This window comes from Pezoporus flaviventris, unplaced genomic scaffold (genome assembly GCF_033815535.1).
Source record: "Pezoporus flaviventris isolate CSIRO_AGI_PZ_B2104156 unplaced genomic scaffold, CSIRO_AGI_Pfla_v1 ptg000083l, whole genome shotgun sequence".
Taxonomy (NCBI): Eukaryota; Metazoa; Chordata; class Aves; order Psittaciformes; family Psittacidae; genus Pezoporus; species Pezoporus flaviventris.
In genome coordinates this window covers 5,627,987-6,198,019 of record NW_026892631.1, presented here as the reverse complement: position 1 = coordinate 6,198,019, position 570,033 = coordinate 5,627,987, and the positions used below count along the sequence as shown (strand labels likewise).

Genomic DNA, 570,033 nt, shown 5'->3' with positions numbered 1-570,033 from the left:
TTAATACCATATTTTTCAATAGCAATCATTTTTGTCAGCAGTTCAAAACTGCTCTATGAGAAGAAACATCACATGCACAGGTGGAGAGTTGATACTGATAGTGGCCTTTTATTATTTATTTCACATTAGCCTCCTCTATAAAATATTAACATAATAGAGCTACAGGATGCAGATACGCAAGCTTCTCTTTTCCCCCTTTTCCCTATTTTCCTATAAATGCACACGTCTATGCAGCTGGACTGTTGCACAAGTGCAGCGGTCAGTAAACAGAACAAAAGCCAATATAAAGATCAATAAAACTACTCAGAAAAGCATATTACTGACCACCATTTTCAAAGTTATACAGCGTTACGTTTGTACCGTAGTAACAGAATTTAGATACAGATAATGACAGTACAGTCCCTTCAGTTGTGGATTTAGTTAAACTTTCTTCTTCTATTTTTTAATTAATTTCCATAAACTTTATGGTTTTCTAACCTTTTGGCTAATTTCAAACCTGACAAGGAAGAAGACTGTATTAGAGACATTAAGCTTTACATCTACTGTGAAAAGCCCCATTAGGTAAAAAAAGGGAGAAGTATCTAAAAGCTTTCTCCTACTGTGGGAAAAGTAGGGAGAAAATGACTTTCAAACAACTGACTGGGACAAGGTCCAGGCCACACAGCATGTACATACCAGCCAGTCAAGTCAGCACATGTGTAGCTCCCGCCCAGCCACAGCACACATCTTTCCATCTCGCAAGCCAAAAATAAGGTATGAAACAGGGAAGGTAAGAAGAGGAGGAGAGGAAACAATAGCATTATGACCTTGGGGAGAAGAAACAAGTGACAAGGATACCATACTGTAGACATTTAAGGAAGTATACGATACAGAGAGAGAAGAACTAGGGAAGACAATAACTCACACAATTGCTTAAAGACCAGCTTACTGAAAACTAGGCTTTCATTTAGCAACTTACAGAACTGTATGAAATTCATCATACCTCAGCACACTGCCCAACTACAGTACCCACAGGTACCAAAGCTCACAGCACCAGACCGTGGAAGAGCCAAGGGAACAGTTGCCTACATTTAAACAGCCAAGGGAACAGCTGCCTACATTTAAACATCCAACACAGCAATACATGCACATCAGCTGCAGCCCTGTTCAAAGGCAAAAGCCTGTGGTGACCTGTGACATTGGAGTCCAGGAACTTCCCCATTATATTTAGCAGACACACAAGCTAATAGGGAGCATTTCACATTAAATTTTATGAACACAGTTATGTAGAATATCCTCTCTACTAGTACTTTACCCTAGTTTTCCTGCTTTAGGCAGGGAGGTCAAAACAAACACTGCATTAGTAATCACATTTGTCATTCAGTCCCTTATCTTGTATCTCATTATTTCTTTGGCAAGAGGAGTTACAGCATTTCCTTCATAAATCAGATATGCTGGACAGACTATACATGTTTCTTTGCTATCCGATATACCTCACAGGTTACTGATTGCCAAAACACACTCTTTTATCCAAAGCTCTGAGAGGTAAATAACCTGTGTAAGTTTGGTCAGCCAACAGGACAGCACACAACAGCAGAAACAGATTATAGCTGTGTAGCAACCAGGCAATGGGTAGCTACACAAATTATGGTAATGGTGCAATAGCTCTTCTCCAGGTCCACTGCCAGATGATAGGCTACCCATTCCCAACCCTATACCAGAGATGTTCTAGATTAGAGGCTCATTTTATAATAAATACTCACATACAATTTCAAAGAGCAGTCTGCACATTCCTGAAATTGCTACATTCACAGCATGTTTATTTTTTTTTACAAGCAATCCATATTTCATCATTTTACTTGTGGTGCACATTAAGAATGGAAAAGAGGGTAAAGCTTACTTTTCACAGCTTTAAAAGAAGTCATGCTATTGAGATACTAGGTGGCTAATACAAACTTAGTTAACTGGAGTTTAGAGTATTTCCACCTATGCTGAGGTTGGTTGCTTGCTTTAAGGCAATACTACACTGCTGAATTTGTAAGCACGAGAATTTAGCAGATCATCATCTCAACATGGAACAATTAGAAACCTGTTTCAAAGTTTTATTAATTCAAGTAATAAAAAAAAGTTACAGCAACTTCAAATATGTACAAACAGCCATAAAAACACCATGTTCAGTTATACAGGAGGCAATCTGTTAAAACTTGGCTACAAAAATCTTTATTCTCAGTAAACCTCCCACACGGGTAAAATACCTATTTAAGCATCTATGCTCCAAATCCCTAGTAACAGCATTTGTCAACTAATCTCATCCTCATAAAAAAATCAGGGAGCAATAGTTAGGTTTGACTTGAGTAAAACGGGGCTGGTTTTTAACTCTCAGAGTAATAGCATAGTTACCAGTCTTGGCCGTTAAGAGTTTTAACAATTATTAAGTGAGCACAACTGCCCCCCTTTCAAGAGGGATCATTAAAGAGTTAAGATCCATGCCTCCAATGATTCCATCATCTTGTTTGAATCTTACTTTGGCTGATTATGTTATGCATTCAGTCCTCTATGCATCTCATTCATTTCCTTTACCTGGAGGGGAAGAGGTAGAAGATCAACATTTGTGCTGCTTCCCAACTAAGACCCAAGATGCACAAACATCCCAGATTTTCATTAGCAAAGGGATCTGATGTAACACTAACAGAATCAAACATGACAAGACCACGGTAACACTTCAGCTTTTCTAATACTTTTTAGAAAATGGCACTCTTTAACAGTGTGCTCCCTATACAAAACCTATGAAGCTACAACATTCTTTAGATTCCTTTCAAAAGGCTTTTTGCTTGGGGTGAAACACTCCCGCACCAGCACCATTTGTTACTACTCCATTGGAAAGTAGCTCTTCAAAAGAAACTGCAAACTCCATGCAAATACCTCAAGTTAAGGTCTTCCTGACAGAACAAAGCAATCAGTGTTTCCTGTGGATTGTATGGCCCTTGCTATAGATATGTAAAACCAGTACTTGCTGTTAGCACCGCCCTCACCACGGGAAATGCAGATCACCAGCTGCCTTTGAAACTAGTGCAGAAAGGAAGGTGGTGAACTTGAGCTCTTGTATAGATATGAAAACTAGTTACAGAATTCGAATGCTTTTAGTCTCCTTGAACACATCTGAAGCACCCGCAGCAAGCTGTTAACCTACAGTAAACTAAGGGAAGTTTCTGGATTCTGGCCAACCTCCTCCCCACACATAACACCATGAACAGAAATTAATTACCTCTGCTTTCACATACTTCCCTTTCCTCCTCCTTGTGAGGACCTGCAAGAGAAGGACAGAGTAATTTTGAAGTTCTCTTTAAGTCTTGACTTACATCTACCTTCATCTGGTTAAGACTTTAAAACTCCAAACCTGAAGCTGTCCCTTCCCCATCCTTCCAAAGGAAGGTTTGCAAGAGGCTATCGCTTTCAACTACTTTAAACCAGGAGGCAAGAGAAGTACTTTCCTCACCTCAATTAGTTTTCCCTATTACTTTCATTTTCCACCCTTCAGTCATGACCTGAAACAGTGATGCTGTGCCCATCACCTCTTTCCCACCTCCCAAGTCTCAAAAGAGAAACCAGTTTACAGGGAAAACTGTTTCCATTAGTGTCCAATTACCCTGGACATATTATTTCCTGAATTAGTTACCCGTTCTGCTTGGCAGTTTTGTTAGAACTTACCAGAACAACAATTGAAGCAACTACTGCTATTACTATGACTACAATGACCGCAATGAGGCCAGGAGTCAGAGACTTCATGGAAAACTCTGGTGCTATTTCATCAACGTAGTAGACCACTGTCTTCTCAAGCTTCAACATTTCGTTATCAATGGTGATGTTGAGTATGTTATTATGAAAGATGGAGTCACCTTTTACCTAAGAACAGATAGGAAAGATCTAAGCATTGCAATAATTCATCTTGCTTTGGCAAGTATACAGTAAGGCTACTCAATGCAATATACACATCTAAGTCTTTGGCAGACTTCACCCATGACAAACTTACATCCTTCTCAAAGTAGTAGGCCACATCAGCTATATCCACATCTCCAGAAGATTTTTCTGAGGAGTTTTGCTTCAAATCAATAGTAATGTAAGGTTTCTCATACTGCAAAAAAATATAGTATGGTGTTAAGAAAGGGCCAATTTAAATCCAGTTATCAAATACACAGCTACGTATTCTATTCCAACTAGTGAACTCTCGTTCTGAATCAGATTTATGATACTGTTTAAGCCAACAGTTTACAGTAGGATTCAGATTTTAGTGAAGCAAGAATTTATCTACTGAGAACAATATGTAGCTTCTTAGTATTTCATATGAGATACAGCTATTTGCTAGCTGCTCAGCATCACCATTTTGAGGGCTTCCAGTAAGACTCATGCTGTACTGCATCTGTCAAACATGAGTTTTCAAAGTTACCCACAACTAAATAAAGTTCAGATACTCGTTTAAAAATTATGTGCCTCTTACCAGAACACTGCTTATATAGCGTCCATCCAGCATGTAACGATTGCTAATTGTTTCCTTGAAAAACCTGTAAGGATATTAAAACCATAGCTCTAAAACCAGTACTATTTTACACATCTATTTTCAAAAGCAGGGAAGACTAGTATAATTGGTTGTTTTTTTTCCTGCAGTCTCTTTGTGGTGGGTCATCCTCATCTGGCTGCTATACCCTCACCTAATCTCTCACTCACTTGCCCCTAGCAGGATTAAGAAGAGAATCAAGAGGGCAAAAGCAAGAAAAAAACTTTAATGGATCAAGATAAAGGCAGTCTACTAAGTGAAACGGCTAGGTGGTGAAATTAAAAACCCCCAAAAGCCACCACTCACCACTAGCGGATTGATGCCCAGCCAAATCTAAGCAATGGCTACTTACCATACAATATGGTATCTCCCCTCGGTTAGTTCAGGTCAACCACCTCTGCTGTGTCCCCTTCCCAACCTCCTGCCTACCCCCAACCTACTCACTGGGCCAGCAGAGTGAGAGTCTGGAGGCACCCTCGACAGTCAGCACTGTTCAGCAAGAAGTCATCAGTGCTTTAGCATCAACACTGTTTTGGTCACTAGTCTAAATCACCGTACTGTAGCAACTGCTACCAAGAAAATTAACTCCATCCCAACCAAACCCAGTACACTCATAATACTAGAGCTCTGTTAATTCCTGCAGTGCTGGAGACAAGAGTTTGAAGTCTTTGGAATTCAGAAGAGGAGTTAGAGAAGCAACCTTTGTTCTGGGTGGGAAGGGTGGGTAGGGGTGTGTGGGGTATAGCTACAAGCACTTTTTCCTTTTGCTATATGACCTCTAACAGAGAGAAGTAAGGTTTTATTTCAGCTAAAAAATAACCAAACTGTTCTTTTTCCCCTGTGGCTGCTGCTGCTATGCAGGCCCTCCACCATCTTTTTCAGTTTACTTTTTGGGTAGTTTCGCCTTATTACCTTCCATCTTCTTCAGTACATTGACTTGGTAAAATAAAAACCAGCTATCAGTTAAAAATGGAAATGAAACTCATTGGCAGTTACTTTATCCCCAGTAAAAATTAAATAACTTCCATTAAGGATCTGTAGGTCACTTTTAAGATGTCTTAGAAGTGAGATGTACAGTTTTGACAATACTTTTAAATGTTTGATTAGAAATACACTAGGTACCAAGTAGTGCATGCAGGTATTGCCAGGACATCTTACTATCATCACTTACTTCTTTAGAGACTCCGTGTTCAGAGGAGTATTTCTGTCAGCATGTTTCATTTCAATTATGATCCACCTGAAGCAACAGGAAAAATACAATGAATATTCTTAAAGCATGTACATGTAACAATGCATAATAAAAATATAACCCCAGGCAAAAGAAACCCCCCACAAAGCAATGAGACAAAAACAAAGAAAATCCCCTCCAAAACCCGTCAACGGCTCCTTGTTGCTGAAGGTAAAAAAGAAAAGCAGTACTCAAGTGCTCATTGTTCTATCTCCATTCATCCCCAGCACATTCATGCAGATAAACCCTCTAAAACACAAAACCTAGTGCAGCAATGTTTTCACCTCACAGCACACCCTGTTGAAAGACATACCATGTTCTGACTAATTGATTGCACTTCAAGTCTGCATCATGTTTGTCAGTTCTTCTAACACCAGCTGTATTCACACACCAACAGGTAGTCCCGTTGCACTGCCTTGCCTTGAAAATACCAGTGTTTTCACACTCGGGATCGTAAAGGCCATCCGTATCCTCAAATGCATCTTTTGGTTTCTCACGGCGACCCGATTTTGAGCCCATCATTTCTGCTTTCATCAGCAGGCATTTTGGAGTCACTGAGAATAACCAGAAAGTCATGTTATGCAGCATCAGACCATACATGTCCAGAACAGAGCTCCCGGTCTATAAAAACACAAGGTTACATCAGAAGCAACCAATTTGAAGCTATTACAATGAAGAGCGGGTGTCTAGCACGTAGGTGGTGGATCAGTTGACACAACTGGGCTGTGTCAGTTTCTCAAGATGCTTAAGAGATCCAGCCAGCTTTCATTTCCTACAGCATGAGGGTTATAGTTGAGCTGAGCTTGAACCAACAGTAAGGTCCTGAAATAAGGCTCTTGCCACGTCTGGATGAATAAGAAAAGTCATGATATGTGCTTACAAGGAAGCTAAATCTTCGATAAGTCCTTGCCATTACAGGCCAAATACTAAGGCGGACAGGGCGCTTGCCTCAATATAGATTGACCTGGAGGACCAGGAAGCAGCTTTCCTTCCTTACCTCCCTTATATTCAAGAGCTCGAAGGCTATTTTCGCACATCACCTCGAGCTCGGCTAGCGCTGCCCCGCACCAGCGCGCACGCCCGGCCCGCCCGCTCTGTACTCACGCGTGTTGCAGTTCACAGTCGCACCGGAGCCCACCGCGTCGCACCAGCAATCGCCGCTGTTCAGCCTGCAGTTGCTAACGCGCTTGTTCTTCTCGCAGATACACGCTGGAAAAGAAGCGCGGCCGTGAGCCCCGGCACCCCCGGGGCACCCCTGCTCCGCGGCGGGACAAAGCCGCCCCTCACCGGCCGGGCGTGGCGCACCCAGACCTGCCGCTCCCCACCTGGCCCCCCGCCCGTCCTCAGTGAAAGGCGAGAACTTCCGTCGGGACCTCGCCGCAGGCCCCTGCGCCCGGGGACAAAGGGACGCGGAGGCCCCAGCCCGCCCTCCCTTGTCCCTCAGCCAACGGCCCCGGTGGCGGGGGGCGCTGTTTCGTGTCGAAGCGGGGCTCCCCCAGAAGGGGACCGTGGAGCCCGGTTAGGAGCAGGGGTGGCCGTGGGGGAGAGGAGCGCGGGCACTTACAGTTCTGGGCAGAGGCAGCAGCGCAGAGCAGCAGCAGGAGCGCAGCCCCACAGAACGGCTTCATGGCTCGGGCTGTTGGCGGGGCGCAGGGAGGCCGGGGCAAAGTCAGCGGAGGAGCCGGAGCGGTCTGTGCGCGGCGGCGAAGCCGATATGAGCCGCCCAACAGGTTCCGCAGGTGGTGGTGGCTGCGCCGCGCCCTCCCGGCTCCGGTTACACCTGGGACGCGCAGGTGATGGTGGTGGTGGCGGCTCCTCCTCCCGGGCCAGCTGGGCACACTGGTCCACCATCGGCCCTGCCCTCCGCACCTGGGCGAAACTGGATGTGGCAGGGCGGGTTCCTCACCTGGCCCGCCCCGAATATAGCCTCTAACCCAGGGCTGAGGAGGGGGAGAGGTGAGGGGTGTGTTGAGGTGCGGCTGGTCGCGGTGGATGGGCTGTGAAACCTCCCCGCCCGTGCTGTGAGGGCTGGGGCCTGGGGGTGTCTGTCAGGGGCCGAGGGAGAAACTGTTAGTCACCGGGGAAGCTCCCGGGCGTGTTTGCTTTGCGGGGAGGGGACAGGACAGGACAGGAGACAACGCCGCACGGTGACACACTGGCCAGGGGAACAAAGCCTCCCCTTCTCCCCGCTTGGGACTTATCGATCCCGCCGGTGACCGTCACCGCGGGCAGGACTCCCCGGGGGTGGCTGCCCCGAGGTTATCTGCCCTGGCCTTGCGGCCTCCGGGCTCGGCTTCTCCTTTCCCTCAGGAGACAGACGGGGGATGTTTTCCCTCCCCTCTGCGGGCGAGCTGCCACGGATCGCTCCCGCAGTCTGCTCCCGGCAAGCCGAGAGCCGGTAATAAACATTCACACCTTGTAGTTAAGGCTCGCTCCCATCTAGAGGTGCCCTTTGAACTGCTCCATGAGGACTTGGTGTTGAAAACAAATCATCGTAAGCCCTCAGTTAACTTGAGAAAATCCAGAACACCTGTCTGCACGGAACACACGATTTTGCAAGGATTTTTTTCTTTTCTAAAACACACATCAGATAGTTCTACCTGGGGACTGCTCTCAAGAGAGCTGCTTCTGGTGCCTGCGCTTCCCTGTGCTTTGTCTCGGAGCAGCACAGCTTTGTGGGAACCTACAGAACGGTGGGTAGTGCCAGAGCCCCGCGAGGTTGCCGAGGAGGAAATGCATGGAGGTCTGCTGCAGGTTTTAAAATGGCTTCCCAAAGTGTAAAAGCAATGGCAAGACAGAGGACAAAAGATAGGTATGGTACACTGGAAATATTTCTGAAGGCTTTTGAGTTTATTAGTTCAGTTAAAAAATAGGCATAGATCTTTCTGAAAGATACCATAGTGACCTAGATAAAATAAATTATTTTAATAGAGTAAAACCAGAATCATATCCCTCTAAGTCCATTTGGGCATATCATAGACTCATAGAACAGTTAGGGTTGGAAAGGACCTTAAGATCATCTAGTTCCAACCCCCTGCCATGGGCAGGGACACCTCACACTAAACCATGTCACCCAAGGCTCTGTCCAACCTGGCCTTCAACACCGCCAAGGATGGAGCATTCACAACCTCCCTGGGCAACCCATTCCTGTGCCTCACCACCCTTATGGGAAAGAACTTCCTCCTTATATCCAATCTAAACTTCCCCTGTTTAAGTTTTAACCCGTTACCCCTTGTCCTGTCACTACAGTCCCTAGTGAAGGGTCCCTCTCCAGCATCCTTGTAGGCCCCCTTCAGATACTGGAGGAGGAATACTATGAGGAATTGCCAGCTTTTCCAAAAACTTGGAACTTCCTCTTACCATTGTTCACATTTGCTATACAATAAAAACATGTTGATGCTTTTGATCATGCAAACCTCAGTTAATGAAACTGTTTGAAACCTGAAATGAAAGTGCGTATCAGCTCTCTTTGTGGTTTTGTCTCTGTGTGCAGCTGTTTGTGTTGTATCTTGGGGTTTGTATTTACTGTTGTCTACAGCACCTTGCTGAAACTAGGTAGGTGCTGTCTTGGGTGGGTCTGAGTTAAATGACTGTTCTTTGGGTCTGCTCCTGGTATGGCCTGAATCGGAGTTTTGCAGCATTTATCTTGATTCTCTTCTTGTAGTTTTGTTTGGCTTCTCGATGCTCTTCCAGTACACCTGGCCAAGACTGAAATAAGAGCATGATCTTAGCAACTGAAAACTTGGGAAGACTTTAAAGTCTCTGATATGGACTTTTCTCATTGCTGCTGTCAAATGATGGTGTTCTTCAGGAGGATGAGCAGGATCAATAGGCTCAGGAATGCCTGCCTTACTGTAAATCTCATTTTCTATGTAAATACAGAGTTTTGTTCAAGGTAAGTGCTACCCTGTTGTTACCACCAAGCTAAACTATGTGATCCTTGCTAGTAATGAATGGTGGATATTATGATAGTCTTTTTTCTTTAATATGTAAATGGAGAAGAGAACAGGCTGGGTGCATGCTAATCCTCCTTGTTCTCTTGGCTCTTGATCTGTGTAGGTAAAACTCTGTGCCTAGTTTTAAAAATCCAAGCCTTAGTCTGCAGTCTTGAAACCTTTCAGTGGCTACTACTGAAAGTAGCACTGCTTCTTCAACCACCTCCAAGTACCAGGCAGATCTTTGTTGTCAGTATACAGAGAAACAGCCATAAACTTTAGTGTCTAAGGGTTGAATGGTCTAGGGTATTTGTGTTGACCAGAGCAGCCTCTTACAGTGTGTTTGGTTTTTTTAGTGTGACAATTATGTTTTCCCTAAGCTGTTAGGTATCACCTGTAGAAAGCATTACCATAACTGTGGTGCAAAGATAGGTGCATTATGTTGTTGTTTGTAGTACAGCATTTAATTTGGTTCCAATTTGCAGGAGCTCATAAAGAGCTTGTTATCTATAATGTCTCCAGGTTTCCAAATCTGAAGAAATTATTGTTGATATATTGCTCAGTATTTTCGAAGCAGAGAGAGTTGCTTTATACAGTGTAATTCTCCAGCAAAACAATGGTTGGGAAGGACCATTTATAGTAGTATTAACTTTTCCCTCTTTCCAGGTTATTTTGAGGGAAATTTCTCTGTAGAATCAAAGCCAGTGGAGCAGGCACATGGTTAAAAAGACAAAAAGGCCCAAGTATCAAAGTAGCTTCATTAAAGCTACCTTTCATTAAAGCTACATTAAAACACATACCTTAGTGTCTAGGGGGTTGGAGTGCAACGTCTTTTTGTACCTTTTTTGGCAATACATAAGTCTTTGTGCCGGGATACGTGACCTTATTCAATGGCTATTCTAAATAATCCTTCCTCAGCATACAGCTTGGAAGATAAGGCCTCGCTTACTGGTTTTAAGCAGGATAATTTTATCAAGTGTTGGAGATACCTCCACTTATCAAATAGCTGAATGCTGATTAGGCAGTGCAGTGTGGGCTAGTTGTGGTTTACACTTACTGAAGTATAATTATAGCTTAGCCAAATTATAATTTGCATGCTAGGAGCACATTACTGGCTCTGTCACATAGCCAGAAAATGAAACAAAAAGTTTGTATCACCAGGTCCTGAAGAGTATGTGAACTTACATTAGGAAAACTCCTGTGATCTATGTTAAGATTTTGCTTTGTAATTCCATCTGATGCAGATGTGTTGGGAGAATAAAGTTCAGTTCACTCATGTACTCATGAGCTGCTGATGCCCGTGGGAGATTTTCTCCTGACTTCAGTGAACTGTGAATCAGATTCAAGGAGATAAATCCAGCTCTTCCTGAAGTCAGTAAGAATTAGAGCAATACTGGGATCTGGCCTAGGCCTTTACGGGGTCATTTCCAGGCCTTCTCTAGAAATTGGGTAAAAGTGGGCCTTGTGATACTCCCCAGCACAGGAAATGGACAAAATCTGCTTTCAGGGAAAGTTGCAAGGATGTGTGAGTCACTCCTGAGGTATCAGGAAACAGTGCAAGGTGGGGCTGTGACATGCACTGTGGTCAGCAGATCAGGGAGATGAGTGGAGAGAGAAAGATCAGTACCACTGGAGGATTTGGCAATCCAGCTCTAACTGAGATTCTCCAGAGCCTGCAAACCTGGTTGGTTTGGGTGTACCCTTCTAAAGATAACCAAAGTCTCATCCCTAGAAAATAGGCCATGTGGTACCAAATTGCAAAACATAGTCTTGTGTTTACTTAACAAAAATAAGGAATTTTGAAAATCCATCATGACTTTTAACTGGTTACAGCTGACAAAGTTAGAAGCGACCAGAAATAGACTTAACACTCAAAAGTGCCAACAGGTTTTTTGGATGGTAGGATGGTAGACATTGCTATATACATTATCTATATTCTAGACTCAGGAACTGTTTATTAGGGCAGGTTTAGAATGTTTGTGTTCAACTTGGTTTTGTTTTTGCAGACTGCACCATTTGCAGAGAATGAAGCCTATGAAGAGGACAATACTGAGAAATTATATAATCTTGACCATGATGTGCTTCTAAAGAGTTCATGCCTTCACAAATCGACATACGCTGCTGCTGCTCAAAGATGTGTAATGAAACTGGTGCTTCTGCATATTTTATTTTTTCTGCAGGTTTGAAAACAACCATGTAACAGGTAAGTATTGTCACCCTGATTTGAATAATGAGAACGTTTGGAGTTACAGGCAATTTAAATGTTTCAGTTAAATGAAGCTGGTCAAACATAGCGCCAGTAAGAAAGTAAACGAGCAGTCATGTCTTTCTGCTAGACTGAGTGTCTAACCACTTCTGAACACTCAGAAAGCTAATTTACATGTTTTGTTTTTAGCCTGTTTCTAGATCATGTATTTTTTTTAATCCCTTTGAATAACAGTACGGTTTAAAGCATAACTCTGTGTTTTGCTGAAATTGTCGTGCACACTGGAGATGAAAGTTAGTTCTGAGGCAGTGATGACACTCGTAAAGCTGTCCTCAGCTTCAGAAGCCCACAGCTTGGCTCTCTATCAGGCTTGAGACTGAAAGTAAGAGTACCTCCTAAGAGGTAAAGGGCTGTTGGTTCAGAGGTTCATAAAACTAGACAGGGTGTAGCCACAGGAGGGAAGTGCTCATGCAACTGATGTTCTATTTGTGTATTTGAAGGTTATAGAAACCAATCTGTGATATGTTGTGGCATCCTCACCTCTCTGCCAGGGCTTAGTCTTAGCTCCAGTGGGTGGGGTCAGCAGCAGGCTCATCATCCTTGTCTTTATTTACCTGAAGATACATCTCCATGGCTCTTACACTGACAGCATTAGATAGAACATCTGTTAGCATTCAAAGCTGCCTAAAATGAGCAGCATTGGATGTAAAAAATTGAATAACTTTTCATCCAGACTACTTTGTAGCAGAGAGGCAAACCTATTAGTTCCATAAAGTGCTCAATCCTCCAGAACACGTGCTGGTTTAGTAGGGTTTGGAGAGGGCTCAGAGGAAAAGAAATTGTAGCAAGAGAAGCTCCATTTATACTAGAATTGCTTCAGTTCTAGCATATAAGATACTTTTTTGCCCTTTTAGCCATTCTCTGGGAAAGAAGATACAGATGGAACTTTGTCAAAACACTTGTTAAAAACTGTTTGAGAGAGTCCTAAATACTTCTTAGCATATTTTGTCACATGATATCTCTGTGCTGTTGGCAGAGCCAAAGCAGATGGTTACGCAGACAGAAAGTTGTCGTGTCTCTCAGTATGGTGTTAGCAGCAGGACATTTCTCACAACCTGAAAATGTCTGCCATTAAATTTGCTCTGTGTCAGACTTGTCTATACGTACAGGTCCCTACAAGGCTACCTAGAGTGTGGATTTACAGTGTGTCGGGTAACCTGCAGTAGCACAGCTGTACCCAGCAGTAAGCAGAAGACATTTACTCCTCAAGGAAAACAGGGCCAGAGCATGCACACAGGTGGTTTCCAGGGAGCTGCCAACATGCTGTAAATCCCCACCCACTGTTGCCTCATGCTAACTGGTGTGTGAAGTCATACCCTAAGCAAAGGTGAATAAATACACCCATGAGCAGAGCAGAAAAATCTCATCCCACAAATGCCATTTAGCACAACACAACGGACAGCAGAGAGCGGTGTTTGTAGCTCACAGAATGTCTTTTTTCCTCAAGGAAATCTATTGCTTTTGTGCTGTGCCTACTTTCCAGTTCATTGGTTTCCCTTATTTTTTCAGTAGCTGTTACCAAAGTTCAACTGTTTCTCTTTGCACTTTAATTTACAGCCCTTGTACTAGTCATTTTATTGCTTCAACCTCTGAGTGAGAGAACTTTTACAACTTGTGATTACTAAATTCAGAGAAACAAGAAAGCTTTTTGACCTGCCGTGGAGTAATCATAGCTCACATTGTTTCTTGGGAGAGGCATTCAATGTTTAACAAACTGTGGCAACTTTAATTTAACCATGTGGAGCCTGGACCATTGGATGGGAGTGGAAAAAAAAGTAGTTCCAGACTCTTTCCAGCTCACATTTTAACGTGCCTGCTTTTAGTCTGCAAAGGGCTGTCTTTGAAGTTCTGTCTTCCCACTGCTGAACTTGATGCTGTTCCCTTTGTTGCAGTATGAGAGGACTGGAGCCAAACTATTTGCATATGGATATAATTTTCCCTTACATCAGAAATTATAGTTACATTACCTTTGATTAATCCTTTCATGGGGTGAGTCTTCCAAATGCTGTGCCATGAAAATAAGGCTGTTGACAATAGAGAAATTGTCCTGTCTTAATTACTAGTGTTGTTTCATATTATAGGGGCTGTGGTCATGGACAAAGATTCAATTGTATTCAACAGTGTAAAAGCAGAGAATATATAGAAACCCTGTGTCTGAAGGAGTTTGTGATCTGAATTATGTGACCAGTAAACTCTGGAATTGGAAAATGATGTGAAAAAGTTTTGATACAATTTACACACTTTGCCCAATTGTAAACCAGCTAGCTGAGAGTTTGAAGGCTCCCACCTATTCTTTATCCACTGAAACAGAATTAGTAAGAAATGGGGAACTTGCCTTCAGGAGAAGAATTAGGACATTATTTTGAAAGCACCAAAGTTCTTCTGGTTTTTATGTCCCTCAATAAAATTCAGATCTATTTCCTGCATAGTAAGTTGCTTAGATCTGTTGGGGTTTTGTGTACCAACGTGTACATGTATATTACAACAGAAAAAAAGAGGATTAAAACACAAGCTGAAGAGTTTGTGTTTTTCAGTGCAGACGAGGACAGTCCAGTCACTCTGCGCATGTGCCACACACCGGCAGCACCCTGGGCTTGGCCGACACATGCCTGCTCCCTGCTCCTGGGAAGCCTGGTGCTCTTGGCAGCTGGAACAAGTGGCTGCAGGGTCATGTTGGTACACAGGAGTCCTGTTTATTAGTGCTCTTTGCAGAATACAGCATGAAGAAACAGCACAGGCGCAACTGGGTGACGAATAATCATGGTTATTAAATACTCGCCAACACAGAGTACAATAGAATATAGTGGGGACATCAAACGGTTGAAAAACATCCAACAACCTCACAGTTAAAGGAGTACTGTACATCTGCTTTCCCTTTTAACACAAAATATGCCCTCAGAGTTTGAGTTACTGATGTTGAGAGATATATCATTCATCACTTGCCATTTTGTGACGTGATGGTGAAGGCCTAATATATTCTATCTTATCTATTTATTTTGACGTAAATGGAACTCTTCAGATAAGGTTACTTCATTTCATTTACAACCAGCACAGAAGTGCCAATCCTTAAACTATTCCTCTGCTTGGAATTAAAGTTCATAGAGGATATCTCAGCCTATTTGCAATAGAAACGAACAGCAAGTTCAAACTTACATCCCCAGAGCTTGATGTAGATGTGGTGCTGCAGAGTACCTGACTGTTCTGTGGTACGTAGAAGCAGCATGTTCAAACATGCAGTGTTTGCTGGCAGCCTTCACATTCTTCTACTATTTGCTGTTTTGGTCTGTTCAGCACTTGTTCACTACATAATTTCCAAATGATTTTCTTTTCTTCTTTTTCCTGAATTTCTCAGGATCTGAGAATAATTACAGCTTTCTGGACTTTAGTATTAGAAAACCCTGCTGTATGCTCAGAAGTTCAAGTAAACAAACCTGAAAACAGTTTTCCTGCTCATTCATCTATCAGTGACATACACTGCAGTGGCATTGGACCATCTGTATTTATAATCAGACTGTAACATTTGTCAGTACAAGGATTTAGCTGTAAGGCTCCTTCCCAGTATCCTTACTTGCCATCTCAAGTAGCAAACAGGTAAGCCACACCCAGCCTGTTTTGCTTAGTCCAGACATCACGATACCACAATTCATCTGAACTCATCTAAATCCTTACTCTCTTCCCACATAAAAACCCCAGGCTTCTGGTGATAGATGTGGATTCAGGTGGTTTATATTCCTTTTTAATTTACTGAAACTTGTGTGACTAGCTACACCCTCTATTCTGAAACAGTTAACCACATAATCCAACATTTGATTTTTATCCAAATGCTTCAGTTTCGTTATGGTCTTTGGGAATGGAGCTCTCAGCCTGTGTGCATTTCATCTAGAACATCCTGGACTGAGAGGCCAGGTTCTCCCTAGCAATGTCAGGAGTCATCCCTACAGCAAAGAGAGGCTTTTTCATTTCATACTCTGCAATAAATAGAAAAAATCTATAATTGAAAAAATACATGTTTTATTATGAACAATGATCTGTATTTAGAAAAACCAGTGGTTCTCCATCATGACTCTGAGAAGAAATACCAGATGTCATTCCTATGGTACTTTATCTTTCTTAAAGAAATAAAAAATACAGTTTACCAGAAAATATATCAGAGGCCAAAAGCATTCATTTTCCTACCTCACAAATATTAAAAGATTAAAAAGAAACTATGTATATATAATTTACTAAAATACTAGTCCTGTGCTTTTCGTCAGTGATGTTTCTTAACGTATCTGTAAACAACTCAATCACTGAAAAACTTTAAGTCCTTTTTCATTTAAAGGAAGCAAACTGCTCTGCAGCTGCCTTTTTGGACCGGGTGCTGGATAGCTGTGTAACTATATATACACACTTCATGTAATTGAGTTCCACTACATTAATGGATTCTCTCTTCCCCATCCCTCCCCCCTCCCCCCCCCCCAAAAAAAAAAGAATCCCAGGCCTTTCAAACCCAGGTCTTATTCATTATATATTATATAAAAATCAGTTCTAACTGTGATAACAGTTTTGAAAGTGTTCAAGGCCAGGTTGGACAGGGCTTGGAGCAATCTGGTCTAGTGGAAGGTGTCCCTGCCCATGGCAGGGGGTTAGAATTGGATGAGTTTTAAAGTCTCTTCCAATCCGAACCATTCTATAACACACAAAGATGAAGAGTAGCTAAACCTTCCACCTATAGGAAGAATTAGGAATTAAGTACAACATGAAATCCAGTGTATTGTCCTAGACAAATGCTGCATTGGCTTAGTTTAAATTGCTGGTGGTGAAACAGTGCCCCCTAATGTCCTGCAAGGTAGTTGTAAACCACGAGTTTTAGTTATTAATGTGGTTATTAATAAGCCAAGTTGAGAAGCAGTTAAGTCCACTGTATCATGGAGAGGATTTAGTCAGGTAAAGTCCTGTTTCCTTATTGTCACTGTGTTCAGGCATCAACCTTTCCCACATCGATGTTTTTCCATGATGCTTCCAAGTTGAATCCTTGAGTTAACCCCATCTCAACAGTCCTGCCTCAGACTGCAGAGCCCTGCAGGAAAGAATGGTGAAGTTTTGGACTTCTCACAGCTTTTTCCTCACAACTTCGGGCTGAGCCAAGGTTAGGCAGCTGGTCTGTATCAGAGCAGAGCGCTGGATGGCAGGGGACAGTACAGTAGGGGTTAGAGAGTCACAGTACCTGTTGAGTAACCCGATTGTAACAGATACTTGAGAGTGAACAGAAAAAAACCCCAAACTTTTAATATTTTGTTGCAGATCCAACAGCTCAAAAAAAGGGGGAGAACTACAGGGAAAAAAAATCCCAACATACAAACCCTGGAAAAGCTCTATGTGGATAAAAACTACCTTGTAAGCCACTTTGTATGGATAAGCCAAGGAATACAAATATTAAGGTGTCGAGGATAAGGCACTATTATCACTGGAGTTTTATGTTTTTCAGTAGGGCAAAAAATATGACAGAAGCTTGTTTCCTAGTCTGAACAGCTTAGATAGTTATGTGAAGGTTTCTGTAACTTATCCTTTGTTTTCCACAGCTGTCGAACGAATGTTGGTTCATTGAGGTGTGCTTTGAGTCCCTTACATGAAAAGTATTACATACACATAAAGAACAGTTTAATGCAGGGTAACTCAACCTCAATACTCAACATGTATATAAGGAGAGAACCTCAAAGAAACAGACTTTTGCCCAACTGAAGTATTTGGTATTTTCTCCACCCTGCTGCTCTGTTTCCCAATTTCAGGCTGTTCTGTACAGAGATGTTGTTAGTTTGTACATTTACCATTTGAGGCGTTTCTCCTCTCTCTAGAGAACACAGTCGGAAACCTGGTATGACCCTTCCCTGAATATGCTCACTAACTCTGAGCACCTGCATAAAGATACCTAGCAAGTTATTGATAAAAGATGAGGTATGACGAGGCCTCTCATCTCATTACCATGACCAATGTGACTAGTTACACTTTTAACTCACCTGTACAGGAGGAAACAATGAAATTGTGTGTATTTCTTGCCATCTTCCTAGAATAAATCTTTAGCTCTTACTAATTCCAGAGGGGCTCTTACTAGCAAAGGGGTTTTTTAATTGCTACTACGTTTCAGTAGGCTGCCTTAGACTAACTGTGTAACGTATGTGGAAGAGTAACATCAGGGTATATTGCACCTGTATTTTTAATGATCTTGGACAAAACGTTACCTATGCCTTCTCACCCCCCATGGGGAGACGCTTTACGGAAGCTTTTCCAAAGCTGTCGGGCAGGTGAGAGATGAAGACCGAGTCAAGTTTGCAAATAGCATCACAGAACGGGTTGGAGGGGACCCGAACAGCCCCTCGGCCCGGCCCGGCCCGGCCCAGCCGGTTTCGAGACTCATTCACCCCGTCTCGTCAGTGTCGGAGGCTCCACACAGGGCTCGGACACCACCGCGGCTCCTCCACCCCCCGCGGCCCAAGCGCCTCGCCTCAACGCCTCCACCCGGCGGCACGGCCGCCCCGCCCACCAGCTGCCGCGCCCTCCTGTGATTGGCTGGCGGGCCCCGGGCGGGCTCCGCCGGAGGAAAGAGTTTTCCGCCATCCGATTGGCTGAGGCTGTTGCGTCGCGCGCTCCGGTTGGTTGCGAGAGGCGCCATTTCGAGCTGCGCGGCGGGGAGGCTGTGGCGTGAGGGGAAGGCTGGTGTGAGGAGGGGAGGGGAGCGGGGTGGGCCAGCCCAGGCCGGGGCTGTGCCAGAGCCTCCGCCTCTCTTGCTGGGAGCTGAAGTACCGTGATCGTAGCCACGCGTGAGGGGCTTCTCTGGGGTTTATATGGAACTGACTTATAGCCGGACAGCCGGGTAGGTGGCTGCAGCCTGGCCTCAGGCAGCCCTGTGCTCTGTGGAGGGACCCGCGGAAGAAGTAAACGCATTTACTCCCACTAAACATCCCTTTCTTCACGCTCCATTTGTAATCTTGAGCTTTAGTTACAAATACATAACGTCTGTTTCCTTGGTTATGTTTTTGGTATGTCCTACTCAAGGGTTAATAAAACAATTATGGTTCTGCCGCTTTAATTCTATTAACGTTCTTTAAAACAATGCACAACCACAAATTGGAGGGGGAGGAATAGAGAGTTTTTTGGTAGACCCAAGTAAGCTGTGAGGGGCTATGGTGATCTGTTTGTTTTTTTTTTCCCATTTTTCAAAATTTTGAATGGAAAAAGATGGAAGGCTCCTTCCACTGAAAAAAAAAAAAAGTTTTACCAAATGAAAACCAAATTAAATCTAGATAGCTGGCTTAGGGTACCAAACTTGGATGATTAGTACTGAATACAGTTAATTTTTGTATCACCTGACATACCAGCATTACCGAAACATTTCATTTGAACAAGAGAAATAATAAGAACTACTGCTCAGACTATATTTGCAGTTAATTTCTTTTTTTAACAGGAACCTTTACTTGCCAAAATGAAGCAGAATCTGGTGTGTCAGACACCTCCCACCATCACTGTTCGCGTTAAATCAAGCGCATCCAGATCACATCAGCAAAAACCCCATATCAGACTGAAGTGGTCTTCTCTTAAAGACCACGAAGAAAAACATGAAAAAAAGGCTTCTGCTCATAAAGATAAATGTCCAAAGGGACCATGTCTGGTTATTCAGCGCCAGGAAATGACAGCTTTCTTTAAACTATTTGGTAGGCTACTAATGATAGATATCAATGTATTGACTGAAGAGTGGGAAACTATTAAGCAAGTATGTTTTCTCAACTTGGTGATTTGGGGAGTTCTGACATAAATACTAATGACCATGTTATTGCCTAAATGTATTTTGTTGGTGTATTTAGTATGCAAGTATTTAATGGTAAGTTAAAAATACACAAATGGCTAGCAATGTGATGAAAAATTATCTTTTTAAATTACAAGGAAACCGAGGTGGTAAGATACATCCTTTTATTATCACTTCCCTTTCCTATTTTTTCTTATATTTCAACAAATACATGTGAAACAATGTGTATCTCATTTTACAAAAAGCTTAAAAAAAGCTCAGCTCCCACTCTTACAAACATGTTATTTATTGTGGGAATAAGCATTTAGGGGGAGAATCGGAATGGGAAGAAAATCCAAGGAGTATTCTCTGCATTTCTTTTGCATTTGTGTCTCTTTCATATACAGTTTTGTATTTATTTAATTTAGTGAAGAGATTTAATAACAGTGGAAGAGTACACTTGGGTTTTATTTGAACTTTGAATACAGAAGTCAATCAGAGTGAGTTTATGGAAATCCTGTTATAGTACATGTTCACAGACAGTGATGCACTGACCACAGATAATCAAGTATTGCCTTATAAAGGCTGTCAGGTCATCAGGGTGCAGAGATCTCAGCAGTCTGCAGGTCATCAGAAATAATGGAATGCTGTTAGATGGAAACACTTAATGCAGGAAGAGTTTTTTAATTCCTAATCTTTCTCCTGTCAGTTTCTCTGCTCTCTGCTGGTGGGTTTAGCTTCTTTCTGTTTATGTGGTTAATATCAGGAGTGTCTTATTTACAAAGACTTTCTAGCAAAAAGAATTCTGCTGGTTGAAATGCTACACTTTCCTTTTGTTGTAGATGATGACCTAATCCAAGACTTCCTTTGGATGGACTGTTGCTGTAAAATTGCAGACAAAGTAAGTACATTTCCTTATTACTTAATACGACATATATTGAGTGAAAAATCTGCCCTTAATCACTTGATACCGTAATGCAAATACAGACCATCATTTTTTTTTCTAATGTATTTATATAGAAGCTTCAAGAAACTCAATATATGATTTAATAATTGTTAAAAAAATTATGGAAATATCTTGGTGCAAGATGTATGTGTGAAATATTTTAGGAAATTATATACTGAAATAATATATTGATACTTTATTTTACATTTCCAAACAGTATCTCTTGGCCATGACTTTCGTTTATTTCAAGAGGGCTAACTTCACAATAAATGAGCATACCAGAATCAATTTCTTTGTCGCTCTGTAAGTACTTTTAAATTCCCTGGGTTTATTAGCATAAGCTTGGTGTGATTTTATCCCTTTGTTTATGCCACTGATAATTATGATATATGATGATACTTCTTGCATGAGTGCGTAGTTGCTTGGGTCTATATGAAGTATAGAAACATAATCTACATAACTATAGAATCATAGAATAGTTAGGGTTGGAAAGGACCTTAAGATCACCTAGTTCCAACCCCCCTGCCATGGGCAGGGACACCTCACACTAAACCATCTCACCCAAGGCTTCGGTCAACCTGGCCTTGAACACTGCCAGGGATGGAACATTCACAACCTCCCTGGGCAACCCATTCCAGTGCCTTACCACCCTAACAGGAAAGAATTTCCTCCTTATATCCAATCTAAACTTCCCCTGTTTAAGTTTTAACCTGTTACCTCTTGTCCTGTCATGACAGTAACAGGTCTAGTAACAGGTTTAGTAACTATACCTAAACAATGCAAATTAAACATTCTTCCTCTGACGCCACCTGTGTGGAACAGGCTTGAGCAGCAGCGAGGGGATGTTGTGTTGGTGCAGTGACACACTGTGTGGCATCCTGCCTACCAAACTAAGCCTGTGAAATTTGAACAAGAAGCACATGCAGGACAATACATGGCAACATCTGTATGGCTCACACTGCCTGTTACAAGACCCTATTTTGTATCTTTGGCAGCTTTTAAGTCATTTGTACTCAAATGTTTCATCATGATTTGCACTTCAGGAGTAACTTTTTATTATTCTGTCAACTTAAGTCAACTGTAAAAATGTTGCTAAATAATTTCTGAGACCTTTTGTGAACAGTTCTGAAACTTCCATACTTTGAAACAGAGGTGCTTTACCAAGTCAATATAATCTCTCAATATTTGGCTGTACCTATAGAGCGATTCAGGATTTTCTTTCAGAAGAGCAAGAGGATTAGAAAGGGACAAATGGCTGGGGGGAGGTGGGGGGGGAGGGATGGGGAGGACACATGACACGGACAATTAGAGGGAATACTGGAGTTAAAAGCAAGTGAGAAAATAGGGAAGGACACTAAAAACTGTAATTTTCCAGGTAAACAAGAGTTTAGTATCAGGTGGATCCAGAGGAAGTAAGTATTTTCCTCTTGTCTGAGAAGTTGACCCAGAACCAGAAGTAGCACAGAGTGAAGGAAGGGAGAAATATAGACATTAAAAGACTCCTTTAAGGTTCTAATTCACACAAGAATGGAGACCTGTATTTAGTTGTTTACTACTAATTTAATGTAATTTTTCAAGAATTGCTAAAAATCCATAAAGTAGAAAATGTAAAGTTTAACATTTTGTAAGACAGTTTTAAACATTGTTTAGATAATCAGTCAGACATTGTTCCATTTTAGTGCAAGGACACCTTGCCAGTCTGGAGAAAGCTCTCAGGATATGTTAGTTCTTGCATTGTCTACTCATTTAGGAGCCTCTAGGGTAACGCAATTTTTCTAAGAGTTTAAGTTTTTTTTTACCCAAAGGATGCATATGGAACTTTCTGTAGAACAGAAACAAACACTACTCCAGAGGGCTGTATGTTGTTAGTGGTTACTCTCACAATACTGGGAAAAAGAATTACTTTACTATTATGTCTTTTGATATTAGAAATCATACAGTGATTTAAGATTGAATAATATTTACAATCACAAACATATATATGTTTGAAGGTATCTAGCAAATACAGTTGAAGAAGATGATGAAGAATCAAAGTATGACATTTTCCCATGGGCTCTGGGAAAAGTCTGGAGAAAGCTCTTCCCTGATTTCTTAAAGTTAAGAGATGAGCTGTGGAGTAGACTTGACTACAGGGCTATTGTAAGCAGACGCTGCTGCGAAGAGGTAGGGAGGGTTTTAATCTTGTAGCTGATGAAAGTACAATACTTAATACCAGCTAACAATCTTGCTCTGTCCATATAATTTCTTCTTTACAGTGTGTAGACAAGCCATGGGAAAGAAAATATGCAGCTAACTTGTAATGGCCCATTTATCCTCTATGATTTATTTTTCTTCTGCATTTAAAATACATTATTTAACACTACGCTTTTAAGATAAACTAGAATATTTTACACTGCAAAAAAGTGCTAAAAGTGAAGTTTTTATTGACAAGAATTCTTCTGCTTGATGCATAATTTTTATTTTAAATTTACCATTGGTTGTTTCCCTTCATTCACTTGAGAAATACTTCTGTGTGCATGTATGTGCTTTACAAATTACAACTTTGTGCATAATTAAAACCTTCTAATAAAAATCCCAGCACTTCAGGTGAAATTTCAATGCTTCAAAATGAATAATGTAATTTCAATTGGCTTTTTATGATAAGGGTTTTTCATTGCATTTAAAAAAAGAGAAACAGAAGAACGCATTTTTAATGTTGTCTACTATAAATGCAGTATTACAAACCATGTTTTCCAAACCTCTTAGGAAGGGAAAAAGGACATTCCTCACTTTTTCAGGTGGAATGTATTTGTCTGGAAAAGCCCTGTCACGTTCTAAGAACATAATGTTTACTACAGCTAGTAGAAAAGAAAATCTCACGTACTCTAGAATCCCATCTCTGGGGATAGAATGAGATGCTGATGGGAAAAGCGCAAAGAACAAGACAAGTGCAGAATGCTTCTCCCACCACACCCTCCCAGCTGCCAACCATCATTAGTTCAGTCATGTCATGAACCAGAAGATCCTTCTACTTGATATTCAGCAGTTAGTAAAAGTCGCTATCTTCTGGCCAACATAAGAAACATACACTCGTATTTGGGATGATTCACATGAATATACAAGGCTGTCAACTGTTGTGTTTCCAGATCTGATTTACAACTGGTCTATTTGCTTGTGCCTAAGGTAGCAAACTTTCTAGTGAGACAGCAGCAGATAGACTACAGATGATCCCTATTTCAGCTACACAGAATTTATTCTCTGCCATACGTGAACTGGATCCCTTGTTTTCCTGTTCCTGTGGCATCTGATCTAATGATTGTTTGGTAGGTGATGGCTATTGCTCCAACACATTATGTGTGGCAGCGAGAGCGTTCCATATACCACAGCGGAGCTGTGAGAAACTACAGTGGTGATGAAGCACAGCTGCCCCGAGGACCAAGTGCTACTCCTACAGACTGCCTGCTTTGTGGTAAGAAAGGAAGATTTGTACGGCTAGGATTATCATCATCTTCCTCCTCATCTACTGACACTTTGGAGATGATGGAATTACAATCATCAAAGAATTTGAAGGACACCATTGCAACTGAAAAAATGCTCGTTGACTCTCCTTTGAATTACACCCAAGGTATAGTTTAAAAATTGCAAATAATTTTTAATTAGTTTGAGGCAACTGAGGCCATATTTACCCGTGGTATGGCAAGGCACGATATCTCTGCGTGAGCAGGCATCTCTGTTACAAAGGCAGTTACCTTGGCAAAACTGTGCCTTTACTGCCATAGTTTCCATTTTCACTTCTTGCCTCTTGATTTCCTGAAGTACCACCTGCTTTGTATTATGAGTCTCTTCAAATTGTCTTTATCTACTACAGTAGATTTTGGGGTTTGTTCAGTCTATTTAGGCACTATTACTATTCCTGCATCTCAGATTAAATTGAGAATCCTATTTTAAACACATAGGATTGGCTAGAGGCAGCAATGAAAATAAAGGAGTGGGTCACATGAGTTAAAAGGCTGTTGCTGAGAGCACTGTTTTTAGAAAAGGCAGGCTGCTCAGTTGCTGTCTTCAGTTTTGACACATTAAATCACAACTCACATTTTCCTCTAAGTGTATCTCAGTGTTAACAGAGCTTATTTAAGATTTCCTTGTAAGACTGGGGTACGAGTATAAAGCAATACAAAAATTTAATCTGAAAACTGTTTTATGCAATTGCATCTCTGTATATTCCAGATAGCGTTCTGAGCCTCTGTATGAGAGGCCTCCATTACATACAGCAGTTATGGGACAAATGCTCATAATTTAATTAAGAGTAGAACACACCTGAGATGTAGACTTCCTTCATGCACTTAACCACTGCAGCCTTCTTGGCATCCTTATTTAACATGGGTTTCCAGTTATTTATAGCTCTACTTTTCGTTTGTATGTGTTCTAACTAATATCCAAATTTTAACCATTACAGCTGTTACTTCTTTTGACAGCTTCAGTACAACTGTGATTCTCAAGGAATCCTTCCACTTTGGAAAATTTGGCATTTAAATCTTCCTTGAGATACAGAACAAGTCAGATGTCTACAACACATCATTTAATAAAGTTAAACATCACCACATGCTTAACATGTTATATGGAGACTTATGTGAGGCTCTAAAAGACTTAAAAATCTGTTTGTTGCTTGAGGGGTCTTGCTTTTGGTATCTGACAAGGTCAGGAAAAAAAAAAGTTTGACTGTTTGGGAATGTTTTATATAAAGCAAAGTTCATAGAAAACCAGGCAGCTTTCAGCACAGATGCTGTAAACGAACCAGAGCTCTGTGTGTCAGCAATGTTTTCTTTTTCTTGAAATAAGCACAGCTTTATCAAGAGAACAAATTCAGTCAGTTTTTGTTTCTCTTACAGTTGTGCTTTAAGAAACTGACAGCCATCAGTTGGTAGCCAGTGAAGTCAGAAGCAGCTTCACTTGCATTTCAAATGACAGACCTTGATCCATTACTTTCTTACTCAATTTTTTTTCTCCTTATTTCTGGTAGACTGTCAGAGCCTGTCCAGCAAAAGGAGACTAGGTAGCACCTGTAAGCAAGACAAATCCATGGAGTGGTTTACAAGCAATGAAGAATGAAGTACACCTGACGAGACAGAAACAAATACTGTGCTTTGCAAGACAACGTACCTGAGGATTCTGTTAAAACTTCTCCCTTTAAATGTAGGTGAGGGTTCAAACTATCTAGACCATCCAAATTATAGCCATCATTACTTTAAAGTTATACAACTGGCAAAATGTAGCAGCTACTTTGTAACATTTTATTTTATTCTGATACAATACTCAGAGTAGCAGCTGACATCCCAGCAGCATCAAGCATGCAGTGGTCCAAACTTTCTCAGCTTGATAAGGAATGCTAATCAAAAAACAAAGCAAATTACTACTTCAGTATTTCAATACACAAAGATTATTATTATAAGTTTTATGGTTTTGTGATAATGTATCAAATGCTAGTACAAAACAACAGCATTTTTAAAAGTAAAATACCACTAAACATTTGAGATTAAAAAAAAAAAAAATTTTTAAGGGTCTCACCTGAATGAGCATCCTGCCAGGAAGATGGTCGAGCAACATAAGGCACCGAGCAGTGTGTTTCAGTGTCATCAGAAAGTGGTTCTATGAAACAGCATTCTTTTGTTAAATCTTTCCAGCAAGTTCAAAACATAAAAGCAGACTAGAGCTGCAATAACATGTGTTATTTTCCCCGACATACTTTCATCTTATTTTTTTCTTCTGTCAAAGTGCTTTGTTGTCGCCTATCAGCACATTCAGACCTCTCTGCTCTACTATGGATTTTGCAAATCTATTCTGGCATGAGGCATCTTTTTGGATGAGCCAGAAGGGCACAATTACAAAACAGAGCACACTGGCAACATTTCTTCTATAGAACCCTTAAGCCTATCAGGGTCCTCTAAAGCAGGTACAGGAAGAGTAGAGGACTGAATTTTATTAGAAACATCAGTTTGAAAACAGCAGAATGGCAGTCATTCTTTATTTGCAGACTGCAATATATTTTCTTTTTAGTCTAGATTTGTTTAATAAGATATTTAAACATAAATAACCATTAATATATCCTTTTCCAAATCTGACAAGCTATATGCTGACCAAAGGCTTGTCTGTTCTTTGCAGCAATCTCAGCTGACCTAAGGAAAAAAAAAAACCAAACCCAAAAAACCAAAACAACTGTTTCTTCGTACAAACTTTGCCATCATTATATCCCTGGATTATCAAATTGCATTAACAGGATCTCTCATTAGCAATAATGTTCTTACCATTGTATTCATTTTCTGTAAGAACTACTTGATCCTGAATGTAGTTTTCTTCATATTCGTTTTGAAGTGTTTCGTCAATATTTTCTGGAGTTTCCACCACTTGGCTTGATTTGAAATTCTTGATTTTAGCAGGGAGCACCAACCAGTCTCTGTAAGTTACCTCGATGATCTTTTCACACAAAAAAGGGAGCCTGGAGGTCCGTATTCTGTCTAAAAGTTCAATAACCTGTGTGATGCTTTTGAAGAAATGCAAAGGATAAAGTAGTATTTTGAAAACTCGAATCATACATAGTTATTCTCAGTTCTGCTGCCTTTGTCACGTTCTCTGCCTTTGAGGTTACATGAATCCTTCAACTTTAGGGTAAAGGAGCTAGTAAGCTGACTACTTGATTTGGAAAGCAGTAGTTGTTTTGAGGATATCTTTAAACTCCCACTGATTACAAGAACATTCCCAAAGTGAAGGCCAAAGGATTTGGCCAAGTGTAATTTATACTGAGTGCAACTCCCCAAAGGCAGAATTTCATTAAACATTTCATTGATGCTGGATGTATTTTTTTAAAGATGTTTGGTTTTGTGACAATGTTCAGTGATGCCCAAACAACTGTCTAAGTGCCAGAAGTAAACACTTACTTTGCTAGATACACAGCACACACACCACCCTGTTTCAGACTTGGCTGTACAGCAGGCAGAGCAGACTGAGGGTTAACCATATCCAGAACTACCTGTAAGAGGAAGACACGTTTTCCCAGTACATATTAATATAATCTATCATTTTTTCCTGTAACAGTGCTTGAAAACAATGTTCGTCTATGGAAATGAATGCAGACAACAGCATTATGTAATCACAAACTAGCTTTATTACTGCCTCTCAAAACCTCAGAGAAACCCGAGGTCCACACAGTTACAAGACAAAGACCTTGCTACTTCCAGATGAATCTGGAAACAGGAAGTAGCATTTCCAGATTCATTCCAGCGCAGTAGTCCCATGTTAACATTAAACTTCCTACTAATTCCATACTGTTGACATTAATAAAAAATGTTTAGAAGATTGCATTTGCCAACACCTTTGGGTATTTAGTTTTCAAATGTAAAAAAAGAATAAATGTTCAAGTGCATCCTTATGATGAAGGGATCGCAATGCAGCCTCAATGTCTAACTTGCTCTTTGTTTCAAGATTCAGAAAGCTTTTGTCTGTGGCAGTTTATCCACCTTCTGCTAGAAAACTATTCAAACTGCAAACAATGGGACAGGCGCTATCTGATCTTCCCTGTTCAAGTTTTAAAAGAATGGTGTGTATGCTCTGTATTTTATTTCTTTGCTCAAAGCATTTAACACAACTGCCATGTGTTTAAAGTGTTGCTGTACGTAGGCTTCCTGCTTTCCATGGCAAAATGGTTAACATCTGGCTGTCTTCCCTAGCAAAATCTGGATCTAGAAAGCAGGACAAAGAGCGAGCAATGGCATTCCTTACTCTAACTTAGGCCTTCGTTACCTTGTGGGTTCTATATAGCTGATAGCAAAGCATTTACTATATTTTCAATAAGCTTATGTATTTTTAAATCTACTGTTTGAAATATACACCTTAGATACAAAAATATCTGTTTCTCAAGAATACAAGAAAGTTTGTCTTTGCCTACAAGGCAGAAGTGATTAATTGTGGTATTTCTCTACCACAGCCACACTGGTGTTGAGTTTGGCAGCCTGTAACTGAAACCTTAAAAATACTTGTAATATGACCAAAATCAAAAAAATTAGAATGTTTCTGTCACTGATGAAGATCTGTTTTTTCTCACATTCAACCAGATACGGGAATCCCACTGTGAGCGTGAGCAGCTCGAGGTCTGAATTTAGGCAGAGAAGATAAACATAAAATGGGAGGAGTTTTTGGACTTACTGCGTCAAGTGTTAGTGATTTCATATCCATAGCTGCTGTTGAAATGTCTTTAAGAATGAAATCCACGTTATCTGGCCACTCTTCTGTATGTCCTATTTTCCATGCAGCACACCAGTGCCTGTAATTCTTCTTAGCTAAACTATGATGATCATCTCTGATTTCATAACTTATAACACGTCCTTTGGGCCCAACTGAAAACAAACAAAGACACTAGGCTTATTGCTTTTCCCTCCCGTAATAAAGAATTATAAAAAAACAGTGTAGTAAATATCGGAAGTACACCTTTCAACTTTAACTTCACTTCAGGGAACAATCACATATGAAACAATCAGTTACAATTTATTTTTTCTTTATATTTAAAACAACCACATGCAAATAAAGTGCTGGATTAGTTCTTTTATAGACTGAAATCCATCAACCCACAGGTGAAAAAAAGCACAGCTATAGTACTACAAACTGTTCCCTAGATGTCCTCCCAAACAACTCCAGATAGATAACTTGAGCATCTACGGCCTTCCCTGTCAATCTACAATTCTCCTGCTGGAGCTACCAGAGATACCAGCTGAGGAAGCTGCAACATTGGTCACTACAGACAGTGAGGCTTCTGTTGTTAGTAAGGTTTTTTGACAACCCTCATTTTCATGCACGTTTGCTGTTTTCCTTGCACAGTTCTTTCTTCTCCTGTTCTTCTTAGGGTTGGGGAAAGGCTGAGAAACCCTCCCAGACCTGCTTACTGATTTCAGCTCCACAGACAAGTTTTCAAGTGTACTCTTTAATTTACACGGGCTTGTGTTATTTTCCTGTTATTTTTCTCAACTGTAATAAAATGATTTATTACTGGCTGTAAGTATAAATTTCCTACTCCAAAATCCATGTCCAGTACACAATGTCCATAAAGGCAGTGTTACTGGGATATCCAGGCACAGAGAACAGGGTGCGTCTTGCTGTATTATTTGATCCTTGTATTACTCTTGAATTCTAAAAACTACCACACTATTAGCTTCTCTTTCTCCTTGCTACTTTGTAATGGGAGAAAGCAGCTGTCAGGTATCAGGAGCTCAGGGAGTGAGACTGGGGCTTTGTTGGACATTTTAGATGGGAGTCACTAGGCTCCCTCCTTCCCTCACCCACACGATCTGACTGTAAATCCATTCACAAATGTGTGACTTGACCCTCTCCCCCCGAAGTCCTTCATCCAGCCCTGGGGCCCCTAACACAAGAGGAACATGGAGCTGATGGAGCGAGTAAACAGAAGGCCACAGAAATGCTCCGAGGGCTGGAGCAGCTCTGCTCTGGAGACAGACAGAGAGAGCTGGGCTTGTTCAGCCTGGAGAAAGCTCCTTAAGGGGTGACCTTAGAGCAGCTTCCAGTGCCTAAAGGGGCTACAAGAAATATACAGAGGTACTTTTTACAAGGGCCTGTAGCGACAGGACAAGGGGGAATGGCTTTAAACTGACAGAGGGGAGAGTGAGATTAGGTATCAGGAATAAATTCTTCCCTGTGAGGATGCTGAGGCACTGGCACAGGGTGCCCAGAGAAGCTGTGGCTGCCCCATCCCTGGCAGTGTTCAAGGCCAGGTTGGATGGGGCTTGGAGCAACCTGGTCTAGTGGAAAGCATCCCTGGCTATGGCAGAGGTTAGACCTGAATAAGCTTTCAGGTCCCCTCCAATCCAAACCAACCTGGGATCTACAACTGTGCTGCTTCCATGTATTATATAAGCAGCTTCTTACCTGCTTTTGACAGAAACAAGGTCAAAGCACCAGACCCACTGCCAGCTTCCAAAACGGCGTCTCCCGGGTGGATATCCATCATCATTAATATAGCACTTATATCCTGCAGGTGAGAAAACACCTGGCACATTACCAGTCTTGGAAACCAAGAGTGAGGTTCAGCCAGTGGCTGCTCCCGGTCACCAGCCATCCCAGTGAGCAGGCAGTACCTTAGGATAGGCGATAGTGGGCCCTCGCGGCATCAGCAGCACATACTCCTCCAACGAAGGCCGCCTTACTTGCAGCCGCGCACCGCTCGAGGTACGCAGCATCTGCCCGGGCATCTGGCCGATGATATCTCGGTGGGGTAAGAGACCGCCGTTGCTAGTCAACACCGAGCCCGCCACCAGCCGGCACATCAACTTCAGCGTCCGGTTGTACTTCCTCCTCATTTCCGCCAGCACCAGCTCCCCAGCGCGGAGAGGACGGGGCTGGCTTGCTGCCACCTCAGGAGAAGCGGCCGCCTTCTCCTCACTAGAAGCCTGAGGAGCCGCCGCGCACAGCCCCACCTCCGCCGCTTTCTCCGGCGGCAGCATCCTCCTCACCCTCTCCAGCGGTGATAACGACTTCTCCCATGCCCTCCTCGGAGGCCTCCGGCCAGGGCCTACCCCTTCTCCGGTGGAGAAGGAGCAGAAGGCGGCTCCCCTCAGCCCGCTACAAGCCCTCATGTGGAGGGAGGCGGGGAACAAGACTCCCAACCGCTGCCCCTCACGCCTGCGCCGCGCACACCGATGACGCCGCGCATACATCGGTGTGCGCGGCGCATGCGCGCGGAGCGAGCACGCGGAGGGCCGGGCAAGCAGCGCCATGGCGGCGGCAGCCCCGCCGGTGGGGGCCGTTTGCTCCTTTTCCCCCCGCGATTGCCGCTTCTTCGCCATCTCCAGTTCGGATGGGCGCCTGCGGGTGTGGGAGACCGTGAACAGCCGCTTGCAGCATGAGTACGTGCCCTCCGCTCACCTCAGTGCTGCCTGTACTTGCTTGGCGTGGGCCCCGCCGGGGGGACGGCAGCCCCCCAATAAGGTACAGGTGAGTGCGTGAGGGAAGGAAGCGAGCGCGGTGGGATGCTGAGGTAAAGGAAGGAACGGTGGAGCCGTGAGTGGCTCTGACGCGTGACCGCGGCCCGCTCGGCTTCACCCCGCCCTCCCGGCGCCATGTGGCAGGGGTCGGCGTGGCCGGGCAGTGGAGATGCGGTGGATGGGTGCCGGGAACACTGAGTGGTCAGGGTTGGAAGGGACCTCTGGAGATCATCCGGTCCAGCTTCTCCTGCTAAGGCAGGGCCACCCAGGGCAGGTTACACAGGAGGGTTTTGGATGTCTCCAGAAAGGGAGACGCTACGACTTCCCTGGGCAGCCTGTTCCAGTGCTCTGCCACCCTCAGCATAAAATTCTTCTTCATCTGTTTTAGTTTATGGCCACTGCACCCCGTCCTGCTGCTGGACACCACTGAAAAGAGCCCGGCACCATCCTCCTGGCACCCACCTTTGAGATACTTGCATGTATTAATGAGATCCCCTCAGTCTTCTCCAGACTAAACAGGCCCAGTTTCCACAATCTCTCTTCAATAAGAGAGATGCTCCAGACCTCCTGTGGCCTCCACTGGACCCTCTCCAGTAGCTCCTTGTCTGTTCTTATCCTGAGGAGCCCACAACTGGAGGCAGTGCTCTACATGTGGCCTCACCAGGGTCGAGTATGGGGTTCGGGTCTTAGGGACAAGTGTGGGGTTCCTCAAGGTTCAGTCAGGGCACCCTGCCGAAGGTGCTGGGCATGTTTATGCCTGATGTCCCCTGGTGTGTGTGGGGGGTGCTTGGGGGCTCTGCTCCCCTCAGAGGAGCCTTGCAGCATCAGTCCTCACAAGGCAGGTTTCACGTGGTGGGGGAAGCAGCACTGGAGGTTTTAGTATTATTATTTAAAAAAGGGGGGGGAGTGTGCCTGTTAGCAGAAGCTGTGACTGTAAAATCATTTATCTTCTGTATAACCTGCATGGAAGAAGCCGTCCTTGAAGGAGCAAGGTATGTTACTTCATGGCATATCTCACCTTATTCAAAAAGGATGCTGCAGAGCAGGTTGGCTGCTGTGCATATCCACTTAGCTTACAGTTCACATTCTAGTAAAGGCAGTGTCTCTCCATACTTCCTTACCCTTGGAAGCATCTGCATTCAAGCTGCTATGCTGCCTGTGATGGTTCTTCTCAAGCTCAGGAGTCCTGTGAGAAGGTTGGTGGCTTTATTCAGAGCACACATTGGAGGGCTTGAATGTTCTCTACCTTGAGTTTGTCTTTTTAACTTCACCTCAGGTGAACACTCAACCTGAAAATATCTATAGTGTATATAGTAAGGTACATTTTCACCTTCTTTGTGTTGAAGTAATCCTATTTTCTTTAGTTAGGACATGTATTTTTTCTCAGGAAATGGTATCCTTTGGATAAAGTGTGTGAAATCCACCACCCCTTTATCATAAGATGTAGGGAGGGCTTTTAAAGATGATTTTTGGTATATTTGAAATGCTGTAAGAGTTGTTTCAGAACACTCAGCACAGACTGCCAGTCCAGAAGAAATCGATATAATCTCTTTTTTTCTCAGTTGAGCATCTTAGTCGCTGAACTCTGAAAACTCCCATAACATTTGAAGAATGCTGCAGAAAAGGTCAGTTTTAGACTGGCCTTAACCTGTTCATTCATCACGTAACTTTGAATAAAAAAGGATCTGTGCATTAACTGCAGGGCTGTGTAGGTAGTTCTTCAGTGTTAAATACCTGTAACTGAGGGTTAATCCATCCTGTGTGAAATAAAACTAAAAGCTCATATAGTGCACTGCTGTGGTGCTCTAAGTCAAGCACAGGAGGATTCTGAGTGACTTTTAAAAGCTAACCCTTTCCTAGAGACCCACCCCTAAACCCCACAGATGCTCCAGTTTAACCTGATTTAGGGTTGTATGGAAAATGGACTTGATCAGACAACATTTGGCTACCTTTCAGTGCTCTTATATTATTCTAGTAGCTTGAATGTTCTCCCCTGAATGAAAGCTGGTATGTTTTCAAATACAGCTGGAAATATACCAGTTCTTGGGATAATTATGCCATAAACTTTTATAATTCATTGGTTTGTTCTTATACTGAGCTGAAGAACTAAAGCTGTGATGGTTCTGCAAATACATTTTATTCAATGTGTGTTTTCTGACATTAGACTTGGTTTTCCTTTTTTTAATTCCTGGAGAGTTGGCATCTCTGGGCAGTACTAGCATCTGATCTTCAGGAGTAAAACTATGCCACCAGATATCTGTAAATGGTGTTTGGCCAAATTACACCTAATCTAAGTGTGTTTTGGGTTGCTACCATGTTAATGAAGGCCATGTGTTACATGGAAATATTAGGAATTCAGTTTTAAGCTGCAGGCCCTGGAATTGCTGATGCAGTGGTAGCTTATTGGGATGTTCCCTGCACACATGCTTTTGTAGTGTCAGTACTTCCTGCCTGCAGTGTTCACTTCCTCCTGCTCTGTGAAGTAGTGCCTTGTGGAAGAGTATGTGGACCACCAGACTTTCAAAATACCTTCTTCCACTTTCTCCCTATTAAATTGCAACTGTTCTGTCATGTAGAGCTCTCAAGATTCTTTAGGCTTTCCGCCCGTTTCAGTGTGTTAAGTGCTTTCCTTCACGTGTGGCAGCAGAGATTGGATTTCTGGTTTGGTTTGGTTTTTTTAAGTCTCAGTGGCTGACCTACTCGAGAACGTTATGGACAAATGAGTGCACAATCCTTTTCCAAACAGCTTCTTGTAGTCATCTCTACTAATTAAAACTCTGCTTTTCAGGCAAAGTTGAAGGATTTCTAAATAAGCTTGAGTTCAAATCAATCTGAACAAAAGTAACCAAAAGGAAGTTGGTACTTGGTATAGTTCAGCTCGCCTGTCCTACCCATGAATAAAGGGTGCAACAGTGGACTTGAGTGGGAATTTTGTTGTACCTCTGGGTTGTTCCAAGGGAAGTTGACCATAAACTGAAATGGAGGGTGAACAAGTTTTAGTTAAAAGATTTATGTAAGGAAAAAGAATAAAACCTGTTCTTAATTGTGGCTTTGCTTTGCAGTGGGGGTGTGTGGGATAGTCAGTAAAACTGTATGAAGAGATGGAGAGCTACCAGAAATCATATAAACTGTATTATGTACTTACACCTCCACTGGCTATGTGGCCCTTGTCTTTGCATGTGGGACAGCAGTTTCAAGGTGGCTTAGATGGCATTGCTGCCAAAAATTTACCCAGTTGAGTCTTTTCTCATAGATTGTCTTAAAACCTGGTTGATTTACTTGGTTGTGCATCGTGACTGTGATGGTTTCTCAGCATCTATGTTTTTGTAATATCTTCATAAACACTTTTCTTTCCCAGGAAAGGTGAAGACTAAACAAATGCTTGCAAAACCCCCAATGTAATCTCTTTTCTCAAGAGCTTGCTTTTGAGGTAAAAGTATCTATGTAGCATTTTGGTATTTATTGGCCTAAACTAAAGCACTTTTCCTTGCAGAAGATGTGTTAAATGCAGAGGAGAAGAAAGTCCCCCTTCAAAGAACCAAAGTATTTACCCTCCTGTGTTTAACTTTTAAATCTTAGTTGTGGTGAAAACTCCTAAATCTCTGGACCTGACTAAAAATTACTCACTGTGTGATGTCTGCTGTATGTCACATTAGCTGCACCACATGGATTGCTCACATTTTATCTGACTCCTTTGGCTTCTTCTGGCTGCTCATCAGTGCAAATATGTCTGTTGCTTAGAGGAAGTGTTAGCTTGTGTATATGTATTTGTTTTTAAATTTGGAGAGCATGCCTTCCTGTCCTCTGCAGAGCAGGATAGCGCTTTCTTGTTGAGGCATTATGAATACTTCGTATTTGCAAGAGTTTTCTGAATAGCTTTTGGGAAAAACCTCATAATTCTTGATCAACTCTTCCATTTTCTGGGTAAAGTATTGAGATTATGTTAATCTTTACCTCTGCCTCTGGGATATGAAGTCTATGAGAAACTTAACTGTTTTTTCCCTTCATGTATGTCATCACTAGGCTAGCAAAATGGCCTCCACCAAATGTTTCTAGGTGACTCATAGCACTTGGGTACCTTGCTCATGGAGGTACCAGTTGAGTCTCTAGGTTGGTGTGCACTTCAGTGTCTTCAGTTTGTGTCTTGGCAGAGTTTGTGCTGGCTGACTGGGTTTCAGACTTACAGAAGACTTTTTTCCCTTCTGCTTTAACACTGAGAGCAGCTGGTCAGACTAATTTATTTCATCTTTTGTTTTTATTTTTGATTTTCCAGGATGGTCCACAGAGGAAAAAACGGAAGTCTGAAGTTGCAGAAGTGGACAGGCAATTAGATATCCTGGCTGTTGGTACAGCAGTTGGTAGCATTTTGTTGTACAGCACAGTAAAAGGAGAACTACAGAGCAAGCTAGTAAGTAATACACTTTTCATCACATGCTACCAAATACTGATGGTTTCAGTCAGTTTATGCTGTTCTTTCTGCTGCTCAAAAATAGAATAAACTAACCTAATTACATGTGTCTTTTTCTTAATAGCTGTGTATATCGATAGAGGTGCACTAATTCAGGTGCTTGGGAATCTTCAAGTGGTGCTTTTCTTTGTTGGCAGTATGTATGCATTGAGAAATCTTGGGTTTGAAGTTAATGTGATATCTTAACATTGTACTATTGTGCACGGATTTGTTATGTGTCATTCAAATTAGCAGCAATGATGCAATGCCTAACTGGAGAGTTAAGTGTGCTGTGGAAGTGTCATGCTCTCGGTTCCTGCACAGTACTGTGGGAGAGGAGGGCAGGACTGAAGTACCCATTGATTCTTGGGAAGTTGTCATGTTGATGGACTGAGATGTGCTCGTTTTCATTCTTCCTTTCTCATTGAGAGCTTCCCTGTTAGTCCTGAGCACTTTGGTTTTAGTCTTGGGTTATGTACTAAACAAAATAAATCTGTATGAATGACTCTGTGCAATACTTTGAGGTACTTGCACATACTTTTGCTTCTAAGCTGTTAGTTGTATGTAGGATGATAAATGTACGTGAATTTAGGGAAAGCAATGACTTCTTAAAATCATGATACATGCAGGTGACACTAGCTAATGAGTATCAACCGTTTTATGGAAAAGCTGTATTTATGCTTGAAAACTATGAAGAAATACGAGTTTCAGGTGAAAACACTGGCTGCTCTTTTATAGGAGCAGCGTATCAGATGAGTACTTCATTTTTTACAGATAGGTTGAACAAGAAGATTATTCCTGCTAGCATAAGAGCTGTCACTTTTAGCTGCCCTTATTGAACAGATTGTTTTGCTGTGATGTATTTTGTCTTGCTCAAGGCTGATTTGCAGTGACACTTTAGGGAGCAGTCTGAGCTGGGTGGTGCCAATTCAAATAGTGAAATTTTATAAACTTCAGGAAATATTTTCATAAATATGAAAATGATTAAAAGGTATATTTGAGCTGGTTGTTGAGAGATGAATGATATGCCTTTGTAGGGTCTTCTCTTTCTTACAATAGTTTGCTCTTGAATGCTGAGTACAAAAGGAAGGCTGTTCATCTCTGAATGTACTTAAGCAAGCATGCACTTAGATGACTGTCCAGGTTTCAATTGTAACAGTTACTTTTCTTCCTAGTAGCTGGTGCAGGGCTGTGTTTTGGCTTTAGTCTGAGAACAATGCTGATAACGCGCTGATGTTTTAGTTGCTTATAAGTTATGCTTACTCTGATCAAGGACTCTTCAGTCTCTCACGCTCTGCTAGGGAGGAGGGGCACAAGAAGCCAGGAGGGAGCAGAGACAGGACACCTGACCTGAACTAGCCAAAGGGGTATTCCATGCTACAACATGTCATGCCCAGTATAGAAACCAGGGGAGTCACCCAGAAGGGACCGATTACTGCTCGAGTCAGGCTGGGTATTGGTCAGTGGGTGGTGAACAGTTGTATTGTGCATCACTTGTGTTTTCTAAGCTTTCAATTCTTCTCTTGTTGTTTCTTATTATTAGCATTAATGTTATTGTTGGTATTCTTTCTATTATCTCTATGTTGTACTTTAGTTATTAAGCTGTTCTTATCTCAATTCTTCCCACTCTCCTCCCCATCCCACCTGGGAAGCGGGGAAGTGGTGAGCTAAGTGGCTGTGTGGTGCTGAGTTACTGGCTGGGGTTAAACCATGACAATGACTGTCAGCGAGACATCTGTGATAGACTTTCATTTGAACAGATTTCCTGCTGTTAGACAGCCTTGTTTGGCTGTGTGTATAAAAATAGTGGGCAGGACGATTTTTGTGTTCATTCTGAAGTGCTAGAACAAAAATGAATTCAAATAGTTATGTGTCACTAATTCATATACTTAGATGTATGTATCAAAACATGAAATATCTTTAACCTGTACAACTCTACATGTATATTGGTCTCTTAAGTTGCCAGTGGTCTGAATTTAGCTCTCAGCAGTTTGTTCACATTGCTAGTGTGGGAAGACTCAATATTCAAGACTTCTTCATTTATTAATTAGTTGACCCTCTCTTACCTGTTGCAGGATGGTGGTCATGACAACAGAGTAAACTGTGTGAGATGGCATCAAGACACCTGCTGCTTGTATAGCTGTTCAGAGGACAAACACATTGTGGAATGGAACACACAGACCTGCAAAGTAAAGTGGTAAGTGGTGCTGGTTTTCAGTCAGATTTGTTTGCACTTGCTTTTGTGTATTTCCTCACTCACAGGTTTTAATGAGGGCCTGTTGGAAATTCTTCACTCTGCTATCCAGTCTTTGTGCCCCCTGCACAGAATTGACTATTGACTATTACTGTTCTGAGATTGGAAGTGGTTTTATTAAGGGATAAAAGAATAATTCTAGCAGGGTTTCTTCATTTGTGTATTGGAAAGACTAGATGAAAGGAGTTACTGCGCTGAGAGATTTGGGTCCCTCCATACTAACTGTTACTGGGACATGGGCTTCCAGTCACTTTTGTGATGCTGAAAAATCTAAATTCCAGAAAATATCCTTGGAGATGTGGGGGAGCAGATACTGGAACACCAAATTTCAATTAAATCAGTTACATGCACCCAGCTTTGCTCAAAAGGGCCTTGCTGTGATGATAACCCATTTGGTTTCGCTCACTACTAATGTGCAGTGAGGACAGTTCCACTTGGCTGTCTGAGCAGGCTGCTACTATTTACAGGGTTGAGCAAAATAGAGCTTAGTGCAAAGTAACAAGATGTCTGGTGAAGGCATTTACTTTCTTTCTGTAATGAAGTCTGAACTGTTTTTAAAGAAGCAGCAGAGATTTCTAGTAACAATCCTGGTTATATTACTTCAGTAAGAGCTTAGTGTATGATGGTACCTTGATCCTTCTCTTATGTTATTTCTTTTCTGTGACATTTCCCAGTGGTGTGTTATTCTTACTGCAGCTCTATTGGTTTGTTAAAGTTGGTGTGGGCACTTCAGACAGCCCATCATCAGTAGCCTCTGTGATTTCTCATAAAGAGAGGTGCATCCTTGGGTTTTTATTAGGACCCTGACGTAAAGTAGAAGATGGCTTTAAAATCTCCCTCTAGCCTTCTCTTTTTAGGATTGAACACATCCAGTTGCTTCACCTTTTCCTCTTGCATTTCATGCTCTAGTCCCTAAACCGCCTTCATGGCCCTCCACTGGATTTACTCCAGGGTGTTAGTGATTTCTTCTACTCTCCCAAACTGGACATGGTGCTCAGATGCAGTTTCAAAAGTGTTGCACAGAGGAGAGAAATTGGTTTCCTTACTCATGTTCAACTCGGCCATGAGGACTGCAAACTTCTTTTCTACAAAGCTACTTTCTAGGTATTCATTCCCAGCCTGTACTGGGATATTTCCATCCTATGTGCAGGACAGTACATTTTCCTTTGAGCTCTGAGGTTTTGACAGCCTGTGTCATGGTTTAAACCCAGCCAGACAGCTCATTCACTTACTCTCCACCTTCTTGCCCTCCTCCTACTCCTGGAGGGACGGAGAGGAGAATCAGAAGAATGCAACTCCCACGGGTTGAGATGAGAACAGTTTAGTAACTGAGGTGTAACACAGATCACTACTGCTACCACCAATAATAATAATGATAAAGGAAATAACAAGGGAAGAGAATACAGCACCTCACCACCAGCTGACTGATAACTTGCCCCCCCCCCCCAGCCCGACGAAGCACCGACCCATACCTCGTCCAGCCCTGCAGTCCTAGCCCTTCTGGGTCCCTCTCAGTTACATCCTGGGCATGATGTGCTGTGGTATGGAATACCTCTTTGGTCAGTTTGGGTCAGGTGTCCTGTCTCTGCTTCCTCCCAGCTTCCCCTCCTCCCTGACAGGGCATGAGGCTCACAAAGTCCTTGGCCAGACCAAAACATCAGTGTTATCAGCTCTGTTCCCAGGTCAAAAGTCAAAGCACAGCACTGCACCAGCTACTGAGAAGGAGAAAAAATGACTGCTACTGCTGAACCCAGGACTGCTGAGATGTCCCTGGGTAGCAGCCCTGCCCTCCAGCATATCAACTGTTCTTCCTAATTTGCTATTGAATGTGAACTTGTTACGTGTGCATTCTTTCCTGTTTTGAGGTCATTAATGAAGATCTGGGCGATATTAAATAGTATTGGGATGTCCTTAGTGAGTGAGGCTAGAAACTGGCCCCTAGCTGGACTTCACAGCAGTGATCACAACTGTTTGAACTCAGTGTAGCTAGATCTTATCCCTCCTTGGAGTTCATTCATTCAGTCTATATATCTCCAATTTGGCTGCAAGGACACTATGTGAGACATTGTCAAAAGCAAAGATACATGGCATACGTGGCTCTCTTGTTCACTGGATGTCTGTCTTGTTAGGAAGGCAGTCAGGCTGGCTAGGCAAAATTTGCCATTTGTAAATCTCTGCTGGATGCTCCTAGTCACTTTTTGACATTTGTGTGCCTAGAAATGGCTTCCAGGTGGATTTGTTCTATAACCTTCCTGTTGTTTCCTGTATTCTCCTTCCTGTGGATATTTGTCTCTTCTCAAGTCATCAGAAACGTCTCCTGAGCTATGCGGCTCCTCAAAACAATAGTGTGGTCTTGTAATAGCTATGGCCTTAGCAGTTCTGGATGCATCCTGTTCAGTCTTAAGGAGTTGCATGTCTTGGGCTTGCTATGATCCCTAATTTGATCTCTCTTTACTATGCAGATTGCTTTGCTCCCTCTGGCTCTAGTTTCATGGGAGGCCTGAGAGAATATGCTCTTCAGTGCTTTGGTCTTTTCTGTGTACTGAATGCATCCCTACACTATTCAGGAGGAGGCCTGCATTTTCCTCAGTCCCTGTCTTACTCCTGCTAATGTCCTTTTCTTGGCCTTCGTAGTCCCTGCTGGTTTGAACGCCAGCTAAGTTTTGGCTAATTCTGTCCCTGCATGTGTGGACAGTATATTCCTGTGTGTAACCTCTCTCCATTTCCCCCTTCTCTATATTTCTTTTTTTGTGTTTCTGAGTTGGGTTAGGAGTTACCCACTTGGGCAAGCCAGCCTTCTGCAATAGGTGGTAGTTTTCTGCTCACCTTCACCTATTTCAGAGGAAAACTCCATGCACTCATGCTATCCTTTTGTGTGGAGAAACCTCTTTCCTTTTTACCTTCCTGGCATGTCCCTGCTGAAGTGCCTTCCTAAAGGTTCATTAATTGCATCTCTCTTGTTGTGAAGGCTATCCCAGTGTTTTTCTGTGATCCCAGCTCTGAAGCTGTGTAAGGAGATAGAATTCATCCTGTTGATATCCCATAGCATGTATGTTAGTGTACAGGTACTCGAGGTGGGTTGCAGTCATACTGCTTTGCTTTGTTTTAAGTAATAGAGAATTTGAAGTAGAAATTCGGATCAGAATAGGCAAATAAAAAGTAAGTTGCCAGTTGTTCAGTATAAAATAACTTCGTATTTTTGAGTTGCTGTGTTTTTCTGTAAACTAATTTGAAGGAGAGGAGCAGAAACAGAATACCTTTGACCTCATCTTTGACCACCTAAATTAGTATTTCTTAAAATAATTTTTGCCTTAAGTTGTCCAGTGTGGTTGTTATGCATTTTGAGATGATGTTAATGAGTATTGTTTCTTCCTGTTTCTCCATCTTTCTCCCTTTGTACAACACCTCCATCCATATTCTAGCAAGTGGAAAGGTGACAATAGCAGTGTCACCTCTTTATGCATTAGTCCAGATGGGAAAATGCTGCTGTCAGCTGGTAGAACTATAAAACTGTGGGACCTGGAGACCAAAGAAGTCTACAGAGTAAGTAACTTTGTTGAATTAGATGCAAAAAAGTACCCTCCTTGATTGATGCCATTATGTATCTGGTGTTTCCTGGTAGGACATCTGAAAATGTCAGTAAGTTTGAGGAAACAACTGACAATTTCGGGGTTTCTGGAAGCTGTTGCTGTGATGATACCTTCAATTGTGGTTTCAACTTGCTGAGTGTTGAATGAGGACATTAAATTCCTTGGCTGTGTCTGAGCATGCTTCCAGCACCCCTTCTAAAGCCTGTACCAGAAAGATGGATGCTGTTCTCTTTCACTGGGTCCTTTTCTGATATCCTTCTAGCAGGAGAACTCAGTTCGCCACAGTATTAGTTACTGCTGGTGTGGGTTTGTGCACGAGCTATCTGATGTTAAACATCAGTTCCTCCTTCAGCTTTCTTTGGTAAATTTCATGTATCTGGTGGCATTATCAGTTTTGCTGTTAAAACAGTTGGCAGGCATAGGAGCAAACCCCTTCATGTTCCTGAGCAGGGATCAGACATGAGCAGATTACTGTGTTTTAACTGTTACGTGGACACGGCCATGGTCTCTTGCCTGCTAGCAGGTAGGACACAGCTAGTCTCTGATCTCCTGGTACTTGTTGTCAGGTTGGTGTGTGCACATGTGCTGTTACTCTGGACTGGCTGGCTCATGGCAGTTATCATTTATGTTTGCATCCTGTGATAACCAAAACTGCTGTTTACAAAAGTAGATTGAAGAACAAGAGTTTTTTTGGGGGAGTGGTAGTTGTGTTGAACAGCCTCAGTGTGTCAGCAGACCAGTGCATTCATCTCACAGTGAGAATGCAACTAGGTGTCTAATTTCACTATAAAAGTTGAAGTGTAAAAGGTGGTAGCGGGGGTGTGCATTCAACACTTAAGAGCAGTACAGGTGGATGCAACTTCTTTTGCGTGAGCTTAGTCCCAGTAAATTTGCTTTTGATTCCTCCTTTAACTTTTAAAATTCTGAAAAATATCGGGGGGGGTCAGGAAAAAAATCCTTGAAATACAGAAATGGAGGGAGGCTGGTAAAAATGTCACTGAAATGTCCTTGTTGACTTAGTAACACTTGAATCTTTCCTAATGTTGTGTGTAAACTAATGTGTTCATTTTTGTCATATGGCTGCTTATGGCAATTACTGAAAGATTCTTTTTTTCCCCCCCTCTTAGCATTTCACAGGCCATGCTACATCAGTGTCATCATTAACGTTTACCACAGTGAAACCTATGAATGAAAATAAGCCCTTTGATGGAATTACAGGGCTTTATTTCTTGTCTGGAGCCATACATGACCGATTACTGAGTGTATGGTATGTAAGCTTTTTTGCAACTTTTGATTATGATCTGTATTGAGGATGTTCCTAAATCTGTGATTAAATAGAAGGTTAAGTAGAAAAGGGACACTCTGGAAAAACACAGTGATGATCTCTTAAATAGTGCTTTAAACTCTGATTGTTTAATGAAGATGTGACTGTGTCTGAGTATGTTTCCAGTTGCTGTTTGAATCGCTAGTGTATACCAAGAGCATACTGTGTGGTAGGCTCCCTTGTTCTTAGTACTTACTGTAAGGTTTAAGCTAAGTTGTTCTGCTAAATTTCACTTGGGAGTTACTTTGCACTTGGAATTTAGAACACTTTTCCTAAGCTGAAATCTGAAATTACGGCATAAGTAATGCTGCTGGTGATTTATAGGCTTTATGCTGCTTCATAGGGGCAGAGGGTGCTGTTTGTGCCATGGTAAATAATGTGAACTGTATTGTCTTCCAGGCAGGTCAGATCAGATAGTAAAGAAAAGAATGCCGTGATGTCTTTCACAGTAACAGATGAACCAATTTTTATTGACCTGACTGTATCAGAAGTCAAAGAAGAGGTAGGAGCAATAGTTTGTAACCAAACACATTCAACAATTCTCAGTTGTCAAGTCAGTTTCCTTTTAAGGGTATAAAGAAAGAAGTTTGGTAAGTATTTGGGTTCTGTTACGCAGAGATGAGATTCGAATGGGAGTAAGGGTATTTATTACAGGTGTGTTTATAAAGCGGATAGCTATTAAGTGTGAATTTGGTGTTTTCTCCAGAAATTTTGCTTGTGATGGCAGAAGTGTCAGTTGTTTCCTCTTTAGAACAAGGCTCAAAAATGGTAGTTAGAACTTGGCAGCAAAATGGACAGGGAAAAAAAATCTTTCAGAAAATCCATTTTGGGTATGGTCCTGTTTGTTTTCTGACCTCAGGTGGCTTTGGCAGCATGACTGCGTTTTAAAATGACTAGCTTTTAATGAGTTAAAGTAGCAGCATACATTCCCCAGCTCTCTCTATTTCAGCAAGTACAAGTCTTTCAAGGCAGTTTTCTTATGAAAAATGTTAGTATGTGAAACCCATTTACAGAGTGTTTCAGTAATTATGTAAAGCATTTTTCTCCTGCTGCCTTTAGATTCCTGTTCTAAAAGCAGTGTTTCATGCTGTTTTTTCTGATGTTCCCAGTTGTGCCTTCTTACTGCAGGTATTGGAGTTAAGAGTTCTCTGTAACATACACCTGTCATTTAATTGCTCAGGGAACTCATCTCAGTTTCTCTCCTCTAAGCGTATTTACAATGTCAGCACCTCTGTAGACCCATGCCTCTAGACATATTAGGTGCCTTATTTATGGAACTTTGCTGCTTATCATGACATGTGTCTGCTACTGTGCTACTGTTCAAATTTGGTTATATCAGTAGTGATACAGTAAAATACAGTTATGAGTTACTTTTTTTGTCTCCTGACAGTTGTAGTAAATGTTCCTGAGATGTAGTGTCTTTGATCTTCCTTATGGATTTAGTTTTATCTTTAATGTGTTTAGTTACTGAAAAAAGTCAAATCGTAGCCATGCAACTGTTTCTGCATGTCCTGTACGTCCAGGAAGTTTGTCTTTTGATCTAATAAAAATCTTTCACTGTGCCTTCTTTCAGCCTGTGAAGTTAGCAGTTGTTTGCCGAGATGGGCAGTTGCATTTATTTGAGCATATCTTAAATGGGTAAGTTAGCATTCATCTTGAGGGTGTCTTTGGGGGCGAGAGCTGGGATTACTGTAAGGCAAAATTTAGTCTTTCCATGCTGCTGCCTTTGAGCCATTGTATTTGTTCACAAATCAGCTTCCAGCTGGTTCTTTGTCTTGGGATACTTAGTTGTTGGGGGCTGTGCTGAGCATCAGTAGGAAGTGTTGCTTTAGCCAAGATTTTGTCTGTGTACCTCATCTTAGCCAGTTGTAAAAGGTGTAAACCAGCTAAGTTTGCTGAGGACCTGCTGACAAAAGGTGCTTGCTTAAATGTGTGAGATATTGAAGTGTTTAAGTTTTAAGGGAATTCAAAAGAATTCACTTGGAATTCTTTTCTTTTTTTTTTTTTCCTTCCAGTTACTGCAAAAAACCCTTAACATCAAACTGTACTATCCAGATAGCAACACCTGGAAATGATGGGGACTCCACACCAAAACCAGTCCCTATTCTGGCAGCTGCATTTTGCTCAGACAAACAGTCTCTGCTGCTTGTGTATGGAAACACCTTACAGCCCATCATAGAGAAAGTGGTATGTAAAACTGACTGGAAAGGTTTTGGGGGTTGTAATATGGACTGTGTACTGCTCTCAATGGGAGGGATTGTTTTTACTTTACAAGTTGTGGTAACAAGGCAAAACTTACTCTTTCTCCCTCTTCTGGGAGCTATGACTGTTGCCCCTGAGCTGTTCTAAAAGGTAATTTGTATTCTTCCATTCTTTCAGTTAAAATACAGCTTGACATTATTGTTGGCTGTTTCTTGCCATTTCAACTGTTTCAATCAAAACCATTGAAACTGCTTTTAATACTGTTTCAGTGTACCTGTGTGATGCTCTTTGGAGAGCATAGAGATCTGGTAACAAGAGACAGGTGTGCAAAGCAGCTGCTGTTCTAGAGTGAAAAAAGTTATTTCTACTTTATAGCTCCAGAATTTGTTCTCATCTTTTAGTAGCATAATGAATCACAGGAGTGAATCTCAAATATTTTAACTGCTTTTGTTCATGTCCTTCTAGTCTTTAAACACCATGGAATCCCATATATGTTTGATAAGGGACATCCAGAAAGTGTTGTCACTTAAAACAGATGTTGCCCTAACAAAGGTGAGTTTTGTGTGAAATGTGATTTTGTTGCTTCTCTTGTTTACTTTGGAAATGGTAGAATTCATTGCTGTATTTTGCAATGAGGTTGGATTTCTGGATGGACCTGCTCAGAGCTGCAGTGGTAGATAGAGATGTCTGTAGCACTCGGGCAGGTGTGAGTAAACTGCGCTTCATGGCTGCTGTGTGTCCTAGTGTGCTCTCACACAGTTGCCATCCTATAGCTCATAGCAAGTCCTGTTCTTAGCAAGTCTGCCTGGTAGACAATACTGGCTGATGGTTTCTCTTCTGCCTGAGATCAGTTCTTCCCCTAGAATCTGTCAATGTGTACACCCTCTTCGACCCTGATGATTTGGGGTGAGGTTGGGATGGCCTTTGTTTTAGAGCCTAAATAAAATGAAACTAGGCCTTAAAGGCGATGTCCTTTTGGCTCTTTCTCGAGGTGGCCTTCATGTTCCTACTCACAGGGGTATGGCACCTGGGAATGTGGGCTAGACACTTAAATGGCAGCAGTGCCCACTGGGGCCACTTGCCACTGTTTTCTCTCATGCCGGATCCCCTGGGGGTTTAGAGATAGACTGTGAAGTTCTTAATCAGTGTGCAAATTCCATGCCTTGAAGATTTGCAAACGCCTTCTGTATTCATGAAGTGAGCAGACAGCGCTGCTTTTCTAACCCTCAAGGTACCTACCGGATCTGGTGCTCCATCAGCCAAGCGGGACTTTGTGCTGATTCCTCAGTCCTGGAGCTGGTGGGTAGCAGAGCTGAAATACAGCGAGAGGTGTAGGAACTCCCTGGCATGCAGTGATGATGCCCATCTTGGTTTCGCTTTTTGCTGAATTCCAGTGAAGACGCATTTCTCTTGGCTGTCTGAGCATGCCTTGTGGAGAGAAAGTCAGAGGTCAGTGTGGTGAGCAAAGAGGGTAGCATTCAATGCCATTGCTGTTCTACAGGAAAATTCTTGAGCTACAAAACCAATTTATTATTATTACTATTTTTTACTTCTACACACAGCATCTGGAAGTTGGTTTGCTCACTGTAGTAGATTATATTTGTTTTGCTTCAGTGGGCATCCAGCATGCCTCCCACAGGTACTTGTTACATTGTGCTGCTATTCGTGATCAGTTCTTATCTTTCAGTAGAAGCTGGATTAATCTGCATGCGGTTTAGGGGCCTGACTATTAATACATGTGGTATCTATTGCTAGCAAACATACAAATATTTGTTGTTGGATACAAGCACGTGGTTTGAGTGTTGTAAGAAGAATGATTCACAGGTGATTCCAGTGAGACAGTTGCTTTAGTTAAATTATGAAAACTACCTGACTTGTTTGACATTATTAATTACTCTTAAAAATGTAGGATTTAACTAATATGTATATCAAGGAAATGGGTTGTAATAGGCTGGGTTTACTGTGTATGTGAGAGACTGGGATTAAAATCACTGTTTTTAAATTGGAAGCAAGCTCAAGATACTAGCAATTGATGCAAAATGTGGTTATCTCCGTCTACTAGGTAAAAACGCCTGTTGTGAACTCGGACGCCAAAGTGCTAGTGCCTGGTATTCCAGGACATAGTACAGCTGTCAAAACTCCAGCCTCAGGAAAGGAGAAAAAGAAAAACAAGAGGAAACCAGGAGAGACAGGGGTAAAGTGCTTCCTCTATTGAAGACAACAGTAATAGAGAAACTAGAATCGTAAATCACTGTTACAACTTCTTTAGATGAAACTGAACTCGCTTTGTTTGGCATGGAAGCAAGCTTGGTGATACCTTTTTGTATGAAAGTAACTTCCCTCTGCTCAAAACCTTTCCCTCATTTAAGCCCTGGGTGCCTTGCCTGTAGTTTTGCCATGTTTCTGCAAAACTTTGTCCCAGGCTTGTGTCTGTCTCTGTGGGCTAAGGTATATTGCTGCTTTTCAGTCAAAACTTCTTCTCTTCTCAGGCTGTTCTCTCCCAGTACAAAATTGGTGTTATTTTCCAACAGAAACCTGTTGGAAATCCTGAATTTCAACAGAGGGAATGCTGTAGTTTAAGTACTTAGTACTTAGTTTCTGAGAAACTGCACTTAAACAGCACTGCCCGTTTTTGTCGTCTGCAGGAAAGCATTGAAGAGCGCTTAGAGGCATTGGATATTGATGTGAGCAAAGTCAAAACTCCAGGTGGCCTTCCACAAACAGATAGCTTCGCGGTACTTTTGGTTCAGGGCTTGGAAAGCAACGATGCAGAAATCCTAAATGTAAGTGTTACGAAATCATTGTATGCTGTTTAATCTGTTCACTGAGACTTGTGAGTAGCCTTCCTGAAAGTTGGCGAGGCTGAATAGTCAAGAACCTGTTGTTTGTCCCAGCTGCTTTTTGCTGAGTTGCTGCTCAAGGCAGTGATATTATAGACGGTGATAGTGGTATTACTTTTTTTGTTGTCACCTACCTTACGTTCTGAGTCAGTTCATGCTTAGTCTCCTGAGTGTACAGTTCCCAAGTAGATACTGTCTGGAAAATGCATTTATGTCAATAGTTTTACTTGAGAAGCTTATAGTTGCACTTATACTAGGAGAAAATAATAGTTCAGGAGCAGGAAAATAAAATCTTAAGAATTTGGTGCTAAATAGAAATGTCACAGATACTGGTGAAAGGCATTTATTTACAGAAGTCAAGCACAGAAAACAGTAAAGGAAACTTTAATGTGTTCTGATGCTTCGCTGATGCTTTTCTAACATGGGGTGGGCTAGAGGCAATGCTAGATTGTTTTGGTTAATCACGTGTTTTGTTAATTGTAGCTGACTTGAAAAATGGAACTCCTTTTCATAGTAAATCTTCTTTTACTCATAATCCTCATCTTAGTTTACAAAGGTAGTGGAGTAGAAAAAGATTTAAAGCCAGGAATTTTTGATTGTGCTCATTGCTCATATCCATGTTCAAACTGACTGATTCTCTGATCATGTTTTTGCATTTTAACAGAGAGTGCTTAACACAAGAAAAGATAATGTAATAAAGAACACAGTATCCAGAATGCCTATACATGCTGTCATTCCACTACTACATGAGGTAGGAGAGTGCGTTTCTTGTATGTTGTACCAGCTACGATTGGTATGCAATCTAGTCGGGGAAAATCCAGGATATGTCTCTCTATTTTTGGCTATTAAGTTGGTTTGGTAGTTTTACAGGACAGAAATTATTCCTAATTTCTCTCTAATAGGCTCTTTTCTGGCTGAAGCTTAACCAAAGGACAAAGTGTCACTGTGGAAGCTAGGGAGAGCATTAGGTCATGTGATATTATATTAAATGATTATGTGAGGAAAAAGAAAAAAGAAGAGGTAAGGATAAAGCTTGTTTAGTCCGTGGCAAGCAATTAGCATTGCATCTTTTTTTAAAACTATTAAAATGAACACTGATTTGAAACATGAAAATAGCAGTGCTAGCGAGAACAAGTTATATGAGCAATATGCTAGATACTCATATGAGAGAAAGAGAAATAGAATATGTACTTCAGTGAGTTTAGATAGCACTTTGAAATGGAGGAGCAATTTCTTTCCTCCTTTGAAGATAGCTCAGGTGGCCAGTTGCTATTTTTAAGCTTTGTGACATCACTTAGTAATAATTTTTAAAGGAATTTGGCTTGTGAACTGCTTATTCAGTGATATTAAGTGTTCGACTCTAATCTCAGTGGATGGACAAGCCCTCATGTGACTGTCTTCTGCAGAGCTTGAGATTTATTCTGTGAAATAGCCTTTACCTGATACTACCTTCACTTCTTTCCCCAACTTGTCTACCTTGTCTCAGCTGCTCTACTGAGCAGATATGCAGAGACATAAGCATGGGGGGATTTTCCTCCACTTGCTCCTGCCAGCTTTAAGTTTCACTGGATACATTGCCTGTTGAGTTCTGCATTTATTGTAATAACGAAGCTCAACTTCTGCAAGTCATCAGCCTGTGTATATAGAGCCAGCAATGTAATACTCGGGGCTTGACAATCGTTAATGTTAGCAGGCTTCAACTGCCTGGAGATATTTCTACCCCAGTATTGGGGCTGTCACATGGATTTAATGCTGTGTTGTTTTTTTTTTTTAAACTCCCTATGTGTTATTTACTACTATTTTTGTTTTTCTAGCTTACAAAAAGATTGCAAGGCAACCCATACAGGTAAGAGACAACTCAACTACAGTGTAATTCACATTAAACATTTCTAATGCGTGCATTATGCTCTTTCCCTCCACCTATGTGACTGATGTCCATAGTAACTGTAATTAAACTGCAGCATCTTGAGGTAAAAATTCTCAGCTGATTGTGGGTGCAGAGAGGAACTTTTATTAAGGCAGCAGCATGGCTGAAGTGAAATTAAAAAGAGAAAAAGGTATCTGAAATAAGCATATAACTCTTGAGAATGTATCTGAAAGCCCTAAATATCAACACTGTGAACCTGATCAGTATCTGACAAAGTAACTATTTGATGTATAGCTTTTTTTGTTTGATTTTCGAATATATTTAGAAATCTCCTGGTGGTGTGTTTAATGACAAAACCAGCCTCCTTCCACTCATCTTGTCATATTGCTGTAAGGATAGTTTTGCAGAGACTAGCTGTCCTCAAGAGTATCGTTTGGTTTGGTTCGATTCAACAAAAATTCCCTCTTTGTAGGTGGAGAAAAAAAGTACTATGCCTTGATCTTTCATTCATTGACGCCTCCTGTAAAACATGTCAGAAACACAGATCCCTGAACACGTGTAGTTTAATCCTCACTTAAAAGTCTGGGTCTTTCCAAACAAATAACTTAGATAGGTATCTTATCTGGATAGACAAACTGTTACATTTCTGCCTGAATTTATCTTTTTACCATAATGAAAGAGGAGCACTTTCTATAGAACTGTTTAATATGTAGAAGGTGAATCTGGTGTTTCTCTGCCAATATCTCTTTGATATTGTTTATTTTTCTTTTCCAGTGCCTCCCTAATGGTTCGATGGCTGAAGTCTGTTTTTACTATACATGCATCCTACCTTTCCACAGTAAGTATTCTGCATTAATGCTAGTGCACATAACTAGAACTAGATTTAAATGCTTAAATAAATCTGTGTTCTTCCTCTGGGAATCTGTCTCCTGCTCTCCATATGTGGCAGTGCCCAAATCAGTGTACAGAGTTCAGTGTACTTCTGCCACTTCTGCTTAATTGCTGCACACTGGTTATAAATTGTTTGCCTTGATCATTCAGGGCATAGTTATAGTCATTCCAAAGTCAAACCAAGATAAGTTGTGTCATACCTGTGAGGTTGGGGAAGAAATTAATGTTGGAGAGTGATTTGGCCTGTGTCACTAAGTCTTTTAGAACTAAATTGCCTTGCTGTTGTAATGCTCATCTTGAGACTGTCTTAGGCATGGCTGTGGGGTAATGGTGTGCCAAAGTTGTTAGCGTAGTAAGTAATGTTGTAGCTTCTGGTCCAGCCTTGTCTTACAAGGGATGGATAAAGCACTCTTGTTCAGTTAAGAAAAAGGCATTTTAGCATTGTTAGTCCTTTCCATTTAATGCAATTTTGTGGTGTGTCAGAACTTGCACACCTTGCGGAGGCTGCATTCATACATTGGTGTATATCCAGTTCTCATTTACACAGCTTTCCAAATGGTGCTCTGACACCTGCTTATGGCAGTGACCGTGGAAAGGAAGAGGAATGGAATTGCCATGTTTTGAAAGTAGATGATGTTTCTAAACGTGTCTAAATGTTAACTGATCAGGCTGCAGGTGGTTTCTGTGAACCCTCAGCTCTCCCTTCTGTCTTGAAGAATGTGAGCAAGGATTGCTTGCCCCAGAAGTACAAAGATAGTTTAAAAGTAAGGTGTTTGTGGCGGTGTTAACAGCTTCATTTTTCTTCATCCTTTTCTTCTCCCAAGTTGCCAGACCTTATTCCTCAGCTGGGAATGCTATACCAGCTAATGGAGAGCAGAGTAAAAACTTTGCAAAAACTTTCCCGTCTGCATGGAAGACTGTTCATTCTTGTCACCCAGGTAAGTTACAGCTAAATAACATAGGTTGTGCAGGAGAGGTATTATTCGCAGGCTTAACCTCCCTCCTGTGATTGCATCCAGTGGCACTGGTCATCAGGAACTTAATCCAGGTGCTATACAGCTATGCTGGTAACAGTTGAAGCAGTACACTTAGTTGACTGTCTAGTCAGTGCTCACTGGAAGTGTTACACATTTTTGCTGCCAAGTGTGTCTACTAGCCCATAGATTTTTAGAGGGGAATAAACAGGAGGTACTGGGCTGCTTCAGAACAGATACCTCTAAAATTTTGCTTTGTCCTTTGTATTTGTCTGTTCAACTACTACTATAAATGAATTCATGTGTGTTAAACTTGATGTAGACTTCATTTAAACATTGTTATGAGTTTTGCTGACTTTTAAGGTTGGAATATGTAACTGCATCTAAGGCTAATCTGCAAATTCTATTCAGGTTGCAGCATCGGAAGCAGTTCAGGATGTCACTGAGATGAATCAGACTGCAAAGCTGGTATATGAGGATGGTAAGTCTTGGATACCAGGTGGAGCTCAGCTCCTGAACTCACATGGCAGCTGATACATGATGGCTGTTCATCATGATCCTGTGCTTATCCACTAGTGTACAATCTGCGAGGAGAGTTTCTGTGGCAATTCCGTGGCAGGAAAATCAGTGGTTGATGATGTGAGCAGCTTGTAGTTGGTTGTTCCCATGCCTTCTTTTTTCCTTCTGTTTCCTCCCATTTCTGCTTCAAACATTAAGGAATCGGTTAATTGGAGGTTTCGTATGCTGCTTAATGTAACTGGCAACCTCACGTTTTTAGTGTTAGCTGCCCTTCTGCTAAGGTAGATATGGTCAAGGTACTTTTATGTTTGCAGTAAATGTAAGTGTATGTGCAAGTGTGCACTTCCAATTTGGCCTGTTTTTCTACTACAGCTTCATACAGTATATTCATAATGGAAGTGACTTGTTCCTGATTCTTGTTGATCAGCCTAATCTTCAGATAGGATTAGTTTTGGAATTGAAATAGCACAGTTTGGAGACTTAGCAGCATGTGGGGTTGGGCTTTGTTTACAAAATGACATTTTAAAGTCTGTTGTCCAGACTGAAGGAAAGCTTTCTCTTTGCAGAATCCTCAGAGGAAGAAGGCTCAGATGATGAGATGATTGCAGATAAGGAGTCTGATGTAAGTGGAGTTGGATCAGGTCTTCTCCCGTTTGCTTGTAGCAGAAGAAATAGTGTGACTGTCAAAGGTTCAAACATTCCTATTTATTTTTTTCCCCAGGAAAACTGGGATGAAGACGAAGAAAAAGCGGAGCAATCTGATGAACAAGACATGACTGTTGAAAAGGAAATCAATGGTGATTCTGATTTGGAACCAGAAAATGAAAGTGAAGAAGAATAACAACACAGAAGAATGATTTTAACAGTTTAAACAAGTGGGCCACCAAACTCTTAATTCTGGATCATCTTGCGGAAAGATGCCATATTTGCATATTGGGAGTGCAGACTTGTGCACAGCCTATGTGCAGAGGCACCTGTGGGGCATGGTGCATTTCTGAATCCAGAATGCTTAACCATGCCAGCCTTCTCTCGCCCTATTTCCCTGCGCTTACTTATAGAAACATTTCTTCCGCCTCATGGTCAGATTATGCCTGTCATGTGGACATGCATTTGTATCTCAAGTGAAATAAATCTGCCACCACTGTTTGTGTGGTAAACTTGGTTCAGCTTTATATTGAATTTGTTTGCTATTCGAGGATCAAAGACAACCGGTCTGTACCTTCTTTCCGTGCTTCAGTTAGCATAGCAAGTGGGGGCATCCTGCTGCATTTTTATAAAAATGAAACGGAAAACAGGAGAAAAAAAAAAGAAAAAGATATTTTTGTAATATTTAATTCTCTACTGGAATTCTTTTCTCCCCTCCCCATCCTCCATTCGTTTAGCCATGCCTTGGCAACATCTAAATGACGACTTCAAATGGCGTGGGTTTGGGTTTTTGTTTTTTGTTTTTGGTTTTTTTTTTAACAAATTTGAACTCAAGACTTTTATACGTACAAATCAATGACTTTTCTTGTGCTTCAGAAGGACATTAGAACTATCACTGGCTCCTAATTTTGTTTTAATGGAGGCTGTATATAAGTTTAATGCTAACCCAGAAACAGACTGTTGAATTGAGTGAGGAAATGGGAGTAACACTGGGAAATGAGAAGGTGAATGCTTGTGAATATGTAGCGCACAGCAATACCTTTATTACGGATTTTTACCTCTCAGTGGCAGAACAAGGATAGCTATTTGCTCAGCTAATGGAAGCTGAAGTGGTGCAAACACATTTTTAAGAGCAAAACAAGGTAAAGGTTTGAGCCATTCACCACTATAATGTACAATAATATATTTGTCTATAAATTGAGCTGTTGCAAGTAAATACCACCCTCTTTGTAAAGTGAATAAATATACATCTCCTTTACCAAATACCTGTCCCGTGGTGTTTGTTGAGAGAGACCTTACGTAGCTATGGGGGGTGATTAAGGATGAAGTGTTCTTTGTAAAAAGCTCATTTCTAGTGGAGGAGGAAGCCAGCCTAAAATGTTACGTGATGTTCTGCGAAGTACCTGTTGTTGCTGCTTTCTTAGCTTGTGTGTTTCGGTCCTGTTCACTGGTATGCCCACTGCTTAGGAACAGAAGTGGAGTTGCAGTGTTGTCTGGAGGCATTAACAGGTTGTGTTACTGACAAGGCTGGAAGAGACATGGTTGGACTTCATGATCTTAAAGGTCTTTTCCAACCTAGTTGATTCTATTTATCGAATCACAGTTGATTCTATGATTCAGTCTTTGGAAAGCTGCAGGTAAAAGGGCAGTGGCCAGAGGCTTCCAGTTTTTGGATGGTTTTAACTGACAGTAAATTAGTGTCCTAAATAATTTGTTAATTTGCTGGACATTTAGTTGAATTCTGAGATGCTGTGAAAAAAAACGCTTGTGCAAGTACAGACTTGACTGTACCCTCACAAGCCACCAAATTAGGCTGAAGCGATGTGTTTTTAACCAGTACTGATGTTCCTGGCTGGCTTCCAATCAGGAAAGAGGTGTGTGATTGAAGTGCTGTTCTGCTGAGCTTTTGGGGCATGGAGTAACAGAAGAAGCAGTTGTCTTGATCATGCAAGGTCCTTCCGGTATCTGTGTCCCAGCCTTTCCAGAGGTTGAAGTAGGAGCCCTGGGTTAGGGTCAAAGAGCAGGCTGAGTATCTTGTTGGCACTGTTTGGGTATAGGCAGTGGTGGCATGGGACACTTGCCACCACTTCCCAATGTACCTCTAAGGTAGAAATCGTTGCACAGCATAAGGGATTTTTGTTTGCTGTTTTTTCACGTGGTGGTGGCCTTATTTCTAGGTTTTAGGAGTGAATACATTTTGAATGCGATGAGAAGCATGGCCAGAGGGTGTCACACCAGCTCCACAAAAATTCCTAGCAGATGACCAGCAACTTCTGAAGTCTAAAGGCGGGAAAAAAGAAAGGGGACCAAACATGCCAAAACAAAAAGATGCCACGATTAAGAGAGAGTTGATAGATAGCCTACCAGCTGTCTTGATGAAGGGAACAGCGGGAGTATTATCATAGAATCACAGAATTATCATAGAATGGTTTGGATTGGAAAGGAGCTGAAAGATTATCTAGTTATACATAAATAGTAACACACAATCAGATAAGGTATGGGGGGGTGTGTGTGTAAATAATGTCGATGCTGCCTCGTGGTGCTGGTGGAGCAGAGAAGTAAAGAATGCACCTGAAGGGAGCTGCTGTGGGAGAGATGCAGCTGGGTCATGGAGTGTATGTAATGAGGATATTCCAGCTGTGGAGGCAGGTTGGAGCTGTGAAATATGAACTCACTCCTCTAAATGAGATAACAAGGTTTTGTGGAGGGACAAAGTCAATAAAGCAAAAGCAACAGCACTGGGCGCATGACCGTAGCCAGAGGCGTGAGTGGTTAATATTTGTTACAGGTTTATATACTTTCACTATTACATTAGTTACATACATATTCATAATTCCTGTGTATAGGCGGGGGGGGGATACTATAACTAGCTCCAAGACTTTATTATCATAAGTCTCCTCCTCTTGTTGTCTGCACACTGCTCTGAGGTAATTGTGGGCAGGGGTCTTGAGGATGAAGTAAACAGTCTTCCTCTTGTGAGTAGGGGTCTTCAAGATGAAGTAGGCAGTCTTCCTCACAGTGTGCTTTTCACCTTGGGCACAGTTGGACCCCCCAGCAATCACACAACCAGCTATATCTGTAATTATTCTGTTAACTAGTAAAGATTTAAAACAGTGTGACCTTCCTGCAAAATTTACTGCAGGATGGGCAGACAAGGGGTATCCCAAGCTAGCAGATGGTTGGGAGGCTCTGTCTCTAAACTAACTGGTAAGTAGAAGGATGGTGTGAAATCATACATTCATGTTTAGTAGGGCCACTCAATCCTGTTATCTCACCACAGACTTACAACACAAACATTGTTCTTTAAAGATACTTTAGAACACTAGTGTGAAACAATTAATTCATGTTTAGTGGGGCCACTACATTCCACAGACATACACCATAAACATTGTTCTCTTTCTACAACCTAAGTTATGCTAAAAAAGTACTGAAGTCCCTCTCTGCACCGCTCTGCTTCTCGATCGTTCGGTGGGGATTTCTGTGGCGATTTTGGTGTTGGAGACAGGCAGCTGGAGGAAGGCGGACACCCGCCTCTACCTCAGATGCCGCTTCCCGCCGCCATTTCACCCGCCTTCCGCGCCTCCGCAGCGTTCGAGTCGTGCTGCGGCTGAGGGATGGAGCGATGGAGCTCACACACACACGGGCGGTGCCGGGGTTGTCCCAGAGCCGCTTGCTGCCCCGTCGGCTCCTCGGCACCCTGACGGATGGAAAAGCCGTCGCAGGACGCTCAGCCGCCGGCAGCACCGGAGCCGGCCCCGCCGCACCTCTGCCCTGAGGCAAAGCGTTCGCGCTCCCTCAGCCCTGAGGCAAAGCGCTCGTGCTCCCTCAGCCCTGAGGCAGAGCACTCGCCGTTCCTGAGCCGTGTGGCAGAGCGTTTGTGGTTCCCCATCCCTGGGGCAAATTGCTCGTGGTTCCTCAGCCCTGTGGCAGAGCGTTTGCTCGGGCTTCCTGAGGTGCTGCAGGTGCTGTAGGTAACGCAGCAGCGCTGTAACTGCAGGCGCCTTAGCTACAATGGTGGCTGTTTCAATTGCTTTTTTCTTTCCCAGAAGATGGCGTATCTGGAAATATGTGCCTTGTGGTTTGAGTTGTAGGTCAAAATAACTCATGCATGTGTTACAGCGTCGACATTTTTCTATGGAAAAGCCTCTTGCAGATTGGTGGGGAGAGCTAGGGAGAATGATTACATGCCACTGTCCAGTATCGCTAGTCCAGTGCGGGCCCTGCAATCCAGGCACGCTTGCATTAAAAAGGAGCAAACTGTTGTATCCCCTGTTTTTAAGGATGTTCTTGGGGCAGGTCCAGTGTGACATTATAGATCTTTGTTATCAAATGTGTGAAACCATGAGGCAGTGGCCAAAACTCCCACCATGCTGTGCTGGGTCCAGCAGCAGCGCCCACGTTGGGAGACTTGCCTGTGGTGCCATGCCCATAGAGCCATGGAAAGAGCAGCTGCTGGGATGGAGTTGCGCTTCCCCTGTTACGCTGACAGCAGTCTTCCTCCAGCATTTGGACGTTATGGCCAGGATTTTGACAGAATGTGGAAAATGCGTGGCTTAAATGTGTTCTTATGTTGCTCCAACAGCAGCTGACTTGAGCAGTTTTGTATGCAGGAACCCTGTGGGCAGGGCAATGCCAGGGATCAGTGGCTGTCACTTTCACTAGCAGTGTTGTTTTTCCATGCCGACTCCTGATAGTGCAGCGGACCCCACTGGCAGGTGAATCAGGCCCAGCAACCAGTAGCACACCGAATAAATCCTCATCTGCAAAGAATCCATTGCCCTCGTCCCCTGACAACACAAGATGATTTGCAGCAGGTGAAGGGCTGCAGCATACTGGAGACTCCTTCAGCCAGGGCTTGTTGCAGTCCTGTTCGCGCAGCCTCTGCCTGGAGGATGCTTGCCCACAGCAGCAGTGCTGGTACCTAGGAATGCTGCTGTGCTCAGGGAGGCGGAGCACGTACAAAAGCTGTATTCGAAACACTGATCAGGAGACCCTGGAGATACTGGTGAGTGCAGCAGCTGTTCTTCATGGTGTACAAGTGAGAGCCCAGCCTTAGAGACTGGTTAATGGGGAAAGACGTTGTCCACAGCAAGGGGCAGGGAAACATGCTGTGAATAATTCTGCATTTTCAGGAACAGCCAAGGTCAGAAATCTTTTGAGGCAAGCCATGTTTATGTTGGCTTTGAGTGTCTCTGCAGTAAAGAAAGCAGGGAATAAACCCCTGTAACAGCAAAGCAGAACAAAGGAGAATGTTTGGAATGACAATCTGCATCCGTAGAGATACACTAATCCAATAATCCCACTGCATATTTAGCATATCTAGTGCAGAATGCAAACCTTCTTTTAGTTATAACTCCTGGTGATTGTTTGTGTCCTGTTACTTCCTTTATTATGAAGACAAATAAACCCCAAGCAAGACCCAACCCAAACTTGAGTGGGAATTACGTTAATGAAGGACTTGCAAACTAGCTTTGAAACTCATGTCCTTACTAGTTACTGTCAAATTCTAGAGACCATTGTGGGTTGCCACCCTTTGAGAGGAAGGAAATCCTGCAGTAGTGGATGGGCAACAAGTGGATCATATGCAAATGTGTAGGACTGAGGTGTCAAAGTTCTGGAGTGTGAGCGCCTCAGTGCAGAGCAGTGTGAGGTCAAAGAGACCTGTGGGCTCCCTGTTATCTGATGGGAGCCCAGAGGACACCGGTATTCCTCTGGTGGCTCTGTGGAAGTGGGTAAGCATTGTCCACTGGCCTGCTTCAAGTGACTGCTAGCACGGGCAAGTTTCCCTGTGCAGTTTCCAAGAGATCTGTCCAATGAAGTAGCTAGCTTCAGGTGCTTTAGCTTTGCAGTGCTGATTCTGTTATGCTTTGCGTCTTTGCTTTGCAGGCCTGACTGACTGCAGGAGGATGAGGAACGGAGAGCAGAAGCAGCGGAGACCCGGAGCAGACAGTGAGGACAGTGATGGAAAGAAGAAGGAGCCGATGTCAATGCCAAAAGCCTATAAAGTAAGGACACATGGCACCAAGCCAAGTCATGTGTCAGAGATCTTCATTTTATTTCCTGTAGGCAGAGCTCTTAAATTTTCTTACTCTGTGGTGCGGGCCCAGGGAAGCAGCTGAGCCAAGGAAGAGCTCAAGTGGACATTGAGCTTCAGGCTGTCTTTGCAGCGTGCCGAGTGTAGACTTCATGTCCTCAGTGAGTATAAATACAAGAGGTCTTTAAATCATTGCTGTGCTCTGTAGTGGCTCCTGCTGTGTTTTATGAGTGAGAAAACACCATCAACCTGTTGGAGCAACTAAATGTGTCTAATGGGGTCAATCATATTCTTGTCCAGTTAGCAAAATACACGTATCTGTGCACCATCTGTGTCACTGTGGTGACTGCTGCCGACACACCAGTATCTTGGAGGTTTTTCAAATCAGCTTTGTCAAGGTTAGATGGGAAAAGATGTTTGCTGGAGCAGGCAGTCCTGCAGACACAAGTCTAGATTGTCTCAGCTTTTGAGTTGTATGGCCATGTCCTTCTGCCCACTTGTTTCTAGTACGATTTCTAGACTTGCGTGAATTCTGCACAGCTTCAGCTTCTGCCGTGGGTGTGCCCAGGGGTGAGCAATGGGAACTGGTGATTCTGGCCATGGGGAATGGAGTCCAGACCTCATCCCCTCGACTGCCTTTGCAGGAGGCGCAGAAGCTGCAGTTGCTTTGGTTTTGCTGTGGTGGGCAGGAGAATGCAGACAAGTAACAGCTTGTGTACACAGGATAACCAGTAAAAGGCTAGAGTAGTTGATTTCAGCCTTGCAGATCCAGAGCCAAATATATCCCTGACATTAACTCTGTTGGCTTCACTGGAGTTTGAACAGGTCCTGATTTGGCTTTTTAGCTGTGCCAAGAAGAAAGGTGTACTGAGGAAGGGTGTGCCTCTGCCTTGGCTCGCTTCATCCCCCTTCCTAGCCATGGCATGGGGAGCCTGAAGTAGTTTCAGCAGGTGAAAACACATTAGACGGACCAGCAGGTTAGGGAGATCTGCTGAACTTAATAAATGACAGTGAGCTTGAGATGATGAATTTTGTGGGAGCTGGATAGAACTGAGCATCCAGAGAGCACATAAGCATCTGGGCCAAAAGGCTGGGGGGGAGCTGTAGGAAGGGCAGACTCAGAAAAAATCATGGGATTGAGAAAAGCACACGTTGGCAACGTGCAAAATGGCTGTGGGCACGTGGCTGGAGTTCAGTGCCGACTGGTAGGTTGCTTTAGGGACACTGAGAGGATCTAAATCCATTCCCATACAATACAAAAGGCTGATGGAGGCAGCGGCGCTCAGAACATCCTTATGCCAAGCAGGTGGATGCCAGGTGGGAATGCAGCCACTGTCAAAGCGGTGAGTGAGGGGAGATAGCTGGCAGCGGTGTGGAACAGTCTTTCCTTCACCACTTCCCTTCCTGTTGCCCATTGTAGGCCACCCTGCTCCATCGGTTTGACTTTTCCTGACAAGTCCTAGATAAGAGCATGGCTTAGCCACTTGTTGTGGCATCAGTGGGGAAGGCTGGATGCTGAGCACCGTGTTCTCCTATCTCCAGGCTTCCCAGCGATCCTGGTATTGCTGTGGTGGGAATGAGAAGATGTCACTGGGAATGCCTTTGATTCCCCCTATCCCAAAGTCAGCAAGACCATTGGATGAGGCTCCTCACAGCACTGCAGTGTCTCTCCCAAGCTCTCAGCACCTGTTTTTTCAGAAGACTCTGGAGATAAGGTAAGCCAAGGTGCTTGCTTCTCCAGTACGCCATTCACGTCACACTTGTTGTCTCTTGAGGTTGTTTTCCAGTCAGCTCTCCAACATATTTATGCAAACTTGTGTATGTTCACCATTTCACTTATCTATGATGATCCAGCAGAAAGTCCATACCAACAACATACGCTCTGAGAGCAGGGGGGGAGGAGGAGGCAGGGCTTAAGAGGATCTTAAAATCAGGTCCTCTGCTGGGCTCTAATACTGATTCATTCTGTAATCTTTGTGATGACATTTGGGAACTGTATTCCATGGTTCTGAATACAGCATCTGGGTTTGTGTGTCATCTTTGCCAATTTCTGTACCTGTAGGAATATTGTACCTGTAGGGCAAATATTGATTATTGTATAGCTGTCTGCAGAGTCAGATGCTGCTTCTGCAAATGTCTGTTGTAACTTCCGCTGTGTCTGGGCCTTCACTGTGAAATGAGAGCCCAGGTAAGTCTTGGCTTAGAAGTGTATAATCCTGTAGAGGTTTAATATTTAAATAGGTTTTAAGATCAAAGTGGACAAGGTGCTAGAGAACAGTTATAGGGCTGTAACTGGTGGAAAGATACTTGCTTGGATATGCCGCAGGAAATCTACCTGTCAACTTTATCCTTGTTATAACAATAAATAAGGAGTCATAGAAATATAGTTTCCATTTAAAAGCTTCAGCACAGCTTTTGAAGTGCAGTCTGAGTACACTTGCCTAGGAGTTGAGTCAGAAACCCCCTTTTCCTTCTTGAAAGAGCAGGGAGGTGTAATAGTATTCCCAGGAGACAGCAGTGGTATTACCATGTGTAACAAGATGCTTTCATCAGTTTAAGGCATGACCAGGCAAAGTTAGGCATCTGCAGCTGTATAGAGGTAGTTGCCCTTAATACAGACTTATGACTAGCTTAACATCTCTTGCTTGCTCAGAAAGGATGCATGAACCAGGAAGAGGCACTGAGCTCCAAAAGGAGAGAGAGCAGAACTGGACAGTTAGGGCCCAAAGTGAAGAGTGACTCCTGTGTTTCAGCTGGAGCTCGATGAGCTCTGTGTGACTCCGGCAACAGAAAGTTTAATGACAGTCAGCTCTGTATGCTGTTGGTTTTACAGGCTGCATTTCCCCCTTCATCATGATGCCAACACTAAGAAAGTTTGCCTCCTTTAATGCTACCTCCCGCCTTTCTGTCTCCTCATGTATTCTATTATTCTCCATTTTCTTAAGGCCAAGATCAGGCAGCAGAGGTGAAGAGAAGACCCTTAAACCTCTAGGTAGGTACTGAGCACGACTGTCCTAAAATGACCATAGGAATCCTGACCCATGTGGGTGGCACTGTGGAAGTTCATTTGAAAACCATCCTGTAACTCTTTCCTATTCCTTGATGTGCTCAGACAGCTTCCCCAGAGCCCAGTCACTGGGAAATGTGCTCTGGTGATCCGGTAAAAATGGCTTCAGCATGGAGTTATGAATGGCTGGAGCTGGAGGGATACCTTGGGGCTCTGGGAAAGCACAGCAGGAGAAGGAAACATTCCTCTACTTCGTGCTCATACCTTTCATTTCCCTGCACACTAATGGCACAAAGATTAGAGAAAAATGAGGCATTTTGCATGAAATGAGAAATGTTCCCACTCCTTCCTCCTACACTTTAAGGAGAAGAAGCTTCCCTTGCAGCAGTTTCTGAACCAAACCCTTAGAGATCTGAAGTACATTCAGGTTTTGCGTGGGGAGACATAGTGAAACCTTGTGTGACAGGAAGTCCTTGTGACTATTCGGTTTACAGAGGAAGACACTTAAAAAGGGTCCATCCTATACAGGATCAGAACTATCTGTTCTCTGGCAGCACAAACCTAAATTGAATGCTGAGGTTTACTTTGTGCAAGTCATTTACCTCAAACCACACGTGCTAGGTTTTTTGATTACAAATCTCTTCCCCTACTCTGTCTGCGTATGTCAATATTGCAAACTGCACCTGCGGTAGGCCATGCCAACTGGCCTCTCCATGCTCCCTGCCTTGCATTGTCATTAGCAGTAAGAGTTCTGCAAGACAAAATGCAGTGTATGGTGCAGCTGGTGTCAGCCAGTACTTTTAAGCTGAAATCCTCAGTGACACCGTTGCTGTCCCTTTGCCATCTGTGGGTTTGTTATGATAGGAGAGATGAGAATTTAGCAAATAATTTTGCTGATGTGGGAAAGGGGATAATACCCCCTGGTCCCTTAGTTCAGTGTTAGTTCTGCCAGATAATAGGCATGCCCCATAATAAAGGCATGACTCCTTTATTGTTGATATGCAGCTAGAATATCTGACTGCAACTAGGGACACCTCACTTGGAGTATTGTGTGCAGTTCTTGTGTCTTCAACATATAAAGGACATAGAACTGTTAGAACAAGTGCAGAGGAGGGCCACAAGGATGATTAGGGGACTGGAGCACCTCCCGTATGAAGACAGGCTGAGAAAGTTGGGGCTGTTCATCCTGGAGAAGAGAAGGCTGCATGGAGACCTCATAGCAGCCTTCCAGTATCTGAAGGGGGCCTATAAGGATGCTGGGGAGAGACATGTAAGGAATGATTCTCTTAACAGCTGCGTTAGCATTTCAGAATGAGTTTCACTGTGCTCATTCCCATTATGAACATCACACTTTAGTCAGGCTGCCCAAAAAGTGGCCAAAGGTGCTACAATTTAGAATGGAACTGCTTGGGGAAAATTAATTCTGTAGCTTCAATAACACAATTCTGGTTTTGGTAACATTCCAGCAATCTGAAAATTTTCAATACGGGCCCTCTAAAATATTCCTGCAAAGAGGAGGAAATATTGATTCCTACCTTACAAAGGCATACAGCTATTAAAACCCAGGAGCTCTTTAATAACTGGGAAAAGGAGGAAGATTACTGAAATCAAAATGGATAGGAACAGATAAAAATCTTTTTGGGAAGGGCAGTCTCCATCTCTCTGCTCTTCTCTGTCAAACACAGCTGCTCACCAGAAGCCAAGGGCTGAAGCCTTTATCACACAGTGGTTTTGAGTCTAGTGGACAACAGAGTACTGCTGTTTCTGCAGGCAGTGCAATATGACAGTACCTCCCATCTTTTTTGAAGAGTTTACATGCACCACCTTGGTTTTCTCATACACAATCTGTATGTGTGTCTTACCAGGCCTCCCTCGTGAACCCATCTTGCCTGTTCTCCAGCATCATGTTGGTGGTGGCAAGACATCTGAGAGAGGTTTTCATGAGCCAGTAGCTCCATTACGTCTCCTACCTATCCAGGCCAAGGAGATGGATCATGAGCAAAAAACCAATGCCATTTATGCTGCCAGTGCAGTATGGCAGTACCCCCCATCTCTTTGCAGAGGTTATTTGTACCTCGCTGTTCTCATGCATAATCTGTATGTGTGTCATATTAGGGCTCCACGGTTGTGAGCCCATCTTGTCTGTTTTCCAGCATCATGTTGGTGGTGGTATGAAGCCTGACAGAGAATTATGTGAACCTGTGGCCCCGTTACATCTCCCTCCTATCCAGACCAAGGAGATGGTTCATTTTATGAGCCCTCGCCTTCAGAGTGGTGACAACTCAAAGGACAGCAATGGAAGGGTATGGGCTAAGGGCAGGAATGAGCAGGCTTTCTTTTCAGTGACTGTTCAGTGCGTAGGACAAACTGTCACTGAAAATCATAATCTTTCCCTCTTGGGGTGTAGTTTTTCTTTGGACTACATTTGACAGCTGCAGAGCAATTGCTTGAGTGGTTTCCCTGGTACAGAAGTCACCTTTCAGGAGATAGTGCTCAGGTTGTGCAAGAAGCCTTCTTCATGTGGGAAGGCCAGTTTAGAGCTGATCTGCACAGCAGAGCAAGTTACACATCAGTGAACATGTGCAAAGTGCATGCTTGGCAGCACAGAAGCAAAGACTACAATGTGAGTGAAAGCAAGTCTGCAAAGTAAAATGGGAGAGCCTGCTTTGCCTTTGTTCCCTTTCTTGCTGCCCTCATTCTCAATTTTCAATTCATTATGACCAATGTCTGCCCCACTTGTTTTCACATGACTTCCTTTTTGGGACTTATTCTTGGAGAGCATCTGAGTCCTTCAGAAGCAAGAAATAAGAAGCAGCTGCAATCACTGGCCGTGTGCACGTTAAGAAACAGCAAATTACCTCTCATGGCTGTTTCTTGCAGCCATGTTTTTATTCCTCCATCCCGGCCTGTAGGAACTAAGCTCCTGTGCACTTGTCTTTGTACACCTGGAAGCACTTCTGTGACTCTGTTGGTTCAAGCAGGGCTTGAGCAAGTGAAAGGTTATGGCAATGAAGTGTTACACATCTCTGGGTGTAATTGCATGTCAAAGTGAGGGAAGGAGGAATTATTCTGAAGCTCTTGGGATGTCTATGTGGCTGCATTAAAGACTATGACACTCTACAACTGTGTTCGTGATGAGGTGTTCTGTATGGTTTGTGTATCTCTCTTATGCTCTGTGATGTATTTCCCTTGCAACTAGATCGATGTTACCTTGTCCACGTCAGTTCAGAAGATCGATTGGCAGCAAATGAGAGTGAAGGAGCTTCTGTATAGAGAGAGGAAGAAAGAAAGAGAAAAGTCGTTGCAGGTCCTGGAACAGGATATTGACCCTGGGGATGCAGCTGAAGAAAGTAAGTGCTTACTACAGCTGTGGGCCTTGTGGTTCACTTGCTTGTTATTTGCATAGTGTTGCACATGCCTGCAAAATGCACTGGAATGCTGTTGGCTTGCATCTGAGTAGATAGGAAATAGGATTTCTTTCCGGTTTCCAAATGAAAAGTGAGGCATGAAGTGCCTTGCCCATGGCCCACACTGAGTCACTGAATAGCACCTTCCCCCCTTTGCGTGTGAAGTCTTTCGGACTAGATAATTCTGTCTTGCAAACTACACTGTGGCTTCAGACTATCTAACTGAAAGTAGCCTCAAGGAAAGGGGAATGGATGAGTCCAAAAGAATGCTTTTCAACCAAGGTGCAACCTGGAAGAAACAAAATTCAACTACATCTGAATAAAACTGAAAGATCTGTCTCATGTTGTAGGACATTATCCTGCTTATACCACTCCCTGGTGAGGAGCTTGCATTGCAGAACCATGCTGCAGCCCTTGGCCAGGGCTTATGATTTTTTCTGGAAAGTTCATCTGAGTAAAGTAGTGCTGGAGCTTTAAGCCCAAGCTTTTGCCCATGCTGACAGTCTCAACTGTAACACTGGTGCCAGGAGACGGCAGTTACTCAAGGGCTGAGCTCTGGTGCAGTCTGGCATGCTGTGCTTATCACGCCCAGAAGTGTGCTCCCCCAATCAAATAGCTGCTTACTTACTGCCTCAGCCCTCTGCCTGTGCTGCTGTCTGGCTCTCCAGCCAGCTTCTCTCCTATTGATTGCAGCAAGGGTTGTGTCTGCATGGGAATTAGTGACTTGGTACAATCATGCTGTTGAATGTCAAAGTGCTTAACAGCTGCAAGCCTCTCATCCCAGGGCACACAGTGAAAATTGGGAACAAGCAGTGCCTCTTCTGTCACTCCACCCAAATAAGGTGTCTGTGCATAGCAGATGACATACAGGAGAAGGGCTGCCTGGTGTTCGCAGGCTGCTCACTACCTGCACTAAATGTACGCCAGATGATGAGTCCATAGTGATTCTCATCTCTCCTTTGCGTGGACCCTACCTCGTGTTATGATCCTGAGGAGAGGGAGTTAAGAAAAAAGAATCTTGGAATGATCCTCTGAAAGTTCTGGTGATGCTACTCTGATTTTCAGATCTGATCACAAGTAGCCTGACGTGGCTGTCCGTTCACATTGAACATTGGATACTCTGTATTCCCTACAGAATATTCTACATGCTTGTAGAATGACATCATTGATGTTCATGACAGTGCCATCAGTGAAATCCAAATCAAGCCCCATCTGAATAGTTTTGATTTTGCAGTTTCCCCATACTTTGTAGAACAGGCACGGTAGCATAAAAATCCTATGGAGTCCATAGCAGTTCATCTAGATTCTGTGCAACACTTACACTCACCATTTTTAGACAGCTGTTTTCATCTACGCTCTAGAAAATGAGCTTTTGAGTGCAAGGCATGAAATTGTTGACCTGTGGTGCTTTTGATGTCCAGTGGGTTCCATTACAAATGCTTTTGTCATCTGAATTTTCTTCTGTGTTGTATATTTATCATCAAGAGAGTGTGTTTGCTAACAGTTTGCCTTCCAGGAGAATCTGCTCCAAGATTTTGCCAGGCACAGAGGTGAGACTGACTGGTCTGTAGTTCCCTGGGTCGTCCATTTTCCCCTTCTTCAAAATGGGGGTTATATTCCCCTTTTTCCAGTCGTCGGGAACTTCACCTGACTGCCATGATTTTTCAAATATGATGGACAGTGACTTAGCAACTTCATTCGCTAGCTCCTTCAGGACCCATGGCTGGATTTCATCAGCTCCCATGGACTTGTGCACATTCAGGTTCTTATGATGGTCTTGAAGCAGATCCTCTCCTACAGTGGGCCTAAGGTCTTGATCCTCACAGTCCCTGCATCTGCCTTCCAAAACTTGGGCGATGTGGTCGGAGCATTTGCCAGTGAAGACCGAGGCAAAGAATTCATTGAGAACCTCAGCCTTCTCCAAATCCCGGGTAGCCAATTCTGAGAGCTTCTGGGGAGGGTCCACGTCCCTAGTCTGTCTTTTATTCGCAAAGTACCTATAGAATCCCTTCCTGTTATCTTTCACATCCCTGGCCAATTTTAATTCTAACTGGGCCTTAACTTTTCTAACCTGATCCCGAGCTTCCCAGACAGCATCCCTGTATTCTTCCTAGGCTGCCTGTCCATTCTTCCACCTTTTTTTCATCAAAAGGTTGCTAACTTCTTTTTTCATCAAGAGAATTGCTAACAATTTGCATCTATATTTACATATTCATATTCTCAGTTCACGTTTGGAAGGCTTTTTTGTCACAACCATATAGACCAAATACTGCATTTTTCCACAAGAGAAAGCTTAGGCATTGCACAGTTTGCAAACAAGTACATTTGATGATGGATAAATGTCATCTCAGCATCTTTGAAACACAGCCAGCAGGTACCTCTGAAATAGTCAATCTTCATAATGCTTAGAAAATAGCAATATCCATAAACTGCTGCTTTTCCACTAGTATGCTAAAATGTATGTGCAGTCAGCTGTCTGCTGTCTAGGGCATTTGAAGTAAATGGAAACACGGGCACTGTGGGGTTTAGAAGGTCAGGTATCACTGTTCCCTAGTAGTTGCGCCCTGGGGACTTGCCCAAGTGCAGCAAGACTCGGTGGTTGGGGCTTGGTGCTCACTGAGGGCAGATGGAGGTGTTTCCTCAGAAGGTCACTGGGTGTCTCTGTCCTCAGTGCTCCGGGAAACAGGGAGGTGCTACATGGAGGTGTGTGGACATCTTGGGAGCTTACTTCTGAGATAGCAAGCCCTGCTGGGCACTACTGCCTCCCAGTGACCATGAGCTCTGTGGCACTCTGAATCTGCAGGCTGGCTGTGGCACCTGTATGGACAGGGGAGCTGGCTCTGTGTGTGCCAGGTTTACACAAGGAGCGGGTGCCCAGCTGTGGGTGCCTGGAGGATGGCTGGGTACTGGGTCAAGCAACGAGCCAGAGAGCAGGGAAGTCTCTGGGCCAATGCCAGTCTGCAGCCCAGTGATTTTCTTGGCTGAGAGCTGGGGTTGGAGACTTCTTGGAGGTGGAGTGCCTTGGCCCGGGGTATGCAGCACTGGTGTCAGACCCTCTCTCTCTCTCTCTCTTACAGGAATCCCAGTGCCAGCCACTGCTCCGGACTCTGTAGAGTGTGGAGAGTTGTCAGAGCATGGAGATGACCAGGAAGCCAGACTCTTCCCTGATGCACAGCAGGTGCTGCTCGACACACTCACATGGCTCAGCAGTGATAACTGGTAAGAAAGCCCCATGTGCAGGCTTCCTTCTTATCAGTGTAAAGGAAAGCATCCTTTTCTTTGCCTTGGTCCACAGCAGTGCTACAGCCACAGCCCATCTATGCTGTTTCCTAGTGTTGCCTTCTGCTCCATGTAGGTTCAAGCATAATGTTCAGGGAAGACAGGAAGTTGTGGAGCAAGATGATTTGCTAGCGGAAGTCAGAAGCAGAATGGAAGTGGTCATGAGTTCATAGATGACATAGATTACATAGATGACAGCATTCTGTCACAAGTTCCATGATTTAATTAAGTGCTGTTTGAGAAGCACCTCCCTTTGTTTGACCTGATATGCTGGTAATTGCAGAGGGTGCAGCTTAGGTCTTTAGTGATGAGAAAAATCAATCTTTTTGGTGAAATTGCCTTTCAGGAAGGAAAAGACTCCTCAGTGTCAGACGCCTGGCTATCTGCCACTCAAAAGTCCATTTTAGGAGACTTCATGGTGTTTCCTCGACAGTCACCAGAGAGGTAAGAACATTGTATCTAACTGTATCCCACATGCGTCATCCACGGGGGGTAGAGTACATATGAGCTTGTCCATTTGTGTGTGTGCTCAGTATCTGCCTTCACTCCGAGTTTTAGGCCTCATTTTTCTAACAGCTGTGTGACCTCTCTGTAAGACTTGTCTGTCCATACAGCTGTGTTCACTGGTAGGTAGAACATCTGTCTTTCTCCTCTTTGAGCTTGGTGTCCTTCTAAGGCAATACACGAAAGGAGAAACTGAGACATTAATCAAGTGATTTGCCAGGTCCCAAGTCTCTGCCCAAACTGTAATTAAACACTGCAGCTTTTGCTTCCCAGCTTCCTCCCACTTCATCCTTCTCCTCAGCTTCCTGGAGGATTGTCTGTAGGTGTTTTGTTTCCAGTGTTTCCTGATGATGTCTTCTCCTCTTTACCTTCTGTGTGCTTTTTGATAATTTGCCCTTTCCATTGAGCTGTTGCGCCTGTGCACCATTGGAAGTTTGCAGTGCAGGGTATTCAGTGTTTGTAAACCTCTTTGTTGTGGTTTAAGGCCAGGCAGTAACTCAGAACCATGCAGCCCCTCACTCTCTTCGCTTTCTTCTTCTCCCCATCCACTCCCGGAGGGTTGGGGAGAAGATTCGAAAGAATGTAACTCCCACAGGTTGAGATAAGAACAGTCCAGTAACTAAGGTATAATGCAATACTACTACTACTGCCACCTCTAATAATAATGATAAGGGAAATAAGAAGGGGAGAGATTATGAAACTGAAAGGGGAAAAGAAAACAGTAAACAGCAGTAATGAACAATACAAGTGCTCTCCACCCACAGACAGATAGCCAGCCAGACCCCAGCAGGGATCTGGCTTTCTGGGTGACTCCCCCCAGTCTATGTACTGGGTATGATGTGCTGTGGTATGGAGTACTCCTTTGGGTAGTTTGGGTCAGGTGTCCTGTCTCTGCTTCCTCCTGGCTTCTTGTGCCCCTCCTCACTGGCTGAGCATGATAGACTGAAAATTGCTTGATAGAGTAAGCATAACTTAGCAACAACAAAAAGCATTGGTGTGTTATCAGCGTTGTTCTCAGACAAAAGCTGAACACACAGCACTGTACCAGCTACTAAGGAGAAAAATAACAATTGGAGCTGAACCCAGGACTCTTCTGCAAATTTAGTTGCCTGTGATAGTCACAACTCTTTCTTCCCAGTCATTGTAGAATGTCACTGTCTGTGGCTGAACTACCTCCAGATTTCCTCTTTGAGATAACTGTGGTTTCCAGCTGTAGCAAAACCAAATCAAAACGTCACCAAACCTGTACTTAGATCAGTACGTTAATTCCTAAGAACATCTGGCATTCAGCTTAAAATATCAAGTGATTTTCTTAGCACTTTTCCTTTGTTTATTCACAAGAAAGCACAGACAGTAATAGTCTGTATTCCATTCTCTCCTACCTGTGTTAGGTGTTACGGACAGAAGATGCTGAGTATGCTGATGAGTCATCAAAAATTTGAGAAGCGTTTGGAACAGTCTGTTCCCTCATATGACTTGAGAGATGTTATGGCAAAAATAAGTCAGAAAGTAAGTGTTTGGCAGAAAAGAGAAAAGTCTTCTTTATGCAGGTACTGAGATTGTTCTTGTGAGATTAAACCTGCCTAATCTTTCTTTATCTCCTTCTTCTGCTGCTGAATCATTTCACTTCTGGGAATGAACTGTTGATCCGCAGCCTGTTTATGTGCAGGCAGTGAAGGAACTGGTGCTGTTAGAAATAGAGAGGGTGCATTTTGGATGCAAGATGCAAACAGGGAAGGGAGGTAGGAGAAAATGGTTTTACCTTCTAGCATAAACACTCTTCTCCTAGTAAAGCAAGGAAGTGAGAATAGTAGTATTTGCAACTGAAGAAGGCAGGAGTAGTGCCAAGAACATTGCCAAACATACAAAAGATGCACAAGGCAATCATAATTAGTACATGTATTGTCTGTATTCTGGGAATACTGCCCTGCTGTCACGTACTGTGGAGTTGGAAGAAGCTTTGTGAATTCAGCATCCAGAGGAAAGTCATTCCCTTCTGTTTGCTTTCATTCCTCTCCATTTACGTTTTAAGAATGTGCCCTTGTGCAGGAACCGAGAGAGTTGAGTGTGAACCAGAACAACTCCCAGCACAGCAGGCCAACTTCCAGAGAGTCCAGACTTAGTGTTCCTTTATATTCATGTGTAGGGCATAGAAAAACTTAAACGCAAAGCTGCACCTGCCAAGGAATCCAAGGTGTCTATGAAGAGCGGCCAGAAGATTCCCCAGAACAACTTGCCTTCTGATGGAGGGTACTGAGCACATCTGTTATATCTGACAAAGCACATCACAAGCTTTACATGCCTCTGCCTTGGTAAGATCTTTTGGGTGGAGACCAGTGGTGCAGGAGACTGTTTCCTTGTCCCACAAATCTGGTGTGATAAAAAATGTCTACTACTGCATTAGGCTGAAGAAACTTTTCTGGAGGGTTTTCCACAAAAATGGAGAGAGAAGAAGAGACGCTCATGTGGGACAAGTAATTTCAATCAGGGCATTCTTATCTGAGTGGAATCTTTTCTAAATGAGTAGTTTGATGAGAGGTCCCAGGCTAGAGCCAAACTGCCATTCCCCAGAATAGCACTTTCCATGGATGTGTTTTGGTCTGGCTGAATCATGGCTTTCTGATCCTTTGACTGTAGCAGCGGGACAATTCCTGATCAATTCTGGCCAACAGATGTCTCAGCATGGGCTCTTTCTGCAGCTTTTCATGTCATTCAGACCCTTTCCACGTTGAAAGATGGACAGCATGTTTGTTTTCCTGTTTTTTTCACTGTGCTGCAATCAGCATTCAAGACAGGAATTTGGTGCTTGCTGTCTCCTCATGCCAGCAGGATCCTCTGGATCCTTTCTGATATGCCTCAGTCTCTGCATAGGATTCATCTTTTCAGATGGATCTGAGCTATTTATCCCAATTCCCACACCAGCTGTAGGAATCAACTTCTCCAGGGTAATAATTTCCGTATAATATGACACCTCCAATAAGATGAGGAATTCAAACTTGGAAGTAGTGCCTATTTTTCCCCACAAAGGGATGCTAGATGAATACGTCGAAGACATCTGAAGATAATGAGAAGAATCCCATCCTCTGTACCTCAGTTTCCCTGAATAAGCACTTGCAGATTATTTCCTGTAATGATAGCCGTGAGAGCCAATTTGCTTTTCAGATTCAGATCAGGATGTAGCCGAAATCACATCATTAGGAAGTGTCCTTGAGATGTTTTCCTCGCAATTAACTGCAGATATTAACACGAAAAGGTCTTATCTTGTTTCTGTTTCGCAGTTTGAGGTCTGGCTCTGGTGTGCCCAACTTACCGTGTGAGAGAGTGCATCACCTGTCAGTTCAGGCTGTGGAAGAAAGAAACTGAAAGAAAGAAAGAAACTGAAAGAGTTCATGAAGCTTTACAGGCTCCTGACAGCTGAGGACTTTCACTCATGACTGGAGGGAGTGCAGCTCCTCTGAGATCACTGCAAAACCCCTGGTTCATCACCGATGTCAGTGTCCAGGTATGTGGGGCACCTTGATTGCTCCTTTCCTGTTAGCTCCCTTCCCCAGCCTGTGCCATTAAAGTTAACTCACTGCGTGCTGGTTGTTTGGGACAGAATAATTTAATTCAACTCCAGGCTTCAGGGCAAATCATTTCCATCCAGATGTAGTTCTCTGGCAGGTGCCTCTTGGGGCTGTTCATGGGATGATGAGAGAATTTACTGTTGCTTCGTCTGTGTCCTCCTGTCATTCGGGTTGAAATAAAGAAAATGCAGCCCCTGAAAGCTTGGCACTTACTCTGTAGAAGGAAAATTGTTTGGGCTGGGGAAAGAAAGACAGGGCTAGGTTGCTCCTGTCAACTTTATCTTGTCTTGTGCAGACACAACTCTGCCCTCTTTGTTTCCACCCTCATCCCTTTCCTCTTCTCACCCTTTTTTGGGGTTCCTCTATTTGGAAAGAGGAGGAAGACAGGGACAGATCTTCTCTTCCTTCTCCTGCCAGGAGACTGTTTCCTTGCCCCACAAGTCTGGTGTGATAAAAAATGCCCACTTCTGCATTAGGCTGAAGAAACTTCTCTGGAGGGTTTTCCACACAAATGGAGAGAGAGGAAGAGACACTCACTTGGAACAAGTAATTTCAATTGTGTGCCATGGACTTCAGAAAGGCTGTCTTGTTTCATGGCCACAACGAACCCATCCACTCTGCAACCATCTCTTTGCCTTTTGGATTTATGTCCACTTTTGTCCGCCACAGTATCTTGTCACACTGAGTTCCATGATTTAATTAAGTTCTGTTTGAGAAGCGCCTCCCTTTGTTTGACCTGACCACGCTAATCAAGTCAGAGAAGAGACATGCAGTGACTGGAGAATGAACTGAAATCCATCTGCGGGTCCTGAGGAGCTGGCAGATGGAGTTACCAAGCCATTAACCATCGTATTTGAAAAATCATGGCAGTCATGTCGAGTTCCTGATGACTGGAAAAAGGCAAATATAAACCCCATTTTCAAGAAGGGGAAAGTGGAAGACCGTGCAGAGGGTTGCCATCAACGGCTCTGTGTCCAGCTGGAGACTAGTAACAAGCGGTGTCCCTCAGGAGTCGCTGTTGGGATCGATCCTTTTCAACATCTTTGTATGTGCCGTGCATAGTGGGATAGAGTGCGCCCTCAGCAAGGCTGCCAATAACACCAACCTATGCGGTTCAGTTGACATGCTGGAGGGAAGAAGGGTCATCCTGGGGAACCTTGACACGCTTGAGAGGTAGGCCAAATGAAACCTGATGAAGTTCAGCAAAGGAAAGTACAAGATCCTACACCTGCATCAGGGCAATCCCAGGCACAGCTACAGGTTGGGCAGAGAAGTGATTCAGAGCAGCCCTGCAGAGAAAGGACTTGGGGGTGTCGGTCAATGAGAAACTGAACATGAACCAGCTTCAGTGTGTGCTCACAGCCCAGAAACCAACCGTGTCTCGGGCTGCATCAAAAGGAGCGTAACCAGCAGGTCGAAGGAGGTGATCCTGCCCTTCTCCTCTGCTCTCATGAGACCTCACTTGGAGTACTGTGTGCAGTTCCAGTGTCTTCAACATAAGAATGTCACAGAGCTGTTGGAGCAAGTCAAGAGGAGGCCACGAGGGCGATCAGAGGGATGGAGCACCTCTCGTATGAAGACAGGCTGTGAAAATTTGGGCTCTTCAGCCTGGAGAAGAGAAGGCTGCATGGAGACCTCATAGCAGCCTTCCAGTATCTGAATGGGGGCTATAGGGATGCTGGGGATGGACTATTCATTAGAGACTGTAGCGATAGGACATAAGGTAATGGGTTAAAACTGAAACAGGGAAAGTTCAGGTAAGGAAGAGGTTCTTCACTGTGAGGATGTTGAGGCGCTGGAACAGGTTGCCCAAAGAAGTGGTGAATGCACCATCTTTGGCAGTGTTCAAGGCCATGCAGAAACGAGCTGTGCCAGAGATTGTTTCCTTGTCCCACAAATCATGTGTGATAAAAAATATCCACTTCTGCATTAGGCTGAACAGAACTTCTCTAGAGGGTTTTCCACAAAAATGGAGAGAGGAAGAGACAGTCACTTGGGACAAGTCATTTCAATCAGGACATGCTTATCTGAGTGGAGTCTTTTGGTCCTTGATAGAAATTTGGTCCTTGCTGTCTCTTTGTGCTAGTTTTTCACATGGTGGTGGCCTTATTTCCAGGTTATAGAAGTAAATAAGCCCGCCTCTAAGAATCCCGCCTAGACGCTTGATGTTGTGCTATTGCATCATCGGTTGCTTGTGATTGACCCAGGAGATGACAGTCTTGTTCAGAATGAGTGGGTAAAGCTCTTCCCAAATCTTCGTAAGCGAAGACAGGCCTTCCTCATAGGAGAAGGAAAACTCCTATTTTCAAACCCGGGCAGATGGAGCTCGTCTAGCCTTGTAAGGTCTTCCATAAAAGAGAAGGACACTCTTCCAAAACCTATGACCTGTGGACTTTGCTGTCTCTGTCCTAGCTAGCTAAGCTGTGGGAGTTAAACCTCAGGTGGAAAGGGTGGGGCCAGTTCTGCGCAAGCTGCGCCTCACCTAAAAAATCCACTGCGCAGGCTGTATGGACAAGGCTCTCACTTGTCTGTATGGACAGGCGTGGGTCGAAACGGTACGTGACAAGGTGCATGGGAAGCTGCAGATCCAACCTTGCATGCGGGCGGACCAGCGCATGGGTAGCTCGAGATTGCTTCAGGAATTGACAGTCCTGGTCGGACACTTCCTGATTGCCTAAGCACCCTCTTTTCCAGTCAGATTTGCCTATCCCACATGCCCTTGGTCATCGTGCCTGTAGTAAGCGTGGTTAAAGCCCTTCCCAAATCTTCACTCGAGAAGCCAAGCCATCAATCAATCAATAGAAGTAAATACATTTGAATGTGTTGAGAAGCAATACCACAGTTGTCCAGAGGGTGTCACAACAGCTCCATAAAAATTCCTTCCGTTAGCCGGGAAGAGCAACCTGTGAGCTGTGCCGTTGTGGATGGCATAATCCCATTGCTGCTAAATGCGCCGTGCCGTAAAACGCTATGGCTCCCATTCTTGCCTCTTTTATAGTCCTACTTGCAAAGGGACTTAGTACTAGACCAGGGCTTGGTGCAAGAGATTCTTCTTGCCTCTCACTAAATATTTTAGTTTTTCATCCGATTCTCAGAAGTTTGGTAGGGGAATAAGAGCTGTTAGTGTGGAATGTGCACTTCTGTCTGTTAAAGTTTCTGCTGTGCGAGAACTTGGAGTGCGGATGTTTTTCTATTGGCCTTCCTACATGCTATGGGAAGTGATTTTATTGGTTTAACCCCCCCCCAGAAGACAGAACCCCCAATCTCCAATGCTTTTTTAGGTTTACCCTTTAAATTAGTCTTGTTAATGACATCTCTGTCCCAAAATATCTGTCTCAGTGACCTCAAGAAGCAGCTAACAAAAGCAAAACATGCTGTTGGAGACAGGAGACAGAGGAGAAAGATGTGGAAGGGGAGAAAAGAAGGAAAGATTTAGAATGCACAAATAGCTCTTAGAAAATTCTGATGAGTGGGAATGTCGGCACACAGATGTATGAAAACTGCACATGAAAATTACAGAGAAGGCATATAGCTTGATAGCCAAGTTGTAGTTTATGCTGTCTTGTTATCAGACGAGGGCTTGGTACTGTATTAGCATTTTTTGCGTGCCAGGGAGCTGCTTGGTAATAAGGTGCTCCCTAAACCAGTCTCTTTTTGGACATTTTCTCCCAATCCACCTGATACTGACCCCTTGCACAATCAAGACCATGAAGAGAATCCTGCTTAGAAGAGAGCCTGGGCCTCTGCCCTGGGAAAATTATGTCCAAGCACCTTCAGCTCAGTTTCTGTTTTGGCAGCGAGATAAAGAATTGCTCAGCAAGAAGGTATGAGAGATAAATAAGGTTTGTGTGAGTGAATCTCATGTTATCTAGGAGGGGAATTGAAGTCACGGTCAAACCTGGAGCCTATCCAAGCTCTTCTAATCATGGAGATGGGGTTAACTAGGTTATTCCAAATACCCTGGCTCAGTAATGAGCACTCAAAGTTATTTAGGAATAACTTAAGGAATTAATGGCGCATTTTGTCCTTGAGAAAAAAGCATTTCCTTTAAGCTCCAAGGGGCCTTGGAGAGTAGGGCACTGTCTCTAGGTTCTTCCCTTATTGGTTACTGCACACCAAAGATTAGGACCCCCTTAATGTCTGCATCTGTGAATGGGAGGACTCTGCTTCCATCAGCACTGGAGAGTAGTTGTCTGTTGGTTATTTTGGTGACTCCCCAAAGTCCCTGAAATAAAACAGTCGACAGTGTTTTGGTACCTGGGGGCATGCTTCAGAAGGAGCGGGCTAGTGCATTTGTCCCGCCCTCTCACACATGGTAAACTCATTCTTTATATTCAGCTGTTGGCCCAGTGGAGGGCCATGGCAGCAGTTGCTGTGGGAAACTGCATGAACAGAATCTTTTTCATATCCACATCAAGGAAAGTATTAAAAATTTTCCCAGTCTGAACCAGGAGAGACCACTTGAGACACTTCCTGAAGAGGTGGTGTACAGGTGAGTCAGGTAGAAACAATATCACACAGACTGCCTGGTACAGGAACTGATGGCTCTGTTAGCTGACTGAAGTTGGAAGTTCCTATAATCAGATCAAACAAGGGTTTTTTGCCCTCAGCTAAGCCTGAGTTTCTGGGAAGGGGGTTGACAGTGAAGCTTTTGCTGGAGTTGTGCTGTGATTTCTGTAATGTGAAAGATCTCGTGGTGTGACCTCGGGGAATGTAGGAACACAGGGATTTGTGTCCACTGTTTCAGCTTCCAGCACTTGTAGGTTGGAAGAAGCTTGGGTCCTCCCAGAGAGCCACAGGCTTGGAAGCTTTACTATGTGTTTGGGCTCCTCAAAGCAAGGTGCACAGCTGAAATAGAGTTTGTAGATACAATTAAAGATTTGGAAAAGAGGTGCATTTAGTGAAGGAAACTAATAGGATGAAGGGAAGGCTGTCCTAGAAAAACATGAACTCTGGTGGATGGTGCAGACTAAGTGACTATACCTTAAAGCAAAAGGAGTTTCCAAGCGACAGTTCCTTTGCTTTGCCAATCTTTGCTTCTTCTAGATTACTTTTTTTCTAATGTGGATTAATGCCACGCTGATCACTGCTAGAAACTGCACACAGAAGAACTGCAGCCGTCTGCTCGGCTGCACATCCCTGGATCTTCCAAAGGCACCTAGTGGAGTGATCATAAGCCAGCCTGCTGCATGATGTGCTGAACCTGGAAAAATGCGGACTATTAGCATTTTATATCTATGCGACTAAGGCCAGAGTGGAACAGCACTAGGTGGAATCTGTGTCCTTCTTGGTGCTTCCAAAATTTTTCCAAGTGGGAAACCACACATGCTGGTGGGCTGATGGATTAACATCTTCCTTCTGGGTTCCGGGTAAGGCCACCCTTATCTCCACATCATGAGTTAGAACCATGGTTGTCACTGCTCCGCGTGGGTGATCTCCTTTTAGTCTGATTGTGTTTCAGGAGATGTGTATCTGATTCAAGGTTGCTCTTATCTCAGAAGTGATCTCTGAATATTTTGCTTTTCTGGGAGCTTGAAGTTTGAATGTTGATTTCAATTCAACTTGGAAATACTACAATTTCAGAAGAAAAAATGAATTTTGAGCAGACTTGATGCACAAAAAAGGGAGAGAGTGAAGAGAATGATAAGGAAAAAACTGAAGAGAAATTTTGAAGGTTTTTGAGTGTTTTTATTGGGGAGAGGATGAAGCATTTTAGTATTCTAAGAACTGCTGACTTTTCATTTGGAATTGTTTGTTTTTAAACTGACTGCAATATTTTCATTTAATCTTCTTTAGGTACTCAGAAAACAATCCCCAGTTGCATCAGTTTGTTTTGTTTTGTTTTTGCTTTTAAATTCAAGTGCATTGAATTCATCCATCTTAAATACAGACTTCTTTGCCTCAGTCTTCACTGGCAAAGGCTTTGACCACACCACCCAAGTCTTGGAAGGCAGATGCAGGGACTGTGAGAATGAAGACCCTAGGCCCACTGTAGGAGAGGATCTGGTTCAAGACCATCTTAAAAACCTCAATGTACACGAGCCCATGGGAGCTGATGAAATCCATCCGCAGGTCCTGAAGGAGCTGGTGAATGAAGTTGCGAAGCCGCTGTCCATCATATTTGAAAACTCATGGCAGTCAGGTGAAGTTCCCCATGACTGGAAAAAGGGGAATATAACCCCCATTTTGAAGAAGGGGAAAATCGATGACCCGGGGAATTACAGACCAGTAAGTCTCACCTCTGTGCCTGGCAAAATCTTGGAGCAGATTCTGCTGGAAGGCATGCTAAGGCACATGAAAATCAACAAGGTGCTTGGTGACAGCCAGCATGGCTTCACTAAGGGGAAATCCTGCCTGACCAGTTTGGTGGCCTTCAATGATGGGGCTGCGGAACTGATGGACAGGGGTAGAGCAGTTGATGTCATCTACCTGGACCTGTGCAAAACATTCGACACTGTCCCACATGACATCCTTGTCTCTAAATTGGAGAGACATCAATTTGATGGATGGACCACTCGGTGGATAAAGAACTGGCTGGATGTCTGCATGCAAAGAGTTGTGGTCAATGGCTCATTCCCGGCTGGAGACCAGTAATGAGTGGTGTCCCTCAGGGATGGGTGTTGGGACCAGTCTTGTTCAACATCTTTGTCAGTGACATGGACAGTGGGATTGAGTGCACCCTCAGCAAGTTTGCTGATGACACCAAGCTGTGTGATTCGGTTGATAATGCTGGAGGGAAGGAATGCCATCCAGAGGGACCTTGACATGCTTGTGAGGTGGGCTTATGCCAACCTCATGAAGTTTAACTATGACAAATCCAAGGTCCTGCACCCAGGCACAGCTACAGGCTGGGCAAAGAAGAGATTGAGAGTAGCCCTGCAGAGAAGGACTTGGGGGTGTTGGTCGATGAGAAAATGAACATGAGCCGGCTTCAGTGTGCGCTCACAGCCCACAAAGCCAACCGTATCCTGGGCTGCATCAAAAGGAGCGTGACCAGCAGGTCGAGGGAGGTGATCCTGCCCCTCTACTCTGCTCTCGTTAGACCTCACTTGGAGTATTGTGTGCAGTTCTGGTGTCCTCAACATAAAAAGGACATGGAATTGTTGGACCAAGGGCAGAGGAGGGCCACAAGGATTATCATAGGACTGGAGCACCTCCCATATGAAGACAGGCTGAGAAAGTTGGGGCTGTTCAGCCTGGAGAAGAGAAGGCTGCATGGAGACCTCATAGCAGCCTTCCAGTGTCTGAATGGGGGCTATAGGGATGCTGGAGATGGACTATTCATTAGGGACTGTAGTGGCAGGAGAAGGGGTAACGGGTTAAAACTTAAACAGGGGAAGTTTAGATTGGATATAAGGAAGAAATACTTTACTGTAAGGGTGGTGAGGCACTGGAATGGTTTGCCCAGAGAGGTTGTGAATGCTCCATCCCTGGCAGTGTTCAAGGCCAGGTTGGATGAAGGCTTGGGTGGCATGGTTTCGTGTGAAGTGTCCCTGCCCATGGCAGGTTAGGGGCTGGAACTAGAGGATTTTAAGGTCCTTTCCAACCCTAACTATTCTATGATTCTATGACTTCAACCTGAAAATTTTGTTTCCCCCTTGGTCCTGACAAAGAGAGCTGATGAGGAGTAGTATATTGGGCAGCACTGCAAGTAAAATCCTGCTCCAGAGCTGCTCACCAGATGTGGGTTGCTCTCAGTTATTCATGTTGTTCAGAACTGCCCTTCCAAACAACAGTGTTCCTGGGACTAGTCGTAGTCCAGCATTTAAAAATGGATGTGTTGATAATAGTGCTGTAATCCAGATTATTTTGGAAAGGTAGCCAATGTCAGATTGGTTCTGTTGATGGGCCTGCCACTGAAACACTCAAAATACCTTCAGAAGGGAGAATATATTTTGGGGGGATTCGAAGAGACAGAATAACCATCAAGGCAGGCTTTTCTTTCAATCTTTCAGCTCTGAGCTGCTGATTGCTCTGCAAAATGGTGGGGAAAATGCAGCTAAGACAGAAATGCTGTAGTACTCCACCTCTGTGCAGTGGCTGGATCTGTCCCCAGGCCTTTGTAATCCATCAGTCAAGCCTCAGCGTGTGCTCCTTTGAACGTGAGTATTGGTTCCTTGCCTTGTGCCGCATCAGTTGTCTTCTTTGTGGGGAAGGCTGTTGTAATGTTCTTAAAGTTTTGGAATGAGAGAGAAGAGGAGAGAATTTGATTATCACTTTTTAAGTAAAGCAGTGATAGCACTTTTGGAAATATGCTGAACTTAAGTGCACTCAGGGACCATAAAGGATGCCAATCCAGTCCTTGTGAGAAGACATTTGTAGAAAAGGGAGCTAAGTAAGCATGGTCTGTGTGTCCAAATTAACGTGCAGTGTGTTTCTCTGGTGCATGAAGCTTTGTTAGTATGTGCAGAATCTTGGCTTTCATCAATGTTTTGTTTTGTTTTTTAAGTGTACTTCTAGTTCCCATGGTTTCAAAAAGCACCTCCCAGGAGAACCAAGCCTAATTTATTGGTGAAAAGGCTGAATAAGCAGATGGGCAGAAACAGCAAATCTTCATTCTCTGCCAGCTGGCGTGCCAGTCCTAAAATGTTGCCTTAAATGCCCAGTGCAACAGGCTTCAGGGCTCTGCAGCCAGCCTCTGTGTGCACTCCGTTGCTGGCTGAACTGGTGGCATATTCCAGTCTATCCCAGGCAAAGCTCTGTTGCTGAATGCTGTGCCAGTCACAGTTACAAGAGTGTGTGCAAGTCTTCTGTGCACTGCTTGCCTTCCACAGCTCCTCTGGGGCTCTCCTTAGGGCTCCTTTGGGAGCCAGTGGGACCAGTGAGATCCCAGTGGGCCATTCCTTTGCTTTAGGAAGAAAATTGCCTGAGAACTTACTCTTGGAAGCTGTAGCTTCCCTGAGAAATTGCTAGAACTTAAAACTTGTTACAAAAGCGCTAGGCATATTAGCTAATATATATATATTTAGTGGAAACTTAACAAGGCAAGCATTTGACATAACAATAGAGCCTTTTTTGTTTCAGATGTTTGCACGCCTTTGTCAAATGTTTCCAAACAGATCAGCTGCTGCTTAGCTGAAGATTAGTTTGAACGTTTTACCCGTTCTGTGGAAAAGATCACAACCAAAGTATGCATTTGGAGAGAATGTGTATTTTTATTGAAGACTCTATTTCCAGTGAAAGCTTTTATTGCTTTTATTGCATCTTTAAAAAAAATGCACAGACAACAGGCTACATAAAGAAGCTTTATTCCATCTCTTAGTCTGCTGAAGGTTTTTCCTTGACATTTAAAATCAATTTCAGGTTTGCTATTAGTACTGATGAGAATGAGATAAGACCTAAACTGTCATCTCATGGTTTTCTGTGGCTCCAATGGTTTTAAACAAAAAACCCCCAAACAAACCCCCAAACAAAAAACATTAGCAGCCAGCATCCATCAATCCTAGGGTTTATTGCAACTTTATGGTCAGTGTTTGCTCCACAGACCCAAAGATCTTTGACAACTGTAGAGAGAAAAATGACCCTGCCTGAGCCTCCAGCAGAGCCTGTCACCATATTAAGCTTGCCCTTAGATCCAGGTTTCAAGGACACTTATTAGTTTGGACGCTTATATTACTACTCCTAGGTACAAACAATGCAAACCTCTACTGTCTTTCAGTAAGTGGTCAAAAATCATCAAATTTGACGTTATGAAATATCCACATTGATACATAGCAGCACTTGACACCACAGGGCAGAGCACAAAGCTGTTTCCTTTGGGAAGCTCACCTTGTAGCCCTTCTTATTTCTTGAGAGGCAGCATGTCTTGTAAAAAGCCTCTCTAGAGTCCTGGAAAATGTTGTTAGCTAGATGATGGACTTTTACGTTCAAGAAAGATGGTGAAGTCCTGCTTTTCTTTAAGATAATGGTGAACTGCCAACATAATCGCTCTCACTCAGATGAGGAACTGAATGACACAGCGTGTGAGTAAAGTGTATGGAAAGAGATTTGTTTCCTTAGCAGCTGAAGCTATCACAGTGGTATCCAAATTATTTTAGGACTGAGTGATGGGAAACTAGTGACTGTCAAGGCTGAAAGCTTGTGTTTCCAACTTCTGTATCTCTGTGTCCCCATCTGCAAAAAAGGGATCACCCTACTTGGGTAGTTTACTAAAATGCTTTCCTACCTGTGCCTGAATGTCTGGAGTTTCTTACACAAAAATGCATGGTGGAAGCAAAGTGCATGCTGCTGAATTTCCCTTGTTCTGAGGAGAACACTGCAGAAAGGATCTCCAGCCTGGGCAAGCTTGCAGTATAGCTGGGCAAGACAGTCAAGAAGACATGGAGAAGAACATACTGTTGCAGCTGGAGCACAGAGAGGATATGAGAAGGCATAATTACACTACAAAACACAGCACCCCATTTTGCTGCTGACCCATGCTTTTGGTGAGGATCTGTGGGATATACTTTGCAGGCCTTGAGGAGTGGCTTGCTCAGTGAGTGCTTAGCAGTCAACTCTACCCAGCACTGGTTCCACATGTAGGTTTTCTCCCTGCCCCTAAATTCTCCCCTTTTTTTGCACTTGCATGGTCTCTTCTAGGTATGTTGTTTTGATTACTTGCCTGTCTCTAGGTGCAGTCACAAGGCCTGAGTTTGTATGGATGCTCAAATTGCTTTGAGCTCTGCCAACACAGGATTTATGGCATGTCAATACACTCGTTGTTTGCCTCTTTTCATGAGCAAACTCCACTTCAGACAAAAGGCTCAGCACACAGCTACCAGATTGAAGAGAAAGAGCTGTCTGCTAAATGAGCTGTTCCCACTGTGCTGCCACCACCTTGCAGCGGGCAGGGGCAATGCTGTTCCTCCTCTGTTCTCCCACCAATGTGCTGTGCCCTCAGAATTCCCCCATGCTTCATTTCTGGCATCTACTGTAAGCAGCAGCTTGGCTATTTTTTATTTGTTATTATTGTCTGCTGTGGGCTGGTGACTGGAAATCATTTTCTACCCAAGACTGACAGGGATAATGTGATTCGGAAGAGGAGCTCTATCTCAAAACATCCACAGGCTGGGCACAGTGGCTGTTCTATTTCAGCAGGGTCAGACTCAGTCCTCTATCTAATTCCTGCTATTACCCCCCCCCCCCCCACCCAAGTAGGTTCAATGAAGAAGAAAAGGAAGTAAATTGCATTCTATACAATTCTATTTCAAGAACAGCTACATAAACAGAACAAACCAGCCCAAAACCCAAAACCCACTGTCCCTTTCACACAAATTTAAGGTAGCTGTACAAAATCTTTTCTCCACTGTAAGCACAGGGGTTTCTTTAAAATAGTGAAGGTGAAAAATGAAATATATCCATCTACCACTGCAGCATTCTCCATGAATTTATTGTGGTCTGTTAACACAGATTTTGTCGTTTAATTTTTATTTTATTTAAGAAAAATCCGCCAGCCTATGCCTATTTTTCTTTTCTATAGTGCTCAGACAGCTCATTTCTGGAGCATTGAGGATTTGAATGGAAAGCTGTTAACAAGGAAATGGGATCCTTCCTCACTGCATCTTGTCTCTGTTTTTGTCAGGACACCCTCTAGTACAGGAGAGTGAGGAGGAAGCTGTTACATCGCCGTGTGCCTGAGACAGGCTATTATCTGCCTGTAAGTCTGGGTATCCTCCGGCTCATGGAATGTGCTTTGCCAAGCTCTTATCAGGGACTGATGGAAGCTGAAAGTATTTTCCAGGACCTCTTTGAAGTTCACGGCAGGTAAAACAAGTTGCAGGCCTAATTCCTCCCTTCTCTATCACCAGTTCAAGCCTCCATCACCTTCATTACATGCATGTTCAGCAGCCTGAACATATCTTTTAATCTCCTAACACTCTTCCATCCATTTCCATCCATTTATCCCTGCAAATGATCACACATTTTTCCCTTTCAGAAAAGAATGAAGCAAGATCTTTTCCAGCTATTTGTAAGTCTTAAAGTAAAGAAACAGCTCTGCTTCTGTGTGTCACTTTTCCCACAGCACAGTCAGGGCCAGCGATTGTCGACCTGTGCTGTGCTATGGTGGGTACTGAGAAGGCTTAGCAGGTCCAACATCCTAAACATGGTTTGGTGGTTGCCACGTGGGAAAATGTGGGAAAACACAGGCTTCCAAGCATGCCTACCCTGCCCCTTGGTCCTTCCTCTCCATGGTGGTCTGTCTCCATTACCATGAACATACCTGCTTTACATATTTTGAGGCTGTGTTCTCTGTGTGTAATCTTCCTGAGCCCTTCAAGTCAGAAATGCAGTCCTGAAGCCTCAGCCCTGCAGCCCAAACTGTGCTGACAGATTTTCTGCTCAGCAGATGGACAGTATTAAGGGGAAAAAATGGGGCTTGTGGGAGAAGTGCAACTCCTCTTTCTGTAGGAGCAGAGGGATTTTAAAGTCTGAGGACTGATTTCTGCATTGCTGGGGCTCAGTTTAAGCTTCTTGCCTTGGCTTTAATGTGATGGTGTGAGAAACTTTTATTTTTTGTGCAGTGTGGATGTTGCACAGCTGCCTCACTGTACAGTAGCTTGGTGAAGCACTTAAAAGCAAGTCATCAGGGCTTGTAATCCCTGCAGTTGCACTTCAAGGCAGCAAAGCTGGTAAGCAGGGCTGCAGTTAGCACTGCATGTTGCTCTGTAACAGTGGTCCATGGTGCAGTACTGGTGGAGCTAATGAACTTTGCCCACCCCTTTAGAGGTGCACCACCCCTTTAGAAGGGCACCATGTCTGCCACTGAGACAGATACCCATGTTGACATTCAGGAGACTGGGTATTCAGTACAAACCATAGCAACTGTGATACTGGGAAATAAAGGGTTAACACTGTGCCTGCTTGCTTAAGCAGTCGCTGTGCTTGGTGAGGCAGAACCGTAGGAGTCAAAGTTACTAGAAAGGTGAAGCAGAATTTTAAGAGTTGCAGCTGCTAGGCAGAATTGTAGTAGATAAGAGTCATAGCTTAACATTTAAGACATTCTTGTTTAAATAGTATCTTTAGAAAGAAAAGGAACAAAAGATAGCCAGAGTAACAAAATTTGCAAACTTGAAAGTTTCTGCTTTAAGATACATAAAACCGGCTTGTACCGAACCTGAGGTTTGGACAGGAGCTGAAACCCTATTGAGTCTGTGTGAAAGCAAGAGGTTACTCGTGGTGATGAAGAGGAACTACAGGCCTTCATCCTCACCACCCCCTAACAACCCCCACCAGGAGGCACTGCGCAGGCGCACCAATGGGACGAATGCCAGAAAACTCATAGAAAGGAATAGGTTTTGCATATGTATTAGGCATGAAGCAATCCCATGTTTAGGTAATCATTATGTGTAATATAAACGAACTGAGTGGCAAAGGAAGGGGGCTCATGCTTTTGGAGGAGCAATCCCCATGCGCCTCAGAGCTGAATAAAAGCATACCTACTTTACAACTCTAACGAGTTGTGGAGTCTATCTGCATATCAACTGGGTTAATGTGTTTAAATTATTTGCACTAGATTCTGGTAGACTTGGGGCAAAAAAAGCTTTGGGCTTTTGAATCATATGTAACCCTCAGGTATATGAGAGGTGTATTTGCATACACTGTGCTAACAAACTGGCCTGCTGACCCTGCTTTTGAGGAGCCTTTGTAAGGACCAGGGGTCTCTGCCTTTTTTTTTTTCTGCCCTCCTGTGTTTATCTGCCCCCAGATTTTGCATTTGCAAAGGGTGTCCTGAGGTAATGATCATTGCTTTGATTTTGTTTCCCTCCCATTACCTAATAACAGCTCTATCATGGTATAGTAGATGATATACGACTGGCACAAGAGAGCAGGCACTAGCAGTTGGTTTCTCTGCCTCCCCAGATGAGGTGTGGCTTTGTGTGGCTGCAGACTCTTCAAGCAGCCAGAGCAAGCAGACATTGACATGCCCTGCTTGGCAGAGATTTAAAGCCTGCAATTAGCCAATATGCAGTTAAATAGATTAGCAATGTGGGGAACCAAGTGGCCTTAGCTTAGGACCACATGGTCCTGAATGACTTGGATTGCTAAACACGTGTGTGTACAGTGCCCTGGGACATCAGAAGGTGTTAGAGGTGCTCTGGCCAATCCCAAACTGGGCTGTCTCCCTGCTGTTGCATGGAGGTCTTGCCCAGTTTGCGGGTGGGTCCTCTTTGAGGATTGGAGGTGGGATGTGCTTGTGTATCTGGGACACCTTGTCCTTGTTCTCTAAGGCACACTTGCAGCTTGGAGATTGTTTGCCTGTGTCCTTTTGTATCATGAATGTCCAAAAAGCACCCTGAATTCCTTTTTTCAACCCTTATTATATTCTCTATGACTTGCCAGGCACACAGCATTTTCTGCTCTACGACTATATTCAAGAAGCACTGGAAATAGGCTTTTGTCTCATCAAGGTCTGGTCTGGAAATGTGTCTAAGGTAGCTGGTGGGTAGATTTTCACTGCATAGATTTAGGGCTACTCAGAATGAGATTATTTAATGAGTTCATGGAAGAATTTGAGAAAAAAGATTAAATGTTCCTTTCTAAAACTTACTTTTTCATGGCAATAGTTGAAACAAGTACATTTTCATAGATCACATCAATTTTGTGGAACCATTGTGTTCTCCATCAGAAAACTTTGGCAAGCTGTAGTTAAGATTCTCTGTCGATCAGCCTTAAAGCCTCTGATCCCCACATGAAAAGCTCTGATGATACTAGTCCGGCAGCTCTTAATATTGTACCCCTCTAGATGAGAATAGTGCCCTTATTCTTTTTGAAATGCCTCAGCATTTCTTCCACAGCTGACTCTATCCCAGTTGTTACCCTGCCACAGACAGTTGTTGCTAAATCTAGAAAAGATGTGTTTTGCTGGTCTCACTCCAGTTTGTTTACTTTGAGGTCCCAAGTGGGGTTTGGAGAACTTCTGCCTGCTTCAGTTTCCCTGTGTATTCTAACACTGCTTGAGTCACTGCATGAAGAGGTGTTCAGTGCCTTTTGTGGCAAAGCAAACTGCTCTGGGCTCATCAGAGAGAAGCTGCAATAGAGTTATGAGTGCAAAGTGTTACTGTCATGATTTTCCCTGACCTTAGTGTTTCTGTGTGTTAATGCTTTGAATTGTAAAGTTGTAAATGCCTTCTTGTTTTCTTTCATGAGCTGTGTTCACAAAACACATCTCCTTAAAGGAAAGTGAAGCACTGTTTTTATGAGCTTTTAGTTTCAAGCACTGGGCTCAGCACTCAGTGGTGCAGGAGTCTTCCACTGAACGGGGATGTCTGAAAATGCCGATGCCAAAGCAGCAGGTTTTTCTACCTTGCATGTTTTTGCATCTTAACAGCTCCTCTCTGCTTGCCTTTCATGGCATTGAGGTGCATGCCCTGTGCACCTCTCTTGTCACTCTAGATAATTTGATTTATTTGTCGTGCCAGCACTTGATGGACGAAGGGTTGTAGAAGGTGGTATCCCCCTTGAAGCCCTCAGGATCTTGCTGATTAGAGGACAGTGTCTAATTGAATAAAGAAAAGGCAGGGAGGTCTTGATGCTCCCCAGGGCTGGGCAAAGCAGGGGCAGAGGGAGAAAGGCAGATACAGCAGTATCTGTACTCTTCCTGCTTCCTGTCCAGCTTTTTCCTCCCTTTTCCTTTCACTGAATTCAGGATTGAGGAACATGAACGTTTTAAAAATAAAAGACCTTCATACCCACCTTTTCTCTGTGTTGGTGTGTCAGCTCACATTAATTTTTATCAGTGGAGGAGACTTTGGAGCACAGCTTGTTACTGAAACACAGCTCTTTTCTACCAGTTTGCAAAGCTTCGTTGGCACCTCCAGTACTAAATTAATAACCTGCTTCTGCTGCTGTTGGTCACATAACCAGAAGGTCTGCGTAAGCTCTCCAGTTCCAGACCTGCCTGCTGAGCTCTAATTAACATTTACTCTGTGTGCTCACTTGGGCTGTCTCTGTCACAGACTTGGATGCCATGTGGTATCCATCACCCTAGCCCAATGCACAGATGAGGTTGCCACGGGGAAAGCCCGAGGACTCCCAGTCCAAAGGAAGTTCCTGTGGACAAAAAGCTGCCTGCAAGCTAGGAGGCTGCCATAGAGGGGCTCTGCTGCCCAACAAATGAGCCACATGAGAGAAAACATGCTGAGAGGAATAGAGCAGGTTTCTGGGTGTAAGCATGTAAGATGGCATGATTTCTATTGCTGCTGTGGATAGGGGCAAAGCCCTACTCAACCATGTGCTGCTGCTTGTGGTCCCATGAGGCTTCAAAGCAGTGTGTGGAGGTTTAGCCAGATAAGTCTGAGATGTGTTTGTTGAAATAGTGAGGCCATGCTTCACATCTAGAGAAAAGGGATTTCAAGGCAACTTGTTTGTTAACTTGTGAGGGATGACTGGACTGTTCCTTGGGTGGGGGGGCAGACATTGGTGGACGTGCTTGGGATGGATAGGTGAGAGGGATGGTTTGACCCTGTAGCAGGGTTTATCCCACGGCTGTCTCAAGAAGGCGCCATAGCTGTCACCAGGTTCATTTCCAGGATGCATGGGAGCACATGGACACTCCCCCTTCCTCCATAATGTTATGTGTCATTACAGGGTGTGCAGATGGTATAAAAGCCTGGCCTCATGGGTCTGCTGGAGGTGAAGTGGGTCTCACACAAGTTAGTAAGGGAAGGTACTCTGTTCCCCAGTTAGGGCTGCAATTTCTTCTTCCTTTTAGAAAGTGTGAAATTAACCTTTTGCTTACTGCTTTTGAGGGTAAGCATGTAGGCTTTCAAGTTTCTCTTCAGTTGAATCTGTCCCATCAGCTTCAGTATTACTGAGCCAAAATAAAAGAAAGCGTAAGCAGGTGCTCAGGGAGGGAGACTGGATTAACAAGCAGAATTTCTGCTATGCTTGCTTTGCAGACAGGAGCTGGAGCAGATTAAGTCTTGCCTGAAGCCTGCAACATGAGTGAGGCAGAATTTTCCTTTTCTCTGTCTAAAGCACTGCTGGAGTCTGAGGGCAGTCCTCTGCCTCATATCTGTAGCAAAAATAGAAGTCTTTTTGGGAGAATGCTTCTGTTTCATGCAGGAATTGTCACATTTGGTGACACATGAGCTGTAGTCAGCTCATTTTCTGCCATTCTGTGATATATAGGGTTGTTATTTTCTCACATATCTCATTAACTCAGCCTTGGAGAAGCTGAGAGAATTGTGTGGTTGAAGGTGACTCAGCTTAAGGCTGAATCCTTTACTCCTACAGTGCCAGAACCAGTGAGGAGGCTTGGCAGTGACAGGGAGATGGTTTCCTTGCTCCTGCTTTTACCCAGTGAGGTGACAGTCACCTCCCAATACCACAACAGGGTGCATGTGCTGCCTTTGCTAGCTGAAGGATTGCTAACTCCTGTAGATGGTTTTTTGTGTTGGTTTCTTTTTTCTTCTTTTTTTTCTTCGCCCTTGTAGGAGCTGAATTATTGCACATTTTTATACACAAAGAGCCCCTTCCCACCTAACCTGTTGACTTGCAGGTTGGATACAAATACTCAGGACTAGCTGCTTAGTGTCTGAATTTCTGTTCTTATAGCACTCACTGGACACTCTCTATCCAAATCATTGTAAAGACAGGCTGAGCTGCTGTTCCTCATGGTTAACAAAGAACCTCTTGTGAACCCTTGCACATCTGCACAAAATCTTGTTGTGTACACAGGCATTTATAACACAGCAGCAGTGGCCTTTTTATGGAAGATTTCCAAACTAGGCACAGAAATAATGAAAATACTGCTTTTGTGTGTGTGTGTGTTTGAAGGTACCTTTTGAATGTGCATAGCAACAACCGAACATGTGCAGTAGCCAAGCTAAATTTCAGCTCTACATTGCATATTACACCATCATCCACAGCATAGTGGAGACATACAAAATGTTTGTCATGGGGGTGGTAGAGAATTTCAGTTTGGCAGCATTTAGTTGAGTTGCAGTGACTGTGGCCATGCCATGTTGGATACATCCAGGCTAAAGGAATTAGTTCCCCTCTTGCCTGAATGTGGCAATTTCTGTAGTGCTGATATGATTTACATTGATGTAGCCTAGATGGGCTCCAAGCTCACACTGCCTAGCTAAGCAATTTAGCATCCAGAGATGTCATCAAATCCTGCAGTGAAGGAGGTGGAAATCCCTCCCATTTGTCAGTTACATACTTCGCTGTTGGCTTGTGCGTTGTGCAAAGCTTCAGGGATGAATCTCATGCAGCAGTCAAGGGCAGGGAGTGACTGGGAGCACATTGCAGTTCAGAGTGTGTCTCTGCCTGAAGGTGCTGGTGCTGCCAGGCTTGCAGCCAAAAATATTCCTTACATCTCACGCTCAAGATTTCAGAGAAGTGGTTGCTATGCAGCCTTGTTTATTCCTGGTATATGACACTGTTTGCCTGCTGGGTTCATACATCTTGAAGGGGGAGCCTGCTGTCCTCCTGGAGAAAGGATTTGGCTTGACAAATGGCCATCCCTGCTTCCAGTTTTGGAAACACAGGGTCTGGAGCAGCAGAAATCCTTATTCCCTTGTGGGCAGCAACCTGCCATAGGGCTTTACAGCTCCTGGGGGACTGCAGGCTTTACAGAGTGGAGCTAGCTTTCCAAAGTGAAGGACACACATGTTTGTGAAGGAGGTTGGTGGGCAGCCTGGCCTCATGCATTGTTGTTTTCCTAGCAAAGTGATGCTCTGGCAGGGGCTGGCAGGAGGCGAGCAGAGGGGTTGCCTTTACTGTGCTCTGGTGGAGGTTGTTTGGTGCAAGCGCCTCTCCCACAGGGCAGTAACATCTGGGAGAAAGATTTGATGATTTTTCCTTTTATCTTTCCCTTTTCAAAAAGTTCTTTGGAAAACTCTTTAAAGCTGTACAAGAGAGGCTTCTGCTGCGTGACTCCAGCTGTGTGCTGCCGAGTTTCGGTGTCATTTGAAGGAGACACAATTCTGGGAGGTGTGGAAGAAGAGCAATGCTTGGGGTGGCAGGTGGAAGGAGGAAAGAGGAGAACAGGTGGAGACTGGAGGGCAGATGGGGTGGTTTGCTGATAGGGAAGTTCCAGTTCATGAGAGCAACAGTCTGGCCTCTGGCATGCCACGGGACAAAGAATGAGAGCTTCCACCTCAGTTCACCTTGGACTGCCAAGGCTTCATTTGCTGCACTATGTGAGCAAACAGACAAGCACCTCCTCAGCTCCTGCTCAAAAGCACCTGCTCAAATGCTCAAATGCTCTGACTGGAGCCAGAAAAGCAAAACCGGCACCTTTGATCCTTCCTGAGCTCACACTTGTTTTCCAGGTAGAATCAAGGAAGGCTGAACTCAAAACAGCTTTGTGAATCCACTCTTGCTGAGTTTTAGATAAGTTGCTATATGGCTCCTGAGGGTTGACAGTTCATCCCTGCAGGATGGTAAGCAAGTCTGCTCTTGTTGATGGTTTAAACTGCTGTATTTTGCTAGTTGAACATTGGCACCTCACTCCAAAGGATGTGGGATACAAGTGGAATCATTTTACTCCCAAGCAAAGGGAGGAGAAGCAAACTTTAGTGACCTTACTACAGTCTCTCTGGTATATAAGTGCTGAGTCCCAGAGCAGTATCACTCTGGCCAACTGTATTGAATACAATACTGTATGTTTGCTGCACTGGGAAGACACAAGGAAAATAGCTTGTTAATTGGGAAAGAAAATAGCGATAGCATTAAATAATCTCTGTTTTCATTTACTGCATGCTAATGATCCAAGGAAGCTGAAAATCCCAGAGGACGTATTTCCTTTTGATTAACCTGGAAGGAAGGATGACAAGGAGTACAGTTACTGTCTACTGAAACATCACCAGGGCCTGGAGCTGTTCAAATGCATCCATGTTCCATTTGTTCCTCTTCAGAAAGCCATTTCCTAACACTTTTTTTTCAGTCAGCAATGAACCACTGCCACTGCTCTCTGTACAGAGAATGGCACAAGCTTGTTTTGCTTGCTTCTATCAGCAATGGCAGAAGATGAATCCTGCGCATCCAGCACTGCCCCAAGGCTGCAGGCAAATTTCTCAGCCATTATCATCCAATGACAGTGATGCAGGTGCAAGGGAGAAAGGTAGCCTTACATAGCTACAATTTAGGGTTTTTCATATCATGTAGCTGGCCTGAATTAGGAACTATGCTCTGAATTTAGGACATTAAGCCTTTGGAGGGCTTTGTGTTACAGGGTAAGTCAGTGGCACAGGCAGCATTCTGTTCTAGCTATAGGATACACTCATTTCTGGTACTTACTGTTTTCTCTTGTTTATTTTTAATACCTTAAGCAATGGGCATGCTTGGCTTCATTTAGGAGGTGACCTTAACCAGCCAAAATCACCACTGGCATATTTATTAGGTCATAAAATCATATAATCATAGAATGGTTTGGGTCGGAGGGCACCTTTAAGCTCATCCAGATCCAGCCCGTAGGCAGGGACACCGTCCACTAGACCAGGTTGCTCCAAGCCCTGTCCAGCCTGGCCTTGAACACTGCCAGGGACGGGGCAGCCACAGATTCTCTGGGCACCCTGTGCCAGTGCCTCAGCACCCTCACAGGGAAGAATTTCTTCCTAATGTCTAATCTCACTCTCCCTTCTGTCAGTTTAAAGCCGTTCTGCCTTGTCCGCAGGCCCTTGTCAAAAGCCCCTCTCCAGGCTTCTTGTAGCCCCTTTAGGCACTGGGACCTGCTCTAAGGTCTCCCTGGGGCCTTCTCTTCTCCAGGCTGAACAAGCCCATCTCTCTCAGCCTGTCTCCAAAGCAGAGCTGCCCCAGCCCTCAGGGCATCTTTGTGGACTCCTCTGGACTTGCTTGAGCAAGCCCACATCATATCTGATAATACTCATTCTATACAATGAGACCAAATAAAATATACCTTATTCCCTCTTTTATGCCTTATCCCATTAACAACGAATTCCACAGAGAGCTTTGGCTGGAACTCAGGAAAAAAAGGCGAGTTCATGACCTCTTGAAGAAGGGGCCAGCAACTCAGGAGGACTGCAAGGATATTGTGAAGTATTGCAGGGAGATAATTTGAAGAGACAAAGCCCAACTGGAACTTAAGTTCTAAGTCAAAGGAGGTGAAGCTTCCTCTCTACTTTGCTCTTGTGAGACTCAACCTGGAGTAACTGTATTCAGCTCTAGGGTCCCTAACACAAGAAGGACATGGACCTGTTGGAGGAGTCCATGTTCTCCATTCTTTGTTTTAATGTAACACAGGTAAGTAGATCTATGTTTGTATTTTTAAGGGTGTTTAATGCCTGCCTTTCATTGAAAGAAAAGGGAATTAGGCTATAAAACCCCTTGAAGTACCTTCATTCCTTGACCATAAGATGTCTGTGTGAATTTGTCTAAACGAACAAAAAGGGTGAAAGCCAGAAGTAGGTTAACTGTCTCAGGTAACTCCAGCCTGTCTGAAATCAGTTGCTTTATTCCAGATGAACACTTTGACAGCTTTTGAGCAGAACTAAGTCTCTTGGGAGGGGAGAGGGGTGGAGCAGTACAGGGCCTTGCTGCAATAGGAATAATTGCTATTGAAATTTGCTTGAGGATGCCGTTTTATCTAAGTTTGATTAATAGTAGGGTACCTAAAGTCCTTGTACAGTCATTCTTGTTATTTGTTTTAAGCTTATAGAACACATTAACAGGGACCTGCCTTCGCTTCTTCCATCAAGTACAGATGTGTTTTTCCTTCTCTAACAATTTAAATGAACTGTGACTGTGACTGATCCTTCTGGCTGCACTGAGCTTCCACGCGATAAGTCACTCTGTTTTTTAGAGCTTTGGAGGCACCTGTGAGTGGATTTTCAAAAGCAGTTCACATTGGCACTTGCTGATGTTTACAGGAATTTTGTTGCTGGTTTACCATCCTGATCTCTTATCCTAGGGTATGTTCTGCAAAATCCCCCCTTTCCTCTCATTTTAGGCTATAAGAAATAGGCTAATACGTTTCAGGAAGCCCAAGCCCTGTCTGGTGGCCGAAGTCTGTTTCTGAAGGTGAAAAGAAATCTCTAGAGTTTCAAAGTGAAAGCAACCAAACCAGTAAGGGAATGGACTGCAGGGACTGAAGTTGAAAAGTGTCACATTTTTGGTTTTGTCTGAAGGGCTAAGCATAAACTTCCTTTACCCTCATATACCCTGCATGCTATAGCAGTTTCTACAGTTCCACTAGTCCGACAGGATGTGCATTGCTGATCTGAGCATAACAGATAGTGTCTGGATAGCTGCCATGCCTAAATATACAGACAAGCCTAACATATCTTGCTGGTTCAGAAAGGATGCATGAACCAGGAAGAGGCACTGAGCTCCAAAAGGAGAGAGAGCAGAACTGGACAGTTAGGGCCCAAAGTGAAGAGTGACTCCTGTGTTTCAGCTGGAGCTCGATGAGCTCTGTGTGACTCCAGCAACAGAAAGTTTAATGACAGTTAGTCAGCTCTGTATACTGTTGGTTTTACAGGCTGCATTTCCCCCTTCATCAGAATGCCAACACTAAGAAAGTTTGCCTCCTTTAATGCTACCTCCCGCCTTTCTTTCTGTCTCCTCATATATTCTATTATTCTCCATTTTCTTAAGGCCAAGATCAGGCAGCAGAGGTGAAGAGAAGACCCTTAAACCTCTAGGTAGGTACTGAGCACGACTGTCCTAAAATGACCATAGGAATCCTGACCCACGTGGGTGGCACTGTGGAAGTTCATCTGAAAACCATCCTTTAACTCTTTCCCATTCCTTGATGTGCTCAGACAGCTTCCCCAGAGCCCAGTCACTGGGAAATGTGCTCTGGTGATCTGGTGAAAATGGCTTCAGCATGGAGTTATGAATGGCAGGAGCTGGAGGGATACCTTGGGCCCTGGGAAAGCACAGCAGGAGAAGGAAACATTCCTCTACCTTGTGCTCGTACCTTTCATTTCCCTGCACACTAATGGCACAAAGATTAGAGAAAAATGAGGCATTTTGCATGAAATGAGAAATGTTCCCACTCCTTCCTCCTACACTTGAAGGAGAAGAAGCTTCCCTTGCAACAGTTTCTGAACCAAATCCTTTGATATCTGAAGTACATTCATGATCATTGCCTATTTTTGCATGGGGAGACATAGTGAAACCTTGTGTGACAGGATGTCCTTGTGAATATTCCCATTTATAAAGGAAGACAAAAAAGATCCAGCCTATGCAGGATGGGAACTATCCATTCTCTGATAGCACAAGCCTAAACTGAATGCTGAGTAATGAAGAGAGGTTTCCATTGTGCAAGTCACCACACGTGCTAGGTCCCTTAGCTCAGTGTTACTTCTTCCGAATAACTAACAAATAACTGGGAAAAAGAAGACATTTACTAAAATCAGAATGGAGAGGAATAGATAAAAATCTTTCTGGCAAGGGCCATCTCCATCTCTCTGCTCTTCTCTATCCATCACAGTGCTCACCAGAAACCAGAAACCATGTTTTTTAGTCTGATGAGCAAAAAAGTAAAGTCATTTCTGCTCCCAGTGCAGCATGGCAGTACCCCTTCCACCCCCCCCACCCCCCCCCCATCTTTTTGGAGAGGTTACATGTACCTCGCTGTTCTCATGCACAATCTATATGCGTGTCTTATCAGGACTCCACACTCATGAACCCATCTTGCCTGTTCTCCAGCATCATGTTGGTGGTGGCATGAAGCCTGACAGAGAATTATGTGAACCTCTGGCCCCATTACGTCTCCTTCCTATCCAGACCAAGAAGAAGGATCATCTCATGAGCCCTCACCTTCAGAGTGGTGACAACTCAAAGGACAGCAATGGAAGGGTATGGGCTAAGGGCAGGAATGAGCAGGCTTTCTTTTCAGTGACTGTTCAGTGCGTAGTGCAAACTGTCACTGAAAATCATAATCTTTCCCTCTTGGGGTGTAGTTTCTCTTTGGACTGCATTTGACAGCTGCAGAGCAATTGCTTGAGTGGTTTCCCTGGTGAAGAAGTCACCTTTCAGGAGATAGTGCTCAGGTTGTGCAAGAAGCCTTCTTCATGTGGGAAGGCCAATTTAGAGCTGATCTGCACAGCAGAGCAAGTTACACATCAGTGAACATGTGCAAAGTGCATGCTTGGCAGCACAGAAGCAAAGACTACAATGTGAATGAAAGCAAGTCTGCAAAGTAAAATGGGAGAGCCTGCTTTGCCTTTGTTCCCTTTCTTGCTGTATCTCACAGCCCTCCCATTCTCAATTTTTTGATTTGTTATGACCAATGTCTCTCCCACTTTTTGGACTTTTTTGGACTCCTGTTCTCAGGGAGCATCTGAGTCCTTCAGAAGCAAGGAAGTAAAAAGCAGCTGCAATAACTGGCCGTGTGTGTTATGAAACAGCAAATTACCTCTCATGGCTGCTTATTTGCAGATGGTATTATTCCCCTACCCTGGCCTGTAGGAACTGAACTGCCTATTCACTGGTAAGCCTGAGTTTTTGCCCATAGCAAAAGTCCCAGATACAACACTGGTGCTAGGAGGCATCTTTAACTCCAGGGCTGAGCTCTGGTGCAGTCTAGCATGCTGTGCCTACCATGCTCTGATGTGTACTCCCCCAGTCAATTAGCCACTTCCTGCCTCAGCCCTCTCTGCCTGTGCTGCTGTCTGGCTCTCCAGCCAGCTTCTCTCCTATTGATTGCAGCAAGGGTTGTGTCTGCATGGGAATTAGTGACTTGGTACAATCATGCTGTTGAATGTCAAAGTGCTTAACAGCTGCAAGCCTCTCATCCCAGGGCACACAGTGAAAATTGGGAACAAGCAGTGCCTCTTCTGTCACTCCACCCAAATAAGGTGTCTGTGCATAGCAGATGACATACAGGAGAAGGGCTGCCTGGTGTTTGCAGGCTGCTCACTACCTGCACTAAATGTACGCCAGATGATGAGTCCATAGTGATTCTCATCTCTCCTTTGCGTGGACTCTACCTCGTGTTACGATCCTGAGGAGAGGGAGTTAAGAAAAAAGAATCTTGGAATGATCCTCTGAAAGTTCTGGTGATGCTACTCTGATTTTCAGAACTGATCACAAGTAGCCTGACGTGGCTGTCCGTTCACATTGAGCATTGGATACTCTGTATTCCCTACAGAATATTCTACATGCTTGTAGAATGACATCACTGATGTTCATGACAGTGCCATCAGTGACATCCAAATCAATCCCCATCTGTTTTGATTTTACAGTTCCCCCTTACTTTGTAGAACAGGCACGGTAGCATAAAACCCCTGTGGAGTCCATAGCAGTTCATCTAGATTCTGTGCAACACTTATACACTCAAAACTTTTAGACAGCTCAGATATCTTCATCTACGCTTTAGAAAATGAGCTTTTGAGTGCAAGGCATGAAATTGTTGACCTATGGTGCTTTTGATGTCCAGTGGGTTCCATTACAAATGCTTTTGTCATCTGAATTTTCTTCTGTGTTGTGTATTTATCATCAAGAGAGTGTGTTCGCTAACAATTTGCTTCTATATTTACATATTCATATTCTCAATTCACATTTGGAAGTTTCTTTTGTCACAACTATAGAGACCAAAAATTGCATTTTTCCGCAAGAGAAAGCTTAGGCATTGCACAGTTTGCAAACAAGTACATTTGATGATGGATAAATGTCATCTCAGCATCTTTGAAGTACAGCCAGCAGGTACCTCTGAAATAGTCAATCTTGATAATGCTTGGAAAATAGCAATATCCATAAACTACTGCTTTTCCACTAGTATGCTAAAATGTATGTGCAGTCAGCTGTCTGCTGTCTAGGACATTTGAAGCAAATGGAAACATGGGCACTGTGGGGTTTCGAAGGTGAGGTGTCACTGTTCCCTGGTGGTTCCTCCTTGGGGACTTGCCCAAGCCCAGCTAGATTCGGTGGTTGGGGCTTGGTGCTCAGTTGAGGGCAGATGGAGGTGTTTCCTACTGGGTGCCTCTGTCCTCAGTGCTCCAGGAAACAGGGAGGTGCTACAGGGAGGTACTCCTGGGATAGCAAGCCCTGCTGGGCACCACTGCCTCCCAGTGACCACGAGCTCTGTGGCACTCTGAATCTGCAGGCTGGCTGTGGCACCTGTATGGACAGGGGAGCTGGCTCTGTGTGTGCCATGTTCAGGTTTACACAAGGAGCGGGTGCCCAGCTGTGGGTGCCTGGAGGATGGCTGGGTACTGGGTCAAGCAACGAGCCAGAGAGCAAGGAAGTCTCTGGGCCAATGCCAGTCTGCAGCCCAGTGATTTTCTTGGCTGAGAGCTGGGGTTGGAGACTGCTTGGTGGTGGAGTGCCTCGGCCCAGGGTATGCAGTGCTGGTGTCTGACCATCTCTCTCTCTCTTACAGGAATCCCAGTGCCGGCCACTGCTCTGGACTCTGTAGAGTGTGGAGAGTTGTCAGAGCATGGAGATGACCAGGAAGCCAGACCCTTCCCTGATGCACAAAAGGGTCTGCTCGACACACTCACATGGCTCAGGAGTGATGAGTGGTAAGAAAGCCCCATGTTCAGGCTTCCTTCTTCTCAGTGTAAAGGAAAAGTTAGAAATGTTTGTTATTTGAGTCTCTGAGCCCAGAGAGCCCAGACGTCCACAGGGACGTAGTGAAACCACTCCAAAGCAGTCACAGTATAAAGATGAGAGAGCAGCCTTTTCTTTGCCTTGGTCCACAGCAGTGCTACAGCAACAGCCCACCCATGCTGTTTCCTAGTGTTGCCTTCTGCTCCATGTAGGTGCAAGCGTAATGTTCAGGGAAGAGAGGAAATTGTGGAACAAGATTATTTGCTAGCTGAAGTCAGAAGCAGAATGGAAGTGGTCATGAGTTCATAGACGTGGTGGCCTCAGTTCACTGGCCCAGGTGGGACTGAGTAAGGATTTATCTGTGTTTCCAGTGCTGGCAGCAGCAGCACCAGCAGCAGACCTTCTGCACATGAGTCCCAGTAGCTCATGATACCAACCAGAGAGCAGTGTATCCCAGGGACAGGATGATACACTGAGGGCACAAGAAACAGAAACACAGCATAGTCTCCCAGCTTCTAGGAGGCAGCAACACAGGGACCTTGTGTGCCATGGATTTCAGAAAGGCTCTCTTGTTTCGTGGCCACAAATTAACCGATTTACTCTGCAACCATCTCTTTGCCTTTTGGATTTATGTCTGCTTTTGTCCACCACAGCATTCTGTCACAACGAGTTCCATGATTTAATTAAGTGCTGTTTGAGAAGCACCTCCCTTTGTTTGACCTGACACCCTGGTAATGGCAGAGGGTGTAGCTTAGTCATTTGGTGGTGCGAAAAATCAGTGTTTTTTGGTGAAACTGCCTTTCAGGGAGGAAAAGACCAAGAGGCTCTTCAGTGTCAGACGCCTGGCTATCTGCCACTCAGAAGTCCTTCTTAGGAGACTTCATGGTGTTTCCTCGACAGTCACCAGAGAGGTAAGAACATTGTCTCTGTGTCCCACATGCGTCATCCATGGGGCCTAGAGTACATATGAGCTTGTCCATTTGTGTGTGTGCTCAGTGTCTGCCTTCACTCCGAGTTTTAGGCCTCATTTTTCTAACAGCTGTGTGACCTCTCCGTAAGACTTGTCTGTCCATACAGCTGTGTTCACTGGTAGGTAGAACATCTGTCTTTCTCCTCCTTGAGCTTGGTGTCTTTCTGAGGCAGTGCACAAAAGCAGAAACTGAGACATTAATCAAGTGATTTGCCAGGGCCCAAGTCTCTGCCTAAACTGTAATTAAACACTGCAGCTTTTGCTTCCCAGCTTCCTCCCACTTCATCCTTCTCCTCAGCTTCCTGGAGGATTGTCTGTAGGTGTTTTGTTTCCAGTGTTTCCTGATGATGTCTTCTCCTCTTTACCTTCTGTGTGCTTTTTGGTAATTTGCCCTTTCCATTGAGCTGTTGCGTCTGTGCACCAGTGGAATTTTGCAGTGCAGCCCATGGGTGAGGGGTTTGTGTGGCAGTGGCTCACAGCTTCACCCTCTCATCTCTCAGTCATCAAAGAGGTCTGAACTAAAACTCCTGAATAATATCTGTGGCTGTATTTACAATTTGGCCCTTGTCTGTGGCCTGAACCAGCTGCTTGTCCTCTTACTACATGATTGCCAAATATATTCCATTCTACCTTCCTTGCAGAAGACAGTAAGACTTAGCCCATGTCCATGAAAATCAGTTCTTCTATACAGTATTTCATGATGTTGAAGTCTTGAATACCCCTTCTGTTGAAGACTCCATTCTCTCTTTGAATCCTGAAACTTTTCTGTTTAGAGGTACAGGACTTAGATTCTGCTACTCTGAGATCAGGGTTAGCAGCAGCTGCCCTTTCTGCTTCACTTATCTGAGTTTTACATCATTTTCTGAGAAAATCTCCTCTCTTGTTCTACTAATTCATAACAGGCACAACCATGTCTGGCAGAAAGAACCACTGGTCTGTGCTTCAAGTTATCTTTCAAATGGAGCATATGACTGTGACATGCTTCTTCCTTACCTTTGTGGGGGAGAGTCTTTTGGCAGCAGGGATCACTCCGGCACAGCACTGAATACTGTAAAACCCCACCATCTTGTGATCTCCAAGATCCTTGCATGCCTTGAGTCCAGCAGCCTGGGTTCTCCTGAGGTGACAGAGCTGCAGATAGACTCTAGGTACTGCTGTGAATTAGTCTGTAGACTTGAGAGCTTGTGTTTCCTATTTCTTCATTGAGTGCTCAAACTTCATTACAAATTGTGCCTTTATAGTGTAAATGTAGATCTTGCCTTAATTTTCTGATTTGCTTTCAACAAAAGGGCCTAAAATCATAGCAGGGTATGCTATGGGCTAAGGAGCACACTTTGTCTTAGGTGAAATAATATTTTTCAGGCCTGCAGTCTCATTGACATTGTACTGTAGAAGTGGACCTGAGGCCACTGAAGAAGTCAGTATCAGAGTTTTATTGTGTTGGTGGTCTGCTCTTAGTGTGCTCTTATGTTGCACCTGGACACAGTGAGAAGTCTTGTTTTGTCCTGTGACACTTGTCTATGGGAACTGATTTTCTTTACAAGGTGATTCTTGCATCTCCCCTCATGACTTCCCCAGGTGAACACCCCCCACTGGAAGGTTTCTCTCCTTGCTCTCAAGACTCTTGGAGAGCTCTTCAGGACCATGAAGAAGCACATGGACCCTGAGTTGGATGAGGTTACTCAGGTCATGCTCCAGAGGATGGGGAACTGCAGCATGTCAGTTCAGAAAGTAGCCAGTCAGTGACTGGGGATCACTGTGGGGAACGTGACTCCTGCACAAGCCATTACTGCTGTCATGGTTAGTGAAATCCAGTATGTTGTTTTAGTGATCTGCTTCACCTTAACTTGTATGGGAGACAGAAGGGTAATGATGGGAGGGTAATTTCTCCTGCATCTGTTGGGAACTCAGTGGCACTAGACTGTGATGAGGTTGCCTCCCTTCCTCATGATCTACTCCTGCCCTGCTATAGCCTGCTTGTTCTCACAGCCCGTCAACACTGCCTAGATGTGGTGAATGATGGGGAAGTGAAAGTCTCTGTAAAGGGTGGTAATACTGCCTTGTGGCTTTGTGGGAAGAGGAACAATGGCAATTCCAGCAGTGAGCACCCTTTGATATTTCTTAATGTTGACCACAGAGACGCTGGGAAAAAACATGCATCATCATTATACCATTAACTTATGACATAAGGAGGCTCATTGCTGGATTGCTGGGTCATGGAGCATTTGGGGTAGAAACCGTGGGGTGTGGCACAGCATGCACATCAGGCGCAGCTCCTTCCGACTTCCAAGAGGAGTTTGTCTGTTGTGTCCTTAGATCTCTGCTTTCTAGTCAAATTTATGCTGCATCTTAGCCTTGAGGTGGTGAGTCACTTCATGGACACCTTCACAGGCCAAGTGCCATGGGTTAACTGAAGCAAATTCTAGAGTTAAAAAAAAAGAGCCAGCATGAATTGTCTTCCATTTCCCTCTTTCTCAGAGTTAATTTTTTTATAGATATTGAGTATCAACTAGTCCAGGGAGATTGAATTCCTCCTCTTCCTTGCAGGTAGTGCCTCTGCACAATGCCAGCATTGTGTTTATCTGAGGACAGAATCTTCCTCAGGTGTCCAACACTGCAGCGAGAACACATGCCTCCTTCTCCCAGCAATGACAGAGAGCACAATGGGGCTGAGACCTGTGCTTCTGGCCCTTGTTTTCCCTCTGCACGAGTGTTTGTTCTCTTGTTTCCATTTACCACAACATCCTGGTGCAGAAGTGTGCAGCCAAACAGCTACTGACCACGATGGAGCAAACTGAAGGCCAGAAGCTCCTGTCTGGCACATGTTACAGTGCTGAGGTGTTTGTTCGTACTGTGGTGAAACTTGCTGAGGATTGTCATCAGGACATAAGGTGATGATCTTCATTTCAGCTCCTAAAATATGAGAACTGTTGGACCATAAATGATAAAACCACAAAAGAGAGGAAAGTAAAGTCAATATTAAGAACATTACTTTGCAATGTGGGCAGTGTTGTCTGGGGAGATGACTATACTGGGTAACATGAGGTTGTCCAGTAAAAAGAACCATTGCTGAATTCCTGTGACCTGAGTAATTCTTTATTGAGAATAGCTGAGTTCAGAATAGTAAAATAATTTTGTTTGGTTATTTGTCAATGTTTCCTATTAGCATAACTGTACCAAAAGACCAACAAACCTCTTTAATTTGGTTAGCAATGTTAATTCCCATGGATAGATGCCAAGAACACATGGGCAACTAGCTGCTCATTTGCATACCTGTAATACAGGATAATAAATAGGAAGCATGAGTGAGGTGATCTGTCCTGGCTTCTCCACAGGTAAGAAGGGTAAATTACTGTGTAATGGCAGCAAGACACTGCAAGTAAGCCCTGACAGCACAGCAGGAGATATCTTTTGCTTGTCCCACTGGATTCTTTGTTCCCACAGAAGCGTACCCACAATGTAAGAGTGAAATTGTGTTTTCCTGTTGCCCTGGGTTCTCTTCTTGCCTCTTGTGTTCAGCTGACAGCATAGAGCAGTGATGACAAGTGGAGGTAAATCTCACTCTTTGCTGAATAGGTAATACTTTCTCATGAAGGTGTTGCACATAATGAGTTTAAAGTATCAGCTTATTCTGTTAACACTCTTCCTTTGTTTATTCACAAAGACAGTAATAGTCTGTATTCCATTCTCTCTTTCCTGTGTTAGAAGTTATGGACAGAAGATGCTGAGTGTATTCATGAGCCATCAAAAATTTGAGAAGTATTTGAAACAGTCTGTTCCCTCACATGACTTGGGAGATGTTATGGCAACAGTAAGGCAGTAAGTAAATGCTTGGCAGGAGAAATGTCTCCTTTATGCAAGTACTGAGATTGTTCTTGTGAGATTAAACCTACCTAATCTTTCTTTATCTCATTCTTCTTCTGCTGAATCATTTTGCTCCTGGGAATGAACTGTTGATCCGCAGCCTGTTTATGTGTGGGCAATGAAGGAACTGGTGTCACTAGAAATAAAGTCTTTGGAACAGAAGAAGGAAGTAGTAATGCCAAGAAAATTGCCTATTATGCAAAAGATGCACAAGGCAATCATAATTAGTGCATGAATTGTCTGTATTCTGGGGATATTGCCCTACTGCATGCACTGTGTAGCTGGAAGAAGCTTTGTGATTTCAGCCGCAGTGGAAAACCATCGCCTTCTGGTTTGCTTCCATCCTCATCCCTTTCCTGCTTGAGAAAGACTATTCTCACCCTTATTCGGGAGCCTCTGTTATCTTTGGAAAGAGGAGGAAGTTGGTTAGAGACAGATCTTCCTTCTCCTGCCAGCAGCTGTTTTTTTTCCCTTTTCCAGAAGATGGTGCCTGTTAACATGGCTGTCAAGGGGACCTGCTTCTAAGGAGTACTGTACAGCACAGTAAACTTCAGAAGTCTGCCTGTTAGCTAGGCAAATGGTCTGGGTCCTGGAGAAGTCAAAAGAGCCCTGCACTTCTCCAGATGCAGGTTCTGAGATCAAACAAAACTTGGATGTCCTCCAGTCCCAGTTCTGGCAAAATCAGAACTACCCTCAGTACTTGAGACCAGCCTATGAAAAGAGAGGCATCATGATTTCATACCTCTATACCAAAAATACTATTTTGCATTATTAAGATGGGATTTATTTAAAGATTTATAGTAGGTAAAGAGAAACAGCACATGATCTATCCTGTCCCCACCCAAACCTCTTCATAAATACGGAAATCCTTTTAAGCAGCATGGGGTTGTGCAACCACTACAGTGAGTACAGGAAAGGAGTGAAATTGTGCTAGCAAGCACTGAGTGGACAGAAAGGATTCCATTCATCTTTTACATTGCTGGGTGCTTGTTCCCACATCCCTTCTTGAAACAAAGACATTTTAATCCAGCTGTCATGTTTGTTTTCTTAACATATTTTCAGTGTTTTTGTCCTTAGGATTCAGGACTGCAACAAGAAAGTGAAGCAGCAGGTGCTGAAGGCACTGGCTTGGATGACATCCAAGCTCAGAGATGCCTTACATGCAGTGCTGGTGTCTCTGGTAGAAGCAGTGACTGAGAACGTGAACTCAAAGCACCCAGGGATTTATGCTGCAGCTGTGAAAGGACTGGAAGCCTTCATTGCTCAGCTAGGTAAGGCTGACCTGTGGCACAGCTTCTCTTCAACCGCAGCTTCTGCGCTTCAGAGTCAAGCGAACACTAAATCTGTTGATAGCTGTTGTTGTCTGTGGAAATATCCATCTGCTGCAAGAGGCTTAGGAAGTACTGCCTGTATTTTATCTGTCCCAGTCTGTTGTATCATGTGGAGGTGTGCAGCTGAATGCGTGCTGCTTATCACCTGAATCATGTCTGAGTTTTAATTCAAACGAGAGGAGATTACAGGCATTATTTTAATTTCCTGCCAGAAACACATAGGGAACTAGCACCTGCCATGACTGTTTTTGTCCCTTCTTCCTGGGAAACTATGTGTTTCATTTTTATTGAATTGGACTTCCAAATGTGCATGCTGCTAATTGTACATCCACTAAAACAAGATGAGAGGAATGTGCTTTTTCCTCATGGTCAAAAGGGTGGTGAAGGCTCTTTCTTCTTGCTGGGTTTTGTCCCATGCTATGGCAGGGGCAGCTCCCTCAGCAGAGTTGCCTGGCCCTTTCTGACTTCATATGAAAAGCTTTGACCTTGGTTTCTCATTTTGCAATTTTAGGTAGTCATTTAGCTCTGTAATGCCCAAATGCAATTATTGTTTTGAATTCAAATATTGAGACTTTGAATTTAATAAGAGTGTTATGAAATATAGATGAAGGCTGCAATGCTTGTTCCATAGTCAGCCTGGAGGTCTCCACGTATTTAGGCTTAGAAATGCCTTGGCTCCCTTCTTTGAGAAGGTAAGGAGAGAAAGGTAAGGAGATCATCATTGTCTCCTTTTCTGGATGCTTGAGCATGGAGTCACAGGTATGCCTCTTGATGTAAAATATGTACCTGCACTATGGAGAGGATGAGGTCCCGATCTGACCTGTGTCCTGAACCATATGGCCCACTGCAGTTTGTGCAGCAGGTCTTCTGCTGCCTAGCAGGTCCTACTGAAGTTCTTAGGGATCCTCAGGCTCATTTTGGCTGGAGGCACTTGCCCTGCACAGTGCATCTCCAGCCCATCCCTTATGGCTGTCCGAAAGCTATGTGTTAGCATGCTGTGGACTGGCAAATATAGTGGCAGGTTCCTTCATGAGTAATACTACAGAAGTCCATGTTGGTGTCTTTACATTTCATAAAAACAGGTTTTAACAGCTACTTTTTGATCAATGCATTTGGATTTACTCCCTTTTGATCTGGCGTAGGAACTGAGTATATGCGTGTGGGTGGTTCTTAAAAGCATATGGAGATACTGTCCTGAAGTTAGGTCCTTGCTTCCCCTTACCCACCACAGGTTTCAGTTTGCCGTAATTTGGAGGCAGTAACCTAAAAATAAGGGAGTCAGAAAAGCAGAAATAAAAGGATGGGCATAAAGCAGAATGGGATTATATTAAGGTTTGTGTTCTCTCACCTCAGTTTTATGGTTGATATGAATAATTCACAACAATGAGTACAAGGACAGACAACTGGGTGGCTCTCTAGGTAAAAAATGGGGGTGGTAGGGTTGGTTAAAGCCAGGGGACACGGTTGAAAACCAGATCCAAGTCTGTAACAAGCATGGTTCTCTGTGCCTCTTAGGTTATTCTTACCCACTTATTCTAGAAGCTGGATCCACCTGGACGATCCATCTGCAACCAGTTAAGGTCTACCACAGAAAAGCAAGCTCCTCATAAAGTGTTTGGGTTCTGTGGCAAGTTTGAAAATCACTTGTGTCATTTTTGCTGTAGATCCAAGGACCTGAATTCCTGTGGACTGTAGCTGGTGAGCTGGTTAACCAGAAGCTGTGGTTTGGTGAAGTCCTTATGCACCAGTTCCCAGGTAGGCTTTGATGTTTACCAGCATTTCCTCAAAGCCTGAGGAGCCTTTGGCTTGGTGCTGCTTACCTGCTGTGGTACAAAAGGAGCTGAACAATAAATCCTGGAGTACAACTTTGCTAGAATTCAGGGACAAAGGGATTTTTGGAAGTTGTCTGGGCCCAATTTAATTCTCAAATGAATTACTTTGCTGTTGATGGTAAGGGATTCTGGCCCATCAGAGCTTCTTCAGAACAGCTTCCTGGAGCGCTCTACATTATAGGTATTAGCTGATTCTGTCTATTTTCTACCTTTCTTCTTTGTCTTCTTTTTTTTTTTTTTAAAAAGGGAATTTATGATTTGCCAAGTTCATTTCTGTAGCATAAACTGGTCTAAATCCAGCTGTAAATGATGGCTTGTTCCACATGTTGTTCTGCATGGGGCAAGATTTCTATAGTCAATAACAACATAGCCAAGGTCTGCTGTAAATTCCCTTGCCACACAGATTTATATCAGCTGTGAAAATGCAGCACTGGGGGAATATACCAGGAAAATTTAGTGTTGAAGAGACAGGTCTTAAAGGGGAGTTAACAACTTTCTCCACATCCGCTGCTTTGAGAACTCAGTACATTTGCTGACCCTCTCCTGATCGTTAAGTGGGGAGAAGGGTATGAGAGCTGTACTGCTCTTTGCCCTTACCTGTTTTCTGTTGTGCCTGGGAGAAGGTTAGGGAAAAGTTACAGAACCCTGCTAACAGAGGATGTGCTAAGCAGATCCCTTCAGGGTTTTCTATGGAGCTTTCTGTCATTCCCCTCTCACCAGTTCTGAGAGATCACTGTAAATTTTCCGTGCCGGCAGATGTCAGAACAGGAGCAAGGCACATCTATGTCTCATCACACTGACTTTACTCAGAGACAGGTCCAAGCAAACAAGGTGGGATATATTTCTTGTGGTTCTGCTCAGTTTTTTTTTTTTTTTTTATATTTGCAAAAATTCAGACAGGCAACTCATAAATATTGCAAAATTCAACTCCTAGCACTTCAGTGGGGGAAGGCAGGCTCTACTGCAAAATGCAGGAATGAAACCTTCCCATATGCTTTAAAACTGTCTGCCTTTACAATTTAAAATCAAGTGGCAAATGACAAGCCCCTCCCGACCTCTAGAGGATTGTGCAACCCTCTTTAGTTTAGAGTAAGTGAACAAAGTGTCTTGCCCCATTGCTCCACTGGGTTTAATAGCTAAGAGCCCAGCCATTGCTCTGAGATTCTGTTTTGACAAGCCTCATATTCCAGGTTTTATGCGAGACTTCCTCATATGTCACCTTTAATGATCCATGCAAAAATGCAAGCTGGTTAGAAAAGTCTTGCTCACTCTATGTAAAAACAAACAAAAAACCCCTCCCCCCCCCCCCCCCCGAAAAAGACCCAAAACCAAAATAAACCCCATCCTTGAGGCCAAAATTCTTCCTACAGACTAAGTTGCTTTCAAATAACGCCTGATTCATTTATTTAGCTTAACCTTGACATTGGCTTGGATGTCCCAGTTGAAGGCCACACACATTCATTAGCTGTGACCTGAGACCCTAATTCCACTGGAGGGAACTACCTTGTAGATGGGGGCAAATCAGCAAATCAAGGCAGACTGCAAGTGGACCAAGACGTAGATCTTGGTGTACTCTGACGTTTGTCTTACCCTGTCCTCTGCCATGAAAGAAATGCCCTTCAGATGTCCAGTGCCTGTTGCCAGGCTGGGGAGTCAGGCCAGCAGTGCCAGTAGCTCCCAGAGGAACCAGCCCTCTGCAAGAGGGGAAGGGGAATTGCCCCGTAGGTGTTCGTGTAGCAAAGAGGAGACCACAGTGAAAATGAGAACATGGAGAAGCAAATTGTTCTACTCATATGGCAAATGCTGGACTGTTCATCCTGTGGCCCTCTGGTTTAGCTGATATGTAGTGCAGAGAATTAAAGTTGAGTGAGTAACAGTTGAACTGCTTACCACCTTGCTTCCAACAGCCATTAAAATCTGCTCTGTCTTTAGGTCTCTTGAGGCAGTTAAAGTAATGGCTGTGTAAATTTGTTACTGACTCAAGCTTTACTCTTCCAAAATGCACAGGGCATTTGAAACCCTTAAATTGAAAGGTGAATAGTGCCTATACACTTAAACCATACAAACAGTTCCCCCTCACCCACCCCAAACCCAAGCATTCCCCTGAAAATCTGTGTAGGTACAGATACTAATGATTCAGTGATATTTTGTGCTCCTTCGAGATACCCGGATCTCAGGGTGGGTTTTTTTTTCAAAGCAGCAGCTGTAAGATAGCTCTCTGGGGAGGAACAGCAAGTGTGAAACAGTGTCTGCCAATACTTCAAGAGTGTGAGGCAAAAAGTCAAGTGTCTGTTGAAAAAGGTGAATGAGAATTGCACAGTTACCAAAGCAGAAGCGTAATGAGGATAGCAGGATCAGTTCTTTACTGCATGCTTGCAAGAGGATCATTAGGGACTTCCTTTTTGTATCTCATACAAAAAGGAGCACTTGTTAGCATAGTACTACTTAAAACCAGTTTGGGATTTCTCTCTGTAGTGGTTCACGAAGAAGTAGGTTGCCTGCTTTACTGATGCCACTCCTGGTGACACTGTGAGAGGTATTGTAGCGCATCCCACACACATTCTGCCTCCAAGAGAAGCTTTGCTTGGTTTATCAAAGCAGGAAGACTGGAGGCTTGCAGACCAATCCAGGCAACAGTTCATAAATTAAAATAAGACCCAAATCAACAACAGGCAACACAGGAAAAACTCAAATACATGTGACAGTCAGGTATTGGGAAACCAGTTTGTGTTCCAGTCTTTCTGACAAACCAACCAGAGACTGTTAAGGGCCCTGAGAAGCAGATAGTGTTGGCAGTGAGCAGTAATTCTGTCTTTTATAAGAGTAACATGGAGTCTGTTCATAATTACCAACAGATAATGTAAAGATTTAGCAGCAGCTTATCCTTGAAGTGTGAATAAATATGCGGACTTTTGAGGCTTCTCACCCTTTTCCTTAGGGGAGGGCGAAGTTCACTTCTGCAAAGCTCTGGGACACAAAATCTTTTCACTGCTTACATGTGATTTCAATTTTGAGGGCCCTGGTGTGAAATGTTTAACACAGCTCCTTCTACCGCAGTCACTTTTGGATTTACACATGTGAAATGAGAGGTTTTCTTTTTGAATTTAAAATCCTTGCAAGAAAGCTTGAAGGAAAGAAGAAAAGGTCTGCAGAAATTGATTTCACAAAATGCAGTTCCCTCTTCCCTTTCTCCCCCAGCCCCTTCCCCTTTTTTTCCTGATAACCTCAGAAGACTGAACATAGATTAATGTTTCTCTTTCAGATAACACATTGCTGCTGCAGACCCTTGCCCAGTGAGTGTGTTACCTCAGCGACCATGCTCTGCTGGATGTCACAGGATATCTCTCAGGTATTGCCCACTTCAGCTAATCTCCACTTCTAAGTCTGAAAGTCTTCAGAGGGAATATTCAAGAAGGAATGCCTCTGAATAGACAGGGCAGTAACTGATAAAGACCAGAAGGTCCTGAGCTTGACCCTCCTGCAAAATACACTTAATAGGTGTATTTGGCAGGGCTCTGCCTGGCTGCTGCAGAGGCATGCAGTGTGTGAGGTGAAGATGGCGCTCGAGCTCCAGCACTGAGCACTCACTGGGGCATTTCAGGACCCACCTCCGGCAAAAAGCCGGGCTAAAAATACCCTGGCTGGCTCCGCTCTTTGAAGGGCAGTACAGTAAAGATCCTGGAGGTCTGTAAGAGGTGCCTTTTCTGGAGCAAAAGGTTATCCTTTAGAAAAAATACGTGGCAATTGGTACTGTGAAAATCTGACTGTTTTGTCATTGCAGGATTCTTTTTTTTTTTCCCATGAATCTTGTTTTCCCATTGGGGCAGAACCCTATAGAGCCTGGGGGTGATTGTGTAGGTGGAAACTCAACACCCGTATTATAGGCAAGGATTTTGTGTAAGACAGGATTTGGGGGCTGTGGGGCTGAAGTGGGGCCACTGAGGCAACCTGCCTGTGTTGCAGTAATGACATTGGACTCTGAACATTGCAGGATGTGCAAACAGTCTATTTTTATATCAGTGATGTCCAACATGCTGCAAATGCAGCTGATAATTGATTTATAATAGTAGCTTACAATGTCAATGATAGCCAAGGACTGGAAAAAAATAATATATACTACAGGAGACTATTCATAGCCTTGCTTTAATTAGGGTAAATCCACTGCTAATTACACCAGCATCTTTTAATCCAAGGTTTCATAAATTTTTCTTCTTCATTATGAATCTCAGACAAGTATTTTTAGCCACAGCAAATGTAAAAGAGCCTTTAAAGAAATTTTAATAAAGTGAATCCCCATAAACATAGAATTTAGTTTTACAGTTATTTTTATATCTTTTTCATATAAAGCATTTGAACATAAATTGGGGCTACGAGAGAGAGCAGATGTTATCTCAGGGATTTTAGTGGCAATTGACAGCTCTTTCTCTTTGGAAGTTCTGTGGTAAGTGCTGTGTTTAATAGCATTTAAACTCAAATGAACTTCAGTTTTACAATAGGTACCATAACCCTTTTCCTGCTTACCAGAATTGGTTTTAGGTACTTTCAGGAGCTGTTTAAATGTTGATGACTGATGCTAGATTAACAGGATAGAGAAAATGAAGGTCCTTCCATTATAGAATAGGAAATAGTTAATTCATAACATTTCCAGTGAATAGAAAATAAGAACTCTTTCTCCAGACCATTTCAGCTTTTGATCTCAGCAAAATCTGTGATGCAGGGAGCCTATTGTAGTAGCTTTTTGTTAGTATAGTTCAGCTCTGGAAATGAGCTAAGAGCAACATTCTCAGAGAGAATGAGAGGGAACACTTGGGTTTTGGTTACATTTCAGCCAATGTAAGATTTTTCTATCTCTATTCCCCTGTTTCAGGGAACATTGTGAAAATAAATGCCATAAAAATTGAGAGATGCTCAAATGCTATAGCAATGGAGCCTGGGGAATTATCTAAGACATCCTGAAGTTTCAAACAGCTGTTTGTTAGGAGCCACCAAGTATGAGGGAAAAAAAAGCTCAAATAAGACCATTCTGCCAAAGACCTGACTTAATCACTGATGTTTCCATTGTCAAGCAGCACACATGTTTTGTGGGCTGGAGTTTTAAGGGGTAGTTTAATATTGCCATTTCTTATGTGCCACTGAGCAAAGGGAACTGCAAGATTAGACCTTGGGCATTTCTCATCAAAGGTCACAAAAAAGTAATCATCCTTTTTATTAGGAATCTTTCAGTGACTTCTCTGCACTGCATTTCAAAAGCTCCAGCAGCTGGTTTAGACAACTTCTTAATAGAAATAAATAGTGATTTGACATTTTTGTCTTAGCAATGCAGAAATGGATAGTGAAATGATTTACAAAATACGTATGATTCACTTTGCTAAGTCTGTTGTGGAATCAATGACTCTTATTTGGGCAAATGGAGATCCTCAGAGGTTGGTTGTTATGTTCAGTGGATGCTCAGCCACTGTTGCCTGTTTCTGGTTTATCAGGCTCTGTGTGCTTGCTGATACTAGCCAGAAAAGGCTTCCAAGCACCAAAGATAAAGGTAGATTCTTGTTTGCATTAAGGTTGTTAAGAAGTCTGTCTCTCTTGCCTGGCAGTGCTTGTGGCATCTGTTTATCCACAGAAACCCCAAACCATCAAGAACCACTCCCTGTCTGTGCTCTGGTTCCTCCTGGGAAACGGAGCCCTGCCTGTTCAATATGGCAGTGTCTGGGCTGTGGTCACCAGGTTTGCAAAGAGCTTCCACCAAGTGCTGGGCTCCAGGCTGCAGGAGTATGCTGCCATGCAGCCCCAGCACGTGGTGAAAACCCTCTGGGACATTTTAGACCTTAACACCAGATGAAGGCTTGATGTGCACCAGGAAGGTGATGGAGAAGTTCTGAGTGGGAGTGGTGGAGGCAAAGGTGGACATGGCAGTGGCATTTGTGTCATTCTACGTGACTGAAGAACAGGATTTGCCTTACCCAGTATATAGGTACAGATTTATGAACCATGTTTTGATGCTGGCTTTTCAAAAACAAAAAACAAGTTAAATTTTTATATTGTGAGCTCACGTTCACTGAGAAGCCTGCATAGATACCAAAAAAAACCCAAACCAAACCCATGTCTAAAGGCAATTTGTAACTGTGGAAAGGAAAACAATATATTTATATACATACTTGCAAAGTACTAAACATATGTATATTTTTATATATGTTTACTTAGAAAGTAAGAGAAGGGCTTTGAAAGCATTGAGGCTGTAGGATTAGATGGCTTGGCTTAGGAAGCAGAGAATGAGAGAGCAGGACCTGCTGGCCCAGAGGTGTGGTGGGGTTATCAGAGGATATGCAGTGCACTGTATGTACCAGTGTATGCCATATGTGCCAAGCTACAGGGTGACCTCTTTACAAGTCTCTAGTAGCTGCTGGTGCAATTTACCTTGCTGAGTTTATAGTTACAGATTTCCATAGCACGTTTTGATTTTGGCTTTAAAAAAAACCAATAATAATAATAATAAAGTACTTTTCAAAATTTTTATATCCTGAGCTCATGTTTGCTGAGAAGCTTGCATAAGTACCAACAAAATAAAACCCCGTTGTGTAAATTCAGTTGGTAACTGTGGAAAATAATGTATTTATAGACATACTTAGAAAATAATAGGTGAATAAAGCGTTGCCTACCAGTACTAGTTTGTGTCTCACTGTTTAAGGTTTTTTAACTCTTGAGCTGAAACACTTTCCCCATGAGAGGGCCTCTCCAACCACAGGGAGAGCAAGTTTAGCTGAAGGTGTGACTGCAGTTGACAAGCAGAGGGTTAATTCAAGGTAATGGTTAAATCAGCTCAGGTGAGCTCTCTTGCCACAGGTTTGCACAGGTGAATGTCTCAAAAGTTGTTAAGAAGCTACTAAGGGGTTTGGGTGATACAGACAACAGGCATAGCAGTGTTGGATCTTTCTCCAGTATTGGTAAGAGTATTTAATCTTCCTAACTTTTTTTTTGGTTATAGCTTGATGACAGAAATCTCACCAGAGAGGAGGCTGCAAGCTGCCCTTGCAGGGCCAGCATAATGAATGGGATTATTGCATTTAATGTGCAGCTGCTAACCCACAGAGGTTAGTACAGCAAAAGAAATGTATGGCCATTTTGTCCATTGGCTTACTCTTAGCCTACATCCTGCCAGAGCCCCAGGACAGACTGGCAGAGATGGTTCCTCTTGCTTGCTGAATGGAAAAGTTGTCATCAAGGGAAGGTGGGGGATAAAATGTAACATGGATTCTGCCACACAGGAGCGAAGAAAGCTTATGTTTCCCTGATGAACAGGGAGAGAGTGGTCTTGTGCCACCTTCCTGTGCTAAGGGTCGTTAGAGCTCTGGAGTTACATAAGCAGAAACAGTGGTGCCAGGTACTCTGAATCCAGTCTGCAAAATTAATCATCCCCTCAAATGGGCATTTCTTCTCACCAAGAGACAAAGCATGTACCTGGTGGCATGGTTTGTCTGCTCTTCAGGGTTTGCTTGTGCTGTGCAGATGTGTTAGCTGGACCCTGAATGTTCTTGGAGGTGCAGCCTCAAACCCCTGCAGGGATGTAAATGCACGAGCTTGGCAGTGCCAAGAAGAGTTTGGGGATGGGATGGAAAAATTAATCGCAAATAGGGACAGTGGCCAGGGAGGCAGGATAAGGAAGGAAGAATGGGGCCAAAGTACAGTGGGGAGGCTGAAGGCTCCTGTTGTAAATAGTATTGATGCTGCCTCATGGTGTTGCTGTGAGAGGTGGAGCAGAGAAGTAAAGAATGCACTTGAAGGGAACTGTTGTGGGAGAGATGCAGCTGGGTCATGGAGTGTAATAAAGAGATTCTGGCAGAATTTGCTCTTGCCCAGTGTAGAGATGGGTTTGGAGCCAGGTGCTGAATTCTTCCTCTGCAGCAGAGGGAGGGGGGCTGCATGGAGGTGGCTGTTTTCATCCATGATAAGTAGTGGTGATGGGAATATTAGTGGTTGCATTGCTACCAAATCTCTGACAGCTGACACTGAATCCTGATACTTTCATACTGCCTTTGATGCAGGCAGAAGTGAGAACGTCTCTAGTCAACCAGGGTTGACTTGAACCTTTAAGTAACTTTGGCAACAAACAGCCCCTCTGTGTTGTTTCAAGAAGGGAGATTGGTCATACTAGTAAGATGACTTTCCTAGGGATAGAATTGTGGCAGTATTAGGATCTCTATTGTTTTACCTGCTGTATTATTCTGGCAGTTTTTTGTTGTCGGTATCACCCAGGACAAACCAAATATGCTTCTGCTTCCCCAGGGAACAGCTGCCCTCCAGCTAAGCCAGCCTGATGGCCCTGGTAGGAGCAGGACCTCTGCAGCCATGGGACCTCCCTGCACAGCCCGGCAGTTGCTGTTTTTTCATTCTCCAGAGATCCTGCAGTGATACTCCATTTAAAGGTAATGGTAACAGCATGCCCCTCTTCTGGTCCTGCCCAGGCCTGACAGTAGTTCCTGTTGCACAGCTGTAGAAAGCTGCTTTTTCCAAACTTAGAGATTGCTCTTGTCCAGTAAGTGCTGGCCTAAAATATTCCTCAGTGCAACTCCAGTGAGGCTTCAGTATGGTCCTCCATATTTTTTTCTCACAAGACCTCTTCTCCTTTTCGCCTTTTGCCATTACTTCTTTGTGTTGTTTGCTGCTGATACTGATTATTTGTCATTACAATGGTGTCATTTACGCACATGTTTGAGGGGCAACATACCCAAAGGTCCTGTATAGATTAAAGTTGTCTTACTAGATGTATTCTGTGCTTAACATAGACATGAACAAAGAAAACTTGGCCTAAATTCCAAAGCTTCATTCTTTGGCAATCTGAGTCCATTCTGGCTCATAGCTGTCTCCAGTTGTGATTTTATGTATAAGAAGGGGAAACATGAGAAAAGTTCCACTGCTTTTGAAAAGCCATGTGTATGTCTATTTACCCAGGACAGCAGGCAAGTAGTGTTGTTTGTAACTTGTTTGCCGAAGGATGAGTTGACTGTGAGGCCAATGACAGGTGAGAAGGGATTCTCAAATCTATTTATGCTGCAGCCTGGGTGCCAGTCAGCCCAGAGCTATGTGATAATTTATTGCTGTGGCCAGTGCTTACCAGCAGAATGAATTCCTGCATAGCTGGAACAAGCACTTCTGGGTTCAGCTCTGACTCTTGGTGGACTGCATGATCATTGGCATTGCTGCCTTTCAAGGGACTAAACAGTTTCATTTCGTAATAATCTGAATCTTTTAAACTTAAATTTTCATTTGCCACTGCTATTATTCCTCCACCTTAGGGAAAAACACTTGTTACTCCTCTGCTTTAGGGAAAAACATTTTGCAGACTGGTGCAAACTGTAAAACTGCTGTTTTGGCAGCAGAGTATGTGTAGTTGCCAGTTTCTAATGCAAGTGAAGAAAATGCATGTGTGATGCGCTCAGGAGGCTTTCTGAAGGAAAAAAAAACCACTTCATGTGGCCATGTGTGTTTGCTGAGCTATGGATCTAACTGTGGGTTAGTAAAGCCCAGGCAGAGCAGCACGTTGCAGGGAAGAACAGTTCTGTGAGCTTACAGGGTTGCCATGGCAACAGTGAAAGTGTCCTTTTGGATTTTCCAACATTTACCTAATTTTGAAGAAAAAAGTAGGGAAATAAATTACATATTTACCTGCCTCTGCATCCCCATATTGCCTCAAATCTCTTTAAAAGATCATAGTAAAGGCAGTGAAACTTTGTACCTGCCTGTACCCCCGCTGTTTGGAGGTCCTTAAAGTCATTGCTCTTTCCTATGAGAACCATTTATCGGACTTCAAACAGGCGTGGATGATGCATGGTCCTCCTGGTGCTTTGGAGTACTGTCAGTGCTTGGCTTACTCAACTAAATATAGCTTGCATCTTGGCTCAGTTGTGTGCAAATTTAGGAGGAAAAGGAAATCTGAGATGGAAAACTTAAGATAACAGGCTATGAAGCCCTGGCTGACAACAGGATACTGCTTCATTCTGTGCTCCACCCCTCTGCAATGAGACTCCACTGCAGTGAGTGCACTCTGATTTTAACGCATAGGACAAACTCCCTGCCCTGTGCTTCAGGTAGCTGTGGTTGTACATAGAAGCTCTACTGAACTGAGTACAAAATTGCCAGGTAGGTCAAGCTTAGGGCAGGGGAGGGGGGGGGAAGCACAGCTGACCTGTGCTCTGGTCTGTCAGTGTCCAGGTGGGATCTTACAGCCTAAAAGCCATTATTTGCTTAATGGAAATGCAACCTAGATTAACTGATCTACCAGTAAAACACAGAACAAGAGAAGCTTGTGCTGGGGTGGGAAAAAGGCAGCAAGTTTCTTACAGCAAGGGGCACTAATTAGGGTACTAAGGAAGGAATCAAGAACGTAACACTGGGCTAAGGTTTAAGATGATTGCACACAGAATTGTAAGAAAGATCAAACTCATACCTTGCATATAAAAACTCTGATTTATTTACATCAGGTAAAAAATAAATCTTAAAGCTGAATATGGTCTTATAAAACAATTGTATTCCATAAATGTTGTATTCATGAAAAATGGAAATGTTGTCCAAAAAAAACTGTAATACGTTACAAAAAAAAATTAATTTTTTCCAAAAAGCGATGAGCCAAACCATCATTTCCTGTATGCTACAGTTACTCTTAATCTCATGTTTGCAATACAAATTGAAGGTAAATACCTTATTTGCAGGAGTCCTATACATTAACTGTACTGAAGAGAATCAGTTTGCTATACATAGTCATGAGTTCGCGTTACAAACTTGTAGATCACTCCCAAAGAAGTTCTGTTTCTTGAATACAGTGCTCAGTTTGCTGCAGCATCATTAGGGCAGCATCAGAATCCTTCATCAGCTTCAGTGTTTAGGTGGGGTTGTTTCTGCAATAAGCCTCCTGACAACCATGGCCTCAGTGGTAGAGATGCTGTGTTAGGATGCCAGCTCATGTACCACATCCTGAAGGGAGCCTGGGTTTTGCAGAAAGATACTATATCTTACTCCATATCCAGCTAGCACACATGTGGGAAGGCTTCCAGCTTGACTGCTGGAAGCCTTGCACCACAGAATTTGGTGCTTGTGGATACAAAAAAAATACTTCATTACCCATCATGGTGCTGGGAAATTTCAGCATGAAATCTGAGGAAAGAAAATGGTTGTAGTAGCTGAGCAGAAGCTGTCCTCCCACTCTGTTATGTTTTCATCTTCAAAGCTACATTTAGGCATGCAAAATGCCAGTTTATTGCTGTTTTGTTCTGGTTTGTTTCTGTTCTGGTGGTTACTGCCGGTAGAACAGACAATCTGAAATGCATGCAAGACTGTACTTGTATTTTCATGCAGTAGGGAGAGGACTACAATTCTGATGATGGGAAAGACTGGCCCTGCTGGTAAACTTTGCAGTATCTCCCTGGAGATTTTCCAGCTTGAGAAGGGATGGTACATCTGCCTGTGTGATTACAAGGTGGATCTGTTGACATCTCCTTGATGTTCACTTTGTGTATGGCTGGCTGCTTTCCCACCTCAAGCTCACAAACCCCTGACAATTCAGTGCATCCATTAACTGCAAGTTACTTCTTTATATTCAAACACCCACCTTAGACATAGCAATTAAGGTTTCCTTGTGTCTGTGGTTTAAAATGGCACTGAACTTATTGAAGGATGGTTGTGATTAAGGCACTAGATTAAAACTGAGTAGTTCAGCATCCAAAGGGGTCCCTTATACAACATAAGATGAACCTCAGTTCCCCCATCATGAAGGTGGGCAGGAAGGGTTAAAAATAATGTGTGAAGGTGAAGTGCCCCAGATACCACCATCATAAAAACTGTAGGAGAAATTGAAATTATTCCTATCAAAATAAGACTACAAATGTCCTTTATCTTCTGGATCTTGTTCTGCACTAAAGTTGCATGTGAAAACATGTAAAATTAACTGAGATTAATTACATTTTAATTATGATGATAAATTAGTTAGGTGAGCAAGATCCAGTAAATTTTGAGGCTGTATTCCAGTGGGTGCTGTAAAACCCTAGGATTAATCGACTTTAAATAATGTGTGGTTTTATTAACAAGAACCTGCCTGGGCTCTTCTGTGGAATTGCAATAAATCCCTCAAACTGCATAAATTGGAATATGAACCTGCTTTGGGGACAACAGAATTCTCTATGGTAGTATTCTCTTATGGGGAAAAAAGATACACGTCCTTAGGTGCCTCAGGATTTATAACGTTGTTTGATTGGGCTATTACAAAACTACTCTAATCTAAGCCTTGTACCCTGGGAACTAGAAGTGATGAGATTATGTGATAATCAAAGGTGATTTAGAAGATCAAAGCCTTTCTGAGGGAATAAGATCCCTAATTTTATTCCTTTAAAGGGGATTACTTTGTTTTGACTTGTGTTTGACCTTACTCTCTCACTACACGTTGATAAATACTTAAAGATGTGCCTTTGCTGATGTCATTGATGTTTTTGCAGTAAAACTCAATTGGTTCAGGATGATAACTGCCCCCCCCCCCCCCAAAATGTCACAACAGCACAACATTTTTTACATAACTAAAATTGTGATGCCTCCTGAATAAATAGCATGGCAAATAATGATTATTTCTGATAGTTTTTGAACTACTTTCTCTAAACAGTGAAACAAAGGACTTGGCTACAGGTGCTGTCTTTATCAAACCAATTTGCCCCTGACTCACCCAGCTGCAAAGTGTTTCTTTGGCTCAGTGTAGATCTTTGAGTTAAACCATGAAATGCAATCCAAGGAGAAGCACCTGGCTCTACTGGTATTTCATTATATTTTTTCAGCCAGTTTGGGTTTTTAGCTCCAATGCCATTATGTTTTTTTCCTTGAGAGGAAAAAAGCCACATTTTGGAGGCTTGGGTAAGGCTGCTTCCTCCCTGTGGGGGCTCTGGCCTTGCTCATGTCTCTGCCTTCATGGGTGCGTCTGCTGTCAGTCCCTCTGCAGCCCCTGGCCCACGATGAACAGCTCGGGGTGAGAAGCAGATCTGTTGGACTCTCTGATTTCAGGACTGCAGAGGCTGTTCCAAGAGTCACTTGCTTTCCTAGGGCTCTCCTCCAAGCTGCAGAAGGAAAGATGCTTAAGTTAAGAGTCTAATGAATCATGGCTTTTTAAAAACAGCACTGATTAGGCCACATTAACCCATGAAGCACAAGTGCTGCATGATCCTGTGTCATTTGCTGTTTCCTCCTGTATACATGCTTTTTATATGCACCATCCAGACTTTTTTCTTGTGATGCCAAAAGCACTGTACTGTTCCTTCCTAAAACTCTTTTGGGAAGCAAACATTTTGTCTGTTTGCTGGGTGTGAATCTGGGTTCACTTGCAGATAGCGACACATTTTAGTGAAAAGTCTTGGTTCAGACTCTGCTGGAGGAAAGGTCTTTCCTCTTTTACATATCTGCTTAGCATGGTTACTGTGATTTCTGAGTATGGCAGCATGACTGTGGGATGGGTATTTTGATGGTATAAATCTGCCATTCTGGAGACAGGACAACTGAGGCGCAAAGTGTAAATGATGTTCCTGAGGTTGCACTGGCAATCTCTAGGGGCACAGGGACTTTATGAATCAAGATTGATTTATAGCAGTGGAGCTAGTCATGAATAGCTCATACCATGGGCCTTTGTGCTGAAATGTGCCCTGTGTTGCTGTAACTAATTAAAATGGTTTAAGATTAGTGTGGGGAAATATACCAGAGTTATCTGGGAATCATTACTGTATTTTAAGTACATAAGCTGCTAAACTGAATTAGCTTTCAACTACAAACAAGCTGTTATGTTGCTATTCTGGCTGCTAGGACTTTAGTGATTTGGGCTGCTGAATGAAGAGATTTATGATACATAGCTGGTCATGAAACTAATTTAGATTCAACTATCCCCAAGCTGCAGAAGGTTTCACTTGGGCTACTTACTTTGGGCCTGATCTAGTCAACCCAATCCATTCTCAAGCCCTCCTTGAACAGTTTCTTAAAGGAAATAACATTTAATATTTGGTCTCTGCTCTACCTCTTGGAAGATTAGCAGTCTCAATGAAATATTATTTCAATTAACTGCATATGTAGAAATCCTGTTACAGGTTAACAGGATTTCTACGAGCAGAGCAATTGTATGTTATGCCTCAATAGGATGGCAAGAACCGTTGATTGCTGTCCAGTGACCAAGCTTAGAAACCAGCAAAGTTTGTCCATCCACGGGCTGTCCAAATGGGAACCAGTTGTACTGACTTGAGCACTGAAACCGAAACTCTCATCCAGGTACCTTAAGACTAATAACAAAAGCTCTAGCTCCAGGCATAGTTAGAGCTAACAATGTTTTAAGTCCTGATATTCCTTAGAGCATGGGACAGGCAGAACACGTGCTTTCAAAAGAAGTGCTTTTTTGCCTTCTAGTGGAGCAGTGAGTGTGCAGGAGACACGCAGATCTGTGCACAATACTGACATTTAATGCCTGGCAGTGATAGCTAGGAAAATGAGATGGAAGCCATATTCACCAAAAGTAATTTAGAATTTCTGCTGAAATGGGGTAGGTGGGAGTGGGGACTCAGCTGCCTAATGAAAAACACTTTGCAATCTGCTTCTCAGCAAACAGGTGTTTTAATTGGGCATGGAGAAAGTGGAAGGATGTATCTCAGAATTTGGGAGCGTGGGAGAAACTGGCTAACTGATTTTGCCATAAAAGAGTGACAATATGGCAGGTCTGATTCTGTCTCCCCTCTCTCCTGTGACTAGGGCTTGAAGCTGCTAATACACACCCCTGATGAAAAAAACCCAACACATTGTTAGATACGGCAATGAGAGGTAGAGCAAGGGAAGGAATGAAGGAAAGGAGACTGATAGCTGGGTGGGAATAGCTTGTGGATGCGAGACCAGATACAAACATGGCCAGAATGAGGAGGTTTAGGTATGCAACATCTGGTTTAGGGAGACATTTTGAAGTCTCCCTCTGTCAGCTGAATGAGCTGCAAAGCAGAGGAAGCCCTGGCTGCTTGGTGAACTTGAAGGAGAGAGATGGAGCAGGGTGCAGTAGTTTGTCTGTTAGGAGCCCTGTAAGAGTAAGGCTCAGCATCTGTGCATGGGGATGTGGTGCTCACAGCTGTGACAGCTGCTCTGGTGAAACAACCAGCAGTGATGCCATATGTTGATTCTTAAAATGGTCCTTCTCTGCGTGTTGGCACATTTGCAGTGATATTTCTATCGGACCAGTCAGTGCAAGGTCTGTAAAAGTTTACTCCAGGAAGCTTAAGTGTAAGAAAACACACAGTAGTAATATATTGCAGCTTAAATCGGTGCATATGGTAATCAATGGGCTTATGCTGATATAAATTTGGACTAACAAAGTAGGACTACTTTTGATGTCTGTTGGTGTAAATGCTAAGCCAAATTTAGTTCAGGATACATTTTGTTCCTCCAGAATGCTGTATATCATGGCACCAGGATATTTAATTTTTTTCATGAAAGGGATGATTTTATTTACAGTGGGTTTTTTATATTAAAACCCCACTGTAAATAATATTTATATCTGTATGCTCCAGCAGACTACAATAGGAAGGTAATGAAGCATAAATTAGCTAACAATTTGTAATTGGCTGTTTTTAAAATTGATCTGTAAAACTGAAAGGACTTTTGTCTTGCAAGGTTTGACATAAAGCCTCATTTGAAAAGATTTATTTCTGCTAGCAGGCAGTGGAGTAGGCAATGCTGACTTTACACAGTACATAACAACAATAGAAAACCCAGCAACAATGTACAGGTTTCTTAGGAAATCTTCAAATGTCAGAATATAATGCAATATTAGAACTGGGAATGCATTTCCCAGTGGTTTTTTGCATGTTTTGCTCAGCAGGTTCCTTTACTCTCAGTGTGGAAAACTTTGGTCCTTGGGGACGGAATGCCTGGGCACCCAATTTCAATTTCCACGACTGTCTCTGTACTTGCAATACACGGAGAGCCTGTGCACTTACAAGTGCAATTTTATCTCCTGTTAGGGTTGGTCTTGCAATCCCTACCCATGGGATGATTCACACGGTTACAGTTATTATGTGGGGAAAAGCAAAAATACTCCTCACATGAGGAAGGGTTACCTGAGAAGGGTCTTAATCCTCTGGTGTAGCTTAGAGCTTAATGGATTTCAACATCCTGAGATGCTGAGAAACTAGAATAACAATGCTTTGTCCTGCCAGGCAGTTACACTGATCTCTGAGTATTCCCACATACCCATTTCTGTTTCCTGGCTGGTTTTGTGCTTATTTTTTTAAGTGGTAGATCAAATTTGAAGCTAAGCCTGGATCTTTTAAAATTCTGCAAGCAGTGGTTGCAAGCATAGAATTGGCATGTGTTCGTGTGTTGATCTTTAAACTGACTTCTTCAGAGCAGTGAATCTCCAGCAGCCATGGAGGTTTTCCCACTTTGAAAACTGGGCTTGGGCTGTTTCAAGTCTTCAGCAGACTTGAAATCAGCACCTGGATCTGAGAGTCTACCCAAAAAGCTCAGAATTTCAAACTATAATTACATCCATAGAGATCCTTGCCTGCACACTCTCAGTCTGTCATTCTTGCCAGCTGATTTGAAACATCCTGATACAGATTGCTCCATCTCTGGTGGCGTTCAAGGCCAGGTTGGACAGAGCCTTGGGAGGCGTGGTTTAGTGTGAGGTGTCCCTGCCCATGGCAGGGGGTTTGCAACTGGGTGATATTAAGGTCCTTTCCAACCCTAACTATTCTATGATTCTATGATTTTGGCTGAAGAGTTTACTGGATTAGAGGCTGATGTTAGGAAAGATACCCTTCCTCTTGGTCCAGGCTTACCTTCTCATGGTTGTTTAAAAATGTTTGTAATCTGAGGGTCGCTTCAGAGCTTTTAAGAACTGAGTGTGGATATCTTTAGCCCCCACATAAATAAGGGGGGGGTTCTGTGCCCTGAAACCAACAGTGAATTTTTCCTGGGATGCCTGTTACAGCAGATGTGTAAGTTTAAGGTTTGAGCAACCTATGGCATGGCTGAATCAAGGGAAGGGGTTCAGACTGGTAGTATTCTGAAATCTGGGGCAAGACAACAGAATAAAGTATTTGAGTTGGAAGGGACCTACAACAATCATCTAGTCCAACTACAATGTTATCGTTGCCCAAACATCTGCACATGGTGTTCATGTGTCCTGCGCATGATGTTTGTGTGACCTGCATATAAACAGGGCACTTTTCGGGGCAGTCTCTTTAACGACATTAAATTCCCATAGGGAGTTTAGGCAGCCAACACAGTGCTGTATTTCTGCTTTCTTGGCCTGAAGCAGAGAGATTCTTACCTTGCTTGGTGAAGTGCGGGTTCACTGCCAGCTGTTACAGGAGCTGGAAGACGAAACTGCACCCCTGGTCGACGGTCAGAGTAACTTCTCCTCACAAATGGCTGAGGATTGGCAGCGCTCAGGGACAGCTTTCTGGCCCGGTCTCCAGGCTGCCGGAAAAGCAAATTGCTCTTTTGGGTATGTGGCGAAGCTTCAGGCTGGCTGGTCACCTCTGCAGAGGGTTTCATGGGTACTGGTGGAGGTCTGGCTTCGAATAAGGAAGATGTGGCTGGGCAAAATATTGAATGGACATTGCTGCTCCTCTTGGAGGAGGAGAGCTGGTGCTCGTCCCCAGCATCCAGCCCAGCTCTCAGGCCCTTGCAGGAGCGGGATGGGGAGGTTGGTGGGGAAGGAGTGGTGAGGAATGAAGGAGGGTTTGCATCTCGGCGGTAGGCTGGGGAGCCCAGCAGCCGGTGTGGCGTTGGGGAGCTCTGCTTCTGCCCCACGGGAGGGCTGAGGGGTTTTCGCTGGGGTGGTGGAGAGGATAGCTTCTTCTGCAGGGGTGGGCTGGGCACCCTGGGGCTAGAGGGGGGACTGGGTTTCCTCTGCATGGTGGGTGAGCTCGGCTGTGGGTTGCTAGAAGGCTGCAGAGCGTGCCTGTGGTGTGCTGGGGGGCTGAAAACCCGTTTCTCAGTTGGTGGAGAAGGAGTTCTCGTTGGGGAGACCCTCCTGGCAAACACTGAGCCTTTTTCATTTCTCCTGAGCGAGTCTGGAGAACCATGCTTCTGGTATTGCACTGAAGTTGCAGGTGAATCGGGCTCTTTGCTCTCTGAGCTGTTCCTGTGTAGCTTTGAAACCCCACTGGGATTTTGAAGAGGAATAATTTTATGGGTTTGCTTATACAGATCTGCAGCTTCTTTTCTCTGGGTTTCCAGTATCTCCTCCTGGCTAGGGACATGCATGTTGGTAGGGTTCAGCTCCAGGGAGTACTTCTGCACTTTCTCGTCCCCTGCACTGGTATTCCTTAGACCCTTATTAGAAATCACACTGGGGCCACTGATACTTTTATTTGGCAGTAAGTCAATGGACTGAAGGGAGGCTTTCATTCTGGGGGAAACTTGCGATCTCTTAGTAGCGTGAAATTCTGCTTTGGTGAGCTTTTTGGCATCTTCTGAAGAGTTCCCTTCTATTCTTGCAGTTTCTTCAGGCTCAGATAAGTCAGAATAAGTGTCCATTAACATTTCCGGTGGTGGTGGTGGCAAGTTCTCAGTGTCTACGTCAATCTCTTCCTTTGTGTCCTTCTTGCTTAATTCCATAGCTGGTGCAGGAGGAAAGGCATTTGGAAAGCTAGAAGAAACTCCACTAGTGTTTGAAGGGTCTGTGTGTTCTACTGGTGAAATACGATGCTTAAGATTTAAAGGTGCCAGGCCTCTCTGAAAGGGGAGGGTGGGTGGGATGACTGGAAGTCCAAATTTTCTGATGCACTTTATTGGTCCTAAAGATCTTAAATGTGCATCTTTCACAAGAGTGTCAACAGGACTGAATGTTTCAATAAGCTTTTTGACAGACTGTCGGGGGGCACAGCTGCTGCCACTGAGCATTTGTGCTCTGGGAGGCTCCTTTTCATTGCCTCCTGATGTCTCTTGGGTAGGCACAGCAGCTCTCAAAGGCTTCCTGCCTTTTTCTTCCTCCAGCTGATGGCCAGGATTTTGGTCAACCATGAACAAAGGGACTTTATCCTGGTTAGGCAGGATGCTGAAGTTTTTTGAGAGGCACGCCTTCAGTTTGCTAGAGGACCTAGGTGTGTTTTGCTCATCCTGCAAACAAAGTGCTGTTCTTGATTTCCAAGGCTCTGGCTTGTTATCTGTATCCTTTCCGTAAAACATTTCCAGCCTTTTGCTGAGCTCTTTCTGAGTTCTCTGAAGCTCTAAGAGGGTTGGGTCCTCTGCCTGGCTTCTGAGGGATTCCTCTGACCTGGACCGTCGTTGTTTCCTGACGGTTTTCTGGCTGCCCGTTGCTGTACTGGGCCTTGTTGTTTGGACTGCTCTTCCACTGTCATCCTCTATCCATTCTTTACACCCAGATTTAGCTGGGACAAACTTGATTTTTTCACTGATGGCATCTTTCATCTTCAGAATAATCTCCTCTGTCTCCACATTCTCTGTCCTTTTGATGGATTGCCTTTGTGTGTTATCAGTGACTGCAGGTGAAGACAGGGGCCTCCTTGGCAAAGCATCCTTCCCCATTTCTGATAAACTTGTGTTGTCATCCTCCCCCAGGGTGCTCTCTTCATCGTCACCTTCAGAAGGAAAATCTGTTGATTCGCAGATTTTGAAATTATCACCGTCCTGAGTAGAGTCAGACTGGAAGGAGTTGTAGGAATGGCTTTTGCTCAAGTTTGCACGTTGGGGCATGGTGGAAATGCCTCCTGGTACTCCACCCTGACAAGATGTTGCTTCCTTACTCTGCGTGGATGAATAAACTGTATCTTTAAAATGCCTTTCCAGTACACAGCTGCGGGATGTGGCTGTGCCCGGTGACACTGTACTATTATGTGTGTGCTTTTGGGACAGATGCCCGTGTGTATAGGAATCACAGCTTCCTTGTCCTCCATGCTGGCTGAGAGCACTGAACTCTTTGAGGGATTCATTGTCCACACCAATGCCACTGTCCTCAGAATAGAGAGTCCTGTCATCACCGTGGGACTGAGAGGATCCCACTGTTGAGGCTTCAAGCAGCCTTACTGTCCGTAGCAGTCGCTCATCAAAGCTTTGCTTTGCTTTCAGTTTTCCTTCTAAATTGTTTGCAGCAGACTGCAAGTAGTTGCATGTCTCCTGCAGGGCATCGGAGGTGAGGGAGGCCAGTGTCCCACTCAGTAACTGCATTTTATTGACTGTGTACTGCAGTAGTTGTTGCAGAAGATCAGGGTGCTCCTTCAGATCACCTTTTTCTGCTGGCCAGGCCAAATTCCCACCTACATCTCTGAGAAGATTTTCCCCGTCATTGGCGATTTCTTCCAGGAGCTGGTTGATTTCATCGTAGTGAAGAAGGAGAAAGCTTACCATCTGCTGTAGGAAGAGCTGAGTTTGGGTAGCCTGGCTGGCCATGTGAAGTATAGTTTCATACTTGGAGAGGTTGGGATTTAAGTAGGCATATGCACTCTGGTGAGCCTTAACAAGCAGTTCAGGGAAATCTACCTTTTTCTCTGTCTCACACAGGGCTGAAATGGACTTCTCTTTAACTTTACTAGGTCGACCTTGCTTTGCCAGCTTATGATTTTTTTGCTTCTTTCCTTTCTTTGGGATTTGCTTCACATTGCTTTCATTCTTGTCATCCCAAATGAAAGCTGATGCTTCTGATTCACAGGAGCTTTGCTTTCTGATCTGTATGGCCTCAGTGATGTGCTTTTGAGATTCAATCAGCTCAGACATCACAGTCTCGGCATCTGTGGCTGTCCTCTGTATTTTCTTGCCTTCCTCGGAAATCTGGGGATCTGGGTGAGCCTCAGAAGATAACTGCAAATTATCATTTTTGTCCTGTTCTGGTAGTTTAGCCTCCTTTTCCCTTAGGTGATCTTTCCCCTGGGTCTCACAGTGGGGGAATTCATCAATATTGTAGCAAGATGAACCTTTAACCAGCATACGGATTCCTTTATCTCTTGGATCAATATGCAAAATACTCTTGGGTGTATTGAAAGCCCATAGACCGCTTCTTGCAATAGTACTAGCAATCTCACTGTGAGAAGGTGTGCAGCCCATCCTGTCTCTGTCTTTGGCTGTATTTTTTTATTTAAAATCAGATGAACAAGGGAAAACAAAAGAAAAAGTCAAACTCACTGTTTCATCCCGAACTGCAGACAGGCCAGTTTCTTAAGAGTTTTCCATCATGATCCCAGTTTTGTTGTCAGTTTTCATTGCTCTTTGCCTTGAAATCTCACGTGCTCACTGCCTAAGGTCTGTCCTTGAAGTTGTGCACTGTTCCATTCTATAGTCCAGGTCAGGTTTTCTTCTTCAGTTCACAAAAGGAGTGTGAAAGCTCTGCTGGATTTAGAGCTAATGGATTAAGAGGACTTGCATGCCTCACTTCTGTCTTGACAGATGTCCACCACAAATAAGATTTTAAGCTCATTAGGGTAAGCAGGCACTAGCCAGTCAGCATTCATGTTGTATTTATAAAGGCAGGGTTTTTTCTGCACTATATTCAGAGGTAAAAGGACTTGGAACCTAATCCTTTTTTTTCCCCCCTTTTGCAAAAACACAGCATAGAATTGAATGCAGAGATCCAAAGGAAGAGACTGTATTTTGTAACCTTTCTGAAGGGAAACTACTTGGAACAGGCCTGTAAATGTCATTGGATACTCCTTAACCAAGACAAAGGTGACTTTGACTGGGCACATACCCCCTGGAGAGACACAAAATCAAATGGGTTAGAGATGGCTTCTGGACTTCTGCCTTGAAGGTCTTCAAAACTTTCCCTTACTTGCAAGTGACAAGCTGTTTGCTTTTTCCTTCTAAGACTTCCCAACAAGATTTAGATTTATTTTCTTCCCCTCAGATGATCATTCTTGGAAAGTATTTTTCTTTCTCTCTTCTAAATTGCTGAAAATCCAAGCTGCGTGATAACAGAGTAAGTTTTGCAGATTTTGTTAAGATGGTGTTTGCACCAGTGGATCTAAACTGTAGAAATTCAGATTTAAAAAAAAGATAGAAATGAAAGTTCTTTTTTCCTTACCTTTATTTCTTTTTCATCAGCTGGGGCTCAGTTTTCTTAACTGCAAGACTTATGGGTTAAAACTCTAAGAAAAAAAGCTAACAAAAATGCAGATGCATTTCTGGGACACCCTCCCCCCCAAAAAAAATCACACCAATAAACCACAAAACGCTGTTGTTTGAATAGTGTATGAGGTCGGGCCAGAATAATACCACCCTGAAAGAGGAATTAGAGAAGCCAAAGTAGGAATTGGGTGACTCAGAAGGTTTTTTTCTTTTCCAAGTATTTATTTATGAAGGGCGGCATGTGGATGAGGGTGATAATAGCAATTGCCCCCAATATTCATCCCTCTTCATTACTCAGACTGGCTTAGGTAGATTCATCTTTTCATTTCTAGATGCAGCTTTTCTACTGAAAGTGGCCATTTCTTGGTGTCACAAAGGTTATAGACAGCAGTGGCCAACCCTAATGCTGTCTGCTGGCCAACTGCTTCTCTTTAGCAATGTGATTTCCACCTGCCTAGTCATAAGTATCTTGTCCAATTCCCAAGTGTCTTTGCATGCTGCCAAGCCTATAAAACATTCTCAGACTTTAAAGAACTGCTTTTATCTTTCATTCTTTGGTGCTGGAGTGCAATAGCTGAATATACATGCATGGAAAGTTGTAATTCTCTGTAGCCTTATTGTTCAAATCTCTCTTTCTGTTCAACGAGGACAGCAAAATTACCTTGTTTTACTGGGAACAAGACATGACTTGTCCCCAGTGATTCCCAGGAAAATTTTAAAACTCCGTGTGCTTTCTCTAAAGTAATTTTTCTGGGACCCATAAACTGTACTTAGTATACACTATGGCACTGTAATTTCCCTCAGTGCTTTTCTGGAGAGCATCAGGTAATTACTTCTTGGCTCTGCTTCTTGCAAGTCATGTAGCTCATGCTCTGTCTGCTTCTGTTTCTCACCACCAGTTTCTAAACAGCAGTCCCAGCCCTTTTTGCATTCTCTTTTAGGCATGTGTCTGATGTGTTCAAAGGGGAGAAATGGAGCAGATTTAGGGTGCTGCTTCATCTTGGTGATCCTAATTGTCAGGGTGCTATAGCCCTCCACAGTAAGTCAAGGAAAACACAGTGTATCAAGCAACTATCCTTAGTTCCCCCCCCTTCTGTTTACAGTGGGAACTGAGAGATGTCTTTATGTAGCTGCTTCATATTTGTGCTGTAAGATCTCTTGTGACTTTTCTTTGAAAAGCAGCTCCAACAGTTCCATTCCTTGCACTGGGAATTTTGGCCATTAATGTCATGTGAATTGTTTGTTGTATTTGGGAAGTTCTTTTTCTTTTTTCCTTGATCTCACAGTCATGGCATTTTGGTTTGGCTTTTGTTTTTATAGTTATTTTCATGCCAAGCATTAACATATTAGATGAAATGCATACATGGTTAAAAAATGCAAAGTGCTGGCTTATGATTATTCATTATGCACTCATTTATTATTTTAAATATTAAGAGTAAGCCAGTATTCAGTTTATCTATTATTAAATAGAGATCCAGGGTGACAGAAAATGCTTTTTAACAATGCATCTGTTTTTTCCTAACTTCAATTGCAGTTTGCATGTATATGCAATGTGACTAATGCAGCAAACTTTGAGCTTCTGTGAGAGCAGGAATATTAATTTGCCTGTTTCCAACTACTTATGAAAATGCATTTTCCCATCAATATTCTTGTTATTAAGCAGTTATATATTGCTTTGCATTTCTGAGCACTTTAGAAAAACCCAAATGCTTTACCTCATGGAAAATGCTAAGGAAAATGCTTTGTCTAGTGGTCATGCAACAAAAAGGGAAGCCAAGATGTTTTTTTTTTTTTAGGTAAAAAACAGTGGTAGAAGAGAATATTGATGAGGAGAATGGCAAAGAAGCATTTTTGAATGTAAGGGGATTGGGTGCATTTGAAATCTGTAGGTTATGATTTCTGCATGCTGATGTAAGTTACTACAGTAATGTATTTTCGCTTGCAGTGCTACTGTTTGCAGAACCCGCGTTGAAAACGAGTTGATCATGTTCAAGTAGATGCCCAAGTGTTGTTACATGTGTACTTGCTGACTTGAGTGATTTACAAGTACGCCAAATGAACAGAAAACTGTGTTTGAGAAACAGGCCTTAGGAAAGCACCAAAAATATTATTTTAGGATCAAATGAGGCTTTCCTCTCACATATGGATTGTGTGTAAATTGCCTTTGCTCCTCCTTTCATATACTTTCTTTCTAGCAGTGTGACCAGCAGATCAAAGATGATCCTGCCACTCTGCTCTCGTTAGACCTAACTTGGAGCATTGTGTGCAGTTCTGGTGTCCTCAACATAAAAAGGACATGGAACTGTTGGAACAGGTCCAGAGGAGAGCCACAAGGACGATCAGGGGCTGGAGCACCTCCTGTATAAAGACAGGCTGAGAAAGTTGGGGCTGTTCAGCCTGGAGAAGAGAAGGCTGCGTGGAGACCTCATAGCAGCCTTCCAGTATCTGAAGGGGGCCTCTAAGGATGCTGGGGGGGACTGTAATGACAGGACAAGGAGTAATGGGTTAAAACTTAAACAGGGGAAGCTTAGATTGGATATAAGGAGGAAGTTCTTTCCTGTAAGGGTGGTGAGGCACTGGAATGGGTTGCCCAGGGAAGCTGTGAATGCTCCATCCCTGGCAGTGTTCAAGACCAGGTTGGACAGAGCCTTGGGTGACATGGTTTAGTGTGAGGTGTCCCTGCCCATGGCAGGGTGGTTGGAACTAGATGATTTTAAGGTCCTTTACAACCCTAGATATTCTACAATTCTACTGTTATAACTGCCAGTATTCTCATTTTGAGGGAGTTGCCAGGTCATGTAGCTCTCCTCAAGGGAAGAATTTATATGTTCAAACCCCATCATGCACAATTGGTGAAAACCTAAGACTAGTCTGAAACTGGCAATAGAAGTGCTCTGGAAAAGGCAAGAATAAGGCCTGAACCTGGGTGGAGTTGTGTGTTATTCAGACCCCGAAGGTGTTAACAGTGCTGTAACCATGGGATGGCTTTTAGGGCTTTATGGACTAATGTGATTTAAAAACTGTATGAAATGTCAGTGTGAAACTACTGACAGAAGCTTAAAAATTGTGGAAACAAGGAAAATTGAGAGGGAAGGACTGCTTTTGACAGGCTTTAAAAGGGGAATATGCATGAATGCTCATACCAGGGTCTTTAAAACTTCAGGTTTGTATCTGTTGGATGACTTATGGGGAAACTGAATTTCTGCACCCTGAGGTACTACAGAGAGCTTGAGTGATAACAACAACTTAAAAAAGCTATTTTACTCTGAAAGAAACCTGCTTTTTCTTCTTTTTGTATCAGCAAATTGAACATAACCAGGGAGCTGTTCATGTTATTGGTCTAGATGTCACTATCTAAATAAGAAATTGCTGTTTTTTATTTCAGCTTCTCCTGAAGAGCTGGCACTCTTCTAGGAGATGGGAGTAGATTCTTTCCTTTCTGTAATTACCTGGTGACAATGGTAAAGAATAGGAATATCATGGCTCAAAGGAAATATAGTTGCAAAAGAATACATGAAACCAGCGAGTCTGTATAGAGCCTTTATTAATGGTGATGCTGCAAGTGAAAGACAAAATTCATCTTGATTCTGAGTCAGGGATTAACTTTTCAGAACTGCTTGTGTGAAGCTCAACTCCTGCCATCTCCTTTTTTAATGTAATTAAATTGCTTCAGACTTATTGCATGAGACAGCAAATATGAACTTAATGCTTTCAAAACCTGTTTTGCGAAAACCAAGCCTTTTTAAACAGCAGCAGGACAAGAGAAAACACTTGTAACCGGTAGGAAACTGATTTCCTTCTCCAGCAAGAATACTTAAGGAATACATAAGGGAATTAGGAAGAAATATAAAGTTTGGGGGGTGTTTGCCTGCACAGGGCTGTTGGTACACCCGGATGACCCAAAGGAGTTGAGAAAAATTGTATGCCCACTTGAGGTCAGCAGTAGTTTTGTAAGATATATTTACATACGCCTATAATTTTTGGAATGTGTATTCTGGGCACTTAGTCATAGTTTCTCTTTGTTAAGATCTTCGTGGGTATTTAAAAGCTTGCTGTCTGTTGTAACTAATCCGTTCACTGTTGGTTTCAATGGTTAAGACAGTGACTACAAGAGGGTAAGAGTTAGGACCAAGAGCTGTGTGAAACGGCATAAAGCTTTAAGTATAGATTTCCAGAGTTATGTAAATCTAGAAAATTGAAAGGGGACAGTCTCATTAGCCTGAACAGTGGTTACGTCAGCTCCCAAAAGTGGAAGCAGGTTTGGTGTTGTGGAACAATTTCAAGGAAGGCAAGTTGCTGTCAGGTGGGGGACTGGCAGTTTAGCAGGCAGCAGTGGCCTCTCTCGTTTTCAGGGTGGTAGTGCTGATTTGGGATCCAGGAGTGAGGTCCAGTGGAATGTCTTCCTGGAAAATATCCCAAAGCACTATGGAATAGGATGCAGCTATTTAGCCTCATGCCTCTTCCAGTTCTCAGTGAGCTCCCTCACCTTAATTGTCTCAATGTTCCCCTGAAAATTGAGATAAATACAGCATTCCTCAAGGCTGTGAATCCAGAAGCAGAAGATGTGATCTGAGGAGCTGGCAGTTTGCAGACCTAGCAGAAACTGGAAAGGACAATTTAAAGTCAGCGGGGTGCTGACTGATGCTTGGAGGGAAGGAAGGGGGGCAGGGCTGGAAAGTCTGACAATGACCAGTCTTTTTTGTAGGAGAGAGTCCTGACTGTGGGTGGATATGCATCTTTCTTGTTGCACACCCAACTCGGAGGGTAGCTCCCAGTGCATCCATCATCTTTGGAACATGCTTGCTGTCCCAAGGCTGCACTGGAAGTGGTACATAAGCATGCTCATTTCCCGAACCTCTCTGCTGCCCTAGTTCTCGCTCTAGAGTGGCTCTACTTCAAGCTGCAGAGCTATTCAAATGATCGTTTTCCTCTGACACGTAAATCTGTGGAAAGGAACTGGTCAGTAATGCCCTATTTCTGCTCAAAGGGAAAACAAGAAGTGAAATAGTATTTTAGTTAAAACAGGCTTGTTGCTCACAAGCACCGATTTCCCATCTTCCTCCCACGGTGGTCAGAGCTGCTGCAGCCCATTGTTTTGAGTTCTGCAGGTGCTCATCAACTTTGCTGCTTATGGCAGCACTGAATGAGTCAGACAGGATAGGCTGAGCAGACTTTTATTTAGATTCATATCCTGGCACACAGGAGCGGCTGAAAAAGATATTGTGAAAGCTACAGAGTGAGCTTTAAAGCTCCTTTATAAAGTCTCCATTGCAGGAGACTTTTAAACCTTCCCTGACTGGAAGTCAGGAGAGAAAGGACAGATTTTGTCAGGCAGCGGTGTCCAGTCTTCTTTGCGGTTGTAGCACTAAGTCACAGGGTTCACTCTGAGCTAAAACGTGTGGTGTTTTGTCTTTACTGATCCAAAAGGAAGGATGTTGTAGAACCCGAGACGCCTTTTTAGGTGCTTACCTTAATTTTCTAGCATAAAAGTATCACACACAGTTTTATCCTTGTATTCAACATTTCCCTTGAATTCACACACCATTTTCCATGGCAGATGGCAACTAGCTCAGCTTTCATTCTGCTGAATTAAACAAGCCATGCTCTGGTAACCTCCTAAAACAGACTGTTCTTTTCCTTAACTAGCAAGTCTTCTCTGTACATGCTAGATTAGCTGCCTCTCACTCTCCAGTTACAGGTCTTAAGTGTTTGCTTTTTCTTGCCATTGCATTGTATTGGTAATGATGCTTATTGTGGAGCTGTTGATTGCAATCACATCTTTCTCTTCCTCAGTCACTTCCATATGATGATCTCATGTATCAATCTATCAGGTCATTCCTTTTTAGCAGTAATCCTTTTTCTTCTAAAATCTTTAAAGGAAAAGATTAGTTCCAACAATAATACCCCACATTGTCATCGGTAACCTCCCTCAGCACAGTGCATCCCGTTCAGCTCAGCGCTGTTCCCTCCTTGTGCTTGTGCTTTACCTGCATTGAAGTTCTCCTATACCCTAGTCTTTTCCAGAACCAGTCATAATTGCCATTTCAGGCATTTCACTGAAGCCCATTATTCAGTATCAGCCATGAAACATTTCCATTGCCCAGCACATAGCATCTCAAAAAAGGCAGACATCAGCTGCCAGTATTAAGCTTGCATTTGATCTTGCTTATATCCATGTCTTGGTTATAAACTCTTTTTCTTACATACCCTTGAGGTGAAAGTTGCAGGCCTGCATTTTCCTGGAGAACAGTTTTCATTTGGCTTTTCTGAATCGTGGAACATTTCTAGGAAATGGAAGAATTCTCTTAGCTTTTCTCTAGCCATCTGGTACCATGTTTACTGTCACAACTGCAACTCCGTGTTCCACTTCTTTCAGTTTTCAAGCCTCTGGGATCCGAGAGCACTTGCAGATCTTGACTTTCCCAATACTTCACTTGAGGTAATTTCCACTTGTCATTCCCATTATTTGTCCTGCCTCCTCCCTCCTCACCCCACAATTAATATTATCACTGGAAAAGCAATGACAAATTCCTGATTATAAACGTCAGTTATATTTATTTAATAGTGATCCATATTGAGCATAAAAACATAGCAGAACTTGTCTAAGGTTTTATCCAGGACAAATTCCCCTCGAGTAGCCTGGTATGAAAATGGATTTATCATTGCAAGGCTTTCTTTAAGATTACCAGTCCTTGGATTTAGATCCTTATTAAGCTTATGCTGCTGAACAGGCACCCCTGGAAAAAAATTTTGGAAGCGGCTACTTCTGTTCCTCCAGATGGTTACTAAAATAACTGGGAAGTCCAGATTTCTGAGTGCTATGCTTAAATCTACCAGTGACTACGCGTGACCTTAAGCGAGTCTCTTTATGCAGCTGTTAGTGCATGGACATTTAACGGCAGGAAGCATTCCGGAACACCCGGCACCTGGAATCCTCAGGGAAGGAGGATTCTTGCCTGTAGCCCCCCTGCTTCCCCCTTCTCTTCCCGCCGTACTTCCTACCCCTATTTTCCTTCGGGCGCGCGAGCATCTTGGAGCACCGGGATTACTTCCCTGCTCCCCCGCGGACCGAGGCTGCCTGCTCTGCAGCTCCCCTGCCTTTCGTTTTCCCCTGGCTTTATTTCCGAGTCCCGCTGCTGTGTGACTGTGGGCAGCGCCAGGATTAGGCCGCAGATCCGCCCTCTGCATCGCCCTGGCCGCTTTCCAGGCTCATCCTCACCCAGGCGACCGCGGGCTGCGGTCACCTTGGGCGAAACGGCTCCGACCGGTGCTGGGGGCGGCTGCGCTCCGACAGGCCTTCACCGGGACTGGGGCCCTGTGGGGGAGCAGGGTGGGCGGGGCAAGGAGAGCGGTGCTGGCCGCCGATAGGCCGGTGGGCGGGGAGGGGCGGTGCGGTCAGGGCGGTGCTGGTCGCCGATAGGCCGGTGGGCGGGGAGGGGCGGGGCGGGCGCAGGCTGCGGCCTCGCGCGGCTGCCTCAGCAGCGGGCGGGCGCGGGAGGCCCCAGTGGGGCTGAGGCTGTGGTCGAGGAGAGCAGGTGCGGTTTGGGGAGGGACAGGGTGGCGGCCGTGTCCCCACACCTCCCGTGGGGAGCGGGGTGGGCACCGGAGGCCTGCTACCGATGGCCCGGCATCCCTCTGCGCGGGGTGGTGGCGCGGGGGCACCCGCAGAGGGTGGGCCGCGGCTGACCCTGGCCCCCGCCGCAGTTACCGCTTGTCAGCTGCGAGCGCGCACACGGCACCTGGCGGGGCCGCCCGGTGGGCCGGGGTTGCGAGGAGCAGGGCGGGAGCACCGTGTGGGGAACGGGGAGGCCCCGGCTCCGCGAGGCCTTAGCGCGTCTCTGTTTCCCCCTCACCTCAGCCCGCTGAGGCTCCGGAGGTTCAGTGTGGTATCACCCCTTGGTCGCGTCCGAGCGGGACCTGCCGCGGGAGGTAGCGCGGGAGGCTTTGGGCTGGCAGAGCCAGCCGGGGCAGCTCTGAAACCCGGGCTTGTTTAAACTTCATGTGAACAAAACAAAGCTCCGTGTTGCGAGAGGGCCCCGCACACCAGTGGAGAAACCAGTCTGAGTGAACCTGTGTACGCGGAATAGGTCTGCCACTCGCGCCGTGTGTCCTACGGAGCGAGGAGACAGTGTATGTGCAGGGCTCGTTCTCTGAACTCAGTTTTGCTTCATGAGCACGTAGAAGTACACGATAAGTAGTCCATTATACGTGGGTTTTGTCAAAAATGGCATCACGTTTGTAACAAGTTGTGCTGTCGAAGCCCCATTACAATTGCATTTCAGCACTTGAAGTGCTTTAGCATTTTCCAGGGTTTTTGTACAACTTGAAAGAAAACTTTGTGTGCTTTAACACAAGTTGCAAATTAAGAAATCTGGAGTACATGAAAAACCTGGATCTTGTATTATACACCTTTTTTATGCAGGGGTTCTATGCACTTCTCTGTAATGTATGGATATCAGGAAACCTGTAGCTGCTTTTCAGCCTTGTCGGTGTAGGTGGATGTGCATCTGAGCGCTCTTCCAAGTGTTTTATTTTTTTTTTCCCTAGTGTTACTTCTGTTTTTCATTTTCAGGTTTAATTCAGTTGGAAGAACGTATGGCTGGCAGATCGTAATTCTCATGCTCTCTGCTGTACTAAACTATGCTTCTTGGTAGTTTGGCAGTGCTGTGAACAGGCAAATTGTCCTTTCGTTCATTGAATTTCTCTGTTTCTTTCTGTCTAAACTCATCTTATGAATGCAGAGAAATCATTGCTCTTCTGGAAGCCCTTTGGTGCCATTTCTCTTAGGACATCCTGCCTTAGCCTGTATGTATTGGATATTTTTAATACGTCAGGCAGTTATGTGTTTGCACAGAGCAGAAGTCGCTATTAGGATCATACCTGTTTGCCTTTTCCCTTTCTTTGAAAGTTTTCAATCTTGTGCTTTCCAGGTGTACGTGTTTGACATTAACAGGCTGTGATGTTCTTACACCTGAGCTAGCAGTTTCTGGAAGTAGTCATGGTTGCAAAGCGTGTTGCCTTGATTGCATAGCTCAGTACTGTATGATGGCATGGTAATATATTCCTAGATGCAAGTTAAAATTCCATGGTGTAAGGATGTGCACGCAGGTCTGGGGGTGTTGGCACTGGTATAGATAAGACATGTGAAGCCACTGGTTGGCTCATGCATTGTAGCACTTGGGTGTCACCTACCCAACAACAGGGATTGTTTCCCTGCTTGCTTTGCTTTGGTAGTGTCTGTGCTGAGCTCCTTTCACTCATGTGACAGATTGTATTCTCCTGCTTGTTTCCGTAGTAAAAGATGCCCTAAATACTTGCATCACACAGATTCTGTTCTGTTCAGTTTGCTTTTCTGTGTGAAGTAAACTTTTTTGTATTAATTTTCGAATGCCTCTGTTGATTTCAAGTTCTGGCAACTTTTGTCATCATACTTTACGCACCTCACCTCTTCCTGTTACCATCTACTCAGTCAGGTCTGGCTACTTTTCATTGTCTTTCTTTCGTTTCCTCAGTGTTGCACCAGCAGTGCTGTACAAAAAGCTTGTAATTCCTTTCATGTCTTTTTCTAACTTAAGTTTCAGCTGTTCTCTTTTCTATAGTCAAGCACATTACTTGTTCCTTTGTGCATTTGGTGAGAGTGTCTGATGTGCTACCTGTGAAAAACTGTTGTGGATTCTTGTGTTTTACAAAGCTTTGGTTTGGTTTGCAATAGCCTCTGAACAAATATCAGATGGTAGCCAATTTATTTCACTGTTGCCCTACCAAAGAGATTTAGTGACTTGCAGCCTAAGAGGCTTTCTGGTCCCTCTTACAAGAAAGCTGTTGCTGTCATGTTTATCATGACTGTAAAGCCATCCAGAATATAAACTCTTTAACTTTTTATTACTGGATGAAAATAATAATTGAAATAATTTGGTGATATTTTGGCCTTGTTGAATTTAAGAATGCTTAAGCCAATGCAGTTTGATAATGCTGTGGGAGGAATTAGTCCTGCCGTCCCAGTGGCTTCTTCCTTGATCTTCCCTTTATGCCAGCAAATGCATTTGTACAGCTGCATAAGACTGAAGAAATAAATTAGTTGGAGAAAACCACCCATTTTTCATGTGGACCTCTTTTCCAAGTTAAGGACAGGGTGAACTGTGCATGGTGTGCAAGCAGAGGATGTTTTCATTTATTTACTTCAAGATTATCATCTGTAATCCACTGTTAAAATGCCTTTTATATTACAGTGTAGATTATGTGAGGTTCCCAAACAGCACAGCAATATCTGGAGGAATGTTAGAATGAATCAATTCACGTAGCTGCTTGTGCGTAAGAAACAAAACCCAAATTAACTCTCAAAAGCAGACTGCATTTTATTTCTCCTGTTTACTCATGTATAAAGGTTAAATGTAAAAAAAACCCCAAATATGCCTTAAAGCTCCACGAATTCTTTCTGCCACGCAAAGTGGCTGAACAAATTCCTGAGTAAAGAGCACTGTATAGCAGTCTGCAGAATACAAATTTAGGTTGTTTAGCAGAAGCACTGCTTTTACCCTGAGTATTTAATGATAAAAATTTAAGACGCAGAACTTCAGGTTTTCAGTTGTGAGATGTAGCTTCCAGTAGTGCAATAATGCTTGTTTTTATTCAGAGTAACGTGTTTTGTTACTGAATTTCCCAACTAGATGTCTTACAAGTGGTAGCAGCTCTCCTAATCTTAGCCTGTGAACTGTAACTGGAACATGACTTGGCCTGGTTGTTAGAAAATGTCACTATAGCTCTGTATGGCTATTTAATCTTTCTTCTCTCTTCTAGGTTGCTCTAAGGCCGGAAAAGTTGACTGGAAACAACACTGGGGTGGAGGTTTACAACACTGTGGTAAGTAAGCTATTTCAAAAACAGGGGAGAAGCTGGGAAAGGAGCTGATACGGAATCATGAGTCCAGGAGTGAGTCACTTGGTGATGAATTGTCTGCAGCTTTGCGTGGGAAGATGAAAGAGCTGAGAATCTGAAAAGAGGAGAGAGCGGTAGCTGGTAGCATGTTCTTGCTCATGGTGAAGGAAAGGAATATGCATGCAGATTATGAAGACAGGTACTTGATGCTTCACATTTTCATAAAGCTGCAAAACACACTAATCCATTCATCATCACCCTGTGGTTGCTCATTACAGCATTACCGCAAAAGTGGAAAACTGGGGGAAGTACCATGTTTTCCATTAATAACATGCAAGTTTAGTGGTGAAGTCCAAACTAGAGGTTGACTGTCCTTGACACCACACTCTACTAGCTTTTACTAATTCATTGTATTAGTTTGCAAGAATGTAAATCGTAGTAATAGTTTGTGCTTGCAAAAAGGAAAGATTTTGGTCTCATTGCATATTATATCATACTATGATAGCACTAATCCGAAGTATTTCTAATGAGGTTATATGTTATTTCTTTCTAAAGTGGCTTTTAGAAGATGACCATAGAGGATCTCCCAGAACCTTCCTTAGAAGGCGATTCCCTCATTGAAAGAGAAAGGTTCTTAAACTCTGAAACATCTGTTACTTTTTCTGTGGCTGCAGCACCGATGCCTTCAGACTGTGGTATGTACTTTGAACAGTAAATTTATGATCAGTAGAGAATAGATTTGAGTAATGAATTTTAAGAAAAGCTATCAACTCTGAAATTATTCTTTATTTTTAGAAAAAGCTTATCAAATGACTTCTCTGTTATTTTTGAAGGAAATGAAAGATGAAGACCCATGCTTTTTCTATTTTATTGCATCAAATTTAAATTGTAATATTCTTTTTCTTCTTACTTTTCTTCTGCGTATGTGTGTGGTTAGATACTTTTAGTTTTTTTACATCTCGTTGTACAACTGGATATTGTGTTAAGATATAGGATTTCAGTCATTTAATATAAGTAAGTATCCACATCACATTTAAAACCTCCAGAGGTACACGTTTTCTTGTGCTTTCAGTATGTAAACAATAGACTATGGGGGTGTTTCTGTTGGAAGTGTAGATGTTTGTGGTAAGGACTGTGAAATCGGTGTTAGAATATTCTAGCAAGTGCCAAGTGATCAGCTTTCGAAATAATGTTGAATTGGCTTTTTAAATTACAGTATTTGAAGCAGGATATATAACATTTAAATGTCATGGGATGAGGATCTTCATAGACAGCTACAGTTATAATGTTTTTGAATATTGCAGATGTCAATAGCATCTATATAACTTAATAATTACTGCCTCCACCTCTAATTTTTTTCCTGCTGTGCATTGATTACAGCAGTCAACTATATTCAGGAACCATAAATATATGTAATGTTCTGTCTTTGACAGACTCCGCATTCTTGAGACCCATTTGATGAGTTAGAACAAGTTGGAAATTCAGCAGTTCAATACACTGTATTTTAGTATACAGCATGTGTCTTTACATGGTTTATCCCTTTCTCATAACCTCTCCATCCTATTCTACTCTACGTACTGCCAACATTTATTCTGTTCTGCTTTTGTATCCCTTAGAAAATTTTTTCATTTGCCCTTCTTTAAATATTTTTGTGCTGTATTATCTTCTGATAACATTGCAATATCACCGTTATCTGTCCTACTTGGTCTGTGCCTACTGACTGAATAAAAAGAATGCTTTTATAGGAGGTCACTGTCACCTGTGTAATAGTAATATTAGAGAATTTGGGTAAAGAAGGTTGAACCACCACAGAAAAAGATTCTTGTTTGTTACGTTAAGTGCATTTATTTTTCCTTAATACAGTTGTGATCAATGCATGAAAAAGGTGGAGAAAGTAATGTTTTAAATTATTTAGATGCCATTGTCTACTTTTATGGAGTTTTTTATTTTGACAGATTTTCTGTTGTATTTCTGTAATGTTTGAAAACACTGCAGCTGATCCCTGTTAAGCACTTACAATGGTTGTTATTAATGCTTAAAGTGTTCTCAGGTGTTTTACCTTAGCATGCTGATTGTGAGTCTGCTAGAGTTGATTTCTGATACATAAGTTAGCTCAGGTTTGCAGTTAGAAACGTTCGTGGTAGGGTAAGAATCATGTATGTTGTGTAAGATTGTTAATCATATTGGTTAGGTCATAGAATCATAGAATAGTTTGAGTTAGAAGGGACCTTCAAAGGTCATCTAATCCAGTCTTCCTGCAATGAGCAGGGGCATCTTCAACTAGATCAGGTTGCTCAGTTGTCTGTTTACTTCATAGCTTTCAGCAATATGTCAGCTGTGGTTTATATGGAACTCAGATATAAATCAGTACATCTATGTCAGTGCATGGGACGTAGGTAAGAAGCACTTTTTGTGTAGTGCTGGGAGATAAGGGGTTTGGGATTTTTGTATGCTTGGTGCATGTAAGAATTCATGCTAAGTATCAGTGAAGTTGTCCTCATTTTCATTCTCGTTGAATCAAGGCAATGCAGTTAGAAGAACTGTAGGTAGCCAGGGAGCAAGGTCCATTTGTGCTTTTATCTGTTAATGGAATCTAGAAGTGTGGTATGCTGTTTCTGAGGAAAGGTGATGGTGATTGGTTCAGAGGTACTTTACACCACGCCATACACCTAGATGCTCTGTTTTACTTAACCTGCATGTCTCTTCTGAGAGCCTTCTGTCTGTGATTGATGTAAGCTGACATTGTACATCCATTTGAAACCTTTTGAGAAGGCAATTCCCCAATGGCTACAGTGGGGGTTAAAAGTTCAGTGTTTTCCATGATTCAGTCATTTGCTGATGACAGCAGGTTCTGCTTCCGTTCCCTCTCCTAATAGCTGTTGCTATCCAGATTCTTTTACATAGTTTTCCAGAATTGGAAGAAATTCTTCAAATTTAAAATACAGTATATGTATATACATAGGCACACAGATATAAATAACATGAAATATCATGCTTTAATAACAAGGTAGTTTTCACACCTATACTTTGGGTTACCTGAAGTGACGTGAAGCTTAAAATCTAAAAAATAGGTATATTTTTCTGATCTTTGTTCCGTGGCTTAATTTTTAAAGATGTTTGTTACCTGCATCTGCCATCAGCTGGGATTGGTACATTTGTGAACTGTCTGAAGATAAGGGAGGCCATAGAACACCTACCTGATCTGTGCATGTGTTGATACTTTGGTATGTTTTATGTGAATTATGATGGAAGAAGGAGGAAAAGACATGTTTTGTAGCAAATGGAGAAATCCTGTATGCATTTAATCACTGAAGGATCAAGAGGTTTGTGTGTTCCTGGCAACAGCTTAGAATCAGCAGTCTTTGGCTAGCTTGAAGCAAGAGAAAGCTCTTATTAGCATAATCACTGCACATCTCTCTTGGTCCTTGCCTAAACTTAAAATCAGTCTTGCAGGACCATTGTATTGGTTGCTCATTCAAAGCTTTTTCAGGAGTGTAAGCAAGACCTTAGTACGAAAGGAAATAGACCAGATGGTAAAGAAAATGTTCTAAATAAATTCAACGTTGATTTTCCAGTGTGATCGGTAGTGACGTGCCTCTCTGCTGGTCTTTTGCCTCCGAGTTTGAAAAACGAGATGTATGTTGAAACTTAAAATTGTACCTAATGATTCCTTTTTTATTTTTTCAACAGAGTTTTCCTTCTTCGATCCCAATGATGCAGCATGTCAAGAAATACTTTTCAACCCAAAAACATCAGTTTCTGAATTGTTTGCTATCTTACGGCAGTGGGTTCCACAGGTCCAGCAGAATATTGATATTATTGGGAATGAGGTGAGGTATAAATGAAGATACTTGAATACCTTCAGTGTTAAAGAGCAGTGGTGACAGCAAATAAGAACAGTTCACTCAGAAACAGAACTAATTCTAAGTGCAGATATAGTTTCTGCCTTTTAACAAGTATATCCTGATCAGTGTCTTGTATTCCACATGCTGTCGACTTTCATGTGGAAAGAGAAAGATGCTAGATAAAAATCGAGTACATTTGGATAGATGGCAGGAACAGTGTTTCTTCTGAAAGCAGTTGTTCAGAGACCCGTGGTGTTTCAGTTACTTAGCAGTAATCTTAAACTCCAATATACGAAGTTGCAGTGAAGCCTGCATAAGGATAATGTTTCCAAGGCACCAAATTTATTAGGAACTGAAATAGATTTGCAACCTGCAGTAGCCTGCTTTCAGAAGTCACCTTGTTTCTAGTTATTCCATCCTTCTTTCTTACTGTTCTTTTGGATTGTAGACTTTTCTGTAGACAGGTGGGGAGTATAGTAAAGATTCTTCCTACCATAGTAAAACTCTGGGTTTCTTTTGGGGGGAAGGATTGTTGAGAGATCAGAGAACAAAGGGAGAACGACTTCATTAACAATGTAATTTTCCTATTCTTCAGTTAGGTAGTTAACCTTTCAGCATGTGAAATTTATGTTGGAAGTAATGATATATCGAAGCTTTAAAATCTAAACAATGAAGGTTAATGATACTCATATAAAGCTATTTATTGCATTTTTGCATGTTGCTCAGTCCTTGCAGTTATAGTCTATTCTGGAAGGCTTCTTTGTCATTAACCATTAAAATGAATCCACGAGTCAATATATCTGAAATAACTTACTAAATAATACAGATGTTGGAGATATGCCAAAGCTAAAATGTGCTTGTTTTCCATTTCTCTGTCAGATCATTAAAAGGGGTTGCAATGTGAATGACAGAGATGGACTGACTGATATGACTCTCTTACATTACACTTGCAAATCAGGGGCTCATGGCATTGGTGAGTAAAGAAATGTCATTACAGATGTAAAACCCTAATTCATTCACAGAGGCTAATCCCACTGACTATTACAGAATTTTTGCTTGCAGTAGATTTTTGTTTTAGTGCCTGGTTTTGGCTCTTCTTGTGGCCTTCAGAAAAGGAGATACAGTTATGGCTGTGACATGACTTGAGTTAGTGGTAATAGGAATTGCAAACAATGGTACCAACTTAAACATACATTTAACATAGCAAAGGCTATGAGTTTTCAGAGCGAGGTGCAATCATCAGTGAAACCAGAGTATGTAGGTGACTACTGGCTGTTCCCCTGTGAGTTTGAGCTAAGTTTCTAAGTGAGGTCTGACATAGATTAGCTTTCCTGGTGTTGGCAGATCTTTTAACATAAACTTCAGCATTGTGGCCTGCAATTTACATCAGAGAGAAACAGGTGGTATTACTACATACTGTAGTAGAGATTTGAGCCCATCTTGATAAAAGGCAAAGATTTTTGCATCCTAATCCTAAAAAGAAAGGCATAGTAATTATTCTGGCATACATCTTAATGTTCAGTATGTGTTGCACATAAGCATGTGCATGTTTTTTGGGGTCAGATACATCTCTAATCCATACTTTACAAAATTAACCTTGCAGGTGATGTTGAAACTGCTGTAAAATTTGCGACGCAGCTCATTGATTTGGGTGCTGATAGCAGTTTACGCAGCCGCTGGACAAACATGAATGCTTTGCACTATGCTGCCTACTTTGATGTTCCAGAACTTATTAGTGTTATTTTGAAAAAAGCAAAGCCAAAAGGTAGGCCTTGTTACTTTAGTTTTGTGTAGTTGTCTATATTTTGTTCTGTGTTGACCCTAAGCTGGTGCGTAGCGGTGTTTTAAGTGTGGGGTTTGTTTATCCATTATACATAAATAGTTTCCAATTTCTTATTCTTTTAGTCATCCTCATAGGCTTATTTTTTTTCTTAACCTATGTTTTTTTTTTTTTTTGTAGTTTAAAAAGCAGCAATGGAATAAGTACAATAAACTTGAGCTTTGTACAAGATGGTAGAAAAGCATAATAGAACAGAAATAAAACAGGGTAATTCCAAATTGTTGAGAACTAAGAGAATGTATGCAGAAAACCAAAGATGTAACTATTCTGGTAAATTCTTAGGGTTTTAGAGATTCCTTAAACATCGAGAAATATGTTTGAAATCCTGGGAGAAGGGTAAAGGAGAAGTGGGGGGTTGGTGATAGCAGGTGGCAAGCTAGTGACTTAAGCAACATTGATGGGCTCATTTTTCCCACTTGTCTATCTAGAAGATTGTGTGTAAGGAGCAGTTTGGCATAAACAAAGATAATACCTTTGGGAATGGTGATAGGAAGGATTGGTAATTGGAGCCCTCTCTATATTAATGCAAATGGAAATACAGAAATGGTTCTGACCCAGAACCATTTGTTCCTCATTCGGTCAGGATATCAAGACGAGTCAGTAGTTTTAATACGAAGATTGTACAGATGGTAATTTATTTTACTGGATACCTTTCTGATTGTGCCGTTTTGCAGAATGATTAATGCCCTTTTTTAGCTGGTTGTAGCTAAAGACTCAAAATTCTGAAAAGCTAGCAGGTTTTTGGAGTACACAAGGTTTGCTTACCAGATCCCGACTCACCATGGAGGTAATCACTAAGCAGCGCTGATAGTATTGGTATGACATACCTGAAGAGGTAACAAGCATAGGTTTGTAACACAGGACAAAGTAAGACTGCCCAGTGGTTAAGTCCACATTGCATTTCACTAGTCCCGTCTTCATAATTTGCATCAGTGGATTAGGTCTTCTTTTAGACCTCATTTGCATTTGGTGTTCCCATCTCCTCCTGTGTAGTGCCTACAGAAGAGGTTTGGCAGGTCTTGAATAAGCAAATATTCCTTTTTTTTTAAAATCTCAGTCAAAGTATAAAATGATTTGCCCTGTGACATGAAAACAATGCATGGTCTGAACTAATAATAGGAGGAATACTCTTAGCTCTGTGCTTCATCAGGCAATTTGCAGAGAAGGGAGGACGTATGTAGAAAGCAAATACGTCTTGGATGGATCCATACTGAACTCAAGAACAAATGGTTGTTAATATATTCAGAAGTTGTTAAGATAGCGTATACTGACCCTGAGAGACCCCGTGTGAAACATCCACTACCACAGATGTTTCCTTTTGATTTACTGCTCAGCTGTTTCCTTTATGAGGCGCTGTAGCTAAATTCTTTGTACAGATTTACTCCTAAATTGTTACAACAGAGTGCTAGCTTGTTTGTACATTTTTGCAGGTTTTAAATATAAAAATTGTTAAAGGCTTAAGAATTAGCAATGTGTGGTGCCATTAGACAATGACTGTAACCCGCACGGGTTGCTAATGACAGATCATTGCTGTGTATTAATTTCCCTGAGATAGTTTGGAGGTAGATACTGGCTAAAATTTGATATATGTGTGTTTCCTTTTTGTCACCTGTACTATGCCAACTTAAACCTAAAACAAAGCTGTAAGAAAGTAGTCTTAAAAACTCCAATCAGGAGCTTGCAAACCTGAGGAAGTCGCACTAGTCTAATTAAAATAATAAAACCCCTACACATCAGTTACCCTTTAAACCAGCAGCTGTTGCTGACTCAGTAGCTAACAGTCATGATCAGTTTTTCTAAGACTGGTTCCCATGTGTGCAGAAAATACCTTCTAGATAGCCTTCTTAAACATGGAAGTTTTAATGGTTATATACAACTACACAGCTTGTACTCGGTTTTAAACTGGTGATGGTCTTTTGACATTTGGTATATAAAAGGTATCTTTATAAAATTCAATCTGTATTAGTATGTATAAAGTTGACATATGTTACAGACATATATGGTTATTTATCTTCTGTATATGTTAATGTTTTATTTGCCCCCCAAATATTAATTTAGTATAAACAAGTGAGGATGTTGATACAGTTTGGATATAGTTTGTTTATCACATTGTGAGAAGGGCTGGTGGTTTCTGGGCCAGAGACTGATACTGGAGAATACTGGGAGCCTGTATAACCCTGAGGTGAAATGTTTTATGTTCCTCAACTAGTTCAGGTTGGAACATTATTGCCGATATTTGTTGGCTTTTGGTTTGTGTATTAAATCAGCTGGCGTTTTTAATTCAGGGTCATATACATAATTGACTCAAAGTGACATTTCTCTTACGTGGTTTAGGAGAGGAGTCAAAGACCAAATAGACATTAGAACGCTAATCTTCTAGAACAGCAGTAACTTCATAGCAGATTGAAAGATACATTGGGAATAAGTGATGGAAATGCCTATTATGCTACATCTTTTGTAGTCAAATGCAGTGCTCCGTTTTTCAAATTATCAGTGAAATACCCTTTGGAGTGCAAGTTTTTGAAAACAAATTATGAAAATGTATAGCTCTTCACTTCCATCCTGCCCATGAGCAATTAAATTCACGTAAAGCAGAAGTATAATCATTTTCCCTTGTCCCGCTACCTGCTCACAAAGGAAACCAGCTGGTTGAAGATGCATCTCGTATTAGAATTTGACACTGAGGAGCAATAAAATAAAGAATTCTGAAACATTGATTTACATGCAAACATAAAGTTACAAACTTGTTAACCTTGGCACAGTAGATTGGACATTCTGAATTGCACCTGTTTTGCAGTTAAGTCATCAGTATTATAAGAGGAATGAAAGTAAATGCTCATCTTCCAGATTGGTTCATGGTATGAATAAGCAGATGCAGATAAGGTTGGTATTCTGTGTAGAATTACTTCTCATGTGCATTTAGTGCATACATAACTGTCTGTGTAAAAATGTTAACATAAACCGTAGAAATGAATGTCCGTTCAAGGAATCTGTTGGGGGAAGTGTTCATGTAACAGACTTAACATACATGTGATGTTTGATTGCAGATGTGGATGCCACCTGTAGTGATTTTGATTTTGGAACAGCTTTGCATATTGCTGCATTTAACCTGTGTACAGGAGCTGTCAAGTGTTTACTGGAACATGGAGCAAATCCTGCCTTTAGGGTAAGGAGTTAGGTTGTAGGTTAACCAAAAGGTGAAAAAAGTACCTGAAAAAAATGGAACAATCTGTCTGGGGTTTTGCTTAGCTACAAATGTGTTACCTGGAGAGATAGTGCATGAGAAAAGGTGATTTATAACTCACTGTGGATAATTTCCTATGCTTTGTTACACTTGTGTATTGCAGTTTGTATTTTTGTGTCACGGTCTAGTTCATTAGTTAGCTTTTAAGGTGCTCTTCTATTCGTTGCTTGGATAATGAAGAAAACAGTTGTTCTGCTTGCTAACCAAATAATAGGCCTGAGTTATAATGTGTTTAGCCACAGATCTTGCAGTATATATGATATTTTTGGAAGAGCGAGAGTTAGGGTGGTGGTTTGTGTTGGTTTTGTTTTTGTTTTTGTTGTGGTGGTGGTCTTTTTGTAACGTAGGCAGTATCTGTTCTCCATTTTCAAATTAAGTTTTAAATGAGAAAATACAGTTGTTTTAAGTGTCCTCCAGAGTCAGGTGTCACTGATGGTCTGAAATCTGGAATGTCACTGTTCATACAGTTTGTCAGGATATTCAGTCTAGATCTCTTTAAAACCACTGGTTTTCTTCTTTGTCTCATTATTTAGTGTGCATGTGCATGTTTCAGATTCTATGGCAGCTGCGTGTTAAGAGTCGGTTGCTTCAGGGAATGCTGCTTTGTAGTTGCACAAGCATCCTCAGCTGTCAAAAGGTGGCTCCGTTCTTGAGGCGAACAGTTCAGTGTCCATGTGCTTTCTTGCCTCTGTTTTCTACCCGTCTTGTGCTGATGCAAAGATTTGTGAGGGACCTGGTGGGCTGAATTGTGGGACTGGTGTGACCGAAACCATCGCTAATGCGATGGCTAAAAACTCACAGCAAACTCCCTGCTCAACTTTAAGCCAGCTATATCCTGGTTTTAAGGAACTGGGACTTGAATGAGGCTGACTTTCACTTAAAGAATGACTGTAGGTTTTTAAGGAGAGGCTGGTGTTTAATTAATTCTTCAGTCCTGCAGTAAAGTTCTGACCAGAGGCAGTGGGTAGAGTTTGCTTGTATGAGGACAGCAGAGTGTAAATGCTGAGTAAGGACTGGTATTTTTCTAGAGTTGAGACAGAGATGTTCTGGGGGCTCAGGGAAGGCTGAACTTGTAGACTTCTTTAAGGAAACAAAGCAAATACAGTCTTGCTCTTTGTCATTCACTCTTTGAGCTCCTGGGGATTTCTGAGTCCAGGAGCTTAGTTGAGTCAAATTTGGAAGACAGAGGTAATCACATTTCCACAAACTTAGTGAAACTGGCAGATGGGCACAGATCCATACTGATGTGTTCGCTGAAGAATGTGTAGGCAGAACTTGCCATTATGGCAGCCTGACAGCCCAACAGTTTACTTGCTGGCTGGCCTTGAGTTAAGGTGAGCTGGTGCTCCAAGAACTCTGGCCTCAGGTGAGTGTCAAATGGGGACATGCTGGGAATCACAGTCGCTGCTCTCTGTGAATGGGGGCTGCTTGGAAAGGACTCTGACTTTAATCCATCTCTCGTGGAATAGTCTGTATCTAAATAACCCTGAACAGTTTTACTCAAGTATTTATGTGGGATATCAACTTTGTGTATTCTGTACATGCAACATACGTTAATTCTGCCTTACATTTGGAATAAGCCTCACCAAGGAGTAAACTGTGCACAGGGTAAAAGTGAACTCTTTTGATTTTTTGGGGGGGGGAGGTGTTAGCTTTACATTATTGGCACTGCAGACCAGACTTCTTGCTTACTTTCCCAAATCTGTATTCAGGTAGACAGATACATACAGTGTTTTGTTTTTTCATGTGTTCTGAATACTAATAATGTTCTTCATATTTAGTAACTTTTGTAAATGAGGCACTGTGAATGGTAGTTTATATATCTAAGGATGTTTTGGCATCCTTATTTGAAAATGCAGATGTTTTTATAGTCATTTGTATTCTAGGAAAAATAGCTAATAAAGAAGATGAAAAACTGTCATAAACTGCTATGGTTTTGCCTGATCAGGTTTATTGTATCACAGCATTAAATCCCGTGCTACGTTATGTTTCTGCAGAATGACAAAGGGCAGATTCCAGCAGACGTGGTTCCTGATCCAGTAGATATGCCACTGGAAATGGCAGATGCAGCGGCCAGTGCAAAAGAAATCAAGCAGATACTGCTGGATGCAGTGCCTCTCTCGTGTGACATATCAAAAGCCATGATCCCAAACTACGACCATGTCACAGGCAAGGCCATGCTTCTGTCGCTTGGCCTGAAACTGGGAGATCGTGTTGTTATAGCAGGACAGAAGGTACGATGAGCAACCTTATGCTATTATAATTTCTGGATAGTCAGTTTACTTATCCCTTTGGAGATCCTTTCAAACCTGAGAGCCTAAAACTGGAAGGTATGAACTCTGAATGGCAGTAAGGATCTGGTTACACAAAGTAGGAAGCTAAGCAGTTATGTGTTAAAGAAAGTCACTATTATGAGAAGCTGTTTTGACAGACACACACTGCATTTTGTATCTGTAAACAGGCTTTCAAGTCTTCTGTAGTACGTGAGCATGGCTCAGCTTTTATTAACGTATTTGGTGTCACATTAAAATGATGGCAAAAGTTACAGATGTGAGTCGCCCAGCTTTCAGTTACGAGTGTGCATTCATGAATTACCCTTGACAGTTTCCAGAAGGCAGTAAAAGAAAACTTCAGTTCTGCTTAGCCTCTAGTAACCCAATTTCACTGGTGCAATGCAGCTAAAATCTTGGAAGCAGCACTGTGCTAACAGAGTAGTTTTGTGGTTTTGTGGGAGAATAAGAATGAAGCCAGTACTGGCCCAGCTCGAATGCGAACAGCTTCTAAGAAGTTACCTGGCTAGGCACATCTTAGAAATACATTGGAAAAATACAACATTGATACTGCAGTTAAGCATTCACACCTTTTATTTGCTCTAATAGCAAGGGCTCTGCAATGATGTAAGAGTGCTAGAGTTCTTTTAAACCTCTCAAATATTTCTCTGGTAAATACTGAAGGCATTTGTGAGCAAAATTTTACAAGTAGCTTTACCTTCAGTAATTTTTCTAGTATAAGTTCAGATTTGTAATTGTCACTTCTGAAGTGTTGTAAAGTGAACTCCACTGAGAGGGCAAAGCAGCTTTTATTCTGGATTTCATTTGGCATACTTGAAGTTGGGTCAGCAAAGCAAAGGGATCACTAGCTATGCAGAGGGGTTTTTAACTGAAGTACGGACAGGAAGCTGCTTATTCTTTAAGAAGTTCATGGAAGGTTCTTTTACAGAAAGCCATTGCTCAGTGAAAGCAGTGAGAACGTAACTGCAAGTCAGCTGAGGCTTTATGGCAGGAAAGGGAAGAAATTAGTCCTTGTTTATCCTTCCTCCAAGTAAGGCCCATAGAACTGTAACATGGCACAGATGGATAAAGCTGCCTGGGTCTGGTTATGTGGTTTTGAATTGAATATGCTATTACAGTGTTTTTTAAGAAGTTGGTGGAAGCTGTTTTCCTGCTGCCAAAGGCTAGCAGGGCTTTCCAGCTTGCTTTTATTTTTAAGGGAGCCAAAGCTGTCATACAGCAGGTGGGAAGGAGGAATGTGACTGTGCTTTTTGGTCTTTTCCATGTTTGCTTTCCTCCCTTCCTTCCTTTGTGTGAGAGTGTGAGAGGAGCTGTTCTGCATTACTCCCACATTGCTTCCCGCCCACTTTCCCCAGTTGTCTGAATGGAGAAGTTGATCTCAGCCCTGTCTTCCCCACCCCCTGGATGTTCATAACTGTGTGCAGGGTGGAGCAAGAGTGAGAACAGGATGATGACAATTACACCCCATTCTTAACCTCCTCTTAGGTCAGTCTTAATTTCCAGAATATGGAAGCTGGGATTGAAGGCACTGGAATGGCAGCATTTTTATGAACAGTATTTATGGATTCCTGTTCTCTTCCCTGCTTCTGCAGGCTCCTGGTATATCAGCTTTAATGAATCTGGAAAGCCAAGCAGTGGATGCCTGAGGGAAAATGGATTCCTCTCTTGATTCCTGCTGTGGCTGTCATTGTAGTATCCTTACAGGGTAGGAAGCTGTGTAAGCAGGTGTTCACTGGTTACAGTGAACATGACTTGGGGTCCCCCGGCTTCATTGGTTCCTTCTGTGCTAGATTACATGTTAGCTGAATGGACACTTCATGAAATGTGAGTGCAGGGAAACTAGTAGCTGGGAGAAAACTCTTTTCCCATTCTTGCTGTCCTCTGTTCCTTCCTTGCAATAGTCCTAGGATTCATGCAAAATTGGAGCCTCAGTGTTGCCATTTCAGTCTCCCATTTAAGACGCCTGCTTGTCTCTCCTGTCTGCTCAGTAAGTGCCCTTTGGCTGGTGCCTGGAGAATGGAGGAATCTGTGTGCTGCGTGGCCAAGCTTCCTCTGGCTGAATTTGATCTCTTGGTTAGTAGCTAAAAAGTCTGGGTCCAGATTAGTGTGATGTACCTGCCTATAACTCAAGTTTAAAGGAAATCTTCAGCATTAAAGAGGAGCAGGCTCTGTTTCTTTATAGAACATTAAGAAAGAGTAGCTGGAAGGTTTTACAGTAAAGAAAAAGTTCGTCTGTTTACCCTCTGAGTGCTGGTTTTGACCGTGAAGTCTGGTAGAAGACTGAAGTAGAAAATAAACTAATAGTATTAAGGTCACAAAACTGAGCAACTGAAAGATCAAAGGTTTTTAGTACTAAAGGTAATTTAAAAATCAAGCATAAAAATGAATTTAAATCAGTGTTAAATGCATCTCTGTTAGTTATTCCTCCCCTGATTGGTTGAAGTGTGTGAGCTTATAATGTGTATTTGTGGAGGCTGAGGTCCACCAACAAGACTGGTCTGTCTTGATATTCTTGGTATACTTACCTGTTCAGAGTATGTACTACAGTATATACTGAAACAACAACGTGTTTAAAACATTTGCTGGCTTTTGAATATTGTTTAATCATAAGGCGGGAATAAAAGACTTTGGAATCTTTTCCAAAGAAAAAATTTGCTCTGAAGTTTACCCTTGAACCTTCGCAACATATATAAAAATATATATATACTTACATGTATTTATTTGTATACACACACATACATTTGTAGATCTTTTAATTTAGCATTGCCATGGAATCTCCAGTTCAGCAAGGTATCTAGCCGTGATTCTGGAATTATTGTTGTGGAAGACACTGGGAGTAAAACTTCTCATTAGGCATATACTCCTGTACATTGCTGACTTGGAGTTGTGGTTCTTCCTGTCTTGTGCTTGTTTGTTGTGAGATCTATCAATAAGCACTGCTTTTCTTGAATGCAAAATATACCCAGGAGGATTAAGATGTCTTGGAGGATGCATTGGCTGGCATGGAAAGATAGGCATGGCAGTAATCAAGGTAGATCATGACGTTTGTATTTCATTGTTCTGATCAAAAGCTTGGAGATGACTTGCTTTCTCCTTCATAATCTGTACTATATTCTCATGAATACTTGTGTAACAAAGTCATTCTGTGTTGGTGCTTTTTGTATTAGGTTGGTACATTAAGATTTTGTGGCACGACGGAATTTGCCAGTGGCCAGTGGGCTGGCATAGAACTGGATGAACCAGAAGGAAAGAACAACGGAAGTGTTGGAAAAGTCCAGTACTTCAAGTGTGCACCGAAACATGGTACAGCCTTTAATTCTTCCTTAATTTTAAAAGTAATTTTGGAAGAGATGAACTTTCTGGGAGAATAAAATGATAACAGATTCTGTTGCTTTTCTTTGTAGTGCTTTCGTTGTTTGATTTATTCTTTAACTGTTCCTAGTGGTTGTCTGCAGCTATCTGCAAAACCACTGAAACAGCCAAGCAGTCAACATTTCTAGTTAGTTCTGGTTATTTCCTTGAAATGGTGACAAAATATTTCCTGGTTTTCCACCTATCTTATTGAAAGTGTTTGTGTTGCAGCAATAATGGCCACAGTTTTTTACCTGCTTTGCCTTCCTTTTTAAGAGATGCACACTTGTAATAGTTTCCTAACATTCAGCTTGAGGTATTTTAATTGCTGTTTCATGGACACTCATGATATACAAAGCCTTGTGTTTTGTAACAGCAGAGACTGAATGTTACTCTTAGGACAAAAAGGAGATTCTAATTGATAGTTTTACTGACTTCCTGAATTACTCTGTCATTAAGCCTTTTGGTTTCACCGTTGTCCTGGTTTAAAACCAGTCAGACAGCTTGTTCACTCACTCTCCCCCTTTCCTCCCTCTTTCTTTCCTTCCCCCCTCACCCCTTCCCTGCTCCTGGAGGGATGGGGAAGAGAATCGAAAGAATGTAACTCCCACAGGTTGAGATAAGAACAGTCCAGTAACTAAGGTGTAACACAAACCACTGCTGCTACTACCAATGATAATAATGATAAGAGAAAATAACAAGGGGAGAGAATACGATACCACCCACTGAAACGAGCCTGACCCAGAAGCTCCCGTGCCCTCCCAGTTACCTCCCTGGGCATGACGTGCTGTGGTATGGAATACCTCTTTGGTCAGTTTGGGTCAGGTGTCCTGTCTGCTTCCTCCCGGCTTCCCCTCCTCCCTGGCAGAGCATGAGGCTCACAAAGTCCTTGGCCAGAGTAAACATTACTGCACAACAACTAAAAACATCGGTGTTATCAGTACTGTTCTCAGGCTGGAAGCCAAAAACACAGCGCTGCATCAGCTACTGAGAAGGAGAAAAAATGACTGCTACTGCTGAACCCAGGACAACTGTCCATTTGAGCTGGTCCTTCCTACCCTACAAGTGCTTTGGCAGCACAGCAAGCTGTGACTGTGGCTGATAAAAACCCCTGTATTAACTGATGTCAGAGTGAGCAGCCAGTGAGTTTTATTAGTATTACCCCTGGCTTTGTTTTGACACATACAATTTTCTCTCCAGGTATCTTTGCACCTCTTTCTAAGATAAGCAAGGCTTCTGATCACAGAAGAAGCTCTTTAAGAAGTTCCTCTGTGCGGTCTTCACCTTTGGTCAAATCCAAGAAAATAGATGTGACGCACATAACTTCCAAAGTGAATTCTGGTGAGTATTTTCTTCTAAGTTGAGACAGGATAGAGGGATACTAATCCTCAGGAATTAGCACTAATCCTGTAAGTCTTGGTATTAAAATACTTGTTTGGATTTAGTTCATCACCTGGGATGAAAAGGAGATGTTTACTAACTACGTGTTCTCATTATCAGAAGTTCACTAGCCTGTAAACTGGTACTGGAAGGATGTTGTGTGTAGCTGTTTAGTGATTATAGTGATCCGATGTACTATGACAGGTTATAGTCTTCGCATACTCTATTTAAAATAGTCCACATTTGTTTGCGAGCCATTAAAGTAGTTTCTGATTGCCTGTGGGATCAGTTACATGTCTGTGCTTTATGCGATTCCATTAACTAAGATCTTCTTCCCCGGGTAACTTGAAACATCTCACTGAAATCAGTGAAAATCTAGAAACTGATCTATATACACCTTTAGGAAGAGAAATTGAAGAAATTGAATTTTTCTGGCAAAATGATCAAGGAACTACTTATCTGATTGTGTTCTATCTGCTAATTAAATTATCTGAGTAAAACCAGAGGCAAATTAGAAAAAGGATGCCCTTGTAATAAGGCCTCAGTCTTCTGATTGGAGTTAAAAGCTCAGCCCTTGGCTCTGCTTCAGTTGTTTAGTAATTTACTCAAATTAACTTGATTATCTGTGTAACTTCTGTCCCTGTGAAATAAGGATGAGGCATCTTTTCTGCCTGTCTGGGCTCCAAGGTGTTTGGAGTACAGACTTCTTGCTGTGTACAGTGCCCACCATGCATAATCTGGCCCTGTGTCTGCCTGGCTACATAATGATGTCATTAAATGTATTACATTAGCATTTCTTTTGCCTTTTGGACCCTCTGTAGGTGACTCATACTGAGGCAGCAGAGCTTGAGGGGTAGAAGGTATGCATACATTCTCACTGAATTTACTCAAGGCCCCTAAAACACCCCATACCAGTAATGCACAGGGGACTGAAACAGTGTGCAGGGCTGGTGGAAAAGAGGCATTTTGGCAGCATTTTGGATGACTTACGTAACGCTGCTCTACACGGATTGAGGGGGAAGTAAGCTTTAGCTCTGTGTATTTACAACAACCACAAGATGTAAGCTATTTATAAATGGACATCTTGCATAAAAAGCTCCGGGAATAATCGGTTTGTTAGGAGTATTGCTCAGAGCAGATCTAAGCTGACTTTTTCTGTTAAGTATTCTTCAGTGTTTGATTCAGTTTGTTGTGAACTGTTTGTAATCCATTACACTGTAGTGAAAGTACTGTTTCCTTTGTCACGGACTGTGTTCTGCTTTAGTCATAAGCCACCTTTTTCTGCACCCTAAAGGTGCGTTTGTGCCTTTGTAAATTCTAAACATTTGATACTTTGCTTCAGGTAAGAATCAGAGTGAGGTATGTATCATCTGCCCAGCAGAGTTTACATCCACTAACAGTAATCTGGAGGCTGGTGTTCTTGAATTGAAAGGTCCATTAGAATTAATGTGCTCAGCTAATTCATGGGCTGGAGTGGGAGGATAGAGCTGCAGAGGCAGAAGTGTGTTTTGCAGTGTTTATGTGGCAGATTACATTTCTTTCTTTTAAACTTCATCTCTGCAATACACTGGTATGTAAGGATCCAAGAAAAATGAGCATGCTTTGTGTAGCTGTGGGTACTAGCTGCAAAGGGTAAATAAAATACAGCATGGAGATTTTCCAATTTGGTTTGTTTCTGCTGGCTTTGAGTAACCCATTGGATTGATGACAACAGGTCTTTTTCAACTTTCTAGGAAAAGGATTACTGTGATCAAATTGAGAAATGTGTTCTCAGTCCCAACCAGTAGCGTCTTGATCTGATGCCTTAGTGGCTAAACCATAATGTTTAAGAAAATACAGTACATCTGCAAGCTACTTCAGTCCCTGTAGCTGTATTAAGCTGAAAGATGTAGTTAAATAAAGATGACATGATTTATTTCTTTTATCCCTTCCATGACAGGGAGGGGGTAAACCATAGATAACTTGCTCTTCATTGAATGAGGGTAGGAAACTGTCATGAATGCAGAATGGCTGTTCGCTGGCATAACTTCTGTGGCTGTTCTAGTTCATATCACAACACTGTTGCTCCTTAGGCTTTTAAAAAATCTTACTGCCATGCTTACTTTGTTACTTGTAGGCTAAATAAAGATGTGGTCTCAAATCACCCTCTCAAAAGCTTTATGGGTAATCTTTAATGCAGAAATGGTGAAATTAATCCTAGTGAATAGTAGGCGTTAGGGATCATAAAAGTGAATGTTGTGTATATAACAGATGTTAAGTGTTTGAAAGATTTAAATAAAACTCCTTCAATAGAAACATTAATATTTTGCAGACAATTTGGTTATTGTTTGGCAAGATGGCTTGGACTGTTTTAATGTGTTGAGGGGTGTAACATCTGTGCTTATCCATCAAAACAATTCTGCAGCCTTGTTTACCCATTTATCAAGAGTCTAAGGAACTGTACAGGTGTATCTGTTTTATCCCTGCATTTAATCTGCAAATGTGTCAAATTGGTTTCAAACATGACTTTCCTGAAAAGAGTGGTGTTCTTTGTTGGATGTATGCATTTAATTGTCCATGTTCTTTCTATAGGCCTAAACATGGTGAAAAAAGAGGGTGCTTTGGAAAGCAACTTCATGACTCCTCACAGGGGAAAACCTGTACCTGCAAAAGATGGTAACTAAATATTCTTGTCTCTTTTAACGTCTTGAGGAAAATGTTTGGTTTAAGGCAGAAGAGGCATTACTGCTGCCTTACCTCTGTAGAACTCCTGTGTTGACAGTATGGAAAGTGCCTTGCCTGTCTGTATTTAAGTCCCAGGCAGGCAGTACACAGTTTAGTTGGAGCAAGTGAAATTGGTGTGGCTGCTCCCTGGCATTTTGTGTTGGTTTGGGAACAGCTTCTATCCAAATACATGGACAAGAATATAGACAATAAAGCTGGAAGCTGTCTGTTGGTAAGTGATCTGAGAGAGGAGCTCCAGAGTTACTTTCTTAGGTTTCTGAGGGAGACCTTTTGTCCTGTATTGTCACTGCTTAGATTTTAATAAATAACTTTGCATGTGTTCTGTGGCAGTTTTTATTCTCTCCTGTATCATATGTTCAAGCTTGTATAATCAAGTGTTGCCATCTAACAGCACTTGAGTCTTGGCATCGTGTCACAGAAGACTCCTAATAACAGGCTTCAAATATGAAACTTGAAACTAGCTCTTTAAAAAGTTCCTGTTACATATGAATCATGCCGTGCAATTACCTAGTTCCAGCACAGGATAGTGACTTCTACTGTGTCAGTATTTTGTTTGCTGAACTTTAAACATAAAAGGACCTCACTCTTTTCTTTAACAAACTGTAAAAATGGGGTCTCCTTTGAGGTTATTTATTGTGTTGGTAAAAGCAGTATTTCCTTGAAATAATTTGAATTGTGAATTTGAGTATATCTTCTTTGAAGAAAAGCATCTTTGTATATCCTCCGTCAGTGTACAGTTGCAAGGAGGGGACTTGCGAAGGAGGCTAGTGTAAGGTACTTACGTGCTGTCCTGTGTGATCCTTTTTCAGAAGCAAGCTAGGGTTTGTGTAGAGAGAGGTTTCCAGCACTGCTTGTATGATCATGGAGGGCACTTAGTGGCACCACAATAACTGGGCGGTATAAGACATGACTTAGGAGAAGTTAAATTATATTGAACATGCTAACCCTGTGCTGAGATCAAGATGCCTGGCAAAAACTAATGAATTAAGCCTCCTGGAATTCTGGAAAGTTCAATTAATAAGATGATCTTAATTTTTCACACTGAGAAGCAAACATGTCTTGCTGTACCCTGCCTCATTTTGGGCAGAAGGGGTAGGAAAGGGAAGATCTGGGAAAGCCTTGAAAAGGAATCGTAGAATCATGGGAGGAAAGCTAATCATAAGTCTTACCGGACAGTTGAGACATCGGGGTTTGCGAATGCAGATAAACGTGATTTATCTCCCATTCTTACTTTATAGTGCAGATTTTAATATTAATACAGCGTGTAATGGAATCTAGTAGGCTCTAATACAGGCAATAATTCACTCACGTAGTATCACCTTTCTTCCACTCTCATCAAATCTTTCATAGGCTGGATGCTGGCAGTGCGGTGGAATGATCTCCCTACTAAGTAAGGCTCCCATAATTTAATTAAAATATACTTGGGGTTGTTTAGAAGAACTTTCACGGAGTAATAGTGAAGGGGCTTTTGGAGACCTCTTCTAACACTTGTCCATCACCTTAGTCCCAAGGCAGGAGCAGACACACCTGTGCCATTCCTGACAGGAGTCTGTGGAACTGCTGCTTAACAACTTCTAATTTTGGCTGCTTGTATTCTGCCCACTGTGGAGAGCAGCTAACTTCCTTCTTACGGAAGCTTTCCCTTCTGTTTAATCTGTCCTTTTCTGACTCTGCCCTCTAATAGACTATTTCCGTTTACATCATTTAGGTTTTCCTGGGTACACCAGCTCTTCCTCTTCCACTACCTCCTTGGAAGGCAAACGGAATTCCTCCAAGAAGAGGAACTTGACTGGCAGCAGTAAGAAGGCAGTGACCCGAGTGTCTTCTGCCTCATCTAAAATCAGTGCAGGTATGGTCTGTAGATACTGAGGTGTGTTTTCACAGGCGGGGTTTACTGCTGTACACGGTGCTTGTGCACAACTGCCTGTGCTGGTTCAGACACCGAGATGGTTCAAGACAGACGCTTAGGAAGTAGTTTAACCATAAACTTAACTTCCTAAAACATTTTTAAGCACATCTTTAAGGGGAAAAAAGTGTTCTCATAGTTGGTCACTGTACCTTTCAGCTGCAGAGAAAGGGCTGCAGTCCACAGCTGTCACACTGAAGCAAAGCAATGCTTTTGTGTAAGCAAAATCTGTGGTGTGATGCCATGTGTTCAAGGTACACTGTGTTAACGATGGGTACTCTGTTTACCCATTGGCTCACTATTGAAGACTTCCTTAATTTTAAAGATACTGTGTCGCTAATTTGTTTATCTTGTTCTTCTGTTGACCAGGGTTCTATAGTTCTCCAGCTACAAGGAAAAATGCTTTTGGTGAAGGAGAAATTCAGGTTGGAGACAGAGTCCTGGTGGTAGGACAGAGAACAGGCATCGTTAGATTTTGTGGGATGACAAAATTCGCACCAGGTATTTGCAAAGCTCTTTGTGTATGTTGTAGAATCAGGATGGGATGGCTTAAATGTGAACATTGAGAGAACTCCACCTTTTTCCTCCCTCAAAAAAAAAAAAAAAAAATCCAAATTTACTGATTTGTTTCAGTGTTCTTCCTCTCCTGCATTTCACTGCATATTTTTACTTCAATGCAACTGCCAGAAAATACTGGTTGAAAGGGTGACTTTTACTTGTCTCTAAACCAGCTTACTTAGGAGCAGTATTTTGATGTTGAACTAGTAAGCATTGTTACAGAGCTTTCTGAAAAGCCTCTGTTTAGTCTCCAAAGTGGGATACAGTTTATTGAGATCACATGCCTTTACTCCTTACTTCTTGTAGTACGCCTTTTAACACAGCTCATCTCTTGCAGTACTGGTACTCTTACCATGTCATATATGTGGGTTGTTCTGACCTTCTTTGCATCTTTAAGAAGGGAATTGTGAACATTTAAGTCTTAACTAACAAACCTTTATGTCACAGGACGATGACAAGTTCAAGCATCTCAAAAAGCCCTAAATCCTACCATCATTTTCTAATCCTTCTCCCTTTCAGCTCCTCCCACCGTTCCCCTGCTATAAACCACTCTGCAAATGAAGCCAGGTGTTTTCAGAATTGTTCTAAATTCTAGAAACTGTTTTCTGAATTCTGTTTCTTGTAACCGTACTCTATAATGTTTATGGCCTTACCTATAACCATCTTACTGCAAGGGCACTGCAAAACCAGTTGGTCAGTGCTGGTGCTAGTACCTAGTTTAAATGAGGTCCATTTGACTGGTACGTGAGCAGCAATACTCCATCGCGACACTCGGTGGCATCAATACTTCACAAAGAAACAGCGAGAACGGCAGAATGGGAGACTGGGGCTCAAGCTCTGTACATGGGTTGTTCCTTCTCGCCCCTTTCCCCCAGTTTTGCTATAGGCAGTCGTGGCTTAAGCTACTGTGATTAACTGATCCTGCTCTTTGGTGTGATGGCTCCAACCTTTGCATTGCTGCTTACAAAATAAACAATGAGGACTGGTTGTCCAAATACACTGTAAGTGGAAACAAGTGTAAGAAAGCTGCTCAACAGCCTCCTCCTGCTTGCTCTGCTTCAAAGTGGGGAACAGTTCTTTATTTTTTGAGAAAAGATGGTATTGTAAGGAGCGAGGGTGGAAAGGTGCCAAATCCTCACCATTTGCAGACTCATTTATGGAAAAGGTAACAGGTGCATTTTTAGGTATTTCTATTTTAATGTGTATTAAAGCTCTGGCAGTTACCCAGACTTTTATTTCATTTGCTGCAGTGCAGATCTTTCTTTAATTCTGAAAACAGGAGGGGGGGAGAACTCCTGACGTACCGAGCCCTTCTAATTCATAAGATGTCATTCCCAAGTTTCTTGAGCTGATAATTAGAATTACCATTTTATCCAGTGCCTTAGTACCAAGTGACTTGAATTAAATTTTGAATCTTTTGGGGCTGGATAGCATAAGGACGAGTAATGGAGTATGAAATTTAGCACCCTTATGTAATTAGCTCCCATTTATCACAGGTTATGAATGATCAAGCCTATTAACATCTTGATGCCTGTTCAGTGTCGGGTAAGAGATGAATTGCCGGCCACTCCCGATTCTTCCACCCTTCTCTCAATATCACACAGCCAGCCTTGCAATTTGTATTAATTATAACTTGCTAGATGGAGTAGAGAAATGAATTAATATCAAAACTTTAATTTTACTGTTGATGATCTCAGATGAGGCATAAACCATGTGGTCATAAGGCTGAAGAGAGAAACCTGAACCACCACTGCTCTTCATTCCTGACTCCTCTTCATCAAATAGCCACTGTTAAATTCAGTAACATTCTGTTTGGTTTCAGTGTATATATATATAAACAGGTTTACCTTTTCTGTATTAATTAAAATATCAATAACTTCCATGAAAGCATATAGAAATATCATCAAGATAATAATCTTTAGATTTATTCTGCTATATGTTTTTGTATAGTTACATAGTTACTTATATATATTTAGTATTATGATTTAGACAGTTTCTAACTAGAAACTGTTTTCCTTGATGTGGCCGAATCCCAACTGTAGCAGCTGTCTGTATGAAGTAAAGCCTGTGGTGTTTTGTTCAAAATACCATGATTTTACTGTTTTGAAATGCAGGATTCTGGTGTGGAATTGAATTGGACAAGCCTCATGGGAAGAATGATGGTTCCGTGGGAGGCATCCAGTACTTCAGTTGCCTTCCCAGACATGGTATATTTGCACCACCATCTCGTGTACAGAGGTAAGCACTGAAGCTGGTTTCATGTTTGTTGCCAAATGCTTTCTTAATGCATTTCTGGCAGGAAACAAAGTTTTACCCCAGATATGACAGAAATATTTTCTTCTGCTAATGGAACTTCATAACCTCCATTAAAAACCTGACGAGTTTTAGATCAGCTCTTTGGAAGCAAGAGCTTGAATTTGAAATGCAGCCCCCCAAGAACACCTGAGGAGTATTGTGCTCTGTGTTTAGTATTTGTATCTAGTTGACCTGCCAGATGTTTTCTTGCCTTTTTTTTCCCTGAACACCCTGCTCAGGCAAACTGTTGAAGAACTCCCCTCAAAATTATACATGCTCACTTGTGGAGTAAAAGGCAAATGATTCAAACTAGTTTGCTCTGGACACTGTTATGTACTGGCCCGATTACAGCTGAAATGTTTGTGGCTCTTGGGAGCAGATGGAGAAGGGAAAGAATCAGCATTTAACTCACATTACAAGAATGCCAGCAGTAGCTTTGTTCAGATTTGAGTTGAAATGACTTCTTTGTTGTGCTATTGCTTTTCAGGCTAACGGGTTCTCTGGATTCTCTCTCGGAGACTTCGTTGAATAAAATAAATCGCACTTTTCCAGGTAGGAGTGTAAGAAAGACACTGTGATTTGGCTTAGGTAGCCTACTGCAGGCTGCTGTTCACCTACTGCAGAAAGCCACCTTCTCACATAGATTTTCAAGCGCCAGTTTGTCCTGTCCCTCCTTAAATATGTAGCCTGCAGAATGAACTGTTATTAGTTGTTTCTAACCCATATACTGGCAGAAATAATAGTGTCAGAGTTAAGATACTCTTTCCTTATTGCTGTATTGTGTTCTAATTAGTGTTAACCATAAACTGAACCTGCTCCTTAATCTAAATTGAGATTATTGAACAGATTGGTGTAGGCGGGAGCTGTATGACATTTGTGAGATATTTGAAGTAGTTGTTTTTCTTTTTCCTTATCTAAGCTATTTGTAAAAGGCTGCTTCACATTACCCTTGTTGATTTTGTTTCATTTCTGTCTTTGCAAGTCTGAACACGTTTGAACATGTTACGGACTCTTAGCTTCATGAGACATTGCATCACTATTTTCAAATGAGAAGGCAGAATGTGAAGCAAAGGAAGTAGTGTAAAAGAAAACATGAAGAATAGGAGCTCAGAAAGAGCTGGTTTTGGTTGTTGGGTTGGTTTGTTTGTTTTTTATTCTGAAGAAGTCCTACGCAGCTTATTAACCTTTCCACTTAGGCTTTAGGCGCAGTCTGAGCACCACTTCTGCATCTTCACAGAAGGAGGTAAACAGAAGAAACTCCTTTGTTAGGTGAGTGAGTGTTTTGAGTTTAAAATGTTTGGGTGAGCTGCCTGTTAGCTTTATTGTGTCTTGTTCAAAAGAAAATCTTCATGATGTGTAGTATCTAGACCTCTACGTTAATTTTTTTTCCCTTCCAAAGTGAAGCAGTAGTAGACTGTTTTTCTGAGGGTATCCTGGAGTAGAATCCTTGAATTCAGGTTGCCATTAGAATTGTTTTCCAGTCATTCATCACTGTGTATTTTCTAAATCTCTGTATTTTCACACGGCTGGGTGAAGTTCAGAGGGTCTTGTGAAAGGACTTCACTTTGTCCTGGGGTCATCTGCTTGCATGTTAAAACTTGTTTTAGCTAAGTGATTTCAAGCCCCAAATAAAATGTTTTGTGCTTCTTGATTTACCACTCCTATCACCTGTGGTTAGAATTGTCAGTCCTGGTTATCAGGAGAAAGGAACTTGGATTTTCCAGGTATTTCAGAGTGCCATGTGTACAAGCCTGGTAATGTTATTACATGTTTTATTTGAGACATGAGACCAAACCCTATTTTTTTAAAAAAAGGAGTTGATTTTTCCCTCCCCCTGTCACTTCACTGAATTACAGCTTTGCCCTGGATGTTTCATAGAAAACGACTTCTGTTTTCTTTTCCTATCTAGATCCAAGAGCTCTGTGTTACGGCACAGCTGGAGCAGCACCACTCCAGCTAACACTGAGGGACCAGTGAAGCTGCATGAAGGCTCCCAGGTCCTTCTGACCAGCTCCAACGAAATGGGGACTATCAGGTACATCGGCCCTGCAGACTTTGCACCTGGGATATGGCTTGGACTGGAACTCAGAAGCGCCAAGGGAAAAAATGATGGCTCTGTGGGGGAGAAGCGCTACTTCACCTGTAAGCTGAACCACGGTGTTTTGGTTCGACCTAGCAGAGTAACCTATCGTGGGATTAATGGGGCGAAACTTGTAGATGATATCTGCTGAGCCAAAATGTGCTCATACAATAGGAAATATGTATTTTAAAGCACACAAGAACCCCATCTAGAATGCAAACTTATTTTTAAATTATTAAATCTGAATTTGCATTTTACATATATATTAGCATATATATGTATATATAATATATTTTTATAGATATATAAAAATAGAGATTTTTAAAAGTCACATTAAGAAGTAAAACCACTATCGTGTTTCTCTTACTGAAACAGCCCTTGCTTGGGAAGGGTATTGCAAAAGTGTCTTGGGTGTGAGATGCTGTATTGTTGAGTAACGTTCCAGTATGTCCAGCATTCTCTAATGTTGCATTCATGAATCACTTACTGATTCAAGCAGTATTTAAATGATGTTCCTCTGCCTGGTTATGAACTGATAATGCTTCTCACAGAGGAGGTGGTGAATGAATGCCATTAGTTTGGGTACCAGGGACTTTGCCAGTTCCAGTACCAGTTGCTAGCAATAAGAAAGCAAAAAGGATGAGACCCCTTTTTCAAGCAGTTGTGAAGTATTTTTACATTTTCCCATTCAGATCCCTCCTCTTTTTCCCCCTCTTATTCTCGCCTCCAGAACACAAAAGGGCTGATTTGTGGTTAACTTTGTGAACAACAGCAGTAAAACAAAATGCCTTTAAAAAGCACAAATATGCTGCATGTCAGGCTGTATGGTAAAAAGCACTTTCTGCTGTATGCATTTGTAGAAGGAGCAATGTATAAGAAGCACTCTTTAAAATAATGCACTTTGCACTCTCCTGGAGAGCTTTCCCTCAGTTTTGAAGTATTTTCCCTTTCGTGTGCTGCAAGCTGCAAGTATCAGGTTTTAAATGCAGATAAACCTGTACTTTACTTAACATTACTTAATAGCCTCATCATAAATACGAAGTCTGTATAAATACAGCATGGTAGTTCCTGCCAGAGGTATGGATTATATGCAGGGTCTTCAAGCAAGCTCTTAACATGATTTGATTTATTTGTGATACATTTCTTTTGGAACAGTTTGCAGTAGAAATTTATTGTAGAGGCTCATGATAAATTAAGGACGGTTTTAGTGTGTTGTAACATGCCTCGATGTGAATTATTTGCATATCAGCCTTTTAAAACAGATAGATAATGTTTTGTCCATATTTTAAACATACCATGTATTTTAATTGCTCAGCATATGTAAATGTTACCTTAGCAGGATGGCTTTGCGTTTCAGAACAGTCATGTTGTTCTTAAGTGATCTGCTTGCTCTTACCTACTTGAAGAATCATAGAATAGTTAGGGTGAGTCAGGAAGAAGTGACACTTTAAATTACATCATAATATCCTATTTTTAGACAGAATTCTGCTGCTACCAACTTCTTTTAAGTAACTGCTGTAGCTATTTTTCCTGACCTGTATTTAAAATAGTGCATATTGTATTCTAACTTATGGGAATTTTTAATTGAATATAAAAGCTGTACATTTTTAAATGTAAAAAAATTAATGCTTTATATTTGAAGATGCAGATATTCAGTGATGTGCTGAACTTTATGTTGTCCAATACCTGTTTCTTGCCGGTCTCAGTAAAACGAAACCCTGGTGAGCAGTGTGGCAAAAAGCATTTTTCTTAGGTCACTGCAGAACGTACGTACTCTCACGTCTGGTCTTAGGTACAAGTTATGGTAACAGGACACAGCATGGAACAGGAGCTGTGGAATATAACCCAGAAGTGTTTCGTCTATCTCCCAGCTTGCTCATGGAGGCCACCAGTTGTCAAACACAGCGTCAGTGGCCTGGTCTAGCAAAAACTGCAGGACTTAATCGATTGAATCCTCACAGGTAGAGAAGATGGCATGGATCCCATCTGAGCATTAGTGTAGCGTGCTTTTCCCTTCAGTTTCAGCAGCTGCTAGCTACATGCTTCTCCTGAAAGCTCTGACATAAGATCAGCTAGAGCAATGTAGGCTAGAGGGAGCAAGTCAGGACCATTATCAGTATGGAGCTGGTTTGGTAGCACTAAGAATCCTCTGTAAGGAAGCAAGCAGCACTGTAAATTCACGTGGCCTGAAACAGAAATAAATCGGTACCTCCATTCCAGAAAAGATTACTGATGGCTGTCTTCAAGTTGGTGATGTGAAGGGGTTTGTGCTTCCCTAAATCCAAGGTAAGTTGCCATAATCCTTTTCTCCAACTGGCAGGAGGACATTGCAGGTCATAAAGAAAGATTCTGAAAATAACTGTTGGTGAAGCTTGAAATTAGGTCTCTGCTCAGGTCTATATGATCACAGCCCCAGACTGGTTGGAAAAGACAACTGATTCTCAAAGTCCCTATAAACCATGTAACTAAAAATATTACCTGCTTCATAAACAACCATTCCAAGGATTCTCCTTAGAAAATGCACTTCTTCAGTGATCCTAGCAATGAAGTCTTTCAAGTTGTTGGACACTGGCCAGAAAGGTCATCGGTGTGGCAGGAAGAGAACCTTCCTTGAGGGGTCCCAGAACAGGGAATTCATATCTAGTGAGCTCAGTCCAGCTGCATTCAGTGACTGTTTTACAGATACAGTTAATGGTTTTCTGGGCAGGGAGCCTGTGCTTTAAAAGTCTTGCTGTCCAGCAAGATCTGAGGCACAAGGATGCAAAACTGGCACTGCGGATTTGCAAAACATAACCTAATTTCTCTGCTACGTTAGTGGAGTTGCCTGGGAGAGTGGCTGCATAGGTGGCAAGGCCAGCATTTACATCCCTGCTTTCAGAGTTCAGTTTGCAGAAGCCTTGTCAAACACTAGGTGGAAACTGAAACTGTGTCCAAGAAAGCCACGTGGCTGAACACTCACCTCCATCCTTTTTCCTGCCTTGCTGCAGACAGACACCTCTGGAAAAAATGGAAACTAAAGCAAAGATTGCCAGCTCCAAAGCAGTGTGGCACAGGGGAGCTCCCTTTTCAGTTGAGGAGGAAACAAGAGTGTGGGTAGTGGAGGGAGAGGAGACATGCCTGCTGGGTACCTGCTCTGGAAAAAAAGTCCATTTAATTAAACCACAGCTCTGTCCTGCAGGAGAATTAGCATGTGGATAACAAAGTGAAGAAGAAGGTTTATAGATAAGTCAGTCCTAATTTCAAAGACCATTTCTTGAGAAACCAGCTATCTCTGGCAGAGGAGTGTTACAGGGAAGGGTTAAAAAGTGAGCACTGCAGGGCTTGAGCCACCTCTTTCAATGTCAGTCACAGGACTCAGCAGTGGCACTCCACTGTAGTAAAATACAGCTTCTAACCAGACCTGCTCAAATTCCATGTCCCGACTCAAAAGACAAATGCTGTCTTAAGATACACATTTTCAGGAACAAAAATGCCCACATCTCTCTTCAACCATATACGCTTGGTTCTCTTCTTATACCAGCTCCTTTCCTGTAGGTAAAAGCCAGCCTTGGTGGTTTGCACTAGAAGGATCCACACCTTCTTTTGTGCGGACACAACGCAGTGAAGCTTGAGGAGTGGCTGCCATGCTTTAACACCCTGTCTGCTCCTCTCTGTGCCCATGTACCTTAGTACTTGTGTAACTTCATCAAGTAAAAAACTGATGCCCAGAGCCCTTCCACTGATACTGCTCCAATCACCACACCGCCCCACACAGAGAAAGCCAGCTACAGTCATTTTATTTGTCTTCATGCCTTGTGGTTCACTACACTTGTTTACAATACAAATACACTATTCAATACAAAATACTCAATGACCATATATTAGTGTTTTCTTCATAGTATCCCTGAAGTGCACAGGCCCTTCCTTTATAAACAATGTTGCATAAACTGCTGTACATGAGACAGACACTCCCATAATGAAGCTTGTTACTAAAAGAAGCCAGATGCAGACAATTTGGACATTTTCCTGTAATGTGGTTTAACTTTGGGACAAACGATGGTGTCTTTGCTGCTGTGGAAAGCTGTTTTATGCTATTCCTATGCTAAGGTTCTTGTCACCCAGAGGTCAGGCTCAGTAACAGGAGCAGACATGAAAAGTTGAATCCTTCATAGCCCATTTCAGATCTCTTGCATCATAAAAGCACCCCAACACTCTCAGCCTTTCCTCGTAGCAGAGGTGTCCTCTGCCCCTCGCCTGCCACCACTCCTCAAGGAAGCAGAACCACCCAAACTTCTTGTCTTGTGTCATTTCCAGGTACACAACGGAGAAGCAGGCACCCCAACCTAGTTCACCTTCACCAGCTTACAGAATCGGAAACCTACCTAAATCTACAGGAAATGGGTTAACATCCATGTGGGAATAAGCCATTTCCAGAGTGGGGGGGTGGTAGCGTGAGATCTTCTCCAGTCATGCTTTGCATCTTGTAGATGATACTGCTTCCTGCTTTTCCACTGTAGAGTGAGGAAGAAACATAAGACCAGGATGTAAAATACTGCCAGTGAAAAAGATTAACAGTCTTAAAAGCAAATTCCTTTGAAAAGCTGACATAGTCTCAATAAACTACATTTTTAAAAAACAAGTTTAAAGAAGAACGAGTAAGAGGCTTAAAGTAACTTGAATTTTCTTCTTACAACATGAAGCCTGCTGTGGAAGGGTTTAAAGGGGGATTGGCAAGATCTGATGAGTGTCAATATTTACAGACCAATTTTTGCACACTAGGGTGCTGTGCTTGGGCAGCACACAGGGTAACAAACTAAGTGCTTGCTGTGGAAGAGCTCAGAGATATGTTTTTTACATTAAGCATAAGCCCAAACTAGATTCCTGAATTCCAAGGGTTCAGAGGGAGGATTTAAAAACAAAACAAAACCACCAACCAACCGCCCCCCCCAAACCCAAACCACAGCACAAAACCCCTGCAACAAAACATTTGACACTGGAGACACTGGAAGGAAGCTTCCCTTAAACCCAACTGCTAGTGCTGAACAGTATTTATCTCAGTGCACCATACCCAGCAGACTAGAGTAGTAATTCAGCATTTCCCCAGACCAGAATCATCTCCTCACACACTCCACAGGTACGAATCAGTAATGTGTTTAGCTCCTTCAATTTTTACAACTCCCATTCTGTAAAGAGTTATTTCAGTTGAAATGCTGTGATAAAAATAACTTCACACAAGCTGCAGTGCAGTAATCTCCACAGCTGGGGAAAGCCTTTCCTCCTTCACCTCCAAACTTAAAATCACCTCTTGCTGCTTGTGCTTTTAAAACTTCTTTAGAAATGCTACCTTTAACACCATAACCTAAAGGGGGTCTACAAGGAATCTGGAGAGGAACTTGTTACAAGGGCCTGTAGTGACAGGACAAGGGGGAATGGCTTTAACCTGACAGAGGGGAGATTTGAGATGAGACATTAGGAAGAAATTCTTCCCTGTGAGGGTGCTGAGGCACAGGGTGCCCAGAGAAGCTGTGGCTGCCCCATCCCTGGCAGTGTTCAAGGCCAGGTTGGATGTGGCTTGGAGTCTAGAACTGGATGAGCTTTAAGCTCCCTTCTAACCCCAAACCATTCTATATGTCTGTAACCTGATGGCTTATCTGCATTTGGGCAGTGTCAGAGCTGCTGCCCCAGCTCCAAGAATTAATGATTTCAGGTGACCTTTGAAGGTCATTAACTTAGCAACTTTCTGTTCTCATGTATTCTTTAAGAACACTTGTCAGGACACTGGTTAGATTCTGTCCGCACTGACACGTAAGAGGCAGGGTAGCAAAAACTCTAGTGTGTCCTCCTATGCAGAGAAGAGCTAAAAAAAGCCACATGGAACCTCAGCCCTTCTGGAAATGAGAAAGCTGGAATAGTTAAACGAAAATTGCTAATACACATGAATAATATATGAGCGTCAGAAATTGTTCTGCGAGTGCTCCTGAATTAATCAGCTTTCTTGAGACTCTAGAAAACTACACCATTGAGTTTACTGAGCTAGAAAGAGAAACACCAGTGAGACACTAATGCAGTCCTAACCTAGGCAGAATCCCTCCCCTGTGGCTAATTCATGACAAGAGCTGTGAGCCTAATAACCTTGGAGATCACAAATACTCACTTAGTTCAAGCGAAAGAAGCCTGTGCATAGCAGGACACCCCAAGGGCAACCTCCTCATCCCCACCAAGCCCACGCTGTGGCAGTGCGATGGATCCCCAGCAGACCAACATGAAATCAGAGCAGCCCCTGACTCCAGCTTCCCAACACAGGAACACAGCCCCATTACCCAGCCACCACACACAGCTCTGGCATTTGTCTAAAGAAGGAGTTTAGTTATGTGTACTGGAGAGGTCAGGAAGGCAGGTCAGGGGAGCACACTACCTCCCCTCTCTTGGGTGTTTTTCACACAGGTGGTGGCCCAGCCCAAGCCCTCTGATTTCAATCTGCACGTCTCTCAGTTTTGCAGTATGTGCATGTGGATTCTAGTTTGACCCCTTATGCAGGAAGGAAGCTTACCTCAGTGTTTGAATCCAGGGCCAGATTCAGCACCACTTCTCTGAAACGAACAGTCCTGGACTGAAGAACACCTTCACATTCCTCTGCTGATGCTCCAGTACACCCATTTCTATGGAAATAGGCACCTCTTTTTTTTGGATAGTGTTTATGCTAAAACAGCTCCTCGCAACCCTAAGTTGAAGTTACTAATGCACATCTTTACACATGAATTATTTCCTACATCTATGTTTTGACAATACATTTAACTGGAATACTTTTCATGCACAAGGTGTACAAAATGAGTCAATGCAGTGTTTGTCTTTAAACCACTATCATACATGTGTTTCATTAAAAGAACAAGGGCTCTAAACCCTTCAAATACAGTGTCTGGCATCCGGATTGTGGCACGATACCGTCTTCTGCCTTTCTGTTGTTGTTTGTACAGGGTATGTCAAAGGCTACTGTAAACCTCTAAGGTATGCAGGTGGCTCTCCATTTTCAGGGCATCGTCCTCCAAAACTTTACCTTGGTTCCAGTTGACATGCACAAGTTCCTGATGAAGGATATTCCTGCTTTTGTAGGACAGAGGAATTTTAAAGGGCTTTACTCAGTTTTAGTGCTTAAGCACAGGAAAAAGAAACCCAAAAAACCTCAGCCAAACAATGCTCCCCCAACCCAGAATGCCTCATAGCATCTACATGCATCCTTCAGGCTTCCTCTTCTCTCTCTTCTGAGTGAAGCAGTGTGGCCAGTGTCTCTCTATTGCCCTGCCAACACCCCCATAACTGCTGTGCATTCAAGGACTTTCGAAGACTGGACTGTAGCTGGAACACAAGTTAGGAACGTGCCATTGCCTCACCCATCAGCACTATTGTATCCTGTTTCGGTTTGGATAGAGGATGCTCTCCCCAAACCCACTACAACCTCTGCCAGCTGCAGGAGATCTCCAGGTGTTCCACAGCAACCACAAGTTTGGCATGGAAAAGCCCAGACATGAAACACTCAAGGCAGTGAGCCGCGGCTTTACACTGAAGCAGAGAACGCACAACTGGGAAAAGCTCACAGGAAGGGCATGACAACAACCATGCGTATGAGTTGATGCAACAGCAGCTGGGCCTTGCAGGTAACATCTTTCCTGTATCCTCCCTCCCCCTTGTTTCTTTTGCTGTATTTGGGCTCCGGTGATTTGAAGCCTCTCAGGGTAGTTGAAATTACAGCTTCTAGGGTGGCACTTCTGGAGCAAGTTGGCACAAAACAGAAGGTAATGCTGTCAGATCCCTTGCTCGTGGTGTATTGGGTAATGGGACATCTCTTCAAGGCTCAGGGGCCACGGGGGGGAAAGTCAAGAGGGTAGAGGGCTCTCACAGCCCCTGCTGGGTTATGTGGCTCTTGTTTCTAAGGACAGGGTCCTCGTAACTGCCAGTGCACGGTGGTGTGGAGGCTTCCAAGGGCAAGCCCTGCTGCTGATATCCATAGTTGACATTCCCGCAGGGGAAGTGGCGGAGCCTAAAGAGAGGCACTTCTTTAATGCTTGCTGTTAGGGAAGATGGCTCTAATAGCAGGGAGGAGCCTGGCAGCCTGCCAGTCACAATGTTGGGCCCCACAGTACAGTTTCCTTCCTGTCCCACATTTTCCCTCTCAGGCATCTCCTTCTCCAGCAGAGAACTGTTTTTGCTGGCCTGCTTCTCTGCAAACCAGGAACCATAGGTTGGATTCCAGAGGTTGGTGGGCTTGTTTCTTGAGCCCCGGCTTTTGCGCAGCTCCGAAGGGGGATTGGACTGGGCATAGGCCATGTTGATATGTCCTCCTGCTGATCCAGACTGCACCTTCCCTGGCACTGGTGGTTCCAAGGCTCCCACTTTCCCTACAGGTTTCCCAGCAGTGATGGTTGACGGTAGGGGTGGTGGAGATGGCAGATTTTGCTTGTCATCCTTTCTGTCTTGGTGTGTGGAGACCAAGAGAGGTGGAATTCCTTCTGGATCATCAGGGCACATTGCTACCTTCTCCTCCTCCTCAGCTGATGGACCATACTCTACTGGCAAAGCAGTGTTGATCACATCTGGATCCTGTCGGAGAGAACAGTGGGAATTTCTCAAAAGCCTGCTGTGATCATGTATCCTTGAGCTTCATTAAAAACTCAACACATCTGACAGCTGTCAGCAATGATCACAGAGCATCATTCCCACTATCCAGAGCCCACATTTCATGTGTAGAGGATGCTGACCAAACGCAGTTAGCTGTGGGATGCAGTGGGATACCCTTAAAATCAAACTCTTTATAAAAACCCAACAACTCTAAAACTCGCCACAGAACAGTAGAGGCACAAAAAGAATGAAAACCACTTTTTTATGTCCAGCCAAATTTCCTGTGGGAACGTTGTTTTGGAATCTATATCATCGTGAAGTTCATAACATTCACAGATAATATTGAGAAAGTTTCGGCCATGAAAGTATTGCCTCCACACAACAGGGGAGGATGGGAATGCAGAAGGCAATCTGGCAGACCCCTTGTAGCCCAATTCCATAGGGACTGTGGTTCTGAGCTATTTAAGCAGTTCTGAAAATTACACTGAGAGAAAATGATCTGGGCAACCTTCAGTTATTGCTTAACGCCCTGGCAAGCTGGAGATCACAGAAAACAATGCCTCCCAATTGCAGGATCCAAACGCACATGAAACACAGACCAAAGCTATCCAAACAGTGAGAGAAGGCAAACTTGTGTGATGCCACACAAGAAGCCTGCACTCGTGCAGGCAGCAAAACACTTCCCAAACCACTCCACTCCTCATAAGCTAAAAATAGTGGTTAAAAAAAAAAAAATAAATCAGATTTTCACCTGGAAAGTCAGCCACATCCCTTCCCACTGCCGAGCCTTAGAATCCCCGCTCCCTGGGCAGCATGGCTGTCTCCACCTGCCTTCTCCAACACAGATTTAGAGAACTGCTGACAGCTGCAGAAGCCACATGCTCTAAGCCAGGACCAAAGGGTGCTCTAAGCCAGAACCATTTCTGCTCAGTGCTGACCATGTCTTAAGGGTAAACACTGGGACGAAGTGGCTGACATGAAGCACATGAAGTGTGTATGATTCAGGCCTGTCACAGCTCTTTTGCTTGGTGGAATCTGCTCCTTCATAAGCAGAAGCAGAGCTACAAGTCTGTTGTTTGTAAAGCTTTGTAAGCTTGTGTAAGCCTGTGTCTTACACACAGCAGGGAAAGACAAGAAGGATCAACCACCCAATGAGGGAAATATCCTGGCCACTGGTCCCTGGCTGACATCAGTCTCCCTGGCCTGCTGACTGCAGAAATGTAGTGCTGCCTTCTCATCTTGTGTTCTGGCTTGCCTAGACCATTCCTCAAGAAGAACCCTGTCCACCCATCTCCCTGGAGGCAATACCTGGGTGCAGTATTCAATCCTCTCCAGGATTATGGCAAAATTTGGCCGGTCTTCAGGCTGGTGCTGCCAACACTGGGTCATAATGCGATAACTGAAAGAGCAGAACAGGAGATACTCATAAATGGCAGATCCTGTTGGTACATAGCAGCTGGTCACTGCAGCTTAATAAACATAAGCACCCATCATGACTCTGACTTCTAATCAGTCAGAGTGATCTGCCTTCCCCAGAGTCAGACAACTGATGTCCTGGTCACCACTGAAACGTGGCCAATAGTGGGGTGAAATTCACAGCACATCAGAGAAATAACTCGCCCACCCAGAATACTTTGAACAATTCACTAAAGGTAGACAGGGCTACAGATAACAGAGCCAAGTTTTCCCTACCTGTGAACACCCTTATGCACCTGCAGTTTCACAGCCAACCTAAGACAAATCTTGTACCATCGCTGACCAAGCAAGCAGTGGCCAGTACTTCTCAAAGGGTCCCTGAATTATTCTGAATTATTCAGAACAGACAGCAAAATTAAATAGTAGAGAAGTCACTGGCACTCAAATCCAATAAGGCAGAACAGCCATGATAAGATCAATCTTAAAAGTCATTAACTTCTGACTAGAGAACAGCATTTGATATAGAAATTATCTGCACGAATATACAGAAGTTAAAATCTCATACACAGGGCCAGGGCAGTTTTTAGGTGGATCCATCCTTCCTCCATTGGTGACAAACTCCAGAACCTCCTGGTTACTTTTGCTAGGGTAGGGCATGTATCCCAAAGAGAATATCTCCCACAGCAACACACCAAAGGACCTGAATACGGAAGCAAAGGAAAACAGAGTGAAGGATACTTGGGAATGACCATCACCAAGGGGCAATTCCCTTAGGTGCAGTACCATCAGCAATGCCCTTTGCTGAGTCTGTGCTCAGCAGCTTGTGCAAATCACTGCTGCAGGATTCAGACACAAATAAGCTACACAGCTGCAAAGGTGGACTTCATCATTTAATCACAGAATCAACAAGGTTGGAGAAGACCTTTAAGATCATCAAGTCCAACCAGTGGTAGCCAAGGCTACTACTAACCCATGGCACTGAGGGCCTTGGCTACATGGTGTGTGAACACTTCCAAGGATGGTGTCTCCAGCACTGCCCTGGGCAGCCTGTTCCAATGCCTGAGCACCCTCTGGGGAAGGAACTGTTCCTCATCTCCATCTAAACCTCCCCTGGTGCAGCTTGAGCCTGTTTTCTCTTGTCCTGTCCCTTGTTCCTTGGGAGCAGAGACCAGCCCCCTCCTGGCTCCATCCTCCTGTAAGGCAGTTGTAGAGAGCAATAAGGTCCCCCTTGAGCCTTCTCTTCTCCAGACTAAACCTCCACAAGTGCCTCAGCGGTTCCCCATCACACTTGTGCTCCAGGCCCTGCACCAGCTCCCTTGCCCTTCTCTGGCCCTGCTCCAGCACCTCAATGTCTCTCTTGTAGTGGGGGGCCCAAAGCTGAACACAGGAATCGAGGTGCAGCCTCACCAGTACCGAGTGCAGGGAGAAAACCACTGCCCTGGCCCTGCTGCCACACTGGTGCTGATACAGGCCAGGATGCTGGTGGCTTTCTGGTTGCCTGGGTACAAGCTGCTCATGTTCAGCTCCATCAATCAGCATCCCCAGCTCCTTTCCCATGAGCAGTTTCCAGCTGCTCTTCCCCAAGACTGGAGCGTTGCACAGGGTTGTTGTGGCCCAAGTGCAGGGCCCGGCACTTTGCCTTCTTGAACCTCATCCCACTGGCCAGAGCCCACGGATCCAGCCTGAAATGAGTATCAACAGCTGACTATTCAGTGAGTGAAGTCTGCAATACAGGCAGGTAAAGACAGTTGCTTTGTAGTCAGCACTGTTCAACTAGATGTAACAAATGCAAAAGTCAGGTTATGCTTTTCTGAGACATCAGCCACTGCTGGAGACAGGACTGAGTGGAGCAGGGGCCTGATCAGACTCTTCCTCTTGGATAAGCTATCCTGTGTGAAGTAACATGCCCGAGAACCCCCACTGATGCTCTGTGCTCCTGAGCCCCCACTTGTAGCTCAGAGCACAGTAAAAACTTTCCCCATTCCCTAGCTAATAGCACAGACATTTCTGTTGCTTTGTCTCCTCCAAGATTACTGGCTCTCTTTTTAATACAGGAGCAATGAACCAGAACATGCTTTTACAAAATATTCACACTTCACAGAAGGAGTTACAACACAGACAGACTGGACAGAGAAGGAAAGGAAGCGCACCATGTGTCTGTTTTTGATGTAAATATCCCTTCCATGAAAGCCTCAGGAGGCATCCATTTGACAGGCAACATTGCACACCCACCCTTCCGATAGTAGCTGGCTCTGCAAAGAACAAACAAAACAAAGAGCCAGGAATTCAGAAAATGTCATTAACTCAGGATTTTCATAATTACAAATATTAAAATCATGAGCCAGAGGAATGACTGATGTAGGCAAAACAGTGTGGCTGAGAAAATGCTGAAGAAATGAAATGAAATGCTGTTCCTTCTCACAAAAGTAGTGGAAATGGGCAGACCCTGGAAGGACTGCTGTAATCTACCTCGCTTTAGGCCTGATCTGGTGAACCCAAGTTATCTGCATACTCTTAAGTGAATTAATCACACAGTACAGCTGGTACAGCCATCTTCTTGCCCTTTTCAGCCACAGCAAGACCTCTACCTCCTCTCACACATTGAGAATCCCCAGCAAAAATAAAGGCCATTCCATATGTACACAGTCTAAAGCACTTCAAGTGAAATCCAAACCTCTTTCTTAAAATAAGAAGCTTGAGGAGAACGGTGCTTGGCCACTAGTGCTGGGGCAGTAGTACAAAACCCACCTCCTGTGCTTCCCACTTCCTGAGACAGGAATTACATCGGTCCTTCAGTGTCATTGCCATTTAAAACAAAACCTACAAGCCCCAGATCCTGTGCTGGTGGCTGCAGGAGGTTGCTCATGCCCGCTGGTATCACTGTTCATAACTACACAGCCTGAGCATCCAAAGGATATTCCTGGACACAGAAACATATGCAAACTTCAAAGGCACCTTTGAAAACTCAGCACCAAGGCATTCATCTTGGCAGTCGGTTCTGCTGATTGTGAGTGTGACAGATGGTACTTTGTCCCAGCAGAGTACCATCTGACAGTGGGGCAGAGTGGGGCCTCGTTGTGAAGGGAAAGAGGAGAAGGGGGAAAAAAAGCATCTCTGATACACTTGGGTTGTGAAGGTAGCACTCTGCATCATCTCAGGCTGTGCTACTGTCAGATCTCAAGCAGAGCCAGGCCTGGCTTAGTAATTGCACAGGAGAATCCCCAAGCAAGAAAAAAAAAAAGAAGGTAAGGCACTGGAATAAATGGTGTGGGTCATTGAGTACAAGGTAGTCCCTCCTCCAAATCAGAGGCAAATCAATTCCTCAGCACAGCAGGACATGGTGCTACACTTCTGGAGGTGCTATCTGAAGATGAGATATCAAACTGCAGCCCTGACTGCTCATGGTCATTAAAGATTTCCTGGCAGTTCTTGCAAGAGCAGAGTAGTTAACCCTGTGTCCTGGCTGAATTCCAGTCTGGGTGATTATATTTTCCTGACCTTCCTCTGCACCTTCCTCCTTTATGAGAAGTAAATTGAGGAGATTTACTGACGATACCAAACCAAAGGGGCAGGGGTAGTATCAAGGAAAGACATTAAACTCAGAATAACTTGGGACCATAGAACAAAAGAGCACATCAATGCCATTCAATGTGGAGAAAGTAAAGAAACTGAGGACAGAGTACAAGAGGAAGGAAATGCCTTCCACCACCATCAGACTTCATTACCCCAAAGAAAGCTGTCTGGAGCGGGAAAAGTGTCCAGAGCACTACAGTTGAACACCAAAAAAGCATTAGCTGGGATTCATCAGGGTGGGTTTCTTGGCTCTCGCCTTGCTAGAGTCATGCAGAGCAGCACACAAGCCTGCTCTCCTGCGCAAACACTGCTCCCTCATTTTAGGGAGCTGCCACTTGTGGGTACCCTGGACTTAGCTCTGCTACCTGTATATATCCCGGGCCATTCCAAAGTCTCCAATTTTAGCCACTCTCCCAGGCCCTCGACAGGTAAGGAGGCAGTTCCTGGCAGCAATATCCCTACAAGGAAAGGGAAGAAAAGTAACAGAAGATCCACTTAATCATTCAACAATTTTGCAAGCCAAAAAGAAAACAAAAAAGAGTACCTGCTTTTCTGAGCTGCAGAGAGCCCACAGCAGCCAGAAAAGTCAGTGTTTGTGGTCCCAATTTCCAATCTACCCAACAGCAGGAGCAGCTCTGCTCTTTAATATTGCCTCTTTAAACTTCACATAACATCTTCTAGCTGAAAGACTTGGCCTCCTGTGAGCCTCCCTTCACCCCAGGAGCTATTTTTAAGTCTCTAAGAAGCTTCAAGCAGTGGGGCTGATTTCAGGATTGCACTAGTACCAAGATCAAGCTGCCTGGGGAATAAGCCACTGACCGGCATGCTTGTTCAAATATTGTCAAATAGATCTAGTACTGTCAGAGGCAACAGCAATATGCAAGTGCTGCTCTGAAGACAAGGTATGGGCCTGAACCTGTGTATGCAGGTAAAGCTCCAGCTCCATCTCTGCTGGGCTGAAGTAAACCTCGAGATCTGAATAACATGGAGGCATAGCTTGTGGGCAACTCTTTCAGAAGAGTGAACTACAATCTCTCTCTACCCAATGGACAAACAGCCCTGTTACCTGCAGGGGCAGGTAACAACAGTCACAAGGTTTTGCACTTCTGGCTTTACTTGTCTTTGAGAGAGAAAAGGGTTCCAGAATGAGCAGGAAGGAACTAAGCAAAACTGACAATGGGGAGAGAGTCAGAGACTTCTGTCACAAGATTGTGCTTCCATTTGCAGAGTATCCAAGGCAGGCACTTAGATAAAACTCAGAATTTCTGGTAAAACTACAGACCTCTGCAACCTGATTTATAGAAGCTTTTCTGTTGACTGCTGCTATTATCCTGATTTTATCTACCTTATTTAAAGGTATCCAGCCACTAGAGTGCAGCAGGACATAAACATACAAAGCAGGGCATTATTCTGTGCTGATCTGTCATGCCTTGTCCATGCTGACACAGATGTGTTCACCTACCTGTGAATGAAGTGGTTCTCCTCCAGGTACTGACACCCACAAGCAATGTCACGAGCCACATGGAGCAAGTCCAGCATGGAAAGGGAGGAGGGCTGATTCTATGAAAAGACAAGGGACAAATGCAGGTTAAAAGTAAGAACATGGCATGATTCATCAGCAATACAGCACTGGGAACTCTCGAACAAGTGACGTAGCTCAGATGTTAATACACAAAGGGATAACAAAAATGTGCATGAGAGAATTCATTTCCATGAACTATGCAAAGGATGTGCAGATTCAATGTTATACAAATCCCAGGGACAGAATCAGAACAGCTGGATCCTACTTTCCAGCTCCATTGGGATGCCCCTGTAAGAATTTCCCCCTGTTCTCATGGGAGATACTTCTGATTTTCAGCATGAGTTTTGAGATCTGCAGCCTGAACTGGTCCTCACTCAGTTTCTTTTTATTATTGCTAACTCCTCTCTGAAGTCACCTTGAACAATGAGAATGACATTTTGTATAATGGCATGAGTCACATTTGCTCTTTCCCTCCTCCACATCTGTGTAGGTTTTATCTTGCCCCTTAGAACACTGACACAGGTTTGTGCAGCCAACAGCTACGGAAGACTAAAGCTGCCAACTCCTTGCTCATGCCCCTCTGATGAAGTCTACAGCTCTCGCCAGCAGGAGCCACATGCTTTATAGTGAAAAGAGCAGGCTTAGCCCTGGCTTGTGTCTGCCAGCCTCTGAAGCCAATCCATCAGCTTCTGCACTAAGGTGTGAATCAGTGATCCCTGCAGCCAGTCCTGTGGGAGAGGAGGAAACTGCTACTACCATCAGGGTGATGTCAAACAACGGGGTGGCAGTGACTGCTTATCCCACAGCTAGCTAAGTATGCATCAGCCTTAGTTACCGAACCAAGCAAGCCTATCCCACCCTCTAAGCTCTGTCTTTTAACACCTGCCATTCTGCCCAGTGCCCAAAAGGCACACCTGCCCATGGGGTTTCCCCCACCAATGCACAAACCAGCATGGGTCCTTCAGTGACAGGGACTGCTGGCTCTGCCAGCCAGTTTGTTGTGATGAGACGTGTCTCCAGACTGATGTGATGCTGTGCTGGCCAACCTACCTGACCTAAATCACTGCTAACTGCGACTGGAAATAACTCCAGGCTCTGTGGCAGGCAGCAGCCAGTACTGAAACTGTGAGCACTGGCTGGTAAAAGCTAAAAAAGACTTAACGTCTTCTGAGGAGACGAGGAAAAACCTGGCCTCAATTCTTGACTAATGACATAACTGAAAAATACTGCATCTCTGTGAACAAAGCCTATTTATTTTCAGTGTTGTGCCATAAAACAAAACCATTTGTGACTTTGTATCATCTGTGTGTTTTTCATTACTTGCACAGTACAGTTCATTGCATATATATACTTAACTGATTCTTTAAAACACTGGACTGGGTCTCCCCCTAAACTCTCCATAGAGCCACCATTTCCTGAAAACATAAAGCCTCTCTCCCCACCCGCCTTTTGAGAGGAAGAGGGAATAATCTTTTTACCTCTGTGAGTTGAAGTGACTCACCAGCTACACTAGATGGCTACAGTAAGAAAGGATGCAGATGCCTTTTTTTACCCTTTCAGGGCATAACCAAAGGGAAATGAGTACTGCTACCTACCCATTTCCTCCTCTTCTTAACAAGAGTCAGAAACCTGAAGTGAAAACCAAATAAAAAGCCCAATTCTTTACTAGTTGTTTCCAGACCTGAGCTGAACTGCAAGGCAGCCAGTAGGCTGAAGCTGTAAGCTGATATGAATGGCATAGCGTTTTCTTCTTTTCCCTTCCCCCCCCCCCCCCTTCCTTTCCTCTCCTTGGATGGATTCCTTCCACCTTTTATTTGGCTAAATACAGTCCTAAAACAGATGTGACTGCCCAGCCAAGGACAATTTAGCTATGTAATCTGTTTGAAAAATGGAGCTTTGGGATTCATTTTGCAAGGGAAGCAGCCTTGAGACACCAAAGGATTCCCTTTACAGCTTTTGCTCCCTAGATGAACAGACAAGTGTAATACCTCCTACGGTGAGGCTGAATCTTGCTAAAGGTGATGGAAATTCTGTGTATTGTTCAGTGTAATCACTGCTCTGTGCAACAGGCTGCACAACACAAAGGAGGGAATCATTTATCTGTATACGATTTATCTTCCAGAGCTGTTCTTTGATTGCTGTGCTGTGTGTGAGGAAGATCAGCACTGAACTTCTCAGAATGGACAATTTTGAGTGAAGGCTCCAATTCCAGGCATCTCAGAACCTAACAGACTGCCTCTCTCCAGGTAAGGGGGAAGATGTGAAACTCTATTAGAAAAGGAACACTTAAATGCTTCAGGGTTGTAAACCCTGGTGCCACAAAGTAGTATGAATTTGAGCTTATGCAGCAGACCTGGCATAAAGAACAATGTTCCACAAAAATCACCGGTATCTTATCACTGATGAAGGATGAACAGATCATTCTTGCCTAGAGTCCAGAAAAATCATGACATTTTGGCTGAACATTGCTTTCATTATTTACATGAAGAACACAGATGAACAACATGCAATAACCTGTGCTGGCAGTATCTTAATCTCCCACTAAACTGAATCCCATGTCCGGACGCCTCCTTCGGTAGCTCTAGCTTCCCATTTCATGTCCCTTACAATGTCTGAAGTTCCTCCTTCCCTCGCTTTACCTTCTCCACCATTTCTCCTGCTCCCTTCCATGTATTTCAGTGGCATTGTATGGCAGCATGATGCACATGTCTTGCTTCAAGTCACATGGGATCTCACAGGCCAGTGGCAAACCAAGCAAGACAACTGTTTTTCTCAGTGGTCACTCCTTTCTTTTTCCTCAAGTCTCAGAATTAATGCCAAGTTAATGCCTTTCACACCTCTATTAAATTTGACCGAAACTGGCAAATGAATTTGAAGTTACTGGCAGGGAAGTGGGGAGAGCAACTGGGGGATGAAGGTAAAGAATGAACACATACATCTCTCCTTTGCAATCAGGCTGAAAGCAGAAGTAGGTGGGAAAGACAAGGTAGTAAGGAAACCAGCTGGAAAATACAAAACTGGGAAAGAACAAGGGGAAATAACAACAGTAATTCATTCAGTGCTTACTGCACAGTAACAGTGCACCTCTGTTACTGAGTCAGTTGGGTAGGTCTTGTGTTTTCAATCAATTCCTGTTGGAAACAAAGCTTATCGAAGCCTGTTTACTCTGCACTGTTCCTTGTCTTTCCTTTAATGGGCCTGGAAAGCTAGATATCTAGTCTGCTATGCCTACCTTCTGCCTGTCTTCCTTGAATGAGCGATAGCAGGAACAAAGCAGCTCTGGGTTCATTAAGAGCAGTGCAAAGATACATCAGCAGTACTGAGCCACAGGTCTCATGTACACAGGCTGTCACACCTCAAGTATATGCAGAGGGTAAATCCACTTCTACAGCTTGATCCCATACTTCACAGAGCACAACACCCTGCACATATCTCTCATCAGTCAAGTCTCCTACCCTCATAGTTTCTGAGCCAGCAGTAAAACATGTGCACCAGAGCCTGATTTCTCAGGACTCACAGGTGCCATAACCTCCCAGAAGCTGCCCTGGCAGCCAGACAACGAATTATCCTGTCTTTCTTGCCAGGCAGCCACCAGATGGGATGTCAGCAGAAGCAAGGCAAGCAGGTATAGGGAGCAAAGAGAAGGAAGGTGTTAGAAGTGGAGCAGAAACATGTGGGTCTGTGTCTGCACAAAGGCTGTTCACATTCACCCAACTGTTAAAGAGGGACTGGAAACTGTTTTTCTGAATCAGTTTCGGCTTTCAACTGCCCACCTGCATTTGAACCTCAGCTTTCCCAAAGTGTGACAGGCCTGGGACAAAGCAGAAAACAGCAGCATGAAGAGCAAGTTAAAGGCAGGAATAGGTGAGGCTCTTCAAGGTGCTGTGAGCAGCCCCTGTGTCAGATAATCTCAAATAGGTCAGGAAGGACAAGGGAAGAAGAGGAAAGAAAGGACAGACTGTGAAGGCAGAAAGAGAAATACCAAGTATGCTGTGCCTTGAGTGAACCATCCACCTCTTCTGATGTTAGCTTTCACAGGGGTTGCAGAGAGTGACCACTAACAGAAATGGAAGCTCTGGCTTGCAAGAAGGACCTCACGACTGGGGTAGGGGCAAAGAAAAAGAAACCCCTCAGCTGAGAAGGCTCCCATGACTGCATCCTATAAAGATTAAGGGCTTTTCATCCACAAAAGCAACTGGATCATTTTACTACAAGTAGGTAAAAATTCCTCTTCAGGACTAACGCTCTTGGTGCTTTCTCACAAGATCCTGAACTTGTTTTTCTCTCTAACTTAGCAAGCCGAAAAGATGCTTCCATCACAAAATGATTGATGCCTTGCCCTGGACCATCCTTGTTCCACCTGCCACTTCACACATCTAGCACAGCCTGTGTTGGCAATGTTAAACAAATCACCCACCAGGCAGCATACCTTGCCCATGACACTTTGCTCTGCACTGGGTGAGAGCAGAGCCCACATTGCAAAACATTAATTTCCCCATTCACCTACCACCAAGTTCAGCCCATTCGTATGAGCTGAGAAGAGCATCTCTAGGTGCTACAGAAAACCAATCTCTATTTATAAAGACTGCTTGCTCAGTTTGCAAACATCTTCACTTTCTGGGTGTTTAACCTTCTTAACCAGGCAGAAGACACTTTACTGCAACCTATTCAAGACTGAGGTGCTCCTGTGCAACACAAAGCATAAGTCTGAAAACCAGACTGCAAGGCAAAAATACAAAGTCAATCTGTTTCAAGATGCCTCGAGGAAGAATCTTATTTATATCTGTTAGAGCAAATTTTTGTGTCTCTTGTACTGATAAAATCCAAGAATTTGCCCCATGTAAAAAAAACATAGAGACGAAGTATGAAGCTGTGCCCTGGTGCTTAACAACACCTGGGTGCCTTTCTGATCCATGGCCTCAGAGCAAACTTCATTCTTCTGAAATACTGATCCCTCTCTAGAAGTCATAATTTATTTCTCTCACATTTCTAACTCACTGTCATTTCCTACTGTTGCTGATTTCAGAGGGAAAAAATCTTTAAAACTCTGGACTAAAGGTATTTGCTATTAAGTCAACAGCTCCAGGCTGGATTCTCTCCTTGCCTGTGTCAAACTTGCACTGACAGACATCCACAGAAACGCACCTGATCAGCAGTTCAAATAATGGGCTTAGCATTACTAGCTCAATGCTTCCTCCTAGCTTGCCCCCAGCTGGTGTGAGGAAGCCAAGAGTAAACTTATTAAAAACAAACAAAACCCTTTAATTCTTATTTTTTGACAGTATCCGCAATGCTATCTAGCAAAATCCAGGGATGAAGCATCTCTGTGTAACTCCCTATACATCTGTGTCCTGCTCCCCAGTGGTCTTCTAGCAACAGGAATATTCTGACCCTCTAAAATGCTGGCAAACAGCAGCTGCATGGATCAGCTCTTTCACAGTCACGTATTTGCCTTGTGGCAGCAGCTTACTAAATAGAATTAGATTTTCTCTTTTCTTACCGGTCTAGGCCGTGTCTCTCTCAGGAAGGATTTCAGGTCACCCCCAGCCATAAGCTCCAGCAGGATGAAACGGGGCAGTGCCTGCAAGCTCACCCCAATACAGCGCACAATGTTCTGGTGGTTGAACTTGCTGTGGAGACAGGAAGATTCAATTACGAAACAGCTTTGATCCAAAAAAGCATAAAATGCAGAAAAGGATCCAAATGTTTTGCTGTGGGGATTTTTTATTTTTATTTCCAGAAAGTAACAAATCTCAAAGGTAAAGATAGGGCAACTGGATAAAACTAAAGTGCTACCCCTGCACTTTGTGTCGGTCTGCGCAGTGCAGGAACAGAGGTGAAGGGGGAGTGCTGCTTTTCCTGATTTTTCCTGTATACTGCATCCTTTCTGGGCTACAGTAAGACTTGTGTGCCATAAATGACAAGTCTGCTTTCAGTTTCCCTATCCAAAGGGTAGAAACTGGGCTAGGGCAGAATTGTTCCAAGTAACATGCTGACATAAGGATCTGTTTACGCAGGGGCTATTCCTCAAGGTCTAGCCTCTTCCTTATTTCTCCAGACCTCAGTGTGATGAGAAATGGACATGTCACTGACACGTGACATGACAGCAGCATTAAGTCAATGCCACCTTTAGTTCTGACCACTCAACCCCAAACTCCTAAGGTTTGTTTTTACCTTATGTTCTGATGTCTAACAGAAATAAAAGGATCCTATTATCAATTCTGAAAACTAGCCCTAAAGAGTTTCATTTTGGTAATGAAAACCAGTGTAGACCCTCTTGAAAATTTAGCCTTTCACTATCTGGTGCCTCTTTATTTGCAAGAATAGAACAGGAAGGTAATGCCTATCCTCTTTGTAAAATACTCACAGCTATGCACTAAAACAACTAGCTGTGTTGCATGGACATTACCTCTTAAAGCAACTTTATTCTTTACACTGCTAGCTTTTCAAGCCTATACAAGTGCTGTTGACTTCATTTATACACACCTAATAATGAGAGCTTCCATGAGGAAGTCCAATTCATCTTGCTCTGAACATACTTCTGGCAATGTCTGGAAAAGACAGAACAGGTTGATGAGGAGAAGATATTTAAACTTACAGATGTAGAACACCTGGCACATCAAAAGCACTAACATTCTCTGCAGCAATCCTTGTTTCTCTAAGAGAAACCTCACTCTAAGATAACAGTTAGACCATTACTAATCTAGACTGTGAAGTCTCTTGAAAGGTGAAGATCAGAACACATGGCCCATCAACAGCAGTCATCCTCCTCTCGGCAAAGGAAATAGCCCAGAGTGCACAGGGTACAGTGCTCAATACATGGGACTCTGTAGTACAGAGGATGAGGAAAGAGACCACAGTTCCTGAGTTCTCTCACAGTTCAGTACTCCTACCTCCCAGCAAGACTATGAACTATAATCAGCAGTAGGACTATGCTGCTATGTAATCTCTAGGAAAAAACAAGCTAGGTAGGCTGCTGAAGGCCTGGAGAACCTTATCAGGGCCTCTTAGGATACAGCTACACATCCAGTCCATATCCATCCTGTAATGGAGTGGTGAGATCCCTGGAAAACCAGCTATCTCCTACCTGCAGGCTCCATGATGCATGCTGCTCTTGGCCCTGTGAAGACTGGCCTCTGACTCAAAGGCTTTTAACAGATGTCAACACCAGACACAGCATGTGGAGGATGGACAGAGGATGGATTTATTTATCAAACTGCAGCTGTGTGGGAAATCTTTGCTATTTACTACTTACAAACATCTTCTAATAGTCTCACAAAGCCTGTATGTTACAAGCTGTACCATCAACTGTGATGGATTAAAGTGTTGCAACAGAGCAGTAACCTTTCTAGCCACATCCTTCAGTACTACAGTAACGCTTAATTCATCTTCATTTTTATAATGCATTGGGACTCTAAGGTGAAAGATGCATGAAACCATCATGATAACTCATACACTTTCACTTACTTTCACAGCCACCTGCAAGGGAGTGGGGTCGCTGGGGATCCCTGCCACCTGACCTTCATATACCTCACCAAAGGCTCCGTGGCCCAAACCCCTGGACAGACCAGAGAAGACAAGAAGGTTTTACTACAGAGAACACACATTATAAGACTGTGGCAGATCACAGATGGGGCTCACAATTTTCACAGCAGTGAAACAAGGGTAACTGGATATGGACACTATGCAGGGAACCAGACATTGATGTGATCTTTCCTGGACCTACAATGTATTTAATTGGTAGTGAAAGCAATCCTCAAAAACAAAGTCACCAGTGAAATTAAGCTGCTGGCACTGAGTAGATAGAACTCTTCTATGGTGTTGGTGTCAGTGCTACAGTGGTGGGCCCTTCAAAACAGGTCAATAAAGATAGGTCTTAAGTCTTGGTGTTCCCACATCCTAAACACATTAACAGTTTCCATGATATTTATTCACCACCATAAAGAAAACATTGAAAAAGAAACTACGAAGCAAAATGGTTCTCAAAGGACCTGAATTCTAAACCAAGATCTTTTCCTGATTTATTCTGTAATTCTGGGTAAGTACCTTAGCCAGTCAATGGTGATGATAGGGCTTTGTAAAGCACTCTGCTCTAGGAACTCATGCTGAGAATAGTTTCTAGCACTGATCATATTATGAAATTTACAGTTTTATTTTGAATAAAGGTATAAGAAAAAGAGAAAGGAAATACAGTAATCACACAACAGATCCTGTCCTATGTCCTTGTGATGCAGATTTTGCATACCTGTCTATTCAGTCTTTCCTCAGTTCACATTAAGTCAACTGGTACAACAATAGCTGTAGCACATAAGTGGCATGTCGTAATGACATAACTCAGAGGGAATGAGGCTGCCTCCCAGATCCTGAGTCCCTCTTAACCCTGCGTGAGTTGCACATTGGGTGGTAAGTTCAAGCATCTAAGAGACATTCCTGCATCTTGGTCCAGGTAAAAGGCTCTCAATAAGGCTCTCTTCTACAACAGGTACCTTCCTGGTAAAGCCAGACCTGGCTTGGGAGCCTCCCTGATTCTGCTCTCTGGTCTATTGGTGGACTCTTTTTGTATGGGCTGTTGCCCTTCTGGCTGTCCAAATAGGTGCTGCTATGGGCAATCTGCTCTGTTGTTGCACAAGCTCTGTCTGTAGTTTCGCCAGGATAAAGACCAGTGAAACCACAGTAAGGACTTGCACTGCCTGTGACTCAGCCACTTCTTTTAATAACATTTTGTAGGTATCAGCTTGAAACACTATTCTTGGCTAAGCCTGACCAACTTAAGACAGACTGAGTGTATAGAACAAGATCTCTACAGCTCATAATGCAACCTCCTCCCAAAAAGTCCCTGCCCTTATCAATTCCTAGCTCTCTGCAGCTTGCCATACTTCAAAAATCCTTCCAGAGCCCAAGTAACAAAGGCAGCAGCAGCACAGGGTACACTGGAAACTTCCAGATGCAGTCCAGAAAGACGTGCAGGTAAGGGAGAGTGAGATAAGACAGCAAAGCACTGCAGACTGCATAGACTACTCTGAGTAGCATCGTTACTAGCAGCATAAGCTCACTAGTCTTCTAAGCTCTCCTGCTTCAATTTCCCAGTTTTCTGTGTAAAACTGCATGGCACCAGGGTAGTGTCACATTGACAAATGGCACACACTGTACACTGCAGAAGAGCAATGTGGGAAAGAACACTGAATTTTCAAGTGTTTCTTGAGAGACTATTTCGAACTCTCCAGAAGTTCTGATGTAGACATGACTACCCTGCTGGCTTTATATTCCTGGGTGGGTTTTTGTTTTATACTGTATGACAGTCTCAACCCCCTTGATTTTCCTGCTCTTTTACTTAAGGATGTCATTATCTTCACAAAAGACTTTAAAAGAGCCTCCTAGAAGCCTCAGCCTTCCCAGCATTTCATCAGTTAATACTGGAAATGGCCCATCCATTGCACAGTCTGCAAAAGATGTGTCGGAGTTACTGATGGTGACTCTTCAATTCCTCTCATACTCCCAGATTAACACTGCACCTGTAAAAGGTCAACAAGACTGCCAAAGTCTAGTCCTCTCCACACAAGCTTAACTACCTGTAACTATATCTTATGAAAAGGGGCACGAGCCTAAAAGCGCATGAGAATTTGTATGTGCCTGCACAAAGATGTGAGTTCCTGTTAGATAGCCAGCATATATGTGTACATAGTGTGAAGCACAGGGAAGGCAAAGATGAATTTACCGGATGAGAGAGATGTTTTTTCGAGGCACCTCTTTGAGGTCACTAATGGATGTGGTCTTCCCTGCAAAGCAGTAGTTGGGATTGTAGTCTGTCATGATAGTGGAGGTACGCAGCTTGCTCAGTTTATATTCTGGGCTCTGTAACTCCATCTGCATGGCTTGTAGCTCCTGGTGTTTCCGACGATACACTGCATATGGAGAATACAGAGCACCAGAGACACAGATTGACTTTGGAACAAGACAGCAGCTGTGCAGCACATCTCACTGGAATTTGCTATGTGGCCAAATTTCAGTGAATCAAACCAGACTGTCATATTTCTGTGTATCAAATAAATACAGATGGAATCTGAAGTTTCCAGGAACTTTTGATTTATACACCTTCCAAAGAAACAGGCTTGCTCATGAACTGTTTGGAAGAAGTACAATGAACCTCACTTGTGGAGATTTCCGATTTCATAGTTCTGAAGTTTTTGTTTTAGTTTAGTTAGTTCTGTTTAGTTTAGCTCTTTAGTTTAACTGGACCTTCCAAGAATGAATCCAGTTCCAAACCTGGGATATAACCTGCTTTCCTAAATCACACAGAAGTGACTAAAATCTGAAATGCATTATTGCATCATATTGTTCAAAAATTTATAGAATAAACTCTTCCCTCAGAATAACACACTGTACAGAAAACTAGCTCATTTTGCAAAACTTCATGTTTCTAAACAACAGGGTTGGACTACATTTGAAATCAGTTTATGGTAGTGTAATATTCCTTCAATCACTTCACTGATACTTCTGAAACATCATTAAGGAATCACGCCTTGAAAGAAGACATCCTGTGGATATTTCTTGAAATAGTAATTGATATTGCAGTATTTTTTTTTGAAGCAAGATGCCAATCATGAGCAGGTTAAACCACTGTTACCCTTAGTATTGATTTCTGAGGGAGCTGATTGAGCCCAAAGCCTGTGATGGTAATAGATACTGCATCTTCTCCAGCAGACGTTGCTCAGGGGAAGAATTTAAGGGGTAAACATGCAGTCACAAAGGCAGATGGATGTAATGACCTATCCACAAACCCTTCCTGTCCTCCATTTTCTTCCTCATTGCTTTTGCTTTGATTTTTTAAATCGCTGCTCTTTCCTGAGATGGCAATGATAGGGTGGTTGGATAGAAAGAGGATTACTCTTCCATTCCCTGAGAACTAATTAGTAATTTTAAAGGAGTACTGTTGGGCCAGAAATCATACATGTAGGACCATGTGTGTGGAACTGATAACTCCTGAAATTCTTAAAACTGAAACAGCTGCACAGGTCTAATTTAACAGTTGCCATTTACTGCTCTGGGTACATCCCTCCCCTCCTCCAGACTGTATACAGTGTGGCCAAAGAAAGGTGGCAGGGCTGTGGTTTGAATCCCTGGCTGCTTTTCATTGATTCAGATCTATTCTGCTTGCAATCGAATGAAGGTGAACAATTGTTTAAAAAAGGAAAATGAAAGGGTGAAAAGTAGCTTTTAGAATTTCAAATAAAGATGCCAAGAATGCCCAAATCCTACTAAGTAGCAGTTGGTAAAAAGGGAGCCTATGTGAGAATTTCAAGCCTAAATGACATACATTAAGAGACAAACGCTGTATATAGGCACACAAATAAAAATCTTGCTTTTAGGCATTAAGGACCAACACCAGATCTCAAGAAAACAGTGGCAGCTGTGTTCTGGCAGCTTTACACTACAACACAAGGAATCACGTCTCTTTCAAGATGCAGTCAGTAACTGAAACCTCCTCAAATTGGTAATTGTGGTTCGAAACAACTACTGAAATCTGAAGTTAAGGCATGTGTGTGGGAAGGTGTCATTAAATACCACAGTAGTTAAAAACCTGAATCCTTTGCCTCCCAGGGTCCAATTATCCCTGGCTCACATCCAGCCTTCATATGGAAATATCTTTTGCAGAGAAACACTCACCTATCATGATTCCTGAAAAAGCCAAAATTAAAGCAGCCACCAATGCTGAAGTCACTACAGACAAGACCAAGGAGAGGGGGAGATGAACCACTGGCTCAGCTGTAACAGAAGCAAAAGAAGAAGGAATCACATGTTTGAAATGATATTCCAGCAATCACTTTTTTTCAGACTGATTTTTCTGCTCCTTCTTCCATTTACTCATCTGCTGTTCCTACAGTGTAGGGAGCAACCTCTGGCATGATCTGCTCCTGGGATCTCTGACCCCTAATACCTCATTGTTTCACTTTTCCTCAATTAATATCAAGCCATTAAAACAGATGGTTTTCTATCAACAAATTAATATGTGCACTCCCTGGGAATGAAAACAAGACCATAAAAACCAGGGGCAGGAGGTTGGGGAGGTAGAAAGAACATTACATTGCCAGGGTTAAAGTGCTGCTATTGATGCCAAATCACAGCAAAAGCAGAAGGAGGACTGCAATATATCATCTCCTAAATGCATCTAATCTAGGCACAAAAACCTGATAACAGTAAGTGTAGGTTGAAGTATTCCATAGCTGCATCCTCACTTGGGATCACAAGGCACTGAATGACCATCTATTAAGGTTTACTTCACGCTGGCAAAATGACCATGCTTTTTACCCATTTTACAGATGGGAATGGTAAAAATACAGAACAATTTTCCCATGCCAGTGATGAAGCTGAGAGCAGGATCCCAAAACCCTGGAGTCACTTGTTCTAACTGCTGGGCAAGAATATGAAGCAAAACTAGTAATGGAGCTCTGAGCACTCGGTCTTTCAAATAAGGCAAGTTCTGTCTTCAGAATCTCACACAGATTCTGCACTTGCACCTCGTATGTCCAAATCCAAAGGAACTATATTCTCCCTTCCCTTGTTTCCTAAGAGGACTGACCTGGTACTTAAGTTTAGCTAGACAATTCCTTCAGTGAGCTAGCTTTCATGATTTCAGAGCAGAAGATGAGTATCAGCACAACCAGACACAAAATTTGACTCTCCTCAGTGCTGCCCAGCATGCCAAACATATATGGTAAAGCAAACCAGCAATGCTGCTCTGTGCACCATTCCTCAGCACTGATGTATCTATATCCTAGCAAAATAACTCTGCACCATATACCAGGAGAACATAACATTCAACAGGAGCCAGTTTTAAGAAAGACTTGGAAACGCATTCAGGATGGCTTACAGTCCAAACGATACTTTTGCTATACATTTTCTGTTTCCCACATTAGGAGCCTACCCCATACCCCTACTTACCTATGCAAGACACACCATCCTCAGCCAACTCTGTGCCTGGTTCACAAAAGCAAATGACTTTTTGAGTCTCAAGATCAACACGGCACTCATCCATCTCACAGTGACTGCAGTTAAGATGCAACCTAATATCCACCTCTCCGTGCCCCTCTGTCACTAGGGAGCGGATGAAAGAAGCTGTGTTAATTACTGTGAAGATCATTCATTACATTCCCTTGAGCACTAACAGAAATAGGGAGCATGGTGTTCACAACTGCCAGATGTGGTAGGGTGGGCCCCATCTAAGAGGCTGATTTCTCCCCACCTTCCATAGCTCCTGACCTTTTCTCATGTAGGAAACAACATCCAGCTATATTAGCCCCATTGCAGTTGAATTGCACTGGCTCTTTGAGCAGATAGTCCTACCAGGCTAGCAAGGAGGCTGCTGCCAAGGCTAAGGGAAACCTGCCCTTTCAGCAGTCTGTGGGGCTCACCCTTGTCTTTACTCCCTCTCAGGTCAAACACTACAGTGGTTTCAAAACTTTCTGGCTGAATCTATCAGGCTAGAGTGCATCTGTATTTGAAAACACTTTTGGCTGCTCTAAAGCAGCCTGGATTTTTGAGCAAATACATATTTTTGTATTTTTCTGAACATATCACAAACATATTCAAGACACTGATTTCTCGGCACAGACTGGAATTGCAGTATTTGTCACTACCACTGCTGGGCAGCACTGTACTGTTTTCTTTAGAAACTCCCTGGTCCAACCCAGATACTTTGCTGAGGGATGCTCTAAGGAATGTGGGTTTTGTCAGTGAAGAGTCACATGCTTTGTCTGTTTCTTTCCTGAATCACCTTAACTATTCAGGTTCTGTTACCACTTTCCTTGGCCAAAATTATTCTATAGGTTGATAGACTGTATTGTTGGGAAGTGTTTTCTAGTAGCCTTGATGCTTTTTCTTCCCAGCTTCTTCCTGCTACTTCTGTTTATTCTCCATTGGACTTTGTTATGTGATCTTTCTGCCCCCTCATGTTCATTATGGCAGTAAGCTGTACCCAAAGGGTTGTGAAGTGCCCTACAGATGCAAACTATTCTTAACGTGAAATAAACCCACTAGAAGACTTCAGACTAATATGAATACCTTTAAGTGCTGGAGTGTATAAAGTACCAATTGGATTAATAAAGGACACACCATCCTCCCCATCCATCTCTGGGTCATTGTCCACTGCAGCATTGCCACCTATGTCAAACCAGAAGTTACCTTAACAGATGGAGGCTCATTGGCACTAAAATACAGATAAGCATTTCAACATGCATGACTTCAGCATATTTAGGGAGACATCCAAATGAGAAAAGAGAATAAATCAAAGTATTTAACATATAGGAAATACTTAGCAAGTTGTGGCATGAACCACTGGTCTTTTATCTCCAGAACTTTAACAGCAGCAGCTTGTGACAATCAAATTCTTAGCTCTGTTTTAGGCTGGCTATTGCAAACTAAGGCACAAACTTCATCTTTAACCATTTGGATGCTATGAAACATGTAAGCTTTTCTTAAAATTAATGTAGCCAAAAGACTGGAAAACACCAGTCCTCTAGGGTCCAGTACCCTTGCTGATCAAGGTATGTACTGTCAGCAGGGGGAATGAATAAGCTGATATCCTTCCTCTCCTTTGCACCCTGAAAGCAGGGTGGTCCACCAGGAGTGGACACTGAAGGAATTTATGAATTACACTTTTGTGCTTGGGCATACAGAACATACAAGGAGCAAAGTATGGGCAATACATAAAAGATACTAGAAGCACAGTACGGGCCATATATTTTGTACTACAAGCATGCAAAGATTCCCCCACCCCATCCAAAAATGGGTTTTCTTCTTTAACCATCTTCAGTGAAACAAAAATTATGTTATATGAGGCAATATGCTGGAAAAAGAAGCATTACACAGTAACATTGGTACAAAACATGCACTTAATCATTTAAATTCATTACTTCTTCTCAGGATTTCTTGTCTATCATATACTAGATATAAGCTGTGGAGAACCAGGGGTTAAGTAAGTCCACCACAGTGCAGATGGCTGGAAAATCTATGTGGCCCAGGAGATTAAGTGTTACTAGAGATCTTGAATCTGGCCCACACCAGTTATAATCAACGTAATGCCATCTGACAGCTGCCCTGAGACCTGCAGCACATGAAATTAGCTCCTTGTTGACTGAAGCCAACACCACCATTGTTATTAAGAGGGGTCCTGGCTGGCAGCCTGAGCCTCTGCCCCCAGAGAAAATCTGCACAGGACCAAGGTTCACCCACAGCAGGGCAGGGTAGAAGAAGCTGCATCTCTCCCCAGGCATAAAGCCTGGCTGCCAGTCTCCAGGAACAAAGTCCTCAAAACCATGATGCTGGCAATGGGAGCACACAGCCTGTAGCTCCTCCTTCTTCAACACTATAACCCCAAATAGAAGGTTCAAGAATCACAGCAGGATCTTGATGGCCCATTTTGCAGAGTGCAAAGCCAGAGTTACAGCTGAGGCTCTGACTATGTGCTCAAAGACTAAATGGCATACGTTCATCTAGTGCTAAAAAGGCAACACACAGACATACTAATACATAACAGTCAAATATGCTAGCTACAGGAGAATTATCTATCAGCATTTTGCTGATCATTAGAACTAAAGGAGGGGAAGGAACACCTTGAACACGAAGCCACTTTACCTATATATCCTCCGCCTCCTCCACCTGAGGAGCACCCCCCTCCACCCCCTCCGAAACCCCCTCTTGTCTCCCACCCCCACTTCTTCATGGCCTGGGGGCAGGATCTTCCTCCAGTAGCACCTTCCAGCAAGGATTTTCCTGACCACAGGAAGGAAGTGTTATCATTCCAGCCACCTCCACCACCTGCAGTTAAGAGAAGAGAAAAGGCACAGGTAGGGGTTATTTTTGTGAAAGCAAAACCAACCAACCAACCAACCCAAAGCAAAGCAACCAAACAAAAAAACCCAAAACCCACAAGCACTGCCAGTACCTGCAGAACAAACACTCCATCAAAGCACCTCAGCTGAAAGTAAGAATCTCATGCCTTGGTTAGAAGAGGAGATTGTGCTTGCTACACAGTGCTACATTGACCTTTCTGTAGAGTTTCTACCATATTCATCATCAGAACCTCTTTTCACCTGCCATACCGTCTTGGTTTCAGATAGGATAGAGTTAATTCTCTTCCATGACACAAACAAGACCAAGTATTTTCTATGGAAAATGTATAAAGATATCCTTGTCTACTCCCCAACCACTTGTTTCTGGCTTACAGAGCCTTCCCCTTCCCTTTGCAAAAAGTACTTTTGAAAAAAAAACTTATGTCAGTTCTAAAGTGGAACAAAAGGAATTTAGTGAAAGGGATGTAAAAACATGTCCCAGTCCCGCTCTAAATATAATATACTCACCAGTGACTCACTTTTAGCTCTGCTGGTTGTTCAATCCAAGGTCTCTTCACAGAGACTTCTAGCCAGGGTGCAATTATGCTCTTTCTGCATAAGTCAGGGAAACTGTGAGTATGTCTACACAGCACAAAACAGTGCAGGGATCAGGATGGCCGTGAGAGGGTGGCACTTGAAACTCCCACATCAAAAATCAAACAACTTTGCTTATGAGAGGGACTACATTATTTTGGGAGAATGTTGCCATTGCTATGGCTATACCATCTCTGATGATTTAGGCCAAGTATCCTGCGCGGTGTTATATCCTATATGCATCCGTTATTCTTCCATGTTCCCCTGAACTGTGTTTTTGCTTCACCTCCTTGTGAGGAGGAATCTGGGAGTACCACATATTCACAAAGGTTTTCTTAAAAAGAAAAAATTCCCTTACCTGCAGCTCCTGAATTTCCATTCAGCCCTGGAATAGAGGAATCATTCTCCAGCCTCTCTGGATGAAATGTGTCTGTTTTGGCCCTGTAGGCCCTGCCACCACCTCCTGCTGCAATTATCAAGGGGACCGGCTCTCCATTCTCCATCTTAACAAATTCAGAAACAAAGGAAGCGTTCAAATTGAGTGAAACACACAAACAGAAGTTCAACCACACGGAAGTTACTGCATGTTGCACTAAGCAGGCATCTAGGACCACTCAGCACTACAAATTACCACTGCATTATTTATGCACCCACATCCAAAAGATTAATGAACAGCACTAGTCCTCCTAAGTTCTGCAACAGAGAACAGTGACATCAGCAGCTCTATGAATTGTACCTACAGTGTTGATGGCTGTTGGAAAGCTTGTAATGTTACTGTACGACAACTTTCATCAAATGAAACAGCTAAGAAACGCTGCTCTACACAGTGCAATATAGTTCTGTACCCATAAAGTCTGCTAAACTGGAAACTACATAAGCATGCAGGGTTATGTAGAATTATGTAGAAGCTGAGGGATCTAAACATATTGTCAATGCCTGAAACTGCTGTTTGGAATGAGTACTCTCTCAGCTAGTACATGACAGAAAAGATCAGCGGCCCCTAGCTATAGGGTTGCGAACAGAAAACACACAGGCTATCCTCAACTTTTCTTGTCATTGCACAGTACAGGCCAAATGTAGCTGAAATCTAATGTTCCACAATGACAGATTTGAATAAAGTCGTGAGGAATTTACTGTAGAATTATGCTTCAGCATCTCCACTTGCACTGAAAAAAAAATAATAATCCAGGTCCAACTATTATGTTTGCAAAGGAACCAAGCCACTAAAGCAAATGCGGCCATGGTACTGCATACAGTTGTGAAAGGCCAACTCGGCTCTCTATAGCTATCAACTGGAGATGAAGGATACCCCAAGCTCCCTTTGTGGACTCTTTCCCAGAGATGTAGATAGGGTTCTCAGAAACTTCAGGCTGCGACACTAGAGGCAAGTGGCAGGATGTGTTCATGTTGAAGATGCACAAGGACTATGTTTCCATACCTTAAATATGTACGTTGCACCTCCCCCTCCTCCACCTCCTCCTGCCCATTCATTGACACTTCTGTTCACACGTATCTCCTCTTCAATCACATTGTTCTCTCCAATGCAGACTTTCTGTATAACTTCATTAGTCTGCAAACAGAAGACCAGGTCTGAATTCTGGTAAGAAATCTCCGTGCCCTTGTACACGCACAGGCCTTGTGGATCCTTCACAGTCCCAAGCCAATAAACTGTCTTCCAGTGAAATTACATAAGCAGAAACAAATGAATGCTCTTCTAGAAGAATACTGCTTTTTTGCTTCAACCTTTGTCAGAAGAATTTGTTGCCATTTAAATTGAATTATTTTGAAGCAAGCTCAGTGCTGATATCTATTACCATGTACAACAGCTCCATAAACTTTTAACATACAGGACATAGCAGAATTTACTGCAAATACTTCCTAGCATAAACTATCTGTATTTCATAAGCTGCAGAAGGGAGTAACTCAGCAGATTATGTGACTTGCCCCATGTCACAAAACAGCCAAATGGCAGAGATACAGAGAGAACCCAAGCTTCTTTACTCCTCTTCTAATGCCCTATTGGCTGGGGCCCAGCAGCCAGTGTGCATCTACCCAGAATATCAGGTGTATCAGTGGTTCACATAGATGTACCAAAGCTAGCTTTAGACAGTCATAGCATGGACAGTAGCAATGAGCTCAACATAGACTAGCCACCTAGACTTCCAGGCAAGTATTGGTGTTTACCTGATATACGCTGTAGCAGCATTTTTTCTATAATTACCAATGCTAGCCAGTTCCAAGCATAGCAAATAGGTGCAATCCCACCTTTGGTTGCAATGTTGACCGGATATTAAAACAAATACCTCGCTAATAAGTCACTGTGTTTCCTACTTAGCATTTTTTCCCCTCCAACAATTAGCACCAAATGTAATGAACTTTCTGTATTAGGCAAATCACTGAATTCACTAACTGATTTCAAACAAAACATTTATAAGTACTTCTGGACTATGACCTAGCTGTCGCTTCTATTTTAAATTGGAGCACTAAAGTGCACAACAATCAAGACTCTGCTCCAAGTATCCGCAGCTTGCAAACTTTGCTTCTATCTTATTTTATACGCTTCACCTCAGTAACATGTTCTTGTTATACACACTGAACTCACTAAGCCAGAAACACTCTAAGTGAAAAATGCACTAACAGTTGTTATAGTAGGACTGACCTGCTTCCTTCTGCTTCCAAGTATGTGTTTTCTTTTGGAAGAGGAACTTGATAAAAGCATCCCCTAGTTACAAATTATTTTCTTGACCACAAGACATGTCCTAGGTTGTGCCACAGAATAAATAGCATCCATTTTGTGTGTGCAAACTTGCCTATGGAACTATTTAATCCTCCTTTCCCTAGTTTTCCCTCTCTGTAATTGATTTGGGGCTGGGTAGGAATGATTAATAAAATGACAATGTCAATGACCCAAAGGAACCACTACATTACAATTAAATTAAAAAAATAATAATCCTTCATGGCAAAGACATAACTGATTACAATTCAATCTAGTAAAAGTCCCTTCTACAAGTCAATGCAATCTCTTTGCCTCAATAAAAGAATTGCATTAGCACTCAATAAATTCTCACCAAGATTACAGTGGTCTGCAATTTAATGAGTCCATATATTACACTGAGCTGGAATGTCCTAGTTATAGACATTAGATGGAAGCTTGAGCTAGGACATTTCTCATTTCAAAGAGGTTTCATGTTAATGGTTTGTTTGTAGATATGTATAATAATAGTTTTAACATTATTTACTTCGGTACCCAGCCTTGAGACCCCCTCTTTCTTGTCTGCGTCCTTCAACCTTCCCCTGCTGTAACAGACTGCTAAACTTTTATCTCTTGGATGCCAGCCATTAGCAGCTGAGAAATGCACAGCATTTAAATATCCAGCTCAAACCTGCAGGTGAAATTTCATCAGATAATGCCTAGTTCCCTCCATAAGAACCTCTTGTTCCCTCATCCTCCAAAGAATACTAAACGATTAATAGATTATTGTGCCTGCAAATGGTAGAAGTTGCACCTTTCTGTCAAGGCATCTGCAGTAACAACTGGCTAGTAACACAAAAATCAGGACTGACCCAGTGGTGATAAATTAATTTGTCTCTCCCATTCCCATACAGAGAATAACCAAACAGGCCCTGTGAGGTGGGTGTCTCCAGACCAAACAGGCCCTGTGAGGTGGGTGTCTCTCAGGGCTAGGCTTAACAGCAGAGCAAAGACCAAGCACTGTGAAGTCAACCTTGAAGACTGATCTCCAGAGGAAAGGAAGGCCAGGTTGCCTTTTCCCTCAGAAAACCCACACAGATGCTCTGAGATACGTGTATCAGTCAGGAAGCTGTAGTGTATAATCAAGGGGGCCCAAATGTTGAAGAGGAAGTGAGAACAGTGACATGGTACTTCATCTCTTCATACTTATGCCCTCCCAGTAAAACTGTAACTATCCCTTGAACCATATAAGCTCAACCCCCTCAAGGAGAACAATTTTCTCTGTAAAGAGACAAAACTCCACAGATTTGCAGAAGGGATTAGGACAAAACAGAAAGGGCAATCACTTACACTAGGACAAGCATCTTCTCCTTGCTGTCCCACCAAGATATACAAAGTATCATCCTTCTGGAGGTCAAAAATTCCCAGTACAGACACGCCATGGGACCGGACCATGGTATTCTTCCCTCCTTTCCCACCAGCAGCTCCATAGCCTGAGATGCTGCAAGAAAAGAAAACAAGAGTGTAGCAACCGAGTTGCCCCAGACAGGTGGAAGGTACTTGAGGCACTTCTGGGCACTGGGTGCTTTGCACACCTGAACTCTATGCAGTGTCACAGAGTGGTGCCCTGAAGACCTGACACTTGAAATAAATCTAAACCCAAAGCTTGAAGACTGAGGTTCTCTACTCTATGTGGATCTATGAACTTAGGTAGCTATAAAACAGCTTCTTTCACATTGATTCTTGGCCAAACACTCACTGAGGACAGAGTGAGCAAGCCCCTGCAGTTTCAAACTTAAACCATGAAACACATCCTGTTTCCCAAAAGGCATCCCCTTGAGAGGTTTGCAGCAAGGAAGAGAAAGAACAGAAGCAGAAGAACTGGTAAGTACAGCACATATGGCTAAAGTGAACATTAAGCACTAGATTGACGGGGGAGATTTGAGAAAGCAGACAGCATAACTGGTCCTGGTAGCATGAACCAGATGGGAAACAGCTCTCCTATTCCCAGGACCAGAGGAATACAGAAGAGTAGATGGACACAACACTACCTGCAGTAAACAAGGCAAAAGCCTCCCAGCTAAACTCAGTCACCATGAACATCTCGTTGTTTCCAGCAAAGGATGGCTAGGCTGCATATGCAGACTGCTGCATTCTGGGACTTAAGATTCTGAGGTCCCAAAGATTTGTCTGTACCCCTGCAATGCTCAGCTCCTCCTCCCCCTTTCGAAGTATATAAAAAATTTGCAGCTTTTGTCAAAGGATTTCAAAGCACTTTATAATCATGATAAAACACACATCTCTGCCACAACAAAAGACAGAGTTACTCAACTTCCTGAGCAATTCAGTGGTGGGTACAAGCGCAACATAGATCTGAAAGAAGCAGGTGATTCTCCACTGACATTGGTACCTTGCAGCTATTTCCAGAAGAGCAGAATTCAACGTGGAGCATATAAACAATGACTGCTGGGCTGAAAACACAGCCTTCTCTAACCAGTTACAACATAGGTGCTCTGCTTTAACTCTTCCTTTCCTCTAGCACCTGGCTGGGCTTTGCCCAGCACAGTCAAGTGCAAACAGGTTACAAGCAGAACAAACCAGCAGCGCCCACCACACGTGAGCACCTGAACAGGTTGGGCAGCCAGCTCACTCTCAGCCAGCAACTTGCCTTAGTGATTAGCACGAAGAACTCACCTTGTGATACTGCTCTGAGGCAGCCAGCATGTTCTGAAGTTGAAGCAACTATGGAGCACCAAGTGCTCCATAAAGCACATTAGATCCTCACAGTGTGACACGATTATGTTCATGCCACTGCTGATAACCAAAGCCATCATTCCTCAGTAAGGCTGCACTGGAGCCAGCAGGAAAAGTGATGGACACATAGCACTGGGCTACCCTGAACAGATGCTGCATGAATCTGAAGGCTGAGTGCATTTGCTGTAGAATTCTGTAATGGCTAATGAGGTGCACTGTCAGGCACAGCAAGCTGGCAGGGCTAACTGGCTGCAAGTAGGGGCCATATTTTTCTGTGTATGAACAGATTTTGCATACCAGCAATGAGGTCAGGAGAAACCATTCTGGCTGCATTCAAAAGCTGCACACAAATAAAACAAGGTAGATTCAGGTGACAGTCAGTCCTTATTCAAAATGGGTGTCACTATTTAACCAGATGGGTTATGTTGACTTCAAGTTTTAGCAGGATCCCTTTCCTTAGGCAAAACTTCCTTTCACAGAAGGAATTAATTTAACCATACTGGCCCTGAAGAAAGATTCAGACCACTCCGAGTAGCTATACTCAGAACACAGAATGCCTTCTACTGTCTTCCTCCTTTTCTTTTTCTATGATAGTTGTAGGAACCGAAGAAGAAAACTATCTTCAGGAAGAATCAGGATGAGCAGAGTGCATTGGCTGTGCAAACCAGGGCTGTAGAAAAAAACCACATCTCTAGGTAGACAAGTCATGGGAGACACTGGAGCTAGTTTTGAGGATATGAGAAAATCCAGTGCCTGGGCTGGTCAACTTAGGACATTTTTTTGCATTCCACTGTGCTGTGTTCCTGTGTTACCTTACAAGAAGAGACCAAAGAAAAGAGAGGACAGTGGAAATAACAACAAATGGAGCACTCGGCAAAATGAACCAAACACTCTTACCTTAAAAACTGGAAGAAATTGGATAATGGATGGTAATGTGTAAGTTATTACAGTTCACTTCTCTCATACTTAATTACAGGCCTAGCTATGGGATGGCAAGACATTCTGAATGCTTAGAAGGAAATCTGAAAAGAAAAATATTCTTTTATATTGACTAATTTTATTGTTACACAATGTGCAGCTCCTTGAGAGCAAACCAGATGATTTTGTCCATATCAGCAGCACAGCATATAGGACTCCAGTCTTCAAACGAAGCCACCTACAGTGTTTGGCAGACCTTCATACATGGTGGGATTTTCTGGGTGTGGTTAGCTAGTGCTAGTAGAGTTCTGTGCAAAGTCGAGCTTTCTGTCTTTGCACTTTAGTAACACATATCCTGCCTCCTGTCTACACAAACTCTATCCTTCTCATGCAATTATCGGGAGTGTAACTCACTGCTCTACATTACACAGTGTAAAACACACTGATACGGCACAACAACAAGTTTCTTAAGAGCCCAACAGCCGGCTGGAGGGTTTTATCTCAGCGTCAGCTATATTGGAGATGGCTATCAGGATAACTTAGAGCATCCACAGTGCAGCAAGCCTGCAGGGGAGAGTTAAATACAGGCAGTGGGTCCAGACTCTGGAAAGCCCGAGAACTGATACTGCAACTTGACATTTTCCAAGGGCTATGCTGTACTGGGGGACTCTGCTGCCCCTTCAGCAGCACAGAATCAGGAAGATGTCAAGTTAATTTAAAGTCACAATTTCCGTCTTTCCCCAGGCTGTGAATTCTCTACTAGAGCCTTAAGAGGTGCAGAAGAGAATGTCATCCATTTACGTATAGGTTACCAATGACATTATCCATCTATTAACTATACAGAACCTAAAAGTCTATTAGGTCATTTACAGGACTTAAATAGACAGGCCCTCCCTGCAGGACCTGTGGTTTGTATTGTGTAGCAAAAATCAGCCTACAGTTGCACCGGAATTCTGGCTCTTCTTGGGCACTGTGATATTAAAAAAATGACAGTGTTGCAAGTTTATTGCCTGTTCTCTTTTGGGCTACACTTTATAACCATATTTACTGAATGCTGGTCCTGAAAAATTCTGTTCACCTCAGGCAACTCATTTTTGATAGCTGAGTAAAATATCATTAATGCTTTTTTCATTACCATCAATCCTTGTGGTAATAGGCACTCAGGCAGATCTTGTGCCTAGCCTAGTCTAGCCACTTTCTCAAAACTGCACTAGACTTGTTAGAGGCTGACATCTATCCTCAATATTAATATTCTTTTTCAATAAAGAGAAAGAAAAGGAAGGTGCCAGTAAGTTTTAACTGAAATTTGTTCAAAGCCTTCAGTGGAGTGCTCTACTTTGAAATCCATGATACCATCATTGGTTTCAATAGGGAATGTTGCATAAAAACCCCACCACTAGTCAGTCATTGATTCAAACAGACAGTTCTGCTTACAAACTGAGGCATGTAATGGCTTGATGTTACCCTTCAGATACACTGAACTGATCTTTGATTTACTTCTTACCCCAGCAAGAGCAAAAAGGAAAAATGATTGGTAAAAATCTGGTTAAGGAGCATTGAACTGATCATCTCCCTTTGAAAATAACTCCACAGAGGGATTTAAGCATTAGAACCCTCAGTACCACAGAGCCCAACATCTAGGCGGCTGGCTTCCAAAACCAATTCTACAACAGTGAGCCGGGCTTCAGGCTCAACTTACCATGCCTATATTCAGGAAAGTTAAGATGCTGAGCAGAGCAAGCCGTGCTGTAAAATATGCTGACACAGATTGTGCCTCCTATGCTAGGTGAAGAGCGGGAAAAACTCATGATGATCTCAGAATTCAATGGATGGCACATAGGATACGCATGCCCCTTGGCCTGGGGAGGTCAAAACGCTTGATTTTCAGCTACTTCTAGAGCTCTCCTAACCTGTAACCATTTAGGCTAAAGATGTGTCTGCCTCAGATGGTCTCTTTCTTTTCCTCTCTCTTTCACCAACAAGTTGCATCTTTCAGACAACAAATCTGAGACAGGAAAGGTTGGAAATAAGAGGATCAAGGAGAAGTAAAACCCAAGCAGATCAAGGCAAATTTCTGAATATTTCATATATGCCTAGCACATATCTGCAGTTTGGATATGTTTCAAACACAAAGATATATCATGACAACCAGAGATGGTTCCCTTACCTGTATGTGTTGGTTGCTGGTACTCTCCAGATCTGAATGCCTTGGAGAATCCCTTCAGCTCCTACAATTACACTGAGGTTGGAGTTCCTGTAGGCATCGTTGCATTGGCTCTGTGTGGGGCCATAGGGTCCACTGGCACCGCATGTTGTGAATAACCAGTGTTCTGAAATAAGGACATGTACAAAGCATGACCCAAACACCCAAAGATCAAATAGCTGTTTTGCTCTTTATTCACTCTCTCGTCAGACCAAAGAAGAATCTGGACCCTGAGGTTTTAGCAAGGACAAATACTCACACAATTCTTTTAAAAGGCTCAGTGCTGTGTATCTCAGTATTTGACAGCTTTTCATCCACAACTCCTGAAAACTACCATGACTATGAACACAGCTTCACTTTTTCTAATGCTCAAAAAGGCAAAGATCACAGAGTAGAGAAAAAATGCAACACAGACCACCCAGTTTGGGGCTCTACTCTCTGGGCTGTTAAATGGCACAGTCATAACCTCAAGACTGGTGCATTTTAGCCCCTTCAGTTTCTACAGACATTTGCTAATTTATTTTATATGGGAAAGTAACTGTTAATTAGATAAAACCCTGTAAATACAACATCATCTCAGTGATTAAATCATAACAGTAAATTAATTGTACTTTGGATAATTACTTGCTTACAAGAAATGCAAGTTAAGCTTGAGAATGCGAAACACTTAACCAAGGCCTGTAAAACCAGCACTAGGCTCTGCATGTTCTGTGGGTGTAAATCAGTGCATCTTTATTGAACACATTTTCACCATCTGGAAGTACTAGCCCTCTACAAATAGATATCGAGAACAAAGCTTTGCTAATCTGTGCCTCAAAAATCTGATTTTTTAGTTTGAATACATGATGCTGAAAATGTTGTCCTTTGCCTTAAAGATTCATTATTAGGGCTGGCACAACTGCAAGCCCACAATGCTCTTGTAAAACCAACCTTAACATGGTTGCTAGTATATCAGCAAATATTTCACATGCAATCAAAGCTAAGATCTAGATGGTAAATAAATGGACATTTCTGGCGCATGTTACATGATTTATCACTCCTTAACAAGCTAATATACACAATCTAATGAACTCTGTTAATTCTACTGCCATTTAAGACTTGAAAGACTTGAAATATATATAAAGAACATTATTTCTACTTAAAGTTGTGCCAGCCAGCCCTCCTTATGACTTTCTCGAAGGGCATCATTTTCCTCCCCAGCTTCAACTAATGTAACACAACACACACAGAATCTTCATCACTGGTACTAATTAACTTAGAGCTTGATCTGCTTCTTGGAATTTGGAGCTATTGCCTAAGCTGATCTGGTCTAGAAATGATGGTTTGCATGTGTCTGGATGAGCAAGACCAGCAGTTCTACCATTACTGCTACTGAAGGGGTTCACCCAGCAGAAATACAAGGAAAGACATTAGTTTAGCCAGGCACAAGGTCTGAATTCACTTTTCACAAACTAACACTGATATTGAGCTAAATTTCTTCTTATAAATAAGTGCAATGCATGAAATAGATCAAATAATTTGGCAGGACTTTCAGAAATGAAGTGGCTGGGATTTCTGGAAAAAAAAACATAAATCAAAACCAAACACCCAAAAAACCAAACCCAAACCTCAAAACCAAACCCAAACCTACCAAAAAACCCCACCCAAAACCAAATAAAAAAAAAAAAACAAAAAACCAAACCCCCCCCCCCCCCCCCCAAAACACACACACACAAAAAACAACCAAAAAAAAAAACCCAAATCCAAACCAAACCCCAACCTTTGTAATAGTGCCTTTACTACTTCAAGAAGCAATGCAAAACTACTACTTCAGGAAAGCTTCTCAATCTAAGTACTGCTGAGAGAATAACTTCCTTCTTACTGCAAAATCTATGCCATTCCTCCTCAAAACTCCCCTGCTAGGGTCCCCTAGAGATTTTACTACCATTACTTGTTTTATATGGATACCTACATACTTATTTTACTTATTTTTCCAATCCTTCTGCAACGGATAGCAGTGTAAAGTCTTAAAACTAGTAAACAGCAAATGGAAGGATTTCCTTCTCCTCCTCTGATGCCCATGTACCCCACAAAACCACAAGATCAACAGGTAAGAGGGGAAAAGCACCTAAGAAAGCAAGGTCTAAAAGTTCCTAAAGCAAAATGCTTCAGTAGCTCCGATATTGACAGTCTTGCACCAGAAGCTACTTATGTTTATTCTTAAAATAAAAAAACCCAACCTCAACCCAAAGCAAAATCTCACACAAAATGGAAGATGAGAGACTCATTCTGTCAGCTATCAGAGTGATATAACATTGCAATATCCCAGTGGGCTAAGCCACCTGCATTGAAACATATGTTTGGTAAAGCAGGCAGGTAAGTGTGCTTGTTTGGAACAGTAAGAAGCCATTTGGATGTCTCCAGTGAAACATCAAACATGTTCCCAAAGGCAGAAGCAGGTGACCTTCAAGGGGACAATAAGCCCAAAACATGAGAGAATCAAAACGGAAAAGTGGAAGTGACAAAACCTAGGACAGACCACAGCATGTGCATACTGCTGCTATGGAGAAGTTTTACATTTCTGATTGACTCTCTTTAAATATATCTTGTTTCTTATGTATCTGCTTACCTGGCTTTGGAAAAAGTATCTCTAGACTATCACACATATAACACACAGCACAGTGGGACCTGAAACTGGCAGCTCCTGGCTCCCACTGGGTTCCAGGGACAGGGGATCAATGAACTATTCCATATTTTGGCCCTCTGTTTCTAATGGCCCTCTGTTTCCTTAAAAGCCCAATGCTCTGGTAGATCAAAATGCTTCTGGTAGAAGAAAAATGTCCTCCTTCTGCAGATGTTATGTCTTCAGACTTTGAGCTGAAGTAACCACAACGACTTTTGTGTTTTCTGCCTCTTGGACATACTAGAGGGGGCTCACTTCGAGTGAAGAAGCAGTCTCAGAGTAAAAGCAAGAGAAAGTGCACCTGAGCTCTTGGAATCTCACTTTTAAAAGCATGATACTAATGGGAATGAAAACCACAGATATGTTATGTCAGGGACTATGATGTAAGGAACCTGGAGATGACTGAGCACAGGAGCTACTATCTTACATTTCAAAAGGAGTCCTACTGTAATCTTGTATACACTGTGGTATAAACAAGATTATATGCAAAGCCTCCCGGGTTCTGCAGCTGCTGAGGTCAGTACTAGCAGACGTATTTACTTGCTTTACTCAGGTAGATGGTAGACAGGAATGGGAGAAGACGTACTTCAGAAACAGCAGAGCAGGGTAATCTTTGCAGGAGGGGGTCTGGCCCAAGTGAAGTGTATGTGGAGACTGCACCTGATTTGAACTCACAAAAATTTTAGTAAAACCTTGAGCCAGGTTGCATGATCTCATCATTTGTCACTCCTGCACTGGCTTGCAAACAGTCCTCCTCCTGCTTATATGCACTTTGATATGAGATACTGAAAGCCAGTCCAACATGTAACAGCTTTGCTGCTAAATTAAATGGGACAGAACATGGCATGTGAGTAAGTTGCCCCTCATTTCAATATAATTAGGACAGATGGGTCTTAGTTACAATTCTGGATACAGACTAAAAACCTTGCACTTCCCTCCCTCTGCTCTCCTAAACATTCCACAAAGCCAACTCTCAATCTGCAGATGTAAGAGGAGCCAAAGATCTTAAACCACTAACCCAGTAACAAAACACAGCACTGCCCATCTTAGATAAGCCACCCCAATTTTTATTCAACTAAAAATACCCATTCACTCCCTGTGAAGTATTGATTTTCTCCTGATTCTAAAAATGACTACAGCATGTCTCATGATCTCAAAGAGAGCATTTCTACAGGTTGTTGCATGCCACAGCAGTTTACATTAATTCAATCTGAACCATTATTTTGATCACCAAACACTAAAGCAGCAGCAGTGAATGAAAAATCCTTAAGCACAGATTTTCCCACTGGTGCACAACTATGGTCTGTCGCATACTGCAGAGCTTCCTTCTGCAGTGTGTGACAGGCACCTCATGCATGCATGATGGGAAAAAGAAGCAGGACTCTCCAGTCTAAATCTTCCCAAATAACTAGTATTTTCAGAAGTCTGCCCAACTTTACATGAGTTACAGATGTCCAGTTTCCAGAAATAGCTGAGCATTCCTATGATGAAAACTAGCAGCTAATTAAATGTAGGGGCCCTACATATTCTGTCATTGGCAGTTGCAAAACGTTAACTGGGATTAGAAACTGGAAATTCCTGTTTAAGGTGGGGGAAAAAGAAAAGAAGTGGAGATTACACTGAGATTCAGAATTGGGGTACTTGTTTCAGTGAATAATTTATACACCAGTTCATTATTTTACAAGTGAGACATTGAGGTACTGGATTGGCTCTAGCAAAGGTCAAGGGAGCTGGTGAAGGGCCTGGAGTACAAGCGCGATGAGAAACAGCTCAGTTACCTGGGGGGGTTTAGTCTGGAGAAGAAAAGGCTCAGGAGGGACCTTACCACTCTCTACAACTGCCTGAAAGGAGGATGGAGTCAGGGGGTGGCTGGTCTCTTCTTCCAAGGAACAAGTGACAGGACCAGAGGAAACAGCCTCAAGCTGCACCAGGGGAGGTTTAGACTGGATATTAGGAACAATTTCTTCCCTGAAAGGGTTGTCAGGCATTGGAACAGGCTGCCCAGGACAGTGGTGGAATCACCATCCCTGGAGATATTTGAAAGACCTGTAGATGTGTCACTGAGGAACATAGTTTAGGGGTGGACTTGGCAGTGCTGGTAAATAGCTGGACTTGATCTTACAGGTCTTTTCCAACCTGTTCAATTCTGTGATTCTATGATCCCCACTTTCACGAGAAACATGGCAGAGGAAGCATTTGGTCTTCTGCCTGTTCACCCACACACCTGCCCTCCTCAAGCTCCCTGGCAATCTCCCCAGCACATTTCTAAGGTCTCAGCAACATTTTGCAAGAAATGACATTTTGGCTGCAACAGATTTTTTTTTATATTTTTTTAAATCTTTCTTCCCATTTTTCCTTTCCAAATGAGATTTCCTGATACATTTACACATACAGCCACTCATGCTCATTTTCTTTTGCACTGCAGAAATTCTGTTTTTCACACAGCTTGGCTAGCTGTGTAAAATATACAGCAATCAAGGCACTGGACTGCAGCCACTGCAAGGGGAATGATGTTCTGCTCTTGGAAAACACAAAGAGCAAAACCCCACAAGACTTAAAATGACTAATCCATTTGAAGTGCTGATACTACTTGCAGCCCAGGGTGGCACTGCTGGCCAACAGCAACCAGCAACAATGAAAGAAAACAATGGAGCAAAGCCTGAAGCACATTTGTACTTCTAACATAGGAGGCAATTTCACTGGCATGTATAGCACATAAACTCCATACCACAAAACAGACATAGGCATTTTAGCTATTCCTCAAGAGCCTGAATGTATTAACTGGAATTTGTTAAATTAAGCTGGTTTGAACCAAGATTCAACTCTTTCCAAACCAAAACTTTACTGTGATTTGAGAAAATTACCAACCAAGCCACCATGGTACTTGTCTTATTATGGAATCTAGAGTAATACGCTACTGAAATGCAACAATACTTACAAATAATGTGTAGGCTGTTTGTGGGACTTGCTGCCACAACCTCTATTAAGGTCAAGAGGCTATTACTACTTCCAAAAGCATAAAAAAATACACTAATAAAGGCTGTAAAGTCTCATGCTTCAGGGGCATAAGAACCTCCATAGCTAAACTTCTGAAGGCAATTAACTGTTAGTTTATTTTACTTCTTCCTCTAAGGCAAATATCCTCAAAGTTGAGGCCATGAACAAGCAGAACTCTTGCTTCATCTGTTTGTAAAAAACATTCACAAGCTCCCTCACAATATTTGGCCAATATGGGAAATCAGATACAGTAAACTGCCCATCTTCATCTCCACTAACATTTGGCTGCCGTTAGCACCATGGTACGTGTAAAGGGATACGCCTTTTACTCAGTGCATGAGCAACCTCAGTTATGTATTACCAGTAATTCCAAAACTGATCTATGCTCCATGTCACAGTAAAAGGTCTGTCTGTAGGCAAAATATAATACAAGCAGACATAAGGAACATGTTCATTGATGTAAGGAAGGAAAAAAACTTTTAATTTTGCTTTGAGTTCCGTTGTTTAACGTGTCCTGTGAGCAGCAATTTAGGATCAATACCTTTTCCAGGATTAAGTTTGCCAGAGATTAATGGGGCAGGGGTTTGAAAGATGATGGTAAATGGCAGAACCAAGTTGTGCTCACAATGACAATGTGTCTACGGAATGATATTGATGGGATATAATACGATCATAGAAATTAGTAAGTCTTGCCAGCAATACCAGTACTGTTTACACAAGTGCAGCTAGACTATGAGAAATCTAGCTTTTCAACTATTTATGGAGTTACTATTTCTACCTTTTTCTCCTTTCTAAATGAGGGCAGTAATGGAAGACTTGGACATGTTTTTCAGTTCAACCAGAAGAGCATCTGCAGTGATGACAAGTGTATGCTGACTTACCCTGAGTATGATTTCAAAGAAATACTCAAAGCTTGAATCAGGCTTTAGGTTCGTCTTATGTGTCCATATAAAGGGAACACTACCGGGGCATCCTTGTAGGAAATTATCTGTGGTCAGTATAATAGGACAAGTGTATTGCTGACTTTGAGCAGCAATGAGAACAGCTTGTTTCTTGCTACTTTCTGGAACCGGAAACTAAAAGAGCAGCATGAAGAAAACTAATTTCTTTTCTCTTTTATGTTTTACTTAAAGAGATAGCAGGAGTCCTCCACAAAGGGTGCCGAGACATGTACTAACTTTCTGCAATTTGTTTGTTCACAATTACAAAAGATAGTAGAAATGCATGCTAGATAACAAAGGCCAAATTGGGTGGAGGTGGCAAAATTTTGTCAAAACCTTTCCAGAGATTTATAGCAGTTTCAGCACATTTAAACTGCTACTAAGTATGGGGAGCTTTAAAATCTAGGTCTAAAATGTGTGAGTTGCCCTGTTTATTTCAATTGTATGATTAACTCTGGAGAACAGTTATTTCAATCCAACTTTGCTATGTTGTGATCTGTTTGTATGCTGATTTTAAGCATTGCACCTTTGCCATTTTCAATATTACAGAGAAAGCAAATGCAATAAAAAATTTCATGCCTACATAATCTGAGATCCCACCATCAGTCTCTGAACGTTTTCTATCACTATTCAGGATGCTGGTTTTAGTGGGAGGTGGGCAATGAGCTGTTACTCACTGTGTTAACTGATGCTTAATACAAAAATACAATTCTGCAGATACCTTTATTGCATTATGCCAACAGTTCAGTTAGTATAATTGCACACAAAGAGCAACCAAATGTAATTTTCTTTTACTTAATACTCACTCCACTGTTCCTTTCAGCTCCTTCATCTGATTAACTAATGCAACCCAGAGTTCTTCCGAGAAACAGCCATGTTAAGTACTGGGAAGAGGACTCTCCCTCATGCAAAAGACAAAATCTGTGCAACCACTAAGTGTTGTGGGGAAGAGAGTGGTGCTGAAGGAAAACAGTAATCTGGCTGGGATGAGAAAATGATTTTATGACAGTTTATATGCAAGAAACCATGGTCACACAATGGCTCATGGATGTACAGGTCAGAGGGGACAAGACAATGCAAGAGTTGAGGGGAAAAACAGGTTGAACTACTTGTACATTTCACAACACACCATTTTTGTCCTGTGTACACTGAGTAAGTTATCAGTGGGACAGGTGAGAAGCTGAAATATGAAAAGGGAGGCTATCCTCATGGTATTTGCAGCCCATTCAGAAGCACCAGAAATCTTTAATTAAAGCTTGATTGCTGTGTGTCTTGTTATCTCCTTTCTCCTACTGAGAATCCTATTTTTTCTCCTCCAGTTTCCATGATAGTAATTTGTTTACCTAGAGTTCCTCATTATTGCTCACTGTATCTCTGTATGCCTGACTTTCTCATACTTTAGCCTTGTCTATAAAAGGAAATTGCATTGGTTTGATATAAATTGGCTTTTTAATTGGTAGTTGAACTCCCTGTAGAGAGATGCTGTGGTTTGAGTGACTTTCAGTTTTACTTACACTAATACCTAATCAATTTAAAAATGAAACTAAAGGAAACTTTGTTTATATCAAAATAAGCAGCACACAGCCTTTTGTACAGACTTGACCATTTCAATCCAAAATCCTAGTGCCACTAAAGTTGCTTCAATTTTCTAGTATACTCAGGCTTTCTTACAGTCTTTTTGCAGGTTCCTTCTAGAATCAAGCTTCATCTGCAACCTTTCAACAAGGTGGCATTTCAGCAAATGACATGTCATTCATTAATGAAAAAGGAAAGCATCTGCATGCTCTGTGACCATCTACCTAACGGTCACCTTGCACTGCAAGTAACTGTGTGATCTGAAACCTACAAGCATTTTTCTGTGTTGGGGCTGATCATCAGCCAGGAACTTGAGAGAGCACCAACACCACATTAATTGTAGCAATTTGGGGGCGTCTTTGGATTTCCTGTGATATAAACAAAGTAGTACCTTTCTTTCAGATTGTAGTTCCTGTTCTGGAGGTTGAGCTGGCTTGAGGACTTACGGAGGGCATTTTATTATCCTGTTGTCTCTTCAGCTATAAGAACACAGTTCTTAGTTTTAATACGATTTCTTAAGAAGGAAATATTCTAGCATGTGATCTATCACACAAGCCAAAGATCACATTAGTTGTAATTACTTTTGGCTGAGCTTACACTGATCAATGCAGTCTTTGGGACTTCAGGGTGGCACTGATGCTGTTGGTTTACTCACACAACAGTACGTACGTGGCCAAAGTAACGGCTTTGACAGACTCAGCCTGAGGTTTCTTAAATACATTACAGCATGCAGAAAGACACAAGAATAAAGCTGGGTAAAATGCATAGCCCAGGGACCAAACAAGCATCTGCAGTGTTTACTGAGAGTAGGAACTTGGCAACACAAAAGAAAAAAGGTGTTTCAGTGCTGTGGAGATGCTCAGACATGCAATGACTTTCCACTACAAGAAGCTGCAGTGTACCTTCTGATTTCTGCCCAGTATACACTGAGGGCACAAAGCAGAGAAAGTTGCTGTAGGAGTGATGTCAAACTTCAAGGGCTGAAGACAATTTTAGATATAACACAAACAGAACAGACGATCAAGCCCACAAATTAAGCAAGCTCACTTAGATACCACTTGAATTCTCACTCTAAGGTCATAAAAAATTATCTGCATTGCTCAAAGTACCTTCTGCACCCATGCAATCTAGCTCCCATTGTTTCTACCACCCAAATATTTCTTTAAAATGCATTCCTCAGACAGGATAGGGAGCAGAAGAGCTAGAAGATGTTCCACCATTTCAGGTCTAGTGAGAAGTAGGAAGTAACAAAATTCTCATTCAACATATAACAGTCCTACAGCCACATGATTTCTAGACTCACACCCCCACACCCACTTTACCGTAGCTCTGCATTCAAACTTCAGGCCATTCTTGAGTCTAAACCCGACATCTGATGGCTTTTATGTAACTAAAACAGTAAGTACCCCGGAAGTAAATGTACAGCTGCCTTAGGGAACTACATCATAACCTAAGCATTGATATTCCTATGGAAAATCAGCCAGAAGTTCATAATCTACACTTGTGTACAGATCCTACCACAAGATCACTGACCTAAGAGCAATACTGAATGCACTTAAAAAGGTGGTTCCACTTACAGGCAGGAAATGAAGATACAGATATTGAAGGGAACACTTCAATGGATCCTCAAAGACATAAAACATTGGAAATTATACCTTTGTGACAAGCCCAAGCTCATACACAATATCTGTAACAGAGCTACACACAATCTTAATAGCTACAGAGGTCCTCCCAGCCCAGCATCCTCTCATGTGGGCTAATTATTTACATCTCAGTCTCCTGAGACTCCTGTCAGTGCTCCTGCACTTCTCTTGCTGGATGATGCTTGCTACATAAAACATCAATAAACTCCACCTGATGGCAACTATTGGCCTATGCTGCATACTGTACCATCAGCCTCCACTGGCAGAGCTTGCTTCACAAGGGAGTTCAAGGACCAGCATCAGCCCTGCCACAGCAGCATGGAGTGGGACAGTACAATCAGCTTTTCAGGCAGGCTTTGAAGGCTGTGTGGAGCTTTTCACCACCCTGACCAGACTACTGCTGGTATTAGAGCTAACACCACTAGTTCGGACATGTTTCAACAGTACACTGCAGGTAGTGAAGTGAAACATATCCTAGAACAGAACAGACTCGAAGTCTAAGGCAGTGGAGTGGGAGAGGAGTCAGAAGGAACATATCCCTGGGTCTAATGACAAACTAAAGAAGGCATATAGCAACCACACCCTTGTTCTCTACCTTAAGGGTGGTATTCCAAATTGGCAGGTAGCTAGCTAGCCCTAAGTGAGGAGAAACAGCTGCACGCAGTGCTGAGGGTGTTCCAGGCCAGATTGGACAGGGCTTGGACCAACCTGGTCTAGTGCAAGGTGTCCCTGACTGTGGCAGGGGTGGAAATGGATGATATTTAAGGTCCCTTCCAACCCAAACTATTCTGTTATTCTATGAAATAACACTGACCATAAACCGCTGACATTTCTTAGTAAAAATCATGTTTTTTCAAAAAAAAATTCCAGTGTTGTACTCTTCCAAATGGGCAATGAAAATCTTACCGAAAAAGTGAAGCTATGTTATTTCAAACCAAGTCCATATTAACTGGATACGGGTGTTCAGGTTACTTCATGCTGGACTCAGCCAATTTGGACACTTTGCTTTCATTCCTGTTTATTCTTATATGACCACAACACTAAACAAACCTGTCTTACAGTCTAAAGCAATTTTTACGTCATGAAGAGGCTCCCTGTGGTTCTTTCACCAGCTTGCAAGCAAAATCCAACCTACAGTAAACAGCAAAAGGCAATTGCTTTCTAGATCTTGTTTTGTTTGTAAGGGACTTGGAAAAAGCTCTGAACAAAGGCTTTGGTAAAAAAAAAAGTATTAAAAGAATCACATTGCATTTAGCCACATATAACTAAATCTATTCTAGTTGGAAGCCTCTGAAAATCCTTCACAGGCCAGACAATTACCTGCTGGACCCGAAACAGGGGCAGTGCTGAGCTGGAGATTTCCCAGCAGCTTTTGTTCCCATCCAAACTTCTTCTGGCCACCTCTACCAGTGAGCAAATTGCTTGAGTCTGCAGGGGTACCTCGAGGAGTCTTCTCTCCACTGACTAGAAAACAAGAAGTTAGAGGTTGGTTTATCATTGAGGATGGCTGAGTCAGTATGTACCACAAAACTGAAGCTAAATTAAGGGCTCAGGCTTCTCTGCTACGAATAAGAGCCTGGCCTGCAGTCACAGGCTGTAACACTACTAAAAGGACAGACTGACTTTCTGTTGCTGTATGGGGACTGTGACAAAAGAAATATAAACAGGAATGAGCTGTGGGTAAACCAGCAAGTGAATGAAGATACAAAGCAGGAATACAAAATACAATCTTTAGCAATTGTTAGAAAGTTTCTTTCTTAGCTAGCAAAAGTATGTGCAACCTTTTTTAATTATAGCCTAATTTTCAGGAGTCTTTAGAATACTGGAACCTGAGGTACATTGTACTTCTGCACAGAAACTAAGAGGTATTACTGCATAAATGGGAAGAGTCATACCCCAGCCAACACCCCTACCCAAGGAAGACGTTTCAAGTGTTCAGAACAGCAATCCTCCAATCCTCATGCAAGTTGTTGGTCTGAGATATACAGTGACACATCACTGAACATATTTACAAATTAAGCAATTCACTGTGAATGAGATTATGAAAGATAAAGCCAGACACAAATGCTCAATAAAGATCTAAATGGGGTGAAATCTGGCAGTAGAGGTATAGACAAAACATATTCTAGAGGCCAGTCAACCACAAAGTCTGGATCAGAATCCAAATTTTTCCCAAGAGAGAGCGGAGATCCAGGTTTCCACTTCAGATTTAAATGTACGTCAGTCCAAATAAAATAACCGTGGTCTAATTTAACTGGAGAATTGTGCCCAGCATTACTGCGAAGTTAGTGTCAATCACAGGATGCGTCTTTTCCTAGCCAGAGTCCAAGTGTCATTCATTTTGATAACTGTCACATAGCAAGCCAGGTCATGTGGAACACTATAATCACAAATTGGCTCCTGCATCAGGCTGGGCAGATAGGTGATGCTACTGTCGCAGCTGGAACTTGACTCTCCCACACCGTATGTCTTACTGCCCACGTACTGCCAAACCTGGAAGCCATTCATTGGTCAGCTCCACTAATAATGTAAGCACAGTTATTTCTGAAACATACCTTTACAATTTCAAGACTCCTTTGAAGATTACACCACCAAATCCTTTCCCCACAGCTTCATCCCCTTTCCAAATTTCAATTACATGAGAAATAAAAGCCAAGTCACTTGCAGATAAAAGGAAAACTTACTTGTTAAATAGCAGTCCAGACTAAGGGAGACATTGTCAAAAGCAATAATGGCATCAGACCCTTCTTCCCATGAAGCGATGATCTGAAACCAAAACCTGCACAGATTGGAAGAACAGGGATTAAATTCTGTTAAAGAGATGAAACCCAGAGCTCTTCACAATTAAAGCAGTTTTAGAATGGGGAAGAAAGGGTTTTCTTTTTTTTTATTAATAATATTAAATTGACAGAGAAAATATCCTCACCAGATCTCAAAGATGATCTGAATGAACCTGTACATTAATATATAGAGACAGAAAGTAGATGCAAATGTGTGTGTATGTGTGAGGACAGAAAATAAAGTCCCCTGGCTTCTGACACACACACACACAAATTCAGGCACCTGAGTGACTTTATTCTCACAAATGATTTACACCCTAAAGTGGTAAGAAAAATAAGTAGGCTGGGGCTCCTGAAGTAATTTGGAGTTTCTAAAAGGAACTGGCAATCAAAGGCTGAAACCAATTTACAAAGTATTTGGTGTTGATCCACCCTCTAGGAAGCAAAGGATATCTAACAGTTCTGGCAGTCACAAAAGAGAGGAACTGACACTATGGGTAGTCCATAGGAAGAACAGAACTCATTATCTTCTTGTAAAAGCTAAGCAGGTTTGCCTTAAATCACTTCCACACTCTCAGCTGGCTTTCGCCAGAAGTTCTGCCACTTGTATGTTACCAGAAGAAAGATCACTGTAAATTCACCCTCAGTGATATTACAAGTCAACAGGAAGAGCAAAAATAACCAACAACAAAATACTTCAAATGTGATAGTATATTGACCATGCATTAAGTTAATGCACTCGTGGATTTAGATTTTCTCGTAGCTTAGCAAGTTCATGTTCTCCTGATGCATATCTGCCACATAAAATCATAATATTCTGCTTAGGAAGGAGAACAATTTCTAAAAGCAGCCAACCATGGCCCTGAAGTCATGCTGAGAAGTTGCATCAAGACTATAAAAACATGAAACTATTACATGCTGTAGACCAAGCTGCAAGAGAACACAACATACTATTTAAAACTCATTCTCTGTTTTATCTTGATGTTTTACACCAGGAGAAGCTAAGCCATTCACGGGTCTCTTTAATGTAGATCTATTGCTGATGGTTCCCACTCCGTCTTCTAGATAGAAACATTCAGCCAGAAATTGAATTCTTGCATGTGTTCCAGTTTAGACAAGAAACTGACGACAGAACAAGGTATTTTTGAGGGGCAGCCCTGTTTATTTAAATAGGCTGTAGAAATCCTGTCCCTTTACTGCAGCAAGCATCTAAACACGAGCAGGTTTTTTCAATTCTCACAGACTCTAGTCCTTCATTCACAGTGCTGGATCCAAAACACTTTCTGCTTCTGCAACGGGTGCTCTTGCTAAGCTATAGATGGACACACAGTCAGAAAAGCTGACCCAACCAAAGCAAAAACTTCAACAGAAAACCCTCTTGACAACCCCTGGAAGGTGCAAAGGGTTTAGAACTGAACACGGTCCACCTACAGCAGAGAAGAGTTGATGTGGTTACTATGTTCCTCCTGCTTTACTTCTGCTAAAGCAAAACAATGATACTTCAATACTGAAATTTCTTGCTCTCTGGAGATATATGGGGAGATATTCAGGGAGATATTCCTAGAACTGACTTTTTATGTTCTAACAATATGAGCAGCTGCTACAAAAAAGCAGGTGATTGACATAAAGAACAGTGAATAGGGTGATGGAAGAATATCCCTAGCACCAAAGGAAACTCCAAATAGCAGAACATTATTTTCATTGCTAAATGATCTGTCTTGATCAATTCAAAAAGTGGCTTCATCCCAACAAATCTGAAGATCAAAAAAATCTATTGTTTGCCTTCTCAATTCATACAAAGTCTGACACTGCCAGAAACCTCACAGTTCTTATTTAGTATACCTGAAACCCATTCTGGGTATGTCTAGGAGGAAAACTGGAAGGAATGTAAAATCCTTGGATGTTGAACTGATTTCCAATTACACTGGCTGTTCCCCTTGCCTCCTCCTCATTTGCTGCACAGCTGACATCCCATAACACTTCAACTGAAATTACAAGCATAAACATAAGCTCTTCAGTTCCAGACATGCCATGTGAGTCTTAAACAGAAGCTGTTGGACAGACAAAGTGGGCTCTGATCTACTGTAAGTTACTGTGCCAGCAGCAGAGATGAATCATACGTGAAACAGGTCCTGAACCACCAGAGGTCCCAGTTTGGTATGTTATGGAGAACCAGGACCTACATAACTCTAAACTACAGGCCACAGCTCAGTAGAAGCTTCTCCCTCCCTGTTGTGTGCTACTGAAAGCTCCAGGAAAAGGTAAGATTCAGCTTACAGTTGGCTGTATCTGAAAATCGATGTCCTGCACACAGTGAATGTTGGTGCTACATTGAAGGGTCTACTGGAACTGACTCTCTGATGTTCATCCTGTTTCCTGGGGATGTACACTAAATGCCACTTGGAGATGTGCACATTTTGATGTGTATTTACTTCTGTGAAATGCTAAAGGTTGGGAAATGAATTACAAAGACATAAGCAGTTCCTCCACATCAGCTTTTCCCTCCACTTCTGCAGACTCTTATCTCAGGTTGCATAAAAGAGACATACTTCTTCAAAGACTACTGCGCACCTTCTTTGTACCTGCAGGCAACTAAATACTTATGAAAACGGCTTCAGGCAATTTCCTTGGCAGAACCTAAGCTTCATGCCCCAAGGTGTTATCCTTTGATGCACTGCTCCTGTCATACCTCTTCAGACAATAAAGGATTGTTCTTAGGGGAATTACCAGCCCCTGAGAACAGACAAGCATGATACAAACCAGGATTTCTGTCACCGAAGGGAGTGCTATCTAACATGTCCATATAAAAACACAATAAATTGCTTTCTACTTTTATTTCAGTTCAATCAAGTTAAAAGACAGCCTTGCTGATTTCACCTGCAGGAACACTGGGACCAGAACACTTGAGAAGTTGCCTGAAGTTCACCAGGGATGAAAAAAACGACAGAAATGCTTCCAAAATACAAAACCCAAAGGAATGTTAAACACTGTTAGGACCATCAGTGCTGCCCTGGTTGCCTATTGATCTGATTTTTTTTCCTTACACAAATGCAGTTCTAGTACAAACATTCTCTTGAGACCAGCATTTCTTCAACAAATAGTTCATCATTTTCCCTTCTCCAGTTTAATGTCACTATTCATTTAGAAATATAATGCCTTTCAAATCCCACTGAAACCAGATCATCAGTTAGCCAACATTTTAATCATTAGCTTTGGTGGTTTTAGCTTAATGGGCTAATTAAGGGAAATTTAATCAAAACTGAAGATTGAAATGTCACACATCAGTGAGATGGAAAAGAGCCCCACAATCTCATTACCTTGCCCCCTCCATTACTTTTTTTTTCTGCTTGATCCCTGAAATCAGTGAAACAACTCCCACTGACTTTGGTGGACGGCGATAGTGAAACACCAGAAGCACCTTACTGCAGTGATTTGGTGTAATGCTGGAGGTGACAGAGTCTCACATATACTTTTGCACAAATAGAAACATAAAATAGTTTGGGTTGGAAGAGACCTTAATATCATCGAGTTCCAACCCCCTTCCACTCAACCAGGTTGCTCCAAGCCCCATCCAGCCTGGCCTTGAACACTGCTAGGGATGGAGCAGCCACAGCTTCTCTGGGCAACCTGTGCCAGTGCCTCATCATGCTCACAGTGAAGAATTTCTGCCTTATATCTATCTAACCTAAATCTCCCCTGTTTATGTTTGAACCTATTACCCCCCTTGTCCTATCACTACAGTTCCTTTAAAAAGAGTCCCTCTTGGCATCCTTGTAGGGCCCCTTCAGATACTGGAAGGCTGCTATGAGGTCTCCATCAAAGCAGGGTGAGATAACTACACATCTAGGACTTCAAATTGCACCTGTTCAGCACAGATACTTGTCTACAGCACTTTGGAAACATATTCACTACAAACACAAATGTTCTGTAGATGATCCATGTTAGTGGACGTTCATGGAAGAGTATTTCTGAAGGTAATTCTATAGAATCAGCAAACTTACTGCTGGCAAGTCTGTCATGAATTTGTTGCTTAATAAATCTCAGCAACTTCCTTAACATGGAATCCAAATCCTGATCAGGTAGGCCTGTGTTTGCAAGCTAGATTTCTTCACAAGAATGAAAATACAGCTGTGAAAGGCTTTAATAGCTTGGCTAGTCAAAAAATCATTACTTGAGGACTGGTGGGAATTACTTATCTGTTTCTTCTTTTGCCCTATTTGACCCTAGGAGCACAGCTATAAAAAAATTCCTTAGATGTATGACAATTGGGAAGTACAAGTTACATCCCACAGGGTTGAGTGTCGGCCAACCTGTGAATGCAACTCATACAAACATCAGAACATCAGCTCAGCTGCCTGAAGGATACAAGTTTTAGAGAAATTCAAAAACCTCCCAGGGGTGATTACTGATCAAATTATTTCAGAGTCACAGATAAGAAGTGCTATCAAAGGCATAACCAATAAGCTTTTCTGAGTTTGTTTCTTTAAATTTCTTTGTGAATGTAAATTTCTTTGTGAAATTTAAATCCAGATGAACAGTTCCTTGAAAGGCAGGACCAAGGACATTCCAACTCAGTTTGAGCTGACAGAAGTGGGATACATCAAAGCTTCTGGGCTATAATCTTCCCCATTCCTTAGGATCGTTATATTTCAGACCAGTCAGTATTTGAGCTTCATCATATCATCCTGGGTTTTCTGTTCAGTTGGGTCTTTTTGCTTATTTATTTTTTAGTTGCTCCTAACAGAAGACTGGTTCCCCCCACAATATCTAGGCTTATTTATACAGGGAAATAATAGAGGTAAAAATATGAAAAGACATCTACAGTTATGTTAGTATAGCCTCCATGAGGACAAACTGGTTTACTTATGTCACCTATCCTTAGGTCTTCACTGAACAGAAATAATCAACTTCTAGGTGTATTATATCCTCCTCTAGAGGGAAATAGAAACTATTCCTGAAGACCTCAGCAAGCCAATTTTGTGTAAATTCTGCAGCTCCCTCCCTTCAGTAACAACTCTAAATTCCACCTCAATATTGTCCCTGGCTCATACAGACAGTTCAGGTTTCCATTAACCACTCAGGTAGCTGTCTTCATGCCATTATTTTAGAAAGGCTTATATAATATTTTTTTTTCTGTTTTATCATAAAGATAGGGATTATTAACCAAGCTTGAACGTAATCTCCTCTGTACTTAATCCCCCATGCAGTGACACAATCACAGCATGCCTGTACGTACAGATCCCATTTCCTAACTTGTAATGTTTTGCCTCTGATGGAACTGATTTCTCTGTCTACCTAACTAGGATAATTATGACTGAACCTGCTTGAGACTGAGGCACTTACCAAATGGAGAACTTTCAGGTCACTAACCCTTATTTCATTCAGGTTCCCATTAACTTCTCTGTTACAAATGACACATTGTTAGCGTCACTTCACAAAGGAATACTTACTATTTGGGATAAAAGACATACTTAGGTGGAATGAGATTATTTGTAGCAATATAAGCATGTTAACTAAACTCACAGTGACAGAAATGCTATGCAGGAAGTTACTTAATAGCTAGTAATAAAGGATGAGATTCAAAGGTGTTTTAAAGGTATTATTAAAGGCAACCATGCAGAATAGATACATGTACAAAATCTGTCACAGGTACTCTGCTCACACCGTCACCAAAACTCCCTTTTTCAGATGAACAGAACAGCCAACAGCAGAATATTTCAGAAGGAGGACATTGGCCGACATAGTTAATACTACACAGCAGAAGAGGAGTGATATGGGTATCAAAGTCTCACTTGCTTTTAACAAATGTGGGACCATGTCAAGAGCAATGCAGGCTAGGCTTGTAGGATGAGTATAAGAAGAAAGAATAAAGAGATCTGGGCGTAGATGTGACCACTTAATGTATACCTGTACATGGAGAAACATATCTAACTTGTATGAAGGGTCCCTGTTCCTTCAAGGCAGAATGGGAACAAAGGTCAGGAATAACAGGAGTCAAACAAGCCTCTGCTTATAAAATGTTGCCAAGAACATTTCATTTCTTTTTCTTCCTTCACGAAAAACATGATGCCCAGAAACTTACTAGTTATTTCTTATTAGAAAGAAAATCTGAAAGGAGCTGTCAGAGAGAGACAGAGCAATGCAAGAAGAAATTACTAGACAAGAAGAGTTCTTAGCCACAGCTGGTAGGAACACAGCAGAGGGGTACAATTATGAGACAACTACTTTTTACTGCAGCAATGAGCTAGAGGGTCCCCAGCTGCTTTGGCTGCCATTTGGATAGGAGCTGCTGTAGAAGCAGGGTTCTGTTTGCTCTTGCTGTCACATCCCCATGACTATATAATTACTAAAATTTAAACTCACATTACTTACTACCTAAAAACATATGTATAAAAAAAGCAAGCCCAAACTACCAACTACAACAGAGCTTTCAAGACTCCATTTCTTACTTGCATTTCTGTGAAGCTGAAAAAGAACAACCCTCAACAGGTTCATCACTTATAATTGGAAAACAAATAGTAATTTTTCATCAAGTACAACCATTTTACCATAATGGGGTGCTTTACACTACCCTCAACCCAAATATTTTAGCACTGCATTAATGTAAATTCCATTAAGTAAGAAGACCAATTCTCTATGCAGATTATCATCTGCCAAACAAAGCAGAGCAAGGATTGTTAGCTCACGCTGAGTGCGTTTAAGTGGCAAGTTAAAATACAGCACCTCTGGTAGGTCTTTTGTCTCTGGTAGGCACAATCCAGCAGTTCAAGGAGCTCTTGCCCCAGAGTGGCTTCTTTAATTGTAGCTGCTTTGATGGCATATCCTTCACCAGCCTTTGCCCATCCTCACCCCCCCCACAAAAGAGAGCCTTGGGAATTGGGTTACAGCTCTGGTAATCCACACACCACATGAGCTGACTCTCCAAACTGTTTTGACAACACATTCCAGAGAAAGGAAGGATAGCTAACTTTGGGAAGATGCATAAAGCCAGAACTTCAGACTTTTTTAAGTCCACACAGAAAAGGTAAGACCTCACTCAGGATCAAATTGCAACTGGATTCTTTGATATGGATCAAATGGGAGAAAAGAAGACAATATTCTCCTCATTTTACTCTTGGAAATTAAGCATGTGTCCAGGGTTGCCCAGGCTACTGCAGTGCTAGACATCCAACATCCCTCAGTGCCAATTTTGCTTCTTTGTCATACTTCTCCCTCCTTTCTGTTCCTGCCAATTCACCTGAAATGTTCTAGCTGTGGTTTTCTGCCAAAATACAATTTCCCCCCAACAGCCGAAGGGATATAAAACATTTAAGAAATATCTGTTTCTAAAGATAGAGCTGATCTAATTTCTTGGAAGTCTTCCTAATGATTCTTTGAAGTGCTATAAGCCAAACATGGAAATTATGGCCAAGCAGCTTCTGAACAAGCAAGCTTTTAAGCAGTTTTATAGCATATTATCTTGTCATTAATAAAACTTCTCATTCAGCTTCCCAATCACAATGGAACATGCTTTAATTTTTGTGGAACTGGTGCACTGGTATTCTTTCTTCAAGAGCTTTACTTCTGTGAAGTGATTTAAACATTCAGCTCCTCCTGTAGGAATATCTGCAGCATCATGCTGCTTCTAACACAGACCCTCACAGCTACTGACACGGGAACTGATCAGGAAAAGAGAGACACAGCAAGCTTTTAGCAACACCAGCACTTCGTTCACATCAATTAAATACTTCTTACAGTTCAGCAAAACTGCCATTTATCTCCAAAGTTCATTCACTGCAGCCTCCCCAGCACCATTTCAGTGTACCCTTCCACAGAGTTCCCTCCTAACTTACACATCAGTCCATATTTCCTAAGAAGCAGGTTTTGAGATAGTGAAAAAAACACCTGCAGCATTTCCAAGTCTCACAGGAGATTTCTTCCTACTCAGGGAAGACTGGTTTCAACTAAATGAATCTTAAAAAAAAATAACCATTAAACAGTGCATTTTTTGTGAATAAATGAGGAGAAAAACTTTGCAAGAGACACCAGGACTTCAAAGATTTTCTTGCTTATGTCTTAATCTCCATCAAGCTCCCTTCCCTCAGTGAACCCAGCTGGCTTTCTCTGTAAGTAATGGGAATTAAGGGTGGCAGCATCTCATACATATAGTCAGCACCATAGTATCAGCTGAATCTATGATTCCACATGAACCACTCCTAGCCCGGCTCCTAAGATCAAAGTATTCTCTGCCTTACTGTGCAACCAGGGAGAATTTAAAGGAAAGCAACAGTAGGAGTACAGAGTCATTCGGGCACAAAACATTTCTCTGCAACATCAGGAAAGAAATTGCGTAAATAATAATGGCAGAATATACCATTCTTCAAAGGAAACACCACTGAAGGGAAAGAAGCAACCAGAAATGGTATTTCAACAGTGACTGCACAATAAGCCTAATGCTAGTATTTTTTAAATATCTGAAGTGCACATATTAATTATACATTCAGGACTGAAGTATCAGCAGTGTCCTTGTTGTATCTGTAGCCTACGTGCATTCCCAAGAGCCAGGAAGATAAAAGACATATAGTATTTGTTCAAACTTCTTATGAGGCAAACTATCACTTAATGAAATCCATTATTTCTAGGGCACAAATTTCCAAAAAGACAAAGGTCACCAGTGGTGATGACACAGCTTGTAGATGCGTCTTACAGCCTAAGGGCCAGGGCAGCAGGAGGTGAAGTATGTCTCTGTCTTCTCTATAAACCCCGTAAGCCAGAACACACACAAAAAGTAAACCATGAACAAGAGTGTTCCCTTAAAGCTGACTTGTAAGACACAGCTAAAACAACACTCTAAATAAGCATATGCTACCAGATAAATCTTTTATGCTTAAAGCCAGAATACAGTCACAACTGAGAAAGCCCTTTATTAAGCTAAGCCTCCTGCTACAGCTAACACAAAGGTGTTCAGATGCATCCTTGTCTGATTTTGCAGCGAGTTCTCCCATCTCTTCCATCCTCACATCTAGACCCACTGAACACTGAGGACTGTGATACCCAGAAGAAAAATCAAATATGAAGCTCACATCCAATTCTAGCAGACCAAATAAGAGGCTCAAACACGCTACATAAATCAGCACGTGTGGAGACACAGAAGTTTAAGCACCTTGTTGTAGACTATCCATTGACCCAGCCTGCAAACCAAGACCACCACTCAGGAGTTCTAAAATTGGATGCTTTGCTCTAAATTAACTACTCAGTTATTATCACTCCCCACCCTAACAGAAGATACCTCTCAGGAACAAAGAGCTTCCTCTCCCTGAGGAAACAACTTCCAGGAATGATGTTGGCTATTTTCTTTGACAGGTAGCTAGCAGTGAATGGACTGATCACCATGAAGCAGAATGATGAAAAGACTCATACCTATCCAGTACATCTGGGAGAGGTAAGATCATCCATTGCCATATTCCCAAACCTTCGCTGTAATCTGAATGCCAGAATGTCCGGCTCTGTTCCTTTCCTGTCTTGTTCTCAACCAGCACCAGGGATATATTTCCCAGCAAGACACCTTGGATGAGCCATGACATTCGTAGCTAGAAGAAAGAGAACATACAAAATTAAACATCACATAAACATTATCCAAAAGTTAACAGAATTCCCAACTCTTCTTTCATTTCTTCTTTTTCTAATCACCAAAAAGTTGGTTCTCTCTCCCTTATCTCATGTAATCCTCTTAGAAAACTCCACAGATGTGGAAGCCTGTAATAATTAGTATATGCTATTTCATATTGGAGCTGCTGGTCTTTCTCTTTGGTAAAGTTGAGTCCAAAACATCTTTCACATATGTGTCTGTAATTTTAAAAGGATAAGCTAATACTTCTATCTTGTGCAGTACGAAGATCACACCCTCCCCAAGATGCCACCTAAGAGTTTCAAGTTAAGACTAACAATTTTTTCAGCAATAAACATTTATATTCTGGCAGCAGCAAAACCACAAGGAATAATAGCTGCAATAAGCAGGCACTATTAATAATCACATCCTCATTCCCCAGATACTCTTTTCAAAAATCATCTTTTCCTTACCTCTTTCCAAGTTTCTACAGCCTTTCCAATTAAAGTTCAGTAATAATTAGTATTTTTTAGCAATTAAAATACCTGAGGGAACTGCTTTCCCTACCATTTTTGTTACACTTAGTGTAATTGAGTCCATTTCTACGCATTTATCCCTGCATGTAAAATTATTTCATGTAGTTTTCTCATTTTATGACTTTCTCTCCCTCATTGTATGAAAATAAAAACAATTCTTCAGACATCAGGCTAGTGTCAAAATCCATATTATATTAACATAGTCTTCTCATTTTCTTGGGAAGATGACCTAGCTCTTTGTTGATAATGAGCATAAGTAAAATACATGTATATATATTACATGCAGGAGCTGGGTCTCATCTCAATTAAACAGTAGAGGTGAGAATCCTGAAGGGACATGTTTGTTAAAAGTACATTAAAATTGACTTTTTTTGGACGCAAGAAAGTATTCAACACAGTAGCTAGCATCCATGCATGTTAAAAAACAGCCCTCTGTTTTAACACTTTAAAGCAAACTCTTCAGTCAGGAGGCTAGGAACTGAATTTATATTTCACACAGGAATGCCTGATAACAGTATTTACTTTCTTGCTTTGACAGCACAGACTATTTGTATCCATTTCTCTAGTTCTCTAGATTTTGTTTGCTGTTCCCATCTCATGGTGTATGTCTGTCCTGGCAGTCAAGACAGATTTAGGCATCAAGAGGACAGAAGCATTGCTATTCCTAGCTGATGCTTACAACATCCCAGATAGCCACTGTAATAATCATCAGTACTGATTGTAGGTAAAAAATGTAGTTCACCCCTCTGTCTCCAAAGCTACAAAGACAGCAGTGACTTTGACTACACTGCAAAACTATCACAGAGACTGAAAAATCTAGATGTGGTGGTGTTCTCTCTCGAGTCCAAAACTCAACTGCACTTGCCTGGAGTAATTCCTGGGCCTGTTGCACTGCCAGTGTGTGTGACACAAGCATTGATAAGATGTACAAACTGATATGCAAGTATGGGTCCATGAATCCATTTTGTTACATTATGACCAGACATTCAAGACTGATGGGTAAGGTTTTGAGTGGTTCAGCAAACCATCATAGGGGCCTTCCAAAGCACAGCACTTCTGGTGACCCGAGGCTGCTCAGGTCTGACTACCAGCTCACTCTCATCTTTGGAAAAGCACTTACAGAGTCCCACGTCCATTTCTATAATGACAGTGGAGACCATGGGATGAACTGAGGATTTTCACTTCACAGACACCAGAAAGAAAAAGCAGAGTCAAGCAGGACTGCAAAGAGCTGCTTCAGATACAACACAGCAATGGCTGGGGAAGCAGCCGAGGAGGGCTGAGTTTATGCCTACAAGTTCACCAGAACCAACACTGGTGGAAAAGGCTGCTGACAAATGTTTATGGTGTAGGAGGCTGATGCTTTCAAACTTGCTACTTACACGGCTACTCCTAACTTTTAGTGCACAGTCTTAATGACAGGTGACAATGAAGATGAAAGAACTTGTTGAGCATTTTGTATTTCAAGTGCCTATGAAGTGAGGCTATTGAAATCACAGTGAAAATTGCTCTCCCCTAAACAGTACTGCAATACCTTTCAGACCCACTTAAGTCATTTCTCTTGAGAAAACTGATCAGGACCAAAGATTGTTGGGATTTTTAAATAACTTTGCAATAACAGCAGACATTTAAAGCACTCTATGGCAGGGAAAGCAACTCTTCTTACTCAGAGTCTACATGTGAAGCACTTTTAGGACCCTAACGCCAACTCTACTGTAACGCACTAAGTGAAATTTCTAATACAGGTAAGTTGGACCAACTTCACTGTGCCCTTCTGACTGTTCAAAATTTGAGAGGTAAAGCCCGGAAGCTCCTACCACACAGGAGCTTTCCGACCTCTTCTCTTCTGGAAAAGTGCCAGACTGCAAGAGGCAACATCTACATGGTCAGAAGTGAGAAAAGAGTGAGACTTTGATAGTTATTAACGTAACACCAGAGCAAAAGCTGAAGCAATTGATAAATTGGAATGGATGCCTTTGCACACATGTCAGCTGTTCAAAGGAAAAAAGTAGCTGGCATTAGATGTGGAGATCAGCTCATTGGCAAAGTGCAATATGCATACTCTAATGAACTGGCTCTGAGTGAATCGACTGGCACTGTGTCCAAATGGGCATTTTTGGCTGTGAATTCCAGGGTTTCTAAGCTTCACAGCAGGGCAGTTCAGGCCTTTTCACACCTGCTGAAGTGAACCACAGCAGATGATGGGCTGGATACCATAGTAGAGACATCTGAATGGGGCTGGCATTCATTCTACACAATACAGCATCAATGATGGCAGATGGTACTACACACACGATGCCTCCTTTAAGCAGTGCAGTGGCACATTTGGAAAAATCTGAATGTGGGCTGTTGGTGGCATACCCCTAACATTATGTATCAAACATCTCTCTCTGTTAAATCAGCAGCAAAATATTCAGAAGCTAGAAACACCACTGAGAAATTAATTAAGCATTGGAGGTAGGCACTGGCTCAACAGCACCTTACTTTCTGGCTTTAGAACCCACCAGAGCTGGTGATTAGCTGTTCAGATTCACTGACTCAGTAAATGAAACACTCTAATCTGATTTGGGGAAAATTAAAAGGAGAGATTGCCCATGGTAAATACACAGCATATTGAGGCAAACCTTGGGTCAGATGTCCACATGCACTGCACTGCAAACACCACCTTAGCCTCCAAATTTCTCCTTAGCCACCGAGTTTGTGGAATTTCTGGACTAACAAACAGGAGGCTTAATCCAAAAAGAACAAAAACCTAATCCTTGTAAGTATAAACAGGGTTTGGCAGTTTAAGAGGGAGGTGAAGATAAACAAGGATGGTAGAATTTTCAAGCACAAACTGCATAATTCCAAGACCACCTGATAATTGAGAGTTGTTTATTTATTTTTTCTTGTCCCTATGTAAAGAAGAAATAAAATACCAAGAAACTTCTGGCTTACACCTGTGAATCTAATTTAATGACTAGAAGTATTCCAGTATGAGCTAGTGTCTAGATGTCTGACTGAGGACCAGTGACACACATAAATATCAACATTCCTTAGGGGCGCTCCAGAGAGCTGCTGTTTCTTTTTCCTCCTTTTCTAAGTGGCAATGCCCCTGACTATTAACATTATGGCCCTACCTGGCAGGAAACACTGGTTGTCCATTCTCAGCAGAAGTACCTAAAGAAAGGGGGAATGATGAAAATACTCTAGAGCTTGGAGTAAGATATTTTTACGGAGACAAGCCAACAGGCATCCGCTCCCAAGGAACTGTAGAAGTTGGAGCCCACTGGTGGCTATCTTGCTGCTTACGCCCAACTCTGCAGCACAGGCTTACATCTTGTGAGAGAGCATATTACTTGGCATTCCTGCCCAAAATCATTGCTTCCCGCCTATAATACTCGCTCAAAGGAATTGCTCAAAATTTTCCTGACCCAGAAGTGCGTATTATTGAAATAGACATTTATTTTTCTGAAAAAACATAACTCTTGTCTTGGGTCTTAAGAATTCCCTGTCCAGAAATTTCTGGGCAGGAAACAGTGAAGTTGTTTTCAGGTGGGAATGCACTGACCTGGTAAATGTGAGTCAAGCAGTAAAGAAGCTTGGAAAACACTTCATGGTAGCATAGAAACTGAAGCCACAGGTTGGAATATGGTTTACATGGAATTAGACGACAGCTGCAGAAACTTTTGCCAAGTCTCTAAGTTTTGTACATAAACAATGCTTGAAGCATGAAGTTTATCACATTGGCAATATTGTTTTTCTTACTAGAAATGAGAAATGGTTTCACAAAACAGTATACAAAAAGACATCTATTAAACCTGCTCAGCAATTTAGGCTTGTACCTGGTCTTTGGCTAGATCACCCACTGTGCATGATCAGTCTCTCTTGCAGAATCACAGCAGCAGAGAATGGTTAGAGGTGGAAGGGACGTGAAAGCTCACCCAGTTCCAACCCCCTGCCATGGGCAGGGACACCTTCCACTAGAGCAGGTTGCTCCAAGCCCCGTCCAACCTGGCCTTGAACACTGCCAGGGATGGGGCAGTCACAGCTTCTCTGGGCAACCTATGCCAGTGTCTCACCACCCTCACAGGGAAGAATTTACTCCTAATATCTAATCTAAATCTCTTCTCTGTCAGTTTAAAGCCATTCCCCCTTGCCCTGTCCCTACAGGCCCTTGTCAAAAGCCCCTCTCCACATTTCTTGTAGCCCCTTTTAGGTATTGAAAGACTGTTCTAAGATCTCCCTTGAACCTTCTCCAGGCTGAACAAGCCCAGCTCTCTCAGCCTGCTGGGAGAGGTGGGCTTGTTTAGCCTAAAGCGGCTTCTGGCACTTCAGTAGACTTGGGAGTCTCCTGACACTTCTGCTTTTGCTCAGAACTTGGATGTACAAGCAAAAACCTCATGTAAATGCTAAAATAATTAACTAATCTGATCACAGAGCTTTAAAATACCCAGGCAGGCAAGAGAAGCTTGTGTTTTATATGAATAGATTCTCATGCTATTTATTCTCACTTTATTTCTTACTTCTATAAAATTAAGAACCTAATAAAAGCGCCTTCATTTCAGGAAACAAACAACCATAAAACCAAAAGAGAAAGAGTTCTTAATTTTGCTGTCAGAATACTGTGGAGTGACCAGGCCTTCCAGAAATTTAGCTATTCTAGATCCTGTAATCCAATGACACAGAAGCCAAGTGGCAAAGGAGACAAGATAAAAGCCTGATAACAGTGAATAAAATGCAGATTTAAAAAACAACACTTTAAAATAAAACAGGATGCTAACAACATTCTGCAAAATACAGCACATGAAAGGTTGTGCTAGAGGCGGATCTATGTTGCATTTTTCATACTCAGAAATGTTCTGAGTCAATGTTATTACCATGTACCTTTCTAACTTATTTAAAGCTGAAGGAATAGAGGAGGGAGACACGCTCTGCAGGTGTCAGCGTGGAGCCCAGAATGCACTCAAGGAATGATTTATATTATTGATTTACATGCATTAAAATAACACAACACCCTTGCATAGAAGAGAGGAGTGAATTAATAACCACAGAGGATGAAAACATCTTTACATCTATAAACCCGAAAGAGAGGGCAAGCTTCAACTATACTCTTTTACATCAACATATTTATTTTCTAGAGAGTGTGTTTACATTCAGAAAGTAATTTCAGGCCTAAAAGAAGCCAGGCTCAGTTCAGAGCTTACTTATATAACATAATGGCACCTTTCAGGAAATAGCCAGTTGAAATGTCAAAACAGCATCAGAAAAAGATTTTCATTATTTTAAACATGGACAAAGCACAAAGCCCTGTTACTTTCAGATATCTGTTCTCACTGGTTTTCAGCACAACCATACCCTTTAAAATGTTTGACCCAGAATCTAACATAAAATTGAAATAATCCGGTTCCCAATCACAATGTAGTCCCTCTTGCAGAGTCACATTCTTCTGTAGAGATGTGATAACATTTAAGGCTAATTCCAAATTCACTACCAGCCAGGCAACACCGCCCTGTTGTCATTCTCCTCTGTTACAACCTACACAAAAATTGCTTGCATGGCTTTTACTTCTCAGATACGGCATGAAGGTCTATCACAGATTCTCTTGAGCTGAGCAAACCACAGCCTTTCTAAAAACCAGTGTCCAGACTCCTGTTTCTGCAGTGACTTCCAGACAGAAGTCATAGTCATAATCCACCACAAACCAAAATCTCACAGGACAGATACAACTACTGCTGCCCAAGAGGTACACATGGTACCAAGCACTCACAACAGTCCTGGACCTGATCTTACATCTTTTCATGACACAAACCTGAACATTTCTGGGGAGACACAAGTATGACTCTTACGACCTACAGGCACCACAGCATCCCTTAAAGCCTGAGGATGCAGACAGCAGGGAGCATCTCTGAATAACAGAATGAAAAGCAAGTCCATGTACCTGACTCTGCACTTTAAAGCAACAGTGCTGGGACTGAGACAGGATAGCCTTGTTATCCAGACAGGGGGGACTGGAATTGAGTCTCCAGTTTCCACATGAAAACAAGCGCTCCCTGCGCATCTGCAACACTAGGGTCAGCTCTTTTGACATCTTTGCAAAGAACTAAGAAGTAGGTGCCCATTCTAGTCTGGAAACTGGGCACACCCAGGGGCTCTCAACTGCAGCAGAGAAACTTAGTGTTGCATAGGTGGTGTCTGAGATGACAGCACTTGGACATTAACTGCAATGTGATTTCCCAGATTCGCAAACAGCAGCACAGCTACTAATGATATACATATGAATTTCTTCTTCAAAATGAGGAAATGTCTAACCACCCCATGATCTTCTGCCCTGTTGGCCTTGTGTAGGCCAACTGATTCTGATTCAGAGTGCAAAGGGCTGAATAATGCTGTGCTTTACTGTCCAAGCTCTATAAATTCTGCCTTTAAATCAGGCCACTGTTTGGATTAGTTCTTCACACTTTATGTGCATTCCTATGCTCAATTACACTTGCTTTGTTTCCAGTGAACTTTTACATACAGGTTTAAAGATTTTCACTCTTGATTACTGTGATTCAGTTCAGTTCCTGAAGCGTTTCCTGAGCTTTTTATTGCATCTCCCTTTTCTGGCTACTTCAAGGTAATGGAGCATCTCTTCATACACTCTGTGTACCACTTCCTGCTTTCCCTCAAGATTTACTGAAAGTGCCACATTTCCCCTCTTTCATACAAATTGGGTTTTAAACACAGAGTTAATGGGGTCAGAAGGCAAAAGACTCTACTGAATGTGCAACATGAAAAAGGTAACAAAGACTGTCTGGACTGCAAACAAAAGAGGTTCTTTGAAGCCAGAATACTTCAGCCAAGATTTAATAAAACAACAAAGAGAAAAACTAACTGAACCAAGAACAGAGGGCAGCATCACAAACTAACCACTCTGACCCACCAAAAGCACTGAAGAACAAAGAAAAAGAAACTATAAAGCTGCTCAAAACAAACAGGAGCAAAATGCAATACAAAGCTATACACAAAGTGCAAGGCCAATCCCAAACGTGTGGAGAAGAACAGGCTGTGCATATTATGGTATCTCCTGCATGCATTTTTACCCTCTTCTCATCTTTTGAGGCATGTGTGGCAGCACAGAGTATGTCAGGCTGATTTTTCCCTTTCTCAGTTAATGAGAAGCCTCCTGCAGGGCATGGGAAACATGAGGGGAACGCAGCCTGGAAGGCAGCCCAGCATATTCCAGGTGACCACCTCAAGCTCCACAAAGACGGACAGTTGCACGTGTCCTGCACTCAGTGGCAATCCATATGCCAAAGATATCCAGGCTCTGAAGTGTCCAAGCGCCCACAGCAGCCCTGCTGCACACAGCTGCCCAGAAGTCAGCAGGGATGGTGTTTGGCCAGGACAGCCCATGAGTTGCCAGGGTGTTAGCAGTCATTTTCTCAGACTGTCCAGTTGTCTCTTGCCAGTCTATCACAGTGGAAGATTAAAAAGCCAGGTTGAAGGAGAAAAAATGAGCTTGAAGCATTAGCAAACTCTTTGTGGCTGGCACCCACTGTGGACTGCTTGACTGCTACCTTATCAGCATTTGAGTCCTGGTTTCATGGACATCCTGTCCGAAAACCAGAATCCTCCAGCCTGGTAAACAGCACTGCAGAAGTTAATGCTCTCGAAGATCAGGTTGAAGTGATTAATTCCTATGAACGCTTCAGGCTAAAAGGCAGGGCATCAGCATTTGCTATGGTGGGTGTAATTGTCAAATATGACTGGATAAAAGTGCATTAAGAAAAAAGGGAATAAACAGTAGCTTCAGTAAACAGTGGGTCTAGTAGCACCCCAGAGCTTCCGCATAGCAGGGAAATAGGAGAGTCAAGATGAATAAACTGGGGACATCTGCTAGCCTGCTTGTCACTCTCAGGGCTTGCAGTGTATGGCCTGTGACAGTCCTGTAATAGTCCTGTGCACAGAGCATCCGAACTCAGGTGTGGAGTTCAGCTGAGCTGGGCATGTTGATACTGGGGCAGACATGGCATACAAGGAAGAGGAAGGTTGTCTACCGACAGGCTTAAGGACAGCCTCTATTATAATACATATTGGTGCAAGATGTGACTCTAAATCTCTCCGGGGTATTGGAACCAGCTGAGAAAGCCACTATGTAGGTGAACATACAAGGAGACCAAGCAGATATACAAAGAATCATGTGAGCTTGATCACATACAAGAGGGAGGGCAGGTTAACGGTTTGCTCTGACTAAGGAAGAATAAATGTGTCTAATTTGTACACACTTGCTAAGATCCCTTTGCCACATTAATCATGAGTTTTGTCAGTGGGATTTCAGGTGCCAGAGAATCTGTCCTGGTTGTGACACACCAGGTGGAGCTGTCAGCAGCAACAGGTAGAAGAAAACTCATTTTTTAGTGCCTGAACTTGAGCCAGTTCAGTCAGGAAATGATTGAGGATGAATAAATAGAGAACAGCATTATGGTATTTTCACAACCTCTTTTCTGACTGTAATTTCAATGTAAGGAAGTTTGTTGGCACCTATTGAAGGAATAAGTGCGTAGGGGGGAATATTTCCTTTCTCCTCTTGTTGTGCTGAAAAGTGGAATTAAATTATTCTGCTCACAGACAGATTGTTCCAGTAAAATAGAATTTGAAGCCACAAGGGGCTCACTGAGAAGAGAAGCTTTTACACTATATGAAAAGGCAAGAGACAAAACCCTTGCCAAACTCCTTCACTCTTTATTACCGACAGCTGCAATGCTGGATGCGTCCGGATGCCTTTTAAGTGCCAAGGGGAGTGACGGAGGTGGGATGGCATGCGAGCAGATGAAATACATGGCAGCTTCTCCCCCGACGGCAAGTTTAATTATTTGCACTGTTGTATACACAAGAAAAAAAATATACACATATTGGGGAATCATTCACTGATTCCTGTGGCAGGTGGATTATGAAAAACACTTGCTCTTGCTGGTGTGTGGCAGCACAAGGTCTTAAAATATTCAGAACCTGCATATACCTTTGTCACAGAAGGGAGGAAAAACAAGGTAGAATGCATTTCCCAGAGAACGAGAACACGAATATATCAAGAGAGCAAAACCAAAAAACGCTTTGCTATATGAACCCAGATATACATCAGAGGTGAATCAAACCAAATTTTAAGCCAAAGAAACATCATCTTCACATACTCTCATTCCAAAGGATTTTCTAACACATCTGTTCTTGTCCTTTCTGGATTTTAAGATCACTGGAACAGAGAGAATCCGATTCTTTTGTCTGTTCAGTACTCAAGCAGCAAACAACAAACCGTGCTTTGTTAGGATTGACTTTCCCAAATCCCTTTGGCTCCAGGATCCAAGAGCATATGTGACATTTCAGGCTGACCATTCAAGATGTGAAATGCTCAAAGTCACCAGCCATGGTTCAAAGTTGTAAGCCATAAATAAATCCTATCAGTGATAATATAATCTGTGAAGCCATAGCCTGGAGTAAAAAGATGCAGACAGGTCATCTTTCTGTAAGCTGAGGTTTAAGGGTTAAGTACAACTGACTCAGAAATGACAATCATGTGCAGGATTGCCTGGAAAGCCACGATGTACATGCTTCAATTGATGTTTTATGATTGTCAATAGCTTATCTAGGAACCTGATTCCATTCCACATGAATTTATCTCTGCTGCTACTAACTTTAGCACTCCTCTGAACAAGGCCTACCTGAGGACTGGCAGGTTTGAGGACCTGCCAGCAAAAATCCCAGCTGTGCTAGAGAAAGCATGCACCATATTTCCTGAGCAGCTCAGGGGCAGTCCTGAAGCGTATTCTTTCTTAGATCTTGCAAATACAACGCTTGTTGATGTAGCCAGCATCTTTGTGTTTATTTAACCCTGGCTGCCCTACCCTTACGGCATATACACCTAATTATGAAGATTTCAATACATCATGTGAGGCCATACAATAAGAACAAGATATGCCAAGCTCTTCAGAGCACATTTCTGTGGTATTTTGAGCAGATAATCATATCTTTCCCCTGCACACAAGGACATGAAATAAGTGTATTTTATAGACAATCCATCGGAAAGCAGTTGCTGTGCTACTGACCTAGTGCCTATATTTGAAAACCAGAGTCAAAACACACACAAAAGATATGTGAATTGCAAAAGAAAAGGAAATATCACAACTTGCCTCACAGGGGGAGTTCCTCAAAGGAGCTGGAAATGCACTGCTGGTCATGATAGTGTTTGCTACTGCTGGTGCTCTGCTGGTGTTAAGGAGGAGTGCACAACCTGGATAAAAGAACAGGAAGAAGGTCAAACTGCAGCACTGATCTTCTGGTTTCAGGGTTTGTGAAACCTCTCAAGAACCCATGTTACCTGGCTCCTACTACAGCAAAATGCCAGAGAGCAGAGACTTCTTCAATATGTTAGGGATGCTGCTTCACCTACCCAACAAATATACTCAGGAAACATGATTATTTTCCCCCTACAGCTATCTTCTGTTGCTTCATGACTTCAGGTTTATCCTCCTTGCAAGACTGAATAACAAAATGTTTATTTTATGTACAGAAGGTAACATGGAAGAGAATATTTGCCAAAACCAAAAAAAAATACAGCTATGGCGAAACACCACCAGAGTAGCATTAATGCAGCTGCATTAAAGGAGCCTCTTTGCTTCTTTAATTATTTGTTGGAAAAAGAGAAACAAAGGCGGTAGTAATACTAGGGTTTTTCCTTGGCAGCTTTACATGAGCTGCAGCACTGCTGCAGCTCTGCTCTCCAGCTTAGGAGGGTAGCACTACTTAGAGCCCATTTGGGCTTTCACTGAAATGACTTCTACAGCATAGACGAATCATAAATGAGCAGCACTTGCCAGCTCCCCACATTATACTCTTTGTGTCTCTTTGCCTTTGTGTTTGTCTATGCGCCCATCACTTTATGGTCTGTAATACTGTGGACTAAACCACCAGATGGCCTAGATCAGATTAACTGCACTGTAGCCTATACCAGCTCACACAACAGCAGAGAATCTTGCTCTTCATGTTTAACTCTGGATCTAACTTTCTAAAGTAATGTTGAGATTATACACCATTCTTGTTATTATTCTATCCCTTTAGATGCTTCTGTGCCCCACCAGTAAATGCCTTCAATGATTTACACTACTGCAGTGGGAAAAAGCTTATCCTGGCAGGTAGCCCATTTGCCAAAACTCAACCAGAAATAGTTCAGTGCCTGAAGTTATAAACCTTCAATGGTTTGTACAGGAAGGATTAGAAATGAACTGCTGGGATTGGATAGGGCAACTAGTATACAGTATTCATACACAGAAGTGGAATTCGACAGACCATGGAGCAAAGAAAAACAGGCTGTGAGAGGGTACAAAGGAGCAGTACAAAGAAACAGAGGAAGTAAATGAGAAAATCGGAAAGAAAAAAAGCAGATCAGGATGGAGGAGGATCGTGCAGATGAACACTTGGTGTGAAGTTGCTTAGGAGGGGTCAAGATTCATGTCTAGTGTCAGTTGTGGAGACCTGAGGTAGCATTCTGTACTCTCAATAAAGAAAGTGAGCAGGATAGTCTTTTGCTCAAAGCACTTACAGTAGAAAGGTGGCTTTTGTACTGAAGGAAAACGGTTGTGCTCTGGGCTTCCAATCCGCCATGGAGAAGGATGGGACACAGAGGAGCCTTGCATCCAGCCACAATCCCCTTCTTCAAATGAACAGTAAAAGCCAGAGGGAAGCTTTTCTGCAAGTGGAACAAAGAGACAGACACACACACTAGAACAACGCAGGTGAGTTGAGGAGGAGACTCCTGGCCACACAGAGAAGCTGCAGTGACTATTCTGACTCAGTTTGCCCAGGGCATGTGGGCACCTCCACAGCTACTCAGTCCTTTCATGTGGAATCATGCCCATGCCTGACCATGAAGAAGGTGGTGGCAAGGGTAACAGCTCCCAAACTGTGACTGACTCCCACCACACTTTGACAAGCCCAAGTGAGAGGACATCTCAGTGTACACTGTAGCATCTCCTAAGTACCTGGCCTCTACAGCTCCACAGGTATGAACCCACTCAAGGTAACATCTTGGAGATGATTTCTTAGCCACTGCTCCTCCAGCCTCACAGAAGGAAATCTGGGAAAGGGGTAAGTAAGTTCCTAACATGACTGCCCTTCCTTACAGTCTAGGTCTTGAGTCAGCCCAGCCCAGCAATGTGATCTCTTCTCTCTGAGAGCGTTGATGCAATCTCAGGTAAAGCACTGAATCCTTTTGTGCCTCAGTTTTTGCACCTGAGGATCCGTTTGGTGATATAAATGCATGAAAAAAAAGGATCCTTTATTTTAAGCCATATTTTCAGGCTTTGAAGCCCACTCATTCTGTCACTGGCTTAAGATTTCAGGCAAGTTTCCAGCTCGAAACAATAAAGATACACTAGCTTTTTGCCTTTAAATTAATCGGTTTTAAAGTAACAGTCATCTCTTTCAAAGTAGAAGGTAACTTTATGCCTTCCATCTCCTGATCTACCTACATTGGAAATGCTTCTTACAAAGGGTGCAAAGTACTGTTCCCTTTGCCCTGCACCATACACTTAGATTGCTGTATGTGGACATCATCTGCTGGCCATGAATCACCCACTTCCTTCAAAGCTCATAAAATACTTTTTCCCATCAATCTCAATAAACCCTCACTGCCTCCTCCCTAATATCTTGTGTTGTCTAGTTCCCACCTTTGCATTTCTCTTCTTCAACACGAGGCCAGATTTTGTACTTATTAAATACACTGTAAAACGCCATGTAAAATCACTACCACTATAACATGATTTTCACTTCTGGTGAATCACTAATGATCCTTACTATGTATTCTGCACCCAGGGTGCAGCTGAGAACTCTGCCAGCTAATAAAAGGGAACAAACTGGGTTTTATGGGAAAAGAAGTAGAGCACAAAGCTAGCCTGGGTGAAAAAGATGTCCCTTTTAACACAGTTAACATTAGGCATTACAGATACCAGAACAGAAGCAAAGTGACCAGTCATTATATACCCTATATACAGACTAACCAGTCCTTGGTGCTGGCAATACAAAGCCCCTTAACACACCTGCTCAGTGAAGTTGGTCCTTCTTCCAATAAACTAGAAAAACTCCTGTGGTGAACAGATGTAGCAACAAACATGATGATGATATTCTTAACTTCTCACTGCTTCTACACCACTGTGTACTCAACTCTGTACTAAAACCAATTTAGCCTTTACTCCATATTTGTTTTTTTCCTTCCCTGTTCCCCCGAACTTCTCCTAAATCTATCTTTGGTCTTTTTGTGTGGGTTTGGTTTTCGTTTTTTCTTTTTTTTTGTTGGTTTTTTTGGTTGCTGTTGTTGTTTTTGGGTTTTTTTTTGGTTGTTTGGTTGGTTTTTTTTTGAAAGAAAGGAAAATGATACAAGAAATATATTTAAAATTGTAAGATTAAAAATAAATTTCATATGTGAACACATTATGAAACTCCACAGCCAGGAAATCAGTTTTTTCTTTCAACCAGTTGTTAAATTTAGAGTGAAAATGTCTTCATTTACAAAATGTAGGATAGACTACAAACTCCTAAAGCAAGAGAATTTGCTCATCAGATGATACTGGCAATTTCATTAGCTTCTCTGTGAGAAGAGGATGGTCCTGAACTCAGATTTTGCTGTGATTAAGAAATTTTCCCTCTGAAATCTTCTATCTATATAGAAAATTTATATATATAAATTTATAGCTATTAAGACACTGAGGCAACAGTATTCAAACTCCAGATAATTCAGAAAATTTAAACATCTGCAGAACTCACTGTCTGAGTTTGCAGATCAATTAAATACCTGCTTGCAGAGCTCAGCTTTGACACACACCTCAAAAGGCAATTCACTGTCAGCGACACATGCATGTGCTCCCTAGTATACCCTGAGAAGACACATCCCAACTGCAGCATCTAGACCAGCAATACTTAATTTTCTAGGAGCCTGAATCACAACTGACTTCACAGAGGAAACTGAAATAAGTCTTACATCTGTGGCTTTTTAGTAGGGCCAAATCTGAACCTGGAACCTGACATGGAGGCGAGAACCCCTGCTTTACTGTTATTTTCTGCAAGCATGCAAATCTGCTACGAAAAGATCAAAACCTGGACTGGAGTTATGGCTTTTTCAACTTTTCCCTTTTAAAAATCTCTCAACTCATTCAGCCTGGGCTTTAAACGTGAAGCTGTTAAGCAGAGAGTTGTTTCCTTGTGTTTTACCCTTCAACAGAACTTGATTATATTTCATTGCACAGCCAGAGGCTGGGATCCAAAGAAAATGACAAATTAGAATGTGTCCTGAATTCCTACTGAAACAGCTTGGCTCGGTGTCCAACTGAATTAATTTCATGGCCATACGCTGTCTAGGATGATGTAAACAAGTCAGAGCAGCAGGAGCCGTCATATAAGTAGCAATCCCTGCCTGGAGAGCAGAAGAAGTTCACTGCTGATGAACAAGTAAGGGCATAAATAAGAAGCTATTACTTTCCCAGAAAATTTCTTTCCCCTTCCACAAATTATTTTTTTATGGGTTTTCAGATGTCTTGTGCACTCGATGCATTTTCTTTGCTGCTCTTTCTCACTTTGAATACATACAGCACCTTCTACAAAGACCTCTTTGGCCAGCACTTCTCTGTCGACATGCACTTCTCAATTTTCTGCATATTTATAATTCATACTCACGTTAGTGCAGACATGGGGCTGATCAGGGAAAGCTCAGTGACTTTATTGCAAAATCAAGTAGATTAGGGGGCAGGAGTTACATCTATTGAAACCTGCCATGTTAGATATTATCATTAATGACAGAAACCTTAACAGATTTAGACTTTAGTAAGATTAAGATGCAGCTTGTGCATATAGGGTGGAGGACAGAGGCATCCAGTGAGACTGGAGCACTTGTGAGAACATGAGAGTCTCTGCTTTTGAATGATGAATTAGAGAAAACCTGTAGGGTGTTAAACTTGTTCCTAAGTAAATATTTTCAAGCCTTCAGAATGAATTACCTTTTAAGCAACACCTAAATAAGTTCATTTTTTTTCCTCATCTCAGATTTTTCATCCATTAATAGCAAGAAAAATTAGCAACTAACTGGAATAATTTATAAAGCAGATGGAGCAGGTTCTTGATTCAAAACTAGGTGTAAATGAACCAGCTACTACAGTTTAAACTTTTGGGTGAAATTGCAGACCGATATGATAAAGGACAAAAGCATAAAAGACTACTCTGGTATGTGTGGACCTATACTAAATTTAAGATGAAATCTCAGCAACCAAATAGATCAGCTACTCAAACAATTCAAAGGAGCACATGAATCTTAAATATGAGTTTGTTTCAATGGCTGCCTCCATGCTTGCAGTTGGTCAGCTAAATTCTAACAGAAATGAAGCGTAAGAAGGCAAAATACTTTTCAACAGTCAACAAAGAGTTATCCTTTACTGCCAGAAGGCTTTGCTGAGTTCAGAACTGCCAGAGGTTAGAATTTGTTGCTAGAAGTACAGTCGTTGATCAAGAAAGAAGCAAAAGGATTAGTGTATGCAGGATAGGAACCTTAAGAGAGCAGAAAACAGAAACAGGTTGCTACTTCATCAGGGGGACTCTGCTGGGCTGTATCTATCACCAGGATATAAATTAATCCAGTGGTTTCTTCATGCATTTTTGCCTGGAAAGTAAACTGGCCCCTGTAGAATTAATTACCTATGCTTTTTTGGTCACTTGCTCATGTTATCAGAAATTTAAACTTTATAGGTTCCTATTCAAGCTGTCATCTGGTTTTCTGACAGATATGTGCATGCACTCTTCCAACCACATAGCACAGCCTGAGTCACTCCTTTCATGAATCAGATACTAGTCTTCCTATCTTACCTGGTAATGTGTTTAACATCCTTAAATATTCATTGAGGCAAAGAGTGAAAATTACTCTTTAACCCAGTGGTTATGAGATTTATCTGAAAGATGGAGGACATCACTTTCAATCCCTATTCCAGGTAAAATTTATAAAATGTGGAAGAGCAATTCCAGGAGATACTTGAATAATCATTCTCTTCCAAACTAGACCAGAATTTCAGACCACGGTGTTGGAAACTCTGCATGGAGAGAGGAAATACGGGTTCAAATTCACTTAGGCAGAAGAAGCAGCAGTCCTGGGTTGGTAATATCCTAACTGAATCCTGTAAGTTCTGGGTCCCTACATAATAAATACTCTTATCAGCACCTCTATTTTTTATTTTTTTTTAATATATCCATTACTTTTCTAACATAATCCATACATTGTAGGATTTGCTATACTATATATAGAACTCGTTTAGCATAACTTGCTTAGCTTAAGTAGTTAAATTTGCTGAAGCCTTAAGCTGCAAACTGTGAACTTTCACCTAGATATGTTGAACTTTTAGCTAGTTAAGTAAAAGAAGGCCCCAGAGCCAGTTCTAGCCACCAGATAAAGAAGCTGCCTTCATTAACAGAAGCTGCAAGCTTAGAGATAAGAAATGGCCCTAGAGACAATGAGAAGACCCAATGCAGAATGGGAAGATCTCAGGCCCTAATAATAATACTGGCCTGTTCCGTTGCATGAAGGGTAGGAATTTAGATTGTAAGGGGATAATTGCCCATGGATTTCTTTGCTCAAGGTCCCTTGTCAGATGCAACCCGCTTGAGCTGTAGCAGTATTAATACAGAGTGCTTCTTTCAGAGTTGCTGGAGCACCTCCTCTATGAGAACAGACTGAGAAAACTGGGGCTGTTCAGCCTGGAGAAAAGAAGTTGTGTGGATACCTTATAGCGGCCTTCCAGTCTCTGAAGAGGGCCTACAAGGATGCGGGAGAGCAACTCTTCATCATGGACTGTAGTGATAAGACAAGGGGCAACAAGTTCAAACTGAAACAGGGGAGATTTAAGTTGGACATAAGGCAGAAATTCTTTACTGTGAGAGTGGTGAGGCACTGGAACAGGTTGCCTGAGGAAGATGTGAATGTGCCATCCTTGGTGCTCAAGGCCAGGCTGGACAGGGCTTGGAGCAACCTGGTCTAGTGTACGGTGTCCCTGCCCATGACAGGGGGTTGGAACTGGATGATCTTAAGGTCCTTTCCAACCCTGGGATTTTATGGTCCTTCCCAGCCTGGGATTCTACGATCTTTTGGCTTATCAATTCAGTAGAAACCTAGAGTTGAACCCTGTTATTGTGGCTGGCATGTATAAATTCCATACACGTAAAAGCATGAATTTACTAGCAAAGACATAAGACAGCCACTATCTTAAGTTTTAATGCATGTCTGCAAAGTGTGCTTCTGCAAAGTCTTTTCCAGGGCCATGCTTCCATCAGTCTGTTAAATCTGTATGTCTGATCCCAAATCAACGCAGTTTGTCATCTAATTCCACATCTGCCTCTTTGAAGCTGTCGTTTGCTCTTGCAAGATTATTTGATTATGACTCAAATAGCAACATGTTTTTCTCTAGGGGTCATCCCTCTCTGATTTTACACTCTCTACACAGACTAATTGGTTGCATGCAGAACAAGCACCATGACATTTCCTTGGCCATTAATAAGTAAAGAGATGTTAACAAACAGCAGGCTTTAGGGAGATTTTTTCAGCTAAGAAAGGAACAAAAAAAAAAAAAAAAAATCAAATGAATAGGAAGAAAGAAAGAAAGAAACAAACAAAAAACTGTGGAAAAAAAATTAGTACCTGCACAACAAAAAGAGTGTGAAAGATAAAAACCCCCAACATCTCCTCGAAACTCAAAGATGGAAGCCTTTGGTTAAAAGTAATCTTAGGAGCTCTCCCCTCAGGTTTGAGCACAGCTATATCTTTTTCTGACAGCTCTTCTGTGCAAGCAGAAGCATTTGGGAACCCTCTTTCTCTGCTTTAAGGATCTGAATCACTTTTCGCCACACTTAAAAAAGCTGATGAAAACATCTATGTTGCTCAGGACTAAAATGACAACTAAAATGCTGGAAGTTGACATATGTTTTATGTTAGTCTGCCATGCAGATGTAACATATAAAACATTAGATCCTTCCTCTGTTTTGTGTAAGAATTCTTATGCCAAGAATATTCAACACAGTAAGACGTAAAAAGAGAAATTAGCCATAGGGCTGAGCAGGCTTGTCAGTGGATACACAGACAAGCACCCAACCTGAGCTCTTGCTAAGGCAAGCCTGTCTTTTTGTGTTACTTGGATGGAAAATGGTGCTTTTGGGGCCTTTTGGCTGTGAATAAGAACTCTCATTCCCAGTACCTGTGGGAATACAAGCCGTGTGCTCTTCTCCTCAAGCTAGCGACTGATGCTCCCCTAAACAGGCAGTTAAAATATCTTCTGATTTTTACATTTTCTCATTTACATTCTGTGTACATTCTTTGCTGACACATCTGTAAGTGCTATACTGCTTTATGCAAATAGCTACAGATGAATGCTGCATGGAGAGGGAAAAGGCAACCAAATCAGCCCCTGTGGATAACGTGTGTGTGAGAGGGATCAGTCACTTTACCAGCTGGCTTACCAGATACAAGGCCCTCCTGATACATGTATGTGGATGAGACACCAGCCACATGTGCACCCAGTGTCTGAAAATGACATTTTAACAGGTAAGCATCTTCCTCTAGGCCTACCCCATCCTATGGTGGTATTTAGTTTGCATCCATGACTGGTACAACTCCACCTTGTGAGCTCTGCTGCTCCCACTGGTATAGACAGAATTACCCTCCCAAGGCAGAGCCATTTATAGCAGGCACAGACAACAGTGTATCTGGATGGTAAATAGCATGTTTCCCTCCTTCCAATGAAATGGAAATGCATTCAACCTACTGATTATCATAATATACCAAGGTTTTTCTAATTAAAGTCTAAAGCACAACTGAAATACCATTATGAGGCTTCAGAGCTCTGTTTTAAAGCACTTTGGCAAAAAGGTTTCAGTACTACCAATATGAAGCATTACTGGTTCTAAGGAGCTGCAACTCTACAGTGACAACACCCTCTCTATGAAACTGAATCTAACGTTCACTGAGCGTGTCATTAACAAACATAATTCCAAATTGTAACAACCTATATCTAGCATGATGGAGTAGCACATCATGTCAAGCTTCTAACTAGTTTATTATATGATCTCAGGTCAAACCACTCTTCTCCACACCAATAAAATTTGTTAATTTATATTTACTAGCAGCAAAGAACTAGAATTTGCTAGAGGTTGTGTATCGCACTGATGTTAAATTTTTGCTAGAAACTGCAAAAGTCTGCTAAGCCTAGACATTACCTATATCAACAGAGCTTGTCTGAATTACCTTACCCAGATTCTCCCCTGCTCTATCTGTCACATATGAAAGCTAAACTGAGAATAATTGCCTCTTCTGTTTCAGAGGCTTTTTCTGGTACTGATATTTTGGTCAGGGAATACATTTTTTGCATACCAAATCAACACAGCTCTGCCAAGAAGAGTCCATAGGCCAAATCAGCTGTGACACATACACTTTAAATTGGTAAATGATGAACTCTCAAAAGCTATTTTTCTCAATATATTTGCCCTGTGGATAACCACATGGCTGACAATCCACCACTCCTAACTCTCCGCAGACTGGCAAAGGGGAAGATGCTGGAAGTAGAACATGTGGAGGTATAGAAAAAGCAGTACGGCATCTTTAAGATGGTTAAAGGAAGGCCCTAAACTATCTAGGCTATGCAGCACAATAACAAAGTATTCAGGCACAGCAAGCTCTCAGAAAACTCAGGCTGCTATCTATCTTCTGCTATATTTTGTTAGACTACTGACTGCTGAAGAGAGGATAGAAAACAAGAGGAATTACAAAGACACTGGAGATGGCCAAAGACTAGCTACTGGCTCTACTCATTTTTCATTTTGGAAGTTCTCTCCTTTCTCTCCCTTCTGCCACATGCTGTGCTACATTTTTTTTAAAGGCTCTAACAAACTTCACATTTCATAATTCTGTAAGGCATCCAGCTATTCAGGCTATACTTCCTTTGCATTTTTGATCAAGAATTTGGAAGAGATGAAGCACTAAGAGCATCTTAAGAACCTGCTGAAGTAGTAATGTGGGCGAGTACAGGAACATAGAATCATAGAATAGCTTGGGTTGGAAGGGACCTTCAAAGATCATCTAGTTCAACCCCCCTGCAAAAAGCAGGGACATCTTCAACTAGATCGGGTTACTCAGAACCCCATCCAGCATATCAAACAGTCTATCTGCTCTAGGCAGATATCCAGAGTAACTGCATGTACTATGTAGGATACCGGTCTTTTGATAGCACCAAATTAGTCTATTAATGCTAAATTTGAGCATTAAAATTCAAAACAGTAAATGCTTTTTCAAAAGCAGGGTGCATCCTGGGGGCTTGATTTACTCACTGCATGTATCTCCCTCATCTTCTCCCTCGACGCAGTCCTTGGTGAAGTCACACACCTGCCCCAACCTTATCGCTGTTCCATTCCAGCAGCTGAAGGAACCCTCCAGAGCCATTTTTGAGCCAGAAGCAGACCCTAAAGAAAAAGGAAACAAAACCCACTTCAGATTACTGAATTACCTTACTCTTAACCAACAGGTCATAGGATCCTGGAAAACACCTTGTAAAATCCCCTTCTTCCAATAATCACTTGATAAAGTACTTACTGTGTTTGACCTGTTTGATCTTGTCAAATATCTAATGGTACACCTAACAGAGAATTTCAGTTCCCCAGGCATTTCTAGTGTTTTAACTTGGAAGGCATCTCTGACCCTTGAAAAGAGGGCTGAAATCCTTCAGCCTGCTTTGCGGAACTTCCAAGAACAACAAAATATGTATGATAGATTTTTAATTGTGTATGAATTTACTGCTGGACTGACAGTCCTGAAGATGTATATCCTCGCTGTCTAGCTCAGGAATAACATAGCTGCAGGATTTGGAAAGAATACAAGCTTTCATCATGCCCTCCTGTCAACATGTATTACCTATGACTTGGGTGTATAACATTGCCATCTTCTCTCTGCAAGACAGAAAACAGTATGATCTCTGCTTGCACTTTTCTTTCTCTTCTACACCCACTCCTTCATCCCTTCCCCTCAAGTCAGGAAGCTCACAGCAGACTACATCTACCAAGATAAAATCACTAATTAATTTTACCTATGCTAAGCAGCAAAAGGCAGTCAGCAATGTGGAAAGGAGCCAACTCTTATGAAACAAGGTCACTGAACATTACAATTAGAGGCCAGTATCATCCATTCAGAAATGATCCTGACTACTTGTCGCCTGGCACTGTCCTTTACTGGAGGCACACGATTCCTTTGATAGCTGAGATGTCAGAGATCATCCAGCTGGATGGGTATGATTTTCCTTACTGTAGGAGTTCTTACAAGGGCATGCAGGGAAAGGACAAGGGGGAATGGTTTTAAACTGGAAGAGGGTAGATTAGACATTAGGAAGAAGCTCTTCCCTGTGTGGGTGCTGAGGCACTGGCACAGGGTGCCCAGAGAAGCTGTGGCTGCTCCATCCCTGGCAGTGTTGAAGGCCAGGTTAGAAGGGGCCTGGCGCAACCTGGTCTAGTGGAAGGTGTGTCTGCCTGTGGCAGGGGGTTGGAACTGGGTGAGCTTTAAGGTCCCCTCCAACCCAAGTCATTCTGTGATTCTATGAATTCACTCATCCCCAGTGGCTCAGATACTAAGAATAAGGCCTTTTTTCTTTTTTTTTTTAAGAGACACATGCTGCAGATCAGCCACCTCAAGAAGGCAGTAAGTAGTTCGAGAACATCCTATAGCCAGTACATATTGAGGGGGATAAACTCAAAAAGCAGCAGAGCTCCTTCCACAAAAATTTGGGCGTAGATGCAATTCACCAAAACCTTTCTGACTTTCTGCAGAGAGATCTGCTTCCAGTCACTGCTCCTAGAAGGCAAATCCAGAAGTTCAAAGAGGCCTGTGCTGCAAATTCCCCATTGCAACACCTCCTGCCCTGTCTCATATTAGATGGGTAAATGCTCAAGATTAAACCAAAGCCTCTGGGCAGAGTGAGCCATTGTTTGCCTAACTCATCTGTGCTTGCTGAACAGCACAGCTACATCATGTTCTCTGGTACTACAGGGAGTTGGGAATCACTGGCAATTCAATTAGATGTGCACTTGATACTTTTATTTATATTGCCTGCCAAAAGTAAAAATTAATGAAGCATGTAGGAAAGCAACCACTATTTCTCTTCAAGCTTATTTTATGGTGCAAATCAATTCAGGAGTGGGGGGAATACATGCCAAACCTTTTTAATAAAGGACCCCAGCTCCTGAAAAGGGTGCTCTATGTGGCTGTCAGCTCAATGTTTTTGAGTGCCTCAGAGCAATTCTGGCTTGCTTCATACAGGCTGTACAGTGCCCTTGTATTTCAGGCAGGGTCAAAGCATGACTACAGAGGACAGCTTTGCAGGAAAAATAGACCAAGTAACTCAGAGCTGGCTGCTGACAATTTCTGCAGGCCTCTGGGCAAGGCTTTAAGGCAATGAGAGGATATCTATCTTCCTTGGCTTTGCTGTGCTCCTTATAAAAATGCACTCCTAGAGACACAGTGCTGAGAGCCTTCCTTATGTTACATGCAAAGCTCTTTACATGTCACAAGCTGGATGCATCAGGCTCAGGCCAGTGTGCAAATGGATGCTAGAGAGCTATCAGAAGTCACTCTGGTAACTCCGGTGTCCCCATCGCCTAGGGGTATGCAATGAACCTCCACAGCACCATGTTGCTGGAAGGACCCCTAAAGAAAAGTTAAGAGACACATCCCAGGGCACTTCTATGAGGTTAATAACATCATGACACTCTTGAAAAAAATACCTTTAAGTCCTAGTCAAATTCTGAAGTACTTTTGTCTCTGAATTATCCCCCAGACAGTTTTGAACCCCACATTTATTACCAGCTCTCATGTCCTACTCTGCTTATCTGCAATCTTTTCCGCAATGTCTGTGTTTTATCCCAGCAGCTGCTGGGATAAGATACACAGAGATTCAGAGGAGGGGTTATTGTAGACAATGGAGTTGTTCTGTTTACTCAGTTCATTATAACCTTGTAAAGGAATTCAGTTTTCCAAGCACATGACTGCATTATTACGAATTATAATGGAACCAAAGCATTCAAGAGCACCTACTGTCTTCCCAGATGTCTTTGTTGCAGCCTAGGAGCACAAATCTCCTGAAGTCAACCGACTGTACTGTTTAAAAGTCCAGGAGCTTTTCCTCCAAAACAATGCAGCAGATTTGCATGCTCATTTATCTCTGTGGAGACGGGGCTTCAATTAGCTTGGATTTGCATTAGACCCATATATACATGCTCCTTGTATAGGATGGAGAACACAAATAGCAAAGCTGCAGCACGGGGAGTGGCTGGGCTCTGTGATAGTACGTGATTCATTCCTATCTCCTGTTTGCTTGCTTACCATGTGCACAAAGGCAGAATGAATTGGATAAAGGAGATGATTAACTAGTAAAACAAATAGAGAGCAGAAAAACACCCAAATACAAATGACCCTTTTAATGGGCCACTTGATGCAGCTGTTTGCATCCAAGCTCAAGGAAACGCAATTTTTAATTAAAATATTTTGTAACAAAAATAGACATCTGATCTTTTCATTTCCCAGCCCAAACTGCTCTTGGCAAGGTGAGCCAGAATGACCTAGATTGCTGAGTGAAGTGGCCTCTACTCACACACAGAAGATGCGCAAGGAAAGGAAATGAATGGTATCAAGTAAGTATCAAAGTAAAATTTGTGGGAGACATCCTTTATATTTACAGCAGTGTTTACGTAGCCAGTGGCATCCATAAATTATAGCAGTCATTAAGCTGTACCACGGCTGGCTTGGAGTCTTATAAATCATTATTTAAACAGCAGCATTAAACAAATGGCATTTCAAGCTCTAAATTGGAAGGAGAAACAAACAACTCCTTGGGGAACACGTGCTGACTTTATACCTCACAGGTTCTGCTTCTGAACACAGTCCAGCCTTGGCAGTGTTTAAATCCAGTACCAGACTCTGGACACAAATGACATCCTGGGCTCATTACTGCCCACGCTTTTGGACTTCGTTTCCATATAGCAGTATGGAAAGGGGAAAATCATGTGGCTTACCCTAATGCAGAGAAAACAACTTACTGCTCAGACTGTGGAGCCACAGCGGATGTACTTCAGCCCTCAGCAGATTCTCTCTGTCTTGGATTGCCTCTTCTTTCCTACCCTTTCCCTTGAGAGGAGCTGGCAAACTCTGGTGGATCTTTCTCTGAGGAATGTGGCCAGAAAGACTGTGATGTTTGATCACCACAAAACAGGAACCTTCAGCTTACTGCCACCACACTTGGCCAGGTGGGACAGAAGACCGAAATTTTTATAGGCTTTCACAAAGATATCCCTTATCTTGCAACATGGCTACACTGCTAATTATCACGCAGGACTAGTCAAGCTGAACATAACTATACCTTCACGTTACATTCAACTTCTCAGGCCATAATTTAAAATGCTACCGAAGGCTCTTGGGACCAACACAGTAAAGTAAAGCCTTCCCGCTCAGCACACATTAAACCAAGAGATCTTAATAGGACAGTATCTGGTTGTTGTTCAAAACCCCTGTCATTTATATTCTGCAATAAAAGGTGAAGAGAATTGCAAAGACCTGGGATGAATGAGCATGTTTTATCAACAAGCTCTAGGCTATCCCTGAGGAGCTTGGTTGGACATAGCTCAATTGATTCCAGTGGTTCTTGGGGCAAGACCCTGTATGCACACAAGGTGAAAACCTTCCATTTTTAAGTGCATGTATGTAATTAAGAAATATCTATCCATGGAAATCCACCACATCTGCCTCACCGTGTGTGCTATCTCTCAAAAAAGAAATTTTCCTACTATTTAATTACAGCTCTTAAAACTATTTTCTAATGGGCTAGCACTGCTAGTCTAACATTCCTCCATCAAACACCAGGGATTGTGCAACCTTACTGACAATGCTTATCTGTCACAAGTGTTTGTCATTAACTTTCCTCTCCTCCTCCTTTGGTTTAAGGCTTCGACTCAGATATTTAACGAGAGAGTATTTGGGAGATTTAAAGGTTGAGCGAAACATAGAAAAGCTGCTGTCTAGCTAGAAAAAGACAGTGAGAATTCTGGTGAGTTTCTGATAATTGATTTTTCTCCCAGGCACATCATTTCCTCGTTCAGCATCTCCATCCCTCCAGCCTTCCTGCAGCGCAGAGGTTTGAAGGCTGAGGGCTCACTTGGCGCTGAGGATAGCCCTGCTCCAGGACAAAGACCATTTTCTAGTGCTACGAGTCATTAATAGCCCTACTTTCACCATTAGAGAAGTTGGAAGGTATGAAATAAAAGAGGTAAGAAAGTGAAAGAAGAGAAAAATGAGTTCATGTTTAAGGGAATTGAAGCCATCCTTGGCAAATGGCTATTGAACTCCAACATGATATAGGGCAGATCACATAAATCAAAACTTGCACAGCAAGCTACACTACCCCCATTTTCCAGGCAACCACCCCAGGACACCTGTATTCAGATCTGCAAAAAAGCCAAGTGGTCACAGCTGCAAATGAGACCAGTAAGAGAGAGACTTGGAAAACAGAATGTCCTCAAAAAATGCTTTGAATAAAGATAGCACTCCAGGTTTCTTGCACCAGGCAGCCAAAATTACTCAACACTTCATAATTTCTGACTTTAATCTTTGCAACAGCATTGTTACTGCTGCTGTCATTGCCTAAGGATGCAAGTGAAGCCACATTTGTAGGAGGAAGTGATCTCTTTTTATTAGACTGCCTATATCAGGCAGAAAAGCAACCCATATTTAGATATGCCTGAAAGCTTGGCCATTTTTTTCAGTTAGATAAATTGGCTTTAATCTTATTTCACTTTTTATACATAAAACAGGAATAAGCTCCTCTCAAGAGCTCTGTGATGCTCATTTCATTAACATTTGTAAGGAACTAAGATGTTAGGATAACAAAGCCATGAAAAAAAACTAAGGAAATTATTTATATCTTCACAGTACAGATTGAATAATTTATGGTATAAAACGAACCATCATGCATTTGATGAAGGTAGGACAGAGGATCGTAAATAACTTCCCATTGAGGGAGCATCCCCCCTACACTCCATGCTTAAGGGTGCAGCATTCCCACAGTGAGCTGCTCTAAGACCAGAAATCTTGCTCATTAGAGCCACATAGAAACAGGATTTTCATTTCACCAGAAACGTCAACATTTCAAAATGCATCTACCTGTAAAATAAAAATGCCCAATTTTCTCAAAAAGTTTTGAAACAATTCTGGGTTGAAAATAGTGACTAAAGAGGTTTCAACCCATAACTAAATATTGTCATAAACCCAGGAAATTTGAAAACATGTGAATTCAGACAAAGATAAAATTTGAGGCAGGAAACTCAAGGGGAAACTCACTGGTCTGCAACTCACTCTTGTCGATAGTTCAGGCAGCTCAGTGCTAACGTGCTCTGCCTCTCTGCTGCTGCTGTTTCATAGTAGGGATGCTATGCTCAGATTTGAAAACATCTGCTCCTTCAGCTTTCCCTACTGCCAGTACGATTGCTTACACAGAAGAAAGCTTCACAGCACACCTGAGGAGCCAGCACTTGTTCACTGCCATGTTTCAGCAGCATGAACTTTCCAGAGCCATGCAGCATTCAGACTAGCCAGGCCCTCCTCTTGGAAACTTTTTTGACCAGGTATACTTACTTGTCCTACCTTTCGACCAAGTAACTTCCCAACATTAATGTTGGTGTGATGCATTTTTAATGAATTTACAGCAATAACTAGCTTCCTTAAAACTACAATGAAGTATGAATTTGGAATAAAAAGTTAGCTGTATTTCACACATTCTCATTTTTCAATTAGGGAAGTTGACTGAGGATCTAATATTTATATTCATGGCTCCTGAGACAGCAAATAATTGCTGAGCGCAATAAATGACATGATAATGTTTTTCGCTATTAATCTTGCACAAAATATTGATGCTTTTTTGTTTTTTTTGCTAGGGCTCATGGTAACATACATATTTTTTCCTGTTATATGCTTACTAATGAATGAGCAGCTCCAACACCACATCCAAAAATTAACACTAAGCAAGTAAACAGCAGCAGCAATTTCTATAAAGGAAATGTGGTTTTCCAGCATGCAGTGATCCCTACCTATTTTATGGTATCTAGAAAATTGAAAAAGGCCAAAATAGATGGAAAATACTTATTCCCACATACCTATGAAACACTGTGTATGCACAGACTTTGGACTTTGTAATTTTACCTTACACAGCAGATCATTAAGGTTTCCATCCCCAAATATGAACATCCTGACTTAGAACAATACAATGGGATAGAGGAATTTTGTTAAAATTCCAAATCGCATTTCTTTTGGTTACTTTTTGCTTCTCTTGTTTCAGTATCAGACTACATTTGACTCCTTTTTCTCTCAGGTACCACTGCAGCTTCATGAGATTAAAAAAAAACCCAACAAAACAAAAGACCTCACCGCCTCCAGCTTTCATACCTCTCCTAAAAGCAGTTAACAGTATATTTGCAACAGTAAGCAACTGGTTAAGAAAAAAAGACCAAAAACCCCTTTTCTGTGATTTTCTGTGAAATCTTCAAAAACAAACCTTGGAGAAGGAAAATAAAAAACTCCAACTTCTATTATTAGCTCTGTCATCCCCGTCATAGGCTTGGAGACCAGCTCTCACCCACAGGAAACATTGGCCAGACTGATTGCAAGCTCACTGGAAGATGAATGCTGCTTGCCACATGTGATGGATGCTGTCAAAATCATGAGGTGGTTAAGATCTCTAAGCTTATTTATAGACAACAGGAGTAGATTTAATGCAGAGCCACTCTCAACATCAGACATAGAACTGAATATGAAATAAAACAAGGCTACTGGAGAAAGGACATGAAAATAGTACTTCCAAACTTCATGCATGCCTCTTGGGTATACTAAAGAGCTGATTAAATAGGAAATACTTGCAATTTTCCACATTTTGCTCCTTAGAAGGCTTGGTTCATATCCAGTTTCAATTGGAGAGGTAAGTTTTACATTTGCCTGCTCAAGTTTCTCAGTTCTAAGCACAGCCAACATTGCCACTATACACAGATTTTTTTTCAATTCTTTTCTCCATAAAAAAACCCCCCAAAACCCCCAGCCCCCAAAACAACCAACCAACCAACCAAAAACCAACCAACCAACCAAAAACCCAATCCAAACCACAACCAATAAAACCTCACTAACAGTATTTTAAAGATGAGGAAACTGAGGTACACATCAACTGATTACCATTGCTTAAAAGAGACTGTAAATTGCCCAAACCAGACTCACTCACTGTTGCAACCTCTACCACTTGGACTGAAGTTGCCCAGATCCACTAAAAAAAAGCCACAGAAAGCAGAGACTGGAGAAGATTGCTTGGCTCAAAAGCCGATTCCACCCAGGTCAGACATAACCCCTCTCTGAACCCTACAGAAGTAGCATCTCAGTAATCTGTCAATCATGCACTTTTAGCTCTGCCAAACCAGTCAACAGAGGTATATTTGTATGCTTTGTCATGAAAAACACAAATAGATGTATAACCCTTAATTGCATTCAATCACTATTTTAGATGGGAATCATATTTTTCATTTCTAAAATGCAATTCTGCTTCTATAGCTGTTTAAAGCAGTATCTCTCCTTTCGCTGTCAGCAGTATTAAATGAAGGTTTATGTCCTTACTGCAGATCAGTTACTGGAGGAGGTGGGTGGAACGTCACAAATCAGCACAATCACGAGCATGCTGTGGTCCCTTTCAGCGGGTGCAGTAATGCATCCTCACATCACAGCCAAGTGCTTTACTGGGCAAAGCAGTGGGCCCACAGGCAAGAGTAATAGTTGTTCCAGGTAGGAGCAGCCGCTTGGTGGGGAAAGAAGGTTCACGTTGTGCCCCTCGCCACTGGGCCAGCCTCTGTGTAACTCTGCAGTTGTGTAAGTGCAACAAATTGTTGTCAAGGAGCCAATTTCCACTTTGTTAGGAAACTGAGTAACAATACCTCAAAAATTCAAAGCATAAGCAAAACGAAATTGCAGATGAGCACTTGCTGCAAGGGAGACACTGGTGACACTGAAAGGTTTGCCGCTGGAAGGAACTTAATGTGGACGGTTTCTATCCGTCCACAATTCAAGGGAAGTAAAGGGAATCACTTCAGTGCTACCCTACCTCCACACAACCCTGAACACCAGTATGTTGATGAATGTTATGACTCACTGGTGACTCTTCCAGATGAATGCACTGAAAATGCCTACATTTCAGTTCTCTGAAGCCAGTCCAAAGGGATGGAGAAGTAGTCTATCCTTGCTCTTGCGTATCAGGCTGTGCTTCAAGGCCTTCCTACACTTGAATGAAATTATTCCAGGAGAAAAGCTGCTGAAGGTCAATGGCCCTCAACATCAAAAAAAGCCTGCAGAAAGACTCCTTTCTTCAGTACATGTCTCTGCAGAGGATCTCAGTTGACCTTTGAACATGTGGAAGGCTTATGAACTGGGAACACTTACAGAAAAAAACCCAAATGTCAGTGAATAAATGCAGTGCACAGCTCTGTGTAAGCTAAGGTATGTACTGAAGTTACAGGGAAAAAAAACAAGAAGGGATGACAAAACAATTCCAAGAAAGCTACCCAGGTTTCAGACAGTCTCTCTACTGTCCTACAGAAGACAGGACTACAAGACACTTTGGTTAATGCTTTCCATGCAAGATCTCTCTCCCAAACATATATTGAGGTGCAGAGACAATTGTATGAGTTGACCATATCATTATTCAGAATTACCACACCCTGAGGATGAGATGCCTGTAGGTTGCTAGCCACAGAATAGCCAGGCAAGTGTTAAGCAATATTAAAATGGCTTTTAATTTTTTAATACTGTGATAGGAATCTTAAAACAGTTGTTCTGTGTAAAGACAGATCAAGGAGACAGAACATACCCTATGTCCCTCTCTCTGACTCCAGGTTTTCTTTAAGATCTTTACCCTTCAGTGAGCAGACTGTGCAACCAAACTCTCAGGAGATTTTGCACAATTACTCAGAACTGACAGTTGCTTCTTTTACAGTTTGTATCTTCAAATTTGGTACCATAATTTGTATGCCACTACAAACCAGTCCTTTATATCCACTTTGTGAACAGGCTTCCTGTTGAGTGCAAGCTCCCCTTCCAGCTTCTTCCAAACCCTTTTCCCTCCATTTTGCTACCTGATTCAGTAAGCTTTTAGTTAATCTCTCACCTATCCTCAGCCATAGTATTAAATTCTCACAAATCTGCTACTGCTGTTATTATGCAAAGTGCTCCTCCCAGCTGCACAGATTTCAGCAAAGCGTAACACCTTGTTGACTCTAGATAAATCTATTTATTCAGTGCAAATGTACCTCTTCCTGACAGACTAATCCTTTATAAGTAAATCCTTTATAACTGCAAAACAATTCATTATACAGAATACAGAAGTAGGACTACACACAGCTTACTGCTCATACTTCATCAAGGCCTAGCAAACAAACATTTGGCTACAAAACAAGTAATAAAAAGAGAATATGAAACAGGGTGTGCTAGCCCCACTGCAGAGTAAATGGGGTCAGTCTGGTTTTGTGGCAAACAGGTGTTAATAACTGTAGGAAGTTCCAGAAGGAGGAGTGGAGCACATGGAAAGGACATCCAGAACCCAGCCTAGCCATGCATGCATAGTATCCTGACTGGCCTGGAATTAAAAAATAATTAGGCATATACAGAACCAAGAAAAATAAACCAATTTCAAGAAATAATGAAATCCTGCATACTTTCCACCAAAGATATACTGGACTGTGATGCAGTTTCCAAGGAGATTTTGGAAAAAACCCATAAGTTTAGGGAAGGGTTCCAGTTGAGCTGCACTGGACAGGACTCACTCGAAAGCACAAACTGCACAAACATATTGAATAATGAAAAAGAACCACCAAACTTTCTTTGGGCCATAAAATGGACTAAGGAGACCTAAAAGGTACTTTATACATACCTGTGTCTACATGTGGTCTTGAAGTATCAATTCAAAAGACCAAATAATGATTAACATGGATTTTCTTAACACCTTTCACCGAGTCTTCCCTCAGTGCGGCGGCCATCTTGGGGAGCACAAACTCTTCCTTTTTTTACCGCAATCCATTGGTCTGCATTTGTAATTCCATTCACGTTAAGCTGCTCATGGTCCTCTCTGTGGTATACTTAAGCTATACTGAGCGCAGAGGTTTTAGCTAGCTGCTATACGTGTTTTACAAAGGGAATAGTTGAAATTCCTGACTTCCAGCCCCCCTGGGGCTTTAACTTAATGGGATGTGCATACAGTTCACCAGTTATAACAACTGTCACTGGCCAGCTACTCACGGCACTGTAGTACCTCAGAGCCTGGAATGTAGCCCATAGTACATGGGGAATCTATCATAGCATTACAGAACAGTTTGAGTTGGAAGGGACTATAAAACAATAAAGCTCCTTTTGTTCCAAACCCCTGCCACGGGGTTTGGAACCTTCCACTAGAGCAGGTTGCTCCAAGCCCCATCCAACCTGTCCTTGAACACTGCCAGGGATGGGGCAGCCACAGCTTCTCCGGGCACCCTGTGCCAGCGCCTCAGCGCTCTCACAGGGAAGAATTTCTTCCTAATGTCTCATCTCAGTCTCCCCTCTGTCAGCTTAAAGCCATTCCCCCTTGTCCTGTCCCTACAGGCCCTTGTCAAAAGCCCCTCTCCAGATTTCTTGTCACCCCTTGAGGCACTGGAGCTGCTCTAAGGTCTCCCCTGATTCTTCTCTTCTCCGGGCTGAACAAGCCCAGTTCTCTCAGCCTATGTTCAGAAACTTTAGTAAAATACTATCAACAAAATCAACTGCACTGGAATCTGTACTTAAACCAGGAAAAATGCCTTGCCTCTTCTTCCAGGATTTCTTGACAACCAGCAGCAGGACCTTCATGTGGCAGTAGTTACAGTAAAGGCTCTCAACTGTAATTTGACCATGCCCTTCCTTCCTGGCCCACAGATAATTACTGCTGCTTTTTAGTGAGCAATATAACTTTAAACAGTCTGTCAATGAGGTATCACAGAGATGATAAAAGTCCCTTGCCCTATCTAATGGGGATAAAAATCAATGACCTGCTGTCCCACAAGTGGTAACATAGTCAGAAAGCTCAGAAGCCTCCGCACTCACTGCAGCCAGGTCTTTATGGGCAATGCCACTGCAAAGTTTTCAGCAGAACAATAGGGCAGCTAAGCAAACCAAGACGTGACAAAGTATGTGTTAAGCAGTTTCAGTACAGATGTAGCAGTTCAAGTCTTCTCCAAGAACTCATATGTCCTATTTTTCATCTCTTTCTCCTGTCCAGTCCAATGATAACCCTGCCAGGAGGGGCTCTGGACAACTTTGCCTCTGCTAGCAAAAAGTAGAAGTGAAAGGTATCTCACAGTAGTCCCTTGGTCTTTTCCAGATTGTTTCCATGACTGTGTTGCCAGATGATCCGGCGTATTCTCAGAAATAAAAAACCTAGCATCCTTTTCCCAATACCCAACAAAAGGAAGAAAAAATGAAATAACCAGGGACTGAGCACAAACAGCCAAACCAGAGCAGCCCAGCATAATTTTTTGAGGTACTTTAAACCAGCACTCCATTTGTGTGTGCAAGGGCCTTGAATTGCTAGCAAATCACCTTCGGAAACTCTGCCTATCAAATTGGGAATCTGACTGGCAGGGTTTCCAAACTGGCTCTTCCACTGTGACGCTGGATAAGTCTCTTAACTTCCTCAAGCTTCCATCTCTCTTCTCGTGACAGAAGGAGATAACACTTTGTGGGGAAAACATGGCCTTGCTATTGTTTAAGACTAGCACTGTGTGAATAGCGTGTTTTTGTTTGCACAGAAAAGAGACAACTTATTTTCAAGAGCTATCTAAAATGGAAATGTCCCCTGCAAAGAAAAATGTTTGCTCTGCATTACTCCAAAAGACTCTGTCTGACCTGGAATAAAACCCCAGTGAGCTCCAGGAAACTTGCTATTGATCAAATTAAAAATGGAGATGCTGCTTATCCTTGTGTACACATAGAGGCTCTCAAGTGAAAGGCTATACTGAGTGCACCACTAAACATGGAGCCCAGAGGATGACAGAATCACTTAAGTCATCACCAGATGCTAATGCAGCATTGGTCTGAGGAAGACCTGGGTCATTTCAGCTTGGGCCTGTCCCCTGAAATCTACTCATTCAAGACAGCACATTAAAGAGACAACTTTTTACCGTGTTAGCACTGACAAGACTGACAGCATTCTTGGCACTTGGCATGTATTAAAACACGTAAATACTAGCAAAAACATAGATTTAACTGGGGAACCTCAGATTTTGAGAGCAGAGAAAAACCACCATAAAGCCTGCATAGCTTCACATGAGCACTATCGAGGTATTACACTGCTACTGCTTCCTCAGTGAGTAGCGGCATGACCTCACCTACTCCAGGATTTTCACATGAGCACTATCGAGGTATTACGCTGCTACTGCTTCCTCAGTGAGAAGCAGCCTGAAAAACAGTTTATGTAAACTCAACATTAACAATTTCACTGACAATTAAGATGACAGATTAAACTGATCTGCATGCAATCTGCAAACTGATATGGCATTCACTGATTAATGCAGTAAATTAGATGCTAACTCACATGAGATATTGTATATCACAAACTTCACTCAGCAACGTATATGTAGTGTCAAACATTTTTGATGCTGTGTTAAGTTACTAGATTTTCCACAGGCAAAACTCTGAGTATCTACTGCAGTTGTAGGATGAGATTATGAACAGAGCCTTTCAATTTCTGCCCAAAATTACTTCCAGACTTGGTCACTGGAGTACCTGATACTGTAATAACTGCTCAGATTTCCAGAATTCAAGTAGAAATTGCTTTCAGTGTAGTGGAAAATAGCAATAGAAGCCTACCAGCACCAAGTCTGGACTCAAGTTCTTTTTCATGGACGCGCATCTGAAGGCGGAGAGATGCTTCAGACATGTGATTTATTTCTCCAAAAAGGTGCTTTCAAGAAATACCCACTTTTGAGTTCTGCACACACTGAGTGCAATTCAGATCTGCTGCTTGAAGAAACTGCAGCGAGAAACGTCACAGAGAGACCCCGAGATCTCTTCTAAGTGGTTTGCGTAACTACGCAAGCAAGGTAGAGTCCCCCCATCTCATGCTTTTCAATGGATATTATTCTGTGAGTCAACACACCCTGACTACTTTCAACTACACAGGCACAAATTCACCAGGTGAAGGTATTCCCCTCCACAAATCCCAGGCAGTGTGAGGCTCTAGCCTTAGCAACAACAATTCATCTCATGGTTGTCAACACTAATGAGACTGTAATGAGATTCTGGAGTTATTTGTAGCTGTGGTACAGGTAAGTCCCTTTGGTTGCAGGTAGACATCCTTCCCTAGCTGAATTGGCAGAAGAGGTTATTGCCTCCATCTGTTCCGAACCACTTTTCCTCCCAGTCATCTGGTGAAGAAGCATGTGCAAGTACTCTCCAATTTATTTCAGGCAAAGTCAGTCAAGTGAGACCAAAACAACAGCTCTTACCTACTCCAGGATTTGCTGTCAACCTCTCATTTTCAAGTGGCAGCTGTTCTCTGGGCTGCATGAACACATGTACAGACTGTTGTGACCTGCCTGAAGATTAGAGGAGCAAAGCCACAATACAGTGGTACTACAAGGCAGGGGAGCAACTTGGTGCTTATGCTGTAGTCCCTTTTAAAAAAATGTCATTCTAATATGTGAGATAATTCTGATACATGACAATATTCTTACTATTCCATGCAAAGCCATTCTTACTATTCCATTTCTGGAAGAGGGAGTATTTCCCTTTCTCTTTTCTAGAGAGGATATAGGGCATTCTGTGGAACATCAGGCTGCTAACTGCCACTACCTCTGCAGCTGTGGGAAAATTTGTGAACACAGTTTGGTCTTTATCTGAGATACTCAGCTCAAATCTGCTTCTAAAACAAGGAGAATGGAAAAAGCACCTGCAAGTACGCCCAAGTCCAGAGGAAATTCTGTCTCAATTTAGAACTACACAAGAAGGACCTTGCTTTAATCAAAGATGGAGACAAAAGGGTATGTTTATGTGCAGGAAATTATAGCAGCTTTTTCTGCAGAACAATATTTAAAATTATTAAATACAATGCACGTATAAACCCCCCAAAACCCACGATACAGTTTTCTGTTCAGAAAAACCAACTGCTTTAAATTTTCCTAGCAAAGAAGAAACACTGATTATGCTAACATAACGGAACAGCAATACCCTGACATAATTCTTAATGGCATACCATGCTTAAGAAGTCCTGTCAGTTACAATCTAGGCTAGAACTCAATGATCTCCAGGAACTGGACTTACAATTACTAACTCCTCAACGTAACCAGATAGCCTTGCAGAAGTAGGATGAATAAAGGTTCAAGACAAATGCTGCGCATAATATAGATCTTAACCTCATTTAGAAGCAATGTTGTTTAAGGCTTTATTAAGGGATTGAGTTACCACTTCCGCTTAAACAGAAGTGACAGAGTCACTCACAAGAGTAATAAAAATAAACAAGATAATGCGAGAGAGGGAATTGCACCTACTGCTAAGGAAGTAACTGAGAAAAATAATGCAGACCTTCTATTACTGCTCTCTGGAAAGCGGCATGGGATCCAGTGTCCAAATGCAACTCAATTTAAGCAGATTTTCCAAAAAGCCTTCATTGAGGTCTCCCATAAAGGAATGTGGTTAACAACAACAGGAAAAAACAAAACAAAACAAACCCAAATGCAGAGAGGCAACATGATCTACAGGGCTCCATTAGAAGGTTCTCTGCTGTAGCTCTTCTACCAACAACCACTTTACTTTTGACAAACCACTCCCGTATCTGAATGTTCTGTGTGAAAGAACTGTGGGGTTTTTTTTCCTAGAAATATACCTTCTTTTCTAGACCCACTCATAAAATATCTACAGAGGGTAAAAACCTAAGGCTAATTTCTGGTTTATAATGTATACAGGTTTCCAAGAACAGCAGGTGGTTTTAGTTCTAGTGCAGATAGGCTTCTAGGTTTGACTGGAATCATCCTATCAACACTGCAGGAATGAAGCTTGTTTGGGTACTGTTGATATTGGAAAGTATTCCTGGATAGCGCTATTTATCTTGCACTCAACAGCCATTTCATTTTTTTTTCCAGGTTTATCCTAACAGACTGAATAAACTCCTGCAAAATAATTACTATAAAATGATTTATCTAGCATGCTAACCAGTAAGCGTGGAGGATGTTCAATAGAGAACCCATCTGTTGAAGCTTCCTTGCCTGACACTATTCATTTGAAAGTGAGGAATTGGTGAGCAGACTTTATTGAATACAGGTATGAAAGCACCCACTGGCTTTAAAAGGATAGTTCTGTTAGAAATTCAGGTCTACAATTCTTCAAGCAAAGCATTGTCCTTGTTCTGACACTCTGATGCTGCTATGATGTTAAAGGTGGAATTAATTGCTCTCTGAAGTGCCTCTTTTTCTCTCTGATGACTAAAAAGGGGCCACAGAGACTAGCTTTGACATGATGCCTACCTTTCAGATGGCTGAAGTCATGAGAGATGAATACCACCTTGTCTAACTTCATACAACAAAGCCACATGAATGTCTGAACTAAATCTTGCCTAGGGAGATTGAATCCCGTGATGTTGTGAATTAGATGACTGGTTTATTATACAGATTTTATTCCCTGACAGTTCAGTTGAGGTCTAGACTGAAAATCATGCTGAACTGCTTGGGAATTAGCTCTGCAAGTTGGAGTTTGTTTCCTATCCACAGAAAGTGTCTTCTGGCCTTTGCTCAAATGCTAAGAAAAGCAGCCAGCATCATCAGAACATAGCTGTGTCAAAAAAAGAGGTCTCCTATACACTATCACAATAAAGAAATAAAGGGACAAGTCCGGTGCTTGGCTTTGTAAACTGGAAAGGAAAGCTGTCTTTGTTTCACCTCATGTCTTTCCTACCCACTCTTTATGAACACTTGGCATTTAGCAAAACCCACACCAGTATAGCAAGATTCCTTAGGCAAACACAGCAGCTCTCCCCTGACCAAGCTCCCTGCCCGAGTAACTTTTAGAATAAGTGCAATTTCCTAAAGAGGAGTCTCCAGGGACAGCACACAACTATACCAACATGGTCTCAGCTTTGGCAACGTCCAGCATTAGCTGAAAACTCAAAGCTGACAGCAAGGCTATGCTTTCCTGTTTCATCAGTCAAATCTCTCAACTTAAACATGTCAGAGATGCACCAGTAACCCGCTGGTTATTGCTGCTGCCACAAATGGCCTCCTTCTGTTCACTCACTACTTCTCTAATGTTTCTAGGATTGATGAAAGGGCTACTTAAAATTGTTCCCATTTCCTCCCAACTAATTCTACCCCACATGTCAGCTAATCTAATGCTCATTCACTACAGCCCAGCCAAAGGGCCTTTCTCATCTTAACTCTTCTGATGCTGCTTGCCTCTGTGGTAAGGAATTCACCATCTCATTTCTTTCTCCTTTGCCTGTATTCAGTGCACAGCACAGACCAGACTCCTCTGTGATGGTACAGCAATATGAGTAAGTGGAAGCAGTAATAAACTCCTCTGTAGTATTTACAGAACAGTGTCACTCTGGGCTTGCAGGGCAGGAGGAGTTATTTTGCTTGACTGACTTCCATTTGGTGGCATCCTGCCTGGTCGTGACACTTTAGTTTCATTTCAGCAATTACCTTAATTGTCCAGGAAAGAAATGTACTGTTTACTCAAAAAGTCAAAAAAAACCCAAAACAATATGAACCGGAAAATGCTCTAACAGCTATTGTACTTGAGAAAGGCAACTGTAATGCATTATAGACACTGCTGATGTCTGGAACTGCTAGTAACAGAAGCAGCAAATAGAAGCACATTTATTATCATTTAAGGGGAGCCACGCAAAGTCACATATTAGCCCACATTCCACAAATCAACAATTAAAATGAAGCCTACTTGCCACAATCTAAACTTCCAACGGAGAAATTATTGCCCTAAAGATTTCATGGTGAGATTAGATAGGGAGGAATGTTTTACGACTAAAGGGCTTTCCCTTTAGGGAATAGGCTTGTCCAAATGAGAGAAATTGCCTGATTTCACTTGGGAGCAAAGGAAGTTGGAGGTACTCCAAAGATGAAATTAGAAGGAAATAGAAGAAAAACACCATAAGCATAGAAGGCCACTGCAAAGCACTCTGTGCAAAGATGACCAGTTCAAACGTTTCCTGGAGTGAACTTTTTTCCAACATAAGGAAGCTTATTTTCATTTCTAACTTTTCTTAATCAGTTTTAAGTTATATTTTTAGAAAACATGCTTTGTACAAAGTGCACTTTGCAATCCAATTTAAATTAAAAAAATCAATGTAGCTTTATAGTAACATGTATCATTGCAAACACTAAGTGTCAGCTCCAGCCTCCTTTACCTACAATGAAAGAAAAGCTCCAACTTAAACCCAACTCCTCTACCAAACTCTTCTGTTGGCTCTGAAGAGCCCAGCAATGACACAAAGTGAAGTCCAAATCAGTGATTTGTCTTGTTTGGCTCCTCCTTTTCCAAAAGCTTTGATAAATATATAGGGGCAGATCCTCAACTGATACAAGGAGTTCAAGCTTCAGCAATAAACAGGATGATGTGCAATGTGCTTTACAAGTTTTGATACCAGAAGCTCCGCTCAAGTAACTTCAGTGTTACTCACTTCCTCTATTTAAGGAAATAGCTTGCATTCAGTAAATACTTCCATTACTTTGCTGTTTAAGCCACTTGGCAATTGTTTTAGACAGGTGAGTCACTTTACTGTTGTTCTGTTACAGATGTCTCCAATAAAAGTGCCTGATGAATTAATATGATTGCCCAAACTTTACATTTAGTGTTTCTGATCTTGGACCGCTTACTTTATTTTTGTTATGGTTTCATTAACATCTGTTCATAACCACATGTACATACACTGTTATGCCATGAGATGCTTAAAGAGTCAACATTGACTTTCTGTAGTCCGATAATGTTACAGAAATATTGAGATCCTTTTCATATTAACAGGTTCTTCTGGTACCGTGTAACATGATGCTGGATTTATGCAGTCATTGCTTACAGCTTTAAATGACATCTTAAAAATCCAGTACATAAATTAGATGTAAGTGCATGGAATATTTGGCTGTAGTCTCCACAGAATCATTTACTCTAGATTGTGGCTCATATAAATCAATCAAAACAGCTTAGATTCCAGTATGCCACAACCCATCATCTCACAGAACCAGACAGACTGCCTCTCAACCCTCAAAGTTTTTATGTATCAAAATAATAGCTTTGTTCATCTCTATTCACATCAAATAAGAAATCCAGCACTGATATTATTTTTGGAACATGATAAATCTCTCTGTGAGAGTTGACTAAATTATATTTCCTTGTAGATTTGAAAAACATTTTCAAACCTCTTATTTTGCTTACAAATCTCCTGATGCTTCATCAATCATGCCCCATGAACAATACACTTCAGCGTGGGACTGGACCCAGAATCCAGCTGACTCATTTAAGTGCTTGCAATCTCCCAGTTGTACAAAACTTCAGCACTTCAGCTGGCAATCATTTAAAGAAATGGGGGGGAAAGGTATTCTTAAAATTTCTTTCATGCAATAAAACCTGACTGTAATTTAATACCTTGTCATCCGTGTGTGACTTCAGGATCAATATGCGTTACTAGCAGGGCTTTCAAAGGCTCAATTCATAAAAGCCCTGTATGCCTCATTTATGGAGGTACTCCATAAAACTGCCTCCGTGGAAGCATGGTGCACAGTCTGCCCTTTCTCAGCCTCACATCCTCAGTGCAATTCAGTAATGATGGCATTTTTGAAAACTCCTGGGGGACTAAGGAGCGTGGTTCCCATTAATTTGTTCTCCTAAGTCCCTTGGCAGCTTTTCAAAGTTCCTCTCTTTCCCCATGTTTTTCATTACTTCAAAGTATAAGGATCTCCACATACAGGTTTAATGATCCTGGCTGAGATTCTGATGCACAGCTACTGGTTGTGAGTTTCCAAATACAGCATAAAAAATGTCTCAATTTTTGAAAGGGCATGCACTCCTTTTCAAAAAACTTTGGTCCCCCTTAAATTTTTCAGGGAAAAATCAGTGCATCAGGTTATGGTATTTCTATTTATGTATTATGCATTTGATTTGGAATTACAAGGTCAAGGCTTTTTGGTTTCAGTTGTTCTGTTGCAGAGCATCTACTTCACTGTGTCCATCACCGCTGACACCAATGTACCACACCTCTCCCATGGTACACACAGTGCAGAATTATTAAGCAATGCCTGTGGTTTGCTGCAGTGATTGGTTTGCTAAGCAAGGCTGCAGGAGACCATGCACAAACAAAACAGCATGACAAAGCAAGCAGAGCTCCCTGAGGCAGAAAGAGGAAGGTTTGGGACAAGGAAAGAGAAGAACAGGACTGGGTCTTACAGCAAGACTAGGGCAGACGTGCAATGAGACCTCTTAGACGCAGAGAGAACAAGCTGAACCTGATAACAACTGAACAAGATAAGCCCTGAGGTATAGAAATGCCCTGAGCCAAACTCTAAAGAATGCTTCACTGTGGTAAAGGGAGTTCTGTCCTCAATCCTTTATGCGTTGCACCACTGAAGAGCAGTGGTGCCTCAGAACCAGTGTTGGTATGACACACACACAGGCTTTTAGAAAAATAAGATTCTTGCTTCTGTCATTATCTAATCTTCTACAACCTGGAAGCACACAGAGAAAATCTTCTCTCCTCCTTGTCCCATCATTTTATTCTTGCTCTTCATCTTCTACTTTGCTCATCAGTGCCCCCTCAGGCTCTGCTGAGTCATGCCAGAAAAAGGGACTAGCTTCCTCCTGAACATCCCACATATTTACCTTTGCATTTGATAAGTTTAAATGTTAATTATCAATTCTTTTGCATTTCATTCAGTTTTCACAATTTGCTGAATTTCCCTCAGTCCTACTTGGTTTCTTTGCCAGTTCAACAGATTATCCCCCTAGATAGTTCAGTCTTGGTGACTGAGTGGCTATCTGATTAAGTTTGATTGCTCTAGTTAATTAATTGGATTGTAAATGTTTACTCCAATTCCTTTCTAACTTGTTAAATGCTTTAATCCCTTCTACTATCTACACCAATTATTCCTGCCTGATATCCTGTCATTTGTTCCAGTGTTACTGGTTTAGTGCCATCTCTCCTTTCCTCATCTCTCCCTCTGATTTATTCCTTTGCTCGTGCAGTCTGACTCCTACCCTTTTTGCTTGATCATCTCCCTCTTCTGTTCTAACTTTCGAAGCTTCCCTGCTGTCTTTCACCTCTTCTCAAAGACCATTGTCATTCTTCACAAGCATGAATCAAGTTGCACAGCCAGGTCTTAACATCTTCAAACATAAGTCCTGTTTAAATTAAAACCCTTTCCTACAGCTAACACGGACCTTCATGGATCTATATAAAACAAAACTCAGAGCAAAATCAAGGTTCTGCACACCCTTTGTTACAGGCCAGCAGTCTTTTGAAATGTAGGGGTTTATTATGAATAGAAAAAGGGAGAGATAAGACTGTCATCTACTGACACAATGGAATCAGCTTGCATAAATCTTTGCATCTGGAGTAATACCGGTTTAAAATCATTGGGTCATCTGCAAATCATCATTGTCCTCCCCATTTCTCAAGTGATAATAGTGAATGCTATGATTGTTTCAATAAATCAAAGCAGTTAAAACATCACAAGAACTAAGTGGCAGCAATTAATAGTAATAAAAATAAGTTCAATTTGGGGAAAGCAGATTACAGAGTTCATTTTCTTTCACTGAATCAATGGTTCCCCTGTTGAAATAAGCCTTAATTAAGGGAGAAGGTCAGGATAAAAATCATATAAAGCATTAAAAAGATAATGTATTGGCCAATTCTTCAAGGTGTTAAAAAGTACTTAAGATACACAACTGCCAACATTTGCAGGGGAACTGAGGGATTTTCAGAGTCTCTCAAGTTTCCAGTACCTCCTTTGAGCAGGCCCTTCTCTTCTGGTTATAAAGGCTTTGGATTTTCAAGGCTGAGATTTCTCAATGCTGTTTCTTAACCCAAATCACCTAACCTTTTTTTCAATTAGAGTTAGATGAACCTGCCCACTCTGGCAAGATTGTCTAAGAAACACCTACACTGGGTCCTGCTGTGGCAGATTCCATCCAGCCTCTCCACTTTCTGTATGAAGGCATCAGTTTCAAAGACCAAATTATAAGCTTTGTTCCACCGTCTTAAAGATTTCTTTATAAACTCCCTTCCTCATATCTTAAAAACCCCACATACACCATCAGTCGATTACTAAATAAAACAACAGAACACTAGGTCCCACTCACCAAGGTACATGAGAGACCTATGAAAACCAAATGCTCTAGACACTTGGGTTCATTTCCCCCCTCCCCTGCCTTTAGTGAGTACACTAATGTTCTAAATAGACTATTTAACATAACCATCACTGTCTAAATTTGGCTCCACAAAAAGTAGGCACTCACAGTCAGCAACAGAAATGCATAATCACTAATTCATTACTGTAAGAAGCTACTCTACCACTAATTGAGTTACTGTGCCTTTTCTAGAAGCAATATTAAGACTAAATTTGCTTAATTTTTTATTCCTAGTGTTACTATAACTTAATTTGAAAAAGATGAAAAATGAAAACAAAGATAAGCCCCATAACAAGCGCATTAAATTTATTCTACTTAAATGGGCACAAACCACAAGTGAACTAATTTTCACTTTGGAACTATCTTAAAATGATTTAACTTCCCTACAGCCACCCCACTCATCTGCGAGGCAGCTTTTTTTCCTCCAACACAAGATACCTAGAGGATTAAAACACTACCAGTTAGGGATGGTTTTCTGGCACACAACCTGAAGTCAGAGTAAATCAGTCATACTTCACGGGAGAGCAGAGGTGAATGGAGAGAAAGGTGGTTGCCAAGGAATTTGGAGGCAAATATTCTTAAAATAGTAAGGCTTGTCCAAATGCCTATTTACTGAAATTAACTCCACGGGAAAACCAGCTCAGTGGAACTGCATAAACAGCACAGGCCACTTCAAGGAAAATGCTGCCAATTTGCCTCATTTATATATTTATTTTTTTCAAATGAAGGATAATCAGGATTTAATCCAGTCATGCTGAATAACTCCCACTGACTTCAATTAATTCTGGATCTATCCTCTGGCTTCGTAAACTCTTTAACCACAAAGGAAGTTTTCCAGCTTCTTATACATGGAAATGACCTGGATAGACCAAATAAGTATTATGGCAAATGTCGGTCCTAAACCTCAAATAGAGACAACGACTTCTGTAATTTCAGAGTACCTTCTTTCTGTTAATCATGTCCATTTTTTGGTTTTATAAGAAAGGCACAATACTGACTGTGGTCATTGCTGTGTTCACCTGGTCCCCTGAATTTCTGGGCAGTGGTGGATCTCCAGACCATGTAAGATGACACTGTTGGCTCCACTGAAGGGATATGTCTCCTCTCCAATGTCCCATAATTACAACTAAGCAAATAATTAATAATTAAAAATTATCAACACCATTAAGTTAGTTGCTTCATAAATCTTCTGGAAACATCTTGCAATTTTATTCAAGTGAAACTTTCTTAAAAGTTACACAAAATTCTTTGTGAATTATTAATTATTAGTGTCTAAATTAGCTTTGTGTCATGTGGGACTTCAATTAGAAACCTGTGAGAACAATCACTGGAACAACATCCCCAGGGATGTGGTAGAGATCCCATTACTGGAGGTTTTCAAGATGCAGTGGGACAGGGTGCCAGATAATCTCACTTAGGCTCCCTATCCCACAAGCAGATCATTTGAGCTCCTTTCCAACCTGGGCTCTTCTATGTTTCTATTAGATACACTGATATTATTTCTGCTCTCGGTTCCAAAGATGTTCACTTTTCCAGGCAATTTTCCAGTAGGCAGCATCAAGAATTCATTTTGAAAAGGGCCTCACTGGTATTTTGTTAAGTTCAGCTAACCACAACATCCTGTCAGCAAATTAATTTATACGACAAACTGCGGAAAGTGAGCCTATGTGGGAAAACCAAAATGATATATATTCAGGTTTTGGCCGGATATACAAAACCATGATTTCTGTAATGATTCACATACGTAAGTAATCCCGTCTGGAGAAAGCCCTTATTGATTTCCTGCAGTTGATGCATAAATCTGTTGCTAGATGATTTATCCAACGGAATCATGAAAAAGTCTACCTAACAGTTGCTCATATTTCTCCATATGTGTTGCAAGCCCATATTTGTACTCTTCCCTCCCTATCTTTTCCCACCAAAATCACCTTCAATTCTTCAAAATTCTTCCTTTCTTGAGAGGTCCTCACGGATTTTGCTGTTAGCACAACCTTAACTTCAACTCTCAGGAATCTGCATATGTACAACCATGAGATCATTACAGAACTAACTATTTACCAACTCTGAAGGCGATGAGTGTGTTTCTATGTACTTTCAGTAGCTACTGAAAAATGCTATTGCTGAGTAGACAGAACCATTAACTTAATCAACACTACACTGTCTCTTCCTCTTCAAAATAAATATGGTTTTTATGTTGCTTACTGAGGTCGAAAACTTGAAAGCTAAGTGCTTCCTCTTGCACAGGCTGAATGTCTGAAATAACTGCTTTTAACAGCCTCAGAGCATCATTAAACCTTTAACACGTTTTAGAAACATTTGATCTCCATGCCCCTTACTTTAAAAGTTACTTCTAACTGGTAAATCAAACACTGCTAAGTAAAACAATGTCTTGTCATTTACTTGTGCTTACTACTAAGTACTTTAATTAAGACTTTTGGAAATAGGGTAGCAAATTAATTCATTTACAACTGCAGTAAAAAAATCAGTAGGAAACCCATTAAATATCATTAATAAGTCAATACATTACTTAGGAAATGAACTCTATTTTTATTACTAGAAATAGCCATCAACTATCAGATGCCACCATAATAATTACTTCACTTGCAGAAGGAACAAATTCTTAACCTGCATTATTAAATTAATATATTACTTCTCTGCAATTATCATTTTCTATTTATTCCTTTTTTTGCTTTAGAGATGGCACTTATTTAATAGTAAGTTGTAAGAAAGAAAATTAGATAATCAATAGTTTAGGTTTTACACACTGATAAACACAATCTGTTTCACATTTAAGACAGTAACTGAAAGTCAATTGGCTGTAGGACGCTGGGTAATGCTACCTGTTTAACTGTCCTGATCCAAAACCTATAAAGTTCCAAGCAGCCTTTCTATTGACTGAAGGGGCTTTCTGATCAGAATCTAATCCTAGGGCTCAGGAACTTTCTGTAATAAAACCAAAAGCACTTACACATGTCAAGGGCTAACAAGCCCTATAAGAATTAAAGCCAGAGGATGGAGTGCATGACAAGAATGGTGGTGATGAGCTACAGCAATGATAAAAGATGCACCAAATAAACTTTTGGCCTATCCTGAGCAGAAAAAAAAACCCAACAGAACCCAAAAAAAAACCCAACCCTCACCACCCCCCTCCCGCCCCCCCCAAAAAAAAATCAAAAAACCCTAATCAAAACCCCACAACCCACATAAACAACCAAAACCAAAGGAAACCCCTCAATATGTTAGGACTTTCCTTTTTTCTATCAAGCTAAGCCAATCAAGAAGCATTATATAATGGGAATTGGGAAAAAATGAAGATATCCGAACGACAGATCACTTTGATTTTCTAATCTTCTGCACAATTGAATAAAGAAAGGGAAATATGGAGCACCATTAAGACACTGAAATGATAGTTATGTTTCAACTCAACAATTTTCAGTTAGATGGAATATGAATCCAGAATTCTTAGATTTAGAATTCAGAATTTTATCAGTACCCGAACTTTTTTTCCAGTTCAAGTGCAATAAAAATCCCACCTTTCCATGTTTAAAGAACTCACAAAATGGAATTTTCAATGCTCAAAAGCAAACCCCAACATCAAACTTCTACCTTCTTCAAACCCCTGTTGGCATCTAATTTAGATCCAAACCTGTATCCATCCATGAAAATGACTGCCTATTTTCCTGTCTAGGTACCTTAATTTATTTTTAAATTGTGTCTATGATCTTCAAAAGGCTTAGAAAAATTAGGCTGTAGGCTTCTTACTGTTTCTCAGATGCTTCTTTCTGAAGTTCACCCATGCTTTAGGTGTTTTAGTGACATTAAGGTATCAAATAGCTAAGCTGCCTGAAAGCTTCTAATAGCCACAGAAAAATTAGATTTAAATTAATTTTTCCTTATTGCTTTCCTTATTTTCTCTAAGCCTAAAGTGCTGCCCTTGGCTGCTCATCACCACTTTTGTTCTTGCAGAATGACACAGCACCACATCTTCAGCCGGGTGTAAAACGCTTAGTGGTATCAACCCACTGAAAAAGGAACAAGTGGTTTTATTCCCTGGTTATGTTATCCATATACCATGTCCTGTGAGCAGAGCAGGGGAGTAGCCAATTGCTACAAATCTGTAGACAAAATGGAAGATTTGTTCTTTTGCTCACAATATGTCTTAATAGCCTCAGCAACCGACATCTGTCATCTGCAGAGCAGTGCCCAGTATTGGTATGAGCTCACTCAGCTAACATTATCCTGTCACTTGGCTGTCCATCATTTACGGCTCTCCTTCAAGTGTTCCCAAGAGAAGAATTCCTGTACCTTCATGGGAGCTGAATACCTCCCACAGTCTGCCATAAAATTGCAATGAATTTCCAAAGCACTGTGGATTTGAATGATTTCTGTCTCATTCACTTTTTTGTTCTGGGGAGTTGAAATACTTTCTCCTCAGCCTTAGGAGCTACCAAGATGTGTTCCGTACATCAGCAGCAGAACAGGTTCTTCCTGTCTGACATGCCTTGCGCTTTCCACACAATGTCAGGCTATTCCTTGCTGGAGCTTAGGGATCACCTTCATGTATGGACAGTGCAATGAACCCCTTAATACAATTGACCTTTGTGGACAGCAATGTGAATAACCAAAATAACACATTCTCCAGCATATTTCCCTGTCCCACACAGACTGAAAAGGAAGATATACATCTCAGCTCAGCAGAACTCCAAATAAATAAGATGGACAAAAGGTAGTATGTTAAGTGCTGTAAGTAATAATATTCTTCACTGACACTCCACCTAAAGATTTCAGTATGATTCACAAGCTCCATAAAGCTGGCAAAACTAAAATGCAGCTGTTTCTGGCATGAAGCACTAGATTTACATACTTGAATTGGTAATGGAGCTTGTATTTAAAGAAGTAACCCCCACTAAGGTTGCCCACTATTAAACTTCCATGCACTACACTGAGCTATTAGGGGTTACTCAGCAATAGCTGCTTTGGAACACAGCCAAAGAAACGTTTATTAGAATCAAGTTTTCAACTGTTGTTTAAAAACACAACCCTGAAATTTGTTATCCAGAAGGTCTACAGCCATCACAATCAAATAGCTGATTTGACAAGAAGCCTTAATTCTGTGAAGGTTCTCTAACAGCCAGGAATCATGCTCCTCTCCAGAAAGAGATCAAAAGACTGTGAGCTAGAGGCAATAAAATACTCTACATTACCTGTACTGCAGTTCTTCATCGCAAAGGAATCTATAGCCGCTATGCTCTTGTTCCCATGAGCAACATACTCCACTGAGATCCGAAATGGTTTCTCTAGATGTCCAACTCTCCTTTGAAGCAGCACCCATCTGGTCTCACCATACAGTGAGAGGAAAGAACAAAGAAGAGCAGTAAGAAAGGCTACTTTACAGGGACCACATCCCCCCAAGCTGCAGCTCCACACAGAACTAGTCATAGCATGCCTCCTACCACAACGTTCACTCCCCTCGCGGTGCTCCATGGTCAGGGCCTTTCCCTCCCATGGATTTCGCAACAGCAAGCCTCTAAGCACCAAGATTTTCACCCAGTCAAGGTGCGGAAAACCCAACTAAGCAGTAGCTTATTGCTTTCTTCTGTCACACTTCCGTGCTCTCAGATTTCTCACACATGTCTGCCTGCTGTTTAAAAAGAAGCCTAACCTCCTAACCTTCTCTGCTTTCTTTGCGAAGCAAGCTGTGGAATCTGCACTGCACATGCATATCCCCTCTAAATATCACTCCTCCTGCTTCTCAGGAGGTAAAGTTTCTTAATCTCTCAGGCAATAAGCCAGTCTCCAGGATTTACACAATAGCTGTAATTCCCACCACCGTGTGGCTGGTTGAGGTAACATGCTTTGCTCCTCATGCAGCTGGCTGGAACATCCACACCTGCATGAAGCACTACAACTAAAACATGCCTTTTCTCCTCCTCTCATTTCTTCCTCCTCCCCCATGGCTCCCAAGCAAACAAAGTCCTACCAAGTTAATTAAGGACCTAAGGAACTGGATTAGGATTAGCAACCCTGGAGATTTACATCAATGCTCCAAGTGTTTCAATTTAGTCTGCTTGCTGCCAAGAGTAAATGAGAACAAGAAGTCTGTCAGAGCGTAATTTACTCCGAGACACGAGAAGGCATCATCCCGTGCTTTACGGGTTTGTGCTTATACATGGGCTGTGCACAAGAACACATTTTTCTTGGGGAAGAGAACCCACTGGAACAGATGTTCTGAACACAAGAAACTACACAGTTTATGTGGCATCCATAACAAAAACCTCTTTTTCCAAAAGTATGTCAAGATCTGGATGCTATCAGGTTAAGACACACTTCTGACAGGATCTACAACAACATACGTGAATGACATCTGCACCAACCAACCATCACTTGTGCGTGCTACAAGCATGACTCAATCCCAAATCGCAGATCCTGTACTGCTACCTGCTAAAATACTTTGCTCCATGTTTATCTCATCAGGGACACAACAGTGTCATTATACGCTGCTGAAGCGGCCAAATTTCCCAGCAGGCAAGTAAGCTGCCAACAGGTATGTTAAGGACCTGCAGAAAAGTCCTCAGCAGGAGCTGCATAAGGACCCTGCCAACAGCTAACACAGTCCAACTTGCAACTCGAAAACAAACACTGCTTTTTAATGATTTACTTGGTTTCTTCCTCCCTCCTTTTTCGGCAAGAAAAGTGAAACTAGACTGCTAAGTTTCATTTTTTGTTTACACTTGTTTTCATTCCCACATCTCATCTTCTGATTTCTATGCTCAAGGCTCCTGCTTCCGGAAGGGGATGTTGGCATCCTCACTCTCTTTCTGTCCTCCTTCGCCACTAGATAAATCTGCTGTTACTGGAATGAAATTAAGTAAAGCATCAAGAGTACTTTAAATGCTTAGCTTCTGTGTTATTTCTTTTCATGTCATCTCAAGTTAGGCATATTATAGGGATTAAAAGATTTGAATTTCCCTACAAATAGAGTAGAAATCCACCCTAGATTTAATTTTGATTATGAAATACAGAAGCATCTGTATGTCATGAAAATCGTTCTCCTCAGCTTCAGAAGACTGATGGATTTTAATTCCAAGTGCGCTGTGGCTCTCAACAATGATTTCCATTTCTGTGCTACTGCTAACCCTCTGGATAAATGCGCCAGGAGTTTTAGGAATTGCTTTTCTGAGTTACTGGTGCAATAACTTTAGTTTGAAATTCTCAGGCCTCTCATAGTTTACCACAGAAACTTTATTAACTCCCAGAGTGGTTGCCAGGCAGGTATTTTATATCACCACAATGCATGATTGGAAAAGGCAGACTCACTCAAGTCCAGATTCATTACAAAATACACTCACATTTTGTGGTACAAATTCCTACAATAGGCTGCCTGAGGGGCAAAGATTCAGGTGAAAAGAAATCCCAACTATCAGCCTCTTTCTTCAGCGACACAAAAATAAATAAACTAAAGATTATGCTAACTGCTGGATTTATCAGGGACATTAAAAACAGCCACTGGGTAGTAGAGACCCACAGCCAAATTTGGATGGGAGTCGATCCTACTGTCATTCCGTGGCAGAACGAGGTCTCTGATCTCCAGACCTTTCCATATAATACCCTGTATCTAACAGACCCATAGTGAAGGCTACCTGGCAGCAGCAAGATCTACTTCAGCATAAAAGATACGCATTACATGTTAAGCAGTAGTAGCTTTATTAAATTTGTATTAGAGGCCTACAAGTTACAAATCTAATTTTAGAAAACGTTTCAGCAATCACTTCAGTCTCTTTTTTATATTTTGAGATATTTGGGGAAATATTACATGTAGAACCTCTTCATAAAGCATACTTAACCAACCTGATAGCTTTCTGTGCCAAGAAGATCGGCTTGGTTAATGAGGGGAACAGTGGATGTTGCTTACGTTGACTTTAGCAATGTTTTCAGTGCTGTGTCCCATCCTATCCTCAGCGAGATAAGGATGGAAGTACAGACTATAGGAGTGGACAGTGAGGTGAACTGAAAACTGGCTGAACTGCCAGGCTTAGAGGGTTATCATCAGTGGTACAAAGTGCAGCTGGAGGCCAGTCACTAGTGGTATACCTCTGACAATCACTAGTGGTAGATCTCTGGGCCAAAAGTAGGGCCAATAATGTCTTCTGGCCTCATTAATGACCTGGATAATGGCACAGACTGCACCATCAGCAAGCTTCCAGTCAACCTGGGAGGAGTGTTTGATACAGAGGATGGTTGGGCTACCACTGAGAGGGGCCTTTGGCTGGAAATCCGGGCCAACAAGAACCTCATAAAGTTCAAAGGGAACTGCAAAATGCTGCCTCTGGGAAGGAACCACCCCAAGCACCAGCACAGCCTGGAAAGTGCCTTTGCAAGACTCGTGGGTCCTAGTGGACAAATGCTGAACATGAGCTAGCAATACGTCCCCAGTGGCAAGGAAGGAAAATAGCTTCCTGGGCTGCACTGGGATGATTCTTCCTCTCCATTCAACGCTGGGGAGACACATCTGGAGTGCCTGGAGATATTCAAAACCTGATATGGCCCTGGTTAGCCTGTTTTAGTTCACCCTGCACTGAGCAGGGAAGTTGGCCTAGTCAATCTCAGAGGTTCCTTCAAACCTCGACCATTTTGCAATTCTGTGAAACGTGGGTCCCAAAAGCAAATTACAGCAGATAACAGATCGCTCCTGTTATCCTCTGTGTAACCTCCAAGCACTCTACAGAGTGATGAATCAGCCTGGTAAGCTGACAACTGCAAGGGCAAAGTCACCAGTTACTGCACGCGTAGCTATCATCTTGACACAGCCTTCAACAGCAAAACCCTTTTTTACCACGCCACTAGCTATAATGACCATGATAATCACTCTAGATACTGCCTCAAGCAATAAAAAAGACCACAGTTTAACATTTTAATTTAAGCCTTTATGCTGTACAGCAACATGTTATACTGCATTGTTTAGGCACTGCTCAGTGTCTTTATACAGCAAGCCAGATGCACCCAACAGGACCTTCACTGAAGTTACACTAAGAAAGAAGTTGGTTCAGATGGCTTTAATCTGCAGTATAATGAGATTTGGACAGAAACTAATAACACTGTGGTCTTCAGTAACAGAGCAGCTCAAAATCCTAGATTCAAGTATTTACAAACTTCAGAAAAGTTCAGACCTGGGTATATTATCTAAAGAGAATTCATTGCTTAAAAGAAAGCCTAAGCAACACCCAGGGTTTCTCTTACAAGGCTGTACTGGTTTTCTCAGAAACAGAAAATGCATCTGACAGACCTGAACACAGTTTGTTTTTCCCCACGCTGGGCCTCGCACAGCCGTGTGAGGGTTACACGTTAGATCCCGAGCAAACCAGAGCACTTCTCTGTTACTTAACCTTTGTTAAACCTCCCGTCCAGGACTCAATTTGCCAGGTACCAGGTTTTGCTCCCTGGCTTCTATTTCACATGTAGTTACCCAGTTTCAGAAGCCATAATCCAGTTTTCATGGAAACTTAATTTCCAAGTGATATCTATAGTTCAGACACTCTTTGGTTGTTCCTGCAGTGTGTAGCTCCAGGAGGAGCACATTCCTGATTAATTCAAATCAATACACTAATGCTTTAGATGCCATTTTGTATGCTCCTCTGAGTAATGCCAGCACTAATAAACTACTAGAACTCACAAGTAAAATCTCAACCCAGAACACTTGCACCCTGCATTTGCCTGTCTTCATGGATAAGTGATTTTGAATCCAGTTAACACCCACATACTCAATGGGTGCTCTTTCATTCTGCTAAAGAGAGGTTTCAAAATGTTCAATTCCAGCAAGGTCTGGGACTTGACATGCCATATACAGCAACCATCTTTGTGACATCCATCTACATCTGGAAGGTAGAATTAATTTCCTTGCTATCAGCCAGCCTCATCGCCTGTATTGCCACCTTCAGTACAGTGCGCTGTAGGTTTACACCAGCCCCTAGGCATAAGTTAAGTTTCACCCAGAACACTATCCCAGCCTAGCTTGGGTCAAGCCACTGCTTTCTCACATTTAGAGGCCAATTTGAAAGCAAAAGTCTTTGATGTATGAGAAGAGTATGGAAACAATTATGAAAAACCAAAGAAGCAAACTTAAATCCTGTTGTCTTGGATATAGTAAATGAGGCCAAAATGCATTTGAGCTGTGGCATGGGAAATGGAGAGCTGCATGGCCCCTCCTGGGTCACAATTCAGCATGTGCACTCCCAGCAGCTATTAACAGGAGGCTGAGGGAAGAAACGAACCTCAAACTATCTCCTCTCCTTACGAAAAAAGCTCTCCAAATACAAGCTGCATTTTGCTCTCTCATCTCCACTTGCCACAGAAAAAAACCCCGTGGAATGTAATAGAATTCTCATACCTAACTTGAGTTACTGTGTAATTTTATTTCTCCAGGTCCAGGCTCTCTCCCATCTAAAACATTCCTATTGTTACCAAAACTTATCATGGTATGCCTGGGAGGAAAGCACAATCTATCTTGACAAGAACTTAGTTTTATCTCTTCGGTAAAAGATTCAGCAGTCTTTGAGGGATAACAAACTTAAATAGCAGTAACAGCAGCCGCATCAGAGTATTTCACATCAAAATCCACCTGTGACCCGATAAAGGTAGGGAGAAAATTAGAAGCTCATTTTTGAGAATGAAACCTTGTTAAGGGCAGAATTAAAAACTATCAGAAGGAATCCAAAAGAGAATTTTTCCCCTTTACTAGATGAATTGGTGAAAGAATGTAACTTTCTCCATCTCACATGCCACTGCACTGTTATACAGGAGTTTATAACAGGTTTTAATATCGCCTCCATACTGCTCCAGACTTTCTTTTCCTTCAGCAATCAATGGGCACTGCAAAAAGGAAGAACCAGACTAGACCTTTTCAGGCTGCAGCAAAAAGCAAATGAAAAAATGCTTTCAAGAAGTCCATACAATTCTAAGAGACAAAAGGAGAAAACAAAATGACCCATGAGGCTGTGTAAATTCTTCTCATTAGTTTAAACGACACAATACACTGTCTCGTAATTAATTTTAACCATCAACTTTGAATTAATATCCATTTCCTGATCTTAAAATTACTTAAAAGACATCAGAGCCTGAACTTGACACATGATGATGCAGTCTTGAGAAAGATCTACCTTCTAAAATAGCAACAAATAAAGGTACTGTATTTTAATGCAAGAGTTTACTTAGCATTAAGGGGATAATTCTTGATGTGAAAGCCTGCAGTGCAAACTCTCTTGCTCATGCCTCATTCTAGTTAGTAAGAAAAAGAAAAATGGTATACATTTTCTCCTATTGATTTAATGCCAGTGGTCTTTGTACCCTTCTCCATGGCTTTTTGCGTAAGCAAGACAGAACACTTAAATACAGTTAAGACCTTTATTAGTGTCACTGGAGCAGACCTTTAACATTCCTGTGACTGGTTTCAAGAATGCTTCTCCGCCCTTCCCTCACACTACAAAGATTAAATAATTGTAATTATTTTCTTTCCTTTTACTCTTTTAATGCTTCCAAGATAAACTAATAACACCACCACTGCCCATAGAAAATACTCTGTAATTCTGCTAGGTTTGATCGATGAGTCAGACACAGTGTGTCTGTTCCTTCCCTGGAACAGGAGACCATCAAAATCTGGGCTTCAGGCTGCAATGACATGGCCTCACACGTGCTGGGAAGGAAGCTAACTCTACCTTTCTTTTAAGATTGTGATGCTGGGCTCTTCTGCGCAGCTGCTCTACTGAGAGCTGGACAACTGGGGAGATGGAGCCAGAAGGTGGCAGGTCTCTTGTCCCAGGGAACAAGTGATAGGACAAGAGGAAACAGCCTCAAGCTCTGCCAGGGAAGGTTTCGACTGGATATTGGGAACGATTTCTTCTCCAAAGGTCAGTCAAGCATTGAAACAGGCTGCCCAGGACAGTAGCGGAGTCACTGTCCCTGGAAGTGTCCACAAACCGTGTAGATGAGGCTCTCGGTGACATGGTTTAGTGGTGGCCTTGGCAGTGCTAGGCAACAGTTGGATGCGATGATATTAAAAGTCTTTTCTAACCTTGCTGATTCTATGATTCTATATCACAATCTGGCAGAAACTGCTTTAGGTTTCAGTGAGACACAAGTAGCCCATAAAGGATATTATTCTGTTACACTTATTCTTAGGTAACAATGAAAGTTTGCATTGGTAATAGAATCTCCTCCTATATTTAGAGCATCCTATAAGACCACAACACGACTACTCCACATGGGCAAATTTATTAAAATGGCAGAAGATAAAACATACCAACAAAAAAGCAAATACCTGTTTTTCCTCTTAACTTTCACAGAGTTTAAAGTAATAACTTTTTTTTTTGTAACTACTTCCTGAGTGTCACTTTGAAAAATCACTGTTACAAAGATTTTGCTTTACTAACCTGGTTAAAGTAAATTCCCACGTTTGAAAATGGGAAGACATCCATTTGAGTGCTGTAAAGAATTGAATCAGCAATTAAATCTAGTTCTCGTGATTACAAATGAGAATCTTGTAATGGAATTTAATACAGACAGAGGCCTTGGAGGAAAGAGCACAGAACTGCAGAGGGATTCAAAGACAATGAAATGATGTATTATGGTGGAGGGCAAGAGTCTTTCCAACAGAGTAATCTGGCATCTTTGCACTAGAACATAACCCACTAAAAATGGCAGGGTTAAGAGACTACTGCAAATGAAAATACAATAGAGCTAAAGAGCTTCCACAGAGGAATATGTTCACCTAGCACAGAACTTTCCTTTCTGTTCCCCAGTTAAACCATGAAAAGTGGAACTTTCTTCCACCTCTCGAGAAAGTTCATATTTTGAGGCACTCCTGGGATGCTACGATTAGTAATCTTATCCACGACGTGGCATCAAAACTGATGTGAAAAGAAGAGCTCAGCATACTTTTCTGAGGTACAGTGGCTCTTTAGTGTCACCTCCTCTTGTAGTCCTCTCCCTGTTTGCAGATAAGCTTGATTACACTTCCTGTAATGGAACTAGCACTGCCAAAAAATGAGGTTTCACTGTATGAAACCAAATTGCAATAACTGCTGGCAGCATGTAAGCCAAAGCAATCCCATGAATGCTTCACATCCACAGAAACCATTACATCTTTAGATACTTCTACAGACCTCACAGCCCTTTAGCAAAGGAATCAAACACCTCATTTTTCAGGTGGGTCAAAAGGAGGCACAGGAAGGTTGTAAGACTCATCTAGTCAATAACTAGATGGTAGAACTAGGATGAAGGATAAAGTTTCCCAATTCTTATTCCTATGTCCTAATCCACTGCATCATGCTGCTTCTGATGAGGGTAATTGAATTTTGTGCTTTGGGAGTAATTTAATTGTCTTTGAGTTTCAAAAGGAAATTTCAACTTTCAGCCCAACATGCGGCACTGCTTAGGTGTGCCAGAGAGCAGCTTTCATTTTTTATTTGAATACTGAAAGTAAAAAATCTAATCTTAATTACAGTCAAGTACAGGGAAGGCTTCAGAAACACAGGCTGTCTTTTCAAACGGAAGAGTAGTGGCAACATGTTGTTCTCCAGGAACTGAGTTCTCAATAGCCATGTCTGGAGACTGATTAAAGTGGGATTTTTACCTTAGCACTCAGCAATGGCTCCTCACAGCACGGCTAAAGGGAAGTACAACTATTGTGCTGCTCACCATCTACATGGTGGAAAAAAATCCATGAAGTATTTTAGGTTCAAAGGCTGAAAGATCAGATGAGAGGGAAGGATTTACTTAAGAGAACAGCTGTTCTCTTTAAGGATAACTCTGTATTCTTTAGGGATATGTTGCAATTATTTAGCAGCTTTAATAACCTAAACTTCAAAATAAGGTATCAGTATATTCAAAAGAAGATTAAGGACTAGATAAAGGACTGTCTGGATCATAAGGTTCAGAAGGATTTACAGGACATCTACTTCAGGCATTCCTGCCCACTATAAGACAGTCCCAAACCTCCTGTGAGAGGTTCCTAAAATCAAACCCCATATAAAGCTGTCTGGCTGGAAAAAAAAATTGCCTGACTGGATTTCAAAGATTCCCAGAAACCAAAAAGGCTGGCAGATAATCCTCAGCAAATATCACCATAACTACAGCTGTTCACAGTGTTTGCCTGCAGCACAGAGGTAAGCCCATGACTGCATTGGGTATGGGGTGTGCTATGGGCAGTGCAAAATCAGAATCATGACATCGTTTGGGTTGGAAGTAACCTTAAAGCTCTCTCAGTTCCAACCCCCTGCCATGGGCAGGGACATCTTCCACTAGACCAGGTTGCTCCAAGCCCCGTCCAACCTGGCCTTGAACACTGCCAGGGATGGGGCAGCCACAGCTTCTCTGGGCACCCTGTGCCACGGCCTCGGCACCTTCACAGGGAAGATTTCTTCCTAACATCTCATATACACCTACCCTCTAAATCAAATATAATGAAAAAAAAAATATATATATATGTCTCCCATAAAACTGTACCATACAGAAGATGTCTGTACATAAGCAAGGGGTGCCTATACATAAGTGAGTGGTGACATGAGAGGAAATTGCAAGGATGAAGAAGAAAGATGGACTTTCCGACGAACAACTTCCAATTTAATTTGCTTCCTTCATACATTTAGGAAGCACCCGAATGGGGAAAGATGAGGCTTGGAATGCAGAAAGGTTGTGTCCATTACTGCTTACATAGCAGGTATTCTAAGAGTTACCCTGTTGAGGAAAGGGCCTTTGAATTGTACAGCTCAACTTTGAATGAAGAAAGATAGTCACTCTCTTGGTTCTTAACAAAACCATCACCTGGTCAGTGTGCTCAAAGAACTGGAACTTGGGAGGCTAGCATCTACTTGTCAGAGCAAGTGGCACGTCAGAAGTCAGAAAGACCACGTCACTTCACAACTGAAATGTCACCTTTAGCAAGGGAAACACCATGAAAGTGAAGTTTGCACAGCTTTCAGCATAGCAGCAGCCAGAGCGATGCTCTCAGTTGATAACAATGTCCTCACCATCTTACCTTGTCCAGAACATACGACAATAACATCTGCTATGAATGTCCAAATAGAAGAAATGCTGCCTACACTCAAGTCTAATTTTTATCACATGTACTGAGCCACTGATCTAATACCCCTCATTTGGTATTGGATATTCTTGAGAAACAGAATCATAGCAGGCCACGCTGAACATTCGGAAGGGAATCTGAGAGAAGCCAACCATATCTGTTGCTGCCTGGAAATGTAAGTTTAAGCCACTATCCAGGATCAAAACTCGCCAGAGCATAGAGATGTTTGATTTAGCTCAACATACGTTTGCCTGGTAGTCTCAACACTTGCTATACACACTTCCTTTGAGCATAAATAAGACAAGCCTTGACAGGGAACATGCATAGAGAACATACTCCACAAGGTGCTCTAGTATAATTTCCTGGCTCCTCACAGTTAAAGAAAGAGGTACCTAAACCAAGAAGCTTATTTCCTTGTCTTAATATTGTCGATGAAATTGAAGGTGGTTTTGAACAGTAATTTTAAAATAGCACGAAAACATGATGAGTATTTTTAGAGTTTACTGATAAAGAAAATACCTAGACCTTTTCGTGCATTTGCAAACCACAGCAGTCCTGCCAATGCTGTTTGTCTCAGTATCACATTAAACTGTTTTTTAAATTCAAGTAGTCATCAATTGAAATTCAATACCATTTGGTGGGATAGCTCTTGCCTCTAGACACCATTCTGGGAAGGAGCCCAGGCACTGCAGCAACCTGGAAAGCTCAGAAACATGAGCCTGGCCTCAAAGAGCAAGTCTCACTTGCAAGCTCAAACATTAGGCAGAGGCTGGAAAGAAAACCATCCCATGATTCCCTGGCAATGAAGAAATGGGGAGAATGGTCCCTGCTATGATATTTTAGTGTGACTCTAGAAACACTGTGACATTTCTGTGAATCCAGGTGTAAAAAAGTGTATTTGGGAACCAAGGATACCATAAAGCTTCATTAAGTTAACAACACCCTGCTCAGTGAAAAAGCCCAAATTAATTCAGGCCCCATTCCTAAGGTCTGACTTAAACCCTATTTTGAACATGAAAATGAAACTGAAAAAGGATGAGTTTGCTATCTGAACCCACAACAACCTTTGAGTACTTCAGCAAAGGCTGCAGGTATGCCAAGCATCCATGCAGGGTACTTATTGCCGACTCACCTACTGGTAGCATAAACTGGGTAGCAACACCAAGGCTGCGTTTCCTGACACTAATCATCTCTTTCATATCACATCAAGAGGCTTTTTCAATGTAATATCTTCTAGGCCTGTTTCCTTGCTGTTCCTCATCTCCTGAAAAGAATACGACATAATCAGAGTGCTACAAGCTGATAGGAAAGACAGCAAACTTTCCAGCCCTTTCTTTCCTCCCTCCCTGCTTTGCCACAAGGGCTGCCCGAGTGCTTGCTTCAGAGAAGGATTTTGCCTTTTGCATCAAAATTCAGATTTATTGACCCTCCAAGTCTCACAATGACCTCTATTTTCCCTAACAAACATAACCACAAAGCTCTCAGGCTCCGTATCTGCCAAGAACAATCAATACTGTTGAATAAAAACCAGCCTGTGGACCACAGTGGCCCTTGCCTCTGCCTTGCTTAAAGGTTTTGTGCAGTTTCAGCTTATTCTTGGATGAACCAGCTCCTGGGTAATTAGCACTTCAGGTGCTCCTGTTTTTATGGGTAAACTGCCTCAGTACATACCAAACTCTAGCCTAGGAGGTTAAAGCTGCCTGAGTCTGTGGGATATGAAGGGATGAGCAATGGGCTGGCAGCAATTGTGTTTTAATCAGTAACTCCATCTCCACTACAGCCCTACCAAATACATCCATGTTAGCCAATGCCAGCTACATCCCAGCTTTGCCATTAACCCACACTAGAATGACTTTCTGTTGGTTAAGTGCATTCATCTGACACAGCATCAAACTCTTCTCTTCTGGACAGTAGTTCAGGAATCAGCTGAATACAAGGATAAGGAAAAACAATGGGTAAAGGAAGGTCTATCAAGAAAGGCTATGGGTATACTGGAGTTTCTCTGGACTGCATGAGGCTTTCAGGCTTTAACAAGGACTGCAACAGCAATTTAGGTTTTTCACTGCAGTTCCAATGCAAGATTGAAATATGAGGCTGCAGAGCAACCACTGGCCTGGGGCCTTCTGAATTAGTGCAAACCCCTCCAAACACTGTTCAACTACAGCACAATTCCAAGAGGCTCTTGCCTCTATGTGCTACTTTAAAAACCAGTGCAGAATGTAAAAATAATGACCTTTTGGCCTAGTCATATTTTACATTCACTTGTAGTTTAGGTCACTGAGAATAATAGAGAATTAGGATGTCTGGGCTTGTAGGTAAAGTGAATTTAGTCCAAAGAGCATTACGGCCCAAGAGTAGCCTTTCCCTCACCCCCTCCCTTTCTCTTCCTTTGCAAACTGAGACAACACAATAAAAGTCACAGCAAATTCTCTTCATTAGCTCTATCTAGCAAGTGGCTGTGTTTGAGATTCACATGTGCAGAAAAGGCCCAGAACACGGCACAGACCTATCAACATTTTCAAAGGTGAATGAATAAAGTACTCAGAGAGCAGAGCAGTTGTTTCAATTACAGCATTAGCAGCCTGAGCCCTAAGCACTCAGTGCTCCTGGAAGCCCAGAGGTGGGTAGGGAACAGAGCCATCTCTATGGATTCTAATTAAAAGATTAAGGCCAATTGCACATTCTGAGCAAGCAGGCAGCAAATGCTCTGGTTGCAGTTGGTCATTTTCTGTTTTGGCTTTCCAGATTTTTGGGTTTGCTTTGCAAACGTGAACAAACTCCTGGCAGAATATGCCAAGTACGAGCAACTCCAGCATTCCCACCCTGCTCTTTTACGTGTTTTGCAAGTCCTACTTCATGAAAAAAGGAAAAAAATTAAGTGCCTTCTCCTCTCCTGTCCTACTTTAACAGAGACAAGTTTGTATCCTGAGGCACTCAGTGGATGCAAGTTCATTTCTAAGCAGGTAATGTCCCACGTAAATCATTGCTTCATCACAACAAGAGAAACAGTGAATCTATGTATTACATTTCATGCCTGCTGATGCAAACCATGTGAATTCAAGAACTCGCCTTAGAGCTTTTCTTAGTCAGACATCTAAGTTCTCAGGCAACAATGATTATACAGAAAAGAATGGAATTGGCTTAAAAGCACACACAAAGATTCCTCCCTTGAGGGAATTTCTGTTCAACCACACACAACTGAGCAGACAAGCCAAATTCAGTTTTACTAAATTCTGACTAAACAAAAAAAGTCAGTTTTATTCCTCTGACCGTATTGATACACCAGCATAATGTAGCTACTTCTGGAATGAGACCTGTCAGAGTAGCACTATTGTGTAATGTAATCTCCTGAGCCTCAACAGGAGGTATCAGGAAAAGGCACTCTGAAGTCCTCAACATACCACTAAAAAAAGCTTCAGATATCCACTTACTATAAAAGTGGGGAAGCAGAGATGCAACACATAGGAGTCCACCATAAGACTGCTAAAGGCTCACACAAATTGCAGCCTGAGGTTAAAGCAGTGGATGTGGCAAGCTCAACAGCAACAGCTCTAGGATGGATGGGGCAGGCCCTTTTCTACTAGAAGCCCTGAACTGTCTCCATAAACACCCCATCTCCAGTTAACTCAGACATGAGTTCTGCCAGTAGAAGGAAGATTTCTCAACTCTGCAGCCACACAAGGAGGAATAGCTTCCCGATACTCTGATAAGGAGATGTTAGATGAATAGCTCAGGTAATGACAGTACAGACTGGAGCATCTGACAAGTCGAGGCTGAGAGAGTTGAGACTTTAGCCTGGAGAAGAGAAGGCTCAGGTATCATCTTGCCAATATGTACAAATGCCCTGCTTTGGCTCTGCTTTGGGTTGAACTATATGATTTCCAGAAGTATCCTTCAACCTCAATTATTCTGTGACCCTGCAAAGGCAGAAGATGTTCCACAAAGATCTGTCTTCTCTGCTGTTTTCTTTAGCAAAGCCTGCTGAATTACTGGTGCTTCCCGATCAATGGTACTGCAGGCTCAATAGCAGCCATATCTTCGAGTTTTCTTTTTCAGCTATAGACTCAGAGCTTTGGTTGAATGAACCCAACTTGCACCGAAACGGGATACATGTATAAGAAAATGCATATCAGTTTATTGAAGTAATCTGTGCTTTGCTCCTGCTGATGTAGACCTTGAAAATGCAAAGAGCTGGAAAATCATCACAAGTTATCAATGAAGCTTCTGTCAGATGTTTCACACCTTGCTCCCCTCTGAAATTAACTGCAGAGCGAAAGAAGCATTTTCCTGTTAAATGTGCAAAAGTTAGTAAGTCTCAAGCAGCTACTCCCTGGAGGGAAACACTTCAGACCCTATTAGACATTCTGCTCTGTGCTTCGTTTACCTTGCACTTTGTTTTTCTGGCCACTATTCTCTATTAATAGGAAAGAAAGAAAGGTTGTTTCTCATCATTAAATGTTACAAACCTTTGTCCCATCTGAAATTAATTTGGAAACAGGGCACTGGAGAACATGGGCAGATCATATCCAGGACAGAAAGCTCATCCTCTGGTCAGATGTCAAAGAGCAGAAGCCAGCGAGAAGGACAAAGGGGGAGGTGGAGAACCGTTGCACTGGCAAGCAATGTATCAAGAGTATAGACAAGCACATGGATAACAGCAAGATGGCCAAAATCCATTCAGTAGCACTGCCTCAAACACAGTGCCCCAGAGGCAGCCAAGCCTGTGACCACACTCACACTGCGACTGTAGCCTGTGGTTCACATGAGATGGGAAACCAGTGCTCACTGAACACTTCTGGATGAAAACAACAGCCTAGTGCAAGAAAAACTAAACAGTGTATTTAAATACTTGAAGACCAACATGGACTGACTCTTGCTCTATGTAAACTCCTGCCTCAGCCTTGCACTGTTTTCCCTTTCCTTTAGCCCTTGGGATGCCAGGGCACAGCCATGAGTCAAGAGCAGAACATCACTCTCTGTTCTGTTGAACATTCTCTAAAGGGCACCAGGAAACCCATGAAACATTTGAGGAAGAGAGCAACTGAAAAACAGAGTGATCTTTCTAGGGTGGAAAACCAACCGGCACAAATTACAGTCCAGAGGAGACCTCAGCTGCTGTACTTTTCCTGAGATAATCTTTCTGAATAATGCTGTACTTACAACCTTCCCAGAAATATCTGTTAATATCTGAAAGAGCACAGACCTGAAACTTAAGAGGTGTGAATCAGAAATCCCATCTAAAAATGCCTGAGGTAAAAAATAATATACCAAACAAAGGTTTAATAGTGAATTTCAACACCATCATTTTCTGGGAAACGGGGGGATGAAGACGGGGACCCATGAGAAAGGAAAAGAAAAAAGAATGGAGACAAGGTGAAAGCAGCAGATTAAAGACAGGACATAGCCTCCTGAAATAAGCAATCTGGGTAGAAATGGGTGAGACTAGTGAGCTTCGGTTCATTTGAAGAGGGGTAAAAAAAAATTCCATTACAGACCAGAAAGGCACAGACTAATGCTCCAGCTCCTGCAGTCCTAGTGATTGTTCCCAGTCTTATGTTCCTAACTTTAAGTCATACGTTTTAACTCAGCCAAAAGCCGATGGTGATCAAAAGCTGCTTGCTTCTAACAGCTTTTTAGAGTCAAAGAGTTCAGCACAGCTAAAGCCCTCTACCCCCTCCTTTTTATTTCTTTTTCTTAACTGTCATGTCTCTAGATTACTAACCCTGATACAGGTTTTCATCCTCCGAGGACGAACTGGACCTGGATGTTGCACTACTGTTTCAGCCAGGTCTCTAAATTAATTCTAAATATGAAGAAAAAAAAGAAGTAAATCCTGGTTTTATGCAAAAGAACTACAAAATTCACTTGAGTTCAATAATCCCTCATTTCTAAACTTATCCTAAAGAAAAAGTAATGAGCATTTGTGGATTATGCATCAGCAACAAATTCAAGGTGTCAACAGAAAGGTAGGCACAGGGCCAGGGCAGCTGAGGTGACAATCAAAAGAAGTTAGGCAAGTCTCACAGAAAAAGAAAACTTCCAAAGAGAGGAACAAGTGATACACACAGACCTAATTACAACAGACAAGGATGATGTAGTCATATCTACGTGATGCTTGCTTGAAGTACAAAAGATGAAGATTCACATTCTCACCCGAGCTATTCCTTCCCCATTTCAGGGCAAAGTCCTCTTGAAAATTATGCTGGGCATCTGTGCAGACTGTAAAGACTAAAACCTTTCCTTGCCACTGAAAACTATTCCTGCATTTTAGGACTAAAACACACTGGCATTGCAGAAAGACACCTCTGAATAAATGGAACACTTAAGTCTTCAAAGAGGGTAGTTCCACTTAACGCATTAAAACCAGCTAAAAAGTGCCAGAAGCATACCGAATGTCTGCAGCCTTTAGGGTCATGCCTGAAGAATGATGAAAAGGGGCATAACTCTGCTGGCCAGCTCTAGGATTACCATCAGCTATGCTCTATGGCGACAACCACCACAAGTGGGGCAATGACAAACTCAACAAGTATTTGTGCAAGTTTCCCATAAAGTTCGGATTCCCATCTAAATCCTTCCTTCTTATATGAATAGATTTACCGAGCCCCAGCCCTAATCCAAACCAAGTTTCTTGACAGGGCCTTTGGAGTGCTGTAACAGAGTTTTCTCCCAAGTTGTTTTTCTTATGCATATTCTCTTCATCTCTCTTCACTTGGATAGAGCAGAGAACTACAGCTGAATCATTTCTATTCTGCAGAGGTGGGTTTCTGTGGGAATGATGTATGAAAGCAACAGGTGGCCAGAAAAGCACTTTAAAGATGTTCTTTCAGCAAAGCCCGTTAAGAAAGTGCAAACTGACAGCGTGGAGCAGCTGTGCCCAGCCTGCGGCAGATGCTACAACTTTAAACACTCAGCAAAACCTGCCAGCACCAAACTTAACACATATTGGAGAAGTTTTCCTTCAACAAACCCACCAGTAACTCACTAGGGATTCCACTTGCCATTTGCTGGGAAAAGGACTCCAAAAATATCACTTAAAATTACAATCTGGTGTGGAATTAGGGATGAAGTCACCACTACCAACAGAATTTATTCTTGCAACCAAACACATTAAGGTACTCAGCTGCAGATGCAGCCTTCTTTTCAGGGGATGACAAAGGAAAGTTGAACTTGAGTTTCAGCTCCTTGATACTCTTCTGGCAGTGAGGGTGTCCCTTTACAGGTAGAGTTGGGATGGGAGAAGACACTCCAAAACATGTTAAAACACATGAAAATCAAGCTGGATACAAACCCAGAATTAGTAAACAGTCACAACTGTTTTTCAACACAGCTTTGCTATTTAGAACTGTGACGCTCCACACCAGTGAGAGCCAGGTATTTTCAACATAAGGGAAATTCTAAGAGAAAAGAAAAATCATATCACAATTATTTATACCTATTAAGAGGCACTTGACACATGAGAATTCCTGACTTCAAAAAAAATTGTCTTAAGGAGCAAAAAAGAAGCCTTGATGTTAGCACTGTCACAAACAAACAAAATTAAATGTAGTAAAATGACATATCAGTGGGCATTTAGCATTATCTGGATAATCCATTTTGGATGCTTCAGGATTCAAACACATACTAGTAATTACACGTCTTCTAAAAAGATGACTAAATATAGGTATGTGCCTACAAAAGGCTTCAACACCATTCCAGAGAAAAAAATTAAAAGAAACTTCCAAACCAGGCAAACCATGAAACGAGCAAAACTTGGCTTAGGTCTAGATTCCACTAAATCAGACCAAATGCTATTAGATATCTATACCCTATTGCATTATAAACAACAATAGTTTCTAATAATATGGCAAGAACCCACACACAATGGAGTTTTACAAATCCCTGTTCTTATAGCAACAGCACAATATGGTCTTTGAAAACATGATGTTATTGGTAGCATTGTGATGCAATTTATTCGTAAGCGAATTCTGGCCAGCAAGCAGACGTTGCTCATTTTGCTTTTTCCAGCATCACTTCTCAGCAGAAAACAAACTGCTTCCTCAGGCAAGGACGTTTGTACTTTGATCAAAATTCAGTGAAAAGATAATTTTCAACATATTGTTTGATCCCGCCTCTGCTCAAGAACCCATGCTGTAGGATGAAAAGCAATTTCCTGAACATAACTTCAGGCTTCACATCACTGACTTCTTCTTTAACAAAAAACTAACGTGGAAAGCTTCAGTATCATTTGTAGCATGCCAAGAGACTCCTTTCCAACATTTGTTTGGAGCTTTTCATCCAGAGTTACAAAGGCTCATTCCAAACAGGTGCTGGTTATGAGTGTACTGGGGGGCTAGGAAAAAGTTCCACCTTTCACACTCTTCAGTGGACAACCTTTCACCTTCACGTACCTAACTACAGGCAGTCAAAGCAACAGGCTGGTGGACTTTATACATGAGCAGGCACCTGGAGGGGTGAACTGCCCTGTGTTTGGCATGGGCTCAGCAGGAGGTGTTAGCCTATGGCCACTATGAGCTACTTGAACAGCTCTGAGATAGATGCAGCTGCTAAAAGCATCACTCCCTAGGCTGTCCCTGGTCCACCTGTCTCTCAGGCAAGGTGCACAGAAACTCCTCACATGTTCCTTGTTCCTGTTCAAAATGCTTCATTTTCCTCACTGTTACTCAGATTGATCAATGGTAATCCTCATTCTTTTTGCTTAAAGGAGCATTAGAAAAAACAAACTGTATCTATCTCAAAACAAGCTCATTTCTAACTTTAACAGATTCAGTTCAGTGAGGGTAGCCAGTAAAGTACATGCAAATCTGGTGACAAGTGAAACAAACTGCAAAATGCAGTTTGAGTTCAAAATAATTACCTTTGGATCAGAAATCCTCTTAACATTTCTCTAGTGAAAATCAAATACTCACTACATGTTCAAGCAATGATTTAACTGACCAAAATCTTGAAATGCTTATAACTTAAACTTTCATTTAAGATGCTTTATTTTTTGCTTTATACATAAAAGTGTACGCATAAAGACCACTTCATAGACACACAGATATTTCAGTAACTCAAGTGTCTGTGTCCTATCCTTCTGGGTGACTCAAAAGACATCTTAAATGGTCTTCAAAATAAGGAAAGAGAAGAAAAAGGGTGGGAATAATTCATTTCCACTAACAGCATTGTAATACCTCGATGCTCTAACCAAGTCTGAGGCGTGGAAAACATGGTAAAGTGTGGAAAACACGGTAAAGACACTGTGAGGATACACCTGCCCCAAGTACTTGAACTAAGAGGCTGCAGGTCTCCTTTCTCTCACAATCCAGTACTGTACTGCCATTGCTACCGCTAGCATTTTCATCAGCTATCCTGTTCCAATTGAAAATCTATTCAAACTGATGCTCCTATTTCCCCAGCTTTTATTTGAAAGGAGAAAATAATTTGCAAAGTTTCACTTTGAGAAAGCTTTATGTGTAAGCTCTAGTACAATTCCCCCAGCCTACCTCCATCCTTTTTGGCTTGTGTTTCACTGATAAGCCTGGCCATTATCTTTAGAGCTATTATGGAGTAGAGGCAGCACTACCAAGTATTTATGCACTGCCCACCAGCCTGATCCAGCTATGACCTTAACAGCAGCTTTTTATTAAGAAGCAGAAAGCAAGGTTGGTATCCAGGAACTCTTTATTCCTTGACCTACCCACCTGCACTGCACACAATACTGCCAGGTTATGTCAGGTGTAAGGGAGATTGCTGTGATCTGGGCACCAAGCCATAGGCTTCTCAAAAGCAGGCAGCGAGATGTGGTTGAACTTCACCCCGGATGAAGTCAGCCATAAACACACCTGCTTCACTGGGACAAGAATCAAGCAAATAATCGTACTTTGGAGAATCCCACCTGGGTTCATTAAGAGATCATCTTTACCAAGTCTTGGGAAACGGGAGAGGTGCCTGAGGACTGGAGGAAAGCAAATGTCACTCCAGTCTTCAAAAAGGGCAAGAAGGAGGACCCGGGTAACTATAGGCCGGTCAGCCTCACCTCCATCCCTGGGAAAGTGATGGAACACCTTATCCTTGGTACCATCTTAAGGCATATCAAGGATAAGAAGGTTATGAGGGGCAGTCAACATGGCTTCACCAGGGGGAAATCATGTTTGACCAATCTCTTAGCCTTTTATGAGGAAATAACACGGTGGATGGATGATGGCAGAGCGGTGGATGTGGTCTACCTTGACTTCAGCAAAGCATTTGACACAGTCTCCCACAGCATCCTCACGGCTAAAATGAGGAAGTGTGGACTGGATGATCAGGTAGTGAGGTGGACTGCGAACTGGCTGAAGGAGAGAAGCCAGAGAGTTGTAGTCTATGGGGCTGAGTCTAGTTGGAGGCCTGTAACTAGTGGAGTGCCTCAAGGGTCAGTACTGGGACCGGTATTATTTAATATATTCATCAATGATTTAGATGAGGGAATTGAGTGTACTATCAGCAAGTTTGCTGATGACACTAAGCTGGGAGGAGTGGCTGACACGCCAGAAGGCTGTGCTGCCATCCAGCGAGACCTGGATAGGCTGGAGAGTTGGGCAGGGAGTAACTTGATGAAATATAACAAGGGAAAGTGTAGAGTCCTGCATCTGGGCAGGAACAACCCCAGGTTCCAGTATAGGTTGGGGAATGACCTGTTAGAGAGCAGTGTAGGGGAGAGGGACCTGGGGGTCCTAGTGGACGACAGGATGACCATGAGCCAACACTGTGCCCTTGTGGCTAAGAAGGCCAATGGCATCCTGGGGTGTATTAGAAGGGGGGTGGTTAGTAGGTCGAGAGAGGTCCTCCTTCCCCTCTACTCTGCCCTGGTGAGACCGCATCTGGAGTATTGTGTCCAGTTCTGGGCCCCTCAGTTCAAGAAGGACAGGGAGCTGCTGGAGAGAGTCCAGCGCAGGGCAACTAAGATGATTAAGGGAGTGGAGCATCTCCCTTATGAGGAAAGACTGAGGGAGCTGGGTCTCTATAGTTTGGAGAAGAGGAGACTGAGGGGTGACCTTATCAGTGTCTATAAATATATAAAGGGGGAGTGTCACGAGGACGGAGCCAGGCTCTACTCAGTGGCAAACAATGATAGGACAAGGGGTAATGGGTACAAACTGGAACACAAGAGGTTCCACTTAAACTTGAGAAGAAACTTCTTCTCAGTGAGGGTGACGGAACACTGGAACAGGCTGCCCAGGGAGGTTGTGGAGTCTCCTTCCCTGGAGACATTCAAAACCCGCCTGGACGCATTCCTGTGTAACATTATCTAGGTGTTCCTGCTCCGGCAGGGGGATTGGACTAGATGATCTTTCGAGGTCCCTTCCAATCTCTAACATACTGTGATACTGTGATACTGTGTGATATGCCAAGTTCACCAACTCATTTCAAAACAAACTGAAGAGCCTTTGGAGAAAAACAATTTTCATTCTGCACAACAAATAATCAAGTGTTCAAAATCTTTCCATTTTCCTCAAATAAATAATACAGTATTTCTATTTTCTATTTAACTCTGTCATGGTTTAAGCCCAGCTGGTAACTCAGCACCACACAGCCATTTGCTTACACTCGCCCCCTCCTTGGATGGGATGGGGAGGAGAATCGGAAGAGTGTAAACCCCACAGGTTGAGATATGTACAGTCCAGTGAATGCAGTACAATATAATAGTACTACTAATAGTGATCATAAGGGAAGTAACAACAGGAGAGAATATAAAACTAGAAGGGGAAAGGACAAATAATAAATAACAATACAATTGTTCATTCACCACCCCGAGCAGTGATTGGTCCCATCTGGGTGACTCCCCCCCTCCAGTTTCTATACTGGGCATGATGTGCTGTGGTACGGAATACTGCTTTGGCTACTGTCTCTGCTCCCTCCCAGCTTCATGTGCCTCTCCTTACTGCAGAGCATGAGAGACTGAAAAGTCCTTGATCAGGGTAAGTGCTACTGAGCAACAACTATATCATCAGTGTGTTAACAGCATTGTTCTCAGACTGAAGCCAAAACACAGCACCAGCTACTAAGAAGAAATATAACTCTACCCCAGCCAAAACCAGGACAACTCCCCGTTACTCTAACCTAGTTCATCAGGGAACAGCTCACAACCTGACTCTGAACTTCAACAAAACACTCACTATCAACCGACTCAATCCATTAACTGCAATACTTCATGCACCTATACGGCACTTAAGTGAACACACACCAGAAAACCAGCATTAGCCAGAGCCTTAACACCTTCTAAATCCCTCAAAGATCATTTACAAACCATGACTTACAGCAGGCAGCATCTTGGAGCTCTTTGACTCAAGGCACTTAAGAATTAAACTCTTCTAGCCCACAGCATAAAGCTCTTGTGCAGTGAAGCACCGTAACTGATGTTCTGCAGCATGTCTGAAATGGCAGAGCACTCACTGGATGTTAGTTAGCTCTAATTGAGCTGGGGGCCTACCCTTCATTTGATACAGGTGTGCATTTTCTCCTAAACCCTTTCAGTGAGAAACCCCCTTGCAGGCAATCCAGAGCCAGCCCTGTAAACACCTCTCTCCAGCTGATTCTCTTGTAATTAAAGATTACAGGGGGCACCTGCTGGGCATGTTTCCCTCTGTACACTTCAGTGTTCAGGAAGCCTTCTGTTGTTAATCAGCACTGACTACCAATCTCTCTGGTGGTAACTGATGTATCATGCAAACCACAGCTCAGGGAGACATAGAAAGTTTCAATAAAGGGCATGAACCATAATCCTGGTTTCTGATCCACATGGATCCATTCCAGCGCCGCAACAGTTAGTTAATGCTCACAGTACTGTCATGTGACAAAAGGAAAGCAAATTTTGTTGCTCTATGAGGCTTTAGAACATGTCTTCCTGTAATATATCTTGCCTAAATCTTAGAATCTTGGAGTGGTTTGCAAGGGACCTTAAAGCTCATCCAGCTCCAAAACCCTGACACAGGCAGGGACACCTTCCACCAGACCAGGTTGCTCCAAGCCCCATCCAACCTGGCCTTGAACACTGCCAGGAATGGGGCAGCCACAGCTTTTCTAGGCAACCTGTGCCAGGGCCTCAGCACCCTCACAGGGAAGAATTTCTTCCTCAAGGCAGCATCCTAAGACCAGGAGTTTTATGCTGCCAGTGTCATACTCGGTTAGTGAGTGAATGTGCTGGCAAACACAGCTCTCAAAGCCGTCAATCCAACAATGCTCTACTCTTTCCAAGTTTTCACTGCTTCATAAAACCTTTACATCTTTTCTTGCCTCAGAATAAAAGTTGTACATTGAAAAAATTCTTAAAATAAAAAGAGTCACTTTTCCTGAGGGAAGGAAATAGTTTTCCCTCTAGTAAACATGGACTGTTACCTTCGGTTTCATTCTAAAACAGGAAAAAGAAAGATGTGAGAAATTCTGTGTAGGAGGTGTGCTGTGGCTTTAATGGCAAAATCTCCCACAGTACAGCAAGAACATAACACAGTTACTGGATTTTTAGGTGTTGGGAGCAAGAGGGTGGGACAGAATTTTGACCATCGTTTCCCAAGTGTGCCAGAAGCTAAAGCCAAATGCTCAGTTTGTATTTTACGTTCTAACAAAGAAAGGCTGGAAAAAAATGTGCTGTACAAATTAAATACCTAAGGGAGGTTACCCAAGAAGAAAAGATCTTCGTTTGCAAGTAAATCCTTAGATTAATAATGTTATCAGATGCACTTCTACCTATTGTTTGGGAATTTAACCTCTCACTCTTAGGACAAACAGAAAGTAAGAAGAAAAGCAAAATGAGCAATAATTACACATCGTTCTAACACATCATTTCACTTTTTGAGTGACTTTGAACCCATTGAGGCAGGGGAAGGTGGGAACTATTTTGTCTATGTCCCTTTCAACACAGACACAGAATTAAGCTACTCTGATTTGTGGTCCTCAATAAGTCTGTTCCATGCAACTACACTGAGGCTGCTTAAGATCTCAAAAATGCTGACAGTAAGTGTTTCTCAAACAATGTTCTTGCCCAAAACTCTGGAACACTGCTAGGCAGTGCTAAGGACAGTGGCTAAAATGAACCTTCATTGAAACCCTTCTTTTTTTTGGCTTAGAAAGTCAAATCAAACCAATCATCAGCATGAGAGCATTTTGAAATGCTCCCCTCTGGCATACCTGCTTCAGTTTCCATAACATACTGAATACCTGCAAGGAGAAAGCAAGCATGACAGTGACAAAGGTTCTTCTGGTTGGAATATTCACTCCCTGGTTCAGCAAGTGCCCAGTATTGGTTATTCAAACCGATACTGCTGCCAGGAAAAATCAGAACTGTGGGTCCAACACACACTGGCAGTGGTGGCGAGACCTTCTCTAAAACACAAGTTAAGTTTTGCCCCACCTAAACTTCATAGATTCTAACTTCGGAAAATGCTACTGGCTGTCAGAAGCAGTTCTTTTTCCTCTTCAGCATTTTCTTTCTCTTCCTCCTCTTTTTTTTTCCCCCAGTGTCGCAGGTGTAAGGAGGAAGAGAAGTGGATCAGCACTTCAGTAGGATCAGGCAATAAAACTGTCTGCCAACTTTGTTTTCTTTTTTAATTAAAAGCTAATTATGACATTGGTTGTGTCACGCTCTTTTTACAACAGCCAAAAGGTTGAAAACAGAAGAAATGTTTGGTCAGTGACTCATCTCTCTGTGAGGAACAGAGAAACTCCAGAAGGGTTTTAGTCAGGGGTTTTGTTTCTTTCTTCTCTCCCATCTTTCATTACAAGATCAGGCCTTCCCTGCGCTCGAAGGCTCATTGGGTGGTAGGTTATGACTCCACAAAAGCTCCAGCCTTGCTGTAGAAGCAGTTCTAAGGGAATACTAAGTCAGGAGGACACAAGATTTACTTTCAACTCTTGAGAAACAAGGTTTAGGGGAAAAAAAACCTGCAAAAGCTGTCTTGCCACTCAGCTGAAGAACCTGCAGCTGTGGCAACTGTGGTAACAGGGTTTCTCCGGACCAAAAGATAAAGAAATAAAGACTTGGTTTTGCTTTTCTCCTACCTCAGAAATACAACCCTACCCCTCCCTTTAGAAAGTGTCAGGAGGGAAGGATGGAAATCTGAAATGCTCTTTAAAAGTAGTGAACATAACACAGTTTTTAGAATGAGGGTAGTAAAATCCTGGCACAGGCTGCCCACAGAGGTGGTGGATGCGCCCCTCCTGGTAACGTTCAAGGCCAGGCTGAATGCAGTTCTAGGCAACCTGATTTAGTTGAAGACGTTCCTGCTCATTGTGTGTGTGTGGGGGGGTGGACTAGATGAGCTTTAAAGGTCCCTTCCAACCCAAACTTCCAGCTCAAACTGTTCTGTGATTCTCTCCACTCACCGCCTTTAAACTGAACTAATTCAGTGCCCACCACAACCCAGGTGCCGCTGAGGCAACATGTGATGAAAGCAGAGGAGGCTGAAGAGATCTGGAGGGAGTTGCTGCTGGCACAACACCAACCAGGCTGTCTGCTTTCAAACTGGCAGGTGGAAGGGTGGCTCTGTCACCCACAGGAGTGGTTGGTAGGCGTGCGGATGTCCTGGGAAGGAAGAACAGCTTTCAGGAAGCTCTTCAGCTTGTCTTCATACTGTTTGCCCCTGTAGCGTACCTGATTTTGCATGGTTCAGAGATTATACCAATTGCTTGTTCTCCTCTCTTTTTGGGTCCAGTCATAGTCCTGTAGCTCTGAAGAGCATCAGCCCAAGAACATACCCCACCTTTTTTGGCAGGGTTCTCAGGTCTCTCGTAACATCCTTTCCCCAAGTACCACAGGTCACTGCAGATGCAGGTAAAATGAGAACTCTATGGATGGGGGCTGTGAGGCAGACACTGATGACTTCAATCTGCTTCAGGGCTTTGAAACACAGAATACCACTCATTATTTCAGCGTTTGCTCACGTCTGTATTATTTTCTTGTTGCTCTTGCTGTTCTTTCCTGAAAATCACACTGGATTATTTCAAGCCTACATTCTTCTGGAGTTCACATAATGTGCCTTGAGCAAGGCTGCAATGAAAGTCTAACCTTTCTCTGTTTATAATGATGCAAGAGCAAGAAGGTCTAGCCTATTTTGTAGGTTTTTTGTAAAGTACAGAGGGAAAATGATCTTATTTCATTCTCCTCCTGAACTTTTCAACTCCCAAAAAAAATGATTCTGCATCTAGCCTAAACAGAAGTGTCTCAAGCTGCTTTGACAACAGTGCCATGCTGTTTAGGAGACAGTGGTTGATAGAAGGTATAGATGGGTCCCTCTTAGGATATCATTAAGGTTAAGCTCCTTTTGCATGATGAACTTCAGTACTAAGGAAGACCAGATTCCATGGGCAGCACAGGGAAATTCAGAAATTGATTTATACACAACGAAGTCCAGAGGGTGTCAAAACCACTGCAATTTACAGCATAACTTGACCTTCTCCTTGAACATATTAGCAAAACCTAAATTGGCAGAATTCTCCAAGGTGGAGTGCTCTGCCTTAACACCCTGGGATTCTTTGGTATCATCATTAACTTGAAAACTAAGCAAATGTCACCAACTGGTAAGAGAAGCGTAACAAAAAGCAGAACAATACAACAAGGAATGCAGGCTAGGGGATTGCTGTAGTTGTGTGTCAAAGCAGTCTGCCCTCTGACACAAGTTACACCTTTGTAAACCTCTGCTGCTTTGCATCTACACAAACAATTTATACCCAGTTGCATACACTGAGGGACTCTACCGAGGTGGACTGCATTGTCTCTAACATTGGCCTTTTCCTACTGACGTGGAGACAGAAATCATTTGATCTTGCAGGGAGAGCCAGAATTCTGGAAAGCTGCTGAGAGCTGTCACCCCTCCCGCCAAGAGTTCTGAAAAGATGAGGATATAGAGGAAACACTCGGATCAGCATTTGGGTGTTCAGATTTATCACTCATTTTCAAAAACTCTTTATGAAGATCTGTTTCAACCTTTTTAAAACTACATTTGTTAGACTAGAAAAATTCTAGGTGAGGGATTGTGGGTAAGACAGAACTTACAGTAGTACAAATCCGTTCATAACAGGGTCAGCAACATGCACCTGGGGTAAAAAGGATGGGGCAATTTCACTGGCAGTCCTTAGACAAAACTTGGCTGAAGATCTCGGTGCTAAAACATTGACAATTCCTATTTGGAAGACTGCAAGTGGATGGCAGCAGCAAAGAATGAAAAAAAAAGTGTCCTAATTGGAGAAGAATTAGAGACATCTCCAAAAATTACTCAATTTTTGCAGTCCTAAATGTGTAAGGGAAAGATTTATAGGGAAAAGCTATATAGGGAAAGATGTAATCTAAACTTAACATGTCTTCTGCTTCCACTGCTGAAATCTTAAGACATTGAAATAAGGCTTCCAGTTAGGCCTTATTGTGCATTCAACATCTCAGATTCTGTTCTCAATTATGCTATCATAAAAAGAAGGACCACATTAACTGATTCAGTCTGGGTTTAGGCCTGTTTAACAACAGACAGAGCAATGACAGAATGGCTGTACTTAAAAACGTAGCGTGCCTAAGGTGAAAAATCATACTATGTAAATAGACTTTAAATGATTAACATAATTTGCTCTCCCTGTCATTTAAAGAGAGATTTACTTTTTTCTCTCACTTAAGTGAGAAAGATAAGATCAGATCACACAAGACAAACCTCATTCTGTTTTTTCAAGCAAAACTCTTCTGTGCCAGGAAGGATTCCAAGCAGCTTAGTGGGTGTTTTTGTCTATGTAGAAACTGTTGTATTTAGTGTGTGCCAGAAACAGAAACTCCTTCCACACAGCTCTAGGGAAAGCCACTATCACCTCAGAGAACAACATCATGCAGTTCTGAATATCTTTGCTTTCGAGGTATTTAATGACTTCATGCTTTTGTTTAAAGCAGAATGATCACAATCAGGCGAGTGCATTTTTCATGCTGACAGGGACAAAGAATTAAGCACTCACCAAACCAGCAGTCAATGTTATGTGAAGGAAAAGGTAGGAAACCATTTTCAGGAAATCAAAACATGAGTTACAATGCCAGCATTAGAGTAGAACAGCTCATGGATGCAATCTCATTCAGTACATTAAAAGATAAAAGGGAAAAGATAGAGGCGTAAGAGGTGTCACTGGTGCTTCCTCAAGCCTCATCTACTGAGCTGTTCAAACGAACTGTACAATACAGCCAGCCAAGATCCGGTTAAGAAATAACTCCTTTTCAAGAAGTGCTGTTCTGTTGAAGCAAGAGCTTTTCCTATGAACATACTGTTCAGCTGGGAAATTAAAATGCCAGCAGAATCTTATTTGAAGGAGAAATCCCCCTTCTCCCCACTCAAAAAAGACATAGTAAAATGAAACTGTGGAATGACAAAGCTATTGGATAAGGGCTGAGATAAGCTGCACTTTTGTAATGCCTGTATTCACCAGGAACTATTAAAAAGTTTACAATAACTATGACTGGAGATACTGGAATGACTTATTAACATTTTCCAACATCTCTCATAAATGTGAATCTCAATTTTGGGGAATCTTGGGGGTAGATTCCCATCCAGTCTGAGGTTTTCCACAGTAAGCACTTGCCTCAAGCAAAGAATAAAGAGAAACAAAAATTCCCAGGTAAATTATTTCCTCTGGTTTGTCATCAGAAACAGGTCTAATACAGCCACACCTCATTACTTTCCTGCTTCTGCTCAAATCTGATTTGAAGTACAGTCTCTGTCTCTGCTAGGTATGCTTTTCAAAATCTTATCACTTAATGTTCCTAAATGCTTTGGGCTACAAAAAGTGACCCAAAAATGGACTGTATTAGTCTATATAGGAATGACAGCTTATCAAAAAAATAGTAATGCAGGTTTTTTGAACGCTTCCACAAGCCCCTTTCTTTTTCAGTCCAAATCCAGGCTTTCGCAGTAACCTGGAGGACAAAAGTCCCTGAGAAGCCCTAATGAAAACTCAGACTTTTAGCTCTGTAGAGTATGTTTGTGTCTCCCTCCAAAACACATGCACTAAGATGAAACCTTCACCATGATCCCTTTCTTTCAGCAGATAGTTTAAGAGGATTTTATGTTCTGTTTGTTAAGGTATTTAGTGGTACAAGGCAGAGGTTGCCTTTTGTGAACCAAAGCCTGACTCCTGCCAAACAGAACCGACCCATCAGTAGGATACCACACAACTCACAGAGGGCTATGAGTCATCAGAAGGCAAAAACAGTTGCAGGCAACAGAGCTGAGCAATGCACTGATTCCCAGGTGCTGAATACAGAGCTGTCAGGTTCACAGTCTTGTTTCGATCCCTGGCACAGTCCTATTTTACTTCTTAGAGGACACTCACGTTCAGAACCCCTGCTTGGAGCTTATTTATGTATGCATTACAGACTCCCTAGTGCTTTCTTTTGAGAAAGTGCTTGAATCAACAGTATGCTGTGAATTATGCCCATTCTTTGAGAGACTTGAAGAGACAGCCCTTGGTCAAAGGTTAGGCATTTGGCTACAGAATACCCTTGATTTTGGAGAGCATCAGATGCAATGATCTGCACTAGGAGCTGTACCTAGAGGCCTGCTGGTGGCAACAGCCTAAAATCAGTGTAGTAGATGCTTCTGCATTCCTTTGTAAAAGGCTAAGAAGCATTCAGAAGAAAGCTTCAGATATATCTCCAGTTAAAGAAGCAGCAAAGTCAGAGAGGGGTAAACACCTGGTACAGATAATCAGAGAATGAAATGTCTAAGACATGCTCCAAATGAAATGTTACTACAGAGTTACGTTAAAAATTCGGGACTCTGTTTTTGCCTGACCAGTTCATTTCCTGCATTCTCAAGGTTAACACTTACCTATTCTTGTTAGACCAGTAACATTACCAATTGCATTGAGGTTCTAATAACCACTGCATAAAACAAGGGAATAAATCTCAAAATACACCAAGACAATGCAAACCCAGGGAGACTTTAGTGCATATGTTATTTATATCCAGAGCACTTGGGAACAAAAGGTGTTAGATATTTTATTTCTCCCATGATAGATTGATACTACACAGTTCTGAACATTTCACAGAAACAGAACAAGAAAACAAAACCCCACAATCACTTCTTAGTTTTGCTTGTATGCATGTGTGCACATGCGTTCTTCTTGATGCAGGAGGAAAGGGTGATGAACTGTCCACCCAGAACATAAAGACACCAAAGAGCTAAAGACAGTTTTCCACAGGTGATTATTAGCTGACGTAACAGACAGTGAGCTGGAAAATGAATGACCTGACCCTGTGTGACCCTCTACAGCCACACAACAGGTCACAGTTACTGTTAATGTACCTCAGGTACGTTACTAGACATACCTTACTAAAAGTAACTGGGTAAGTTACTTCTCCCATCATCAGCTGGAAAGAACAAATACAATACTAAACAGAGTTCAGGAACAACCAGGCATAAAGGAGTCAAGAAGAGCCAGAATTCAAACACTTCAATTGGTTAGTGACTTCAGCAGCTGACACAGAAGGTTCAACCGAGACCTTGCAACAGCATTCCAGTGCCTGAAGGGGGTTCCAGGAAATATGGAGAATGACTTGTTAGACGAGGGAATGACTTTAAACTGACAGAAGGGAGATTTAGATTAGACATTAGGAAGAAGTTCTTCCCTGTGAGGGTGTGAGGCACAGGGTACCCACAGAAGCTGTGGCTGCCCCATCCCTGGCAGTGTTCAAGGCCAGGTTGGACAGGGCTTGGAGCAACTTGCTCTAGTGGAGGGTGTCCCTGCCCACGGCAGGGGCTTGGAAGTGGATGAGCTTTAAAGGTCCCTTCCAACCCAAACCCTTCTATGATTCTATACACCCCACTTCCCGAAGTGCGGGGGAATCATAGCTTCAGAAATCTCTGTGTCTTCCCCCTTCCTTAATTAAATTGAAATGAGTAAATAAGAAATACAGCACATGGAATGTTTTGATGTCCCTCAGTAAATCTACTGGTTTTTTTTTCAAACAGTACTAAGATACTTTAAAATAGGTATTTGCTCCAGGCTCTGCACATTTTATTCAATATGGCTTTGTAGGCCATTTTACAGAAGGACAAAACCCAGAAATGTAGAGCAGGAGTCAAACTTGTAACCAGATTCAGACTCTTTGCCTTAAAAAAGACACGCTTTAACAGTACAAACGGAATTTGAAAGAACACGTATTATGTCTGGATTTTGACACTTCAACTAAAACCTAAACCTAAAGTCTGCCCTGAAGTTTCAAAGCAACTTAGACCCTCTTCCTGAAAAAGCTTAAAATCTGTGATTATTAAATGCTAAATACATAAAAAAGTCCAATAGATGTTAAAAGGGCAGTCATAACAGTGCATGCAGTAATGATTGTTATTAGATAGTTATACACCTTTCACACCTTATTTAGTTCTAATTTCAAGGCAAAAGACACTACAACAAACAAGACATGGGCTACTTTGGGATAAGGTATTGTATTTATGGAAGAGTTAAAGAATTAAGTGTTAAGAGTCTTACACCTCTGTACGAGGTTGTGAAATGACAATGCTGAATTTTGGTCAAACATAGTGGGAGCAGAGGGTGGGTAACACCCAGCAGGAACAATCCTCATAACACTTTAATAATCTGGGTTAACAATAATTTAGGCTTGACCAAAACCATAATGATGCATTTCCTGTAAATAAGATTTTAAAATGTTTACTCTGTAATCTCCAAGGAGCCACTAAAATTACTGCTGCTGCAGGCCTTGTTACAGCCTGGTCCAGTTCAGTAAACCATGTTATCCTGTGGATGGGGAGAATTACACCACTCCAAAAGTCATTTTTGCCTTGGGGATAATTAAATACATATTGTACCTTAAAGTTACAGCACCAGGAAGCCTTTGTATATTGAACTACTTCAATTAGAATGCAGTTTACGTATTTCTCAGCCCCAGTTTGTTGTCTTAAACATGCTGGGGAAAAAAATTAAAGATGGCTAAAATTCCTCCTTCTGTTTTTTTTACTTTGCTTCAATTACTGTTTAGAAAGATTACGACGAATCAGGCCACTAGAGCCAGAAATTTTCCCTTACAGACTGGGGAGTAGTTTCTACTTGCAGTTCTCTTCAAGGCAAGCCCTATAATCCTTCTGTTTCAGAGAAGTTTGCTATAGGGTTGGAACTACTCAGCCACTACAAGCTAGAGAAACACTAGCAAGAGGCCAAGAGAAAAAAACTTTAGCTTTGCTCCTATTAAGCTCCCTCTCTTCACAGGGAGTGAATCACTCTATAGTGATTCACAGCCCAGCCTCTGACTCCAGAAGTTTGGATTAGATCTTTTTTGAAATCTGTACTTTTTTATTTTGCATTTTTAATAGGATGCAGTTACACTAAATGAAACAGGATGGTAAAGACAACTGGGATACGCAAATAAACAAATAATACGAAAGCGTGGTGGAATGCTGCATGCAGTAAAGGGTTCACATTGTGCACTGACACCCTACATTAAGTCCTGTGTTCAGTCATGGAGCCCCGAACACAAGAAAGATGTGCATCTGCCGAAACAAGTCCACAGGAGGCCATGAAGATCCTCTGAAGGCTGTAGCAGCTCTGCTCTGGAGACAGGCTAAGGGAGCTGGGCTTGTTCAGCCTGAAGAAGGCTCATTAAGGGGAGACTTAGAGCAGCTTCCAGTGCCTAAGGGGGCCAACAAGAAATCTGGCGTGGGACTTCTGACAAGGCCCCTTGTCTGAGAGGACAAGGGGCAATGGCTTTAAACTGACAGAGGAAGATTGAGATCAGACATTTGGCAGAAAATCTTCCCTGTGAGGATGCTGAGGCGCTGGCACAGGGTGCCCAGAGAAGCTGTGGCTGCCCCATCCCTGGCAGTGTTCAAGGCCAGGCTGGACAGGCCTTGGAGCAACCTGGTCTAGTGGAAGGTGTCCCTGCCTATGGCAGGGGGTTGGAACTGGATTACCTTTAAGGTTCTTTCCAACCCAAAACCCTTCTATGATTTCATGATACTTAAGTTTCCTCCATCACCCTTTTAGGTGAGCATGGTTCATAGCCCTCCCCTCCAGCTAGATACTTTGCTTGCGTGACTTGATTCACATCATCTCCTCTTCATCCTCATTTCACAGAAAAGATTTATGAAAAAAAACCATGGAAGTCTGGTTTTGGAATGCTTATTTGAGCAGCTGCTTGGGACTCACAACCATGAGCAAGCAGCACAAAGAGGCTGTTGAAATGACATTTCACATTAGAGACCAATTTTGCTTCAGCCCCAGGATGTATACAAATGCATCTATAAAGGTAGAATATAATGCAGATAGGAGAGACCTGTCCATCAGCACCCAAGGAAGCATCCCCGGGCTGAGAGGATGTGGTTATAGCAGGAGAGCAGAGAAAACAACTGATATGCTGCCTATTCTACTGTTAAGCTGACCACAAGTACATTGAAACCCCCTCATTTTGAGACCAAAAGTGAAGCACCACTGAGAGCTGTGCTCACTCCTCCTCTGCCCCACTAACCACAAAGATAGCTGCTTTGAATTAAATACAGGCAGTGAATTTTAGGGAGGCTAGAGAGAATGATGGGTTGCCATTTATATGCTACACGATACCTTCAGTTTAATTAGACATGTGTACTTGACGTTTCTTTCAAATCAGCTTTAACTGTAGATGAATTCAAATGGTCAGCAATCTGCTCTGAATGCAAACTGAATACAACCAATGAGTTCGAGATGTTCACATTGAACATGCAGATTGGGCTCACTAAAAGGAAATTCGGAGGCATTTGATATCAGGATATGGAAGTGTTCAAGCGACAAGATTTTGAGACCCTACCACTAACCTTCAGCAATTTCTGAAGAAGAAGGGGAAAAAAAAAGTGCTATTGAAGAAAAGATTAAATAAAACAAAGATAAAGACAAAGATGATAAAGACAAAACGATAAAGCAGAGACATATGAAAGGAGAACTAGAAAAAAACACTGTCAATTCTGGTGTGGCCATTCATGCATGTGGGACCTTAGAAAATTCTCTGCTTTTCATGCCTTGATTTCTGGTAGCTGCAGAAGGTGACTAAAATTCTTATCAGCTTTATCCTGTTTTGGTACCCAGGCCAAAATCTTACCATTTCAATGGTTACTTGGAAGGACAGAAAGTCAAACACTTACTGGTAGTTTTAAATCACATGTCTTTTGTGTTTATAACCAGAGTCGGCACACTTTTAGATAGTCTGCTAAACCACTGCGGCTTGAACCAGGCTGCACTGAGACACAAGATACTGCACCAAATGAACAAGCAAACATTTTGCTGATGGTGTAGTCTAATACTGTATTAAAATCAGTAAGCAAAGACTTAAAAGTATACCAGAATGATGTATTTCATATAATCATGTTTAGTACCACATCTCCCTGATTACAGATATTTACACTGAATTTTGTTTTCCCAGAAGTTAGGGTATTTTTGTTAAAGTGAAAATTAAATACAGGAAGTGTAAAACGTTGTGCAATTGGAAACTCTTAAACACTAAGAGCTGCAAAGTGCAAAGAATGAGAAGAGAAGGAGCCTAACTTTACTTTCCTTTGCTGTTAACAGAAAATGAGTTTAAGTCAGTTCTGATCAAAGAATGGCATATATCATGCCTTTGTTAAAAACAAAACACAAAAAGCAGTGTCACAAATAGACTCTAACTGTGAGATGAAGCCAACTTATCCCTGAACTTGGAACCACATAAATGGACAGACAGCTGTAAAGTGCAATGCAAGTTGTCCTTAAGTCCTTACAAAGCACATGACTGTAAACCTCAGTCTAATCCCTGAAACATTCGAATTATTACTCATTAGTATTTGTACTGCCATAGCACCTACAAGGACTGCCATAGCACCTACAAGCACCTATTAAGGCACTCCTGCTCCTCCCACATTATCCCGGAACTCTGGGAATGCGATCCAGAAGGTTCAACACTTTCTATGCATGTCCTTCCATCAGAAATGAAGCTCCCTTTGTTAAAGCTACGTGTTGGGTCTTTCCAGATGCAGTCATGTGGGCTGCATGGTGGCAGTGACATCTGACACAGTGCTTGAACACTGTGCTGGGCTGCAGTCCACGAGGAGCAGAATAAGAACATCACTTTGCTGATCATGTAGTATGTTGGTCTTCCATCGGAAAAGCCCAAGCGACAGTGTTGGCACTAAGTACAAATGGTTCCTGTTGCGATAAGGAAAACTATTGCTCTTGATTGCATGATAGATTTCAGCCAGGCTTTCAAACGTGGAAGCCTCATTTGCAACCAAAACAGATCCCTCAGGCTACAACCAAGACAGATACTTCGATGTGAAAATGAGCAACTACTGAGTGACACTTTCTGTACACAGCTACTTACTAATAATTTAGAAAAGTGGATGTAATAGGTACATAGTCATCTACGTCTTCAAAATGCTCTGCCTTGCCATCCCTTGTGAATTCATTACAAGCCTTGCAATATTTGACGTCTTTCTCAATGTCAAATAACTATTTATGTCTAAAAGTTTCTAGTCATCATTGCTTTGGGGGAAAAAATGTTTAAAAATGTGAGGTACAGTTTTAAAAGCTTGAGGCAAATTAGCAGAACTTGCCAACAGTCTTATTTTCAAGCCAGATGCATGATTTATGACTACCAGGGAGTGGAAATATTACTAATAAAAAGAAACAAAAGAGAAATGTAGTTCAAAAGTGTATGCTTTATAAAGCTCATGGTCTAATTAAGAGTACTAGGTACACAAAATAATTTGAGCAGATAATCATATAGAAGAACCCAAACCAGAGCCTCACTGTCCATTAATAATCATTATAAATCACAGATACTTTTAAGGCAATCTGACAATTAACCTCCAACACCAGCAGGCGTTAGCGACAGATGCTTGGGTAACTCCTGCCCCTCCTTCTTCCAGAGCTGCAAATTGAATTGTGGTAGTGAAATAAGTGAAAAAAATAATATACTGCTGCACAATTCCCACTGTGAGAATTAACTTTGCTTTCATTGAATGTCCCAATTCTGACCACTGCTGTAATGACGCAAGAAGGAAACCAGATTTCTGCCACCAAGATCATTTTAGCACAACTCAGTGCTAAGGGCACTGATGTACAACTCTAGAGCACCTAAAGCATTTTCCCAAGTCTTCTCTAGGAAAAAGCATGACTAAATCAAGCCAGAGCTTCCCAAAGTCATGGCTGGTGAGGCCAGAGTCCTGCCTGTAGGGGCAACAATACCAAAGGCGCGCTGGTACCTCCCTGACAGAGTTTGGTGTATTTGATCTGGCAACCTTTGACTTAGTTTTGAAGGTAATTGAGGCTGGAGAAAACATTTATCCTGTGAATGTCTCCCCTCAGATGGCAAGTTTTTCAGGCAATTCTCCTCAAAGATGCCTTTGTGATGGCAATCCACAGCGTATGAATCTCAATGCAATTGCACACCACGGGATTATGCTGGATGAAGAATACCAGGATTCCAGAGAAAAGTACAGGAAAAACATTCATCCCCAGCAGACCAAGCTGTTGACGATTTGATAAAAGACAATGATTCCTTCTCCTTCACAATGACATGCTGACCCTATGGGTATTTTCACCCATGTCTCCACCCTCACAGATCACTCTTGTTGATAGAATTTCAATATATGGGATAGGAGGGAACATAAATCAGAGCCAGCAGCAGAAGTATCACTGTGAAGCTGATCAGTAACAGCAGAGAGCTCCTCAGGGCTGTGTTCTGTTTTGCGGGTTTCTTTTTTTGCCTTTTGTTTTCATTATTTTCAAAAAATGAAGACACTTTCAGTGAAGTTGCACAGAAGGCAGAAAAACATTACCCATCCTCTCCTGCAGCAGGGATGCTTCTGGAATTGGACAGCTTGGGTGATTCCCAGCCAAGAGGTGGCACTGATCTAGAGGTGTCAGTGTTCAAGACCAGGTTGGATAGGGCTTTGAGCAACCTGATCGAGTAGAAGGTGTCCCTGCCCATGGCAGGGGGGTTGGAACTGGATGACCTTAAGGTCCTTTCCAAGCCAAACCATTCCATGATTCTATGATCTTGTCCAGTAACTCCTGGGAGAGTCGTGTCTTGAGCTGCACTCTCAGAGAACAAGCACACCTTCACAGTCAGGCACAAACTGTTCCACGATCGTTTCATCCACCCTCAGCCCCAGCACATGTAAACTCCTACTCGCTGCAAAATCCTGCCCTCAGCTGGGCTTACTAGTAAGACTCAGCACCATGCCCCCATCCAGACTGAGGCTGCAGGCCTACAGCAGCGGCAACCACCACCATGGACTGCCTGCCCAGCTCATACTAGGGCCTGTATTAAGGCAGAAGACTAAGAAGGCACCTGAAAGAGCCCAAGAGGATTGAAGTGCAAGAATGAAAACCACCCCAGCACCAACTTCTCCAGTGAATCTCTACATTACTAATCTCTACATTACTAATCTACATCTCTACAGCACTAATTGCTTCCATTTCACATGCAGGCCGATGTACCCAGGACTGGTTAGCTCTGACATAGATGACAGGAGCCCTGACTTTGCTGTGTCCTCTGACATTCCACACCATAGTAAAAGATGTGTGGAAAAGACAAGGGCTCAGGAGCTACAATGAGAGATTGCTGGGGCAGTAGTTTAATGTTAATGGAAACAGGCCTGGAATGTGAAATTAACTTTTTGGTGTGATTACACTGATTTCATTTCACTCAGAACTCTGGCATTTCACAAATATACTCTCTTAAACGTATTCACCAGATTAGGAAACCAGCAAATTATTTTTTATTTATGTAATCCTGAAAATATCATCATCAGTCTGAAACTTCTGTATTTTCTGTTTAATCAAAGTGCACAAGCAGCAATGAAAATGTCCTTCTCATTAAACTGAGAAGCCTCTCTTCATTTCAGAGCTCTTAGAGCTTAAGTATACATTGAAACATTTAACAATACAAAACTGTAATTTGTAATTGGCAAAATCAAACTTCGTATTTTTACACCAAAAGTAGTAGTAAATAAGCTTACTTTGTGCTCTAGAAGTGCAATATGTGGTTACCTGCTTGCTATCACCTGAACATTAGATGTGCCAGAGTATTGATCTCAGTAGTCCTGCAGTCTGCCTCTAGCACACAGCCACTACACAATACTCTGGAAACATTAAATAATTGTTACAGCACAATAAACTGAAAAGATACCAACCTTTTCTGACCTCTGCAAGATACTAAGTTCCCTGCATTTATTCTCTTCCCAGGTACCGGATGAACTCAAACTCAACAGCCTTATAACAAGAAGAATTTCCCTTTCGAATATGGATTTGCTAAGGATAATAAAGACCAAATACAAACTACCAAAGCTGTAATGTGTAGCTTCAGATCAGACTTCATTTTCTGAGAGTTCACAGAAATTCTGACTATGAACAACATCAATTTGAGGCCATCACAAGTACACAACATTTAAGGAGACACACCTGAGGATACAAACCAGAGCTTTAGCTGAAATGAAGAGACAAAAAAATCAGAGATCAGGGCTCCATTTTCTGTCAACACAATCATAAAAATGCTGGTTGGCAGTCATCTAGTCCAACAGACTCCAAGATGATGCGCACCATGCCCTTCCCAGGGATGGGAGTGGGGTTGACAAGTTCCCCTCTCCTCCACTTTCTTGCCTTTCCGAAAAAAAGATGGTGTAACACTTGTTATTTTCATCACCAGGAATTTGCCAGTCTCCTTCCCAATTACCGTCATTTCTCTCACACATTATACACCAGCCTTACAAACACATCATCCTATTATTTCAGGACCCTTGGGTACATCCAGCTCCACGGATTTGAATATATCCACCTTCTGTAAGCAGTCCCTGACTTATTGCTCCTCTGATGTTGGCTGCACTTCTCCTTTCCAAGCTGTACTAACATGCACATAGGCGTCAAATCAGGTTTTGCTTGTAAAGGCTCAAGTTACAAAAAACACATTCATTACTCTTGCCTTTTCCTCTTACCAGTGGACAAACACTCTTGCTGAATTTCCTTGTACTACTACAGTATCTACTTGTTAGCGTTCATATTTACTACTCATTCATCTCCAGCTGGGGTTTGAGATGGGGAAAGAACAAGAAAGATGGAATGAAGGATAGCTCATTGCATATAGAACAAACCTTTTGCTTGTAACTAAGTGACCTGGACCCCAGGTGAACTCTGTAACAATGATAAGGAAGAGAACTCCTCAGTTAATGGTTAGGGAAACCAGTTAGAACCAACTAAGGAGCTGGCAAACAGACAAGAAGGCTGGGCAACTCTGAAGTTCAGCCAAAGAATGAAGTGATGAAGAGGAAGATGAAGAAGAAATGACCACCAGGGGTCCCAAAGGCCACTACCACATTTTAGTGCATATGCAGGAAGAACTGTCTAGAAGTACGATGCAATGTATAAGTAGCTTAATGAATATGTATGCAATGTAATGAATATGTATGATTAATGACAATATAATCATGGCTTGTTTGGTGCTCAAGTGAGACATGCTCAGAGGAGCTATCCCCCATATCTCCTGGTGCCGCAGTAAAGAATACCTGCTTGTCAACTTAAACTTTGTTGGTGAGTTCTTAAGAGTTTTTCTATGAATCAGGTTTGATATGAGTTTGGATGAATTACTTAGGTCAACATTTTCACAAATGCTCATTATTTTGTGAGCATTCACAATCTGACTTGAAGGCAAGAACTGACACAAGCTTAGGCTATAACTTAACTTGGGGATGTACATAAGGAACCCAAACTCTCAAAACAGTAAACAGACAGTGAGGTTGAAGCTTGCGGAAGTGGTGTGAAAATCCCCAATGCCATTGCTGGCTAACCAAAAAGTCAGGCAGACTCAGCTGATAAAGGTGTGTTTTACAGCACCTCGTGACCATGATTTCTGCGAAACAAAGAAAGTAACTCCTCACTAGGGCCTCGTTTCAAAACTACATGGGAATGCTCAAACATTTCCAGAAGACATTACAGTTGATGCTTCGGGTGTCCCAACACCACATATTCTTTAACTAAGTCCTAAAGCTCCTAAAGGCTGAAGAAATACAGACAAAAAGCCTCACTAAGGATCGTCCAGCAGGTCAACAGCCAAGCTGGACCCAGACCTGTTCTCTTCCCAGCTCAGTCAACGATACTGGAATGCACTATTTGCATGCCAAACTGAGAGCACAATATGTTATTAACATATTGTTATGTTAATATTTGCTAAGAAAGCAAGCAGAGAAACGTTTGCACACTGAAGATACACTGTAAAGGGTACACCACATATTCAGGTACACCACATATTCTGTAGCTTTTCATGGAGACAACAGTGAGAAAAACCAACCCAAAAAGCAACTGGGACCCTGGAGTGGCATAAATCTGTGATATACCATGTACACATGAAATGTTACAAACTATCCCAAGACTAAGTAGTAAGATCCCAGTCAGTCAGATAGAAGATGCTAACAAGCATTAAAAGCTACTTGAATTTAATTAAATGGATCTCAGGAGGGGTCTGAGTCAGATCCTCTCGCAGGGCAATCCCACATGAGAACCTTCAAGCCGTTGGCATCAGCATCGTGACAAAAGTTGCATGGTACATAAAGGGTAACAAATACATGGGCAGCTCAGATTACTGTCAATCAAGCAGCAACTGGGGAGAGAGATGGCAGCAGTGCATACAGAAATGCTCCAGTGAGTCATGTTGGGAGAAAGGGAGCAGACCAAGCTGTTAACTCACTTGGATAGACATTTACTCATTCCCCATAAAACCAACACACACCTATAATGGTTGTCACAACTCAAAGCCTCCTTCCACAGTAATGACAATTATTCACACTTCCAAACATTACAAGTTGGGAGATAAGTAATGTTAACAAACGAGCTGTCAGTTGTAATACACGGCATTAAAACTATCAGGTCAGAAAAGGACTAGATCTTCATCAGAGTATCTAACATTAAAATTATTAAGAAGAATTTATTAAGGATACACTGTTGGGAATTTTCTGGCTAAAGACATTTTTATCTGAAAATGGAAATGTAACAGAACAAACCTTTTGATAGAAATCTACCTATCTCAATTATGCCTCTGTCTCTAAAGTGGTTTTTATTTCATGGTGGAATTTCTTCTAGCAGAAAGAAGGATCAATACTCACCTCACCCCAAACACCACTAGAATAGACAAATCCCAGCCATGCGCCAGACAGAACACTATCACAAGGCTGAAACTTATGGGAAAGTGAGTGGTCTGGGCTGTGCGCTTACTGTGTGTACCAGGATATATCCCAGGCTATTCCGCAGGGCAGAAGAGAAGGGCCTGACAATGAACCACACACCTAACACTTGAAAAGGTACTGGCTTTATTACAACATAAAACCATTGCAGGTAAAAAAATGAACCAATGACAAACAAAACCTTTCCCAAGATGCTTTTTAACTTAAGTCTGTCAAAGCCGAAAGCAGTTTCCAGCTATAGAAAATACTAGGGTTAAAAACCAGGATAAAAGCAAAGATACAGAAAAGGAGGTAATCCAGCATCAACTTAATGCAGTTTTTTGAAAAGCCTATTCCACTGCTGGAAACACAATATTAGACCGAGAAAGATCTGATCCAGCCTGTTCTCAGTTACCCTCAAAGCCTAATCTCAGCTTTCGCATTTGGGCCAATTCCCATGTTTGGCCAACTCTCTCAGTCCACATGGGAAAACAGGGCAAGCCATGTGGCACATCGGCACAGTCCTACCACCTGTGTGTTTGGACCGCTCACAAGATTTTGGCAGCCTGCAGAATGTAATACAGAAGGCTAAATGCCCTCCAAAATTGCTGTATGCATTTCTGATTGAACGCCATGTGGGAGATCTGTACCCTATACGCTAGAAACGAGAAAGGGAATGGTAGAAAGGAAGGATACCTAATTTAGCTGATTACAAGTGGTCACATCTCCACTGATTCAGTGAAGAGCAACAAATGAATGATTTTCCAGAGACAACTTGAGATTCAAAGAAACTGTATGTAACTTCAGGACATGAAAGTTTTCAACACCAGCACTCTGTGCTGTGAAGCACCACCTTACACTTCCATATCATGCTGAACTAGAAAGCTGGTAATGATAAGTGGGAGAAAGAGAGCTAAAGAATAAAAAAAGAGCTCAGACAACTTCAAAATTTAACTCTTTACAACTGCACCTCTGCACCACTGGTATTGCCTGTCTCTCCAGAACACAGCTTGCCTGCCACTTGTTTTGCTCAGGGAAACCTGGATTGATCTGGCACTGTTATCAACCACAACTCAGAGATGGATGTCAATAGCTGTTATAATTAGTAGAGATTTGGATTAATCTTCCAGTCTATGGCAGCAGAGACCACACAGAGACTGCTCAGGATTGGTCTCCAGTTTAATTACTGAGTTTTATTTGTTATTCTGGCTTGGGGGGAAGATTCCCTATGCTAGGAGGAAGAGGAGTACAAAATGGAAGAAGAGAGACAGTGATCCCAAGTCTGATCTAATCCTCCCTATGCTGTATAACTATCAGGTATTTACATCTGAAGACTACCACCTTCTTACGCAAGGCAACAGCAAAGGTTATGAGCAGTGCCTAGAAGAGCACATCCCAGAAGGTCAAGTGAGCATTTCAGCTAATAGGAAAATATTAAATCCATGTCACCATACTGACTAGGGCTGGCAACCTGTATCCAGACTTGGCAAGAGACCACCACCACCACCACCAATAGTTTGTTGAAGGGATTACACTCACTATAGCAAGATAGATGGGTTAAAATAATAATGAAGCATGAAACTGGCACAGGCATGTCTTCCAGCCTCCTCTAGTCTGTCTGAAGGCACAAAACACCTCCAGCCTCAGTGGTGGTGGTAGTACAGAGTATGGAACTCTCTCTCCAGGAATCAACCATCACTATAAATGCCATGTTTGCCCAATTTTAGAACTAGGGCAGGTTTCACTTCATGCAGACAAATGTCTCTGTTAGTGTTTCCCAATGAACTCTGGAAGATACTTTAAGATACGATACCTGCTCCGGGCAACAGTTTATCCTGAACAGTGAAGTGGTTCCATCTGTTGCAATATTTTATCAGACTGAAGCCATAAAATCTCTCATTACAAAATTTGCTTTTAGCGCTTGGAAAGCTGAAGGCTGGGATCCCAATTATGGCTGAAGAATTGGGATCATTCCCACTCTGTGATGATGAAACAACACTCTCAGAGAGCAAAAAAAAAAGCAGTATGAGCAATGTGATGACAAAAAGGTTCAGAGCAAGTGTTCAGCAGGACAACAGCTCAAAATTGAAGTTATCTACCACCAACCACACACAGCTGTGACACAGGACAACTGGGCTCTGAATAGAATTGTGAACAGTCGCTTAACATCCCTACTCTTCTAATTAGTTATTTGTAAGACAGCAGAAAAGATGTCAAAAAACTTATTATTTGGTAAAGTTCTGCAGATTTTTGCCTGAAGGGTGTTGCTGAAGTGCAAAGCACTAAATTAGAACTTAATAAACCAGCATAACTTCTTTGTTCCTGTAGCAGTTTGTCTTTCTGCATGTGACATTTAGACAGGTGAGATATTTCCTCTCTTTCACTGAACTTAACTGCCACATGTTGCAGAGGTTAAAAAAGAAAGATGTAAAAATATTTCATAGATGCAGCCCCTGATTCTACATCTCTCAAAGCATATTAGGAAAGCAAAATATGCATATTAGGAGAGCAAAATACATCTAAAATGTGGCTACACTCCTGGCTGATGATTTAAGACTTGACTGAAAGACTAGTAAACTCTATGGACAGATTCATAATCAAGAGGGCTTGAAATGGGCACTGAAAAGACCTCATGCTGGCTCTTGAAGGCATACACCATAAGACGCCCATTTTTCTAAACATTGAAACCCTCAGGCTTCACTTAACTGGTGCTACACACACCTGATGACATTATTCCAGTTGTCAGTACTTCAAGTGTTTTACACATACTGCTGAATTTAGCTTTAGAGCACCATGCTTGACAGGTTATTATCTACGGAAGAAAGCAACAAGTATATTTTCAACAGCTATTTCATCTTTTAAAATCACTTTGGTTTAATTCAGATTGTACCTGCTCCATATGTGCTTCCTACAGATATCATTATTAACATCTTTACTGCTATAAATGGTCATGGAAGAGCAATTTTAAAAGAAACAGTATTTGTAGCAAGCCCGGTTTGGTCTCTCTTTTTTGGGAATGGTGAACACCATGGGAAAAACCTAATTTCAAAACATCAGGAATGTTGAAGGAAATAAAGGGGGAAATACAAAGCCCTTTCTTAGATCAGTTTCTGAGTCAAGCTGCTTTATTTCCAGTCAGCTGGACACCGACAGCACCATGTAATAATACTGTACTTGGATCACAGACTGGGCAGTCACATTTCCTCTACAAAATGACATAGTTTTGTCCCAGTATGTCTTCAGTGCAGTGCTAATTAAGATGTCCTCATTCACACCTGAGCTCCAACATTAACCTACCTTAGATAGGCAGCCTCATGGCAAATGAACACTTGAGTTACTCATTCCACAACAGTGCTCCACTCTCACCCCAGAGCTTTTGGGGCTTGCATCTCAACAGCATGGGACTGCAAAGAAACAGTGGCTCAGATCCTCTGCCAGGCGATTGTGAATAGGAAAAAACCACTCATTTTGAGTACAAAGGCAGGATATGTGGGGATGCCACTGTGACTTGCCATCTCAGTGGAAGAAAAAGGGAAGTTAACTACTTTCACTTAATTAGAGTGTTTCACTGCTTCGCTAGAACCATTTCTGAGTAGCAATAAAGTACTTAGCATATCTCTTTCAACAAGAAGCATTTTGAAAACACACTGATAAGGCTACACTATAATATCACTAAGATGTTAATGATACTGTTAACATAAGTTTAATGTAAATATAAATACAGGAATAGTATTGCTGACACTGATTAGGCATCCTACTGTCTTGATACAACATCATTAAGGCACAAACCTGAGTAGTACACAAGATTTAAAAGGCAAGCATTGCAGAATGATTCTTTGGAGACTTCTCCAAGGCAACAACGTCCAGCTTCCCATTCTGCCAGGCTACAAAAGCAGTAATTGTAAGAGCAGAATGAAACCAGCGCTAACTGCATTTCTTGATTTCTGCTAACACCAGCCTAGGTCTTCTGTTAGGTCAGGGTGATTTGTGAGTCAAAGTGTTAAGGTGTTACTTTGAACCCATCTTAAGCCAGCTTGACAGTCTACCAAACTGAAGAACCTTAAAATAAAACACCGTTTCTTCCTCCTGCCTTTTACATAAGCTAATGCAAAAATTGGAAATAGGACCCAACTGCCCCTTGACTCAGTTTCTGGCAGCTTAATGGGGCAAACAAAGAACCAGGAACTTGGTGGCACATCACTTTTGGAACAACTGTTATCTCCAAGACTTTTCAGTCTTGGTTGATTGATGGCTTGGCTTCGCGAGCGAAGATTTGGGAAGGGCTTTAACCACGCTTACTACAAGCACGATGACCAAGGGCATGGGGGATATGCAAATCTGGTTGGAAAAAAGGCTGCTTAGGCAATCAGGAAGTGTCCGACCAGGACTGTCAACTCCTGAGGCAATCTTGAGCGACCCACGCCCTGATCGCCCCGCATGCAAGGTTGGATCTGCAGCTTCCTGTGCACCTTGTCACGTACCGTTTCGACCCACGCCTGTCCATACAGGCAAGTGAGAGCCTTGTCCATACAGCCTGCGCAGTGGATTTTTTAGGTGAGGCGCAGCCTGCGCAGAACTGGTCCCACCCTTTCCACCTGAGGTTTAACTCCCACGGCCTAGCTAGCTAGGACAGAGACAGCAAAGTCTTGTTCAGAATGTGTGGGTTAAAGCCCTTCTGCAAAGACAGGCCTTCCTCATAGAAGGAAAACTCCTATCTTCAAACCTGGGCAGATGGAGCTCGTCTACCCTTGTAAGGTCTTCCATCTAAGAGACGGACACTCTTACAAAACCTACAACCTGAGGACTTCAGTTTATACACTCAGAAACTAAACACAATAAAATAAAATAAAATAAAATAAAATAAAATAAAAATAAAATAAAATTTCCCTCTATCCCTTCCACACACATTTGAAACAAACATATTTCACACATATTTGAAGCCAAATTGCAAAGTGCAAGTGTGTATCAATAATTTCATCCAGAAATCAGAAGATGGAAACAGAGGTATGCAATCAGAGCCAACAAAACACCTCTCAGAAACGAGCTGGAAGCTGTTTCTTGGGAGCATAAAGGGAGCCAAGTGGTGGACCACTGGGGTCTCCACTAAAGGAAGGCCAGTAGATGAAGATGAAGAAGGGGCACTTCTTCCTCTATGAAGGAGGCTAAAGGAAGAAAGAGAAAAAACAGTCTAACACAGAAACAGCTTTCCACCAGCAACATGTTAATACAGAAGCTCTCAATGGTATTTTAAACTTTCTTCCAAATTGTTGAAGACAACCATGACCTCGTGTGCAAGGTCATAAAATTAATTACAGTGTAAGAAGATAATGAAAATAACCAGCGTTCCAAACACACACCCCTCCTGGGTGGAGAGAGGGGAGTGGGTGAAACAAAGCATTTAAACAATGCAAAATGTTTGGGCATCGTGGAGAAAATGCAATTTGCACTCAGAGCACAAATACTGCTATTCAGTAATATCCAACTTTAAAACATAAGGTCTGTAAACTCAGTGGGGGAAACCACCCTTTACTAGATACATCCCACAAGTACCATTTGCGCAGTGGAATGCCTTCTTCCACTTAAGCACAGTGAAAGCAAAGATATTCACATATTCAGCTACTATTAGTGTAACCCAAACTACTTATGTAAATCCATCAAGTATCCTAGGGACAACTGCTGCCTCATTCTGTGAAAGTATTAACTTAAATTTATATGGCAGAACTGACACAGTCATATGCATAAAATGTTAATTCTGCTTACAGAAGAAATACTAACTGTATCTTTCTTTCCTTGCCCTTTAATACACACAATTCTCATTTGAAACAATAGCTGAATATGCAATAATAATTTGCAATGTGAAATACTGTTAATGTGTTTCCTCTGGGAGTTCCTTTTCCAGAATGTAGCAGAAACACTTTTATTGCTCAAGTTTTCATTACAGAAATGCCATAGTACATATATCTTTGGTCTCCCGTGTACCTTGCTGCAGAGCATGACAAGCTAATGACAAGGCTTTTTTCTTGCCTCCCCCGCCACCCCCCTTTTTTACTATCATCAGTCCACTAAAATTTAGATAGATTTACTTTAGAGCAAATAGTAAATGAGTAGGAAGCTGTTTCTATTTCTCATTCTTATTCTGATTAATGAGCTAGAGGAACACTCCCTCACTTCCTCCTCCTTCTGTGGCTGAAAACATATTGAGCTTATGCTTCTTCTATACCATACAACTGCATTCCCTAGTAGATTGATGGGACTTTTGTAACACTGATGGCTTTTCCAAAAGGGAATAAGGATCAGCAAAGTCATCCTTCAGCAGTCATTCCAGGGTGAAGGATGTAAGGAGATATAGTATCAGATTGTTGAAACAGTCAGAAAGCAAAAAGTATGTATACATGAGTGTGTCCAACACACACACATATATGCAAATCAGGTGCATGAGCTGATTGAAAAATCCCTCACTCCATATAAAGTCAATCAAAAAAAGAGAGAGAAAACAGTAACTTTATAGGAAGTGAAAGAGGAAAGGCCATACATATATATAGAATCAGTGAATGGTTTGGGTTGGAAGGCACCATAAAGCTCATTCAGTTCCAGCCCCCTGCCATGGGCAGGGACACCTTCCAGTAGATCAGGTTGCTCCAAGCCCCGTCCAACCTGGCCTTGAACACTGCCAGGGATGAGGCATATGTACATACACACTACGTCTAGTATAATGCATATATGAGGGAGACACACAAGGAAGAAAATCAGGAATACTGTATACAGAAAAGAGCAAACATCAAACATAGCTCAGTAAGTACAGAGTGGCCCAGGAATAAGACTGGAGAGGCTTCTCAGCTACATGAGCTATGAACATCACATTTTCATTGTGTTTGATGTCTCCAGTCTTCAGGAACACAAGGCCTTCAAAATCAACAGGATGACCAAAACCACTGGCCTTATTGCCAACTTTTCTTCCTTACAAAGACAACCTGTGGATCTCCAGCTCTGAATAACTCTTCTGGTCAAAAAGGGTAACTGTATAAAAAGACCATCAATAAAGGCTATGTCTTTGCCCCTCAAAAACATGCTGAACCTTCCAAGAGGCTGTTTAAAACACTTTTCTGTGGTAAAAAGGCATCTAAATCCATTTTCACACCTAAACACTGAAAACAAACCACAAACCCAAACCACCCTCCCTAGGGCTGTTGCAGGCAAGGAACAGAAGACAAGAGACTTTCTGATGGATAATTGAGCAACAGCTGAGTAAAGAATCACATTAACCTGCAGAATTTATTACCAGTTTGCTGTACCAGTTTTGAACAGTCACATTACAACGAATGTTGTTTGTAAAACAAACTCTGTATCAGTCAGTAGATAACAACTGAGCATGACCACGGCATAAATTATTACAGAAGACGACAAGCAGAAGTCATTAAGAAAAAGTCAAAACTGGGAAAAAGCAGTCTTATCAGTCCTAGAAAGAAAACAAGTCAGTAAAAGACAACAAATTTCAGGTTTGAAATCTAGCCATTTGACAGACAACTTCTTTCTCATTGATACATTTGTCCTATACCAGGGTGATTTTTCTCCACAAATTAACTTTACTTTATAAGGGACTCTTTGGCTTTGATATTAATTACACTACCTTAAGCTCAAAAAACAATTTGTAAAGTCACATCACAGTTGCATTTTAAAGCAAAATATGGCTATTGATTTATCAGCATGTTTTACTTATGCTTTATATAGCTGATCTACAGTACTTCCCTCAGAGTCAGTTCACCATTCAGTTGCACCCTCTTAAGATGCCATACTCCTGTATGACACAGTCATACACAGGCACCCAAATAGTGGTGTTATTCCTTGTGCAAAGGGTTTTCCTATGAGCACTCATGAAGATGCTTCTCAAGACATGCAACTTCCACAGCTTAAGAAGACATGCTGTGCCATCAGAGGGATAAAGAACAATCCCTGTGAAAAAGGACATACAAAAGTGGTTGTGCATGAACTAAGGCAGCAGAACGCCATGCTGAACAGATAGCAAAGAAGGTATTCAGGGTCAGTCCAAGAAACCAATGTTTTGTCTAGCCTGCCCTAAGGGAAAACACTTAATCAAAATTGAATTTCTACCATTAAAAGTTCTGATTTAATGGAAGATGCGATTTCTGGATAAAAGAAATTGTTCTATTGTTCTAAATTACTTCTGGCTTTTCAGTTGGATACAACATGCTTCATTCATGCTTTTGCCCCCTCCATGACATTCCTGAAACTTATTAGGGGTTTCATGCTGGTGACATATTAGGGCTTTCAATCTTCCCCAATGACAGTTTCTACCCTAGCTTTGATGTCCAGCTTCAAAAGGGAGAGCTCTTTTCACTGACTTCCAGCATCTCTCCCAGAATGTAGGCAACGCAGAACACATTCTCAGTTCTGGAACTAAAATGTAGTTTATCCATTGCAGTTAAGCCTGCAGAAATGTCAGAAATGGAAAGCTAGCAAAACATTCACTTGCTTTAAGAGAGAGAGAAATCCAACTCAACCCCATAATATTCAAGTTGACGAGGCAAATAACTAAAGGAAAAAAAAAGCCATGAGGATTTCACAAGTTTAATTTCTCTGCTCATTGAAGCTTTCTACTTTAAGGCAATTAAAACCAAGCATCAAAGGCACATGTAATTGGAATTGGGTAGTGATTAATTTGAGAAAGAAATGTTCACAGTTCAGTTAGACCCAATTCAGGCATCCCTGTCCTAGGAATGTGGAGCATCAATGCAGTAAGAATTGCTGGGAAGGGCATGGGGAAGAGAACATGGGAAGAGTGTGCAATGCCTGTCCCCTGCACGGTAGCAATGTATCTCATGCGCTGCTCATGATGAGGACTCATCTGAGGTGAAGGAGATATACATTAACATCTCTGCTGGAATCAATTCCTTTGACTCTGAAAACCCAGACATAAACATGATTTCTCCCCATTAAAACCTGCACTCTTTCTAGTCAAAATAATGCCATAAAAGCAGTGTTGCTCAGCTGCACATCTACTGAATACCAACCTCACTAATGATCTGCTAGAATATCTCTTTAATGCTGTACTTTGACCATCTGTATAGTACCACCTACTTCAGCAGGGTCTTCATGTTTTTAAGAGTCCTTCAGAACACTTGATGAAAGCACTGCTGGAGAGCAATAGCATCACTTGCCTCATTTGTGTGGGCCTTCCTGTGAAAATTCACTTCAATGAGGGCAGTTTCCAAGCCTCCAACAAGCTGATATTTGCATCCTCTTGGCAGAGATCTTCCCCCAGAATTGCACAAGGGAATTCTCAGTGCCCAGCAGTCACCATGGACTGCAGCAAACAATATCAGACCTGGGTACACAGAAGAACCTGCCCTGTGCCTCCTGCAGCCTCTGGACCCAGAACATGTGAAGAAGAAACATACCTGAGTCAAGGGCAAGCAAGACAGGAGCAAAAGACAGGGCATGGAGAGAGAATGAGACCTACTGAGGAGCTGGAAAGCCTGTTTAGAAGAAAAGCCTGGAAGACAAAACTGGAAAGGAAGAGTATGTTGAAACAGAGGGAGCAGGGAACAAGTGCAAAGTTATAAAAGAGCTGATGGAAAGACAGAAATTCTGTTGTCTGTTTCCAAATTATTAGGGAAAGAAGTCAGTACAATTGTATAGGTTTTTTCCCCCTTTTGTAATAGAATACTGGCAGTAAGAAATAAGTGAAAAGAAAACAAGATGTTCTTGATAAGATAGTAACTGATAGTGGTCTGATTGCTGGTAAACATTGAAGCTGACGGTACCTCTCATTTTGAGAGGGCCTGTTTTACTAGGCACTGTCAACTGCAACTGACTTGATACTGGCAATCAAAATCCCCTATCTAAAACAGAAATAGTAAGAACAGAGTCAATTCCCTTTCAGACGGCCCAGATACATGCCCCAGCCTTGACCTGAAGAAATTGCCTAAAGGAATGAAAGGAGCCCAAGTTCCCTGACAGCTAGCTTAAAAAAAATAAAGAAGAAAGGAATGAACCTGTGTCAGATGTTATCTCCAGACCTCTAAGAAATGAGCCTCTGAATAGCTCATCTGGCACGAAATAATAACAAATTGCAATCATCATGGGTTTGATATGGATCTGAATTGTCAAAAGCATCAGCCCACACTTCTCATACCACGGCCTCCGGAAAGCCAGACATTTAGAAAAAGAAAGGAGCAGAGATGCAGAAAACAATTGCTAGATTCAAAAAGACTGTCTCCATTCAAACTACAACAATACCCAGATGTATTATCCCATGGTTTTATTTTCTGGTGTGGCAGTACATTTTGTTTGACGCTCTTAGGATGTTTAACATCCTAAAAATGATCAGGTCATCCACTGCACTTAACACTCAGATAGCAATCTTCTAACTAAAGTTATCCTCATATCTGAACAAGCACATTGCACAGGGAAAGCTCTCTTGCACTTTGTATCTCTTTTGCTGAAGAAAAATCAGATTATTGGGCTTCTTTATCAAAAAGTATTTCAATCTAAATATTTTGATAAAATCTTCCCATTTCTGTAATTTTGTTCTAAAGGCATCATAGTAACTGGTCAGTGATGTGAATACAAGAGACAGCTTGTATTCTTTGCTACATGGAGTCCTAAAACCTTTAGTGCCTTGTGAAAGATTTCAACTTGAGCCAATCTTCTGCAGTCTCATCCTCATGAGAAGTTCACCAAGGATAGCAGACAGTGCTGCTGGTTCAAGTCCCAGTTTAGAATAGCTTTGCCTTGTCAAAAGGAACTTTAATATGTGTCTTTGTGGCCTCAATCCATCAGCATGAACAGCACACCAAGCCAGGGATGAGCAGGAAAAGCTCCAATTACATTCAGTAAACAAACTTCACTGCTGCTGTTTCCAGTAGAAAATCATATTTAGTCAGCCTGATACAGAAGGCAATAAATATCATAAGGTTACAGACTGACGTTTATGAAGAGCTGGCAACTGTACTCGGCAATTCAGACAACTCAATGTCCATAAAGAAAACCAGATGAACACAAGCCTTGCAAACAAGTAGGGAAAAGGCAAGTGCTTCCAAATGTGATAGGGAGGACTGCTCATTTCAGTCTAGGAGAAACCAAAATGTTACTGTGCAAGCCATGAATGTTCACGGCTTCACTATACTGATTCATTTTAAGAAAAAGCATTATCCAGCACTGTATGTGGAAAAACCTTCTGCCAGAGTGCACAAGTCAAGAAATAAGTTGTATAAAGCAGATCTGACAACCCTGGCTGGCTTTTGCCAGACCAGCCACTGACATTAAGGATTTGCCACTGCCAGTACAAAAGAGCCCTTGAGACAGTATTTTGTCACAGGAATCTAATTTCTACTGTATACCAGACATGTGCCATGGAAAACAACAAAACTGCAAAGCAAAGGTAGCTGTTTGACAGAAAAATGACAGAAAAATGCTTTCAGGCATTAGCAGTACTCTTTAACCAATATGGTACAAGAAAAAACCCTGGAAAATGCCTCACCTTCGCACCGGTGTCAAACACTACAGTCCTCACTGTATTCCTGCAGAAAGTAAGCCTGGTCAGTACTTTCCTCAACCACTGAAAAGACCCCAAACCATCCTCCTCTGCCACTTCAGAGACATCAGAATCTAAACAGTTACTTAGCCTTTATTTCCTTTGATTTCCACCTAAGAATTTACTGAGAATTAGCTTGCAAATTTCTGTTGAATAAATCTTTGCTTTCTTTTTTTTCATAAAATCATCAAATCCTATACTGGTTTGGGTTGGAAGGGACCTTAGAGATTGTACAGTTTTGACCCCCCTGCCATGGGCAGGGACATCTTCCACTGGAGCAGGTTGCTCCAAGCCCCGTCCAACCTGGCCTTGAACACTGCCAGGGATGGGGCAGCCACAGCTTCTCTGGGCACCCTGTGCCAGCGCCTCAGCACTCTCACAGGGAAGAATTTCTTCCTGATGTCTCATCTAAATCTCCTCTCTTTCAGGTTAAAGCCATTCCCTGCTGCCCCACCCCTGGCAGTGTTCAAGGCGAGGCTGGACAGGGCTTGAATGGAGCCACATAGTCTAATGGAAGTAATCCCTGCCTGTAGTAAGGAGGTGGAACTGGAAGAGCTTTGCAGTCCCTTCCAACTCAAACCATTCTATGCTTGTGTGACTCTATAACCCTGTGGTGTGAGTCAAGAAACAGAACTGAGAGAATTTAAGAGCGATACCAGAGAACCTGCAGAAACAACTGCATTACCACTACGCAGACACTCTTAGCAGCTGGATGGTTCAAGGACAAAATGTTTAAGTTTTGCAAGGTTATCAGCACCTAGTTCATAATTTCCCTCTGAATTTGAAGGGAGGAATACTACCTTGTAAATCTTTTATAGTACGTACTACAGCAGAGTAGATTTGCCTTGGATAAGGAGGAGATTCTGAAGCATTAGCAAGGAAAACCCCAAGGAAATTGCTCCAATGTGGGACAGCCACAGAGGAGGCTGCACAGAACTCCAGAGGTTTTTAAGGTCAAAAATAAGTAGGAGATACAGAAAGCAATTATATCGCAAGCTAGTTACAAAGCTTTGCCAACAGCATAATGACAGAGAGCTTAGCTTGAGGAGAGAAGAAAAATAACTAGAAACAAGGCTAGCAATAATAATCAGGCATGTTGCCTAGTTTCTGGAAATAATGTTGGAAGCCTTTTGGCTGTGGGATGCTAGATAGCAAAAGGATCCTGAAAAGACTGCTTGCCATGCTGTATAATAAGAGGGGACACCTAAACAAAGAACAGAAAAGAAAATGACAAAGTGTGCGTGTGTGTGTGTGGGTGTATGTGTGCTTGGGAAGAGGAGGCTGAATGGTGTGTGTATGTGTGGCAGGTTGCTTGCTTGCTCAGGTTTAAAGAAGCTGAAATTCACCCTGGCATGGCTACACTGACAGGAGCACAACATGGACTAGCATCAACATGGGGCTGTAAAGATTAGTTTGGGATGACTGTTAAAAATTGAAGTAGAAGCCTCAGGTAGAGAAGAAAACAAGAGATCTATAAAACATGGGAAACAAGTTAAAGGAATGAGAGAAGGGGGGAGAGTGAGAAATCCACTTTGGAAAATAAGAATAGCAGAACAAGCAGAAAAGAGGAGCCTGCAAACAATTCTGAAGGGCACAACATATAAAAACTTAAGATTGTTGTGCCCAGGATTTGGGCAGTATAAAAGCTGGATTAGGGTGCTCAGAGTAGTTTGAAGGAATCTTTGGTTTCAAAAGAACAAATACCCAAACCAGCCACTTTTATGGATGCCTCAACTCTCACCGTGGTGACTCTGGCACCATTTCTACAGGGTCAGGTGTTCCAGCCTCTGGGGTTCCATGCACAGAAGCAGCTCCCAGAGCCCAAGGAGGTTACCAACAGCTGCTGTGCTTATTTGGTAAGCCACAAGGATCCTTGTGCCAATGCACACTGGGCACCCAGCTCACCAGCTCACCCTCCTCCATGACAGTGTGTTCAACAATATGTTAAAGAGGCAGAAAAGGCTACTCCACTACATAACCACAAACCTGAATTTCACCTTTAAGTTTATCTTTCCTCTACTGTTCCATTCTTTACACATTAAGTAATTTGTTTCTGTAGTAAGGCAAATTTTGATGTTTGACAAAAATTTTCCTCATTTGCTACTTTCACTGCAACTTTAAAATGGCTTTTTTTTCCCCTGTCCTTTTTTATCATTGTAATTGGAAGCAGACCACACAACTTTGGCCTTCCCATTTGCATTTGAATCCGACAAACATAATAAAAGACAGCACTGCCACATAATAACTGTCTGATAATAAGTATTACAGGACAAGAAAGAACACTTTCTCCCTCCCCTAATGCTCCAAACCGATTTCAAATCAGTTTGATTGGGATTGTAATCAACTGCTAAAACCCCCCAAAAGTAATTGCAATTACTCTTTACTGAAATTACATTGTTTGGCTTCAGTTCGTTCAAGAGATTGTACAATACTGTTGCATCACAATATAATATACCTCAAGAGTGAATGTCGCTCAAAAGTCAGTTTCTGGAAATATTAATACATTATTCCTTGTAATAAATAGTTCATGTCCATGTACATGTCTGTAAAAGGAAATAAACTGCTACAGTCCAATCTCTATTGACAATGCAGTAAATTCTTCTGGAGCAGGTTGAAGCTCCTGTTTTGTTGTGCTGGAGGTTACATGCTAAATTAAGGCACACTCTAAAGCAAATCAGTGCTGCATAAAGTCTACAAAAAGGATCCAATAATACAACACTTCATCAGCAGCAAAACCACAAAGAAGTTTAAAGCAGAAGTGTATTTACCTCTAGTGCTAAAGTAACAACTTCATCTACATAATCTAGCACTCAAGTGGAATGGGAAAATAATCTTTCCACATCTGCAGACTTTTGTCTATCAGGTTCATACTGCTGAATAAAGCTTTGAAAGGCTCCATTCTGAAGGATTTTGATTTAAATCTCCTCATCTACTGAAAACAAACTAGCAATGAACTCCTCAAGGTGCCACAACCAACAGTGTTAAAGCTTTCTTCAGATCTGGGCTTGAGATAAAAAAAACAAGGTTTTGTAGGTGGATAGGAAAAAACTTCTTTCCAAATAAAAGCATTTGCTATGGAAAGGACTGATTCTTCACAGGTATTAAGGACAGTACTTTTTGAAAGGGGAAGGGGGGAAAGAAACACCAACATCCCCCTCTCCTTCCCTTTTTTTTCTTTGCATATAATTTGACAGACTGAAATGGACTGAAAGCTGGCTAGTGGATAACAGCAAGGGAAAAGAGTAAATGCTAATTTTCTATCTAGAACAACTGAAGTTTCCTCTCTAAAAGTAAGGATTAGTGGTGCCTGACCACCAAGACAGGAGAGCTTAGTTTCTAATGAATCCATAAATAGAGATCATTTTCCGGGATTACTTGAATTTCTTTAATGTATAGACTGAACGACTTAAACTCCTTATCTAGAATCCTCTGAGAGTAAAATGTACTATAAATCTTTTGCGACATTTTGATGCATAAAAATGAGCTGAAGTGCCCGTAAGAAGTACCCCAAATACACACAATTTGGTCTTTGTTGTTGGACAATTTGGACCATGTTGTAGCCCAGGTATGTTCAAAACAAAGGCTTGAACATAGGAAAGCATTTTTCCAAGGAGGAAAAGGAAAAGAAATGCCAAGCAAATTCATATTACCACAAACCTGAGGAAAAGTATTTTTAAGGTTAAAGGGCTCTGAGAAAGTAAATGCTTTCTACTGAGCCCATGGTCTGCAAGACAAACTAGTAAAGCTGTTAGAAAGGAGAAAAAAGGAGGGACAAGAGAGGAGAAAAGCAGGGAAAGAGTGGGGAAGGAACAACACTAGTACACTAGTACAAGAAATAACCTTCAGACTTCAAGCCCTAAGGTCAAATGTGACAGATGCTAGTGGTTCCTTCATATATTTGTCTTGACATCTACCAATGCAATCAATCTTAGGTAAAGTTGTAGATGCCAGAAAGGGAATAGCCTATCATGATTTGTAGCAACCTTCATAAACAGGTGCTCTTTCTTTGTTGGGAGTGCCCTGTGCAGAAATACACATGTACCTACTGAAGCAGTGGCTATTTGTAGTAGTAGTATTTTATGGCGTCCTTGCACATGCACGCATGTTCAGATCTCAGATTTTATTTAAGACAGACCTTTTAATTCACGTATTTACACATAAGTCTTCAGATGAATTCCAGGTTTTGTTAAGGTTCTAGACTAGTCTAGATGTGCCCAGGGAGGTTGTGAATGCTCCATCCCTGGCAGAGTTCAAGGCCAGGTTGGACAAAGCCTTGGGTGACATGGTTTAGTGTGAGGTATCCCTGGCCATGGCAGGGGGGGCTGGAACTAGATGATCTCAAGGTCCTTTCCAACCCTAACTATTCTATGATTCTATGATTCTATGTCCTACTCAAAGCTCAAAAATCACATATAGCTTGCAAAATCCTTTATGTAGTTTGTGTAGTTATACATAAGACAAAAGATGTATAGTTCAGGACCAACAATTCTATAAAAGGGATTCTACAATCAAGCAGGAAATGTGGGATAGATGTCAGAAGTGAACTCAATCCAGCATTTCAAACCTTATCTTTTGAACCTAAATCTGAAAAATGCCGTCACCCTGGTATTCCTGCTGAAGTAGCTGATTTGAGGATATTCCCCACCTGCCCTCTTTAGAAAGGCCTCAATTACCTTCAGTCATGTGAAGAGTGTTATATTATTTTGGGAGGCAAGAACATAACAGAGTTACTGATGAGGGAGGACTAAACTGAAAGACCAAACTGAAGTTATGCTGTCATTTGTTATGGGTTGACTAAAATGTCTGGTTTCATATATAGTATAGAACAATGCAACTTGCTATTAATAGTGCAGGTAGAGATGTGAAATAATGGTAATTAAAATGAATAATGCTATTTTTGCCTATGTGCAACTCTAACTTCTCCAAAATGCACAGATCTAAGAAAGAAAAATAATCCCATATTACAAACTCTGACCTTGTTAACAGGTTTTCCCTTGTATTTTCCCCACTCTACTAAGCACAGTTACAATCTTGCAAATAAGATTGTGTAACAACTTTACAATTATAAATTTAACAGATGGGAAAACAAATAAGAGGTGAAATGAAATCAGTGGCCACAGTGACAGGCTAACAAGCACCGAGAATTCAACATTTTAATTGTGGAAGTAACTGCTTTGATAAATAACCAGTATGCTACATAAACATATTCGCTGCCTCTTCACCTCCGGTAACATAGGAAAGGAATTACACTAAGTAGCAACAAGAAAGGATCATATATCATATACACACCATGGGAGTGTGAAAACAGTGTCTTTAAACAGTATCCCACATCTTGTAGCATCTGAGATAAATCAGGAAGTGCTGTGCTCCCTGGGAGGAATTCCAGCAACTCTTTGCCATTACAAAGGATCAACAGCACTGCACTGATTCCCTCCCTGTGTCTTCTGCAAGTGCTTGTAAAACTCAACAGAATTGCAAGAGATGCCAGAAGACATTAGCTATATCAGAAACACATCCACAGTGTCAGATCATCTGGAGGCTCTATCATGCAACAAATCTGATTCTAAGAATACAGTGATCTGTTTTTCCCCATAGAGGAGTCCTACTGATGGCTTACGAATTAAATTAGAGAAGGTTTAACTAAAGGCGTTCCAAACCCCATAGATTAAATATACCGAGTAAGATCTTTCTGCTCTTTAAAAGAATAGGTATACAATCCTGTTGAACTGAAAAACAAGGACATAATTATCTTCTGAGTAGCAAGTGTTGTTATTAATATTTTGTAGGAAAGCTATTACTGTACTTTGCAATGTTTCTGTATAATACAAAAACAAGCATCCCTTTGCCATCCTCTGGTGTTTCATCACTGAAGAACCATTTGCAGCTATCACTTCTGGCATATCCTTCCTGGAGTCTGTTCCATCTGCCCTATCCTGCTGCTATGTAAAGCATCTTAAATTAGTTTGCTTTCTTCCTACATGCAATAGCTCAGCTACAATGAAATATGTCAAGTAAGAAAACAAAACAAATATGCATCTTCCAGACAACAATCTCTGTAATGACTATGCCTCATTATGGAATTGGTACAACTCTAATCCACAGGCTTGGGCTATTCTTTTCTAGAGAGAATGATACCAGAGGACCAAACAGAATATCCCTAGTTCTACCTTTGAGGCTTTATGCTTGCTGAGTGTCCGCTGAAATCATATCTGGTATTCTGCACACAAACACATCAGGGCCGAACCCTGGTAACAAATAAATAGTGGTTCCTATGCTGTGTCTATCTGAGTAATGACATTTCATAGCTTTACATATGTTCTACTTAAAATCAGCTCCAAGTGCTGTCAACCAAAACCTTTCTTGCCTGGTTTCACCATGAGTGAAACAGCAATACCTGTTGGCATCTACTTTTTTTTTTCTCTTGTAAATGTAGGTGAACTGTGAAGACCTTGAAAGATATTAATATATGTAATTCAGGTTATGCAGTCAAAAAAAGAAAAAGAGTAAAAATGACACTAACAACGTGCAAAGGTCAAGATACACAAAAATCCACCTTGGAATTAAGTTATTGCTTTACCACCCTTCAGGTGCATTTGTTTCAATACAGCACCCTCTTCCTGCTATGAGCTTGATTTGAAGCAATGCCATGGACTTACTACTGCACATACAAGTCACTGGCAACTACACACACATTACACCTCTTGTTTGCAAAACAATACCTAAAGTGCATAGAATCAGAGAAGTCACTTGTGAAACTTTAAAGTGGTTTTATTTCTAGCACAGCTCATCACTGGGGAATCCAATTACCTTGTGCCCTGAGCTAAAATCCTTATAGCATTTTAGGAATCATTTGGTTATAGCAGGGTCAAAGAATTCATTACAAAACAATACAATCCTTTGCAATTTCCAAGACAAAATAAAATATTCAACAGAACAGATTTCCACTGTTGGAAATTCGAGCTCTTTTAAGAACTTTACTGAATTATTCTTGGCTCCTGATCAGCTATTCTTGATTCCCATCTAAAGAAAAGAAGATTTTTACAAAAGTGCAGGTTTTGTTATCAGAGCTGGGCTAATCCAGTATTATTGCTTCAAACACTTTGGGAGTAGATACTTAACTATCCCTGTGTGACGTTTATGATGCCCAATAGCAGAGCCTTTCTGCATTGCTGGGCTGGGAAAAGAGCTACTACCTCTCACAGTGAAGAGAGAAGACCAGAGGGGAGAAACATAACCAACAAGTTGCTCCAACTGCAGTTTTATAGCACACAGGGTACCAAGGAGTCAGCCATACAAAACCATGAAAGCCACAGACACAACCTTACTACCCTACAAGCCACATAAATGCTGCTGGGGAGCAAGCTACACTTCTTGCAAGTGCATGGGACAGCCAAGCCATAACCAAAACTACCTTCTTTAGAAGCACATTCCCCCTTTACTATTGTGACGATCTCCATCTGCCATCTGCAACACACAGCTGAGTAGTGTTATTATCTATAGCAGATGGCAAAGGTAGGCATTTGTTATCATAGTTAAAGTCATCTTTCCTTTCCCTTCAAGGCTCCTTACATTTGGCACTTGCCTGTGCTCCTTATGAGTTCTGCCTGCACACACATCCAAGCTCTATCTACTCCATGCAGCACAGCAAAGCATTTTGCACACAGCAGTATTCCCTGCAAGTGCCAAGGAACAGTGGCACTGCCAATGCAGGAGGCACTTTGCACAAAGCATGTTTATTAGCTGTGACACAGAGGCAACATTTGCAAGGAGCTAAGGAAGAAGACAGCTGCTGCAACTCCTCTAATTACCTTTCCCCAGACAGCAACCGGAATTTACAATTTGTACGATGCTGCTGGAACTAAGTATGATCTAGATCCACACACAAGCTCCCCTCCTCACTTTTATAGGCCATGCGTTACATGAAAATTAGAACTATTCAAACTGTTCCTGTGAATTAGATTATCTCCTGTAAGGTTTTTTTATTGTGCATTCTCCTTTTGCTACTGGAAAAGACAGAATTTGCTGCAGACAGTAATCACATAATCACATCTTGTTACAAGCACGAGCCAGCAGGACTTGCTGTTAGCAACTCTATTCTATCACATCAAAACAAAGAACATTTGAGATGCTGGGTAAGAATTATGCTTCTTAACACACATTTCACAGCAGAAGTAAAATATAAAAAGAAAAAACCCAGTATATAGAACACGTAGAACATCAGCCTCACATATATCCAAATTCAATTCTATGTTAGTCCGCTACCATAGCGTTTACTGTGTTCAGCTCCAGCTGGTTCGCTGCTCACCAAAACTTACAAGAATGCACAGGAAGTCTGACAAATTAAGACACAGTCAACAATTAAAATGAACTGCACAAAGAGGATAAAGCATTTCAAACAGTTGTAGCCTTGAAAGATCATTTCAAGCAGTTGCACCCTTGAAAGATGAAAAGCTTTTCAGTAGCTCTGAGCTGCTTTATTGACAAGACACAGCATTAAAAAAAAAATCACAAGTGCAAGACAATACTTAAAATGTATGCAGACAGGTGAAACTGCAAAGGCTCAGGAGATATTTTAAGGCCAAATGTGTATGTGGGAAAAGAAGTAGTAAAAAGAAATTGAAGCAAATTAGACAGAAAAGCTTTAAACTTGTATGAGTATCCACACTACATCTGTACTTGCAAGCACTGAGAGCCGACTTAGAGATTCACTGTTACACGGGTCCAGTACTTTGCTGATGCTTTGTGCAATAAGCCCCAATCTCCAGCTTCTACAATAATTTAGACACATGCAAGACAAGCATCTATTCAGTGCGGTGTCTTGCTCCCCTTAGTAGTATGTGCAGCATGCATTTTGTGGCTGTACTGCTACGCAGTCTTGATTCTTCTCACTCAAGCTGTGAGTCAAATGAGAAGATGAGACTTACCCATGTTTCTCTGGGCTCTCCACTGATAAGATTTCACCGCTGCTTTCATCAATGGGAAGGACACGAGCAATATATTCTCCGCTCTGCTGGTAAAACTTATACACAGCCACTTGAACTGTGCATTGGTCACCGCTGCTTCTCAGCCAAGGGCTCAGGATGACAGGGCTTGGCCTCTCTGATGCATTGAGAAACAGAAACGAACCTAAACAGACGAGGCAACAAGAAAGCCTTAAGAACACAGAAAACCAAAACAAAATCTTCACAGAGTGCAGATGAACACTTGTAATTTTTATGCCACAGCTCATCTGCAACAGTTTCATACTGCCCAGTCAAAGATTATCTTTGTCAACTGGTTTGGAAAGTTTGCCCATTTTGTATTAAGCCCATTAAGATCCTCCCAGGCAGGCAACATTTCAACTCACCTTTGAACGGTTCAAAACAACCATTACATTTAGATTTACCTCCCAGAAGAAAAGGCATGAAATGGGAAAAGCCATAAATACCAAGGGCAGGGAAAAGTAACAAACAGTAACAATAAAACTCAATCAACCAAGAGACTTCCAAAGTTAAATCCAGGCAGGCGATTAAGGAGTTTTAGGTTCAGATTCTTACTTTCATGTGCCTATTCTTCCTGCACTTCATCCCCATCTCTAACTTCGCAGGTGTGGTCCAGGCCCAAATATTACGGCCTTGGGTCAGCGGGATCCTGATTTGATAGCTCTGATATGATGATATTTTATATCCATTTCTCTTACCCAAATAAAGAGAATAAATTCAATAGCTTTACTTTTGCTCCTCTATAAACAGAGAAGTGCAGCATTTTTAAGTCATTAGAGTCAGGATAAAGGCCTGTTTTATTTCTTCAGCAATTCATTCTAAAGTATTAATTTTATATGTAACTAATCCACATTACACATTTCATTATTATCCAGTACATTGACTCCCTTGGCCTAATTCTATTTCAATACAATCTGAGGCTTATCCACTGGGACAGAGATAATGCATTTTCATCACACCGTTGCTCATTTTCAGGTAAGTCAAATTGCTCCCTTTTGGCATCTGACTAATTTACCAGCTCATCCACAGAGCAAGCACACTGGGCTGGGTAGTTGGTAAGTGCAAGGTGCAGTTAGGTAAATGAAAGGGACCAACTCCTGAAGCAAGAAAAATTGTGATATCCCACAGATATTAGCAAGACCTGTCAGATAATCAGGACAACGAGATTTCATTTCCTGGAGCCTCCATTAATAAAGCCTTTCCATTAATACTTAAACATGAAGATCTGATGAACAGTTTAATTTCATAGAGGGAGAAACTAAGGCTTATCAGGGCTGTAATTTAAACCTCTTTGTAACGGTGTACTGTGCATACATTTTAGCAGGAGGAGCAGCTTGGTTTTGAAAATACCAAAGTTGAATCTTCAGGGAAATGATCTTCCAAATCACTGAGCATGGCTCAGCTGAGATCCAGGGTGTCTAAGAAATCCTATGGCAGGGCCACAAATGGATCCTGCTCACCTTCACCTTGGTGTCTAAGTTGTGGACCATAATGTATAAAACCAGCCACTCTGAGCTTCTATGGTAATTCGCCTCAACCTAAAACAGATCTGGCGACTTGTCCTTTGGTTGTTCCCACTTCTCTCCACTAAACTGAGCGTCAAGAGCACAGACTGGAATGTCTCCCTGCCAGATGCCAGTTTAGAACAGGGCAATTGTGCTCGTGCTCAAGCTCACAGAGGTCCCCTCTGAAAAAGTCTGATCTGGCAACTCAGGTCACGCACAGGGTAATACTGGAAGGGCTAAAAATGAACCCTGGATTCCTGCCAAGCACATTTCCCTCCTATACACACATTTCTCATAGGCAGCATTTTTGACATACTTGTCAAAAAACAGTGCTCTTGACCCTGGCATATCTAAAACTAGAAAACACTTGTACTGAAAGAAACACACAGAAATACATGAGGTATGGTCTGCTTAGAGGGAGGTTTGTAAACAAAGGAGTGACACATAGTCATAGCATTTGGGTTTTTAATAACAAGATTTCTTTATGTGTAACAACAGCCTTTAATCCAGTTACTAACAGAACGGTTTGGTGAGTTTAAATAAACTCTGTTATTGGCACTGGTTACATATACACAGTATTTTTGCTGGTCAGTAAAATAAAAACAAAAACCCAGCCACATGTATGATCCTTCCCTGCCTCCCCCTTCTGTTGCAAACAAAAGAGAATTAGAGCACTAAATCTTGTGGCTTTAATTGTACCATCCCCATAAGAACACTGAAATCTGTGACATGAAGGGGAGTGCAGAGACTTCTGCTGGTGGCAGAAAGACACTAAGCACTGCAATAACTGCTCATGGTAACTTGCCAGGTGCAAGAGCCATTTGCTTATCTTACTGCCTTGCAATAGGGAGTCAGATTTTGAAGTAACAAATAAATAAAGGCAGCTCTCATTTTCTTCCAGTGGTTCTAAATAAAGACAGCTTCCAAGGGTAGTCCCTCTTATGCTTATGTCCTGACTTGAGGCCAAGTTTGAAACATCAGTAAAGTCTAGCAGTAGACAAGGCTAGCTGCTACAGCACATTTGAGAAACAGTCACTAAGCCCTTTGGTTTGGCTTTTATATTCCTACTCTGTTTACAGGGCTCACAGTTTGCAGTTGCGGCTTATTACCCATCCTATGGCCAGTTTTCCCTGCTAAATCACACTGCTAAAAGGAATACAATTGCCATGGTGGGGGCACTGCTTGCCACCGTTTCATGTAGTGGCTTGCCATGGAACCAATATGGCCACTGTTTTCAGGGTCAGATTAGAGATGATTATTTAAGAGTTAAAAGAGCACATGAAGATCAATTCACCAAACACACTGAGGGACAGAAGAATATTGATTCACTCCAATGGACGCTCTGGGCAAAATTAGAACCTACCTGTTCACTGGTATGTCCCGCCAGTAGGAGGAAATCCTTGTGGCATGCTCTACCTGACATTACTATGTAGACCCAGAAGGCTCAAGCTTCCAGCTGTAATTTCCTTGCACTTTTTTTCTCCTATTAACTCACAGCTCTGATAAGGCTCTTGGATCTTCCCAGATAAACAGCTAGAAAAAGCACTGTAGCTTCAAACGAACTTCTGCTTCTATTTAGGTATCAAGGGACATAAGGAGAGATGAAAGGCCCCTTCATGGTATATGTTGCCAGAGTCATGTTTTACTGCTCTGAAGGGTCTATTTGCTTTTTGTAAAGATGTTCACCAGTGAGCCATTTTGAACTGCTGAGGTGAGTAGCTCGAGAGAGGAGGCCTTCAACACTGGAGCGGGGGGGAGATCAGCGTCCAGGAGCCTCAACTCAGAGCGGCAAGAGCCACCGAGGGAGCCTCAAGTCCTCGACAGGACCGGCCCAGGAGCCGGCAGCTCAGCTGACGAGAGCGAGCAGCTGACTCACAGGGGGCGGAGCCAGGAGGAGCGGCACCAGCCCTGAGCGGGTAAAAACCTGCCCCAGGGAGCGCGGCGAGCAGAGCGGGTCGAGGCGGTTGGCGCGGGCGGGCGAGCGAGCACTCGGCGTATGAGCAGAGCCCGGTCGGGAAGCTCTGCTCTGGCTGCCCCGGCGGTGGCAGCGTAGGCACCCAGACAGAGCCGATGGGAGGGGAGGCTGCAGTGCAGAGCTCGGGGTGTAGAGAGTGGCTGCACTGGTCTGGTGAGGGAATGGTGCACAATGGGCAGGGCTGCGCTCGGTGCTCCCTGGTGCAGGTCCTCCTGCAGCAGGGGCTGAGCTGCGGGATGCTGTTAATAGGCTGCGAGATGTCAGGGAAGCTGAGAGGAAGCAGGAATGCTTGCTCCACGCCCAAACTGTGCAGGGGCCTCGAGCTTCACCTCTACCTCATGAAGGAAAGAAGGAGGCCGTTAACCTGGGAAGCTGGGAATTAGTGACAAAAAAAAAACCAACAAAAAAAAGAAGGAAAAGGACAACCAAAAGCAAGGGGCTTCCCCCTAAATCCCCTGTCCCCATGCAGAACCGCTTTGCTGTCCTGCAGGGGGTAATGAGGAAACGCACTCGAGCCAGAAACGCCGGCTGATGCACTGCTAAAGAAGATCTCTACTGGTGCTGCTAGGAAAAAGCGGCGGGTCGTAGTAGTAGGGGACTCTACACTGAAAGGGACAGAAGCACTCGTCTGCCGGCCAGACCCCGTCTCAAGGGAGGTGTGTTGCCTACCGGGGGCACGGATCAGGGATGTGGCAGAGAGGCTGCCTGCTCTAGTAAGTCCCACTGACTATTACCCACTCCTGGCGATACATGTGGGTGCTAGGGATATAGATAGTAGTAGCCTGGGGAACATAAAGAAGAACTACAGAGCCCTGGGGGAGGTGGTTAGGGGCTCTGGAGCTCAGGTCGTCTTTTCATCAATTCTCCAGGATACAGGGGAGGACCTAAAAAAAGCTAGGAGGATTGGCCAGGTTAATAACTGGTTAAAAGGGTGGTGTCATAGTCAGGGGTTTGGGTGTCTTGAACACGGGACCCAAGCTTGTAGGCCAGGTCTAATGGGGGCTGGTGGAGCTGGTCTGATAAAGAAGGGAAAGAGCAGTTTTGGTAGGAGGCTTGCCAGACTGGTCAAGGAGGCTTTAAACTAGATGTGTTGGGGGAGGGGGGCATCATTCCATCCCAACACACCCAGTCAGTTGCCAGAACCTATAATAAATGCCTGGAGCAATGTAGAGATATCCCAGCTGCTCCAGCCAATGAGCCGGCTTCAGTTGGAGCTTGGCTCAGATGCCTCTATACAAACACCCGTAGCATGGGGAACAAACAAGAGGAATTAGAGACGTGTGCACGTCTACGGGGTATGATATAATAGGCATCACAGAAACATGGTGGGATGGCTCCTATGACTGGAGTGTTGGAATGGAAGGTTACAGGCTCTTTAGAAAAGAGAGGCCTGGCAGGCAGGGAGGAGGAGTTGCCCTTTATATTAGGGATAGGCTGGAGAGTATGGAACTCTGTCTGGGGACAGGTGAGCAGTCAATAGACAGCTTGTGGGTCAGGGTTAAAGGGAATATAGCTATGGGAGACATTACTGTGGGGACCTGTTACAGACCGCCTGATCAAGGAGAACCTGCGATGAAGCACTCCATAGACAGACAGGAACAGCCTCACGCTCGCAGGCCCTTGTTCTCATGGGTGACTTCAACCACCCTGACATCTGTTGGAAGGACGGTACAGCCCGGCACAAGCAGTCCAGGAGGTTCCTCGATTGTGTAGAAGACAACTTCCTTCTGCAAGTAATAGAGGAGCCGACAAGGAGAGGCCGTACTTGACCTCGTGCTCACCAACAGGGAAGGGCTCGTTGGAAATGTGACGCAGCCTTGGATGCAGCGATCATGAGAGGCTCGAATTTGAGATCCTCAGGACAGTGAGAAGAGCATGCAGCAAGCTCACTGCCCTGGACTTCAAAACAGCAGACTTTGGCCTCTTCAGGAGCCTGCTTAGGAAGGTTCCATGGGATATAGCCCTAGAGGACAGAGGGGCCCAAGACTGTTGGTTGATATTCAAGGATCACCTGCTACAAGCTCAGGAGTGTTGCATCCCAACCAGAAGGAAGGGCAGCAGGAGGGCCAGGAGACCTCCTTGGATGGATAAGGAGCTCCTGAGGAAAATTCAAATGAAAAAGGAGGCCTATAATAAGTAGAAGCAAGGACAGGTGGCATGGGAAGAGTACAGGGATGTTGTCCAAAAAGCTAGGGACCAGGTTAGGAAAGCTAAGGCCCAGTTAGAATTAAACTTAGCTAGAGGTATTAAAGATAACAGGAAGGAATTCTGCAAGTACATAGCAAACAAAAAACAGACTAGGGAGAATGTAGGCCCCCTCAGGAAGCTCTCAGGAGAACTGGCTACACAGGATTTGGGGAAGGCTGAGGTTCTGAATGACTTCTTTGCCTCGGTCTTCACTGGCAAAGGCTCTGACCAAACCACCCAAGTCTTGGAAGGCAGATGCAGGGACTGTGAGAATGAAGACCTTGTGCCCACTGTAGGAGAGGAACTGGTTCGAGACCATCTTAAAAATGTGAATGTGCACAAGTCCATGGGTCCTGATGAGATCCATCTGTGGGTCATGAAGGAGCTGGTGAATGAAGTTGCGAAGCCACTGTCCATCATATTTGAAAACTCCTGGCAGTCAGGTGAAGTTCCCAATGACTGGAAAAAGGGGAATATAACCCCCATTTTCAAGAAGGGGAAAATGGATGACCCAGGGAATTACAGACCAGTCAGTCTCACCTCTGTGCCTGGCAAAATCTTGGAGCAGATTCTGCTGGAAGGCATGCTAAGGCACATGAAAATCAACAAGGTGCTTGGTGACAGCCAGCATGGCTTCACTAAGGGGAAATCCTGCCTGACCAATCTGGTGGCCTTCTATGATGGGGCTACAGAACTGATGGGCAGGGGCAGAGCAGCTGATGTCATCTACCTGAACTTGTGTAAAGCATTCGACGCTGTCCCACACGACATCCTTGTCTCTAAATTGGAGAGACATCAATTTGATGAATGAACCACTCGGTGGATAAAGAACTGGCTGGATGGCTGCATGCAAAGAGTTGTGGTCAGTGGCTCAATGTCCAGCTGGAGACCAGTAATGAGTGGTGTCCCTGAGGGATCGGTGTTGGGACCAGTCTTGTTCAACATCTTTGTCAGTGACATGGACAGTGGGATTGAGTGTGCCCTCAGCAAGTTTGCCGATGACACCGAGCTGTGTGGTTCGGTTGATACCCTGGAAGGAAGGAATGCCATCCAGAGGGACCTTGACACACTTGTGAGGTGGGCTGATGCCAACCTTAGGAAGTTTAACAATGCCAAGTGCAAGGTCCTACACCTGGGTCGGTGCAATCCCAGGCACAGCTACAGGTTGGGCAGAGAAGAGATTCAGAGCAGCCCTGCAGAGAAGGACTTGGGGGTGTTGGCCGATGAGAAAATGAACATGGGCCAGCAGCGTGTGCTTGCAGCCCAGAAAGCCAACCGTATCCTGGGCTGCATCAAAAGGAGCGTGACCAGCAGGTCAAAGGAGGTGATCCTGCCCCTCTACTCTGCTCTCGTGAGACATCACTTGGAGTATTGTGTGCAGTTCTGGTGTCCTCAACATAAAGAGGACATGGAACTGTTGGAACAAGTCCAGAGAAGGGCCACGAGGATGATCAGGGGACTGGAGCACCTCCTGTATGAAGACTGGTTGAGGAAGTTGGGGCTGTTCAGCCTGGAGAAGAGAAGGCTGTGTGGAGACCTCATAGCAGCCTTCCAGTATCTGAAGGGGGCCCATAGGGATTCTGGGGAGGGACTCTTCATTAGAGACTGTAGTGATAGGGCAAGGGGTAACGGGTTAAAACTTAAACAGGGGAAGTTTAGATTGGATATAAGGAGGAAATTCTTTCCTGTTAGGGTGGCGAGGCACTGGAACGGGTTGCCCAGGGAGGCTGTGAATGCTCCATCCCTGGCAGTGTTCAAGACCAGGTTGGATGAGGCCTTGGGTGATATGATTTAGCGTAAGGTGTCCCTGCCCACAGCAGGGGGGTTGGAACTAGATGATCTTAAGGTCCTTTCCAACCCTAACTATTCTATGATTCTATGATTTCAGGAGTCTCTGCTGCAGGTTTAATATTGGACTCTAGCTGCACAGCCCAACACTGATATTAAAGAGATGCAGTTAAAATAACGAGATTGTAACTAGATATGCAGCCACAGACCCTGGCACTTAGCAGTTTCTGAGTCCTGAGCTCATCCATCAGCATTGCGTAGAACTGTGGTTGAAGTAGGAAGAATACTCAGTATTTTGCACCAAATACACCTCTGTATTGTATCACAGACACTCCACTAGCTGGTGTCTCAGAAACTGCTGGTCTAAATGAAAATACTTTATTTTCCACATTCTCAAAATTCCACACTCACAAACTGTGGGAGAAACCTATCAATAATATTCAGCTTCTAATTCTTACGCTTAAGCACAGGGAATTATTGCAGCTGACATAAAAGAAATATTACAAGACAAATTAATATACCTTACATGAAAAATTGGTGTTGATCCTTTGGAAACTTGTTTACAACATTTAAAATTCATGTCACGAGAAGGGAAGGATGGCTTATCAGCTTAGCTGCAAGATGTTTTTGAGATGATGAAGACAGCTTCAAGTTGCACTGTTCAGGACTAATGAGATGACAGAGATATTTGTAAACAAGAAAACTGATGCTAATGTACTATGCATGTACAGGCACATTACGAATAAATCACCTGTCCAAAAAAGTTTTCAAATGAAGGGGTAGACACTGGTAAGGCTACAAATCAAAACCACACTGGCAACGAAGCCCATTGCTACAATCTGCAGCCTGACGTCCTTGTCTGATACAGATGCACAAAATATCTAGAACTCATGCCAGTTAATGCTGAGGGAACCCTGTTCAAAAGACAACCATAACGCAGCCCCAGGAACTGGCCAAACTCAGTGTCTTATTGCTAGCCCTTTTAAAAGCTGGTCATTGATAGCTGCCCAATAGCTTTGAAGGCACCCTGCTATCTGCTTATACCCTAAATCCTTCCTTGTCAGTCTCGGGGCAAACGGTCCAGAGCCAGGTCAGATTATTCTGCTAAACAGCCTCATGATGCTCAGTGAGGGCAATGCACCCTACTGCATCCTTTCACCTTCCTAAGGCAGCAGTGTAGGAAAGATGGCTGCAGTCCAAAAAGGCAGCAGCCTGGTAAGTTACAATGGGAAATAAGGTTGTCCAGAAGAGTGTTCGTTGCAGAAAACAGCAACCAGCTTCTCTGGGACAAACACATGGAGGCAACTCCTCAACCTGCACCCAAGATCTAGGATTTCCAGCATGAGATGTTCTTGTACACCTGATATCACACAATCAAATAAGATCCTAAAGACATGACATCAAGCAGTGCAATGGAACATACAATTCATTTACAAAGGTGGCATGCATTAGGATTCATGAAGAGGGAAGTTCACATTATTTGAAAATAATATTTAGCAACACAGCCAAGCCAGTAAAAGACACAGAGCAGCCACTCAGCTATCTGATGGAAATGAAAGCGTCCCCATGCCAGTTCAAGCAGATTTCTCCCCAAATAACTAAAGACCTTAGTTTTGTAATTTTAACTTACTTTCTTGAACAGCAAGGCTCAAAACACAGCTTGGCTGCCTGAATCTCATCACACTTATAAAGCAGCAATTTAACAATCCTTTGCAAAACTGATAGATTGTTATTCTGAGCAGAAACTCCATCTTCCTACTAAAAGGGTTTTATTACCTTTCACGTCCAAGTTCAGTACTCTCCCAGATTAAATTAGAGTTGTAAAAACTATTAACAGTTAACGTCTGTTGGGGACTGTACAGTAGAAAAAAAAATTTAAATCAAGTTTTATGGGCTTTGGAGATGCTGACTGGAGAGAACGTTTCCACTGGTATCACAAAACATCCCACAGAGCTGGCCTTTGGAGCCTTCGTTTTACACTTAACTCCCAAATTAACTATTCAAGCAAAACTCTTACATGAGGAGCTCAGCAGCTGGTAAAACTGGGCACTACCTGAGTGACAACATTAGGAAAAGATACTGCTCTACTTTTCCTAGGCTTATTTATATGACTTTTCTAATTGCCTCATGAAGGCTCTGAAATGTGCTGAATGCTAGGAATGCAAATAGTCTCCAGTGCTGAGTGCAATGTGACTGCATAAGCACCAGAAGATTTGCAACACGCTATACTCGCATCTGACTATAAATTCATGAAGGGAACGGCCTTTGAATCATTATAAAATTTGGAGCTGAACCATTCTTAACAATGTAATTATGGTAATTGAATGAGAACTTCCCTCTTTTGAAGTTGATCAGAGTTCTCGCTATTAGCTTAAATAGAACCAGGATTTCACTGCTAATACCTAGCAGGTATGTGAGCACGTTTCTCTAGATGATGTAAGAGCAATTCAAAAGTGCTAATGAATTCATACTTACTCTTGTGGGCATGTAATACATTTCACAAATGGACATGTTAAGGCAGACATTAAACAACTGCAAACAGCATGTGGCCAAGATTGGTATTAGAGCAGATATGCAAGTCAAAGGTCTTGAAAATTACCTCCCATTCAAGCATTTTCCACTTCCTAAGTACAAAGTGGAAGGCCAATAATCCATTAAAGCAAAATAAAGACAGTTTTTGTCCTCCTCCTAAGGCATCAGGCAAGTTTGATTTGCCCCATATGATTTGTCTCAAATTCAAAGACTTCACTCCTAGAGAACTTTCTCCCTCAAATAACTGGCATTCACTGTGATCCTTGGGAACAGAAGCAGCGCTACAGAAACGTAACCAGCAGTTAGAAAAGGCAGGAGTCTTCCCTCTTCTCATACTCCAGTCCCTGAGATTTCCCTTATTAATTTACTTCTTCTCTCAGAGGCAGCCCTGAATCCTTACATGCAGAGGGAGCAGTCTCCCAGCAGTGACCTTCACACACACCTTTCACAATTCTTCCCTGTTGCTTCCCTGAACCCTGGTGTAGTGTGTGTGTGTGTGTGTGCGTGTGCGTGTGTGTGTGAAGTCCAAAGGAACATTATTAGAAAATGTTATTCCTATTTATCAGTTTTAATTCCAGTAATCCCTAGCATATTCCATATGAAAATCTGAATACCATCATGTTACTTACTTTAGATAGGTTTTTGGTATCACATATTCCATATGAAAACCTGAATACCATCATGCTACTTACTTTAGATAGGTTTTTGGTATCACATATTCCATATGAAAACCTGAATACCATCATGCTACTTACTTTAGATAGAAAACCAAGAAAGGATGTTTTTCTTACAAAGCTTTTTGCATACAGTTTTTCCAAAGGAAGTTGAGAAGGAAAACAAAAAAAAACCAAAAGCTCCAGGTATTGCCTCCTGTAATGGGAGCTAGAGCCAGATGCTCTTACAGTCCAATTCCTAAATGACTCAGCAGTGTTTGCTCCCAGATGAAAAGCACTGAACTGAAAAAAGTAGTCAGTTAATTAAAAACTTCAAATTCAATGCTGAAATGAAAATCTTTCCTACAGAATGACAAAAGAGTGTTTAAATAATTCAGCCTTGCACAGCTGATTAACCAATATGCATCTTCTCTTTTGCTGCTGACAGAGGCGAATGGTAAGTTACTGTTGAGATCTCTGCTCTGAGACTAGAGGATGAGAGAATTTTCTGTCACTGTGAGCAAGACAGACAGACCTAAAGGGAAAGCTAAGAGGAAGCTGGGAATGTCAATAAGAACAGAGAGGCAGATGCCTGTTCAGCACCTCACAGTGTGTGCAGTAGTTAAGGGGAGGAGGTGAAAGGAAGCTTAACACTTCTAGTTGCCACTTTGCTCTCAAGTGTGCTTATTCAATTGCACTAAGGAGGCTAGAAGCTTAAAAATTAAGAAGTTTGACAATACTCTGACACACAAGTACCTGAATAGAAACATGACTGGGACAGAATGGGTATTGCAACAACTCACAGCTCAGTAACGTCAGAAACCACATATAAGCAAGTAGAGAGCGCTGTGAGCTATTCCCCTGAAGAACTACAAAAGCCACAAGAGAAGACTTGTAATTAAATCTAAGTCCTCCTGCTTTTTCATTCTGTGCCAGGATTAAACTCATCACATAAGGGTTGACATGATGTCAGCTTTAACTGCACTAGAGTCGCAACTCAGAGCATCAATGAATCATCAAATTGGTCCACAGATAACATAAATAAGATAAATCTTGAGGAGATGATGTATTTTAATGTCTTGTACATTTTAATCTGTCCTTGTCAGCCTCCCCTCTACACACATACATGTACATCTACACACACAGAACAAGGAGACAATTACCTGCCCAACTCTCCCTGGAAGTATTGGGAAAGGCAATGATCACACCCAGAGCTTGATGAAGGCCTGACAGGATATAGCATCTGTTGCCAAATCCCTGCCCATCCTGAGGCCCAGCCATCCTTTCTGCCTCTAGCCTCCACACCACTTCCATCTCAAATCTACCTTTCAGTATCAGTTCTGCACTATCAATTCTGCATGCCAGTTTTGTCTGGCAGACCCCTTTCCACTCATCCTGTGCTTTCCCAAGTCATTGTTGCAGGGATGAAAAGGGAGAAGAGTGCCTTGGCACACTAAATATAGGATGGAAAGAAATGCAAATGGTAGAAAGCTTTTGAGGACCACTCTGCTCTTCTGTGAAAACTGCATTGGCTGCTGTTTTTCTTTATGCTGATTCAAAACACCCACTTGACATTCATGTATAAGACAAAAGCAAGCTTCACCCATACACCACTCTTCAAGGAGCAAACAAGTGAGGGGGCAACAACCCTTTCCCTTAGGTCTAATAATAGGTTAGAGCTTCTCCGAACATTGACAGACACGCTGAAAAATGATGTGGTGATCAGTGGAAGAAAACAGGAGTCCAGGAGCTTATACAGAATGACTTTTCCCTAAGCCTTCAGTTCATTTATAGAAAGTGTTCAACACCACAGTTAACCTTCACATTTTGATAGCATTTTCTAAGCTCAAAACATTGCACAAACATTAATTCATTAAACCTCGGGACTCTAAAACTCCATTTTTCCAACTGGGAAAGACTGCATGGAAGTGAGGGGCTTGCCTCCTTAATGCAGTAAAATCAGGCACCACACAGAATTTGTAATTTGAACTGCTTAAGTGCCAACAATACTATGTATGATGGCAACATTCATATGAAAGAGATGGTTTCATCTGCTTCTTGCAGTTTGCTCTTTAATTAAAAACTCTACCTCATCTGTCTTCTTCACAAATTAAAATAGATTCTCCTTTCTATTCTTAGAGACAGCAGCAGCGGTGAAGGATAGAGGATGGTTCAGATGAAAGCTACATGTCCTGGTGAGGTAAGATCTCAATAATACATACTCCAACTATCTGGTCTCGGTTCTGGCCTCTGGAGGGCCTTGCAACACAAGGAAGGGAACGGCCTGCCCACTGCTGTCACTGTTTTAAAACAAGATCGCTGTACCACAAACTGGAAGGTGTCTTCACAGGTGTCTGCCTAATGCTCTGCTCCAAGGAGGACCATCATAAACACTAGATGAGGGTGGCTGCAGCTTTGTCCACCCAAGTCTCAAAACCTTCTGGGCATGGTGATTTGACAGCCTCTCTGGACAACCTGATCCAGCACTGCACCCCCTCCTGGTGAAAATGTCTTCCCTAAAATCCAACTCAGACCTCCTGAACTGCAAGCTGTCACCACTGCCTCTCGTATCGTCTGCTATAGCTGAGAAGTATTTGGCTCTGCCCTCTTTGTACCTCTCCATCGGGTGGTTATAGGCAGCACTAGGTCATCTCTCAAACAGCTATTTCCAGACTAAGCAAGCCCAGCTCCCTCCACCTGACCATGGTGTACCCAAATGTCCCAGGGACTGGAACGCTTCTCTAAGTACTCCCTAACTTTGTGCTCTCCCCATCCTGGCTGCTGCTTTCTTGAAATCAGTGCTGTTACATGTCAAGGTCTGGAGGCTGTCTTGGCCTGTAAATGCAGAAGAAAGTCATTATTTCCACCTTCCCAGTACTACCTGTCACTAGGTTGTGTTGTCATCTCCTTCTAAAAAGCTTTAATAGGTGCCAAGGAAGAGCAGTGGATAGTATTTAATACTTTTGACAGGGCCTAGGAGTGTTACCTAAGGCCAGACCTCTTTGCAGAGAATACCTTAGAAAGTCATTGCACAAAAGAGTCCAAGAGAATAAGGGAAAAGACAGCTGGCAGCTATGAATGGACAGGCAGTGACAATGGCGCACAAGAAAACAAAGATGAGCTTCAGTCATGTCAACAGTGATCATTAAAGCACACGTATCTCAATAGTTCCACTACAAGACCAAACCATAATTCCTGTGCCTTGTCTTTTCTCTTCAGTTTGCTATTCTTCCTGTGATTGCACTGTGAGCCACTTAGAAATTACATTTCTGCTGAGGAAGAGTCATTTCTTTACTTATTCTGCAAATTACCTATCACTCTTTTGGGCTCTGAATACAATGGAACTGAATGTAATAAGGCCACTGCTTTTTTCCAGCACAGACAACCAAGCCCTTCACTCTTCTTGCAGGCAAATACCCAGGGGGCTTTGATGTCGGTTTTGCATGAGTACAGACTGCAGAAGTTCAAGCTTTCAATGAACGTTATGGATGAAAGTGCAGCTCTTGCTCTAAAAACAAAAACCACAGCCACTAGGATCTGCCCACTGAAAAGAACATGCCAATCATCTCACAGGCTGTAATCCTACCCTCAGTATGGCTTTTACATCGATCCTCAAGATACGTTTATCTTCCAAAAATAACAACTTCGGACAGCACAAAGCCTAGCAATAATGGGTAATTTTTTACATGCAATTCAATTAAACAGCACTAACCATTATACACCATAGGAGTTTTCTTCTTCATGGGACAGTTGAAAAAGAACACTTACACATCTCCGAAATGTCATCACAGCCCTACCAAGGATTTCTGCCTCAAAATCAGACTGAGAAAGTCACATACATTATTGCTAGGAGACATATCTGCATAAGGGTACACGGCTCTTTTGACCAACTATATTCACTTTTTCAGTCTTACTGAAGCTACCTAGTGAGAGAGAAAAAATATCAAATAGTCATACTTAACATTCTGTTGGCATCCTGAACAAATTACCTTTAGCTCACTGACATTCTAATTTTCCAGAAAGAGGCATAGTTACGCTAAGAAGGTTATGACTTGTGTATCTCTCTTGGTTACAATTATTCCATCCCCTTTTCACTTCCCTAAGATACAGCATAAATGAGAAATTCCGTTCTGTTTGTTTTCTGTTGGTTGTAAACTGAGAGAACCACTGTCTTATTAAAAGACTACCTCCCTACTCTAGTTTTAGCCTGAAGATAACAGAACAAGGACTGGATGGCAGGGTGAATTGGAAATGGATTGTGGCTCATAACATGGGTTTTACACAGCCCAGGACAGCACTCAAGTTTAGGAGCTGGCTCTGCCTGACAGAGTGATTCCAGCTAATGGTTTCAGTGAGTCTCATCTCAAAGCCATTACCATTAGCAGTACTGAAGTGAGACATTTTGGTGAGGTGGTAGGAAACCCATGTAGTTCCTGTACTGCAGATACACAGTGGATTTTGACCTCAGTGCTGTCTCATTCTATCTGCACTAAGCCCTAAATGCCTCCCAGCACTTACCCCTATGGAGCAAAACCACAGCGAATGTTACTTCTGAAATTGACAAGTACATCAGATAGCAAGTGCAAGAGGTAGAGAAGTGATCTAGGGGCCCAAAGAGATCTGACCCATCACTGGGGACTGCTTACCTTAACACAACTCTTTGCCCTCAGCCCTTCACCCTGACAACAGATGAGTTACTTGCTAGTGAAGCACTAGCTTCAGTGAGATGAAGCACACCTCATTTCACAAACTGGTGCAGTGTTTTACCCATTATGGTATAGATGAAAGTCAAAAGTAAGCAGAGTGAGTTTAAGTTACTTCTGGGAAACCACCCATATTGTCTTCAAATTCACAGAGGTCACTGATGTTCTACAGAATGACAAGGCAAGATGCTTAGGACTTCATTTTAATAAGGCTGCTTCTAAAAACATGTACTGTAAATCACCATATTATTAAGAGAGGAAAGATCCTACCTGTTCATTCACTTTTACACCATCCACGTAATTTGCCTATATTCTGCATTTCACGTGCAGGCCAGCCTTTGCATGACTACACTGCCTCCCTTTCCTAATTGGAAGCATTAGTACAAGGCTGACAAAACTTGTGGCAAGGGATAAGTTATTTAAACTCAAGACAAGATTCTACTTTCTTTGACTTCAAACAAAACCTTATGACCATCTGTCAAATGATCCAAGGTTCAATAAACCCATGTTTATCTTAAAGCATCGCTTCTGGCCTTAAATCACTCTGGCAGCCTTCTTTTAAGGACAGAATATAAACTCCCTTAGGAATAAGCAGATGCAGCAGACATGTAAGCTGTAATACAACAATGAAGAGCAAACAGAGAGTTCTCCTATTTCTTGTGACATGCAGCCACACAGGATTTACTGCTATGGCTTTTCAATAACCTGAGTCCTACACACAGCCAACGTGCCCATGGACTGTATGAAGGGCTTGGCAGAGACTCCACAAAGGTTACAGGAGATACCCAAGCTTCACCGAATAACTCTCCCTCTCTCTTTTCCTTTTAGATAAAGGTAAATATCACAAGGTCATACGCAGTAGAAATACACTGCTGACAGCAACCACTACGGAGGCACTAATAAGCCCACAGGTATTTTTGCACATATGTCATATCTGACAGCATGCACTTTTACAGTTCCTACAAGCAGTATTTTTCATCCTAACTGGCAAGGTTTTAATGGCTTTTATTAAACAGTTTTTTAGAAGAAGGGAATAACATGTTTTTTCCATTCATTACAAATGCAGAACTGATCCTGAAGGGAACACTGCAGAGACTTTCAGACCAAGGAGGCTTTCAAACCATTTCTATCTTTGAAGATGAGCTATCAAGGTACTTTATTTAGTCAAGTCTCAGTATGGCTGTAGCTCTTGTTCTAGATACAGTTGGTAGATTTTTCCTTTAGGACAGATGTGTTGAAAGAAAGAAACAACTGCTGCCTTCTTTTGGCAGCCTTCAACACTGAACAACTGCCCCCCAACATGACCTTCATCAAGAGAACATGTACAGTTGCTATTTTCAGCTCTTGGCATTCTTGTAGGAAAAATCAACTGAACGGGAACTCTTTACACAGGGAGATGGAGACAAGAACAATGTTGGTGAGATGCATGATACCAGCATACTCTCTTCAGGACTATAATTGAGGGTTCAAGCATTCAGATGAGATGGGAACTCTTGGGACCTTTGTGGTTTGAGATACTCGATATTCAAAGCCTCTGCCAGAAGCTAAGCATCTCCGATACATGACAGTCAAAAATGGCAGCCATCATTAGAGTGACCATCTCTTGCTATCCTACAGACACTGGCACCTTCTAGACTGCAACCAAACAGAACATTAATACATGCATCAGTAAATCTTCATTTATTTTTAAAATCTGCATAGAAAGCAGTATTAAGGGCAGTATGAGCACTGGGCCTCAGACTTAGGAAGTTTAAATAAAACTATTCCAACAGTTCTTTTTGCAGTAGCTCTTACCTGGGATCACTTTCTAACCTTCTGTTTCAAAGCCAAAGGCCTTCACACACTGTAGAGACTCTAAGGACAGTTTCTGAGGTCAAGTTTTAAGCACAACAGTAAATTAAGTTTTCACTGCTGTTTCAGGAATGAAACTTGTCTGGTGAATGTGAGAGGCATTATTTGCAAAAATACAAATGCAGTACATTCAACTTACTTTGCAAACTAATGAAAATCCACAAACACTTCCAGGGTCACCCTGAAACAAATTATCTTAGAATGGTTTAGGTTGCAAGGGACTTCAAAGCTCATCCACTTCGAACCCCCTGCCACGGGCAGGGACACCGGTTGCTTGAAGCACCATCCAACCTGGCTTTGAGCATTTCCTTCCTCTCTTAATAATATGGTGATTTACAGTACAGGTTTTTAGAAGTAGCCTTATTAAAACTGAATGGGGCAGCCACAGGCAGTGCCTCACCACCCTCACACAGAAGAATTTCTTCCTTGTATCTAATCTGAATCTCTCCTCTTGTCAGTTTAAAGCCATTCCCCCTTGTCCTGTCACTACATGCCCTTGAAAAAAGTCCCTCTCCAGACTTCTCATAGGCTCCCTTTAAGTACTGGAAGGTTGTTCTAATATCTTCCTGGAGCCTAATTATGAATTATGTTGCCTATTTTTTTTATTCCTTAAAATATTGTATCAGCTTTACCACTTTTGAAGGCTTCAAATACAAATTGCAGAATGCCTTCCTTTACTGGAAACAGCAGACACCTCGAACTTGGCAGCCACTTTACATCACCACACAGCCCACAGAGCCAAGAAAACGTTCTCTTGAGAAAATACTAACCTGGTACAGCTAGATGGAAATCAGATGACACCTTGTATTACAATAAAGCACCAACTTTGTACTAAACGAAGCATGTAAGATCCAAACCATACCAAACAGGGTGGTGAGAAATGATATACAAAGCCATAAAAGACAACCTTCATAGTCCTATATAGTTCAGTCTGCAGTCCTCAAAATTAAGAGGGCAATATACAGCAAACTCAATTTGATGCTATTGCTGGAAATACTAAAGGGTGTTCAAGGGTTTGACATCATCCTGGTATTTGTGGGTTGTAATATCTCATGTGGGGGAGATGGATGCTGATGAAGGATCACTGTTCATAAACACTCAGAATATAAACCATTCTGAAATATAACAGCACTCAAAAGAATCAAAATATTTCATATTTTCTAGGGCACATAAATACTGGGTAAAGCTAGCACCACCTACACTGCAGCATACAGAATAATCTCGGGTTTATGGAAATAACAGCAACAATTTGTTCCTTGGCCTCTAGACTTCCAGCAGGGCTATCAATTTATGACGGAAGGTTTCTGCCATGTGGATACTTACTCAGTTGGAAACTGAGTTGCAGCTGCTGTTTATTTCATGTAGATCATCCTAAAACCTTCACAGCTGGTAAATTTTGGCCTTTATAATTCAGCTACTTTTAATGTAGTACCTTTCCTCCCCAGCCAGCTGCTTCAAAAAGAAGAAAATCAAATCAGATCTGCCTTTCTGTTTTGTCAGTGATGCACTCGCTCACAGGAGCTGACACCTTCTTCAACTTTTCAGTTACTATTTCAGATAGATTAGGAAGATCCCTCCTGCCTTATCACTCAGCATATCAGGTGAGACTTAACAGATTTTCAATTTAAAATAATTGCTGGGTGTAGGGGAAAAAAAATACTAATGTCCTATCATAGTTCCTCAGTATCAGGGTCCACTTGAAACTAAAACCTTTACATATTGAGAAAACAAAGACATTTATCCCACCTTTCTTCTTCTACAGTCAGCAAACTAGCCTACTTCTTTCCTGAATAAAATTCATCTTAATCTTCTATAAGCAAAGGAACAATCCGTGCTATTTCTCGCCCTCTTTGAGCATACACTTTCATATACAAAGTACCACACCTACTAACTACACCACCACTCAATGTTCAGGAAAGAACAAGGAAGATCAGCAAATAGAGGGATTGTGTGTGTACTGGTTTTGACTGGGATGGAGTTAAATTTCTTCATAGTAGCGAGTAAGGGGCTATGTTTTGAATTGTGCTGATAACACAGGGATGTTTTAATTACTGCTGAGCAGTGCCTGCACAGAGTCAAGGCCTTTTCTGCTCCTCACCCCACTCCACCAGTGAGCAGGCTGAGGGTGCATGAGTTGGGAGTGGACACAGCCAGGTCGACCATATGATGTCATGGTCAGAATATAAAGCTGGGGAAAGAAGGAGGAAGATGGGATGTTCAGAGTGATGGTGTCTGTCTTCCCAAGTAATGGTTACATGTGATGGAGCCCTGCTGTCCTGGAGTGGTGGAACACCTGCCTGACCATGGGAAGTGGTGAATGAGTTTCACCCTGTTTTGCTTTGCTTGTGAACAGAGATTTTGCTTTACCCATTAAAACGTCTTTATCTCAGCTCATGTTTTCTCCCCTTCTGATTCTCTCCTCCATGGAAGAGGAGGATGGGGGGGGGGGGGGGGGGGTGAGTAGTTATGGGGTGCTTAGCTGCCCACCAGGTTTAAACCATGACAGTGTGTAACTGGACAAAGTTATTTCTACAGAGAAATTATACTCATATATAATATAAAATATAAATAAAAGTTATAAAGTTATATCATAAAAAGTTATATAATAAAACTTGTATTTCTATAAAGAATTTTCAGCACCAGGCTGATACCTGCTGATGTGGTAAAATTACTTAAAAGACAAAATTCTGACATCCCAACTCTCTGCGGACATTTCATCTATCTCCTGGATTTGCCTAAAAGGTTGTGTACTGTGTTTACTTGTAGCACTGCTCTTCCCATTGCATGCAGAGGTAGCTTCTAAATATGTATTTCTATAAATGTAATACTCCAGGTACACTGAAGGGACATATTGAAAAAAAAGAAATCTGTGTTTTTTCATTAAAGCAAATCATTTCTTCCAGTCAGCTCTCCTTAGCTCATTGTGCCTGGAACACTCATGTTGACAGGCAACTGCTTTGTGCTACCTTGATAACAAGTCAATTATAAAGTATCTGAAAAAAAAAAAAAAATAAAATCACTTCCTATAAAATTACTCTGTAGTTAATGAAGCACAGATGCCGCCCCTAAAATGGAAGAGAAAACCGAAAACAAACCCCAACAATCCAGAAGCCTGACTATTAAATGTAGTAGTAATCTGGTCATGAAATGATAAAGGTTTGACATCCAGAAATTGCAAGCATCCAGTTTGGCTGTCGGGAAATTGCTTGCATACAAGTCACCTCAAATCCAATAAGCTTTCCTGAAAGTTTGATTATAAGTGAGATTACAAGTCTATTATATTAATCACTGCAGAAGCAGCAGGCAAAAAAAAAACCCATAGCAGACAACACGCTAATTGAGAGCAATAAGAAAGATGAATAACATATAGTAGTTCACATAGGTGCCATCACTTTGTAATTGCTAAATTCAATTGAAGGAAAAAGAAGTTGGAGATTCTGCTACTGCTGTGATTTGCATATTACAGTTCTAAAAAGAAAGCTTTTCAAAAACTAGACTGAACTGAAATCAATCCTACAACACTAACAGCAAAAAAAAAGAGTCTGAAAATTTGTGGATAATAAATGTCAATATGAATTTGCAGTGAATATGCATACATTACAAGAGAATTGTACATAAAACCGGTAATAAATATTTTGCATTCCTGTAGCACTTTTTATCTGAGCCTTAAAAATGTGATTCATAATACATTAATTCTTAGTACCTACCTCATGTAAGCAAATGTCATATAGGGATTTAATTTGCTTGCCTGGAAAAGCATCAAGGTTTTAGAAGAAGCCAGCAAGCCTTTAACAGTGTCAAGTAACACTAGGAAATGGGATAAGAAATGAAGATGCTCTTATCCAACCAAGTGAGATACCGAGAGGGGAACATACCCCCATGTCAAGACCTCAGCTATTATCCCCAACCACCTTTTACTGAAAGACGGTTGTCTGCTGCTTAGGCAGGAGAAATAAGACTTTCTTACGCTCTCATAAACGTTAGACTACAAATCCTCAAACATGAGGATCACACTTTGCCATTTTGCTGCTAAAGGCAACCCACCTCCTCGACTCATGTCCTCGCTATGGCAAGTACAAAATACACTGGCTTACAGGCCGACATATTTTGCCCTAGGGAGAAAGATGGAAATGAAATAAAATGTTACTGATGTGATTGCGATTGGTCATTGAGAGAGCATTACTCTGACTGCCAGCACACCTCATAGAGATGTCCTACAGCAATGTGCACACCCACAAAATGAATGGAGGGGCTAAAAGTCACGTAACTGTCATAGCTCACAGACAGGAACATGTAATCTGCCCGAGGACCTGCCACAGCTAAATTACAAAGGTAGCAGAGCAACGGTAATAGGATGCAAGGTGAGTACCTACAGAACAAAACAACCACACTCACAAAAACTTTAATTCTTTCTAAGCAGAAGGACACTGAAGGTTTGGCTGTTGGTGGGCTTGTCTCAAAATATTTCTTTAGTGTTTTCCTAACATTAATTTTTAGAGACCTACACAAAAGAATGTCTTAAAATGAATTAGCGCTAAACACACCAGATCATTAACAGGCTAAACAGCAATCCGCTCTCAGCACACCATGCCACCCTCAGCCAAACCTCATTATCCTTCTGAGCTCTGGTTAGAGAATAAATGGATTGACCTATTTATTTCATGTCTAAATTTTATTAGAGGATTAACTTATTTATTTAGCATGATGGCAATGCAAAGCAGCAGCAATGGTATTTGTACCATTGGTACAACGGCAGCAGCAAAGGTATTTCTACTCTGTGATCTAGGAGAGGTAAAGGGAGCAACCCAATGAACTTGGTTGGTGCAACTGGACTTGTTTCACAGAGCAAATTCCTGCAATCAATACCCCTCACCCTGCTCTAGCTGCTCACACACAGCAGCTCTTTTGTGGTCTCACACTCCTAGCCTGAAATCATTTTGCACGTTTCTTATCTCCAGTTTTGCCATTTTTCCATCCTGTGCACACTGGTTTCTCTTTAGTGAACACCTCTGCTGCATTCTTACTGATACTTTACCATCTCTACCAGCTTCTAAATCCTGCTTGCCACCATGACCCTCTACTAATTTCCTTCTTGCTCCCTTCCTTGGGATTCAGCCATGAAATCAAAAATAAAAGAATCAAAAATAAATCAAATACAAGACATACACATTATTATCAGATTAGATTTATCACAGCTTCATGTTCCATTGCCTGTAATGAGGGAAGCTGAAGGAAAAAGAGAAAACATCATGAAACCTCTGACAACCACCCAGTTCCTCTCTGTGACCAAGCTATGCTAGAAGGGGTACACAGCCTAATAAATTCATAATAAAGCATATAGAAGACAAGGTCATAACCAAATGCAACCTGGCTTCTGGCACAGCACACACCCAGCAGCGAACACTGCCTTTGAGGAAGTACAGCTACCATGCAGTTCAAGTCCCAGTTCTGAAGCATACTTTATGGTCTTTGGTGAGGCTCTTCTGTTTGTTTGTTTTTAAAAGCAACTGAGGAAGGAATTCTAAGGAAGGCAGTAACAGAGTGAGCAAGTTAAAATGATGCTGGGTCTGTGCAGCGCTTCATCAGGCTGCTAACGCCCGCTGACCACTCACATGCCCCAAATCCTTCAGATCAATGTCTTTTACAAGTTTTTCTATATACTCTGGATCTCACAATATTGCCTCAAGTCCTTCTTCCTACCCTGGCAGAAAGAAGTCCTTATTCCCAGCTACATTTGATCCTTACAACCTGGTGCACAGATAATCATCATGCACAAATCTACTGGCGTGCTGAAACAAGCAGGTTTCTCTACTACAGAATCTGCTTAGGAAGGTGGTGGTATCACAACAACAGTTGCAAAAGCAGGAGTGTTCAAAAAGCATTTTCCCCACCACACTTAATTTGTAAAAATCAGAACTAGACTTCCTTTAAAGAACTTTATATGACAAAAAATGAGTTTCAGGGAGCTCTGAAATAACCTTTTTCTTGTAATCTTCTACAATAGGAGTGGGTTTTGAGTGAATTTAGTTCTTCCCTTCCACAAGAATACAGATCCTGGAAACCACTGTACTACAAATAACGTATTATGAAATGCACCTCTGGTGCATCACTAGATCTGGTGGGGCTGGTTTTGTTTTAAATACAGCTGGCCTTTGTAGCACATGTTATCAAGGTCTTTTTAAGGTGCATGTTGCCATAACTGAATAACGTAGTAATATTCTATTAATTTAGCCATGAATTATCTGCAAACAGATGGAAAGTTTTTACAAACATGTTGTGTACTGGAAATTATTTGATGAATGTTTTGTGCGCAATACAGACTGCTCTTCCACTGCTCAGGAAGGATATGTCTTAGCAAATTCACTGTGCTTAATTCACTGGTTGAACTTCTATGTTTGCACTGTAATGCAAATACACCCTCTGACTGAATTAACTCTTAGGAGGCAATGCTCCTTTCTAGGACTGACTGACTGAATGCAACACTGCTGTGCAAAGCGAGAAAATATAAGGGACCCAGCTCACACCTAAGAAAAGTCAGACAGGAGGAGGAGAATAAGTCACAATACAAATGGGCTATTTTGAATAGAAATCTTTAGATGAGCAAGCAGCAGGCTTACGACAGTGTTTGGAAAAGCATTCCATTTGACATTCTCCAGGAAAGAGACTGCTCACTGCATGACAGTCATCTTATTACTGAAGACCTCTCCTTTACTAGTCAGGGTGCAGAATATTCATTTGAACCTGGACTGCAGGCTTTCCTCAAAAGTCCTTGTTACTAGGATCCGATCCTATAAGTCACTCCATCATCTACTACTGATTTAGTGCCACTAGCCAGCAATGCAGGTACAAGTTTGTGTTATTCCCACAGTTGCCCAGGTGTGGGGATGTGCCTTCTTCAGCTGCATCAAAGGAAAACACAGTTTCTGAAAACTGTCATGTATTTCTTAGAAAGAGTTTGGAATAAATGGTTGGAATAAATGGTTGGAATAAATAAGTGTTCATGGCCAACCTCCCAGTTCAAAGTATGAAAATCATTGCTTTTCTTATGACAAGTGTATAGGTCAAAATTTAAGAAAGCATCCCCATGTGCTGCCTCTCTGCCATGACATGAATTCGCTCTAGAGACTGACTGACAGTATAGCTCAGAATCTTTGGCTTCACTGCTGCAGCTATCAACAGGGATGACCAATTAATGCCAGCTCCTGCAGACAGTTCTTTGATGGAAAAGACAGAACTCTTCAACACATTTCCCACTATCAAACACCCTGCTGATGGCAATGACTTCCAGCATCTTGTGACTGGCTACATTTGAACCAGTGACCCAGGTCTGAAAAGGTCCCAAACCCATTACCCGTCTCCTGTCTTACTGGTATTTTTATAGTTGTGAAGACAGAAAGCTAGTCCTACCAGTTTGCCATTCTGCACTCAAGCACACACCAGCACTGCCAAGGAGTCAAAGAGCACTTCTGCAAACACTTTGTTTTGAGTTCCCCATTTAGGAAGCAATAGAGATGTTAAATAGAAGCCTTGGCCAATTGCATAAATCAGATTTCACCTAAGTAGCTAACGTCAACCTTGGGGGAAGTGGTAGGAAGGAGATTAAGTGTTCATTTCCAGAGACCAGCACATCTTTTGTGCTTCAAAAGCATCTGAAAGAATATAAATCAAAGCCGAATATGAACCTGCAAAGCTAATTCACTGCCTAGCTGTTTCATTTCAGTTGCATCTTTCTCCATCTCCTCAGCCAGGTAACATGGCCTTTCCTTGAAAGTTACACAACAAATCAAGTAAGTGGGTGCTGGGAAGAAAAGAAGGAGAAGAGAGGTAAAATTTATTACTGCCTAAAAGGGAAGGTGACTCATAAGAGAGTGGTATTAACAAAGTGACAGTACGAGACGAAGAGGGAGCGCTTTGAACTCATTCTAATGATCTAATGACTAATATAATCCATTAAGAAAAGCAAGGGCAAGATCTTTTTCACTGATTAACGTTGTACCTTATCCATGTTTTTAATAAAAAATTCAATATATACTGCTCCTCAGCTATATGCATGTTTAATTAAAACGCTGAACACTTCCAGAAAGCGTTCATTTCACTCCATCAGATGAAACAGTGGAGTATCCAATCCTTCACCATGGATCTGGAAGCAGTAGGAGAAAGTGAGAACGCAAAGAAAAAAGGAAGAACTGTATCATAATACATACAAGAACGCCCATTGGCTTAGCGATGTGCCTGGTAAGTGTGGTGTGTGAAACCCCTAGACAAACACTACAGGAATTTAACACTAATATTTTATGAAGCAGATTTTTTATTAAATCTAGAAATAGCATAAAATATCTGAAAAATATTAAAATTCTGTTCTGATGCTTCAATGATGCACAAATTGTTGTAATTTACTTTTAGGAACATATATGAGCTTCATACAAACATACACAAAATATTTAAACAAACAAACCCCCAACAAACTCCAAACTCATCATTTACTCCACAACTGTATCTGTAACTCTAATGCCCTCAAACTGAAATTAAGGAGAAGACCCACCTTCTTGATGCCTATCCAAGCATTGTGCAGTCACTTAAAACTGTGAGTTTCTGCTATCAGAAAAGACCCACAAGCGTGTATGCCGCTCAGGTTCTGCTGAGCACTGTATAAATACCTTTCCTGTTCTGACTGACCAACTGCTGGCATGCATTTTAAAAGCAAATATATCATCAAAACAAATTTCAGTGAGCAGTTGAGCTATTTCCATTTCAGAGATCCCATTTCACCTTGCTGCTGCTAGACTACTTGATCATAATCTTGAATACATTCAACATGGAGGCCTCTTGCCAAGACACTGTTCAGCTGACTGCCCTGAATGGTGGCAAGCCAAAAGCTTGTTCAGCCACAGTCCATCTTCTGAGCGCTTTGCTAGAGTTAAACCAACATACTCAAGGCCTGATTCAGAAGTATTCTTCAGCAACAGCAATTACAGCTGGGCTTTTTTCTCAGGTGCCAAAGAAAGCGTGAAGTGTAAGAAGACTGCTTGCTAATTGCAACAGTTTTAAAACATTTCAGCAGAGGCTTCTTCTCATTCATAGATATTTTACTAGTGAATTCAAGCACTTGTGACTTTGTAAAGTTTTCAGCAAATCACTGTTCATTCAACTCATGCTCCTTTTTGCACACACACACCATTTTTTTTCCTCTGAATACAGTCAATTCACTCTGGGATAATACCCGCATGTTGTGGAAGACATGGCTAGAGGAGTTGTCTAAAATGTCAGGAGTTACTGAACATAAAATCTAGCAGGGAATCCCCAAGAGAAACTCAGCATTACACCAGTATTTTAAAAAGGTTTGGAGAGGTTATCCTTGCATTCAGAAAACCAGAGAATCAAAAGTGACCGGTTAAAGGGCTTCAGAACTGATTGATGAGTCTTACAACAGGATAGGCAGGAGATGATTACAAAGTGAACATATTTTTATATGGGAGAGGGGAACAGGTCCTGCTATATAATATACATCAAGAAGATTACAACAAGCAATAAAGTCTGCAACTGACATAAAGAGAGGGTAATCATAAATAAAAGGTCAAATCATTGATTAAAAAGAAAACCAGTACAAGCAACCTATATTTTATTAAAGTTCAGTGCCAAATGACATGCAGGAAGAAAGACCTGGCAATAGTGCCCAATCTGTATTGCTCTGACACTATGACTGCACTGGGCTTACAGTCACGCTGAAGTTTCATGAAGCTGGTACAGGATCAGCAAAAGGGTTTTGGGCCAGGCAGCGAGAGGAAGCAGAGCCTGGAAGAAGTTTGACTGTAGCCAACTAAACCTTTTTAAACAGAGAGGTCCTGAACTTGGCATCTTTTAAAATTGTTGTTTTATAAAAGGCAAAAATAAATACTTTTAGTCGAATAATGAATTTCTTTTCAGGACAACTGCTGTATAAAGGACAATCTGTGCATGACCCTTCTACCCCCAAAACACTTTTACTATCTGACAAGCTGTTGAGATCCTCAGATAAATGACAAGTGCAGTGCACTGTCATTATCAGAAAGGTGGTATTTTCACCCTTCCTCTTCTAACAACTGAAATAATGCAAGACTTTGACAATGTTCAGTGTGCTTTGCACACTGCCACTCAACACCAGAAGCAAAGCAAATGCTAACCATCACTCACCAAGGTATGTTTTTAATAAATAACATACTGCAGTCAATACCAGAGTTTACCAGATCAACTTCTATACACTATGTACACAGGAGGGCAGATGATCTAATGGTCTCCCCTTTGGCCTTAAAATCTATTAGCTAATTTTTTTTCAACAGATAACCAAACACGACTCCAAGAATTGTCTTCACAGTCTATACCACCTTAGACATGGAAAGGGAGAAGCCACCTTGGTAGGAAAATGCTTTTTACTAGAATGTGTTAATTTTCAACTGATGCCATTCAGTTGAGGTACAAATTGGGATATAAATGTGGTATCTGAGAGCACTGACCTGCTAAAAAGATGACTGATGCTCTAGGTGTCTGTGAGGTACTCCCAGACAAGCATACTGTCAGTACTGAATCTTAGCTTAAACGTCTTGTCCTTTCCAGCATGAAAAGCTATGGCAAATACAATTAGAAAAACCTGAAGTCTCTCAGTATATCCATGGCAGAGGCTGTCCAAATGAAAAATAGTAAAGATGCACCAAAAAACGCAGAGAAGTCCAAAGTAAATGTGATTAATCCGTGAACTTGGATTTAAAATGCATAATGTGATTACTGGTCTACCTCCCTTTGGGTATGATCTGTGGCAGATCCTAAAAAGCAAAGTGTGTGTCCTGTGTGCAATTCAACAGCAGCTCACTAGCCATGGGAAATAATCTCTTAACTGTGATATACCAGCTTTCCCCAGAAAGCTGGGGGCTGCTATGATACACTACTACTAAAAGGAATAGCAAAAGGTTTAAAGAGAATGTGAACTTCAATTAAAATATGCAAGGCCTAGCCTTTCATCTGAACTTATTCACCCATTTTAATGCTTTGTTACTACATAAACTACTCTGTATATGATGACATTCATTTAGTTTTACTGTATCTATCACCTTTAACTACTTCCAGCAGTTTTAAGAACCTCATGCATTAAATCAAATATCATGACAATCATGTCACTCAAAAGCTTTTCCCAAGCTTAAAACAACAGCCTGCAAATGCAGCCTCTCTGGGGGCTGACTTGAACATACTGCAATTACTCCTCCTAACAACAAGTAAGGCTCCTGCTAAGAGGAAGCCTCCCAGGCCATTTGAACCTCCCTTCCAACCCAAACCATTCTATGATTCTATGAAAAGCCTACATCCCAAAAGGCTTTTAAGCCTTAGTAGTGGCTTGATTTCTTTATAGGATCACACCTGCTGCAGCATGGTATAGGGGAAAAGCCCAGGACCTCAATCAGTTAAAATGCTGTGCAGAACCATCAATCTCATGAAGTGTGCCTGGACACTGCCTGGCAATGGCTTGGGAGTAAATCCCCACATCCAGGACAAGAACATTTTGAAACAGTACTGCCCAGATTTGGTAAGAACACAAAGACAGTGAGGGTCTGAATGATGCAATTATATTCAGGGGTGGGGGAAGAAAATATTACATGAGCTCTTTGCTACTTAAAGCAATGTCCATGAAAAGAACAAGAACATTGTGGAATAATTAAAAATCCCTCTAGTCTGCAGGATGCAGACTGTGTTACCTCAACATGTTTCACCTCCATCAAAAATAAATCAGTGACTGACTCTACTCTTCTCGCACGTCCAACAAATAATTAAATTTCTGCATTTACAGGGATTTCATATGAAGTCATTTAGAAACTTTCTGTTTCTGTAGCAGATGAGACGACACATTGTACACAGAAGTTATGTGGGGTTTTCGTATGAAAGAGATAACAAGGACATGAAAGCTATGAATAGTTACAGGCTGAGTTTTTAAACACTTCTGCTCCAAATATAGACTCTAAGCACTCTAAGTCATTCATGCCAATTGCTTTTTTATGTTTATTTCCTGAAAAGCTAATGATCCAGATTTTAGCATAAAAGGTTTTCTGGGTCTCTTTACCCTAACTCCAAAACCTGGCATATTTTTTCCTAAAAAAAACCAAAACAAAACAAAAAAAACCCAAACAAACAGAAAACCCCAAGTTTATTTCCTGTAACATTTTAGATATATAAAGGGTCCAATGTTCTGTGCCTTTGTATATGTTGCAGAGTATGCCAGTGAAGGTTCCCACAAAGGAGCAGTTACAGGAGTTCATTTGCAGTCAGTATGCTCATTTTATGCCACTGAGGGCTTGCTCCTTTTCCATTTGCAATGCCCTAACCTTTGCAAATCCAGAGCTCTTATGCTAAAGGCCATTTCCTTTGCAGTAAATCTCACTGTCACAACATCCGCTCAGTCCCCTGACAATGCTGCTCCATGCAGTGGCAGCAGATACAACAGGACACAGTTTGTGATTTCAACCAACCTCTCTCCCTTCTGTCTCTCTAAGCTTCCTCCTTTCCCTTGAACAGATATCGAGAAACACAGTTTGGTCTCACATTAGAGTGTGAAATCTGTTGGCACTTTCTCTACTTTGCACTGTTTAGAAACTTCTTGTTTAGGTACTGTCCTGTGTCCAGCAGTAGCAGTCATTTTTCTCCTTCTCAGTAGCTGGTACAGTGCTGTGGTTTTGACTTTCAGCCTGGGAACAACGCTGATAACACTGATGGTTTTAGTTGTTGCTAAGTAATGTTTACTCTGACCAAGGACTTTCTGAGTCTCATGCTCTGCCAGGGAGGAGGGGAAGCCAGGAGGAAGGAGAGACAGGACACCTGACCCAAACTAGCCAAAGAGGTATTCCATACCACAGCACATCATGCCCAGTATATAAACTGGGGTGGCAGTTACCCAGAAGGGCTAGATCGCTCCCCAGGTCGGGCTGGGTATCTGTTGGCAGGTGGTGAGGTGTTGTATTCTCTTCCCTTGTTATTTCCCTTATCATTATTATTACTGGTGGTAGCAGTAGTGATTTGTGTTACACCTTAGTTACTGGACTGTTATCTCTGCCCATGGGAGTTACATTCTTTCGAGTCTCCTCCCCATCCCTCTGGGAGCAGGGGGAGGAAGAAAGGAGGAGCGAGTGAGAAGCTGCATGGTTCCGAGTTACCGGCTGGGCTTAAACCACGACAGGTACAAATCCACATGCATTTATTTATGTTTTTAAATAGAATTTCCAGAAAAGAGAGAATACGCTTTCCAGACAGTTAGCTACCATTCTGATGGCACAATCTCCTTGCAAATCAACTTTGTTCTTGTAGAATTTGGCTTTGGATCAACATACACTGTAAATTGCAAACTAATGAATTTGTATTGGCAGAGAAAATGTCTCTGCTTTTACAGTCTACAGCACTTACTAGTAAATAAGATTACTAGGAACAATTCCCAGTTTCCCCAGCAACTTAGTTACTTGTCTCTTACAAGGCTCATATGTTGATTCATTTCTCTCTGTGGTCCCAGTGTAATGAGCCTATTCCTAAACACCAGATAAAATTATAGCAACTGAATGCCAAGTTTTATGAGTTCTTATACTCTGAAAAGTTGGAGTATACCTGAGCACAGGACTTGGTTTTATCTTGATGTCACCAGAGCTCTAGGTTTCAGCTCTAGGAGCATCATCCCTCAACATTTGTACATGCCCTTTTAATCATTCAGTTCACAGTAAGACGTGCAGACCAAAATCATTACTTATCTTGGAACTAGATATCTTTAAGATCCTTTCCAACCCAAACCTGTCTATGATTCTATGATCCTTTCAGTCCTCCTCTCATCTCCCCATTTTGTAAAACTATGGAGAAACCCTTAGGTTTAACTTACGTAATTCCCTAGAAGCTACAGCCCTCCAAAGCAGTTTTGCCACATGAAAACTCCCTACTTTGCTTCTGATTTTTATAAATCAGAGTTTTGCGTAGTAGTTAGAAACATACTGTCAATTATAAAATGATGACCGGTTACAAGTGTACTCTTGATAAAAACCAATTAACACCCTTTATCTGTATTCTTTGAAAACTGGTTAATAAAGCATGATCTAAGAGCATTATATTATTTTACCTGAGAAGTTAATTAAGCCACACTACTTCAATAGCGAGCTTCTGAAGCACCACAGATCTGAAGAACTCATACACATTAAACTATTACAATCATGCACTTTCTTTGTTAAACCTCACTCTAAAGGGAAGCACAAATCACTTTGCAAACTATGGAAGAAGTCCACCAAATAAGTGCAATGCTTTGTCCAGATAAAGAAACATTTGTATGAAACATTCTAATTATAGTCTGGCAAGGCTTAAAGAAAAAGCTGAAATAAAGAGCACACATCTGCTACACACAGGTTTGGTTTTTTTTTTTTTACAGACTGTTAAGTACCTAACAGTGCTCAGGTATCTCAACCCCCTGAAGATAAAGGAGTCAAATTCCTAAAGCTTTTTTTAAATAGAATTCAACAGATCTAGTCTTTTTTATTTTTTTAATCAAGAAGAATGTAATTTCCTGTATGTTAAATAGAAGTCTACCAACATTAGGATGAATACAAGTCTAGTCATTGAAATGTATCAGTTTGAAAACTGATGAAAACTCTTTTATAAAACACACTATTGGCTTCTGGTGCTCACTGCAACAAAGTATTGAAGCCAAGAGCACTAAAAACAAAAAGAAAAGAGAAAAAGAACTATTTTTTTGTAGGGATAAAAATATCTACAGCGCTGGGGAGATACAAATGCTTGGTTATGACAACATAAGCCATCCCTGCTGGCTATGGCTGGAAGTTGGTTTTAGGTACTTATTCCATACCTACACTTCTTGTCTCTCAAAGAGTGTGACAGACTACTAGTGTCTGCAGTAGTATCTCAGACATGATGAAATGCTCATTTCGTGGCACAAGAGCACTCACTTTCAGTCTCAAACAATATTAGGCATGTTATCTTTATTGTTGCCAAATTAGGGCCTCCCCATGGGTTAGTTCACTAAAGTTCACACCACTAACTTTCAGCCTCTTCAAAATTAGCACTTGTAGGAGATTCTGGTTTCATTCCTCACAATTTTCAGGGTCAGGCACGTCATTTTATGAAGCTTCTCTAAAAATACCATCCACAGATACCTAAACAGACATACTTTTAACAACCTAAACATAAAAACAATCTAAAGGCCTACAGATTTTTTTGTGCTTTGATGAAATTCTGTAGGATGAGAGAAATTTCCTACAATCTAAGAAATGTTAATCTGCCCCACATTTCACACTCCTCTAGGGAAAAGTCTGAATTGAGCTTATATACTTGACATTCACATGTTTCTGACCCGAGTTAAAGATAGGGAAGGAAAATGAAATTGAACAACTATATATTACCACATTTCAGAACAACCATGTATTGTCACATTTCAGGACTTTTAGCCAGATTTAACAGTGGAAAGTATTATTTTCGAAAGTCCGGCCTAGTTTTATGTCTATTTGCTTTTGCTTAAAAGAAAGTTGAGCTTACCCATGTATTTCGTGTAAGTCAAAGTTCTCTCTGCTTCCACTAATTTTATTAAGGCGATTAACAGCATAGTAAGAATTACCACAGTGAGATCAGATGCAGGTCTCCGGGCCTTTAAGGCCATTAAAAGCCATCAAAGTAGAAGCTGCTACTCATGAGAATTCAAAGTATATGTTCTAAGGACAAATGCCACTCAAAAAAATCAGAGGATGCATTCCACTCTTACAGAAGATAAGGTACCATGTTCAACCATGAGCAGCATTTTCAGCCTCTACACACAGAATTTAAAAACCATCTAAAACTAATCAGGTTTCATTTAGCCAATAAGCTCAATGCTATAATAACCTGGTACCCACAGATCACAATTACTGCATTATGGTGTATACCATGTTTGTCAACCCCTTCTCAGGCACTAATTTACCAAATGATGATTGCTGGTTTTAAGAACTACATTAACTGGAACATAGAGCCCCTCATTTAACTTTTTGTCTTCAAAAGAACCAGAAGTTTAGTTTTTAGACTGAAATTAATCTTTCTCTGAAATATATTTTTATGTAAGGAAAATGGTTTGTTCCACATACAAAACCAATTTTTAGTAGACCAAAGGATGCTTATACAAGTGCATGTATCTTTCTAAGTTGTCTTGCTACAACTTTGAGCAAGAATAAGACAATTCCAGGCTTAGTTCATTTAAACCAGTTACAATCATTTAATTCCATTCACAAAGTCGAGGATAACTTGTAACATTTGCTCATTTAGCATAATGGCTTCTGTTAATATTCTGAATTTGCCAAGGGAGAAAAACAGTCTCTGGAGGTTAACTTGTCTCAGCTGACATCTTCGCAAGGATTACGTTTTCTAAGTGGGCAGCCCTCAATAAAAGTTAATCAGTTCCAAAGAGTACACACAAAAGACATTCAACTATGAATGCTCTTCAGGAAGGTTGGCATGGGTTGCTCAGGTTTTTATTGGGATTTAGGCTGTCACAGAGGAAACACATTGTTGAGGTGCTTTACCCAGTAAAAATTCAAACTGTAGAACAGTCCAGGCTGGAAAGGATCTAAAAGACCACCAGGTCCAATCCTTTGTAGGGAAAGGGAGCCTAGGTGAGATTATCCAGCACCATGTCCAATCACATCTGGGAAACCTCCAGCAATGGGGAAGTTCTTCCAGTGAATGACTGTTCTTACCGTAAAAAAAAAAAAACACGGTCTTTTTTTTTAATCGAGATGAGGCCTCTTCTAGTGCAACTTGTATCTGTTACCCCATCTCCATGTGGCTCTTTGTGAAGAGAAAGCCTCTGTCCTCTTTGCAGCTGCCCTTGAAGTACTGGAATACTGTGATAAGCTCCACCCCAAGCCCTCTTTTCTCCAGGGAAGAAAAGACCTAACTTTCTCAGTGTTTCCTCACACAGTAGGTTCTCCAGCCCTTTGATCGTCAAAATTATGTTCTCTATAAAGAAATCAGGCCCACATTTTTGCACACGGGTATCCATTTTTAATTTCAGGGGAGGACAGAGACAATTCTCCCTGAGAAGGGCACCACTAAAACCGCATTACAGCACTGAAAACTCAATTCTGTTCTTTCTTTGACTTTGCTCACTACTCAGCAAAATGTCTTCTTGTTAATTATCGACTTCATCACCAAGGGACAGCTTAATCAGAAGACTGTCTGAAGTTCAGGCTATCACAGCAGTACTAGCAGAGAATTCTGCACTGCACATAATTGGCCAGGTAATTAGAATACAACATCCTTAACTGCTCAGTTACCAAATGTAAACGGCACAGTGCTCAGTGCTTGACTAGTGGAGGGCCTGGGGGAAACAGTGCCGCTGCCAAGTGCCTACTTTTACTTCTTCACACTGTAGGTAAGTAAACAGCGCTAGTGGCTTACCGCCATCCTGTTCTCCAGTGGGGTGGTGGAAGTCCTGTCATTCTGGGATGTAAAAGCAATTCAGCAAACTGGCTGTATTTCAGGGCATCCAAATCCACGTGAGAATAATAAAGGCAGGATTTCTGACAAGCAGAGAAAACCCAGCATGCTGACAACGGTGACAATGTACTTGGCTCCGACGTCTACAAAACAGCATCCCTGCCAAAATTGAGGGCGCTACCGTGTGGCACAGGGTGCAGTTGCAGGCTGGGTATTTATTACAGCACCTGCATGGTCTGAGATAGGGAAGTTTTCAGCTCACCATGTTTCTGTATTCATGTTGCTGGGAAGAGCAACCCTTACTTTTCTGTAATTCAACATCTGCCTGCCTTTCTTCAAAGATATTTAAAATATCCATATCTACTCCTCATGTCAGTAGACTAAAAAGGGCCATTTTGTAATCTCATCTGGCACGGCACGGTCTCTGCTCCCTAAGCACCATTCTGAGAGCCCTTTTCTAGACCTATTCCCATTTTAGATTTCCTTTCTCAAAACACAGCTGGCCAGACTGGTGGGCGTGCAGTCTGCATTTGGCACTATTACTGTTTTATATGCAATGGCAACAGCATAGTCTCCTCTCCCCCAGAAGACCTTTACCTGTCTGCTGTGGCAACTAAAAGAAACTTTCAAGCTGCTGTTACCCCTTCCAGCCAATAAATCCTCTGCTTGGAACACAAATTCTTACTATGCTCCATGTACAAGACTTTTTTTTTTTTGCTACATTTTTTGCCTTTGGGACTCCATTCCATTCTCCATCGAAAGAGAACTTACTTTCTATTTCAGGTTCATTTAAGTCCACCATCATTAGTATAATTAGAAGCTTTATACCATAGCATAAGAACAAATATCCTGCTGGTATTAAGTAAATAATCTCCTTAAATTAATGTTCTTCATAAGCAGCTATATTAATGCGGGATCTGCGGCTTGATAAATCGAAAAAATGGGGAATTTCAATATGGTTATATTAACTTCAGGTAGTTTAGGATGTTACCCAAAAGCTAATTCGACTTAGTACAGGATGGCCCAAACTTGTCCAAATACCTGGATAAAACCAGTCAAACTGCACACATTGCATATTCGACATGAACAGGACTTCCAGGATATCAGAACTCTTAAACCAGCCTTTTTTTTTTACATTTAGCCACATAATCATGTTCCAGAGCACTGGATAAATAATGTTTACTGAACAGGGATGGACATCCCATAAACCATATTCATTTAACAATAACATTTTCTTGCTAAAAATCTAACCTTTTTTGTTATCTGGATTAATGCAACAAAACCAGTTAACAAAGAGAATACTTTGTATCAACCTTACTTTATAACACTTCACAAACTGTATTTGCTTACAACAGTGGCCTAGACATTAAATAATCAATCTAAAGGTCACATAGGTCAAAACTAGAAACTTAATGCAAGCTTTACAAGTTCCACATCTTCTTCATATCATTATTTAACTAACTGCAGCTCAAAAATGTCCTCATTAACCTGCAGGAGCATGAAAACCCACAAGCGTATTTGAGGATTCTGAAGACTGTAGCTACACTCTTTATACTTAATGGGGAAAAAGAAAATAAGAGATTTTGGGACTTTAGGTAAAACAAACTGTTCTCACTGGAATCTAACAGACTCTGGAAAGCCCTGGTGATAATCTCAGCCTCACAAAGCTCTCAATATTCCTTCTATTTCTTTTTCTAATTTCAGAAACAAAATATATGCTGCTCCCAGTTTGAGTACTTGTCCAGCCTTCCCATAAGGACAAACAACTAAGATGCTCTTCCTATATTTGCAGTACTTGGCCTGCCTAAAGACCCCTATGATGTGAAAAGTCGTACCTGTTTCACTGGGTACTTTGTACTTTGCAAAGTTACAGTCTCTTTCCTTTGCAAACCATAGCTGAGCAATCATACCAGCAGTATAAACTAACATCATGGATCATTAATCTCCAGCCTTCACAGATTCTGGCATGGGTGTATTAAACTCCATGTTTCCTTGTAATATGATTTCAATTCAGTCATTCACCATACTTACTTTGAATTAATATTCACAACTACCCAGGACAAATGCTACTAAACCCATGGCTTGTATCACCATATTGAGTCAAGAGAACAGGAAATCAGTAAAAGTTTAACTTAGAAGGAGCTGGATTTAACCCTTCTGAAATCACTGCACCAAGACCACTCTTAATGCATTTAGCAGCAATTAATTCTCAAAGCCAAAACAGCTGCACATTGCTGACGCTCTCCAGATGCAAGGTAAGGAATTAAATCATGGGATAATTCAATTGGAAAATTGCTTGTAATTATGGAGAATGCAGCGTCTGCTTGACTCCTTGTGGTGATTGGTAACTGCTTTAAGAATAGTGAGGTAGTCTGCACAATGCATAGTGCATACAGATAAGTAGCTGTGCTAGGAGAAATCTCATTTAGCTTCACAAAGATATGGGTTTAACATCGTTAAAACTGTATTTGCTGACATTAATGATAATCCATTTTCACTGTCCCATTACTGCCAATGACCCACTATCACACACAGAACAGTAATATCAACTTATAGCACCTTTCCTCTGAAGGAACTCTAAGTACTCTGCAAACATACAAAATGTTTGTGGTCCTGCTTTAAAGAGTGATCCAAAAAGGGTTTGTTCTTTCTCACCTCACTTAATACACAGGCAAGCAAAGAGCCTTGTTCTAACACATCATTTAAATCTCTGATGCCACAAGGCTGCTAACTTACAGCAAATGAAGAAGGGTGCTCCTCCACCTCAGATATTAATGTTCTCAGTTATGTTTCAACCACAAAGAGCACCCTTTGCCCCAAAAGACTGCACAAACATCTAGTCAGAGACCCTCTAGAACTGTTGACAACAGGGAGAATTACAGGAAAAACTCATCTTTTGGACTGACAGTAACCGATGCAAAAACAAAAGCTATTCTGTCATCTGTAAACTGAGCACATGTATCCTTAAAATAACAGGATGAAGCAGTTTTCTGTTCTCTCTTTGTAAAATAGACTTACTAGGACCGATCCTTATTAGCATTACAACATTTGACACAGTCTGCTGAGTATTTTAAGGAGTCTTGCTCACTGGCAAAATGAGGGACAAAATGGCTGCTATATGGGATCATATACTTACGGAGTCAGTGAGGGAAAGGGGAAAACACCTAGAAATATTCATTTCCAGTTTCCTGGTGTAGCTACTAAAATATAGAGCTCAGTTTATACAAAGCCAGTTCCAGTAGCAGTGGTTTCTATGGCACATTATATTCCTGTGTTTTAGCTACTGAAATGTTCTCTACTTTACAAAGCATTAACAGAAAAACCTTTAGGGAACAAAAGATCAATTATTTACAAGCGGCTTCAAAATCAATCATCCAATCTTGAAGCTGAAGTTGTTATATTTAGCACTATTAACTACACGATAATTAAAATTGATTACAAAGTCACAACCCCTCATTAAGTTGATGTCAATTGGGGGGGGGGGAATTCCTCAAAAGCAATTTTTTCTTTTTTTTTTTTAAAGTGATTGTAAAAAGATTGCCATCAATAAAAGAGACATCTGGGAATATGGAGAAGGTGATAAACGATCTGCTCTTCTCAGTGCTAGTACTTTGTAGACCAAAGGTGTTCCAGGGGAGAAATCCTTATGGTTGTTATCTCCACCTGAAAAGGAGTGGAAACACCATTGTGCTGGGGCCAGTGACAAGTCATTCTCCTTCTGTATGTTCTGAGGTGACCAAAGTGCAGGTCTCAGTAGCAGAGATGACCTGCTATCAAACACTTAACATGTTCTGTGATCCCAGTACTGCAAAGAGGCAAGCCTTGTATTTCATCTAACAAAGCCCTTAAACATATGCTGTAAGAATTTGAGTAGAAATAATTGTAAGAAGTACAGAGAACTTCGTATATTTTACTGTCACACAGCAGATACTGGTCCTTAGCAGGACTGAGCCCTACAGTAGTAACCAAATATGCTGATGTTTCTGCACAACTCACCTGCTGTTTTCCCCTCCCTGAGCTACATGCTATTAGTTCAGGTTTTTATTCTGAAGAGAAATAAAATGCTGAGTACCACCACCATCCTTAGTGTAATTTTTCAGATTGCAAAAGAGCTCCCAAAATATAATGTTTTTTCCTTTTCAGCTTGTTTCACAAGCTTGGGGTACAGGTTGGCAAGCTGCTGCTGGTCTAAATCACTGGTCTAACACCATATCTGTCAGGCATCAAAGATGATTAACTGGCTCACACTCAGACACGCCCTGTGCAGAGACAAACCTCACTCTGGTCTTTTGGCTATCCCCCACTCTGGGTAGGAAGTGCAGAGCATCCACATACATAGCAAGCACCGATTTCCCTCAAGTATATGGAAGTGAGGAAAAGAGGCATCACATTACTTCCTTACACTACCACCCCAGCTGAAATCTCCAAGGTAAGAAAGGCATTGCACCCATGGTAAAAAAAAAAAACAACAACAAAATAGAGCTGTCATACCGGCAGCAGTGACACAATGCACATCTTTATCACCTCTGACAGTGCCGGACTTTAAGAAACATCCCAGACTTCAGCCTAACATGTTCTTTTAGGCAGGTGACAAGAGACTGGAAGCTACTTCTGCAATTTCACAAACAGGCCCATTGCAAATACATCAGGGCTAGCAAAATGTCACTTCCTGTGGTCATCCAGCCAGCCCAAGATGCTTTCAGAGGAGAACAAGAGGACATTACCTGTTAAAAATCAGAGGAGGAGGAAGGAATAAGAAGGTGCTTTTCAGAAAACAAAGAAAGAAAAGAAAAAACCTAACACAGCTTTGATTATATTGCACAAGAGTAATCTGCAGTTCACTAAGTGTCTGCAGTCTGTATTATGAATAGCTATTTTAGCAACAAAGAATTGTTCAGCAACTCAGTTTCATTAAAAGTAACAGTCTGGTTTGCTTCTAAGAGTAGCATACCAAGTAACCAACCAAGTAACCAACCAAGAAACCAACAGGTCAGTTAATTTTTATGAGTCGTTTAGGTCATTCTTGCTGCAATGCCCATGAACAGGTTCACACTCAGGGCTGGTCTTTGGTGCCTCACCCTCCCCAGAGTTAATGGCTGTAACATTAAATAACACACAGCAATCAATGTGTAGTTCTAATGCAGTACACTTCACCTGCCCACCCACAAAGCACACTGAAATGTGTCATTTCATACAGATAAGTGTGTAGAGACCAGTTAAAGGCACTGTCTGTAATGTGCATATTTTACATAGAGTTAATTCCCAAGCCTTAATTCAGGGCTATCCCAGCCAAACTCCTCCACGCAAAAAAACCTCTTCCCTTGTGGTAAGCAGCTGCCTTACCTCAGGTGAGGTACCTCACCTGGTTGGAGCTCAGTTATTTCAATTGCATTTTGTCAGTCACGCTGCAATGAAAACACAAGACAAAGATCACTCAAGCACTGCCCCTACTCCAGCAAGTTCCCCTCACCTTGTCTAGGCTGACCTTCGCACCAGTTCAGTGGAACAAATTGGAAGTGCTCAGCTTCACACCGCAGTCACCCATGACACAAATTCCCCAAACAGTTAAGCACACAAGCAAATGCTCACCACCAATACTAGAGAAAGCATATTAGCTCTCCTATTACTCTGCAGTCATTTCTTGTCACTACAAGGAAAACTTGAATGCTTATCCCCAAAGTTTCATCTGCAGTGAAATATCCTTATCCCTGCCCCAACTCCTGGCAAATGTCACTGTACAACAGAGGTGTTAATGGAAGCCCAAATTCAGTTTCTAAATAGTCAACATTTTGACTTATAAGTTGTTGAGTTTCCCTTGGTTTTAAAGCAATCAGGAATAATACTGCTGATCTCAAGCACCCAAATATTCTATTATTCACAGTCCATATTCAGTTCAGCTTTACGTATGATAAAAATCATGGACAGCAAACACCCCCCATCACCCAGTCACACCAACCCTGAAAAGGCCTGGAGTACCTTTCAGTCATCTCTTGCTTCAAAGCCATTACAATTATTACTGTTTCTTCCAAGAAGCTTACAGGAAACTGGGATTCAGATTTCCTGTTCTCTGATTGGGTGATCAACTCCTTCAGAAAAGCTGTAACTTTTTCCACCCCTCTATTCACCTCTCTGCATGGATGGGTAAGACAACCAGCTACATATCCTACACTATTATTCATACACAAGAAAATGTCCTTTAAGAAACTTGCTATTAAAAATGTTTATTATTGCTGTTCATTCAGCTGTTGCCACTACAAGGAAATGGCTTGGCATCTTTACAAAGTAGTTTTATAATCTACTCTTAACAGGTACTCCTCTGGCTTGGTTAGTCATTGGAAAAGTCATTTTGGGTGGAAGCCACTGCTTCTGAACTAAAACACATAATATGTTACAATATCTTATTCTAGGACTCTTGCTTTTAACCCCTAACTGATGATAAAACAAAGATTAATTATCTAAACTGTTAATTCCTCAGGAATCTTGATTTGACAGTGACATAACACTAAATATATTGCCCTGCACCAGCTGGATAAATAAACCAACTACAGAATTAAAATGGTTTTACACTACTCTCTAATTAGGCAGTGAGGCTACCACAGTGATCTTTCCTTTACCCCAATCTAAGGGAGTTCAGTATGTAAAATTCAAAGATCTGTATGTCATAGTAAAGCTTCACCTCCTGTGAAGTGACCTTGCTGACACGCAGGATCAACTAAGGCAGGCAGAGCCTGCCTGATCCACAGCTGCCAGCCTGAAAAACCTGATTTTTTTTTAGGGCAGTCAAACATAATCCATCCTCTGCCTCCTCCCCAAATACTTCCACACATTCAAGAAAAACAGAGTGGAATTAAACCTTTCTGATAATGTTGTTTTAATGTGGCCTTTTTATTTCTTCAATGCTCTGAATAAACACCTTGAAACCAGAACATAATTGAAACTTCAGCAGCTCAAAATCAATACCAGAATTCTGCAGCTTGTGCTCTTCTTTGACAAATAGAATTACTACGCCAGGTGAAAGAGAGTCGTGTTCTAACCTTTATTATGCTGTTTATGTGCATTGCAAGGCTCCAAATGACTGCCTGACCTTTCCACTTCCCCACTGGAAGCACAGGAAAGCAGCAAGATGGCCCACACAAAAAGCAACAAACAAAGCGAGTTATTGCAGTTCTGTCCTACGTAAGATTTATTCTTTGAACTCAGGCAAGGCAAGCAACAAACCTTCTGGTTCTGATGTCTGAACACCTCTTCAAATCTGGAGACATCTACTCATCATCTTGTTTACTTGTGTTTACACCAGGTCGTTTAGAAAGCCTGACACAGAAGTGAGAAGATCTGCTCACAGTCATAGAATATGAAGAGAAAACGCAGAACAATGGCCAAAATCTCTATTACATTTCTTGACTGCTTAAGGAAATGCCATTCAGAATTAAGTAGTGCTTGCTTCTCTCATCTCTGTTGAGACACTGGAGCATTCAGCTAACAAAGCTGACTTTCATCCAGGTTTACAAGGGATATGAACCATAAATATCAAGTCAAAATTACTTTAATATAGTCTTTTTTAATTTTAACAAAGACAGTCACTTGTATTTACCTTCTTTTAAATTCTGGTTATTCAGGGAAGGTAGAATGCAAGGGTCAAGCATTTCTACATTGTTTGCTTTTCATAGACAAGAAAGACTCTGCACTGGGATTAAATGGAGTTAAGGGAATTTAGAGAAAGTACCTTCTTTGAAAAGGCAAGGATCCATAATATAATTCACTGCACAGAATGGCAGCATGGCTCAAAATAGGAAGGGGGACCAGGACTGGAGATCCCAAATCAACAACTCGATACTGTAGTATGTATCCCAGCAGACTTCAAACACAACACGGAGGGCTATATTCTATTGCTCCCCTCAGTGCACAGTCTCTGACAACAAGCAGAGACACACAAGTCTGTAGAGTGAGAAAATACTCTGAGAAGTCTGACTGTGTTTGCTTCCCTCTCCTGCTCTCCCAACATGGCCATTCTCATGTTCCCACATTATACCATCTGTTTAATTACTGTGCTCTCAAAACAAGCAAACAAAGAAAACAGATGAAACTTCAGGGACAGCTTCTCACTCATAATTGAATAGATGATTAGTCATTGGAATCCAGGCAAGTTGCTTGGGGCCAGCTAAACAGACATTGTACAGTATTAACAAAAATTTAGTTTTAGAAATACAAACCAGAATTCTCCTTTAGTATCTTTAACACTGCAACCTACTCTAGTTACTTTGAGTAGGATATAATAAGCATACTCATTTTAAGCTGCTCTAAGAGAAAACAGCAATGCTCATAAGTCTGCCTCCCCTTGAAGGTAACAATAAATTAAACTTCTTTTGGTCAGCTCTAGTGTTAACAATCCTGTAAGATTTAACCTCTGAAGGCATGTCTAGGAGGATACTTGGGTTTAGCTCAGCCTGCCCTAAGATCCTGACTGAATCATGGTATTTTCTCCAACATAGTTCCAAATTAAGAGTTTTTTACTTCTGTTTAATTAGTTGGATTTGGTTCTTGGCAAGAGTCACGGCAGTAAAATGTCTCAGCTTTCAGAGTTCTGTGACTCTCTTTAATGTATTCATCCAAGCATAGGTAAGATAGCTACTCCAACACAGACACATCATCACTGATGTGAAGAATAACAGTGAAAATATTTCAGTTATTGTCAATTTACTGATGCTTTTAATATAATCTCACAGAGTAGATCTGTACAAAATCCACATGATGATGCTTATTTATTACAAGTGGACAAACCCAACTTCACAGAATTACTGGAGAGCAACAGGCATCTAACTATTAGAACTAGTTAGGTTGCAATAGATACAAATTTGGCACAGCTAAGAACACAACTCACCTTGGGTTACTGATTTAACCACGCTGTGCTTTAATTTCTCTTTGATGGCATGGAGAAACGTTTCTCCCAATTCTTTAAACCTGTATGAAGTGCCCTATTTAGTACTCAGAGCCTCAGAGGTAAAGCACTAAAGCAGCATAGGTTATTGTAGTAACTGACAATGGATATAATTAGGCTGTGATTGGTAAGGAGGGGCAATATGCAGCAAAGTGGCTGAAAGGCTTACAGGGTCTTGCCTATAGTCCTTTATCATACATTATGTTTTTATGCACAGAGCTGTATATGTGAGCTGTCCCTAGTATGGTTAAAAAATAAGTATACAAAAAAATAGAGGGAGTTTTCTTTCTAGCCTGCCTGCTATCAAATAACAATTTCTTAATTCACTGCATATTCTTTCCAGAAGAATGACTATTTTTTAGACTTGAAAAGTTCGATTAAAAAAACAAAACAACAAACACAACGTACTCATGGATGTACATTAGCATATGGGGATAAAGAACAATGCCTCTACATGACGGGGGGGGGGGGGTGGGGGGGTGGGGGTGTGTGTGAATAATTACAGATGTGTGTTAATCCAGTAGACTTTCCCTTTAAAAAAGGTCAAACACAGCCAAGAGCAGGATACACTTCCCTCCAGCTGTCCTTTTAATGTGCCTCTCATCTTGCCAAGGAGAAAGAATCATTAAGGCTGAGAAAGAGACCATTTAACAACCCATTTCTTCTTCATTGTCTGTACTTTTTTTGGACATACTTGTTAAAGTACATTAGTCACAGGTATGCAGCAAGACATCAGAGCATGCTATCATCTGATGCACACTGTAATTAATTTCTCTTTTTCAGCTTGTGGAGCAGAATGCTTCATGTTGAGCTGCACACAAGTCTTCACTGAATTAAGGAATGAACAAACAGGATTTCTACAATCAACAAACCCACGTGCTTACCCACAGTCCCTATAAATACAGAGCTACTCTATAAACAAACACTCTGTCCTACAGCGAGACAATAATTTGCCTCTTTAGAGCAGACTCATTAAAGGGAAATCATTTTGTAATAACAAAGCACAAGTGTAGTACTAATGAGAAGAGCAAGCTGCAAAATGCTAAGAACACCTGGGCCATTCCTTGCACTGACAGAACATGAGCTGGAATCTGATCATCAGAAAAAGGCTGCATTTCCTCCCCCTCCTTCTTCACAGCCCAACAGGCTCTGGAAGCCAGTTTGGTTTGTATTTGCTGTATTAATGCTGCATAAGTTCCTATGGAGTTGTGCTGTAATACTTGATATTTATATTTGCCAAGTTGAGTATCAAAATTTCAATCTCAACTAGAAGAGCCAGAACTATTCACTGTAAATAGATTTTTTTTTAATTTTAAAACCCTCCCTGTTTACAAAGAACTTGAGAGTCATCCCTAAAAATTCATAAATCTCATTTGCAGTAACAGAGATGAGTAATTTTCAGTCCATGTGTTGCTCCAGATCTCACTTAATTCTTCTACTGTTTCACTTGTAGTTTATAGCTGATCCTTCAACTCACAGCAATTATTCCTACCAACTCCATGGCTAAATCTTAAAAAGGAAAATAACCAAGAGAAAACTGAACCCTCCTTTGACTAAAGGAAAGTGCAAAAGTTTACAAATCTTCATAGAATACCTGTAGCTTATCCAAACGCTTATAAATACTAAATCTAGGGGGGCATCGTACCACATCAGTATCTTTCTGAGGACTATACAGCCATCTGGACTGAATCTATGCAGATGAGGATGATCCACATTCTTCTCCAGCATTAAAAAGAAGGGGGCAATAAACATTCAGGTTTGCAAGATTTTTATCAAAATTTGCAAGAGGTTCAAAACTACTTTCCCCCTAAAACAGAAAATATCCCAAGACGACGATTTTTCTGGGGCTTTTCAGACTCACCCTGTCAAATCCTCCAAACTTCACATAACGATTACTATAGAAAAGCATACATCCTCTGTTTGCTTGTTTAACAGACACATAAGATAGAGCACTTCTGTGAGATAAAGGCACATCCTCAAACCAGTCTTAAGGATTAATGCAAAGGGAAAACTTTTGTCTGTCCAGCATGAGTTCTTAATCTTTTACCCTGGTAAAGAGCCATCTTTTTCAGAGAGAATCTTTTTCCCCAATTTTTAGTGGAATTCTAAGTGTTACAAGTCTTTTTTTCTGCTTAAAGAGTCCTACATGAAAAATAACTTCTCAACTACTTACTTCTTGCAAGCCCACATTGATTTATTCTCTACTGTTTTGTTAACAAAGTGATAATCTGAAAAAAAATTATTTATTATCTTGTATTATCTGCCTCATTCTTCTTTGTCTGAGGAATCATAAATTAAAGTCAACAGCCATTTTATAGTCCTGCAGTTCATTATCTCCCATTTGCTAATATGCTCAGTGCCTCAGCCTTGCTCCTTCTCTTTAGTAAGGATTACAAAAATCAAAACCACATTAACATAACATGGAGATACTTCTTTCGTTAGAACTTACATAAGAGCTTTTCAACTACTCAGTGCTGGTCAGGACACTGTCCTCATTCATCCCTCACTTCCCCTGCCATCCTTCATGAAACTTTAATCTACATTTTCCATTAAGGGGTTGCCTCAATTGGTGTTCACACTTCCAGGGGGGCTTATTACTTTTTCAATTCTGATTTGAAATGGTGGTCACACCTCCCCATCTTATCTCTTCATCTGAAATTTTTATCAAGCAGCTGCATATTTTCACAATCCTGAAATCTTCAGATCACAGAAGCAGAAATTCACTTTACCTAGAATCATATCACCACAGTCAGGAGCGGTCAAGCCTCTAATCCTTTACGTTTAAAACTTCATTTATGGTTGGAAAGGGATTAATTTGACATTTGATTGAGCACACATCTGGATCCACTTTTTGTGTACTTGTTTTGGGTCCAATTGCTGGTCTTTCCTCCTTAAATACTCAAAATTAACTGTGTACCAGTGATTCCTCCCTTCCTCTTCCTTGTAAGATGACTCTGAAGGAAGCCACAACTATGCTCTCAGATCTGGGACCACAATTACCCCTCTCCACAAGTCCATGGGCAACACAGCAACAGTGTTGCTGACAGGAAGCTGGGACTGCCTCTCAGGAGGAAGGAAAATCTAAGCATTGCAGTGAGGTAGCAGTAGAGATGAATTCTGGAAAGGCACACTTTCTGAAGGCTGTTAAACCACTCTGCTACTCAGAGCTGAATTATCCTAGAGGCCCTCATAGTACAGAAACCTCTGTGTTTGAATCAAGACTTGAGAGGCACAGAATTTATGGCTGGTTTGACCCATTTCAGGTTTATCAGAGAAGCAAATGACTCTTTCAATTCAGCATGACAAACACATACATCCACACAGCTGTGAAGTGGAACTTCCTTGTTCCACAAACTCTGTCATTCTAACCACAAACTGGGTTGTCTAACCTGCCTCCTTTGGCAATACTGCCACAGTTGCAAGATCTGCAATTCCTCATATTTCATTACAATAGACTGCAGTACATTTGCTGGTATAATAGATTATGAAGGATCATAAATAATTAAGAATTAATCATACTTGTCAAAATAAATAAAAGCAGTCAATGATGCAGAATGCTTGAATTTTTTATAGCATCTTTTTGATTATTCATGAATTAAATGAAGTCCGGTAATTCACAATGGATTGCCTACTCATTACAGCACATACAGGCCTGATTCAGATCCTAACACAGGAGACTTTCCTTTCAATCTTCAGCGTATCAGTGGAATTTTAACATTAAATTCCTGATCCTGCAGAAAGTTATGCAAGTGTGACTTGGAAATTCTGGTAGCTCCAGCAGACTTTTACACACTGTGCAGGGCCAAGCTGGCAGATACACTAGTGATTCTATCACCCACTGGTCCACTTGGGGGGGGGGGGACAGGCTTCCCAAGGAAGTAGTGTAATCACTGTTCTTAGAAGTGTTTACAAACCATATAGATGAGGCCCTACATCAGCAGGTGTAATGACATGGTTTAGTGGTGGTGTTGGCAGTGCTAGGGGAATGGTTGGACTTGATGATCTTAAAAGTCTTTTCTAGCCGAGTTGATTTTTGCATGGTTCAGTATCATTCACAAGGCTTTAACAGGATAGCAAATAGTATTAAGTGTTTAAATAGCACATCTTCTCTCTAAATTGCTCTGAAACCCATAGTGCATTTCTCTCCTTTTTCAAAGGGAGGAAAAAAAAGTCTGGTCTGGGATGTGAGGGACAGACACAGCACCACACCAACCCCACCAGCACAGATCAAAGATCCATTCACTTCAGCCATATTGGCTCTGAAAACAGACAGATACATAGGAAAGAATATATGAACAGGGAGAGCAAACAGTTGTACTTCCCCACTTCTGGCCTTCAGGGATCTATTGCACAAGGACTTCCTGAGCCAGAAAAAGTAATTTTGAGAATTTAGTAGCTGCATTTTTCTTCCCTGCACAAATCCTGTCAATTTGCACACCCATAGAAGCTTTCAGAATCAAAAATTTCCAGTTTTACTGTTCGTTACATACTGAAGGATCTCCTTTTGTTTTGAACCTGACATCTACTAACTTCATCTGATAAGATCCAATTCTGTATTAGTAGTATCAAATATTCCTTCTCTATCATCTTTTCAGCGTTTCATAAAGTCTTAGACATTTATAAAGCTTTATACATCATATATAAAGATTTTTTAAAAGTCTGTGATTTTTATAAAACTCTGCCATGTATTCCTTTAGATGTCTCTTGCAGGCAGGGCAGCCTTAGTTAAGTCATTAGATGCTTTAAACCATTCTTGTTTTCCTCCTTTTAATACGTTCCCCAGCTGTACTAAATGATTTTTGATGCACAGGAACCAGAACAGAATGATATATTCTAGGTACAGCTGCCCCACACCTTTATTCTACAGCATTTCCTATTTTCTACTGCCTTCCCAGTTAAGTTCCAACAACACATTTACTTTGTGACTGCTACCAAGTTGATGTTTTCACAGCTCTATTCTTACCCTAAAAATCAGCTTAAGTAATTATAACCAGCTCAGAATCTGTCCTTACATATGCCAAACTCCGACTGTTTCTCCCAATGTTTCAATTCAGTTTACCTACAGTAAATTTCACCTGCTGCTATTATCCAGTTAAAGCATCAGTTTTTTCAATTCCTTGCCAACCAGACCTCCAATCTTTTACCCTGAATAATTTAATATCAAACTGGCACTTCACCATCTAAACCTATTCAGAAGGTCAATGATTTGTGTGACACCGTATCCTGAACATGCCAAGCGAGTGAAGCACTCAGATGTGACTGTAACCAATGCTGAGACACCTAAAACTAGTTCTTCCTCCAGGTAGCTTGATCAATACCGATTTGTTCTGATTCCTTGAGGCTGAGCTCTATCATGTTGTGGGGACAGGGGCAAAAATACAGAAGTTCCTCCAATACATCTCAATACATCATCCAATACATCCCAGTGATTCCCTACTAAAGCTTTTACAGAAAAGTATATGAAGCACAATGTATCATACCCAAGGCATTTGTCTCTATCAACGTCTTGACATGACTTGATAGCCAAATGACAAGGATGAGCTTAAACCATCCCAAAATCAAGTTATGCTATCTGTTTATCTCTGTGCATTACTGTCTGCAAGAGAGATGAAATGAGATTGAGATAATTGGAAGTACAATTTGCAGGAAACAGTGGGGGTTGGATCTACTGTGCTTAATTATTTCAGATTGAAACAGACCACACAACTATCTGTGCCAAGCAGCTGTAATTAAAGTGATTTAAAATAGAGAGATGCTAGCTCCAAGTGTTGATTTTTCAAATGAGTCTTTATACACACACGAGTTACAGTCATCTATGAGCTGCAGACCTACAGCTCTACTGAGGGGCTTAAAGGAAAATTACCACTGACAATGTCAAGCACGCCTGATACTTTAAACAAACAAACAAGCAAGCAAATGAAACACCCCACCCCCCCACCCCCCCTCCCCAGGCAACCCACAAATCTAAATCCACTCGGTGTGACTCTAGGTACTTGTCCCTAGGAACAGGAGAAAACAGCAGAACAGAAACTTCAGCCTAAACTGCCCATCTTCCACATGAAAAAAAACCCTAAAGCTTTGGGCTTAGAAATGGAATTTTATCCCAACAAGCAACTAGAAATCATCAACCATTACTAGCATTTGTTTTGGGCTATGGAGCCAGCCAGCAGTCTCCCCTTCTGCTTTGACAGACATATAAAACTGGATACAAACGTATAACTTTACCAAAAAGAATCTGGAAGAAACATACATCAACAACATGCAGCACTGCAGCAACCCAGCCAGGCTCTTCACCTGGAGCAGTACATTCATTCTGTCATGGGTTTTCCCCTCTCCAGGGGGAGGAAAGCAACCCTTCTTAACATCAAAAAAAAAAGCTCATTTTAATTCCTAAATTTCAGCAGCAGCTAGCTGGCACTAGAATTTAAGAAAAAGGAGAACAACCACAGACATTCTGATTTACCTCAAATTTTTGCTTAACTGTACCTTTGTAGCAAGAAATTTAGTATGTGCATGTATGTTCTTTGATGTGAATATTAGAAGGTATTTGCATGCATTACAAACATGGTCCACCTGCTTTACACACAACACAGATCCCACCAAAATTATTTGTTTTGCTCATGAGTCAGTGCTCAAGCAATGGGTTTGAGAAGTTAAATTATAACCACTACTTGGAAAAAGCAATACACTAGGAGGAGAGGAGAGACTCTTCATCAGAACTGCAGTGATAGGACAAGGGGTAATTGGTTCAGATTTACACAGGGGAGATTCAGGTTAGATGTAAGGAAGTTGTTCTTTACTGTGAGGGTGGTGATGCACTGGAACAAGCTGCTCAAAGGAGTTCTGAATGCCCCATCCCTGGCAGTGTTCAGTGTCAGGTTGGACGGGGCTTGGAGCAACCTGCTGTAGTGGAAGGTGTCCCTGCCTGTGGCAGGGATTGGAACTGGATGGTCTTAAGGTCCTTTCCAACCCAAACTAGTCAATGATTCTACTATTGATATGAATGAGAAAACAGAATTAAAGAGTATGAATGTAGCATCACCGAAACTTTTCCCCAGTAACTGTGTGACCATAAGAATTCTTACAAGCAGTCAGACTGCAGGTTTGAAAAGTCAAACACCAGCTTTGACACTTGCTACTAAGAAAAGGACTCTTCCACTTGCAGCTTACTACATAAGAGACTACGTGCATCAGGACCGTAAACAGACAACTGCATTACAGAACCAGTGATCAATGCATTCTGCAAGAATTCATCCGATCTTTCTTTAACCTTATGCGTACTCTTGGCCTCCGTAACATTCATTCATGCACGCATCTTATTACCACCATTTATCACAGAATCGTAGAATCGTTAGGGTTGGAAAGGACCTTAAGATCACCTAGTTCCAACCCCCCTGCCATGGGCAGGGACACCTCACACTAAACCGTATCACCCAAGGCTTCGTCCAACCTGGTCTTGAACACTGCCAGGGACGGAGCATTCACAACCTCCCTGGGCAACCTATTCCAGTGCCTCACCACCCTAACGGGAAAGAACTTCCGCCTTATATCCAATCTAAACTTCCCCTGTTTAAGTTTTAACCCATTACCCCTTGTCCTGTCAGTGCAGTCCCTAATGAACAGTCCCTCCCCAGCATCCCTGTAGGCCCCCTTCAGATACTGGAAGGCTGCTATGAGGTCTCCATGGAGCCTTCTCTTCTCCAGGCTTTCTGAGCCTATCTTCATACAGGAGGTGCTCCAGTCCCCTGATCATCCTCATGGCCCTTCTCTGAACTTGTTCCAACAGTTCCATGTCCTTTTTCATGTTGAGGACATTTATTCATTTATTCAGGTACTACATAAAAAATACCTCCTCCTGATTGTTCTATACCCAGCACCCATTAACTTCACAGCTGCTTCACACTGCTCTTCAATGCGCATTTTTATAGAAGTTCTACCATCACAGAGAATCTTTGTCTGTTTAGTTCTTCCTAGTACAGAAACTTCCATATCCCTGATAATCTTTGCTGGCCTTCCCTATATCTCCTTGTTTGCTGGGATAAAGCTTGTAGCCCTAATTCCCCCGCTTCCATTTTGTAGCTGCATTCTCATCACCACCACCTGACCCTTATGAGGAGAAGTTTCAAGCAGGTACCACTAACAGCAGGAAGGATGTTAAGAATTTTTGTGCTTTCCTGGGTTTAGCAGAGCACAACTGCACCTAAAAATCTTTTTAGAACTTGTAATCTTAATAAATACGCTACTATTCACAGATATGATCATGAGCAGGAAAAATAATTCCAACAACCCAAATTTTCTCCCAAGGTAGGAGCAAAGTCTGTTCACTCCACTCTTTTCAAGGTCTCTTGAGAGACAGGAACTTTTTTCTTCTTAGTGAAAAATTCATTTTTTATTCCCTTACCAAACAGAAAACCTAATCCCTGGACAAAAGGATATTGCCTACAATGGTCTGCATATTAGTAAGCAGTAAACAGGATGTAGAGCAGAGGTAAACCCATTTTATTCATCTCTTCCAAACATGGAATGACCTTCAGGCACCATAGTACTATTCTTCACCAAACACTATCCATAGCATGAGTCTGCTGATTCAGATTTTCCACAATACTGTGTCTGGTATTTTGCTTCCCATATATATGATGCAGATTGCTTTTAGACAAAACCAGGTATTTTGTGTGCAGAACAACCCCCTTTGTTTTTCACACCGCTTGTGCATTCATTGTCTGCTGCAGTGAAAGAACGATTATAGCTGTCTTGTGTATTTTAGGAGGACATGTTTGTTAGGGTGAGGTTTTGTGGTTTGTGAGTTTTTTGTTAGGGATTTTTTTGAAGGTGGAGTGAGGGCGTTTTGTTTTAAAAATTAACCACTACACTGAAGGCATTACATAGTTGTACTCACCTTTAGGTGTATTCTCAGAGTGATCTCTCTCTGGCCCATCCAGGATGTTTAGCTGTGAGATTTCCTCTGCACTGAGTCTGAGCCAGGCTTGGTTGGAGGTTTCCTGATCTTCTGAGGTAAGGGAGTATTCCAGCTCACAAGGAGATTCAAAATTGCAGTCAAATACTGGAAAAAGAAAACCGACATAGAACATATCAAGTTAATCAAAACCAGCTTCCTCTGTGCTTGAAGATGTGTATACATACTCATTTTATACTTCAGCAAGTTTTTCTCCATAATGAGGTAGGAAGAAATGGAGGAAGCCCGTAAACAGACAGGCAATAGCATATCTGAAATGGACTGCAGAGAGAGGTTTGTTATGGAGGTAGCAGCAAATCAAGAGGAAGGCCCAAGAGGCAGCAGTTCCCCTTCAGGATAGATTAAAGGGGCAGTACAGGCTGAAGCGGGGAAAGGCATCATCTAGACTGAAAGGGAAATAGCTTTGTTGATAAAATGACACAGAAAGCCAATCTCCTTGGGGATGCTGGTTCAGATTCTACCAGAACCATTATAGTGCAAAGACTACTAACATGCTTCACAGCATGTTCCATCTGAGTGAGCACAGGACTCTGCAAAGCAAGTTATGAATCCTGGGCATATGGGACATGCTGGTAGCCATAGGGACTGGACCCTGTGAGGCAAGCTTCTGACCCCTGGGGTTTGAAATGCTTCACCAAGCCAGCAGAAGCAGCGGAAGCTTGATCTGCTGCTGCAAAGGTTCAGCCTCCAGAAGGCACAGGCAGCATCTGCCTCCAACACAGACCTTTCTTTTTGAGATGTTTCTCTTTCAGAAACCAATTACCCTGCTGGTGCTGCTATGATTCACTTCTCAGTGTCCAATTTACTATCGCACTGTAACTCAAGTCGCTTAACACAACATGCAGTGATAACCTGCACGGATTTTACTTGTAATTGGCAGGATTGCTAAATTTTCTGGAATGTCCAGTATACATTTGCTTTTGTCACCAAAGTCAGCACTCAACAACAATATTCAGTAACAGAAGGAAACTATTTCGGAACTATCTCAATGTTTATGAAAAGGCTATATCCATTTGAAAAAGCCCAGCAAAAAAATCCAGCTCTTCCTTGGGATTTTCTACTGTCCTGCCGTAGGCATCCAAGTGGAACAACTAATCTGAATTGACATTAGTGGAATTAACTGATCTTTTTTTTTAAACTTAAATTACATTCTCTATTAAGCATCCGATTTCTTCTTAGTGTGCACAGATTTATGTAGTTCAGCCTATTCTCCTGGTGAGATAACATTTGCTAATCTGAAGGTTAATACTGTTGCCCTCCCACTATAATTTTCCCAGCTAATTTGCCTTTCTAAAAGCAAGCTGGAAAGAGCAGAGTCTATTTTTCCAATTTATATTTGATTTTCTTAATCAGGTGCTTTATCATTCACTCAGCATTTTGAATGCTTCACAACACAATGGAAACAATGTACTGCAAGGAATCCATATACACCACAAGCACAAGCAGTAATAAGGATTCTACATATTTCCTTAAATTTGAAAATACCCTCTCCAGGCCTCTATGTTATCAATATAAATTTCACGATACATGAAGCACACTTTAATTTAGGCAGCAGGGAACAGTGAATATAGCCATTCTATACAGTTTTCTACTGCAGTATCATAAAAACCTTAGACCACTTATTTCTAGTCCCTCAGATAATCTTTAAAAAAAAAAAGATAAAGAAACCACACTTTTTTTTCTTTTTTTTTACCCTATAAAGTGTTAAGAGTCTCTTAAACTTTGTGTCAAAGCCTAAACGGACAAAAGAACAACCAAACTCTCAATTGCAGAAGATACAACATCATTACTGCATAGTTTAGTTATGGGGAACACCTTGAGTAGCATGTGCTTTAGGGCACTAACTAGATGATCTTAAGGTCCTTTCCAACCCTAACCATTCTATGATTCTGTGAAATACAGCTCACACAAGGACAACAGAAGGGAAGGCCCAGGCCAAGATCAACACGTGGCAAGAGCAGTCATTTCAAATCAACTACTTAATTCTTCATGGGCTTCTCTACCCATCAGCCTTGTATTTTCATGAGCTTTCCAGCATTTGCTGCTTGCTTCCACTCCTCTCCCATCCAGCTGCTGGGAACAGAAGCCTTTGTGTTCCCTTACCCTCTTGCCCCCAAGCAGGGGGATATCCACAAGGCACTCTCATTTTCCTCCTCCACCCTGACAGCCTGATTACAGTGCCTACAAGCATTCAATAGCCAGCTCAGCTCCCCCATTCAGTCTCACTTTCCAGAACCTCCTAGTCAAAAGAGAGCTATCAGTCGTGGAGCCCTTAACGCAGCAGGCCTTTGACCTACAACTGGGACAACTTAATTGGGATATGTGATTAAATAACAGCCGCCACATTTAGCATTATGACCCCTGCAGACAACTAAAGCCTCTGCCTGAAGGGGAGAAAGTAAAAGAAAAAGGCAAGTAGCAATACCATTTCCTTCCCTTGCAATGAATAGCCTACAGAGAAATGGACATGATCCAACATGCCTGTTGTGGTCAAGCTGAATGGCCTTTACAACAGGTTAATCCTTGCAAGAGGAGGAGACTGTGTAGCCCATACATCTGAAAGTGTCTGTGATTTAATGAAAACATACTTGCATCTTTAACAGAAGTTGATAGTGCCTCCACATCCATATCTGCACGTATCTTCATGAACTCTTATTTAAATTAGTCTCACATCAGGCTATTTCAATGCTATTATCCTATTCAGTACAAAGAAAGGATGACAAAGAAATGCTATCTGATGCAACCCATCAAAATCTCTGCAGCATCCAGTCTTCCAAGCCTAATGTTAACTTCCACCCTCAGGCTTTCCTTCTTTCACAATGTCCTTCCCTACTGACAATGTAACATACTTTATAAAAAAAAAAAATTATATGGAATACATACATTTTTTTCAGTGATAAGCTGCTCTTCGTGTGGCGGCTGCTACAAGACCATATAAACCAGACTTGCAAATTCAGAACCTATACAATATTAGAATTGCTGCCATAAAGCACCTGCCACTTTTTTATACCTTTGCATAAAAAAAAAAAAAAAAAAAAACACGAAAAAGGTCTTTTGCCTCCCTTTTTTACCTTCGTCTTAAATGTTTAAATGCAACACCCACTTTACTTTGTCCTTGCCCAGCTAAGCACATAAAGAGGCAGCCATGTGCCTTTGGAAGCTGAATAAAAGCCATTCTGCATTACTTGAAAAACAGCAAACACTGCAAGAAAGGTAATTACATCTAACAAAACTTTTCGTGATTGTTTTTTAAACCTACTACCAATATAAACTGACTAGATACAAAGCTTTAAGACTTCAATAGTGTGCCCCGTCAGTAAAAGGGAGGGGAAGGGAAGAAAGTTGTGATTTCTGGTGGGTTTCTTTAAAGAGCTGTCACAGAGATTTATATCCAGCATATGCATTTATGCCACAACTGTATTGACGTTATAGATCTGAAAGGCTTAATTCCTCTATGTAAGGAATTTAAGTGTCAGTATATTGCAAAGTCTGTTTTTAAATATATTGAAAAAAAAAACCCAACTCCTTGTCCAACAATCTTTAGCCCTTGCAACTACTGGACTCTAGAGAGACAGAACAGCTTATTTATTAGAAATCTATTTTTTCATCATCACACCTTTAAAGAGGAAACAAAAGTGATGCTTATAATCAAATTAATATAAACACCAGTTTAAGAAAGGCTGTAGAAATCAATCATTTCAGTTTCCAGTACATATGAAGATACAGGAAACCAAGCATAGACTGGAAATTTAATTAAGCTACTATCCGATCAAAAAGACAGTGGGATCTGTGCGTGTCTGATGACAGTTCAGTCTTGTGAGTGCTTCACTTTATTTCTTTTTAATCAACATGTCTAACAGCAATAATTTGTGCACAAACAACTGAAATATCTGGCAACTCCATCCGTTTCAATTAAACTGATTAGAGTTTCCTAATAAACAAATTGCTTAAAATAGTAGTATAAATAATACACCACAACACAGTAATCTGCTTTAACATTGCTGCAGGATCAGATTATGGATCATCCCCTCTTTGGATCCTCTCAGATCATTTGTGTAACCACACATCACAGAAAGATGCCTTATTCGAAACAAAAATAATCAAACTTAAAGAGAGCTATAAAAACCCTGTTCTTGTTAAGAAACTATTCTGATTATCCTTTCTTCAGCAGCCTGACAAAAAACTAGGTTTGTTTTAAACCACATCTCCTTTCAACCGCAAGAATCTCACCAGCAGGTAATTTACTCTTAGACCGATCCTTTCCAACTCTGTATGTGGCTGACTTAAAAGGGTCCTTTGCACTCCTCCTCTACCAACTTGTAGAAGTCACTCCTCCTCCATTACTCTCAGCTGGTCACCCTGGTGTGGTATCTTTCTTAACCTCACTGCAACAGACAAGAGAGCAAGTACAGGTTCTCTGTTCTCAGAACAACCATCTTAGAGACCTCCTAACTGGCAGCTCATCAGCTTAAACATGACTAATTTGTACAACGCCTGGAGACACAAATGCACAATATAGAGGTCACTTACACAAATCAGAACAGGACCACAACCTCCCTCAAGCACACACCTCCTCCAGTGGCAGCAATCGCAGCAGCAGCGTAAGATATTCTTGCACAGGATGCCCTTTTTTCATACAAATATTGACAGATATTCATTGTGGAGAAGACATAATTTAAATTGTACAGTAGAGATGTGCTCTGCTGAGTGAGCTTTGAGACCTCCATCAATACACACTAACCTCTATTATACTCATGTTATAAGGCCTATAAGCTTTTAATTTATGACAGGGAAATGACAAATTGATTTTCCAGTTATTAATCCTAGGGACAGAGCCAGTTTCTAAAGCCTTCCCCATTCTCTCTGGGCAGAGAAGGGCATAGCGCATTCAATCTAAGTGTTTCAATTGCCTCATCAGGCCCTTCTGAACTTCTGCCCACCAGTACAGGGGTACATGTGGGGTGACGATACATGGATACCTGCAGTGATAAGTATTTCTCTGTGACAATAGAGCATAAATAGGAAACTGTGCTCCCTGCCTGTCATTTTACCAGCCTGCTCAATACCCAGGAGGACACCAAATACAGGCCAGACCCTTGGAAGTGAGCCCTGCACCCACAAAGACAAGGTGAAACCCTCTGCAAATACATCCCTAGTGCCACCTTTCCTCCATGCAGCTCAACATGCAGCAGCAATTTAAAATGAGCAAATCCAGCACAGGATGAAAGGGCACCAAAAACGAACCCCACAGAAAAAAAAACCCACCAAAATCCCAAGGGGAACGGGCAAAGGTGTCAACGGTCATGAAAATCAAAAAGGAAAAACAACTGCAAGGTTTAACTGCCTTGTTCCTGCAGCAAAAGCAAGCCTGAAGAGACATTTCCATCTACTTTCTTCCACTATCCAGCACTAAGGGATAGTGTGACACACATATCCCTGCCAGGCACCCCAGGCCTTACTACCCCTAGCAAATACCTGCACAGACATAATAACTGCCTGGTGTTTGGGGTGCTGCTTTGGGAGGTGACAAACATGAGAGCAGCAGCATGGCATAACAGAGCAGGCAAAGAACTGGGGAGGCACTGAGGTGTCCCATGGCTTTGGGGTCCATCCTGCCTGATGCACCTCAGCCACCTGCAAGTGAGGCAGCGAGGAGAGCAGCCGGGCAGCACACAAACCCCTCTGGCTGCCTGGAAACACAGCCTGTGTCCACATTTTAATTTACAGCTACTGAGCACATGTTACCTTACTGCTCTGCACCCTTCCTCCTCACCAGCAGGCTCCGTGTACACTCACCCGGCCTCGAGTTACTTGACGGGAGCCGCCGTTCCCTCACGGCGCCATGAGCCTCTTCCCCTCCCGCCGCCTCAGCTACCACTTCGTGACCCTGCAGGGCAGGGGAGGCGAGGGGAAGCGCAGAGCCCCGGCCAAACCCCCCGAACGGGGTGAGGCAGCCAAGCCCTCCTCTGGGAGATGGGAACACACCCTTTCGGCCAGCCAGGCTATGGAGGTGTGCCGGCGGGGCTCACAGGTGAAGGCGGACCCCCGGAAGGCCCCGTTTGCCTAAAAGCCCCTTTCAAGGTAGCGCCCTGTCCTGTACCTGCTACCGCTGCCCAGAACCTCTTCCCTACTTCCTCGCTTCCTGGAACCCTTCAGCTCCAGCGGGACTGGGGTCACCCCCGGGCTGGGAAGCGCAGGGCGGCAAGAGGCGGGCCGGCCGCCCCCTCACAGGTGCGCGCCTCCAGAGCTCCTCCCTCAGAGCTCGCTGAGGGGTTTTAACGCGGCGGTCGGGAGGGCCGCAGGATGGCCGAGGCTGGAAGGGCCCGCTGGAATCATCTAGTGCAACCTCCCTGCTCAAACGGGATCGCTTAACACACAACACTCAGGATTGTGCCCGCGCTGCTCTTGAGGATCTCCGGGGAAGGAGACTCCAGAACCCCTTCCGATGCTCGGTCGCCCTCACGGTAAAGCAGTGCTTCCTCACGTTCCGGTGGAACTTCCTGTGTTCTAGGTTACACCCGTTACCTCTTATCCCATTGCCTGGCACCAGCGAGAGGAGTCTGGCCCCATCCTCAACACCCTCCCTTCAAATACTTACACATATGGATTAATTCCCCCCTGAGCCTTCTCTTCTCCAGGCTGAACAGGCCCAGCCTGGGTTTCCCTTGGAAGGGGCTGTTAGATTGCACTGGGAAATAAAAATAGTTTAGAGGAGCAGTACCCCAGAGGAGGCATCATTGCAGCAGGAATCACCCCAGGGAAGAGCGCTCAGGCCTCGATACTAAGCACAGGGCTGTCCCCGTGCCACAAGGGTTTAAATTAATCCTCCGGGGAGTGAGCCACAGCTGGATGTGCCACTTCGAGAGAACGACCATAATGCAACCATTCATTTATGTGTTAAGAGAATCTGTGAGGTGACAGCATATACTTTATATCTACCCAGCTCCTCAGTGTGCACCAGGGACTGAATCACCAAAATCTTTGACAGCTGCTTTGTTCAGTAGAAATCAAGCTACAAAGAAGATGGCCAGGACTCTTTTATCAATCAATTATAAGCACACTCTTTCAAGACAGCTACAAAGAGAGGTGTGAGGAGGGGGTGTTGGGAGAGCAACCAGCAATAACTCTCATCTTCATGCCTCCTGCTCTAAGAAGTGACAGGGCTCATCCTCCACACAAGAAATATTTGTCCACCAAGTCTCCCATGCATGCAGCAAAAACATAATGAAAGAGCATTCCTAATGCCAGTCCTGGCCAAAAGACTGAAGCATTGACTAACAGAGATTGTTAGAAAACATGCTCCAGTTGGCGCAAAACAGTGGTTGGATGAACTGTCATGTTTTGACAACTCATACAAGGGGCCTCTTGCATGAAGTCTGAGAGATCTCTAGAGAAAATGAATACTTGAGAGACAGGGAGAAAAGTAATTTGTTGTCTTACTGGATGTTATTTTATTATTGAAAAAACGTTCAGCTGTCATTGGCATATTATCTGTGGAAGAAAGTGGATATAAGGAAAAGAATAACTTGAAAGAAAGTAAAAATTTCTCCCTAATATGATTTTTACTTCTTTCTTGCTTAGTACAGCCTTCAGTTTAGCTAGGCAGATGCTGCTTTTCCTGTGATTTTTCCATCCCCTGGATTTCAGCACCATTGCACATGGCAAAAATACCATCTAACTGTTAAACAAGAATTCTTGCCTATGTATATTGTGTCACAGCATCTGCTATTTTATATGGAGCAATTCTGTTAATCTGGTGTGAATAACTGCTGTTAATTGAAGTCTTGCCCCATTATATTCATAATATTCTTTCCAAAACTATGTGAGAGTACTTCTAAGATTGCAGAAAGGATGGGTTTGAATTAAGGCAGTACATCATTTTTGCAACATCGTTACTAAGAAAGCACCGATTAATTTTTCCTCTGTGACATAGTGCTATTCTCCTCATTGCTCTCCTAACTTTATCTTATCTTCCAAACAGAAACTTGCTGTAACAATTATGCATCTCACTATTGCCATGCTGAACCAAGTATCGTGATAGCTTCATCATTCTGAAGATGTCAGTATTAGTATGATTTATTGTAGATTTATAAAACAAGTAGTCATGGGAACCTAACTGTAGTACAAATTCATCTGGCTGGTGCCCTCTTTCTTTTCCCTTTTGTTTGATGTTCAAACCCATTGAGTTTCATGTCAGCAGTGTCTATCTGGTATCCAACTTACATGAATGAAATGGTATTTTGAATGCATGCACACGAGTACTTGAATTCAGCAAGTTACACACAGCCTACCAGGGAAAAAACCTAATAATCTGACACCTCGCTGAGCAGCTGCCTTGCCAGTGAGCATCAAATATGCAGCAAGAATGAACCCAAATTATTCCACAGTAAAATTACTCCAACACGTTTTAATTATTATTTTTTAGCAAACCCAATTCAGGAAATCATGAACTCATCACAGATAACATTCTATTAGAAAGTGTAAAAAATATAATCAAACCCAACAGCCCTGTCAAACGAGTTTTCTGAAGACATAGAGCTGAGTAAAATTATTAATAAATTGTTAATAGAGGCCATACTTTGGATTATGCTTTTAGTACCTATTAAATCAAAACTGTGAATAATTATGCACTGTTAAAGGTATGTACTCCTTCTCTGCTGAGCTCACATTTTGTAGACATTTTTAACCACACCAGTCATTTCGTAGCCGTATCTGCAGTTTTCCCTGGAGTTTTATTCCCAGTTAACTCTGGTATCCAAAACACCACTATTTCCTAAACTTTCTAAACTTTCCTAAACAGCCTGAGAGAGGTACTTCTGTATTTTGCATAAAGCTAGTTCAGAATAGTGGCACAAGAACAGTTAAAAAGGAAAAGGCATCTCCTATTTCCCAAATGGCCCAATATGGCAAGCCTTATGCCTGTTGTTCTCATGAAACATGTTCTTTAAAAACAGAATTTAGATGGGCTGAATTGCATTTGGGTTTTTTTCCAACTGGTAGCACCTTCTGCAGTTGCTGCCATACCCTGCTGGGATCATGTTCCCGGTTCAGGGTTGTTGGTTGGCCTAGAGGAAAGTAGAGGATGGAACAGAGATGGGTACATTAACTGCATGAAAGCTTCCAGGCCTTAAGGGGCACCTGTGATCTGGAACCTCTGTTACAGAAGCTTAATGGATTTCATGCAGTGGACAATTGATTTCTTATACAATACCTATATAGAAGAGAAAATCAATATTCAATCAACCAGGACAAGAAATGAAATATGTGGCTGGGTGCGGTTAATCATGTAAGCCCCAGGACAGAGTTCCATCAGTGCTGCAAATGGGAGATTAATATGCTACTATAAGTCCACATATGCAGAGTGCATTAAAAGTTTGTTTCGAGACAGGTGTCCTGGGTTCAGCAGTAGCAGTCATTTTTCTCCTTGGTAGCTGGTGCAGTGCTGTGTTTTGACTTTCAGCTCGGGAACAGAGCTGATAACACTGATGTTTTGGTCTGGCCAAGGACTTTATGAGCCTCATGCTCTGCCAGGGAGGAGGGGAACCTGGGAGGAAGCAGACAAGACACCTGACCCAAGCTAGCCAAAGAGGTATTCCATACCACAGCACGTCACGCCCAGGATGTAACTGGGAGTTAGCCGGAAGGGCTGGGAGTCTGCAGGGTTGGAGGAGGTATCAGTTGGTGCTTGGTCGGGCTGGGGGGGGCAAGTTATCAGTTGGCTGGTGGTGAGATGATATATTCTCTTCCCTTGTTATTTCCTTTATCATTATTATTATTGGTGGTAGCAGTAGTGATTTGTGTTATACCTTAGTTACTAAACTGTTCTTATCTCAACCCGTGGGAGTTGCATTCTTTTTGATTCTCCTCTCCATCCCTCCAGGAGTAGGGGGAGGGAAAGAAGGGAGAGAGTGAGTGAACGAGCCCTCTGCCTGGTTTTAAACCACGACAACAGGAAATAGTCTGAGTGTACTTCAAAGAGAACAAAAGAAAACACAAAAATAGGGAGATGTAAAGACTCCTCCTGCCCTGCAGGCTAAATTCCCAAATAATTTTGACTTCATGTGGCTTTTTAAGACTTCTGTTTTCTGAAAGGCAGATGGATTTTGCATCTTTGAGATGGTAGATGATTAATCAATGCTTGGATAGAGACAGATCTAGAAACCTCTAGACAAAATAGAAGAAAAGTCTTATGAATGCATCACTCTCAAGTATCCTGTTGTGCCAGTGATTATCTTCTGGGATTGCTGCATACAGTTTCAAATGTCTGATGAAGCACTGTTTCTGCCAGAACTACTAAAGGCAGTCTGTCAGAACTTTTCATTCTGAGCGAAGGAGCAGAAAACTTAGTCTGGCAAAGGAAGAGGGACTCTCCACATCAATTTACTCAGCCTTTCAATCAAAGACATTTCTCCAACAGCAGAACATAGGGGAAAAGTAATTAAGACACCTAATATTGCCCCACTTCAGCAGTGTCAGCCAGTTAATGAGATGGGTCCCTTCAGATGATTAGGCAAACAGAGTTTTGACAGAAGTTTTATTGAGGGCTCTGCAATCACAGTCACACAGGGAGCAGTGAGGAAAACTTCTGGCAGAAGGGGAAAACATTTAGTAGTGTTTTCGTTCACACAGTAGTGAAGGACTGCTGGGTTTTATTTCTGCTAATGCTTTATTGTGTGATTTTGGATTAACCACTCAATCAGAAGGCAGGGGTAGTCCTGGGACAAGGTTACTCGCCTACAGCTTGCATGGTCTAACTTTGTCTTCTGCTTTGCTCTGCTGAGCCCCTGCATGACTTTCACAGGGCTGCTTAGGTCCAGAGCCAGTAATCAGCTGCTGAAAGGCACTGTCCATCCCTGTCGTGCTCATAGCAGTTCTGGACAGAAATCTAGATCCCTGGGAAGTTTACTAATAAGCATTCAGGTGGATATAAGCTGCAGGAATGCAGAGGAATAAAGAATAGGTGTTTTAAGACTTGTCCTCGTAGGCCACTGCTACCCCTTTAATTTGAAGGAAATTCTGCCAACTTTTGGAAATGTTAAAGTGCAAAGCTAGAAAAAACCTAAATTACTGCTGTCCCTCTTCAAGATTCTCCAGTAGTTTCAAGGCATCTGCCCTGAATTACACCTACTGAAGGATAAATCAGTTTAGACCTGTCCTGAGTGAAGATAGTATTTTGTGTAACACCTCATCAAAATCCTGCATTTCCTTGCAAAACAGATGGTTGGGATATGGTAGAATTTGGTCTTGTGCAACCAGCTAAAATCATAATAAATCATTTCTGCTTAGATGCAGTACATTTATCTCCATGTGATGCTGTCAGATGGAATCAATGCTTTTAGGTTTTAAGAACAAAGGCTTCCTTTAGTATAGTACTACTGAGAAACTGAAAGAGTTTAGGCTAAATTAAAAATGAGTCTTGCAACTTCTGAGGAAAAACAAGTGAGGAAAAAAGGATTGTACTACTGTCCCTTCCAAAATGAAACTGGTGTGTCCTCATCATTCAAGCAGATACAACAGCTAGAAGCAGATATTGTATGCCAATGGAAAGAATATATATTGCACACATAAAAGGCTGCAACATAAATTTGAAGAAATATGGGACTCCTTCATATAGGTAGGTCAAACTTTTCCCTCAAGCAGATAATTACAGGCTTGGGGTGAGTAAATCTTATTAGCCTCTCAGCACCTTATCTCCCCTCATAGAGACTGGTAGTAGATATATAGTAGATATATCCTACTTCAGCCACTTTCTGGATTGCATGATATTGCCTTATGCAGTCCAGTCCTAACTGCGACCATCGTATTTCACAGTGGAATGGCTATGGATAGTCAGTAAATAGGTCATACCAGAGAAGAGATGAAAACAGATTCCCGTATTTTGGAAGGGATAGGAGTTACAAAAGGAGATGGCAAGAAAAAGTCACTTTGGTACACATCTCTCTTTATAGTAACACTGGATTCCAACACACCCCTCAAATATTACAGTCTGGGCCCTTGTTTTTGAGGGAGCAGGGCAGGCTGGGGCAGCCCAGGCCATCAGGTACCTCTGTAGAGATAGTGATGGCCAAGGCCTTGTCGGGTTGTGCCGAAATGGGACTCCTGGGCCTGCGGGCAGAGTGGGGAAGACCCCAGTGACACCTGGTAAAGGGCAATAGGGCTTATTAGTACCCTCGGGGGCTGAGAGAACAGATATTTTATCATGCATCTTGTGACTGGTGTTGTTTTGCTCCAGTAGTATACCAATATCCACAGGCAGTTACAGCCTCTGGAGGTTAACATATAAATGCTACTCACTGTGTCGTCCTCTATGGGAGAAGAAAGGGGATGTATCTCTCATGACCCAGGTCAAGTTCCAAGCAGAGTAACCAGGAGGAAGAGGTGGGCTACTTGCTGGGAGATCCGAAGGGCTCAGACCTTTCATTAAAAAAAAACAAAACTAAAATCAAAACCAAACATTACGTATGACATAGCTGTTTATATGCTACACAGCAAGTGCAAAGATCTGAAACAGCTTTATAGACCATATGCAACATGCACCGATATAGAATCATAGAATCATAGAATAATTAGGGTTGGAAAGGACCTTAAGATCACCTAGTTCCAACCCCCTCTGCCGTGGACAGGGACACCTCACACTAAACCATGTCACCCAAGGTCTCGTCCAGCCTGGTCTTGAACACTGCCAGGGATGGAGCATTCACAACCTCCCTGGGCAACCTATTCCACCCTAACAGGAAAGAATTTCCTCCTTATATCCAATCTAAACTTCCCCTGTTTAAGGTTTAACCCGTTACCCCTTGTCCTATCACTACAGTCCCTAATGAAGAGTCCCTCCCCAGAATCCCTATAGGCCCCCTTCAGATACTGGAAGGCTGCTATGAGGTCTCCACGCAGCCTTCTCTTCTCCAGGCTGAACAGCCCCAACTTCCTCAACCTATCTTCATACGGGAGGTGCTCCAGTCCCCTGATCATCCTCGTGGCCCTTCTCTGGACTTGTTCCAACAGTTCCATGTCCTTTTTATGTTGAGGACACCAGAACTGCACACAATACTCTAATTGAGGTCTCACAAGAGCAGAGTAAAGGGGCAGGATCACCTCCTTCGACCTGCTGGTCATGCTCCTTTTGATGCAACCCAGGATACGGTTGGCTTTCTGGGCTGCGAGCGCACACTGCCTGCTCATGTTCATTTTCTCATCAACCAACACCCCCAAGTCTTTCTCCGCAGGGGTGCTCTGATATTCAAATACTTCTTGGTTGGTTCTTCCTTCCTAATACATGTGTGCTCAGGGAGACAGGAGATTAATTGCTTTACATCCCAAAATTATCATCACCTAGCAAAACTACCAAGTTTAATCTTACATTCAAGCTAAGTTCTCTTTGACCTCTCAGCCCCTCAATTTGTTTGGTTTTGGTTCTAAGTTTTGTTAACATAAGGAGATCCTGTACACAGGCAAACGTGCTCAGCTTCTACTCAACAACCCAATGCTTTTAGGGGTGAGAATATGACAGTGACTTAGAACAGTCAAAACAGTAGACCCAGAACAATACAGACCTGCACTAATTCTGCAATGCTACAATGATATTAGAGGTGCAAAGAGAAACACTATGTGAAACAACATGCAAGGTCAATGAGCAAAGCAGAATTCTGTAAGCTTTGAAAGACAGATTTTCCCTGTGAATGTTTAAGTTGGATTTTCTGAAGATAACTTGAAGGATCTTAAGTATTCTCATCTCATTTTTTGAGGTCCTGAAGGGAAAGGTAGGATTTAACTTTGTAGAAATACAGGCAGGCAAGACTTGTGTTTGGGAAGTTGGTTTGATGGAACAAAATAAACCTGTGGGTTGCTGATATGTTCTTAGAATTCTCACAGAAGATATAAAGAATTTGTTATTTAGAAAAAGAAATTAAAAGCACATTTTTGATCTATTAAATACTATTTCTCTCAAGTAAGAATACTAGAGTAGCTTGCTTGAATTCTTTTAGTTTAGGTGCAACACTAAGCTCTGCTGCAATAACAGCAAAACAAGTTGGTAATATCTCTCAATAAAGATGGGTAAAACTTCCTGTAACAATAGGAATTAACTAACTTAGGGTAATAATTAATTCAGAGTGCTGAGGAACTGTCCTCTTGGATGGATAAACAGTAAGGGATAATATAAGATACAGTTAAGAGGATAATAGTAAACAAGGTAAATGGCTGATGCCTGGGGAAAACACTGCTTTGATTGTGTTAAAGCTCTGCTTAGCCCTGCTGCTCACTTCCACTGAAGAAAAACTGGAAACTTTCAGAGGGACTTGTCAGGAGCTTAAATACCAAGTGTCAGCTGTGCCCTCTCTCATTCTCAGTGCAACCTTATCGTTAGCACACTCCTGTAACTGAGTAATGATAGGGAAACTAAGAGAAAAAGAACCATTCTTATTAAGAGATGTAATTCTTGCTCATTGCTTAGAGCAATAATCTTCAAGATAAGAATGGACTTCACGCTGTATTGCAAGCTATTCTTCAGTGGGAAAAATTTTATACCCCTAATGGCACAATTAAACCTGCTAAGTTATGGTCCAGTAACTAAATATCCCCTATTGTTGTCTGCAATGTAGCGACACAGAAGATCAGACCAGTGATTTATAAGGGTAGGTACCAAACCTAGTGTGCTGCCTTCAGCTGTGAATGATGAAATGATAGGTAACTATGGAATAATCTCTATATTGGCTTTTTCTCCCTAACACCAAGACATAGTTGACACATCTTTCACTCATAAGGCTGGTTGTGGCAAATAACATCAGGGTTCATTACAACAGTTACAACAGTTGCTAAAAGTGGATTATTTCCTACAAATGTGATTCACTTCAGTGCTAATATAAAAATTAAAAGAAGAATATTAAAAAAAACGAGCTCCTGAAATAAGCTGGTTTTAAAAGCAATGCATGATCTGCCTGATGCGAGATGTCTGACCAGTATCAATATCCCTGTTATAACATTTGCACCCAGTGACTCACCAAAACAGGAATGATTTAATATCCTAAACACAGACAATGGGTCTCCCACAGACAACAACTCTGCAGCCTCTTTACCCTGAACAGACCCAAATGAACGCAGACGTCGTGTTCAGTACTGATGAAGAGCCAAACCTTGGGGTCACAACCCCGAAAACCAGACCTGCACCCCATCCCTCCTCCCATGGCAAAATAATCTGGGAGAAAGCCACTGAGGTGCATCTTGAGTTCTGCAGGCACAGAACTCTGAATTAAATCCCTGCTGCTGGCCTGACCAGCCTTAACTGGGAACCAGAAACACAACCAAATTACCCCAAATTTCCTGGCACTCCTCACACTCAGAAGGATGCCTCTACACATTGCACTCATCAGAAATCATGCCTACCTTCAGCCTCAGCTAAGTGGAAATGTTCCCTCTGTCCCCAGTATATGCAGGAAATTGAGACACAAAATAAAGCTGAATGTCAGAGCAGATGATGGGGCAGCCCAGGCACCTGAACCCCTCCTCTACCAGCAAGAAGAGATACATAAGAGATTACATTAAGAAATTGAAAGTTCATCTCTATTTTTAAAGAATGGAATGATTCAGTTCAATTTATTTTAACCTAAGAACTCCTTTTGCTCATATTCTTTGGGATTAATTTTGGAACTTCATCTCAAATGATTTGTTTGGGCTACTGGTCTGAACTTGAAGACAAGAAGATTGTATCAGAAGTTATGAATCTTTCCCAATTAAGTTATCTTCAGAGAAAGATGCTGGGTAAAAGGTTTTTGTATAGCCAAGAGGCTACTCTTCACAGTGAGGAATGATTTGATTTCAGAGTGAGCTATAGGGTAGGAAAAGGAGAGACCTTTCCTCTTCCCCCTCCAGGGCATTATACATCCAGAGAGGTAATAACAGAAGACTGTATCAGCTAAATAAACACTTCTCGTGCAGCAAGGGTAATGCAAACGGAGACCACACTGTGGCCATTTGACAAAAGATATGGGTTTTAGCCCTCTCCAAACCAACTCATACTGAAGCCAAAAAGCACTAAGAAAGCTTTGTCTCCTTTTTAAATAGTCAACCCCCCATTCCAGTTGTTTGGACCAGGGTGCTCTGTCACTTGCCAACAGTAACCCTAACCTTTAACAGAAATTAATGGATTAGCAACTGGAAGCTGACAGCTCCATTTTTAGTAGCCAGAAGTATAGCAAGGTGCAACAGAGGTTTCTTTGATATTCCTGCCTAAAGGAATATCCAGGGCCAAATCCTGACCTAAGGTACTCCATCCCAGCTAGAAACATGCACCTGAAGAGAACATTTGACATTTCTGGTTTTAAACATGTACAAATGAATCTCCTTAGGGGATGTGAAGTTCGTTCAGCTCACCAAGAGTTTTGGTAATAAACCCGAAAATGGCTCATGTGTACTGAAGTCAAGCCTCAAGGCTACAAATTCATCACATCAAATATTTATGTATTATTTTAATGAAAAATGCCTCTTTACTAGAATAACCCGTGTTCACATAAAAATGGAACAACAAGAAAGGCTTTGACTTGGGTTAATTTTAAACAAACAGGGTTTCCTCCCTTTTTTTGCCCTTTTTGGAAGAAGGAAGAAATATCCCCAGCAATTTATGCAGGCACTTTTCTAAAGTCCTGTGCAGTGCAGAAATGTAATTGAATTTTTATCAAAACACCTATGCCTTTTTTAACCAAAAAGTGCACCTGCATGTAACTGAATATTGCTTATTACTGCCCTTGGATATTGCTTCATTACTCAGTAGATAAGCTTTCTCACTTTGCTGAGCTGCATTATTCCCAGCTTCTCAGTGGTAAATCTGAGGTGACAAATCTGCATGTGCCTGTCCTCTAGATTTCAGAGTTGCAGCAGATGTGTAATTAATAACCGGGATCACCATGTACTTTCAACTGCATCCACACCTGGGAAAAGATCTCAAAATCATTCATATTTGTTTGTGTGAATATCAGATATCAACATGAGAAGTATTTGTGATGCTGATTTGTAACAGCAATCAATGGAGTAGTTACTAGAAATATTACAATGATGTGGTTAGAAACAGCTCCCATGAGGATCTCCATTTTCCAGTCTCTGGGAAAGCCTGATATTTCAGAAGAAGTTATTCCAGTTCTAAGAAAAAGGGAGCAAATTTTCCACAGAAAAGATACTACACAGTTATCTTTTCCATTTGGGACCAATGGAACTTCATTTCATTAAAACAAACAGAAAACCTTACAGGCAGCTGAGAGACATGGAAACCTACGAACCAGAGGCAGGCCAAGGACATCCTGGTAAGAGGCAGATCCAACACTGCAGGGCCCTGAAGCCCAACATCTCCATCTTGCAAAAGAGTTCTCAGGACCTGAGCTGGCTATTATGAAGTCCTGGCTGGCTATGAGCAGCCAGATGTTCGGGCTTGCCTCTGTCTAGGTCAGAGGGTACACCCCAGAGGTCCTTGATAAAGGAATCCTGAGTTCCTGGCCCCACAGAAGTTCTTGGTTTCAGTTTTGGGGGGTAAAGGGATGCAACCAGAGGGAAAAAGATTGCCTAAGAACTCAGGGTGAGCTCTCAAGTTCATAACTGATCCTCATGATCACACTAATAGTAGTCACACAGCCTCTTAGAAACTTTAATTTTCCCTCTTCCCATCTACAATCATACCCAGTCATCCATGAAAGTGCAAGAACTACACTATATCAAGGTGACCCAGAAGCACCAATAGTAACAAACAGGCCAAGTAAAGGCTTTGTGAATAATCCATAGACTCAGCTGTGCTCATACAAATCACTGCCTAAATGACATTCAGAAGCCAAATTCACATTCTGTTTATAGTCAAGCTGGAGAACGAGGCAAAGGGCAAGCTCGTTCTATGCAGTTTCTTGCTCTGACTCGTTGGTGAGCTACACTAATGGGTGGATGTACTCCAGGGTTCCCTTTTACAAACCCTTTCAGCAGAACAAAAACGTTTGCTGACAGTCTGTCAAGTTTATCTTTTTAGCTGGGAAACATATTTAATAATGCATCATGTTACAATGATTTTATGTTATATTGAAAGCCTGATGAGTGCAAATAAAGGACAGTACGTGTGTCAGCGCCTGGGCTGGGTTGCTGCAGAGAAGAAATTAGCATTTAGTGGGCTGTAGCAGACGTGTGGATGGTGGGTTCAGTCAGAGGTACTGCATGAGGCATGGAAGTGATCAACAACCTGACTGGCAGATGCTTGATGTGTAAATTTGGGAATAGCATACACTTCCCGTACATGAAGCATGTGTCACTAATAAAACTGCATTTAACTCAACACCTGTGCTATCCTTCTGGCCGTGACGACTTTTCTCTTTGGTCTTTAAGGCTTATTTAAAATGTTCTTTTAGCCCCTTTATGTTTGCAATGTATCTTTTTTCCATCTCCTTTTCATATGGAGTATTAGCTTTTGATTGGAAAAAAACACTTGCCTCAAACCTGCCTCATTCAGTCAGCAAACAACTACTGCACAGCTCCATTCTTTTCTACCCACTAGGCAGTCCCTCTACCTACCACTGATGCAAGGAGAGGCTGTGTAAGCCTGGGAGATGTGGTCTCAGCAAAACCTGGCTTATGGAAGAAGAGGAGCACAAAACACCCAAATTACAATCCAACTAAGGCACTGAGACAGGGAAATATTGACACAGAATCACATGTTGATGATCATTACAGGGGAAAAAGGAATCCACACTTTCCTATTCAAAAAAAAAAAAAAACACAGGGGAAACCCATACTGTTTTCTTTGCTGCTTTCTGTGACTTCTTCTTAGTATTTGCATGTAAAATCTATATATAAATATATAAAATCTATATAAAATCTATGTATTGTAAAACCTAATGTATTTTTTGAATTTCTACTTTGAACGCAAGTGGCATGCAAAGAGCATTACAAAACCCCACTTCAAATGACCAAGCTTATCTTCCAGCCAGCTCAACTACTATAGTTTAAAAATACACTGCCATCTAGAGCATACTACTTACTGCATCTCGGATGCTCTGCAGGTGCTGAAGACCGGCTTAGTAAGACACCACAAAATGGCCATGACTTACTGATAAAGAGCTCTGGATCTCAATTACAGACCAGAGTAGGAATGGCTTAAAGTTGTTACTCATCTGTGTGTGTACATGGGACCTTTAAAAAAATCCAGCAGTAGACTGGTCTTTGCTGTTAACAATCTTTTACAGCACAATGAAGCATCTCTGTGGGCAACAGAGAGAAAACAAAGGACTGAGTGTTAGTAACTGAACTGCTCTCAGCTCCTACCGTGATTGCTATACCAGTATATATACTACATATATATACCCCATGCTATGCCAGCATATAAACTATACCAGTTTGCTTCTCATCTGTCATAAGTGGGTTCCAGTCTGAGTCTCACCTGTCCCAGCTGGTGTCTTCAGCCTATATATTCTCTATTTGCATGTGTCAGATTACTCTTCTACAGGTACTTTCCCTTAGTCTGTACTCAGTTAACATAACCTCTAGAAGCACAGCGGCCAGGCTTTCAAGTTAAAAAAGAATCGTTCTTTTAAGTGTTTTAATAATTCATTACACATACTGACTTCAAACCATACTTTACCTTGGATTTCTGCATAGTTACGTCTATATTTAACACGTACACCCATCTGGGAGTCCCTCTTCAGATTTGCACACTTCCTATATCATTTTAAGTAGTGGGATTAAGGAAAAAAGAAAGAAACCAACCCAGAAACAACCTCCTGCTCTTTATACATTTAAACCCCTCTTTTGTAGTACACTGACCATGTACTAAACCAGAATGCATATAACAAACACCAAAAAGCAGCCAGCACTAACATAGCTACAGATATTTAGATACTCAGTGGCCCAGTCCCTGCAAATTTTAATGCAAGCTCGTATTTTTCTCAACATCTCCTTTTGATCTGTCTCTCTCGTTTTCAAGGTGTGGCATTCAATGCTCACTTCTAGTTGTTATTTCTTAAGTGTCAATGGGCAAAGCTACATGCTAAAATTCCTTGAACATTTAAATGTCTGGGGAATGAGTATCTGAGGGTTTTGGAGGAGATCTGAATCTCTGCGCTCTGCAGGAGGCTTTTCACCCTCAGAGCAGGCAGCCTGCATCCCTTTTACAGACTGCTTTGATCAGGATGAAAACGGTGGTAACTCACTTCTCCTCCCACACTTTCATGCCACGTCAGTACCTCTGGCTCTGGAGACACTTGTAACAAAGTTTATGAAACCTTTTTTCCTTTCATATATAGCAACTAAATGCCCCCTTTCCAACTCAAATCCACCTAGAGTCACACCTGACTTGAGCATTTAAAATCCTCTCTCCCACTGCACTGCAGCACTGAGCTTGGGCATAAGCCCACCCCAGGCACAAGCTGGCCCTGTTTCTCTACCTAGAGCCATTCAACAATGTCACCTGCAAATGCTGGCCAGTAAATACTGGATATTTGGAGAAAGCAAGAGCAGTGGCGTAAGTCAGCCTTATTTTTCCTCATTACTATCAGTATTACTGCTTCAGTAAGAGAGGGGGGAAATTCCAAGCTTACTGCACAAGTGCATGTGAAAGATGGCAGCAAAAGGTTCAATAATAGTCCCATATATAAGGATACAAATCCACAGGCTTACTTTTAAATGAGACATCCCCAGCCCTTCACATTTAAAACAGGCCACAAGCAAGGGAAATAAAATACAGGGGTAAAAACTGGAGATTTCCCATACAAAAGAGGCAGAAATCCTGAAGCCTCCCATAGGAAGTGTGCCTTGTCTGATCCACACAGACAGGGAGAACACCTTTAGAAAGGTCAGTGCAGCTCCAGAGGCTTTGTCCAGCTTTAATACAGGGTTACATTCTGAAACCTTGCAACCCAAAGATTTAGAAGAAGAATCTTAAAATAAGCCTGTTGTTATCAAAACAGAAAGTGAACGCTCTGAGGAATTATACAAAGCCCTACCTATGTACAACAGACACAAACTGTGAAGCTGCGACAGTTATGAATTTCCTGCCACTTGTATGGCTAAGCCCATTTATTTGCTGCATTAGGCACTTCTGTTAAGATACAGTGGTGCGGAATAGCAACAAATGCGCAGGGTGTTTTGGTACCAGAGAGAATACTAGACATTTGTTATTGGTAGGCAAGCTGCATTATTTCTAGAAATAGCAAAAGGGTGCGATGACTATTTCAATCTAAACCACAGCTGTCTTGGCAGTAACAATAAAAACTACTTCATATTCCCTTTACTGGGAAAGATGCCAATGTGCTTATATTGTCTGATTTCACTGCAACGTTTAATTTTGCTTAAGGTAAAGGACAGCATCTCTGACTGCAACTGTGGGGTATTTAGATGTGGAAGCACTTCTCAAGGAGGTTCTGCAAATGCTCATCCAGTTCCAACCCCCTGCCATGGGCAGGGATACCTCACACTAGACCAGGCTGCTCCAAGCCCCGTCCAACCTGGCCTTGAACACTGCCAGGGATGGGGCAGCCACAGCTTCTCTGGGCACCCTGTGCCAGGGCCTCAGCACCCTCACAGGGAAGAATTTCTTCCTTACATCTAACCTAAATCTCCCCTGTTTAAGTTTGAACCCAAACTTCACTCTATCTTGCAGAAGTGAAATTCTGCACATCTGGAACAGAGCCAGTGTGTGGATGGGGCTTCAATGTGCACAAATGAAACAGAAGAGCCTTGCAGGAATATCTAGAAGGACAGCAAGGTATTTTATACTGATTTTTGGTTTCCATTGTTTCCCCGAGTTTATGTCTATCTGAACTCTTCCCCACAAAAGAGAAATCACTTCTCTCCCACCCAGAACATGCACTGTTCAAAAAGAATCTCCCAAAGTGATTACCAAAAGGCCTGTAAGAGAAATGATTACAAATGGCTGAGTTAACTGCTCCGGATGGCCTCATCAGTCATCATAACACAGTCTCAGCACCAGACTCATCAGGGCAAGCAACTTGTCATGGCAGATAACACCTCTTCAAGAAGACTTCCTCCCATGGCTTTTCCCCAAGAAAGTCTGCTGGGATAAGGGGCTTCCAGCAGCGGTCCTTAAGCAATCATCAAAGAGGAATCATCACAAGCTGCCTACAGTGAGCTGTTTCTGGGTTGGGGACCTTTAGTCTCCAGGCGTGCAATGTTTTATCTGCGTGCACAACTTGCAATCAAAATACTCTGGGCAGCTGCTCTGCAGGTGAATTTAGAGATGATGATAAGAGTGACAGATTAAGTGAGAGGAGGCCACAAAAGGCTGAGACAGCACTGCCAGCCCCAAATGCCACAGACCAATTTGCAACGTATGCCTCATTTTCTGCATCTAGAAGAGGAAGAGTCGGTACAACAGATTTAGTTTATTGTAAGTCTGCTATGGAAACAGGTTAAGTTGAAGTTTTCTGAGTTACAGAGTGCCTTCTGTGATGAGCACCACGCTAAGAGCCATTATAAATAAAAGCCAACTTACCATCCCATAGATACTGTTTTGTGAACTGGAACTCGAGAGCACTAATGGCATTCCCAGCTCTTCTTTTCTGCAGTGAGATCTAAAATAAACTGTGTACTTTCTCCTTTTGCCTTGCTTTTATCAGCTATTAAAATGCAACTAATGCTGCTCACGGGGCTTCGCCAAAAAGCAATAAATATGTTTATGAAGAAACGTCTAAGGAAGCTTAAGGTTTTCAAAGTATCTGTTCCCTTAAACTCTGTACTCTTGCTCCTCACACACAGTTTTCACTACAGCAAAGGGTAACAAGCTTGTTTAAGAACAGTTGGCTGCGTAGTAACACACAGCTCAGTCAGAGTGACGAGGCAAACTATCTGCAATGAACAGTGTGTTTGTGAGATTTGGCACTCGTTGCCTGTTTGCAGATTGTTCATGGACAGCCCCGCAGTTGATGAATACTTTGAAATTACTCAAATATTTACTGGGAACAGATTTCAGCCCTTGGGGTGTTTTTGTTTGTTTGCTTTGTGTGGTGCTCCAGCTATGCACCAGTTGGTCTTTCAAATGCCCGTGGTACTGAATAGGTGTTGGATCCGAGCAGCGATCTGAATTCCTGCTTTACAGAAAAACCCAGGATTTCTCTTTTTTTCCATTCCACATGTTGGAAAGAACAAGAATAAAACTGAGGTTTCCTAGAAATACAATCTTATATAGGAAAACGGCTTGGGAGCAAATGTTTCTTTGTGTAAAGGAATTAAGATTTAAGTGTTTCGTATTGATTTTACAGTATAGTATAGTTGCAAATGAAGTAAATCATCCAAATGCTTCATGTGGTAAGGTCAAAACATTGCATTTTGATTTTCTCCCAGCCTGAAGATGACCCTGGCATTTTGGGTAACTTGACTGATTCCCATATGAAGGCTAGTTATCAAAATGATACCTCCTGATGGAAAATCTGCCATTAGAAAACAACTTCAGTAATTCTAATTCTTATGCATCTGAGAAGATATGACTTTGCTATGCAGCTGCCGGAGCAGCTCTCTGAGAATGCCCTGACAGAGACCTGGAACCAGCTTGGTTCCAGTCTGGAATAAGCTCATGGAGAGTCAACAAGGTCCTTTGATAAAATGAGTAAAGAGCACAGCAGGCTGAGCACAGCTATGTGAAACTCATAAAACATTCAAGTGAAAGAAATTCTCTGCTGGCTACAAACTTCAGACGAGTATTTATTCTTATTGACGGAGAGGGAGCTGCATGTCAGACACAGTGCAACCCACTGCGGGAATTACAACAATCCCCACCAGAATGATGCCACTGCTCCATGCATCCATACCCTTCCTCGATCAAGCTGGCAGGCAGCTTCAGAATGAAACACACGCATTTTCCTTTCCTTTGTAAGAAAATTGGTCTTTCTGTTTACAAGCTGCCCACCCCAGTTAGTCCTACCCGCAGCTTTAACTGGCTTATGGTGCACACAGCTGATCCATCACTGAAGGCAGTAAGCTGAAGTCGCATGTGTGGAGCTGCAGAGAGCTATTCCTTAAGTTTGCATCCAATCAGGGAGGCAAAAGCATTCATCCTTTTCACCAATTTTGGTTTCCAATTGGGAGAAGGCTTTTGAAATAGTTTTACAAACCCCTTCCAAGGCCTGCCTAAGATCCCACTGGCAATGACAGTCATGGAAACTACCAGGTGAGGATTTGGGGCATTTTAAAGGATCTTGTCATATGTCTTAACAAGTAGAAATAAATGGCAGCCTTAGCAGTCAGCCCTCCAGAATTCATTAATGAACTGACTACGCCTTACCCAGGACTACAGGTTGAGACAGTCTTGGAAACTCTACAAAACTACATGAAGAGTAAGTATTTGTATTCACAGAATCAGAGAATCAGAGTGGTTTGAGTTCAAAGGAACCTTAAAAGCCATTCAGTTCTGAGCCCCTGCCATGGGCAGGGACACCTTCCACCAGACCAGGTTGCTTCAAGCCCCATCCAATGTGGCCTTGAACACTGCTAGGGATAGGGCAGCCAACAGCTTCTCTGGACAGTGTCAGTGTCTCCATCTGGGCAGTGTTTCTGGACTGTGCCAGTGTCCCACTACCCTTACAGTAAAGAATTTCTTCCTAACGTCTAATCTAAATGTCCCCTCTTTCCGTTTAAAACCATTCCCCCTTGTCTGTCATTACATACCCTTGTAAAAAGTAACTTGTTCTTCAAAACTGTTGTAGAGAGTTACCTTGTATTAAAATACTTGCTGCACACCACACTGCTGTCTTACAGCATCTTTCCCCTGCCTGCTGTGGAGATGATTGTACCCCCCGAGCAAGGAACCGGGAGCTCTTGAGCTGGGACCAGAGGCAGCACTGGCTCTGAGGGGAAGTTTTCTCCCCAGCAGTTTGCAGCCAGGTGCCTCTCACCAGGGCAAAGCGTGGTCTGGAGCAATGGAAGGACACTGAAGGGATGGCAAGGTGTAGGGACAGACTGATCCTCACAGTGGGGGACTGAGTATATTCTTCTGTGAATGAAACCTGCCTCTGTCCAGCTCATGCAGGGGTTTCGATTAGCAGGCACCGTCTCAGATGTCTGTGCTCCCTGAGCATCCACAATCTAACATTTATCAGGGAAATAGCGCTACCTTGTCTAGTCTGCCCTTACTGCATTGCTAAAAGTAGTAATTAACCTGTTTTCCTGCTCCTTGCTATCTCTGGACTACACCTGCTTACACTAGGTTGATCAGAATCCAGCTCACAACTCCCAGGAATTAACATCATTATCTCCTTGTACAGACTGCCTGAGCTGCATCTTCACCTCCCGGGCTCTGGCTCTAAGTTTTAATCTGCTGGTAGTTCTGCTTTCTGACCACAGGAGCATCAAGAACTTTCCCTGCTTCCTCTCCATTTCCTATTCTGAAATGCAGTCTGTCTTGCTTCTCAAGGCACTTCTCAGTTGAGCATCTCCAGCAGCATCTAACCTGCCATTTCCATGATGATCAACTACAGCTGGAAGATTCCTACAGTACATCCACTAAAAGTGAAACTTAAGTCAAACCACTTCAGTCAAACTCTCCTCAATTTTGAGGTGTGTTAAATCAAGCTCCATACTGGAACCCTGGCTAGGAGGGATCTGTATCATCTCATGTCAGGTAACTGCAGCGTATGATGTCACTTCTAGTGTAGTCTGAAAAGGATTTATCAGAGACCTATCACCGTTGACAGTCAATCACAGTGCTGTAATCAAAATCCAAACTGCTACTTTGAGGTCTGTTTTTTGTGACACTGGACAATCAGAATTGGTATGGGATGAAATAAGCAAGATTGCTCAGAATTTCATCTAACTTTTTAAGATAATCTGTTTGGATTTTTTTTTTCCTTTTTCTTTTTTCCTTGAGCTCCTCTCTCTTCCAGGTAATGCTGCTTTTTCAGTAATGTAGATTCAAGATGTACCTTTACCAGCTACAGAAAGAGAGCACAATGCTGCAGGCGCACAGGTTCTCTTCTTCCATCCAGTTTTGCAGGTGTTGGCGGTCAGTATCCCAGTGATCACTTCCTTAACCAAATTGCATGACACTTTCCAATTTTTTACGTAGCTGCTGCACAGAAAACAGCTGTGCAAAGGTATTATAATGGGACTTTCTAGTAATGCAGCAGCAGTACTCAGCAGCACATGAAAAATGCACTCATTTCCTAACCTGCAAATGCAACGTAGGGTCAAAATTAAGCTGGATTTCTTCTGTCCTTTTGCAGTGCACGTAGTTGTAAAACCCTTGTAAACTGAAATAATGGTCTCTGTAAACCCATGCAGTCCCAGTGCTTTCAGTGGTCAGGGTAGGTTACTCACCAGAACCCGGGTTAACAGCACCATTATTGATAGCACCAGGGTGCCTGAGAGCCTCCGTGCTGTGCCGCCTATAATTTTTGGTGGATGTAATATAGGAAGGTGGAGATTCCAGCTTGCTCAAAGCTGAATTGGTTCTGCAATGCTAACAGAAGTAAAAAGCAATAAAAGCCATCATGTTGTCACTAACAGATTTTATGTGCGCCTGAAAGTACACGGGGAGTTACTCTATTGATTAAATAAGGACCTTTTTGACTAGTCATTCTCTAGAGTAGAATAGCATTTTAAGATTGGTAGTGAATTACAATCCTTTGAGGAGTTCATCAGGATGCTGTGGCATTCCTGAGTTTAGCGTGCCCCAGTCCTGCAGTAAGAGCAAAACATCCTACAATACCTGCAAGCTGGTTTGAATAAGCAAAATCCAGCACAATCCATAGCTGGGATGGGGTCAAAAGTCAAAGATTTTGCTAATACACAAAGCTTCCATGTGCCAGCCAAACATCAGGGATATACTTTACTGAAGACATGCAAAACATCCTCTGTGTGGCTTAAGCATTGCATCTACCAGTATCTTACTAGTGGCTGAGCTCCAGGCAATAGAGAACTGGTAAAAAACTGGGCTACAACCTAATGCTTGCATCCTGTGGCAGAATCAGAGGAACAAAGTTTCCTCTGTCAGTGTATTGATTTTTCCAGGCTTGGCTCTTTTTTTAGAAACAAATGTTCTTTGGAACCTGATTTCATCCTGAAATGATGGTGGAGAGGAATGTAATAGTTGTTTATTGTTCTGGTTCTAACTGCAGAAAGCTGTGATCTGGCAGGTATATGTGATCTAACGGAGCTTGAGGGGTAAGTTTACTCACTGCTGGAAACAGAGACAGGAGAAGTTTGCAAACCAGGGAACCTCCTTAAACAAGGAAAACATGGGTGACCACAGACCAAGGGGTGCAGCTGGTATGCCAGAGGGCAGGGCTGCCATCCAGAGGGACAATTACAGGCCAGGGAAATCGGCCAACGGGAACCTCATGTAATCCAAGAGGGACAAATGCAAAGCCCTGCACCTGGAGAGGAGGAATTCCCTGTGGGATAGAGGCTGGGCACTGCCTGGCTCCATAACAGCTCTGCTGAAAGGGCCCTGAGGCACAGCAGGCTGTGCATGGGCCAGCAGGGCTGCAAAGACGGCAGCATGGGGAAGATCACAGACCACAGATTGAGGGAAGTGATCAGCTCCCTTTACTCAGCAGTTGTTAGACCACTGGATCCAGCCTGGGACACCCAGTGTAATGGTGTATAAAAGGAAAATGTCAGTTAATTGGAGAGAGCTCAGGAGAGGCCACCAAGCTTGTCAGGGCAGGAACACTCACCTTGTAAGGAGAAGCTTTCTGGGGCTTCCTCAGCGCAGGGAAGGGATGGCTTGGGGGAAACCCCCGTACACAGGGGAATGTGGCTGAGGTGCAGCTTGTTGCAGAGGTGTCCAGCCCTGAGGAGAAGGACCTGGGATAGACAAGAAAGCTCCCTATGACCTGGCAGTGTATTGGGCTGTATCAAAACGACTGACTGGCGATTTGAGGGAGGCTTTCTCGCCCTCTGCTCTGGTGATGCTCTGTCGCAGTTCTGTGTCCAGCTCTGGGGGCAACAACACAAAAGGGATTTGGAGTTGTGGGAGTGAGTCCAGGGGAGGCCACGGAGAAGCTCCGAGGGCTGGAGCAGCTCTGCTCTGGAGCCAGGCTGAGAGAGCTGGGCTGGTTCAGCCTGGAGAAGAGAAGGCTCCTTAAGGGGAGACCTGAGAGCAGCTTCCAGTGCCTAAAGGGGGCTACCAGAAATCTGGGGAGGGACTTTCTACAAGGGCCTGTAGTGACAGGACAAGGGGGAATGGCTTTAACCTGACAGAAGGGGAGATTTAATGAGACATTAGGAAGAAATTCTTCCCTGTGAGGGTGCTGAGGCCCTGGCACAGGGTGCCCAGAGAAGCTGTGGCTGCCCCATCCCTGGCAGTGTTCAAGGCCAGGTTGGACAGGGCTTGGAGCAACCTGGTCTAGTGGAAGGTGTCCCTGCCCAGGGCAGGGGGTTGGAACTGGATGAGCTTTAAGGTCCCTTCCAACCCAAACCAGTCTGGGATTCTGGGATTCTGTGTGGTGGGTGAACAACAGACATAGGCATAAAGTGGAGCTGGTGAGGTTCTGATTGGACCTAACAGGGCAAGAGGGAAAATCCCTGTGAGAATGACACAGAGGTGAGATGGGGGCTAAGAGAAGATGCTCAGGTTTTCAAGCCCTGACTGGACAAAGCCCTGAGCAACCTGGTCTGAAGTCACTGCTGGCCCTGCTTTGAGCTGGACTAAGAGACCTCCCATGTTCCCTTCCAACTTGAATCACTCTGAGCTAACTAATTGTTGTGGGCCACAGTGCATTTTCAAGGTGACTTAGAGGACCAGTGAGTTTTCATTTAAGACAATTATGATTTCTGATGGCTTGGTAGAAAACCTATTTTGAATGCTTTCCATCAGTGATAGCACAAAAGCAAAATTCAACTTGCATGAATTCCAGCAGGTTTGCACCAAAGTATTTCCCCTACAGGTACTCTTCTGGCTTCCCTGGGTAGTCTGAGGCACCTGATACCTTCATTTTGCAGATGGAGCAGCAGATATGCAGTTTAAGAGACCTGGTCATGTTTCCATATCAGAGCCCAAAGTTAAAAGCTAAGATGTGCTCTTATTTTGCACCTGAAACACATCTTCCAAGCATTTGGGCAACATTTTGAATGCTTTGTATAATATACAGAACCTTTGTATAACAATTATAATGTTTTTAAGAAAGCTTCTTGGTGTTTCTTTGCAGAATACAACCCTGTATAATTCACTGCTGAGAACAGCCAAGGCTCAAACTTCAGCACTGAGCTTCAGCATGAAAAATAAACAGAATTTTCTCTGTTTTTATTTCTGTTTTTTCATTCTATTTGCGTTCTAGGAAACCGGCCTAATAATGCCCAGTAATTCTATAAGTACAGCTTAATCTTAAACAATAACAACAAATGAGTTTCATCTGATCTGCCCAAACACCGAGCGAAGCGCCAAGGGCTGCTGGTGTTAGAGGGATATTGGCAGAAGCCATTTCCTCAGTTATGGAACAGAGGGAAGGAGACCATTTTTAGCACTTGCTGAGGCAGTTGCAGCAGATTAACTTTAGATCAATGAGTTGCTTGATTATTCTACTTCACTCTTGAGTGTCTTTCAAGGCTTCTCTTTACCAACCAGGAAAATAAATACACACATTTAACGCACTCTCCCAGTCTTTATCTTCATTCACAATGAAGGGCATTTTCTAAAGTGACTGCATGTCATCTGCAGCAGGGCAGAGGTGCCAAAGTGTCCCTGGGTGTCATTAAGTACCTGGTTAAGCAGTGGGCACCCGGAGGCATTTTCAGAGCAGCTTTGACAACTTTGGCTCCCCAGGTTGTCACTGTGTTGTAGTTGGGAAACAGGACAAAAAAGTACTTGATTCCAAGTAGGAATCCCTCTCAATTCTAAGCTACCTTATAACTTGATTTCCTTTCTCCTTTCTCCCCAGTTTACCTTATCCCTGGCTCATGAGTCTTCTGGAGGACCTGCAAAGTATTATACTTGCATGCATGTTCTCCAGTCCCACTCTGTGTCCAGCAGAGCTTGGGAAGAGTCAGGCTGGGGAGCTCAGACCTTTAGCTGGCACAGAGAGTACCACACACTTGCAACCACGTTGGGAGGCATTAGCTCCTTACCTCTGCTCCAGCCCTCCTGACTCCCTGTTGCTTGCTCCTCGGTCCTGCTCAGATCCAGCAGGCTTCAGACTCAGTTTTACTCTGCTTTAGGTCTTCCAGGTAGGCAAAAGAGCTGCCTCCTCCACATTCAATATTGTTAGGAGTCATCCTCAGTCATGGCCAGCCATTGGAGCAGAAGGCTTCTACGCAAGCCTTTTCTCTGAACACTGAACGCAAGGCATGTATCTGGTACTAGAACACTGAGATCTATGTCATCTGGATTTAGTATCATTTTAACTCGAATACTACTGTAGAAATTGCCAGGCCCCACTTGAATGTCTTAAAAAATAACTTATGGTAATATTTTGAAAGCTAATCTTCAATAAAATTATCTCTAGAACAACCTACTGCAGCATATAAGGCTTCTTATTCTTCAGCAAGTAGAGTAAGAATAGTCTGAGTTTCATATCATCATTCTTTGAAGCTATGTCTGTTTCAGAGATCAGGTCTGCTTAGCAGACAATTATTCCTCTACCTTTCTATGCAACCTGCCTATGCCCTGAAGCAGAACTTAATCATTCTTGAGTTTGTTATTTTTCCCTTTGTTCAGCTTTGGTTGGTTGAATATTTAAAACAAGATACACCATGCCTTTCTGAACTGACATCAGGTTCTTAATAAGAGAACTCCGGGATTTCTCCCTTATCTGCCAAGGCCCTCTGTCCTTTCAGTTGCATAAAGTAATGGAATTTGTAGTTCTATAAATGCATTAGCATTGGACAACTTGATGAACAGACTTACATATTTGTATAACACTACAAATGACTATCATAATGTTTTACTGCCTTGCAACTAAGAAGCCGCTGCTACAATCATTTGCTCATCTCTGTACATAACACATCCGTTACTCCTAAGGGTGTGAATAAAAGTTTACCGAACAGAGACACACTGAAATAATTAACAACCACATTTAAAGGAAACCTAAACCAAACCACAACACATGTGACAGAAACTTATTGTATCTTTCAAAGTGTACCTAGAACATAGGCAAGATAAACTCATCCCTTCCTAGACAAACCTTGTTAGGGGCTTACGGACATGACTCCTGGCCTTATTGTGTTCCTAGTTCTGTCTTTCACTTCTGCTTCTGTCTGCGGTGACCTTCTACAAATCATGCAACCACTGAAGCCTTGTTTCTCTTTTGCCATATGTTTTGTACCATCATTTAAGCTTGCAAAAACTAAAGAGGATATGCCAAGCCTTTAAATTTTTCTTACGCTACTTAATACGCATATGTTCAAAATGTCTCAATTTAGAAACTTAGGATATAGCCAACAATTTGAAAACATCTGAGCATACAGAGAACAATCAGGTATTTATTGTCATCATTTATTTATTATCATTATCATTTATAATTCTAGTAACAGACACAAGCAAAAAGGCTATTCAGTAGAGATGAACTGAAGCAGATATAGCAACCTACAGGTTGCTGATACTGCTTCTAAATAACTCATAGCATTATTTGCACTGCAGCATTTTCTTGCTGTTGCTTCCTCCCCCTTGCTGCACATGAAAATACAGACATTGCATGGGATCCAATGCAGTGAGGCTCCAGATTAGCCAGGAATCTTGCACAGACCTGGACTTGTACATGAGCCATGCTTTCTCTTTCAGATGGGGTGTGGATTTTCAGAGGAATCTAAACAGAGTCAGCTTTGTACATCCCACAGAGATTCACTTGGAGCAGTCCAGGAACTTGTGCAGAACAGTAGTTTTGTTTCAGCACATGACTACCATGGAGTTAGAGCCTTGGGTGACATGGTTTAGTGTGAGGTGTCCCTGCCCATGGCAGGGGGGTTGGAACTGGATGATCTTAAGGTCCTTTCCAACCTTAACTCTTCTATGATTCTATGCTTCACATCCATGGCACATGCCCCTCCCCATTGACATTATTTGGGTGGCACTCACACTGAAAGGGTCACAGCCAGCTCCTCACCAAATTTCCACAACCCATTACACAGAATTCCTCATACAAAGATGGCATAAGGGCAGCACGTGAACATTTGTTCCAGTCTTGAAATGATACTTATGCAGCTAAACTCTTCTAGAAATCCTCAGGTTTCTTAGGATCCCACTTGTTTGGACTGGGAGCCAAGTGGTAAGTATTCCTTTAAGGAACACAAAACACAAACACTCCAGGGATATGTTAGCACTCGAGAACCAGACAGCAAAACAATTGCATGAAGGCATCGTTTACCTTCCTAAACTTGGTTTAGCTTGCACAAATGTCATAAAGAAGGAAAAGCAATAAAACTGAAATGCTGCTCCAGAATGTTCCACTTCAAGTGCACAGGACAGGAAAAGAATGAAGACTAATGTAAAAATCAAAGGTATATGGATTGTTCCCTTTTCTCAGGGATATTGGGGAACTAATTCAGTCTCCTAATTCCCCACAGTGCAGTGATTAATTAGAAGAAATGGATCGTCACATGTTTTCTCACCTCTTTGAGCCACTTAGGCAGTGGAAAATGACTAGGAGCCTGGGAGGCCCCTCTGTCTCTCTCAAGCTGCCAAGATCCATCCCAGGATCTGGTCTTTGGGTGTTTTGCTGGCAGGTGTGAACTTGCTCTGCAAGTTCCCCTTGCCTTGCACACCCTAACTAAGGTGAGAAAGTAGTAACACCGAGCTGTAGCTACCAGTGCCAAATAGGTGAACATGTTCCCCCTTTCAGCAGGGCACACTGGCTCTACAGTTTTCTTGTGGTCACAGAACCGCCAGCAGGCTAAGAACACTAGCACATGCACCCTCATCTGCCTGCAAAACATCACACAGACCTGCCTGAAGGAACATTCCTAACACTAGACACAGTCTTGCAGGCACCCCTCTGACAGCTGCTCAAATCTCTGCTGGACTCCCATCATAGGAACAAGACCTGGTTTGGGTTTTTTTTCTACACAGCCTGCCGACTTCCCTCTGACTCCTTCAGCATCTATCTTCCTGTCTTACAGGTCTGGTTTTGGCTGCAGCAGATGGCAGCAAACAGGCCCAATGATCCCCAATGCCCCAAGAGACTACTCAAGGCTATTGCCGCAGCAACCAAAGAAATTGGCACCCTTAGAATAGAGCTAATGGTGCTTGTAGGCAGCCAAGGAGCGTCCTGGAGGCAGCTCTCCCTCAAAGCCCTCTGACAAAATGTGCTAATAACTAATGGAAGAAGAAAGAACTCTTGCAGAACAGGAGGGCTGACAGACATGGGAATATCCACCAGTGTTGCTTCACTGTGTCATTCTACATACACACCAGAAATAAAGAGATATTAAAACCAGAGCCTAATTTCATGAGTGGGTGCGTGTGAGGCAGTGTCCTCCCCCTTTCAAAGGCTCCCCAGTAGCAAGAGAATTAGGGAGGCTCAGCAAGTGTAGATTCCAAAATCAGGGCTTTCCAACAATTTGCTGGAAGCAGGACTGTGATGACTTCAAGTGGTAGAAAGAACACTTCAAGTGGTAGAAAGAGCACCATGCAACAAATGGACTGACCTAGAAATCATGCTGATTTTAACCAGAAATCTTGGTTTGAAAGAGAAAGGTAGCATGTACACGATCTAAAACAGGCGATAGACAACAGTTCGGTTCTCTGTGGTCTTACAGCTTTCCCATCATTTGCATGTACATGACATGGGCACAAATCAGCTTGAGGAACTGTATCTTCCTTTTTTTTGAAGCTATAGTGAGCCCCATTTTAAAAAAATTAGGTCTTATTCTGAGCCCAGCTGTTCCAGTCTGCTCCAGAGCCTGACCAGCAGTTTCCTAAGCCTCAGATTCGATAGCTATTCAGGACAGAAGACTGAGGAATTTGGGTAGTTTAACTTCTCTTCTGCTTACTAGCAAAGATTCCCCCCCCCTTCTCCCCAGTATTAACCCAGTCAGGCTACTTCCCTCAGTCATGTTCCTATGTATTCCCACGAAGTTATCTTCTCAAGTCTTGAAAAGTCGGAAAAAAAAACCATAAACATACATATATGCATGTAAGATACATACACACATTGCAGATTAAGCTGATAGGAGGTAAAAATCAATTCTTCTTGGTATGCAATGAAAGCATTGACTTCCGGCATTTTTCAGAGATATCTGTTTCAAATCTTGCACTACAGTAATACAAAATGAAGCTGGTTCTTTGTCTGAGAGCTTTCAGATTTCAGAAAGCTATTTCAGCGTAACATTTAAAAGTTAATTTTCCCTTGACTATGTTGAGAACCTCCATCAAAGCAAAAATTATTATTAGCATCCTGTAACCCTTTGTAAACGGGCCCATTGTTCAAATAAACTGACCTCTGCAGTGATTGACCTTAACATTGCTCAAAAGCTTGACAGTCAATTATCTTCTGATCTCCCTTCAACGGGCTTTGTGGCTGGAAGAACCAATCCATCATCTCGAAGGTAAGTATAATAGCGTCTCACGGGCATTTCTTCACTGCTTATGTCATAAACACACTGCTGTAGAGTAAGTCAAGAAATTCTGTCTCAATCCCACTGAAGCGTACCTAAAAAGCAACGATACATCAAGAAGCTATTCTCCATTGCAAATACCTCTGAGCACACAGTGGGAACCGCAATGAAAAATACCTCATGGGTTGAACGCAACATCATCTACTTCTGGGCAATACCATCAGGCTCACACAAGGTACTGGACTGTGTCTCCACCAAATATCACAACTCCTGAAGTCTGCAGGACATGGATTTGGGGGTGCTGCAGAAAGAAGATGCAATTCTCCTTCTCCCTCACTCTTTTGCTTCAAGTCAACCTGATCCCACTGGGGGCCTGGGACCTGCTGCAGATCACAGCTGGCAACATGGCTTTGACTTCCCTTCCTTCTTCCTGGCTTTCAAAGCACAATCCCCCCTTCCCTACACATCACCCCAAACCTCATGTTCCCTGTTCAGTCCAAAGGGACTGGGGCTCTCTTCCATCACTCTGCCCAGGCAAATGAGGAGAGTTTCCAGCACTGCATCACCACCCTGGGGAGACACACACGGCTGAATGAACATTGTAGATACTGGAACATTGCTGGTGCCCGAGATTCTCTCCTTGTTTGCTACCCTGGTCATTTACAATTGCAACACTGTAATGGCCTTAACACATCACCTTTCCCCAGTGCTGATTCAAAGCTGAAAGTGCTATTTCCTATTAAATCTGGAACAACAAGGAGTTTCTTTTCAGCAAACAGAAAAATCTTCTGCACTCAAACCTTTGAACTGAAGACCTAAAAGGTGATGTAACTTCTAATATCACAGACTATACAATATTAAAACTACAGAAATATTGGTTTATTGCTAATAAAACAAACCCCAGCTGTGTTCAACCTTGCTCACACAACAGAAACTAATCATATTCCCAGCACACATGTCTCTTCAGCAGTGACTGTGCATGTGTACAGCATAGGCTTTCCTATATAAGGCCCTGTAGATATATAAGACCCATTGCAGCCTTTGTCCAGGTCTCTTGTGGGGGAAAATACAGACAGTATCTTGGGAGGTGGCGAGAAGCAAGGCAGAATAAAACCCCAGGTTTCTTGAAAAGCAGACAAGAAAGCATGGGGAAGGAAGCTGGAGAAGGTCAAGAAGCAGTAAAGTATGTCACACTGGTACTTGGCTGGGTGGTAAATCCTGCACTGCAGTTAGTAACTCTTCAGTGACTCCTTAGGCCGAGTGAGCTTTAGGGAAGCCTTACAAGTAGCCCTGTATTAGCCAGTACAAAGTGCTGCAACCTTCACTACCAGAATAAATTTGAGTTAGTCACATTTGAGTGTCTCCATAAGCTAGAGCAGTTCATATGTTCACGCACACTCAATACCGCGCCCACACAGGGCAGCTCATAAATGATGCCAAGACGCGGAATTTCAAGTATGTAAAAATTATTGCTAAGTAAAGGTGGTTCCTGATGGACAGAAAAACAGGATGAGGTGAAGAAATGGATTGGATGAAAGCATTTCAAACCAAAATTGGATGAAAGCATTTCAAACAAATAAAACAGTTAAGCTAGAGATGACACTGTCTTGGCATTTCATGGTGCCTCCTCTTCTGACATTTAAAACACGCTTAAGATTATCCTGAATGTCAAAAGCAAATATATACTAAGGACAACCACCACAAGACTCATCAGCAGTTTACCTGTTATTACTAACTTATTAACTATGAGCAACAGAACTGTGACTAATGGCTATAAAATCAACCAGAGGGGGGTTTTGATCCTCAAAGGACCAGACACCTCATTTTTTAGTAGTCTGCTCTACATAAGGGTCTAGCAATTCAGTACTGGCCACAGCATCCCTGGTGTCCCCTGGTATGGGGCAGGACTGAGCAGACCCAGTACAGGGGCTCATTAGCAGAACCTGTTCAGTGATGTGAAGCAGTTTAGGACTGAGTGTGTGAGACTTCATTCCACATGTACCTGCTTGTTCTTTCATGTGCAAGACAGAGGGTGCTGACCTGTTTTTTTACTTCTTTTACTTGTTAGGGTCAATATCCCCAGCTAGTGATCAGATTTTACCATTCTGTGGATTCCCAACTCCCAGGACCTCAGCCCCCTTGGTGGCATTGTATTTAGCAAAATTCTCCACTGTTTGGAGTAAATAACATTACTGCATCTTGCACAAGCTGAAGAAGTACCTGGTCCTGGTCCTCAAGTCAGCCAATGCCAATAAGGGACATGTAAATCATGAAAGAGACCATCAGCTACTCCAGGGAAATATTAATGGCTTTTGTCATTTGTGCACAGCAAACCCAAAGCAAAATGGCCATATTAGTGTGAGTGCAAACAACAGATTGTAAGAGGGACAGAACTCTGCAAATGGGGTGAATATATTTATCATAATGACTGATCAATTGTAAAATCTGGGAAAAGTGCATCTGCATTAAGTAAGCAGTGTTTTCTAGCTGGAGACATAGCAGCAAGTTTAGGTAATAGAAAAGGGATCTGAGAAAACCAGTATGAAGTAGGATTACTTAATGCTTAGGTAGCTAGCCTGTGTCTACCAATTAGCTGGCTCCTGCTTCATCTTGGCCTTTTCTTCCATTACTAGAAGGTCCCAGAGGAAGTAATTTTGTAAGAGAGAGCACAAGAAGGGAGAGTATCACGCAGCCAGCTCCAGACCGTGTACATAATTTATGAGCATCCCACAAGACGGTGCTGTGGAAAAACTTTGAGGCTTTATATAAAGCCCAGCCACCGGGGAGGAAAATTAACTGGCTGCCACTACAAGCACTGCCTATTTCTGTTGTGACCTGACCTATCATCTCCAGCCAAGATCAGCTCCATTTAACATGTGCTCTCTGTACACATAAAGACATTCCTTGCCAAAAAGCTTTCTTTGTGCTCCGAACAAAGTCACAGGAGATGTGTGTTGGCAGGGAGGGGACCGGGTACTGCTGCACAGGTACTTCTGCAGCCACTTGCTAAGCTAATACCCTGATGCGTATGAGTGCAGTGCTACATGTAACAGCACCAGAGTTGTAACAGCAAAGTTTTCATAACTTCTAATCAATGAAGAACTCTCAGGATGCTCTTGACAAAACCAGGATGTGCGGCACAGGCTGCCTGGTAAGTCCTGCTTGGAGAATTGCCTGGGGCTACGTACTCAAGTTTTACCTGTGATTCCACCATTACACCTTCTCTCGCAGCGGCTGGTACACTGTTCCCATATACTGGGAAACAGCTGCCATATTATGACCTGCAAGTGGCTGTTTCAACAGTGAAGGTGGGAAATGAACTGCTGGAAACGTGTGAGAAAGAAAAGCAAAGCCACCTGATAGACTAAAGTAAGAAAAGGTTTTGGTTTGAGAAAGCTCATAATAGGATGATCCTGTAACACATGGGTGATGTACCTAAAGCTACTGTCAAACTGGTAGCACACTGTGTTACTTGTTCATCATTGCTTGGTTATGATCTGAACTTCCCTCAAATCCTACCTTTGGATAAAGAAAAGAAACACACTGCACAAGTGGTGTGTGTTGGCAGGACTGGAAAAGGCAGAGCTAGATCAGTTACAATGAAGTAGGAAAGTTTCTTTCTCATTCTTTCGTCTTTTTAAGGACTAAAAGTTTGATTTTTTCAGTTCCTCTCTGGAAACTAAGTAGGTTTCAAGGAGGAGCATCAAACTGCTAAAAGGTGTTTTTCATTTGTGTGGTTTTAATAGCACAAATAAAGAATCTCTGACAACCCATGACAGGGTGACTAATAGGCAACCCTTGCAATTATTATTAGCCCATCTGTGAATATCCACAGTGGAGTGCTCTGAGGAGAAAAAGCGTGAGGCAGAAGAGAAAGCAAGTACCCTGCCATAACTTAAATTCATAAACACAGAAAACATGGACACATTTCATTGTAGTGGGTAGCCTTTAGTGCCAGGGCCCTTGGCTAGTAATAATTTAAACAGCCAACAATGTAAGATTTATGGAAATAATTTAGTATCTCTTAAAGAAACTGTCTGGCTTACTCAGACCTATGTAAAAGTAACACTTGAGCAAACGAAGCAGGTAAGAAAAGCCACTGGTATATTTACCAAAGCCTTAAAATGATACTACTGACTTCGCTTAGGTCCCAGCTACACCGACTTGCCAATCTTAGCATGAATATTTTATGCGCATACAACAGCATGCATGTAGACAGTATTTTTCCAGGCCCAATTAGCAGGTAAAGACAAACAGGTGGAGATAGGCAGGGAATTTGCAATGACCTCTGGGTTACCACAAATCCAGGGCACTTTGCATGCCAGCAAGTGAGGTGATGGTGAAGGATGTGGCTGTTTCTACAGCTAAAGCTGATGCACAGGACGGGGGAAGCTCATGAGGGAACTTGCATCTGAAGGATCTTCAATAGGGAAAGAACCTGGCCTAACTGATGATGTAGACCAAAGTTAGTTCTCTTTGTTTGGGCTTTTGTTTGGTTTTAATGGGAAGAGAAAAATTAAAAGAAAATTTAAAAAAATCTTCAGGCTGTCCTACTCCGGAAAATATTTCCAAAATCTCAAATACACACTCTTAGTCACAGAACGGCTTGGGTTGGAAGGGACCTTAAAGCTCATCCAGTTCCAACCCCCTGCCACAGGCAGGGACACCTTCCTCTAGACCAGGTTGCTTCAAGCCCCTGAGGTCCACCCTGGCCTTGAACACTGCCAGGGATGGGGCAGCCACAGCTTCTCTGGGCACCCTGTGCCAGTGCCTCAGTACCCTCACAGGGAAGAATTTCTTCCTAATGTCTGATCTAAATCTCCCATCTGTCAGTTTAAAACCATTCCCCCTTGTCGAAAGTCCATCTCCTGATTTCTTGTCAACCTGTTTAGGCACTGGAAGCTCCCTCCCCGGCTTGCCTGACGTGAAGTAATTCCTGCCATCCCCTGTCGTAAATTCAATGACACAGCTTTAGATCTAATCTGAGCTCTTTCATAGCAAGGGTCCTTACATTTCACCCAGTTGCACATTTATTAAGGGCCATTCTTCATAAAACATGTTTTCCACAAAAGGCATCCAGACTTGCCCTGAAGGTGCTTGCAGGGGGAGGATTTGCTGCTCTGATTTCTTTTAACATTTCATTATCCCCTCTCCCCTTGATAGATACCTCTGCTCCAAGCTGGGGCTTATCACTTTGCACACACAGGTCCTTTCCATACCTCGCTCTGCATACGGAATATCATCCGTATCTACTGCTAGAAGGAGAAAAATCACAGGACATGAAGTCTCCCAAAGTGACCCCTTTATCTTTTCCTGATCACCTAAAGGGACTTCAATTCTCTCATTCTAAAGCACTTCCTTTGGCTATTAAATAAGCTCGCAGGCTTTTGCCCATTATACTAGAGGTCAGGTGAAGGGAACGGCCGACTAGATATGACCTTCAGGTGAGAGCATTCAACCAGCAAATGGCTTACTGAGGTTCTACTTCAAAGAAGATTCAATAGCTATATACAAGAGCAAAATAGCTTCTGGAGAAGAAACTGTGAGAGACAGAGTGCTTGGCCAGCTGAGATTATCACAAAAAAAAAGGGCTTAGAGGTCACCTGGCCTTCAAATGACCACAATTTTCATCTGCTGCCTTCCCAGTAAAAATGGTTTGTTGGTTTTTGCATAAACACAAGTTTTTATTTATGTTCTGCATTTGCTTTCAGTCCCTTCACTCTTCTGCCTCTCTGGAATCTCATTGCTGATGCGTCCGTGTGCATCTAAAAAGCCTGTGTCTGGCAATCATTTGGCTCCCTGCTATATTGTACTAGTAGAGGCCACACTTCAATAATGCATGAAGCTGCAGCACTCGCTCCTGTGCTCAGAAATGCAAGAAAGATGTATTTTAAATGGCTTGCAATGTGCCAGAGCCGAATGAAAAGCAAGTTCAGTAAATATCAGCCTATCTCGTGGCAGAAATTCACTCCTCTGTAAGGATTCAGATGTAAGTAAAAGTCCCACTGCTGTAAATTGAAGTTAGATACTATGTTTTGAATTTCATGCAGGATTTTTTAACACAGTCAAATGTCTTTATATATACTACAATAGCTCTTACCCCAAATTCACTTATAAAGTTAAGGGTCTGGCTAGACAGATGTGTTATGGCAAGATAAACTAGCATGTGGATATACAACGCATTAGCCACTCCATGATGACTGTAGTCTTACCCAGCAGTAGAGGAGGCAACAGCCAACGCTTTCTGAGGATGTCCATGGGACACATCAGATTTGTCACGCTGCTGCACTAAGACCCCACCAAATACAGGTAGAGCAAACTCCAGGATGTCTAAAGCCATCCATGTGGATATGGCCTAAAGATGAGTTTCAGATGGAAGATGAGGTTCTAGTGCACCTGATTATGCGCCTCTAGAAGCTGGTCAGAGGAACTTAAAAGAGCATGCTACTTCTCTTCACCTGAATGATTGATAGCTGCAACTAACGTAAAGGCCTGGCTTGTCAGTCCTGGTGTCCCTGGGTCAAGCACCTTGTATGAATACTGCTGCATGAAATGACAATGTGGTACATTATAACCAAAAGATAACTCCTAATAAAATGTATGAGGACAGCACAATCTCTGTAAAACTAAAACTGGATGGGATGGGAAACATCTAGCTAAGCTAGATGGGAGAATTTCACTCAAGATTATGGGAAATACAAAAGTTATGGCTGTCTTGCTTTCCTTAGGGTGGGGTATCAATCCCATGGGGCTGACCCACAGTCTTAAAACAGAGATTAAATATCACCAGTTAACTCTAAGACTGGGCCAGTTTTGCACAAAAGCCATTTAATTTCTTGTGTAGAGGACCAACTTGCAGGCAAAAGCATTGTCCAAGGACGTTTTTATTCTGAAGTTGGTAATTTTGTAATTACTGAACAGTTAATTTCATGATAAGGGGAGGATGGGGATGGCAGACAACAGCCCAAAACTCATTCATGCTTTTTTTACAGATAGGAAAAACACTCAGAAAGCAAAAAGAACGTGTGGGATTTCAGCAGTACATTTTCACCAGCCACAGACCCAGTGTATAGAGGGCTACAGAACCTCAGCTCTCCTAAAAGGTACTTCCACAGAAGCTTGAAATACAGAAACTCAAATGCTACCTTGAACTGTCACGTTTCCCTGAATCAAGGTCCCTGACAGAAACACCAAGACTCACAGTAAGAAATTGCTGTTTGTCCTATTGCTAAATGAGTTCAGTTCATATCCATCACAATAAAAGTAATTTGATCTAATGCAGCATTAATGCAGACACAAAAGGTACAGGCGAATCTACTGTCATTACGTGATTCATTGATTTGCCATTAAGGTGTTAGCATTTTGATTTATTTAAATTATTTGTTGCATGTTAAATGAGCAAAATAAATATTCACGTTCTGGTTTGCTCCGCTCCTGCTGCTCGCAGGAGCAGTGTCAGCAATATGCCCTGCTCACACTTGACTCATCACAGAGACCTCGCTAGAGTAAAAGTCAAACACAGCAGTCAAAGTCAAGCACCGACAAGTCAGATGACTCAACCCACACTGAGGTCTTTACAAAGGCTCTGAGGCTTAGCTGTGCTGACCCAATAATAAAATGCTCCCAATGGCTTCAAGCTGTACCAGGGGAGGTTTGGACTGGATATTAGGAACTATTTCTTCCCTGAAAGGTCAGTCGGGCCTCGGAACAGGCTGCTCAGGCCAGTGGTGGAGTCACCATCTCTGAAGTGTTCACAAACCATGTAGATGAAGTCCTCAGTGGCATGGTTTAGTGGTGCCCTTGGCAGTGCGGGGGGAATGGTTGGACTTGATGATCTTAAAGGTCTTTACCAACCTAGTTGACTCTGTGCATACACACTACTGCAGCAATGGTGTAGTTCAGGCTAGGTTACCCATCACAGGATCTAGTCTCCATAGCAGCAAACCAGCACACAAGGATGCATTTGCTCCAGCCACAATTTTGTCCTTTTTTTCCTCAAGGATACCTCATTCCTGTATAAAATGACACAAGAGGGACATGTACCTGCTCAAGCAAATCCAGAGGAGGTCAGGAAGATGACCCGAGAGCTGGAGCAGCTCTGCTCTGGAACCAGGCTGAGAGATCTGGGCTGGTTCAGCCTGGAGAAGAAAAGGCTCCTTAAGGGGAGACCTTACAGCAGCTTCCAGTGCCTAAAGGGGCGACAAGAAATCTGGAGAGGGAATTATGACAACGTCCTTTAGTGACAGGTCAAGGGGGAATGGCTTTAAACTGACAGAAGGGGGAATTAGATTAAACATTAGGCAGCAGTTCTTCCCTGTGAGGGTGCTGAGGTGCTGGCACAGGGTGCCCAGAGAAGCTGTGGCTGCCCCATCCCTGGCAGTGTTCAAGGCCAGGTTGGACCTCAGGGGCTTGGAGCAACCTGGTCTAGGGGAAGGTGTCCCTGCCCATGGCAGGGGGTTGGAACTGGATGAGCTTTAAGGTCCCTTCCAAGCCAAACCAGTCTGGGATTCTATGATTTTTGCCCTTTCTGTTTTCCCCATCCTGAGTGTTCACCTTCCTCACCCTTTACCAATGCAAGTCTGCACAGGGCTGCAACTTCTGCTGGATCATACCCAAAGAGTCATGCAGTGTGTTAAATAGTTTGAGGATTTTTGTATTATTTTTAAGCCCTGCTCACTTCATCGATTCGTTTTCCATTTAAGTCCCTTAAATAAACACACTGATACAGTTATGGTGAGGGCCAGAAGCACACAGGCAGGAATGAGCAGATACGGTGAGAAGTCAAACTGTCTTCACCGCTAGAGACACCACAGAATGACACCTTCACCCCTAGCAGCGTTGTCAGAAGAGCAGAAGTGACTTTTCAATAACACCCAGTTGATTCAAGGTTTTCATTTCCTACGCTTGCTGAATTGTGTATGTGCACTCACAGAAACTTTGAGCAATGGTACTGGCAGGGGTAAAGGAAACAGAAGATTAATAAGGCAGATCTGTACTTGTGAATGAACCTTCAGACAATTGGCAATTCTTATAATGATGAATGCTCAGTCTCCTCAGTTCTTCCTTAATAGGATCATGAAACAAATTTACTGTGATCTATTACCAAATGATCAAGCAAAGCTTCAAAAAAGCCACACGACCAAGGCCAATTTCAACATTGCTTTAGCAGGCAATTTCACTCGGAGATGAAAAATTCCTGCAGCAGCTAAACCAATATTATGCAAAAAGTATGTTGTATTTACCAAAAGGCAATTCTGAGTCTATCACCAGAGCATCTAAGCAAACAAGATCATAGCCTTGTGATTATAATAAGGATGAATTGATTCTGTCTCCCTTCTGCAAGCCCTGGATTTTACAATGGCCTTCAACAAAAGAACATGTTAATTCAATGCTGTTTTCCTTTTAGCTGTATAGAGTCCTTTTTTTCTTTGCCATAAAAATGGAGTATTAGGAATTACACTTTGCTTGTGCATTGATACAGCGCTATGTAAGGAACTATGTAATAAATCTTTATTTTCTGTCTCTGCAGCCAGTTCAGTTTGGTCAGGATGTACCAAAAGAAAGGAGTAAGACCATCTATTGTTAATAGCAATATTACAAGGCATTGTAGAAGGAAAAATAATTCTCTTAGTGTCAGAAAAGGAACATGCTGTGATTTTGGCTGAGATTCTAGAGAAATGTGACCTTCATGAAATTATAGCTCCTCCTTACACCCAGCAGGTGTATTCAGGGCCATGGAACTACCTGACTGAGGTACATTTTTATGGGACTCCCAGTCCCAGGCAATTTAGTTGTACTAGGATGTTCTATCACAATCAGAAAGCAGTATCTGGTACCTGTGGAGAAGCAGCTACCCACGGGCTGCTGAAAGCAGTGGTGATGCCTCCATGTGTGACTGCGCTATGGTGGAATCCAGCCACAGCAGCCCCTCAGAGTCAAAGCTTGAGCCATCCATCTTCCTTAATCTTCCTTTATGCACCTTCCTATTTTGGATTCTAGCGTCCATATTTATCCAGCATTCTGGATTGCTTTATCCTCCCTATGCAGTTACTCGGAGGAACTTAAAATGCTGCTAGCAAACTGCAAATAAAGTCAGGATATTGGATCACAGCCTTCATAATCCATCAGATATTGCAATCCAGAGGAAGCTCTGTAGGACCATCTTGAAAGATGAGGCAGAATCCAGGCACTACTAAAATGTTTCTTAGAGAAGCCAGCTGGATTTGAAGGCCTATAACCCACAACACTGCCCATAACCTTTTAAAGTGCCTGTGTCTGCTGATCAGAGTGGGATCAGTCACTGTTCAAGGTTAAAACCACCCTTGAGCCATGTTTAGGGGTGCACTGTGCTGTGCAGGTGCAGAATGAGGCTCAATGCATGCCACTGAGTAAATCTACTGTCTCGCTTGTATTATGTAATTTCCTCGATAGGCTTGACAAATTACATCTTCATTTCTGCCTCAGGTTAATAAAGCAAGACTGATCTCTCTGGAAATAAACACCTGTGGAACTAAAGGAAACATGCAAGAAATAGCAATACAAGACTTTCCTTCTCCTTAAGTCCCGTCCATTTTCCTCTTTAGCTCTTACAGCACTATGAATTAGTAAATCTCAGCAGGAGATGGGCAGCAAGTCATTGTCACTGTGTCAGGGGCAATAGATAATGGTCCACGGTGAAACACACAAAAATAGGAAAGTACTGTTTGTCTGCTTTGGCTCCTCCCCAGAAGGTCCTGCTTTGGCTCCTCCCTGGAGAGTCCACCTTTGGTTCCTACCTGGTAAGTTCCACTTTAGAGCTCCCTGGAAAAGTCCCGACCCTTGGAGACCTTTCTAGATATTGCTGGCCACTTCTTCCGACACAGGCTGGCCCCCTGCGACAGAATGAGTGTGCATTTTTGTTAGTATAAAAGCCTGAGCCTCGTGCGATGCGGGGAGGCAGAACCTCATATCACCCAGGGCAACATGCCTTCACAGGGACGCCCATGAAGGTTCAGCCTGCCACCTTGTGCTGCAATGATGTTTTTTGGAGCTGGTTTCCTGATCGTCCTCACAGGGTCCTTGGGCTTGTTAAGATAACCAAACATCGGAAGTATCCTTTACTGTGTCTGTTACTATCTCTGTATTTTCCTATATTAATAAACTAGTTGTGAGTTCTCTATTTGTGTCTTGTTTCTCTCACCCAGCATCCTCGAACTCTGGAACAGTCACCAGTGCATGTGAAAGGAAAAACTGAGGTCCAGCGATAAGAAGGCTCAATGGGCAGCAGGCAAGAGACTAAGTGGAAAACCCTTGTCAGAGTAATGCATTCTCCTTAGAATTAATGGGATGACATCCTGTCAGTGTGACTTAGGCTTGGCCATCTCAGATTGGCTATTAAAGAAAATCTCTTGGAGAACAGCCACTGGAATGGGCCTATATTCTCCTCTTATCTGTAAAAGCAGGTCAGAGATGTATACTACGTAGTACTTCTCAAATGGGAACAAAATGGTCTAGACAGGGTTATTCCAGAGTTCTGAACCAGAAAGTCACAATTCTTGTTCCAGCCACTACTTAAGACATTGAAACCATCAAATACCCTTATGGAGAGAGCTAAAGCACTGTATCAGCAGAACTAAATGTTAGTCAACACAAGGATAACAGCAATGCCTATAAAATGCCAGGGAGTAGGACCGGCTCACCTGCACAAGATGCAGTAATAAAGCCAGAGAAGTCATGTATTTCTCTGAATTACAGTCAGATAGCCCAGCAGATAACCCAAAATACTGTCAGGACACAGGGAGACAGCATTTTCGGCCAAATAGTTCTGTTTGCTCATCACTTCCATGAGCTCATTGTTCATGCAAACCTCTCAGCAAGCACACGAGCAAGCTGCTCAGATCCTGGATAGAGGAAAATATTCAAGTGGTTTAGAAGTGAGCAGAGAGGAGAATTTTAAAAAGGCTGATTATTGCTTCAGCAAGTTTTGCGGAAGTGAAAATACATCACAAATAGGAGAGATCAGCTTTTCTGAGGGAAATGGATATTGCTTTTAAAAAGCATATCAAAGACCTCCAGCAGGCAGGCAGCACTTGTCTGAGATGCAAGATGCCTATCTGCAGCCACGCAGATCCCCTTCAAGAGGTGTTTGCAGGTTTTGCAGTCACACTGAGGGGAAGAATTCAAGGCTTGAGAAGGGCAAAAGTGACTTAAGGGACGTCGGAGATGTAGGCTGGTGTGCTATGGGACAACCAGATCTCAGAGCCTTCCTGCTGATTCCCTGGGTGGGTAGAAATAAAGCTGTCAGAGCTTCACAAAATGCCCATTGGGTTGAAAGAACTGCCTGGGACAGCATCCACTTACACCTACACAGATGTCAGCGTCTGCAGAGCCAGTGTCTGAAGAGTGTCATCTCCAAGGGCAGTGATACAGATACAAGAAAGAAACAAAGAGAGGTACTTGGATGGCAAGTGGATGCCTCTTGAAGGCCAGCCTCCAGGCACAGACTGACCAGCTGAGCTCCTTTTGGATGACCAACACTGTACTAACAAGGCTAGCCCTTGTTTCTTACCAGGCAAAGAGACTGGATGCCTGTTTGTTGCCTCCTACTTCCTAACAGATTTAGAATTAAGTAAAACATCCTGCCCTTTCCCATCCTCAGGGTGTAGGAACAATACAGATCTCATTCTCCCTCCAGAAACGGTTTCTAGCACTGATTCTTCCAAATCTCACTTCCAAATGGAAACATGAACGACTAAATGTTTGCTAAAAAACATTCCCCCTTCTCCAGTGACAGATAAGGAACTACACAGAGGAGGAGGAGCCTGAAATTTCACCCCTTTAAAGAGGAGGAGACTGAAATTTCACCCCTTTAGCATTTTACCTATCAGTCCTTCCAATGAATAGGAACAAGGCAATCACATATTCTCTGCAGCGCTTGGAAACTCAGCATCTAAGGCACCAGTGCACAAACCAGGACTGACAAGGAAAAAAAAAAGGCAAAACTCACTTGTCCTATATTTCGCTGGGGAAGTAAATGATGAAGTAATAAACAAAATAGATAGTTAAAAGTAATTACACTTACACAGCACAATGCTTTAAGGCACGGGGGGGGGGGGGGGGGGGGGGCTCCCCCTCTGAAAGGCAAAACCTAGATTTTCAAAACACTTGTGCAATGGATTATTTGCAGTGCTGTTCTAGGGAGTCTGCAAGGCTGCTTTTTTCATAAATCCATTATTTTTATCTTGAGAGCATTCCAGCAACACAAATGAAATAGGCAGGCAAAGAAAGGCAGATGAATAGCAGGTGAGGAAAGGAGGGAAGGAGAGGGAGAGGGGAGAGGAGGAAAGGGGGGGCAGAGAGGGAAGGCAGCGGAAAGAAAGGGACAGAAAGAGGGCTGAGCTAGCCCTCTTAGCTTCTGTAAAGTCAAATAGTCCCAAGTGAAGTTGTAATCAGTAATAGCAAGTTCACATGGGGATCAGAATGCATAATATATATTTAGACCAGAAATAGAAAGAACAAAATAGATCATATTTCAAAGAAAGAGAGAATTGGAGAATGAGAAAAGAAGAGCCAGGAAGTAATATAGCATTTTTTCCCATTACTATAGGGCCAAATCTAGAGGCTGTATATCAGTGAAGAAGGCAGTTAGAATATTACAGGATGGATATAAAATCTGTAAAATATATGCAGCATTATTCAAAATGTATTTTCAAGCAGAATAGTAACTGCATATCTTCTGGCTCTGGCTATAATATTAGGGTTTAGACAAAGCATGCTGGGGAGCTAACCAAAGGGAAGGAAATGGAGAAATGCCCAGCATGTTTCAAGAACTAACAGGAATATCATCAGCAAATATGGATAATAAAGCCCAAGAGATAATGCCACAGTTATTTGAACCACTGTCACATCCTAGAAATGCCCAAATATGATGCAGTCTCATGGCTTTCCAAAAATAACTAAAATGAGAAACAGCAAGGTTTGTCTTGAACAATCTCCTCAGCTTTGGACTCTCCAGAGCTCCTGCCTCACATCAGGGCTTCCTCGAGTGGAGCACTGCATCCTTCCTCCCTCAAATGCAGAATCTCCCCAGGGTGGCATTAGTAAGTCACCTTCAGGACTCATTTATATCTCCTTGCAGGTCCAACCCCACCTAATAAAGCTGATCCACAAAACCATGGAGAGATATTCCTGGGGCTATAGCAGAGAATCTCTCGCATGTCTTATTTTCTTCCTCAGCAAACTAAGGAGTACAGTTCAGCCAACTTCTCCCAGTGCTTTACCTTGCAAGTAGCTATTCTGAGATGAGCGTGCAATGTATTATCACCCTCACAAGAGCTGCCATCAGGCCCTGCAGGTAACCTTTCAGCAAGCAACCTTGTAAGCACAAACTCCCAGAGAGGAAAACCTCTGTCAGCCAAATACAAGTAAGATGTCATGAGCTCTGTCTTTATCTTCTTTCAGCTATTAGGTTTTGCAGTGAGGGCTCGTATCATCTGCATACCACTGCGTCCTTCTGCCAGCCCGCCCCAAAATAGCTGAGAAATGACTTAAAGGGAAATGTTATGGAACCACCCAGAGACAAAGCTGGATTTGAAATTAAAATGTGGTGCTCAAAACACTAGAGTTTCAATAGGAAAATGATAACCCCGCTGCGAAATCAAACAGCTTTACCTCCACACTAAAACAGTGCAGTGAATATACTGCAGAGGGGAATATACAGAGAGAAAATGCTCATTTGAAAACGAGGGTTTTTTTAAACTTCAGATGCACTCGCTGAAGTCACATAAATTGTGATTTCTAACCTCAAAAAACTATGCTTGTAGGAATGGTAACACTGGAGTCCCCAGTCACTGCTCTTCAGACATTTCAGACCTACATCTGTTTGATTCCCAGGTAAAGTGCTGGTTTCCCCTCCCAAACCCATGGACAAACCCTGGGCTCCTCCCAACTACACGTCATCAGGAAGACCTGATAATTTCTATTACCTACACAAAGCACCACTGTCATCACAGAGTGACAACCAGAGCTCAGCGGTAGCCGGACCAAGGCAACTACCTTCCAATTCCAGCTTCTGCATGCTATCTATGCACAAGCGACTGCCATTACCCTCTGTACTCACTCACATGAGGGAAAAGGGTATAAAAGAGCTTCTCAAGGAGCAGGCAGGCACCTCCAGCACTGGTGCCAAGCCACACAGAAAAAAGCAGACCAACTTACTGCAGCCTCTCAGTCCTTAGGAGGGGCCTATAAGAAAGAAAGGGAGAGACTTTTTAGCAGGAGAGACTTTCTAGCAGGGCCTGTTGTGATAGGATGAGCGGTGATGGTTTTAAACTAAAAGAGGGAGATTCAGGCTGGATGTGAGGAAGAAATTATTTACAATGAGAGTGGTAAAATCCTGGCACAGGTTGCCCAGAGAGGTGGTGGATGCACCATCCCTGGAGACACCCAAGGCCAGGCTGGATGTGGTTCTGGGCAACCTGATCTGGTTGAAGATGTCCTTGCTCATTGCAAGGGGTTGGCATCAGATGACCTTTAAAGGTCCCTTCCAACCCAAACTATTCTATGATTCTAAGAACTGCAACTGACTCAAGCAAAGGCAGAGCTCACCAACAGCTTAGTAGAGAGGGGAGATGTTATGATGAAGATCAGTGAGTTGCAATCTGCAGCACTGTTTAGACAGCAAAGCTGCATTCTCAGTGCTTTCAATAAGCCATGCTAAGCTGCGTAAATAGCCGTCATGTTGGCAGTGCATTTGCTCAAAGCCTGGTGATTCAAGGTGGGATAGCTGCTGTGGGTATTAGTTATGTAGTCACTATTCCGCTACCCTGGGAGCACACAATCACATTTCTCACAAAGAAGGAGAGGACCTGTGGGAAAAGCCACGTGCAGCGTCTGTTCTAAGCGAAGCACTGCTAACCTCCACGCTTCATCACGCTGCTGATCCAAAACAAAAGTAATAAGCTGAAGAAATGCTATTTATTGCCTTTTGCCATTTACACACATGGTATACAAGTAACTCTGGGCGGACTGTTCCTATACATCTGGCCCTGCTACAGGTAGAAGAGAAGAAGCCAACTACTTGACGATTTTTAGCCCTGCCTGGCGTTAGTGAACGACCTGAATGAGTTTTTGGTGTTTCAGTACTTCATCATTCATTAGTCAGCTCCCAGGCACAGTGTGTGGAATCTGCAGTTACCACAATGGCTCCAGGCTAATGCAGATGTACACCATGCTGGCTTTAAAGTAGCTTTTAGTATCCAAGCACCACATGCTGCAAAGCCCACCTGAAGGACAAGGTGCATAACCCAGTTCTGAGCTCCACGACGCCACAGCTATGCTGGCTGAAATCTGTCTTTTGTAGTCCTGAAGCACACTACAATACAATCACTTACATGAGTTGAAATCCACTGAGAATCCATCAGCAGTACTGAGTTCACCCCTGGGGTCCCAACACAGGAGGGACATGGAGCTGTTGAAGCAAGTCCAGAGGAGGCCAGAAGATGCTCTGAGGGCTGGAGCAGCTCTGCTCTAGAGACAAGCTGAGAGAGCTGGGCTTGTTCAGCTGGGAGAAGAGAAGGTTCCTTAAGGGGAGATCTTGGAGCAGCTTCGAGTGCCTAAAGAGGCCAAAAATAAACCTGGAGAGGAACTTTTGACAAGGGTCTGTAGTGACAGGACGAGGGGGAATGGTTTTAACCTGACAGAAGGGAGACTGAGATCAGACATTAGGAAGAAATTCTTCCCTGTGAGGGTGCTGAGGTACTGGCACAGGGTGCCCAGAGAAGCTGTGGCTGCCCCGTCCCTGACAGTGTTCAAGACCAGGTTGGACAGGGCTTGGAGCAACCTGGTCTAGTGGAAGGCGTTCCTGCCTGTGGCAGGGGGTTGGAACTGGATGAGCTTTAAGGTCCCTTCCAACCCAAACCAGTCTGGGATTCTATGAATCCAACAGCAGATCCACGTCTTTGCCATTGTTTCTTCTTGCGAATGTGGTGCTGGGCCTACCAATAGAGGGACTTCCCAAAGCAGCAATGTGAGGGGAATACTCTGACAACTGAAAGAAGTCTAACATTTGAAACCATAAGTAAGGAAGTCTGTACCATCACCCCTGAAAGCTGGGATATGGCAAGTGACGGGGATATGACAGTGCTTTCATTCAATCTATGAGAGTTTCAAATTATGACTGTCAACTAGATTGACTGAACAGCTTATGTGCAAACATAAGCTGGATGCATTGGCATAATAACTGGTCCATCAATAACAGTGGAAGGACAGATTAATAAAAGTTGCTTCTGTCAGAGGACAAATTGAGGACATCCGAAAAGATGAAATTCTATGAATACAATTGCTTCCTGAATAGTAACATTCAGCTCTTGTTCTGATTAGATGGAATTGGTTCAGATGAGCATCAAAAACTTCTGAATGCTTTTCTAAAACTGCTGATGCTTGTCAAAAACACCCTGCACCAACGCCAGAAAAAGACAACAAAGCAAAACACCGCAAACTCAAACCAATTCTGAGAGAATCCAAGGCATTTTGCAGCCGTCCTTATCTGCCCCATTTGTGCCTTCCAAGTTTCCTTATCCGTGCAGTAAATTTGTATCACAGGGTACCTTCAAACTCTGAATAGGTTTGGACGAGTCAGCTGTGCACTGCTTTGCCTTGTGCAACTCGAAGAAAAATAGCCAGGCAGTCAAGCCCATTCTAAACTCTTTACTGTGGGCAGAGATGATGATATATGGGCTGGAAAAAAACCCACAACTTGATTTCTCCAAGAGCAGCACGAGCTAGCCACATTGGCAGGTCGGGAAAATCTTGCTCTGCCTTGTAGTGCTGGACAAATTTGATGGATTAGTCACTTGCTGGGAACTGATATGGAGTACCAAATTACTGTACTGGACATTTCTCTCAACACAATGCATTGTATTATAATATATAAATGTCATTATTTAGAAGGTTGCTCTCTGGCAGTGCTCTTAAAGAAACAGGACTCTGATGTGCTCAGCTCCCCGGGCATTTAGGCACATGCACACATGTGAATAAAAATATCACAGAATCGTAGAATCACAGAATAGTTAGGGCTGGAAAGGACCTTGAGATCATCCAGTTCCAACCCTCTGCCATCGCTTCACACTAAACCATGTCACCCAAGGCTCTCTCCAACCTGGCCTTGAACACTGCCAGGGATGGAGCATTTACCACTTCTTTAGACAACCTCTTCCAGTGCCTCACCACCCTTACAGTAAAGAACTTCCTCCTTATATCCAATCTAAACTTCCCCTGTTTAAGTTTTAACCCATCACCCCTTGTCCTATCACTACAGTCCCTGATGAAGAGCCCCTCCCCAGCATCCTTGTAGGCCTCCTTCAGATACTCGAAGCTGCTCCGAGATCTCCTCACAGCTTCTCTTCTCCAGGCTGAACAGCCCCAACTTTCTTAGCCTGTCTCTATACATGAGGTGCTCCAGTCCCCTGCTCATCCTTGTGGCATCCTCTGAGTCTTAGCTGAAACATTTTCTTTTTCCTATTGCTCCAGCAATCCACGTACTCCTCATGAAAATGGAAGAAGAACATGTCAGTAGTTAACCTCCACCTGCTCAAAATGCAGAAAATCCCCAGGTAGAATTTGGAAAGCAGTGGCAGAAGAACCATGTTTTGTCTTTAGAGACCAACATTATATCCATGGAGAGCTGGACATTAATAAGGGAATACTGCCTATAATGTGTTTTGACCAGAAATGGTCACAGGAATGACTACCTGCAACCTTACTCTTTCTGTCTTCTGTCCACAGGGAACAACACTGGGGCATTGAATGAGCTGAACGGTCACCAACAGGAATGCAGTACCTGGGGAAACAGTCAAAACAGCTTCTAATGCTTCCAACCTCAGGATTGTTAGTGGCCCAAATACTGAATCTTCCTCACTCCCGCCATAAAGGAAGCAGGTAAGATTTCCTCGAGAGCAAAAACTCCTTGAATTTATACCAAACACAACAGACTGAATACAAAACAGTGTGTTATGTACAGCATGTGGATGCTACACTGTAAAGTTTATTTTTACATATCCACTGAGGTCTGAGGGAGCTTCCATGTCCAGGATTTGAAGGCACATGTTACATACAGGAGTTCAGAGACAGTGCTGCAGGATTAAGGCCACAACGAGATAACAGCTTGATAACAGTCAGGGATACACTTCCAGCCCTGAGCCCTGGCATCTGCCCACACTTCTTGAAGATGCCCTTGGATCTTCAAGAGCCAGGTACAGGAAATGCATATTCCCTACAGTGAGAAAAGTCATCTAACTTGAATTGGAGGCTTGTGTATTTTTAGTACTTACTACTTCTCATTAAAGGATTTCAAAGCACTTTAGTTGAAAAGGTAGTTTTTACCAGCAGCCCCAGTTTACATGCAAAGGGGTTAGATAAACTGGTTCACATATGTAAGCCTGCTAATGGCAGATTTCATGACAGAGCAGTCAGACCATCTAGGATCATCTTGAAGATCTCTCTCCTACTTTGCCTTCTTTCTTTAGTGTAATCTAGCTGCCCTGAAAGCCCAATATTACTGCTACTGCCTGCTTCATGAATGTGGAAGAAATGAGGCAAAACATAAGAAAACCACAAAGCCTTGAAAATGAGTATCAGAAGAAAAGTGCCAAGGTGTAGAGTTGTGGTCCTGTCTTTCTATCACCCGTTCCGAAGTCTGCATCATTTATTGCAACCTTCTGGACAGAAAAATTAAAACATTCTGATTTTTCCTCTGAAAAAGCAAGTTTTTCATGAAGTCAAATCTTTCAGTAGTATTTTGCTAATGAAACTGAACTTTCTTCAGTGGGATTTCCTATGAAAAACAGAAAACAATCTCCCAGTGCCTCTAAATTATTCCATTAGATACTGTAGAGTATGTTTCAGTCTTGGACTGGAAAAGAAGCCCAGATTTTTATTCTGTCCAGCAATCTCTCTGCTCAGAGTCCCTCTATATTCATTACAGCTTGTCCTATTTGTTCTGTGCCATAAGGCACATGTAATTACAAGTCGGCAGCAAGGATTTTTTATGATATATCTATCAAGTCAGCAACGGTACCATATGAGCAGAGATACAGCATCTGTATTTAGTAAAGACCTGTTAGCTTATATACGTCTGTAGAAACATGTCTTTATATCCATAAATTTGTCTCTTATACAGACCTGTTAGCCTGATCCTGGCAGAACCCAACACTGAACAGATTCTGAAGTGTAAAAACCAGGAGGGAACAGAAAAAGGATTGAAAGGTGTCCTGGGTTTAGCAAAAGCTGACACATCTAATACAGATATTTGCTAAGGTACTTGATTTTCTAAAGGCAATGCCTTATATTCCACCTGCAGACAAAATATTTGAGACAGCGGTATGAAGGGTACCTATGAGAAAGCCGAGAGTGGAGGAGCCGAGAGAGAAGCAAGGGAGCAGCTAAAAGCTGCTCCTAGTTTCCCAGTGATAACTGGCTGTTCCGAAAGGGGAACTCGTAACAAGACATCTTCATGCTGTTCCTGCAAATCTTTCTGGATACAAATAGCTGATTTCCAGACTGAACTGAAACAACCATGTGTCACAGAGCTGCGAGGAGTGTCAGGGAAGTTACCTGCATCACAAACAGGGACTATTTCAGTGCCATTCACAATGACAGTAGCCCATCCTTCTGGAAAGGGAAGGAGGCACATAAAAGCCCTAAAGAAAAAACTGGATGCTTGGACAGAAGTACCTGGATAGAAGACTGTGGAGAGCGTGCTTATATTGTCATATATTTAGTGATTAACAGTAATTATCAGCCAAAACAACACATAAGACACATCCAAGCTGACAGTCTACATACAGACCTGCTCGGGTGCATTCCTGCAGAACCAGTCTGAAGTGGATCACATGCATGACTGTTTGTGCGAAGAGAAAAACACATGGGAACCAAATAGCAAATAGAAACACACGGTGAAAAGGTAAACGGCTGCAGTCTTTAATATCTCTGGAGATAAATGGCAGGGAAAAACAGCCATTAGAGCCAAACAGCAACACTGGCAGTGAGTAAACAAATACAAATTGATCCTAAGAAAGTGCACCTGGAAATGAAAACAAAGCACATGAACAGTGGAGGAACAAGGTTCAGCAATAACCTTTTTGCAGTAGTAATGGGAAGCAGGAAGGGAATCTTGGCTGCTTTTAAAAGGGGTTATTTAAATCTGAAATGGGATTACAACTGAAACTGTGGGGAAGCAAACATGATGACCTCCTAGATTATAGCAAACATTCCTCCCACATTAGGTTTGCAAACTAATGAATCCTTCCTAATTCTTTGTACAGAGCATCTCTTTTTTGTCATGAGAGACAAGGGGACTGTTAGAGTCCTGTGGTCATGTTATTTTTACTACTGCAATGTAATCTCATCACATAGGGTCGGATCTTGGATGGTTCTGAAGCCCTTCAATTCACATGAAAATCAATAGCGTCTAATTGATGCAAGGAACTTCTACTAAGAGGCTTCCTTTGACATGATACATCTTCCAGAGAAAGATCATGTCCACAGCAAACACCTAAAAACTACTCAACTCTAAAAGCCACTCTGTCACTGAACAACAACTGCTTACTTCTGGTCTTTTATAAAGCATATAGTTTTGCTGTAAATGGACTTGGACCTGCACAGAAGAGCACTCACAAGCAACCGAGCAGCAAGCAAAGCAAAAGGAAGACACTACTGTTCAAGTGCTGTCATTCCTGCCTCATGGGAACAAGGTGGCAGTGACTTTTGAGTTTTCTATTGGGCTGTGAGAGAAAAGGAGGTAAAGCAGCAGAAAATGCATTCAAACACGTGATTCTCACCATTACATGAGGTTAACCCTCAGCACGTGTTGAAATGATCAAAACATCAGTGATCAGATTTAAATTGGGGAAAAATACGATGCCACAGAGCCTACCTCCACAGCAAGCAAATGCTACAGAGAATTGCTTGCACACCCAGAAAGCCCACAGCTCTCAGCCATGGTAGCAGCTCAGTAGCTCCTTAGCAAGAGCACTGCAAACAAGAAACCAAGTGCTTGTGTGCTTCCACTGCTGTAAAGGTAAGTCCCATCTCCACTGAGAAGCACAGCAGGAGCCAAAAACTGTGGTCACCCAAGATGTGCTCAGGCATTCAGTGAGGGAAGATGTCCTGGACAAGCTGCTGCAAAGAGACAAATTCAGTGCATGTATCAGAAAACACCAACCAGTGGAAGAAACAACATTCAAGTCTACCTGGGCCACATTCCAATGGATGGGATGGCACAAGGACAAACAGTCCACAGAAGGAGGTCTAGGATTACTGAAGTTCCTGCTGTCACCAGAAGCCTACATGAGGCTTTCTGACAAAGCTGGTGCACACATCTGAGGATAGTAGGAGCCTTGCAGCACCCAACGAACACTTTTTATGTGCCATGGTTTAAAAACTGGCTAGAGAAAGCACATGCTGTTCATGGAGAAGGGAAAGTAGGTATTATCCTTGGGGACCACGATTCAGTTCTCTGCTGTAGAAGTTATGAATTACCTGCTGATTTGATGGGCCTCTGGACTCTGCAAGTCTAGAAACTCACATGATACGGGCTGGAGTTTTCTAAATGTTATTTAAGGCTGTGAAGATGGGAGCATAACCATTAATTCCTTATCTCCCCTTCACAGGTACTGCAAAGGTAAGTACCTGAATTGTGAGGAACCCAGACGTCACGATATTAATAGCTTAGATTGACAGAAGTTGGTCATCCTTTTTAACAGGGCCTTGCTAATTGGTGGATGACTGAAGGATCCACACGAGGCCCACTTCATTTCTGTGAAAAGCAAGATGAAAAAGGTAAATCTGAAATAACTGAAGCACACTAATCTTCCCTAATTATCTGCATTTCTCTTTAGTACCTTCCATCCTCCCACTACCAACTCCAGTCTGCTCAGGCAGTTATCATGGCAGGAAATAAAGATGTCAGCCACACAGCTATTTGTATCCCCATCGCAGCTGCAGTGAAGAACAGGGTGATGAACAAGGGGAAATGCTAACAAGAAGCAGAGGGTATCCATTAACCTCTTCAACAAGGAACATCGAACACTGTGTTTTATTAGGGAGAAGAGGACAGCTTAAGAGTTACCACTCCTTCCTGCAAAGTTTAATTAGGCTGTGATCAACAGCTGTAGTATATTTACCCAACAATGAACTAAATTAGCCGCTGCTTCTCTGAAGAGGGTTCTTGGACCTTTTGTTCATGGCTCCCTGAAAATAGCACCTCAACACTCAACAGCAGTCAACAAGACAACAAAAAGAAAGTATCATTACGTTACAATTTTGGTCCCTTTTTCCCTTCATGCCTACCTCTTCCCCTCGTTCTCAACACAGACATGAAAGAGCTAGGAAAGTTTCAGGCAACAAAAATGATCAGCCAAATGGCACAACTTAAATACAGAACTTAACGGAGAACTTAAATAGGCTAGAGTTCTTCAGCCTGGAAAAGAGATGGCTGGAGTGGTTTATAATAAGGGCATATGAAATTATGATTTGAAGGGAAAAGACGGCAATTATTTTTCATAAGTCAGAACCTGGACGTTCACAGTAAAGTAATCTGAAAACTTTAAAACCACATCGTTTGTTTCTCAAATGATGGTTACTAAATCGTCACACTTGGGTCCACAAACCGTCATGTGAGTACAAAGGGTTCCAAAAAACAGTAAGAAAAAATCTTGGAAGAAAGGTCCATTAAAAGCTATTACACAGGCTGACGCTGATGAAGCTTTTATCTTAGGAAGTTCCTCTGTTACAAATTGCTGGAAATTGGGAATGCCAAGGAATGCCCCACTTTATACAGGCTCTGTTCTCATATTTTCCTTTGACCATTGGTAGACAGCATGAAGTTCCTGCTCTGATCTGATAATCATTCAGTGTCTGAATGGTGTCAACTATTTTTGGAAGCCAGCGAGGATGGTGACACTCACTTATTGCACAAAACCAGTGAGTATACAGAGCTGCACCATCAAACTTCTGCCTCAGTCCCAGATTTATGGTACAGCTCCTACCTACATGGAGGATGTTATTACAAGACTGCAAATGATGCAAGTCACCAACTACACTGTGGATTGTTGTCCTACCTGGTTACCATTCAAAGTCTTTAGCTTATCTCATTACTGAATGTGTATTACTCAGATATTCAGTTCTTTTACTACAGCCTTTCTTGAATCAGAAAGAACAACTGAAGAACTCTTCAGTGTTACTTCTACAGTTAATCAGAAAGTGCAATGAGATTCATCCAAATAAAAGACCCCATTCAGCCAGGATCTTTCAAGTCATAGTACACAGCTGGATCTAAAGACGTGTAACTGCTCTGCTAGCTGAAGTTAAATATTAAGGGAATGCTGAAAACAGTAATAATAGGAGGCAGAGTATTTTTAAGGCTTGTGGCTGAATTATCCCAGGGGGGAAAACAAAACATGATAAGCCACCAAAGCATGCTGGTATCAGTTCATCCAGATCATAAAACTACACAAATCTTTGCTGCTTGCTTTCATTTGTGCTTGTATGTCATGGTTTTAGCATTCAAAAGATCAGTCAGGCTTACAGAAGCCTCATGCAATATTAAAATGTTTACACAACCCCTTTCTGTGCTTTAAGCAGCAGCAAGTTCTGATTGTGCAGAGAACAACAAAAAAATAGGTTCCACATCTCAAGAGAGAACCCTAATCCAGTCCAACAATGGTCTCCAAGCATCTTATGATTAATCAGAGCAGTAATTCTGCATTAGTTAGCACCATTTGCATTCCACCACTTTTCCTTACTTAGCCTTTGTTTCAAAGTTGCTTCTAGGCTCAGATGTATCAATAAGCTAAAGAACATGCTTTATTTTAAGGAATTGTCTCTTCAAAATAATCTTGTGGAGCATTCAAGCTGTATATCACAAGCCAAAGATTAAGATACCTAAACGAGCATGACACGTTGATCTAAGTAGCATTTATACAGAACCACTTGATGCTTAATGAGATGCAAGTACTATAAGCTGTTAGCTTCAGCAGAGAATCTGGAGACGACCTCCACTTTATTGTACCTTGCCTTAGCAGCATGAATTTCTTCATGGCAAAATACCATGAACAGAGTAAAAAGGAAGGAGCCTGGGGGAGAAGACAGAAAAGAGTTCTGCTTAGTGTGAATGGACTCTGAGGTTAAGAGGACCAGCTTGCTCAGATACGCAGCTAGAATGGGTCTGTTTCAAAGGATAAACAGAACTCTACAGAAAAGTGGTACACAACATCTGTCCTCCTTACATACCCACTTGAAGTCTTGGACCACAATTCAGACGGAAGCAGCAGACCTCCATCCCAGGCAGTTTTCATCAGCACATTACTTTTCTGGTCCTCTCTGCTACAGAAACACTCCATTTACACCACGCTCAAAGCTCAAGCCTCAGTTCCCAGCTCTCACAGATTGCTGCAGCCTTGCCAGAGTAAAGAAGTCAAACTTAGTCACAGGCTGGGGTCATGTATATGATGGACTGCGGGATCATCTTCTCACTGTTGCATACCACTTAGCAGCATACTTTATCCACATGCTGAAGCTACAGCCTCATACTAGTCTGGCTAATAACGAAGACATTCTTTCTGTACCTTCATTTCCATCAGCTCTTTTTATGATGTTTCCTCATTAACTATAAAGTTAAACATCTTACTGTATGTTGTTCATTAAAGATTTAGAACTTGGATAAAACCAATCTGAAAAATTCATGCTCTGCACTTGGTCTGACCATCCCTCACACAGCTGCTTGGCTGGGGGTCCTCTGATGAGCACGATGAGCTGCATATGCACTAGCAAATGCCCTGCAGGTACCCCTGGGCTGAGCAGCCATGCTGAAAAGGGCAGTTAAAGAAGGCACCAGAATAAACAGGAGCCTGTTTAATCCCACACTGCAGCTTTCCGAGGGGATCACAAGGAGGAGGCTTCTGTAACTCTTTTTTCTATGAAATGTCCTTAGAAAGGTTTCATTCTTTAGAGCAGCAGGGTTTGCATCATTCAGTTAGAGCTGGAAAGCACAGGTTTGCAAACCTCCTCATGATGCAGTGCCTGTTACAAACAACTCATTACAACCAACACCCACTCTGAAGTGGTAGCATCTACAGCCGCATTGCCAGCACAGGGCTGCCTGTTCTGAGCCAGACCACAGCTCCAAGAATGGTGTGAAGTTTTCACACTTCACAGCTAAGCCTGGCCCCGAGTTCCTTATTTTAACCCAGGCAGACAGTTCCCAGCAATACACAGTCCAACATGCATTAGCACTCGTTCTTTGATCCAGTGATGAGCTCCATGTATCAACCAGCCACAGTTATTGATTTTTTTAACTTGTTTACTTTCAGGGATTCTCAAAAGCGCTTCTTTTCTGACAGAGCTGAAGGCGCTGGGCTTCACAAAAGGGGAGAAAGAATGAAAGGCTTGATAAGACTATGTAGCATTCACTCAAACAAAAGAGCTGCAGAAAACCAACACCTAAAAATACCCAGCAGTGTTTCCCCCTTGTTTCGAGGCATAGTATTTGCCTCATTTAATATCACAGACAGCTAAAAATCAGTCTAAATACACTTGCTTTATTATCACCTCAGCTGCTTGCTCTTAAAAAACCCTCACAAAGCCCCCGAACTGCTCCTTCCAGAAAGATCTGCTGCCTTCTCATTCTGTCTTCTCTTCTCCAAGTCCTAACTTGCACATCTCTTCTCTGCACAAATTAATATTATCTGAGTAATTGAATCCTCAGCTCTGCCACAGAACTGGGAAAGCATGTGTGTGGAAGGGAGGGGAAGTCACTGCGGGAAAGAGGGTGAAAGGATATTGCATCCAATATCCCTTGCTTAGCTCATCTGAAACCTGCTTCCCAAGAAAGTGCCCTACAGCCAGTAAGTTGAAGCCTTATGAAGTGGGTCACCCTCAGCTTTTCCTGCTGGAGTTGTCCCGTTTTGTACAAAATGCTTGAATGTGGCCATTCCAATGGAGAGAAGATGATGCAGTGACCTTCCGGAGACAAGTCTCATATGGTAGTTGGGACACTGGAGCTCCACCCCCTGCTGAAATGAATATTCAAGAGCTCTGCACAAAGTGGAGCAGCATCTGACAGGGATGCAGAATCCTGCCTCCCCCTCTGAATGCAGCACTGTTTGATGGCTGAGATGCTCTCCTGCCATGTGGGAGTTGAGTCCAAACTCCTTCAGGCAGAGAAGGAAATTAAACCTGGAATCCTGCACCCTGGATGACCACACTAACCAGTTGCTTAAATACACAAAAGAAAACCACTGTCTGTTTTCATAAACCTAACTCCTGATACTTTTACCAGCTGCAAATATGAAGTTAATATATCCAGAATTTGTAAATAGTTCCAAGAAAGAATAATTCTTTTTCATCAAAGAAATTATTCTGGAGAGATGCAGCCAAAGAAGAACAGTGAGCTATAATTCAGACTGCGGAAAGAATGAATGAATTGCCCTTCAGCCAGTGCTGAACACTGGTGGTGTCAGCATATTGTATCATCCTCAGGCAACACTCTCAAGGAAAGAATTAACAGTATTTACTTTATCAGTTTACACTCAAACAATTCAAGAGTAATCAGATAAAAGTCCCAATGAATACAAAAGGCTCTAGGAAGTCTTGCTAACAGGGATTGGTACTCTGACACCCTCACCTCCTCACAGACCTCATGAAGAGCTGTGACTGCAACTCCTGTGTGCACAAACCTCTGCGGCTGGGACCTCTGCAAGCATCTCCCCTGCACTGCACCCACTTGTGCTGAACAACCTCATCTGGAGCTGCCTCACACAGCTCAAGATGATGTGGTGTGGTGCTGCACGTGTGGTCCCCAGTGTACCAGAGAGCAGTTTTGGGGTTCTCAGTTGTCAACCGACTAATTGCTTCAGAGAGATCTGTGTGGAACGTACGTGCCCAGGAACCTTTGTGGATCTGAGCCCAGGGAATTTTAAGACATCTCTTATGTATTAATTTGCACTGAGAGTTCACATTTCTGGGATGGAAGGTAACTGCTCACCCAGCTACTTCCTTCCTTCCTGTCTCATTAGAACTGCCCAAAGGGGTTCAAAAATACAGTGCTGTAAATTCAAACTCATCTTAAAAACCAGAGAGAAAGAAAAAAAGCCCACAAGAACAGTTTGCCCAATCAAATACAACAAATGCAGCTCTAGAACATATTTTAGTCTTTTTAAGTTTAAAACAAAATACATCAGAATAGTAAATATCTTGTCTGCTTTTTTAAAGCTAGAAAATCAAATATCTTCCGCTGGTGAATTTGTCATATTTGATTTGAAAAGCACTGATTTTTCTCTTCTGTGTTTCATTTCTAAATGAATATATACAATGTAAATGAATTTATGTAATATATACAGCCTCCTTTCAAAGAGGGCCATTTGTCAATGGTACATTAGCTGAGCTCTAAGCTGCTAGCACAACTGACACAAAAATAGAACAACTGCAACATAAAGCTATACGCAGCCCATTGCAGATGCTGAAACCTGTTAATGCCGTATTTATTAGCAAGTTACAGAGGATATGCTACAGTATTTTCAGGCAGCATGTGACCAAAGCATACATGTGTGTAGTAGACAAGTACATGCGTGTGTGTACATGAGTGCAGCATCTTCTTCTAAACGGTATTTACCTCATTGGATGCTTAAGGAAATATTCTGCATAGTGGCCAACTTCTCCCCCTGTTTCTTCCCTGCCCTGTGACAGGAGCTGGCTGAAAAGAGTAGGAAGTGTGAAGGTATGGGGGAAGTTTTCTACTCTCTTGCATAAAAACAGAAATGAAAATTCTTTTTAAAAGATCTGGCTAAACCACGTTTGTTTCCAAACTGGAAACGTTGCTACAGTGGCTCACAGCTACTGAAGCAGGTCAATCTGCCACTCATTGCTGCAGTCCAACCCCTGCAGTGCACTGAACCTCCCGGGTCAGGCCAACATATGCATTGTTGATGGCCCTGGCTGAGAGGCACCATGGAGGGCATAGCTGAGTTGATGCCAACTCCACAGGGGAGCTCACGTCTCTGAATACTCACAGGCAAGCATCCAAGTCCATATATTTTTGAAAGCTCCTGATTTTAAACCCAAATACTGGAGGCTGGGTTTGCTCTACTTTACTATTCCCCAGCTTTGTCACATGCCCAGGCAGCCAAGAAGGCCAACAGCATCCTGGCCTGTACCTGCAATAGTGTGGCCAGCAGGATTAGGGCAGTGATCATCCCCCTTTACTGGGCACTGGCAAGGCTGCACCTCGGATCCTGTGCCCAGTTCTGGGCCCCTCACTACATGGGAAACACTGGATCAGGTCCAGAGAAGGGCCTGGAGCACAAGTGTGATGAGGAACAGCTGAGGGACCTGGGGGGTTTTAGTCTGGAGAGCAGAAGGCTCAGGGGGGACCTTATCACTCTCTACAACTGCCTGACAGGAGGATGAAGATAGGAGGTGGCTGGGCTCTGCTCCCAAGGAACAAGGGATGAGACAAGAGGAAACAGCCTCAGGCTGCACCAGGGGAGGTTTAGACTAGGTATTGGGAACAATTCCTTCCCCAAAGGGCAGTCAAGCTTTGCAACAGGCTGCCCAGGGCAGTGGTGGAGTCACCGCCCCAGGAAGTGTTCACAAACCATGTAGACAAGGCCCCCAGTGACATGGGTTAGTGGTGGCCTTGGCAGTGCTGGGGAACAGTTGGACTGGATGACGTTAAAGGTCTTTTCCAACCTGGTTGATTCTATGAAAAAGAGACTGGGGTTTGTTTGGTTGGGTTTTTTGTTTGTTTTTTTTTTTCTTGTTTTTCTTTTTTTTTCCCACAAAACCTTACCAGTTCTGTCAATTCCAAGAGTGGAGGGTTGGGTTGTTTGGTTTTTCTTTAAGAAAAGATATCAAACACTGTAAGACTTGCAGTAAAATTGCAGGAGTTGGCGAAAGTGCAGCTGTAATTACAGAGGGCTGTTACTCTCTGTGAAGTTGCAGAGTGTTTCATACAGGTGGCATCCATCAGCTAGAAGCCAGCAGACCAGGCCAGGCCAGACCCTGGCCATCGTGGGGCCATGCAGCACAGACAGCACCTGCCAATTCAGGTGCTTCATGCCAAAGGCATCATCTACAGCACTTACATGGCATCAAATACAGCTTTGCTCACCATCGCTGGTGCTGCAATAGCCCTGAAGACACCAAGTTTTAGCTGTATGGATTACAAGAGTGGGGAAGATCTAGTCTTCACAAAAATGATATTTGTGACTTAACACTATAAGACTCTTAGGATTATTTTAGTTTGCAAGCCATCTATCCAGATTTTCAAGGGTATAATGCTTTCGCATGAAATAAAGGCACTAATACCCTGACTAAGCCGTTTCTCTATATGATGAAAGGGAGATGGCTATGGTTCAAAGCTGAAATCAGGTTTAACTGGTATTAACTTTTAGGAGAATGTACCACATTTTAGCCAGATATTTAGACATGTAGTTGGCTAACATCTGGGGGTTTATGGCTTTCTTACAGAGAACTTAGATTCTCTTTGAGCACACAAGACCAGGTACTAGACCATTCACAGATTTCTAGAAGGCAGAATGTGAATTACAATTAGATGTATCTATCTAATCAAGATCATGTCTTAATATCCTAATTATACAGTGTCAGCAGCTGGATGAAATATGAGGTATTGAGAACTACTGACCAAGCAATTTTAAAGGTTGGCCTAGCATTTTTCACATACCTCGAGGCGGGAGAGAACTGGTACTTTGTTTCTGAGGAATAATGAGGTAAGGATTAAAATAGGGATCATGACCAACTAATCCCTAATTGCCAAATGAATCTGTGTAGCGGTCTACGAGCTGTATAAACAAATGCTTACTCCACTCCTATAAAGCCTTTCCATATATAGGAAAGCTCCTACAACCTGGCTCCAATTACCTTTGAATTAGAAACACCATTTTGAAATATCCTATGGAAACAGATCTGCAGCCTGATCTCGGTTTTGATTCCCTGGAGAACATCTGTCCCAACACATGTTAACAAAACATGTCAACATAGCAACCTATGATACATGTTTTAAAATTCTACCTTCTGAGCGTTTCTGGTCAGGAGAAAGTGGGCTTGGTACAGTGGTGGCAGTCCTCGGGGCTGAAGTGCTGCTTAAAGATAGTGTTAGATGCCCCCTCTTACTATTTTATTTAATTGAAATAATTTACATACTAGTGAGTATGAGTTCTAGGAGTATAGCTGAGAAAAGCCCATTAATAACCTGCACCTAGACAAAAATAGACACATAAATAGAAAAGCATCCTCTGAGTCAGCTTCCAGTCATTCAGACTTGAGTAAAAGACTGAACAGCTAAACCATGGAGTGGGAGATGAGGGGTACAAGGAGACAGAGCTGAAGAATACCCTATATTCAAGGTGAGGGGGAGCTCAAATTTGCCCTCTCATTTCCCCTTCTGTGCTCCTTTGCAAATTTCTACCCATTCATTTTGTATGTTAAAAGACTATCAGAGCAAATAAAGGGGAAAAAAAAGTGAGTATTAGACTACTGGTAAAAGATAGTCCCTCAGAGGGGGCAGCAATAAGTAATACCTGAAAATAATTGTTTTTTTTTTCATTAAAAAACAATTGGGACTGAGGGAACAGGAGACTCAGCTAAGGTGTGATTTAAACTCAGCTCCAAAAATAATGAGGGGAAAAATATATAGATTATAAAAATAAATACAGGTCTAACGTCAAAGCTACCTCATGTACGTGGGTGCAGGTCTTGATAAAAGAACATTTAGTCGAAGGACTAAATGTTCTTTGCTGTTTCACAGCCCCTTAGTCTCCCTGTTCTTGGAGCATGTCCCTCACTTGGTGCCTGACCTGCTCCTGGTGTTGCCTGTATAAAGAACTGCCACGGTCTTCAGCATATGGATCTGGGGTCTAATTTACGGCAGCTGAGATCCACACTATTTTTTTTCATTCTCCATATACACCAGCACTAAGACTAATACATTCCCAGTGCTGGCCATTTTGCCGGCATGAACATACTCATGTAAAGGTGGTTTACTCTAGTTCAGGAAAGCAAGCAAGCTCCACATCATGTGTTGAGTGACTGACACACGAGCAGTGCTGCAGGCTTCAGTGTTTGGGTTGCCATAACCGTGTGCCAGAGCAGCAATGTCCACAGTCACCGCCAGTAATCTCCAGTTATTTGGGCATCCCGTTGTCATACTGTCTGACTGTGAATGCTCACCCAAAGCAATACAGTACCCAGGGTTGGACCATGTGACAAAGCTTTGATTTACACACGGGTAAGCAATTGTGTACACAGCTGTACTGGACTTCATCTAGACATACATTTTGATGTACTAATAGTCACATTAGTCGCCCATTTCAACCACGAACTTTATACACTGAAGATATTTCGGGCTCTGGATTTCAGAAGAAATCCTTGATTAAGAGCCAACTCATAACCTTTAATTAATAAGCAGACATCCAAGCACAACATCCTTGAACTTTTAGAAGAATTAGCGTAAGAGATCCAAGCAATTAGTTAGTGGGTTTCAAATCAGACAAGACAAGAGTGCATGAAAGGAGAAAAAATGTTTTTTTTCTGAAGAGATAACAAGATATAATCCCTATTCCATGGAGGAGGGGAAAGAGAGAGAGAGAAGAAAAAAGACAGATGTAAAAGTACTGATTCCAATTCAACATTTCCTTCTAAACATCCATGCTATTCTGTGCCTTCTGGATTCTTGCCAGCTCCAAGAGGCTCTCATTCTGGCTTACCCACAGCCATCTCCCAGCAGAAGGTGCAGCAGGACCTCACTCATGAACTCTGTCCCAATTCTGGCAGAACCAGAGATCCCATGAGATCAGATGACAGCGTGGTTGTGCAATTGAGTATCAACAGGAAAGTCTGCTTTACAAGGCCCCACTCGGTGATCCTCGGTAAACCACTTAGCTGCAGTCTACACATTTATATAATCTACCTACCTAATAGAACTGTAATGAGGATTCATTAATTTTTCAAGTGCTTTGAGATCCTTGAATGAAAGCAGGAACTCTTCCTTGCAGTGCTTTAACCCTGCTAAGTCCAGACTGGCTAAAAAATGAGGAAACACAGGACATGAACAAAACAAAAAGCCCAGTTAGTATTCAGATCTCAGGAGGAGTTTGCATCAATTTAACATGGGGGAAGAGCTGGACTTCTGCATCTGAAAGAAGAGAGGAAAATAACATGTTCCATTCCCATTCTAGGCCACTTCTAGTGAAATTTCGTAACATCTGCTGATGGTAAATACTTCAGACTAGAAGAATCTTTTTAACACTACTTTTTGCAAGACTGTACTATTCACAAGAGTTACCATTTGTATGTGTTTAAGAAAACCACCCCTCAGAAGATTATTTCATGCTCAGAATGAGAAGACCCAAGATCTCACTGCTGACGTGAAATGTGTAATGTCACTGGGCTACACATTCAAATCCCATTTGTCATCCATGGCTTGACATTCGTTCAACAGATAAGAGCAAGTCTGTTTGAACTAAATATTGATCGAAGACAGCTTCTGTGCCATTTACTATCCAGCACGTTTCTGTGACACAGACCTCACTGTTAATTCTTTCCCTTCATGTTTTCTGGGTGCTCTAATAGCTTGCTTTTACCAAAATCTTTGTCACTTTGGGCATTGAAAATGACCTCCTAATATTTGTACATTCAGTCCCATCTTACTCAAATCCCAGTGTTTTGTATTGCTTTTCAGAAGCAGCTCTTGATGTAAAACTGTAAAAGCAGTTAAGCAAATTATGTGTTCAGTTCCCACTATATAGCAAACAGAACTTTAGTACATCCCTTTTGCTGGTAAGCTCCTAATCTAAATTTTGAGTCATATGCAAATAAACTTGGCTGTTCAGAAAAAGCCCAAGTTCCTCACATGACAGTTAAGCTTCCTAACCAGGAGATGGGGAGGAAAGAAAGCATTCTGAGTAGCTTGCAAAAAGCAAAGCCTGAAATGCTCACACAGGAGTGCACATTCAAGCACCTGCATGTGGTGCTTATCTTTGCATGCACAGGTAGCCTGGGCTGTGCTTACATCTTTTGTTGGGGCAGCTTTGTTTGCCATTTCCCTAACAAATGCACACACAACCAAGCTCTTCGTGCCTCCTTAATCCCAGTTTAGACTGGGAGCACACTGTAGATGTAGAAGCGGGGAGTCATTGCTGTTCTTTGACTTTCACAGGTATGAAGGAGGGTACATGGTCTGCAGAGGAGAGTGGGAGAAGCCAGCTTCAGTCCAGCTGCTAGGGTGTTTCCATTTTTTATCCAGGTTGAAATGTTACACAGGGTATCTCTATAGGCTATCTGGGGGAATTTTCTCAGCCATCTGGCTAGCCACACGTACTCCTCCATACTTTTGGCTGCGCATTGTATAGAGTCAACTTTTTCAATAGTTCTGCTTGACAGAAATCTCACTACACTTCAAAAAATTATTAAGTTATAGCCAACGGGGACAGTGGAACACAGGACCTTTTGGTGGCTTACTTAATAGCACACCACAGGGCAGCTGCAGACTCACAGGCCTCTCCTTATGACAGTAACACAAGACCTGACCATCAGTGTGCACTTGCAGCACAGAAACCAACTGTGTCCTGGGCTGCATCCCCAGCAGTGTGACCAGCAGGTCCAGGGAGGGGATTATCCCCCTCTGTTCTGCTTTTGTGAGACTCTCCTTGAAGGCCTGCGTCCAGCTCTGGGTGCAACAACACAAGAGGGACATGGACATGCTCGAGCAAGTCCAGGAGGCCACAAAGATGCTCTGAGGGCTGGAGCACCTCTGCTACGGAGACAGGCTGAGAGAGCTGGGCTTGTTCAGCCTGGAGAAGAGAAGGCTCTGGGGAGAACTGAGAGCAGCTTCCAGTGCCTAAAGGGACTACAAGAAACCTGGAGAGGAGCTTTTAGAAGGTCGTGACAGGACAAGGGAGAACAGCTTTAAACTGAAAGAGGGGAGACTGAGATTAGACATTAGGAAGAAATTCTTCCCTGCGAGGGTGCCGAGGCTGCTCGAAGAAGCTGTGGCTGCCCCATCCCTGGCAGTGTTCAAGGCCAGGCTGGACAGATCCTGGAGCAACCTGGCCTAGTGGAAGGTGTCTCTGCCTGTGGCAGGGGGTTGGAACTGAACAGTTTTTAAACTCCCCTCCAACCCAAACCATTCCATGATTCTATGATATTTTTCTTCTCCTGACCTCCAAAAATGATCAAATTGCCACAGGATCAGTAAGACATCAGTGTATAACTCAAAAATGCAACTACCCACCAGTAGAATTAGGTCTCTTTCACATGCAAAATGAAGGGCCCCTGCAGAAGCTGCTCAAGTAATGAAGAAGGCAGTCAATGCTTTCAAGGGGCTGCACTTGTTAATCTTTTTTAAGAGGTTAAGTCAGTATTTAGGAGAGGTTACTTCACCAAAGAAGGAGAAAAAGAACAAGAAATTATACAGAATGCTCCATCTTCATATAGAAGGTCACGGAACTTCCAGGATGTCCAAAATACGTATCAAATGAGGAAGACTTATCCCTTTTTCACAAATAAAGAACATTTCAGAGAGTTCAGAAAAGAATTCAGAACATGGCCATAGTTATGCAAGCCAGACTAAATAAATAAATAAAACAAACCAAGGCTGCCCTAAAGGAAATGTTTCCTACTGGGAGACAGGCTTAGCCTTAACTTCAAGAAGCTCTGTAGAAGTTTCTCTGAGATGGCTGATTATCCCCATCTCTAGAGACTTCAACCTATTTTTGGCCACATACATGTGCTTCAGTAGGGATGAAAAAAAGGAAGGAAAAAGAAGGCAGCAGAGAGCAAGAGATGAACATTCAGTTGTGTTCTTGCAGAGTTTGATACAAACACAAGTCACAATAGGATATTACGATGATAATTTTATACATTATAATGTCCATATGAATATAAACACGCGTCCCTTAAGACATTCTTTACTTCTGTTAATACTTCAGAAATTATTCATCTGATTAATGAATTATACACTGAATTTATACATTAATGCCTAATACTTAGGCCCAAATAATTTCTGGGCTAATGTATTATTTAAAAGCACGTAGGAAGACTAGAAACTGGGTTAATTTACTAGTATCTAGCTTAGGGCTCCAATTTTCTTCAAGACAAATTCAGTACACGAACAGGCAATTGGACATGTAAGGACATAAACTTCCAGATGTTTCAGTTAGTAGAGCTGTTTAAACAGATTATTTATATAAAACGGAGACTACAGCATAAGTCACACTTCAAAATGGTAAACTCGGAACTAAAAGTTCCCGAGAAGGATTTTATGAAGTTTTGAATACCCAAAATAGATTAATAATACCCGAGATAGAAAGAAGCAACACCCATGACTCTGCTGATCTTTTAGATCCTTTGCTCTTAGACACAAGCAGAAGCTGCCCACGTTCTCATGCTCCGTGGCAAATGCGGTGTCAGATCTAGCTAAATAAAAAGAGAGGGGGAATAAAAGCACTTTGCCAGAGTTACATGCAGGACACACTGACACGGGCATGTACTCCACAAACATCACTTCTCTTCTGAAGAGCCTGTTTCTGTCCCTGCAGTTCGAGGGTGCAATATTCAGAAAATTCTATCAGATGGAAGCCCAACTTCTATTTCTAAATCAGCCTACCCGATTGATTTAATCGCATTAGTATATGCAGATATCCTTATCAGAGATGGCTATGCACTTCATTCCAACCTTAAAACACGCATACGCGCAAACCCAAGCAAACATTAGGGACTGATTAAACAGAAGCTGTCAAATTCATTGATTCCACCTCAATTACATTTTCCTAAAATAGATACAGATCAACTATGTTTAAAGATTTAACAATCCCCATGTGATGGGCAATCTGACATACAGTTTAGATGAGTTTTGCAGATTTTACTTACTGAACAAGCAATTCCTTTTAATCAATACATTGGTTTAAGATAAGACTTCTGGACACTTGGCAGCAAAGGATGGCTTGGCAAAACTATTCCTAGTGTTTTATTTATACTCTTGTAAGTGTGACACTTTGCTATTGCTGACATTGCCCATCAGTCTTTCCATCACAATACTAGCTCCATCTTCCCCAGAAGAAAAGAGCACAGCGAGTTGGTTATCAGTTTCTTTAGGATTCAAGCTTTCCCATAATAGAATACCTTAACGCATTTATTTCTGAGAGAGGATAAGATGTACTAGATGAGACATTACTCAGATGGAGTCTTTGGCAGATGATCAGTGTGGAGAATTCTCTTTTATTAAGCTTTAAAGGCTGAAAATTAGAAGCAAAGAACATAGTAAGTGGAAAGTCTTGGGCAACATTTTCTATAGGCACTGTGGTCTGGGCTGCTATATTAGAGTCCTATAAGATGCCTCTTCAAAATACTGCATTTAAATTAATCCTTTAGTAACTTCCACACTGTGTCTTTTAGTACGTGTTATGCTTTACACCTTAATCATGTACTAAAAAATACTAGCAGTTCCATGCTCTGTATTAATTCAGGAGTTACTACTCCATATTCACAATATACTGCACTTAGACAGTGGCTCAATTATTTCAATATACTGCCAGCTTTCAAGGGAAAATGTTCTGCCCTGGACTCACTACTCAAAAATAGGTGCATGTAGAGACTAACAATAAGGGCTCCAAGGAGAGACAATCAACTTTAAAGGGATGTCGATGAACCACTGAATAGATTTACTCGATAATTGCTGCATGAGAGGAACTCAGAGTTTCACATGATTGCACCACATCTTATATCTCTCTCAAATACATTCTGAAGTCTCACAAGTTCTGCCTTTTAGGACACTGCCACACAAAAAGAGCAGGGCAAGGCTTATTCCAGCATTTGCTGTACAGCCAACCATAAATATTTTGAATTCAGCTGTCCCTAAGTGAGAAAAGGGTAGAGACTATTAAACAGAAATCAATGGTCATGCTTCATGTATTACTTGATGTTTTACTTTTTCCAGTGCTTTGATTATAAAATGTGGCACAGAATGAGTAGATGTGCATCTCCTGCTTTACACTATTTTTTTTCCCCTGCTTCGCTGCCTTCCCTGTTCCTTGCTCTGTTCTTTTGCATCCTAGGGGAAAGCAAATTAATTTCTGAAGGGAGATGGTGCAGTCTCCATGTTTCTCTTCTCTTGGACGGCAGCACTCTCACACTCCAACACTTACAAACACGAAGCAAACTGCACAGTGTGAGCTTAAATGCAGACTAGATCAGAGATACTTACAATCACCTCTCGATTGTTGCCAAGTGGTGTATGCAATATTTAACACTAGGTTGAGCGAAAAGCATAACGGGCAACTGTTCACTCCCCAAGCCCATCACCACCACAGCTTGCACCCTCCCCAGGGGTCTCAGCAGAGTCCAAAGACAGGGTGAGCTCAGGGTGATTCAATTTCTTGTGGCTCCTAAAAATAGTCCTATAAAAGCAAGAACAAGTCTCAAACAGGAGCTGCTTATACCACTATTTGTGTTACAGCTCCACAAAAGGAGGCTGGGATTTAGGAATTTAAGGTGCATCAGAGCTTTTGAAAAAATATATCCTGTGCTTTGTGATCAATCATATACTGAGAAGAGTGAACATCCAATGCCAACATTTTACAAACATCCCAAGTGGTGGAATATTTCCACCAGCTTCTGGACTACTGGTTTTGAATCTGATGCACACAATCACCAGTGACCTGGAAATACAGTTATTTGTTAACAGCTATATACAGTGTTTTATTCAATTGATAAAAGGGGATATGAGAAAAGGGGAGTTAAAGAATATTTTATTGAAAACAATACTCCAGATGCATCCAGAACAGTCATCTGGGAGATGTATAAAACCATGTCATATGGAATAGAGGGTTTTTTGTTCCTCCAAAAGAAAGTAAAAATACAATATAACTTATAATTAGTGTGAACAGAAACGAGGTTAAATTCAGTCATATATTGCCAGAATGATTCTAGCTGGCTGAATGAAAAAAAGCTTACACTAACAGAATTTCAGCTAGAAGTGAGATATTTATCTGTGTTGCAAGACAGCAACAATGACAGAACCACTACATTCACATGCAGGTTTCTAAAATGAATTTTTGTCCATATAACCGACTGCCAGAATGCCAATATTGTCTCTATACACTTGTCTTATTATGGTGTTCTTATTCTCTTGAAGGCAACGACTGTTTTCTTGCTCCAAACATATTTCAGTGTTTTTCACTGGTCAGGTGAATCTTTGACTAGGGGACTTAGCTAGAAACACTGAGGAGGGGGGAAGGAGGAGAAGCAGCAGCACAAGATAATTTACATAAGTGCATTGCAATTATTTCTCCTTAATTATGCATGCAGCTGGCTCTATTTTAAGACATGCCATTGCAGTGCGCACACAAGCACTGAGGGTATCTGTCACTTCACGTGTCAGACCTTTAACATTTTCACCCACCTGCCTGCGAATCACTAGGTGCAACCAAAAAGAAGCAGTCAGGCTTGTGGCCACCTGCCATTCATCAGCTCTGTAAGAATACTGCTGCTGCCTCTTGATATTTCTCTCATGGGAAGGCTTTTTTGCACTGTATTCAAAATAAATGGTCAATTTGCTCTTTACTAAGTTACTCCATTTACTTCTCATTCACTAGCAAACTAAGCAGCCTCATTTTTGAAAACAGTTACACAAACCTAAGCTGTCAGTTAAAAATAAGTTGAATTAGGGAAAAAAGATTTACAGAGTTGTGTTTATTAACACTGGCTAAAGATGAAGCAATGTTAAACTCAAGCTTTAACCTCCTCGCAAATGACACTTTTCTGGACAAAGATTCTGGGTTTCATCCCTGATGTTTTGTTCACGTACATACTGAGGAAGTGTTATGTTTGTCCATGCTTTCAGAGCATGGGGGAACCTTAAATTTGGTAGAAGATTCTCATTCTGTTGCACCAGTGCTATACGGAGGTGCTGAGGAGAATCAGGCTCTTTCCTCAAACACAAGGCCAAACCTGGAAACCTCCACCATCCATGTCACAAGGACACCTGCCATGACTGTAAAATACAAGCACAGTGAGTGTGAAGTTTACTAATCTAAGCTGTAGCTCTATCTCCGCTGAACAGAAAAGAAACAAAATTGACATAGAAACTCTCATTCTTACCTAGCAGACCATTATGTCTGTCCTGTGCCATCACATCTGCTCACAAACCTCTTTATACTATGCTTGCATTGTTCACTGCCTCTGCCCAACTCCTGCCACTTCTCTGGGACAAAATATCTCATGAGGACATTACTCACCTGGCCTCAATATTGGAGTGGTCATAATAACATGAAACAGTGAATAGTGCAGAACAGTTAATAGTCTAGTATAAGTTACACACACCTAATATTATTGAAATAATAGGCTGCTTCCTAATCTGATACCCTATAAACTGCTTAGCTAGAAGCCAGGGTATTTTCACATGGAATTCCTATGAATAGAGGACTTGGGTTTTGGCACCTGCAGTTCTACCCATTCTCATTTTGCTAGAAAGACCCTGTGTCTGGGAAAAAACAAGGCAGCATCACTACCTTCTCTGCTCCTCTTTTCACTTCCTCTTCTTGCCCGTCTTCTCCCCCCTCAAAACAAATAGTAACAGCCAGCAAAACAAGAGTCAGACCTCACCAGAGCCAAGTGTCTGTCTTGTGGCAATTGAAAAATGGCCCCATCAGCAGTCGGTTACTTGATGGGATGAGTTTTCAAAGCACTGTGAAATCCCACTATAGTGGGTAGAAAAAGGCCACGGTCCTTTTTCATCATTGAAGCTTATTTCAATTTCAAATATCATTATTTGTTTCATTTAACTATGTTGTGTGAAGCTATGAACTCGACTTTCAATTCATGTTAAAACTGGCACATAATCAATGTTGAAAACAATAAAACACAACAGGACTTTAGACTGCACTAAATTATCAGTATAGACCCCAACTATGCAACAGACATTATACAGAATGCTAAACCCAGCATTTTATTTGGTAACATATAATGACAAATATTCTACCTAGGTCTGAATTTTTCATTGCAATGCTGCTGTGAGAGGTGTTCTGCCTGCCCTTGGTATTATATCCTAGAGAGAAACATGTTTTGATCACATGACAAATTGTTAAAGCCATGCATGTACTACACAGGTCAATAATTGCTATGACATTCACCACTGAAAGTCATTCATTGACATAAAAACAATCTAAAGGGTTGCAGAAAACCAATACACAGCCTCATCAAACACCTTGTTCTTACAGCTATTTTTAAAGCAAAGGATATATGCTATTAGAGTTCAGTAGATTATGAAACCACACAAAATCCACTCATTCATGGAGATAAGATTTATCGAATCACCAGGACACATTCCCCCTGTTCTTTCTAAGTATTTCATAATGACAATGACAGATGAAAGGCTTGGATTCGTGGCTCCTTAGCCCACAACACTGACAATACTCCAAAATTTATCAAAATGACAATTCAGAGCTATTTGCCCCTAGTTATTATAGAAGGGTCAGTTGGATTTTACACAACTCACCTTAAATGACTAATGAAAGACACTGGAAAGACAGTCATTGCCTTCCACGTATGCAATGCATTGCTCCAAGTTGAAATGCTAGATACATCTCGGAATGCAAAACACACTTTCTAAGAGTTATTGATAAAGCATGGGCTTTGGGGAAGCATCATTATTTTTTGCTATGTAACAACAAACATTTTCTATTCCATCTGAAAGGCTGTTTGATGAGGAAACAGAAGAAGGGCTGGTTGCAGGTGAAGGTTAGGCTAGAGCTGGAGAAGCATTCACTGCTAAGGTCTTGCAAACAACTCAGTCACAATAAAATAGTGACCATCTTCAGGAATTCATTTCCTCTGATGATCTGGACTGGAAACATATTTATAAAATGGACACTGCTTGGAAAGGTTTTGGCAGTATGCAATGTAGAAGGTAACACTTGAAGCCACTGCAATGCTCTCTCCTACACCCTTTGTACAATGTCAAAAAGGCCGAAGGAGAAATTATTCCTTTTCCTGAGATTTCCTCTATTTTCTTAATAGAGTTAAGGTCCAGGTAGAAAGCAGGCACTTATCTGAGTAATACCAGCACCACAGAGGAACACAACCCAGCCCAAGAGAACAAAACAGGAAAGCGGTGTTTGTACTTCCACAGCCTCGCTTGCCAATGCCCCAGTCAGATACCAAGAGGCAAAGGTCTGCAGCAGAACTGGAGGCCATCTATGTTTGCATTCCCAGCAATGCTAACAGCACGCAGCTGAGAAGAAAGAGCAGTTTCTTGTGGCTTTTGTGGAGGTTTCATTTGGGGGTTTGTGTGTTTGTTTTTATTTATTTTACTTAAAATATAGAGACAAGGAGAATTTCCACAAAGAAATTAGCTATCTTCATCAATTTCTTGAAGCTAACCCCACTACAAGACACTTCTTGTCTCCCAGGGGCTTTGTCACCTATACTCTTAGCAGATGTCTATTCAAGAAAGCACAAATGATTTTACAAACAGCAGAAAGCCCCGAAGTCACTTTTACCTACTTTCCTGCAATGCATAATCTTCAACATTCATTGCATTTTTTTCATGATAATTTTGTGATCTCTTTTGAGGCTGAAAACGTTATTTTCTTTTCTTTCCTGGGAGGAACTGCATTTTTAATCAGGCTTCCCAAAAAGAGCTTTTGCTGATCTTAATGTGAAAAGAAAGCTCTGAAAAAATAATATACCCAGGAAATGTTACTTCAGAAAGACAGAGTTCATTTGACAGCACAGAAGACAAAATGGCTTAGGTCCTTAAATCCTCCCTTCTTTACAGGCCACAGAAAAGTGCTCGGAAGGCTGAGCAGTGAAATATGGTTATGCCTAGAGACTGCTTGGCTTCTGCCTCACATCACAGGAACATCTGGAGAAATGCAATTAGAGCACAAACAGCTGCAGTGTCCCCACTTGCTACTCTGAATTGTTCCACTGTCACCTCATGCTCCCTCGCTGCCTGCTGCACCTATGGAGGGACCTGCATTTTATAACTCAGTTCTCAACTGTGCAAATATTAAACAGCAATAGGTTCACTGGTGTGTTAACAGAGTGGGCAGGTGTCAATGGGCTGACCTGCTGTCTCTGTGGGGAGCCAAATACAAGTCCTCTGTAATAAGCAGATACCCAAGCGGTACCCTAAAGCAGTCAAAGAACTCATGCATGACTTGGAATTCGATGATCTTATAAGAGATCTGTCACTCTCCTAATGAGAAACACTGCTTTATTCTGCTGATGTGCATGGTGAGCCATCACATATGAAAAGTATCATAAGTCTGAGCTCAGTATTCCAAGCAGAGATGCTCGGATCACACGCATTCACAAGATGATGGAATAACACAGTTAAGAACATGTATCACAGGGTAACACAGCACAGCTCAAGCCGCCCTAAAAAACCTGGCTCAATCCTATTTGATGATGTCTGCAGTTACAGGTCACAGAAAGGCTGAGGTTGGAAGGGACTTCTGCACTTGGTTAGGAATTGTGAAGACAAAACTTGTTGAAGTTTTTGGTGTGACAACAAACTGATCGGCCACTGCTAAAACAAACTGCAATGGTATAAGATGTCTGCACTGCACATACCTCATCCAGGCAAAAAGGAAAGCCATGATGTTCAGGTATTGCTCAGCTGACATTTTGTTGCAGACATACAGTTCCAATTGGGACACAAGAGCTTTAGTGACCCCAGAGAAGCTCACTTGCAGAGCACAAGCTTACAGCAGCACCGCTGGCAATGACACCCATCCTCACCCACTACCAAGCACTGACCCTGCACTAGGCTGTGACTCTCTACTGGTTTTAACTGGGGTAGTAGCATATTTATCAGTACTAACAGTAAATTACATCAGACCCCCCAAAAAGGGAGGAGAAGAACAAAGTGAACTATGTGAAGTGTTCCAAGACTGAAGGACACAGGTCAGAGCTTCTTACCTTCCCTGCAGTATCAGAGATGTTCCCAATGACATAGGTAACAGCACAACCTATTCAGTGTAACACCTCAGAAGAAAGCCACATTCACTTCTACTCCTTACCACTTCAGCAACATTGCAAGGTTCAGCGATGTCATTATTTTACCAAAAAATTAGGATCATGAAAGACTATGGAACTGCTACGAAACTTCACCTTCCCCCACTCTCAACTTAACTGACTGCTTTCTTGGGACTCAGTCTTACTGGTTTTGACCTCCTCAACAGCTCCAATTATAAACACATTTAAAACCTGCATTTCAAGGATGACAATTAACAGATGAAATCCAAGTGGCTTAATATATTACTCAGTATCTTCTGTTATGGAATAGCAGAGGAGTAAGCATGAATACTGGTGAAAAATGGAGTCCCTCGCTATCAAGACATCAGTTTAAAACACAAGTAACTTCATTTCATGGATGATCATGGCTGATTGTGAAACACTGAAACTGCCCTCATCTCTCTCCACTTTACAGGGTAAAGCTGCCTGCCTCGTTTTGTATGTAGCCAGCACAAAAGTTGCCTAGGCAGTAGTTTTATCACCTTGCTGTGGAATCTCCCTTCAGTTTGTCACGAATTTAGCGCTACTCAGAGGAATGGCAGCACACTGCTCTTACAGAGTGTCTTTGAGAGAGGAGTTACTTGTGCAGAAATGCTATATAAAGAAACAGGACTTGGGAAGGAACCTGTGGAGGAACTCACATGAAGGCAGGTCTGCACAGGACCAAGTCACGACGGTGTCAGTCACAAAAAGGTACAACTTCCACCACAACCAGCCTCACCAGAGGAAGAGGCTGTTTTGGGAAGGGATCTTCAGTACAATATCACAACACAGCATTTAGCTTGCTCAAGTAGAAAAAGGCTTTAACAGAGAAGCTTCTAGTAAAAACAAATGGGCTTGCCTGGAAAATAAAACCCACCTGGACTCTGCATTTAAGGCAGGTGAGATTCAGGTCACCAGAACCAAATTTGCCCTTCTGCAACTCCAGCTTCGGCTCTGATCCAGAAGGCCTTTTACCTGCAAGTTTTTATAGAGGCAATTTTCAAAACTGAGCCTTCATCAAACTGTAGCTCCAGAAGTGAAGCACCCTCCTTGTCCTTGGGCATGCGCTGAAAGGAGCGGCTGAAACTCCCCACATCTGACCCCAGCAATCTGTACCAACAACAGATGCTACGGAGAGGCAAGAGATACCTCCTTTTACCCACAGAAAACAGAACTGCTTCCAGACCTTGCAGGATTCCATTCTCAAGAGATACAGGGATCACTCCAGGACAACAGAACTGTCCATAAGGATCTGGAGACAGGTTTTAGTGAAGCAGTGACCAGGGTTAGGACATCAAGGATGAGGCTTTAGACAGAGAATCACGCTCTCAAAGCTACCTTAAACTGTCATTGCTAGGCTAGGGACATGCCCAGAGGAGTTAAAAAATCACCATATAAAGCTTAACTTCTTAGAGCATGAAAATCCTGAGGCAGAACACAAGTTTATACTGTTTAAGATGCTCGGAGTACACTCACAAGAGAGAAGTCTTGGTCTTGCCGTGAAATCAAAACTATGAATAAAACAAATGTTTCTCGGGATGCTACCCAAAAGGAGGAACTGATGGACCAGATGAGAGACTAGAAAAGAAATAATCTGACTTATTCTCGCTCAAACTAACGTAAGAGATTAAAAGGCACTTCCATATTAGTTGTAAACTAGTTTTGATAAGAGTTTTCATTATGTTTTAGGTACTTTGCCTGCTCTTCTATCTGATAATTCTGTTGATGTGACTTTCATATAATCTAGTCTGACCTTCATATTGTTTTTCCTTTCCTTGGGTATTTCAATCTGGACACCACTCTACCATCCCCAAGTGCTTCTGGGGAAAGGGATGAGATTGATGATAAAAGACATGTTAAGAGATGAGATCATACTTCAGCTCTTATCTTTGCATATGGGTTTTGACTATCCACAGCTACTTCAGAACAGATTTTTGAGGCAGGAACAAGGCATTTTTTATCTCTTCTTGAGTAAAAAGTGGTGTTCTCCATTCAGATGGACACCTCAAGTTAGTTGATTTTTACTCTATTTTAAAACGGGGCTTGTTTTCAGACTTAGGTGACAAAAGTATATTTGAAATAACACCAGTATCATATACAGAGAACCTTTTCAGGGGGCAGAAAGGGCAGATATTTTCACCTTTTTAACTTCAACTCTGGGATACCATGTAAAAGTGCCTTAGCATGAAGGCATGGTCACAGCAGCATAGGCAGGGAGGAAAGTGGAAGGGTGCTCACCCTCAGCTAGGAGATCTACCTGATCTATTTGCGCTGCACAGCACTTTGGGGTAAATCAAACATAACTGCATTTTAAGTAATGGTAAAAAATCAGAAACAAGGTCTCCAGAGATGCAATGCTTAATAAACAGTGGATATAAGTTTTTATTGAGATGTAAACAGAACCCTCCTTTTCTTCAGGTGTATTCTGATAAGCCTGACAAGTGCTTTCCTCCTATCACTAGACTCTGGCAAGCTGACATTTTCCCTTTGCTTGCACTAGGATGCTCCTGCTCCTTCATTCCCCTTATTGGGCTGATGCTTCCCTTGTTTACATTCAACTCAAAACACAGGCATAGGTCTAAGATTTAGCCACTGAACAACTCTCGCTATAGCCAACACCCCTGCTACAGTGCAACACTTTCTGCCCAAAAGCCCCTTTCACAAAACAGTAAGAATTCAAGAATAAAGGCTCTCAGCACCTCATGTGCCCATTTGTCCTGTATATGGACAGCACAGGTAATACTGTTTTGGTCAGTAAACTTCGCACCAATGTCTTCTTTTGCTTACTATCTAGGCTAAGTACTGACAAAAACTGCCAGGTTGGAAACAAGTTCTATTTCTTATCTTCTGACACGAAAAATGAGGCATGCTGTGCACTCATGACAGTTGGCCTGATAGCAAAGAGCGGTGGTTCTTGCCAGACCTAGCCATACCTGAGAGTGGAGGAGATGCACAACGAGAATATGCCATTGGCTTCAGTAAGGTCAGGATCAGCCCCCAACGCCTCTCATCAAACTCCAGCCCAAGGCTTTCAAGAAAACCTGGAAGTTATGCCCGCACAGAAAAGACACCTCCTATGCTACAGTCTAAATCTTGTCTCCGCTCAATTTGATCATTCTTCTGGGATGACAGTCATTGCTTTCTCCACAGGACACTATACTTCAAAGTAAAGTAATGTACTGCCTTCAGTTACACTAATGCAACCCCCTTTGATTTATTTCTTCTACCATTTCAGTCAACATCCCAGCGAGTCATCTACTTACCAGCTGCACGTCTGCTTGACAGCTTTAGGGATCTTTTTCAAGCAATAAGTCCCAAATGTCTTTCCAGGGTCTTATGCTCCAGCTCTTTACTGTTTAGAGAATATTGCTCTATTTATTCTCAGCTTCATAGTCCTCTTAATATTTATCTACCAGCACTGCCATCTTTCAAGCCACTGTACTTACAGATAAGGCCTTCTGCATCTGATTACTGGTCCAGTCATTATCTTGCTGGCTTGTCCTCTATATTTAGATGTATTTTACATGTTTGCTGGCTTCATTTCCACACATTATTATCCTTGTCAGAGACAGGGAATAACAGTTGCAGTCATAACAATCAATGATCCTGTAGTCAGCTCCACTAACGTTTTGCTAATTCTGCTCCCTGCTCAGAACCCCTTAGTCATGATACAGAGAGTTAATAACAGCTTGCACCTTACAGTGGAAGGGAAAGATGAGCCACAATTTCATCTGGTGGGGTTATTATTTCCAACAAAAATACTGTGATATTTTTGTCTTTTAAACTTGATAATTCTAACAGCAATAAAATACACCTTTAAACTTCAATACACTATCTAATTGGAAGGGGGCTTTTCAATTGGCTTCTTGGGTTTGGTGTGGGGTTTTTAATTACATTTCACTAGCTGATTTGTCTGAGACAATTTCTCCACAGGAAAATTTGGCTAGATGAGATCCAAGGAAGATCTCACTGACGTCAGCCTCAACCTTACATTAAGTGCTCTTAGAGGAATTGTATTCTGGTAGCAAAATAACTGGGTTTGAGCACTGCAGGGTTTATGTTCTACCTCAGTCTCATCCTGTTTTCCTTACTGGCTTGCACTTGTTAGAAAAGAAAGAAATTTCTAGGTTTCCTTCGACATCCCTATCACTTTGAAAGACAGCCCTTACACAATCCCATCACTTGGTGTATCAGTGTGATCACTTGTGGGTGAAGTGAGAATTACAGCACATTTGTCACACAGCTGTCCCACATCTCCTACCTGGGAAGGGACTCTACAAATGCACAGCATTACTGCTTGCAGAGGGAACCTGACTGTCCAACTCCTCAAGAGTCCATTCAGTGTGTCATTGTCTGTTTTCAAGCCTGAACTGTGTCTTTCATTACACTAAAGGTCTCCCTTCCCATTAATCTTGTTGAGCAGCTCTCCTCTCCAAGCTCTGCTGCCCACAATTTGTGATTCCTTATTGTTGAGCATCCATCACACGTAAAATCAGTTCTAAGCACCCCATTACTCACATATTTAGAGATGTCAAAGCAAGGCCTCCATGTAGCTCCCAGAGTGCTTTAGAATCCCCTTCTGCTTTCCCATCAAAAAGGCAAAAAGGACACAAGCAGACAGCATCTTATTTGAACTTACAACAGGGAGGTAGATCTCCTTATATAGAAAATTATGAGGAGGAGCAAGGCAAAAAAAGGCAACTATATAGCACAGTTACAGTTAATGATGCATGAACATCACAAGGTTCAGCTGAGCAAGGACCCAGTCCTAGGTCCTTCAGGTGACTTTTTCAGTGCCAGTACAATAGGAAAACTTTCCATGACAACCCTGCATGGAAAACAACGTGAGTTTTCTCTCATATTGCTATTTACATTACACCACTGTGCACAGCACTTCAGGACTCAGAGAATACCAGAGCTTTCTTCTGCTCAACCTGGTCTTTAGTTTGGTCCAGTGAACATCTCCATAAACAGTGCACATACAACAATTTCCTGGCGAGATCAGTAAAACTGGGAAACTTCTGAATAAAAAAAAAAACCAAAATCACTAATGTGGGGTGTCCAAGGAAGTTTCATGCATTAAAGAACTTCCACTATTGGGATAAGCCTCAGAGAAAGCAAAGGAGGTTGTCTCTAAATAGCATCTCTGAAAACTTTGAATTCACACATTTCTTATTAAAAGGGAAAGGATGATCGATTGGTCTCCAGGGTGCATGCACTAATGGATTCCTTCTCCCAGCAGAGGATTGCTGCAGCTCATCCATTCACTCATTCGTTCATTCATCACATCCCTGCAGTTGCGCAAACAGACTCTGTAAACAAAAACTCTTCCCCAGCAAGCTCCCACCGTGCCAGCAATACTAAGTGGCAAGCACATGAACACCCTGCAGAGCAGCAGAGGGAAATAGTTCATTGATACTTCTTTTTCCTCTTATCGGTATAGTTGGTACTGCTTTACAACCGATGTAAAATGATAGGTTACACTGGTAATAAACCTCAATACATGAAGTCTCCATACAGAGTGGTTGCTGAAGGCTTAATATCAGTCATAATTATTATCCATAAAATGTTATTGAATCAGATCTTAAAAGTTAATGCTGCTTTGTTTCAGGAGATAAAGGACAGTAGGCTGGCAAGGCACAGAAGGAAACATTGAGCTTTTGATCAATCTCCGCGTGATTCAAAACTTTGACTGCAAATAGGACTCAGCACTTTAAATAGAAGTTTTTATTCAACATCCTATGAGCTGGCCTAAGCAGAGTCCTGTGGCAAGAGCCATTACTCAGAGGGCATTTTCTCTTTGAACTTGATCCCAATGCCCAGACAGAGGATGCAACTCTTTCCTTGAACTCAGGACTGGTGAACACTGCCCTTTTAAGACACTGTGTCACACCTCAGATGGTAACGTGCTTAGTAGGTAAATCACCCCACCACCAAGGGGCTTTCCTAAGCTGCAACCTCCCACCATCCATTTGAGCGCTTGCTGCTCACAGCATCACCTTCCAAAATGGACATTTGCCTTCACAGCCCTCATGTTAATGCAACAGCTCCCTGTCTGCAAAGGAGATGCCCTGTCAGAAGGCATCAGGCAACTGGTTAATGGAGCATAAGCTGCCCTAACATTTAGAGCTCAAGACTGACATCCTCCTTGCTCACAAACATTTCATCCAGCTTTCTGTACTCATAATATCACTAATCCAGCTCTCCCTTTTCCTTTCTGTAATACAGAATTGCAAGTCTGAAGCCATTACTCATCTCTACAGGAGAAGACTCCCAGAGGAAGACAGTGACAACTTGAGAGCTAGGAAGGAGCAAAGGGGATCAGTGCATGTCCTCCCCACCAAAAGCCATAGCGCTTCCCAGTGAGAGAGGCATTGGCTCCTACAAAAAGTGAGCTTTGTCTCCTCCTTTCCTTGGTTACTCAGCAAATACTAACCATCAGACAGACCCCCCAGTGCCCTGTACAGTGAGGAGAGACTGAAGGTTGACCGCAGGCTCCAGTCCTTTAAAAACAAAGGGAAGCAGGCTCTGACTTAGGTGCAACTCTCAAGCCAGCCTGACTAGATTCTCTCCCTGCCTCGGGAATGAACCTGTTTCGCAAAGCAACCATTACATTTGCAAGCTTTATGGAATACGACATTTTTCAAACGCAGAAAGTATGCCAAGGAAATCACGCAGAAGGGTAATAGGAAATACTTGCAGGGAGACCTATTCTGAATTGTCGACACATAGATAAGGCACAGAATTCCTTTCCTTAAAGATTTTATTAACCTTTTGCTGATGGAAGGAGATTACTGATTGAGAGCTAGATGAGGTCAGTGCAGCAATTATATTTTGAATCCTCTTCAAAGAAGGCTCTTGTACAACGTAAGAAGAAAAGTTGACAAAATTAATTGTTACTTAAACAGAGTCTTTTAGAAGAATAATTAACCTATAATAGCTATTCTGGCCTCTTCTCCAGCCCTGAAAAGTAATCCTTTCTCATTAGTTTCAAGTTTAATTAGCATCAATAATGAAACGTCCCTCAGAACTAACGATTGCATCATGCTCTCTACTGCTGACACATGCTACCTCACAAATAGAAAAGCCACAGAGCGAGGTCTGAACATAGAGGAAGGTTCAGCAGAACACATATGCTCCCAAAAGCAGACAACAGCATAGAAAGCATGGAATGTGACAAAACCAGATTTATTTGAGAGACAAGTGTTGCAAACACAGTGTTGAGCAGAGAGACTCGAAGGTGGTTTTGCCAGTAACTGCTGCAGTATTTCTAGTGAGTTACAGAGCCTCTTGACTCTAATTTCTTGCTGTTTCTTGGCTTTTTGGCTGAAGCTGAGAGACACAACACTATTTAGTATATTCTATATGAGAAAATTGTATTCAGCACTTGCAATCTAACTCAATCAAATAATGCCTTTTCCATCCCTGGCTTCTATGATCTCTGAGTAAAATAGATATAATAATGCTTAACATTGTCACCAGGGTGGTAAGGCTTAAAGTAATCTGAGAATGTAGCATGAAAGAAGCTATAAAAAACCCAGATCTGATGCATCTGAGATAGCTTGTTAGTTAACGGGCCAGTAGAAACAGCAGGCAAGTGCCAATGCACAGGTTGTAATTAGAGACCTGCTGCAACTTGCAGAGCTCTGAAGGATCACCACGTATTTCTAGTAGGTGAAGTCACAGATACGCAGCTGCACGTCACAGGTACTACGGTGACTGCATTCACAAGAACCATGTGAGCTTTCAAAACTGAGCTGGAAAGAAATATTCATTAACATAGAAGTCCTAGAAAGAGTCTGACATACGGAGAAACACCATTTCCAGTATGCCCACTTAGACTACTATTACCTCTTCCTAACAGACATCAAGAAATATACAGCAGAAGAATACATACATAGCCACATCACATTGTGCTCCCACCCTCACCACTGCAACATCCTTGCTTCTTCCCCCCACATTCACCACCAAGTATTCTCTGCTCTTCACCTTACACAGAACCTTCTTCTCTCCCTTTTCCAGCTTGTAACTCAGAGATCAAGTCATGGTTTCCTTTCATCACAAAGTTTTGTAACATATGAGACCAGAGAGAGTTGCTTGCCAGTAAGGAAACGGGGAGAAGCTTGCAGGAAGAGCAAGCACCTTTTTCTTCACAGCACATTGCTACAGGGGAAGTCTCAGTCCAAAATGGATTCACCACATGCCATAGTTTGGGCAGAAAAGGTAGCTCTGCCTCATTGTAAACACTGGGCTACCACTGAAAAGCTTTTGAGATGCTCAAACTGAGGAGTTGCCGAAGACAAGTTACAAAGAGGATGCCCCACATTTCTAGATCCATGTAGACAAAAGGTTCCTGCTTAGTATCTCCACTTTGCCATCTGTAACGCAGGAAGAAACAGGCAGGCCACTGAAGTTTTAAACAACCTCAAATCCCCCATTCTGCATTAGTTTCTGATACCTTAAGTAGGAAACCATAAAGGACTGTTGATTCCCAGGACAGCCAGTGCTCAGTTTGCTCAGGAACCACCAGTAGCCAAACCACAGCCAACACCTGGAGCTCCTCACTGCAAACAGAGGAGAGCTGGGACTGGATCAGCTTTAAGGGCCCTTCCAACCCAAACCATTCCATGATGCCCAGCTGCAGCTGCTGAATGTAGCCTGGCCAGCTGGCCACAGGCAGAGGAACTACAGCCTATCCTCCTCTCTTCCATGTTTTGTGGGGTCAAGAGCAACTCTGGCATAAGCCTCACAAAGTATCCAAATGCCAAATCCAGATTGGACCATATGACTTCAAGATGGGTGGTGTTTTAATAGCCAAAGGCAGGGCTCATGATTTTTTCAATGAAACCCAGAAACTCAGCCTCTGGAAGGATCAAACAGAACTGATGGCATTTTTAAGTTTCAGAAGCTTGCTGTCACTGAAGTGAAGGAAAGAGAAGTCCTATGATTACCAGTGCAGAGATGGGAACAAATCAATATGGTAGGCTGCTTTAGCTTGTCCCTTAGAAATCTCAGAGTTCACACTGCACCTTATTACCTTCATCGAGGTTCTTGGGAAGTAAATGCACCAGTAATACACAAAAATAGCACCCTCTACCAGTGGAGTCCAAAAGCAGCCAAAACTACCCTTGCGTTATAAAGGAAGTAGGTATCATGAAGGGAAGTATTCAGCGTCACACAAGATGTCAGTGGCACAGCCCTTCTAAGCCCAGTTCCTCATGTGATTCTTTCCTCCTCCTGCTCACTTTGTGCCATGGTCACTAGACAATGAAGCTGAAAGTCAAAGCAGAACTTGATTCTTGCAGCTACCTAGTGAACTTCTTTGGCCAAAGGAAAAATAAGTGCAAAATACTAACTGATATACTGGTTTCAAACTATGAGGATCGCTTCACATTCAGTACCTGTTTTTCCATGCTTGATTCCATCTATGCACAACAGTTTAGTGCCTGTGTTAGAAACTTTTCTGAAGTCTGTTTGCAGCTGGCCACCAACTCCTTCTACTGGATACAGTATACAGTTACAGCACTTCAACCACGTCACGGATCCTACATAACGACTAAGTGAAGATGATTCTCCTTCACTGTAACTGATGTAGTTTATAGTACCTGAAAGCAGAGATACCCAAGTCCCATCTCCGCTGTCACAGAGAATTTCTGAGTAGCAATGCTAAGCAGGAGAGTGGCAACCATGAAGCTACTTGGCCACCCCAGTCATAAATCAAAATACTCATGTAAATTAGACTTCAGTCTCAAAATGTGTTTCTTGCCTAAATATTTAAACACATAAATAACCTCCAGCCATTCCAGCTTGTCATTTTAAGCTTTCTGACATTTATTGTTCGCAAGAAAAGAAAGGTCAGACTTATCAAATCTGCATTTATGCTTCCATGACATTTTTCTCCAACCAAATTTTTCTGAATTAGAGAAGCAAGACAAATGTGGCACATTTCATAAAGGACCTTTCTCGGCTCAGCACTGCGGTCACAGCAGCCCCACTGAGTTCAGAAGCGGCTTCTCAGCAAACAGATGCTGTGGCTCAGTTAGTAGAAAGAGATGTGGAAAGCAGGTAACCTGAACTGTTTGCTGTTAGGTAAGTCACTTGTGCTGGAAAAGCAGATCTCTGAGCTCACTACTCTAGTGCTGGGTAGCCCAAGGGGTTGCTCTGGTATGCGAAAGAAAGACAGGAAACGTCCAGGCACAATTCAGAATATGCTGCTGCTTGGGCAGAAAATCACATCTTGGACTCCCAAAACACCCAAAAATGAGTTGGCACTGATATCTAAAATGTGATACCTTCCTTACTGTGATGAGGCTCATGGATTTGGGAATTTTCTAAGTGCTAAATGCTGCCAGTCTCCCCTCTCTTCTTCTACTTTCCTTGGCTCATGCAGAATCATTGTCAGAAACACAGATTTTTTTTCCTATCATGTAATGTTCATGTGAGATCTGCAGTGAACCAAATGACCAGACTACTTCAGAATCCAATTCAATCAGACACTGCAAAACTGCCCTTGATTTTGAAGGATGTCTCTGCATTTGTATAATAAAGCACTTGAGTCTCCCAGTACACTTTGCTGTAGGTATTTATTCCCTGTTTTTAAGTATGCAGAAATAAAAGCACAGCAAGTTTAGAGAAAACATGGTTTTAAGATGTGCCATAAATGTTCATTCAAATAAAAAAAATAAACATAATAAACTTATACTTGTGCCTCTTTTAGTGTCTGTTTATGGCTATTTTACTGAACACAGAGTCACGGAATGGGTTGGGTTGGAAAAGACCTTAAAGCTCATCCAGTTCCAACCCTCTGCCACAGCCAGGGACACCTTCCACTAGACCAGGTTGCTCCAAGCCCCATCCAACCTGGCCTTGAACACTGCCAGGGGTGCGGCAGCCACAGCTCCTCTGGGCACCCTGTGCCAGCACCTCAGCACCCTCATAGTGAACATTTTTTCCCTAATGTCTCATCTAAATCTCCCCCCCCGTCAGCTTAAAGCCATTCCTTCTTGTCCTGTCACTCCATGCCCTTGTAGGGACATGCTTATGAATAACAAAATTCATAAGCACAATGAGTCTAAAAGTAAACAAAATTTGCAGAAAACAGACCCAGAAATCAAACACATTGTGTGCAATCCTGACTGTCAGTGACAACTCATAACTCTGGACCAAGCAAAGCCATGAGGAATAGTGATGACTGCATCTTTTCTGTGAACCATGTGAAGACAGAGCATCATTTCTAATATTATCTACCAAATAACTGGCAACAAATTTGCAAAGCCCAAAATTTTTGTGGTCAGCATAGAAATAATGAACAAAGCATCATCAGTAAAGTGAGTCATATGCTATGAGGGTTTTTTGTGTGCTGAAGGAGCAGGAAAGTGCCTTGGACAGGAACAGGCAGGACCAAGGATCATGGTGCCCATGAAGCCAAACAAACCCACCACTAGGCAATCTGGTTTAGGCATTTACGGTTCCAGAAGAGGCACTGTGACCTGACTAAATCCACACTTCTGAAGAGCACCAGTGACTAGTCTGGTCTAGAGGGAAGTGCTACACGCTTAATACTTAGGGCAGGAAGGACTGGGAAAGATGCTCCTAAGCACACCTAGGATTGCTGTGTTTTAGCAAACGGTAATCAGCACGCAGCACACTAGCACCCAGGACAACTCAAGGAAAACCTCAATTCTCACTACTTCATGTCTAGGGTAAATAAACTCCAGTGCAACTCAGGCCCATCTTTCAGCTTTGGACTGGCAAAGCTGGCCCCATAGCTGAAGTGCAAAATCACTTGCGCTACAATGAAAACTGACAGAAGCCCTACTGCAATGCTGCAGACTTATTCACCAAGTTTTGCCACTGAAGAGCAAGATCAGATCTCAAATGTCATGTACAGTCAAGAATGAGATAAAAACAGAGAGCAACTGGAAAGTGACTGATGTTTTTTACCAGTTTCCTCTCAGTACAGCCCAACTCCAAACTTTGCTCTTTGAAAGCAGAAAAACAAGAGCAAAAAGGAGTAACAAAAGAAAAATATAACTAAGAGACCTTCATTAAATGCTGGTACCCCTCATATATGCAGAAAGAATTCTGCAGACTTCACTGAAGTCAGATTTCAGCTCGGAGCTCTAATTTTCATTTACAAAATGGCCACTTTCCAAACCACATTTTCATCTAGTCTGAAGTTCTTTCTAATCTTTAGGCAAAGGGCTTCTGCAAATGAGTTCAGGTGCATGGTAGCAGTACCCTAAAGATGTAAAGCCTAATTGCCTCAGCATCATTATAGCACTGGTATGTCGTGAATGCAGACAATTGCAGGGAAAATACATGTAGCAAGTTAATAAAATTTTAGATGAAGGCCACAGAGCAGGAGTAGTATTTCACGTAGCCAGAGGATGAAAAGTTATGCATTGCTAGTTAAAAAATATAATTGGAATGTTAAATCCATTTCATGAATGAAAGTACATTGACCTTTAGAGGGAGGAATGGCTCATTTTGATCCCTATATGCCCCTTTTTAACATGCACTTCCCACCTTTGCATATGTAAGTAGCAATTACTTATCACGGGAAGTTGTTTTATGGCCATTTCAGCTTCTTAAACTTCCTGAGTAAACTCACAGGAAACCTATTGAGCAACATTCGTGGACTGCTTACCTGGGACATTAAAATCATAGAAATCCAAATACCAATGCGGGGTTGGGGTGCAAGGGTTTGGGATTGCTACAGAGCCCATGCCAGTGCAGAGCACTCACCTTGGGCTAATCCCAACCTCTGCCTCCCCACACTGTATTGTCTGTGGGATGGATTTGCCAAGAAGGCCCTCCCAAGACCTCTGCATAAAACATATGCAACTCTGTCTGATCTTAGAATCCCTGGGAGTAATTTCAAGCCAGCAGCAGAGGATCAGTCATGCAAGGGGAAGTCAGTGCTAATGCTCAAACAGTCCTTTAATTCACAGTGTCTATATAGAGACAATTTTGGATTTTTTTCCCCAAGAAAGCTCAGTAACCTGTCCAAAATACAGACCCACTGTGTCTCAACACTACATAGCAAAACCTGTAAGACCAGTACTAAGAGTCTTCTGACAGAAAGGTTTGCTAGCTGCACAGTTTCCTATGGCAATGCACTGCTTTGGATTAAACTCTTTTGAGAAAGGTTTCCTCAGAGGCAGGGTGGAATTTCCAGTCAAAACCAAAGGCAATGAGAGCAAAGTCAACAGCAACCTCCCAGTTGGAAGGTTTGCCTAAAATATATTAGACTTGCAGCACTGCAACCTTCTCCAAGCTCACCCTTCCCCTCCTCTCCATTTTCTGTGATGTGCCCTCCCACAGAAATGATTGACACTGATTTGATGTTTTTTGTCCCAGAGAAGCACTGGGGGAAGGAGAAGCAGAAAATCTGAATTCTGAAAGTATTCCAAGAGAGGAAAACTCCCTGCTACCTGATTTTGCAAAGGCCAAGCTGGCACAGAAGTGGCAGGTGGGCTGAGGACTTCCATTCTCTAAATGGAAGCTTTTTCTTGCATGTTGCTGTGTTCCAGGAGGATGAGTGTGTGACAGAAATCTGACATTGAGCACTTACGCAGGAGAGCCCTACAGAAATTCCTGTGAACTTTATGGTCTGTGTGTTAAACAAGAGCAGTCCAGTAAGCACATCCTTTACTAACTGTTCAATAACACACTGAGACCAATTGCTTTAAGCTTTGTGCAAACATGCTGTTGAGAAGGGAAAAGGTTCACTCCACTTAAATATCCCTGAGCCAGCACTGGAGAGTAGAACAGTTAAAGAGAATAAAGCCCTAGTTATAGGGCTCAGTTGTCACCCTTAATGTCAATGGGAATTCCTCCCCTTGCAATTTTTTTTCATCCTAAAATATATTTCATTCTCTGTTCTCTGTGACTAATTTGGCTAAAGTAATTTAGCAAGGCAATTCTATCTTTTTCCTGGGAAGTACTGCAATCCGGGGCATCCCCAGCACAAGAGAGAAAAGCAGAAATAAAAAGCTAAGTGCGTCACCATAAGTGAAGCAGCTTTACATTGTTGATGGGAGGATTGTGTTGTTTGCAACCCATCTGCAGATAGCTTACCCAACGCAGGAAAGGCTCAGTTGCCTGAGGAAGGGCTTTTAGTTAAGTTAACACCACATTAGCTGCAGTGGTGTTAATACTTGCTGGAATCTGCACCCTTCAGGGCTGGTGAATGCTGCTCATCCTGTGATCACTGTGTCAGCACATCCTGCTGTCAGCAGGGCTACAAGGGCAAATTCAGGTATGGCAGTGACACACAGTGTTCACATACAGCACCAAAGCAGCAAGGATGGATTTGTAGTGTTTTTAAACAAACCCATGTACCAAAGCCAGTACAAAGCCAGGTAACAGGAGAACTGCACTAAGGCATCACTGCTGTAAAAAGAGATGTAACCTGTTAGTGACACAACTTATGCATGTTAGCAACCTTGGTGTAGAATTCAAGAGGAAAGTAGGGTTTTTACAGATTATGGACAGCTACTAGAAGTTATGACTGTGATATAGGTAAATGAAGTCCATACTCCTTCCCTCTGCTTCTCCTTTTCCTGCATCCCCTACAACTGACTTTGCACGACTCTGTTGCAGGAAGAGCAGCAAAGCCTTGTCTCCAGCAGGATTTGTCAGGGGCATAGCTAACTGCTACTTATCTGTCATGGAAAACATGCATTTCCTCTCAACAGCAAGACAACAGACAACACAAAAAGCCTGTGGGTTTTACTAACTTTGGTTAAAGCTCCATCTGCAGTGTATTCACAAGATCAGAGCACCCCTAGGTTCACATTTATACACCTTACCCAGGTTAAAAACACACCTTCATCCTCAAAGAAGACAAACGTATGCCCTCCAGCTGCCTTACTGCTATAATCACTGGAGTCAAGAAAGCACTAAAAGCTAAGGCTGTATCATCACTGCCAGAAAGGGAGATCCGTAAAGCAAAACAACTGCTAACCACAATAAATTCCCCAAACAGAAAAAGAAAAGATAGTAGGGTTTGGCGCCTTTAATTTTAATTAATTCTTCTCTTTTTTTACTGCAGAGGAGCAAGGTAAGACCTGCCGGAAGGAGGTGTGCTGGCCTCTTTGGCCTCTCCCGGCCACCTTGTGGTAGGCAGCACCTCTGCACTATCCCTGCCAGAATTGGCAGCCCAGGTTCCTCACTTCAGCCGCGAGTGTAAGACTCACACCCCCAGGCTGCTCTGACAGCCTGCTTTGATTTTGTTTCAGGCAGCAGCAGTGCGATGCTTTCAGTGTGTAGTTATTCAGCTGAGGGTAAGAAAATCAGTTGCTCCAACTTTGTATTCCAAACCCAGCACTGACTTCTCTCACCTCCTGTGAATTTACTTAAGTACATTCTGTGGTCCATTAAGTAGGTGGCTACTCAGGGACACACCATTGACTTCTACCCAGCTTCATAAAAGCTACCTAACCAAACTCACTGTGACAAATTATTTGGCCCTACAGCCCTCTAGGTATTATATTCTTTTAGTGGGAGAGCATGAATCAGAGCTCGTGTTAAAGGTACAATGCACACAGGGAGTGGAAATCTCTCTTGGCCACTGGCCCAAAGCAGAGCCTTGATTTGAGGTAATGGAATTGCTCCATACCCTGGCTACAAATCCCTGCCACCCAGAGCCAAAACTTTAAGGAAGGTTCTCTCTTCACATCAGTACTAGCGCTACATGAGCATCCTCAGCTGTACAACTTCTTGTCTTACAGTAGCTGATACAGCGTGGTTCACTAAGGGTCCTTTCTGGTTTTAAAAGGGATAGAAATTAACTCGCAGATGCATGAAACTTGGAGGAAAAACACCTTCTTGCAGCTTTGTCTGTCAGCCATTACCTCGTATGTTTCAAGAAGAGCTATATTATCGATACGAATAGCCCATAACATTAACATACAAATTCGGCAGCCAGCCCCAGCTTTGGAAATATTTGTGCTGTTCCCTTAAGTCTGACAGTATGTAACCTTGGAATCACATGCAGCACTTTGAGGAAGCTTCCCTTTTTAGTATGCTGTTTTTTAACTTTCAAAGAACCTGACCTTGCTGTCCTTCGACTAATGACACTTTAAGCCCTGAGGTTCACTTGCGGCTGTCTGGCACAAACCAACTCTTGGCATTTCGTTAAAATCCCTCAGCGCTTTCAAAATAGCCCCCACAAAAGCTCCTCCATACATTCTGCACCGGTAAATCTCCTTAAGGACAAGCTGTTAGGGGAAGGCGCGACTGCTCGGGAAAAGCTGCGCCTCCCGCACCCGTCGGGCTGCCGATGACCGGGGCTATGGTGACAGGGGGTTACGGCGACCGGGGCTACGGCGCGGAGGGGCTGGACGCGCGTCCCAGTGAACCGAGCCCGCTGCACAGCCAGGACTCCATGAACGCGGGGGCTCCGCGGGGTCGCACGCGGGGGGGGCGGTCGAGGGGCGCTGCCCGGCGCGGTGCGGTGCGCGGCATGCAACGCACGGCTCACCTGCCGCGGAGACGTGAAAGAGGAGGCGGGGACGGGCGGCGCGGATGGCCGCCGACATCCCGCGCTCGCTGCCTGGGAGGGCGCCGCGGCGCTCGGGCATCAGCCGCACCCGCAGCCGCCCGTCGCCGGCGCGGAGCCACCAGGAGAAGAGCTCGGTGAGGTTGAACTCCAGATGCGCCCCGCCGGAGCCCGGCGGCGGCTCGCCGGAGCAGCCGTCCCGCAGGCTGCCCTCGCCCACCTCCAGCACCAGCTGCTTGGCGCGCCGCAGCCGCCGCCCGGCCGCCGAGGGCCCGCCGGGGGAGGCGGGTGGCGCGGCCCGCGGCAGCCCCCCGCGGGCAGCGCGGAGCAGGGGCGCGCAGTCCAGGCGCAAGCGGCACCGCGCCACGGCGCGCCCCGGCTGCCCCAGCACCAGCTCCCGTACGTAGGTGCGGAACAGCGAGGGTACGACGAAGTCCACTGCCAGGCTCCTCCTCTGCACCCGCGAGAGACCCGGACTCTCCCGCGGCCCCACCACTCCCGGGGCCAAGCTCAGGGCGAGGCAGGCGGCAGCCAGGAGGCGTGCGGGCAGCCTGTACCCCGCCATGACCCGGCCCGCAAGGCTGGCTGCCACGGAGCGGCGCCGGGGAGCCCTGCGCCGGGCCGGTCCGCCCTCGGAGCGCGATGCGGGGCTGGGCCGGTCCGCTGCGGAAGGCGGGGAGAGCGGGACAGGGACCACCGAGCCGGTGCGCCCGTAGCCGCCGCTACGCGGGCTTTGCCCGCTCCAACTACCCGCCACAACGCAGGCATTACCCGGCGAGCGCTGACATCACGCCCGAGCCCGCCCGCCGGCAGCCAATGCCGTGCCCGGTAGCCCTCATTATGCAAATACAGCGGGGGCGGGGCGGGGCGGGCGGGGACCGGGAGCGCGGCGGCGAGTGCGTTCATTGAGAAAAAAATGGGCCGGCAACCACGGCGCGGGGCACGGCCCGGCACGGGCTGGGGTAGGGGGCTGGGGATGTGCGGTCTAGAGTACGGGCTGAGGATGTAGGGTCATGGCACGGGGCTGGGGGGTATATGGTCTGGGTATGCGCTGAGGGATATATGGTCCCCGGGTACAGGCTGATGGATATACGGTCCCCGGACACAGGCTGGGGGATATATGGTCCCCCGGTATGGGGCTGGGGATGTATGGTCCCTAGCTACAGGCTGGGGGATGTGTGGTCCCCTGGCACAGGGCTGGGGATGTTACGGTTCCCTGGCACAGGCTGGAGGATGTATGGTCCCCGGGTATGGGCTAGGGGATGTACGGTCCCTGGGTATGGGACTGGGGATATATGATTCCTGGGGATGGGGTGGGGATGTATGGTCCCCTGGCATGGGGCTGGGACAGGCCCAGCACTCTGGGAAGAGCACGACTTCTGGGAAGAGCATGTCCTTGTGGGCTTGGGCACCAGTGCCCAACCCATGTGTGGTGAGAGGATCTGGGGTCCCATTCCCCACCTCTATTCTCCCTTCTCTGTCTCTGTGCAGCCAATGGTGGAGAGAGCTGTCCAGTTTGCTCTCTTTCTCTCTTTGGTTTTCCTGCCATCCTTCTTCTTCCTACAACCTTCCCTTTCTTTCCTTACCTTCCCTTCCTTTCCTTCCTGGCTTCTTTCCTTCCTTCCTTAAAGGCTGGCATCCCAAAACAACCCTGGATGGCTTTCCTCTGTAGGAGAGAGAAAAAAAAATGGTAAGAAGTAGGGGAAGAGACATCTTAAAGCGTAAGACATTCTAAAAACCTGAGCAAAATTCTCCCATTTCAGAGTGAAAACAACAGCCTTAAGAAAGGTTCATGCAATGATTTCCCCCTTTTTTCCCTTTAATAAATACAATATAATTACTGTAATTACATTAGTGCTGTGCCTTAGGATATCTAATCATAACTCATTCATATTTCTGGAAGTTGCCTATATGAATTAATTACTTATTATTATCTCTTGAGTTTGATACTTAATGCATGTATATTTTTATAAGCCAGGTACTTTAAGTATATAATCATTAGCGTGCAATTATTCTGTCATGCAGTTGTTCTTCTGCTTATATCAAATTAATGTTAATCCACAGATATTGTGGAGCAGAACCACAGTGTAATGCCTCCATAATTGTAGTGCCAAGGAGCATGATTGCAGGTGCGACACTGGGAAAGCGAATCAAGGTCCTTTCCTGCACAGAAGAGCTGCAGAAAGAACTTCAGGGCAATGGCTGAAGGACCAGTTTGATAACAGGCTTCACAGGGGACAAAACAGCCTCTTTTGTGCCGTATTCAGCCTTGTGCGGGTGCACTAATTCAAAGCCCACCCAAGATGGTGGCATTCCTCTAGGAGACACTAATGGGCTTTGGACATACACTCGGTTTCCCTCAGCATTTCCTATTTCACGGCCTGTTAGATTTACCTGCCCAAGATGTGAACCCTAATCCTTCACTTTTAAGCTTTAGTGGTACTTTGGGGCTCGGTTTTCCTTTTCTTAGGAGAGGAACACGACTGAAAACATACTGAAATACATACAAGTGTTGTGTAACATAAAATCCAACACAGAAGTATTTCAAATGGGTCTGTGTGCTGCTATTCCTTTGAGCTCAGATTCCTTACTGGAAAAAAAAGTCAAATGGACTCAATTAATCATGGGCCATTGGGCTTTTCATTCAGCCTCTTCTTTTCTTCTAGTGGATAATCATATAAATGCGTGCAATTGTGGATCAAGAACTATATCCTCAAACCTGCCCTCTTCACTGTGTAATTTTGGACTCTCCTCTTACTCCACCTGAGTGTTGCACACTAGTGAGAAGACTGACAGTTACTACAGGAAGTGCTGTGGTGGTCACAGGATTTCTAAAAATCTCTACAGGCAGGTTATGGAATGAAGTCACTGCTGTGGGACTTCTACAGCTTCCAGTTCTCAGTATTTTCCCCTGGGATTCAACTGATCCGAGCCCAATGCTGGGCTCACTTTGGTGCTGGTCACCCTGCTACTGAGTGCAACTGGTTAGACCCAGGCCATGATTCAGATTTTCAACTCGTGTACTAGGAACAGAACAATTCAATTGTTTCCTTCATGCTCAGTATCTTGCCAAGACAGACCATGTCTCCTCAAGTTTACTCTTTATCTTGGAAATTACACAGGCATCTCACTGACCCTTATCTTAATGAGGAAGTCAGAGTGCACCCCAGTGGTATGTCAGGCTGGCATGAGTGGGGACTTCACTCTCTAATCTTTCAGAATGAGACTGGAATGTGTGGTGGCACACTGCAGTCTTCTCCCATATTCCCCCTTTGTATTTGTGTGTGCTGTCACCTGGAGTTGAATCACCCACACTTACCTTTTCAGCCTCTGCCTCCTCTACTACATTTGCCAAAAAAGCTGTTGAGCAGGAGAAGATTTTGTCATGGCCAGACCTAAGAGTAAGAGAATTTTTTTCTGGGCAATGTCACTCCCATGGGAGCTGTACAGACCCAAGTGGTTCTGCCACCTTTCTGGGGGATGTTCCCTTGGGAACAATATGGAAAAAGCCCTGAGGTGCCTGGGGACAAGAAAAAAGGAGGATGGTCAGTGTTTGCCTGCATTTGGGTAGTGATGAAGTCACTGCTGCATTCCTAGAACACACACGGCACTCAGTGAAAATCTGCATGTGCTTGGGGAAAAAAAATAGGATTCTGAGATTCATGGCAGGTAAAAGACTATCAGTTGACAGTCCAAGGAAAATCAGGTAGTGCATCACATTATGGATATGTGTACTTTTCCCATTGTATTACTTTGTTTTGTTCCCACAAAACACTAGCAGGTTAGAGCTGAAAACTGAAGTGAAGAGGTGACTTTATTAATAGGCTTTAAATGAAATAGGAACAGCTGTTAATACATAGAAAAAGTGAAAATGGACCCATTAATGAGTGAAGAGAGGCAAAGAAATCAATGAGGGATCTCCAGTGGGCGAGCTGCTGACCTGCCTTTTAATCTCCTTTTCACATTGGTCTTTAACAGGAGGAGTGGTATGCACATTAGCAATGAAGGCCAGGTAAGGAAATGCTTTGTTCAACTGTGCTAGGCTGGGCTCAGCAGGTCTGGACAATATGCTTCCCAGGATTTTAATTTAGCTAATGAATTGACTCTGTCACTGGCAGTTAATTTTGAAAAGTGGAGGAAAAGCAAGGTAGTCTCAAAGGATGAGGGAAGGGGGGATTAAATACAGTACTAACCTTTACAGTGGAGGGGAAAAGTCACATTGGTAGAGCTACATTTCAGTGTCAGCAAAAAAGAGAACAAACCAGGTAGGGGACTTCACTGGGAGAGGCACAGCGGTGTACAAGAGCTGAAGGGGTGACACCCCTGGGAGGCACATTCTGACAATGAAAGACTCACCAACCTCAAACATTACAAAAACGGTGCCAGGAAAAGCGTATTATCTGTTGGGGCTCTAATTGTTAACTGTGTAGATGTTGGAAAAGACCCAGAAAACGTCATATATCCACATTCTAGCAAACCTTTGCCAGAACTTCATGGGAAATATTGCTGGGGTGACAGAGTTGAGCAATGTCATGCAGCCTCAAAGCAATCAAAAGTCAGAAGACTTTCGGGAGCTGGAGCACTGTGAGTGGAAGATGGGTATATAATAGACTGAGCAGACATCAGAAATTGCTTTGGTTTAACATTTCTGCTTGTACTTGTAGAACGTAAACAGTGTCAGCTCCTTAGGGAACTCTGCGTTGGAAAGGCTTCAGCATGGCCAGATGTGGAGACTGTGATTTGGACAGGCATGTTAAGGTGTCACTAAAGGAAAAGGAGAGAAATACTGCTGAAGAACGAAGCCCAAGCTATCAACAAGGAAATGGTGTTTAGGAAGAGTGGTTTTCAGCTAGAGTTTGGAAAGAAATAGCAACTACTGAGTATAAGCACTCCTGGTAGTGTACAGAACAGAGGGAGATGCTATCTATTCTTGCCACCTCCCACTGAGTCCCCAGATATGGGTTATCTGTACTCTGCATATGTATTAGATCCAAGGTGCAGTGGCAAGGGCACAAAGCAAAGTGTCTGTACATACCAAGTATTTAAAGAGAGCTGAGGATGGAGACCAGTCCCAGATAAAATTTTCTGTAACTAGACATGTCAGCTTGGCAGCTTCCCAGCTGAGGGAATTCCGGTGGGATATGGCTATGTATATTTTGTCTGGGACTGCATTGGGATAGAGCAGACTTCTTGAAGAAGACCTCCACAGTGTGGTCTTGCTTCTCAAGCCTGCTGAGCTTAACTGCCTGACAGGTGTGGTAGACCAATATGACCCAGTTGACAGCCCAACCTTTTCTTTGGGAGATCTTTCCTCCTTTGGGTTAGGCAGAACATTGCTTATCAGTTTGCATGTGATTTATGAAACGCATGGGTTGATTCAGCCTGGAGAAGAGAAGCTGCTGGAGACCTCAGAGCAGCCTTCCAGTATCTGAAGGGGGCCTACAAGGATGCTAGGGAGGGACTCTTCATCAAGGACTGTAGTGATAGGACAAGAGGTGATTGATAGATGGATACAAGGAAGTTCTTTACTGTGAGGGTGGTGAGGCACTGGAACAGGTTGCCCAGAGAAGTGGCAAATGCTTCACCCCTGGCAGTGTTCAAGGCCAGGTTGGACAGAGCCTTGGGTGACATGGTTTAGTGTGAGGTGTCCCTGCCCGTGGCAGGGGGGGTTGGAACTGGATGATCTTAAGGTCCTTTCCAACTCAAACCATTCTATGATTCTACGGTTTCCTTACTCTCTGCCTTGCTGCTCAGAGTCCCAGAAAGAGCAAGACTTTGATCCAGAGCCTGTAATTGAGGGGCCAGATCTGGAAGCCTGTAAATCTCAACCGTACTGACTTCAATGCAGCTATTTAGAATTTACACTAATGACGCAGAAAGGAAATTCCGGGTCTTGCTTATCACATTGTAATCACTCTGGCTCCCTAAGACAGTGGCATTGAATCAACAATGCTCATTATTTCATTTACTCCTTTGCTTAAGGTACCCGTCCTTTCTTTAGCTATTGAGTATTTCTAAAGTAGCTTTCCATTTGCCAAGATAAAGCATAATAGTCTCTTTTATTAGCTTCTTTTTCTCATCTTCCTCATCATGTCAATGAGTGTGTTTGCATTTTAACAGAGATCCCTCCTGAAAGCATTCTGGCTGCTAATGTCACAATTAGTGTTTCTTTCTGTTGGACCAATTATAGGTGATAATGGTACTATTTGACAGTGTTTGTGTTCTAATTAAGAGCCTGATCGCAAATTTGGTGCTCAATTCCAGCCAAGCTGCTTCTTTTTCACTGGGTATCCCCTACTAGTCACAGCTTTCACACATCCCATGGCAAATAAAAATAGATGACTCATCACTTGTATGAAATATTTTCTCACTTTTACCCAGATTCATCTCTCCTCTTTTCTTATCCAAGCATTTTTTCTTATTTGGGAAGAATCTTTATCAAGGACAAAGCACGCCACAGATAAAATCAGGATGGAGCTCTTGAATGACAAGTTTAATCCATCACTTAATGCCTGCACTCTCAAGTGTCAGCCATGAACCACTCACTGATTGTTAATATCACCCAGCACCAGGGTACATCAGTACAACAGGTTCGCCCATTAAGAAAAACAAACAAATCAATACTGAAAATGTGTCAGGCTACAAAATGGGAAAAAACACCCTATAAAGCAAGTTTGAGGACAAAAGTGGAGGAAGATGAATTACTGTGTTTATAAATAGGGGAAATGTCATTCTTATTTCCAAAGAAATAGAGTTATCTGGTCTCATCTTCCTTGTGGTGCCATGTAAAATAGCATGGGGATATTTGACAGCATTACCTTTCCTGTGATTTTGCTCTGCCTCACATTGCTGAAATGCAGCAGTCTGCTTCTAAATCTGCACCAGAGTTTACATCCCTTTGGATGCTGGTGTGTATAAGAGAGGTTATAAAGCCTATGGGTAAGAACAGAGCAGGGTGGAAGCAGGTAAGCATCGTGTTTGTGCAGTCTGTGTTGTGATTTTCATCCCATGTAGGGTCAAACACATCAGCAATGAAGTGTGACTTCCTCCCTGATCACCTGAATGAGCAATATACAGGCACAAATATGAACCTGCCTTGCTTCAGTGCCCTCAAGTGAATTGTGCTCACAAGAGGGAAAAGGCCAATTTTATGGCAAAGTGATGGTTGAAATTTCAAAAGCAGTCAAGCTAGCTACAACATTTCTGTTTCACAGACAGCAAAGGACCTTGCAGAGGAACTCTGTATCTGGGAAGCAGTTTTACCAAGAGGACTCAGTTGAGCATATTAATTCAAAAGAGCTATGTTGGGAAATCAGCACAATGTATTGTGCCCAGTGTGAAGCCTGGTCCTATACTGACTGGTACAAACCACAGTTCCCAGAGACAAGGCCTCACGGCTGTTGGTGTGCCTTGCTTTCACACCAGCAAGAGCTCTTGCTGCCCAGGTACTCATTAGGCAGCTCCTATTTGGGTCTTCCCTTCTCCCCAACACATTTATCAGAATAGACTGCAGTCAGTGAAGTTTGGGCACAGGTTCCCTTCCTCTGAACCTTGCAGAGGAAGAGTAGCCCATAACTTAGCTTATCTGAGTCCCCAGGTGTAGTTCTAAGCGCTTTATGGCTTAAAGGATTTTCCTGGTAGGTGCTCTGGACTTACAATTCACTTCTTCAGTTTTTTAGTGTGGCTAAAGCATACAGAGGTGCTTATGAAAAGATTCAGAAGCACAATCACTTTTTACTTTACAGCTGATGTAGTGATAGGACAACAGGTAATGGGTTTAAACTCAAACAGGGGAATAACAGGTCAGATATAAGGAAGAAGTTCTTTATTGTGAGAGTTGGTGAGGCACTGGAACAGGTTGCCCAAGGAAGTGGTAAATGCTCCACCCCTGGCAGTGTTCAAGGCCAGGCTGGCCAGAGCCTTGGGAGACATGGTCTAGTGTGAGGTGTCCCTGCCCATGGCAGCGGGTTGGAACTTGATGATCTTAAGGTCCTTTCCAACCCAAACTATTCTTTGATTCTATGTATGCAAGGAAATAATAAAACATTCTGTACACTCCTGTGCCTCCATTTCCTTACTACTCACAGGTTCTCAGGATTTTGAGGTGCTCAGGAATCCTCTTGAGGTCATGGCTTTTCCTCTGAAACACAGAACTTGTCTCCATTGTGCAGCTGTATCTGTTCTCACTCACCTAGCCCCCCCTTAAGGGGGGCAAACTGCCTTCCTCTTGCCTGTCCAAACCTCAAGTACCTGACACTCTTCTGACTTTTTGTCCAGGTTGTCATGCTGTATGGCTTTCAAGTTTCCTACTGATACATGGGCTTTTTGAATCACCCGTCTGGGATTTTCCTACTTTTTGAATGCCAGCCTCTGCAGCCAAGCCATACTGGGTTTCATTTCACCCAGTATTTGTGGGTTTGCTGTTTCAGAACATCAGCCAGACTATCTCCTTAGTACACAGACAGAGTCCCCCAAAATTGCTGTGAGTAAAATATCTGAGGTCTGCTTTCTAGGCACATCACAGCGGCTTTGAAACAATTTCTGAATTCCATATAGGCAGTAACACTCTTACATCTCATTCTCTGGAAATGGAAAAAGTTCACTGAGGGTCTTGGATTATCATGTTAGGATCATAGATCACATCTTGTCTTATTTCAAATGGAGTGAAAATGACCTTTTCTGAGAGGTGCACTGTGACCTTACATTCAGGCAGGTGTATACATCTGATCATTCTGCTTGATGTTTGTTATGTTATCACAGAAGCATGATTTTTTCCCATTTCAAAGCCAAAAATAATGACAGCTATTCACCTTCTGTCGGTGAGGTTAATTTAATGCTGAGTCAAGCATTGTGAGGGAAATAATGAACAGTTAAGTGCATATGCAAGAGACTTGAGGGAGTGGACTTCTCACTCCACTGATATGCCGATATTGAGGGCTGACAGCAGAATCAGCAAACTGTTTAATGAAGATGAACCCACTGCACTTAGAGGTTGCTTTTTCTCATTAATTCCCTAAAGTAATACTTCCCCAAAAATTCAGTGACTGCCCAGGAATGGATGGCTGTGAATTCCTAAAGAGATCAGTGGGCATCTTACCTTTCTGTGTGACAGATCTCTCAACTATCCATTTGCGTTTGCTCTCAACTTTTCAGGTTAGATAAAAAGGAGAGTAATACTTAACTGCAGAGGACTTTCACATCTGAAAAATGCAGTGCTGTTGCAGGCACATTTAGAACACACTTGTGATACTCAGTGTGACTGCAGTGCCTAACTTTAAATGAGAAAATCTTGGCCTGGGGCCTAATTTTCATATGCGATGAACAAACGCCTTTGTCATTAGCTGCAGTGAGGTTGTTGCTCAGCATCTGTGAGGTGTAACTCTGTGCTCCCAGATGTTGCTGATATCAGCTTCAGATACACTGCCAAACACAGATGGGTTGTTTTGTATTTTTTTTAATTAAAAAAAAAAGTGGAATGACCTCATAATAAATGTGATATTTCATTTCATTGTAAATCCAGAAAACAAGTCTCAAGCTCTGTATACTGCAGAGTGCAATGGAAACTATCCTCAAGAGTCCTCTTCATATGGCTGCCAATTTTAATGAAGCAGTTGGTTGCAGCTAATATCCAGTGTAGATAATAGGCTGAAGAAGCCAGAGATCTGTTTTACTATTTCTCCTGGTGCAGCATGGTTAGGAAACCCCACCATCCCAGTTTGAAATTGTGTCTCAGGTGCTTTGGGGTATATAAAGGAGTAGCTGTGCTATCAGGTCACAGAGCTCCAAGACAAAGCTAAGGAAACCCAACAGCTCTCTTCCTTGCAGAGCTGGTGATGCTCACTGGTGATGCTGAGGACTGAAGGAAGACTGTGAGGTTCTGAAATAGTAACATGAAAAAGGTACCCTACCCTCATCCCTAAATTACTAATCCTCTCTTCTTGGCAAGCTTTTTCTGCTTGCATTTCTACAAAAGTGAAACTTATTGCCTGGGTACCAAGGTTCACTGGAAAGTGAGAGGCACTGAGATACATCTGCTCACCACTATTAGCCTGAAGCAGCTTTTTGTCAATTAACTTGAAGGTCTTGGCTTATAAAAGATGCTGCCCCATCCCTGGCAGTGTTCAAGGCCAGGCTGGATGGGGCTTGAGGCAACCTGGTCTAGTGGAAAGTGTCCCTGCCTGTGGCAGGGGGTTGGAACTGGATGAGCTTTAAGGTCCCTTCCAGCCCAAACCATTTTGTGATTCTATGAAAAGCCCCTCAAATAACTCATATTTGTATCATGACATATTTGTAATTGCTTCTGTTTTTCAAGTAGACACAGACACTGTAAGTTTATAAACTGTGTGCATCCTTCCTGTGCAGTAACTCCTAAGAATATGCTGATCCCTTCTGGTCCTCTGTTCCTATAGCAAACAAAATTATAGGGATAAAACAAATGCCAGATTTACAGCTCTTTCAGATAATGAAGAAAAAAAAAACCAAAAACATCTCATTGACAACAGGCTCTTCTTAAGAAAGTTCCTCAGCTCTGTATGAAGATATTCTTACTGATTAAAGAGGGTGTTTTATAAAAGCTGCATAATCAGGCTAGTATTATGGCTGGAATGCCCCTTTTAGTCATCTTTCTACTCCATGTGAAGCTTTAATACTAACAAGCATAAACAAGCTAGGATAAACGTTGAATTTACTGTTATTAATAGGTTCCAATCTGCTGCAATATCATCCCATGTCTCTCCAGGCAATTAAAGTTGTTTCTTGCTTTTAAAGAAGCTTTAATGGGTGCAGCCAATGGACCATCTATTATCATGAATGAACTCAATTACTATCTTAGTCACGATCAATATTTGCTTATACCAAGTTAGGAAAAATACTGAAAGCTTATAGAGTGCTTAAATGGTTGCTGATGTTAAAGCAGCAGGAAAGCCTGTGAGCATTGAGAAATGTACCCTTAAATAAGTGCAGTTTGTCTTGATATTTCTGAAGTCATCCAGGAAATAAGTGCTGATGAACATCTTTTCTGACACTGGTACTACGAATTTACAGCAAGGAGATAAAGACTTACTAAATCTCTCAGTGGGGGAAGGTTAAATATTAACTTGCTGTTTCCCCAATACGATGAAGAATGTGCTTTAAGAAGCAAATTCACTACAAAATGCTCTGCAAATAAGCCAAGCAGATGTATATTCATGTTCACATGTGTGCCTGGCCTAGGTGGAAAAGCCACTAGTGGATAATATCTCTGGATTAGTGCCCACCAGCTCTGTAAGAACTTAGCAGAGGAATACTGCGTCCCAACAGGGTGACTTTGCTTCCTCTGTAACAGCAGCACACTGGGGCCAGAAGAATTGATAGTCTCATCATGAGCTAAAGAGCAAGTTTCATCAGAACCACATCACTAGCAGCCCAATAGGGTTGTCTGCCTCATCCCCATATGACGGTTTAATCATTCCAGGGAGGGCTATTTGGTGATTCCTATGTTGGGAGTTTGGAGTTTCTGAACTCTACATTACATTTTCTCTGATTGAGTCACTTAACACTTCTACTTCAGTTTCCAGTTTTAAAACCTGGCTTCATACTCTGAGAACTGAAAGGCAGCTAGGAAGAAAGAGGCTGAAAGAGTAGAAGCTAACGAAAGAGATCCCAGACTGTAAGACAGTCGGCACCTTGATAATTTGTCTTTTTTTTTTCCTCAAGTTAAGGCTACCTCCAGGGCAGTCAAAATACTACTTTGCCCTGGAAGATCCTCAGTGGGAGAGCCTGGAAACCTCCACTTTCTCCAGGTTATACTGACTGTCATAGATGATTAAGATTGTCTTTGCTTTAGCACAGCCATGAAAGCCTGACCTATATTTCAAAATGGGCTAGGAGACAATTAATTTCTTCAGGCCCTCCTTGGAAGGTGTCCCAGAGCATCCGTAGAGCCTGCCAAGCAAGCCACCAGCAAAGGAATACTGATTTCTGATGAAGTTTGTTGATGGTCTATTCCCTACGTTGTGATAGAAACATTCTGGCCAGGTGAAAGGAAGAAAAGAGCTTCCCACAAGTTACACTTCACAAATGAACTGTTAAGTAACAGTGGGTCAGTCATTTGATCTTACTGAGTCTTGTCTGCCTTGAAAATCGGCTGAGTTCACGCTCGTACACATAAGCATGATATACAGAGTTGAGAGGCTGTTGCAAATACTAATTTGTATCATACTTTGCAAAGATATGAGAGGTCATGAGATACTAACACTGGGAGTGACACTGGGCCTGGTTCTCAGCTACAGAGTCCACTGAGGCAGCACAGAAAGGTATCAACAAGGAGGGAGCTTTGATTTTTGCTCCATGCATTTGTCTAGTGGCTTTCTGAATGCAGGTAGTACTTTGTTTACATTGCTTTCTCAATGCCTAAAGGCTTAACTGGACTTAAAGGGTGATGAAAGGAATGTCAGAAAAATGCATCCAGGTCTATTAAAAAGAAAGTTGTGGCTTTCCCCCCAAAACCTCGGATATCAGCTTTGGTGCCAAGTTAGTATGATCACAGTGGACTGTTCTGCAGGCCTTCTGACAGTTGTTGGCAGCCCTGAGGATCAAGGGCACTAACCAAACCAAACCATCCAAAAGTGGTTTGATTTGTTCAGACCTGAAGCAAACAGGCAAACCAAGATGAGTTTTCCAGCACGAAGTACTCCCTTATTCCCCTCCTCCACTTCCTCCCATCAATCATCTTCAATTAAATAAAATGTCAGGTTCTTTTGAGGTGGTTTTTGTTTGTCCTTCTCTTTCAAAACTTGAGTGTAAATGTTTTAATGAAACTTTCCCCTTTGGAAAAACAGCAGACAACCAATTTTAGCCTTCATTCAGAAATGTCTGCTCCTAACAAATTTAACATCCAACATCAGTTCATAACCAGGGTTTGACTGACCTCAGTCTGCATTTTTCAACAAGTGCCATATTCAAACAGAGAAGTGTCCAACCCCGAACCCGCACAACAGTTAGAGCAGCTGCTCTCCTGTGTTCTCTTGAAGAATGAGGTCTGTTCTCTCTTTTCAAGTTTAGCATTAAAAAGGGATCTAATTCTATGTCATCATTACCTGCATTAAGCTTCCGTACAAGCAGTGTGAAGATGTTTATCTTCAAAAGTCACTGCAGACTCTGGCCATGCAGAATGCTCACACAGGTTATAAGAAATGCTGGCAATTGTGGAGCATTCCTTAACCACCACGTTCAGTATTTGCCTTGACTCTACTAAATGCTTGGACAGACATCCAAGCAAGTAAACAAGAAAAGCCTATTGAAACAAGAATAACTATATTTTAATCATGTGTTGAATTGCACTGTTTCAGTGTATCCTTTCCTGCTTGCATTATAATCTTAAAAAGCACAAACAAACCAACCAACCAGATGGAAACCTGCTTCCCTTCATAATTATTTGTTACTATTCCCAATGAATGATCGCACACTTTTCCAACGTATTTGCTTGTTCAAAAGTAATTGAAGCTTCTGTTGCATTCTGTACTTGGCACAAAAAAAGCCCATAAAGACACTGCCCTTGGCAGGAAAGACTGTAGCTTTCCACAGGCCCTAATCCAGAGAGGTGCAGAGCAAGCTCAGCCCCTCCTAAAGTCGAGAGAGGCCCTTGGAGATTAGGACTTCAGAGACTGTTTTATTTCCATCGACTTCAGACTTGCAAGTCTTTGTTCTTCATCTTTCTCTAAAGTTACTTTAATTAAAACAAAACAAGTTAGAAAATCCCACGTTTCAGCAAAGCAAGGTCCAAAAGAGCCTTGTCTCTTTGTGTTTGCTTACCAGGTCCTCTTAGGAGTTAGGCCTCCAATTTAAAAGCATGCTGTATTCATGTGAAGGGAGAACGGAAATTTCCACTCTGCAAATTTTCACTAGAGCATTTCTGTTGGGAACTGCTCTGCAAAAAGGAAAAACTTGCCATAGAAGCAAGTGTAACTTCCATCTTTCTAACACACGTATCCTTTGAGAGCCAAGCAAATCACATAGAACTAATGTGCCGCCCATGTGGAAAATCTATGCTTCTATCCCAGTGACTAGGAGTTCTCAGTGAGATACAGTGCTGAAAAGGTTGTTTGACCCCAGAGTGCATCAGGCCAGGCTTTGTCAGTGGAGATGGAGAAATACCATGTACAGTCTTGGTAAGGCCTCATTTCAGATACCAGAGTTCCTGTCACCTTCATTCAAAAAAGCTAAACAGACACTAGAAGGGGTGCAGAGAAGGGTCTCTAAGATATGCTCAGGAACAGAAGATCTATCTTAGAAAAAGAGACAGAAAGAGCTTGGCTTGTCTGGGCTAGCGAAATGAGGCCAGAGATGGGAGATAATGACTCTTTATAGATACATCAAGGAGTAAATAACAGGGAGGGAGAAGAATTATTTAACCTAAAGGATAATGCTGGAACAAGATCAAATGGATTTATAAATTGGTCATGAATAAATTTAGACTGGAAACTGGGGGAAGGTTTCCAGCCATCGTAAGAATGACATTCTGGAATAGCCTTTTAAATAGTGCAGTGATGGGCAAAGAACTTCAATTTAAACTTGTGATGTGAGTCCTTGAATAACCAAGTGGGTCTGAAAAACGAAAAAAGACTTCATCAACTATTTGTTGATGGTGTTGCTTACACTATATATTTACATAACATTTATTCCATGCTCTGGAGCTCCTACTGATTACCTGCCAGGGACAGGAAGAATCTTTTCCACTTCATACATACTGCTACTTCTTGGGCTTTTTTCCCCTTTTTTCAATTGCCCTGAAAGAACCACAGAGGAAGAGATGGAGCAAATATAGATGCACAGGCATTCCTCAAAGTATTAACATCTTCCAGGTGGCTTTCATTAAGATACTGTCCCATACCTGGGATTCCACTGATTGCCAGATATAATGTCATGAGGTAATTTCTTCCTAGTTCAGCTTTTTAGTGAAGGGCATAGACTCTTCTACCACCTAAGACCACCAGAGAATTTAATCTAACATATCCAAAATGTTATTGACTATGTCAGTCTCTTGCTTCCTTTCTGTCACAGATGACGGCTGCAGCTGAAAGGCTTTTATGACAGTCTGAAATTCATGATAGGGTGTGAAAAGTGTCTTATACTGGGCAAGGACTGGTGGAATAAGGCCAAGCAGCTGTTCCACAGTGCACAGGATGACATCAGGATGCAGGCCTTCCAGACTTGCATTAACTGTGAGTTTCAACACTCTGAAACATGAAGGGTGGTAAAGTGTTGTTATTGTGGCTACAAGAATGTCCCTTATCTAGCATTTGTTCTATCCTTTTTGTCTTACGGTTAAAGAGAAACATGTCATGATGTGTGCTGCTGTTTCCTACTCCTTACATCCAAAACTTAATCCAGATCCTGAGGGTTTTCAGTATGGTGAGACATGGAAAGAGGCAGTGTTTTTTCAAGGCAGTAAAGGTTCTACATCATCACTAGTCAAACACGCATTTCCTCTCCAAGACTGGCTATTAAGTACATAGTGCAAAGCAAGCCCATGTCCACACTTAGGGTCAGTTTTCCATAGCATTTGCCTTTCAGTACCTGCCAGCATTTGATTAAGGCAGTAGTTGGACTTATTCTCAGCCCAGTACCATCACACTGAAGCTTCTTGTAAGGCAGAGTTTTATAAAAACCTTAGCCAAAACTCAGTCCTGCCTTTCCTTTAGAAAAAAATCTCAGCCTCTCTACCCCTTCTGGATACTAGTGCCAGCCTCTGCTTCCCTCTGACCTGACCTATGCCAGGATCTGACATGAAAGACCATTTCTCTCCTACAGTCTGTCTGTGGCTTCCTACAGCTCATTCCCTGGTCATTTATCTTCTTGATCTGCTAATTACATAGGGCCAGCTGGCCCCCAGGTCCTTGGTCCTGTGGGGATACGCTGCCCCTATGGGGCAGCATACTCTGTCACAGGATTCCTGTAGCCCATGAAGCCCACATGCTTCAGGGCCAATATTAGCATTCACAGTTAAAAATGCTCTAAGTAAATTATTTATACTCTTTCATTTACGTATCCCAGATGAAAGCCCGCTTGGTACTGCAGGTTTTACTTACACCAGCAGCCCATGGTCTCCAGTACAGACACGTGTCTTAATAAGTAAAGGTTAAAGGATTAAGTCTGAATTCTTTGTGTCATGCAAAATCCACCCCTCAACTGCTTTACAGAAAGCAATACTGTAGCTTCAGAGATAACTAAGAACAGGAAGACTGAAGCAAGGGAGAAGGGAGGAGTTTTCAGCTGAGACTTGAAATGAGGTGAAAGTCAACGAAGCAGAGAAATACAGACAAGCCTGCTCCAGATCCAGGAGGCACAGAGGAGAAGTTTCTCATCCCACCTCTGCCAGATTGCACGGAGGGACAGAGAACAAGTGAAACTTGATGAAATTAAAGGGCATTACCTGTAGAAAAAAAATAAAAAGAAATGCTTCTCTGCACAGGATGAAGTCAACCTGTACAATAGGCTACAGAGGAAGTATAGAGTTAAATACTAAGGCTGGATTTTGATGTGTTTGATCACTGTGATTATTAATAGCATGCAGAGCAGTGCCAGGTAACTTAAAGGTAATCATATTTGACAGCTTCCTAGGATAAGCCATCCCCTACCAGAGTCAGCAAGACATGCCAACCCTTGGAGTAAATGCTCAAACAAAATCCTGCCACTAACTGGGAGCATTACAGGGGTGTGTTGCCATCTGCAAGAAACGAGTACTGATCCAGGCTCTTCCCACACTGACCACTGCTTGTGCTGCTTCTCTGTGACCTTGGGGCTATTTGTGTTCCGTCAGTTATTCTGTTCCTGTTAATATGGACATTTAAATCTGAGCTTTTTTTTCCTTTGTATAGTCAGGGAAATAGTGATGTACATCCCTATCTGCACTCCTGGAGGACTACTGAAGGTCAAAGCTGGGATAACCAGCATTTACTTCATGCAGGGTTGCTGTTAACTGAGTTCAATTAAGATGAGGCTGAAAGGAAAGCAGTGGGGTCTTTAAAAGCTCTCATCTCTCAACAAGCCCACCTTCGTGCTCCATATGTTTTATCTGCTTGCCTCATGTGCTCAGAAAGCCCTGGGATTGCCCCAGATGTATTCAATATATTGGGACTTTCAGTTACTTCCCCCTTACTCTCCCACCCCTGCCTTTTCTTACAGGGATCTTTGGACTGTTTCAGGAATTTAGGAGGTTGGAATGAACAGGAACAACAAAAATTACATTGACTTAAGGAGTAAAAAAGTAAGCATAATTTTATGAGGGTTGCTAGGGAAGTTCCTTTGCTCCCTTTTGAACCTGCTATATACATTAGTTACAAGAACATTTTCTGCTCACATCAAGCTTTGCATCTGCATTTGACTACTCACAAGAGGTGATGCAAGGCAGTCCTTCCTCCTGCCTGAACCCTCCCAACATGCACAGACAGCGCTGGGCTCATCATGAATTGTAACAGCTACATGCATCAGTAATGCCCCTCAGCACCGAATAAAAGCACAGTAGTTAAAGCATTTATTCAGGAAATGAGGGATGAGGTTTCATTAGGAAGGTGCCAAACTTGAGTTTGGGTAGCAAGCACTACTGTCTCTGCTGAAGCCATCTCTTGTGCAATAAGAAGTGCAAAATCCACATGCCATCAAAAGGAAAGTGAGAGAAGCAGCAGGAGAACGAGTGGAAGAGTGCTGGGGGAGCGGGATGTCGATGGAGCAGGGGAGCAGGAACATATGCTGCTGGTACGGAGCAGGTGTGAGGGCTGAAGGATGCAAGTATTCTGCATGCATCCTCCACTGCCAGCTGGAAGCACAGGTGAGAAACACAAGGGACTTCTGTTGTGAGCTTATTCCAATTGCTACCTCTTTGCTTCCAGAAGTAGCATGGCTAAAGGCTGCAAATCACATTGCAAATCACATTCTGGCTTACTCTGGGTGGGCTAGACTCTAAGGAGTCTAACTCTTCACTTAAAAAGACAAAACCAATTACCAAGAATCTGCTTCTGAGGACAAAAAGACCAGCTTGCTAATGAGGGACTAAGAGGAGCCCATTCCCTCTGAAAAGACAATTTCACACCATCCCATTTAAATGTCTCCTTTAATAGCCATCTTTCTGTCTACTAAGCCTCAGAATACAATATTTATTCCACTCTACTCAGCGCTTGTCAGGCCACACCTGGAATACTGCCGAGTTTTGGTCCCCACTGTACAAAAAAGACAGGCTGGAAAAGGTCCACAGAAGGGCTTCAAAGATGATCCAAGGACTGGGAAGCCGTGTGAGGACAGGCTGAGAGAGCTGGGTTTATTCAGCCTGGAGAAGAGAAGGCTCAAGGGAGACCCTGTCACCATGTGCCAGTATTTAAAGGGTGGCTACAAAGAAGATGGAGCCTCCCTTTTTACAAGGAGTCATATGGAAAAGACCAGGAGTAATGGGTACAAGTTACTCCTAGGGAGATTCCAACTGGACACAAGAGGAAAATTATTTACAATGAGAACCATCAGCCATTGGAATAATCTCACCAGCAAAAGGGTGGATTCCCCAACATTGCACACTTTGAAGATCTGAGTAGACATCTAGTCTAGGTCATGCTTTGCCTATAAAGGTTGGACCAGAGGATCCCTGAGGTCCCTTCCGACCTGGGATTCTATGATTCTATAATCCCTATTGTCAAAAGTGTGGCCCCAGGGATTTCAATAGTAACACTATTTTCATTCCACGTAATAGAAAAGGAGAAGCCCTCTAGATGGGATATGAGGAATTACAGAGTCTGAATCCTATGTTCTACCGTGGTCATTTGGCTTGGAAGCCATATAACAATACAGACAGAAGTCCAGAACTGAAGTTTTGGAAGAGAGGCAGGATTTTATCTATTTGCAACTTTAGTTAGGTTCCTTTTACTAATTGAGCCTCTTTGCCCAGAAACAGGAGCAAAAATCATCCATGGGAGAAAATTCCCCAATGCAAAGTAACAAAACAACCATAAAAAGAGGTCTTGTTTTATGACATGCTCCATTGGTATTGCAGCATTCTGCCTATGTGGGCATATTTTCTAACACATTATGCAAAAACAAGTCAGGGAAGATGCTGAGGATTGTAATTTTCTAATTTAATTCTGCCATTTCCAGTAATGGAAAGGCATACTATGGCTATTTATCTTCATAAGTGACAGATGCATTTCATTAAAACTTCCTTAAATAATTTCTCATGGCATTTGAAGGAGGAAAATACGGAGTGAGAAGGTATCTATTTTGCAAGCACGCAGGCATCGATGCTTTGAGAGCTGTTAAACACGCAAATGATCTATTACATTGCATTAAAGGGGTCAAGCCAAAAGACATTTGTCTGGTGCTTTTTGAAACGTTGATGCCTGTTGAACACATCATGAAGCAATCTGACATTGACTGGTGCTGGCTAAAATATGCTAACAATGTCACCATACAGTGACATAATGAGTGCCACTTGGGAGAATCCCAAACTGGGTGCAATACTATGGCAGACAGATGCTTCCCCTCCAGCTACTGCTGAAATGCTGCCATGTAGGAGCAGAAGGATGCAGAACTGACTCTGCAGAATAATTTGGCCAAGAAGCAAACAACTTTGTACTCAGTTGGAACTGCATTTAAAGAAGCAATGTTCCAGGCCAGGTGAATATCCACCTGATTTTCTATCTGTGCCAGACACCTGACAGTGGAGTGATCAGTCTCTTCTGAAGAAATCTGTATTTTGTGCTGATGCACTTCTAAACGGTGGACATTCTGTGTAAGGTCCCAGGTCTTGGCATGTAGGAGTTCAGGGAAGCACTGAAAGCATCGGAGAAAGGAGAGCTACAGGTGAGATCATGTACCATTTTTCTCTTGTCCTCATATTCCATATATCCTGAAGGCTTGCCACAGCTCCTAGAGCGTCAAGGAAAATTGCCAGTGCATCTAAATAATTCTCCTCACCCATTCAGTAAGCCCATATAGAAGATGGGATGGAGAAGTTTAGAGGTATCACTGTCATTCTGGCCTCTCACTCTCCCATTTAGAGTAACTTTTTAACTTCAGGGATTGGCAAACAGGACAGAGTGACAAAGAGAGCCTTGCCCGAACTCCTGTCTCACAAGCCTAACATCTGGTCTAGCAACTGCTGCCCAACACTGCTGGCAAAAAGGCCACTGGCTTGGTGAGCTGTTGAGAAAGAATTCATCTCTAGAACAAGGAGTACTCTTCCATACACTGGTGGAATAGATGTAGAAATTTTCATGGTCTGTAGACAATGCTGTTCTTATGCCAGGGTTCTCTTGTTAAGGCCCCAGAGCAGTCAAGCAAGCTGGAAGAGTGCCCTGTTGCCATCCCCCTAGGCACTGTTTGGCTTCAGCACCTTTCCCTGACTACATTTGTTCTTGGCTCACTGAGCAAATAAACCCAAGTGAATAAGCTATTCAGGCAATGCTGCCCTCTTTTTTGTTCTTGCAACCTCTTCCCACTGAACAATCACTGAACATGCTCCATTTGTTACTCTTTCCCAGTGGAGTTTGTCATGGTGAGTACTACAGCAGTGTAGATCATCATGGATTAGACAAGTGGTCTTCTTCCTACAGACTGAAGAAACACAGACTGACTAAAAAAAGTCACCTTCATGGAAACATTAGCAAATGAGCCAAACCTTGCTTCCTCTGGTGTGCTTAGAAGATGTGTTTTCCATAAGTAGACTGCTGTTAGCGCTTTTCAGATCAGACACCAGGTTCAGATCAGCATCACCCAGGGCTTGGTACAAAAGCCCACACTTTGGGATCAGGGTCTGCCTCCTCCCTGCAGCCAACCTGGTGCCTGCTATGAATGTCAGAACACTCACTACCCAATACCCTTTCTACTCCATCAGGAATCTACCTCCTTTGAAAACTCCAGCTCTAAAGGTATTTTATATTATGGTCATTCCCAAGTTACCTGAACCTGTTTCCCAGTCAGCACTGGGCCTCTCAAGTACAGGACCTCAATCAGCAGCAGGAGTTCAGCATGTTCACACACAAGACCTATCCCTTTTCTTCCCCCACTGTTCCTGAAGTCAGTCTTTATTCATGTATTATGTCAATGCAGTATAAGAAGGTGAGGCAGAACTCCTGCAGGCCTGTGGTCTTGCTCTGTTGAGTCACGATGGCAGGTGGCTCTGGCTGGCCCTGCCTGTTTGGGCAGAGAGGAGCAGTGCAGGGGAAGTCATGCAGAGAGCGACTCGAGGGAGCGAGGCTGGCAACAGGAGCTGATGTTGTCAGCTCGTCAATAAAACACAGCTTCAGAGCAGGCTGAGCTCTCTTACTCATGCTCTGGTGTGCAGAGCATGACTCAACGCATTCAGCACTGGAGGCCAGCCACATGGAAAGTCTTTCATCTGCAGCATTTCAGCCGGGCTGTTCCTGTTACTGCCTCTTCCTCTCCCCGGTGTGTGTATGCAGGTGATTAGGTAGGACTGACGTGCAGTGCTGATGTGGAATGGCTTAACTGGTAGCAAAAAGCACAAGTCAAGAAGGGAAGTAAAAATTTCCCTTGCAGTTAATCACTGGCCCCACTGTGGAACGCATCGAACTTTGAGGAAGTAATTGAAGCTATTTGCACTTGTGGAAAATGAGAAAGACAAAAGTACAGGAAATTGCTTGTTGTTTTGCTCTCAGTGCCACAGATATGATTACTCTCTTGTTGGATGAGATTCCTTTAGAAGAAACGGCTTCCAGCTAAAGGATAAAGAGACAGGTCAGATTTTGTTTAGTTGGTTTGCTTGTGTTGCAAAATCCTTTTCATGTTTCCTCTGATCCACAGAGACTATCTCAGGGCATGCAAGGGACAGCCCCTGGAAAATGAGGAGCTGTGTGGCTCAGCTGAACACACAGCTCTGCCAGCTTCACCTGTCTGAGATTAAAAGTGAGGAGGCTTAACCAGATCTTTTAGTGGATTTGAAACACACTAGAAAAAGAACATTATTAGTCAGAAATTGTTCTTATATGTAGAAATGTAACTTTGTAATTGAAATGACAGATGTGCACTCCTGCTGAGTGTTTGGAATTTCCAACAGGGACTTCCTTCACGTTTCAGATGCGGCATGGGCAGCAAATACAAGAAATAGACTGTCCTGAGCAATAGGGTCTCTGACTCTGAATGGACAGGCTGGACCATCCTCCCAGGAACATGAGGCCACAAGGCAGCCCAGGTTCCCTCTGAACGCATCCACAGCCCCTATTTCCGGGAATGCCTCTTGGAGATGCTGTAGCAACAGTGTCTCCCAAGACCAAATTCCTTAATAGGCAAGCACAAGACTGGGACTGTGCAAGGAATAAGGGCTTTCTGAGAACTACTTCCATGCATTCCAGGCCAAGAATTTAGCCTGATACGTCTATCTTGATTCCCATGTAATTGCTGTGAATTGCCTCCCTCTTGAGGTACAGGTTCATGTAGCAGTACTTAAAACTATGACCTGAAGAAGCTCAGAGTATTTTACAAACTGCCATGTACTTGAAAGGAGTCTTCTGCCAGCCCTTCTGTGGCCTCAGCAGAATATGACAACATTGAAATGAGTGGTAATACACTAGATCAGACATTCAGGTGACATAAATCAGTGTGGAACCATGGTCCTCAAGCCATCTGTAGTTTAAAACCTACATCAGGAGGAGTAGCATGCACAAGGGGAGAGTGTCAAAGTTCTGTTTCTCTTTTTCCTGCTTATTTCTTTTGCTATTTTATTATCATTAGCACAGCCCTACAGCACTCTTTTTTATCACATTACAAGGATAAAAAAAAATCAGTCAATTTATAGTACATGATACATTAATTTGTGACTCTGCATATGATACCAACTGTAATGGTCCCATCCACGATGACAAGTAATCAGGTTAATACTATTGGATAGTTTTTCTTTTCCAAAATGATACATTTAGTTTTTACATCTGCAGAGCAGCAAGGGAAGAACTAGCAAAGGAAACAAAATAACAGAATGGTTTGGGTTGGAAGGGACCTTAGAGCTCATCCAGTTCCAACCCCCTGCCACAGGCAAGGACACCTTCCACTAGACCAGGTTGCTCCGGGCCCCATCCAACCTGGCCTTGAACACTGCCAGGGATGGGGCAGCCACAGCTTTTCTGGGCACCCTGTGCCAGGGCCTCAGCACCCTCATGGGGAAGAATTTCTTCCTAATATCTGATCTCAATCTCCCCTCTGTCACGTTAAAGCCATTCCCCCTTTTCCTGTCCCTACAGGCCCTTGTCAAAAGCCCCTCTTCAGATTTATTCTTGGCCCCTTTAGACACTGGAAGCTGCTCTGAGGTCTCACTGGAGCCTTCTCTTCTTCAGGCTGAACCAGCCCAGCTCTCTCAGCCTGTCCTCAGAGCAGAGGTGCTCCAGCCCTCGGAGCATCCCCATGGCCTCCTCCGGACTCACTCCAACAGCTCCATATCCCTCTTGTGTTGTTGCCCCTAGAGCTGGATGCAGGACTGCAGGGGGGATCTCATGAGAGTGGAGTAGAGGGGCAGGATCACCTCCATGGACCTGGTCATGCTCCTTTTGACACAGGCCAGCATGTTATTATTATTAAAAAATAATTTTTTTTGGTTGCATCATTTTAATATTTGAATTGAATATTTGAATTACATTTGAATACTTGAATTACTTCCACTGGAGGTGGGCCTAGACAAGTAGTGTACTCATCTAAATGCTATGGGGATGAGAGCTATGTAGTAACTGAAGTATATAATCAGATACTGAAATGAAACTTTTACAAGTGCCCAAGCCATTTTACATTAAAGTGAATGATCACTTTAATGAATCACCTCAAAGCAGTGATAGAAGCACAGAAGTGATGAGTAGACAGTTGCAGGGCAAGAAAATTAGCCTGATTTTGCTGTGGTGGTTATGATATGGTACTGATTTTAAATGATTGGCAGAAATCAAATGAATGATGCTGCACTGAGTTCTGTCACTTTCTGACTGTCAGTAGAATGGAGAGTCATGTGGATTTGTCAGATGGCACATGAGAAAAGGCAAAAGTATGGTGGCAAACATGACATGAAGGTAGTAAAGTCCCACTTTCATTTGTACCATGAAGAGTCTTGGTAGAAACCACTCTTGGATGTTCACTAGGACATGAGATGAGAATTTTACACTTTTTAAGGCATGCCGCTGCCTATGATGTTTTAAAGGCATCCAGGTGGATATATATACTTTGTTTCCATGATGATATACAGTGAAACAGGATAAATGCTCCATTCCTGGCAGCGCTCAAGGCCAGGCTGGATGGAGTCTTAGGTGACATGGCCTAGGGTGAGGTGTCCCTACCCATGGCAGGGGGGTTGGAACTAGATGATCTTAAGGTCCTTTCCAACCCAAACTATTCTATGATTCTATGAAAACAGCACCTCTGAAATCCGTGCCCACTTATATCAGGTGACTCATAGAATCATAGAGTAGTTATGATTCTATGATTATAATAAGATTATAATAATAATAAAGACAAAAATTCTAAGATTATGATAGAAGGTCCCTCTGGATGGGATTTCTTCCCCCCAGCATATCAACCAAACCACACAGCTTGGTGTCATCACCAAACTTGCTGAGGGTGCAGTCAATCCCACTGCCCGTGTCACCGACAAAGGTGTTGAACAAGACCTGTCCCAACACCGATCCCTCAGGGACACCACTCGTTACTGGTCTCCAGCCAGACACTGAGCCGTTGACCACAACTCTTTGTATTTGGCCATCCAGCCAGTTCTTTATCCACCGAGTGGTTCATCCATCAAATTGATGTCTCTCCAATTTAGAGACAAGGATGTCGTGTGGGACAGTGTCGAATGCTTTGCACAGGTCCAAGTAGATGACATCAACTGCTCTACCCCTGTCCATCAGTTCTGTAGCCCCGTCATAGAAGGCCACCAAACTGGTCAGGCAGGATTTCTCCTTAGTGAAGCCATGCTGGCTGTCACCAAGCACCTTGTTGATTTTCATGTGCCTTAGCATGCCTTCCAGCAGAATCTGCTCCAAGGTTTTGCCAGGCACAGAGGTGAGACTGACTGGTCTGTAATTCCCTGGGTCATCCATTTTCCCTTCTTGAAAATGGGGGTTATACTTCCCTTTTTCCAGTCATGGGGAACTTCACCTGACTGCCATGAGTTTTCAAATCTGATGGACAGCGGCTTCGCAACTTCATTTGCCAGCTCCTTCAGGACCCGCGAATGGACTTCATCAGCTCCCATGGACTTGTGCATGTTCAGGTTCTTAAGATGGCCTCGAACCAGTTCCTCTCCTACAGTGGGCCTAAGGTCTTGATCCTCACAGTCCCTGCATCTGCCTTCCAAAACTTGGGCAGAGTGGTCAGAGCATTTGCCAGTGAAGACTGAGGCAAAGAAGTCATTCAGAACCTCAGCCTTCTCCAAACCCAGGGTAGCCAATTCTCCTGAGAGCTTCCGGGGAGGGCCCAAGTTGTCTCTAGTCTGTCTTTTATTCGCAAAGTACCTATAGAATCCCTTCCAGTTATCTTTCACATACCTAGCCAAGTTTAATTCTAACTGGGCCTTAGCTTTCCTAACCTGGTCCCTAGCTTCCTGGACAACACCCCTGTATTCTTCCCAGGCTGCCTGTCCTTGCTTCCACTTTTTATAAGCCTCTTTTTTCTAAGTTTCTTCAGCAACTCCTTATCCATCCATGAAGGTCTCCTGGTCCTCCTGCTGCACTTCCTTCTAGAATGTCTGGTTCTGATTCCGGCTTTTATTTCTTTCTTCATTTACCTACTATCTTTCTTTTTATGATGTTCATTATATATAATTGATAGAGTTAAGGTTTTTGTTTTCACCTCAGGGCCCATTTTTAAAAGTCACTGTCTCATTCACTGCCCTTGCCCTCCCTACTCCTTCTTCCTCTGTTAAAATCAGACTTCATTTTTCCTCCAATTGCTCTGCACAACCTTGCATTCTGCATATTGACCTTTCATATGCTGCCATTTGGATCACCAGCTCTAGCCATTACATTAGCAACACACAATTACACCCTCAAGGTAGACTCAAGTGCAAAATTCTACCTCTACATAAATACCTTAATGAATGTAAAGATGCTGATGTATGTTTGAAGTATGTTTTCAGCTCACATACTAGAGGAGGATGATTCTGCAGAGACTTGAAACCATGGGTAGTGATGGGAGCATTTTCCAAATGTTTCTGTTCCACCAGAGTGCCCCCTCTCTGTGTGGTGCTGTTCTCTGCAGTGCTCATGCACTGTGCTTTTTCCTAGAGGTTATTGCCAAAGCTCTACCCAGTTGTCACAGGGGGACTGTCACATCTAGTGAGCCCAGAAGGGGAGCTCTTGCTTGGTGTGAGGACATGGCACTTTCAAAAGAAGTGTTTTTGGTGACTTATTTGATCCATTTTGCCTTTGGTACGAACCACCATCACGATATGCTGTAGTCTGGTGACATCTGGTTGCTGGTTTGGATGTGTGGTACCACCATTAAAGTACTTAATTCTACATACATTTTCTTGTGAACAAGCAACATCAGAACTGAGGCAACTCTGGCCTCCCTCCCAACCAAAGCACAAACTGACAATGAAAGATGTCAAACCTGGCATATGAAAGAATGTGCCCCGTGGCTGTGTGAGTAATGAACACACAGCTATATGGGCATGATCTGGTGTTTTCTTTATAGTCTTGCACTTGTGATAAATTGAGCAATATATGAAGTGGTGGTTTTCAGTCAAGGGTGTTGTCTGACCAGTTATCATGAATAAAATCTGCTCACAGCTTCCAGATCACTGAGAACAAACTGCCTTTCTCCCTTCTCAGAGGACTTCTGCTGTGAGAGAAGGGAACTACAGAAAAGGAACATGGTGAGGCTATCCTGTAACATCTCTGCGTAGAAAGAAGTATCAGTCTCCATAGTGTCTCTCAAGGTCCCTGCTGAGCATGTGATATGAACTGTGACACTTGGCTTAGAGCAGAGATTCACCAGAGCCTCTAATATCATCAATTCATGCCTCTAATTAATCAAAATAACCATCAGATATTATTGTACATAAAGGCACGCGATATTGCTCTTCTCATACTCTTTAGTACATTGATTTTGCAAATGGGGCCTCCTCCAACTTGCAGAAGTCTTGCTTTAGCTTTGTGATTCTAAAATCTGTTATAAAAATCTGTGGCATAAGTGGTCAGTCCAGTTGCCTGTTGAATTAACGAGTTCAAAAGAGGTGAGGAAAAGAGACCACTTCTGAAAGATTCCAGAAGGAAAAGTGAAGCAGCAGTCAAGCTGCTCCCTCCAGTATAACCTCCTCTAGGTTATGCCAACTTTTGATGTTACGACTTCAGTAAAATCCAAAGTGAAGAGATGGAATGACTAAATGTGGAAAAAAACAAAAGAGAATTTAGTCTCCTTTTTCACTCATTACAGCAAGACTTATGCAAACCTTGTCCCTCGCATAGAAGAGGTTCTTCTCCAAGATCTTCCCGAGGAAGTCAATGACTACCTTGCTGGATCAGCCCCTGGCCCCACTGGCAAACACATGCAGCCTCCCAGCCCAGGCACGTGTCCCTCAGAGGCTGTGCTGCCTGATAAGAGACTTTCAAGAGAGAGGGAACTTCAAACATGCAAAATGGTTTTGCTGGGCTTGAAAGAATTAACTGCAATAAGAACTAGGCATGCTCACAACGTGGTTCTCTCAGAATAAACATGATTCTGGAAGTGTTCAAGGCTTTAGGAAGTGGGAGAATGTGGCATTTCTTTGTATATAATGTGCAGAAAGAGAGCTGTGTCACAGGTACTTGGAAGTGTAGGTCAATATTCATCATCCAAGGATTTAAGTCCAATTCATTCACCTGCTTTTTCCCAATGCATGAGACAAACTTGCTTGCTTTACAAGAAACTGGGCAACAAAACAAGATGCAGCTGAGAGTTTCTAAGGATTTTTATCCCACTGCTACCAGACCCTTTTCCATCTCCTTTGCCTGCAGGGTTGCAATGCCACATAGGTAGCAATACTGCTGCTGGTACAGGATCTCCACAGCTCCCCTCCCTCCAGCCTGTGGTGTACTGCTCTAGCTTCATCCTTGCAGCAAACCTTAACTCAATAGCCAAGCCAACAACAAATCTAGGATGATGAGCTTATTTGCAGAGAAGTGTCAAGACATAACCTAGGCTATTAGTAAAGTCTGGATGCATCTGGGACAATCATTTGTGACTGGCAAAGAGGAAAAAAAAAATCAAATGAGGGAATATTGCTAGTTTTGATTTTGTCATTTACTAATAAAAATCCTTTTATTTCTTATCCCAAATTCAGTCACACTTCTGAAGCTCCAAACTGAAGCCTCTTGTTCAGATTTCACACTGCACCAATTCAGCCAGATACAGATTTTCCTGCTTTACCCATGCTGTTGCAGAACAGAGAACAAACTGTTTGCACAGCTCAACCATTAGAACATGCTTCCACTTTTAGCCTGCTCAAGAAGCAGGTGCTGCTGGAAAGTACAGTGTTCACAACCAGCACACGTTCCCAAGGATAGCATAAAAATAGAAAATAAAAATATTTATGCAAAAGTTGAAGAATGGGCTGTGAGGTCTCAACATATAATTCTGGTTTCAGTGGGATAAGCAATTTTTCATATGCTTTGGCAAATTTTAGCCTAATTAAAAGAACAAGTGTAGGTAACTCCTCATAGTACATGTGGATAAATTAGAGCAATAACCTAGTCATCCATTCCAAACATATGTAGAAATTTATGAGGACTTTGATGAGGTGCAGATGGGCCCCTTACAGCAAAGATCATAATGATTCTGGAGGACTCAGGATTAGAAACTTACACATTCCATGAAAATTTGCAACTCGGGACCAGTTCTGTTCAGTTGCATGAAGAAGCATGCAGAGCACCATTACACGTGCATGGTGGTCACATGGAGCTGTTGGAGCAAGTCCAGAGGAGCCCACAAAGATGATAAGGGAACTGGAGCACCTCCCGTATGAAGACAGGCTGAGGAAGTTGGGGCTGTTCAGCCTGGAGAAGAGAAGGCTGCATGGAGACCTCATAGCAGCCTTCCAGTATCTGAAGGGGGCTTATAAGGATGTGGGGGAGGGACTCTTCATTAGGGACTGTAGTGACAGGACAAGGGGGAATGGGTTTAAACTGAAACAGGGGAAGTTCAGGTGGCATATAATGAAGAAGTTCTTTACTGTGAGAGTGGTGAGGTACTGGCACATGTTACCCAGAGAAATGGTAAATGCTCCATCCCTTGCAGTGTTCAAGGCCAGGCTGGACAGAGCCTTGGGTGACATGGTCTAGTGTCAGGCGTCCCTGTCCATAGCAGGGGGTTGTAACTTTATGATCTGAAAGGCCTTTCCAACCCAAACCATTCTATGATTCTATGGTTAATCCGCTGTGCTCTGCTGACATGTTTTTCTTTCACCTCCTGCAAACTGACCTCTCTTTATCTGGCTCCTCAGGCTTCAATATCATCTACTAAAAAGGGTCTGGGAATGTCAGTAGCATTATCTTAATGTGAAGATTCCCCTTAATATCAGCAAAAGCTGTGAGCTGTGATCTGCTCATTGATGCAGCAGTTTCTGAGGTGCTGGTCTCACACCAGCCTTGACTGCCCAGCACTCTCTGTGTCTATGTGGAGAATCACAGTTCTTTGAAGAACACCTTTGTTGGGGACCTTGGGGATTTTGGTTGGATTCCTATTCAAATCTATCTGTGAACTATCCTGCAGTTCTGGTATAAAAAAATATTCCCTCTTCACCCTGAATCTCAGCTAAGCACATTGTCTAGTGAAAGCCTGCTCACTTCACTTCCATGGGTGCCCACCTTCTGTTATCCTTTAATACACAAGGTCTGACTGTTTCCCTCTGATGATACAAAAGAGGATGCAGGGCTGTTAAACAAAAGAACAAGATAAACTGAAAAGCCTATTCTTCTCTAACTACAAGTTTGCACCTTTCTGACTCACATTCTGTCTTCTCCCTTCCCCCTTCCTTAAGTGCACTTTAACTGCTGGAAGAGGAAAATTCCATGTTGGATCCCATGAGCTGGGCACTGCCTGACATCTTCACATCAGGAAACTGTCAATGACTGCTATTGCTTGCTGATGTTTGATCCCAGGCCTCCCACACATGGCAAGATACAGGAGAGGAGGCTCTGCCTTGGAGGCCAGAATGGTGAGAAATACAAATTCCCGATGAGAACACAGGAGATGTGAGTCATTCATGAGCAAGACCCAAATTACTGTGCACAACATACCATCTGAGCAATAGCTGCTTCACGATGGCCAGAGAGTCACTACAGCTTTGGTATTAAAACAACTAACACCTCCATTTTCCAGGATCCAGAGTAATATGGTGCTATCCAATAATTTGCATTCTGGCCTTGGTAAACATCACCATTATTTTTGTTGTCTATAGCCTTGAAAACTGGCATACTTCTCAAAAATATTCACTTGTGGTTTCAATTAGTGAAATAATCCTACTTCCTGCTTAACACATCAAGTTTCACTTTGAAATCTCATAATGATCATCAGTGTATCTTGCTGAATGTGTAGGAAAATTGAGGCAGCACCTCTGCTTTTCACACTCTGAACACACACAACCTCTACTTCAGCCTCTGAAGAATGCTGCTTGCTTGCCTGTACAAAGTAGAGACACAGAGGTCTTTGCACAGATTGAATTTAGACATTTACAACACCTGTTCCCTTCTCTAGTGATACTCATAGGTGGCTTTACATGGGGCAGCAGGATGGACAAGTCCCTTGTTTATACTACATTGAATGAGTTGCCTTTGCTCTTCCAGTAACTCCATTTGAGACACGATTAGACTTCATAATATGTCAAAAAGAAACTATGAAATGAAATCACCACAGTACCATATGCCACACTCTGCCTAGGCACAGCTAGAGTAAGTTAAATTCACTATTGCAGCTGCCAGAGTGAATTTGCTTGCCTTTATTGGTATATGACTCAGCTTTAATATTTTTCTAAGACAGTTCTTGCTAATTCTGTGGACAAAGAAGTAATATTAGTAACACAGAAGAGTCGGTCGGTTCCTTCCAACCAGCCTAATAATCCTATTGTGGGTATAAAGGGAGGCAAAACAGGAGTCAGAGCATCTAAATTTTCTTCTTTAGAACGGAATACCCCTAACCTTTCTGCCCTAGACACATTTTCTCATTAGTGAGAGAAAGCACTATTCAGGGAGTAGTGTACAAAAGCTGAAAGTACTGAGTTCCTATCCTAGACTGGAATATCCCCTGTGGTGAAATTCAGTAGCTCCTCCTACAGCCTCAATTTGTTGGATCACGAAATATGGATAACTGTTTCCCTACAACACATATGCAGAAAGGCCTTACCAAACTTCCAGTAAAGTAACTGGCGGTTCTATGTTGAGAATATGAATGCAAAATTAGCTGCTGCTAATTTATACATGTTCCTGCTAATCAGATGTGGAATTATCCCCAATCCCAAAATAATCAGTCTTGCACTAGTGGAAGAAGATTCCTGAAGCTTCTAGAATGAAAGAGAAAAGAAAGAAAGAGGAAAGGAGAAGAAAGGATGGATCTGCCCCTAGACGTCAGTTGTACAGATGACCTTACGTCTCACATTTGCTAACCTCACATTCATGTGACATCGCACATCAGCAATGGGAGTGTCTTCTTATGAACAGGAGTCTTATTTATTGCTGCTGGTTTTCTTTTCCTTTAAGAAACAAAGCTCTGTTACTGCTGCTGGTATTATAGGTCTGCTCTCTCCATTTTGTTACAGCTTTGAACTAAATCCAATCACCACTTCTTCCTTGTGAAGTGATACAGAGCACTGTGCTTTGATTCACAGGACTGCAAAGCATCATTCGGTCCTTTTTAGCTATAGCCACGCAAAACAACAGGAGCTGCCTTTGCCACAACTAGTGGGTTCTGTAGATGTCTCAAAACAAGCCATTAATGAAACATCTGTGACATTATACATTTGTGATACCATTTCAAGCATGAGTGTTTCCATTTCTGTGTGCTAACCCCTATTCCCACCTCCTAGAACTTAACATCAGTCCCTGACACTATCACTCCCATCCTGAGGGGCTGTGTGTGAGCTGGGTATGTCTATTAGACAGAGTTAATTCCTTTCAAGATCCTTCTGTGCATGGCTGTGACTGACAGAGACGAGTGCTGTTTCCAAGTGTCAGTAGAGCATGACCTCGAGTTAATACACAGAATGATGAAAGAGAAAGATTCATTCAGCATGTGAACGTTAATGCTGAGATTAGCCAGAAGTACTGAGCACATACAAATTGCTGTTTTGTCAGCACAGCGCTTGGCGGAGTTTTTAAATATTCCAGCTATTCTAAGCCATCATCCTCAAGGCTTGGGCAACTAAAAAAAGAGGAGAATCAAAATAGCATTTCCAATCCAAATGCCATTGTTTTAGATAAGAGATTTGGACCTGGATGCTTCAAGCAATACATGACCTCCTGGCAGCTGCAGCCCTTAGTGTGATGTGAAAGGACTTGCAGTAACATGCACAGAACTGTTTGTAAACCTCAGAGAAGGGACCACAAAGGTATGTAGCCTTTCAGTTGGAGATGTCAGTTTAACTCCAGCCTGGCCAGGAGAAATTGGAACTTACAAGGACCTCCACAGTCTGTCTGTCTGCTTGAGCTAATTGCTCTCATTTCAGTTGCCTGTGGACATAAGCTTGTGTTCCAGATGCCATCTCTACATCTGGTGCTAACAGAGCAGCCAGGGGCCACACAGGCCATGGTAGGTGACCCCTTCTCTCACGCAAGCAGTTCTGTCTGGAGCTAAATCTCTGTCTGTCTGGAGGCACTGCCTGCATTAGAGTTCAGGAGTAAATCTTACCTGTAGTTGGCTAAAACTTTAGAAGGTTGGGGAAAATCCCAGGAGAATACCAGTGATATATTTTGTGATTCCTCCCCAGCTATATAGTTGGTCCTTTTTTAGAATTTAAAAAACAACAGAACTATTAGAGGGATTGGAAGAAATACAGTTCCCCTCTTTTCTCTGACTCTCACTAGTTCTAGCAGTAACTATCACCAGAGGCAGGATTGCAGAGAAAATATCAAATCTCTTTCTGTCTGTGCTTCCTATTGTTGACTTTGGCAACTACATCCATTTCGGGTCAGATTCTATCATACACTGCTGCTTTGAAAGCAGCAGACATTTGGGGCAGACAATAAATGCAGAATTTAGAGTATAATAACTTCAGTAATTTCAGTGCAAAGCATCCTCTGTTCACCTCTCCTCACTCACTGCCTGTCTCCTTCATGCATGGTTCTTTTGCCTTTGTACCTGACCCTGTGCTAAAAAACCTCTACATCATCTGTTCCTCTTGCAGTCGTAACTGAACAAGCTGCTTCTATTTCCACTGTCACCTATCAGTTAATTTGAATCCTTTAAAATAGCAAGATCCAAAGTTTTCCTGTCTTAAAGTTGATCAAACCCTAAGACAATGCTTACTATCTTCTCGCCCCTCTTCTACCTTCCCATTTTTGCAGCTGCCTCAGGGAAAAAGACATACAAAAATCTGCTTCAGAGCACAGTAAACACCTCCTTTTGTGGAGGCAGCAATATCTATCCTGAGGCTGCTGCAGCTCATTAAACCTAACACACAGATCTCAGGGCTTCTTTCTGTTAATAAACTTTGCTTTTTTGTTTCTAACCAGCAGCAGTAGCTCTTAAGAAAAAGACAGATTTTGCTGAAGCCTATTGCTTATTTAAGAGTCATTTCACAAGCAGATACAGTTTAGACTACCAAATTACTGGCAACACTTCTGTGCAACATCTGTTTCTCCCTCAGCAGCCCCATCATGTGCTGACCCAGCCCAGAGCTGTTTAGTCTAAAAGACACTGACTGCAGCTCAAGCTGATAGAAAAGAGTACTGCAGCTGATACTGGCCAGTCTGTCATTCTCTATTTGCTTTTCTTCTCTTTGTTCAAGTGGTCTGCCCTCTCACATGGTTTTTCTCTGCTTTTCATGTGGGTCACTTACCCTGCTAAGCAGTAACCAAGGAAAGGACATCTGTATTAACAATTATGCAGAGTTACTACATATTTATATACTACTACTTGGAAAGCATTTGTTCTGATGATGTGCTTTCATTCACTTGATGTTGTGGGCAAAAGCCTATGTCATTTGTTTGCAAGCACACGCATACACAGAAGGCTCGTGATTGCTGCTGAAGGGGTGGGTTGGTTGAACTGCCAGTGACCAGCAGAGTTAAGTCAGCAGTACAAAACTACAATTAAAAGAAAGAAAGGCAGCATTTCTTAGGGAGCTCTGCATCTTGCAGGGGAGCCTCTTAACAGCCTTGCCAATGCTGGAAGTGCTGTGCAGGCCGTTGCTACTAAACAGTGCAAATGGGAGAACAGCAGCAATCTTTCCATCTTTCCACAGTGTCAAGACGAAAACATAGAGCCTGCGCTAGAGACCTGGTAAACTAGACTTGCTCTGCCACCTCCTGGCTAATTCCAAGCAGATACCAACAGGATTTAACATGTTAAACAGCCTACTTTGTATCTTACTTACTTTTGGGTCATGGGGCTGATCACTGAGATGACCAACCTTTAACCTAGCCCTGGCAAGAATATGCACTATGAATGGGGACACAGACAATGCCTCTTGGACCTTACACAGGAAAGAAAAGCTTCGCTGTGACCTTACACTGCACTCTAAACATGTTCTAAAATACAGTGAAAACATCATTTAAATTCTTTCTATGCCTGCTTACCATACAAATGTTTTCCATTAGAGGAGTTCTCACCTTAGAGGGGAGGGAGATCACTGCCTGTAGAGGTATCCCTGATGCTGTAGTTGTCAAGACTGTCCTCCCAGCTGTTCAGGAATTCCCTGCTTTACTGCTCTGTGGAAAGGAAGTTTTGTAAGCGTACAAAAAAAGGACTATATACTGGTTTGTTTTGTAACATGGGACTATAATATGGAAAAAAGCCTCTAACTTAATATTCTTCTTCCCTTCCTAGCTTGCAATGTCTAGCAATATTTCCTGCTAATGCTGGTGCAGAGATGGAGATAGATATTGACTTCCATCTCTGTACAGAATTCTGACTTTACTGCTCCATAAACTGCTCCAAGAGAATAATAATAATATGATGTCATGATTTATAAGCACAATATATTTTTTTTACATTTTAATACAGTTTCAAGTAATATTTGCTTTCACAGTTTCCTTTTACTTGAACTTCTCAATAAAAAGTCATAGAAAATCTCAAGGAGATTGTAAACCTAAGGACATATAACCTTTGGCCATATGAGTCCACAGGTGAAGAGGGAATATGGGTTTTGCGCTCTTGTTGTTCCAAGTCTACCCTTCAGTCATCAGTTTACAGCCCCCCCCCCCCCCCCTTCTATATTAATTAAGGACTCTGATAGCCCACTGGGTGACATTACCCTTTAGAAGGATTTTTCACAACATGTAAACCTAGATCAAAGCAGCAGTGGCTGCATTTGAAACACACATTATCTTTGCTCTGCAGCTGAGTAACAGCAAGTTCACCTGGCAGGAGCACATTCTTTCCTAGATTTTATACGTGTCTGAAGAAGTGATGTATTTTTAATGAAATTTATTTTCATAACAGGAATTGCATTGACAATCTGCATTAAAGATAAGCTAAATGAGCTGTTCAAGAGCAGAACTAGCTTTCTCACATTTGTTTCCTTTAATTAACCCATATAGTATGTTAATTTTAGATGAAGCCCTGCCTTATACCATGTAAGGGATCAAAGTCAGCCTTCCACAGAATCTGTGATCACCTCATTTTCCTCCTGTCTGTTAACCCTTTGAAGACATAGCTCAGAAAGAAAAATTAACGGGGCATTTTGCTTTAATGTTCTACCACATAAATACAGTAGCTTTTTGTTTCTATTTTGTCTCAAGTGAAACGGCAAATGTTAAAATTTTCAGATGGACAGAAATTTGTATGTCCAGACAAATTTACTTTAGGTACCCAGTAATTTATTAGAATTATCAAGCCACTTGCCATGTTAATAGAAAATAAATGATATTATACAAAACCCTAGTGACCTCCAAATGGAACTGAAACCTTTTAGGTGCCCAGTACAGATCTCTACCACATGTGCTAATAAGTAATTGGTAGCACTAGACATCTGTTATCATCCATAGGGATCAGTTGCATGAAAGTGAAATTCAATCAACAAACTTGAGGGTTGTAGGATACAAACTTCATCACCAGATAATACAGATATCTGCCAGCAAACAAACATGGAGACTATAGAAAGCCTTGGATTGTTCCAATGCTGGCTGAGACATTAAAGACATGGGTCTGTATAAATACCGGTTCTGCTTTCTCACTGCTTATTCTCCTTCCTCACAGCTCCTTACTTCCTGTAGTAATACCAAGTCCTAGTGCAGTGTCCTGCCCTTTTCACCTGGTTTACCTTCCTGCTCCACACCCCTCACCCTGCAGTGCTCTGCTCTCCACAGGAGAAGCTGCCAGCTACGGGTTGCAGCATGGAGCTGCTCACAGGCAGATGAGCTGGCAGGGAGAAGCTGGAGGATGCTCACTGCAGATGCCTCCAGCCAGGAATTTAGCTGCCAAATTCTAACAAGCTTCTGCTGAGGGTGTCCAAATTAAAATTAGTCAGAGTTTATGATTTGGCCGAAACGTGTCTTCCTGGAGACAGTGTCTCCAGTGTCTGAGACAGTCTCTCAGTGTCTTACCTGATACAAAAAATGCCTTTTTCTATAAAGCCTGGAAGAAGTAAGAGTTCCAAGTCAGAGTATTGTAAGGTTTTTGACCAGTTCAACATATTTGCCATACTCTCATTTTATGTATGGTTGTGTGTGTATGGTTGAACAATTTTAGCTAAACTTTTCCAAAGTCCAGCTGACATGAGCTATAGAGAAAGGGTGTCTAGAAAGTGTTATAAAACATTTCACATAACTCTGGAAGATCTGCCTTCTATCACAGTACCATAGAGCCTAATCACATCTCATTGCAGCAATGGAAACATTCTCCTTACCCTCAGTCCCAGAGCACGAAGCACAGGAGAGGCATCTCAAACCTCTTTCCCGAGGATGATCAGGGGACTGGAGCACCTCCTGTATGAAGACAGGCTGAGAAAGTTGGGGCTGCTCAGCCTGGAGAAGAGAAGGCTGCGTGGAGACCTCATAGCAGCCTTCCAGTATCTGAAGGGGCCCTACAAGGATGTTGGGGAGGGACTGTTCATTAGGGACTGTAATGACAGGACAAGGGGTAATGGGTTAAGACTTAAACAGGGGAAGCTTAAATTGGATATAAGGAGGAAATTCTTTCCTGTTAGGGTGGTGAGGCACAGGAACAGGTTGCCGAGGGAGGTTCTGAATGCTCCATCCCTGGCAGTGTTCAAGACCAGGTTGGAGAGGCCTTGGGTGACATGGTTTAGTGTGAGGTGTCCCTGCCCATGGCAGGGGGTTGGAACTTGATGATCTTAAGGTCCTTTCCAACCCTATCTATTGTATGATTCTATTCTATGACTCCAACAGTAACACCAGAAAACAATTAAGGAACAAAGCATAATATACACCTTACCCAAAGGATGTAAAGTCTAGTCCTGGACACAGACTTGGAACAGGGAGTCTCTCTGCTGTTAAAGTGCACACACAGCCTGGCACATGTATGGTCTGCATCAGCTAACACTCTTCCAGACAATGCCTGTGCATGGTTTGAGAGCTGACAAAAGCTACAGATGATTCCTTATAGGCAGTCTGGGTGCAGACACCTTGTTTTGGAGACTGCATGAGTTTAACTCCTTGCCAGGAGTTTACTAGTTTGTTTACTACCTTGCTTGTTTACTGGTAGTTTGCTTCTTACCTTGCCAGTGTGTTTACTAGCAGAGAGATGTTCGTACAAGCTTATAACTAGAAAAAACCAACTGTGAACAGCCACGGAGATGATGTGCCTGTAGCTTACTCCCCACTTACTTCCCCTTCCATTTATCATCAAAGAAATAGGCCAGTGGTACTCAGGTTGTTAAACTTGCCAAGTAAGGCAGTTAAACCACCTATATGGGACAAGAATTTCTAAAATTACAGCAAAAGAATCAGGAGGAAAGTCATTCTTATACCCATAGCAACAGACCAAAAAGACAGCATATCAAGCACATCTTGGCAGGAGATGAAGCCAAGGATCATTACTTGGATGATTCAATAAATGTCATTAACTCTGTATTTTTTCTCACTTTAGGACATCTTGGCAAAATGCTAAGAACTGTTTATGAGGAAAAGGTTACAGAAGCTGACAGACAGGAGCAGATAAGTTCACAAGAGCTTGAACTTGAGGAACATTATCTGCCAAATTAAAGAATCAAAAAAAAAAAGAGCTTTTGGAGCTAGTGAGGAAAGATCAAAAAGAACTAACATGTAAAAGTCACAACTGCAAAGGTAAGAATGACAGAAGATGGTTTAAATTGTGTGCAAGAGACCAAGCATTGTAATAGGAGCATGTCCTGGGTTCAGCAGTAGCAGTCATTTTTCTCCTTCTTGGTAGGTGGTGCAGTGCAGTGTTTTGACTTTCAGCTCGGGAACAGAGCTGATAACAATGATGCTTTGGTTTGGCCAAGGACTTTGTGAGCTTCATACTCTGCCAGGAAGGAGAGGAAGCCTCCCGGAAGCACAGACAGGACACCCGACCCAAGCTAGCCAAAGAGGTATTCCATACCACAGCACATCATGCCCAAGATGTAACTGGGAGTTAGCTGAAGGGCTGCGACTGCAGGGTTGGAGGAGGTATGCATCGGTGCTTGGTCGGGCTGAGGGGAGCAAGTTATCAGTCGGCGGGTGGTGAGGTGTTGTATTCTCTTCCCTTGTTATTTCCTTTATCATTATTATTATTGGTGGTAGCAGTTGTGATCTGTGTTATACCTTAGTTACTAAACTATTCTTATCTCAACCTGTGGGAGTTGCATTCTTTTCGATTCTCCTCTCCGTCCCTCCGGGAGTAGGGGGAGGGAAAGAAGGGGGGGAGTGAGTGAACAAGTTACCTGACTGGGTTTAAACCATGACAGAGCAACAGTCAGAAACAGGAACATTCTACAATGATCCAAAACACAGGGAAAGTGCACACAGAACATCAAGGAACCTTTACAAATACATAGAGAACCATACACATGGGAGAGAAGTGAAGAAAATACTTGAAACAGTGTAATCCAGAAATTAATTAAGATCAGCAAACCAGAGGGAAACTTTAAAGCGAGATTTTGAAAAGCAAATATGATTCAGTCCCTCATCCTTCCTCTGAATCCAGTGACACAAGTGGTGCTGAAGCCTTGTGAACCTGTAAAGAAGAAGATAAACAAACCTATCCCTGATGATAATTTAAAGCAGATGACTAAGGAGGAAGGAAAAAGAAATCACTTCTCTGGCACCATCAGTCACAAACCAGACAGGCCTACCTCAAGGCTGCAAAACTTGGGGAATCTGACAAGCACAGAAAAATAGACCAAATAGTTCTTCTGACAAATACTGCGGTCCTTTGCAAGTAGGAGAGTTTTGAGGCCTACTGCAGAAGGAATAGTATTAGTAAAATTGGAAGAGTGGGGAGAAAAGTGTTCAACAAAGAAATATGCTGTTCTGAGAATAGAAGTAAAACTATATTCCTGTGTTTAGGTCATTCAGTTAAGTCAGCTGTGTGGATTAACCTTGCAGGGAAGTGATGTAAGCCTGCAGCCACCTCCAAGAACTGATACTGTGCTGAAACACAAATCTTGAAGAGCAATTATGAAAAAGCTCTTACTAGGCAAGTTTGGGGGGAAAACCTTAAAAATAAATTGTAAAGAACAGAGTGGCCAGAAATGAGGCAGCACTGTGTGGAATATCAATTGCTATGCCAGGGGAACAAACGAAAGTAATGTGCTAAGAATGTCAACTATGACCCTGCTGTGAAACACTTGAGTTACCCAAAGCATGAAGTGAGAGTGGAGAGCACTGTAAGTCACCAGCATATGCATCCAGCCCTTTGTACAGCAAAAGAAAAAACGTGGGCAATACAGATGCATGCTCCAGGCCTGGGAGAACACCCTCACCTGCAAGACAGAGCAGGGTCACTTCCAGAGCATGTCTCAGAGTTTCAATCTCACAGCTACACAGCTTACTATTAAAACCAAATGGGGCATCCTGCCTCCCTGATTTGGCTTAGGAATAAAGAGAAATCCCTCTCTTCAGACCTCTTTAGTAAGCCTGGATTAGGTGAAATGAATTCCTAGGTACAGGCAGAGGGCTTTTGTGGAGTTCTGCACATACAGAAAACTGAGACCCAAACCCTCTTGTAACATGCAGGCAGTGACTGATCAGCTTCCTGACATTTTTTTGCTCAGGATAAAATAAGCATGCTTGTTTGTTAAGTCCTACAGCAGTGTGACTTCTTGTAATAACCAAACAACCTCAGATTCCTTTCTGCACCTTGATCTACCCAAAGGAGAATTACAACCTTTACAATTGCCTCATTTTCACAATTTACATGGACCAATTTTTGGAGTACATAAGTGCACTCAAAAGATGCTGCAATGTAAGCCATTTGGCCATTATCCCTGACAGAAGACAGAGATCAGCGAGCCCCTTCCTTTCACCTATGCTCAATATTCTCCATGTTCAAGCTCGAAGAGTGGTGGTCTGGTGAACTCCCAGCACCAGTATTAACAGCAGCCAGGACAACAATAACAGCCCAGCTGCTTTCTGGCCTGAAGAATTAATAAATCAAGAGATAAGAGCAACAGCCTTGTCTCTGACCAATTGCTGCTGGTTTAGAAGATGGTCCCTTTAGACAGGGTGACATGACAATTCTGACATGCCTGTGATCCCAGCCTATGCTCTATGTGTTTCAAAAGCATCATTCAAACTTGTTTTCAGAGTTTCAGCCATGCAGCCTCTCTGCAGTAGTGCACTAGTACAGGGAGAGTGTAATCACATACTGCGTACACAAACAGGGACCAGGAAACATAGTAACTGCATATTCTGTTGATCTCTGGGAGTAAAGGACCTGCCTAATCTCTAGCACCTCTGTATTGCACTTGGGACGCAGAGGAAATAGTGCTCACATTCCTTTGAAGAACACTTTAACTGTAATGGATTTAAGAGAGGACCAAAAGGAGACACTGCTGCTATAGCTAAATAGATGCAAACCTCCTTCCCAGTGCTGGATTGATGCAATGTAAATATACAGCTGTAAACCCCGTAACCTCATGAACTAGCACATACAAGATTAGAGGCACCACCTTAACTCTGCTCCCTTGTGTGTACCACAACACATCTCTGATGACATGATTATATATGGCTTCTAAAATAATGTAATATTAGGCAGTTTTGTTCTACAGCCTTATTTATTACTTCTGAGTCTGTTGTCTCTATTTAATCTTTTCCTGCCTGGAAGAACATCACTCCATCAGTGAATCATCATCTCCAGAGAGGAAATGAAATGGAGCCCCGTTCATAATATACAGCAAATCGCTGTCTTAACACTCAGTTAATGTTCCACAGTGGATTAAGAATTATTGTCCTAGTATTTCAGCTTAGTCCAAATTTAGTGCCCCAGTGGAAGAATTAAGGAGTAGATGAAACAGTGCATGTAAAGCTAGTTTCCAGAGCAATAGAGGAGCATGTTGTTTCCACAGTCACAAAAGCAGGTACGTAAAAATCAAGGAATCACAAAGTGGTTCCCTTTTCACAAAAGACTGAATAAGAGAAAAATGCATTTGGATACCACAAGAGATTTCAGTGGTATTGCTGGAAAGCAAACAAAGATGAGCTGTTTAAACAAAAGGATTTTAATGAGTGCAATTGCAGACAGAAATATGACTTGTGCCTCCATGGTTCATATGTTATGCATCATCCAGTTAGATACTGCCTGGACTGGCTACAGAAGAGACTTTACAGCAGTCAACACACGTCCTAAACCTTTACTCACAAAAGGTTCCCCTGAGAGATGAGGTCGTCAGGAGGGTCTAAATCTGAAAGGGATTTTCTCTCAAATTCCTCTCCCCAAGGAATATTCCTGCCACTGCTCTGCCTTTCTCTTCTTTGCTTCTAATATGCTCTTGCACGTTTGTGATGACTAACGGTTGTTGAACTGTGTTTTCTGACAGGATCTGAACCATAAAATCCAGGAAGAAATGCCCCCTCGGAGCTTCATATGATACTCTCTCTTCCTGAAGCTTCAAATATCAGCTGTGCAACTGTGAGCTCACACATCTGACTCACCACTTCTAATCTATTTCCCTCACCTCAGCTTTGCTTTGGCAACATTGCCACCCCCACGTCTCTTGCTCACTGAACACCAAGCAAATTAAATCCCCATCTTTCTCTTTGGCTGCCTCCTCTTGTTCTCTTTATTTTTTGTAACTAAGATGCTGTCAAGTCCCTTTTCCTTCAGGTAAGTAGCCAGACAGATCCAGTTGCTATACTTAAGTCTATACTTAAGCCCCAGTGATTCTTCTTCTGCAATGTTTCTAAGAGCCGGGACAGGTCATGCTCTTCCCCACTTCTACCTTATCCTCTGACATTATCCCCCATATTGTGGCCTCTCTGATACTACACCCAATGCACAGCACAGCTTCTAGGTAACCTTATGCCGTGCATAATGACAGTAGCATTAATACTTACTTTTCCCTCCTTGTCCTGATTTTCCCACTACAGCATTTTTTTTTACACATCTCTGCTTTCCACAGTGCCATTATCAACCTGCTTATCTGCTTCTGACATTTACTTTGCTGTTCTCCCCTCCCTGACTCTGAGCACCAACTATGACTTCTTTGTGTCTCTATCCTCTTCCTTTCTCTCATGCTGACTATAAGTGAGTGGGTTTTTTGCCCCAGCAGATCAGTGATTCTCCATTTGCCAGTAGAGCTGTCATTATCTCAGGAGCTATGCAAAATGACACGTATTACCTCGTCTTCCTTGAAATGCCTCTTCAAAATGTATTTCCCTTTAAGACAGACACGATAAAACCATAATAACCAAAATACACAAGGCTTGCTTAAGGGAACTACAACCATGCACTTCTTTGTGCTGCTAAGAAAAACCCTATTCAGTAACAGAAATGGAGATGATAAATGGTGTTACTGACCATGTCATGATAAGGTTTTAAGTTCATTCTGTATCCTTTGTCTCTTCGCTGAACTATATGATGTCTACACTGAATTATACACTTGAACACACCAATATGAGCTCCATTACCATCAGCCATTTGCCACAGCCATTCCTGGGAGGAGCATGTGGGGCTGGTGGCTCTACTGGTGGTTCCAATACAGGACACATTTTCCACAGATGCTGTTCAAGCTAAGCATTGGCACAGGCTTACGCAATGTGTTGATCTCATCCATTTCTGTAGCTTAGTTGTTTACTGACTGTACTAATCACATTTTCTGTTACCATTTCTTCCATGTCTCTACACTCATTACTGTAAACTGATACTAGATATCAATTATAAACATTCAAGAACTGCCTCCTCATCTGTCTTAGAGAAAGTTGAAGAGAATGCAATTTACTTATTACACTAACATGGGGTTTCTTCCCAGAGTCCCAGGAATGCCCAAGGCTCATTATCTTTCTGTTCCCCCATCAGAAAGCTTTCCTATGAGTCAATTCCTAACACAACCAAGTGGGTCATCACTTTGAAGTTCGTCCCTCATATTGCTGCTCTGTCATGGATCTGACCTTGGCTATAAAGAGGGCTCATAAATGCCTTTACAGAAAGTGTAAACAGTTGAATTTGGGGAGAACAGGAATAGAGGGGTTGTGCTACTAGCTCAAGTCAATCACGTACCATTCCTACTCTTAATTTTCCATGCTAGTTCATGCCTCATGCCAGGAGACACTGTTGACAAAGAAAATGGAGGGATATTCTTCCCTAACAGGGAATTAGATAATGCTGCTAATGTAAAAGAATGAAGTGGACCCTTATGAGCTCTGTGGCCTGCATTTTCCACCCTCAGTGATCTGTGATTCATCTAATTAAGGTATAGAGCCTGGAAAACAAGAGGCAATTTGGAACTTCTACTCATTAACTGGGTATGAATGGGTTTGGGTTTTTTCCTCTTGACTGTCTTCATTTTATCTGCAGCAGTTCTTCATGACTCAGACTCCAGAAGGGCTCATGATTGTGTGGGTTGCCTCTGGCAAAGGCAAGTAGCTTGAAAGTAAGTGTCTGTCTGTCTGACTTTTACTTGTCTCTGAAAACAAACACTGAAAAGCCTATTCCCTGTGTGGCTGGCCCAGATGCCATGTCTTGCCTGCTTGTTGGGATACAAGATGATTAATTGTCTTCTATGTAGCTCAGTACTTAAACCATATGTGATGGGGGCACAAGGGCTTTCAGATAAAGCAGGGATAAAAAAAGACTTGTTTTACGCTTAATGAAGAAATAATTTCCTTAAGAACAAAAAGCTCCTCACAGCCAGTGCTTATAAATTGCTCTAATTGGAAATACACATAACAGTCCTGTGAGGATTATCTGAGTGCTTCTGGCTGGAATTAGAGTCAGGAAAGAAAACTTATTTTAGAGATACTAATAAACCAGGAGGTTGTGAAGGCTTCTGGGATATACACGGATGTTTTATTTTAGGTTTGTATATAAAGCTGATTTTGATCCTATTTGTTACAGGTTTGCAAGCTCTGCTGATTAGCCTTGAGGCAGAGAGGAGTGAAAATAAAGGGGCAGACACTCACATCAGAGGTCAGTAACTCCAGAAAGATGTGCTGGTTTTTGTTAGCTAGGACCTTAGGCTATCAGGCTAAATAGGGACCTGTTTGAGATTTGATCAAATATGCCAGACACACAGCTAAAGACATCTTTGGCAGTACCTTTCCTTGCTCCTGCAGGAGATGACCACACTCACAGGCAGGATCCATAACCAGCTGCAGTGGAAATGCCTTCCTCTATGTTCTACCACAGTCAGTCTCACCAGCCTCTTCTTCGGAGCAGGGAAAATGGTGGTTCTTGCCTCTGACTCCTCTGTCCAATGCTGTTCTTTGTGCAGGAGCAGGAGTTGCCACAGATGCCTGCATTTTACGTGCTTTGCTAAATACAACATGGAGCCTCTCAGCCCTCCATCGCCAGCTTCAGCCACCACATATTCTCGTGACCCTCAGAGACTGCAAAGATGAGAGGACAGGAAATGGCTGGCTGCTCTTCAGGGCTGAAATTCACCTCTGCCCAGCGACGGGCACAAAACCTGTGCAAAACAATTTGCTTCTGTTTATAGCTGTTCGTATAGAGCCCAGCTACTAGAGTACCCGAGGCCCTTCTGTCGCCGAAACAACCCCCAGATGTGCGGTGGCTGACAGTAAAGGCACCTGCACCACATTCCTGTAAATTTTGCTTATCTGGATTTGGTTTGGTGCGTCCAAAGGCTTTGCCATCATCAACAACCGGGCAGGGTGACGAGCAGAGCGGCGGAACCCTCACACACACCCCGATAACCCTTAGGGCGGCCTTCCCGCCTAAAGGGCCGCGGCGCCATCTTGCGGCTGAGGCGGCGCCGCGCCGCTTCCCGGCCATGCCCTGTTTCGCTCTGGAAAATACACCCAGAGTCGTAAACCAAGCCGAGAACAAGCCAATAGCGGTGTGTGGGAATGATCAGCGGGTGTAAAGCAGCTGGTTTTTCTTCTTCCTGTGCCGCAGCTCCATTCCGACCCCAAGCACACCATGTGGGACAGGGGCGGGCGTCGTGTCTCCGTGCGCAGCTCAGGGACCCCTCTCGAACACAGACTCCACCAGTGTTTGTGCCGCCGGTGCCCGCCCCGGGACAGCGCTGCCCTCACCGCAGCTCCGAGCATCCCGGCGCCCCATAGCCCCCCACCTTAGCCCAGCGCTACCGGCCCCAATGGCGGGGAGGGGTGGTGTGGTGCCGCCCCCTAGCCGAGGAAGTGAACACAAGAGCAGGGCGGTGCTGCGGGAACAGCATTCTCGGCTGTCCAGAACACGGGTAAGTGCTGTTGTATGGAATAGGGGAGAGCAAGGTGTGTGTTCCTCAGGGCGAACGACACGTCCCGTGAGTAGGAGTCTCTGTGGGCAAAGGTCTCGTATCTCAGGGGGTGATTTTTAGTGTTACCATGAACCAAGTTCCAGTAGGAACACAGGTGTGGCTGAGCTTGTCACAATCACACCTGCCTGCCTCCTCGTTCTGAAGTTAGTTGTTGCCCTTCCTCTTATCCAGAAGGATCGCTGCTGTTCCTCGAGCTCTGGGAGCTCGAAGGAATTCCTTGCTCTATGGAATTCTGAACTCCAGTTCTACAAAACCATCACTTCTTCATTGCCCTGGCAACGTTATACATGGTCCTTCCCTTCCCAGTCATGGTCAGTCAGTAAAGCATCTTGAGACAGAGTGAGAAATTAAGGCAGGAATGAACACACACCCTAAACCTGCTCCAGACAGATTTCCAGCAGCTGTTGCTGGAAACTTAACCCTCGCCTTCCGCTCAAGCAGACCTAACCCCAACCCTTCAGAGCCACAGGAGCTGTTGCTGCTGGAAATCCATGTGCGGTGGGATTTGAGCCCCTGCCCAGACTGGATCCTGGCTGCTTTTGTAAGGCAGGGTCTTTAAAGATGAACTTCGATGTGTCCAGGACTCACTTTGCACCTCTGCTGCAGCCTCCCTGCAGCCCTATGGCTGCAACATGGTGCAACATCACAGTTGGGTGTGCTCCAGTGAAATGCCAAAGGCCTTGGGTGTCTCAGATCCAACCCCTCTGCCATTCTGCACTCACACTGCATCTTATATCCCAGCCTGTGCTGCTGAGCTCCTGTACCCGTAATGCTGCCCTCATGTCTGCCCTCCAAGTGGTCCCTGCCCCACAGACACCAGCAAAGTCACCCCAGGCCCATCTTCCTGCCAACCCTGAGCAACTGCCTGGCTCCAATTCAGTCTCCAGTTACAGCTGCTGTCACAGGCTACAGAAAGTTATCATGGCCAAAACCTGTTTCCTGTTAAATTCTCATCTAGTAAGAGACAGAAAACAGCAGTTAAGACACAAAGGAGAAAGGAGAGCACAAAGTGCCACCTTATACCCACTGGGTGCCCTTTCAGTGCTTTCCTGGAGATACACAGGTTGGTTCTGTGTCCTGGTATTATCCAAGAACAAATGAGATCCCAAAACAAGGCCACCCATGCTGCTGGCCACAAATGGTGACAGCCTGGTACTGCCTTGATGTGCCAGGGATGGGTTGGGGATCTGGGAAAGCTGGAGATGTTTCTCCCTTGTTCCCACAGGTATTATTTTAAATGGGTCTCTCTGATTTCAGGTGCTGTGGACTGGTTTGAAGGGCAGTAGGGAAATCAAAGAGTAAGCATTCAGTTCATAGTCTGTGCCCATCATTTGCCTGTTCTAATGAGTAGACAAAGGAGTGAATGCCCCACACAGTCAGATTTGATGCCATGGATGCCAGACCATGGTGTGCAGGGTGACTCTTGACACCCCACAGACGCTTCTCACCATTTGCCCTCCCTGTGTGTCACTCCTGAGAAGACACTTTGAGGTGCTGTTTCTGCTCCCCCTTCGCTCCGAAGGATGCATGGGCCTGGCTGGGAGGGCAGCCCTGGAGATGACAGTGGAGATGTCAGAGCTGCTTGGTTTCAGCTGCAGCTGAGCAAGGGTTTCAGGGTGCCCAGCAGGTCCCCATCACACCGACGGCCTCACCTGGAGCCTCCCCAGCCACACACCCTTCCCCATGGCCTCAGCTCTGTATTTAAGCTCAGGTCAGGGGCTGCTTTTCACTACTATTAGTTTGTATGTCTTTACTGGAATAGTACTATTGGGCTGCCTTTAATTTCTGTTTAGGTACTGTGAGGTTGTGTGTATGGGCAGGAATCTCTTGTTTCCTGCTGTCCTTAGGTTTAGATTTGTTTGCCTTCCTGTCTCATTGTCATTTGCTTGCGTTGCCTGAACTGGTGCCAGTATGTGATTTCATGGGGATTTTTTTTCTTCTATTGCCTGATAAGAGAAGATTGGAGTGTATTCTTTTTAAAGCATGCTTGTTAACTTTTGCTCTGTTGATTACACCTAGAAATGCTTAGCCTGCTCACAGCATGATGGTAGAGCTTCTTGTTATCCTGATTTCTGGCAAGCTAAGTCTTATTTTTATAAGCTTAGTCAGACTAAAGGGGCTTTTCTGGTGACCTGTATGTATGGAGGGAGACCATAGGGGACCTCCTGAGAGTAAGGATACTTTTTCTAGCTCAAGTCAGAGCCCTGGAGCTTCTGTTCTTGCTCTGGATATGGAGATATAAGTCAGGTATGGAGCACCTGCTGTCATTCCTGAGATTCCTTTCCTCTACCCTTAATCTATATGAGGGAGAAAGCTTGCAGTGATAATGGTGGGATGACTATTACCAACTCTGCTATGGGGTATGGATTTTGGGGAGACAACAACAGGAAAGACAAAATCTGTCACCCTAGATACAAAGGCCACCTAGTTTAGCTTGGGCTATACAAACTGTTCTTTCACCTCTGGCTCCTGCTATGGAATTTTAGGTGGCAAAGCATGTGTAGATATCCATGTTGACAGCACTGTTCCAGAATTCACCATGTGCAAGTGATGCCCCACAACAGCTTTGAATCCTGGCTCCTTAGGCTTAGGAGCAGGAGCTGGACATTTGCATTTAGAGAGAAGCAGTGGCAAGCCTGGTGAAGGAAGGGTTGTTCATAATCCACTTTTATTATTTTTTTTTCCTGGTTTGCCCACCTGAGTTTCCTCAGTTTTATGAGTTACAATCTTTGTTTTCCCTTCTCATAAAAAGTTGCATTTGACTTCAAAAGCCCCATGGGGCTCATGCAGCAGTGATGATGAAGAGGCAGAAGAAAAGGTATAGATGGATCCACTTCAAAGCTGTGGTGATTTGAGGACTTGAGTGAAAATACAGGGAGCCACAGAGCAAATCAGACAATAGCCAGGCAGAACTGGCCTTTCAGGATATGCTGCAGGAACAAGACAAGAAAAACCTCTGAAAGCATTTGATATGTAAAACTTAAACACAAGGCTTTCATTTTAAAATACACTCCTCTTGTTTGGCTTTTAGCTGGTGAGAGTGTATTCGTTCAACAGTTTTATTGAGGGTGGTATAAAGGTCCGCATGGAGATTAAAAGCAGTAGCTACTACAAGCTAAAGCTGCAGTTGCCTATTTAAAGTCTCATCTGACCTTTCTAAAGGCAAGGAGTTGCCTTCCTGACTCTTGGAGCAGTTGCACTGACAGGTGCAGAGAGGCTTGGCAACCAAAACCTGGCAAGCTGGCACCAGCACCAAACTGGGCACTGTTTGTACCCATATTACTTGTGCAGTCCTACCTGGCTGAGAGAAAGAGAGTGAGAAAAAGAAGTAAGACTATGCAAATCCTCTCTCTTTCATATCAGCCATGATGCTTGCATGGGCTTTCGTGCTGTGCATCATGGGCAGTAATTATTACAGCTTTAAGTTTGGCTGTTCATCTCCTCCAAGGCAGTGGGGGAAAAGGCTCAGGCCATGATGGAAGGGACGCTCTGGGTCTAAAAATCTTCAAAAGGAGCTAAGAATGGGCATGAACAGGTCTAGGTTCAGATCTTGTCTTTTAATTGATGTTTTATACTTTGAGGGATGATGATGACGAGTGTTGGGGTAAAACGGAGACCTTTTGAAACCTGGTTCAACTTTTCCAAAGAACACAAAGCATGGATCATCTGTTAATTCTGCGAAAGGAAAGCTATCTTCAGCCTCCCTCATCCCAAATTTGGGTTACTTGCTGTATATTGCACCTTCCTGAAGCTCACCAGATCCGAGTGAGGTGTTCTAAGTAAGCCTGTGGATTTCTGAGTGCTTATGGAACACACATTTAATCAGAAACTTAATTTAGGCAGAGCTCTTTCTTCCTATCATTTCTGCTTTCCTTTTGTTAAATCCCAAATTATGCATGGAATTTAATTTTATGTCTGTCACCATGCAGGGCTCTGCCGGCTGGTACAGAAGGAAGCCAAAGCCTGGAGCTATCACTGAAGCTCAGTTCTGTGCATGGAAGACATCCCATAAAAATCCCTGTTTGGTCAAGCAATCAACACTATTGGTGAGAAGTTCAGTGTCTGAAAGTATACACACCACAGCTGAAAATAGCATCTCTCCAAGCTCTGTAAACTTGGGAAGAGACTGCTTACAGTGGCACTGCCCAACACCTTCCAGGCAGGAGAGCAGAGAGTTTTGTCCTGTTGTTGCTCATTTTTGGCGTCAGTCAAAGCCTCAAAATCGAAAAAGACTCACCTAGATTTCTGCTGCAATCTCCAGCCAATGTGCTTTATACTGTGATGGCAGTTGCTCCGGGGGGGACAGGGTTTACCTCATTGATGGAGAAGCTATAAGTATTTCTTTCATCAACTGGCCCTAAGTATTTCTGGTATCATGTACACATAATACAGTAATGTTCTTCGGAAAGTTTGGGGATGAGGTCAATAAAGAGACTGAAGTAGAAAAGGCAGTCCAGCCTGTATTTGTGCCAGTACCAGAGACAGATGTATACAGAATAAGGAGTTCAGATCTGTATATGCACTGCTGCACTTTACAAGCCTAAAATCTAGTTTTTCAAGCCTTTAGTGGGAAGGGCAACTGGACGGGGAAGTACCAACAGTGAGATATTGAGCTGCTCTGCCACCTTTCACCCCACACAGGGCAACACTTCCATTCTGATGTCCCCTGTCAAAAAAGGCTTTACTGCAAAGTGTACTTTCACAAAAATGGAATTGTTTTTAAGTGATTTATTTAACTTAAAAGGGTGGAGGATAAAGGAGAGATCCAGTGCACATAATGTATTTGGATTCTCAAAAAGCTGTTGGCAGTGTTCCACACCAAAGGCTGTTAAAGAAATGAAGCTGTCATGGGATCACGGGAATTATTTTGTGGAGTGATGGTTACAGTATGACAAAGGGTGGGATTTAGTGGTTGGTATGGAGCCAGGTTCCCCAGGGATCAGTGCTGGAAGCGGGTTTGTATCATACATAACCAATGGCTGGAGAAAGGAATGAGCGGTGGTGTCTCTGTGTTTGCAGTGGTTTTGGACTATTTTCTAGTGTGCATGCAGCAAAAGACACATGAAGGAACTCACTAAGCTGAGTAGGCAAAAAAGTGGCAGTTGAGCTTTGGTGCAGATCAATGTACCTTGCTGCCATAGGGTGTTGTGGATGTGACTGTATCAACAAGCTTAAAAAGAACTGGACAAATCTAGGACACCAGATCGAAACATCAGTGTGGATTTTATATTCCTCTTTTGGCCAAGATTTCTAGTAGGAGAAGATCTGAACAAAGAGCTTGCCTTGATAAAGAAAATTCTGACTTTGTGTTTTGTTTTGGTGGGTTTTGTTAACTGTGTTACTATTGAGGAATTTAAATGCCTGCTATTACTTTATAGTGCTTTAACACTACAATATATGGTAAAATACTAAAACCAAAAAGCAAATGTTACAACATTATGATTTATTCTTCTGTCTTTAAGTGTATTTTGATAGATATGGATCATTTTACTCCTTTGTAAAACTGAGTCCATACCAATATTGATATTTTGAATCTTCATTCTGAATCAGAATTGAAGCGTGTTTTGCAATATTGTCTTTTTTTTTTTTTTAATGGAATAGAAACATCAATTTGCACTCAGCTTTAGTGATTATTTTCTTTTCCAATAGGAAAGAAAAAGAACCTTGTACTTTCCTTGTTAGCCTCTTGTCCCATTTATGAAGCCCTCACTGTTATAAGCATACCAAGTCTGCTCTGTCCAAGGAGAAAGTCAAGGTATTTAATGATGTACAATATGATAGAGGAGGGCTTGGTTCAGCATTACTAGAGCTCTCCCCTGGTTCATTTTGCATCAAAGAACAAGATCTTCTACAGCTGAAGTTAAAATCGACCTTTGAAAGGAGTAATATCATTTGCCTGGCTGCTTATTCCTGTTAAAAGAGCCCCCATCCCCTTGGGTGGCATTGGCACTAGTGTGACAGTGCCACGACCCAGCTTTGCTGGGGCTTGCTAGGTCAGGGGCTGGATTAGGGAGCAGGCAGGCAGCACCAGGGTGGTCCTGTGTCTCTGAGCTGCTTACATCAGTGCCTGCTTATGCTACCTTGAAGAGTTCATGATAATATCCCTTCATATGAAACAAACACCATCTGATCTACATGCAAGCCAGAATGTGGACACTGAGGGCATTATATTGCCTCAGTTTTGTGACTGGTACCTGATATTCTCTGCGACAGTGAAGCTGAGCTCTAAGAGAAAGTGGTGTTTTTGTGTTTCTTGTAGCTTGTACTGCAGTTTGGGATTCTCCAGGGTATTTTCCCTTTCTGTTTAACTGTAGGATCTGCTTCCTAGAAGGGATCTTGCCATATTTCCTCTCCCAACCTTTTTCTTTCATTCTTTTCTCCCAGGTTTTCTTTTGTGAGCCTGACAACTATGTGATAACCATTCCTCCTCCTCAGAGCTCTGCAGGGGAATCTGCCCATCTGGTGGTGTGGGTGGTCTTAGCTGTGTACAGAACACACCTATCTTCTCCCTGTATGTATTGATGAAATTCACCACAGGCCTTCCCACTAGCAATAAAATCTGTGCTGCACAAGAGATCCATAGCAAAAGACGAACACACCTTACTAGAGCTGGAACTGGGACCCAGTCTGGAAAATCACAATGGGTTTTCCAAATCCAGTGGCCTTTGGGTATCACCCCCAGAGAAACCTGGTGTCTTGGCTTCAGAGCAGCTTCCAAAGTGCTAGAGACAAATGTGGGCATCTTGGGAACTGGATCCCGACAGTTGCGCACAGTCACCCATATGCTGAGTGTGATAGTGCAGCAAAATGTGGTGCATGCTCCCAGAAGGTGTTGCTGCTCTGCTAGCCAGACAGACAAGGACTAGTATGGGACATGCCAAACCTATCAGATGTATTTGGGGTGACTCACTCAGGGAGGTGCCCTCAAGTAACTGAGGTATGGGCAGGATCTCAGTCAATGCATCATCTGCTTCTGACAGTGCTTTCCTAACCCACAATGGGATATACCCTTTAAATTTCTCTGTGTTTAAATACCTGTCTGTCACCTGCTGGTGTGGGCTACAGCTAACTACAGCTGTAAAATACCTGATAGCTAGGGATTGGAACTAGATGGTCTTGAGGTCCTTTCCAGCCCAAACCATTCTGTGATTCTACAGATGAGGCTGGCTCTAAGGGATGGGTCAGCCCAGGGCTCCCTCAGCTGCCAGAGCTGCTCACTAGTGCCCTGATGGTCACCCTCAGCCTCAGTAGAGCTGCCAAAGCATGACAGAAATTGTATCATCTTATCCTCATACAGGAAAGGTGGAAGCAAAAGCAAAAAAGCCAGAAAATGTACATCTTTGGGGATCACATCCTTGTGGTGAAGCAGTGAGAGCACCATTATGAAGGCAAGGAGATAGTCTTGGCCTTCTTTCAGACCAGCAAAACAATTCCCCTCTCCATGAAATCACTAACTTACTGTGCAAGCACAGGTTAAAGTCCTAACTCCCTTGGTTACAGCTTGTAGGTACTAGTGCACACTGAGGAGACCTGCACTGAGGTACAGTTGGCAATAGTCATCACCATCAAGCATCATCTGAACCACTGTGGGCAGCTGGTTTTGCTGGGGCAGAGGAGGAGCTGGGTGATCCATGTTTGTGCACGGAAGCCAGTGCATCATTAACCCAAGGAGAGTACAGCAAGTGTAAGGTGCACATCTGCCTGAGGGCCTCCAGCAGCACCTGAGCCTACAGAAGCAGTTGGAGTTGGTGCTGGAAGCTTTTCTGGGGCATTATTCCATAACAAAGAAAAACTTTAGGAAGGAAAAGAGGCTGCCAGTACTGTTCTATTCACTGGAAACAGCTTTGTCATAAGCTGCCATGAGCTGAACTCAGACCTAAAAGATTATAATCAAAACCTTTCCCCCTGTAGAGCCCCTTCTTCTGATTCATCGCCACCTTCCAGCAGATCTGTGAAATGTGGGTTCACCTCATCACTTGGGGTCGTCCTCAGAACGCAGCCAGCTATTGCAAGCCTGTGAAGGAAAATATTATCTTCCTAGATCACATATTTGGAGGTAATGCCTCAGCAGTCAGAATGAAATTGTCAAACACCACGATGAGCCGAAGCAAAAGCCATAGATACTGGTGTCTGGCTGATAAAAGACACATCAAGTTTGTACTACAAGTTTATTACAGTAACACAATCAGATTGATGATTTTCACAGCTAATATGCCTCATTATAGCAGGGTATGTACAGACATTTTATTCCCAGCACATTACAATCTTTTTATCTTTAATCATGCAGCGAATAATGTACAAACACAATTATATGGAAGATTATTTTTCCCCTAAAAAAAGAGAAACCAAACTTACAAAAGTATGGCTTTATAAGAAAGTCATATCATACAATGAACATTCATTTATACTTGGGTATGGCAACATTCGGTCTTAACCAGTGAGCAATTGCATCTGTCACTGTCACTCTGATTCCAAAAAAGCCAAGGGAACTGGGAGCAGGGACATGCCCATTGGTGCCAGAGAGATGGAAAATATAGATCTGTATACAATCCAAGTATGAAAAATGTAAAAAAGTGTTTTCAATGGTGAAGCATCACATTTATTTGCATGCTGAAGTCAGAGTTATGGAGCCTTGAAGAATGTAAGTGCACAGTTTCTATTTTCCTTTAGACCAACAAACATTGGGAGTGATGCAATTGAGTTAAAAAGCATTACTTCAGCTGTAAAGAGGTGTAACTGAGGTCAGAATCTGGCCTGTCCTTCCTGCTAATAGTGCTGCAGAAATAGACAGAAGCATAAGGTTAGGAAGTCAGCAGTGGCTGAATTTTGCTGGCAGCCCGCAGAAAAGAAAGACAAAAATGTATGTTCAGTAGATTTTATTAACAAAAAAAGGTGGATTTGAGAATAAAATGTGGCCCCTATCGCTAACTCTTCATGGGGTGATTGTGGCTGTTGGTGAGCAGAAGCTCTTGTCCTTGGTGTTCAGAGAAACATAGAATGACAGAATGGTTCAGGTTGGAAGGGACCTTAAAGCTCATTTAGTTCCAACCCCCTGCCATGGGCAGGGACACCTTCCACTAGACCAGGTTGTTCCAAGCCCCCTCCAACCTGGCCTTGAACACTGCCAGGGATGGGGCAGCCACAGCTTCTCTGGGAAGCACCCATTTCAAGAGCAAATCATCTTCCTCTTTACAGGAGAAAAGAACTGTCCTTACCTGTTAGCAGCACGGAGCTTGGGACACACACTTTTCTCATGAAAAGGCTGCTTTCTTAAGGCATTGATCACTGATGTGGAGTATTGGGTAAGTATTGTCAGTCAGTTATGAGTTCTACCAGGAGAGGGCAGACAGAGACACAGACATACACGTACACCCCGGCTCCCACATATTTACATACACATACATGTGCACCCAGGCATCCACACGTTACACACACACACACACATCACTTGCCGTGATACTGATGTGATACTCATTGAAACTGCAGTCACATATATACACACTCAGCTCAGATCCTTACAATGCTATGCCTCAAAATAGAAGTTAAAAACATGTAACCTGCAATCTGTAATCCAAAGATTAGCAAAGATTTTACTCCCTCTCTTTTCTCTCTTGCTTTTCTTCTTCTTCCCAAGCTCAGAAATACAGATTCTAGCTACACTTAGTACCTACGTATGCAAAATGTAAACATCGCTACACAGCACCTAGCACCCTTTTGCTTACAAAGTCACTAACATACTTGAAATGCAACATAGATTTTTCAAGACTATGGACTGTCAGGTTACAGGAAGTATGGAGAAGAGTTTACTTTTGCTAATGATCTGGCTTGGAAAGAGTGGAGGAAAAAATCAGCGCACACAGGGCTGAGGTAGATTTGGCTGTATCTGATGTAATGTCACGGTACTGAGCAGAAAGAAAAGGGTCTCAGACCAACATGCAGGTGGGTGACCACAAGATAAGCAAACCATGTTTAGGGAGAAGATTCCTCCCTTCCAACTGAAGGATGCCTCATCCTGCACTCACATCACTACAGGTGATGGGAAGAGTTATTATCACAAAGCTAATGGCCCTAAACTCCAGCCTAGCAGGACTGCACGTGGAGGTCTGATGGTAGCTCAGCAGCTGAGGGCCAGCTAGTGCTTGGTCTCTTGTTAAAGTGGTCAGGAGAAGGAGAATGAGAAGGCTGAGGAGAGATCTTCGCAGGGCAAGTACCTGCCTGTTGTGCACTGAGCTGAGTACAATTTACACGTTGGCCAACAGCGGGCCAGCAGCTTTCTTCCAGGCTGTGGTACCAGATGCAGATATGCTCCAGAGTGGGAGTTTCTTGAGCAGTTGCTTGAGAATCCATCTCTTACCTTCTGTCTGGGCCAGTGGATAGTGTAGCCTTCCACATGGACAAATACATGCACACAAGCATCTTGCTGCCTGCTACAAACCCACCCACAAAGGCTGAAGTGCCTGAACTTTGACCTTTGCAAACATTCACAACTACTACAGCCAGCAAGAGATCCCTGCACCATTTTAGACCCACTTGCTCACAGTGGGTTGATATAGGTCTCTGGGTACAGCTTCCTCCTTATTAGAAAGTGCTACCTCATTAACACCATGAATTCCTAGCTGCCTCCTCTGATTTGAGTCCAACAGCCTTCCCCTCCCTCCTGGCTTTTCTGGAACTCTTTATAGCACCAAAACTCTCCTGGGTTTGAGCCAGATCTGCTCAATAACTGCAATAACAGTTGATCTTCCTTTCCCTCCTTCCCTGGGATCCCTGCTCCCAGAGCCTAATTACTATTCTAATAATATCCATCAGCAGCCTCCTCTCCTCTCGCCCACCCAGATGAGATACTGCATTGCTGGTAGGGACAAACCCAATCCTCCTCCTTCGGATCCAGGGGTGCACAGGAGCTGTGCTCTGCAGAGTTGCCCTCATCAGCCTTGGGCACAAGCACCTCTGCCTCCAGCTCCGGGTTTCTGAGGGGGGGCTGAGCTGGGGAACCTGCAAGTGTTGGCAGAAGCAGCTCAGCCACTGCTTATAATGTAAATCTGCCTTGGGTTCTGCTTTGCTTCCCAAGCGGTGACAGCCTCCGCCTGCCGCAGAGGCTGCCGAGTGAGGGAGCAGCCTCTCCGCAAAACCCTCACCCAAAACTGACCCTGAATTTCTCTGCCACCATTCACACCCTGCCCCAAGGAGGAATACCACACCCTAAGGAGGAACAGACACGATATGGAAAGACACGAAGTGCCCAGGGGCAGGGGTGGAAGGACATTGCAGCACCGGGAATGTGGGATTTCAAGAGAAAGGTTAACCCCTTCCTGGCCTGCTTGCCACTCCGGCGGCTGGGCTGACATCCATCTCACAAACAAGCCTGCATCTTCACCTAGCACAGCCCAGACAGCACTGGCACTGAGCTTCTTCTGTGGCCCACGGGAAGGGATGTCTGGGAGGAGCATCCCTAAAAGGATGTTCCAGTTGTCTGTGCCCAGGAAATCACCACCAGGCCGTAGCTGGCATCACCAGCAGCCTTGCACATGGAGGTATCCTGCACACAGAGAAACCCAGCAGAATTGCTCCCTGTGGTGATGGGAAAAGGGTGTAGCTCCCACACAGCCATCTTGATATAGGCACAGGGAAGTAGCCAGATGAGACACGAGCCATTTTTGCACGGAGCAATTGAGATGGGAATGCATATTCTTTCTTAGCTTGCTGAAAGGGGCTTGTGCCCCACAGCCTTTGGGCACAAATGTGTTAATGCTGCTTCAGCAGAGTAGAGGGTTGCACTTAAAAAGAGAGCAAACATTGGGGTCCAAAATTAGGGATGTCCCGCAAAGGGAGCTGGGATCCTGCCACTGCTCTGTTGCTGGTGAGCACAGCCAGGAGACAGGACCAGTTTGAACAGAGAGGGCTCTGCCTGGGCAGCAAGGCACAGAGCTCCCCAAAATGCAGGGCAGCCTCAGCCCTGCCTTCTGCAAACACCCCCTGCCTGCAGTGCCCAGGGCAGTCAATGGGAGCTGTTTGTATTTTCCAGGATCAGGCCCTCTGTCTGGACCTGAGTGGCAGAAATACTCTTACTGACATCAAGTGACAACTTTCAACAGCAAAACATCATACCCCAGCTTAGGACAACTAGCAAATGCTCTGAGACCCACTGGGAAATCCAGTTAGTGAGCTATGTCTCTTGTGGAGATAACATTCAGACCTAAAACACAAGTTAAGGAAGAAATAATGTCACTTATGAAGGACAGGGCTTCTGCTGGCCCTGCTCTGATTTCCATTTGTTTACTGGACATCAAGAAAAATGGTTCCTTCTCCACTGCACAAGTCTGTACAGGCATCAGGGCTGGGATTGCCTTTAACCCACTCACTCCCAGGTAAGACAGGATGGTTTCCTTAGGCTATTCTGCCTGTCTTTATCCCCACCCCAGAAACACACACTCATGGCCCCTCTGTGAACTCACACCCTCCACACTATGACCTGCTGAAAAGTAACCCAGTAAAACCAGGTACTGTGCAGGATCTGATCTACATCCCTGCAGCACCAGCCATCGACTTTTTGGTTATCACCAGATGATGCTAGATCATTGTTGGAAAGGAAACCTGGCATCTGAACCCTGTTGGTACGGGATGGTATTTGTCCCAGCTCTAGCAAAAAACAATCCCATAGTTACACCATTTGACAATCCCACTGAGCACGTAGTTTCTTTTTACCCAGGTACATTACACAGGATACAGTGATCACATTGGGAATTCAGATACACTGATACCAGCTGACAGCTAAGAAACCGAACATAACACAGTCTCGACTACACTTAACCCTTCACATGCACAAAGAAACAGAAAACAAGGAAGGCTTTTGCCTTTAAAAGTGCCGTGCCTGCAATCAATTAAAAAAGACATTTAAAATCTTGTCACAAAAGATTGAATTTCCCAGTATAACCTAAGAGGTTAAGTACTAAAATCACACTAAAATGCAGAGGGTGGTGGATGACCAGCTCCCCTAAGTTGCCTTTGAAAATCCAAGACCCAGCAAATAAAGTCAAGGGAAAACATTTACCACATTTTTTGTCGGTAGCTTTTTGCCATAGGATGGTAAGGGCTTTAGTGCCTGAGGTATAGGTAGTTCCTGGATGCTTCTAGGGAAGTGGGAGGGGGGAAGAGTCTGGAGGATAGTTTGCATAGCTTGCAGATATAAAGAAGCAGGTGTGTTCCCCACCAGGCTGTTGAATTTGTCTTCCCCCAGCAAAGCTGTCCAGTGGTCGGGATGCTCCTGCAGAACTTTCCGCATCTTAAACTGTGGGTTGGGCATGAAGAGCAAGAGGTAGTCGAGGCAGAGCTTCTTTGATGCCACGTTGACTTTGGAGTCCCACATCTGCTCCAGGATGACGTCCAGCGGGGTAAGCCCTTTGCTGTCCTCTATCCTGGGAGAAGCTCCATTCCCAAGGAGGATGAGGACCGTCTCTGACCTCAGCAGTTCGCAGGCAAGGTGCAGGGGGGTTTTCCCATCTTCCAGATGAAAGCAGCCAGTCCTATTGATGTAGGAGTTCAAGCTGGGAAGCTTGTGTGCAATTTTGATGATCAACCCCAAGATATCTCTCCTGTCATATGTGACCGCCATGGCCAAGTGAGGAGCAGAGGATGGGCAATAGCAGAAGTGTTCCCCAGGCACCTTGAGAGCCTCCTCTGGAAAATGAGACAGCAGATATTGAGCATAAGGCAGGTGGTTATGCACCACTGCATAGAGAAGGGCTTCTGAAGGTGAGTAGGTTCTTAGGCTGGCATTTTCCTCCCAGTAAAAATACTCCATAGTTCTCATGTCTTCCAGCATCCACACAGGCTTGTGATCTCTCACAGCCTGGTAGAACATATAGGATAAGAACTTGCAGTGCCTGCTCTGATCATCCTGCAGGCTGGCCTGGTTACTGGCCATGGCTCAGCAAATAAAGAACAGCTCCACGTAAAATCACTCCAGACTGTAAGATCTGTGAACTTGGAATGCAGATCCCGGTGCTGCTGCAACCTTCAGGCTGTCATTGCTGCCTGGACTGCACTAGCTGGAATGCATGGGCTGATCATCTCCACCCATTCATTGTTTTTCCCCTCACTGCAGTGGTTTTGTTTAGGTAAGCACAATCCCACAGGCTCAGTTAACCCATGCCATGCAAGCAGATGGTTAGTAAGTACATCCCGCTCTGCGCGTGGCACAGGTTACTGGAACGCTGTCAGACTGCGAGTGATTTTATACACACACAGAGCTAGCGAGAACAGAGGGAGAGACTAAAATTAGCTTGAGAGGTGAGGCGGATTTCTGTCTGCATTTCGTGTCGAACCAGATCAGCTCAGGCACTGCAGTAAGTGTAAGAGCAATATTCATCTCTCTTTTTGTGTGTCACTCACACATACACAGCTCGTTATATAGTAAAAAAATATGTGGCAGTGTAAAATGGTCCACAGATGAAAACACACATGATTATATGCTTGGGAAAGCAAGGGCTTGGTAACTGTAGCATTAGGAAGGGATCCCTATTTTATAAATAATGGTATGGCTAGCCACTTAGGAGACACTGATGGTAATGGATTGTCTATAAGGCATTAGTGATGTTTAAGATCCCAGCATTAATGTGTGCAGAGAACAGAGTCAAGCTGCATGTGGAGTAACTATAGCCCAGAGTCATAAAGCGGAAGCATATCGCTCAGTTTAAACACCTGCCTTTGTTTAGCACAGAAGTATCTGTGCCTCTCTGTTGCACAGCAAGTACATAAACAAAAGGTCAGTGGCCAAACCCCAGTGGTGTGTGGAGAGCTTTGATGTGAACATTTCTCAGATGTCACGGTCCAGGGCTGGGGTCAGAGCCAGTCGCAATGGGAGGAAGTGGGATTAATCAATGGGACTTGTGCAACGCCCTGGTAAGACACAGCCGACCGAGGTCTCCAAGCTTGAGGGGGTAGTGCTTGTGGGATGAGGCAGAAGGACCTGCCCAAAATAAAATTCACAGAAAAAAAGCGAGCTAAACATTCTTCAGGGCAACTTGTGTGCAAGGAAGGAGGGCTTCTATGTGCCTTATATATCAACAGCTCTCAGTAAGATGGTGTCTCACCTTTTTGATATGGAAACAGGGAAAATACAGCAATTTTTTTTTTCTTTTTCCATTTAGCAAGGACACAAACATTTATTCAGTGTACTCAAAACAGAGAGTATTCAAGTATCGAATCTGAACATCTCCAAATGCTGTCTGGGGTCTCCAAAGAGAAAACCAAAGCCACTCACAAAACTGGGTGTAGATGTAGCACATCTTCCAAAGTTCTGGGTGTTCAGTTCCACAGCACAAGCATTTCTCTTTAGGGAGTTTTTTTCATAGGGTTGGAATAAACAGGTATATGTCCAGTCTTCACCCACCGTTACTGTGGTTATGCATGGAAATGCTGCTACACAGTCATTTGTACATGGTACTGCCTGTCTTGTACCCGCAGTCACAATAAACCATGTGCATGCTCAGGGCCAGATCAAAAGCCTGCTGAAAGGCACAGGGAGGTTACCACTGACTCCAGCATGCTCTGGCTCAGGCATTAGTTGAGCACTTAGAGACACATTTTGGTTCCCCAGTTCCTAACCCAAAGCATCTGAAACTTGGACTTTAGTATGTGGAATAGAGGTGAATCACTACTGAAGTGGCTAGGCCCTTTTGTCTAAAGCTCTCACAGAGCTTCTCCTAGTAGTAAATCATTACTATACCCCAGGAATTACATTAATTTCTTTATTTCCATGTTGCAGGTAGGGGAAAACATACACACACACTTTACGTGGCTCAGTTTTACAGACCAAACTTGGAAACGCTGTGTCTTTGCCCACTGGTTATAGCCCACATGGAGTTCAACTTGGTGCAAAGACACACAAAAGTCAAGGGAAAAATATTCTGTGAGTATCTCCAAGGAAAAGGGAATCCAAAATCCCTTAATAAAGAATGGCCATTGGGCTTATGGCAATCAATCACATCTACATCACAGGCCCAGGATGTCCAGGATATGAAAACATCTGTAATCACAGCTGATCTTGTAATGACAGATTACACCCTAGTTCTGCCCAGGAAGCCCAGTACAAAACCAGGGGAGTCTTTTGCATGGTTTTCTCCCCTCTGTGTGGTATTAAATGGCACAGGTCTGCCTGCTGTGGTGGCCCCTGACTTTGGCCTATTTTGTTTTTTCCAGGAGTTTAGAAAAGCTGGAGCTGAGGGCACTTGTTTGATGGCAGTGCATTGCTTCTGAATTTTATCACAAGCATAATGCATGTGTAAAACATAGCTTCATTAGAAATGGAAGACATTAACACGGAACTGGAAGAAGATTAGGAGTTTGGGAGTTTCTGTTTATTTCTTTGAATTTTGAAATGTGGCTAAAAAGAAAGTACCCTACCTCATGAAGTATTTGTTGTGGCTTCCCTCTTGCCCAAAGTGCAGTCTAGGAGGTGAACAGAATCAGGTTTGACTCATAAAGAGAGCATCCAAGGGAGCAGGAACTGTTTAGAAGGGTGAAACTGAAAAAAAACACCATTTACTATTTCAGTTGGGATCAAGATGCTTTTTAAACCTCTCCTGGACAGATACGTTTTTCACATTTTGATGGTGATTTCAGCTTTTAAAGTAATTTGGTTACTGTGAGCCTGCGAGAAATACAGTGTTTTTCTGAGTTATTCAGGGATCTTCTTACAGTGTTACGCTCAACATATGGTTCCTGGACAAAAGGGGAAGATATCTTACATGTAAAGATGTGAATTTACTGTTAGTATTACTGAAATCTTACCACTCTAATAAAAAAATAAATCATTATTACAGAATCTAATTATTACAGAAAGATAAAAAATACTACTCCTATGCAGAAAAAGTTTCAATGATGATGATGATGATGATACTAATAAAAATAAAATATAATACTACTACTACTACTAATAATAATAATGAGTAGTTATGAATATACTTCCTAGCTTTGAGCCCTATTCCTGGTGCTATGCTCCCCTGCCCTTGCTCACCTGGGTCCTAAGGCTGGTGGTTTCATTCTGGTGCTGGTGTTATAGGGACTCATCAGCCTCGGAGTCCTTCAGTGGGAGGAATGTGATGTTGATGGTGATGGTTTCCTCCTCCTCACTCTAGAATATTCTGGGGGTCAGTTTTAGGACTGTCAACATGCTTTTACACCTTGTCTTTTCTTCATTGCATTGAAACTCCATTTTAAACCTGAATTTACTATGTATGTATATTATATACATGTAAGACACTATTTCTGTCCTCTTTGCTGCACCTAAAACCATCCTTGTCCAGCTCCATATTCGGTTAACTGGCCACAGGTGAGTTGTTTGTAGCTGTGAGGTCTTGAGTCAAGCCTCTGCCCAATCTTTTCCCATCCCATGCCTGTACTCCTCTGTACCAGATCCTGTGCCTCTACTTCTCAAGGCCTCTCCTGTCATAACAGGCCTATGATTAACTCTACTAACTCTAGCATATGAAGCTGGAGTCATGAACACTTCATGGTGCACAGAAGGGCTGATGGTTATAATTAGCAGGGCTTAGCCTGCTGCATGTGAGTTTCACCTAGTGCTTCACTTCCCAAGCACAATGAGCCCGAGCCCTACGCAACAAGGAACAAGCAGAAGGCACAGGAACTGCATGTATCAAGGGGGTTGATTGTGCTTCTGCCTGTTCCTTTGGCCGCTTTTAAACTCAGGGTACACACAGAGCCCTTGATGTAGGAAATGCTTCCTGCATATATGGGTGTTGACAGGCGTATCAACAACAGCCACCAAAAGCATGGACCAATGCAACATGAGCATTATGAGAGCAATGCCAGATGATGAGCTTCCTTGCAATGCACTTAGGGCAAAGTGGAGCCTGCTGCAAATGCAATAGCACCTTCTCAACTCTGAAAGAAGGAAGGTGTAAGACTGAAGATGTATCTTCACATAAAATGTTCTTTGTCTCCAGCTTCACAGGATCATTTGTAGAACCTACTTTGGTAAATTTGTGAAGTTTTCTTCTGTTTCCTACAGGATAGTTGAGCAAAATCCCTGCCATTGTAGCACTGTGGTCACCCAGTGCTAACACTCTGTGTTACAACCTCCATGTCTAACAAGGTGTAGCTGAGAGATGCAGACAACAAAGCATGAAGGGTCATGGAGTTAATGAAGTTCTGAACTCTGGCCCCTCATAACAGGTGTCAGATTTTTTTAACAGCATTTCTTCAGTTATGAAGAAGTTCTAAAATACATGGCAGGCGTCTGTCTCTGCCCCAGGCGAAAGCTGAATGCTTCTTTTCAGAGCCATTCTCATCTCTTCTGCCAAACATAACCTCAGTGTGCGCAACTGCATAGCACTGACCAACTCCAAGACATGCTGAAGACTGTCTGGTTGTCACTAAGGGACCTGAATGGCAAAGATATATGAGGCCAGAGCAGTACCTAAGTGAGGTGGCAGAATCAAACAGTGAACTTTCTCAGAGTGCTGACAGAGCAACGAGGTGCAACTAGTGCCATCCTTCTGCCTGTGTTCTGAATGGGCTGCTATGGATGTGGGATGCAGGGCCCAAATAAGCTATCTGGTTTACTGAACTCTTTTATTTTCAGGGGAACTGCTTTCAAGCAGCTGGTCGGATTGCCAGAGCCTGGGCACTGTCAGGTACTGCAGGCTGGTCAGGGCAGGATCCCTACCACGATGAATCAAATGCTTTTCCTTTGTCAGCTCCTGGGGAGAGACTGCCCATTTCTACAGGCAGGCACCTCCAATAAATGCTGCAGTTACCCCAAAGGAAGGATAAAGATGTTTCTGACTCTCACTGAATGTCAGGCATCTCTTCATATATAGGTTAGATCAAGTAGCATGCTTGTGTTTGGAGGATGAGATGTTCACTTAGTTTAATCACCTAGGAAAACAAGGCTCATTTTATTCCACTTTCTGAAAATGCTTTTGAGACTTCATTGCGAAGAGCCTACATGGCAAAAATCCTGGTGTCTCCTATTTCTGTGAGCCCATTTATTTCAGATCCCACTCCTGTCCTAATTTGAGACTACATCTCCCAAAGACTGTACATAAATAGACAGATTACTATTCCTCTTCCAGAAAGTAACCTGTCAGCTGAGCTCTGTTTAAAGAACAAAAAGCCCTCGCAGACAGTCTGTACCCATGGATTCACTGAACCAGATGCTGTTTTTTCCACTGAGTGACTGAGGCTAAGACAGTCTTGTATTGATGGATGTTTTCCTTCCTCATGATGATTATGGGTATTAGTGCCCTGTTTTACCATATCTCTGTAAATGTTCAGGCTGACAACTACTGCATTCAGGAAGATTTGAATGCATTTTGTTTCCAAAAGTGATGAAAAGCAATGCTTTTTTACACAACCCATAATTAACCTGAGGAATCCAGTGCTACACAAGACTGAGACTAAATTTACAGTTTCCAAACATTTTATGTTTTCTGTAAGTATTAAGGTCTTTGTTCTGTGTGTATGCAGCAACTGACAGTAGACAAAACCTGCAGCTCCAAGGACCTACCACTGTGTAGATGGGCAAGTAGGTAAAACACTATAGCTGTGCCATTCCTGACACAATGACGACAAATTTACCTGGACCTTCTTAGTAGTTTTAGTGCTGTATTGGTTGTGAACAAGGGCTTGTCAGGAAGTCTGTGTCACACTTTCAATGAACATGTTTGAAACTTTATTTTAATTGAATCCACCACAAAAGAAGAATCCAGGCTGTGAGCAGCAATGTTAAGCCTCACAGTCTCCAAGCTGTAATCCCATAATTAACTGCTGGAGGTTACTGAAAACAATCTTAGCAGTCAGCCTTAGCATTGTTACAAATGACTTGTTAGGAAGGTCTTTGCGGTGTCTTCTGAAGCCTCAGAGACTGAGAGAGACTTCAAAGCTGCTTCGGTCATCAGGAGTGCCTATTCCTAGGTCCTGCATTCCATTGTCTCATAGACTATGTATTTCTTCCAGAGTCAAAGGTAACCACTCACCACTACATTCTTTGCAGTTTTCAGTGGATTATTCTGCAATGGCCTTTTAATCTGGGATAAGTGTGCTGTCTGATCAACAATAAGCACTTCAGAAATACCTGATAAGTGTATTCGTCCAAGTAAAATTCTACTGGACTTTATTATCTCTAATGTTTTGTTCAAAGAATTGTATTGGAATAGTGGATTCCTTGAACAGGGCACTCATGGTGACTGTCATTGACAACTTGCTTTTACTACCCCATATAACGTGTTCAGAGCTTGCTAACCTGCAGCTGGTCATCTGTTTCCTTCTTCTCTATGGTTTAATGTACATGTGAAGTTGGCCAGTGAGAATTCACTTGATAGCAGATGGATTACTAGCAAAACAGAAGCAGGAAATTCCATAAGGCTGCTTAAAGGATGTTTTGGGCACAGTGGTTTCCCATTAAATCCATTGAGGTGCAGTGTTTGCTTGGACCATGAACATTCTGTGGGAGGCTCATTCATCGGCACCCAGGAAAATATCATCTTGGACAATACAAATACTATAAATACCAGAACCCTGAAATTGCCTTTAGCAAGATCCCAGCTAACAGCTGTTGAACATTAAAGCAGAATTTAAAGGCCTTCACAAAGCCACCCTTTCACTCACTGAGGCCTCTGGCTCATTTATCTGGTTGATTCAGGACAGAAAAATAAATTCTATTTGTGCCTCATTAAATGTACTGAAACATTCATCAGTAATGCCCCAAAGGATGTTGGATTGCTTCCCCATACTGCAGGATTTAAGTTAATCACTCCTATATTCTGTTTAAAAAGTCTTCTGCCCATCAAGAGTAAAACCATCTCCTTTTGATAAAGTTCGTAACTGGTGATGAGGAAAGAACTTTAACTAAGAAGTAACTAAGGTGAGAGGCAGAAATAAATCAGCTCAAGAAGCAGCTCCTCCCCTCCATACAATGAAGTCTCCACAAACTCAGGTTTATAGTCACCTCCCTGGGTAACTCGTGCCAGACTGCCTTTGCAAACACTTGTTCAACATCTCAATAGCAAGGTACTGAAATGAAACCAAAACATCAGCATGGTCCTCTTTTCTTAATGGGATAGGAGATAATTTGCAGGAGAGATGCAGCACTGGCAGCACAATTCCTCTGGGTACCACCCTAGAAAAATGCAGGCTAATGAAGGGCCATGGCCTATGTTCATGTTCTGGGACTGCTGCAGTTGACTTTGTTGCACACTCAGCATGGTTTGTCCCCTCTCCCTCCTTACCTCAGGCTTTGCATTTCTGCACCAAGCTGTGGTCAGTGAATCAAAAACCCAGGAGTTAGACTGGGGGGATGCTGATCTCCCTGGCATCATGGATGGTGGCAAAACCTCAACCTGAGGTGGCCCTCCCTTTGTTTTCCCTTGTAGTGATGCTGACAGACTATTCACAGGGGCTGCTGTCCCTAACTGCAACATCTGGTGCCATTTGAGATGAGCTAAAGATCGAGACATTACATAGAGCTGTGAGAAGGACACACTGAAGCTCCTCACTTTTCTGTAAAAGTAGATGGAGTCCAAGAAAAATAACTTGGAGCTTCTGATTTAGCACCAGTGTTGGACACCTCACACGCTTCAGCAGCCACCCTGTGACATGAGTGGGGACTCCTCCCTCAGAGACGCTGCTTCAGAAGCCATTGGTGACATTGTGCACGCCTCACCTTCTGAAGGTAGGCTAAGCACTGAAAAGCACGTCTGCTTGTTCAATGCTACTGGAGTCTTCAGTGGGAACACTGGAACATTTTAATGGGAATGGTTCTCCTCTGAAGAGCTCCAGAAAAGCCTCTGGTGAGGTCTGACCCTATCAAGTCTGACCCTATCAGGTCTGACGAACAACTGGGGCTTCTATTAAAGCCTTTCTTTGGTCCTTTTACTTTCAGGGCTGCTGCAGAGCCCAGGGATCCAGGTATGTTAAAAAATAATACCATGGAAAGCTAAGAACCACTGGCTGCCTCTGATATCACTGACTGTGTGTCTATCCCAGTTTCCAGTTTGTGAAGTGAGGGATGAATTCTTCCCTCTTAGAATCATAGAATCATAAAATAGTTTGCCCAGAGAGGTGGTGGATGCACCATTCCTGGAGACATTCAAGGCCAGGCTGGCTGTGGTTCTGGGCAACCTGATGTGGTTGAAGATGTCCCTTCTCATGGCAGGGGGTTGGACTGGATGAGCTTTATAGATCCTTTCCAGCCCAAACCATTCTATGATTCTATGTGACCACACTGAACACTGCTGCAGGGATCATTTTCCCAGCTGATGCCTGTGGTTCCCTTTCTTGGATTCTCCCACTAGAGGGGCTCCCTCACTCCCTTTCATCGCGGTTGCAAACATTTACTGTTCACATCCTCAGCCTGTACATCCCCATCATAGCCACCACTGCCATTCAACAGCCGATATGAGTCTCTGACAGGCCCAGGGAGGTTCCTGCTATCATCAATTTTCTGAAGTTTTAAGAGAGCATCTTCATCTTTTCTCCCACATTGGCATGTCCAGGACAGTGAAGAGAAAATCCCCATCAATGTCTCTTAAGACTGGTTCGTTTTTCCTTACCAGATCCCTACTTTAGGCAGTCTTCCTCCTAACTTCATGGACCACGTGGCTTTCACCACTTTGCCCATGTGTTCTCAGCATGTCTCTGGCATAACCTTGCACCCAGCATGACCTGCCCTTGTCACTATGCCTAGAAAAACCCTGGGTGGGCAATGCTGTAAAAGCAGAACACTCTTTCTAAAACTGAAATTGAGTGTGAGAAATAGGTTTGAAAAATGTGATTGACAATTTAATAATTTGTGTTTAGTTCTCACCATGGGCAATAGAAAGGGATTCATTTCTCTGCTCTCCTATCTATAGTCTGCTAAAGATTCTGTTCCATTTTACTGATATAGAATCATAGAACCATACAATAGTTAGGGTTGGAAAGGACCTTAAGATCATCTAGTTCCAACCCCCCCTGCCATGGGCAGGGACACCTCACACTAAACCATCTCACCCAAGGCTTCATCCAACCTGGCCTTGAACACCGCCAGGGACGGAGCATACACAACTTCGTTGGGCAACCCATTCCAGTGCCTCAAAACCCTCACAGTAAAACCCTTCCCCTATTTAAGTTTTAACCCATTACCCCTTGTCCTGTCACTACAGTCCCTAATGAACAGTCCCTCCCCAGCATCCCTATGGGCCCCCTTCAGATACTGGAAGGCTGCTATGAGGTCTCCATGCAGCCTTCTCTTCTCCAGGCTGAACAGCCCCAACTTTCTCAGCCTGTCTTCATATGGGAGGTGCTCCAGTCCCCTGATCATCCCCGTGGCCTCCTCTGGACTTGTTCCAACAGTTCCATGTCCTTTTTATGTTGAGGACACCAGAACTGCACACAATACTCTAATTGAGGTCTCACAAGAGCAGAGTAGAGGGGCAGGATCACCTCCTTGGACCTGCTGGTCACGCTCCTTTTGATGCAGCCCAGGATATGGTTGCTTTCTGGGCTGCAAGCATACACTGAAGCTGGCTCATGTTCATTTTCTCACCAACCAACACCCCCAAGTCCTTCTCTGCAGGGCTGCTCTGAATCTCTTCTCTGCCCAACCTGTAGCTGTGCCTGGGATTGCTCCGGCCCAGGTGTAGGACCTTGCACTTGTCATGGTTAAACTTCATGAGGTTGGCATCAGCCCACCTCACAAGCGCGTCGAGGTCCCTCTGGATGGCATTCCTTCCCTCCAGGGTATCAACTGAACCACACAGCTTGGTGTCATCGGCAAACTTGCTGAGGGTGCACTCAATCCCACTGTCCATGGCAGCGACAAAGGTGTTGAACAAGACCGGTCCCAACACTGATCCCTGAGGGACACCGCTCGTTACTGGTCTCCAGCTGGACACTGAGCCATTGACCAGAACTCTGCATGAGGCCATCCAGCCAGTTCTTTATCCACTGAAGCCAGTTCTTTATCCACCGAATATACAGTCTGAGTACAATATAGACTTATAGAATGGTTTGGGTTGGAAGGATCTTAAAGCGCATCCAGTTCCAAATCCCCACCACAGGCAGGGACACCTTCCACTATACCAGGTTGCTCCAAGCCCCATCCAACCTGGCCTTGAACACTTATATTCTTTATTTCAGGACATCATCTCTTTCCCTCTGTAAGATCTTATTTGAGGGTTTCCAGGAGGTATTGTGTTTTCTGGGATTTATAGATATGTGATAATCCCACTTGTCCAAAATATATTGATCCTCTATACATACAGTCACACTGACTCATTAGTGGCTATTTTGCATTCTGGGTTCCAGCACACCCATGGTAACACACACACTATTGCTGTATAAAATACACAGCAGGCAGCCAATGCTTTCTGGAAAGTCTTGGAATCGCTGTCACAGGCTGTTGTTCTATTCATGAACATCTGTCTGATGCTTCCTAGAAACTCTGCAGTTAAGCACATGTGCTGTCATTGCCAGGTAATCAGCCCCTGAAGGCAAACACAACAGCGTACAGGGGAAGTTCTCCCATGACACCTTACTTTCATGACTTTAGTGAGTTTTGTGATGTACAGACTGGCTGACACATGAATTTCACATCTTTGAAAAAGGGAAGACATTGTGTACAGTGCATATGATATGTAATGTACAGTTCAGTGTTCTTCCTCTGAGATTCCTCTATCATTGAAAAGGTTTAATTTAATCTGTTCAGTTTTCCAGTAAGACCATTAGCAAAGGCAAAATCAGTGAAGCTCTGAAAATCGGCCACTAAGCACTAAAATCTGTTTCACTCAGTTGGCAGAAAACAAGCCGAAACCCTGAACCCTGTTCTTGATGGCTGCCTAGTCTCTGACAAGCAGTGTGAGAATCAATCAACCTTGGCATGCCTCACTATTCAAATACAGCCCTGCAGAGCCAACAGACGGGAAAGATGGAAAGTCTCGTTGCCTTCAAGCACCCACAAGGTGGTGCCGTTCAACAATTTTAGGAGGAAAGGCTGCCAGCCAAGGCATAAGGGAAGGAAAGTCAAGATCCAGCTCCCCTTATGAATTACTCCTTTTTCTATACTGTAGGCCAAGTGTCACCCCAACAGCAGCTTGCACTCAAAGGATCATATCATAGCAAGGATTTCCGGCTGCTGCCTCATGTCTCCTCCAACCTGTTCCCTGTTGCAGGGCTGTGTCCACCTTCATTCACAGCCCTACGGGCTTTCCTAGGTATGAGATGGCTCTGCAGCATCATAAACCTCACGGTCAAGAGTGCTTCCCTATCGGCATGCCTCTGCCTTAAATAGAGATCACCTTTAACCTCATGGCCCCTTTGTTTTCTTTGGATAGGCTAACAGGCGTGGGAAAAGTCCCTGGCAAGCGTAACTGTGATAATTCCACTTCCCATGTCCTTTTTGCATCATCATTTCTTACTCACAGGACAAACATTGTCCTCCATTAGCAACAGACTCAGGGTAACTGAGTCAACAGGGCAAAGAGTGGGAACCCTTTGTTTAAGTATTAGCAGGACACCAGCTATACTCCACATCAATTTTCCCACTCACATGGAGATGACCAGATTATTTCCTAGCAGGTCTTGAGTGAACAGATGATTTGGAGGACTTGGAGGCTTCCAGCCTGTGTCAGATTCCAATAGCTGGCTTAGAAGTGAAGCACTCCCTCAGTCTCAGCCTGGCTCCTTTGCTTAGCAAAGCTCCTCTTGAGACTTGGGTGAGCTTTTGTGGGGTTCAGCTGGTTGTTCTTCACCTGCAGGTTGTCTCCTCTTCAGACCCTGTTCTCTGCTGAATGTCAACCTGCCTGCACGATCAGGGACTTATAAATCATGTAAACAGCATATGTCAACCAGACATTAAAATTGTTGCTTGAGGATGCATACTGACTGTCCTCATAAACACAAACATCAGATTAGCAGAGCAAGAAGCCAAAGCAATCTTTCAGGAAGAATTACAGCTCTCCTTCGCAGCTCTTTAACAGATTAAGTTGGGCTTTTTTTCCCCAGCACTCGGTCTAGCAGCGCTATTTATAATTCTAATGAGATTCACATGATAGCACAGTTGGGGTCCTGACAGCACCTCTGCCTGTGGCTGTTCCTGACTTTATGGCCTGGAGGAATGCAGAGGAAAATTGTATTAGGCTGTCTTTCAAAGGCAAGGAATTAAACTTGTGAACATTGCTGTCTAAACTGTGTCAGTAAATCATATGTTTACCATTAAGCAATTGCCAGAACAATGCAGGTAAATGAGCAGGAAAATGGTTGTTTATAGCCTCAGTTACTCCTAGTTGCTGTTTACTGGTGGAGTGCCATAAAGACAAAGAAGAAGGAAACAGAAGATGGGGGAGAGCCTCTAAAGCTGACACTTAAATGAAGTGTGAGGAGTCACATGCTGCAGGGAACAAAGGGAAAGAAAAGCAGAATATAGCATTTGTCTTAGTTGCGTATTTGTCCTCCCTACTATAGATATCTGTAAGATCATGAAGGGCAGGGGGATGATAAATACATACAGTGGTTTCTGCAAGGCTACAGACTGGGGGAAGAGTGACTGTAAAGCTGCCTGGTGGAAAAGGACCTGGGGGTGCTGACTGATGGCCACTGACCATGAGTCTGCAGTGTGCCCAGGCAGCCATGAAGGCCAACAACATCCTGGCCTGTATCAGCAATAGTGTGTCCAGCAGGACCAAGGCAATGATCATCCCCTGTACCGGGCACTGGTGAGGCTGCACCTCCAATCCTGTGTTCAGTTCTGGGCCCCCCACTACAAGAGAGGCATTGAGGTGGTGGAGCAGGGCCAGAGAAGGGCAACGGAGCTGGTGCAGGGCCTGGAGCACAAGTGTGATGGGGAACGGCTGAGGGACCTGGGGGGGGGGGTTTAGTCAGGGAGGACCTTATAACTCTCTACAACCACCTGACAGGAGAATGGCGCCAGGAGGTGGCTGGTCTCTTCTCCCAAGTAGCAAGTGACAGGACAAGAGGAAACAGCCTCAAGCCCTCAACCAGGGGAGGTTTCGGCTGGATATTAGGAACAATTTCATCCCCAGAAGGTCAGTCAAGCATTGGAACAGGCTGCCCAGGGCAGTGGTGGAGTCACTGTCCCTGAAAGTGTTCACAAACCGTGTAGACGAGGCCTTCAGTGACATGGTTTAGTGGTGGCCTTGGCAGTCCTGCAATAGAGGTTGGACTTGATGATCTTAAAGGTCTTTTCTAGCCTAGTTGATTCTATGATTGTGCTTTCTTGTACAACCAACCCAAACCATTCTATGAAACCAGCCATTAGCAAGCTCTCCAAAAGCAGAAGGAAGTGGTTCTTTACATGCTGTGCAAGAAATCTGTACAACTCCTTGCTGGAGGAGGCTGTAAATGCAAACCTTTACAGAGGTTCAAAAAGCAACTGGGCAACTTCACAGAGGGAGAGAACTCATGAGAGGCTTTTGACGGCAACTCCTCACACAGAAAGCCCATGGGCTGCTGGGTAGGAGGAAGGCAGGCAGAGCCGAGAGGTTACTTACTCTGCACTGCTCGGTGGTGGTGAGGCCACACCTGGGTTGCTGTGTCTGGCCTTGGCTCTCCTTGCCAGGTCATGAATAAACTGGCAGGACCCATTAGGAGCAGCCCGTGTGTTCATGGGCCCATAGGATGTACCCCCATGGTCAGGTGGAGGGAGCTGGGCTTGCTTAGGATGCAAAGAGCTGTCTGAGAGGTGAGCTAGTGCTGCCTACAACCACCCGATGGAGAGGTACAAAGATGGCAGATACTTCTTAACAGTAGTAGACAATACAAGATGTGGTGGCCACAGTTTGCTGTTTGGAAGGCCCAAGCTGGGTTTTAGGGAAGATGTTTTCACTTGAAGGCCTGCAGAGGGGACTTCCACACAACATTTTCATGATTCTGAGTATCCAATTCAAAACAGAACACTTGCATTTGGCAGGACCCGCAAACAGTGGTGGGGGCATTCTGAGACAAAATCTAGAGAGAAAAAATATATCTAGGACAAGAGCTCCCATTTTTGGGAGGCCAGATTGGACAGAGCTTTGGGTGACATGGTCTAGAGTGAGGTGTCCTTGCCCATGGCAGGGGGTTGGAACTGGATGATCTTAAGGTCCTTTCCAACCCAAACCATTCTGTGATTCTGTGATTTCTGTTACAGGTTTCCAACGAGACAGTCTGTTATTCATGCACCTCATTAAAAGGACCGTTCCCAGTGTCACTGGGATGACACTGTTCTTTGTTTGCATTTTAACAGAAGTGATGCAGTCACATCATGTTCCAATAAATAGGCCCTGACCTCCAACAGTGGCTGCATGCGAAATAAATGAGCACCTGCTTGCAAGCTGGGTGCCTGTCATCTCGGCCTCCTCTCCTCATGTGGTCACAGGCTATTTTGGGCCCCAGTCCACTTCCAGTTCAGCATGAATGAACTTGTCAAGCTGTGGTCCTAAAGCAGCTCACTATTCCCAATATTAACATTATGCTGATAAAACACAGGGGTACCAGTCAGAGGACCCAGCCCTCTCATGCCAGCTGAAACACAGACTCATAGCAAAATGACCAACACACACTCCCAAAGAGTCTCAAAGGCAGAGAAGAAACCCAAACACAGGCTGGCTGGGGGCTAAAAGCAGGAGCTACCAGGCATGTGAACATGAGAGTGGCACATGTCAGCTCACGTGCTGCCACCTTTGTTTAAGTGTTCATGCTTCCCAAGAATTTCAACAGAGAATAGAAAGTGAGATTCAGGAAAAAAACAGGATGATATAAGAGCTTGGTAATGAATATATATAAGGTCAAGGATATAGAGTGGCAAGAGAAGCCCAGTTTTGTTAACTAAGAAAGAGAGCATCAAAGGAGATATGTAGAGAAGAAATAACACCACCCTCCCCTAGACCACTTGCTGGGGGAAGTGATCTCTGCTAAGTGTTCAGAGAGATGCCCCTCACCTTCTGTAGAACATTTCTGTGGTTTATCCATCCTTCAGGCTCACTGCTAGGGCTAAAAACAGCTTCATGGTGGTGATTTCGTGGCCTCCTCTCAATTAGCAACTAGAAGATAGCAATTGTTCCCTTTACTGTCTGTTACAATGGGCCCTATTTCTGTCTGAAGTGTCTCAACTGACTTCAGATAACGGCGTCCTGGAGATTAAATGCTTCATAACCCTAAAATGTCCCACAGCTTTCCTTATGTATCTTCCTCAGCTTGGCTGAAAGAGATGTTAGAATATGAGAAAGGCAGGGAGCTGTTCAAAGGGAAACATTTATGGGAAAATATAGGGAAAATGGGAAACCTGTCCCCACTTCTGCCTCCACCGGTGCAGGATAGCTTTTGGCCTATTTGACAGCAAGTGTTTTATCCAGCCAGGTTTTATATTACCTAGAATTAATATTATTTGAGATGATGCTACATTTCTCTGAGATCCTGTTCTGAGGAAAATTTCTTCCTATTGCTCTTTTGTTTTTTGGGGGGATTCATTTCATGAGGACAGATAAGCCCAAGTTAAAAAGTCTGCACCCAGAATTTGAAGATGCAATGATTTTGGACCTGAGGTCCTCAGGCCAAGAAGCCCTGCTTTAGATCAAGTGTTAGGTTTCCTTAATGTCCCATGATGCTTGGATCTGAGGGCTTTGAGCCTGCTTCGACAGTAACGTGTCATTTCTCTTTATTACAGCTCTCCTGTGCTAGCACAGAAACTTTAATGGAGGAGCCACAGGCTACCACTTGCAGCCCTGCTGTTTGAGGAGCAATCAATCAGGCAGCAGTGGAACATCACATCTCATACTCTGGACAGGCAGGCTCTTCAAAATGTTTTCCAAGAAAATTATCTGCACCGAGTTCTGTAAAAATCTAATTCTATCCCATTAACCAAGAGCTTATAACCAGCCCAGAAAAAAAATCAGGTATAATAGCCCCATGACAAATGTGCTCGCACTTAGTCAATTCATTTATCTATCTTCTAAATGGATGCTTTAAACCCAAAAGCCTCACCCCTTTAACGTCCCTGGTTAATGCTTCCAGATGACATGCCCAACTAATCCATTTTATAAAACCATGTTAAAATTAGGGATGGGGAAAGTGTGGTGGGTCCTCGTAGTTAAGCAGGATTGTTTCATAAAGAATAATACTGAAATCATATTAACAAAGCTCCAAGAGCTTTTTGACTGATACTCATTCTCCATTTTGCTCAAACCAACTTGTTTATGATCTGCATCTCAGCTCAGGGCACCATTTTTGTAGTGAGGTACCCGTTATACAAAATAGAAGAGAAAGTGGCCCATGTGCCAGCCACCCAGCCCAATGCAACATACAAGACAGCAGAGATGCTATCTCAAAGGTCAGCCATGCTGGAAGCAGTGGGTCAGAGCAGAGTTACATGCTTGGCAGCATGTTTAGCACATGCCATCAGTCTAATTCTGAGTTTTCCACAGACCTTATGACAGAAGAATTTTAGGAAAGAATTTCTAGGATGACTTTGAAGATGATATCATGGTGTTTAAACAGAGGAGCACCTTTGCTGCATGGGGCAGAACGGAAAGCAATTAAAGTCGACAACACTGTTGTCCTTTGCTAAATGGAGACATATGGATTGCATGAAAAGAGGCCACAGCAGCCCTTAGAGATAAAGGCAAGAACTTTGGGCTGGTGCTGCTAACAGAGGGGTTTGCAAAGCAGTGGCAGGGGTGGTGATGGTGCATTAGTATGCTCACACCTTTTGTCCTCAGAGCTCTGATCTCTGCCCTCTGCCTTTACATGACATCCTACCCACGTGATCTACTTTCTCTCTGTTGAATATGCCTCAACAGACGTCTTTTGAGTAGCCTCTTAGATGTTCCTACGCAAGCTATGAAGGTTTTGTCTTGTTCCAAGTCAAGCAAACAAACTCACTGGACATAAGAATTGCTGTGCTGTGTCAAACCATCCCAAAACCATCCCTTACCTTGTCCCAGACCGTGGCAAGCAAACCCCCGATGCCTGGGGAGGGTTTAGAGAATAAGCTGGTATTGAACATCCGGCTGCTATTATATGCACACCCCCTCTGCACTTGTTTTCATTGCTACTTATAGGAACAGAAAGGAGCAGAGGTACGCAGGGATGAAGAGGGTAGATCAGTCAACCTGCTGTGGCTGTGAAAAAACCCAGGGGTGCTGCAAGGAGACTGGAGGTGGAGTTCTCTCACCCTGTCCCACTCCACAGCCTCTCTGCTCCTTAGCATGTCAGAAATCTGTCAAAAGCTGGAATCACGAGTGATCCCCATCCTGAATGGGTTAGGGAAGGGGGATACACAAAACCATTGGGGCTGTCAGATCTACAACTCAGGAAAGTGACTGGTACATAGGAGAGCAGCTCCTTTGTAATCAAAGTCAGACGCTGGATGCACTTCAGGGAGGATGCAGATCAGAGAATGAGAACCTAACACCTGTCAGAAAGAAAATGTATCATGATTATAAGGTTCACCTAGGAAGACTGTGGAATGTTTGCCATTTGGGATATTTAAAATATGCTTAGGATGATCTAGAAGTACATGCTCCTGCCTCAGCCCAGGAGGTGGAAGTTGGTGATGTCCTGAGCTGGCTTCTGTGGTGATTTGTGGTCAGTCATTTGAATACAAGCTGACCTCACTAAATTCACATGGAAGATACTTACCTGCAGCAGAGCAGAGGCAACTAACTGCAGGCTCATCTTGATTTATAAGCTCACTCGCACAGGCAAGCTGCAGTCTGCCTGGCTTTGGTCACTTGATCATGTCTGAGGTTAACACAAGAGCAAGCAGTCACTTCTTAAAGGTTAAACTGTATTTGCAGAAAAGATCGGTTTATCCCAGCCACTGCTATGGACAGATATAAAGTAATCCCTGCAGACATGTGAAGGCTAAGCCTGCTTATGTGATGGTGTGAGGTCAGGCAGAGGGACTGACTGGGGTATGTGTTTATAGTAACAAATGCGATTGCTTTGCAAAAAGGCATCCCTCAAAGAGTTTCTTCAAAAAAGTTTCAAAAATATTCTTGAGAAAATGAGGGTTTTAATGATATACCATCTCCTATCAGGATACTTTTAATCACCCAAACACAAAATAGCTGTGAGATACTTTCTTAGAGAGCTCAAGCTTATCAGATGTCATCGTGCAGGGTTAAGCTGATTAGTGCAATGGTTAGGAAGGAAACTCTCTCCACCATGCACAGTTAATACCCACTGTAAGCCAAGGTCTTACCCAGTCTCCTTAGCTGGGCACAAGCTGTGGTGGAGCCAGAGCCAAGCGTGGGCTGACGGGCCAGCCGGTACTTGCATTCATTTGGATGCTGCCTTTCTCAATCAACAGCCTGGGTTATCCCTGCCTTCCCCAGTGCCAGACCACCCAGCTCTCCACAGAGGGAAGTGCCCACTGTCCCACTCTCAAATTTAGCTGACCTTGGCCAATGGGTTCCAAATCTGATGGGGAACAACTGAAGAGGAAACAGACGGACAAACAGCACGAGAGCATGAGCTTTGTTTCCTTAGAAAACCAGGCTGAACTGTCCTTCTTGGTTTTGAATAGCAAATAATAGGCTTGCATTTGCACAGCCACTGCTTGCTACAGCCTCCTGTCTCTTTTGGCTTCAAAGCCATGCTATATATGAGGAGAAAATTCTTCCCTGTGAGGGTGCTGAGGCACTGGCACAGGGTGCCCAGAGAAGCTGTGGCTGCCCCATCCCTGGCAGTGTTCAAGGGCAGGTTGCATGGGGCTTGGAGCAACCTGGTCTAGTGGAAGGTGTCCCTGCCCAGGGCAGGGGGTTGGAACTGGATGAGTTTTAAGGTCCCTTCCACCCCAAACCAGTCTGGGATTCTATGAATCTGGTTGCATTGTCCAGATTTGCTACACAGAGTATCCTGCCTTGTCCAATCCTCCTTCCCCACAATCCACACTAGGTCTGACTCCAGCCCTGAAGACCACAGTCACTCTGCTTCTCCATCACTTCCACAGTGGGATTGCCTCTGAGAGAAGGTAACTCGGTCACAGCTGGAATACAGCTGTGTATTATGTTGTAGCCAAGTACTGCATGCATGTGACAAGCACCACAGTTTTTTCTCAATAATAAATGTTGATAATGTATGTAATATGATAATTCATTATGCAATAAACATTCATTACAATATCCCTACAAAATGTCATAAAGACAGGAATCCAAATACATATCTCATTGACCCAAAGCAGTATTGGCTTCCCTCTGGGTATTAGCTCCTACCAGTCCCTAATCCATGCAGATTCACCAACAGCACCTGGTCTTTGGAGCAGAACAGGTTGGTCAGTAAGACAAGGGCTATATATAGAGAAGGTTCCCAAGTTCACAGCAGTTTGTAAAGTGAAGTGGACTCAGTGGGAGAGACAAGAGGCAGAGGGGTCTACCTGTGGGTGGTAGAGGCTGCTCTGAAAGAGAGAGGCAGCAAAGGTAGTCAGGGGGCACACTCTGAAGCAGGCTTATGGGCCTCCCTTTCAAAAAACCTAGGCTCAGGCTTAAGAGCTACAAATTTCTGCTCAACTTGTGTAACACCAAGGAATGCTGGTTTTAAGAAGGTCCTTGAAACAGCTGCTCTCCTGGCTCCCTGTAAACACTATGCTGTTCCCTGCAGTGACTAGTACATATACTTGGCCCGGAGCCGCATGGCTTTCCATGCCCCTTAGCACAGCTACCTTCCAGCCTTGGGCAGAGCAAGTTTGGGTGAGCTGAGTGGAGGTGAGGAACTGGTATGTAGCACTGAGTGCTCCTCCTCATCAGAACAGGCAGGAGCCATCCTGTCACCAGCTGAAGGCATAAGGCAACCTGGTTCCTTATTTCTCTCCTGTATGCATGTGGAAGCAATGCAAACTCTAGCATAACCCTGGGCTATGTTATTCAGAAATCAGTTAATGGTGGGATTTGGCAACCAGACAGTTCCATGGAGTAATTCCTTCTTACAGCCACCATCATTTCATCTTCCCTATAAACATCTATGAATTATCATCCTTCAAATCCTGCCTTTAAATTCCTCTTTGCTGGGACGCCAACAAGAACTGTGGCTCACCCCACAGATGTGATCTGCCCTTATCTCATTCCCTCTTTTTTACTTCCTTTTGCTTCCGTCTCTGAAATAAAGGATGCTAGATCTCAACATGATTCTTAAATGCTGCTTACTCCCAATCTGTGTTGTTTCCATTTCTATGCCTGCAAATACAATCTACTGTGGAAACCCAGTCTGAAAGAAAATATCGCAGCATATGGTCGGCAAACACAGCACGCTCAGCTCTTGTCTCAGTCCTGCTCCCCAGTGCTTCTTCAGGGAATCAACACTCATTAAATGTGCCAGTGTATTTCATTGCATTTGGAGGCTCTGCAGAGCATCCTTCAGGAAAGTGGAAGCCTCATATTTTCATGGCAGGCAGGCACCATCTACAGCAGCAAGGTAAGATGCACATCACTAGCCCAGTGCAAGCCACCTTGAGTTCATATCAGGACCCCATTACCCAAGAAGCTGGAAATGTTTTGGTTTTTTTTCCCCAAAAGCTCAGATTTCACATTTTCACTTGATTCCAGGACCTTCTCACTGTAGAGGGAAAAAAAAACAAAAACCAAAAAACCAACAAAAAATCCAAACCAAACAAAAAACCCCAACACAAAACTAAAGCAAACAGTCCAAGGATGATGTGGATAGCTCTCCTTTTAATGTCGTCCCCCCCCCCCCAAATGCCACTCCATATTCTTCTGCCCCCTTTCCTAGAAGAAAAATGCCATATTGTCCTCACAGACCTTTTTCTTTGGCCAGTGTGCCACAAGCAGCTTTGACTGGAGATAGCAGCCTCTTACTGGAAATCAAATGGAAAGCCCTCCCAAAGCCAGTAGTGACTAATCCACTCAAATAATTACTTATGGGACAGATGATGATGACTTTCAGAACCCAATATTCCCGGCGAGCTTCTTGCCACTGAAAACACTTTGCAGATTAGTCAGTGTGCCATCCATGTAGGTCCCTGATTTCTTTGCTTCTTCCCTTTCCTGTTCCAACCCAGTATCACTGTGTTTTTCAAAGAGCATATTTTTAGCTTATTTGAGAGGGGAAAAAAGGGCTAAAACTGTGAGATTCTTCTGCTGGACAGGTAACGAAAATCAGAGCGTGCAGCTGGGATTGCGACCCTCAGATGGAGCTGGCAGTCATTCTCCTACACCATTTTCTGTCAGTTAATTAGTGCTGTCTCCCTGCAGGGCTGTCCACAAAAGGCCTTTAGGCCCAAATTTACAAGGTGGTTTAGTTCTACTCCTGGGATCACGATGGGGGCTGACTCCAGACAATGTCAACCATGAGCTTGGGCTGACAACCATTCCCCACTCAAAGTGAATCCAGTTACATCCACAATAAAAATTGGCATCTAAAGACCAAATCTGTGCCTCAGTGTCAGTGCCAGGCTGAATTATTGAAGCTGAAATTATGTTCTGAGGATAATTTTCCTTTCCTTGCTTGTGTTAGCGGATCCTGCCTAGCAACAGAGGTGACCTCTCGAGGTTGCTTCTAGCAGCGTTTCACATGGCTCAGCTTATTCGCTGTCTGCAGCTCCTTCCCATCCAGACAGCCGAGTGAGAATAGCCAGTTTCTCTTCTCATCAGTATTATCCCCCAATTGCTTTGTGACAGCTCTGCTTTGTAGCATTTCAAGTTATAAACACTGTCAAGGAGGATTTAAATCCCCCAGAAAACAATTCATCTTTGAATAAAAATAAGTATCCATGATTCACTCCTTTTAAAAATAAGCACTTACCAGAATACACACTGTTTCAAGGTAGGATACACTTCTGTTTGCCTCTAACAGAATCAGGGTAACACTCTGGTTTCCTTAAGGTTTTTTTCTCTCCGCTTCAAGAAAGGATAAAGCCCAGACCACTACGGTACCAGACAGTCCCAGCTGTTTTCTCTACTTCTCTCTTCCAAATCAGGGTGGCTTTAATCTAAGCTCTTAATTATAGACCCCATTCTAAAAACTGTACCCTGCTAAAATAAGGTACCAATTACACACAGCTCCTCTGTGGTACTGGGGCACGGGGTGAATTAATCAGTTCCTCACATCTGGTGTGGTCCATACGGCCTTTCAAATCCCTGCTTGCAGAATGCTCCCACCTGGGAATAGATTAACCCCTTTCTCACCAGTATCTGAGCTGGTCTAAAGGCTATGTTCAAGTATATTCACAACTGCAACCTGAAATGTTTTGCCTTCAGTTCCCAGGTCCGAGTGGGAGCCTCAAGAGGGACGGGTCAAGGCTGAAAATAGGAAAGATGTGGAAAATGTCTGTGAACAAAGCTTGAAATTGATTTCCTTGGTGCCTGCCAAAGTGTAAGGCAAACCGGAGAGCCTGCAGTCACAGCAAGCACAGGAGACAATATGTAAACTGCACTTACTCATTGCATGTCCATGTTTCTTCTGTACTTTGGAGGTAAGTTTATTCCTGACTTCTTTGCCTGGGTGTAACCCCTTCCTTTACATCCTACATAAAAGATATTTAAGCTTTAATATCTGACTTTGTTGATATGGATTTCTGCCATCACACAGAGAACTAAAGGTATGTGGGACCAACAGCAAAGCTCTTGCATTCTGTCCACCTTTTTGTTGGCATAGACTCATTTGAGTGCCTTGTGGAGACCTCCCCTTCTGTTCATCACAGCACAGATGGACTCCTCCTCCCTCCCCAGCCACAGGTCAGTCTTGCTACAGCTCCAACAGTAACAGGTAAAACTAACAGGAAAGGAACATCAGGAAATTATTCCCCATATTTGCCTTTCCACTTCACAGACGCTGTTTTCAGGAAAAGAGGAAAAAGACCCATATTAGTTGGAAAGCTGAGCCTGGCTCAGCTGGTAGGAAAGAATTCCTCGATGCTGTGGGCCTCAGTTTGATAGCTGCTGTCATAAGCCAAAAATTAATTTCTAAGTGGCTCTGTCTCATGTAAAGGATTTATAATTCTACAATGCTCTCCTAGAGATGGAGAATCAAGCACACTGTGCACAGGGAGAGGAACAATCTGGATGAAACATAGAATCATCAAATTCTCCAGTGCTTTGCTTTTTGTGGAGTCATTTAAGCCTGGGCTAAGCTAAGTCATCCCTCCTCTCTAGGAGAGCATTGTAGAATTATGAAGAAACTCACAAATGCTGGTTTTAGAATCATAGAATGGTTTGGGCTGAAAGAGACCTGTTTGAGACAACAAAATCATTGGGTTATGATATTACAGTGAATGTATCTAAAAGGCCTCTTTCATAAGGAAGTCTCCTGCATTACTGTAGCTCCTCAAGCTATATACAAATGGTTTATATACAGTTATTCCACTCACCATTAGCTCAGTTTGCCTACTTTAAGCAGGGGTGTCAATAAAAGTTTCTCTATGTTTCAGTGTAATTTACGTTTCTCAGCTTTGTCCCAGCATTACCTAGACTTCGGTGTTCCAACAGCTAACTCAGAGCTGGAGCTTGTCAGTGCTTACATGCAAATGACAGATCAGACTGTGGATGTGGGCAGTAGTATAATCACTAAAACAAGGCTAAGGATCATTCGCCCTCAAGTGTGATGAGTCAATGCAGACAGAGCTATGACACACACAAAGGAAAACCTCCCAGGTTACCCAGAATAAAACCCCAGGAATAATGAAGTCTTGATTAACTGACATTGATCATTTAGCAACCATTTCTTGTTCAGTCCCAACTGTGTTTGCTGAGGGGTGTTTTGCTCAGGGGTGTATGCAGTGAGTCACTGCACACTTAAGATCCACGAAGTTCATTTCTCAGCAGCTAATGACAACTATTAGTACCCGTGAGCGAGCACAGATGCAAGGATGTGGGCTGCCCCTGGATGGCTGTATGGTAGTTTAACGTGGTTTATCAGTGTCCTATAGAAGTTAGGGATGTAGGCAGGAGCATGATGCTGTCGATATGCTATCGACAGCCATTAATGGTGCCTTCAGAAACTGGGGGGGTAATTAACCACCACAGAAAAGTCACCTGCCTGACACATGGTTCAACTCAGCTTTCAGTTACTGAAGTGAATTTACCAGGGAAAGCTTTTTCCTGGTGTTTCAGACAGATTTTGACCTACTTGCTTTTAATCCATCTCTTGGCTCTATCATTTTGCTACTCTGCTGCTAGCCTTGAGCTGTTCCATTTGTTTCATCACATCCCTATTTTGTGTGTGTGTGTGTGTTGGAAGTGTCCCCGGGTATCTTGCTTGCTTGCTTCTCTCTATAACTACCTGAAAGGAGGATGGAGGCAGGAGGTGGCTGGTCTCTTCTCCCAGTAACAAGTGACAGGACAAGAGGAAATGGCCTCAAGCTCTACCAGGGGAAGTTTAGGCTCGATATCACAAAAAATTTCTTCCTTGAGAGGGCAGTCAGGCCTTGGAACAGGCTGCCCAAGGCAGTGGTGGGAACACTGTCCACGGAAGTGTTTAAAAACCATGCAGACAAGGCCTTTACTGACATTGTTTAGTGGTGGCCTTGGCAGTGCTGGGGTAATGGCTGGACATGATTTTAAAGGTTTTTTCCAACCTTGTTGATTCTATGATTCTATTC

General features: G+C 42.7%; 9 protein-coding genes, 2 long non-coding RNA genes and 3 other non-coding genes across 28 annotated transcripts; 9 read left to right on the top strand and 5 right to left on the bottom strand.

Annotated features, from left to right (window-relative positions):
- Positions 1-2,067: 2,067 nt before the first annotated feature.
- EPCAM (epithelial cell adhesion molecule) lies at positions 2,068-7,678 on the bottom strand. Its single transcript, XM_061475379.1, has 9 exons — positions 7,324-7,678; positions 6,864-6,968; positions 6,073-6,313; positions 5,703-5,768; positions 4,475-4,538; positions 4,010-4,111; positions 3,688-3,882; positions 3,245-3,286; positions 2,068-2,559 (listed from the first exon to the last, which is right to left on the bottom strand). The coding sequence occupies exons 1-9, from the start codon at positions 7,385-7,387 to the stop codon at positions 2,518-2,520; spliced, it is 921 nt and encodes a 306-aa protein (XP_061331363.1). The 5' UTR covers positions 7,388-7,678; the 3' UTR covers positions 2,068-2,517.
- Positions 7,679-8,035: 357 nt separating this feature from the next.
- On the top strand, positions 8,036-25,790 carry SPDYA (speedy/RINGO cell cycle regulator family member A). 4 transcript variants are annotated; one of them, XM_061475505.1, is made up of 10 exons: positions 8,036-8,157; positions 10,939-11,065; positions 11,701-11,897; positions 15,313-15,551; positions 19,402-19,648; positions 20,562-20,620; positions 20,883-20,968; positions 22,657-22,828; positions 23,972-24,113; positions 25,665-25,789. In XM_061475505.1, the coding sequence occupies exons 5-10, from the start codon at positions 19,420-19,422 to the stop codon at positions 25,751-25,753; spliced, it is 777 nt and encodes a 258-aa protein (XP_061331489.1). In that variant the 5' UTR covers positions 8,036-8,157; positions 10,939-11,065; positions 11,701-11,897; positions 15,313-15,551; positions 19,402-19,419; the 3' UTR covers positions 25,754-25,789. The 4 variants fall into 4 exon arrangements, with proteins under 4 accessions (XP_061331489.1, XP_061331486.1, XP_061331487.1 ...); XM_061475502.1 differs by having other exon boundaries at positions 8,054-8,157; positions 23,972-24,269; positions 25,665-25,790; XM_061475503.1 differs by lacking the exons at positions 8,036-8,157; positions 10,939-11,065 and having other exon boundaries at positions 11,591-11,897; positions 23,972-24,269; positions 25,665-25,790.
- Positions 19,123-31,278, bottom strand: TRMT61B (tRNA methyltransferase 61B). 2 transcript variants are annotated; one of them, XM_061475501.1, is made up of 8 exons: positions 30,781-31,278; positions 30,572-30,674; positions 28,841-29,031; positions 27,577-27,668; positions 26,947-27,182; positions 26,210-26,290; positions 25,959-26,030; positions 19,123-19,194 (listed from the first exon to the last, which is right to left on the bottom strand). In XM_061475501.1, the coding sequence occupies exons 1-7, from the start codon at positions 31,276-31,278 to the stop codon at positions 25,987-25,989; spliced, it is 1,245 nt and encodes a 414-aa protein (XP_061331485.1). In that variant the 3' UTR covers positions 19,123-19,194; positions 25,959-25,986. The 2 variants fall into 2 exon arrangements, with proteins under 2 accessions (XP_061331485.1, XP_061331484.1); XM_061475500.1 differs by lacking the exon at positions 19,123-19,194 and having other exon boundaries at positions 25,915-26,030.
- An 80-nt stretch (positions 31,279-31,358) lies between these two features.
- On the top strand, positions 31,359-53,819 carry WDR43 (WD repeat domain 43). Of its 2 annotated transcripts, none has more exons than XM_061475565.1 (18): positions 31,359-31,630; positions 35,900-36,034; positions 38,149-38,270; positions 41,750-41,870; positions 43,045-43,184; positions 43,641-43,743; positions 44,815-44,879; positions 45,257-45,428; positions 45,909-45,995; positions 47,506-47,637; positions 48,089-48,226; positions 48,948-49,034; positions 50,098-50,129; positions 50,925-50,988; positions 51,866-51,979; positions 52,427-52,496; positions 53,101-53,156; positions 53,256-53,819. In XM_061475565.1, exons 1-18 carry the CDS (start codon positions 31,418-31,420, stop codon positions 53,373-53,375), a joined length of 1,971 nt encoding a protein of 656 aa, XP_061331549.1. In that variant the 5' UTR covers positions 31,359-31,417; the 3' UTR covers positions 53,376-53,819. The 2 variants fall into 2 exon arrangements, with proteins under 2 accessions (XP_061331549.1, XP_061331548.1); XM_061475564.1 differs by having other exon boundaries at positions 31,360-31,636.
- LOC133280686 (small nucleolar RNA SNORD53/SNORD92) lies at positions 38,700-38,777 on the top strand. The gene has a single exon (XR_009747265.1). It is a non-coding gene; the product is annotated as a small nucleolar RNA SNORD53/SNORD92 (small nucleolar RNA).
- Positions 42,013-42,096, top strand: LOC133280687 (small nucleolar RNA SNORD53/SNORD92). The gene has a single exon (XR_009747266.1). It is a non-coding gene; the product is annotated as a small nucleolar RNA SNORD53/SNORD92 (small nucleolar RNA).
- Positions 46,791-46,869, top strand: LOC133280685 (small nucleolar RNA SNORD53/SNORD92). Its single transcript, XR_009747264.1, has one exon. It is a non-coding gene; the product is annotated as a small nucleolar RNA SNORD53/SNORD92 (small nucleolar RNA).
- Positions 53,820-59,078: 5,259 nt separating the features above from the next.
- On the top strand, positions 59,079-62,206 carry LOC133280564 (uncharacterized). Its single transcript, XR_009747228.1, has 3 exons — positions 59,079-59,184; positions 60,756-60,928; positions 62,159-62,206. It is a non-coding gene; the product is annotated as an uncharacterized LOC133280564 (long non-coding RNA).
- Positions 62,207-64,092: 1,886 nt separating this feature from the next.
- Positions 64,093-102,203, top strand: TOGARAM2 (TOG array regulator of axonemal microtubules 2). 3 transcript variants are annotated; one of them, XM_061475383.1, is made up of 6 exons: positions 64,093-64,523; positions 65,420-65,570; positions 68,705-68,805; positions 99,353-99,393; positions 100,227-100,332; positions 101,970-102,203. In XM_061475383.1, the coding sequence occupies exons 1-6, from the start codon at positions 64,215-64,217 to the stop codon at positions 102,135-102,137; spliced, it is 876 nt and encodes a 291-aa protein (XP_061331367.1). In that variant the 5' UTR covers positions 64,093-64,214; the 3' UTR covers positions 102,138-102,203. The 3 variants fall into 3 exon arrangements, with proteins under 3 accessions (XP_061331367.1, XP_061331365.1, XP_061331366.1); XM_061475381.1 differs by lacking the exon at positions 68,705-68,805 and having other exon boundaries at positions 99,252-99,393; XM_061475382.1 differs by lacking the exon at positions 99,353-99,393 and having other exon boundaries at positions 68,705-68,846.
- Positions 69,122-167,096, top strand: CLIP4 (CAP-Gly domain containing linker protein family member 4). Of its 5 annotated transcripts, XM_061475376.1 has the most exons (23): positions 69,123-69,192; positions 73,735-73,987; positions 105,440-105,526; positions 110,681-110,767; positions 114,398-114,503; positions 115,696-115,835; positions 140,287-140,349; positions 140,449-140,563; positions 140,920-141,059; positions 144,055-144,194; positions 145,089-145,182; positions 145,813-145,974; positions 149,097-149,215; positions 151,291-151,527; positions 154,752-154,887; positions 156,136-156,276; positions 158,887-158,970; positions 160,748-160,888; positions 161,315-161,446; positions 163,618-163,741; positions 164,286-164,350; positions 164,995-165,067; positions 165,708-167,096. In XM_061475376.1, exons 9-23 carry the CDS (start codon positions 140,933-140,935, stop codon positions 166,027-166,029), a joined length of 2,097 nt encoding a protein of 698 aa, XP_061331360.1. In that variant the 5' UTR covers positions 69,123-69,192; positions 73,735-73,987; positions 105,440-105,526; positions 110,681-110,767; positions 114,398-114,503; positions 115,696-115,835; positions 140,287-140,349; positions 140,449-140,563; positions 140,920-140,932; the 3' UTR covers positions 166,030-167,096. The 5 variants fall into 5 exon arrangements, with proteins under 5 accessions (XP_061331362.1, XP_061331361.1, XP_061331360.1 ...); XM_061475374.1 differs by lacking the exon at positions 140,449-140,563; XM_061475378.1 differs by lacking the exons at positions 140,449-140,563; positions 151,291-151,527 and having other exon boundaries at positions 69,122-69,192.
- On the bottom strand, positions 119,975-128,946 carry PCARE (photoreceptor cilium actin regulator). Its single transcript, XM_061475384.1, has 2 exons — positions 124,736-128,946; positions 119,975-120,500 (listed from the first exon to the last, which is right to left on the bottom strand). The coding sequence occupies exons 1-2, from the start codon at positions 128,470-128,472 to the stop codon at positions 120,371-120,373; spliced, it is 3,867 nt and encodes a 1,288-aa protein (XP_061331368.1). The 5' UTR covers positions 128,473-128,946; the 3' UTR covers positions 119,975-120,370.
- A 2,541-nt stretch (positions 167,097-169,637) lies between the features above and the next one.
- On the bottom strand, positions 169,638-485,670 carry ALK (ALK receptor tyrosine kinase). 4 transcript variants are annotated; one of them, XM_061475364.1, is made up of 30 exons: positions 485,489-485,670; positions 402,790-402,909; positions 390,418-390,582; positions 337,873-338,074; positions 276,384-276,511; positions 249,045-249,176; positions 240,261-240,390; positions 238,835-238,937; positions 227,967-228,136; positions 218,472-218,566; positions 217,108-217,251; positions 205,934-206,096; positions 201,445-201,595; positions 198,841-198,972; positions 197,761-197,905; positions 196,612-196,794; positions 195,040-195,138; positions 193,921-194,073; positions 192,646-192,744; positions 190,697-190,883; positions 188,449-188,539; positions 187,468-187,532; positions 186,482-186,611; positions 180,922-181,019; positions 179,825-179,917; positions 178,037-178,138; positions 176,452-176,586; positions 175,779-175,869; positions 172,408-174,452; positions 169,638-170,368 (listed from the first exon to the last, which is right to left on the bottom strand). In XM_061475364.1, exons 1-29 carry the CDS (start codon positions 485,586-485,588, stop codon positions 173,748-173,750), a joined length of 4,311 nt encoding a protein of 1,436 aa, XP_061331348.1. In that variant the 5' UTR covers positions 485,589-485,670; the 3' UTR covers positions 169,638-170,368; positions 172,408-173,747. The 4 variants fall into 4 exon arrangements, with proteins under 4 accessions (XP_061331348.1, XP_061331346.1, XP_061331347.1 ...); XM_061475362.1 differs by lacking the exons at positions 240,261-240,390; positions 249,045-249,176; positions 276,384-276,511; ... (2 more) ...; positions 402,790-402,909; positions 485,489-485,670 and having other exon boundaries at positions 196,732-196,794; positions 238,835-239,067; XM_061475361.1 differs by lacking the exons at positions 169,638-170,368; positions 240,261-240,390; positions 249,045-249,176; ... (3 more) ...; positions 402,790-402,909; positions 485,489-485,670 and adding an exon at positions 170,814-171,040 and having other exon boundaries at positions 238,835-239,102.
- Positions 374,706-382,522, top strand: LOC133280541 (uncharacterized). Its single transcript, XR_009747215.1, has 2 exons — positions 374,706-374,841; positions 382,305-382,522. It is a non-coding gene; the product is annotated as an uncharacterized LOC133280541 (long non-coding RNA).
- A 53,969-nt stretch (positions 485,671-539,639) lies between the features above and the next one.
- On the bottom strand, positions 539,640-545,923 carry LOC133280487 (ankyrin repeat domain-containing protein 9-like). The gene is made up of 2 exons (XM_061475240.1): positions 544,537-545,923; positions 539,640-540,260 (listed from the first exon to the last, which is right to left on the bottom strand). Exons 1-2 carry the CDS (start codon positions 545,407-545,409, stop codon positions 540,252-540,254), a joined length of 882 nt encoding a protein of 293 aa, XP_061331224.1. The 5' UTR covers positions 545,410-545,923; the 3' UTR covers positions 539,640-540,251.
- Between the last annotated feature and the right edge of the window lie 24,110 nt (positions 545,924-570,033).

Bases quoted from the DNA above. Each gene is read 5' to 3' on its own strand.
- EPCAM (XM_061475379.1), bottom strand. From the start codon at position 7,387: ATGAAGCCGTTCTGTGGGGCTGCGCTCCTGCTGCTGCTCTGCGCTGCT. The intron at 6,969-7,323 runs GTAAGTGCCCGC...CTTCTTTTCCAG, and splicing joins TGCTGCCTCTGCCCAGAACT to CGTGTATCTGCGAGAAGAAC. The intron at 6,314-6,863 runs GTGAGTACAGAG...GGTTATTCTCAG, and splicing joins GACTGTGAACTGCAACACGC to TGACTCCAAAATGCCTGCTG.
- SPDYA (XM_061475502.1), top strand. From the start codon at position 19,420: ATGAAGCAGAATCTGGTGTGTCAGACACCTCCCACCATCACTGTTCGC. The intron at 20,969-22,656 runs GTAAGTACTTTT...ATATGTTTGAAG, and splicing joins ATCAATTTCTTTGTCGCTCT to GTATCTAGCAAATACAGTTG. The intron at 24,270-25,664 runs GTATAGTTTAAA...TATTTCTGGTAG, and splicing joins TCCTTTGAATTACACCCAAG to ACTGTCAGAGCCTGTCCAGC.
- TRMT61B (XM_061475501.1), bottom strand. From the start codon at position 31,278: ATGAGGGCTTGTAGCGGGCTGAGGGGAGCCGCCTTCTGCTCCTTCTCC. The intron at 29,032-30,571 runs GTAAGAAGCTGC...GTTTGTTTTCAG, and splicing joins CTTGTTTCTGTCAAAAGCAG to TTGGGCCCAAAGGACGTGTT. The intron at 27,669-28,840 runs GTAAGTCCAAAA...TTCCTCTTACAG, and splicing joins AATCACTAACACTTGACGCA to GTAGTTCTGGATATGGTTAA.
- WDR43 (XM_061475564.1), top strand. From the start codon at position 31,418: ATGGCGGCGGCAGCCCCGCCGGTGGGGGCCGTTTGCTCCTTTTCCCCC. The intron at 36,035-38,148 runs GTAAGTAATACA...TACCTGTTGCAG, and splicing joins GAGAACTACAGAGCAAGCTA to GATGGTGGTCATGACAACAG. The intron at 43,185-43,640 runs GTATGTAAGCTT...ATTGTCTTCCAG, and splicing joins GACCGATTACTGAGTGTATG to GCAGGTCAGATCAGATAGTA.
- TOGARAM2 (XM_061475381.1), top strand. From the start codon at position 64,215: ATGAGCAAAAAACCAATGCCATTTATGCTGCCAGTGCAGTATGGCAGT. The intron at 65,571-99,251 runs GTAAGTGCTTAC...TCTCTCTTACAG, and splicing joins TGGGGATGCAGCTGAAGAAA to GAATCCCAGTGCCGGCCACT. The intron at 99,394-100,226 runs GTAAGAAAGCCC...ACTGCCTTTCAG, and splicing joins TGGCTCAGGAGTGATGAGTG to GGAGGAAAAGACCAAGAGGC.
- PCARE (XM_061475384.1), bottom strand. From the start codon at position 128,472: ATGGGCTGCACACCTTCTCACAGTGAGATTGCTAGTACTATTGCAAGA. The intron at 120,501-124,735 runs GTAAGAATCTCT...TTCCTTCTGCAG, and splicing joins CCCGCACTTCACCAAGCAAG to CTTGGAGGAGAGCCCTAGGA.
- CLIP4 (XM_061475374.1), top strand. From the start codon at position 140,933: ATGACCATAGAGGATCTCCCAGAACCTTCCTTAGAAGGCGATTCCCTC. The intron at 151,528-154,751 runs GTACGATGAGCA...TTTTTGTATTAG, and splicing joins TTGTTATAGCAGGACAGAAG to GTTGGTACATTAAGATTTTG. The intron at 163,742-164,285 runs GTAAGCACTGAA...ATTGCTTTTCAG, and splicing joins CCACCATCTCGTGTACAGAG to GCTAACGGGTTCTCTGGATT.
- ALK (XM_061475364.1), bottom strand. From the start codon at position 485,588: ATGCCCGAGCGCCGCGGCGCCCTCCCAGGCAGCGAGCGCGGGATGTCG. The intron at 238,938-240,260 runs AAAGCCACCTTT...GTTCTTTTATCC, and splicing joins AACCGTTTTCCTTCAGTACA to AGGTTGTGCACTCCTCCTTA. The intron at 206,097-217,107 runs GTAATTGTCTGG...TCCTTATTTCAG, and splicing joins CCCTGTTTCGGGTCCAGCAG to AACACTGGTTATTCACAACA.
- LOC133280487 (XM_061475240.1), bottom strand. From the start codon at position 545,409: ATGGCCAGTAACCAGGCCAGCCTGCAGGATGATCAGAGCAGGCACTGC.